At 36.2% G+C, this 576,716-nt stretch overlaps 2 protein-coding genes and 2 long non-coding RNA genes across 19 annotated transcripts; 2 read left to right on the plus strand and 2 right to left on the minus strand.

Annotated features, from left to right (window-relative positions):
* Window positions 1-12,945: 12,945 nt before the first annotated feature.
* On the minus strand, window positions 12,946-28,015 carry LOC137474961 (uncharacterized). Its single transcript, XR_010999585.1, has 4 exons — window positions 27,523-28,015; window positions 25,258-25,397; window positions 15,239-15,339; window positions 12,946-13,026 (listed from the first exon to the last, which is right to left on the minus strand). It is a non-coding gene; the product is annotated as an uncharacterized lncRNA (long non-coding RNA).
* Window positions 28,016-39,195: 11,180 nt separating this feature from the next.
* Window positions 39,196-94,438, plus strand: ZNF800 (zinc finger protein 800). Of its 11 annotated transcripts, none has more exons than XM_068189827.1 (8): window positions 39,196-39,339; window positions 39,940-40,047; window positions 42,354-42,449; window positions 45,748-45,891; window positions 48,277-50,044; window positions 71,796-71,846; window positions 72,729-72,882; window positions 75,552-75,949. In XM_068189827.1, the coding sequence occupies exons 2-8, from the start codon at window positions 39,987-39,989 to the stop codon at window positions 75,810-75,812; spliced, it is 2,535 nt and encodes an 844-aa protein (XP_068045928.1). In that variant the 5' UTR covers window positions 39,196-39,339; window positions 39,940-39,986; the 3' UTR covers window positions 75,813-75,949. The 11 variants fall into 11 exon arrangements, 9 of the variants coding, with proteins under 9 accessions (XP_068045928.1, XP_068045931.1, XP_068045925.1 ...); XM_068189830.1 differs by lacking the exon at window positions 75,552-75,949 and adding an exon at window positions 94,097-94,438 and having other exon boundaries at window positions 39,203-39,339; window positions 39,937-40,047; XM_068189824.1 differs by having other exon boundaries at window positions 39,203-39,339; window positions 39,937-40,047; window positions 75,552-75,948.
* LOC137473820 (uncharacterized) lies at window positions 55,068-58,309 on the minus strand. The gene is made up of 2 exons (XR_010999005.1): window positions 58,180-58,309; window positions 55,068-55,448 (listed from the first exon to the last, which is right to left on the minus strand). It is a non-coding gene; the product is annotated as an uncharacterized lncRNA (long non-coding RNA).
* On the plus strand, window positions 94,438-396,336 carry GRM8 (glutamate metabotropic receptor 8). 6 transcript variants are annotated; one of them, XR_010999002.1, is made up of 10 exons: window positions 94,438-94,947; window positions 150,812-151,028; window positions 226,676-226,811; window positions 227,277-227,431; window positions 228,378-228,515; window positions 278,097-278,297; window positions 331,230-331,366; window positions 354,363-355,298; window positions 367,755-367,860; window positions 390,554-390,685. XR_010999002.1 is itself a non-coding variant. In XM_068189820.1 (10 exons), the coding sequence occupies exons 1-9, from the start codon at window positions 94,438-94,440 to the stop codon at window positions 390,842-390,844; spliced, it is 2,721 nt and encodes a 906-aa protein (XP_068045921.1). In that variant the 3' UTR covers window positions 390,845-390,849; window positions 395,773-396,336. The 6 variants fall into 6 exon arrangements, 5 of the variants coding, with proteins under 5 accessions (XP_068045921.1, XP_068045920.1, XP_068045923.1 ...); XM_068189820.1 differs by lacking the exon at window positions 367,755-367,860 and adding an exon at window positions 395,773-396,336 and having other exon boundaries at window positions 390,554-390,849; XM_068189819.1 differs by lacking the exon at window positions 367,755-367,860 and adding an exon at window positions 395,773-396,336 and having other exon boundaries at window positions 390,554-390,800.
* The last annotated feature ends 180,380 nt before the right edge of the window (window positions 396,337-576,716 follow it).

The raw sequence follows: 576,716 nt of genomic DNA on the forward strand, positions 1-576,716 counted from the left end.
AGTGACAACAAGAATCTAGTCATAGAGACTTTTAAGTGAAATTAATGGTACATGTGACAGGACTAAGATTTACTAGATCATTTTCAAACGTCAAAGCCAAAATATTTTAACAGGGCTGTCTAAACTAAAGATCTGCATTCACAGTTAAGCTTATAAATAGCAAATGTATAAAGAGTCTTCATCTCTTCCTCACAAATATTTGCCTTACTGAGTCTTCATACAACTCATAGAGCCTATGATTTGTAACAGAAATCTGTTGTGGTACCTATATTTCTAATAGAAAAAAAACAGGTAAATTCCCATATTAGCTAAGCAGAACAGCTCAGCATCTATTTCTGTCCAGAGGCCTTCAGAATTCACACACTGGGTGTCTGTATGCCACCCTGCCTGGCAGGGATGTTCTGAACATATCTAGCCCACAGCGGCATCACTGAAAGAAAAAGATAAGGACATCTTTTCACATATTTTGTATATGCAAGAGCAATGAAATTCCTGTTTTATCTTTTTTCATTTTGAGGGACAAAAGAATTTTCTGCTTACTTCAACATCATATTGAGACACCTTTCCTCATCCTTAATCCCATCTGCTGTGACCTGTCAAGCATTTAACAATCTTCTCTCTGGATGAGTCAGGGTACTATTAATTTTTAAAGTTTTATTACTTGCTGAGGATACTGTTCTGAAAAAAAACATGGGGACAAGTTTCTTCAAGATATTAAAGACTGACTTTGGAAAATCCTAGGTGGTGGTAAAAAATGGGAAGTTTCACTAGGTTTTGTGCTTAAAGGCAATATTTTTTTTTTTGGTGCTATAATTTTGTGAACCTGGGAAATGTGAATGCTATATCTAAGAACGTGTCTGACTCAGAAAAAAAAAAGTTTATGTATGATAGATTATAACCTGAGAAATTATTCATTTGTCACTAAGTCTTCCTTATTTATGCAGTTGTGTGATGCAGGACTGTCAGTCTCAGTTGTTCAAACACTAGAAGCTGAGCTCCCAAAGCCTTGTCTTAAAATTGTGATTTAAAAGATAATGGGTTTGTTGTGGTTTTGAGCCCAGCTGGACATGAAACACCATGCAGCTGCTCACTCACTCCCCCTTTTCCTCCCACCCTGATGGAATGAGGAGGAGAATTAAAGTAAAATTTGTATGCTGTGATAAGAACAATTTAATAATTGAAAATAAAGTAAAATACAGCAATAAATGTAAATAACAATGATACTGAAAAAAATCCAAGTGATGCACAGTGCAATTGCTCACAACCCACTGACTGATCCTAGACTCTCTTCCTGAACCCAGACTGGCTGCCCTTGGGAGCAACAGGATAACTCACCCAGTTTATATTCTGGGCATGATGGTCTAGGGTGCTGAATATCGCTTTGGTCAGTTAGGGTCACATGTCCTGCAGTCCTATCTATGCCTCCTCCCAGGCTGGTTTTCCTATTTGCATATCTCCTCACTGGCAGAGCATGAGATTAGGGGGGGAAAAAAGTGCTTGACTTGGAATAAGCATGAATTACCAAAACCCCAAAACATCAGGGTGTTATCAGCGCCATTCCCACTATAAATCCAAAACATAACACTGTAACAGCTTGTGAAAATAAATTAACTCTACCCTAGTTGAAGCCAGGACAGCTGAAGTCAGCAATATTTGCTAACTTATTAAAGCTTTTCTTTGTTCCTTTGAAAAAACATGATTAAAACAGCACAGTGCAAAGCAGAAAAGATACCTTATTTCCCTCCAGAAGTGGATAAACACACAAGAGTAAGGTGATGGACATCTAGTTACAATTTCCTTTTTCAGGAAAACTGTTGAATTTGGGAACAAAGTAATCACTACTGCCCAAGAGTTACCTGCTGCAATGTGCTGACTAGGTGCTGTATACAATAATTACAAGGAAGTAAAAAGCATCTGATACTTTAACATAGCAAAACATGTAAATGCTACATGTGCACAGTGCTCTATTGCATTGGCTTCTGGGAAAGGAAAGGTAGACAGCCTGTTTCATGTTTGTGTAAAGAAAATGAATAAATATCTCTGATTCAGTGCTACAGAATATGTGAAAAAAACTGAATTTGAGAACAGAAGTTGATAGCAAAGGATTTTTATTGCATTGTGTAGTCTAGAGGTTTGTGAAGAAAAAGTGAAATAAGCAGGTTTATATTGCTACTGCTGATGCAGAGCATATTTGCATTGTATGCATTAAAGAATCCATTCAACAGAAGTTAATTCATGAGGGTCTAACACTGTTGCTAAGTTTAGCAAGAAAACAGTCACAGAAATGTTGGCTTTGTGACACACCTGCAAGTGTCTTACTGAGCGTATATAATGGCAGCTGTTGCTGTTTCCTGTTGTTGATAGAAACAAAGCCAGAGTTGAACTGGAGCCCAGTATCAGAGTTGCTCTGTCTTAGATGAAAATCATAAAGCTTATGCTAGGGTTGACCCTAGCCAGCAGCTGAGAACTCACTCACCTGCTTGTTCACTCCCCTTTCCCCCTAGTATGAGGAGAAATTAGACAGTGAAAATATTCATATATTGAGATCAAAACAATATAATTGTCAAAGCAAAAGCTGAATATGCAAGGAAAGAAAAAAAAAAGCATTTATACATTACTTTTCATTGCTTGGAAAGCAGCACCTCAGCATTTGTAATGCCATAAATGCAAACATCACCCCTTAGTCTTTCTTTCCTGGAGATTTTCTTGCTGAAAACAATTTCATGTGGTATGGAATATCCCTTTGGCCAGCTCTGGTTGGCTGTCCTGGCTTAGTCCCTTCTCAGTTTCTCACCTACCAGTAGCCTACTCAATGTGCAGGAGATGTACAGCCAAAAGTGGGACACTGTTGTGTCATCCACAGTGGTTTAGTCAGAGATCCAAAATGCACCAGCTTAAAGGGTGCTAAGAAGACATAACTCTATCACAGCCAGACCAAATATAGATCATCAAGACAGAAAATATGGGACATGAAGGATTAATTAGAAATTTGTGCCTTCATTTCTCCCTCTGCCTGCCCTCCCTCTCCTTGCTGTCTGCTGCTTAAAAAAGTAGTGGCCTGGAGAAAAAAGGCATGGTCATCATCAATACCTGTCACACTTCTCTGACAGAAAATGACAGAGGGTTTTACACTGGTTTGTTGTGGCAAGACATCCTGTTTGAAGTCATCTAAATTCTTTCTGCAATATCATATGTCATATCTCTTCTGAAGAAGAACAGTAATTCCATAGGACATGCTGAAACAAATTAAGTGGGAGTGTAGGTTCAACTTTAATAAAAAAGATAGCAAAAGTGCTTGCATGTGTCACACTTTATATGGTGTATGAAAGAAAATCAAATACCATCTATAACCTGTCTTATTCATGTCACTAGAGGTTACAGACACAAGACTGCAAATGCTCAGCAAAAGTAAAATGCATCAGTTACTTTATTATATTAGTATAAAAGACAATTGGCATGGTATTATTATTACAGATGATTCACATTAATATAAAAGATGATAAAGCATAAGTTTTATGATTTAGCAGTGGTTTTTATTTATTTTAAGGACCCAAATATTATCTAAATATTTACACAGTGTATTGGGGCATAATGCACCTCATGTCTGTAGTGACAGAGTTGAGTTTAAATACAGGAAAATTGTTGATATCACAAACATTTAACATAGGACTATTTTTTAGATGGCTGCTGGGTAATGGAATATGATGTTATTGCCAGTGTAACCCGAGGGACTGAATTTTCTTTCTTAGAGTTTGCTGTGCTGCCTAGGGCTTGCCTGATGGCACAGGACTCAACACAGCCTTGTGCTGTTCCTAGAATCTCCCACTGGGCCTTCCAGGTATACATTCCTCTGAGTTTTCAAAATGCATCCTCCAAATAGAAACAGAGCTGATTCCCTGAAATTCACATTCTAGAAAACATTATCCTTTTTTTCTCAAATTAGGAATTAACTAGGTAAAATTCATGTGAAGACACAAGATCACAAGGCAAATTGCTAGTTAATGGTCCCTTGTCTGTTCCTGGCCCCTGACATCACTGATGTTTCAAACTTACAGTGAGGTCTGTGAAGTGTTGCTTCTTAAAGCAGGGATCACCTCACTCACAATAACCCTCAAGTGTGTAAACAGTGTCTCCTGAAACCAGAACTCTCTGGACATGAGTAGCCAGGAGCTTTGTGCTTTCACAGACACTTCCTTCAAGGTGCAAACCCAGGAGAATTAGACTGGTTCTGTGGGTATTTGCCTTTGGGAGCAGTGCATTCCTAACTCCTGTTCTACTGTGTCCACATGCTGGCCTTGAATCATGTCAAGTAGAGACCCTGATCTGTCTCATTCATCTAATTCTGTTTGAAAAGCTGCCAGATGACAGCACTGTTTCTGGTCAGCAATCTGTTAGCGTGGACTAGTTTGATTATTCCTTCTTGTTTTAGCTATGTTAAAAAGGTTGTAATCAGCTACTTTGACCAGGTAAAAATTAAATGAAACACTGAGGTGAAGACGATAGATCAGAGGCAAAATGAGCTGGCTGCAGAGAAATACAAGGGAAAAGGCTAGAAATTAACTTCAAATTTCAAGAGCAATCCCCTGAAAGAAGGATTTAAAAGTCTTTTAGGATAACAGTTTAAATAACCAAGAATCATTGTTGGTGAGGGGCAGAAAGCAGTTGCATAGATAATCCCTCTAACTCCAGCACTGGGCACAGAAACCATGGCTTAACCCCAGATCATTTGCAGAGTCTACCTCCCTTCCCATCCCAAAGCCTCCAGCAACAACAACTTTTTTCTTCTCTTACCTGCTGGCATTGAATCTAAATGTTTTTAATGGGTAGGCTGCTAAACCTGCAGTGTCAGTAGTGGTCCTCCAAGGGCAGTACTACACATGCAGCTCCCAGAACAAGCATAGCTCACCTGCTAACTGGGAGAATGCAAAGGGTCATTGGATGTGTGTTATTTGAACAAGAGTGATGTGAAACATGAAGTCAAGGTGCTAGGAATTGAGCTATATTCTGAACAGTCTATACTGAAATTTGTACTGGCACAAATTCAAGCAAGTAGAGTTAATGCAACTGAAGAAATAACTGTTCATTCTCTAGAAAGTTACTTCTCTTTACAATTCACTGACCATGAGCTCTTAGTCTACTACAGTGGCAAGAAAAATGGTTTATTTAAACTTAAATGCAACCTTTATAGATTAAACTGTCACCTGAATAGGTCACAGCCTTAAGAGACTTTCATCAGATGAGATATATTTTAAAGATTAATTTTCTTGCAGAAAGAAGGTAACAGTAGTAATGTTTTTAAAACCTACTGATAACTGAGATGCTTTCTTTCCTATGTCTCTTGGTTAATATAATTTTCTTAATAAGTCTTTTCATCTTGCTATTTTTAGAGTGTATAATCCTCTGTAAGTCATGCAATAACTTCTTTTCATGGCTAAAGAATGTGACATGACAAACTTGATACTGTGCTCTATTGATGTCCATAATCTGATGAAACATATTCTTTGAAGCAGAGAGCTGCTAATTAAAAATGCAGAATATAAAAACCAAATTAACCTGAGAACAAAAAAAAACCCCATCTTCACTGATAAAGAAATAAAAAAGGTTTTTTCTACAATAATAAAATATTTTTAAAAAGGAGAAAAGCCAGGAGGCAGACATAACAATTTCCCAAATAAAAAGTGCTCAAGTTCACCAGATGTCCCCATAGCTTTTCTTGAGACTTTCATTTCTTTTTCTGATGGAATTGGAGCACAGGATTCTCCCTTTAATTTTGTTGGGCATGTATTTTAGCTTAAAGAACAGAATCTGAAGGGAAATCAATCTTGTAGTACATAAAAGATAAATTGCAAAATGGGTGAAGAGGAAAGGAAGAAAGCATTCTCCATATTCACTGGAGACAAGAAATAGCCATAAATGCTAGCAAGGGAAATTTGGATTTAACATGGAGAAATTTTTAACACTCAGAACAAATAAACACTCAGAAAGGTGGCCAAAGGCACTTGTGGTGTTCAGAATTTTTAAGTGTAGGCTAGATAAGAAGTTTAAAGAAGTTAGACAAGATTTTAAAGATGAGGTTAAACAATTGTAAGAAATTATTTGGATACAGTTGATTCTGCTGAAAGAGCTAGATTGGGTAGGTGGTCAATTTGAGTATTAATTATTTGTTGAAAACACTTCCAGACAGGCCTGTTGCTGTGCCCTTCCAGGACAAGACTTCATCAGAAGCTCCTTCTCTCCAGGCTTAGGACTGGCTCTGGAAATCCCTCTCTCCCTAAATGAAAGCAAATGCAAATATTTTTGCACTATGTCTTTGCCCCAAGAGAGCTCAGCAAAATATAAACCAGAATACTGGATAGAGTTAAAAAGAAATATGTTTAACCTATAATGTATTACAGGTTAAACCTACCAGAGTTAATATGTTTAACCTATACATTGTTTCTTTGACTCTGAGAATTTGCAATGTAGGAAAGAAAATAGTCTTTGTCTCTCACCTTTCATTCTGCACAACAAACATACATGTTTAGTTATTAAGAAACAGAGTCACCCATAATGTGGAAATTTTCAGCATCAAAATTTTGCTTTACTTTTTTGTTGCTGTGATTTTTAGAGAAATTGGAGATCTTGGGGCCCAGTAGCTCAAGAGATGAATATCTGGGTTTTTTCCCAAACTTTTGTGTACTCATGGTGAGGAACAGAAAGTTCAGTGAACTAAAAATCCTGTCTCCTTCCTCTGAATATATTTTTTGAACAAATGAAGATGAAAGTTACAGCAGTTTGAACATTGCTTGACTGAAATGACTTCCCTTTCTCCAGACTGAGATTTGCTGCTTGTGCATTTACTCTTCCTTGGCAGGTGGAATGATTGCACGGAGTAGAAGAAAGTATACCACAGGGGTGTTAACCCCAATTTCATCTTTTCTGTGATGCTGCCAACAGTTTCATTTTAGCAATGATCTTGACTCTGGTAGATGACTAAGTTGAAACACATTTCCAGATTTTTTCTGGAAAATTCAGAAGTGACATAGATTCTACATTTTTGTACTATTTTTTCTTGGTCTTCTAAGGCTAACGGTTCATTTGTTGGTAGCCTGGTGCTGAATTTATTTTTCTCTTTCTAATGGCATTATTCTAGGTATTACCCCTACTCTTACCACACATGGATAATTCTGGAAAAGGAAATGAGAAAAAGAAAAGGACAAATGAGAAAAAAAAATTGTCCTCATAGATAAAGGATTTTTCCTTATCATATAATAATATTAATATTAAGTCTGGTTCCTTTCTTGGGCTTCATCTACATTTCTGATTTTCTTTGATTAAGACCAAAGATCTGTCTTGCTTCAAACAGGAAGGGTTTGCATTTTAAATTCAAATATCAAACTTTGAAAGTAATGCAACCTTAAAAAATACACATTTTCCTGCTTTCAGAAATTTTACAAATTTTCCATTCCTAAATGTAGGATACACCATGTACTCTTGAAGAAAATGGCACCTGAAAGCTTAAAAAAAGCTTTGTGTAGGAGGGAAAACTATATAATTTTAATTGTCAAAGCAATGCATTTAAGTGCTTCAGGATTTGACTATCTCTACAGTGTACAGAAAATGAGTGCAGGCAAAATAGATAATTTCTCAGATATTTTTACATTATTTTTATGCCTTTTTCACTTAAAATTTAGCATTTGATGTCAACAAATATCTCACATGTAAACCATAAATATATGGTGAAATTAAAAGGTGGAAATAATTAAGACATTTTTGTTGCTGATGCCTTGGGATATTCTCTGTAGTCTTTTTTAAAGGCAGGAATGTTTACAGAAATGTTTTTGGAGAACATCTGATCAATCTATGTTTTGAATTTTAAGTAAATCTTTGCATCACATTCTGGATTCCAAGAGCAATACTCATACTGGCATGAGTCAGATCCAATCACACATGACCTACATGAGCAATGAAATCTAATTGAAACTTTTAAAATTGTAGATGTTGGTATGAGCTGCTTGTGTGAACCTTCAGAGCAAATCTTGTTCATTTAATTATCCACTGTGTGCCTCTGAGCAACAAATATAATTATATAATTAAAGAAACTGTAAGCTACTCTTCAACAGCTCTTGAACAGAAGCAAGATTGATCCATCCAGTTATTCACAATGTATTTGTTCAGCTGTAATAGAAGTGTTATCTGCAGAGGTTCCCTGCAGCAAATTATATCACCACTACTATGATGGCCCCTTGCCTGCTAACTATATTCCTATAAAACTTCTACTAATACTTAACATGTCCAGAGAAGGGCAACAAAGCCAGTGTAGGGTCTAGAAAGTGCCATATGAGAAGTGGCTGAGGGACATGTGGGTGTTTAGCCTAGAGAAAAGGAGGCTGAAGGGAGACATTGCTCTCTACAACTGCCCTAAAAGAGATTGTAGCAAGGGGGGTGTTGGTCTGCTCTCCCAGGCAACAAGTGACAGGACAAGAGGAAATGGCCTCAAGCTGTGCCAGAGGATGTTCATATCAGATATCAGGAGGACTTTCTACACTGAAAGGTTGGTCTGGCATTGGAATAGGCTGGCCAGGGAGGTGGTGGAGTCCCCATCCCTGGTAGCAATGAGTGGACATGTCATTTAATGTTATAGTTTAGTTGACATGGTGGTGTTTGGTCAAAGGCTGAACTAAATGATCTTGAATTTTTTTTCCAACCTAAATGATTCAATGATCTCCTAATGTCTACAGAATGTTGAAGCCAAGGCTGGGGCTTCAGGTGTTGTGGCTGTGATGGAGATGTACAAACAAGTTTGTAATGTCTATTGCTGCACAGTTTTTGTGCCCACGAACACGAATGCAATTTGTGTTCAGTAACAGATTATCAGGCCTTTCTACAGTGTGCATTTCACTGTTACAAAGATTACGAAAGTTGTCTTTGCATTGTGTCCATATTTCCTTTTTTGATTCTTTAATTATGTTATATATTTAGCACAGGCATATTGGAAGTTCTTGTGTTTTTCACAGGTGATGTGAATAAGTGATGAGTCCAGTCTTTGAGATCCTCAGGCCCAGATGTCATGCTCAGCACACTTGGGCCATGTGGACCCACTTGTGTACCTGATCTCTAAGGATCCGTGTGTAGGATGTTTCATTCTTGGTTCCTGGCTGTTGTTGTAGGTCTGTCAGCAGGAGTAAATCTGCTCCAGCTCCAAATGATGGAGTTTGGTGTGGACCCTATAAACTTTCTTCTGTTTTCCATTACATCAGAGATGCACTTCATATTTCACTCTAATGGTATTCATTCTGGTTGATAAATGTTTAGATCATGTAATGTGTTTCTTAACATTTCAAGATAATATACATCAACTTGTTTTCTCATTAGTCTTCTTGGTTATCTTGTCTGGCATCATTATCTGAAGCCTGGTATTTATGTTCATTATTCCTGCCCTTTAATTCCCAATTGTTTTCATTGTGCCACCATTTGAATGAAAGTTGTATTACCCTGAGAAGACAAGAAGCTACTTGTGTTGGCAGCAGAAGACATTGCTAATTCTGGAAACTCTGAGTTGTCCTAGGTGCAGGTGTCCAGGCCCTGGCCATAGGGCTGTGGAGCAGTGGCTGTGGCTGTGGAGAGGCTGTGGCTGTGCTGCTGTGCTGTGATGGACATGAACAATTCCAGGTGCCTCCAACTGATTCACGCATGGCACAGCTGAGCCTCTAAGCCATGCTGGCAGTGCCTCTGGGAAAATGTATCTTAAAAAGGGGAGAACGCTTTGTGGCAATGAGGAATGAGGGAAAAAGTGTGATGAACAGCCCTGTGACATCATAGTCAAAGAAGGAGGAGGGAAAAAAGTGCTTTGGGTGCTGGAGCAGAGACTTTGCAGCCTGTGGAGGACCACTGTGGAGCAGATGGATATTTCCTGAAGGACTGTATTTTCTGGAGAGCCCACATGGGAGCAGATATTTTTGAAGGAGTGCAGCCCCTTGGGAGGACCCACATTGAAGAGGGGAGAAGTGTGAGGAGTGAGGATTGACAAAAATGAGCTGTTCTGGATTGACCATGACCACAGCCCCCAATTCTCCATCTCTCTCTGCAGCTTGAAGTTTAGGATGGGTAGAAGAATTGGGAATAAAGGAATGAAGCTGGACCTAGGAAAAGCCCCCTAGGAAAAGGGGGGGAAGGTGCTGTTTTAATTTCTTTTTTTTTCTATTCAAATCTAATTTAATTGGGAATAATCTAAATTTTCCCCAAGTCAAATGTGTTGGTCCTGTGAGGATACTTGGTAAGTGATCTCCCTGTCCTTATATAGACTCATCAAGTTTCTTTTTTCTACTTATTTTCTTCCCTTGTCCTGCTGAGAAGGAGGAGGGTGAGACCACCCCAATGGGTGTGTGTTAGGCAGCCAAAGTCAACTCACTATACATGTAACCTCATGAAGCCAAAGTAATTTCAATTATTTATACATAATATAAGCATTTTTCTGTAAGTAACACTGAAAGTAAAATTATGACTGCTATTTTAAAATATAAAAGAATCTGCATACCGCTAGGATCTCCTCTGGATTGGATGGATCTTCCATGTTTTCCCTTTCCACTATATTCTCCCTCTTGAGTTATCAGATTTCTTCAAGCTTATAATGCTACTTATGAAAGAATTGCAAATTGTTAGTGCATGAATCCTTCCTTCCTTGGTCCTGTCAATGATTATTTGAAGACCTGCTTTCAAATAAAAAAACAGCTGGCAAAAGAGCATGCCTTTCCACAATAAAATCTACATGACATTTCTTCATTGAATACTGCAACTTGGGGTTTGCTGCATTCTACTGACAAGAAAATTTCCATGTTAAAAATCTCTCTATGATGTCAACGAAAGCAAGAACTGTGAAGAAAGATTTGCTTTCCTGGTGCAGGAAAGAAGAAGAAAGCAGAAACAAGAGACCAGGTCCGTTAATTCTGAATACTGAGTCAAGGTATTTTAAGAACAACTGCTGTAGGCCTAATTCATGAGGTAGGTGGTCCATTCTTTAATCTGTATGGGATTTTATTTTTTATTGTTTGTAATTCTTGATTTCTATTTCTGTTTCTCTCTTTAGACACTTTTTGTAATAAAGAAGAAAGGAATGCAAAAGCAAGGAGATGCACAACTGCCCTGTGAAAAACACATTTGGGAAGGGAGGAAGAGAAATCCTGAGCCTGCTGGAGACTTGAACATATATAATATGAATATGTAATTTCATATGATTTATGCCAACTAAGCAACAATTAGTAAGATATTCTCTTTATATAGTGAAAGGCTTGATGAACTGGCCAAACCCACCTCTCTGAAACATCATAGAGTTTTAAAATATGCTATATGGCTACCACAGAAATATGTAACTTATGTAATATGCAACATATTTAATATGCAGTCCTCACAAAGACTGATTTTAACAACAGTTTTACAAATCTATTATTCCACTGGTATAAGCAGAATAATTGCAGGTATAAATAATGCAAGTATTGGCCTTGAAACTTTTATTTGAAAGCTTTATTGTTCTTTTGGACATGGAATCTTTCATTAAAAAATTAAATCCTACCTGACTGACTTCCTTTTCTTTTGCGTGATTTTTGGATAGAATTACAAATGGTGCTGGATTTTCTGTGTGGTTTATGAATTAAATAGGAGGATATTTGACAAAAGACTTGTTTTATAAAAAAACATTGTATTCAGAAATATAAGCTATGATATAGTATAAGCTTATTGCTAGAAATGCAAAGTACCACCAAATCTTTCCCTCTGTAATTTGAAAAATGCTATGGTTTGATAAAAAGCTCATCAGCTGAGAAGGTAGGATACAGGATTTTACAAATAATGTAATTCTGCTTCTTCACTCAGCCTGTGAACTCCTTAGTGTGTCACCAATACTGGCTTTGTTCATATTAAACTAAAGCCATTTATACATTAAGAAAGAGTTTTTACCTCTGGTGAACTGCTGCAGACACCTCATCTTACTGGAGCTAGTGAAACTGATCAGAATTGCACACATGGTGTACCTAGCTCCTAGTCTGAATTTCCATGACAAAACATTTCATTTGGTTTTACTCCTGTTAGTGGTGTTTAAGCTTCTGAAGAGTAAAGCTGAGGGATAATATTAAAAAAAAAAAAGCTTATACTTTGGGAGAAAGGTTTTACTCAAAATATACACATTGTTTGAAGGGTATCATCAGTGAACTCCCACCCCACCCTTCTTTGGTAACATCAAATCATCCTTGTCACTTAGGTTTGGGAAACAGGATGGATGGGCTCTTGAGAGGCATCAGAGTCCTTAGATTTGTAATTGTTATCATCAATAACACTGAGGTAAAAATGTTGACAATTTGTGTCAAAACAGTTGAGTGATGCTGTAGCTATACCTTTGTGCTGCTGTATAAACAGCAAGGATATTAAGCGATGTGCTTTTTGCTTTATGTACTATAGATGCTGTCTATGCACATTTGAAAATATTGGCATTTAATAGTCCCTGATACTTCCCTGTGTGGCCCTTTTTCTGTTTAAATTCAGGAATGTAGTGTACAGCTCTGTATTGGTAAAGTAAACAGGATTCAGAGTATGTTAACTGTGGTATGTTTATTTACAGATGTGGTCTCTAAAGCTATGAGCTCCCCCTGTATTTTTTCTTTAAAGAAATTCCATAGTGCAAGAGCAAATGGAACTTAATGGTGGAAATGTCTCATATGTTTAAAAAAATTAATAGAATTTTTCTTCATATTCATATTCAGGCTAAGGGATAGCAATGTGGACACTGTGCAGGATTAATTTCTGTAAATCTATTGCAATAGTGGCTTTTCAAAGTATATTGACATTTTTCAAAACTTAAAGGTAATACAATCCAAGGAGACCTAAGGCTTTATGAAACCTTTCTTACCTGGGTGTTGAGCAGGGGCTGAACTAGACTAGGAATTCAACTGCGAAATCTATATTGTCCACAATGCACAACAAACATCTTCAGGAGCTGCATGTTTTTCAGAAACAAAGGACCAAATCAGAAAATAATCTTAAAAAAATTGTGTGATCCTATAAAAAAATATCATTTTATACATATGATTGGCTCAAATTCAGCTGGGAAGTTAAATATGGGAAGAATACATAAACTCTGCCAGGATTCAGTATAAGAATGCATTACATAATTTGAAGAGCTATAACATCCTGTGTCTTTCAAAATGTTACTGTTCCAATTGCACAGAATAAAAGCACAGAGCTTTATAAGCTTTATGTATGCTTATTTTATGCAAACAGCTTTTTGAAAATAACTTTTCTGTGTTAGACTGGTCTTAAAAATTAGACAAGACTATCTACAGATAGACCTGAGGTGTAGGTTCTAGTAACTCAAAAGACTGTACTGTTGAGAAGAGTAATTTTGGGTTTCTCTCAGGTAAAATCAGTAAAGAGCTTTTCAGTAAAGAGCTACTAAGAAAAGCCTTTAAAGCTACTAAAGGTATTTTCCTTAATCAGAGCAGCAGGCATGTGTGCTGTTTTTTTCTGGGATAGAGTTAATTTTCTTGTAGTAGGTAGCATGAGGCTGTGCTTTGGATTTATGCTGGAAACAGTATTGACAACACAGGGATGTTTTTATATTTTTGGTATTGCTGAGCAGAGCTTACACAGAGTCAAGGCCTCTTCTGCTGCTCACCCAACCCTGCCAGCAAGGATGCTGGGGATGCAGAAGGAGCTGGGAGGGGGCACAGCCAGGCCAGGTGACCCCAATTGACGCAAGATATTTTCCAGAACATATGGTGTCATGCTCAGCACATAGAGCTGGGGGGAGAAGAAAGGAGAGGATGTTTGATGTTGTTTTCCCAAGTAACCACTAGGTGTTATGGAGCTGTGCTTTCCTAGGAATGGCCCGACACCTGCCTGCCCATGGGAAGCAGGGAATGAATTCCTTGTTCTGCTTTGTGTGCAGCTTTTGCTTCACCTATTAAACTGTCTTTATCTCAACACACAAGATTCCTCACTTTCACTCTTCTGATTCAGTCCCCCATCCCACTGAGGGGGTGAGCACGGGGCTGTGTGGGACTCGGGTGCTAGCTGGGGTTAAACCACACTGCCATGGAACATATCAAGGCCTGGTTCCTGGCAATGCCAAGTGTAAGAATTTATGCTCCATAAATTTAAAATTATGCTTAACTTCTCAGTCCTGATTCATGGACTGATATGGAAGGTGTCCTTTAGGTTTCCACCACAGAATGAGTTTGGCTCCTGCAGTAGATATACACAAAAACGTGGCCAGCTGGCCTGGAGCTGTGCTGTGTCTCATACTGTCTGAGTCCTGCACACTGCACCTTGTGGTAGGGAAAAAGAGGCTGCTTGTAGACTGAAACAATCAGTGGATTGTCCTTGAGCTTCAGGCCCTTTCTTGCAGAATGGAAAATATTTTTTGATTCTCACTACAATTAGAGAGCACTGAAGGAGCTAAGCACCTCACACAGTGTATTATGAGAAATTGCAAGAGAATTTTTATAAATGAAAATAGTAAACCAGAAGTTAACATGGAAACATATTGCCAATGAACTTGCAGAATATTTCTCGGGTACCTTCTACAGCTACTCTGGTCTCTTTCTGCCTGTCTCTAGGTTTTCCTGGATTCCAGGTTCTTCCCTCTATTGAAGCCATTGGCAGGAGCCATCCAGGCCAATGTATCTTCTCCCCTGCACATCTTGCTGACACTTTATTTTCTCCACTGTCCTTGTACAAATCAGGATATCAGATGTGTCTGTGGTAATATCCCTCCTCTGACAAAGGAAATTCTAGAGTCTAAACAAATCCTTCTAACTGTAGCTGTGTATTAATATACCAGGTTGCAGCAAAAGATAACAATTTTTATTAGATCAATAAATAAAAATTAGTACAAACTGTTTGGAAATGCCCAGGCATTTTTTCAAAATCAAAGAAGGATGACACTTTATCCTACACTTTAGAGACTCATTTTTATCTTTTGGGTGTGACAACTACTGTTTCTACTTCTTGCTGTGTATGCTTACTACTATAATGTCTTTTACATTTGAAATAGTCCTAACATGACCTATTTATGATCTAGACTGAACTTAAAAAAAAATTACATATGATTCAGATGGTAAATATATGTTGTGCTAATTCTTGACATTAGATAAATTTAATGAAATATTCATTCCATTTGTTTGAAAACCTCAAGAGACTCTAAAAACAGCCACAAAGGGGGAGCAGACATTTGCATTCAAATGTTATGATGCTTGTATGCTTTCCTCACCTGTCCTGTTTCCTGTTTAACAAAAAGACTCCAACAATCTGGGAAAATTGTGAGGCTAGGCTTTTCTTTTGGGGAAACACAATCTCTTCCTCACTTTCTTCCTGAAAATATCATAAAAAGATGCACACTTGCAGGCAAAAAACTTTTATAATTATTTTTAGTGCTTTTTATCAGCCATTTTTTCCAAGGAGGTATGGTGCCCAATATTCCAGTCTAGGTTTATTATATTACTCCCTTATCTTTTGATATTCAGAGATAAGGTTAAAAGAACGCACATGAAATTACTGATCCTCACTGGAAGAGAAATTGCTAGCTTTTGTTGTTTCTGCACCAAAGGTATCAAACAAGAGCTCTGAAAACTCCTGGAACAAGCAATTTCCTCTATAGCAGATAATTTTTACTATTGATAAGATTGAATGTCACTACTAATACAAGCCTTCTACAGTGTAAGGGAAACAAAAAAAATCACATTTCTGAACAACACTGCCTATTTGCTGATTTTCAGGACAGAAAGTTGCAGATATTTTGGTAAACATCTTGCACACATATACACATAAAATTTAATTTTTATTATGTGTTTTCTGTCATTTTCATTATGATTACTTTGTTTTACTGTAGAACCTACTATTTTCATTAATGGACATGCAACTAAGGTTATTAAAAAGAATTTCAGAGAATTGCAATTCCCTTTAAAAACACTAGCCTATGTACACTTGCATATGGAAGTATGCAAGTAGCCTAACTTGAAAGGATCTTATAATAAACTTCAAGTAGTATAGCAGCTTGCATATCCTTTTCTGAAACTGAATCACTTGAAACAGCAGACATGCAACATTTTTTTTGCATGTGATTTATTGCAAAGTTTGTGTTGCAGTAACAGACTTCTGAATAAAAGCACCCTGAAATGTTAGTCTTTCATTTTTAACAATTTAATTTTTTCATAATGTAACTATATAAGCAAAAATTCTCACATTTAATCCCTCAGATTAAATGTGAGAATTTCTCCATATGAAGATATGTGCATATCTCCATATGAAATTTCATATGTCCAAATGTCCATATTCAATATGGACATTCCATATTCAAATATTTCATATTTCAAATGTCCATATTCTCCATATGAAATATGTGCATATTTCTCCAAAGTTAAAAGGAAATACATTCAGTTTATTTTTAATAATCTGAATATCGTGAATACCCTGTGGTTTCCATATTTACGGAAAATTGTGCAGTTTTTTTTTCCTCCTGGATAACTCAGAAATGTGTTATATGTAATTCTTCAAACTTTTAATGAAGAAAATTACTGAGCTGAAATATGAAGTAAATATTCCTATGAATATGAATATTTACTAAATTTAAACTGATGAGGCAAACCCCTTCAAACTCTGTGTTTCCAATATCTGTATCTAACACATTCCACACACTCAGTATGTAGTTTTCTACTAATATCCTCAGATTTTGATTCTGCAGGCACTGATACCCACATATTGATGCATGACAGAGTCATAACTGTGCACAGAGAGGCAAATAGTAAGCTCATTACTGTGCCTGAGCAGCTTGGCTGGTAGAATTCTTGCAGGAGGTAATGCTCTTCTCTTAGCAACAAAATTATGCCATAGGTGTTTCCCCAGTTCAACAGCTTGAACTGTACTCATTTTTGTGCTCCCCATATAGAGTCTGTCCAAGCTGGAAGAAAGGAAAGACTTGTTAAGAAGGACTTTCACTCTGTTTAAATTCTGAGGATGCTGACAAAGATACTGATAAATGGAAGCAAAGATTCATTTCCAATATAAAAAAGAGTCAGCTATGCTGAAGGTACAACTTGTTTCTGGCTTTTTCCCCTCTATTTTTTAATACAAAAATCATACTACCTCTAAATGTGATATTTTACCACAAATTAAAAGCCAGGTGAAAAATCAAGTGATACATTTCCCCTGACCTGCTTCAAAAGGTTTGTTTTAAAGTTTATCATTGCTGAAGGAGTCAGTTCAGGTAAATTTAACTTTCTTCCTCCAAGCAGCTTACCTACTCTGAGTAAGGAGCAGTGACCTACACCAGCTTTGCTAAAGTAAGAGTCACCACATTTTGTGATGATGCATCTAAAAAGAGTCATTTGATTAGCAGCTCAAAATCTTAGCAGATGGATTCAACTAGCCCCTATTGGTACAACCCCAGTACGTGCATTCATATGCACTTACTGTGCACCTATTTCTCTGCAGTTTATCCATGAAATGATTTCTCATCCTCTGTTGGTTTCTCACTTGTGCTATGACTTGGATTTTTTGGTTCTCATGGTAAACCAGACTAGTGCTTTGAATAGCTGTTTTTCCTGCCAAATTGTATTTCAGTTACATCAGTGAACCAGTCCAATTTTCCACACAACCTTACAAAACAGTGGGTCAGCATAACAAAGATGGTAAATAAATGTTTGAGGCTGGTGAATATGATTCTGCAAGGTTGCATTGCTGCAAGAAAATGGTGCATGGGGTCACACTCTAAATGAGCATTAAGAACATCAAAAAGCTGCCAGTCAAATCTCATCAAGGTTAGGGCGCTAAGGACACATACAGGATGGCTTGATGTATAAAAATGGAGCAAATCACATTTGTGGCAGCTGCTTACAATAAAGCTGTGCATCTGAAAGCATGAGGAATAAACTGGCTGTGTATTTAGTGGCATACAATTAAAATGGGACAAAATTATCTCTAGTTTATCCAAAAGCAAATTTGTCACCCCTAGAAGCCATATTGCTTCTAGGGATTGAATCTTGTTTGTGGCTTTTAAAAATTTGGACAGCTAAAAATACTAGTTAACCCATTCAGATGTTCATGGCTTCTGCTGGATCTGTGGATGCTACATGCACTGTAGGAAGACTAAATTACTGTTAAGGTGGCCTAGCCCAGGTATTTTCAGTTATCAGGGCATTCAACCAGTGATTCTATGAAAGGTATCCAATTAAATGCATATCCAGCAACTGCAGCTATTGTTGTTAACTTATGAATAAGCATCAAACAAAAGGAAAAATTGCTTGCAGCTAAAGGTAAATGGGGGAGAAGAGGCCCTTAGAAATGGAATATAAAGGAAATATTACAGAAAACTATGCAGGATGTACAAGTGACTCCATATATTATGACTTTTGAGGGAACATTAATACTCAAAAGATTTCCAATGAAAAAATTCACTCCAAAGCCCTCAGTTTTTATGCATCAATATTCAGAATGACTAGAACCAGAGAAGAGGTTTGTAGAGACAGAAAAAAGTGGTAATATGGAATCTCACATGCCTATAAAGATTTTTGGTAAGAACAGGAGCATGTTTTCCACAAATACATATTGGTCATGACTAGGGCATGCAAGTGGATTCACTAGTTTGAGGATCTCTGCTGAAGGAGAAATTGTAAAAACAGTGCTACTGTAGATGATGTGCATTTGTTCCTGAATCATTTGCCAACTTTTCAATTAATATAGAGATGTTGTTTACCAAATGGCTTGGATGAAAATATTTTATTCTATCTTGTTAATAACCTATTCAAAAATTTGTTGTTAATTGCTTCATGTTTGTGGAAAACAAGTTTCTTCATTACTGTGCCACAAGATTATTGTAACTGTTTATTTTTATGCTAGAGTACCAATTGCTGGAGAAACTTTTTGCCTATAACAAGTTCTTACCAGGAACAGCAATTTCTCAAACACTGCCATGAACAAAACTCCCTTTCCATACATGCTAAGAAACAGTTAAAAACAAGGGGCACTAAAAGCATCACAAAATCCAAATGCTTGGAATTTAGATGAAGACTCATGAATACCGCCTTACTAAATGCCATGCCACATTTATGACTTCAGGGCAAAATATATGAGCAACCAAACAATGTGAACATATTAATTAAAGCTAATTACATCTCTGCAGTACAGATGGGTTCTATTCTCTTGACATGAGTATATAATATGTTTGGCATAAATGTCAGTTAACATATTTATGCAGAAAAAAATCTGTAGTTTGCAAATACACAATCAGCCGTCTTTTAATTGTGAAGACATTATGTACAACAGCCCATACAGGTTGACCTGCAATGTGAATGGTGCAGATCTTCACCATCATATGAGCTCTGTTACAATGAATTCTATGAATTCTTAGGGTTTTTGCTGTTTCTGCTATGTGGCTACTGGTACAGCGTGGAGGCTCATGCAACATAGGCAAGGGTTGCATAGCCTCCTCTGTGTCACATAACAGAGGATGGAAAGATTTTCTCCTTCAAAATCCACTCTGAAATCCACCCCTGGTGCACACACTAAGAGTAACTCAGCAATACTTCTATTGATCCAGGTGTATACTCCTATACTATAGTCACAGCTCTTTGCACCAGCTGGTTATACTGACTGGTGTGGGTAGGAGGAGAATCCAAAAGTTTGGTTATTCTTGCAGTAAATGGTAGAGAATAAGCAATCATCAGTGGGAAACAGTGCAGGAAAGAGAAAAAAGAAAAAACTGGATTGGTTTGATGGGACAATCTTGGGAAGTTACTTTTATTTTCTGTCTCTGTCACATAATTAAATATTATCCAAGGCTTCTCTTATCTTACATGGTCATCAATTTTGCATTTGTTTTCTGGATATTGGACTTGAAGCACTGCAATTTCATTTGAGAGAGTGCCCATAGCAACATCTGAAGTTAACAAATGCACTTAAAAAATAATGAAGTCAGTATTCTGCTGCTTACACTAAAAAATCACATCGGGAGAGTCTCAAAATGACTAGTGAAAATTAGTAAGTACCTTCGACCTTAATGCCTCTGTGTGTTTAATAGTTGGTAAAAGAAAGAGAATAGTAATCTCTAATCTCATTTGTGAAAATAAATGTTTGGGAAGTATTCAACTCCTATACTCATGTTATTATGGAAGAAAGAAAATTATTAATTCAGAGCAGGAGTTGAATTGTGTATAATAAATAGGGCATAAACTACATGGCACAAGGAGGAGAAAACAGTTTAGTGGAGAATTGGTTGTTAAAATAGCTCAGTGCATTACAGGCACTGGGTGCACATGAGCTTTGCAACTTCACTGTTCTGCTAATGCAGTTTTTATGTTTAATATCTTCAGCAGCAGTCTGTAGTACTTCTAGCAGAATTAAGCACAGGGCTTTAGAAGACGATATTTAGAATCTAATTTTTTAAGAGTAGAATAATTTTAGGTTATTGAAATGATGGAGGATAATTTTATGACCTGTTTTACTGTATGGAAAATGCTATTTTATATTGTAAAACCAATTTCTGAATCCCTTCTTGTTGTCTAATCATATTTTAGAATTTTGTGATCTGTGCAGAAAACCAAAGGTATTACTTTCTCTTAAAAATAATTTTCTGAAAATTTTCTTAGTTTCAACTAAAGAGACTTGTAGGTGGAATTATAATAATAAGTGAGAAAAAGTTAAGCAGTCACAAAGCAAAGGAGCATTTTTGTTTCTATTTGATTCTCTTACTCTTTTAATCTTGTTATTTACTACTCTCCTTTTACATAGCTCCAATAACAAATACAGATTTCAGGGGAATGTCTGATGCCTTTTTACATCCTCTCTATTCTACAGCAGAATCAGGCAACACCAGGACTGATATTTATATTACCAGTCTGTCAAAATTACATAATATTAAACAATAACAAAGGTAGTTACAACCATTTCAGGACTAACAGGGTGAAAACATAATAAAAATATTTATTACCTTTGAGAGTCAACATGAAGCAGTGGCTTGGAGTAGATGTATACAGTTACACCTTTCCTGGGCATATATGAAAAGAATCAGAGGCCTGCTTGGGACAGATTTTTAAGAATATTGAATTTCAGTGATTATAGGGTTGGCTAGGTGCAGCCAAGGAAGGAAGGGGGTACCATAAAACCATATGGGACATCTACAAGAATTCTAAATGAAAGCCATTTTTAAAGAAAGGGATGAAAATATTAGGGTTAAAGAAACCCAACTTCAGAGAATACAAGACAAAACAGTCAAAGACTTTGATCGTAGCTGCCTGCAACAAGGGAGCAAATTACAAAAACTTTAAACCTCTTCTGGCACAACAATATCACTGCCAATCACCAAGTAAAGGCAGAAACAGCATATATAATCAAGGAACATTATGCATGTCAAAGGATTATGTATGTTGAGAGGGGCAACTATAGAAGAAGTCCTTATGATTCTCTAGTACGGTGATAAAGTGGAATGATACAAGGTGGAATGATACAAGGTTTCAAGTTTGATGGCTCATTTCTGATACTGATGCAGTTAGCCCGGATTACTTTCTATATACTCGATCCCTCACAGCTATTTTGCCCTCATTTGCTGCATTTGGGCTTATTCTAAGGGGAAGGATGAAGTGACACAGATCTCTGAACAATCCTGTTGCAGTTTAACGGGTTAGTAGAGTGTGTGTGTCCCTACTTTTGTTTCTAGGAGTTGAGTTTGTCCCAAGCTATTTGAAGGCTTTGTCCAATTATGAAGGAAAAGATATGTGTCTTTAGAAATATTTTGGAACATAACAGGTACAGAGCTGTTACCCATCCAATAGTTCTGCAAAACAAATATAACCATGTTGGTTTAAATGATAGTTTGTAAAAATGACACGGCTCACTCAGGCCTTTACTCTGCAGACAGATCTGAGTGAATGGATACTTGTTCTTTTGAATAATAGTCAATATTGTAATATATACAGATTTTTTTTTTTGTCTCTCAGAGCTAGATTTTTAGAAAGCAGGGATAAATACCTTTGAAAAACTCATCTCCTTTAAAGGCCTTGCATTCAAAGCAAATAGCTGATATTGAAGATTCTAAAAAGATTAACTCAGGTTTTCTTCTGTGAAAGAAGGCAGGAGGTGCATTTCCTCCTCAGACAAAATACAGGGCTTGCTTCTGCTGCTGGACTTTTGTACTGTTACATCTGCTGATACAAGTAATAGGAAGTAGACTGTCCCGGTGCATCCTGTGTGCTCTGCTCTAGTGATCCATAATCCACAAAAAAATTCTGCCTGTTCCAGCGTGCAGATGTGGGCATACAGAACATCATGAATACTAGCTTGCTGTGTTCCCAAGACCCATTAGATGTTTTTTTTGGTTTTTTTTTTTTTTTGGAAGCAGGCATTTAGTTAAGTGTGGACACAGGTTTTAGAGCTTTCTGGAAGAAGAAATCTGGTGCCTGTTCAGGACCTCCTTGCCTGCTCAGGCTCTGCCTGCATGGGCTGGCTTAACCCCAGGCAGAGAAGAATGTGCCCCTGTAGAAGTACCATGACAAGAGAGTGCAGGGCTAGCTATGGTATAAACACAGGTGGCAGCTGCCAGTGTCAGGGATGAAGAAACACATATAAATCTTTGTCATCTTAGCTCCTTGTTCCTTGCCTCATCCTCAACTTTAACCTTAGAGTACAAATGCTACCAACATATAGTACTAAATTTAAAGCAAAAAGTATTTGTCCCCCAAGCATGATTAAGCAAAATACTCAGGCAACTTCACCTGAGCTTTTTACCAAAGGAAAAAATATTTGCTGAGAGAATACATTGAATCAGGGAATGGTATTGATCTTAGTACAACATGCTCAATTGTTACATATCATGCTTTTAAAAATAAATAAGTAAAAAGAAATTTAAAATTGTCCTTATAAAAATGAGAACAAATTACCACTGGCTGTTTGAAAAATCAGCTAGGAGAATGACAAAACACAAGGAATAACACTAAGCAGTGAGTATCAAGCCAACAGAGAGGAATTTGACTGTGAGAAACAGTCACCAAGCATGTAAATGAAATTATAGATGATTAGAGATGGAGTGAGAAAGAAAATAAATACACACAAAGACAGCATGAATAGCTGCATGCCATCATGCAGTCAAAATAATATGAATTGATCACACACATTTCAGACAAGCCATTCCTCAAATGTCAGAAAAAAACAGAACTATAATGAATGTAGAACACATATAGCCCACTTACTGCACTCAAACGGTAAAGATATGGGTCTAACCAATGTCTTAAAACCCAAGGATGATAGAAATTCTACACTTCCTTAGGCAATCTACATCAGTATTTGGGATCTTCCTGTTAAAAAATCCTCTCTGTGGTCTAGCTCAAATCTTCTTTGCAATAGCTTTCTGCATTTTATTCTTTATTCTTATGACTTACTAAACAGTTTTTTCTTCCTTTGATTCTAGCTAATACATATTGAAAGTTTTCAGTATACATTAAAGATCTACAATGATTTTCATGTTTCTTAGAGGTCATATTCCTTGGACTATTTTTATGCTTATAGATTTTTTTTCTGGAAAATTTTGCTTGAAACACAATGCCAAAATCTGGCCAGTTTTCCAGCTAGTGATTTAGCAGAGTTGAACTGAAGAGAAATATTCCTTCAAATTCATATCTTTACTTCACCACTTGACATTTTCCATTTTCTCTCTGACATTTCTGACACGTTCTCTGCTTGGCATATACTATATCCCCAAGAACCTTTTCTGCAGAATTTCTGTGCAGAATCTCACAAGCACTTCATAAGAATCTGTGGTCTTTTGTGCTTGTCTTAAAGGCAGTGAAACCCAGAACCACATTCAAAGCTGAATCCAGAATGCAAAACTGCCAAGAAAAGCATAACAATGTGTCATGGTTTGACACTGGTGCTATGCCAGCGCCCCCATGAAAATACACTTTTCTAAATAATTGCTGTGAGGTGTGATCAGGAACAGAGCAGAGCAGGCCCAAGCTTGATAACAAAGAGGAAAACTTTATTAAACTACTACTACTATAAAAACTAAAACACTAAATCCTGGATGAAGACCTTACAAAACACCCCTCCTCCTCCCACCTAATTTCCAAACAAACCCAACAGTGAGACACCACCCAGGATCCTGATCAAGTTGCCACCCTTCAGATAATCAAATACTCAGTCCTTCAAGGGAGACAGGAGTCTCTCCTGTGCCACAGACCCCCCAGGAAACACAATTGCCACCCTTGTGTTTCCATGTCACACATGGCAACCGCCCGGAGAAAATCTGCCATGGTGACACTCTCCTTTCCATGTCACAGTGCTCTCACCACCATCCATGGGCAGACTACTCATAGGGTTTCTTTTCAAGGATGCTTTGCCATGGACCAAAAGAGACAACAGTTCAGCATCTCATCTTGGGACTACAGTCCCCACCATTTTCCCCTGGGGCCGAGGGTCCAAGAACAGAGATCTTCTTCTCCTCTTCTTCTTCCTCGAAGACAGAGGGCCTCTCCACACCTTCTTCAACTCTCCTCTATTCTCTCCACTCCTCTGTTGGTAATCACTGAAACAAGTCTCTTGGCTCACCACCGCATCCCCCTAAGTGCAGTCTCTGTTGCAGGAGAATTTGGTTCAGTCTATGGCTAACAAGAAAAGTCCAGCCACAAGCCACTCCATCACCTCCTTCCAACTCAAAAATTTCCTCTTCCATCATCTCGGATCCCAGACTGTCTCTCTTCTACTTCAAATCAAGGAGGAGTAATATTTTACAAAGCCTTTATTTCCCAGGAAAGGGTTAAAAGCTCAGACTCCCTGGACGGCTGATATCTCTGCCCAGCAGCCGATTCCCAAGGCCAAGGCTGGGCACCTTCCCCGCCCTCTCCTTCTCCTCCGCTGGCAAAGTTAAAGGTGCCGTCCGGACTCTCTATCTCTTCCCTCTGGGGGGATGACAAAGACATCTCTGCTTCTCTCCACCCTTCCGTACACAGGAGCTGGCTTGGTTCCAGTCCTTCAGCCCCCTCAGCTCACCTCGACCAGGCCACATGGCTTCCCCTCTCCCACCCAGCCCCATGGCTGGGCAGGGGAGATCTGCACAGCACCCTGACCGGAACCAAGGAGAGCGAGCTCTTGAGAGTTCCTGCTTTTAACCCCCTGTGTTCTCAGAGGCGTATCCATACCTTCAGTGGTCACTCCAGGTGCCAATATCCAAACCTGACCACTGATTGGTTTGACCCAACTTCCTGAAAAAATTCACTTCCATGTCAAACCACGACACAATGGTGCTACCTGTTATGTCTTTTCAGTCAAAGAGCTTCCTGGACTGAAGGCAATAATATTTTAGAGCTAAAAATGGACTTTGCTGCATCCATTTATCCATCAATCCATCACTTTTGGAACTCATTTGTCCTTTTAGTTTCCAAAGTATTCTGTGACAATGAGACCCACAACTTACTTATGTAATATATTAAGATTTTGTAATGTTGATAATTTCCTTAAGGGCTTGATAGTTTTTGTGAGCTTAGAAATAATTAATAAACACTTCTTATTCATCTTATTCAAACCATTTACAATTTTATAGCTCTATATCATATCCCTCTCTATCTTCTCCAAGCATAGAAATTCCTGGCACTTTTTCTTGTCCCTTGTACAGAAACTGCTGCTCTTCTCAGTGACTGTCCCTCTTTTGTAGTATTTTTAAAAAATTCTCTAACACCTCTTTTCAAAACACCTTATAAGGTATGAAATGTTCAAAAGGAGGACCAGGATGAGTTGACAGTGATAAATGGGATTGTCTGTTTTGGTCTCCCTATACCTAGTAATTTCCAACATTCTCTTTATTGTTTTATTCCCACCTTCAGTGGTTTCAGATCTCTGTCTGAACGATAATATATGCCACACTTTGAAACAGCTGTTATATACTTATTTTTACCTCATGTGCATGTCATTATAGTTGTCACAATTTTATTTGGTTGTTTTTACTGAACAGACCTTCAGTATTTTGAGATCCCTGTGAATTTCTTTGCAGTCATTTTTATGTTTGTCTAGCATGCATAATACATCATCTGAAATTTTTATTCTTTCACAATTGTCTCTTTTCCATATGGTTATGACTATTTTACACACCAAATATTCTAAATCAGATTCTTAGGGGGATCTCCTCTTAGAGTTTCTTCTCATTGTAAAATCTGATTATTTAACCCTATTATTATTTATATGTCTTATGTATAACATTGTAAGTTATTTAGGCACCTTGGACTAGGATATCTATGGAAAAAATATTAAACAGATGACAGGTATTTCCTTCAGAGATCTCTAACAGATGGTGGAGCATGACTCCCAAACAGAGGTTCTGCTGGTTGTCTGTCAGTACCTTGCATTTATCTGTGTATCTACTTGTATAATATTTAATTAAATAGAAAACTGATTGAAAAAATAAATCAGATTTATGAGCCAGCAGTATCCAGAATTTCTCTTGGTGTCGGTTTTAAGCTTGGTGTAGCATTTTTTAATTGTCCAGACCACTGGCACTGAGAGGCTGATTTAAACCACAGGTTATATATATCCATACCACTCCTCTCATGTTTGAATTTCTTTACAACTCTGGGTTGATAACCATCTTGTTCTTGTTACTTAGGGTGGTTAATTAAAGTAGTTTGTTCTAAACACATTTTCATTAATATTTAAATTGAGACAGTTTCTCCAATTAATCACTCATTAAGAGGGGTGCTAAGAATTGATGTGACCTTCTCTTCAGTGAAAACTGATGCAAAGAATTAGTTTAGCTTTTTCTGGTATAGTTTAAGTCTGTTGAGTGCTGCTTGTGATCACAGATCTGTTGCACTAATGGTCTGGTCAGCTGCTTCTTTTCAATATGGTTAAGATGGCTGTGAACATTTATCTAGGTCTTCAAAATAGCAGTTTTGGACTTCTGTGATTATACCTCATAGAGATTCTTCATCCTATTTTTTTCCCCTCTTTTGGACATGACTCCATTTTTTTAAAAGTTATTTCTATATTTTAGTATTTTTGTAGTTGAATCACAGCAATGTTATTTTGGTTTTAAATGCTTTTAATACTTTTGGTGTTTTCCTAGTAGAAGATATTTATTGACATTTGACATATAGCATGATGTTTTCATAGTCTCCAATCCAAAGTAAATTTTTTTAGACTTCTTCTTTCAAATTTTTCTTTTCTTCTAAAAATTAGAATGTTACTGTTGGAGAAGTCTTGTCTCATTTACTCCATAGTCTTTACAATCTCAAGATGGGCTATTCACTCCTGATTGCTGGAAAGCTTAACAGCATGACAGCAGATAATTGAAGACTGTCATTGTTGTAATTTTTGACCTTACTAATTTCTTCATCAGGTTGTGGTAATTGTTACCATTCTGGTAATATAATAGACTGCAGCACTAATATCGTATTTCCTTTTGGGAATATAATTCACAGAGTTTCATGTACATTCATACTCTGTAGCATCCTTACTTAATTCCTCAGCATTATTTTTTAATTACTAATGCCTGCATGCCACCCACACCGTGTCTATTCTTACCTGAGAGCAGAATTTTGTATTTCCAAACTTCAAATATGCCTAGTGAAAAGAGGACGGAGCCAGGTTCTTCTCAATGGTGCTAAGCAATAAAACAGGCAATGGGCAGAAACAGATGCACAGGAAGTTCCACCTGAACATGAGGAACAACTTATCTACTGCGTGGTGATGGACCACTGTCACCACTGGAACAGGGTGTCCAGAGAGGTTGTGAGTCTCCCTCACTGAATATATTCAAGAACTATCTGGACACAATCCTGTGCTGATCTGGGATGAGCTGCTTGACCAGGGAGGTTGGACCAGATGAACCACTGTGGTCCCTTCCAACATGACCCATTCTGTGATTCTGTGGTTCTTTTTGTGGACTGCTCTTTGAATTAATAAAAATAATTTTCAATTATCATGCTGGCCTTCAGTATGCTTGCAGATCTTTTAACTTGAAATCATCTATAAATTGAACAAACACACCTAGTTATGAATAAACATATTTAATGGTATTCAACCAGGACAGAGACTTAAAATGCTTTTTTGGATAGCAAAGCATGGATAAATTCTCTTTGCATGTGGTTTTCTAATCACATTAACTTGCCTATGAATGAGAATCCCACATAAGGAAACGCCAAAAACCTTCCTGACATCCTGCTAGATTCCACTTCTCGGTTTCTTGAGGCCTATTACTCATTAAGGAGGAAATTAGGTGGCCTGTTAATATTAGTAATTAGCAGGTATAAGTTGGCTTTTACAGCTTTTGTACATCTTTATCTTCTAAATGCTTAATAATAGTGTCTTTCACTACTTCCTTCATTATCTAGGGGGACCAAAGGTAAACTGTTAGGCTTGTTAAATTCTTCTCTTGTCCTTTTCCTCTTTTTAAAAATATAAATAGTGAGTTTACCCTATTCTAATGCTTATATCTTATAGTACAGAATGAGTTAACATCAAAAATGAATTAACAAAATCCAACTATTCTTTTGCTGTGCAATAGCCCAGGGCTACCACAATCCTCTGTGGGCTGTAGCTTATTCCTTTGCACATAACACACTGAACTCACTAGCTGCCTGTGAGGAAATCTGTGCTACATAGTCTATGGAACAGTAAAAACTGTAAGACAAAAATGTTTAGCAGACTAGTTATAAGACCAAATTAATATGGTTTCAGAACCATTCTCTAACATCTACACTGCTTAATACTATATGATTACTAACTCTGCAGTGGTTCAAGGAGATATGTTATAAGCAAAGTAAATGACAGAATTAATTCACCTGAGAGGCAGCTGGCATGGTGCTTGGACAAAATCTTTTGAGTGGCCAATTAAATACCAGATACTAAGTTAGCTTGAAGGAAATAACAGAAAAGCTTGCCAAGCTGATGAATGAAAATGATGATCTGCTCACCAACTTTTTCTTTAATACATTAAAATACAATTAGTAGAAGCTGTGGGATAAGAAGTTTTAACAAGAGTCGTGATTGACAAAATATCCTGTGCCAAAATATCCCCTGCCAACCTCAGTTCAGTTCAATTTCATTAGCAAAAATTTCATTCACTCAAGTACTGTCAAAATGGGGAAGAGAAACCCAGTAGGTCAGTGTCAGAGATCAGTCCTCCTCATTACAAGGGTTGATTCTCTGTTTGAGGTTTGATTCTTTGGGACTATTTGTCATTGCCATCCATATTCAACTTGTATGGAGATTGCTGAAATATATTTACACAGATATAACTGCTCTCTTTTATTGCTGAATAGTATTCATGTGAATATACTGAATAATATACTGAATACTATTTATGTAATAATTTATTAATCTTCTGATTCCTCATCTTTTAGTGCATATCTTTCTTACACATTTGTGGATTTTGAGCACTGAAACAGGAGCAGCCTTGTGTCACAATCTTGCCTGTCACATTTACTGCACATTTTCTTTTACCCAGAATTGTGTTGTGCTTTGTACCTTCCAATTTATACCTTTAGTTAATTGTGTTGTGCATTGGACTTCCCATTTGTACCTTTAGGTTACTGTCATTAACTTTATTTTGATGAATGTGTCCTTTATTTTGGACTTATAGTCCAAATTAGGCATGTCATGTTCTGCCATCCAAGAAGCAAATCTAATTTGCAGCACGAAAGTAAACTGCATTTAGCTTTAATGTAGTGGTAATCAGCAGGCTATCTATCTCTTTTTGCTTTTCTACAGGTTTTGCCTCCCTTTCTAAGGAAGTAAAATTTACTCTGTTGAACATTCTTTCAGTCTAAATCTTGCAGTAAGCTTTGGAACCTTCTTGAAAATTTCAACTGATTTTGACAGTGCTGAAGGTCTCAGTGTTACAACATTCCCACAAACTGAGTAGAGCCAGGCAGAGTGTAGAAACCCAATCAGTCTCCCACTGAGGGCAGAGCAGCACCACAATTCATTTACCTGGATTTTCTCTGCCTTAGACAACATAGGCAAGCTCATTAGCTGCCTAACACCAGATTTCTTTAGGCCATGAAACTTTCATTTTTCTTTCAGTTCATTCCATGATTTATCATCTGTAGTCCTGCTTTATATGAAACAGTAATCTTATGTTGATTGGGTTAATTGTACATTGCATTTCTACAAATACTTGTTCTTGGAACTTTTGATAGTATTATTTCTGGAATTCAGCTTGCTCTTTTTTTTTTTTTTTTGCTTGTTTTTTTTTTGGTTGTTATTTTGTTTTGTTTTCATGGCTTGTCCTCACACATCTTGAAATATTTGCATATGTTCCTTGATGTTGAGTAATGTCTTGCAAGTTTGCTGCTGGAATCATAATATCACAAAATTTGGAAGGTTCCTATTACCCTGCAATATAGGACTTGATTTAGGTATAGACACATATATAAAAGAACTTCCAAAAATAGTTGCTTCCTTTTGAATAGAAATGTTCTTATTTCTGGATTTTCTAAGCACTTTTGCTCTGATTAGACCCAGGACCTAGATGTTTATGTTTATACTTCCTTGCTTTTAATACAAAACCTAAGAAAATGGTCAGCAAACAGGAGATAATCTCATTGCAAGTCATAGAACCCCAGGAAACCTGGCTTAATGAATACTACTGCTTGTTCTTTCTTTCTTGACTTCCTACTTCCTCCTCCCCTTTGCTGCTACGCTTCTTGCTCTCAGTTTTCCTGCATTACTTTTAAGCTACTGCGCCTTACTGCATCCTTTGATTCTGAATCTTTCCTGTGCCTTCTTTCTCCCCTCTTCTCATGAATCTCATTCTCCGTTTCCTTGTCTAAGCCTCCTTCCAGATATATTTCTCTCACTTTCCTATTTCTCTCACCTCTCTCACTCTACTGCTTCCCATGCCTCCCCATGCTATATCCACACAACTGTGTATGGACATAAACCATATGTACATACAGAGAAACAGAAGTCCTTGTACGCTTTTCTGCAGGACTTTCCCCTCACCAGCACATTTTGAGATAAGTTTAGGAACACGGTCCTTTATATTTTCCTCTGAAAGACTTAGAAATTCTTACACCTTCTCTTTACGCCCCTCTCTTCTGTCTTCAACAGTCTAGATCCTTTGCCACCTCCTACATAAGAAAGAGACAGCTGGAAACACTTTATTTTAAACTTCACTAAATGCATAATTAGGGATAGGTTTTAAATACATTGTTTAGTAGAGAACATGATCACCTTGTGAATCAGCATGCTAGATCAGGTCTGCATTTGGCCTAAATTTGCTTATCCAAATGCATTATACTCCATTTCCTAGTGCATATCACAAAGCCTTAGAATATATATGCCTCGATTCAATTATTTCTGAAAGCATGGAGCTCATTTTGTTGCATATCTGTATGTGTTTTGTATTAATCAGATTAATCAGGAATGAGAACATGAATTAAATTAACTTTATGTTCACTCTGCAGGAAGAGTGTACAGGAAAAAATCACTGGACTGGAAGAAAACTGAATGCGGTAAGAAGATGCAAATTCATTATATACTACTGTAAACAAGTCATTAATTTTCTGTAATATATTTTACTAGATTAATTTTTTTGTTAAGTCAACTACCTGTCCTGTGAGAAGCATACTTTTTTGAATATTTACACAGAATAATGCCTTTCTTAAGGAAAGGTAAGCAAGCCAAATGATTTTAAAGTGGCAAGTCATGCAGTACTTGTTAGTGATCTGTGAGGAGGAAAGAATAATACTTGAACTTCTTGGCTAGTTGAAGTTGAGTTCCCATCAGCACAAGTGCCCAAATCCCACATAAAACACCCAAACTATATAATCAATTCAGTTAGACCTTTTTTTCCCCTGTGTCTCGTAGGACTGGGTTACTGACTGCATTGATCTGATGATGCAGAATGTCTTCTTGGGGCATTACAATGGTCACTCCTTGTCACCTCAGTTGTTTCCAGCTGCACAGACTTTTTCTCAAACAGAGGATTAGCTCTGCATGCTCTCTAACTCTCCTGCCAGAACCCACTGTCAGAAGGTGCAGCACTGAAATGGGTAGGCTGGATTCCAGCCCCCAAGCAGCCTGCTGATGGCTGAGCCACCAGCTCATTCTTTCTACAGAACTGCTGTAATCACAAGCTAAATACTTTTAGGCCAGAAATTTTTTCCTGCCTCTGTGTGAAGCTGTGTCACTGTGCAACCAGGAATCAAAGCTGAAGGGTGTAAAGGGAAAACAACAGAATTGGTTGAATCCATGATCAAAATGATGACAAGGACCTCCAGGGGAGAGATGCAATGCAAATTGTTCCCCTTGCTAAACTTTATAGTCATGCACCAGAAAGCACAGAAGGGAATTAGACCTCATGAGAAGTCTAATTAATTATGAGTTTTAATAACTTTGTAAATAAATGAATTATGGCTAAAACAATACACATAGCAGTTTTTTTTTTTTAATCCCAAAAGGGTAATGAAGTTTTATGTTAATTGGGGAACAGAGCATGAAGATGCAGCTCCTTGTTAGATTGGAATACACATTGACTAAGATTCAGAATTATTCTAGCCCAGGGATTTTCTGTAAGATACTGTCAAGGCTAAGTATAAGAATAGTGTAAACATTGCAATTATGCAAATGTGGACTTGATGCAAATATAACTGAATTTAGTTTTAAGATTTCACCAAAAAAATGAGGCATGTAAATATGCACAGTTTAAATACTGTAAGCAAGTTGCATTGGATTATAGAATCATATCATGATAATCAGCTCATATAATTTCATTTGTAGTACACAGAAAACTTATAATGTACTTTTTTTGAGGTGACTGATACAGGAAAAAGCAACACAGAATTGTCTGAGTGATCTCACCTTTATCTGAAAGTTAACATATCTGTGCTCTAAAGATTAGTTTATTCATTTCCCATTAATACATCTTTGGACAGAAATAAATAAATAACATTGGGAATTGCAACCAGAATGCAATATTGTTTTTCCCCTTCCTCAAGTTAAGTTCACTCTCAGTAGAATCAGACTGTCCTTGTTAATTGTCTCTACAGTCCCCCAGCTCTTGAATTCCTGATTTAACTGTACCTTGTGCTTAAAAGGGGTCTCTAACTTGCAGTTTAGGATTTTGAAATCAAGGTATTCTACTTCCTTGGCAAATGTTCTACCCATTTGTCCATCATGGTCAGAGACTCTAACAAAGGAGTCTTACTGTGCTCAAACCATAGAATATACTGAGTTGGAACGGACCCCTCAGGTCAATTGAGTCTAAATCCTGTCTCTGCATAGGACACCCCAAGAATCACACCATCTGCGTAAGAGTGTTGGCCAAACACTTCCTGAACTCTGACAGTTTTGGTGTTGTGACCACTTCCTGAGGGAGCCTGTTCCAGTGCCTGACCACCCTCTTGGTGAAAAATTTTCCTGATATCCAACCAAAATCTCCTCCAACTCAGCTTCATGCCATTCTCTCAAGTCCTGTTCACTACTTACAAGAGTGAAGAGATCAGTGTCTGTCCCTCCACCTCCCCTTCTGAAGTTGCTTAAAACCACCATGTGGACTACCCTCAATCTCCTCCAGGGTGAACAGAACAAGACATCTCAGCAGCTCCTCATGTGGCTTCCCTCTCAGAACCTTCACCAACATTGTGGTCCCCCTTTGGATGCTCTCTGATTACTCAGCATTTTTAAATGTGGTGCCCAAATCTGCCCCCAGCACTGGAGGTGAGGCCATCCCAGCTCAGAGCAGAGCAGAAAATCCCCTCCCTTGCCCGGCTATGATGCTGTGCCCAATGTACCCCAGGACAGGGTTGGCCCTCCTGGCTGGCAGGGCACTGCTGGCTCACCCAACCTGCATTGACCAAGACCCCAGGTCTCTTTCTGTGGCGCTGCTCTCCAGCCTCCTGCTCCCCAGCCCACACACACAAGCAGAATAGCCCCGTCTCAGGTGCAGATTCTGCCACTTGCGCTTGTTAAACTTCATACAGTTGGTGATTATCCATCTTTCTGATTCATTGAGGTCTCTCTGCAGGGTGTCTCTGTCCTTGAGGGAGTCTGAATTTCTCTCAGGCTTCTATGTTTAATTTGTTATAATTATTAATTATTAATTTGTTTAACATGGACTTTCTGAATATACAGTTTTCATGAGATGCTTTCAGCAAGGACATTACATGAAGCCACATCAAATGAGTAAATAGATGAAGAGTGATATATTAAGGAATGCTGGAATATCTGTATTTGCAGTGAAACACTTTATGACTATGATTTATGATACTTCTTGATTAGCACATATTACATGTGAGATCCTTCAGGGTTAATGCAACTTTACCTTCACCTCTGCAAAAATGAACTCTGTTCAGTGCAGTGTCACAGCATTAATTCATTCCAATTTACAATTATTTTTTTCTAGAAAAAATGACTGAGAAGCCAGGTGCTTCATCCAAAATGCATCCCAAATACAGAAAAAATGTTAGTGGTCATAGCATATGAGGAAAAGTTTAGTAATCAAATCTTACAGTTCTTAGCTGTATAAACAGATGGCAAGGCATCTCAGCAGGTGTTACTGCCAGCCCTTTGGCAAGGCAAAACCTCTCAGTGGATACTAAACCTACTATCACAACTGGCTGAGATAACACTTCAATATCCTCTACCAAAAGTATACCTTCCTTGCTAGAATACTTCATATATTTTGAAAGCACAATCCTGTAACTAAGAGAAATTGCTCTGAATGTTGAGTTTTTCAAAGCCATATTCACAATCCAGAAACAATTAAAAAATATCACAAGACTTATTTCAAAACTTCTCACCAGCTTCACATCATCTAGAAGATAATGAATAAAGATTCTGCTTCAAAACCTGATGGTTATGTTGAGTACATTGGCCAGAGAATGAAAGCTAAACTCAAATCCCCCTCCCCTAATAATATATATTTATGCCTAGAATTTACATGAAATGCATTAAAAGTATTTTCATCCTTACCTTTGTTATATGCAAATGCATCCTGTATATTTTACATTGTATCTTGTTTCACTGTGAATTTCCATGTTCCCTGGATACAAGCTAATTAGGGATTGTATGAAGAATAATGTATTGTTCTAAAAATCTTTTTCATTTTCATTGAATCTTATCTATATAAGACAAAAAGAAAGTTATTATAAATTTTAATTACTGTTCATATTTTACAGTGGAATATTCTATTTTTCAGAGTCAGGCAACATCATATGCTTGTTCTTTTTACACACAATGAAACTCAAACTGGATTTAGGTTCCAGTTTAACTTCTTGGATGAACAACTGCAGCACTGTATTGTGAAGTGAGCTGTACTGGAATCTTTGCTACCCTGATCCAAATTTCTCTTATTCAATGGCTGGCTACTGGCTGAAAGGACTCCACTTTGCAAGCATCTTCCTGAAGGCACCTCCGATCAGGTCGGGTGGAACTACCTGATCTGTGCTGGCAGCTTTTATCAGTCCCTGAGACACTTTGCACATGACTGGATGACTGGTCAAAATTTGGGTGTGGTTGTTTGTCCATATTACTAATTAGTTCCATTGTAAACTCCACGAGGCGTTAAACAGCAATATACAGATTAGAGTCTTCCACCCACAAAGAAGTTACAAGGTCAGCTAAATTACTAAGATTTACACATTCATGCACCAGTGCCCATTTAAGGTCTTCCTTAAGTTATAAACACAAAGTTCACACAAAGTTATGGAACACAAAAGTTATGAAAATGTGTTTAAGATAGAATAAGATTTCAGATGCTGTTTGGCCATCTTCCAAACAGATACACTTCCACCTCCCAAAAAATACAGCAATAAAGAACTTGATGTTAATTTGAATTTCTAAAATTGGAGAGGGGGAAGGCAGAAAGGCACATTTTGTATAATCCATGTCATGGTCTTTTATGGTGAAGTGAGTGGCTGAAACCAGGGAGTGTCTGACATACTGGAGGACAGGGTTGCTCTGTGAGGACACCTTCAACAAGCTGGAGAACATCCTGACAGGGCAAAGCCTTGCACCTAGGGCAAAACTCCCCTAGCATTGGTATAGGCTGAGGACTGACTAATGAGACAGCAGCTCCACAAAAAGAACCTGTTGGGTCCCAGTTAAAAAGTGAAATGAGGATTAACACTGCAACTTTGGGTAATTAAGCCCAACCACTATACTGTGCCACATCAACATCACAGCGGGTGAAGGGAGAGAATTATTCTCTACTTGCCATTTGTGAAACCACATCTGCAACACTGTGTCCAGTTTGGGCTCACAAGTATGCAAGGAATACTTAGAAGATTAAAAGTATCCAGAAGAAGGTAACCAAGGTGGTTCCAGGGTGGAGCATGTGACAGAGAGGCTAAAGGCATTTACCTTCATCTTGAAGAGAATATTGAGAGGGCATAATCCCAATGCTTCACTGAATGGAGGTTATTAAGAAGGAGGAACTTTTCACTTTTCTGGAGGTGAATAAGAAAAGGACAAGAAAGAATGGCCATTGGCATTGTCTGGATGCCAGCTGCCCTCCAAAGCTATTCTATCCCTTCCCTCAGCTGGACAGGAGAGGGGAAAAAATAATGAAATCTCATGAGTTGAGAGAAGGATGGGGAGAGATCTGTCACTGTCATGGGCAAAACAGACTCAGCTTGGAGAAATCAATTGAACACAATCAAAATCAGAGTAGAATAATGAGAAATAAAATTAATTTTAAAACCATATTTTCCCCACTTCGTCCTCCTTCCAGGAATTAACTTCATTCCCAAATCTTTACCTCCTCCCCAGCAGTGGTGCACAGGGGAAGGTGGTTATTATTATGGTCAGTTCATCACATTATTTCTGCTGCTGCTTTCTTCTCAGGGAGAGGAGTCCTTCCCACAAGCTGCAGCTCTTCGGGGATTGCTTCAGTGTGGGTCCTTTTTTTCAACAGAGGGGAAATCCTTCAGGAACAAACTGTTCCAGCATGGGTCCCCCCTGTGATCACAAGTCCTGCCAGCAAACCTGCTCTAGGGTGGGCTCCTTTCTTCACAGGCCACAGGTTCTGCCAGGAACCTCCTCCAGGATGAGCTTCTCACAGGGTCACAGACTCCTCTGGACATCCACCTGCTCTGGTGTGGGGTCCTCCAGGGAACTCTTCTGCCCTATGGTCCTCCATGGGCTGCAGGGGCACAGCTGCCTCACCATGGCCTGCACCATAGGCTGCAGGGAAATCTCAGCCCCAGTGCCTGGAGCACCTCCTCTTGCCCCATCTTCCATCACTGATTTTAATGTCTGCAGGGCTGTTTCTCTCACATATTCTCACTCTTCTCTGGCCACAATTACCTCTGTGCAGTAATTCTAAAACAGTTCTTCTTAACCATGTTATCACAGAGGCTTTACTACCATCAATGACTAACTCAGCCTTGACCAGTGGTGGGTCCATCTTGGAGCTGGCTGGCATTAATATGAGGGAAGCTTCCAGAAGCTTCTCAGACAAGCCACTCATATAGGCCAGTCAAAACCAAAATCTTGCCATGCAAGTACAATATAGGCCATAGGCTGCAAAAAGAGAAACTTTCATTGGATTAGAAGGAGAAAAAATAGTTCTGTTGAGAGTGGCTAAACACAGAACCCCAAATACAGCCAAAAGATTCTAAATTTTCATTGATGGTTTAGAATTTGTCAGTTGATTTTTCCTTTCTTACTTTTTGATCACTGAGTAAAATTATATTGGTGACAAGGCTACCAATGTTCCTAGTAAATGTCCCATATGCAAAGTTTCCTGCTGTAACCCTACTATTTCAATATTCATAGCGCAGTGTTATCAGTGAGAATGTAAAACCATTGACTGTGATTCCCATGTCTCCTGGGAGGTGGGAAATGTTAATTCTCTGAGTTCAATACTTCTCGGACAAGTACAACAGTCAATAGGCTGTTGTGCAGAACTAGAGCAGACAGCGGTGTTCATTGAGCTCTACAGTTCTATCCAAGTGCTGTCTACCTGGGCTGAACACAGCTGCATGGCTTGCAAAGATTATGCCTCTTCCACTGTGTGTCTAAAACACACAGAGCTGAGCTCAGGATGTAGCTAAACTCAAGGTGAGAGCACCTCTGGACATACACAACAACCTGTGTTTGGCTGTCTGACACAAAGGACAATGGTCTTCTGCTGTACTTCAGGGTTAATATGGTATTTGGCACTCAGCTGTTGGAACTGTTCTCTGACACTAAAGGGGTTTCCAGTTTATCAACCAAAATCCAAATGCAACTGATGGAGTTTGAATTTGGTCTCATGTTTGGGAAAAATAAGTCTTATTGATTAAATCAACGTCTATACTTTAAAAGAAGACATTATTGTGGACTAGTTGATGGCCACAGATGGTAAGGTCTCTCCACGACTCATTTGAGAAAGTGTGAGACATCTTACTGTCGCACCGACTGTAAAGTGACTTGGAACTTTGTCTCAAACCATCAGTCCTATCTCCAGTAAGAGACGCTATTACAAGCCAAAGCTTCACAGATTGTTTTTGTGTTAGCACCATCACTAAGCATTTTTTCCCGTGATGATGTGCTTACTCCTGAGATTACCTTACAGATTTTTCTTGAACAGCACAAATTGTTCCTTAAGTGTATGAAGACTTAATCTTACCCTTTCCTGTGGCAAAAGCCAAGTATCACCTATTCAACAACCCGAGGTGCCTACAGAAGGGCACTAAGACAGCACAGGACTAAACAGGACCCTATGGAAACGTGTCTGGAGACACCGGCTGCCCTGCCACTCACTGCACCGACGTCCTGTGGCCGGCATTTGGCATAGACATAACACAATTCTCTTTCAGAACACGAGTTTTTCCTCCGAGTGTTCAGAACATAAATCTAGCCTTTTCCTTGGTAGGTCTACTAGAACAACTGGTGGTTTGGTTCATATATTTTTTACACTGTAATGGCGCAGACCAGGCTGAAAGGGGGCAGAAATGCCAGCTCCAGGGATGTTGGCTGCTCCCACGTGCGTCCGGGCACCGGTGCCCTAGGGCGGCGCTGCGCATCACGGGCGTGCGCGGCGGTCAGCGCGGGCCTTTCTCCCCGCCGGGACAAAGACGGCGCCGGTTCCCGCCGCGCGCTCCGCCCGGTCCCGTAGCACGCGCTGCGCCTCAGCGCGCCCGGGGCTCCTCCAGCGTCCCGCCACAACGCCGCGGGCCGGGCCACCCTGGCCGCCCCCGCCCCGTCCTCGGCCACCGCCCGGCACCTGTGTGGCCCGGCCGGGGAGCGGCGAGCGCGGCGCCTGCGTATTGGGCGGGCGCTCGCCGCCAGGACCGCAGTCACTTCCTGCCCTGGTGCCCATCCGGCTCCGGGGTCAGCGGCCGCCGCTCTGGCGGGACAGGGGCGAATAAAGTTTAATTCGGGGAGGGAGAAGCAGCCCGTCATCTCCAGGTAGGGCCGGCCCGCGGTACCCGCCCGTCGCGCCCGCCCCGTCTCGGCGTCGGCGCCCGCTGTCACCTGCGGCCGCGCGCCCCTCCCGCCCGGCTGCGCGCGGCGGGCGGCGGGCGCGCCCCGCTCCGGCTCCGGCTCCGGCTCCGGCAGCGCCGCGGAGCGCCCGGCCCGGCGGCGGGCGCGCTGCAGCCCCGGGCTGTCGGGAACGCGGCTTTCCCCACGGGACTCCAGGGACGCCGTCCCATCGGCAGGGCTGCGAGACGAGGCTGCAAGGTGGGGATGGAACGCGGCGGCGCCGCCACGGAGGGGGCGCGGGGCCGTGCGGCCGAGCCGCGCTCGGTGGGGAGGGCGGCGGCCTAGGGCTCTCCCCCGGCCGAGGCGCAGGTGGCGGCGGGGCGGGAGCCGGGCCGTGCTCTCCGCGGCCGTTGCAGAGGGCGTCGTGCGACCTGCCGAAAACAATGGGAACTTTCTCCTGCGCCAGGGGTACCGCTGCCTCCGGCCTGCCCGGCCGTGCTGCCCTAGGAAGTGGGTGTGCGGGCTTGGCGCGCTCCTGAGCCGCTTGTGCTTCAGCGGTGACTGCTAATTTGCTTATTTTAGCAGAACCCAGCTGCTGGATGTAGAAGGAAAGTAGGTCGTGCGCACGGAAAATGCCTCTGAGGGACAAGTGTTGTCAGACTGACCACCATCACCATGGATGCTGTGACCCAGGTACAGTGGTGTGTGATGCTTCGGCTGTTTTGCGTGTCTCCTTCATTAAAAGCTTGCAGAAACTGTTGAGCGGACTGCAGATGTGTATCATTAGTGTCAGCTCTAGGTATAAAAAGTTTCTGAATTTTGTTTGGAAATTTTTTTTTTTGGTATCCTTGAACTGTCGCCTTAAAATCATTTCAGGAAGAGACTATTTTAGTTCCAGCATATGGGATAATCCTCAGGCCACCACATGGGCGTTGTGTGCAGTGAGCAGAGGAAGGGAATAACTTGTATAAAGCAACTGATCATTTTGTTTTCAAAAAGTGCAGTGTTCTCAAGTTTGTTTTGGTTTTTTTTTGGTTTTTTTGGGGGGGTTTTTTGTAAAATGGTATTTCTTGCAATCATTTGCATTTGTTGTTTATATTTTTACTGTGTCTTCTCTGGTGAACTCTGGTGAAATAGAAACTATTAGTCTCAGAGGAGAAAAACTCCACCAAGTCCTAGAACAATTCTTTACATTCCATGCCTGAATGATGTGAAAGATGCCATCAGTGGAAACTGTAATGAATATTCCGAAGATTTGGCCAACCTGATAGATGCTTTTGAAATGATTCTGCTTATTGTTATAATTAATGTTTTTGAAGGCTATATTGTTTCTTTTGGCCTTATTTTGGAGTTTATTTGGATGCTTTCACTTATGTTTTTGAAAGAAAGGTGCTATTTGGATGCTTTCACTTCTGTTTTGAGAAGAAAGGCATCGGTTTGGGGAATTAACAGACGAAAATGTGAGCAGAGTGACTTTGATTATGCCTCTTTAGTGAAATGTAATTTGAGAGTGAATATTGTTCAGTTAGTAGAAACATTACTTTATGTTGACGATGAAATGGTTTTGAGTTATTCCAATGCTTTAAAAAAACAAAAATATTTTTCTTGCCTGACAAATTAACAGTGATGTGTTAGGTCTGCTTCACCTGTGTTACTCCTGTTGGTGTCAGTTGGTATTGTGCATGCGTATTAGAGACTGTATAGAAACTAAAATGTTTTATTTGGAGGTGTAGGGATTAGGCTAGTAGAATACAATATGCCATTGTGTTAGAGATCCCCAAATGATTAGCTGATTTGTCATGGTTGTTATGTGTTTGTATTTATAATAGTATATTATGGGACCAGGATAGTTGGGTGGAATGTGCATTCTATTGTCCTCTTTTACAATGGTTTGTCTTCTGATGTTCTTTTCAGCTAGAATTTATTTATAACCTTTTAGCTCAACATTCCTGTGTAGTCTTTTTGCACTTATTATCTCTAAATAGTTTTATACTATGCCTCAACTGGCCTTTATTAAAAATAAATTTATTAGAGATCTCAGTGCTACATTTAGAAATGAAAACTGTATAATGGGATTAAAATCAAACCAAATGGTTAAGGTGAGAGCCAGTTTATGAAGTGCAAGGCTGGCTGTTCAATCAATAAAAAGTATAAAAGACCTAACTAAAGATTTTGCAAACGCATGTTTCAAGAAGTATTCTTATTCCTATAAATTTGGGTTCCCTCTGGGCAAAGCTTAATTGCCATATCTATATACAGCAATGGAGTGCTATTAATTTTCATGTGCATAAATACTGTATGTTGGAATTGCTAAAAATTCTGATTAATATATGTTTTAGTTTCAATAGCTTTTGCAAAGAATATGATATGGAAAGAAACATCAGAAATAAAGTATTCTCTCACAAGTTTATTTGAGCCTGAAGAGTTTACTGAATGTAGCTTTCATGGTTACATGAAAGGTTTTTTTTTTGGTATATCCTATGTAGCTTTGCTTGTGCTTTTTTTCTGATCATTGCTACTTTAAATTTGGCTTCAATGTTTAGGTGCATACTGGCAACATTGAAGTCACATAGTGTGCTGTGACGTATTTGGTAATGCTGGTAATCAGTATTTGGAAATGCTCTTTTTTACAAGTCATTTAGTTTTAACAATGGGAGTCAAGTAGATTGTTCTGGGGAATTACTTTACTTGATGGACATTTCTAGTGAGTTAATTTGGTTTTATATATTTATATGTTTCTGTGTTTTTTACATGAAGCTTTGAATACAGACAAAAAAAGTGATCAAAATGACAGCAAACTGTCAGAAGGTATCCTAGCTGGAAAATTCTGTGCTGACTGTTTTTTAATTCAATATAAGTAAAAATTATAGAGTGAGACTACTTTTACTGTAGTCCTGGCTGTTCTTTTTAGCTAGTTTAATGTATGTATGGGAGATTCCTAAATTACAAAAATTACCTGAGTGTTTTCTAATGACTTATTATACTTTCATATATTTCAGTGCATCTGTTGGAACCCGGTGATCCTCCGTTATTGCAGCAGCCTCTGCAAACATCAAAATCTGGTATTCAACAAATCATTGAGTGTTTTCGATCAGGTAGGAAACCATGCCTCACCCTTAAGAAGTTCATTACCTTGTTAAAAGAATTATGTTTATTCAGTGTATTAAAATAACCAACACCTGACTTTAGGCATATCTGCAAAATATTTGTAGATTTTTGGGATTAGGTATTCCTTTTAGTAAGGGTTTTCATAGAAGGTAATGAAGATACAGATCTTGCTGTATAGTTATCCTTCAAAAACCTTAATTTTTAAGTTTGTTGTTCTGCTTTGTGTAATTTCTGCTGCTATTATCAATGAGTATATCATAAAACTCCTGAGGTGAAGAAAAAACTTAATCTTGAAGATCTTAAATTCCTTCATCATATTACTTTTAAGCTGTTCCTTGATTAATTTTGTGAGTTACAATACGTAGCAAAGAACAGCTAAGCATTTGAGGAGGCATGCCAGGGAAGATTGAAACCTTCAATGTTTTCAAGCTGTTTCTGCACTTCTGATGTGGCAAATGAAACATCTTACTTTCACAACTCATGGTCTTTAGTGCTACTATCTATGTGTTTCTAGATATTTTGTCCCGTAGATCTTTTAAGTGTATGAAATGCGTCGTGTATTAAAATACTGCTGCTGTGCAATGAGATGCATGTCTGGTCTGAGTCTTGTAAATGGGCATACTATTTAAGTTGTCCACTAGCGTTTCAATAACTTAATACAAAAACAGGATGTGTGATTATTCATTAGTAACCTTTTTTAGCTTGCTTGAGGCCTCAGAGGTGCGTGACAGACTTCTTTTGCTTGAAGTAGATTAATGGAATAATCTGCTACTGGTAATAGCACAAACTAGTTGCAGGTACTTTGTCTCTGAGCTACTTGCAGATCGTCCTCACTGGCAGGTGTTAAATGCATAGCTTACTTTGATATCATCAGTCACCTGCATCAGGGAGGTTGGACAGAAGGCAAGAGCACTTAGAGATTTTACTGGCTGGTTTTGAACAAGCAACATTTCATTATGGAAAGAGAGTATTTGATTCTTGTGGTAAAGGAATAGAAATTTAAGAGAGAGTATTATACATAACTGTTTAAGTAATTTTATCAAAAGTTTCTGTCATTCAAAGCATTAAGAATAAAAAGTTAATTTGAATTTTTTTTTTCCTAAAAAAGAAATGCTTGCAAAACTCATAAATTTTGGAATTTCTGATAGAGATATTTATGACTGGTGTCCTCTACCGATTTATTGTGACTGTGATGGTATTCTAGCATCAACGTTTACAAATACTATCAGAATTCGACAAGGTATCACCTGCATTGCCATCTCAATATACAATTAGATATAACTACAAAATAGAGAAGACTTCAGTAACTTAAATTTTTTTTGCCATTTTGAGAAGTTTCTGAATGTCTGTAGTTTATTTCAAAAGGACAAATTATTTTTCTTTACTCCCACCTATGAAAGGTTTCACAGATGCATAAGGATGATTTGAAGTCAGAATAACTGCCATGTCATATAGTATGTTTTCCAGTATGTCATAAATCCTTTAATCTCATCCAGTAATTTGTATTGAAAAAAAAACATTTCAGTTCTGAACAGGAGACTGAATACCAATATAACAGAGGAGAGAATGAGGAACCTGTATGTCCCTTGACTGGGCAGTAATGGAGGATTTTTTTTTTTTTTTTTTTTTTTTTTTTTTTTTTTTTTTTTTTTTTTTTTGGAAAATGAGGCTTGTGGCTAGGGCATGCATGAACAGCATGGAATTTCATGGAATTTTATCTACATGGAGCATCTTCAGTTTTGTTCAGCTGGATTTTGTTTATATGCAGAAATTCAAATGTTGGTGATATCAGAGTAAACAACTTGCTTTTGGGGGGAACTCTGTACAATTTTTATTTGTTGCTATATCTAAATATAGTAGTATATATAGTAATAAATACAGCTCGGTAGTCTGTTTGTAAAAATGCAGGTCAAATGAGGGTGAAGTTAGTAACACTCAAAGAAAGAGCAGTGGATATGTCTTGGGAAGGCATAGGAGGGGACAGGAACTGTGGTAGCCTCGGATGGTCACATTTGAATACCATTTTTAAGGAGCTGTTGAAGACACTGTGCTTTGCTGAAACTCAGATTTAGAAAGCTTTGTAGTACTCTTATTGCACCAAGAAATAAGTTTTCTTGGTAAGGCCCATTTGTATTGAAGAACTATTGCCTATTATGAAATTTTTAATACTTGAAAGATTGTAATTTAGAAAATAGTTCTGCAGTTTGACTCTGAGAAAGGAATTTGAAAGGAATTCTTAGGAGGAGTGTGATGAGGTGACAGAACAATTGACCTTGTAGTTCAGCTTGAAGAATGTCTTGCTGTTCTGTTCCATAGGTGTTTGATATTATTTATTGGTGGTCCAGCTTCATTATATTTTTCCTTGTTTGATTTTGATTAGTTTTAAATAATTAAATTCTAAAAAAAATCAAGATAGGTAAAATAGCTGAATTTGGTTCATTAGTGCTCCTTTATAATTTGGTGTGGGTAAGCATCATTTAGTAATCTTTTGCTAATTTTAGGCCTTACATTGGTAACTTTCATGAGATGAGCAATGAAGGACTAGGTTTGAAGAGTAGAAAAAATGACAGGAGCTGGAATACTTCAACAATGCTATCTTTGTATACAATGCATAATAGTCTGGGAAGCTGACATATTTTATCACACTCTCAATGTTTTAATATAAATCTTTCAGATTTAAGTTGTATGTATTTTCCTTTCTTCAGGCTGAAAATATGTCTACATTTCTACTCTCTCGCCTAAGTGTCATCGTCTTGGACTTGGCTTAGATATCTAAGTGTAGTAACCTTTCTTGACCTGTTAGTTATTCTCTTTGGTCTATTTAATGCTTTAGTTTTTTGCCTTACCAGGTGCCATTTCTATGTGAAATGTATGTGTCTTGTTTTCTTAGCACTGTAGGATAACCCTAAAGAAAAAAAATACTACAGGCTTCTTTAAATGCTCTACGTGCTTATTCTTTCCTATTGGGCAATTGTATTGCAGCAACCAAATACTGTAGTAAGAACCCTTCCCTAATGTTAGATGTTGGTTTTTATTGTAAATCATTGCACCTTCTCTGTAAACTGTAATGTGTGTAATCCTTGAGGGTTTTTTTTTCATCTCAGTCTTCATAGTGAAATTTGGAGCATGTATCATAAACTTCCATTACAAATGAAGTAGCACTAACAAAAGATAAAATGCTGTTGTAATTATTCATGGTCTAAAATGTTTCCACTTTCATGTGATGATGTGAATTAAGAGATGAACAGAAAGCCTTCCATAAGTGTAATATTTATTTTATTACAGGAACGAAACAACTTAAACATATCTTGTTAAGAGATGTGGACACCATTTTTGAGTGTAAATTGTGCCGGAGTCTCTTCAGAGGATTACCAAATTTAATAACTCATAAAAAGTTTTATTGTCCTCCAAGTCTTCAGATGGATGATAGTAAGTAGTATTAATTTAAGTGTTTAATAAAACTATGTGAAGTTGAAAAATGTATCTTTCATTACCATTTACACAAACATAACTGAAACAAAATGCAAAAAAATGAGGTGGATCTAAATTTCTGTAGTAACGTATGTAGATCACTTTTATGTTATTGAAGGAGCCACAGCAATGACTTTATATGAATTAACAACCAAGAGCCATGCCAATATCATAATTAGATAGCTGGTTTATACATCTAGCCTTTTAATTAAGCACCACTCTGAACACTTCTTATTCCTTCTTACCCTTTTTCTTTCCCATCTGTCCTTTACTGTGAAAGATACCAAAAGCATGTCAAAGGACTGGGAAGCTAATCTCACAGAAGACAGTGGCTCTGACAGGGTGATTAATTTTTAGGCCATCATAGCTCTGATGGACTTCTGCTGCTCCTGTGAGGTGACCTGGGTCAATATCCTTAATATTCTCTTTTACTGAGAGAATACAGTGCTTGTGTCATGGATGCAGTCTTTTGGTTTTAGTCTGTATGAAACACAGACTAAAAGTTTACCCTTTTATTTAAGGATTTGTGCTTAAATAATGCTGTCTCTTTTCCCTTGCTTCACTTCACTGTATGCTGCTTTAACATATCCTATGTGATCATGCCTAGCCGAACATCTTTGTTGTGGAAAATAAGCTTTATTATTAAAAGAAGTTGCTTAAATGATGAGGAAAAAGCTAAGAACTGTATTTTTTATGGAAAGTGAAATTTATTACAGTCTCGTTCCAGTGATGACTTTTTGTTAATCTGAGTAAAATTGATTAATTTGGAAATGTGTCAGCATTCAAAAATTGTAAAGCTAATGATCTTGTTCTCTTCACTAGATCAATATAGGTGCAGTGAGGATTTTTTTTTTCCTGAGTAATGCCTTCCTGCCTCATTATTTCAAAAATTAGGAACAAACAGAGATATACTTTGATGTTTCTTTTCACACATGGTGCCAGCTGAAAGGAGAAGGTGAAAAGTCTGGTACTGTCACCTTCCTTAAATGAGCTTGCTTGGCCAGTCAGAGAGTCACAGAGCTTCTCTGTGAGAAGGGGTGACTCGTAGTTTCAAAGCAAAGTTAGAAATGCATGTGACTTTAGATGTAATAGTTTCAAAGCAAAGTAAGATTACCCTGAGGAAAGACTTAATGTCCAGCTCCTGGCATTCTAGCCTTCATTTAACTTTCTGATGAACTTTCATATGTTAATATGAAATAACATGCAAGTAACATACAAATAAGATAACTTCCACTGTTCACTATGAGAGGTGCAAATAAAAGGAATAATACTACACACTCTGAATAAAACTGTATAAATACTTGTGCTTTATATAAAATTGAGTATAGTTATTGAACTAAGTGGGAGTTTTTTCAATAAATAAAAGATAGTGAACAAGAGGCAGGAATAAAAGTTCAGCACACCATTGTGAAAAATCCATGCACTCAAAATAATCATGAAGTAGTCTTAAAAGGTCTATAAAATAGGAAGGACTTTTTACTCTTGGTAAAAGCTATATAGATAGGTGCATTTGAAACTGCTATAAAAGCTGTTAAAAATTCAGTGTTAAAAATGGTTTTGGAGCAACAAAACAGCCTATTTTTTGTACTAACACTTTCCATATATTGCTGGGTGTGGAAGGAATAACTCTGACTGTGGGTTTTTAATTAGCTGTTACCAAGACTCACATCTTTAAAATTATCCACAATAATTTGAACTGTGTCATCTCAGTGCCTCACCTTTTTGCTGTAGGACACCAGCTTTCTAGTTTTGCCATTGCAGATGCTCTGAGTGTCACACTGGGAACTAGAGCACTGAACTAATTTGGCATTTAAAAAGAGAGTATTACTGAGACCTCTAAAATATTACCTACTTGTATCTACCTCATGCAATGCTCAGGTTACACAGCTGTTTCATTCTTTGGTAAGGATTGTTCAGAATTCACAGAGAAGAGCTTATTTCCAGAATTAGGTTCCTTTATTGAGAGTGCCTGTATCCCACAGTAGGAAAATCGGTTTTTAATGATACTTCAGGCTTGGTTGCACACCTGCAGAACAAGCTCAGTCGAATGATGTTATTCTTGCAATTGATACAGTTTTTTAAAGACCAGCTTAATTCCAGTCATACAAATTTTTACTTCAGGTGGCTTTCACATTAGCATGCCAGGAGAGTTATTTCCGATGCTGGCTTTTAATAAAAAGGCAACTTGCAATGATTACTCAAAGCCTTTGAGTGTTCAGAGAGTACAAAAGAGGATTTTTGGAAATTTGTAGACTGAATTCACTTAGTGGGTAAAAGCTACTTTGAAATTTAAATAATTGGAAATTACCAAATCATTAAAAATATCTTTTCCTCTTTTCACAGACCTCCCAGATACAAAAGATAAGCAGAGTCAAGCCATAAATGACCTTCTTGAAGCAATCTATCCAAGGGTAGATAAGCAAGAATATATCATTACATTGGAACCTATAGAAACTAATCAAAATGCTGTATTTCAATATGTGTCAAGGACAGATAGCCCAGATGAGAACACAGAAAGTAGCCATACCCCTGATCAAGCTCCAGTACAGATCCAGGAACCCAGCACTGAGCAACCCAAGACTGTTTCAGCTCCATCCTCAATCCCAGCTGGGGATACTGTAGAATTACCTCCTGCTGATCCTGTTACAAACAAGGTGATATCTATTCCTGAAGAGCAGCCACCTGCGGTAAATCCTGAATTGGACTCTCTGGATAATTCTGATTATGGCCACCAGCTGATTTGTTGCCTCTGTAGGAAGGAATTTCATTCAAGACGCAGTGTACGCCGGCACATTCGAAAAGTACACAAAAAAAAGATGGAAGAACTAAAGAAGTATATAGAAACAAAAAAGAAACCAAACCAGTGCTCTGCAAAAGGAAGAAATAAGAATGTTCTCGTCACATTAGGTAGAAGTTGTCCTGTGTGTTATAAATCATTTGCCACAAAAGCCAATGTAAGGAGGCATTTTGATGAAGTTCATAGAGGATTAAGAAGGGATTCCATTACTCCTGATATAGCTACAAAGCCTGGGCAACCTTTGTTCTTGGATACAGTTTCTGCTAAAAAATCTTTTAAGACCAGAAAACAAAAGTCGTCTTCAAAGGCTGAATACAATTTAAGTGCATGCAAATGCCTTCTGTGCAAGAGAAAATATAGTTCACAGATAATGCTGAAAAGGCATATGCAAATTGTTCACAAGATAACTCTTTCTGGAAAGAGCTCTAAAAGAGAGAAAGGACCCAACAATACTACCAATGGCACAGAAATGAAAGTTGAACCAGCAGCTTCTGTAGAACCTTCACCCCCTTCCATTGTGCTTTCTCCACAGAATGAATTAAAGGGAACAAATCATTCAAGTGAGAAAAAGAACACACCGTCAGCACAGAAAAATAAGGTTAAACAGGACCCTGAAATCCCTAAATCAACCACTAAATCAACCACTAAATCAACCACTAAATCAACCTGCAAATCAACCACTAAATCAACCCCTAAATCAACCAATGCATCTGGTGCAGGTGGCCAGCAAAAAACCAGGAAGCCAAAACTTTCAGCTGGCTTTGACTTCAAGCAGCTTTACTGTAAACTCTGTAAGCGCCAATTTACGTCTAAACAGAATTTAACAAAACACATTGAATTACACACAGATGGAAATAATATTTATGTTAAATACTACAGGTGTCCACTGTGCTCTTACGAAACACGTCGCAAACGTGATGTGATCAGACACATAACTGTGGTTCATAAAAAGTCACCACGCTACCTTGGGAAAATAACGGCAAGTTTAGAAATAAGAGCAATAAAGAAGCCAATTGATCTTGTTCTAAATAAGGTGACAAAAAGAGGCTCTCAGAAGGATGAAACAAAACAGATTGGTTCAAAACAGGATGTCACCTCTAATTCTCCCAATAAAAAGTATGAAGGAGCTGATGTTGGCATTGAAGTAAAAGTAACAAAAAACTTTTCTCTGCACCGATGCAGTAAATGTGGGAAAGCATTTGCCAGAAAAGCTTTTCTAGAACATCATAAGAAAACCCACAAAGCAAACATATCTCATTCACCTGAAGAAAGTAAAACCAAAGGCAGAAGTACAAGATCTAAAGCTGTTGTCTGGTGAGGAAAAAGAAAAAGTCTTTTGTTCTTTTTTTTTTAAATTAAAAAAAAAAAAACAACAACAATACTACTGCATTTCTTTTGCTGTTGTTGAGTTATTGCTGAAAACCTATTTTCCCATAGATTTTATGGTTTAGTGGCTTAAATGCAAAATTAGATGTCAAATTTGTTCCTTTTTTTTTTAGCATTTTGGAAAAGAGTTAAAATCTAAATTTGTCATTGTAGAAAGTTGGAATGTAGATTAAACTGTACTAAGTCAACTCTTTAAACTGTCTTAAGGCAGCTGTTGTAATAAGGCTAATATTACATTTTTAAAATAGTAATTTTTAAAAAGTAACATTTTTGTTTGGTTTGAATAACTTAATTAATTAACTTTGCTGTGATCACTTGAAGAAGTACTAAAAGTACTAAAGTAAAAGCTGATAACAGAAAAAATCTCTATGAACTTACTGGAATTAGCATTTGTGAATTTAAATTTTTATTTTAATGTGTATTGCCAACACACTGTCAACAAAAGTGCATAGAACAGGTTTTTTAAATGTAATTTGGTTGCTTAATTGCTTTGATTTAAAATCATTATGGGTTAGGTGTCTGCAAATACCTTTGTAGTCATCAAATTTATAAGTCTATTCTTTTAATGCTTATTTATATAAGCCCAGGTTTGGAGACTTGTGGTCATTTAGTTTTCTAAATTGTTCAAATCTTATCAAAGTTTTGCTTTAAGCCTTGATATGTATTGAAGCCTGCCCTAGAATTTTCTAAACTTTTGCTTATGTGGTGCTCTTGGAATTTTTTACACTTGGAGGGGTTGTATTTGTAGATACTCAGTTTTCCATAGGCCTTGCCATGGCCTAATTTTAGAGGACCTTTTAAGAAGAAAATATTTGTGTGCAGTCACTTTGTATTTCAAACTGACCAACTGATGGCTAAAGGTTGGGGATTGTACAAAAAATATGATGAAGAGAGACTGTAGTGACAATTTTAGGAGTTTTTAACATCCTTATTCAGAATCATCTTTCTAGCATATTTGGTAAAAAGAAAGCAAAGTGTATGTGCCTTGTTCTATGTTTCAACTCTGAAACAATATTTTCTGGGAGGTGATTTGATTTAAGTTCAGCTTTCACAGTGAATAACCACCTAGTTATATTAAATTGTGATATGGTCCTTTGTGACTTTCTAATAAATTCTGACCAAATTAGGCAGAACTTTAGAAATTAACTGAGTTGAACCCTGAATTATGCTAAATTCTAGAGGGGGAGTGACTTCTGCATTTTGAATAAGAATTAAAAATTTAACCTTATAAGTTATTTATGTTGTGTAGTTTAAAACAGAATTATATGGGTAAACTCAAAGTACTAATTTATTCCCATTTCTCTTCAGATAGGTTCAAGTGATGTTCGGAAAGTTTGAAGTTCATTTGAATGAAAAAGACTTTAGTTTGTTGGTGGAACTGCTAATTCTTGATAATGGTACTATAAGGAGGAAATACTTTCATAAGCTTTTTTTTTTTTCCTTACTATATTAATAATCATTTTGACTGCTTGTAGGACAGTACCACTTCCCAAAACACTGAAGTAGTTGAAGTGAAATGCACATGCTTCTAAATGAGTAGTTATCTCTATGTAGTTGTAGTTCGACCCAGTATAGAACAAAGTTCCTGAAGTTGAAAAAGAGTATACCAGAGACAAGTTAATGAGCAGCAGCTTTGGAAGAAGGTGGATTTTCCTCATTTAGGAAATCTTCAGAAAACTCATCGTGCATACTGGTCCTCCCTGGCAGTGCTAATTGATGGACAGCTCAAACTTTGATGTGATATCCTACTTTGGTAACTGTTGTATTATATATTGTTTTAAATTTATTACAAATGAATGTATAAGAGCAAACAATGTAGTGTTTATTGGCTGAATTCTACTAATTTTTAGTATTTGCCATAAATTCAGTTTGTTCATGTTGACTAATTTCCCAGTTCAAGGACATTCTGAATTTCACTGTGCTGAAGTTGCTTCAAAGACCTCCATATTGTTTCCATATGTGGTTGATAGGAAAACTTTGTAAACATCTAGAAAGTTTACAAGAATATCCACATTCCTCTATTCTTTAATTTTAAAAAAAAATTATACACAAGCACTTTAATGATAGTTGCAGTTTATTTTTTCAGTTTATTTTTGAAAGATCAACACACTAATGTTAATATGAAGGTAGTGAATATTTGCTGATGTATTATAGACAATCTGTGCACAACCACTTATAATGATAGCTTATCTCATTAAATATTAATAAAAAGGGAGGATAGTTTGGGAGAAACTCAAAATATATTTTCTCTCAAAATCGTAAATGACCACTATGGGTAACACTTGACTTTGTGTAATTGGAAAATGTTTAGATACCTTTTCTTTAACCTTTTAATCAAGATTGTAGTAAAACAGTTGCATGCCTACCATTATGAAGTTCTTGGCAGGCATGGGTTTTGTTTCGGTTTTTTTTTTTTTTTGTTGTTTGGAGTTTTTTGTTTGTTTTTTTTATTTTTTATTTTTTACCTTTTAGAAAATGTTTTGTTTAGTGATTTGTGTCAAATTGCTACAATTTGAAAGGTATTGTACATCAGAAGAAATACCATGTTTTTTATATCGGTTCACTCCCTTTCTTAGGGAGGTGCCTCGTGTTCATATATACTTTTTTGTATAAAATATATCTAAATGTTGATCACAAGATCAGAAGTAAAAATACTTTTATGGATAGAGAACTATTTGGCCCTGTTAGTGCATTGCACTAAAAATACTGTGAATGGGAACTAAGATTGTAGCTTTGCTCAAGATGTTCTATGTTGAATGTACATGCTTTTGTTTGGATAAATGTACTGTATTTGATGGAGAATAAAGCAGACTGGAAATGATTTTTAAGTGGGCATAAACAGAAAGATGTTGTGTTTGTAAACTTGGGATATCTGTCACTCCACAGTCGGAAATTACATTGTTTGCATTTTGTAAAGTTTTATTTGTTGATCATTGAAGCTAGTTCTTTGTAATATTCTGTTGTAATAAATGTTTTTTTTTTTTTAATTAAAAATTTGGCACTTGTGGAGTGAGCACTTCACACTGGTGGTCAACTCTTGCTGTATTTTTGGCAAACACTGTTCATATTGGCCTTTTGTTCCTTGTAAAGGAATCTCTTCCTTAACTGAGGAACTCCTGTTGCTGTTACCCTTTTAGAACAAAATACTGAAGAAGATAGGCTATGATGAGGTTTTTTTTTTTTTAAGAAAATAGGATTACCTAGTTTTCCATTGGAAATAACATTGATGGCTGCATGGTTGGATATAAAAAGGAACGGCCATAACCATTGTTTATTGTTTTATAAAAGAAGACATTAGGCTATTAATGTAAGTGCATTTTAAGTTATGTTCCTGAATGCCTGCAGATTAAGATTGGGTAATTAAAATGCAAGCATAGGGAGAGAATAACTGTTCATTTCTCAATTTATCCTTGCGGTTTCTGCTGTCTGTTCTGGTAAGTGTGTTATCTGCATCTTGAAATATGTGAAGATGAAGTTACTCCTGTATCAAAGGTATGCTTTCTGCTCACCAGCACACTGAATATGAGTTTTTTAATTAAGATGCAGTCTTGCATCATTTATGGAGCACATTGGTTTGGGCATCTTTGGTGGACCTTCAGAATTAATGTTGAGTCTTGTTAAAAGAGATTTTTATTTAGAGTGAATGTGAGATAATTTACAGAAGACCTTTGGGATTATCTAAACATTTTGTATGCAAGTCTGTCTTTTTTTTTGTTTTTTTTAATGTTAAGTGATACATGTCTCCTAATGCTAAGGCTTGAGGGACTAGCTTTCAGAGACATGAACTCTCATTTACCAACAAGGGAATCTCACTGATATGGTGGCATCAGGTTTGCTAAAGTCTAATATGCTGGCATATGTCAGAATCATCTTTTCTTTAAATGTCTCTCAGCTGAGGTTGATGGTCTTCCTGTTTTTTTTTATTTTTATTTTTGTCTTTATTTTTAGTGATTTCTGGTTTTATGTTTTACATCCCTTTTCTATCTGAAATGTTAGAATTCTGACTAAAATGTATGAAATGTTAGGCTTGAAGTCCTTGTAGTGCTTGGTTTCCTCAGTTTTGTGGGAGAATAAAGAAATCTAGCTTAGATAGTTGATGGTCATTATCACCATTTGTTTTTGATCGGATTCTTGGTATGAACTTAAATCTACTGTGTGAAGGATTTGTGTAATTGTTCAGGTGCTTGAAGTACTTAGAAAATGAGGTCAGTTTTGAGGGGTGGGTGAAAGAACTGTGGGTGGTAGGTATTTTGCATAATTCCCTTTTGCTGAATAGTGAAATACAGCAGTTTGTTAACCAAAGGTAGAGCAGTGTGTTGTTTGGAGAAGAACGGGGCCTCAATGATTTTATTAATGGAGAAGCTGTGGTGTTTGTACTAATGAGGAGACTTGCAAGAGGGACTGCTCGCTGGGTATAAAGGTTCTCTGCTCATCTTGAAAAGGGCAACAGAGGCAAAGCTTTAGTTCTCTTTTTTAAGTAGCTTGCTTTACAGTATCCATCAGTTACAGTCTTAAAGTAGTAATTTCATAGACACAAGGTGCAATGTAATTTGAAAAGCTGGTTTGGGTTTATTCATCCCTTTGGGTATTATCAAGATACCGGTAATCTTAATAGAAATGTTGTATACTTGAAATAATGTCTCAAATTAGGAAACAATATCATTGACTTTGGAAGATTTATTGGGAAATGAAGATCACCTGAGCCTTTTATAGCACGTGGACCAAATACATTTTTCTGCAAAACAGATGAAACTATGTATTGTTTCACTGCATTGCGAGGAACAGTACTGCCATGGTTGTTTCAAAGTTGGATGGGTGAGGAGAATGTGCTTTTTCATCTTGCTCTACTATTACTCTTCAGAAGAAGATTTTATGGTGGTCTTGCCTCAGTTATAGATAGGATTGAGGTTCTCTGTGTCAATAATCCGCGCCATCTGATAACACTGATATGTTTTTTGTTTTGATGCTGTTTTAATCTAAGGCAACTTGAATGTACCTGGTCTGTGTTCTCAGCACAAGCCTTTCCAGTGCTAGCTGGTTCAGCTCTCTTGGCTGAGCTGGATTTATTTGCTCTTTCACATTACTTACATGCTTTGAGCCTGAGAGTCAGTTCCTTTATTAGGGGAAAAACAGTCTGCTTTGATGATCTTCCACAGCTGTTGATGTTATCTGAAAGGGCTGAGTGGGCCCGGTGGCAGAGCAGAGACTAAAAAGTGCAGTCTGGTGTTTGAAGCAGATCTTATGTGTACATGCTTACATTTTTTTCACTCTGTTGCTCAGATGTTTTCTTCTCCAGGATGTTGTGGTTTTACAGTTCTCAGCTTGTGACTTTCTGCAGCAAACAAAAGGATTTTTTGAAGTTACTGTCTTGTGGCAAGGCAGGTGGGGTGAATCTTAGACTGAGATGGATGTGTAAATTGTAATCAGCTTCCTTCACAACATACATGTAAATTTCAACTGCTACTGTCTCTTTGAAGAAACAACTACCTAAGAATGAACAAGCCTAAGATAGTTGCATCATCCTTTAAGTGTGTAAAGCTGCATTTTCTATCAAAAATACATTCATGATATTGGCAGATAAGGAGATCAATAATTTGTCTCAGGTATAAAAGTGGTAAGGGCTTTCCTAATTCAGTGAGACATTTCTCTGCATGGTGTCAGACTGGTAGTACATTAGGTGCTGGCTGGTTTACAAAGCTTAGGATCGGGTGTCTGTGCTGTTTCAGAGTACTTGTCCCCATTAGTATAAGCGAGGAAAACAAGGTGTGTGACTTTGTTGACCTCCTCAGAAGTGAACAGATTGTGACTCTGGTCTCTTATATTAAATCTCTCTACATAAATATTGTCATTTGCTTCCTCAAGGATCACTTGTATATGTGAACAAATTAGGCATTGTAAAAATGGTGTTTGACACTGAAGAGATTGAAGGGACTGTTTTCTTAAGTGTCATTAATGTCCTGAAGCTTGGGTTGGAATCAGTTCAGTTTGTACAGGTCATTGTTTTTGCAGTTTAACAACATGCAAACACCTCATAAATTGTACTTAATTTGGCATTTGCTACTCGGAGTTACTGTTTAGTTATCATTATTTCATGATTTTAACTCCAGAATTTGCTTTTCTGCTTTTCAAGGTGATACTGGAGGTATTCCACTTTGAAGAGTTATTTTCAGCCAGCTGTCTTTCAGTTTACAGTTACCTTATCTGGGTGCAGTGGTAGGATGTTTTACTTTCCTCGTTTTCTCTCTGTAAATGTTAAGGCAAGTAACTGATCACAGCAATGCAGTCAGGTACTCAGTTGTGCTTTGACTGTGACTTTCAGAAAGAAATTTCAACTTGGAGAAACGTACTGAGAAGTGTGGAGGAGGCCTTTGAAACTGAGTGCCTGTACAGCTGTGGACTGACCCACAAGGACTGGAAATGGCCAGCAGACTATTACCATTCTTGGCTTCTAAACAAGACTGGTAACAGACTAAGATAATTCTGTGTCTTGAAAAGCAGAAAAAAATGTTTTTGTATCTAAGAGCTAATTTTCTCACCTTAGTAAGATTGTTTGCCTACACCAGTATAACACAGGGCAATATAATCCAAAAGTAGTAGAATTCCTAATACATTTTTAAACATTTTTGAGGGGGTAAGGCTTAATATGTGAATCAGGTTCTGTTCAAGAAGGAAAGGATAAAACTATGTCACTTTGATAGCTACATTAGCACAGCTACAAGACAATTATCTTATTCTTTCATAAAAAGTCTCTTCCCTTGTGGAAGGTGCTTGCTGTCATTATTACCCACTGTGTAGTTCCCAGTTCAATTTTTAGTATTTTACTGTTTGGCTGTGGTTGAATTATCCTGAATTATCTATGTGCTTATCATGTTAGCTTCTTTAAACCCCTAATTTTTGAAGTAGAATTTTTTATTTGTTTCTGTCTTAAAAGCTGCTTTAAAAACACTTGGCACTTGATAGTGTTGGGCCAGGTGTGGTTTTTTTTTTTTGGTTTTGTGTGGGTTTTTTTTTTTTTTTTTTTTTTTTTTTTTTTTTTTTTTTTTTGTTTGTTTGTTTGTTTTCCTGGAGGATGAGGTGATCCAAACACCACTGATTTGGGCATTCAGATTTTTGGTTATGGAGTCTTCTAGAGGGTGATTTTTGAAAAGACAAGAAGAGATCCAGGCAGGAACAATATATTTATGCCTTTGAAAATAGATTAGAGAAAAAAGTGGCAGAAGTAATATTTCTCTCCCCACACTAGGCACCTGATAAATGGCTCGAGAACTTCAAGGCCCTGTCCAGCTCTATTTTCTCACTATTTCTGTGTACCTGAATTAGAAGTGAAGTGTTTATTTTCCTCTTGTGTTGTTTTTTTTCCTTCTTCTTCTTTTTCATTTGCAGTTTGGTGCTCTTGGATTGTTTTCTCCTTAGTTATTAAACTGTTTGGAGAGGTTGAAAGTAACATGTAACTAAATTCAAATCATTACCAAATCTTGGCTTCTCTGCTCGGAAGGGGCTTATTGCCTTTGGAGCTACACTTTCTAACTTTGCAGCAAAAAACAATGAATCAATAAATAAAATTAATAAGAGTAAGAAGGTAACTATAGCAAGACTCATGAAAGCACTTGAGGCTGGTGCTTTTGTTTTGAACTGCTTTATACTAGGTGCATGTGAGGGGAACAGGGTAATTCCGACGGCATTCACTGCCTTAAAAAACAATCCTTGTCTTTGCCTTGGTATAAAGAGTGCAAGGCTTTGGGCAAGTGTTTTGTGTGTGGACAGGAGAGGCGGTAGGGCTATAGTTATTAGGCTGTGACTGTACACTGCCATAATACCGTATTCTCTTCCCTGGACCAGGGAGACTTTGGAAGAGGAGTCAGAAGGCCCTGGGCCTGGAAGAAATCTCATTTTTGGAGTGGTGAATGCAAGCAGAGGAGCAGAAAGAAAATCCTTCTGTGGGAGCAGCTCAGGGTTGGTGAGGAATAAGGTTTTACAGGTCTGCACTGGCTTTTGAGGAAAGGAGCCCCAGAGTATCAGCGGGGAGTCAGTGCCAAGGAAGCCCAGCAGTGCCTGGAGCACACCTTGGTCCTTTTCTGGGATGGAAGGGGTGAGGTGGGCAGTCACCCTGCGCCGCCTGAGCTGCTGCTGCTCCGACTTTCGGAGAATGGAATGCAGATCGGTGATTCCAGCTTGTATCGTAGCTGTTTTCGGAAAAGGCCTTTCCGCTGCTGCCTGGGCTGCGCCCGCCGGCCGAGCGAGGCTGGCTGTGCCGGGCCGGCGGGGCGGCGCTGCCGGCAGGCGGCAGCAGGCAGCGGCGGGAGCGGCCCGGGCCCGGCCGCAAACCCGCGGGCAGCGCTGCTCGGCCTCGCTGCTAGCGCGACCTCAGACTGAGAGGGGCGTATTCAAAACGCCAAGGCAGGTTACTGTGGAAAGGCCGGCCTTGGGCCTTTCACACAGGAATGAGTCATTAATATCTGTCAGCAGTTCATAGGTTGTGACATTTGAAATTATTGAATGATGTTTGTAAGGATGAAGACTTAAGGTTTGCTTGATTGTACTTGCTCTTTGTCCCCAAGGCTGTGGAATAGCTGGGGACAACGCTAGAGGGGTTAGGTGTCATCTGCCAAGGTGCTCTCTCAAAATTAGAAGCACAACCTGTGCAGCTCAATAGCTCTTAAACTCCTTTTTTGTTATTTAGTTCTTTGCTGAGTATCAAGAGAGGATTTGTATTTTTCTAATGTCTTTCACCTCCTCTAAGCTTCATTTAACTTATCTTTATATTTTAAAAATGAAATGCTGAACACAAGATTACCTCCACCTTTTAAAATGCAGAAACTTTGTCTTGGGAATGCTGGAAGACATATCGTAAATAGAAATTTCTGCACTGTTACATTATTTAGCATCTATTAACGTGTTGTTTTCAGACCTCAAATCCACTTCTATTCCCAGACTTATTGTTTGGAAAGGAGAAACATGGGTCATGTCTACAGATAGATACAATCTCTTTTATGCTTTTGGTATAGACAACCACCTAATTTTGAGTTAACACAGTTTCTGCCAAAAGAAAGAGAATAATATTAATTGAAAAGCAAATAGTATTTTTTCCAAATGAGCATTTGTGTGGTTTTGGTTGTTATTTTGTCTTGAGGTGGTTGTTGTTGTTACTGTTGCGTGTTTTTTTTTCTTCTTCAAAATGGAAAATGTCTCACTATCTCATGTTCTGAGCAGTGACTGCAGGGAATACAGTACTATGTTGGTATCTATAATGGGGCATATACAGGTCAGTGTACATTATAGTGACTGTTCTGTGTTTTGAATGATGGCTAAAACCAGTCATGCCACATCAGAGCCCCTCTTTTTCACAGCTTTTAATTCTGCTTGTAAAGAAATGTGTATGTATACTAATTAAAACATCTGCAGTGAACTTGATTATTCTGGTCATAGACAGTCAAATCAGACCTCTTCAGGACATACATGATTTAATGTGTAGGTGCCAATCTGTTGTCTGTGGATCCATTTACATGTGCAAGCATTCTGTAGCCCTTTGTGTCAGATTTATTGGATCCACACAGTGCACAGTTTAATGTTTAAGTGAAATGATGGATTTGCTGCAAATGAGCTCTCTGCAGTGGTTATATCTGCAATTCTGAACATCCAGAAGTCTTGAATGCCTAAATTGCACACCAAAACTTAGCATAGCATGGTTACTGTGAGAGTGCATTGAGTCAGTGACGAGGCTGCCTAGCTCACTGGTGTCATGATCACTCCGGGTCCAGCTTCTCCTGTGCTGCTTCCTGGGATGTTCCTGCTGTACCCCAGCTCTTCTCTACCTGCAGCTAATGCAATATCTTAGCCAGCTTCCTTGACACAGTGACCTTTCCTGAGAAAAAGAAAAGATGTGTTATTTGCTATTCCCAGGAGTGCCTTTCCTCCTTTGGCCATTTGCTTACCTCTGCTTGTATACAGCCCCTTTCAACCAGGTTATATCTATTGCTCATTATAAGCTTGGAGGTGTGCAAGTAGCTCAAGCCTCAACTCCTTAAAGAGTATGCTCCAGGCTCTGAAGAATTCTAGATGCAGGATCATTGAATCCTCATAGCCATCCCTGCTTTGTCCCTGTACAGCTGTTGCAAGTACAGCATACACCTGACAACCAGATGTCTCTAACAGACATCTGACAGCACAGGAGGGTGTTTGAGTTGCATCAATGATAGATTAACTTATTGTTTTCTTAATGCAGTTAATGTATTCTTAAGGTGAGTGAAATGTTACCAGTACCACCATGAAATTTCAGTCCTTTCTGTTCACTTGGGATTTGCAGATCTTTCTGTTTTAGCTGAAAACAGAAGTAGACTATCTATCTTATAGATAAGTGATTCCTTGCAATTTTTTACAAAGATGGCACTATCCCTTTAAATCCTGTTTTGTCTGAAGAGAAAAGAGAGTTTATATGAGACTAGGCTCTTCTTTTAGGGCTATTGTTGTGATTCTGGTGATATAGTTGTAATATCAGTGATGGCCAGATAGAATTAGGGAGAAACTGTTCATCCAACATGCAGACTATTTTTGTCTGCAGCAGAGATGAACTAACAGGATGCTGCACCTGCCAAATTGACTGTCATGTTTTCATTGCCAGCTGATCCACTAGATGAGTCACTATCCTTAAGGAACTCTTAGGTTTTGATCACCACTGAGAAGCTCTGTGTTGTCAGCTTTCCCTCCGGTCGCTGAGAGCATGTGAGCCATGGTGAGGTGCACAGCAGTGTTGCATGCTGGGTTGGTTCAGTTAGGGGTTTTAATAAATGTTAGTTAGGTCGGTTCTATGCACCCCTATTTTCCTCTCATAATGGTTTGCTCCAAGCTGTATCATTGGAGCTCTGACCTGTCAATCTTGTAACCACACCCTTCTTCCCCACATAAAGTTCCGTGTCAGTCACCCCACCTCTGTAATCCCATTTGTCCCAAAATGCTGTACCCGCCTCTGTAATGTTCCCATAGGTTGCTGTGGTCCATGTCACTCCCCTGTTGTCTGTCCCCATTGGGCGACGGGGGCTTCCATCCCTGTCTGCCCGCCCCCTATTTAACCCCAGGTGCCCTTTGTCCAAATCGCCATTTTGCCCACGCGCGCACCTGGGAATGCTGCTGCGTCCACCGCGGCAGCCACGCGGGAAATAAACAGTTCTCAGCCACGTGGGGTGGATTGTGCCTTCTCTCTCCCTTTGTCTCGTCTCAGCGTGCGGCTACGAAAGCGGCAAACCCACGCAGACGCTCAGCCCTAGAGCTCCGCACCACGCGGCAGCCCTGGCACCGCCGAAAAGCAGCGTGCCTAGCCGGGCACCCCCAGCTGCCCGGGACCAGGGCAGAGAAAAACCCAACGCCGCACAGCAGCACCTGGTTTTGGTTGGTCTGTCATGGAGCTACAAGCACATGAATCCATCCAAGGTGTTGTAGGATGGTGTGATTCACATTTGCATCTTTCCGTCAAAATGCACTTTTAAGTAGATCTAATATGTAATGTAATATCAGTGCTCATGACAGGACCTTTGACAAGTCCAGCAGTACATGTCGAGGGACCTCGGGATCCCCTGAGACTTACTGACCTTCTAATGGGTTCATACTTCCCTTTTTGACCCTTCCTGATCCTGTAGTAACCGCTGCAAGGCAAGACTTCAGATACATGCCAACTTTGGTGTGGACTGAACTAAGTCAGTTAAGATGTATTGCAATTTGCCATAGGGTAAAAGGCCTGGTTGTATGAATAAATTGAGGCTTCCACCTCCATCAGTTTGTGCTGTGCGGCATTGCGTTCTTTCCCCCGGTCCCGCGCAGCTCCGGAGAGCCCAGCTAAAGGCGCTGTTTCTCAGTGGGACCCGGGGTGCCGCGAGGTCCGGGCTCTGTGGCGTTCTGCGCACCGGGGTGGGCTGGCCGCGTTCAGCTGCCGAGCGCGAGGGGCGAGGCAAAGAGAGAAGGAATTGTCCATTCTGTCCGCGTGATCGGCTGAAGAACTTTATTGTTGCGTGGAGCTGCGATGGAGAAGCGCGACTCGCTCCCCAGTGCCGCATGGGCAAAATGGCACTAAACAAAGGAAGGAATGGGATTTTATAGGGGGCGGGCCGACGGAGGTGGAAGCACCCCTCGCCTAATGGGGGCAGGCTACGAGGGAGTGACGTGGACCGGGGTAACCGATGGGGACACGACAGGGATGGACACGGGACTCCAGGCCGAATGGGAATGCAGGGGCGGAGTAACAGACACAGAACTCTCAGGAGTGGACGGGGGGTGGTTACTGGAGTGACGAGGGGAAGCTCCAATGGTAATTGACCCGGAACGGACCACCGCGGGGGGAACATGGGGTACACAGAACCGACTAACTAACATATATCACAACCCCTAATCTGAACCCAACCCTGGGATGCAACAGTGCTGGAATATAGCTTGTTAGATACACTCATTCAGAACTGTGTGACTTTTATGGCTTTTAAATAATGTTCCAGTGCTAGAAATCTGTTTGAGGAGATCATATGTTACTAACCCAGAGTTACCCTAAGATAGGAGAGTCAAAGAGGATGATAATTTTGGCAGAGTTGTCCTGTAGTCCTTTTTCAGAAAGATGCCAAGCAGCTACTTCCTATGAGACAGCACTTCCTGTGAAGACTGATAGAGGGATAAATACTTGGCCAGAGATGTCAAGAATAAGGTTAATGCCTTTTACATATGCCTTTTGCTATCATGATAATAATGTAAGGGTTTTAGTTCAACTTAAGATTTAAACCTTTTCTTGATTTTTTGCTTAGTATTCACTTTTGTCCTCAAACATGTGTAATTCAGATTTATGAGGGTGGAAAGGACCATTATGATCAGGTAATCTGACCTGAACAGAATCCACAGACTTTTGCCTAAGCTTGTGCCTACATTACAGTTATCCCCTCTGGCTGACTTCCAACAGTTTACTGAAAAAGATCTCCAGTTGCAATTTTAATATTAATCTTCTGTTGCTCATTCTCTCCTTCTCCCCCCCACCCCACTTTTGTTATATCCTCTGTTACCTGTCTCCTGCTCCTATTGCAATTTCTATCATGCTTCATGCAGATGGAGCCCCTTTAATCTTTAGTTAATTGCTTTCCTGTTTTTCTAATAAAGCCTGAAGACTCCTTTTTCTGTAAGGGAAAAGGATTTTGTGTTAATTAGCCTCTGTGCGTATGGTTAGAGAGAAAAGACTAATTTTTTTTGTGGTGGGACAGTAGGAGTCTAGAATTTAATCTGTGCTGTAAGTCAAGGATTCATGAAGCTGTTATATACCATAATTAATTTCAACTTTTATTTTTCATAGCAGGGGCTATGCTTTCATTATAACCTGAGAAATGAGAACTAGTTTTTTAAAATAGTGACCCAGCTTTAGAAGAAACTGTTTTTTGATTTCTGATCCAATTATCTGTTTGATACCTAGTGGCCCTGCCTGCTGAAATAATAAAAAAAATGTTAAAAAAAGTAATAAAAAATTAAATACTTTAAATTATTACTTTTCTCCATGATAGCTACTACATATGGAGTCTGAAATGCTGCCTCTTGAACATATTTAAAGTTGACTGAGCTATGATGCTTAGGAAGTATCTTGCCCAGCTGTCCCCCCATTTTATGTTTCAATGACAAGCACATAGAGTATCAGGACTCCTAAAGATGGTCCTAAATTCCCTGTCTAGTCAGCAAAAGTGGGTGGCTTTGACAGCATTTAGAGAAATTGTCTTTGTCCTAAGTTTGGGCATTTAAATCATCCACAAAGTACAGTCAGGCACCTTTCCAGACAGGCAACACAGCGATGCGGACTCGGGATATAATTTTACCAAATGAAAATAGATGTTTAATTGGACAACAAGACTACTTTGTGTAATGCACAGGAGTGGTGAATAGACTTTATATTCTTTATATGTTAGGCAAATAAGAGGCTTATGTTTTCCTTGAAATAATTGTTCAGAGTCTCAGAAAAAAATCCAAGTTTTTGATGTCATCTTTTCCCATAAGTGACAGCCCGTAGGTATTTCACAGGCAGGCTGGGTTTTTGAAGTGTGCAATAGTTGCTTATAAATGCTAGATCCTTATTTTGTCACTTAATTTACATAACCACCATATGGCAACAGTCCATCTACCACATACTGGCTGTAACTAATTTTAACATTATTATTCATCTTTTTTCCAGCAACAGAAGGAAAGCACTTCTGCCACTTGGAATTGTATACATTACCTAAAATGGTGTGTTCTTCCTTAGATAAAATGCAGTCTCATCATTGCAGAGCTGAAAACTGGAGAACAGAACACACAGAACTGTAAAATAGGACTAATTCCTGAATTGTTTCTGAGTATTTAGTGACAGTTTGTTTTGATTAAGGTTTAAGGTTTCTCTGCTTACCCATTGGTAATGTAATGGAGATGATGTGTTGAGTAAAGTGGTACAACTTGGGAATAGTTGCCTGAATAGGTGGTTGATAATGGAGAAAAATGACTGAAAGCAGGAGAGATATTGAGCTGAATATTCAGTCTACCTCTTGGAAAGAGCAGAAGAGAGCTGGCCAAGGTCTAGATTAGCTGACTGATCTATAAGATGTAGTTTCTTAGCCAAATCATTAAGCCTTGAAAGGTAGCTATTAATCATCCATAAAGGCTTTTGTGTCCTCTCTAGAGCGTTGCTCAGGGAAAGCAGAGATGGCCCGGGCACGTGCACAGGGTGCTGGAGAGAGGAGGACAGCCTGTGTGCTGGTCTGGGGAAGGCGAGAAACAGGAACACAGCAAGACATAGTTATTTCATCTGTGAAAAGAGGCCAGGTGGTCATGAAGAAGAGATTGCTTTTAAGGATGCAGGATGTTAACTCTTTTTCTGATAGTATTTAGGAAGGCTGAAAGTAATGGGAGAGCAAGGAAGATGTGGAGTCTATTATGAGGCAAAGTCAGTTGATTTTTTCAAGGAAGGTTTGTCTGACCTCTTCTTCAGGCAGTTCATTTTTACATTTCATTATTCTTGCCAACAGAATATTCTCTCGGCTTGAGGTGGAAACCTTGCTGTTAAAATCTAAACCTGTTACTTTTTTCCTTCTCCTGGATGAATGTAGGAAACTAATTGTTCAATCTCAACCTTGAGCAGTGTTGTATGTGCTTGAGGACTATTAGCATGTCACGTTTAGGTCTTAAGTTTGTTTGGACTCAAAAACTCACTGCTCAGGGTTTCCTCCAGGCTCATGTTTCCTGGAACTGTTCTTGCAACTCTCCTATGCATTCCTTTCTGTTGGCCCACTTGAATTTTTACTTATTTATTTTTGTATTGTGAGAACAAGGCAGTATCACAGCCATGCCTTGCAGAGTAGAGGGCTTTTACAGATTTTGCATTCTGTATTCTGGCTCATTCATAATTCTTGGTACCTTAAGAAACCTGTTATAGCCTGATGTTGACTTCTGTTCAGCTTCTCTTTTATATCATTCGAGGTCCTTTTCTACATGACTGATTTCTGATTGGTTGTCTTCTGTATTTATGTGGTTCATTTGCTCTTAACAACAATATATTCAACTTGTCCCTGTTGGGGTGCATTCTGTTTCCTTTTTCCCAGACATTATTTCTTTCTTTTGTCCACAGTATTTCTTCCTTTGCAATAGGTTCATTTCTTTCTAGGTTCCTGCCATCTGTAAATTTAATATGTGCTCTCTGAATCATGGAGTAAATACTGGAGTGTATTGCAGCCAGGACAGACCCCTGGTGAACCCCATGTGACACATACTTCTCTTCTGATGCTTACTCGTGTATGGCAATGCTCTGGGAGAAAATGCAAACATAGTTCCCAGTTTGAGAATTTTTTGGCCACATGATTGTAATTTTTACTTTCTCCTGGATTTATGTATTACATTAATGACATTCTCTCTACCTAATTTTGAGAAATACATGTACAGTAAGAACATCTAAAAGAATGCAGAAGTTAAAAGCTGTGCCTTGCTATTGCATACTGTTCAGATCTCTTTGCAGAAAAAATATTGGCTGATACACTGGAAGAAGAGGAAAGAAAGACTGTGATGCTGTACTCCCTCCCAACTATAGTGCCTTTTTTGAGGTACAGTTTGTCTCAGCCAGAGCAGGCCCTGCAAACTTAAATAAAGACAAGCTTTGTAATTAAAAAAAAAGGCAGTTGTGACACTTTTTTTTGATATAAAAGAATTCTTTTAAAGTTAAAATCGGAGTTGTACCAACAACTGTGTTTGCCTTACAGCATTGGCCCATTCTAACTTTTGTTTTTCATGAGGAGATCAGATGCATTAGAAACTACTTTTTAAGAAGCACTTCTCATTTCCAGTGCTGAGGGTTAAGGAGGAGTTTAGCATTTATGCCATCTTCTTTTTTTTGTTCTTTTTTTACAACATTTTTTTCAAGGAAGACTACTTTTGATGCATGATGTGTATTTTTTTCTCATTTATAATTGCAGTGGAACGTTTTTCTCCAACTTTTGTCACTTGTCTTGGGTGTTCTAACATCGCCTCATGAGAGCAATAGCTGCCTCATTGCTCTGGGACTCAGTATCACAAGAACTTGATTGACTCAGTTTAGGATGACAGAGTTGCCTGGATGTTGGGAAGGAAAGACCTTCTTGTGTAGTTCTGTTACTGTTTTTTTCTTTTGCTACCAGCAATGTCATGATTCCCAGCTTTCCTTTATCCTTCATTTCACTTTTGACTGCTCTTTGCTTTTCCTCTTCATTCTTTTTGTTTGTTCTCTTTTGCACCTGTCTTCCCAGCAGGAAGACATTTGGTGTGTGGGGAGGTGAGGAGGCCTGTTACCAGTCAAAATATCTTGTATTTTTCCACTCCTTTCCTTCTTTGACACTTCCTGCTCCACTTCTGACAGCAGTGAAGCTTCCCAGTGTGAAAGCCTCCCTCCTTGCTCTCATGGTGGGGACAGCACTAAGGGCAGTCATCTTTCCATCCCTGATGGGACTCTGCATCAGGCAGTCTTTTTTTTAATATTATATTGTATTCTAACTCAAGTTAGACTAAAGTTGATTTTTTTTAAAATTAAATTTCAAACAAGACAAACTATTTGAATAAAAACAAGAAAACTAAATTTTTAAATTGAGAAAGTTTAGAACTCTTGAAAAAGGCAAACAGGAAGTTTAAAAATCCCAACAATTCCTACTCTTTCAAGTGAGTCCTTGCTTTAGCTGATTCAGTAACTTCCTGAGTTATAGCAAACTCTATCCAGGCTCCTCATGTCTGGGAAGTTTGTTTTGTTCTTTCCTGAGCTGGCAGGCTCCTTGGTGCTCTTTGGCATGTTCTCTTTCCATGCAATGATTTAATTTCTTCATCTGTTGCATTAAGCATCCCGTAATTACAATAAGCAAATCTCCAAAAATATTCTTCCCTCTTAAGTTCTGGCTGATACTGTGTTTGCAAAAGAAAGTAACAAGAATTTAGAAGCAGTAAATAGAAAAGAATCTGTCCCATAGCATTTGAGCAAGAGGGATTGTCTTAAGCATTGGTGAGTGCATGGGGAAAGAGTAGATGAGCAGGACATGTACAGTTCCAGTTGTTTGGTTAGAAGGAAACTCCTGATAAAATAAGATAAATGTGAAGCAGGATTCTGAATATCATTACTCATCTGGGATTCTGGAAGAGGAGCTTCACTGTTAAATCACAGTATAATTTTATTTAAAATTATACGATGTCGTATTTATTTATGCCAGTGCCCACACTTAGCTGACCATTCTCCATACATTCAGGAAAAGACAGTCCCTGGTCTGAGAAATTGCAGTCTAAGGCTGGAGAGAGATGAATATATACAGATGAGCTATATTTGTTGAATTCCTAAAAAATCAGGAAGATTTGATTGCTTCATTTGATTTGATAATGATTGCTTGTCTGATACTAATGTAAAAAATTTACTTATGATTGATCTATATGATCTAAGAAGAGGGGTTTTTATCTAGATGAAGAAAGATTTCCTACACTGTAATACAGTTTCACAATTTGATCTGTATTTTCTAATAGGTCTGCTTTCCTGAAACATGAGTTATGCAAAGGTTAGCAATGTGCAAAAATGTATCTCTTAATCTGAAGCTCTAAGGTAAAACCATTATTGCTATGGATTTAAGAGGAACAATTTATCAGGCAGGTGTGATATTAAAAAAAGCTAATGTTGCAGTTACAATTGCAGAAAGACTGGCAGGGAAGAAAAGTAAGGTGCTGGTGATCTGTGTGGGAAGGGGTCTTTCTTGTGATGTCAAGTGTTCAGTGTGTTGGAGCAGGATGTGTGCTGATTCTCTTTCCTTTTTAGTTCTCTGTACTTCAGGTTTTAGCTTGTCCTCTGCTCCCCCAGAGACATTACGTGTTGGAATCCTGGATGCTGAGAATTTTAAACTTTCTGTGCTTAAAGGCACAGACCCAAAAGAGAACACTGCATTTGACCTGAGGTTGTAGAACAAGCTTTTAAAATTTATTAATAACACTAAGATTACGAGTCTGTAATATCACAAAGTTAAAAACTTGGAGTTTGAAATTTTAGAATATAGAAATAAATAAGAAGCAAGATAGAAGTTTTAGGGCAGAAGCAAGTTGTTCTTCTTTACCTTCTTCTTCCTTCTTCTTCATGGGTTTGGTTGATGTTTTGTGATTAAACAAAAAAGTTCACATTGCGGACTTTGGAAGATCAACTATTGAGTTAAAAAATAAAATAATCTAAGTATCCTTTCTTAATTAGATTTTAGCTTTAAAATACCTTGTAACAAAAGTTAGTTAGCCATTTTGTGCCTTGCTAATGAAAAAGCTACCAAACTCACAGTACTGAGACTGTAACATAGAAAAAAAAATAATAAACACCTAAGTCCGAACATAAAATACCATCTCAAGTGCCTTCAATCCCAACCTCGAGAAATTAATTATTACTGAATAGTGAACTGAATTAATTTCTCCAATTGGGTCCTGCTCAGACAAGTTTCCCTATAATCTGATTTATTACCATTAAAAAAAATCTACTAATCTTTTTTTTTTTTTTTTCTCTTTAGCACTTGCATGGAAAGGTTAGGTGCTTTGCCTGTAGTGTGGCAGGTGGTATGGCTGGGCTTGTTTCACAGTATCTCCTTCTATGGACATCATCTCTTGTCTTCAGTGAGTGCCTCACACTGCCAACCATGGCCCTTTTCCTCCCTGTCAGACCCTTTAGTAAGTGATGCTTATTCTTGCAAACATATATTGGTTACAGAAGGCAGCTGCCTGACCACAGCAGTGACTTGAGTGCTGCTTTTTTTCTTTTCCCATGCTCATAGGTTGAAACCCAGGAGCTGTGAGAACCCCCCGCACAGTGTGAGCTGCAGGACATGCCTGCAGAAATTCAGTATTGAGTCCTATGTTTGTCACTGAGCTGCAAGCATGCCTTCTAGGAAAGTATGTCATCTGGGAGGCTGCAAAAAATTACTTATTTACAGTAATCTCAGTTTAGTTGTTCCAATGGGTAATAAATGTTCCCTTTTTGTTGTGTTTCTGTTGGTCTAATAAGCTAAGAAAGCATTTAAACCCTTGTTTTCAAACTGTATATTTTTAAGAAATGCAACTCCGGGACACTCTTGTGGTTTGTTTATAACATTTCTTGGCTTTCTATATTCTTAAATACTGACAGTGGAATCAGGTTCCAATATCTGAATTGCAATCTCAGCTGACAGAAGGTATGGACTTTCAGAAAGTCTTTCTCCCAAAACAGAATAGAAAGACAAGATGTTGACAATTTCTATAACTATAAGCTCAAAAGTAATCACAGCAAACTTGAGAAGTTTCATTACAGTTCGACTTTTAATAGGTTTTATTTTTAAAATTTTTAATATTATGTGATGTCACCAAATATGCAAAAATCATATTAAATTTAAAACCAAATCATGTATATTTAAAAGCACAAAAGGAGTATCATGAAAATCAAAACATCTTCATCTTCTTTTCTAAAATTCTTTTCTTATTTAAACTTCACCTCCCTCTGAGAATGTTGAATTTTCTGATGAAGAGTATCAGGAAAAAAAACCCAAACAATTAGCTCATATCAGCTGGGCAGTATACAGTTGTCCTACTTGTTACAGATTTGTTCTTATTTACACATCTGAAGATCACACTATCCCTCATAATCACACAGTCATGTTATGAGCTTTTTTTTTCATTGACTATTTCCCTTTAACCAGAATTCTTCTCTAAGTCATTGAATTACAGGATACTGCTTTTCCAGATCAGAGTGTTTGACCTATATTCTTTGTTTGAATGAAACTAGCACTTCAAGCACCGCAGCCTCTGTGTGGAACTGACCCATTCTTATCACTTCTGGCATGCTGCCGGAATTTGTACACTAGCTGCAGGGATTCTTTTGTATTCCGTTCAATAATAAAGGTATTTCTTATAGTTGAGCCAAGAATAGAAACTCTGTGCAATATCATTTGAAATATTTCTGTTTAGAAATGCATAAACCCAATTTTCAGTTGAAATCCATTTTATATTCAAGAATCTGAGATGAACTAGATACTTGTATGAAGTTTTTTTCATTTTTTTTTCCTTGTAACTCTATACTTGTTTTTAAACACAAGGTCCTTCACCATGATGTAAAATAGTTTGTCAAAGCCTGTTATGTCAGTATAATTTAAATTATCACCTACATTTCTAATCTCTTGTAGTAATGGTATTTGTGTGACAAAGACTGTTTTATATAATTCTTACTGAATGACCTTAATTATGCTACCATACTAATGGCAAATGGCAACCCTATCAGCCTTCCATCATTTTGTGAGAAATCAATACCAATCTATCCCTTTAGGTCATCCCTTTTAACCTTCTTAATATCTAATTAGCTTTTTACCATTTTTTCCTTCTTTCCACATTATACCAATATTTCTTAAAAATCCATGTTAATCTTCTCCCAGACTTTCTTGTTTTTTGAAGAAACTCAAGGACAAGGCTCTTCTAGCTCCTGTGAGATGCTGAGGCTGTCTCAACTATTCACACATCCTACTCTCAGATGCTGGGAGGCTGTTTGAGCTAAAGCTGTATTACACCTGTATAATATACAATGGGGAAAGGTGTTTCAGGTGAAACTTTATACTTGTTTGACTGTAATTCAGAGAAATGGGTTAGACTGTAACCTCTGTAAAACCTTAAAGTGATCTTGGTGAGATCTTATATGTTTGCCTTTCATGTTTGATGGCACGTGGTCAGCTGGACAGAAGGGTAAAGCAGCACGAAAGGCAGCGTGTGCTATGTCCCTGAGCATGGCCCCAAGCTGGGAAACAAGAACATGCCTGTGTCCCAGCTCACTCTGCCATGCCTGTACTGTGGGACTTTGTGCACCTTGCAGGTAACAAATCTGCTGCTTCCTTTTCTGAAAAACAAAGGATGGTATCTGTGCTTGTTTGTTATATATCAAATAGTTGAAGTTTTTATAAATAATTTTACAATTTTGCAAAAAGTTTTACAGTTTAAAAATGGTAAAATTGTATGTCCACCTCTTTAGTCTGGTCAGGCTTCTGAGCTACAGCCCACTACCTCAGCTGTGGTAGGAAAATAGGGAAAGCATGCAGTCACTAAATGTGTGTGCGTGCTTGGAGAACCTGGCTGAGGATTGTCTTTCACAACAAAGGTGTGAAGACAGTAGAGGATAGGAATTTGCTTTACTTTGAGTTTTAATAAACTTTTTGATACTTTTCAGCCTTGAATTTGGTTTGACCCACTGCAAGGACCTTTGGTGTGGTAAGTTAAGGTACACTCACTGTCACTTGCAATTTGATACTGGTAAGAAGATGACACTAAAAAGACACCAGATAGCTGATAGCCCTATTAGACTCAAGTATCAGAAAGGATATGTTAATATGTAAAGTCCAAACATGTACAGCACGAAGTCAGCACATGGCAGAAATGTACAATGGTTTTCCAGTTTTTACTGTTTTGATGAGCCATGCACATACACGTTTCTTAATCTCCTGTGGCCCGAGGAACTGGATTTGTGACTTGTTAAAACTACAAAAAAGAAAGTTTGTTAAGTAAAGCAAATCCACTTTAGTCATAAGTACCTGAATTGATCAGTGACAATTGCACATGACAGAACGTGTGACTGACCAGATAAAGGTTGCATGCTATACTTGGGAATTCAGAATCTGCACAAAATGTTGGCTTTACAATGCCCAGGATTTAAATGTTCAGATCTTCAAATGTCCAGTATTCCTGAAGCACATAGGATTAAATTATTATTTTAGTAAACTGATCCCCTTGAAGACAACAGGAAAAAAAAGCCTTAGGCTAGTTGGCCAAGTTCCTATTGATTTCCAGCTGGCAGGTTGATAACATCTCCTTCTTCCTGCTTACATAATGCAGTCGTTAAAAAATAATGACTTGCTTTCTGTTTTTTGATTGCATTTGATTTCTCTGAGTCTGTTGTAGCAAATGCACACAATATCAGCCTTTATGACATTTAAAAAAAATCAATTTTCTGTGTATAAAATTGGATATAATTTCATCTTTGACTTCACTACATCACTAATACATATCTTTGAAAGAATGTGAGATCCTTTTGATACTTTGAGGGCAATAGTATGCAAAGCTATCATTGTCACACACTATTTCAACTTGTTTTATTATACTCTAGTCTTCCACAGCCCATTTTCAGCTCTGGAACTGTGTGTGTCATCTGGCTAGGGAATATATTTGCTGTGACTACACTTGCCATGGGGTTTGCCAAGCTAAACAGAAACTGGCAAAAGCCTTCTCCATCCTGTGTCCAAAACAAACAGCCTGCTGTGGTAAGCACTTAGTCATGTCATTGTTTAGATGCTTATTTTGCTTACAAATCTCATTGAGTGGGTTTCACTCTAAAACTAGTGGGTTTTCTCAGAAAGACTTATGAACAGATTTCTCTGTCCATACGGCTGTAAACTAGTGTAAGGTCTGCTTAACCTTAAAAAGAGAGTGAAATTTGAGGCAGCCACATCTAACTTTATTCTATTCCCACTTCCCAAAGGCTTCACAATGTGCAGCTGCAAACTAGATCTGTGCTTTGGCATGGAACATTGTTTTCAACTGATTGTCACCTCTAACTAATTGGTATTTACTGCTGCTGACAGTATGTTATCAGTGTACCAAAATCCAAAAGCAAGGTTAAAGTTTGCTCTTCCTAATGTGGGATTTGGTTATTATATAGACTTATTTCAATTGCTAAAACTTTGTCACCTCTTTCCATGTAAGATGCTACAGTGTACCTGCTGGCCTCTTGCTGCCGCTCCAGAGAACTGAATGTCTCCCATGTGGCCAGTGGTGATCTCCCACTTGCACCTCCCTTGCACAGGACAAGCATTCCTAGACACCCTTTACAGTTGGATAACTGTACCAAGTTCTTGGTGCCTTTTATCCAAACATCCTACCTGCTGCTTAACCTTGAAGGTTTCTAAATGTCTTCAGAGATCTTCTTCAACTCAGTCTGCAATGGTGCCTTCCTACCAAAACTTTAGTAGATCCCAAAAGTAAGCAGAAGAACATGCAAAAGCCATTGGAATGAGCCTGCCTGGCTCACTGCCAAAACTGTGTCCCTCCATAGCAGTAATTGTATGTAAAGTATTTCTAATGGGCCTCTTATACCTGTAGCACTCACCCAGGAGGCAGAGACATATATGGGATGCTCTCTTCCAACTGAGGGACTTCAGGTTCACAGCCCCTCTGCTGTAGCAAAGCATGGTAACCATGGGGCAGTGTGAAATCTCCTGGTGAAACCAGGAGGGTGTGTCTCAGCAGCCTCAGAAGGATTTAGCTGTGAAGAGGTAGGATGCAGTGGAATGGGGAGTGCAGGGTTTTCACTGCTGTTCAGGAATCTTCTTCCCACTGAGTGACTTATCTCAAGTTATAGAAGGAACTCAGGTATCTGCCTCTGAATTTCATTCTGAAAGTCAGCCTAAAAGTTAGGTGTTGGCATCTTTAAATCTTTCACTGGATCTAACCCAAAAAGGTAGAAAAAAATATCAGAACCGTTCTTCTATGCTCTAATGATTTCATACGTATCTTTGCAGTTGGGCACCCTGTAATGTTGATGGGTAAATGTCAGTGCTGACAGCTCTTGTGATTTGGGCCATAACTCTTGTGAAATATGTGACCATTTGTAAAGACCTGGAAGGTGGATGAAAACCCGGATGCACTAAGTTTCCATTAAAAAATAAAATAAAAATAATTTTTTCCTTAGTTGGTATAAAAACCTTGAGAATTTGTCTTCAGTGAAAAGCTGAGGCCCAGAAGATAAATATGACTCCAAGTGTAATAAATGACCAACATTCCTAATTTCAGCTAATACAACTCTGAGCCCTGACATGACTTTTTGATTGAATTGTAGCTGCAAAACTGAACCTGGCAGAGTTATAGAACAGTCTGCTGAACATTAGAAGTGGTAAATGGATGGTGTGGGTACCAGACTGATCAGGCTCGAAAACAAGAAATCTCTCAGGTCTTTTCAGAATAGATCAATTATTCATTCACCTGGCATTACAGGTCATTTAATCATATATAAACTACTGTCTAGAAAACTTTTAAATGAAGCTTTATTGTAGGCCTAAAAGGCTTGTTAACTTTTTTAACTCTAAGAGAGTATTTCAGGGTGTATTTTGCAAGGAGTCAATGTCCACAGAAAAGTTTTCTGCTTTCCCCCACACTATTTTACCTAATTTTCATTTCATTCTTTTTTCTACTGAAGAATTATTGTGTTACATGGCACATGCAGGCACAGGTGATATCAAAGAAAATGCATCAGGATGTAGTAGTCTTGTTACTACCAAGTATGTCCTCAATAGCTGCTGACGACTGCGTAACTTTTAAAAAAAAATTGTTCAACTCCTCTAGTCTTCATGCAAGCAAGTAGTACCAGCTGACTAAAACATGTTCTTTTAGCAAAACTATTTCTCAAAGTACAGTTAATGGATGCAAATGTAATAATCTGGGGCTTATTTTAAGTTTTTAATAAACTGCATATGTTCTAAATACTCACTGAAGGCAGTGCTATTTTGAAGGGGTGATTGTTAAGAAAAAAATCTTTAAGCAAACATCAAATGTATGAGAGGAAAAAATCTGAATGTCTCTATTAGCTGTTCATTTAATCCCAAAATTAAAATTGGCTCCACTGAGAAAAAGCTTTTAAAATTACCTACATTAACTGAATTAACTTCTCTACAGATTTTAAATTTAATTGTAAAAGCATATTTTTAACTGGAAAATACCAGATTTTTTTTTTTTTTTAGCAAATGCGTACAATGTTTCAGTCTTAACTTCCTTTCAGTCAATTAAACTCTTTTCATGGCTGATGTGACAACTTTATATATTACAGTTCAGAAGCCAGAAGCATTTCAGAATCCCAATGAGGTGTGCTTGAATGAAACGTTCCTCCACAAGGCTGCAGTTATGAGTGTTGAGCAGTAAAATCTTTTTTATCCAATAGCTAGCTCATGGGATACAGCTGTATTGCATTGAGAAACCTGGGCTCAAATGGACACCCTTCTGGAAATCTTCTGAAGAATATGGATGTGTTGTACACCAGCAAAAGCTTGCTTCAATTTCAGATTCCTCTCTGAAAGGTGTTGTGCAAGATTTTCATGGCCCCTGTGGGCTTGCAGGAAGAAAAACTCATATGCTGAATCAGGGTAAAACCCTGTTTCCAATTAAGTTTTGTGTTGGTATTTCCTTTCCCCAGAGTATGTGAGGCTGCAGAGCTCCTCTGTTTCAGCTGTGTGAGTACCAATATATCTGTGCTGACAGAGATCTAGATTAGGCAGAGGTGGAAGTGGTCAGATAAGATGCCCACACTGGCCCAGACTCTTCTGGCTGTGTAATCAGAGCACACACAGCCCACTTGTGCACTGGCAGCCCCAATACCTGCTGAGACCCTCTTGCTAGACTGTGCTCCCTGCACTGAGAGGACAGGTGTGCTCCATGCAGGGTCCTGGGTGCTGGTGTGAGACCATGCTTTCCTCCTCCTTCCCAAGCTCCTGGAGGAGAGGCAGCCCTTTCACATGAAGAGGCAGAGAAACCAAGGCTCAGAGCAGGAGCATCTGAGCTGTCTGTTCTGAGGTTATGGAGGGGGACATTGAGAGCAGTGAGGTCTAGTCTAAAGCTGATGCCACCCTTGTTAGTCTCCTGAGATTCCCTCTGTAATCAATGGAGAGAGACTGTGACATCTCTAAGTTCATTTACCATGTTTTTTAAATCACCCATTTCAGGATGAAGTGGTTGCTCTGGAGAGGACTGTTTCTCCTCCTGGTTTTAAAAAAGAGCTTAAGGTTACTGTTTATATGCCTAATCCAATGGGGCATGTGAATCTTGGCTCCTGGACATCCTGGAGGATCACTTGAGCTCCAAAGCTTGTCATAGATCATGATGCACTATTCAGCTTAGTGAAAAATACATTTAGCATCTCATCACCTGTGTGACCTGCAAACCCCAACCTGAAAACTACTGGTGTAACCAATACATGCTAGTTAAATACTGTAAAACCAGTTATTTTGTAATATGGACAAGCTCATTCAATGTGTGCTATAGCTACTGAAGTTTATTTTCACTCAATGCTTCATGTGTTTGAAATTTCAAACAAGAGTCTGTGCTAAAGTTTTAAAAGTCATAAAGATACATTAGCATGCTTAACATATTTTTAACATATTTTAATCCAATCTCAGTGCATTTTAAAATGAGCGTGAAGCATTGCATGTTGCAGTACTAATTTTGTAGCAGTGCAACTTCAGGTTTTAGTGAGTACAGTTTACACATACTGGAATACAGTACAACTGTAGGAAAGAAAAGTAATTTTTAAGTCTTTGGCTCATAAATGCATTGAAATATCAAGAGTAATAGTATTTCTGTTGATCAACAAACTAGTGTTTTTATACCACTATGTACTGTTTATATGATTTTTCCCCTCATAATAGCAATAGAAGTGGAAGAAGTGATTTGCTGCCATTTCTTCTATGAGCTCTCATCCAACACTTAGCAATAGTGCTTATTTGGATTTATCTCACAAACAAATTAGTGATATTTTAAAACATCCTTTTTTTTATTTTTTATTTTTCTGATTTAGAATGAATGTAAGATTTTAAATTTTTCTGTGAAGCAAAAATAGTGAAAAGAGATGTTAGGGACACCTCAGTGCATAATCATTACAGAATAAAATATCTCTCCTGGCCTAAAACTGATTTAAATCTTTGTTGTTTTCTCAATGTTTATGCAGCATTCCTGCAACTGAAGGGAACTGGGGCATTATCACTAGAGCCTCCTGAGCTGCTTGAGCAAAAGACAGAATCTCACCCCCAGTCAGCACATCTGTCGGGCTCTTTCTTGAGCACACTCTCTGCCCCAGAGGGTGTTTTCTGACCTGAAGCAGGAAACTGCACAAGAGAGGGAGAGAAGATGAGTAGAGCAAGTCCTTTAGCACAAGAGGAGCAGATCCATGGTGTGGGCACTGCGGCCCTGTGTCCACACTGTCCTTGCTCCAGGGGTGTCCCCTGGGACTAGGACTGCTCTGGTGGTGAGGTCTGGCTGCTCACTGGAGCTGGGGCACAGCTTCTGTTCTGGCTTCATCCAGGGGGCTGATCTGGTTTGGTCCAAGACGGCTCTGCGGTCCAATCCGAGTGGTGAACAGTGGTGAGAAGAGGCATCAAAATAACAGTCCTAAGCTGAGATGCAAGCATAGACATGTGCAGTGAAAGCCATCCTGGAGCATGTTTGAAATTAGGGCAGTTTCTTGATGTCAGGGAGTGCTGGGTTCAATCACTGGGTGTAAGGAGTCAGAGGATGCCTTCATGTACTTCTGTCACAGCAAATGAACAGCACAGCTACAGGCTTGGAGCTCCCATCAGTTTCTCCTCCTACATAACTCCAGCCATTTATTTTCAAATTTCCTTTTTGAAAGTGTTGAATACAAACTAAAAAAACAAAACAAACAACCCAAACCAACAAAACCAATAACAAAGTGATGTTGAAGCACTTAAGGTAAAAAAAATAACAAAGAAGAAATATTTTTTATCTGATTCTCAGTTATTTATTTTATGTTTATGTCATTCATTGCTTACTTCATCTTCCTTCAAATGTTTGAGAATTTCTAATTTAGTCTGCCAAGTAAGATTTAGACTATGGACTTTCCAACTAGATCAACCTAGTTGCTGTCCGGTTGCGGCCACAGTATGGAAGTCTCCCGGCTAGGACGCTCGCTGTGGAGCAAGGGGCCACTTGTATGAATTCCAAAGTACTCTACTCCCCAGAAGGGCTCAGGGACAAGTAATCTCAGGAGTGAGGGGGGGGCAGCACATTTCAACGAGGGCAGGGCATGGGGGTGGAAACATCTCACATCCAATGGAGAAGCACTGGGGGAGGAGAACACAACCGGGGTAATCCAATGAAGGCAGCAGAGGGGAGGGAGCAGGCTAAACAGTCCAATGGTGTGCTGGAAAAGGGCAACAGACAGGGAACTTTCCAGAACAAACAGGGTGTGTCTAACTTGACAGGCAGGGGGCAGTGGACTGAGGATTGACAGGGACTTATTAGGAAGCAAGGGAGGTACAAAGGAGGGACTGGGGAGACTGACATAGGGACTGACAGGCACTTGGTGGGAAAATGTTGGAGTAAAACCAACTTAGGGCTAAACCATTAGTGGGACAGAACAGGGTATGTTGGACAAACCATTATAAACTCATTAACAGAAAACAATTGTAAAACAACAAACCACCACAATCCTCAGTCTAAATACAGAGAAACTATGTTGCCAGAAGAATGTTTTATTTCTTGAAAGCTTTTGACTGGGTACTTGAATTAATTCTTCTATTGAGGGAAAGGGCTTCAGTTTGAGTTCAAAAGCTTTTTCCTCAATTTTACCTGTTTTACTGGGCAATGAGCACACATATTTTTGTAGTAACACTTTGTGGGCATTGAGAGTTAATATTGATGGGAAACACAAGGCAATATGGGAGAAGCAGCTAGAGACATTAATAAATACATTAATGTATTAAATGTTAATAAATAATTTTTTTGTCAAGTTTTATAAGTATAGTTGATGTAGTAGTTGTATTTCACACTCAAACAGCTCAATGCCATTTCCAAGTTGCCCAACAAGACCAATGAAGTAGCATTTAAGAACTGGAAATGTTTCTGCTGCAGAAGCATCATCAGTGTCTGGTAAAATACTTACCTAATTATACCATTAGTGGTTACTTGTCTTCAGGTCAGAGTTAAGCAATGAAGCACAGGAAAAGAAATCATTAATCTATTTACCAATGACATGTCTAAATGGCTTTTAGATGTCCTAGGGTATTTTTTTAATACAAGAAAATGCCACTATCATAAGAGAGTACATTACTTGATTGAACTACTAGTACGCATTGTTTTGCACTTTACTTACAGTTTAAACAATGAAGGGTTTTATTAAGATGACTTGATCATTGACAAATGAATGTTATACCCAAACTAGAGATGCAGAACAGAATATGGATGAAAGTTGTGTCACTGTACACTTATCTTCCTCCCAACAACATTGATAGGGAGTTTGTTTCAGTTGCACAGAAATTACAGCAAATACGATTACACGTGTTTTCTGATCCTCCAGTCTATTTAAAAAGTTCTACCTTCACTTTATAAACACAAGATCGAACTGTGTACAATATTTACAGCTGGTAACTATTAAATGAAGTGTGAAACTTCCCCGTGAAACATGCCATGCATCATGTTAGCCTTTAATTTGTTACAAGGTCTAGCTCTCAGAGTTTCAGTGCAGTCTTTCAGCTCTGGCCCTCAGGGCAATACTGGGACAGTTTTCAAGACTGTAACCTCAATCTGGTATGAGCTATATTTATCTTAACCAGTCACATGGGCCAGCACAGGTCTACAGAGCAAAATATTTGTGCTGATGAGTTGATGTCTACATCGCATGTGGATCACCTCAGATTAGGTCCAGCTTGGTCTGCCAGCAATTGTAACACTTTGGGTGCAGTCATGGAGAGCAGCTTCAGCTTCTGTTTTTCCTTGAGAGGAATCCAGTCCATGAGCCCTTAGACTGCTCTGTTACATTAACCAAAGCACATCATAAGAAGGGACAACTGCAAGGTTTACTTCAAAAGTGTGCTCATGATGAAGAGTTCATGTTAACATGAACTCCCCTCACAAAGTACCATATGGATGCAAAATGTCATCATATGTGAATCTTGAGCAGCAGCTTAACTATATCTTGTTCATGCAAAGGTCAACAAAAAACTGAACCCTGACTTTTTTTCACAGGCAATTAATTAAAATGATTGCTTAATTTTGTACCAATTAAGTTTTAGGAAAAACATTGTAGAATTGTTTCATTATAAAAATGTAACTTCTTAATAAATACAATCTTTTGCTAAGTATTTTCCACTTTTAAATACTTAGCACAGAGTTTATTTACTTCTTAAGATAATTTTGACTATTTATCAGCAACTCACTGTGGGAAGGGTAGAGGAAGGACTCATTAATGCTGGATCATTAGCTACCACCAGAACAGGCACAATAAGAAACTAGCCATAAGCTGGTGGTGTGTGCTTTCAGACCCTGAGCCTGTCTGCACCTTCCCATGCTCCAGGGGTGGATATACCTCACCTCACTTTGATCATCTACACTGCAGACATTTACATCTGAGCCAGTTGTTTAGACTCTTTTTATAGTTCATGGAGAGAAAAAGACACTTCTGAGGCATGAGTTACATGTTCTATTTAGACATCTATGCTAATATCAGGTGACTCACTGCCTGGAAAGGGGCATTTCCATATTTCACACAGGGGGCCTAGAGGAATGCTTTAAATACAGGAGTTTACATCTTAGATGGCTGAGAATCTCTCCTGAAGACCTGTGTATTTTGCCCAAGAAAAGTCACCTCTGAGAACCCAAAAACATATTTACATGATTCATACAGAACAGTTTCAAGGAGAATTGGCTAATAGGGCATGCTCATGTGCTTATTCTGATGGATCTGGGCACATGAAGTGACACCATAATGTATCCAACGTCAACCTTGTGAATTTACATATCCACTCAGAGAATAACTTCAGGCCAAGTGCTGGGCTGGGTATCTGTATGCTGCCTGTGTGGACACTGTATGGAAGCCATGCTTTCAGGGGACTTCTCAGAGCCTCATCAAAAATGCTCTCCCTGCTCCCTGCTGCATGAAGGTGGGTCTTGCAACATTTAAACTTACAATCACATTTCAAAAAAGTATTTTTTTGCTTCAAGTGAGTCTTCATTCATGGTTTTGATGATTCCTAGAACTACAATTCTGCTGCTTCTGCAATAAGTCATGAAAAGAAATGGCTGTGCAAAATAATGCCTTGAATTCTAGACAATGGATTAATGGTTTGTTTTCTGGTTGTCTAATAGGCAGTATTAAAAGCAGAATCAAAGTTTACTTTATAACAAGCTTTGAGTATTTTTTTTAATCTAGAGAGCACACAGGGACTTTGTACACTTAGTTTAAAAAACAGTCTTCTGCCTGATTCTGCTGTCCACAAAAATGATAGGAATACCAGAGTTGAAGATTAGCCATTTCCATACATTGCTAACTGAGAGGATTTTGCCAAAAGTAGACAAGGTGGCAGGAACAAGGCAGAGCCTGATCAGCTCCACTTGCCTTTTGGCAGATGACATTGTATGCAGATAACTTATTTGGAAGGGTATATAAATACAAAAATTTTTTTTACTGCTATGTAAAATACCTGTATCCATCTGGTGTCATTTAAGAGAAAAGGTTATGACTCAAATGTTGAAAAGGTAATGTGGCTTGGCTTTCTGATTTATAAACCTTTTTTGTACCTCATCTCAAAGATGTCAGCATTTCAAAGACTAGTGAAGTAATCGCTATATATAGCTTTTTATCAGTTTTTGTAAAGTGGCTTAGAGTGAATGGCACTCTTAAACATGATTTAATTTTTTCTTTACAGAAGGAAAAAATGAAAGACTAGGGGTTTAGAAGCAGCTGAACTTAGAACCTCTATAGACACTTTATCAATATAAAACCATACAATCATTATACTAAAGGACATGCTAGTGGAGACTGTCCCCATTATAATGGTGTAAGAATAGGTAACTCCCTTTGGGGGTGTTGTAATTTTTAGTTAATTAGCATCAAGTCTCTTCTATTTAGCAAATGTTTTGTTTCACAAACCTCTCTGCTGACTTCAGTGTTATAGCTGGTGTGGGAGAGTGTTTTGCAGGCTCATCATCCACTTCTATTTTGGAAACACTGTATTTGATTAATAAATATACTGTATCCTTCATTTAGATGTAGTATGTGTCCACCATTTTTGACCAGATCTGTCTCCTTCACATTTCAATCACATTGAGAGGCAAATTCTTATACTGTGCATTAAGAAAATCTGTCAAATTTTAGGACGTGTTTGGGAGAGATGTGTCACTGTCATCCTCTAGCTCTGTGCAAAAAAAAGGAGATATAAGAGAATATGGCACAAGACTTGGACCAGTATATAAATGAGGGCCAAGAGCCCTACTCTGCCCCCATGGCTTTGGCAGCCAATGGTCAAGGCAACTCAGACACAAGGCAGTAGTGACCCTGGGTGAGGCTGCTGAGGAGAGCTTTGTGAGAAAGCTTTAAGAAATGTCCTTTGGGTTCCCCAGAGCTTTTTAAAGCTCTGATATTCCTTCTTTGCCCTTCCTGGAGCTGTTTCAGCAATGCTTGTGCCTTGCCATGTACCCCTCTAATCTCCCAGATTCTCCCAGATCTCCCAGATTGACTTCCTGGCTTGACCTCAGACTTGCCGTTGTAACTTGTTCAGCAGTCTCTGGGATATGCTGACTTTGGTTGCTGCCACCAGACCTACTGTGCTCTGCTTCATAGTTTGGCTTTGGTGGGACTTAGTGTCCCTGCTGTTTCAAAGATTTCAAAACCCATTTACAAAATAATGTTCATGTGCTGCTCCTTCCAGCAAAATAATGGTTTCCAGCTGCTAAAATCTTCTAGCATATTGGAGTTTGTTAGATTTGGAAATTAGAAACTGCAAATATTCTGATTCTGAAAATATCTTGCCTGGAAACCAGGCTGCCTTTCCTACATGATGGCTATCTTTCTATTAAAAGTTTAAGCTTTTACATCTCCTGCTCATTGCTGAAACGTTTATTTGAAACAAGCCACAGTTGGGGCCTTCTAAAGCAGTTGGGGCCTTCTAAAGGTATATTCTATTAACAGATGGTTGCACAGTTTCTTTGGCCTCCAGATAATACTTTCTGTCATAGTTACTGATGTGAAATGCCTTTTCTCCACCTTTTCTTTTTTCTCCACGTAATACAATTTATAAAAAAAAACATTATTCTTAAAGAAGTGCACACAAAGCACCCAAGTTTCAAGTTCTTTTCTTTAATTATTATGTTTCTTGAAAAATTCAAACACACTTTTTCTATAGCACCTTGTAACTCAGAACCCAGTAGTATGCACTATCACTTTAATGGAAGTCAGTGACTTTGTGGTTCTGTATTCGTTAATGGCTATTAATCAGCAGGCTCTTGCTGAACAGCGATTATTCAAGAGGCTTTATTGCTTTTGTGGGTTTAATTCCCATGTTTGAATAACTCAGAAAGTCACATTTCTCACCTAAGTAGCAACAAAAACCTCATCCAAAACTCAGAGTGTCTTGCTTCACACCATTTCAAATTAAAAAAAAAAAATAAAATCAGGTCCATACGAATGTCATTGAAAACTGTACTGGTGATTGCAGTTATGGAAGAGGACCACTGGAACATGAGTTACTTTGCCAAAATCACTGCTTGGATACACAGAGGTTCAACACAACATCTTCTGTGTAAAAGAGGCACAGAGATTGACTGATGCATTTGGTTTTGCTTGTTTTTAAAGAGATGTTTACAGTAAGCATTTATTGCAGGCAGTGGTTAAACCTGCAGCCTCTCAGGCCGTGCCTCTGATCCATTTTAGCAGGGCCCTGCCAGTCTCATTACATGTCAGATGCTGCCTGTGACGGTCAGGAGTACACAAATAAAAAAACCCCATAATTTAAGATCTCCTTTATGACAGCTTGGTCTCCAGAACTGGATTTCTTGCCTTCCAAGTTACTTGTGCAGGTAGTAGCTGTCACCAGCCCTGACATTAGCCTTGTGTACAAACTGACATTAGCTACTGTTGGGTTTGAATCAGAATGAATCCTGCTCAGAGAATCATGGATGTGTTTCGGCTCTCACCTGTGTCACCTATCCTCACGGAATGGCCATGTGAAGCTTCTTATTATCTTCCCTGCTCCCTCCAATTAATTTTCTCTGCATTTAGTTAACTTCAGTTATTCATTTATTTATCATATTCCCATCAAAAATTCATTGTGGTACTCACTGTAAATATATGTAAAAGATACACCCTCCATGCCCTCAAAGTGGTGCTGGAAAAAAGATGTGGCTAGAAGAAATAGGGGGAGGCACCAGGTTACATTCAGGTTGGTGGCCAAGCTGGAAGCACATTGGAGGTTTCTGTATCCTAATCTTTTGACCTCAGCCTGTTTCTCCAGCTGCAAGATTAACACAAGAGTTCAGGCATCACCTGTGCCCTCAGGATATCAATTGGTTTTGCTTTGCTGAACTTTCTGTTAAGCTGCTGGAGAGGCAAAGTATAAATGCAGTTAAAAATTGGTCTATCCAACACTGATGGTAACTCATGCATGGCTAATTTTCCTGATGGGAGTAAAGGAGGATATCTGGAATGGAATTTTGCTCACGGTTGAACATCAAGACATTGAGTCACCCATATGATTATATTCCTGATTTCTGAGATAGATCATTGAAACCACATCTCCTCCATCTTCTGTCATGGAAGATTAAAAAAAAAAACCAAAACAAACAAATGCAAACATGAAATAATATATCCTGCCTAAGACCTGGCTGTTTTCCCAGTGCCGTTTTGTAATTGTGAAAGACCCTTTCCATAAGAGAGGTTACAGGCTTGAACAACTCATCGAGCATTGTCCGAGTCCCGTGGTTTGCCTGGGGCAGACCTTTAACATAAACACAAATAGTAACACACAACGAAGATAATCATGGAAGCACCGGCTGGACATATTTAAGCATTCTTGGAATTCCTCCTTCCAGCAATGATGTTCTAAGTAAGTGAGACAGCCCTGAGCGAAGCAAAGAAAAATGTTGTTCCTTTTAAGGAAAGTAGTTCAGACTAGCGTGAAATGGGAAGATGGAAAAGATCTGGTTGATGTCAGGGGCCTGACGAGCCGGCCATCCTGCCCCTGGGGTTTGGAGCCCCGTCCTGCTGCCGAGCCGTGCGGCGCCGGCGCCGCGGGTGCAGTTGCGGGCAGCGCCCTGGAGGTGGAACCTTCTCACCGAGGCTGAGCGGGCGCTCCCGGGCGGGCGCTGCGGCCCCGCCGGGGCTGCGCTCCCGCGGCTCCGCGGGGCCGGCCCGGGCGCTCCCGGCGAGCGGCATCCCTGTGCGATGGTCGTGTGGTGGGCAGAGCCTTTAGGAGCGCAGCAAACTTCCAGAGCCTTCTGGCGAGGCGCTCCCGGCCGCGTCCCTCAGCCTCCGGGACGGCCCTGGCTCCGCGGCTGCCGAAACCTCCCCGGTGTCGGGGGCTAAAGGGGAACTCCGCCGCCCGGGATCCGAGCTGCGAGCCAAAACCGGGGACGGGACAAAGAGCGTCGGGAATCTTATCCTGTGTCATCGATCCTGTGGCGGGGGACACGACTCCGCCGCCCGCGGAAGGCGGGATGGGGATGGAAGCTCCGCAGCCTGGGGGAGACCTCATGAAACAGACCCGGCCCGCGCCGGTGACCCCCTCTTTGTCCCCGTCCTGGCTCCCGCTCCCCCGCAGCCCCAGCCTTTCCTGGCTTCCTCGGCTCAGAAATCCCGCGGCGCGCCTTTGCCGGCACCGCGCCCCGGGCGGAGCGGGTGTGCCGGGGAGGGCGGTGCCGACGGCGGGCGGGCGGGCCCGGAGCCGCAGCCCGCGACCAGCCGGGGATTCACGTGGAGCCGCGCCGTGCCGTGCCGTGCCGTGCCGTGCCGTGCCCTGTCCTGCCGCGGAGCGTCGCCTCCTTCAGCACCAAGAACAGCTACAAGTGTGGCTACGCGCCCGCCCCGCTGAGCCGAGCCGAGCCGTGCCCTACCGCGCCGAGCCGTTCCGTGCCGTGCCCCGCGGTTCCATGCCGTGCCCGTCCCGCCAGAGCCGCGGTAAGCGCAGGCAGCGTCGTGCCGCTCCCGCCGACGACCGGGGGCTCCGAGCCGTGGGCTCCTGGCGCGGACCGCTCCGCCGGCGCGGGGGGCTGGGCCGGGGGCGGGGGCTGGGGTGTTTTCTTGCTTGGCTGTGAACGGCTCGGCCGGGCCGGTGCGTGTGTCCGCCGCTGCGACTGAGCAGCAAGGCAGCGGAGGGTTGGTATACTCACGGGCGCTGAGCCACTGACCCCAAAAAGTTACCTTGTGGATTTTTTTCTGTTGTTGTTTTTTTAGGGGAGGGGAGGAGAAGTGAGGAAGGAGTCAGTGGAGCAGGTTCGGCTTGGGCGTTCGCGAGTGTTAAACAGCACGACTGAAACCGCTTTCCTGGATACCTGTCCCAGGCTGAGCTCTCGCATATTAAGCTGACGCTGCTGAGGGAAGCTGTCTGAGACGAGGCTTGTACAGAAATTACCTCATGCCATTCCCGATCGACACCGAGTATAATTCCAGGGACCTCCACAGTAACATGGATATGCAACTCTTTTCGATCAAGGTATTTGTGTATCTGTGTGTCGTCTTTAGTTCTTATTTTAAGCAGAGGAGAAAGCAAATGCGCGTTTTGCCTCAGTTAAGATTTTTGGGCTGGGGAATCCCGGGCAATCCTCTCCGCCTGTTTCGTGGCGCCGGGAGCTTTTATTTTTTTTTCGTTAATTATTTATCATTTTTATTGCCGATATCCTCCCCCAATCACATCTAACGAAAGAGATCCCGTCACAGCAGCAAGCAAAAAGGGAGAATCTCGGAACTCCCGACCAGTGAGGTGTCCCCCCGGCCGTCTTAGCCGGGTCTTCTCCCACCCTCAGGGGAGGGGGGTACAGGGGTTCCCCCGCTCTCCCCGCCACCTTGTTCACGTTTCGCTGGACAAGAGGGAAGAGGGGGCTTCTGCCACTCCGGGGGCACGGGCCAGCCCTGCCACCGCCGCCAAATTCTCCGGGGCCAGGGTCGGGCGAGGTGCCGGCCGCCCGCCCATACCTTGCTGGGTGGGCTCAGCTTCCTTGGCTCCGCCGGGGACACCCCCGCGTCCTTGGGGAGGGAAGGGGCAGGAGGATCCCCGCTGAGCTCCGGGGGCTTCTTCCCCCGAGGAAGAAGGCGAAAGGCTGTACCCGTACGAGGCAAGGGCTTAACTGTCCTCGGCGTGGAGCAGCATCCCCAGCGCTGGCATGTACTGATTTCAGGAATGCAAAGTGTTGGCAGGTGAACGTATGACACGGTTAAAAAACCCAAATCAAACAAGCCAAGCAACAGCAACAAAAACCAGAGAAATAAGAAAACCAAACACAAAAACCGTACAACACAACTCAAGTAGTAAAAATCAATCAGTGACCCAAAGTGCATGGAAATCCGGCGTTGGCATTTTGGAGTTTGCAAGCTTCGGACCTCTGGGACCAGGGATTCATTAAAAGAGACTTAGGTTTGCATCGAGGTGGGAGCAGAAGCTCATTAAAGCTGACTAGTTGATGCAAGGAGAGGAAGGAATCACCGGCGGCTGGAAATAAAAGGCGACGCTTGTTTCTGCATCGTCGCTGACGGAGGTGCAGCACTCCCGGCCGAGGACCGGGGCTCGGAGGGGACCGTAGGAGCCCTGGCTCCAGCCGGGAAATCCGTATGTGCCCTCCATCCCCCGCCCACGGGCCGCCTCGGCTGCAAGGCCGCGGCGGGGGGCAGCTCAAACCCGTCCTACGGCCGCTCGCTGGAAGGAGCGAGGCTGCGAGGAGAGCCGCGACCAGGCTGTGCCGGAATCCCTCCACAGCACACGCTAGCTGGGGTACGGATGAGCCTGGGAAGAGACAAAAAAAAAATAAATCGCTCGGCTAAGTAAAGTGGAGAACAATAGGGGGCTCCCTTCAAGGGAGAAGCGCAGCGGTGATGGGCGATGGTCGCGGAGTTGCTCGGGGAGAGCCGGCTCGCCCAGCCCGGGGGCGCTCCCCGGGCCCCTCCGCTGGGCGGGGCCGGCCTGGCTGCGGTAGCCCTTCCTCGGGCCGGGAAAGGTGCCGAGCCCGCGAAGAGCCGGGAAAGCACGGAGGAGCCGCGCGGAAAGCCGGTGCGTGGCCGGCTGTTGGCTCCCGGCGGTGTGCGCCGGCGGCAGGCGGAGAGGGGCGGAGGGGCAGAGAGCGGAGTGCTGCGCGGGGTGCGCGGGGTGCCGGGCGGTGCTGGGCGCGGGGGTGCCGAGTGCGCGGGGTGCGGTGCAGGGTCGGCGGAGTTAGCTGCGGTGTGCTGTGCGGAGGGCGCGGGTGCGGTTCGCGGAGCGCTGTTCGGAGTGCTGTGCGGAACGCACGGGCGCGCCATGCGCCGGATACGGAGAGCGGGATACGGAGAGCGGGATGCGGAGCGATGCTCGCCTGGGGAACTCGCCCGGGGGACTCGCCAGCTCGCCGGGGTCGGACGTGGACACAGTGGGGGACTTTCCTGCCGGGTGACCCGGGACGATTTCGGCGTGCGGCTGTGTTTCTGGGGGCGAAGCCGTTCTTGCAGAGCACCGGACTGCACCAGCCGCGCCTGCTCTGAATACAGCTGTGCTGACTGGGGAGCGGGAGTCTAGTGAGAAGAGGGTCAAATGAAAGCAGAAACAACAGAGAAAGCTTTCCTAGGGTGCCTGGGAAAATCTTGGTCATCATTTGCTAGACCAGAGGTGAAACCATTTTCCTGAAGGTGTTAATACTGATGGGGTTCATTAAGTTTTAAGTCCAACCAAGGGCAGAGGAAAATACTTAATGTAGTTCCCTTTTTAAAATCTGTAGGCTCCTCTTAGTCTCACCCCAGCAGAAGGACCTGTGTTGGATTTTCACAGATATCTTGTTTGGTAAATGGATATTTGCAGGGTAGGAAGTGAAGGCAGGTGTTCTGGGGTATTTGAAAAGGGGCTGATTAGGCTGAGGGTAGACATCAGACTGCACAGGGAAGAAATAGTTCCTGTAAACGAGATGCTGAGGGTGATTCGCCTTGAAGTCCTGATTATTGTGTAAAGGTTACCTCTGTGGCAGGGGCACAGCAAACCATTACAGAGGAGCCGAGGTAGATAAGACTACTTACATCAGTGAAGAATTCTCTTGCAAGTTAGGAGTTGCGATGTCAAGGCCAAAGGTTTTCCAAATTCCCTTTTGTTGTCAGCAAAACCCATTAATCTTCTATATGTGTCGGGCTACTGTGTGCAGGTGGCAACTCTTTACCTGTTCTGTGTGGAAATTCAGCTATTTGCTCATTATGGAATGCTGTACAGGAGAAAGAAGCAACTTTTGTGAGCACTGAAATGAATGTCAACAAGAGAATTCTTTCATAGTTCAGAGGTGTCAGTAGTAAAACATCAAAATAATCAAATTTGTTTTTTTTTTCCTCCTCAGAACTTAATTATGGAATTTGCCAGTGTTTTGTTTTCATTCAGTAAAACCAGATCGGTTTTGTATTGACTAGACAATCTGATATTTTGTGAATGGGTTTTCACCCTAGAACTTCTCATATCCTAAATCACAGAATATTTGCTTTATTTTATCTTGTTGCAGTTCCAACCATGCTTTAAATACAATAACATATTAGGTTTTTTTGGCTCAAACAAAATTTTAAACATTTTTTCTGAGGTATTTTTTCCCCTCACTTGGTAGCTTATTTTGTCCCTCAGTAAAGGGTTCGTGTAGGTCTGTCTAACAATGTCAGCTGTAAAATGCCCATCCTGCCTATGCTACAGAGAGTACTCCTTGCTCTTGCTGCTATCTGTAATTGTGAGATTTTTTAAAACTGTATTCCTGATGAACATATTGAATCTTTCTACATGTTTTCAGCAAAAACTTCAGTGCCAGCTGAAGATGCTCTTTCAGGAGCCTCGTTAACAAAATAGAAACATTTCCTTATTTATTTATTTGTCACTCAACCCATTATTTGGACCTTTTCCTTAACATAAAGACGTTCCATAATGATTCTGTCTTTTAGTGCAATGAGTCTGTAGTTGGAGTAATGACTGGTCTGGGTTCATTCTGATGCACTGGTTCTGGCAGTGTTGTACAAAAATACACAACCTTGAGTACCAAACATCTGATAAAGCTGAATGATTTTATGAAGGAAGTAATTTCAGAACCAGACACTACATGCAGAAGTTTCCATCTCCTCTGTCTTGCAGTACTCCGCCTCCTTAGGTTTAAAAATAAATATATATTCTAGCAGAACAAGTGGAGGTTTGTACTGAAATACTGACTTTAAAAATAGCAATATGTTCTGATAATGCCAGATATTTTAAATGAAATAAACCCAAGAGAAGCATGTATTACAAGGTGACTGGAAGAGACGCTTTGTGGTGCACTTACTCTTGGGGTGTGCAGGGGAAATATATTAATTTCTTCTCTGAACTCAAGTTTCTAGTGAACACCAGCTACTACAGTGGGGAACCTGGTAAATCAAGAATATATTTACATTAATTCAAACTTTTATGGTCATTTGGAAAAGGACAGCATTTTACTTCAAATGAAACCTCTGCACATGAGAAAAGTTCATTCAGGCTTTATAGCCCAGAGGCCTGTGCTTTTTCACTAAAATTCATTGATAAAAATGGAATTAATTTAGATCATATGCTTTCTGCTTAGCTACACAGACTAGAAATGTTCTGTAAAAGGTAATGTTAATCAATATATAAAAAGCAGTGTGCCATGAATAAATTAGGCAGTAAACAGAAGCTTTTATTTCTTAGGTAATATTAAAAAAAGACTAAAAGGTCTTAAATTTTTAAAAAGAGCACTTAAAATTTTTATTTCTGTTTTATAGACAAGCAGTGGACACTTGCAGCTAAGAAACATACATCTTCAGGAAACCACGCAAGATGAGGCAAAGCAATTAATGTTTCTGAAGGCTATAATGTTGAAAAATGCTAATTGCCAATTCATTTGATTTTCAGTCAGTTCCAGATAAAGTATTAGACTGACAATCTTGGGCTCACTGTAGCTTCTCTATTGTTGCTAGAATTAGGTTGCAATAGATGAATTCATCACTATTTGTTGCATGAAGACTGACGCTTTAATTTCTGGGCATTCTTTGGCTGTAAGGAATTAACCTGAGGCTGAGAAAAGGGAAAAAGCAGTGTTTCTTTCCTTCAGGAATATTTTCCCTTTGTCAGTGGTGCTTTCTTGTTCTCCATATAGTGTTAAATAAGAGTAGTCTTTTATTGCCTTAGTGAATTTCTCCCTGCCTAGTTTGTATATACATGCATGGACTACTGAGTTCATCGTGGAACCATAAAGCAAATTGCCTCCATACCTATTTTAGGTCTACTCTTTACTATTTTGAACCTGTAACTGTTTTTTTTTTTTTCTACTACAGCAATTGAAACAACAGATAATTGTGGCTAGTTAGTAGTTTAGGCTTTTCTCTGTAGTGTGGACCATATGAGAAATATCCCATGGGCCTGGATCAAATTGCACTGTAGTGTGAGTCAAGTTGTTCAGTTTGTGAATGACTCTGAGTTTGGCTCACAGGGCTGAAGCCCAGGCAGCTTTGTAACCTGTGTGCCTAAAAAGAACCAAGGGAGGATGATGGGATTATCACATAAAACAGCACAGATTTTGTATGGCTTGGATTGAACCCTGAGCCAAATTCAAGCAAAACGAAATGTCAAGAGGCATGCAAAGTCCTGTGTGCTGTTCTCAATTGCAGTGATTACATCCGTTCGTGATCGATTGTAAATTTACACTATGGGGGGAGAGACGCCATGTCCCAGTGGGGAGCCAAATTGGAATTTCTGGCCCCCCAACATTTTTAGGTGCGGCCACTGAGGAGCGCCCCACACAGAAATTAACATGGCTCACTGATAAGCCTGTCTGGGTGGAGCAGTGGCCGCTGAGTAACCAAAAACTACAGGCGCTCACAAAACTAGTGGAGGAGGAATTGGCAAAGGGACATATAGTCGAAACTAACAGCCCCTGGAACTCTCCAGTGTTTGTAATTAAAAAAACAGGGAAGGACAGGTGGCGACTCCTCCATGACCTAAGGAAAATTAATGAAGCCATAGAAAATCTGGGCTCTCTCCAACCGGGTATGCCATCTCCATCTATGCTACCCCAAAATTATAATTTAGCCGTAATTGACATTAAAGATTGCTTCTTTCAAATCCCGCTCCACCCGGATGATGCTCCCCGGTTTGCCTTCTCTGTACCCTCCATCAACAGAGAAGCCCCTATGAAGCGCTACCACTGGACAGTACTACCTCAGGGGCTAAAATGTTCCCCCACTATATGCCAGTGGTATGTCGCCAGGGTTCTAATACCAGATCACAGTGAGATAGTTTCACATTCAGTAAAAGACTTTCCATTGTGAATCTTTTTCTCAGGTCTTCAAATAGCCATTATTTGAAGATTACTTCAACTTCTGTGAGCTTAGTGTTATCATGGAAAGAAATCATGTAACAAAATTAGTGTAAGATGAGGATTATCAATTTAAAGCATTATCAAAGTAATTTTGAGTTTTGTTACCACATGATATATAAAATTTTTGTGGTTTTGTCTGTAGTTGTTTTCCATGTGTGACCATATTTTTGGTAGTAACCAGTCAGATCACTAAGGAAAAAGTAGATATTTACAGATGATCCTGATGCCTGGATTTTCTGTACAGGTAGTGACATAGGCACTTGTTCAGTGTGATCAATTTCATAGTAAGTAAAGCTTTTGTAAAAAAAAAAAAGGATAAGGTAAAGGATGTCCACTGCTCTCCATAGCCTGTAACAGATGTATTGAGAGACTGGTTCAGATGCAATTGCCCACAGTGTACCTATCCAGTATCAGGTAAAATTTCTTCTCCATTTCTTCTCCTCAGAGATTTAAAAATTTGTTCAGGCATGTATAATTTTGTTAGAGTTGAAATAAATAAATGCCTTCACTTGAGAATTAAAGTGTGGGCAATTTGGAGGTATTTATAACAGTCAGTCAGGTGTTTAGATATGTGGGCTGAAATCCTCATCTTGTTAAAATCAGTGGGATCCCTCCAAATGTCAGTGCAGGCACAATATTGTTCCTATTTAATGTGGTCCAAATGCAAGCAGAGAATAGAGAAAATAGACCTTGTTAATATTAAACCTCAGCTCAAGTCAAATGTTGGAAAAGGAACGTTGGATGTTTAGCTGGTTTCCTAACATAATATGTTGTGCTCTTTTTACTTGAGAAATCAGCTACCTTTTCATAAAAATAATTTAGTTATACATTATCTTGAAGGAGATTTAGATATATAGTTAGACCCCCCTCAAAGTGAATTCCATTGGAGAAATAATCAGTCTAACATCCAAATTAATTGAATGTGCTTGTACTGCATTGGATGAAGGGTGTACTTAAATTCAGGCGCCCTGATTACTCCAATGTCATAAATGAGACCTCTCCAGGAGTGAGAGTGTAAGTGGTTATTGCACTTCTGTAGGCTGGAGCAGAATAATAAAGTTGAACAGAATAATGCAGCAAAACAGAAAATAGAATGTGTTATGGATCAGGTCTGTTTCTGGGTGCCATGCAATACGAAAGTAAATATGAATTACTGTTCAGAATCTGAACACCAAGCTAAGTTTAGTTCCCCTGATTCGGCTCTTGCTCTGCTGGCATCATCAATTTCCTGGTTTATAGTACAGTGCAGCCAGGTGTTCAAATTCACTGAAGGCCAAGATTTGCTAAGTTAAAGAATATTGAAAGTAAAACCTAGGTGATGTAACTGCTATTCAAAAGTAAATACATTGTGTGACAGGTATAAAACTGCTGAAGTAAATGGTATTTCTCACTGTTTTTTAAAATTATTTTTTATTTTTTTTTCAGAAGTACCTCAGCTGTAGGGCAAAATACAAGGACATAAGCTACTGACCTCCTTTTAGCATCAGGACGAGACCTACTACCCTACTCCTCACCATCAATTACCATCAATTAAAAAAACCGCCTCAGAAAAGCTGGTCAACCTGTTCCATCAGTGGGCATCTTTTGTAAAACACATTTTATGTACTTCTGCTGAGATCCTTTTTTCTACCTACCTACCGCATGGTTCTATATTACTTATTGGGCACTGATGGTAGCCTCCAGAAAGTGCAGCTTCAAATGGTCAGCCTCATCCTTTAGCAAGAAGAAAACCTGGATATTGGATAGCAACAACGTCTTCAGAGAAAATGTTATACGAAGGCAAACGATTGGTTTCCTGCCATTGTTTCTTCCTGTTAACAGCCAAATTCTACTGGATACTCACTCTGATGCAAAGGACTCAAGGCCAGGAATATGCCCACTCCATTCGACTGGATGGGGACATCATCTTGGGAGGACTGTTCCCCGTTCATGCAAAAGGGGATAGAGGGGTGCCTTGTGGAGAGCTCAAGAAGGAGAAGGGGATCCACAGACTAGAGGCAATGCTGTATGCAGTTGATCAAATTAATAAAGACCCTGATCTTCTTGCCAATATCACCTTAGGTGTCCGTATCCTTGATACGTGTTCCAGGGACACTTATGCATTGGAGCAGTCCCTAACATTTGTGCAAGCATTGATAGAAAAAGATGGTTCAGACGTGAAGTGTGCAAACGGTGACCCACCTATTTTCACTAAACCAGACAAGATATCAGGTGTGATAGGTGCTGCAGCAAGTTCTGTGTCCATTATGGTTGCAAATATTTTAAGACTCTTTAAGGTAAGTAACTTTTTTTTTTTTAATTTCAAGAACAATGAAATAAGTGAAGTGATTGTGTTGTCATACCTTCAAAAAAGAAAGGACATTTTTCACATTGAAAAATCTGAAGTGGCTGGTTTGCCCTTTCAAAGCAGAGGGAGGAAAAATACCTAAAAACAGTGTTTGCAGACCCTATTTTAAGGAACCAAGTGCTTCTCTTAAAGTTCTGAGCAATCTGTGCACATTTTAACTCTTTAGAGATTTGTATCCTTACTTTTATACTACTCAAATTTGCTCCATGTTAAGCATTTATGCTCATCAAGACGATGTTAGGATTAATTTCTCAAATTTCTCAAATTTCCAGGAGAATTAAAAATAAAATTTTTAACACAAATAAATTTTTGGAGGACCAGATAATTTCCTTACATAGAAAGATATGCCAGTAATAATCTAGTGCTACTGATGTGCATGTCTAGCCAAATGAAATGTACTGTAAAATCTTTGATTTTTTAAAAATTTTACCTCCTCCATATTTTCTGCAAGGTGATATTTTTTCTAGACTCTGTTATCACTTTGTGAGAGGTTATTTTTAGGCAACAGTTCTAGTGGCATTTGTTTCCAAATACTTTATGAAGCTCAGACATTCTAGACAATGGAAAAGTAAAACTGCCACTTGTAAATTTGCTAAGTTAGATGGGAAGATGAACACATTCTAATCAATAAACTTGGATGGAAATGATCAGGCAGCAGATATTTAATTTTTAATCCTTTGTAATGGCAAACAGATGATGATAAGTTGAGCACTTTTTTCTATGTGCAGAACAATTGTAACTTGTGTCTGAATCTATTACTGTCCTACAACCCACTGTTCCTTTCATCCATTCAGAAATCTTGCCTTATTTCATACAACTTTACAATCACCAAAACCCACTTAAAGACCATTTCTTTGACTTTGGTGCAGAAGATTCTGGTAATGTTTAATATTGCTGTTATGTACTTTGAAAAGTGTTGCAGTTGTTTTCTAATTGTTGTAACTGAGATTGATTAGTAGTAATGAAAGATTGGCCTTTTTTTTTAAGCAAATTGCATTTCAGTCATTTGAATGGAGATTTTAGTCCTTCCTTTTGCTTCTCCCTCAAAGGAAATAATGATGGATTTACAGTTCAGTGGAGGAGCAAAGTGACTTCTGGGCTGTGGTCAGGTGTTCCTTCCAGTCTCAAAACTGATGCTCAGCTGCAGTTACTGCACAGGTTTGAGAGTAGTGGACTAGTTCTAGCCATATGTTTTACTTGTGAAAATCAAGTACACAAAACTGAGCTAAAACTTAAAAAAATGTTCTATATGGAGAGCACCTCTGGAGTTGTGCCTGATGGGGAGGTTTTTGTGTCCTGGGAATCATCAGGCATGTTGCAGGAGGTGTCTATTTTTCAGTTCACATCCTTTTTTGAAGTTGTGTTATCCAATTAAATAATGCATATTTATGAAATAATGATAGGTGGAATGGTCAGTTTAATATCCATTGTAATGCAGGGTCATGTAGACTACGACTTACACCCAGTTTTGAGTTGAATAGGGTTCTGTAGACTGATTTAAGAAACTAAGCCTGGTAAGACATGCATTAACTGGGAATTGAGAGCAGTAAGAAGGAAAGAGGCCTATGAATTGTCTAAGATAGCAGCAATTTGTCTTCTGAAACCTTGACAGCTACCTCCTGATTTACATTATGCAATAAGATTGCAAATAACATTCTACTGCAGTCTTAATCAATAGAGGGTCATGTGATATCCCCTCTGGGGAAAGATCTTATTTACCATTTAATTGATGTAACACAGCTGCTGGCAAAAGGAGGAGACATCTCTTTTAGTTTTAAATATAGATCCTGTACAAATATTCTTAATAATGTAAAAAATGATAAATTATACCCTTTAATGTCTGATGATGGACCAGCATGTCTGTAAAAGTGTAAAGTGTAAACAAGTCTGTTTTTACACTTTCCTCTCCAAAGTGAATGTCTTAATGAGAAAAGGCTTCTGGATAAGGCTCTCTGTTAGAAGCACAGTAGAAACCACTCACAATGGTTATAGTCAAGAGGATTAGGAAATTAAGGGTCATTTTCCAGAAACTTAGATGTATAATCCAGTTTGGGTTGTATTCAGACCAAAGACATAGGCTAAAATTCTCAGCTGATGCATCCCCACAACTTTGTAGCTGAGGACCTGGACCTTGGCCTGTGCTCATAGAGGCTCCAGGCATGAAATTGTGTTTACTGTATCTTGGTATATGTCAAGGTGGGACCCTCAGCTGGGCTAAATGTCTGTTCTTGCATTGAAGTCAGCAGTCACCATCATGCAAATGCCTGTTTCCATTTTATCCAGTATGAGTGTGATTCATCCATATTTCTGTTTAACAGTACTATTTAGAAAGCTGAACCTGTAATTTGAAGTTCAGTATTGCTTTAATACCTGCTCTGAAATTCCTAAATGTCAGGACAACATGTTTTTGAGAACATTATTGTCTGGTGAAATTTTAATTTGTAATGAAATTATGAGAAGTATATTATATCTCTCAATGTGAATACACAAAGATAGTCTAAGAAGTGCTACTCTCAGCAGCTTGAACTTTTATGCTGCTATTTTTTTTTTTTTTCAATTTTTTTTCTTTCTTTTATTGATTTTATGACAGAAAACATACAGGTCAATAGTTCTATCTGATGATCTGGTGGATAGCACAAACTGATAGTAAATGTATTCTTTTATCTAAGTGTTTCCATGAGAAGAGGGGAGGGAGGCCACTACAGAAAATGACCCCTATCTATAGCCTTTCTCCTGATCAAATGGCTCGCCTTGAATTCTTCTCTCTCCTTTTTCATTCTGTGAATTTTGAGGTGCCTTGCTGCTTAACAGCTGATTTTCCATTGGTCTTACCCTTAGTAGGTCCAAAACATTAAGGCACAAATTTGGACAGACTAAATTTCACCTGCTAATGGTTTTAGACTTTCCAGAAGCATAGAGGAATCACTGGAGCAGAAAATTGTGTGAAAGTAGACTGTAATTCCTTGAATATCATCAGGTTGTTAGTTTTTGCCATAATTTTAAGTTGTTTTTATCAGGAAACATCAGGAGTGGGCTGCTTCACAAAGACAACACAGACAAGGGACCGTAGACTGGTAGGATCTATTGAGGAGCTGGCTGTCTCAGTTAAGCAGTTCTCACTATCACAAAGGAAACCTTCTTATTGACTCAATCTGTCAAAATATTACTCTTACATCCTTCCTTGTATTTGTTTTACAGAAATTCTGTTTTCCTTTAGGGTGCTTAGGCATGACTAGATGGGAACTTTTATCTGTTTTGTGTGACATTTATGAGTATCTGGGTTGTTTCCCAGACCCCCCAAACTTGGCCCAGAGGAAACAAGAGACTATGTAACTTAGCTCGCTTCATGTGTTATGTTCCCTGTATTCAAATCTTCTACTTGTTTAATGTCTGAATAACTTATGTCAATGGTTAAAATGTTTGTTTATGCTTGTGTCCTCACATCTAAACCCCACATACTATTTCTGCACTCCTTGGTACACTCCATCTGTCACCTTCACACATCTTCTAGCTGGTGTCACACTAGGAGCAGCCTAGGGAAGATGGTTTGCATGCAAATTGAGATGGGTGGACAGTATGCTTGTGAATTGTGATCTCAAGCTTCTATGTATGTATTTATGTACATGTGTATAAGGCAAAATATTAATTGACAGCTTTATTCCTTTTTGCCTTGCCTGGCCTTTCCTTGTCTTGCCTTCTGTTTCCCCAGTTTCCCAAGGTTAAATTACTTATTTCCTCTTTTTGGTCAGATTTCCTTTTTGCTGCAGAGCCATAATCCACTTTAATAGGTGCTGTCGAAAGGGACTAATATTCACTTCATGCACATTTGCCTTATACATTTCATACATGTTTACCCCTATAGAAGTACAAGTACAAATGACATTACAGAGTAACTTTCAACTTTATGGCAACCATCCAAAATTCAAGGGATAGTGTCTTTCAGTAAATCTAGATGTGAATATATTAGTTCCTGTAGCATTTTGCTTATCCACTTTGATTGTTTCATTGCCTCATTTTGGGTTTTAGTGTATATCTTTGCCTGAAGTCTTTGCACAGCTACTAGGGCTATTCTTGGATTATGCTATTTTTATGCTTAGTTGCAGGTCTTTTTGTGTTTGGCTGCCATTTGGCACTTTTGCTGCTTCGTGTTCTAGACCTGCACAGAGCAGCAGACAACAGGCCTCCCAGAAATGAGGGCATTACCATCGTATGGGGACTTATCTCACTGAACTTCATAAATGCTGGGCTTTGAATTTAAATTGTGGCAATGGAGTGCATCTCATGAAAGGAATATGATGTAAATAAAATGTGATAACATTTCTCACCTAATTTCAAAGACCACAAACATATTTTTGTGAGGTAACCTGGGGCATACACAGATCCTGATCTAGACTCTATATCTACAGAAATATTTGCACCTGATGAGCATTACAGATTTCAATGGCTCTAGGAAGATGTAGGAGTCAGTCTGTTTCATGTGTGACTGCAGGCCCTTTCCATAATGGAAAAGCTGTATTATATTCTTTAAAGAAGTAAAAAAGAGGCTCAAGAATTTTGTCCAAAATATTGGTATTCCTTAATAAAAAATGTGCTGCACTTAATAGAAAATGTGCTCCATTTTCTGTTCACTGTGTCCCACTACATGTGTCAATATTTTCCACCGCATACCATTTGAAATGTGTAATAGAACGGCTTTTTTTTCCTGGTGGTTAAAACATATGTGGAAAATTTTGTGTGAAGTGTGAAGAAAAATTGTTGTATGTAGGGAGAAGATGACTAAAACATTTTGAAATAGGTCTTAAGATGAACATATTTATTTTACTTTTGTTCTAGATAATATTCTCATTTCTGAATAATTTTTAACTATAAAATAAACCAATACATCCCATTTGATTTTGCAGTGCTTTTTTATAGCTTAGTACATGCATGTATCTGTTTAGTGCACGAGCATCTTGTCTTGTTATTAGCTGGAAAATGCCTTTATTGTAATTATATTTTTTTTCATAATTGAACTTGTTTTACATAGAAGAAACGATCATCTCTCTTTATATTTCCATGGCAGTAGTCGCTTGATTATGCAGAAAACCCCTTTTAACTTAACCATGATTTTTCTGTCATTACCAGGTTAAATGTGTGTGGTCAAGAGAGGCAAATACCAGGTCAACACCAAGATAAAATTATGGGTACAAGAGGCACTTTGCTAGCATCAATAATGAAACAGTTGCCAAATTTTTGAGTTGCAGCCAGAGGAAATAATAGGTTTTCAGATTCTGTGAAAACTGCTAGCACTGATTAGCATCAAATTTTATTTGTGCTAAGCTGCTTGAGGCAAGAGAGTACAGAACCAACTTCATGCATTGATTCATTATTTTACAGTATATTAGTTTATTAAATACTCCTCTAAAAGTTTAAGAATTTTGGTTTCTCACATTCCTAGATGGAACTATAACCCATGGTTAGAGTAAAAGGTTTTCTGCTTTTCTGTGTTATTTTCATTTGTTTGTCATTGGTTTGCTAAAAGGCTTGAGAAGCATCTTCTGACCTTTTTATTCTTCTCTTTTGTCATTTTGATTTGCTTGTGTTTAAGCATTTCACAGGAACAATCAGAAGCTTGATCAACATTAGTTAAATGTTTGAGATGTCTCCCCTGCTTTTGTTGGCATGTTGAAACGGTCTAAAATGTTGAGGGTTTTGCATCCCTAAGTACAATACATGAGCACCTTACAAAGAGAGTGTAGCTGTTAAAGACCAACAATCTGCTTTTCTTTCTACTTCCCTGAGGGCAGGGAATATATATCTATATATATATCTACACATTTTTCTCTCACATGAAGGAAACTGCATATGCAGAGAAAATGATTTCACCCTTTCATGACTGATACAGACAATCCACGGCCATATCACATACTCCTTTATTCCCCCAAATCATGGGTCTGCATGCAAATTACCTGGAGGGAATAATTCCTGACCCATGGTGACTTCTGAAGCCTGTCAGAAAATTGGGAGACTTGGCTGGCATAGGTCATGGCCGAGTTATGGACTGTCCTGACAGTCTGACAGTGAAGGCAGCTGAGCTGTTGCTGAGAGATGTGCTCTGAAATAATGTGATTTACCAGCACAGACATTGCTGCTGATCTCTCAGGACAGAGCTCTACTGATATGTCACACTGAAGAGAAGCCAAGACACTGCAAGGATCATTGATGCTTTTTCAGTGCTTGACTACAGCAATGTTAGTTTTATTAACTACAATGAGAACCAAATTAAGATGACTTTTCCCCCCTGGTGTTTAATTGTTTCAGTACAGTAGCAGTTGGGCAACATGAATAGTTCTGCATTCTGACTGTCATCAGAAACCAGGCACTATTGTGTTACAGCCAAGTAGTAGATTTTGTGTGTTTGCTTATTTCCATTCTCATTACTTCCCCTAAAGCATATTGTGCTTTTAGGATTAAACTGGTTTAGAGTGCTTCAATGTATATCCTTGTGCTTCCTAGCATTTAGCAGAGAAAAGTAGTCATCAGAACAAAAGTCTTACTGGAGGACACAAATTCCACAGGAATGAATTAAATAGCCAAGAGCAAAACACTCCTCTGGGCTGGAATCTATATATACTCCCAGCAAGATATGTCCCCTATCTCTCTGACAGGACAATTAAGCATTTAAGTGAGGCCTTAGATTAGGAGGCTGTTGGCCCTTGGCTGTCTGTGTCCTCAATAGAACGAATAAAATTCTTTCGGAAGAGGACTAGATCAGGTCTATGAATGCGGATGCATCTTTCTTGTTTACAGAAAGATTATGGGTTGATACATGCTTGTACTTGCGTCAGATAGACCCTCTTCTCACTGGAAGGCTTTGGAAACCTTTGATGGAAGTGATAGGAGGTTTTATAAGATTTCAAACATTCATAAGAGTGGTGCCAGTTTCTTAAATAATTCCTCACTTTCCTTTGAAAAGTGCTTTACTCATCTGCTTTTCTCATTCTTTTCCAACACATTTATTTCTTTCTCTAGGTTAATTAAGAAGAGCTACATTTTGACTGCTGTTGCTAGTATTTTTCAAGTGGCTATTTAATTCTGTAGTCTTCAAAGAAAATTTTTTTCAGACATGCTGAATAAGCAAGACTCTGAGTGAGTCTCGGTTTCTGCAGGTTGTGAGGATGAGTGTGTCAGCAGGAGGAAGAGCTGTAAATTAGGAAACTTATGAGAGGGATCTATCTATGGGGATAACAGGAAAAAAGGGAAATGCTTGTTGAAAGATTGCACTCTAAAGGGACAAGGGTCTCTATCTTTTTCTGCCTCCCTGTAGGATTTCTGGTCTGGCACTTCAGCTGGATACTGGGCTCTAATTCTTTTCTGAAGTAAACTATTTCTGATTGGAATGCTGAGATATTCCATGGTATTGTGAGAACTCTCTTCCTATTGTATTTCTTTCGCAGATTGAGACTGCAGGATTTTGAATTTTGGCTTAAGTTTTTTTTTTTACTAAAAGTGCCTCCAGCATTTAGTTATGTAGCAATGGTATTTGTAGAGGCAGAATCTCCATTCCTTCTTCACTAGTGCATTTTGTACATAGCTCTTCTAGAAATTGGAAAGTAGCAAAAGTATGATAGCCCATTTTGGGTATCATTCTATGAAAAGTGCCTAACAATTTCCATAAGATTTTTACTTTAAGAGTTGCTCTGTTACATTTAAAACACCACTGCAATTGTCTTCCAGGCCGGGCACGATTTTGTGAAGGAACTCCATAGCATTACAGGAACACTGATACCCTAAAGTAATAGTTATTCAGATAAAATTTCTTTGTTTTTTACTTGCAAAGTGCTGTGAAATATTAAGGTCTTAGTGAAAAATTACGACCACAGTTTTACTTATGCAATTCATTGGAGCAGCTATTGATCCTATAGTAGCTCTCTAGGCATGACGCTTCGGAAACAAAGCCCAGGAAATGAACTGAATAAAAGGCTGGTTTTCTTGCCATTCTGGATTCTTCTCTGGGTACCCTGTGTATGCTTTGGTTTTATGAGTAGTGCTGAAACACAGAAAGTGTCCTAGAAGAGCTGACTTCCTTGAAGGCTGCCATCTAGACAAGAACTTACCAGTCTAGAGGGTGTGTGCTATGAATGTAGGTGAGGTTGCAGGAGGTCTCCAGATTGACCTGCCTTTGGATCATATGTAAATGGACTATTAAATAACATGGAGCATGTTGAAATTCAGCACTATATTAGCACTATTGACTAAAAATAGAAGGGAGAGAATATATAGCATATACATGTGTACTTTTGTAAAGGATGTTTGCTATGTTATTATATTACTGTAAATTCATTGGCTGTGAACCACACAGTCCAAACAACCTTTCAAGACAGGGCTGTGGGAGAAGAGATTATATCTTGGCAATCAGACAGGAACAAGTTTATCATTAGGAGCAGCATAAAAAAACCTAGGGAATTCAGACTGTGCTCACTGCTATGATGTCTGGGACCAAACCAAAACCACAGAAAGAGACAAATAGGCTGTCAGGGCTGATATCATACACTGAATAGAAAGTGCAAAGGCCTTGGAATCCCAAGACTGTGGATGTCTTGCTGCAGAGGCGTGACTTGTTTTAGGATTCAAATTTCTGACTTCTTCTGTGTTCATGAGATGCAGACAAGTAGTGTACATAGCTATGTTTTTCTATAGCTGACTGGTTAGGACCTACTTGTTGAATGCTGTTCTTCCTTATATGAGGAAGAATCCCTGAGAGAACAATGAATTCCAGGGGAGCCAGTGAATTATACCACTCTTAAACTGGATTTATCCAGAGGTAAATAATGTCCTATGTCCATTAAAATATTGTGTCATCACTGTTAGTAGGCTTTGTATTTGAGTAGGGTTTGTCCAGCAGGCACATAGAAAAAGTGAACATAGGTCCTCTATTGCTTTATGTGATTTTTAGCTGTGATCATGTTGATGCACTATTGGTAGCAGTCTGAAAATAGATAGGAATAGGTTCAATTAAAAGAGATTTTTCTTTTTTTAATATGGGACAATAATGATCTTGGGGAAGCTGGCAATTTAATCTCCAGAGACATGCTTCTCCAAATAATAATTTTATAATATGGATAAACTACAAACCTAAAACTCCAAATTCCACACATAAAGAGGAGTTAGTAGAGCACAGATATTTATAGCTAGAGCTAGGATATTGTTTCAGGAATTAAATTATGGGCTGATTATTAGAAAAAAATATTGCCAAGAAGTACTCTCTTATATGTTGTCTAAAGTTTAATCCAGTTGTGTATGATGAGAAAAGTGCCAAATTTCCTACTTCCTAGCTTTCTGAAAATTAGTTTGGATAGAAGTACAAAAATACACATTTATTTACCAGTAGGAAAATGATCTAGGTAAAGTAGCTGGTGTTTTCCACTCCTAAATTTGATGGTTCTGCTTGCCATCTTTTGCACAACAAAGCACAGGATTTAAAAGTTACCAGCTGCTATATTTGCTTTCCAAAGTGTGAAGAAAACATGTATTGTCCTGAGGATTAAAGGCCTGATTCTCTTTGTGCTCAGTTCAGGCTGAACTGAAGTGTTTGTAATGAAAGTAAAAGCTATTAAAAAGCATGAAACATGAGAGAAAAATAACGTGTTTGTGTCTTCTTTGTTGGATAGGATTTGATGATGCCCTTAGTTTTAAGTGTAAGCATTTGTCTTATTAACTAGCATTTCTTTTGTGCATGTTGCAAACACTTCCACTTGCAAATCCTAAGTGCACTCAGAGCTGTTGTTTCAACCCACTGGGAACTGTTTTGCCAAATATCATCTGAACAACAAAAACTCATCATTTGTGAGCTAGTTCACATCTCCAGTACTAACTAAATAGCCTTTTGGAAACTGGATGTGTAGGATATTAGAGACTGCAAAGAAAAAGATAATATTTCTAGTGCTAGTTTTGGTGACTAGAATAAGACAGGAAGATAGCTGTGCTGTATATGGGAGCATGAAAAGCTTGCAGTTGGAACAGATGCTGAGAGTGCCCTGTGACTCAAGGTATGATTTCCTGACATTCCTGCCAAGTTTCAAAGCTTATGGGTTTTTTCCCCTCTCCTTTTTTCTATTTTTGGGCTGAATAGCAAAGAACTTGTGCTTTGGGAATGAAGATTCACCATTCTAGTTATACCTATTTTGTTGTGTGTTTGCATGCACACCAGACAATTATTCTGGCCTGCGGGAAAGAATGAGAGTAAAGATGTAAAAAGCTGATGATAATGCAGGGTATTTTTGGTATGGATCACATAATCACTTGGCTCAATGGCAAGCTGCAGAGCTTTGTGTGAGTGTGACAGACTTCCCTTGCTGTGTGGTAGTGCTCGTTGAAGCCTTACGTCCTTTGTCTTGCTTCAGTACAGTTTTTCTCTGTGACCTTGGGCAAGTCACACAGCAGCGAATCCTCAGCCTGAGGGATGAAGCCTGTGGAGCTGAGTGCCCCGGGGCTCTGGAGGACTGATGTCCGGGCTCACTGCCCTGCTTCCCGGGATAGAGCACTTCTGTGGCTGAAGGGCTTTGCGAATGTAAAGGTTCCTTGATAATCAGATATAAGAGTAAGGGGTGGGGGCATTTAAGTACTTCAGATAGCTGGTCCTTAACGAGGGATTCCTTGTATCCTCTTACATAGTTCTCTCCCCTGGGTTTTGCTATGAAAGGAGATTTTCCAACTCGCAGTATGATTTAAATATGCAAGTCATCAGTCACAGGAGCAAGTGGTGAAGCCTGCCTGACCTGTAATCAGAGGTTGTACATCCCCCTTAGGAAACCATGACAGTCAAAGAAACAGAGCTCCAGAGTCAGGAAAAGTATTTGGATTATTGCCCAATAATACTAAATTTGTTAAAATTCATATCTGCAATCTATATTAGGGTGGTTGGGAAAAAATGAATGTTTGTAATTTTTATGACAAAACATGAAGTTAAGTAGTGTGGGATTAAAGAAAATTAAGATAAGTGTGTGTGCAAATGTACATTCTACTAAGCTGAGATGACTTCTTGTGTTCTTAAATGTCTGAGAAGACAAACAATCAAAACAGTTTTGTAAAAGACTTTCTAGCTGAACATTATGCCAGTATGTTTCTTGGTGTCCCAGGAACCTTTTTTTTCCGCTCCATTTTTCATGATGATTTCATTACAAGTTTGTTTGCTTATCTCTAAATTGAGTAAAAATCCCTAAGAATAGGCAACTTCTGGCAGCTCTGTGGTGAATAACTGCCTCATCTATTTACCAGGAGCTAAGAGGAGATTCCACACCTTCTAGAAAAGGTGATTCCTAATTTTAAATTGCCTCCTGTTCAGTTGTTTTTACCCAAAGCATGAATACAGTATTGTAAGCAAGGCTCTGCAAATAAAGCTGAAGTGAAAATAAACATTCATTTTATTCTGCACCAAAATGATAATGTTTTCCTGAAACTTTAGGGCTTCTTTTCTTAAGTTGGGTTTTAATTTTTTTTTTATTTGCTTGTTTTCTTTCTATTTTGGAGATTTTAGAATGTAAAATAAAAGTGATAGGTTTGAAATGTCAGTCTTGGGTACAATTCATTAAGTGCTGGTGCTGGTGCCCCTCTTACCCCACTGTTTACTCATGACTTAAACGAGGTTCTTGGGCAAATTCTTTTGGATTCAGAGAAGGAAATGAATTAAAACTTAGGAGATGGCATAGCTCAATGTCAGTCCCCACAGACACAGACAAGACTGCTTTATGATAAAATTATGAGTTCTGGACACAGAGGGTGAGAAATCTGCAGAAAGAGGGCTGCCTGGGCATGCTGTATGCAATGAACTTTCACCCAGTGACTTTTCTTTTTGCCAGAACAGGTCTTTTCTCACCAGTCTGCTGTGTGCAGGACTTTCCCTGGAAAGCTCTAATCTCAGAGCTGTTTGTTAAAACAGGTCTCTATTGGTGCATCTTCTTGAAAACTCTTGCTTGCTCTTCTACCTCTAGACAGCTGGATGCATGTGAAGGTTGCTGTTGCCAGATGCTGTCTATTCACTGATGATAAGCTTTCACAATGGGAAAATTTTACTTCATCCATGCTAAAATTCATTAAATGTTCATTAGAGTAATGATTTGAACTTAGCTATTCCCATTCCTCACTGAATACTGGACTATTCAGTGAATTACTCTCAGGTGGATCCAATGGAAGTTTAATTGTTTGTGAAAACATGAACAGCTACAGCAGGAGAGACTTTCATGTCCAAACCCCCTATAACTCAATGGTTAGTTGTTCCCAGCTGAGTACTTTAACCACCAGGCTGTTAAGTATAATTCAGGCAACTACTGCAGCCTCATTTTTCCTTTTGGAACATACTTGGGCATTGAGAGGATAAAGTACAAAAAAAATTATGACAGACACATGACAGAGACCAGAACCAAAGGAAAACCTTTTAAGAAATCCTGATAAATGCCATGGGGAAACCTAAGAGTAAAGCACATTTGAATATGAAACATTCCTTTACATGCTTTAGCCATGGTTTACCAAGATTTTTCTTAAAGACTAAGCTTGAAAGTCTTGGCCAGAGCAGTAACACAAAATTCATCTCACCCCCATCTTCAGCTGCTTAGCTGAACATAGATGTCAAGGACAGACCCTTGGATTTGTATGAATGACTGAATTGTCCCACGTGAGTCTGAAGTGAAGTGGACTTCAGGAAGTGCCTATGTATATTTGCTAGTCATAGATGGAGATGCAGTGATTTTGAAAGACTGGGAGTTTCAAACCACCATACAGCACTGACCATCTCAGTTCTGAATTGTCCAAATGTCAGGCAGCTAGTTCAGTATTTAGGGCTGATATCTCATCAGTGCAAAAGCCTTGCCATAGCCTGTCTTATTTACTTACTCCCATAAAATGTAGATGGTTTTTGTTCTTGGCATACAGGCTTATAATTACTTTTGATTTGTTTTACATGTAGGACTTTATAGAAGGAGTGTAGAAATTTTTGTTTTGAATAGAGAACATTGGAGGACACTCCCACAGCAACTATTGACAGTGATATTTGTCATTCTTTCATTCTTCTGACTGTTGTGAATATTTTAGTTACTACAGTTATTTAGGCAGACTGATTCATAATAATAAATAATGTATTTAATTTCCCAGTTACTATTTGCAGCAACACTCCAGCTTCCTCCCTGTAAGACACTACAGACCATTCAAATATTAAAACACATAGAAAATTAATCATAAAAATAATTCAAAATAGTCCAGTTATTGGTTTTATTTTTCTCTGAGGGAAGCTTTTTTTTTTCCTGAATCTAACATACTAGTCTTTCTAAACAGTGATGTGGCATTCCTTAACTGAAGGCTCAGGATGTGGAGAGGTCAGAAGGAGGCAAGGGCAGCAGCATACAGCCAATATTTCTGCAAATCCTAATTAAATAATACAGCAGTAGAATTTATTTGGGACATATTTCAGATCCACTGACTGAAAAATAATGAAGTTATGGAGTTGGATGTCTATATGAATCTTCCTGATTTTATTAAAAGATTCTGTTCTAAACACTAATGGGGAAAAAAGTGAAAAAACATTATACACATACTTATTCTCACTTTTTAAGAGCTGAATTCTGCTCTATCTCCACCATGTCACATGCCAAGGAGAATAAAAAATGATGGCAGGAGCCTGAGAACTGAGTGCAGGCAGAGCTCTGCAGTGCCAGCTGCCACCCCTGGGCACTGCACCAGGGCACCTGAGGAGATGAGAAATGCAATATCCCTAGATTGAAGTTGCTATACATTTGGACAAGTAGAGCTGCCCTATGCCTTAAACCACCTTATGCACATGCTAATATTAACATCAAGTTTTACTGGCAATGTATCAAATGGGGTCCTTGCTTTGATTTTTAAAAGCAGCCATGTGTGATCTTTGATGTGCAGGAGCAGCCTACCCTTAGCCAACGAGTCAAAAATCACCCTCCCTGCCTATAGTGGCAGGTTGTCCTTTGTGCCAGGAAAGCCTGTGGCAGCTGGGCTCTGGCTTTGCAGGACACACATCTCAGTACCCTGGCCCAAGGGCTCTCTTGTGGGTGTAAGCTCAGTTTCCATCCCCTGCAGTGGCAATGTCTGAAGCTGGTGTAAGGGCATGAAGTAACTCACTGAAATTTAGTTCAAAATGATAGGTGACATTTCCTCTTCCTTTGGTTACTGCTGGAAAGCATTACACAATGGTGTCAATTAAGAAGCATTTATTGTTACCTTAGGAAAAAGTGAAAGGAATACTTAGGTCTTTTCATCACACAGGCCAGCGTAGCACTTTGGCATGAATCACAGGTGATCATCGGAATGACTTAAGATTTTCTCTAACAAACCTTGATAATAATACTGCAAATTGCAAAATGCAGCTACAGACCTGTCCTAGAAAATCTCAAGAGCATTTAATATATTCTTAACAAAGGATTATCAAGTAAGCTCCAGTAGAAAAGCAAAGTTAGGAAAATTCTGCTGCTGATATAACGGAAAGTGGCATTACTTCTATGTATCCTTGATCATTTTACAGTGCTACATGTGGGAGGTTTTTTTAAAATGATTTAACTGGCTGCAAATGATGTCTGAACTGGCCATCTATCACTGCACAGTTTGTCTGCAGTGCTTAGGAATTTAACACACAGAATGACAAGTGTAATTACATGCTTGTGAAACATATGCCATAATTTATGGATATTAAGCAAGTATAAACAAGAGATCAAATCCTAGTGTAAGCAGTCATCCAAGAAATCATCTTGACATTTATTTCATTAAAATCTTTCTTTCAGTATGACAGTCAGAATACCTGAGTTGCACTCACAGCACATCTGCAGATACTTTCCAATTATTGCATGTTTGCAAAGCAAAGGATCAGATGCATGCAGGCAACTAACATTTAATTTTCGGTTACATTTCACACACATAGGTGTTTATCATGCTGTTATTATCCCTTATTATTATCATCGTCATCAATATTATTTCTATTATTATTAATCTCCCTCAGGTGATTAATATACAGGACATAAATAGCAACAGCCTTTTTCACTTGTTTACGCTGTGTGTTAACATTCACTGTAACCTAAATTAGAAAACTGAGTAAAAAAGGCTCAAACACTATAGAGCTGATGGTTTATTCACTTGAGATCCTGCTAGGAAGAGAAGCAGAAAAAGAGGAGTGAGATTTGCTGGGTGAGCTGTCCCCAAAAGATTGGTGCTGTGTATGTTAGGCATACTCACAGGTGTGAGCATGGGAGCAGGCTGGGCACTCAGCCTCCCAGCTTGGGTCTTCCACACCCTCTAGCTTACTGCAGTGCTTAGAAGGCAGTGGGGTTGCTAATATTGTGTGGTTTGTAAAATTGATTTTTATTTCCTGTTGTCAGGAAATGTCTTTATCTGCCTTATCCCTCCTGCTAAGTGGTGCTTTATTTCATGAGCACTGCCAGGGAACTTGAATAAGCCAATATTTTGAAAAGGAGGGAAAAAGAAGGCGAATCTGGCAACCAGTCCCTGCCGGGGCAAAATAACATAACTGATATAAACCAGTGTTAATGTACAATGAAGTATCTTGAATGCCAGCCTACATGGAGGGATGGAAAATAGGTCTTGCCTAATAAACTTGAATGTCTTTTTAGCAAGACTTTGAGATGTAAAGATAACAGCATTGACTTCTGTAAATCTCAGAATCACATATCATTCTGTGAGGTACCTTAAGCATACTTTATTTAATAAGACCATCATAATTATATATTCAATATTTTCAATTTTATTTCTTTACATTGATAGTAAATTAGGTAGCTTGGGGTTTATCTGGATAAGCTTATGCTCAGGGATGGGAAGGAAAGTCCATAGGGAAAAGTCCTTCTCTGCTAGCTACTGCTGATGTTGCTGTTATGCCAATGCCTGTTTCTGTTAAGGAAATATTTTCTTGCCAGCTTGCCAGTGCTCCTCTGCAGCCACTCTGGGCATTCTTTTCCTGATTATGAGCCATAAACTGAAGGGCTGTTGCAGCCAGTTTCCTTTGAACCTTTTTACTTATCCAGTTTGTTTCTAAGGTTTTCAAGGAATATCTGTGAGACATAAACAGAGCATACTGGTGGGAGCTGAAATCTCTGTATTAGCCAGAAGGTCTCTGATGGCCTTCAAGTGAGATGAGCGATTGGAAGGAAGAAGGAGAGAACATGTGAAAGGCAAGAAAATGAGACTGTGTCAGGGAGGAAACCTACAGAGAAAGTTACAGCAAATATACCTGGTCTCTGTTGGTTATGCTATCTTACATTCCTGCCATCAGCTTAGCAAGATTATACCAGTTGTATCATTTGAATGTATTGTTTTCCTGATAGTTCAGTCACCCGAGCTATTTTAAGGTATGCACACTGAGACAAAATAAATATATTTTGTGGGTCAAGATTACTCATGTTATGTATCCTGCAATATAAATTCTGTCTCTATAACTAAAACCAGAAGTAATTTAGCAAATACTGACTTGATCCATAATTTGTTGCTAAAATTGTCCTGTAGCAAGTCTTATCAAAAACACAATGATTTATCATAAGAGTAGGAGAACAGCTACTGCTTAGTTTGTGATTTAATCCTAATGATTGGTAGTACATGCAAAGTTGTAAAAGGGTAGTCTGGAAGAATATGTGAAAATTAGTCATGGAATCACAGAGTATATTCTTGAAATTCAATGGATAGGAGGCAAAATTGTCATGGCCTGGTACTGTCAGGGCACTGCTATTGCAGCAGGAGGCTGAGAATGGAAGACACATCTGTTTCAGGCTGCAACCACCATGTGAGCAATACTAACTTACTACTGCAATATTGTGGCCTGCAGGGTCCTGTGCCAGAGGACTATTTAAAAGATTAATTGGCTGGAAAGCATTCGGCACCTGAAATCTATCTCTGCTGCTTGACTTTCAGATAGATAAAGTCTCAAGCTTCTTCTCACTTGAAATGTCTTTTGAGGCTGGAAACAATACATTTCCCCAAACAGACAGAAAGTATGCTTGTTTATAATTTATAATTGTTTGTTAGGCTTGGACAGATGTACTAGGTGTCAGAAAGTTACTTGCCCTGAAATTTTCTACATTTATTCAATGTTTTCAAGAATACAGTTATTCCTGAAAAAGGTATTAACCTCTCATTTGATTATTCATTTCAGGTGGGAGTTTCTGGTACATGCAGGGTGATGGAAGATAGGAGATTGTTTGCAAAAATCATAGTCCCTCTGCAACTTTCTTTTGCAAGGGAACGACTACTATTAATGTGGCTGTCTTAGCCCATTCCCCATAAGATAATAATATCAGCCCTTTTCCAGTACCATGAACCTTGTTGGAACAAACAAAATTTGTTTTGGGAATCCCTAGCTTTAACAGGGCCTACTCATTATTCTTTAGCTGTTCCCCTAAAAGCTGTTGGGTTTAAAAGTACTTTGCATCACTCTGGAATTGGCTGCAGAGCAATTGAGCATGGTGTAATTTGCCACCAGGCTCATTACTTTTTCGGCTCTTCGAGATCTTTCTCAGCTACACCTGTGGTATGCCTCAGTAATGCTTTTAAGAAGTCCATGACGTGAGTCCTGGATTCATCTGTTCCACAGTTTGGGTTTCACTGCGACCAAGAGCACGACAGTGATCGTGCTCAGACTATCATCCTGTGGTTCAGAAGACTCAGAGGCACTGGTGTATGATAGGCTTTTAAATCTCTTTTGTTCAGCTAAAACAATGTTTAGACTTCATGGCAATAAACATCGAGGCTGTTAGGTGAAGAGGAGATTGGTCACAGACAAGCATTCCTGTGTGCTGGGGGACCTGCTTTTGCTCTTGCACAAATCTTGGCAGTCAAAAATTTCCAGACTTGCTGTTTCAGACATGCAGTTAATTTTTTTTCCTTTTTCAGTTCAAAAAAGTAAAGAAGCTAGGAATTAAGCTTGAAGAAAAACATCAAATACATACTGTAGTATCAATTCAAATTCACTCTTGCACTGTTAACTAAGAAAGCACAAAACACTGTTCTGTTTAACTTTTCCCATAAGCCAAGGAAACACATAAATCTTCATTATCTCTGTATGAACCTTTCCTATCTCTGATCTTCTCTATGGCTTTTAATGTTTGCTTGCTTCATAGGACCCATCTGAATAGCTTGAGTAGCAGAACCTCACATGTGATTTATTTCTTTAAGTTTTAAAAATGAACCAAACAAGTATTGTCTGTTTGGTTTGCTCATGGAAATTTATACATGAATGGAAAAGAGAAATTTCAATGCATGTGACTAATAAATTAGAAGTCTGTGGTCCAGAGAGAAATGGAAAATTGCAGCATTAAATCAATTTTATGTGATAACATAACAAAACAACAGATTGTTTGGGGTACTTGAGGTAACCACCTTTCCGTGATAATATATGATTTTCAGTAGCACTGAGCAACACATTCTTCATCAAGTTTATAGTGAAAATTTCTGACAGTGGCAGGTGAGGAATTAGTTTTGAGGATGATGTCCTTCTGGTGGCTCATGCTGAGAATGATATTATTTATATTAACTGGCAAAATAGCCTGGCAGCACACAGGCAATTACCTCAATTTTATGTTTAGTGCTTTTCTCATAAATCTGTATAATGATGGCATCTCTACATTAACTTACTGGTTACAGTAATTCTATTGAAACAAGTAAATGTCCACTCTGTGACGAAGGTAGTACAATTATGGTATTCCAAATAAATAATGTCTTGAGCTATATATATATAAGAAGAACAGATCAGGGCTTTATGAAAGGAAACATTAATTGCACAATTAGGTAGAGCTCTGGTAGTGATTTTCCTTGTGTGAATTTTGTTTTTGGTAAGGATTTTTTTCTCAAGAAGGCAAAGTGTTAATTGTTAATTTCTTTTTTTGGCTGCATCCTGTCCTCCAAAATGGTGTTTAAAGTCATTAATGGAGGTGAAGCCAAATGCAGTATATGTCCCCTTGGTATTACCAAAACCCCTTTATTCCCCAATAATAGCTTAGTCTGAGATGATCTGTTGAGGTGCAAAGGCAGAAGATGTGCTGATTATCTAGCATTTTCGTGAGGTATTCGTTACTGACCTCTGCCAAAAAAAAGACCTCTGGTTTGTCCCAATATGCTACTGTAAGAGGAACTGCAGATCTTTTGTGGGTGATTTGTGTTTGGTATGAAGCTGGAATTTATGAGAGTTGGTATCCAAAGTGTTTTTTAACTAGAGTCACACTCCAAGTAAAGTTAACTTTGTACTTTGTCAGCTAATACATGTGTTCTTTTCTTACAATATATTGAAATAGCTCTTTGGACATCATGGCAAGATTGGAAATGGGTATCCTTGTATCCTTTCAAATATTCCCATATTACTTAATAGAGAGGAACTTTAGCTTCAGTTGTCTTAGGGGAAAAGTTAAGTTCCAAAAATATTTTCTTCTTCCATGAACATGAGAAATTTATCTTAATGTGCTGACCTTGGCTGTGCACACTTAAAGCAGATCCATTAAAGTAAAATTGGCTTATGAATTACCCAGTCTGATAGACTACCTGACCTGCTAAGTACCTGCAAAAAATTAATTCAGGTATTTTTTGTCCAGAGTGCTTTATTATCTGGTGGTGAGTGCTTCATTATCTGATGATAACTGCTTGGGCTGAGCTGTAAAAAGATTTTAACAGAAAACATTAGAAAAATTCAGAAATCATCAATTGCAGGCATTTGACCTACAATTTGGCCAAAACCATTGCAAAATGAAGCAATGAAGTCAGATTTGCCACAGGCAGTGAGTGAGAGAGACCCTCTGCCTAGACTTAAAAACAGTGGTGGTCATTTACTTGTAAGTACTTCTGAACAGATGGTTTCTGTGCTCTTGAGACAAAATTTTAAGTTTGACATTTGAGCAACACTGCAATTCATGGGTTACTATCAATGGGAAAGGTTTGGAGATGCACACTTTTAATAAGCAAACTCATTCTTTCTTTGCCAATATCCTCAGGTACCTTTCTGGATTCACTGCTCAGTAACAGCCCTATTAGGATGAGCTTCTGGCTTGATGCAGTAAGGGCATTTGGTGTGGCTGGGAATGCTCTGTCATTACCAAGGGTTATCCTAAAGGGGTTGGCAGCTCTGGAAGTAGTGTGAGAGCCTCAGGTAGTCAAACACATGAAGGATTTTGAAAGTTTTTGCTTTTATCTTCTCCCAGCCTTATAGTTCACATGATGACTTTGGAAAAGGTACCAACCAAAGATGTGGCCCTCTTTTAGAGGAATGGATACTAATAGAGATTTTGTCTATAACATAGTTCCAGGACTGAAATTCTAGATGTTATCATTCTCTTTCTGGGTGGCAGCTGGAAAATGTGTGGATATCAGAGGACCATGTTGAAGGCTATGGTCTGTATTTTCTGGGCGAAGTTGCTTTAAACATGGAGAGGGGTGAGAGAAGATGAAAATGGTGACATTGGTGTAGCAATAGAGAAGAAGGACCAAATTTAAATCCACAGATCTTAGAGGATAATTTTTGGTTTCCTCCTGTATAATAATAAATAATAACAATAACAATAACAATAACAATAACAATAACAATAACAATAACAATAATAATAATATGGCTGTAATTTCAATGGGAGAAGTGTCACTGTGTCAAGTTATATAGCTTAGAAATTAAAGTTACTGCTGTCTTTGACATGAGTCAAGTTTTTTCCTTAAAGGGTACCCCTTTGAAAATAGATTTTATCTCTGCAAAAGCAGAAAAGCAGATTTAATATCCTACAGCATTCAGAGACACTGTGAGGTTATTACAGTAACTTGTTTATCATTTCATCAAGAAATGTTATTCACTGAACTATCTGGGCCTCTTCTTCTCAAAGAAATTTGTCTCAAATAGAAGCACAATCAAACTCCACAAGCTCTGCTTTATGCAATGTCTGGTTCTTCTCTGGTATTATTCCTGTTATGCTTTTCTCCCTAATCAAATGAAAAAGCCTTCCTACCCTAGAAGATCCTTTTCCGTAAGCCTTCCATATTAGTCAAATGACTGGTTTGCACCTGCATTACTGCATGCAGTTTGAAAAGTTACTGCATTTTCTACTGCTGATGTGCCTAGAGTCTGCCAGTCTCACAAATGAAGTTGTTTTAAAATTTTTTTTGCTTTTTTTGACAATCATGTTTTTAGAGAAACACCAATACAAAGACAAAATAAAGGGAAAGGTAGATTGCGGCAAGTGTTCTTTGACTTAAGATATTGTACAAATAAGACAGGGATAATAGTATGTGCTACTAAATTCCTGTAAATCCCTGACATCTATTTTGGACCTATATTAAATTGCATTAGCATCATTATTGCCTTTACCCTTGCCAACATGTCTGTGATTGCTGCAGCACAAAAGCCCAGACTGGAGACAGACAGTGCTAAGAAACAATAAGTAAAAGGTGAAATAAAAAGAGAGTATAATCTGGAGTAGTGCTGGCAAAGCTGGAGAAGGGAATGCTTTTGAGCTGAGGATGGCATTGAAAGATAAACAGGTGAACCTTCACACATGAAAAGCAGAGCAAGAAATATATTCCTTCCAAATCGCATAATTGCTTCCAATTTTCAAATTTGTGCGATCCTAAAAAATGATCTGAAGTGGAAAAAATAGAGAATTGGAAGGGGTAACTATGCAGTTTGACTCTCAGAAATGACTTGGAGTTATACAAGGTTTTCCAGAAGAAACTAAGATAACTTGAAAAATAGATTAGAGACAAAGGGAGCTAAAAAATAAATAAGACACATATAAAATTAAATGTGACCTAAAAAGACTCAGGGGATTGAAGTCCTTTCCCTATATTGCCTTTAGCGAGAAATGGAAAGAAAAGGAAGGCTTGGCAATTAGAAGAATTTTGAGGTCATGTAACAACAGCTACTGATAAAAAACCAGATTTGGGAATACTTGGAAAATACAGAGACAAATCAATCGTTACAGATGATGCTTAATCACTGAGACTCTCTAAATGTCTGACCACTTACAAAGACCAGTAGCAACAGGGATGGCACCAGAGACTCAGGAAAAGAAAAGACATTGCCCAGTACCAGGACAGGAAAAAAAAAAAAAGGGATGAGTGACAATGGCAACTACTACCTAGTAAGGACAGCAAATAGATAAAATGTGCTGTGTGATAAAGCTATAGAAAAGAGCAGGGTGATTTCATTGTGCTCTCATAAAAGGATCGCAACACAGAGGATAGAGACTGCAGTTTATGTCAAAATTTGTATGATCTTTCACCTATATTTTTCTTACAATGTGAAAAAATTAGAGCAACATTTCTAAGGTGAACAACAGAAATTATTGTGGTCTGGAGAAATCATTGTTAGGAAAGATTTAAAGAGCTAAAGTAGTACGGCAGTTATACAGTGAGAGAAGAAAATGAAGCAAAAATGACTACTTGGAAAATCTGAACACTGAGATAAAAGAAGAACAGAGGTATGTCACCTTATAGGAGCTTATAAAGTCATAGAATATTACCATGAGTCTTTGTCCTGGCTGAGAAACAGATAAGGAAATTCCATAAATCTCAGCCATCCCTACTTTAAGTAGGTCAGATCTGTCAACATTTAGTTCATCTTAACCAGTAAATAATATCATAGACCTCTGGAAATCAGGATTAAGCGTAAATCCTGATGGTGAATGAAACTGGATGATCTTGTTCCTTGTAAAATATGCACAAAATTGGTTTGGACTATTTTGTCTCTGATTTTCAGTCTTTATATTTTTTTAATCTTTGTCCTCTGTGCCAGTAGCTCACACCTATACTGCAAAGTATGGTGCCCTGCATGGCCAATACCTCACCCAGGTTGTTCCCAGGTTGAGACTGAACACAGCTGGTCGCTGTTGAATGAAGCCAAAATTGTGACATGGGACTTGCTGTGGTTTCTACCATGTAGATGATCGTATAGCAGGACAAATCTATCTTTAGCCTTGTTATGTTTATTCCAAAAGCTGCAAGAAGACTCTTAATTAAGAGGAACTGGCATAATAGCATCCAGACTTTGGATGGTGCTTGAGCACCCTTTGTACCATGCAACTACTTGACTCTTGGGGAACAAAAGGAAGGAATTTGTGGGTGTCTCTGCATGAAAGAAAAGAAATGATATGTATGATGAGGTCAGATAGAACCACATACTGATAGGGTTCATGTTCCCAGCTTTTAGAAAGCTGCTGGGAAATCCATATGCACTCCCAAAAGGGAGACACTTTCTATCTCATTCCTACTGAGTCTCTCAGTGAAGACTGTTGTATCTCTATCGTGCAGCAGATCTGCAATTACCAGCTTAAATGCCTAAAAAACTTTAATGGTCTGTAAAGTTTAAGAGATCTTGTAATGACAGCTTTACAAAGGCAATTGTTGATCTTGGCAGAACTACAGCCTGATACAATGAAGTTAGGTATTAGTAAGCTTTTTTACAATGTCTCATGAAATCCTGATTTTCATGCTTATTCAAATAGTCTTTTATAGTCATCCTATACTATGAGTAATAAATATAGGCAAATAATAATAAACCCAACAATATAATAAGTGATAATAAAGATATAAAAGAGTATAAATAAATTGCAAATGTATTTGAAAACTAATAAAATATAGAAATAAGTATAATACATATATTTTTTATAATTATACATAATAAATTAGGGGTAATTGTCTAGCAAAAGGCTAGAGCTATTATGAAAACAAGCATGAAAATGAGGAAAATTAGGCTTCTTTCCCTAGTTTTAAAAATTTAATGGATTCCAGTCCAGGGAAATATACTGGTATTCTTTGTGATAGAAAACAAAAGAATTAAAAGATTAAATACCTTGGCAGACACAAGGATGGAACAGAAAGCAAATCTGATGAGTGATTGCAGTGCCGGAAAAGAGCAAAAGCAGCCTGTACAGCATGAGACTGAACAGCATCAAATAACTCAGGGAAGTACGATGTCTCCTTTTCTGGTCCTGTTTCAGCAGTGAGGCTGGCAGCCTTTCCAGGCATGTTGTCTTCACAAGAGACTTGCCCACATGGAAGCCCCAGTTAGGAAATAGAAGAAATCATAGAAACAGAAGGCTGATCAACTTGAAATTAAACGTTACAAGTTTATAGGCCTGAATATTGTGTGTCAAAAAAATCAGTCATTGCAGGCTATATTGAAATTGGTTGGATGCAGCAGTAATTCCAAGAAGGCCTGTAACTGAATCCATGTGATGGGATGAGATTTTGGCCCTTTTTCTTTATCAGCAGGGATAAGATTCCATGAACTATATATTTGCAGGAAAGTGATTCTGGATGACTTAGGATGATCTCAGAGTTTATAACAAGTAGTTAAATGAAATAAAGTAAATAATCATTGACCTTGACTATCTTTTTCCATGTCTGCATAATTTTCTGAGACCAACTGGCCTTCTGAGGAAGGAATATGTCATATCTCACATGACATCTAACCTGGACTGAACAAAGTGGCAGAAAATGCCCTTTTAAAAGATAATCCTGTCCAGACAGATGGATGGACTAGATAGAAATAGTAATACTTTTATTGATATGTGATCTGCTTATAACAGATAATAGCTCTTCTTTTTTTTTTTTTTGATTTATCCAAGTCTTACAGTTCAATATAATGCAGCTCTTGAAGTAGCAGAGGATTGCCCAGGCAATCCTGAGGATAGAATGAGGCCCTCTTATTCTCTTTGCTTCTTTTGTTCAGTTTAGGCACCTGTCTTGGTGTTTACAGTGCTTAAATTCTATCACATTCAGGCATACACTTCTCATCCTGGACATAAGAATTGCCTGAAAGCACTAGATCCAGAAGTGATCAATTTTGAATCAATTTTAAGAAATAAAAATGCATTCAAAAATTTGGCCGTGGGCTAAAATATCAGTGTTTCAATGAAACCCAAATTTCTTTTAAAATGTTTCAGTATCTGAAAACAGCATGACATGGGCTAATCTATTTACAATTTTTAATCTTTTAAACTGCACCTGATATTTGCTCATTGTCAGTCTCCTGGAAGAGTTATGTCTATTTCTCACAGAAGGTATATACCTGTCAGTAGTAGATCAGAGAAAACAATTGTGAGTCATGATGTGGGGGAAAGGAACTGTTGGCTCTGCACTTCTTTTGGTTTAACAATCCAGCAAGCAGAGCTGTGGCTGAAACATGAAGTCTGGAAGACTCTTAGAGTTGATCAGCTTTGCTCTGAGGTTGTTCACCTTGCTAGTAAAGCTTTTATTGGAAATAAATGTGTATTATATACTTGAGATTAAAGATAGAAATTAGGCAGTACAGTTCTGAGTATTTGCAGATGCATAATTACATGAATTGCATTAATTTCTTCTTTTTTTTTTCCTTTGTTAAAAAGGAAATGCATTTACTTGAATTGTTGGACGAATGTCACAGCAGAGAGGATCTAAATTTATGTGGTCTTAAGAAGTTAAATCTTAAGAAGTTAATTCTTAAGCAGCTAATGTCTAAGCTTTTTAAGTTTCCTAATCAGAGTGGCTGTAGGCTCTGTATATAATGAAAAAAGAGCTGAAGGAAAATGTGAATAGAAACCTTTCTATTGATCACAAGAAATTCCAGTACAAGAAGGAAGAAATCCTAACTCTCAATTGTTTGAGAAGTCTTACCCAGCAGTTTACATGGCTTTTGGCTCATAATCAGTAATACTTTTAAAAGAAATACTCAGATTCTGACATTTGAGCCTTGGATTCTAAAATCTCACTCTATTATCTCCTGAGAGTCTTTTCTTCATAAAATTTTCAAATCAAGAGTTGTGTCTTGTGTTTCTATGGCATTGCCATCGTAGACAAACCATCTGCAAGCAGCTGGATTGACTTCAACTAAGACTTCTTCTGTCCAGCTAGACAAAGTGGCTCATTTTGAGGTGCCTGTGAGGGAACTTGGAAATGTAAAGAGAAGTGATGCCATCTCTAAGTAGATAACCTAAACCAGGGACCTCAGCTAACCTCTTCTACGCTAAGTAATGTAACAGCTACTTGTGAGAGGGTGTGGGTGATGTAACCAGAGTATCCACATCTACATGATGTGGAATGGACTCAGCACCACTGCAAGAGGAGCATTGCCAGTTAAAAGGTGCCAGGCTGCTCTGAAAATTGGCTCATCTTTTGAAGTTTCAAGACAATTTTATGAGAACTCCTTTGGAGTCCTTATGAGTTATATTTAGAACAAAATAAAATATATTTGGGTGTAACAGCATCTGCTTGTGATGTACGGTGTTTAAGAAAATCCATTTAAACTGAGGGGCAAACTGTCTGGCCTGATGAACCTGCTAAACCCTGCCTTTGCTGCAATATGTTCAGAAAGAGAAGGTTACCTGAGATAAACTCAGGCAGCCGGTGCTGGAGCAGCTGCGAGGGATTTGGCTGTGCCACCTGCACCCCCTTCAGCCATGGCCTGTCTCAGCCACACCAGCACATGTCCCCTTATTAAAGCCCCATCTTGCCTTTGCTGTTCCAGATGAAATTCTTGTTTCCCTGGGTGATTTTCCTGATGAAATCCTCAGGGTCCTGCTGATGTGTGCAGTTCTGTTCTGCTGAGTCTTCCCTAGCACAAGCATCTCACATGGTTTTAAAGCAGAAGGCACTCTTTTTTACCATAAGGCAAAGATTTAACACTACTTTGCAAAGGAAGTTCTAGAGCAAAACTTACATGATATGAATGGGATCACAGTCATAGTTTTATGGGTATTTTAAGCTCCTGTTAATATTTACTATAAGAAACATGCCCATACAGGATCAGATCACAAAAAAGGCAGATTTTTGCAATTATAAGTGTTGCAGAAAATATTTCAAAAATAGAGGTTTTTATATTTAAAATAACTGTATTTGGGATCAAAGATAAAAGATAGCTTTTCCAAAAATGATCTCTGGGTATATCTGCTGTGGGTAACACTTAAAAAAGAGACACTGTTCCCATTTTGGAAGAGACATGCCTATGTTTTGGTATGACCCCCTTAAATTTAAAACAGTTGTTCATTCACTTTTTAATTTCATGACAATTAGGGGAAATAATTTCAATTTATGCATTGATGTTTATAAAAATGCTAGTGGTTTCACAACCGTTCCATAACATCTACTCCAATGTCAATATTCCAGAAACCCCAGATACTGGATCACATCCTAAAATGCTTGATTACTATTTTTATACACTGCAATCAATAGGAATGTTGCTTGCACTTAGGACTTTGTTGGCATAGCCAGACTAAAGCATATTTGATTGCTGAGAATGACAGAAGAAAACCATCTAAGTTGTTTAGCTGTAAAATTAAATAGTGCTTTCCAAAGTGCAATAAGCTTATCATTCTCCAATGAAATGAATAGCACTATGAGATGACAATTGTTATATTTCAGGATATACTTGGAAAAAAGATTATTCATTTGTTGTAGGCAATATAATATTCATAAAATTCATCTGATTCTGTCATTCTGTGCTTGTTGTTAGCCTTTGTAATTGTTCTTTCAAAAGGTAATTACATTCACAGAAATTGCAATTCAGTTTAAGTATGTCATATTTTAGAACATATTTTAGACAAAAAACAAACCACAGACCAATACCTCACTTCTCTAATTGGTGCGGTATATGAAGTTTAATACTTTGGTATTTGGGCTTAGAGAAAATGGACAGATTTTGGTACAAGAATGGTTTAGTTAATAGAACCATATTTAAATAGATAGTAAGAACAGCTTAAGCTTACAAGTGGTGCGAACACAGCAGTCAGTTGTGCAACACAAAAAGTGTCTTTGGCATAAATAACTGCTTATGTGAATAAGCATTAAGATTGGAGAATAAAGATCTTACCCTTCCTTTTAGCAAGTTCTCCATCCTGTTTCTATCTCCTTTTAGAATTCAATAAAGCCATCCAATGGATTGGAAAACCTATAACCTTTACTCTGTCTTACTTAATTTGACTTCTTTCTAACATAGGCAGCTTCCTAGATGATCCATTTCCTGTATTTGCTCTGTTTGGCTAGGATTCTAAATTTTTTTCTTTTATCCCCCCTTCTTGTAAAATGTTTTTGCTCAGCTGCCATTTCTATTCTTTTCTTAAAATAGTGATAAAAATTTGTAATTACAGTGATGGAATGATGTTAAAAGAAAAAGTAATGAAATGAAAGTATTAATTCCTAAGAAAATTGGTGGGCTAAACCAGCCTCTATGCAGGAGTCTTTAAAATTTCCCATGGATAAAATGAATGCATATTGCTAAACTCACTCTCAGATACAGATTCCCTGGGAGTTTACTAGGTGCAGGAATGGTGCTTAGAACAATTGGAGACATAAAAGGGTGGTTGGGAGACCCACTTTCTGCACTGACACCTAGAGATGCATTTAGCTGCAGTGGGACCTGTTCAGGTGGGCTGTTCAGGTGGGCTGTGAGAGAAGTGAGAGGTTCAGTTCATTCCTCTTCTTTGCTGTGTCTACAGAACAGTTGTGACTTTTAATGAGGAGCCAACCTAAAGGGTCTTTCTTGCTAAAGTGTCTCTCAAATGATGAGCAACCACAACGTCAACAGATGCTTGGTGAAGATCACAGAGCTCATATTAAAGATTGGTTGAAGCCTTCTGGTACATGAGATGGCGGTCAGTAGTGTGCAGTGCTATGTGTTTGTACCAGCCTTTGCTAACACAAAGGCAGATCATGCATGTGGGCACTCTGTGCGACAGAAGGCAGTGTCCTTTCTGAACCCACTCATGTGGCACATGGGCAGAGTGTGCATATGCCCTCAGCAGAGTTTCTCTCTTCCTGTAGCAAAACAATTCCCTCTTCTCACCCCAGCATCCCAGGCACCAGCAAGGTATTTTTGGCCCTTTCCTGTGTGTGGACTGCAGGAAGCCTGCGTGGTTGCTCCCAGTACCGTTAAAGCCACTGTTAGATTGGCTGTGTTGCTTGAGTTTGTACTTCACAACCGTCTGTAGGTCTAGAAAAAAAAGCATTCTCAGATACAGATGTAATAATGCATTGCTATGTTTAAATGCTATGTTTAAACTGCTGTTGATAGAGGTGGTTAGGTGTTGAAAATGAGCTTCGTTCCTGACACTGAATTAAGGAAGGTAGTACATTTCATGGGGGTATGTTCATACAAGTTGAATTTGAGCTAGAGAAAACTCTGGTAAGGGGAGAAAAGCTACATCTAGATTAAGGGTTTGATAAGAGCCTGTATCCTGAAACTATGAATGACGGGACCATATTATTCTCCATTTATATCAATATCAATAAAATTAGCATCCTTTAAGATTTTTTATTGTACATATGGGATAGTGGATTATTGTCCCTATATACCCTGCTTAAATTTTGATGCTTTAAAAATGCCATTTTGGCCACCAGAGGGCGATGATTTCTTCTATTCCTCAACGTCAGAGGTAATCTATTTCGATGGAGAGTCAGATGTTAATATAACTCCCTGACATTTTTCAGCTTTGTAGTGTGTGCACTTTCACCTCCAAGCTCAAAAATGGCTGCTGTTTGTAGTGACTTAGAATTCTTCACTTGTGATAGCTAATTAATGTATGTGAAGTAACTATGGTCTTTTCAGTTCATTTTTTTAGATGTCTATAACACAGAGTTGATAGTTGGCCCATGTTCTGGCAGGTCATTTAAGATCAAATGAAAACATTTATGGGAAAAGTAGGCAAAATATAACATTGAAAAGAGCGTCTCAACACTCAAGGATTAAATGTTTGTGTGTGTATGTTCCTAGGACTTACTTTATCTATCATCTATCTATATCTATCTATCATCTATCTATCTATCTATCTATCTATCTATCTATCTATCTATCTATCTTTATAGCTATCTACACACAAACATCTAAGCTTTTTGTCTTTAGACTGAATAGATACAATTTTTACTAAAAACAGTAGTAAAATTATTTTCATTTTTAATGTCTTAATGTGAATTAGTTTGAATAAGATTTATCCCTATTATGCTGCCCATTGAGTTATTTTTTCTAACTGGATTTTTGAGATCACAGTTTAAGATTAAAATTTCATCAGAGTAAGTTAGAAGTTATTCAGCAAAAAAACTACTGAAGGGTATTATCTCTGTCTTGTAAACAAATTTCATGCCAAAATGAAGATTTAGTAGACAAGCTGCCAGAAGACTTCTGATTTTTTTTGCCTCCAGAGCTACCACTGAATAGCTGGGGTCAACAGAATTGCAGCCTTTTCAGTTTTTTAAATTATTTTGGGTGAAGACAGTCTTAGAGCATGAATGACTGATGGATTCATCTTGACCAATGTTTATTCTTCTTGGCCTGTTTTGCAGAGTTTCTGAGTGGTCAGCTGTCCCACTGTGGTGACTAGGCTTCTACAAAGCAGACCCCTTGTCCGAAGTGGAACACATATATGGCTGTCCTTTGATACAGATCCTTAGTATTTTGATAGAATTATGATCTTGAGATATGTGGAATAGATATAAATAGGACCAGTATGTCTCTGCTGTTTGTATTTGCACCATCTACTAGGACCTCTAGACAGAGGAGTGTGTCTAGCTTTAGAAAGCTTTAGCATCTGTTTCAGAGCAGATGCTCAGCATCACGTGCTACCCAAATCAGCTGGCCACCAGCCTCAACCTTGCTGGAATCAGGTCCTGTCCTAATATATGAAAGAACAATCCTTTGCAGTAAGAACTCTTGCTGAGTGACCTGTGGATTTATTAATTACAAATCAAGCTGAGCTGTCACATGAACCTTCTGTTCCTGAGTTTAAAGCCATAAAAGTTTTCACTTAGGAAGCATGGATTGCAGCTAACATATTTTGTGAGAGCCTTCATAGGTATTATTCCTACAAACATCAGTGATACCAAAAGAGTTTTGGAAGAGTATTTGTTGTATAGAAGCATATCAGAAGATTGCTAAAGAAAAAGAAGCGAGCAAGCATTTAGACTATTACTGATTTTGAGACTTACCAAACTGAGTAGTTTATAGCTGGCATGTCAAGTTTGGAGTCTTTAGCCCTCTTTGTTAGCTCTTTTGTTACCTTGAGACTCAATCTGTATAAGACTGATTGGGTCATCCCCAGCCAGACTGTGTGCCCAGTCTTAGGACTCATAAATTTTCCCACTAGCACTAGCCCTGCTCCTGCAGCAGAAAGCTAACAAAGGAGTAATGAACACTTTGCAAGTACTTTGAAGGGAAATTCCCAAATGCTGGGAAATCACTTCCAGGAATGTAGCTGTTTTCCTGCTTTCATGTCCATCCCATGATGCTGGGAATACTAAACACCAGTGCCCTGGTAAGAGTCTGGTGCAAAGCAGGCAGGCGGAGAACAGAGAGAACTGTAGGCAGCAGAAATTATGAAAAATTAACTTCTGAAATATCCCAGTTTGTTTCACTCTTTCCTGGAGATGGGACCTGGTGGGATTACCAGCATGAAAGATGGGGCACCAAAAGTCTGTTCTTAACCTGGTCAGAGCTGTCCATACATTTTCTTCATCTTTAGTGATTGCCAAACCTCTGGCATGGTTGTCAAGTATTGGAACAGGCTGCCCAGGGAAGTGGCTGAGTGTGGCAAGCACAATTCTCTGTCTCTCACAATTTTTATAAAGGTGCACAGAGAGAAGTGAAAGAGAAAACAATTTCTATTTCTGCTCCTTGTTTTTCTCTTGTGGAATGTGTTTGGAGAATTGTTTACCTAGAGCGAATGCCTGGTTGGAACACGGTGGGTTGTTTGGGCCTGATGGCCAATGAGATCCACCTGTGTCTGGACTCTGGAGAACAGGGTCACGAGTTGTGAGTGAGTTAGATCTGATAGAGAAAGTAGCATGTAGTTTTTAGTATCCTCTTTTATATACTATATTAATGTATCATAGCATAATTATAATAAAGAAATCATTCAGCCTCCTGAACTAAGTCAGACATCATCATTCTTCCCGTTGGGTTCACTGTCATCTACCACAGCTGAGTCACTATCCCCGGAGTTGTTTACAAGATGTGTAGATGTTGTATTTAGGGATTTGGTTTTAGTGCTGCATGTGGCACTGCTGGATTAGCAATTTGAACTGGTGATCTTATAGGTCTTTTCCAACATAAATAATTCTCTGATTCTATGGGGCAAAGCTATTTCAGCACATTAGAGAGTGGTCCTTTAGGCAATGGGGAGTGCCAGTTTCATGAAGCAAACGGAGCCACTGCTCCTTTTAATTGAGCGGATTTGGATGCTGCCTTTGATTCTAATTGGGAGGAGTTGGATGATGCTGCATTTGTTTTTGTGTATTTTTTCACCAATGGTAATGTCAAGCAAAATGAATATAGGTTTCCAGGAGCAAGAGCTTCCTGAGCTGCACCCTACTGACTCCCCTTCTTCTCTTTGTCAGTACCCTGGTGCAGGGTGGCAAGGGCACTCACCTTCATGTACAAGGTGTGTTCAAACCTAGTCACACCGATTGCACCTGAGTTCAGCAGGTACTAGGAATGTATGTACACCAGGGCTTAAATTAGTCATTCCTGGGGCGGGCTTACATTCTGTAACAAAAAAGGAGCAGATTAAAATAAATCCATGTAAAGAAGTAGATTCAGGATATTAACTATGCATTAGTATTCTAGATGCTTAATTTTAAAAGCTTAAAGCTTTTCTCTAAAAAGAAAAACACAGAAACCCTCATGCATTCCTGGAATTTTTCCTATAATTTTAATGATAGAAAAAATGAACTAAAATCTGTTTTCAGGAATTGGTGATGCCAAGAAACCAGGGCATATTGTTGTTATCCCCACTATATTTTTGGTATATAGGCATGAGAGTTGTAACTTTTTCAGTCTTGTGAGAAAGAGCTTTGCTATTTCTACAAGTTAGCCTTTGGTAAGGATAAAATGCCAATTTTTATTTGTTTTGAATGTAAGAAATGAATGAAAGAGTAATTCTCCAAGTGATTTTTTGAATGGCTTTCCAGTATATATAAAACATCATAATTTCCTAATAGGATATTAAACATATGGAATAGACTCTTTTAATAAATTACTTTTGATCACACGATTACTATGGTCTAATGTTCAAAGTGGGAAAAAGGTTTCTCAAGTGAGGTAAGCCCTATTCCTTTTTGAAAGAATCAAAGAATCTCATTAGTTTATGAGTCATAACGTTGACTACATCTAATTAGATATCTGGTTTGAGTGAGCACCACAGCTGAAACTGACTGTAATTTTGTTTTTTTGATTGACAAATGATTCACTTGTTGCAAAATAATAATAAAAAACCCCACAAATATAAAATGGGATAAAATGAGTACTACATCAACATTTGGATACTAGCAACTACTCCTTGCCTGGAATTTTATGATGAGCATTTCCTTTATTCTTTGAAAATTATAACTAGTTGAATCAAATTTTTTAATGCAAGTGTATAGTTTCACTAAAACTCTAATCTGGAAAGTTTTCCAGATCTGTTAAGCAGTTTCGGTGCTTATAAACACATATAACTCCCAGATAGCCCCCAGTCTCAACTGAATACTTTTTGCTTCCTAGATAGACATTTAAATTTTGATTTTACACCTTTTAGAAACATCTCCTATGTTAAAATATTGATTTGGGTTTTTTTTTTTTTGGTGAAAAAGCAGGGGATGTGATGTTTCCATCCTCATGCAGAACAGAAAATATTTTTAAATCTTGAAATTATTGTTGGGGTAGAAAGACCTTTTCCCACCCAGCTCTGATAGCACCTAGTGATAAACTGTTTGAATAAGCATGTGTCTGAAAATGCTGTATTCATTGTCTTTACTATTGCAAAGTGCCTTCCTTGGGTTTTTTTTGCAATTACCTTCAAGTGTCATCACTGATACTCCTATTTGCAAAGATCTCTATGTATATAATTTCTTCCTTGTATTTATGCACTGAAAACAGAAAAGATTGGCGTAATATATACAGAAAAGCAAATAGACAATGACCGTGTAAGAATAGCACACTTTGGAGTGCCATTAGGAAATATGAGTGTTGTAAAAGCCGATGTTACAAATCAACGTTCCTTCCATTATGAGAATAAATGCTGTTTTCCTAAACAAGGTCATTAGAGATAATAGCAAACTATTTCATGATAGTTATGTTCTTATGGAAGACATACTTCAAATGCCAAAGAAAATTTTAGACAAGCAGAAAAATACTTAAAGGATTATGCATGCAGTTTGGAGGGCTGGATTGCTGTTGGAAATATAAGGTGTTTTTGTACATTTGCATTCTGGCAGGATTTGGGAAACAGGACCTGGCCTCAGGTCTAAACTATGATGTGACCAGAGATTCCAGGCTGCCAGCATGTATTAACATTTTCAATATTACATGCAGAAAATTCCATGTATCAAATATATTCAGATTGATCATTAAACAGATATACAAGCACTTTAGGTAGAAAAGTTGTGAAAAAGTCTAATCTTTTGTAAAGCTGTACTCCTTTCCACATCCTGCCTTTTACTGCAATGCTAAAAAGCTAGTGTTGCAAGGCTTTTTATATCATAGTGACCATTGTGAAGAGATAAGGAATCTGAAATAGCGGAAATTGATCCTATAGCTAGAAAGTTGTCAGTTTCTAGCCCTAAAGAGTTTAATACAAAAAGCAGGGCTACTAATTTTACTTATGACAGTATGCTTGGGATATGACCATTCTATTAAAAAAAAAGAGACATTTCCTGAATATCTGTACAGCATGCTTATCTGTCTGTGTTCTCTGAACTCTTTATTCTACACTCTAGTAAATACAGTCACTTCCTACTTTTTGCTTTTTCACTCTTAGGTAGCACTCATAGGGACTAAAACTGCTATCCTCAAGAGATGTATCTGCAGCAAGAGGATAGTGAGAGATTAAATAGATTAGTGAGGAAGAGGGGAACTACAGTAGTCTTGTTTGTTGTGAGTATATGATTTAAGATTTCTGGGGCACAAGAATTTCTTAGCAGATATATTTTTATCAGATAACACAATGAATGTGAAAAACAAGACCAAATTTCAGTACTAGTGTAATGTAAGGATTTTTCAGATAACTATATACTCCTCAGAAGGAGCTGTGTCTCAGGCAGGCAGAGCGCAGAGTTACATGTATATTACTCTACATTTGTAATCACATATGCAAATCCTTACAGTGAGATTGGTTGATGAGGGGTAATTTGCATAACTCCAGTATGATTATTTCTCAGTAACTCTATCACACATAAATCCCTTAGTTCTGACAGTTATTTGCCACTATTACCTAATCAGAGTATAAATATTTGTAATAACTGTGATTATGGAAATCTCTGGCTTTATAATCATTGGGATGCAGGCAATAATTGGTTCCAGTTTTTATTTTCATTGGTTAGAGACAGTGAGCTCATCCCACTGCTAGGCTGTGCCTTGCTGTGATGAAAGCCTGGCTTTGGGCACTCTGAGAGAGAGAGCACAGGTTTTGTCAAGACAGTCATCGCCTTTCAGAAGCATTTTACCAAAAGCATTTTGCCAGAGGCATTCTGCTTTGCAGGAGATTTGTCTAGGGAGGCATTCCCTGGAAGCATTTCCCTTGCGGGGACTTGTCTGTAGAACTGTTCCCCTGAGGCTTTTTCCCAAGTAGAAAGAATTATTTATGTCATAATTCAAATGTTTTAACAACTTATTATTTTTGAATTTTTAATATATATTTTTCTATATGTCAATATAAAACAGACTAGCTATAGTCTTAAACTGATGGATGTAATATATGTCACAAACAGGTTTCTCCAACTACCTTTTCAACAGCGATATGCTAGCTACAAAAATGGCCACTTCAGCTTCCCACTTCTTTCATGTAGAGCAAATTTACTGCTACCTTCTCACACTCCAGAAGGCATATACAGAGCCAGACTTGTTCTGCCCTCAATTCACATACACAGCACTCATTTATGCTGATGGGAGTCACACATACAGTCCAAGCAGGAAGATACCATACTACATTTAGTTCTTTCAGGCAAAAGAAAAAAAAATTAAATTCATGGTATCATTTTGGGCTTCTGATTTTTCTTGAAAATCATCTGGATGAAATGTTCAGTTGCATTTTGCACTTTCTAGAAAGTTTTCTGTAACCTTCTAGTGAATATAAAACATCTTTGCTGTGTTTTTACCATTTGATGCTTTGCAAAAATGTGTATACATGTGATGACAATTGTTAAGCAAAGCTTGCAAGTGAAATGTGCACCTGCTATATTTCCTTGCTGACTGCCTTTACAGAGCCTTAATCCACAGATTCCTACAGACTCACTCTTTACTTACACCATTACAAATGAAGAATTACAGAATGCTTTCAGAGTAGGAAATAGGCCATTTCTTTTGTGCCTTCTGGATCACCTGAAATAACTCTGAGGGGCAAATCTTTCCTGTTTTGAAATATGTGTCTGGGAGAGGACCCATGTGCTTAGCATCAGGTAACTCATGCAAGCACTTACTCTTTCCTGGACTGGAATCCTAAGAGTTTTTGACTCCAGTTCTTAAACAGTTAACTGTAGATAATGCTTTAATTTGGGAGACAAAGTACAGCCAAAAGTAAGGTAATTCTCTTTTCAGTGTGCTGTACGGGAGTTCTGTTTTAGACAGCTGCATCTTTTCACTGCTGCACAGTATTTACCACTTTCCCAAGATGCTCTTGCCCTATTTTCCGAAGTTTCCCTTGAAGTACTACTGATTTTCTTTGGCCTTTAATATTATGCATTATAAATATGATTTGCTTAGAAGTTTGTAATGCCTTTTTATCAGTGGTTGGTATGGCTTGTGCAGCTGTTCTGCAATTACATACTATGGAGCTGAGCAGAAACTTTAAGACATGAAGCATTTCTACGGAAGTTTGGTAATTGAAAAAACCTGGCTTAAAAGTGAAACTTCAAATACTGGAAAATGGAAATAGACTTGTCTCTGAAAATGTTATGATGATTTTGAATGTCACTGCATTTGAAGGAATATCCACAAGGAGAGTGCTAGGCTCAGCACCGATTTAAATCATGTTCTCTCCAGTAAAGAAAATTAGTTTTAAATGTCATCTGTTTAATTGTTTGTTATGCCTAATTAAAAATGGTTATTTATTTGATTTATTTGTAGCATAGTTAGTATGTTGCTTTATGAAAGAAATTATAGAAGTTTGATTTCTAATTACAAAGACTGAGGATTTATTAAAGTATATATTTTGAAATATTTTCCTTTGGAGAAAATTGACATAATTTTGTTGATACAGAATTCTATTATTCTTGAAAAATGGACAGTGGGCAAAGGGAACATTATATCGTAATGAGAATATTCTTGCTTTATAGATGATAAGCATGATAACAAGTAAGTGCTCTTTCTTACCTGCAGAAATATTTAGCAATCAGACCAATTATTTTTACAATGGCTTAGCCAAAGAGCATTTGTTGTGGTCTAGGACACACAGCACAAGGGAAGTCTCATCATGCTGAGGAGGCTAGAGCTGAAATGGCACTTGTGCTGGAATGGTAGCCGTATATGATGACATTGGAAAGCAAAGTAAATCTGACACTATGTATTCTGGAGGGAGAGGTAAATGTGTATGAAAATTAAAAGATTTTTTCCAAGAGCTTTTTAATGTAACATTATTTAAGAAAATGATTATATGAGACGGACATTTCTTTTTAAAAGAACATCTTCCAAATGATGAGGAAAGGGCAGAAATACAGATATGGTTTTTCATCCCTTTGCTGCAGTGAAATTGACCTTTTTAGCTAGTTGGTGGAAATTTTTAAATTTTTTTTTTTAATAAATAAATAACATGTTGCTAAATTATCTTGATTTTTCTGTATGGTGGAGACTGTCATTCTCAGCAGGACACTGCTTCTGTATATGAAAAAGAGAAGGAAGACATGGAAGTCATCTTTCACATTCTGAGTGGTCTTTAGGGCTAGTAGTGCCCCTCACTCATGGGAGAACACCATGTACCTCTATGAACTGGACCTTACCAGAGAGAGGTGCATGTGCCTAATGTTAGTTTACTGCCCATGTTATAGTATCAAAATCAGGATGCATAAGAAACCAAGAAGTTCCTTGGCATTTCGCTAGTGAGGAGTGCCACTGGGGCTTACTGCAGAGAAAGATACCATTCTTACAAACAGGAAGAGGACCTCACTTTTTGCTCTGGTCTATTCCTACACTATGTGCATATAGGCATATTTTAAGTAATCATGGATGTTTATTTCTTGGTTCAGTGCAAATTTCCCTTTTTATGCTGTCACAGCATGTTATTCTTGCCCATACAATTGGAAGCCTCTTTATTTACTAGGAATTCTTTCATGTGTGTTTGTTTTTTAAGGTTCAGCAATATTTTTTAAATCTCTTTTACAATTTCCATGATTTACTACATGAAATTTTATATAATTTCTTTCCTGCACAGGAAGTCTTAGAGAAAGTAACCCCAAAATCTAACTGTGCAGCTGCAATTCTTAAGGTAGCAACAAAATCTGCATAGGTTTAGGTTCTTGCATGTTTTCAGTGACTGTGTTATATTTACTTTCCTCTGTCAGGACATATCAAAGGACTAAAATTAGGTCAGATGATGCCTGCTTCCATTTAACTTCTATATTTAAATGAGAATCAAGGCAAATATTTGCTGCTTCTTTGGTACACAGAAATATATTTGAATATTATTGGGGCTGTGACTTTAATCTAATCTCTGCAGTTACTGGAGACAAATAGGTCTCCAGTAGAGGTTGATTAATCCATTTAGATGTGAATTGCACAACGGAGGTCCCTGTTCCTCTTCATGAACTACAGAGAGCACTTAAGTCAGAGCTCAGTCCAGTCACCAGTAAGGTAGGATAACCCAGGCTCCTGCTCAAGGTCAGCTATGAGATCAGACCACTTGCTCAGGTCTTTATCTGGCTGTGTCTTGAAAACCCTCAAGAATGGAGAGATACTCCCTGGGCAGTGTGTTGCACTGTCTGACTGTCTCATGGTGTAAAAGTTTCTCCTAATGCTGGTCTGAACCTTTATTGTTTCAGCTTTTTGTCTGGTATCTTTCCCACTGCCACCTCATTGCTGGGAAGTCTGGCTGTATCTTTTGATGCTGAAGGACTGGTGTTTACTTCCTCTTGAGCCAGCTCTGCTTCAAGCTGAATGACCCCAGCTCCCTCAGCCTCTCCTCACAGGACTTCAGCTCCCAAACATTTTGGTGGCCTTTTGCTGAACTTGGTCTGGTTTATCCACTTCTGTCTTGTACCCGGGGAACCAACACTTGGCGCAGTACTCCAGTGTGCATCACCATCCACTGTGATGAATGGAGAGTGATAATCCCTTCTGTGTCCTGCTCCTGCTACGACACCCAGGATATTTCTCGTCCTCTTTCCTGCTGGGGTGCTGCTGTCTCATGCTGCTGTCTTCAGGGGTCTTTTCTGCAGAGCCTCTCCCCATGCATCAATTTCCAGCCTGTATTTTTGCAAAGACCATTTCCTTTCTAAAGTGCAGGAATTTACTTTTCCCCTTATTAAACTTAATGAGGCTCCTTTTAGCCTGTTCCTCAAACCTGTATAGGCCCTTTTATGTGACAGCCCTGTCCTGCAGTGTATCCCCAGTTTGGTGTGAAAATGCACTCCATTGTATCAGAGACCTGCAGATCACTGGTAACTTGTTAAGCAGGATGAGTTCCAGTGGTAGTCGACTTTTTAACCAGCCTCCCGATGGGAGTATGGCCCCTTAGTCATGACCCTTCCCAGATAGTCTGACTGGATTTTTACCTGTCCATTTGTTCACCAGCAGATTGTAAAGTGTAACTTGGACACAAGAATACTGTGTGAGACAGAGTCAAAAGCTAAAGCCAATTTAAATGACATCTCCTGCTCTAGTCTTGACTACAGACCCCATCACTATACTCTAGAGTGATAGTAGGGTGGTCTGGCAAGATTTGTTTTTAAACTCCTGTTCCTGGCCCCTACATCCTCCTCCTGTGTATTGCCTTTTAACCTTTCTATGCTGTAAGTTCCCTGTTCAGCGATGCAGATTTTCTGATAAATTTAATGACTTCCTGACTATTCTTGAGGACTGCTCTTGCACTTGTAGGAGGCTGTCTGACAGACCTGCCAACTTCCCTGAGCTCCTTTACTTTTCAGACCTGCCATAAGATCACACCTGACAGTTTCCCAAATAAGTTAAAGTCTGCTGACCTGAAGCCTGGACTCTGTACTCTACTGTTTTGCACTGCATATCAAGTACAGTCCAGCTAAGTTTTCAGTTATTTGTTACATTCAACATTAAATATCTTATTTCTAGTCCTAATGTTTTTTCTTTCCTCATTTTAGCTATTGGATCATGTAATGATTTTTTTCTTTTTAATAAGGAAATAAGTTTTCTGTTCAGTGGAAGAAACTGATGTATTAGACTCTCAAATCACCTCTTGATCTTTAGTTGTTGAATTTACTCTTATCTCAGCTGCAAGGCACTATCATTAAGAAGCAGCTGTACTAACAGGTGACTCATACAAGCAGGTGCAAATTATCTCAGATACAGGAATCTTTCCCTCAAGCAGATATAATGAAGTATTAGAGCATGGATAGTTTTAGAGAGCTGCTGTTGCTGTAGTCAGCTGGAGGGGTGGGAGGAAGCTTAGGTTTCTATTTTGTTATTGATTGGGTTAACAGTAAAAATCAGAACTCAGGGACTCAGTAAGTTTGGACTCCGTAGAACATCTGTTGACTAATCAAAGCAGGTATTGCAGGCTCTACCTTCCAACTGTTCTTTAGATTTAATATTTGCAGTCAATAAAAAGGAGAGTATATTTTTTTCACCTTCTGAGGGAGAGAGTTCAGTATTTAACATGCTGCATTTTGCATTCTAAACAGATAAAATAATCTGTTCTAACTATACATCAGGAATCTAATATTAACTGATAAGTTAAACATGTTAATTTTTTTTCTTAGATTTCATTTCTACAGCAGGTATGAGCTGAAGTAAGATAAGATGTGGAAATTGATGTAGTGTGAGAAAAATCTCAAGTGCTTCCTTTTTCTCTACAATATGTAGGTGTGGATAAAGAATTTTTTTTTTTTTTAAAAAGGTGTGTAAGAGTATCCCATTTCTGATCATTTGTTTTATTTTGATTTTTTTAAATTGCTGCTTTCAAGTGAAGTTCCACACCTGTGAAAAATTTCCTTGGCCTTAATAAACACTTAAATAGTGAAATTAAGTCGTTGGAGACTTGAGCATCTTATTGTATGTAGAATATAGGAAAATTGCATTATTTTGTTTTATATCTTCAAAAACTATAGCAAGGAGAGGTTAATGCTTACATCACATGAGAGCCTGATTCTTAATTATCTTTCTGGAATTTTATATTGTAGAGTTGAGACTTTCACAGTCTATGGTGAAATGGTAGCATGAGGACAACCCAGTAATTCCCATGCAGAAAGGCTGCTTCTGCTTTTCTTATTGTGTGACCCAGATGCATCCAACTGAAACAGAGGTCTGAAGAGGATTTTTCTGTTTGTTTCTTTTCTTTCAGGAAAAGGTGTGGAAATAACACTAATAATAGCAATGATTTGTGGTTTGAAGTGAGGAATCCTCTTGTGGGAGGGGGGAAATAAAAATCACCATGTGGAAAAGTGGTGGTATAATATGGTTGGTCTAGCTCCTGAGCAAAGATTCAAATAATCTCCTGTTTAGCCAGCTTGCAGTAGTTGCAGAGCTTTTTTGTGCCTCTCTTTGTCCATAAGCCTTAAAGTGATGATACTACCTGTGCACTTAGAGACTCATTCTCACTGATCTATCCCTGACTGGAAGGATGTGTCCCAGAAGTGCTGTCTTCTTTCTGTTGCTGCAGCTATGAGGTGTTCCCTGTGTCCCACAGAGCGTATCCCTCCCGCGTGCAGCTCCTGCCTGCAATCCCACAGGGCTGGACACAGTGGGAGCAGCACTAGCACCCTCCCCGAAGCGCAGCAGCTCATGGAGAGGTTTCATTCTCAGGGTGCTAAGAAAAAGGCAAAGCCTTTGCTTGCACTCTAGTGGGGGGAGCCGTGCTGCTCCAGCCTGCTGTGGCACTGCGGGTGTGCTCAGCCTCCAGCCGGGATGGGGACCGTGTGCTGCTCCCACCTGTGGTTCTCCAGTTGCTGGCAGAGCACAGGGCACCAGGGCCTGGGTTTCTGCAGCTGGCTGCCTGTCTGAGAACCAGGTTTTGCTCTGCAGTTGGCTGCAGAACAGAGCAGGCTCTGGAGACTCCAGCACTGAGGCTTATGTCCACCAGGCTTGCAGAGGCTTGGACCTGAAAGTGCCCTTTTCTTTGACACCAGGCTGGTAGAAGGGATCTGGAGCTATTGGCTTCCAGCTCAGGCATTAGAAATATCTCTGCTTTTGCTCCTCTGTCCATGAAGAAGTTAATTTGAAACAATTCACTCTTTGTTGGAGTCTGATTGTTATGACACCTGTGTATATAAAGCTCAAACTTTTCTCTCTCAAGTGAAATTTTGTTAATTATTGTTTCAGCTGTCTCAAGTGAGTGGAAAGGATACCTACTATAAAATGTAAAAAAATGGGGAAGGAAAAATGTTCAGGGATAAGAAACTGGTTGATGTTCAAATATATAGAAAATAACTTATTCCTCTGGTATGGGGAATTCTGTCAGACAGAAATTCTCTTATTCTAATAGGGAGTGAAATTGCCATTCTTAAGAAATCTGACACAGAAGATTTGCAGGTTCATTTTGAAACTGCATAATAGAACTGTATCCCTTTAGATCTGAAGAGTTATATTTGGACTACCAAGCCCAGATAGAAAAATAAGATCTCACAGAACCCTCTTACATGCCTAAAGGGGCACTTGGGCATCCCAGTCTGTGATCTGTAAAGATGTCCTTGGATCTGTGAAACTTCTGCTGTCTGATTTTGGCCAGTGAATTTCTCTTATTCTGTGGCTGTATTTCCTCATGGTGGCTGTCACCTTGTCAGTTACCTTATTTCCTACATACCTGGCAAATATTTTATTCAATATCAAACATACCTCAAGAAGTCAAGGCCAGATCCTGGCACCAGGTCAGATAGACCTGGAGCTCTGCAACTCTGCACTTGTCTTCCAGCTTTGTGTAACCAATCCATGCAGGGCTTTGCTATTATGGGAGGATGAGAGAGTCTTTCCTATCTCAGTCTGGCCAGTGCCTCAGAGTAACCCTTTGGGAGATCTGGTTGTGGCTGTATGCTTGCTAAAGGTGATTAAGAGCCATGTTTCACACTTTGTCTTTTGCTAAAACTCTGTCTGTACCAGTTTCTAACCGAGAGGAAAGGGATTTGATGATCTTCCATTAGCCCTACACAGAAGAAATGCATCTTAAGTGAAGAATCAAGTGTATAAATGTGGGCTCAGTGGCAACTAACATTTCTTAAGAAAAACTAAACAGAATTGTCAACATTGTCCTTGTCTCCAGACTTCTTTTAGAAAAAATATCTGAACCACTCTGGTGTGTTGAAGATTACTTTGGGCTACAAAAGAAATATGATCTTGGACACATCTCTTGCTTGGAATTTCAATTGGCTGGCTCAGTACATATCATATGAATCCCATTCCAAGGTAATGAACTTCTGCTGTGTAGGCAACTCACATGTTGACAGAACCCACAAATTCTGTTTCAATAAATCTCAGTGCTTTGTAGCCGTTGTGATTAAAAAGTAAGACTACAAACCGTGAAAGAGAAGACAGACTAAAAACATCAAAAACAAATGCTTCAAAGTTGTGTGGGTTGTTTGGTTATTTTTTCTTTTATTTTTTTCCTCTTTGAAAGAGATGTAGATGACATTGATACTCCATGGGAAAAAAATAAAAGTGTTGATGTCTTTCAGTTGACAATTTTAAACCAATTCTTCCAGTGCCTGGAACTGGATAGGTGACACTGATATGCAGAAATATATTTGTGAAGCAGTTTCAGTAAGTAGATAGAAATGGAATTTTATCAGGCTCAGCACAGGATGGCATTCCCACACCACTTGTTGTCAGGAGCATCCACTCAGGCTTTTGATGTCTCCAATGTTTATTCAATGCACTTGACACTTTTAAATCTAGTTTAGTGTAATTTTGCTTTTGATGGGGTCTTTTAACATATGCAGCAACAGACTGAGGGAGGACAATTTCAAAACAAAAGATGTTCACTCATCAAAAGCTGCTGTAGTATTCAGAAGTGGTACAGTGGCACTCTAGTTCCTAATACAAATCATTTGGGCACAGTATATGAGAGATTTCCAAAAACTACACTGATGGGCTGTCTACAGTAGCTGCAGAATGAAGCACTGTCAGGAAAGCATGGGGTTATCTTCAGAAGATCTGTACTAAAACTGGGTTTAAATAGCAGTGTTTTGCATCAGCCATAGCAAAAAAATCTTCAATAGCTGATGAGTATTAACGTTCCCAATATTTGGGCAGAACAGAACCAATTGGTTTCTTATTCTGCTAAAGAAAGACACAATTCTGTGAAATACATTGTTGGCTGACATGGGTATTTCAACCACTTTAGGTGGGGAAAAAGGTTTATGTGCAGCCCCAGGACCAAGGTTTACTTTGCTGCCAACTGAAGCACCTGGCTGTGCTGAATAGCAAAGGCCAGCTGATCCCTGCAGGTGGGAAGGCAGGCAGGAGAGCTGATTCTCAGGGCACTGGAAAGTGGTTATCAGCAAGCTCTGATCTGACTACTGACATGCTGTCAGAAATGTGAGTTGTTACTGGGATTGCTGAGATGGGAAAAAAATTGAGTGGGGGAGCTTTTGAACTTATTGAAAGCTCCTCAAGCCCTCTTCTTTCATCATCCTGCTGAGCTGCTGAAGTAGGATGTTGATGGTGTGGCCAGACTTACAGGATCAAGCTAACTGAGGGGGACTTTTAAGAACCTTCAAAAGGACTTATTCTGTATTTGGACTTAGAGATATTGGAGAGTCATAGCTAGGGAGGAAATCTCCATTTCACTAGTCATGAAGGCTAAGGCTAAACACACTCAAACAAGGCTGTATTGTGGTGATAACAGTAAACTGATTTGTAGTTAAATTGCAATGAATAAAAATAGGGAAAAGGAAAATTTGCAGAAATTGTGTAATGCTCATCCAATATAGGCTTTTTTCCTACATCAAATGCTGCTTTTGCTGACTTTGCTCTCTGACTGCATTGAGACTATGTCTAGAAGAACATCTATTGTGGGAAAGGAAGCCTTACTCAGTAGATGAGAGTGAGGAGTGACCCCGTCCAGCCATAATTTACAGAAGACTTTGCCCTTTCTACTGAGCATCTCTGAACATGAGCTGCCAAAGGAGAGAAGCAGAGCTCAAACCGAGTATCCTAAATCACTCTTTAGGAACCAACCACTGTCTACTTTTCCTTCTGAGTTCAATCAAGTTGTGGTTGATGAAGAGAGAGTGAGAAGAGGTAGGGAGAACAGGTGTAAAGGAAAAGGGGTATCTGGGAAGAAGTTGTTCGTGTAGAGAGAAGAGAGAGAGAGCTTCCTGAAGGGAGCAGGAGGGAGCTAGAGGTTCTTGAAATGTCTGATGAAAAAAAAATAAGAATGAGATATAAGAAAAAAAGGAGAAAATGTCAGGTATATGTAACTATATACAGAGATTGGTTCAATAAAAAATAGCACTAATAAAAAATATTTCCTCCATATTCTAATTATCTCCTTTAAATAGAGAATATATTGCTGCAGTACAGGTAAGAAACCTCTGCAAGGTTTCCTGTTTCTTCAAGTGATCTTATTCCCCTTACGCTGTGCTTTTCTTAAAGCTCATCTTGTTCAATTTGAGTCAGTACCAATATCAGCTTAGAAAAAGTTTGGGTAGTGTCCTCAGTGAGGAAGTATAAACCACTAATAACTAAAAGAAAGGAAAGAAAAATGGTCCAACATATGGAATGTGTGTGCGTTTGTATATTATATATTCAAAAAGTATTTTATGTAAAAATATAATAATTTCTTCTGAGTTCCTGACTTTTATGACAGTCATTACTTTTTGGAAACTTTACTCCTGGCTGCTGACAGGGACAAAACATGTGGTGGATAAGTTCAAATTTCAAAGGTGTCTCTTATACCTTTGACAGCATCCTTGTGTCGTGATCTCTTTGTGTGTGTTGAGTATGGTTTGTAAGGCTGTACCTAGTCTATCAAAATGGCAAAATTTATGAAATACAGGTATTTGTGAAAGTTGATTGTTTTGCTAATCTTAGCAAAACAAAAAGTTTGCGCTGCTATGCCTCTTTGGCTGTGGAACAGTCTTCAGATGACCATGTCCATCATCAAGACCCCAAAGTCTCTCTGCAGGACACCTCAGTGGAAATGGTGGGCACAGAGTCACTGTATGTACTTGGACATGCAGGTTTCAATACAGCTTTTTGATGGTGGTAGAGGACAAGGCATGTTTTTGTGCTTTGTACAATGTACTTCTGAGCCTGAATTATAAGGCTTCTTTTTTCTAGTCTAAGACTGGATAGTTATTATTTTGAACAATCCCCAGATAGTGGATAACACAGTTACATTTGCTTTTCTGTGTTGCAAGCCTGGGATTTCCAAAAGGAACAAGTAAGATTAGCCCCTTGGCAGCCACGTTGTACTTTGGAAGAGTTAAGACACTGACACTGTTAGGTACAAGGAAAGAGAACACTAGGTTGTTCCTTCTATCTGAATCATTTTTGTCACATAATTAAAGTAATCTGAATTTTTGCTTTGAGGCCCTCCCCTTCCACCTCATTCTCCTTCATAAATGTTTTGCTCTTTTCTCCAACTTTTCTACTGGTAGCAACTGGACTCAGTATTTCACTGTGTTAATACAGGAAATATTGAACTTTTTGGAAATCATTTGGCACTGGCTAATGTTTTATAACTTTTAAGGTTAAAAACTCAAGGTAAAATTGTTTATTAGCCAAGTCTGATTGTTCTAAGAATAAAGGAAAATTCGTCTGAACTCAAACAAAACAGGGATACTTTTAACTTCCCTTCTTCTAAGTCTGTGGTATATGGGTTTAAGATGATGCTTTATAATCCCATATGAACTGTGTGTGCTGCGAAAGGAATCCATAGCTATGGTGACTCACAGGGATTTTCTTAATGCATTCTGATATGTGGTATACAAGTCCTTAGCATGGGGCAGAGAGGTTACAGGAAAGCTGGGCTTTCTGAGCCATAGCTGAAGTGTAGGCAGTGTACTGTAGAACATGTGAAAGCACCCACTAAAGCACTGCACATATCTGTCTGGCCAGCTGAGCCCTGATTACGTATCTTCATGTTGTCCACAATGGTGGAGAGAGCTGTCAAGAATACAAAATTTACTTTTCCTCCTTGTTATTTTTTGATCGCTTGTATCTCATGATGTTAAGGTGGCAGCACGGGTAGCAAAAGGGTAGCACTGCTGCTCAGGCGGTGGTGTAAGCTGGAGTGGCCTTGCAGCAGTAAAAAGAGAATACAAAGATCAGAGTTGTTCCTTTAGCAAAGCATCCCATCTTGCGTCCTGCTGAGAGCACTCCCCCCTCACAGAATCATTAAGGTTGGAAAAGACCTCCGAGGTCATTCAGTCCAACCTTTGATCACCACCTTGTCAACCAGAGCACAGCACTCAGTGCCACATTGTTGTGTCTTGAACACGCCAGGGATGGTGACTCCACCACCTCCCTGGGCAGTCTGTTCCAATGCTTTTCCCTTTCCTGTTCTCATACTTCCTTCCTAGTGATGGTCTCTGTAATCAGAAAAATTTCCATGGACGAGTGCATGTCCCCATGGGCAAGTCTCTGAAAGTGCTTGCTGTGTTCTCTATGGTACAAATTATCAAATGAATGTAAAGGAAACCTGATTTTGGCTGAGGGATACTCTGATCTACTAGGTAATTTGTTACTGCTGAATAATAATAAAAAGTTGGCTTTCCTAGTTCAGAATAAAAGGAATGCACATTTCTGTATATTTTTCTCAAATCCATCAAAAGAGATTAGAGTTCCAGACATTGACATGACAAGCTCTAATGAGGAAAGTAGAGCTAGAAAAACTGAAATATCAGCATTCACACTGTGCTCAGCAGAGTCTGACACAAGTCTAATGTATTGATACACATAATTAAGTGTGGGTTTCCCCAGCAAGTAGAAAGGGAATTTTAATAGTTTAAGAAGTCCCTAAAGCTATCTGACCATCCTTGGCTTTCTGTTTGATCTGATGATTGGAGAACAGAGGGTTCTGTAAAGGAAGAGCTACCAGCAATTCCCAAGTTCAAGATCCCCTCCATCCCCCCTCCTTGTGATTTGATCTGAGTATGAATATTTCTCATTTGATCTGCTGCTTCTTCAGTTTATCATTCAGTGCCTGGACCTCAGCTGGGCTTAAAATATTTAGAAAGAGCCTGCCTAAAGATGGTGGATAATTGAATGTGCAACTGATTAGCTTGGTTGGTTTTCAGAGAGGAAAACCCCAGGATTCAAAATGATGTGCAGATACTGATATAGAACTCCCATACTGAGAAAATGCCATTGTTTAACACTTATCAATAGACTCCCTTGCACAGAATATTGATGGCAATTCAAACTGTCCCCTTAGATGGATTCTCATCCTTCTGGAGTTACATAGTGTTGCCTAGTGTGACAAGATGTACTTCAGTTGTAAAAATATTCCTAATGCATAAATATTCTTTTAATGCTTTGCCCTAAAGTGCGGCCCATACTTCCTGCAGTGGTGAATATGTTTTGTAGATGCTGCATCTGTTGTGGGATTTGAGACTGGGGTATCATATCATCATTATTTTCTATAGTATCCCTTGTGTATAATTAAAAGTAATGACTTCTAATGAGTCCCTGACCTACTTCAACCCACTGGAACAAACCTAATCAAATTCAAACAATTTTTATTAGGTACTTTTTAGTATATACATTCTTCCTTTGTCACGTTCTGTTCTACCAGGGCAGAACGGGCAGGTCATAAACTGAAATAATCTTGCTGTAGCACGTCTTGTTAGACTTTGTGAAAGATACTTTCTGGCAGGTGGTGATGCAATGGAGGTTTAATAGTTTTTCAGCCCATTATCTGACACTATACAATTACATATATTAACCATAAAAAAATAATTTTTCTAGGGTAATTCAGTTTATTCAGACTACTGTAGTTGCTAGCCATTTGACCACCAGCAATATCTTCAGAAATAAGTATGATAGATAATTGAACTGTTTGTAGTGGAGAGGAAAAAAAAGAGAAAATCAGTAATGAAAGAAGATTTGCAAGTTGGATTTTACCCCCATATTTCCACTGGGCTAGCAATTGCATCTGTGTCTGCAATTTTTCACATACCAGACCAGTTTATGAGGTTTGTGGAAATAATATTGTTGGCAACAAATGGAGCTGCATTGATCCTCATTTATGTGCTTTCATGAAAATATCAGTGCTGATCACTGAAGTTATATTCTGTTCAGGGATATGTCTTCAGGAGGTAACTGGCAGCAGAAGTAAACCCGGTGAAAGACAGATAGAAAGAAAAAAGTACAATAATCTACCTGTTCCAGCTCAGAAGCATTTAGGTAGGTATGATAGATCCCTTTTCTTTCCGTATTTGGGGCAAAAAATGGCTATGTTGCATTTTATCACAAAACCCCATATCTTTGCACAAAACTTGTACAAATATATGTGGAACTTCCAAAACATTTCAAGTGACCAATCCATTACCTCCTCATCATTAGGTGTATGAATTGCAAGCACCCTTGACAGGAATTGCTATGATATTTACAGCAAATAGAATGACTTGGAATAATTCAAATGGGTTTAAAAAAATTCTGCCTACCAAGTGAAATCAGCTAATGACAGCTCTCTGATTATACTTTCCTTCTTTCTGTTTCCAAAGCTTTTCAAATTCTGCTAAACCTTTTAGAACTAAATTCATGTAAAGTCCTATTCATTTGGGTGAAAAACATACTTGTGTTCTCTTGCTTTTGCTCAAGTTAATATCAACATATTTTTTTGGGGGGGAAGGTAGAAATCAATGGTAATTCTTGAACAACTTGCATTGCTTGACACATGATAAATATTGTCATTGAGGGTCCTTAACATCCAGGGAGAATGTATTCATCTAAATAAATATAGATTAGAATTGCCTGAGTTTATAAATATAAATGAATACATGAATTTATCTACTGGGAAAATATAGATCCCAGTAGATCTATATTTGATTTGTAGATCACTCCTTCTCACAGAAAAATCCATGGAACAAGGCTGATTCAAAAAGCTTCACATGTTGAAACTTCCATAACATCAGCTCTAACGCAGTTGATTTGTAGCTGGTGGAGTTGTCAAGGTGTCACCCTGTTCAGCTGCTCTGAGCATTGAATGGGCCACCTCACATCTCCAAAGGCATTACTGAGTCTTAATGTGTTAGTTCTTCACAGGGTGATTAATATCGGTTTATTCTGAAATGAATGAAAAGAGGTATCTAGGGATGGCATGGGTGACCTCTCTGGTGTTTGTCATAGAGGGAAGGATGAAGATGTCATAGGAGAAGGTTGAACTTGAGGTGTCTTAATAATCATGTCTAGTCAAAGAGAGCAGGATTGTGAGATTCAATGGAAGACAGGTAGCTGTCTTCACACTCTACATAGTGTGTAGAACAGTTGAATTAATCTCCCAGGCTCCCTTTATATTAGAGAAATGTTCCAGGGTGCATTTCACCTTCTCCTATAGTTAGTAATAATAAAATAAATTTTTAGTTTTGTTTGGTGTACAGTAGAATGTTATTAAGCTTTATAAAACTCTTTTGAATCTTGAATGTCCTTCCTGAATGACTTTGGCATTACTGTGTTGCAGGCTGATGTTTTTCAGAAGCAAAAGCAAACTAAGATGGTGCTCTGGCTGATGGCAATTCAAAAATGTCCCTAATAGCCTAAGCATGGTGACCTTGGCTCTCCTCCAGCAACTGTCCATTATCTAGGCCCTGAGGATTCATTTCGCTGCTGTGAATTTTTTGGACTCAGAAAGAACTCTTTCTTGCTGTACAGAAGAGGGAATAAAAATCTTAAAGAGACAGGGGCATTAATGATTAATGATAGACATTTAAAATTCAAAAAATCATCAAGCTGAAAACATGTTTCCACAGTCAAATTTTATTCTGAGTACTTTAACTCCTTTGCTAGCTGTATTAGTTGGTGGTAAAATGCCAGCTGACACTGAGTAGTCATTAACTTAGAGTTTATTGACTTCATTTTTTTTGTTGCAATTATTACTATTTTTAATGTGCTATTGCTAATATTCCTAAAAAAAAAAAAAAAAAGGCTTAGTGTTGAGAGAATGGAAAAGAGATATAAAATGCTAGTTGATATGTTAAAGTTAGTATGATAGGACTGAGTGGGTAGTGAAAAATGTGATTTAAGCTCATTACTCTTGGTGACTGTACAACATAGTTACTACTGTGAGTGTAACTGATAATGTCTAATTTTTAAAATTGATAGTGATTCCCTTCTCAAGTCTTTTGCCTTGTGAGCTTTGCTCATTTCACTGTCTGCTATTTTGTTCCCAAATCATGCTTTCAGCTGGAAGACTGTGTAAAGGAAGATGGCATATGAAATGGCCAGCTGATGCTTTACATTGTCAAATGTAGCATGCAAATGGTTTTGAAAGCTCAGTAAAAGGGTTGTAGTGAACTTTTGCCGTAAACTTGTAGAGCATGTAATTCAAGAGAAAGCATGCTAAATCTGCCTGCTTTGGTGAAGACACTCTTCGGGAAGGGCACAACTAGGTCATGTTGTTTCTTCTGTCATCCCCAGTGCAGCTCTTCTGTGTTTTAGGGTTTGGACCCCAGCACAGACAGATCCATAGGAATGTTCCTCTATGAATAGCCCTGGATTCAGGAGTATAGCAGGTGGTTTTTGTTTTCAGTGTGTAAGGAGCTAAAAGTGGTTTACCACTTGGCTGTAATAAATGGAAAGTTACATTAGCTGCCTTTGACGCTCTGAAGTTGTCTACACTTTCTCGATGAGGAAGTACAAGTCTGTTTTGTAGTAATGTTTGGTGCTGGTCTTGTACTGATGTCATTCTTCCTTTAAAAGCTGTCACAGTCATGCTTGTGGATGGTCAGTTCTGAAAGTACCTGCTCCATCTTCTCTAATCCTCTGGGAAGGGGAGGTCTTTAGAGAAATCAGCTAGGAGATATATACAGATAGATTGATGAAAAACAGACTCTTCTGGACTGCTGATTTTGGCTTGAATGGATCTTTAAGGATTAGGTGTTCTGCTTAGTTATCAGGAATTTTTTTTTTGTGTATGTGTGTTTGGGTTTAGTTTTTGTTTTTCTCCAAATTGTTTTATTTTTTAAACATGCTGAATAGTTCTGTGATGTCAGTGACTGAACAATAGAATGCAATGAAGCCACCACAGACTTAGATTAAAGAACTGAGGGATCATGAGTAGTTTCAGCAGTAGTTCAGTAAGTATCAGGGTTAAGACCAGTATGGAACTAAAACTGGATATTGTTTTAAAACACCACTCTAGGATTTTTTTTTTTTTGTTTTCAGCAATTAATAGATAGCTTAAGGTTTAAAAATAATAAAAATAGGGCTTCTATGAATTAATCTATATAATAATTTCAAAGATTTCCATTCTGTCACCCACTAGAAACTGACCTTATCAGCACATTATAGGTTCATGGGAGACTGTGGCCAAAACATAAGGCAGGAAAGAATAGAAAAATCATATCAATGAACAGTCAAACATGAATGCTTTCAGCAACTGTCAGTGAATGTGACAGATGTTGTGCAAAAACAAATTCAAATGTGGTTATATAATCAATTTTTTCCCCAAAAGTGAAGGAAATATACCATTAACACTAATATATGCCACTTAAATACAATGTAAATGTTACAGGTATTGTATTTAATTTTGAAAAATTAGATTGAGAAATCTAGAATGAGAAATAAAACTCCTTCTTTACAGGTTTCTTTCAAAATGCAAATTTATGTCTCAAGAGACCAGTGGTACTTAAAGTAGGAATACAGTCTGTATTTAGGGAGTTTTAAAAACACACATTACTGATTTGATAGAGCATAACAGTTCCCTTGCTTAGGTAGCACTATGCTCCATCTTGTAAAATGTACTTGAGGAAATGTAAAATGCTTTATTAAACCTACAGTCCATAACTACAGTTGTTACATTTTAATGTATATATTTTTCATTCATGGATTATTGAACCACTAAATCCAAAGAATTTGACCTCATGCCAAAAAATTTCTTTGAGTCTTATGTTGAGTCTTTTTACTTCCTATGTAATTGGAACATAAACCAAATTCTCAAATTTTAAAGCTATTTTCCAGAGCTCCCCTGTATAAAATTGTACATTTAAAAGCAGGCAAGGAAGGAAGTTACTATTTACTTTTTGCATAAACTGCTTTCAAAAGAAGTCCATGAAGCATTTCTGGGGGGGAGCTCTGCAATTCTGAGGAGAAAATTCTTGATGGTGGTGTTTATAACCATAAGGGACATATGCAAAAAGAAATTAGGAAAAGAATTATATTTCATTGCAAGAACTGATTTTTTTCTCCAAACGTAAGGTTGTTTTCCTATTTAGAGACTTTCTCCCTACTTTCACATGGCATATCGTTCTTTCCTGCTAGTGAAAATGTGACAGATGTTATAAAACAGTGGTGATTTAAGCTTACTAGTGTGCTCAGTGATTTCAGAGTATTGTGATTGTGCTGTATTTGCCTTCTGTTTTCTTCTATTGTTATTAGAAATAACTCTAGGGAAGAAGTTGAACTGCAAAGAAATGAAAAGTAGGAAAGGAACATCTCTTTGCATTTTCCAGGCTCCAAAAAAGTGATATTTGTAGTACATAAACTATCTCTATTGATCTGAAACATCTCATTGCTGCGGTTGAACCAACAATTCTTCTACAAACACACATCTAAGGTTTGTTGTTCATCTCATGCCTGACGAAGAACAAACTGAGAGAGTTAATGGATATAAGTCTGTGGTCTAGGCTTCAAGATTTTCACTGCCAAAGTATCAGTATAAAATATTTTTTACTGGTGTTGATTGTGTAGACATTATTGATGAAATAACTTTCAGTAAAGGAGCAATGACATAGTATTTAAGAAATGGAATACCAAGGAGCAAAATTAGTAAAATCACAAATGTTGTCATTATTGTTTTTACATCTATTAAAAAAAAGACTGTTTTAGAGAGTAATAGAACAAGTTTAGAAAGGCAATGATATTTGTTCGAAATATGCATAATTGTCTTATTACAGGCCAAAAATATTTTGACTGTAAAGAGGTAAAGATATTTCAAACACTTTCTGAAAGAAAAGGAATTTATATAAGACAAGTTTTGTAAGAACAATTTATCCTTTATTTTTACTTGGTATATTTTTTCTTTGTTAGTGATATTGATTTCCATTAAATATAAGCTCTAACTTTTCTGTGATCCTCCCTCTCTTTTTCTTTTCTGTTCTCTTCAGTTGTTATTATAACAACATTTCAGATTTTTATTCTGAGGCATTTCCATGTGTAGAAAATCTGTTAAAGAAGAATTCAGCCAAGATACGTAAGAGTTTATTTTGTTAGTTTCTGTTTGAGAAATGATTGTGCCAAACCTTAGAAAATTAACTATTTATTCAGGCTGTACAAATATATCTGCACTGTCTATGCAAGTTTGGTTAAGGACCAGACTCTGAATTCCTTTCATTTGCCCCAAATCCATTTTTCAGTTTGTACTGATGAGAAAGCACTGAACAGGACATAATAGTTGCACTGAAACCTTCTACTCTGACATCTAATGTGACAGAGGGTATTTGCCACAACACCTGTTGCCTGGCACTGCTCAATTTGTCTCTCAACAGAATCAATTTAGAAACTCCATTCAGATTGCTTTCTTGAAGTCTGTTATATGTTTTATGACATGAATTAGATACCTCTTATTAATATAGATCAAAATGCAATGCAATATTCGGAGTATCTTTTATTTCAAGCTAATGACTGTTTAATCAGTTTTATCATTTGAAATCAGAAAATTATTCTCCTTTTAAGTTAGCATAAATGTTAAATTTTATTGCACCAAAAATATTCTTTGAAATAAGTGAGTATTGCTTACAATATCTCTTCTGGACATTGCTGAACCATCTCTATTAGACAAGAGTTAACAGAAAACCACCCTTGGTTTTATTCCTAAGAGAAAATCAATGTATTTTAAAATGTGTTCCAGTTATTTAGGTTTGTTTCTACTAAGAATGTTGAGATGTTTTCTACAAAATTTGCCATACTTATCAGTTTTCTCCTTCTGTATATGGATATCATATACAGGTAATTTTTAAAGTGTGTGGTTTTTTTTTAATATTAAATAGCTTTTGCTATTTCATACATAGCCTTCATATTCTTAAATCATGCACAATGAACTATTAAAACTGGAAAATGAAAAACCTGTGGCAGAGAAAGCTTGAAAAATAGCTATAAAATGGGAACACACATTTTCATGTACGAAAATAAAACAAAGAAATGGAAATAATCCACATTTTACTTGTCAAATTTCAAGAATCACAGTCATCATAACTGACCTTTTCATTTTCTGTAGTAATAGTACAATTTCTTCCTTTTTCTTTCCCCCCTATTTTTTTTTTTTACTTCACTTTTTTCTATTAGGGCCAGAATAAAAAAAGAAGTTGCGTTTACATGTCAAGAGCCATGACATCTGGAGCACAGCTGAATGCATTATTTCTTGGTGAGAGTGTTACACTATAAAGCTTGACTGACATTACATAAAATCCGAGACGCTTTCTGATCAGCTGATTTAATTAAAGCAAGATATTTGGTTCTGCACAATGCTTGTGTATAATCTATTACAAGCCTTTCAAAGGTACAAGTATGTACTGTAAAATGTTATTAGATTGGCTTGCATGACTTGTCATTCTGTTTGCAGATACCTCAAATCAGCTATGCATCTACAGCTCCTGAGCTGAGCGATAACACCAGGTATGACTTCTTCTCTCGAGTGGTCCCACCAGACTCCTACCAAGCACAGGCCATGGTTGACATTGTGACAGCCCTTGGGTGGAACTATGTCTCAACACTGGCTTCTGAAGGCAACTATGGAGAGAGTGGTGTGGAGGCATTCACGCAGATCTCCAGAGAAATTGGTGAGTGTGTGCTTATCAGGTTTGGTATTTATAGCTGCCGAGTTGCAGAGCATGGCTGAGTTCTGATTAGGTGTATGCAGTGTGATCAGAGCACCTGTGGGTGTGTTACCTGGACTCAAGTGGGTGATTTTGCTTCTTGCATTTCTGCCAAGGTGGCAATTCTGGCAGCAATTTAAGAAGAGAGGCAAAAAATAAATATCTCTTCACTCTTTTTGGAAAAGGGAAGCTCCTTGATGACTTGAGGGCAAAAAGTAACCAGATGCTAAACTACAGCCAGATTTGAGGAAATGCAATTTTTGATTCAGCTTAGGAAAATTATGGTCCAGTGAGAGCTTCTTCCATGTTCCAGCACAGATAAACCTAGAGGTTTTTATTTTGATGAATTTTAAAAACAACAAAACCCCTCCATTCTGATGTAAAAGACATAACCTTGCCATTTTTCCTTCATAATAAAATGTCCTGTACAAATACAGGCACTATGAGAAGCATATTTAAATCCTTTTAATTTTTTTTCCACACTTTCATAGTTTTTTTCTGACCTGAAAAAAAAATGGTTGTTTCTCAGGAGCAGTAGGTTTTGGACACCAAGGAATAAGATGATGAGTAGCAAGTGGTTTGAAAGAGGGTCGAATTGGTCTTTCACCAAGTACAGGGTTAAATAACAAACAATTTTCCTGTCCTTCCTCAGAAAGCCTGAGTTAATCTACTAGATTTGGCTTACAGGGCATGTAGGTATAAACTTCAGTTCTTTTGAATCAGCTTGGGTGAGAAAATATGATAATATCTCCCATTTTCGCTAACTGCATGTGAGTATAGAGAGCATCTCTGTCATATAGGAAGGCACATATGTGTTTCAGGCACTTATGCTTGAACCATAAAGGTAAGTGATTACTTGCAAGAATCTGGTTGTAGGATGAAACTAAAGCCATTCTTGACACTAGGGAACCAGTGTATGCAATATGCGTGTTCATTTAACTGATAAATGTTCTTTTTCTACCTTCTGATCATTGCTGTCAGCCAGGTGTCTTCATGGGAGAGCCAAAGCTGTCTACTGTACATTGCTTTGTTCTGGGGTTAGCAAAGGCATGGATAATTCTTTCGCAGTTCATATCTAAAAGAAATGGTTCATCTATGGCAAATAGATTGGCTTCCCAAGACACTCACTGAATTAATTGGCTGAAAAATATATTTTTCTTGAAACCATCTGCATGACAGCTAATTCTGAGTTCTGAAAGTAAACAAATAAAATACAGGACTTTTTACTGTTTCCCATTTCCAGGAGTATGAGAGAACTTCAGATGGGTGCCAACAAAAACTTTAATTACCTTATAATCACAATTGCTTGAGTTTGTGTCAGTTGGATCTCCACTGATCCTGGAATAAAAAAAGACCATTGTAATTTGATAAATAATTAACATTAATAAGATAAATTAAATAAATATTATTAACAGGATTGTGAACCCAAAGCTGTTAAAATCATCAATAGATATCCTAAATATTATAAGATCTGTGTAACACCAAAAAGCATAATAAGTCATGATTAGAGGTTTGATTTTTTTTTCCCTTGTGATTTATTTTTTTCTATTAGAACACTTGATTTTTGGCAACCTCTGTGCCTCCAGCAACTTAACAACTATTGTGGGTATCAGGGACTCTAATGGTTGTGAAGAAGGAAAACAGAGGGAGGCAGAACACACAAGTAATTTTTATTTCCTAGAAAAATACTCAGGTAAACAATCAGGTAAATCATATGTAACCACAGGGACATGACTGATAACCGGTGCAGAATTGTCAAGAACAAATAGTATCAAATCCATCTAATAATTTTCTTTGACAGGATAACAGCTTACAGCTGGAAAAAAAAAGCACTTGATGTGTCACATCTCTCAAATTTTGTAATGTTATCACAATTGTCACATATAGTATTCTCCTGAGCCAATTTGGCAATTGTGATCTAGGTGTAAATAGGCTGGGTGCAGACCTATTTAGAAAAGTTTTCTCAGAGAGTGATTAGCCATGATTTCTGTTTAAAGGAAAGAATGTGTTATGTGCTATTTTGCATTTGTTTAAGCTGGATCAGGTACAAGCCAATATTTTCATGTTTAACCCAGATGGACTTGGAATGAAGATTACTGTAAAATCTGGAAGTTACTTTAAGGTCAGAAGGACTAAGACTAGGACTAGGAGAGTATCTAGAAGAAATCCTTAGAGTCAAAATCTGAAAACACTATCTGGAAAAGAACAAATTTAAGACACCAATAAGGCATTTAGCTTCTGCAAGAAGGATCTGTACAATGAGGAATTCAGACAGAATGGTCAGAAAATACTATTTTAAAAAATGATGCAGGGATGATAGTAAATTGTAACCTATATTCGTCATTTTTTAATGGAACATGCAGGTGGACACACCATCTGTAAAATAATTCGAATAATCCTCCAATTTGCCTGTCAGTTGTGGAAAGTCATTTTGACTGAGTACAGGTTTTGTCCCTCACTTCAGAAAAGGTGCAACTCCTCAAGCAAGCAAGAAGAAGGACAAATCTCAAAAATGTGGTCTGTGAGGAGCAGGTGAGTAGGGAGGCTAAGTTCAGCTGAAGAAGAGTTGACTAAGAAGAGGTGATAGAAAATGTTTTCAAATAGGCTTTTGCAGAAAGGTAGAGGACCACTTATTCATCCAAATACAGTATAGTAAACAGAAATAATGGCATGAACTTCTAGCATGATTCTGTTTTTGGAGAAAGCCCCTTGTCATACTTAAGACACTAAGTGTTATATCAGCTTACTTGGGGACATTTTGGAACCTCCATTGATAAGGATCCATGAGAATGCATTAGGCAAACACCTGCTCAGTGATTATGTAAGTGTACTTAGCTCTTGCTTGGGGCTGGGGTGGAATGGATGATTTCTTAATGTCCCTTCCAGCCTGATCCTGTTATCCACTATCTTCAGGCTTTTCATCTGAGCCATAGGGCTGGAAATGCTTTTCAAATGGAAACTGAATAGCATCTAACTATGAGATCTGAGACTATAAAGTCTATGTAGGTTTACAAAAATCATCACATAGTATAAGACCACACACAAGAGCAAAAGTTGCCAGGTCTGTGTTAATAAATGGTGTGTTAAGAGAACCTAATTGGGATACTGTGTTTCCTGTGCAGCTGGCATACAAATGTACAGGACAGCTCAACTCCTTGCTGAGTACTTTATGTCCTGCTTAAGATTAGTAGCCAACAACTGGAAGCAAAATGAATGCGAAGATCAGCTAAGGAAAAGCAAACAATCGAGAAAAGGGTGTAAAAAATATTGATATATTAGTTTCTAAAAAAAAAATCGTGTATAAGAAGACGTGTGAGGTAGCAGATTTGAAAATATAAATGGGAAAGTTTGTTTCTTTGGTTTATTATTTGCATTGTTTTTTAAAGGAGAGTTGAAAAAGGGCTAGGGTTTTACCTAATTTTAATAAACAGATTAATTTAATATACTTATTTAATATAATGTTGACCCTTTGTCTCTAATTTCCAGTTTGATTGTCCCTCTCTTCAACTTCTGTTTCTTGATCAGTAGTAGAAGAAAAAGGAAGAAACAGGCTCCTAAATGAAATGTGGAATACTGAAAAGGTCAAAGTGGTGCCACCCTGATATGTCACCAAATATATTGCATATCAAAATCTGCTCTCATTTTAATGACAAAGATCCTGTCTGGGACAAAGCAGAACTGGAAATTAAATATTTTACATGACAACGATTGGAAGGAGATTATTGCAGCTCATTCTTCCATGCATTGTTTGAAGACAACGATTAAATTTATAGAATTTTCTACTCCCATTAAAAAGTTAATGATACCACTGTAATAATTTTGACATTGTGATCAAATCATTTTGGTACATTGACCAAAGGAATGAATTCCTACTAATTACTTAAGAGTTTAAACATTAAACTGAAGCTTGAATCACTGATACAAACTAAAATGGAGAAAAAAAAGGAAGTGCATTTTACCAAGTCTTCATTAAACTGTCGTGCTAAATATTAGTCTTCTATTTACTTTCTGTTAATTATCATTGACCAAATAAATGTTGGAGAGTTTCGGATCCAACTTTCCTTTAATGGTTCATTTCATCTGTTATTAGAAATCAAATGAATATACCATTAGAAAGAAAATCATGGGATGCTTTCTCCTTTGTTTTTTTTAATTTTTCCCCCAAAATACAAAAGCACTTGATTCAGATAAATCTCTTTGAGTTCAGAATACTTGCTCTGTGTGATGTTTGTACTGGAAAATGTAACAAATCTACAAATAATATATGAAATGCTACCTGACAGATTTTATTCACCACTATTGATCAACTGCTGATAGGTACTGGCAGTGAAACACTTATGAAACTTTTAGAAGAAGAGGTTAAAATGATAAAGGTAGGTAGTGGAGTTAAACATTAAGAACATGTGAGAAACTTCAGCACTGCTTGCCCCTTTTTGCTTGTAAGTTTATTTTGCACATCTTGACAGAGGTGTAAAGAAGAGAGCAAAGAGCATTTAATCAAAGAACGTTTTTAATCTTTGACTGGTCAAAATAACAGCTTCATAGCAGCTTTGTTCCAGAAGAGAATGGTGCACTTAATGTCAGGGTGTGACCTTGAATACTTGTTTTTAGGAATAAGGTTCCATAGTTTTGCCTACTCTTATACTGGTACATTGCAGGTAGCAGCATTTTTCCGAGGAGGGACTACAATTACTTTATGATCTTTCATACTATTGTATCATTACAGTAACAATGAAAGCTATATATTAATGATAATGAATGCTTATGCTGAAAGAATGCTACAGTAGCTTTGTTTGTTTCAGACTTCAACACTGGTAGCTATATTTTGTTTACATAGGAAATGGTCTGTGACATTTCTTTGACACGGTTCTTAAATCATGTTTGTCTCTTGTCAGTTCTTTCAGGGTGTTTACAGATGTGCTTTGTACCTCTGCTTTTATCCAAATTATTGGATTGCTTCTTCACAGGAGAATCACAGAATAGTTAGGCTTAGAAGTGATTCTGAGGATTATCTAGTCCAACCCCCTTCCAAGGCAGGGTTGCCTAGAGCAGGTTACAGACAAATATGTCCAGGTGGGTTTTGAATGTCTCCAGAGAGTCAGAATTACCTTTCACAATTTTTTTACTTCAAATTTTAAGTGGAGAAAGTGGAAATGTATTGGGAAGTGGGGAGGGAGTTTTGAGCAGGAAAATAAAACTTAAGGGGTGTGGCATTTCCTTTCCACTTAAACTTTGATAATTTAGAAATAAGGTGGGTTGCTGTTAAGATTAGTTCATGTTTCCTGCGATAATCTCTGCATAGGTTTGATATAAATCTAAAGATTTTTGAATTTTTTTAAGTAAGATGAATGGACTTCTTCCACACCCCCAAGATAGTGTTTAATGGAAGATTAAAAAATCTTGCAACATGAAGATGAAAGAAATACAATACATGAAATGTAACCTTTTCCCCAGAGATATTTCTGCTTTAAAGTCTGTTTTCAGGCATAACAAATTAATTTTCACAACTAATAATATTCTAACATACCTTCGCTAAGGGTAAACAGTTTAATTCAATTTAAGTTTTGTTTTCATATTTATGCAGATAAAACTCTATTGATAGCAATGTATTTCAAGCTGCAAGCTGTAATTAATAATAACACTATATAATTGGCTACAGGGCTTCAAAGTAATGTTGAAAAATTTCAAAATCAGATGGTAGGTGTATTAATATTGCAAAAGCTTGAAAATTACTCCAGCAGTTTTTAAGATTTGTACCAATTAGTACCTGATAAAGAACAGTATAATTTCTAGAGATTTAAAATGAAGAACTATTTTAATTTCTCTCAGTGGTCCTAATCAATGTGATATTCTTTAGCTATAATTGTTTATTTTCTCTATAGTTTTAAGGAGATAGAGCAGTAAGCTTTCTGTGTATGCTCTCTGACCCTCCAGTAATTGTAGGCAGAGAGACTTTAATACTCTTGAGGTGTTTCTTCAGTCAATTAGTTAAGGCACTTTTAAAATGTCCTATAGGAAGCTCAATATCTGTAGTACTGTAAGTCCTACAGAAGTCTCTGTAGTAGGACTTTTTTTCTTCCTTTTGCTTCATGTGAACACCAGATGTTTGCGTTGGTTATGAACACAAATTCAGAGAGTAATAAAGATGTCCAGAAAAGTTTATTCCCTCAGTGCTTTTAGTGCTATGACTTTTTTGTAGCCATTTCATACTTCTTAACTTAGTAATGATATCTAATTAAATTTTTTAAAATGTATTAATAAAAAATATAAACATGATGATGCTAGTTTTAAGCAAACAGATTAATTAGATTAAAATTAAATTAAAAAGTAGATTAAAAATAAGGTTCAACAAAAATATTTTTGAAATATTGTTGAAATATAGTGTGTGACGACCTGTGCAGGGATTGAACCTTCACAACCTTGGTGTTATTAGCGTCATGCTCTCACCAGCTGAGCCAATCTCAGGGTCTTCTGTGGTCTAGAATCAGTCTCATTCATGTTAAAAAGGAACCCCTGATAAAAATTGTTGAGGCTCTTGAGTTTTCTGAGAAATTTTCTTTTGTCTCTCTGTATGTCTTTTTGTCTTGAAATGGTTTCTATTAGTTTTAAATATTTAGCATTTTTAGAAGGCTTTGCTTTCTACCTGGAGAACTGTAAGTTTTAAAAATTGTCTGAGCAACGCCTCATGATTGATATTAGCAATATACTCTTAGTATCAGCTCTTTTGTGATCTGTGGCTGCAGTTAAAACAATGAAGCACTGGAACTGTCAGACTGAGCCAGACACTGCAAGTCAATATCTTGTCTCCAGTGGTGGTCTCAATATATGAAACAGAAAGACACAAAAATCTTATTTAGTCACTGGTAGAAATACTTATGCAAGGAGTGTTTTGTAACCCCAGGTATTTAGTGGTTGATACTTAGATTTCCTGAAGCATGACAATTTATATCCATTATAATTTCTTTCTGCTACCATTTTACCATTTTATCCTCACTTGTTAATTTTTCTTTTCTTTGGATGCTAGAAATGGTACACAGGAGAATCCAGTTAACCTCCTTCATAGTGTGCCTTCTTACTTAACTCTGGGTTATAAGATATGAAGTAATTTCAGTTTAATGGTTTCTGTTGTCACTTCCTGGATCCTTTATTTCATTTATGTCTCTGGTAATCTGTGTAGCCATGACTGAACACTCCAAGTAAAGCTTTACTGTTGATTTATGTAGCGTCATTGTAATCTCATTTTTATTCTCAGCCCCAATCTTTATGCATCCTGACAAATTGTAAGCTTTTTCTGTTGGCTGCTGGGTATGAATCAAATTATTTCCAAAAGCAATCTGTTCTGACGCTCAAAGTTTATTAACAAATGGCAACAGCTGATTTAGAACCCAATGATGTGTGTGAACATTTCCAGGTATTTCTGCCAGCCTGCTCTCTACTGTATTTGTCAATAGTCAATATTTTTTCTATGACATACTTGTTTATCTATCTTTGTGAATACTTTGTCTCTTCTCTCTGGTCTTGTTTATTTCAAATAATTTTATACCGTTTTCAAAATTTCCAGTCTTTCAATTCAATACACTCCCTCTCCTTTTGAAGATATTTGTGTTAAACAAATCAAACCCTAGTAGGCACTTCTTGAGCACATGTTTATTAACCTTTTCCAGTGCTGAGTTTTGACTGTTTCTTTCTATTCCTTCTACTCATTACTTTTGATCCTCAGGAGTCCCTTCCCTCTCCCCACTACCCAATTTTTAACTGTTCATCCAAAAGTCTTCTAAAAAATGTATTATGAATGTTAATATTCTTTATGCAAAACTGATATATCAGTTTTGGTAGTAAGTACTGTTGCATGCCATCTAAGTACTAAGGGCAGAATGCAGAGAGATTTGAATTTATGTTATAAATGTATCTTGTACAAATTGCATTATGATTTTTGTACAAACTTCTGTATTACATCTGAAGCATTTTTTCTTCAGATTACAGTATAATTTTATTTTTGGTAGCTATAAAATGAAACAAAAAATGAATATTTCATCTGATGAGTTTGCAATTATGCCTCCTGATATTAAAAAGAAAAAATGAACAAATGCAACTGAGACTTCATTTTCAAGATTTTTCAACAATTTTGTCTGAATGGTAATATCTTTCAGAAAAAAAGTAATCATAAACATTAATGTTACCCAATAATTATCTTTACTTCCTTCCATAGGCTAAATGTTGTTAATAAATGGTGTATGTGCATGATCTATGGTCTAGTTTCCTGGGCAGTCCTGTGGATGTCTAGGAACTGTTAAAGCAGAGAGTGCTGTTTTTTTTTTTTTTCCTCTGAAGAGAAAGCAATTGAGAAAACAGCTATTCATCATTCTGTGTTTATGTAATAGATAAGTGACTTCATGCCCATTGTTTTTTACTGTACTGTGATAGATCTACCTCAATAGTAGGTACATGATAGTAGGAGATGCCCACTGTCTTGCTTCTTTTATATTATGGTAAATTTCAAGGTATTCTGGGTTTTACCAGTGGGATTTTCACTTCTCATTTTACTTCTATATGACTTTCCCTATTTGTTCTACTGTTTGTATTGTCACTGGCTGCTATTTTTAATATGCCATACTAATACAAGATTCTTGAGCTTTGCTCTGCAGAATGATGTAGAAGGGTTGACTGAGTTGAATGTTACAATGCTGACAGTATTCTTGCAAGATTAAATGCAAAGAATGTCTGATTGTAAATGTCAAAGAGATATTCTTGTCTGCATTTTACTTATTTTCTTTCTATTGTTGAAGGCCAGGGGCCCATATTGTGCCCTGAGTCACAGTAAGCACACGTTTGCTATTAAACATGCAGTGGGGTAGCTTAGCAGTAACAACTCTCTCTTGGGTGTTCAGGCTGGGGTAACCCTTCAGATAGAAGTCATTGCCTCAATTCTATTACCTAATGAACTTTCCACCGAGTTCCAGAGAATTCTGTTCAAAAAATAGTATTTCAAGAATTGCTCTTATTTGTTTCGGAAAAAACCAGGCATATGTGTATGCCTTACTAATACTTAGAAAAACTCCTGCATTGATTTTTTTCTGTTATAAATGCATGATTTTTATGCAAATTGCAAGCTGTGATACCACAACTTTATACTGGAATGACAGATATATGCATATTGTGAAAACTCACAACTTATGAAAAAAGATAATTTTTTTTCTCTTGCCAGAAAACAAAGAGTTTCTTAGGTCCTCTCAAGGACAGAGTTTTGTATGATGAAAGCAGAGTTGTTTATCTCTCTACTTTCTTAAATACATAATGATTAGAGACTTTTCATCACTTTCTAGAAGAAACTGAAAGAGAACTAATTGTTTATAATGCTGACATTCTAACAAAAATTCCAGTCTGTCTTTAATATTCTTCATAAAAGTAGGATATTTTGACTAGACAATTAATCAAGAGAATAAGTTACAAAACAATACCCTTGAGTAGCACAGGTGTCATGCAAATAAATCCCTGTGTTGCTGTGTCTGTACACATCCCAAAACTTTCCTGCCACGTCCTTCTGGAGCATACTCTACAGCAGCATACAGGAATGCATATTGCCTTCACATGCCCTCATAAGTCATCTTCTCCTTGGGATGCTTCCTGAACTGCCATGATTGGGTTATCATAGAGAGAGGAACAAAATTTCAACCCCCTTGAAAACACAAGAACAAGGGGGTTGTAGATTTCAAAACTGAGGACAGACTCCATTGAAATCCATGCATCTGTGTAATTTGTAGATGTTAGGGGAGGGATGGAGGGCTAAGAAAATCAGATATATCTCAACACCTTGATGATTCCTACAAACATTTATGCTGGAAATGCCACTAAGGGTTCCATGAGAATTGTATGATGTAATCAATCCCGAGGATGTTAGCGCTCTCTCAGGTAATATCAACCACACCTGTTTGCAGGAGTACCAAGTCAAGATCTGTTTTTCTTTAAAAATGGGAACAAAAAAAATCTACATTAAACTTGTAGGGAAGTTCTTTATTTTTTGTAGGGATTCCTATATTCCTTTTAACTTTTTTTCCTTTATTTTGAGGGTGGATGGGTGGGTGTCTATTTATCTTCTGCATGGACTCCTTCCTTTAATACAGCGTGCAAATCCTAGAACATCTTAGGCCCCAGAAGGATGAGAGAGAATGGTATTTTGTAGTCCCAGGAAATAAGCAACCTTCATTTTATAAAAGTTGAAGCTGAAGTTTGGTATGAGTACCATGAAACCCTGCTTTCACGGTAGCATGGGAGCCTATATAACTCATCAGAGCCTGCCCAGGTCTTTGGTGACTTTGCAGAGTTCTCATGGATAAAGGGAATAAAGGACAAACTGAGCTGCTTTTTGCTGCTCTGCTCAGATGGGAGCCAGATGAAGGCGGCAGGTCTGCATGTACTCTGCCATGTGCATTGTCATACATTCTGCTGGCATGTTGGATTTGCTGTGTGAAGCGTTACAACATTTGCTAGGGCCAGTAAATTGAGTTATGTGATTGTAAGTATTTTACCTAATATAGTAATGCACTTCACAAAGCGCAGATAATCATGCTGCTCAATTGATAAGAATTGTCAAACCTCCTAATTAATTCTATTATATGATGGTATTTTATGGGTTAAATAATTTCAAAGCTTATTCAGGAGCTAGAAATATTAATAATCTTTGATTAAAATATTTTGAATAGTTGATATTGATGGGTTTTTTTTTACAGAATCATCAGCTTTGTAAACTATTATGCCCCTTTCACAGAAGTGAAAATGTTAGAGCCAACCTGAAGATATTCTTTCTGTTGCTAAAATGTTTGCAAAATATGTTTTTTTTTTCTTTGTTTTTTTTTTTCCGTCTGGTGAAGTGCAAAGAATTTAGTTTAATAATTAAAAAGTGACCTACAGAATGGTATTCGTGGCATGGTTTTTACAGGCTTATTTATAAACTTTTTAATGTAGTTAATGTGTATTTCATTTTAAATCCCTTAATTGCTTTGGTATTTTAATTAATCAGATGTACATGAGTTGGCAGTGATGACCGTACAGAGGCTTTTACAGCCATGAAACTTTGAGGATGCTTTTCTTCCTATGTGGACCTTGGTAGAATCTAAATTCTAGGTCAGCTGGGGACAGAAGGATTTCATGTGATGGCAAATGTTCAGTTGAGATGCAGAAGGACTTCTCAAAGAGAGAGCAATGGTAATGACCAGTTTTTCACAATAATGTCCATGAAATTGCAAGTTGCATTAACTAAGGTCAGTTTAACTGGGGTTGTCTTATCTTTCTTTGTCTTTCTGTGATAAACAATTTCATAGGAGACAGATTTTTGGAAGAGGATAGTTGGATGTATTCAGGAAATGTGTTAGTGATGGAAGAGCATCAGTTCCCATATGTATACTTGCCACAGGCACTGAAAGCTTGTGACAAGCCCCTCTGGGCTACCTACACATCAGGTGCCTCTCAGGAGGAATGGTGAAAGGCATTCAAGGACTTCTGTGCTGGCTAGTGAATCACTTTCTGCTTTCTAAATAACTCTTTCTGCTCAATTGTTATTTCTGTTATACAGGCATAGAATACCTTGTGTGAGAAAAAGATTATGTACAGGCTTAAGTAGTAGAATATGTAGTGTTCAAATGCTTTTTTCCCCTGGTCCAATTGCACAGTTTACACGGAAGAAAACAGGGCAAATGAAAAGAGAAAGAAGGGAAAGAAAGAACATAAACAAAGTGAAGAAATGCTTGGAGGGTATCTTCTGTTATCTGTTATCAGCTTTGAGTTTACATTATGTTAAGTCTAATAAAGTGCTTAAACTAAGGTGCAAAACCTAAAAATTATTTGAGGAAATTAGGTCAAGTGGTGCCTTTTAATTTGGAATCTCTAAGATTGAGAATAGCAGGTGTGCAGGTTTAGACTCACAACCTCAGATACATCAACAGAAAAACAATATCTGTAAATTCAGAACCTTATTTGGTAGAAAATAAAATACAAGAATATGAATCTACAAACTTATTTATTTTCTCATGGCATGCCTTAAAAATAGTTGCTGTTTAAAAAGGATTTCCACTATGAACCAAGTATCACATCTGTATTCAGTCCTTTGGTAATTTAGCAGCTCAGTTTCATCGAACTGGAGTTTTCCAGGATTACCTGTGGCAAAGGAGTTACCCAAAATGTGGAAGACCATCCAATTGCAGTTTAAAGAAACTTACAACAAAGAAAATTAACTAAAGATAGAAGTCTCTGAGAGCATCAGGAAAAGAGAATGAAAAAGTGTGATGGGGGTTGTATGAGACCAAGAGCTTCACTTCTGTCTGTGATTAAAACAAGGGGAATTGCATCTCTTGTTTATTTCTGCAGTTAAAGTAATCGAGGTCCCTGGTGTTGGGACACCTGCTTGTCTTCCTTTCTTTCACCTCTTTTTTTCCCATTTCTCTCAATTTTGCTATGAACAGACCCCATACTTATATGAAAAACTGACATTTGATTCAAACTGAGTGGTTTTAGATTTATACAAGTTAACAAAAAGGGATCAGTGGTCTGCTGCAGAAGGAGGGAGGTGCAGTAGGATAATGACATCTTCCTCTGCATTTTTCTATTGTCTTCCGAAATTCTTTAGAGAGTCAATTTAAGTGGACTGAGAAGTCCCCATTTGGGTCCAGAAACTTAAAATTTCAGTCAGACAGTGCCTAATTTATCATCTCATTAACAGGATTGTATTTCATCTCATGTGTATTCTGTGACAATAGAACTATTACAGGAAAGAAATCAGGGAGTTTTGAGCAATCCCTTATTTAATATTATGAAATGTGGATGCCCATTCATTTAAGGGATGTGGTAGCAAATACCTGATTTTTTCTTGTGAAAGCGGTCAGTGAAATTTAATTATGATTAAAGTAATTATCTAGAATTCACAAAACATGAGAACCTTAAAGCACCTGAATGGGGTCTAATAAAATGTTCAGAAATCTCAGGTCTCTGTCTGTTGCTAAGGCCTTTTCCAGAAATAAACCTCTAAGGTTTTATATATGTAGATATATGTAGAAATTGATTCACCAGCATTTCCTAGACCATGAAGTGTAGTTGGGCCATTTTATTTAATGGCCATTTGATCAATCCATGCTCCCTGAATTTATTCCTTTTTTTTGTAGGAGCCTGAGCATATAAAAGGCTTTGGGATTTTCTAAGCTGCAAACATCTCTGGCTCTAAATTTAAAGAACAAAGAGTTTCGATGAGCAGGGGCATAATGTAGTCTTGTTAACAATGGCTTAATATGTTATGGTTGAATTGGGTGAGAACTTTAATCAAAGCTTTATCTTTTGTTTGAGCATTTGATGTGACTCTCTCCTGTGTGGGTGCTATGGTGTCTACCAAAAACTGAGATTAGCCTTTCCCCAAAGGACACCACCTAACTGAATCTCGTCTCTAATCAGCCTTGTGCTTTCACAAAAGATGAATGTACTTAATAAGCTTTTGGACCTCTACCGCTCTGTCAAATTTGGCAAAACTGTGAAAAAAGTTGGTAGACCTCTTGCAATATGCCAACCTAACTATATAGATTTTGTTTCTTTGGGAAACAAATGAAGAAAATATATGGAATGTGCAAAGCATGCCAATAATGTGGTCAGAATTCAGTCTGGGGTTTTAAATGAATGGCCTCCTATTTACCTCTGAAATTAGAATTATTGAAAATAAAAAGAGCAAAAAAGTTTCTTTCCAAAATTATCTTCCTCCTTGCTCTCCCCCTCCTGCCCAAATGAAAAATAAAGGCATCAAGTAAAGGCTTTTATTTTTGATGATTTATGCCACGTTTATAAGACACCATTAGTGCCTACAACTTTAATGCATGGCAATATTTACCTTCATATAGTATTTGTAACATTCAGAACTCAATGTGGCATACTGCAAAGATCATAGTAACTGTAAGTCCTGTGTGTGGTAAATGTCAAGATTTTAATTGCACCTAAGCTATAGGCTTCTTATTGCTTTTTTGGAGGAAGCATGTAATGAGCATCTCCCCAGGACGTTACGTGATGAAGGGATTCATCAACATACTTTACCTGCTGTTGCTCTAAGAGTAGAGTGGTTAGTGTGTAGCTTTAGGCTGTAAAAAACAGACCCTGAGAAGATGAAAAAGGAGAAATGTGTTTCTGTGATAGTGTCTCTCCTACATACACAACAATTTAATATCACCACAGTTAAATAAATTGTCAGTGCCATAATGTGGTTTTTCACCTAGGTGCTGCCTAACCTTTGCAGGATATAAATAAAGAGGCCATTGTCAAAGACAGCAGATGGAAACAAATAGTGAAGGAATTAAACTCTCTGCATTATTTTCAGCTGGTTTAAGTGTTTTCTTCAACAGTGAAAAGAAATTAGTTCTTAATATGCAAATCTGACTCAGTCCCTCACAGTTATGACATTTGTGGGCATTTTTCACAAAGATGTAGGCAGCCCAAGACCTGCCTGAGTAACTGGCTGATTTGGACTAGGGCAGGTAAAAGGTGTCAGTGATGTGCTAAGCACAAGCTTCCACATCAGTTCATCCACTGCAGTTATCAATGCCCAAGATGCATTCATTGTGGGTGTGCTTGAGATGGAGATGCAGGAGGTTCAATGTAATCTCCGTCCTCTGGCACCACAGATTAGAAGAGAAAATACTCTTTTATCTGGGTCATTTTTACAGCACCCTTCTCTGACTTTTCCTTAATTATCCAGCACCAGGGAGTGTAATAGTTTTCGCCTGGATGGATCTTGTCTTATACAAATATTTATTGAGGGCCTAAAGTGCTTAACCCTTGTCTTCATATTTGCCCAAGGTGCTGTCCAGTGTTCCTGTGGTAGCAGTTCATACATGTAGCCTCAGCTCCTCCAAAGCAAGATTGAGTGTTGAGCTGTGGACCACCAGTGCATTATGTTGTGTTTGCTCCTTGCTGTGACACAGCATAGGGAGAAAGAACTTCTTCCTCAAGGGTGTTTCTCCCCCTGCATATATCTCCCAGTTATGTGAATAGAGAGCTAGAATAGTTAGCTCTGCATGTAAAAAAATTCCAGACCTGAAACTCAGCACAAAGGTGCCCTGGGAAGCAAATTTCCTACTGTCCTGTTGAAAAAAATTTCCCTGTAAGCTCTCAAGCCCTAACAGTGGGTTTTAGGTATTAATTCCAGAAGCAAGATTTCTCTGTAAGCATTTTATATTCTGTTGCATTGTGTGAATCGCTGTAATGCTTGGCTGTTATTTCTTCAGCTTCCTGGTTTTTTGAAAGTGTTTGGAGACAGTACTTAAACTTTTGGTTGTTATTGAATGAGGGCCCAAAGTGATGTTCAGTGAATCTGTTGCCAGACAGTTTGCTGTCACTGGGAATGGGCTTGAGGACCCATCCAGTTCCATCTAATATCATGTTCCTGTGCACTCGAGTGTAGTGTCCTCTGAATGACAGAGATATATAGCAAAGCTGTTCTTTTCTAGGCAAGCAGAGATTTTCCAGCTTTGTTAGGATTTCTCAAGAGAATTAGTCTGTTATAGGTGACTAAAGAAATACTTATGTTGATCATATTTTCAAGTTAGCATTTTATGAGATTTTTCATAACATTTAAGTGATAGTATTACTCCTTTTCCAGAGCTCTTAATTGCATTATACATCATGTGGCTGCATAGGAAAAAAAAAAAAAAAGCTGAAATCTGGAAATGGATGAAATAAATACTTGAATTAGTCCCATAGCAAAATCTTTTGTTCTAGAAAGAAAAGAACATCTTTAATTCTTTACACCATAGGAGAAGAGGAAGAGCTGGTTTGGATTTGCATCCATTATAATTCTGCCCCAGTGACTTCAGCACATTGTGGTGTGTTAGGCACTCATGTTCAATTATGGAAATGATGCTTTAGAAGAAGCTCTTTTAAATAAAATGCATAGATGTTTTCAAGGAAACAGGCTGATGATCACTGTAAGGTGACAGATGGAGGGAGAATAAACAATTCAGAAGTAATATTATGGTATTCTGTGGGTTACGATTGGAATCTGGGTCACAGACAGAGCAGAGCATCTAGTATACATATTTGAATAGGCTTTGCAAGTACTTCTTGCTGTTGACTGCATTAGGATCCCAAGACATGACAGCACTGAAGAAATTGGCCAGACAACTTGGATATGTTTGTCTCAGTTTTTGTAGACCAGCAAGTATATCCTGCTTTCCAGAAGCTAGTAGAAAATGGAGCTGCAGTATAAAACGTAGGTTCTGCTTAGTTTAATTAAAAATAGTTTCTGATGCTCAGCTATCTGGGTGATTTTTTCGGACTAATTATTCTGGTGGTGTAAAGAACAAGAGACACAATGCACTCTTGTGCTGCTCCAAACTAGATACAAGCACCTCTAATAGTTGTTCTCTAGAAAGCAATGTGTAATCAAAAGGGCCTTCTGAGCCTTACGGAAATGAGAGGAGAAATTTGATATCTAAAAGCCTTTCTCAACCTGTCATGATGGGATCCAAGCATGGCATTGAGTTAAAAGGCACATCCTGTAACTGCCCCTTACAGGCAGCATGGCAAATGTTAATAATGATATCCCCTGACTTGATAACTGCAGAAGAGCAGGCATGTGACTTTCATTTTCCTTCCTGCAGAGACACATAATATTATGTGCAGAATCACCTATTGCTTTCTTTGGGATTGTGACCTCTTGATGACAGCAAGAATGACTTAACTCAACACTGGAGGTTAGGATCCCTGGCATAATGAAATGGGCCATAGTGGAAACATTTTCCCTCAAAACTTGTTGAAAATAATCTGTTCCATGTGCCTGTTGAAACTCTGGTGCTCTGATATTTTAAGTAAGAATAACTCATTTTCAAGAGTTATTGCCTATCAAGAAATAGTCATGAAAAATAATTGGATACCCCAGTTTTGAAACATGAGTCTAAGAGCTGCACACTAATTGTGTCAGTATTCAAGCATAAGAAGAGATAAAATTCAATGAATAAATGATTCATCATTAATTACTGCCATTTCATGGGCACTCAGAGTATGATAGGGATGTACAAATCTTTGCCCAAAAATAATCTAATAAAAAAGAATGCGTTCCTGATGATTGCATGAATATTAGGTGTAGGCCTCATCAGCAATGCAGAAGTAACATTTATTTTTGTGAGAAGTTTGTAATTAACCTTTTTTCAATCTAAACTTCACAGTTATTCTCTGAAGTCAATGATCTTTTTTGCCTCACCCTACCTAATTTGGTTTCCTCTAATGTGCCCACCTGTTCTTTCAAATTCCCTCCTGAGACATTTTTGAAATTCTGTGAGAAGTTCATGCCTTCAGAACCAAGGCAATGTAGCTGAATGTAATATCTTTTTTGTGGATGTGGGAGAAGAAATGGGTTTTGCAGAATTATGGGATACTAGCATTGTGTGTCCAACTTTACAAAACAATTAATACAGCTGTATTTTTAAATTAACATTATTGGAACATTATCTGTGTATTTGTGGAGATTAATTTATTTGCCACTATATAGTTAATTGAAAGATTCATGCCATTAATTAAGCTTCGGCTCTTGAAGTCTCTGCATCTTTACATACCACCATGTAAAGTGGTCTCAAGACCCTTCCCTGATAGCAGGTACAAGGTTACAGAATAGAAATGTTGCAAATTCCAATATTTCACTTTCTTTAATGGTACTGTCATTTGAAAAAAAAAAAAGGAACAACTACATGCACTTCAAATGTGTACCATTCTGTAGCATTAAATTTTGTTGTTAGTTATTACAACAGACAGTGCATGCAGTGATGCTGTGTGTAGCAGCTGTCACACAATATCATTGGGAACAAATTTTCCTCTGACTGTAGAACATGAACTACAGCTAAAGAAAATGTGGAGCTGAGTATCTGGAAAAATACAAAGTGGAATGTATTTGGACAGTCCTTTCTGGCAGTCAAAGGAATTGTGCACCTGTTGGTATCTTTTAATTCAAACTGAAATTGCTTTCTGAATATACTACCTACGGATGATTTACAGCTTTATAATCTGTTATGGCAGTCCCTGAAACAATTCAGTAAAGAAGTAGAACTGGTTGGGTTATGGACTATGATGAAAAAAGTTACATTTTCAACATTTTAAATCCTAGTCTTTCAGTTTAATTATGCAATTAAGATATAAAGAAAAAATGGAGACAATATAGTAAATCTGTATTGAGACAGCTAAACTGAAACATAAAAAAGACTATGGAAGAAGATGTTATGGTTAAAGGACTACCAGTCTTCATGGGAGTGAAATTTAAGAGACATTAAAGACTGTTGGACTGTATAAAACTGAGGTCATATCTGCTACTGTAGAAATCAGCCAAGGTGCCCATCTGTCAGGCCCACTGGGATGGTCATAGAGCACAGTAATAACCCAAAGGCTTATTTGAGCTGCAGCTCAGTTTGTTGGTCACTGAGCCAAACTCCCCACTACTAAATTTGAAGAATATTTTTAACAGAGGAATCAGTATGTAGAGCATATTCATATTTTCTCTTCTTTTGAATAACTGGGAGGTCCCATTCATCCATTGCTTGCATAAATCAGAAACGTTATGAGGGTAATAAGTACCTTTGTACATTTTTTTTCTGAATTCAGAAAATCTTAGATCTTTTGATGATAATTGGCCTGTATCAGGGTCCTTACCACAAAGCACCCTTCTTTTTTTTTTTTCCCTTAACTTCTGGATTACAGAAGCCCTGGTTGGTGTGCTGATATTTAGACTCTGGAGGCAATCCATCTGGACCTTTTGAGTAGGACTGTGAGAAGACACTTGACCATCTTGCCTTTGCATCTCTATCTCTTCAATTGGCTTATAACAAAATGAAGCTTACAGCCCTTTGTTCTACTGAGAATATTTACGTTCTCACTGTTTACTCAGAAGAAAAGCAGCAACCCCAATATGTGTAGGAAATAGTGGTGGTTTTGATATTTGTGATTGTATAAGGCTTTTAGAAACTGCAACTAATCACAGATAAGTTGTGTCTGGTGTAGTTACTTCATGTTTTCCCAGGTTGCAAAGCAAATACCAGGGTTTCAAACTGTACTTTAAATAGGGTGAAGTTTTGATAATACTGAACAGATAATCTTTGATAAAAGTCTGTAAATGAAAACAAAGCACTTTTACAGTTACTAAAAATGGGAACTTGAAAGTGATAACATTTAAATACTGGTGAAAGCCCTAATATTTGCAAGAAAATGCCTTAAATTCTCTGAAGAGCAGACCATATGTTCTTACAGTATGTCACCTGTTGATAGGGTAACTGTTCTTTGAAGATAGTCTCTCCAATACAAAATTGCTAGAAGATGCAGATTAAAATGTCTGCAGGTGAAGAGCTTAAGTATGTCCTGAAAACTTCACTAAATACTAAATCTTCATACAGTGTCCTTTGTGAAAGCCTAAAATTACTTCTGTTATTTGTTAAAGTCATTAGTCCTTTTTCTTATTTGCTTGATTTCGTAAAATATATTTGAGAAAGCAAGCCCTGTGATATATGTTAATTTTATAATTTTGTTTTATTTTTTATTGTTGCTAAGAGTATTTTAAACAAGAGAACTATTAAAGAGGGCAGATGAGCAATGAACAAATGCTACAAAGATTCTGTCTGACAGAAAAATATAGCCTGAAACCTAAGGGATTTGTTATTTCAGTTTTACTTTTAATGTGTTACAGGATGCTAAAAATATGAATTACTAAGAAACATGAGAAGTTAGTTATAAACGATTTCAACAAGCAAAAAAGTTGAGGTTGTCTAAGCATAAGGTTGCCTGTCTAGTTCAAGTGGAAGTTTTAGCATTTGGAGTGCCTTCTGTTACTCCTGGCTGTAGATCTTTAACGTGACACATGAAATTTAAACACAGACAATGCCTTTAAGTTCCCTGAAGCAAAACCAACTGATAATCTGTTTTAAGAATATCTTCTCTTCAAAAAGGGTCCTTTAAATATTTTCTGAAATATTGTGATTTATTATATGTTTCATAATCCTATGTAGGGGTGCCTCTCTTCTAAAAAGTTCTAAAACTAAAAGGTTTTAGTCTTTTTAAGTGGTAGAAATTTGCCTTGAGAGAGCTAATTTTTATATTTCTAGAATGCAGATACTTCAGGAGTGGAATGTGCCATGTTTCAATAATCACAACACCTAAAGCAACGATTAAAGAGGAATGTACTCTTAGGATGGGAAACAATTCCTGAAACAATGGGAGATGTGCTATAGTAAAATTTGGCAAAACTACTTGCTAAATAGGTAGCCTAATGGCATATATTCCAGTATATATTGGAAGTATAAAATAAAAGCTACCTGTTGAAAGAGGATAGAAAGTGTTATTTCTGAAGTTGAGAGAGATTTTTAACAAAAACAAAAGAATAAAAGAAAGCTTTTGTTTTTAAAGGTCTAAGGTAAAAGAGAACTCTGACCTTTTAGGTACACGACTACTGCAATTAATACAATTTATGTGGCAGTGAACTGACAGTAGAGTGATAGATCTATTAGAAGCTGAGAAAAGAAAGAAGAACAAAATGCTTCTGTCTTCCTTAATATTTGGGTATTTTGTTACTTTTGTTACTTTGGCTTCACTGTGTTAATAGTACTAAAACATTGCCAAAGATAGAAATGAACTTGCAGCAGTGAAATGAGAAATGAGTTGCTGTGGGTATCGAGAATGTCTGTATCACATAAAGGCATTTTTTACATTGCAATGGGAGGAGAAGATGCCTTGGATAATACAAGTAGCAAACAGGTCTGTTTCCCAAGGGACATATTTTGTCTCTTCCATTGGTGTATACCATGCCTGTGATCATCCTGATGTTTAGAGAGTACTTGAGAGTAGCAGGAACAGCAGTAGACCAAGCTGACAGTAAATGAAGACCTGTCTGTGTTTATATGCATTTTCTCTATACTCACATCACAGGTACATTAACAGAAAGGTCTTCTGCACATCTTTAGAGCAGATCCAATATCAGGAAGTGCTGGAACTTGTTTTGCCTGTAGATAAAAGTCCTTGTTGTGTGATAGAGAAACTCACTATTTCAGCCCACTGACCGTTCATTTCAGTGCTGGTAAGAGGCTGCTCTGGTTGCACTGAACAGTTATAACTACTGTTCTCATTTGACAGACTGTGTATTTATTCCCATGGGCTGTCTTGTCCTGTTAGTCTCACTGCCTGTCCTTCCTCTTGCTCTTTCACATCCCTCACTGTCCTTCTTCCCTACTCTATCTTTCTTCTTCTAACCTTTCTTTTTTCTCCTAACTGGCATACTAAAGGCTCTTGATATGCCACTAGCTCTTTTGTATGATGTATAAATTCTCCATATTTTTGTTTTGATATTTTTTTTTTTTTTCTCAGGAGTTGACAAGGCAGATAGTTTGTCCAAAATACACAGTCAGATGGTACAATTCCTCTATTTCTTGTCTAAAGATCAGAAAGCTGTGATCATTGTGAATGCACAAGACATCTGTCTTGGTACTGACAGTACAGTGTTGGTATACAATGTAATCTAAATGCCAAAATTAATATGAAAACAGGGTGACAGTGACAAAATTATAGTGGTAGCCTCGTTTTTTGTCGCATTGGTGTTCCTATCAGAATGTAGAGTGTTTTAGTTTAACCCCACCTGCAGTTAAGCCCTACACAGCTTCTTGCTCACTTCCCCACCCTGCAGCAGGATGGGGGAGAGAATTGGAAGAATAAAAGTGAAAAGACTTGTGAGTTGAGATAAAGACAGTTTAAGATGCAAAGCAAAAGCTGTGCACACAAGCAGAGCAAAACAACGAACAAATTCACCACTTCTTATGAGTGGGCAGGTGTTCAGCCATACCCAGGAAAGCAGGGCACCACCATGTGTAACAGTGACTTGGGAAGGTAAATGTCATCAGTCCAAACATCCTTCATTTTCTTCTTCTTCACTCAGCTCTAAATGCTAGGAATTACTCCATATGGTAGGGAATATCTTCTGGGTAAATTGGGGTCAGCTTCCTGCCTGTGTTTCCTCCCATGCCCTTATGCATCCCTAGGCTACTCGCTGGTGGGCTGGGGTGAGAAGCAGAAAATGTCTTGCCTCTGTGTAAGCACTGCTCTGGAGTAACAAAAGCATCCCTGTGTTATCAATGCTGTTCTCAGCACAAATAAAAAACATGGTCTCATACTATGGAAAAAACCTTATATCTTAATCAGAATCACCATAAAGGGTAAGAAATGAAACTCCTTATATATATAGTGAGGGAAACTTTATCTCAAGCATTTTCAAGTGTAAGTCTATGTGGCATGTGCAGCAGAACAGGTAGGCAGGCAGGGTGGTGTTTACCTGTCCTAATTCAAGGTGTATTTTTGATAGGGTTTGTTATCACCACCTGCCTCAAATTCAGTTTAGAAAGATGAAAGCAGCTTCAGAAATTAATTTCTTTGTCTTAGCTTAAGTATTTGAAAGGGGATGAGATTAACACCACTCTGGTAGGGGCATGTTTCTGCCCAATGATGATAAACAGAGCCTGAATGGCTACTTTGTATTCTATTATCTAACTTTTAGACACTGAAATTTCAGTGATGCTGCTGTCATTTATGATTACCTGATTTATATATACTTTTTGGAGAAGAGACAAAATATTCAGGCCTAAGGCTAGTGGAACATTTTGACAGTTTGTTTTTGCTCCCTACATGGTCTCATTCCACTCATACTGCTTCACAGCACAATGAAAATAAGGGCAATGAGGTCTACATGGAACAATCACATGAGTGCCTCTTGGCACTAACAGATGTTCAGTAGTGATTCTGATTTTGATTTGCTTAGGATGCACTCTCCTGCTTTCTACAGCTGTCTGCCCAGCCCTACTGCTGTGCAGCAGAGTACCCATAATAAAGGTAATAGAAAGGGTTGTGTTTCTGGGTCTCAGTAATCTCTAGGGTGCAATGATGCCATATCAATAAATTTCTGATAAATATGCATTGCATTGCTATTTTATCTCTGTAGTGGTGTAACTATAGCACAAACACATGTTATCTGGCAGAGAAGAAGTGTGGTCAAATGCAGTGATCTCCAGGGTGAGGTTTGCACACCACAGAGGGTGAGCAAACCAGCCTTTGGGGGGAGAACAAAGATATTTTTTTTTTTAGTACTAATAAAATGTAAAAAAAAATAAACCCCAAACACCAAATGTAACAGTAGTGTTATATTTTATTTTTAACTTACCATTTTAAAATTGTTTCTGGGTATTTTTATAATAATACAGTATTATTAATACTAACAGATAATATATATACATACAGCACAAATGTACATTTACAGTAGTACATGTATATGGTCTATAAATAAATCTATATTGGGGTGTGCGCTTGAAAATTTTTTACTGATAAAGGTGCATGATCAAAAAATCTTGGAGACTACTGGTGTAATGGATTTGAAAATATTTAAAATTTGACAGCAAGATTTGCTAGAGGATGTCTGTCGGAACCCTTCATGGTGTTCTTGATGGTTTCACTAAACTAAAGACTTCTATTCTGCTGATCTCATCAGATGCAGAAATTGTCTCCTGTTTATTCGAGGTAAACGAAGCAATCTATCACCTTGAGCAATGTATTCTCAAGGTGATAGACCTGTCACCACTTAGTGGAAAACACAGTATGGCCTCTAATGGACTCTACAAGGAGCAGAAGGTAGGCACATCAAAGCAGGAGTTTTAAAATATATTTAAAGTGTGAATCATAAAGAAACAGTCCTTGCTAAGGAGTCACTGTTATGAGGTTTTAAAAGTAACAACACAGTCATCTTATTGGCAGGGTTGCCTATGGGGCAGACAGAATCGATTGGGAGGATATCTATGCCTCTGTCATTTCAGACAGGCAGGCTTGCCTCCAAATGATGCCAATGGTTTTTATCATCTTCTTTGTAGATTTAAGCAGAGGATAAAACCTGATATTTCACCTTTTTTATCACATTATGGGTTATCATAAATTGCTTGTGTTTCAAATTTGTGAACTAGTATCATGCTGGGATAGGAAGTGGTGTGTGTAATTCTTATCAAGTGTCAGAAGTTGTCAAGAAAGATCAGTGAAGCATCTTGGAGAAAGAATGAGAAGAATATGCACAGTGGTGCTGTAAAGTGTGGTAAATTGTCACTGAGCTATTTGTGAGTTTGCCTGTGTAGGAGGAGTTGTCCTGTTTAGCGAGCAGCAGAGCCTATCAGTCCCAGTTTCCTACCAGGATGACTGTCTGCCATGTTGCATAACTTTCCAGTCTTGTAGCGTAGGAAGAGACTGAGCTTCTTGTAACAAGGGATAATGTACCTTCATATTGGTTTTTTCAGTGTAATCATAACATTTTTAGAGCAGTTTGGGATGTTTGAATGTGGTTTGCAGGACTGATTTTCAGTTCTGAGAACTTGAATTTTCAAGTGAAGCCATCAATAGTGATATCTGAAAATCCTCAGAGATCTGAAATTCTCACAGTTCCTTTATGTGTCAGTCATTAGTTTTGTTTAGTCCTTTAGAGTTTATTTTTTGGAAGAATAGTTATAGAAGGACTGCTTTCCTCATGTGGGACAGTGTCTGCATTTTATCAATAATCTACTATTTAAAGCTACAGGATGTTGATGTGACTCAGGAGCCATTTTCTTAGAATGATGGACATTACTCTTGGGTTGTACTTGGAAACTGAAAGCATCTGACAACCTTTCCTTAGGTTACTTCTACAAATTTCCCAGCTCTCTTCAGATCTGTCCAAATTTCTTAATTGTGCTTTTCAAGATTTGAAAGATGAAACTCCTCCGGGAGAGTTGCGAGCTTTCCAGCAAGAGTCTCCATTTTTGTAATTTCATCATTTGTAAGATGTCGCTTTAGGTAAATGAACATTAACAAATTATGAAGGGGCATAAATTTAATGCATCACTTATAATACTACAGCATCAGCCTGGATATGTGCTTCTTTCCTAATGTGATGTAACTTGTCTCCAGAGCATGTATGTGAGTATCTGTTGCAGAACAGTGGAAAATAGTTTTTTAAATTAATGTACCAACATATCTGATTGTAATTTTTCAATGTTGCAGTTGCATAGATAACCAAATGACCTGTACTGTCCAAGCTTGAACTTTTTGTATGAAACTGGTTTTCACACTACTCTGACTCCTTTGGTTTTAGTGTCATGATGGCTTGGTTTGCAGTCTAATTTTTGCCTGGCACAGTTATCTTCTTGAAGTGAGAAACACTCATTCTCCTTCTGCTTCTGTACTGGGGAGCATTGATAGCATCTGTGTGAAAACCTGTAGATAGATAACACCAAAAAAAAATGGGGATCAAAGACTCTGAAGTTAAAAAGAATCTAAAAAAAGCATAAAATGCTCTTTGAAACAAGAGCTAACAAACTTTATTGCTGTTCTGAGTTCTGTTGGAGGGTATTTAGGACATACACTTAGTTGAAGTGTTTATGGCTTATATTAGCAGGTGTGCTCAGGGATCTCACATTTCGTATTAACATATTTAACCCAGGTATGAAAGGTACTGTGTATAAAGACATGATGGAAGATATGATTAATGTCATCTGGGAAGCAAAGTGCATCATAACTTGCCAGCTGTCTTCCCTCAGTCTGTTCTAAGCCTCTTCTAAGTCATGCAAATTCACGAAAGATCTTCATGATATGTTTTTATGACCTTTATGCATAATCAAACTGCTGGTTTTCTTAGGTTGCTTCATATGAATGTAGTCTTGGTTTTTTTTTCTATCTTAATTCTATTGGCTACTTTTAGTTCTTTTTTACTCCTAATAACTCCCAATGATTTCAATAGAAGTTAGGTTCCTCACATACTGCTCACTGTATTGATGGACAGAGAATGTCCCTGTCTTCCTAGTATATGGAAACAGGATGTGAATTATTATAAACTGTGGCTGGAAAAATTATGATAATGAATATAGAGAAATATAATCACTGTCACTGCATTTCAGTTCTTTCATTTTAGTTAAATATAGCTAGATAATCCTTTCTACTGAGATTGTCATTGATAATCAAGGGAAGATTTCACAGGGGTTGTAGCAAAAGTATATGTTGAGAAGGTTGTCCATAGGGAAGAGGGAGAAGTAAACAATATAATAAAACTTGACTGAAGCATTTCTTTTTAGAGGGAGCTTTTTAAAATGAACAGCAAAATTTGGGTATCTTGCTGGAGTTGAAAAAATGAAAAATATTCAATGCCTTTTTTCAGAAGGTACAGACTGTCGATGTCTTATTTTGAACCTGCCCAGCAAAAACGCTGCCATTTTCTGTGCTCATTACTGAAGCCTCAGGATGACCTGATTCACAATAAGGGTCTTGCAGTGGAAATCTGTAGGGAAAGTCTAGTTCAGATTGATTTTTACGCTGCATTATAAGATAAAAATTGATATATGGTTTTCTAGAGAAAATTTTAAATCTTGAATACTGAAAAATAATTTCTTTTCACCAAGTTCAGAAAGGAAATCACAAGTAAATAAAGGAGAAAGAATTATCTTGTTTGTTCAAGTTGCAGAGAAGTTTGAAAAGTAAAGCTTGAAATCAAAATTGCTTTGTCATAGAGATTTGTCAAGGTAATACATTTGATAATAATATCACCACAAGAAGAAACAACTTTAAAAACCCTAACCTGGTTTCTTAGAATAGGTTGATTTTGGGTCTTTTTTTTTTAATTGTATAAGAATGCATGTCTCCAAAAGTACAAGGTTTTCACAATCCAAAAGTAAATAAATACTCAGAATTTGTTTTACAACAGTGAAAATTTGACCGATTTTACATTGCAACTACAGCTGGTCTGTATGAAAATGAGCATGCAAAAACTAATGTGTTCTGTGCCTCATGGTGTTAAATAGGATTCTATATAACTTCTGAATTTCTAAGTAGGAGGGTTCCAGAGATGAAGGGAATGTCTGACCTCAGCAGTTGGTCCCCTAATTCCCTGCTGTTACTTTAGAAACTTGTGGGTTTCTGGTGTGGTTTCTCAGCTTCTTGCTTAGTGCTGTGCCTGACATGACCTGGTGACAGGGACAATGTCACAGTGCAAACTTAGTGTGGGCTGAACTCGTCTGGGTGTATAAACTACTGGAGCAATCCCACTGGTTTTTTGCAATTCAAAAAGGTGACATTGGCAGCAAGTGACTTTCTAATCCTTCTCTATGCCTTTGAATCATGATTTTCTGTTCCTTACTAAAGCAAACATCTTTATTTTACCAGAAAAAAATGAGAAAATGGTAATTATACATACACAAACTCTGTGGACTTTTTCATGTAAAACCACTGAATAAGTGTTTCACAGAACTGTACTGACAGGATCCTAGAGAAGATTTAAAGAATGGGCAGGAAATAGAATTGATTATATCTGGGGAAAAAGTAATCCTAAACAGCAGGAAGAAGATTGATGGAAATCAATAATGTTGAAAAGCAGACCTATGGGCCATAACAGACAATTAGATCTAAGTTTGTTGCGAAATATGGCAGCAAAAAGGCAAAGACGTTTAGATTTAGGAGTATCTCAGCTGGAACAGGGGGTGACAGTGCCCCTTTCTGAGAGCTGCTAACACTGCAGTTAGAAAAAAAATGTTACAGTCCTAGTCACTTTGGAACTAGAAAGACACCAAAAAAATCAGGAAAGTGACGTGGATAGCCACCGAGGTCTTTAGGAGCCCAACACTGTTACCTTGGGAAGGAAAACTGAAGACTGAAATTTGGTTTTGACTAATGCAAGTGAAAAATTTAGACTTTATTTGTGGTGGTTATGGTGGCTGTTGGTGTTTCCCCACCCCCAAAAAATAGCTTTATAGATACTGAAAAAAGAAGTTGATATAACAAAATATTTATTTTTATCAAAATGGAATTTATTTACCTCCATTTTTTGCTTCTTTATACTTTAATTTTGTTAAAGTCATATATATTATTGCTACATTAACAGAATTGAATTGATATGTGGTATTTTTATTTGTTACATTACCATTTTTTATTCTGTGCAGTGATTTCCTATTATCAGAAATAAGGCAGAATTCAGTGCCTGAAAGAAAGGTACTTAGTAATATTTAGGTATTTTTGGGTAGGTCATTTTGCCTCCAGCTGTGGCTCCCAAAAGACATTAGTTGCCTGTTGCTCCTGTGCCACCCCTGCAAGGGCAGAGTCAGTACCTCAGGTGCTGCTGTGCCCACAGGAGAGGAGGCATTTGCAGCCCCTAAAACAGCTCTGGATGTCCATTTTTGTTGACTGAATTCTATATAAAGAATTTAATAAAATAATTTCAAGTTCTTCATATTTTTTCTTAATTTCTGTTCTTCGAGAAGATGGTAAAAAGAACCCTCTCCAAAGAACAGAATTTTTCTCTTTTTCTGATAGAAATACAACATAGTATAAAGATACTGAAAGTAAGAAAGGTTAGGAATGCAACACAGAATCAAAGAAGATTGTTTAGGATGTCTAAGAGCTGAGAAGGATTTTGATGATAGCTTAGGATAGCTTTAGAGATTGCCTACCTTCCTAGAGTATCAACCTGCATGTTAGCTGCTCAGCCACCATATGGGAGAAATACTGGAATTACATGATTATTTTTTGTTTCACTTGATACTTCTATGATAAGCTTAGAGCTTGCCAGCCAAAGCAGACGTCAAAGGTGGATTTCCTACTGCTTCAAGGTGACCATGGGAGCTGCAAGTAGGTCTGAAGTAGGGACGTCCCACTGCTGAGCATACACATGCCCAAGAGGGATGTAATTTTAGAAGTGGAAGGAGTTTTGACCTCTCTGTACACTTACAGGACCTGTTGTAAGAATTCAAGCAAACTGGTTTTCTTAGTTGTTCTTGTGGTATTTGTACTTGATATATTAAGTGCCTAAAATCTATGCATTTCAAATTAGGATGATGTAGGATAGTCTGGATCTTGCTCAAGGTGAGGGATAAGATGAGGCTAGACACCTCACCTACAATGGCCCTTGTTTTTCACCTGTGAAAAATCTGGAATATTGTTCACTGATTCTTTGACAAGCATTTCTGGGTGACTGGAAGTGGCCATCCTACTGATATATCTGGAATACTCCAATGTGCTACAAGGGAAAAAATGGTAACAGTGTTACCAGGAACTTAGTCATAAAGAAAGGAATTAAAGGATTATATGTGCACAGAGACAATATGACACCTTTTTCCTTTTCCTCCCAACCCATCTACCATGTAAGATTGTCAGTTTAAGAACATAGGTTTTATGGAAAACCCTTCAAAAAAAGCAGGATAGCATCAGAAAGAAAACATATTTGAGAAATGAATGAATTACTGAGAAAAATAATTGTTCTCTTTCTCTCTCTGTATGTAACTTATGTCCACTTGAATTCTCTGTGTCAGTGTACCCTCAAATATTTGGTCCTCTTTTCTTTAAAGGGAATTAAGTTTGGTCCTGATTTTTTTTGGTGCCTGAAGGAAAGGTAACTGAATATTAGCAGCATATAAACTTGTTTTCTTTAAAATTTTGAGACAAATTATTATAATATAAGTTATTTAGACTAAATAGCACTGAAATGTGTGCTTTGGATAAAGGAGTCTTATCTGCTAAATATTTTTAACAGAAAAATATTTCTTCAGCCAATTAATCTTTCCATGGATGAGGACTGGGGAAGAGGAAAAAACTATGATGCAAATAGGAATGTTTTTGCCAATTTTGCTACACGAAATGCTATTAATGCAAGGAAGAAATATTCACATTGATTTAAAAAACATAAAAAAGGCATCAAGATATATCAAGAGTTGTGACAAGGTGTCCAAATAAGCAGTAAAAATGCAAAGGGTATTGTAACAGAATGGAATGTTACTCTATTTTAAAACTTTTCATGTGCATGACAGCAACTGGAAAAGCAGTTATTTTGTTATGTTTATTTGTTTTGTAATGTGCAACATGAGCTGTTTATGTAATCAGACTGTACAATTGTTGTGGTTTAATCCCAGCCAAGAACTATGCACCAATGAGCTGCTCACTCCTTTCCCCTCAGTGGGATGTGGAACAGAATCAAGAGGGTAAGAATGAGAAAACACATGGGTTGAGATAAAGACAGTTTAATAAGTAAAGCACACACAAGCTATGCAAAAGAAAGACTTTATTCACCACTTCCCATGGCCAGGCAACTGTTCAGCCTTCTCTAGGAGAGCAGGGCCCCATCACATGCAATAGTTACTTGGGGAAGACATAATTCCAAATGCCCACTCACTTCCTTCTTCCCCCAACTTTATCTGAGCTGAGCATGATGCCATGTGGTCTGAAATATCCCTTAAATCAGACGGGGTGCTGGCTCTCTCCTCTCCCAACATCTTGTGCACCCCCAGCCTCCCCAGTGGTGGGGTGAGGCCAGAAGAGGCCTTGACTCTGTGTAAGCTCTGTGCAGCCATAACAAAATTATCTCTGCACTATCAATGTTTTAATCACAAATGCAAAACAGAGCTCCATACTAGCTACTATGAAACTCATTAACTCTATCCTAGCCAAGCCAGCACAGCAACACCAAAAAGTCCATATGATTTTACTTACAATTTTTCACAATCTGTTGTATTACTTACAATTTATTCACAATCTGTTAATATAATTTTATGTAACTACACCAGACTTAAGATCTGCAATGCAGCACACAATTATTTAAGGTGCTGGTAAGATCACTCAGCATCAACTCCCACTGACATCTTCTCAGCTTCAGGAAGCTTCTCAGCTTCAGGAAAAACTGTAAAATGCTATGTGTCGCCAGTCAGAATCACTGTGATGAGCAAGGCTAGGAAGACGTTGGGAAATGTAGTTTTATTGGAAGTTTTAACCTTACTTTTTATCTTCTTTGAATAAAACCAAACAAAAGTGTATTTGCGTAATAAATTCTCCATTTCTGTGTCTTTCCAAATTTTTTGTGGTTGAAAAATGCTCTTGGATGGAAGGCATGTTTGTAGAACCTGTTAAAATCCATTTCTTTCTTTATGTGCACATGTAGTAGCTCTTAGTTCAAGCTCTTAGCCTGAGCACCATTTAAGCAACACTTCAGGTTTCTCAAAATGAGTAGGCTTGTATTTAAGAGTTAAAATAAGAATCCAGAATTGGTAGAACTTGTCAGACAACCTCTCTTCCTAATTCTAATTCAACTGTTTTCACTTGATGAAATGATCAAAGATGTTTCCTGATGTTTCCCAAAGATGTTTCCCAATGCTGACATTGTTTTGATCAGGTGAATAACCTGATTATAAAAGGTGGTTAATAATCTGGTATATAAAAGGTTTATAGTAGATAACCTTAGACCCCTCAGTGTGATTGCTTAAGATTAATTGTCAAAGTCCACAGAAATGTTACCATTCTGTCTCTGTGTTTGTGCACATAAGCACATACACATAGCACAGGCATTTGCAGATATTTTGAGTGTGTGGATATTGCAAGAACATTCTTCAAAAATACTAATCAGGGCTTGAACTTGGAATTTTCATTCCAATATGATGTATCTAAAGACTTTTTCAAGTCAGTAAAAGTACCAAGAACATCTGTCTTATTAATAAATTGTGCAAAATTGAGTAAGGGTCTGGCAAGAGAGTTTAGTGTTCTAGTAGTTTTTGTGCTTGATGTTGCCTTTTGCACCTCACAGTGAATCTCTTGCAGACAAACCCTAACTCCTTTCTTACCTAGCTCTGCAGAAATAGGAGTGCAGACAGTGCCACAGAACTGTGACACTACTCTATGGGTGTCTTGTCACACGAAACAGACTGCCTGTGGAGGTAGGATGAAGAAAGGAGAATTCTATGGTCTAACTTTCATCATCTTAGTCCAGGTGCAAGGCTAACCTGTTCCTGTGGCCTCTGAAGTCTGGAAAGGACTCGATGGGAGGGGAGCTGTTCATGTTTATAGGTAATGCAAAGGATAATGAAATGGTAAAATAAAGTAAATTATGGAATGTTCAGAACAAGTTATATCAATTAACAATATTGATCAAATAGAAAAGACCTATGGACCTATATGTAGGTCCAAAATGTTTGAGACATTTAAATGCAGGGTAGTGCAAGAAGAAAAATATGCAGCAAGGAGCTTTGGCTAGCTGGCTTAAAGGCATCATTAGGTATGCAAATGAAGTATTAGAATAGCAAAGAGATGTTTCCTCTATATGTGCTAGTGACACTAATATTGAAATAGTGTATTCAGTTTTGAGTCCTGCAGTTAAAATAGATGATTTAGAGAAAGAAAATGTTTATGAGCTGGAAAATATATCTTATGATGGGAAACATGATTTGAAGTAGTCTCTGTGTCTCTTTTCATGAAGTGAAGAAATCCTTTGCAGAACAAAAAACATTGCAGTATTTAGTAGCTAAAACAGTGCTGTAGAAATTCAGGAAGGCTTTTTTTAATCATGCTTATTATCTAAGATATGAAAAGTAGAGCAGATATAAGATAATTCCACTGCTGAATACTATCAGCCATATTTGGAAATTTTTCTTACTGGTGCTGTAGACAGCTAGTAGTGTGGTAATTGCTGTGCAAAAAGGTGATTTCTGCATCTGAGAATTCAGAAGCTAAGCAGATAACAAAAGAAAATAGAATTCACCATTTCAACCTCAAGTTATGGTTTGAAATTGGAAACTTTTAGATGATGTAGCGTATACTGTGCAGGAGATAATACCAGGTGTCAACAATAAGTTCTTTATTTTCTTTAAAATAAGAGAACTGCATCTCAGAAAAGGAACTGAATGACAAAGGTCATATAAACATTTTCCTTTTACAAAACATTCAACACCGCTGAAAGGGGAGAGAGATCAGACATGAAAGAATTTCTGATCAAGTAGGTTCTTTAAATAAATTGCCAACCACTCTCCAGTTACCAGTAAGCGACCAGAATGTTGTTTCCATCCAGAACTCCCTCAAGTACCGTGCTAGATAGGGGCATAACATGGGGAACCTCCATACAAAATATCAATGTGACTTAACAGTAAATTTGTAATATAATTTCTTTTTATTGACATAATTTCTATTTAGGGATATTTGAATCAAGAAGTGGTGCTTTAATATGCTGCCAGGTATTAACTGTCCAGGCATGAAGTACTCTATTTGGTCACATATTGTGGCATCAGAATCTATCCTGGGCATACTTAAATGCAAGGAAAAAACCCCTCAGGAGCTGGAAAAGGAAACAATTGGGCACTAGATAAATGGGCAGAATTAATATGCTTTGAAGATGCTGTAAGCTAGGTTCTTACTGCTTTAATACCTGTGCTCATGGGAACATTTTCTTGTGTCATTACTTCCCGTATGCATGTTAGGGAAGGGAGAATTGGATTCACTGTGTATAGCCTGTCCTAGCTCCAGGAATGGAGATCTGCAGTGACATGCAGACCATGTTTACATGTACAGGTTTGGACAGTTGTGCTCCCATTCCATCTGTGCTCTCAGACAGCTGAATGCAAGCCAGCAGCATGTGTTATCATAGTGCTAATCCTAAAATAATAACCAGGTAACATGGTTCTGTAAGTTTTGGACTGGAGCTGGCCTGTATGCAGCCAGCTCAGACCTCAAGTGAACAAGTAACTGCTTCTGTGGATGTGCTTGTACAATCACACAGGATTTTGTGCATTCCCCGGATGTTCACATCTTTTGCGTTCTTTCCATCTATTGTCGAATTTAGGGGGCAAAGGTAAGGCAGGGAAAAAAAAAAAAGGAAAAGTCATTCACCATTCACTGATGTTGTGCTGACAGTAAATCAGCTGTTCATGAACACTTTTTTTTTGTGAGTTATACTTGATGTTAAGTAATGGTGCATTTTATCTCAACAACAGCTCTTTATCATTTTTTCTTTCTCTTAGTGGAGAAAAAGGAGAGATCAATGAGCTCCTGGTTAGCTTAGATTGTCAATGAGCAGCAAATTTCTAGCTCAAAATATTTCAATAGATGTTCTTGGGGATGGAACTTGAATATGTGCACATAAGGGCTGCAGATTTTGTTTATTTTTCTTTTTAAAATTGCCTGTTGGTAGGGTTTCTTCAACTGAGGCTGATAGAATTGGTGATGAATAAAGAGGCAGTTTAATCAAGGCACATAACTCAGCTGCTTGCTTTTTTCTTCTCTAATGTGTGGATAAAGAGTAGTATTTCTCTGGCCAGCTCTAAACTCTGACCTCCTGTGAGAAATTATGGCTTTTGGCCTTCAGTTTGTTCTGATAATCAGCTGTCACAACTGGGCCCTGTTGATGACCCTGAAGTAGTTCTCAAGATAAGAAAAGAGGGTTTTTAAGAGGTGTAGAAGAGAAAAGCAGGCAGCCAAGTAACTGTGCATTATGTGAGCTGGCTTACGATCCTACCTACATACCCAACCATGAAGGTCAAAAGGCTCATCCCAGGAAGCAGCAATGTAGGAGGAAGACCATCTGTGTATTAACTCCTTGACCTCCTGTTCCAAAAAGAAAGTGAGACTGGGATAGAGCATGGGAAACTAAAAAGTCTTTGACTTAGGGTCAGCACTGCTTACCAGCACCAAAAACATCAGTGTGTCCTCAACATTTATTTTTATATTAAAACCAAAATGCAGCACTGTACCAGCTACTAGGAAGAAGTTGACTCTCATGGCTGAAACCAGGGCAATACATATTTGATGTGTTTTCTGTCACAGCATGAGAAAATCTGAAAGCTGTTGTCAGAGATGACAGAAGTACAAGACTTAAGTTAGCACACTAACTCACGCTAAGATATCCCAATGAAGGGAAGTTACTATCCCCCTTATGAAAGTCATTGCCAATGAATGTCGCTGGACCTAAATGTCTTCACTGGGAGACATCCTGATTAAGCATATATCCTGAGTGTATATCCTAATTAAATTGTGCATCTAATAATAGATACTGCAACAGGTCACTGGCTGGGTGACAGGATATTCCTCCTGAGCAGGAATCTTGAAATCAGGTTTATTAATTTATGAGAACAGGAAAAAAAAAATCATACTATATAATGAATTCTGAATGTCTCAGAAAACATTCCAATTCCTTTATTGGTTTCAATGTATTCATGGAACTTCATAAAGAAAATAGAGAGAAATGACTAAATTAGTGATTAATTATGTAATAGATTAGTAATAGTAATTTCAGCCAAAAAGATTGACACAAATTGGTGAATCAGCAATAACAGACATGGTTGTCAATAGATGGGTGGAAAATACTAATTTTACTGGCACTACATGTTAGGAAATGTTGAATGGGTGACACATCTCAAATAGTAAAATATTGTATTAATATAATTCTAGAATTTCTAGGTAAAATTGCATAGAAGAATGTTCAGAGCAAGATATAAGGAAATCTCTTTGTTTTCTAACTCTCACTGGATGTCACATCTGTCTGCTAGTGCCAGCTCCTGAGTACTGAGGGAGACGATAATCCAGATACTACCAGAAGGCTGAGTGCCACCAGGAGCAGCACCAGCCTCAGTGGGCTGGGAAGAGGTTTCTGAGAGGCTGTCAGGGATTTTGCAGAATTCCCTGTCCTTTCCTATGCTCCTGAGCAAACTGAAGTCAAACCTAACACCACAGACCTGCTGGTGGGAGAGTTGTTTAAAAACTGTCTTTTTTCTATACTGTGATACCTAATTGCTTTGAGTTTTCTCTCTATAAAGAGTTAATTATAATAAATAAATTTGTAATGATCCTGGCCTTTTTGAGTCTGACAGATGTAAATTCTTTTTTATAACCTTATAATATGGAGAAAGTCTTCATAGATCCACCCAAGGCTCTGCCGCATGAGGAAGGAACAGCGGATTTCCAGAGCTCATGCTTAGAACAGTTGTCTAGAAAACAAGCAAGTGGAAACAGGAGGAAAGAGGGAAGACAGAAATTGCAAAAGCATTTCAAAGTCAGAATGTTAATGGAAAAAAATTTGAAAAAAGAAATCAAATATTGAAATATAGAAGTATTTTGAAGTAAAACACCTCCAAAATTGTAACAAAGTGAATGATGAAAAAATTTTCAAAAAAACCCAACCAACCAAACAAAAAAAAACCACCAAAAACACCGAACCAAACAAAAACCCTCCCAACATTAATCATGCTACTGTGAGCATTAGAAATTACTAAAAAATGAAGGATTCCTATGCAACGTGCATGTTTGCAAATGAAAGCAGCTACCTTCTGCTAGAGCTGCTTGCCATAGTTTGCAGAACTTGAAAAAGCAGCAGTTTCCTTTCCCCATCTGACTACCCGATTCCAGATGTTTCTATTCTTCTTCAAGCTTCTTCTGCCTTTGATATTTTCTGCTTGCCCAGAAAACTCTGAAATTTTTTGATTCTATCTTTTCCACAGTACTATTTTTAGGTTTTAAGGATCATACCTACCCATCTTAAATCTTCTTTTTGCTGTAAAATGTCTTTTTAATGCATTCAGGAACAAAGTTTCAGAGTGTTACTTGTTTAATTCCTATCCATTAGCTGATCTATATACCTTCAGTTTTTTTATGAGCTAATTTTTTCATGCCATTGACATTTCCTCTTTCCTAGGTGTCTGGAATATAACCTGTTGTATTGTTGTTTTACTAAAACTGTTGTGTTTTAATTATTTCTTACAGTTTACCCTTTTACAGGGTAAGATGAAGTAAGCTGTGTATGATGTCCAAGGAGTTCCCCTTTTAGCTGACATAAAAAGGGAATGTCCTCATTGTCCTGATAGGCCTATGCATCACATACTACACATGGTAGGAAACAAGGTGAAATTTGCATTGTTGATTCAGGTGATCCTCTGCTGAGATATGTTCAACATGACAATGAATAAAAAATGAAGTTGAAGAGGTATGGGTTAAAGTCTATTAAAATACCATTTTCTAGGAAAGTGAATTTGTGGGTGTAGTGTGCAATTAAGCTGAGAAAATTCAAAGGATAGAGTAGAATATAAGTTTTCTTACACTTTTAACATGCAGAGATCAGCAGAAAATCTTTGTGTGCTTTTCTTTTTTCTCCCTAAAAGAACAGAATTTTATGCTAAGTACAGAATAAGATACTGTAGTTCACAATGTGATGAGGTATTCCCTGAAATACTCTTAATGCTGCTAGTTTGAGAATCAACAGAATATCTTTATTAGAGTATTTAAAGTAGCCAAATTAATTTGAATCTTTGATCACCTCATCTTTAATCTGATCATTTCTCTAATAGAAATCTAGCATTTAATTATAGAGGCTTACATTAAAGTATTAAATACCAGAGCGTTTTACTGATCTTTTCCATGCAGCTTTGAAAATTGGAAACCTTGTTTCTTTTGTAGCTGTCATAAGAGAACTTTTCTTAGCTTCCTTGTCCCCATAAAGCAGGCAATTTTTCCACTAATCTTTTTTAAGCACAGAGGTTAGATGTCTTTTCTTAACTTTTTAATCTTATGGATTACTTTGTAACCTGAAAGTAGAGCTAGAATTTGATTACAGCAGCTTTTAAGTGACAGGGGCTAGGAGAGACTAAAAGAAATTATTCTTGGCCAAATAATTCTTACTAAAATATTCTAAAGTGATAAAAGAATAAAGAAAAAGGGGTGTGTGTCATGTGAAAAGGGGAAGTTTCCTTCACGCTTTATATGGGGAGATTTACCTGATACTTAGTGTTTGACTTGTCTGTCATGGGGTTTTCAGCACTCCAGGAAAGCTGTAAAAGACCCTTGTGTCTGACCAGTGTGTGATGGGGACCCTTCACTGTGCAGTCCTGCTAGGTTGGAGGGTGGTTTGATTGAAGGAAAAAACACCAACAGCACAAGGGAGACACCTTAGCAGTTCTGCCTTTTATTTGGGTATATTCCCTGCTGTAGGCAACTGCCAGCACCTCTGAGAAACTCACACCAATTGTTTATGGAATAGCACTCTTTATTAATATAAAATTGTGACAGGTTAAGGTTCAAGGATTGTTGGTGATAGAACTGAGTGCAAAAACGTATTCAAAACAATACACAGCAAGCTCTAATCCACAAAATGTATTCAGCACACGTACAGTGGCTCTTACCCAGTAGACATCCCTATGGGGCACAAGTCAGGTTCAGCCCATCAGCTGATCCCAGCAGTTACAATGGAGTCTTCCCTGACCTTTCCCCCATTCTTGACTTACTTTCATACTATTTCTTTATGTTTAGGTGGAGCTTGAGTGACTCTAGCTGTGCATACTTTTGTTACTGATTGGTGTAAAATTCTCTCCCTTCGCTTTTAAAGGTGCAATCAAAAAAAATAAAGAGCACATGACCAGTGAGGGGTGGTCATACCTTGGATTTGGGTAACGTTGGGATGGAGGTGTGTGTGAATATTACCATTAGGCTTTAGTGAGCCATGTTCATTTGAAGAGAGTGATTTCACCACATTGTTGGCTCAGCAGCAAGACATCTTCCTCTCTCTCCCCTGGCTGACAGGTGTTACATGGTTTATCAGCTGCAAATACCATTGAGTTCCTCTCCTTACAAGGATTTCCACAGAGCCTGGCCATGATTTCTCCACTCTGGTCCACCTTCCATTCAATCCCCCTTAGCATGTGTTCCCATTTGCAGATTGTGTGTATGGGGAATCATTGTGGAATAGGTTTCGAGCATGTGAACCACATTCCATCCAGGAAACAGCAACTGCATTTTATCCTATAATTTCCATATCGTTATAACTTTTGTTAGGATGCAAATGTAACTCCTCAGTTTCATCTAATTTTACCCTCATTCATCTTTTCACAGTGTGGGAGAGGGTTACAATTTCTTTGTGGATGGACTTTTTTTATCTGCCCAGAGAAAAATGTTGCAAGACAAGGAGTGCTGTTAAACACAGAAATGTCATGCCAAGTTGCATTCTGCTAGCAGCACAAAAGAGCATAATCACTTTTCCCTGCTCCTTGGAGGCCTGAATGCACATCCTCATTCAGCTGCTGCTGGGCCAGCTGGGAGGGTTATAAGCCCTGCAACCAGAGTCATTCTCCACCTTCATGCTTTTGTGTAACAAACTCAATTGCTCATGGTACTACGTCCTGACCATAGTGAACTCAGGTTCACTATGCTTAGCTAGTGCGGGTAGTAGTAAATAGCATTACTGGAGTTATGACTATAGAAGCTTTTATAGCTTGGATCATGCCTTTGGATTGTGTTATTATGGTGCCACTGCAGAAACAGCTGCACTGGCAGGTCAGAAAGGCAGTGTAGATTTAAGGGTGCATGTGGGGATGACGGCACATGGTGATCCTCTTTGCTGGAGCAAGCTGTGTGATTGCTGCCATGGTGCTGTGATGCTTTGGCTCACTGGAACATAGATCCAGATTTCTTTGGGTTACTTCTTGATATGTGTGTGTTTTTAAGATTCTTCTTGTGTTACTACATTTCAAATATTTCTGATGTCAAAATAGGTAGTTAATGCTATGAAGATAATCCCTGGAGAAATTGAAACCATGGGTACAGGAGATATGTCTAAGTCACTTCACTATATGTCAGTGGCATTTTCATTAATATTTTAATGAGATCTTGCTATTATGGATGAAAATAATATGAAAAAATGTTACACTATGTAACTTTTCTTTATCATTCTGTTCACCTAAGACATGTGACTCATAATTTTTATGAGTTTTTAAATCCCAACTGGGGAAGATAAATAAAAGTGAATGTCTCATCAGTTGTACTACTGGTTATACTGGATGCTTTTGCTTTCCCCAACTTAAGAAGTATCAGTTCCCAAGGGGTGTACTTTTTGTTAACAGGTGTTTAAAGAATGAAGTAGGTTCTAGAGATAAGTTCAAATAGTAATTTAGATGGTAGTATAAGCTTTTTTTAGCCCAATTTTTGAACTTTGTATTTTCCATGCTTCTTGCACATTTTAGAATGTCTGGGGTAGAAAGGACTACAAGAAGTTACTTTGTGTGTCTCACCCACAGCAAGATTGACATGACCGGTAACATTTCAAGGGAGATTTTTTTTATGCTTTTGGATATTTCCAATGACAGTTGTGTCACAACACCCCTAATCACCCTGATTGAGTGTTTTAGGTGCACTGGTTCTTTGGATGATTTTCCTGTTTCTAACCTGAATCTTTCTTGCTGCAATTTAATCTCATTACTTTATGTCCTTTCTACCATGGATGTAGAAAACATACTGTCTTTTGTGTAAGATATTTCATATAACATTGCATTTCATCTGTCATTTAGCATTGTGAATTAGCAGATAGGTGTAAGCTTTTTAAGTATGACTAATTTGATTGGAGGATTATTGATTTAAATGTCAGAAGGAAAAAAACAGTAGGTGAGATATCTGCTAAAACCAGGGGACTTACATGGATGTTGAATGATAAGAAATGCCAGTGGAAATGTAAGATACTGCTGTTTGACAGAAGTCTGCATGATAACAAATGCTATTAAGAGTATCTTGGACTTGACCCAAGTAATTTAATGGGAACAGGAGAGAGTCAATATAGATATCCAGACATGAAGGGAAAGAAAATTTGAAATTTTTTTGCTTTGTTTTTTATTGTTACAACCAATGTTAAGAAAACAAATTAATATGCCTGTATTTTATTATTGTTGAGATGTTCAGACATAAACTATTCCACTGTAACCCGTACCAAATTGTCTTTCATGATGTAGTTCCAATAGTCAAAGTACTTTTAGCAAATTTGTTATGAAAATTTGTTATTTCTGATGTGAGCATAATTGAGCTTTTTGACACTGCTGATATACAAACTCCTTTGTAGTGATTTCAAAAATACCAGTAAGATGATTTGCCTACACTGCTTCTTAGTTGTTCAAGGGTGTAGAACACATTGTAGGCACAGTGAACCCTGCCAGTCTCTGGAGCAGATTTTAAAGAAGCATCAACTGATAGCACAGAGCAGATTAAATGTTTGTTCCAAGAGTTGCCTTCCCTTGCAGTCATGGTGTTAAAACATGCCTCATCACAACTTGGCTTGCACAGTCGAGCTTCTGTTACCTGTAAGGAATAAAAATATCTGGTTTAAAGTCTGGTGAAGGGATGGTTTCTGGCACTTTTGCTCTTAATGCAAGACTTTCAGGAGGCATTATGGATCTCACACTTATGTTCAAAGATAAAAGATCAATAATTATGGGGTTGTATTATTAGCAAAATTTTTTAATCTTCTTTCTTTTTTTATTTTTTTGATAGAGACTTTTACAGCATTTCTGCTCTGCAGTGCTGTTATGAAGCTGAAAGGTTGTTCATTAAGAAACATTGGTCCATTTCTGCAAACTGTTGTAATTTTTTAGCTCTGCCATGCAGCTTCACAGTTTTCCTGAGAAAGCTTAAAATAGTTTGTGGAGATATTTCTTGTGCTATTTCTGGTTTTTCTGCTGATGTGACATACTGCTTTGATGTCCCCTGCTACATAACAACTTAATGTCATCTGCAATGTCTTCACAGTGCAGAGAAAATATGGAAGTTTGCAATTGTTTACCTGCTGTGCATATTCGATGGAAAGTTTGCACTGGGTTAACTCATTCCGTTTGTCATGGCTTCCATTTATGTGAGATGCACTCTGCAGCTGTGCTGGCAGCACTTCAAACAAGGGAGATTCAGACCTCTGTAACATGAAATTAAATACTGAATTTCTGCTAATAACATCAAATTAAAAAGTAGTGTAACCTTCATTAGCACATTTTCAGCATGTGTTTTATGGAGGAAAAAATACATTAAATATCCTCAAGCACTTTGCAAAAATGTCACTGATTATGATACCTGTGTGGGTGCTCTCACCTTGGAAAGGTGATAAAGCCAGTATATATTAACAATGAGGGAATCTTTCTGCTATGCAGCTCTGTTTTAATACAGTGCTGACAAATGTATTCAACATATTTTCATGCTGTCCTATATTTAGTGATCCTCTGTAGTATTTGCAGCCAGGAGCTGTATGCCTTTAGATATGCCATGCAGAAAAGAAAGGAAAATATGAAAGTAGGGAAGAAGACATTTTCTTAAAATAGAATTTCTTAATGGAACCAAACCATTATTTGCTGGTAAGTGGAGCAAATAAAAGTGATGTGATAGAGATAGATTGTTCTCATCTCTCTTGTGCATTTGCCTTTTTAATTAAAATAAGTTAACAATTATGTACTATTTAAAGCTTTTCTGCACATGCCACAGGGCTTTCAGTGTCCTGTCATGATGAATCATCATGTATTAAAACATTGCTATGTCAGACAGACTTCACTGTTTTGTGATAGTGTTGATTCAGCAAATGTAAGATTTGGGGTCAAGCAAGGGTACCATTAAAATATAAACCAACTCATTTCAGAGGTGCAATGTCTCCTTAATGACATGAACAGCTGGCAGAATGGCCTTGCATTCAAAATATGAGGGGTAGGTAGTCACTCAGTCCTCCTGGAAACCCTGACTCACACCTTCATAGGCCTCACAACATTCAACTGTTGGTGAAGAATGCATTCTCAAAATGAGGAGCTAAACAAATTATTTCAAGAATCAATATGTTTTGTTCATGTATTAGGAATAGAAATGTGTTGACCCTTCAAGACATGATGTTGACATTACGTATCTCTTTTTTTCTGTGTAACTCTGCGGTGTTAAAAGAACAAACGAGTAAAATCTTGAGATATGCCTAAACACTTCTCTAGCAGTCGTACTTAATGCTACCCTACTGCAATGCATTTGCTTGTAGATCAATAGATAAACTGTGGCCTAATAATTGATAAATGTCAGAGTATGTGTGCCTGTTGAAATATTATAAACTCTGTGCTCAATTTTGGGCACGGTAATTGATATCCCCATTATATGACACGTGTACAGCAGAACCTGGGTTTATGTGTCTTTGGCAGCACTCCCATAGAATGATTTAGTGTAATTACCCTCATCTGTGTAATCAGTGGGAGTTTTATGTAAATAAGCGAGAGATTGAGATGGACACATAGCAGAGCATGAAGAAACCCAATTTTTTAAATGAATTATGTGATTAAGGTTGAATTGCTCTGTTTGCATGTCTTCTGCATTTGCTTTCAAAAGTGCTACATTGGACACCATGAGTGCCTATACAGAGACTTCAAGCCAACCACCAAAATCAATGCTGTGATCAAAGTAGAGGTGTGTCTTGTCAGGCAAACTGATTACATGGCAGAGTACACTGAAAAAAAAAAAAGAAAAAAAAAACAGGCCAGAAAACAACTAGAGATTACTTTATATCTTTCTTGCATGAATAGTATCAGGCCCTCCTATTTTCCCTGACTTTTACTTAGCTGGTTAAGCAAAGCAGAAACATTGCTGTTTTTCTTTATGCAGCACAGCTGCAGAAAGGACCACATGATCTTCTGGTAAAGATCACACATGCTTCTAGAACTCTTAAAAAATTAAATAAACTGATAAATAAACATGGCCACTCCCAGCCACTCACTTTTAGAGTCAACACTTATAGAAAGAAGCAGATGTATACAGCTGCTGTGTTTACCAAATGTGATTAAAATGCAGAAAAAAACAGTCCTTCCTGGAAATTTCCTCAGAACAGTTATATAATAAAATGTCTGTTTGTTTAGCTCATGTGTTTCACTCAGAAAAATTTTAGCGTAAAAATTTTTGAATGAATGTTATAGATTTGTGCCTAGCTTCTTGTTGGACTTCACCGTTGTAAACTTTTGGGGTTTATTAGCTCTGATTTTGGGACCAATTCAGTAACTAGACTTCCTCCCCCTTAGAAATGACTGGTTCCTGAAAAAATGGGCCCCATGAAAATGCTGTTTCACTATGGCTATTAGCAGTAAAAATGATGGGAACAGAAGTTTCACTGAGCAGATGCGCTATCTGCTCACAGTAAGCAAATATCAAGCTTCAACCCCAAATTTAGATAAGAAATTTAAATTTCTTGATAACCAGACATATTGTGTTTATCTGTCTAGTCTCAGCTCCTGTCATTAGTGTAAGTATTTCAGATAAAAAGAAGCATGTGCTTTCCATGTAAATAAGAGATTAATGGCAGGTTTTCAGTTTTGAAGATCTTCTTCAGTTTGTAATAGCAGTCAAAGGGCTCCTGCAATTTGACTTCTTAATATAGCTTTTCCTCTCCCTCTTGTTCTTACATTTCCTCTCCTTACAAATTGAGTACAAGTGTCTATGGTTTGTACCCAGCTAAGAGCTCTTCCCCAGATACACTTGTATTGAATGCAGTTTTTCTAGAAGAGATTAGTCTCAGCATATGGCTGGAATGTAAAAGTTCCTTCCCATCATATTTAGCAATCCTGTTTTTTTTTTTTTTTTTGGCATTAATTTAAGTGTTGTTTTCCTGTAAGGAATGTTTCTTTCTTTCCTTCTTCCATCTCCATCACAAATGTTTTTATATTCCTATGCATTTCACTTAATTCTTGATCTACAAGATAATCTGGTTTGTGCAGAGGTTGAATACTAATTATAAAAGTTTTTCATTAATAAATGCTCAAATTTCAGGAAGTTTAGATGAATAAAAATCTCAATATTCAAGAGCTATTCCACTGATAGCACTTGCTATTAGTCCTGTTAGTGATGATTTTGTATTTGGAATAATAAAGTCATTAGTTTTGGTCCCAAATTAAAGCATGTTGGCAGATTTTCTGGGTGCAAGCTGCAGTTTTACTGAACTGCTTATGATATTTTGAATTCTCCTTTTGCATGAGGTCGAGTGTGCAACACAATCTGTTCTCAGAGAGAGATACATTAAAAGCTGCCTCTCTTTTCTCAAAATGGGAAGACATTAACAGGTATAGAAGGCTGCATACTTTATTGCCAGTTCACATGGCAACCAGTTAAAACAAAACAAAAGAAAAATCCCAAACCTAAACGTAACATAAACTGAAGGAAAGAAAAAGGAATTTAATGTTTGTTTTGAGGGATAGTCCATCATCCTCCTCTGCCACTTTATTCTGCTACTGTATAGCATGGAAATATTTCTGAATTTGAAAATATTTTTTTAATTGACAGGAATGATATTCAATATAACCTATCCTTGTAGTAACAATGGAAGTACTCAGTTCTGGAAAATTAGGAAAATAATGGAGCTTAAACAAACCTTGCAAGGGTGCTTCATTTATCTCAATGGCATTATTAGTAGTGAAAGGAAAGAGTCTATACTGCAGTTACAGCAGAGACCTTCTCATCATTTACAGTGCAGGGGCAGAACAATCAGAAGAAATGTAGAAAATTAACTAAGCTGTAATTGAACATATTTGAGATTTGAAATATATGCTGAAAATATTAACAAGAAAATCCCTTGCATTTTATTAATGTGTGAGTATGGTTGGTGGTACAGTAAGTAAGAATAAATTGTTTAGAAATAACTCAAATTTTGTATTTTAGCTGCAAACACTTTCCCCTGCTGGCAGGAGCTAAAATTAGAGCAGATACATTTATATTGTTATATAAATGCACATTTTGCAACAACTGCGGATGCTGCCTGTCCTTGCAGTAACTCAAAGAGACATCAGCAGGCACATAGGATGGTTAGGGGAGCTTGCATATGTTACATGAATTCCAATTAATATTACAGAATTATTCTGTATTGCTGTATTGTCAATATTTCTTGGCAAATATTTATCTACATTTACTGACAAGTTTTCCAATGTATACCCTTCAGCCTCAGGACAATATTTAAATTTTAGTGACTGTGCCTTGACCAGAAAGGGATCCACTTTATCAGTCTGTAGGAAGAGGGCGGAATATGACTAAACACAGAATAAAGAGGCTAAGCTTTTTATATATAGAGAAACTCCCAGGATCACTTGGAAATCCTATCAAAAAACACTGCAGGGAAGAAGAGAGGAACTGTATGTGCATGGCTTAACTGTTGGTCTTGCTAAAATGAGCTGGACAGAAAAGGCTCCAGGGTTCAGAAGTGACTCAAGATGTACTGAAATGTCATGAAGTTACTTAAGGTCCAGCTTAAAAGGGTGAGAAGCTCTGTATGTTTGCAAGACTTACCTGTCTCTAGAATAATGTGTTTTTCCTAATTACATAGTGAACAGTTTTGCTTTTAACTTAAGGTGTTGAATTACTCTAGTGTGACATGGTTAGGTTGAGGAATAACTCTCCTGTCTTTTTGGCGTGCAAACTGGGGAGACAACTGACTAGTGGAGTTGAGGGATAATCTGTAAGGTTAGCACAGGGACACAAGCAGAGAGATTAGTCATGTAAGTCCTGATGGATGAGCCCTGGAAATACTCAAGGAGGGAGCAGTCTGGTGCAAGCAAAACTTGATCAGATCTGGTGGAAATCGTATGAAGCGGAGCTTGAGCAGACCAATGATGGAGCTGGCTAGTGAAATTACAAATGCTGCAAGCTTGAATGGCTCTAAAAAAGTAAAGATTTATGGACTCTTCAAGATTTATGCTAGTGTTTATTTAGCAGCCAAGAGGGTCAGAAATATTCAGTAACTTGTATTTCTCTGCTAATATTTGTATTATCTCCACACCTCAACATCCTATTTTGTGTAGAGAGCAGAGGGACATTTACAAGTACTTGCTTACAGTATTTTCCAGCAGCATTCTCCAAAGTATTCACTCATAGTTTTACCCTGCTTGGGTAGTATTTTCTTATAGGACAAACTTGCTGTGTCTCATTAATAACTAAGCTCAGTGGGGTGAGAGAGTGAGTCTGTAGCTCTGCAATTCACCTGGGAGAGAAGAGGCTTTGATCTTGGCTTTTTCGCTGCTTATCTAGATACATGGAACCCTGCATGCATCTGGGCCAAACTGCATAAGCCTTGTTTGAATGTGCACTGGGGAATGCAGGGGGCTAAAGCAGGTTGGGCTTATTATACTGTGTTGTTATGGTGTTTGCACACAAGCATCGGCCAAGAGAAGGCATTGTTAGAACAATAAGCAAACCTCTGTAAACACTGGTTGTCTTTGCAAACTGTGGCAAGTGGGAATGTCAAATTGCTCTCGTTCCGCTTTGAGTTCAGCTCATCTCCGAAAGAGTGAATTCTCATCTGAATTACCCTGATCTACATGAGACAGACTGATGTCTTGTGTCTCACAGTCTCATTGGACTCTCTGTGCTTGAAATCCCATTTGTCCTCTTTTCTGAGACTCGTAGCTCATATTCCAGGAATAGGAAAATACGTTCTGAGCAAAAAGTGGTTGGGGTTTTTTGTTTGCTTGTTTTCACTATTTTTTTTTTTTAAATTTTTTTTTTTGAGTGGGAGGAGGGCAGAGAGGAGGTGTAGTATGGTTTGTTTTGTTTTGGTTTGATTGTTCTGGTTTTTGTTTGGGCTTGATAGGAGAAATACCCTAAGCCTTAACTTTGAGTTTCAAAGTAGTTTTTAATTTAAAGCTGATGGATTATCAGCAGACATAGGTCTCAGCTTCTATTTTGTGTGCTTTCCTGACTAATATTCAGATGACTTTCACTCACAATTACCGACTGCATCATGATTGTTGTGTGCTACAAACCTAACACCATTCAGGATGCTCTGTGCTTGCCTGCAGCTCTGTTTAAATAGAAATAATGGCCTTTTACAAGGCCACAAACAGTTTTTCACCTTTCTTATGTAAACTTTAATATGCAGAGAAGGTCATTCTTCTCAATACCACCCTTACTCAACAGAACTAAGTCTTAAGTGAATGCTTATTTAGCCTAGTACCTGAAGCTGAGCCAATACTGGAGTACATGAAAAATACCCTGTGATTTGTGTCTCTGAAGATGAAGAAAATAGACTGCAAAGCTTTTCTTTTAAAATTACACTGTATATCTGATGTTACATGGACTTATTTAAATAGTATTTTTATTTTAATAAAACTGTCTAATGATGATACAAAGCATAAGAGCTGAAAGTGCTTACAGATTTAGCTATTTCTGTTGAATCATATTTTTGCATTTCCTACAAAGATGTATAGAATAATTTTTCTAATGTAGTTGGGCATTATTTTTTTGTATGCTAAGTGAGTTTGGGATCTATAAGGTTATTTGATTGCTGACTTTATCACACATTGTAATCCTTAAATAATGGTGTGTTTGTATGGCTGACTTTAGATTGCTTATTAATGACTAAAATTGCTTTTACTCTGTTGTTGTTTACCCCAGCCAGCAACTAAGCTCCACAGAGCTGTTGCTCACCCTGCCCCAGCAGGACAGGTGGAAGTGAATTGGAAAGGTAAAAGTGATAATAGTTTTGGGTTGCGATAACAACAGTTGAATTATTTTTCTTTTAATAAAAATGCTAATAGTAATGAAAAGAGAAAATATAAAGCGACAGTAATAAAACTCCAAAAAGACCAGTGATAAAAATTGAAGCAATTGCTCAGCACCGACTGACACCCAGCCAGTCTCTGAGCAGTGGCCCCTCAGCCAACTTCCCCCTAGTTTTAGTGCTGAGCAGGATGCCACATGGTCTGGAATATCCCTTGGGTCAGCTGGGGTCAACTGTCCCAATTGTGTTGCTTTCCACTTTACGAACCCCTGGCCTCCTCACTGGGAGGACAGTATGGAAAGGCCTAAACTCTGTGTAAGTACTGCTCTGCAATAACTGAAATATCTCTATATTATCAATCCTCTTTTCATCAGAAACTAAAACCACAGCCCCTAATAGCTACTATGAAAGAAATTAACTCCATCCAAGCCAAAACCAATACACCCAGACATGTTTTAATTATGTTTCCCTGTAGGCCACACTACAGTATCAAACAATATAAGTCTTTAATGATTTTTTTGTTTAATTAGCAGGGGCAAGGTCTTTAGCACAAATGGATTACAATTCCCAGTACTAGATGAGACTGCTTTAGAACCACAGCATGCTTTTCTTTTGTTTGACATCCCCTTCTCCTCAATGTTTTTCTAATCCTATTATTTCCTTTCTTCAGAACTACAGAATACAGTAGTTGCATCCCTGAGAGGAAAGGACAGACTGACAAGATGACTTGCTGCTTATGCTGAGTTGATAGGTTGTTTAAATCCTACATTTGTAATGCAGATGGAAATAAACAGTTGCTGAACAAAAGCTGATTAAATAATTTTGTCAGAATTCCGTATTTGAAAGAAATTGCTTACTTGAGCAAAATGAAAACATTGATGGGGCCCAAGTGATTAACCAAAACTCCTCACCAACACCCTCAAAAACCTAAAGCAAACCACAAAAAAGTCATAAAAGCCTTGCCAGATACAAGATCCCCAAATGACCATTTTCATGATGAAGTCACTAAACTTTATTAATTTAACATGAGGGTAAAGGATTTTAAAATACTGACCCCATGGGATCACATAGCATTTAAGAGACCCAAACTTCAGTTCTGTGAAGGTGAGGAGTCCCTGTGGTGAGAATTACTTAAACAAGCCCTGAAACAGGATGTGTTTCAAGGTAAACGATTCAGTGAGTCAGTGTGCAAAAAAATTTTCTTCATTCCTTTTCTGTTGTTATGCACATGCAGAAACTGTGAATGTAAATGAGATCCTCAACTGCTAGTTAGAGCTGTGCCCTTCTATACTCTTGACCTTTTGGCAACTTTGGGCTTAGAGTCCAAATCCTACACTGATATTTTGATTATTTGAGTTATATCTGATTTCTGTATGGGGATAAGAGAATTACAGCCAGACATGGGTGTGAGCTCTTATTAGCTCAGACAGTGATTTCTTTTCTAAGCGGTTGTTTCTGCAGTGCTCTCTACTCTCCACTAACTCATCAATAAAGCATATTTATTGAATTTAGTTTATTTTCTTGAATTTTCTGTGGCCTTCCTTTCCTTTACTATGAATTTATAGGCTTTTGTAATAAAGATCTGTTCTTTAATATATTGCCTTTGGCTTATTTAGAGTCATCCTCTGAAATGCCCCACAGGGAGCTGTAATTTAACTTCACTTTCTAGAAACAGAAATCTGAGTATCCTGTTAAAAGTGAAAGTTTAACACTGGAGGCAATCTTGGAATTTTAGGCTAACTAGCTGGATGTACAACTTCAACTGCACAATATATATGAGAAGGTCTTAACTGAATAACTATACTATAAAATCAGTGTTCATGGGAAAAACACAGAAGAGTATAGACTCCTTTGGGTAGCAACAGAGATACAATTTTTTACATAGCTTTCTGATATTTTGACTGACTGTTAAATACAGATAAGCTGCATACTAATCCCAACTCTTTCTTCTGGGGATGCAGTCATCAGACAGCATCCACCAGGCAGTAACAAAGCAGCAGACATGCAGCGTGCCAGCACCTGAACTAAAAAGCAGCTGTGACGGTGTCAGTGGCAGAGCCATTGTTTGATGTAGCAGCCAACAGCAGCTCAGTGCCTCCCAGGAGAGCAGGTGAAACTGATTTTGTTCCATCAGAGATGGCAGAACAGCCCTGGCCAAAGCTGTGCTTCTCTTGGCATGGGCAGGAGTGGAGGAGGATGGAAGTGAGTCAGGGGGCAGAGGAGAAAGACCCAGAGAAGTAGCTGTGTTTCTCATGCTGGGGGCTGTGGGAGGCAGAGGACAGCAATCCTGTATGCTCAGAGGGATGCAGTTCTGCCCTCCGGCCTGACCCCCCCCCAGCACCCCCATCCAGACACACACACAGACACACACTCCCGGTCCCCGCCGTGCAGCAGCCGCAGTGCGGTCCAGGCTCCAGGCTGGTCTCAGTAGGCTGCAGGACCACAGGCAGTGCGTCATCCCTGGCTGCCTCCTGTTCTCTGCTGTGAGCTGCCTCGCTTGCTGCTCTCTGCCCTCTTAGCAGCGCTTCTGTCACCTGGCCTGAAATGAAAATGCCTGATAGGTGTGCTAACAGACTGAGGAGACTGTGCCCATAAAAATTGAGATTTTGGAATTAAAAGCGCCCTGTAAATGTAGTTGAATGTTTGCTGTTACTCTGGTATCTTAAATTCATACAATATTGATCCTTGTACCTATGTCTGATGGTGATAAGTATTTATTCCTGTCACAAATGAAAAGCTTTGGGGGCAGTGATGTGCCTGAGGAAACATGAGAGATGAATAGCAGAGCAGTGAACTGAGTCCAGGTCACAGCTCAGCCCCCCAGCCAGGAGCATGGCCTTTGTTTGCTTGCAGCATCACAAGTCCTCCCGGATCTGCAGTAAAGGACTATGGTTCTCTCTTACTGACTTGAGCTCTGGGAACATCTCAACTCTGTGAATGTGCCTGATTGAAGAAATAGTGGGCACTGACCAGAGTGATCGGGATGTATAACCCCATGCAAAAAGTGGCTTAGATCTCTCTTAAAATCTCTCTGGTCTTTATTGCTCTCCCTAAATCTACTGAAATAATTCTCTTTCACAGATAATTAAGAAGCTTCTAATTTCTAGCCTAACCATGTCCATATCTCCTTTTCTTCATGTCTTCACATTATAATTTATGTAAATAGTTCTTTTGTCTTGCAATATTTTTTCTGTCACTTTAGAGAGAACCAGATTACCATAGTAGGACTGAATGTGAGAAGTTTAATTCAGTGCAAAACTTTATCCTGAGTATTTTTTGCAACTGTCATACAGAATTTGTGTAGACAGAGATCTAAGGTACTTCAAAAATATTAATTAGGCTATCCTGTCAGCTTCACCCTTTGGTAGGTAAGTATTTTACCATTTCATAGAGTGTGGTCAAATGCACCATTCTTGTGTCTCACCCTTGAGAGGTCTTCCATATTTAACTTTAATGTGCTGGGTTTTAAAATATGTAACCTAGAAGCATAACAGAGTACAAGATTTGAATATAGTTTTGTACCTGATTTTATGTTTATTTCTGTAGTATATGACCTTCTAAGGTCACTGATTGGGAGTTTGGGTAGGTTTTTTTGGCTGCCTCCACTTTCAGCATCCAGAAAGATGTCTTAAAATAAGAAGAACCTGACATTAGAAAACTCTTGAAAAGCTTTGTTCACTTTTGCAGGTGAACTACCATCTGTCTTGTCTTTCCATCTCCTAATTTAGAAACAACTTGATGAACATAAAAAAAAAATCTTTCAGGTTAATATTTGATTCTAAGATGGCATACAGTGAGATTGTGTTATTATTTCCATCTTCAACCAGTCTAAAAAAGTTATATTCACAATTGTGGTATCAAATATATCTGCACTGACAATCAAGGGACTATGTTGATTGACACCACCCAGAGTTTATTCCCATTTTGCCTAAACAATACCAGTGTAGGACTTTGCTAGAAACTTAAAGAACTTCTCCCCTACTTAGACTGTGATTGGTACAGTACAGCTCTCCATGAATGTGGCTTTCATGCAGTAATCATGCATTTGAAGAATTATTAGACCACTGTAAACATCTTCAACCTGTGTTATTTGGCTATTTTGACAATGTCAGAACCCTGGAATTGTTTAGACTTCTTTTTAATGACTGTAGACCAGACTAGAATGACTGTAGACCATAGACTATATTCTGCACCTTAGATAGCTGCTTATCATAAAATGCAACTGTGGTAGAGAGAAGGGAGTATAATACATTGAATACATAAATCTCTAAAAGATTTTTGGCTATTGTTGTTGGTGTTGAGATCTTACAAGTTTAACCTTCTGATACCAACAGGACTTGCTTAAAATTTAAGAGTATTTCATTTCAGGGGAAACATTGTTAAAACGTTCCTTATGGCAGCAGACACACGATTATTGTAATAACGATTTTCAATATAAACTATATTATGCATTACAAAACTATATATTCAGTATAGTTTGTAAGGTATTTTGAAAAAAAAAATTGGTTGATTCTGAATTATTAGTTTGACCCTCTGGCTGTTGGTATTCAAGAAATAGTACTGTATTGTCGGCACACTTGGATTCTGGTTTGGCTTCTACATATGCCTGTAGGTGCAAAAGAATTTCAAACAATTGAAATGAAGAAGCAGTGTAATGATGAGACTCTCCTAAATTATGCAGTGCTAATATCCTCGCTCCCAAGATTTTGTGTTGTAAGAAGTTTGCCAACTGTGCTAAAACAATATGGGATGATTGAGGGAGATGTTAGTGGGGGTGAAACTCACCCAGAAGAAACACAAAAAAAGAGGGTAGGGTGAAGAAAATAAAGTGAAACACAAAAGTTTTGGATGTACAATTAAACTGTCCCAGGAGCTGTTTCTTATGGTGTATGATGATCACTTGTCTAAGTCCTGATGCAAACTCATCTGAAATGTGTGAGTTTAGCATGCATAAGAGAGATAAGATTTAGCCCCATATGGCTTTTCACTTTGATCTTCAAAGGTCAATTTTGCACTGCTGAGCCAGTATTGAATAAGTCCCCAATTAATTAGGAAGAGAAAACACTTCTGATCAGAAAAAAGGTGCATCTGCTCAGTGTTACTTTTTTTGCAGCAGAGAAATTAATGACCGCAAACAAAACAATGTTTCCTGTTCCACTCCCTCTGTCCTTACAGAACAGCACTAATGCAGGATACACCCTCACCAGCTATTCTGACAGTTTCATCATCTACCCTCTCTGAGTAACAACAATAATAGATATAAGCCTTGCATTAAGTGGACTTTGTTTTCTTTGGTAAAAAGAAATTAGATTATCCTTTGCTTTTTGTACAATATCTTTCATGTAAAATACATTCCAAAAGACATTCTAGAGGAAGAGCAGTAACAAAAAAGAAAGCAAAAAGCAAAATACTGAATACTCGCTATAGACAAGAGAGAAAATGCAATCTAAAAAGAAATTGTATGCTAATGAGATTGGATTTCAATTTCACATGACAGAAAAGACATTCACACCTAGAAAAAATAACACTAAGTGAAGAAGCAGAGAGACCTGTGTTAAATGAACTGAGGAAAAAGAGAACTAATAATACCTTTTCCTGAATTTGCTGTATGAATAATTAAGCAAAACCCCTTTGAAATCTCAAAACCCAACTCACCAGTATCTTTCTGCTATTTTGCAATGCTCAGGTGGTTTCTATGGTAGGATGGAATAAGCCTGGGAAAACTGAGGGTTTGTTTTTGTGGTTGTTTTTTTTTTTTTTTTAATTCAGATGAAGAAGTCATTTTACTAATATTTTTCCTGTGGATAATCTATTTAACTTCTATAGCATCAGAAATCAACAAAACTTTACCCTGCTTGGTCTACAAGTGAAATAGGAAATATCTTTTTTTCTACAGAGAGAGGAAGAAGGGGATATGATTCTTGAGAGCTGCTTTTGAGTTAGCTAGAAACACATCCTCAGTGTTTTGACTGGAATGATGTGACAAAACAATTTCTTCCACTACAGATCACTCTCCCAATTGGTTTTGCATGTCACATGAATGAAAAAGAGGGTTGTTAGCAGATATATTTTGCATTTAAAAAGCTGAGAATTAGCATTTTGTTTATGTCAGACTGCAGAATTTGGACTTTAATAAAGCCTCTGCAGGAATCCTCTTGCACTGCAAGTCAACTTGAAGCAATGGCCTGAACAATAAAAGCTGTAGATTTAAGACCCATTCAGCAGGAGACTGATGTGCACTTTACTTCAGATGCATTCAGAATCCCACAGATGCTTCCAGTGCCTGCATGTTCACATGCTGGGAAAAGATCAAATAAGGAAGTCAGTTTGAGATTTATGATAATGCTAGTACTTCAGACATCAGAAGGAGTGGTGCAACTTGTCCTTAAAATTATGCTTAAATTCTCTGGAAGAAAATACTGTGGGGCATTCTACTTAATCAAGGCCTTTGGTTTTCCTTGCCCACAAAATGTATAGGGAGGAGTAGAGGAGATCCAGGTGGATTAAAAGAGAACATTCACAGTTGAACTGAGCTCAGCTGGCTGCCATAGCTAATGTGATTTACTCTAACCATAGGTATTTCAAAGAAAGGAATTCTAAATCCTTTAGGAGGCATTTACCAAAAAGATTTAACTGCAGTAGTATTTTACTAATTATTATTATGCAAATTGTTGCTAAAAGAATAATAATAATAAAAAAAAACAATGTGGAGAAATGCAGAGAAAAAGTGAATTTTGAATCAGTAGAGTCCTTGGGTTTTTTGTGTTTTCTTTTGTATACTTGCCAGGAACACATGGATAAAAAATGAGTTCCTAAGCACAAACCATTTTGTATGATGTGAATGATATAATGATGAATCAAAGATAATTTGATTCAGATGGCATTTTTCCACACACCTACTCATCTTGAGGAAGAAGGAGAAACGAATCTGCCTTTCCACCTACATAACAACACAAGGCGCCTGAACTTAGGTAAAATAGACTCCTAGTGTTGATATAGTTGCTTGGATAGATATATTTATCATGTTATAAGTAAATGTGAAAGAAATGCCAAAGAAAGAATTTACTGTCCCAGGGATGGGGTCAGAAATACAAAATGTCAATACCTCTTGTGCTTTCGTTTCATTTACCATCGGCAGGCTGATATTGGATTTTCAGTAAAAAAAGTAACCAAATAACTTTTGTTTGGAATTTCTCATCATACTGGGAACTCTTTTTTGTTATTATCATTAATTGTTCTAAACCATAGTGAACCTAAAGAAGGGTCTTTGAACCTCCTTTCCTCAAAATACAGCTCTGTGACAAATGCTTTCTCTTATTATTTAACAGATTTTTTTGATTGAAGTTCAGATGGTAGGATTTGCCATAATTTCAGAGAGCTATAGTTGCACACTGTATAACAATGAGTTAGATTAGCTGCTTATAAAGTAAGTGGGTATCTCAAACACAAGGGTATTTCAGAAATCAAATCATGCTACTTCATTCTGAAAGCACAGTTTTCTTATATACCATGCAAGAATAACAATTAGTCAAACATAAATTCTGTGTCTGTGCAGCATTTATTTAATTTTTTTTCTCTTATTGGGCAGTGCTTAAAGTACTCTCCCAGAAGATCTTCCTGATTTAAGTTATCAAGCAGTTTATGCTGATGGACTTGTTAAAGCAAACTTTTCTTATTCCTTCTCTCAGAAGAATCTCAGCTTTGGGGAAGGGAAAAGTAGAGGTAAGTAGAAGGCTGCAGACACAGTTTCCAACCTTGACCCACCTGGACAAAGTGGATTTTCTGGCTCTGGACAGGATTGGTATGTTTGCAAGGCAGGTCCCCTGCCACTGTGGTATGTGCCTTCTGAGGAGGCAGGGAAGGGGGCCAGTGTGTGCCTGTCACTCCTGAAAGCTCAGGCTGCCCCTTTGCTCTATCTTGCTGAAAGTTCATGCTTGTTTCTTCATGAGGAGCTGACACCAGCTCATTTTGATACTGATGAAATGGTCCACAGGACCTGCTTCCAGCCCTTTCACCTGTAATAGCCAGCTGCAGTGGTTACTGTGTGGATATTGGATGAAGGAAGTGATGAAAACAAATTGCCTGCCTTATTTATTGCATTTAAAATTGGACAAACTCAATTTTTCTCCAAGAAATGTGAAACAAGAAGAGTGGCTATTTCTACTTCTAATGGCCAAGCCTTCACAGTTCATTGTGCTGCACTCTGGGTCTGGATTGTGATTTTGCACTATATTGAGTGAAAGGCCCTTATATTACTATGTGCATTCACTTTGGAGTCTCCTGGAAACTTTAAATCACTTTCTCCTTTCCTTTATTTTTATTCCTTTCCCACTGTATGACGTTGAACATATTTAACAGAAGTGTGATACAACCCAAAGGGGAAGGAAGTTATAGATGAGGAATCTTGTGAGATACATTCTTGAGCAAATGCAATGCACCTTTGAATAAAAAGGACAATCAGAATAACGATCACTTTAGAGACAGTTGGATCTGATAAAATTTCTTTTATCAGTGGTTGTGGTGAGCAAAGGGTTTTGCTTATTTCAACATTTTTTCAGAAGTCTATTAATAACAAGGTAGATAATCACATGTATTTTATATGTTTAACCTTTTTACATTTAAAAAGGATTTTTCTTTATTTTCATTTACAGCAAGCCTAGGATAAATTTGATCAATACAGTTTTAGATATTGCACATAAGAGTCCATGTGAAAATGAGGGAAGAAGATAATTTATTCTTTCAAACATAGGTGTATTTCAGGGTGGTGTATAAAATATGAAAGCAATACACACAGGCTTTGCCTTGCTTGCTTGAAACAAAATGGTAATTTCATACCTTAAAGAAAAATGGTGTAGGAAATAGAATAAAGTAAAACATAGAAGTAAATAGGCTAGGAAACACATTTTAAATCCTAAAAAATATAATCAAGTTCAATTGATGTCTGACTATGTGAACTGTACTGAGAGCAGTGTGAACGGAGAAAGATTGCTGTGGATGTCACTCGAGCAAGGGTGGTAGGCAGAGAGCTGGTTTCACAAAGATACGGGCAAAGAAATTGTGATACCATATTTTGTCCAGTTTACAGCAGAATGGATGGTTTGATGGAAGGTACTTAACATTTAATTGTATTCTCTTCAAAATAATCTTTAGAGCAAAGCTTCTCCCTAACCCTATAAATTACTAGTTGGGTTATGCCCTGGAGTACGAGAGTTTACTGCCCTATGAAATTGTTTTTGCTCTATCTACTGTAGCATAGTTTGTTCTCATTTTTCACATAAATATCTAATGAACATTACAAACTATGAAAAATTAAACCCTTTCAGTGACTTCAGAGGGAGTTGTGCAGTATGAAATAGGACTTCTAGAAGCAAACGATGAAATTGGTGAACTCAAATCAGTAACCAATTTTGTATTGTTAAATTTATTGTTATGAATACAAATATTTTAGATGCATGGGAAAATATTTTTTTCAGCATCTGAGAACTTTAAAACACTGCAGTTACTGCATAGGTACAAACAGAAATAGATGTAGAAAATCACCATATTTGAGTATATAGTAAGAATGGGTTCCATATATACCAGATAACTGCTAGGCTACTGTAAAAAGTCACTAAGAAAATATATCTGGGATTATTCTGTAATTAGTGTTTTGAGTCATTCATAAAAAAATAAAGTTCTCTTGATGCTAGAGCACTGAATTGCTTGTCAGATATATCTGGTTCTTGATTTCAGTTGTCCTAGAAACTAAAGAACTTGTTACTTCAAAAAACTTTCATGCAGCCTTTAGAGATGTGCTTATATGCCTTTATATTCAGATTCTTGCAAATACTGCTTTTCTTGGCCAGTTTTCTGGGGTCCATGAAAAAAAAAATTGCAGACGCACATATGGGGATATAAAAATATATTTACAGTTTTAGATACTGGAATATTCTGGGAAGCTGCATAGAAATGTGTCTAAATATACTTGGCAGATCTGTACCAAAAAGAGGGGGGAAAGTGATGGATATATATGAAGAATAAGACCACCAGCTTAACAAGCAGGCAAAGCTGCAAAGTACATGCAACGTTGGGAAGACTTTGCCATGGAATTAGGATAAAACTATATTTTTTGGAGTTTAAGACTGTAATAATGAAAAAAGTAAAAGGAAAATTGATCTTTAGGCACTGTAAACTTTAGGCTTGTTGATGTTGAGGGAACCCCTGAACCATCCACTATAGCTTTTAGCTGTGTTCAGGGGGACTAAGTGTACTAATGAAGAAAAATTCTAGCAAGGACTTTTGATGGGCATAAGGGCACCTTCTCTGAAAAAACTCTTGAGCTGGAGATTATTGAAGTCTAGAACAATGTGTCAGCACATACGTTTTTTCTTCCACTCTTACACTATGAGTCATAGCCAGAAAAGGACTCTCAGGGAAGATGAACCTTTGGTCAGACCCATAATGGCTGTTCTCCAGTAGAGATTCCCTTGCAACTGTAAATCCAGTGAGCTCAGTTAGCAAAATTTAATTAAATGACAGCTGGCAGGGAACTTTCAGCCAAAAATGTGGGAAAAAAAAAAAGAAAGACTATTGCAAATAAAAATATGGAACTAAATCCTTCTGCAGAGATGAAAAACAGTATCCTTTCCTGTCATATATACAACTTTATTAGAAGAATTTTGTCCATTCTAGACTTCAATCATAATAATAATATTATAATAATAGGCCTTTTTCCTAGTCTCTTCAGTGACAAAATGCAACATATAATTTATTTTTTAAATTTCTCATTTTTCATTATTAATTATCCTAGTCTCTTCAGTGACAAAATGCAACAAATAATTTATTTTTTAAATTTCTCATTTTTCATTATTAATTATCAACAAAGTGTGTGGAGGTGATTGCTGCCCATATGTGGCCTGAGAAGTGATGGTGTGAGTTTTCATCTCTCTCTGAAGATTCTGTGAAACCAGCCGAGGAATGAATTTATGTTCAAACTCCACTGTAACTGCCCAGGGACATGCTGTTTTCCTGTAATGAACAGGGCTTATTTCTGACAGAGCATTGCTATCCATCTCTTAGTCGAGTGGAACTCTGCATACCCAAAGTTACATTACAGTAATTTTTTTCCAGTTGCATCCTGTCTGTGAAAACTGATTTTGCATGAGTCATTTAAGTCTCACCATACTGGTTCATGCTTGGAAAGGATGACCCTGACTTTGCAGACAGAAGTATCTGAGAAGAATTTAAGAGAGACTTTGACAAATATTCTGAAAATAGTTTGAAGGTGCTCAATAGGAAAATACCAGGAGTCTGGGGTATAATTAAAATATTTTCTTGTACCCTCCATTGCTAGTCACTAGATTTAGCACTTGAGAGAAACTGGGCTTCTTCCTTGCTATCTCTAAGAATAAAATCAAAGTTAATTATTAGCACATGATCTTGATAATTTCTCAGAATTTACAACTTCAGAAGGCATTTCTATGTGCATGTCCTTGTGTTAGTATTTGATAGGTCCTTGTCTGTTTAATTTCACTGCTTCTGTCTCAGGGACCTAGACTGACTGTATATTCTCCAGTGCCATAGGCATAATTTCACTGTGTCTTGATTAAAAAAAAAAATCCTCTGTTGGCTTTGATTTTAAATCAGGTTCTCACTATGCCTTAGTCAAGCTTGGCATGCAGCGCCAATCTGGGACATGCAACTTGGAGGAAAGCGTAGCAACACTGTGAGAGCAGGAATTCAATTTAGGAAGTCCCATGTGGGATTGCCTTTGGAGTTTTGTCATCTGCAGCATTGCCCTTCAGCTTCTAAAGGACTAATCTGAATCTAACAGCCACACAGATGGTTAAAGGTGATTTCTAGGATATTAGTATATTATTTTCCATTTAGAAAATCAGCATCAAACAAAGCCGATCAATAGCTAATTCTATTGCACATAGTTTTGTGCTCTTAGTGTCCTTTTTCCACATGGGATTTTACAGCAAAGACTTGCTGCTGGAATCTCTTTAGGTACATGACAGATGCTTTTCCTTCCTTAAGTACTTTTGGTCTTGACCACAGTTATGGTGGTGAGGAGACTAAGCATTCCTGTTCTGTTTCACGTGTGACAGCATAGGACAGTGTCTTTCTCATGGGACAGGGGGGAGGTATGGTATGAAACAGACATAGGCTCTGTGAAGCACTGTAATTCTTCTGTAGGTATTCTCATCCAGAGGGAGTTTCCAGAGAACAGCGCTGTATTGTGAATGTATTTTTTGGAGATAGGAGACTAAAAGAGAGGCTGAAGATCCTTAGGGTCCCTTTTCTAGTCCTCTCCTCCCAACCAAGTGTAATCTCATGCTTCATGTTTTTCTACCTATGCAAGAGGTGAATCGTAACACAAGCAAGTAGAAGTTTCATAGGAGAGGAAAAGTTGTAGAAGTCCGAGTGGAAAATGGGTAGATTTTGGTTACTAGGAGAGCTATGCACATAGTTGACTTCATATGGAAAACCTGCCAATGATTAGTTTATTTACCAAGAAGTAAAATTGTCGTTGTGAAAGGTCCTTGCTCAGACTAAACATTTTACAGTTTTACAAAAACTCAGATGAGTTTATATCTGGACACTGAGATCCTTATGCATTCGCCCAAGGAGCCTAAATCTGAAACCTGAAGTTGAGCATGTCTTTGCAGCTTGCAAATGTCTGGAATGGATTCCAGTAGACCTTGCGTGCACTTGCCACTGTGTGGAAATGCATGAGCACAGCAAGGTCACTGTCCCTGACTTGTCTTGTAAACAGATGTTCTACATGGTGACTTGTGTGCCTGAAACTGGTATATGTATATAATTCTGCTTTCTTCATTGGAATTAAATTTATTTTCTGACAAGCTATCAGGAGTGGTATTCTGCAGTTAATATCTTGTTTTCCTCCCATATTCCTTTAATTTTCATTTTTTGGTTACTCTATTCTAAAATAAGTTAGACCCTCTGCAAGAAACAAGAAAAAAGAGGGAAGATTTGTGCTCTTCAGAGCATTTTGCTTTTTACTATTTGTTATGGTTTAACCTCAGCTGGCAGCTAAGCCCTGCACAGCCCCTTGCTCATTCAGTCTTGCAGCAGGATAGAAGGAGGAATCAGAAGGGTAAAAATGAGAAAACTCACGGCTTGAGATAGTTTAAAAGGTAAAGCAAAAGCTGTGCACACAAGCAAAGCAAAGCAAGGAATTAATTCACCACCTCCCATGGGCAGGCAGGTGTTCAGGCATCCCCAGGAGGGCAGGACCCCATCACATAGAACAGTGGCTGGGTAAGACAAACACATTCCATCACTCCAAATGTCCCCCAGCTCTATATGCTGAGCATTTTTTCTCCCCCCCAGCTCTATATACTGAGCATGACACAATATGGTCTGAAATACCCCTTTGGTCACTTGGGGTCAGCTGTCCCTGCTGTGTCCCTTCCAAAATCCTTGTGCACCCCAGCCTCCTTGCTGGTGGGATTGGGGTGTGAGGCAGAAAAGTCCTTGGCCCTGAGTAAGCACTGCTCAGCAATAATGAAAGCATCCCTGTGTTACCAACATTATTCTTGTCCTAAATCCAAAACATGCACTGCACAGTCTACTACAAAGAAATTTAACTTTATTCCAGCCAAAACCTGCACACAATTGACATTTATTTCCTTTTTTCTATCCTTCCATCACTGAAAACTTTCTAAATGGTGGGAAAGGGATACTGTCTCTTCAAACACTGAATCCAGTGGAACTTAGTACATCTTTGGCTGATTGCGATCTTTCTAATATAGAGAAAAATATTCTCAAACTGTACTATTTTGGCTGCTAACAGAATTCAGAATATGAAAAAGTAAAAATTTTAATACTTAAATTTTTAGCAACTTTTATTGAATTCTTCTGGGATTTGAAAATACGCATTTGACTTGAAAATTTCAATGCAAGCTGTCTTAGTAGGTTTATTATGAAAGGTTTGGAAGACCCTTGTTTCTTTACTTTTTCTTATAGCAGAAGTATGTATTTCACTGGGGAAACCTTTAAATAATCAGAGCAAGAAAGTTCTTTGAAAGTCTGGAGAATAAAGGATTCATTCTTTTTTTTTTCCACTTCAAAACTTGACAGTGATTAATCATAAAGCACTGCAAACAAAGGTGTACTATTATTTTAGCAGTAGGCATTTGCCAAAGATTTTGTTTTAGGATCAGCACTATTATTTCTGCATTACACTGAACAATGAGTGATTGTAGCACATCTCTCCAGTCCTTACTTGCTTTGTTATCTTCTCTTTGTCTTCTATGTTATTATCATTTTTTTACCCTCACTTGCTACTTTTGTCAAAAAATAGAATGGATTTTTTTGTCACTGCAAGGTGGAGTTTCTTTCTCATGAGTACATGGGGCTAATAATATATCTTTTTTCAAGGTAAAACCCAGAGTAAATTTAAGTAACTTCATTTTCCCCATTACTTCTTTTCACAGATTTGATGGGCATTACATTTCAGAATTAATTAGTTTTGAAAACATGTATTTCTGTATTTTTCTTTTATAATATGTGACATATAAGTGCTCCATGAATAATAGATTTTCGTCTGGTGTAATTTTGATAGCTTTTGGGAGAAAGAAAAACGTAATGGAGGATGCTTAAAAATGTTACATATGATGAATTTTCTTAAATTACAGAAACCATGTGATCAGATGAGTAGTGTGGACAGAAAAAAATCCTTCAGGCCCTTGATGAGATAGTTTGTTGATCAAAGGTCTCTGTGGAGGAGACTAGATACACACTGAAATAGGCTTTTATTTCATCTTGTATTAATGGCATAATAGTGTCCACTATTGTGCAGTGCTCATAAAAGCAATTTTGTACTTGGTGACTATACTTTTTGTATCATTGTTGGCTTGTTTTTTCATCTCATTCTCTGAAAAATGTGGTGGATCTATCAAACCTTATATTAGAAGGGGGTGAAATGCAGACATCTTTTGTCAGTTACTGTGTTCCATGAATATGTAATCTGTGACAAAGCAACCACTTCGTTCCATTTCTTTTACAGCTAATGACAATTCACTGTAGTACAGGTGTTATTTGCATGAAATGAGTTAGATCTGGAGTATTCAAATATTAAATCAGATGGAAATAAACCTTCAGAGCACTAGCAAGTTTTCATCTCTGGTAAAACAAAGAAGAGTGCTGCTCTGTGGTCTGTATTAAACTGTTGTCCAACCATCCTCCTGTGTTTGTTTTGTTTTCCATGTCTTAAGCCTTTCTTCCATTTGATAGCTACATTAGTAGAGGTATCTAGATTTCCCTTTTACTGTAGTATTAATTCTGAACAGAGTTGCAACCATTCATCTGATGTCACTGAGCAGCTTGGATGGGGTTGAGTGAGATCCATATATTCTAGCTGAGACTTTCCAAGTTTGGACTAGGAGAGCAAAACCTCTTCCCACTGACTGCCATTCTTTCCAGGAGATTTTACATTAGCTGTGCACTTGCATGGAAAGAGCAGTTTTTCTCTTTCTCCCTGCATGGATGGCAGCTTTCTTGCCACGTTATTCAAACTTTGACATTATGTAGAGCCTTTGTTCCTTTCACGATGTTAGTAAAAATGAAGCCATGTTTCGAGCATCTGGAAAAAGGATAGGCAGGGTTAAATACTGTCCTAATACAACTATTGACAGACTACATAACACTTAATTCTGTTTCCAGGTCCTTTCCCAATAAAGCATCTCCACTGTTAAAGAAATAATAATCTGTATCAGATAACTCATCAGACCTCCAATCCAGAATCCTTAGTATATGTCTGCTGTATCATTTACAAGGTAGGATTAATTCGGAAGATTAATTTGATATTTGTGTGTGTTCTCAAACAAAAAACAACAACAACAACAAAAAAAAAAAAAAACCCAGATGTAATTAGATATTCAATAAAAGTAAACACTGCTGTATTTCTGCAATTTATTTTACATGTTAAGGTAGCTTTCCTGTCTGGCCATCCCAGAGCCTCTCTGGTAGTCACTGTCAGACCACCTTGATGCCCTGCTTCATGCCCTATGCTCACTCCACAGTCAGACAAGGATTCCTTATCTTTTATATTTTGAATGCCCAGTCACCAGGCAGTGACACAGGTCCCCGTGCCCTTTGTTGTGCAAAAGGTTGGCACCAGCTCACTGCCTCTTGCCTCAGGCTCCTGCCCTCCAGAGCTCAACCTGAAGCTCTCTCTGCAGCTGCTCACCGAGCCACCTGCACTGCTGCACGTGCATAGATTCTTTTGTCCAAGAACAGGCAAGTACCTTTTCAGCATTTATTTATTACTCCAGAATTAAAACTGTTTCATTGTTTTTACTCTTGTCCCAGTGTTTCTACATTGTTGTAACTTGCCTTACATGCTTCTGTTCAGTTTGCAATCTCTCTTTGATTGCATGCGTAGGTCTTAACATTTTCCAGTGGCTTCCTTCAGCTATAAATTCTCATACCTGTTGCAGCTGTCTGAGGATGTCTCCTGGTTAGTACTTTTTGTCCAAATGCTTTTTTTTTTCTCTAGACCTTTATGAATTCAGTTAATCCTTTATCCCAACATGCTTCAGGAAATTTATCCCAACATGCTTCAGCCAATTAGCTGATCTGCTCATCCCTGGACTTCTCAAGAGACATTTTACCACTTGTTATTAAATGCATAGATACAGAAGACCCTTGGTATTAAATGCATAGTGACAGTGTAGCAAACTTTCTTAAATCTACAGGATCTGTGTGGACAACTTGAATTCAGTTACATTTTTAAAATTAAGGTAGACTTCTGTAAGTTTATATATGTGGATGGCTGCACAGTCACTAACTCCTTCATTTTACTGCTGTGTTACAGAAGAAGTATTACTGATTCTTAATATCACTATATTTTCAAATGATGTAAAGAAATATAAAGACCTGAAGCCATAGAAAATATTTAGCTTTATTCTCTCAATTTTTTATTACCCACAGTGGTGAGAAGTCAGCAGATAAACTTCCTTAATATTTTTAGATCCTAATTGTGTTCTTACCCAAGTGTCCAGCTCTTAAAGAACTTTGAAGTCAGATAAATAGTTAGGTGCTAACATCAAAATAGATATATATAAATATATGAATTTTGAAAACATAACTTGCAGCCTAGATACTTAACAAAATAAAGCCATCCTCCCTAATTTTTATATACCTTGATAACAAAGCTTAAAAATATACAAGTTAACGTGTTTGGAAGAATGAAGGAGGTGCATGTCTGCTCATCTGTTTTGATGAAAAAGATGTAACCAGACTGAGTTGTTTACAAACTGAAGTTAGAAACATTAAAAATTAAACAGATTAAGAGGGACTTTTTTTCAGTAAAGGTGATTATAAATAATTTCAGAAACTTCTATAGCAGTGTGGGCCACCCTTCATGCCTTAAAATGCTTCTTTTTTAAACGATGTGCACTTCATGGAGACCATTTGTTCCAGACATTACAGGGTAGTATTCTTTGACTCAATACATATGCAACCACTCAGAAATTGTATTTCCATTATATTGAAAACTCTGATACTAAAAAGAAATTAAATATTGAAATTTGTTTTGTGAAATTTCAAAAATATGCAGAGAAAAAAAACATTTATTTCTCAAGTATTTAACTGCTTTGTCTCTATAGTGCCTATTATTTTGTAGTGTTAAAAAAAAAGTAACAAACCCTCAAAACTATCCTTAAAAAAATCCCATTTTATCTTAATGTTTTAATATTGCTAAAATAAGAAATACAACCACTAAGCCATTTCATACTTTAAAATATTTTGAAACAAGTGCAAAATATTTAATTTTTAATGAAACTGCCTTTCCAAAAGCTAAGCTAGGCCTTTGAAAAATATTCTAATCACTCTTAAGTGGAAGAGACCAAGGTAGATGGTGAAAATTGTCCCTTAGGGCTGAAAAATCTTTTCTCTTTTGGCCTAATTGATGAACAGAGCTCCTCATATGTGATGTTATCTCTGCGAGCTAACCATGACTTAAAAGGAAACTTGAGCTTGTTCCTGCATGGCTGAAGTCATCATGGCTTCTGATGAAAATTTCCATGGAAGTAGACAAAGCCTCTTGAGTACCAGGTTGCAAGTGAGCACTTGAATAATGTCAGCAAGGGCTTAACTTCAGTGTAGGCTATGTAGAGAATTTATGCAGTAAACCCCATTTTCTACCTCCATTGTGCGTCTCCATTTTGTTGTAGGAGACTGTGAATCTATATCATATTTACTTTCTTGGCATTATATTTGCCTACAAGATTCCCTGTCAGATGTGATCCTTTCTTGATTTTCCTCACAATTTTGTGTGTATAATTTCATGTTGAGAAACAAGTTTTCTTTTTGCAGTTTCAGAAAAAGAATTAGATTACAGTTATTTTTTGAGGCTATTTTTTTGAATTTCCAAGTTGAGGCTTTTTTTGAATGTGACACTGAAGCTCAAACATCCTTAGTCAAATTCAAACTTATCTTCATTAAAGTTAAGTAATTCTTTATATGCAAGCCATTTTGATAGTTCAAATTACAAGAAAATAAATATTGGATGAATAGAGATAACCTAATCTAAATAACACATACCTAATTTTAGGGAACAAATTCCTCATATTGAACTTTAGGGCTACAGAAATCCGTGAAGAAAGATAAAAATTGATTTTGCTTGAAGATAGCTTCTTGAAGATAGCAAAAATCAGAAGGGCTTTTTAAAATTTTTTTTTCCAATACAGGAAAACTGGGATTACTTTATGACCACAAAAAAGAGGAATGTCTTTACAAAGCAGATCAAGAAGTTTCAGGAGGAGAACATTAATCACAGCTGCTATTTTTCTTCACAGGTATGATTAAAAGTTGGGTTCCCCTGCCTGTGTACAGAATTTCAGTTCAAAGGAGGTGACTGAATACAATCCCTGGACACCATTATAGCATTAAGAAGCATGCAAGGGAGAAATAGGATAGCAGCCTACCATTAAAATCAGGCAACCCAGGACAGCTTAACTGAAAACACTCTTTTATAACACTAGTAAAATATTTAAAATAAACAAGGTGGAGAATGGAATGGAACTAAAGAGGCCTGCAGGGAGCAAAATATCCTAAAAGAAGAAAGATTATATTTTTTTAGAAATCAATGTTTTAACAAAACTCAGTCCTTCTTGTGGTGGATTTTATTTTCCTGCTTAAACATATTTATAAAGAATGCTATAAGCTCCTGTTTCATCTTCACAAACGTCTATGAACTATTGTGGATTGTGACTTGGGACCTATACTTGGAGGTGAACTGATGATTTTTGTCTGAACCTTCTCTAGAATGTCTTTGAATTGGCTATTAGCATCTCAACTATTAGCATATCAAATCCAAATCTTTGCAAGTAGTCAGGCCCATTAATATGGGGAAGTGTAGAGAAATGGAGGAAAGAATTCGAGCCATATTTAATCAAATTTACTTTTAGAGGAAAATACTTTAGGTTACCATGTGCCAGGCTTTGAGTTAATGGTATTTACTTTTATATAAATCAGAACTGATGTTACTTTAAAAGCATGATTTGAAAATATTTTAGAATTGATGAAATTTCTTTTTGTAACCTAGGTTCCCCAGATCTTTAGAAAAGAAAAAAAAACCCAAAATATAGAGGGTCTCCTTTCCTCATTAAGGCTGTACCTTGCATGTAGCCAGAAAACAGAAAATTACAGTGTATTTATTTTTTCATATTATATCTCTATGAGTTTTAAACCTTCAAGTAGCGAGAACAATGCTTCCCCAGAGGGAAATATTTATATCCACTGCGGTGATAAAAAGACATAGCTCTGAAAGCATTGCAACAGCTGACCAGCAAATGTTAAGTGGAGGCCTATTTCAATTACACTCTTTTGGAGTTTGACTGGGGATCCGATATCCTTTATGAAGTAATTATCTATGGAGTCACTGTGGAGAGGAAACATCCTCTCTCACAACCTTCCAGGATTCATTCTTTCCAGAATATTTTTTGAGTGGCTACGTGATTTTTACCCATTCATAAACATCTCCACTACAGATTTTTCTTTAAGCCTTTCACTTTCAAGGCTGTGAAAGTTGGCTTTCATTTACACAAATAGCACTAAAACTCAAAGGATAAAAAACCGTGTTGTTTGTAGGTTGTTTTTTTTTCTTCAAATCTGAAAAAAATCAGTAGGTCTGGAAATGGTGAGAATATTCTTTGCAGTTATTTTCCATCAGATGCTGGTGTTAACAGAATCTGTAGTGGTACATTTGGAACTGTCTCTTCTGGGAGAAGAAAAAAAGAAAAAATGGAAAGAGAATGTTTTACTTTTCAGAATGGAAGTGCAAAATAGCAGATCTCTCCTGTTTCATGTCACCTCAGAAATTGACTCTGATGACTGAAGCCAGTAGCCAGTGGTCTCATGTAGCAGCAGAGCTGGATTATTCTTTCATTTGCTATTTTAGAATTAGCATCTGCTTCGAACACAGTGTAAGGATCTGTGTGAGCACATGTGTTTGTGAAATATGCATGGCTGTATGCCTGTGAGTACTTGTAGGAATGTGAAAAACAGGTTCAAAAGGAATGGGTGAGTTGTATGTATCAGAATGTAGTGTGTTCATTCATGGTCTTGCTTAATGCTTTCTAATGTTTTTTTTGGGGAAAAAAAATAATAAATGTAAGACCCAACAATAAGCCATTTGCTAAAAAGTCTTTTCTAAAACACTGTAATAAAAAAGGAGATACTTTGATTTCTTAACAGCTGTTAGCTTTGCGTAGAAAAGCTCTTAATTGTACCTGACATATTAGTGAAAAAGCATCACCAACCTGCTTGTGCAATAAAAAAAAAATCTTTGTCATAAATATTAAGAGATTTTGAGGAGAGGCAGTTTTCCTTAAGTGAAGGAAATAAGATACCAATATATGGGTTTGAAATGCAGAATGTTTTTATCTGTTCAAAGGTTATAAAAAAAATCTCTCATCCTCCGTTATATTTAAGTGTACTGCATATTAAGTGCCACGTTTGTCAATTCAGAGTAAATTCCTGTTTATGTTACTTTAAAAAAAAAAAAATTTCTTTCTATTATCTTACATCAAAAAGTATTGCCACTGTTGGCTGAAGAATTGACTGCCTTTGCAGAATTAAGTCAGTGAATTTTTTGCTGAGGTATTTTGTGATCTTCTGGAGAAATGAAAAGCCACAAGAGTTTGGTTTATTTCTGTAGCACAGGTAGTTTGTGACTGCAACAAAGAGGTGCATTGGAATGGGATTTAATTTAACCAGATTTGGATGTGAATAGCAGGCAAGATGCCATGGCATTGGCTTTGGTGGAAGCACAGAGCATGCTGAATGCTCAGGTTCTTACTCTTAAAGCTGAACTACCCTGAAGTCTGCACAGTGGCATCAGTGAGAGTATAATTTCTTGGGGTAGTTAAGTAAAGGTAGCTCTGGATATAATAATGATATAATGCATATCATATAATGATATGATATTATAAAAATGATATAATGCATGGCTGCAATCAGACCGCCTAACAACAGCACTTTGGCATTAAGGAAACATTTAATTTTGAATTCTTGCTTGAGAAATTTTATCTTCAAGTTTTAACTATTTTCCTAGGTGTCACTCCCTGTTGACTCATACTCTAGAAAATTATTCTTAAGGAAATCTAGGGACACACAAGAGGATGGCAGGTTGGTTTTAGTTTAAATAATAATTGCTAGAAGTGACTGATTATCAACACCAGTAAAAGTCCCATGCAGAACAATCACATACCTTTTCTTTGGTGTTCTGATTTCTTACCATCCAAGTTCAAGAAATAGTGAACTCTTTGCTTAAAAGGAATATCTTGATAGATTCCCTAAATGACATACATATTCTGATTTTTGTCAACAGAACTAGAGTTTGGACCATCTTGTAGTTTTTAGTATCTTCAATGATCTTCATATTGATCTAGGTTCCTGGCAATTGGAACAGTCTTTCAATATAATTGGGTCTAGATTTTCTGGACTTTCAATATTACCAGTGAAAGGACTGGAAGAGGAGAAGAAATGCACCTGTGTGTTTTTCCTTATGACCTTCTGTGTCATATCTTATTGTGTGCAGTATTCCGTCACACAGGGGCTCTGTCTGCCTGCAGCAGCACCCTGTGGGTCTCAAAGGAGTTTCTTGCTGGAGCTTCTTCTGAGTCTCTGACATCTGTTCCCCTACTTGTAATAGGAACTTTTCTGCCTTCACACATGTAGTGTCTTTTGGAAATTTTACACAGACCTACATTATAATTTTGTTGGCCTAATGACCTGTGACCTATAACTTTTAGTAAAAAAGGGCATGTGTACTTGAAGGCAGCTGAGAAATTCCTGCCAGGTAGGACTGGATCCCACATATGGCCTGGCTATTTGTCTTGAGCTTTTTGAGGAACAGTGTGACTTGTGATGAAGCTCTCATGAAATAATTGACTTGCAGTGCTATGTGCAGAGTGAGGTGAGGTATACCTCCTTATGCTAACAAATAGATTGTCAAAGTGCATCACTTGATCCCTTCCCTGTTGCAATGGTAAGGCTATTTATATTTATGTGGTGAAATAATTTAGAGGGTAAAATGGTTCTGAGTAGTACGATTAAGATCCCAGCAGTGATCACTTGAACTGAAAACTGTTTTCAACTTTCTTGATACAAAACTAGGGGCCATTCTTATATATGCTACTTAGCTGATCCATAATGTAGTGCTGAATCCTAGCTGGGGTGGGAGATAATTCAGCCTTGTTATTTGCATTCAGCTTCACCATTCAGTCTTTTTTCAGGAAATTAAACTTTTTGTGCAAGTTTTCTACCAAGTCTGCTTGCTGTCTTCCAAATACACTTTCAATATCTTCTGACACACAAGTTCATATAGTCAGCATGGCATCTTGTGACTTCAAAACCCACACAGGAAAAAATCAGTATTTATTGTTATAAAAATGATTATGTTTATCCATTAAAATTATGCTGGTACTACCTATCCATCTTTTTTCCATTTGTCTCATTGTTGTGAGACCACCAAAAAAGGGTTATTTATCCACTGTACTGACAATATACTCAAATATGTTACATTTGTTTTTTTTTGGTTGGTTATGTTTGTTTAGTGATAACCTGTATTCCCACAAGCTGTGTGATACAGACTGCCTGTAAACAAAGCATGCCTAGCCTGGAACAATTTTTTAATATGTGATTTTTATCTCAATATAGATAAAAATGTGTTGTTGTAGACCAGGTCTGGTTATGTCTCTGTTTTTAAAAGCACATGAAAGCTGTAACCATGGTGCAGAGGGACTGGACTGAGCCTCTTATCAGGAATAAGGCAGCTCCCACCTCTGCTCTCCTTCTCTTTATCATCCCCTTGCCCCAGGTGCTGGGTATGGCACTTAATAGCTGCTGGACAGAAGACAAATGGATACTTGTCAGCACTGACACAAGGTAGTTCATACTGACTGTTTTAGTCCTCCAATCAAGCTCTGAGCTGACTGAGGACAACCTTGGCTTTACAAATCTGGAAACAGGTGAAAGGATTAGCAGAATTTGGTGGTCAGACTTTATTTTCCCCCACAGTAGCCAAAGAGTTAATTTCTTTCAGTGCCCTCTTAATGTCTTTGAAATATGTGATAGATGCAAAGTGGTAATTTCATCTCCTGTGCCATATATGAATTAGGGAATGGATACTGTAGCAGTGGGTATAATTACTGATGCCTGTTTGTAGTAGCTACCTGAAATTAGTCTGTCTGGTTCTCTCCCTTCTTTACCTCAGTTACTTTAGTGCAGCACTCTCTGAAGCCTCATCATAGGTCCTTTTAATTGATGGAGCTTAAACATATAATTTTCTTTTCAGTAAGGGGAAAGTTACCTCTCATTTCCTTATAAAAATGCTATATTTATCATCATTTTAGCAAAGGGAAATTTAGACCAATGCATTTTTTTAAAAGTACATCCCCAGACAATGAAGGATCTTAGAAACCAGCAACAGAGACAAGCAGTCATCATGCCAAGTCAGTCAGAAATGCTGATGGAGTGAAATACAATTTGTTCTTATAATTGAGAGCCACAAAGTCTCTTGAGACCTTAGATGTCTGAACCATCTGCCCTTTGGCATCTCTGCAGCAAGTGGTAAATCCATTGGTATCACGTATAAGACATCTGTTCTCAATCCCTATTTATTCTTGATTTGGGGAAATCTCTCTTTTGTTCACACTTCATGAAATTAATCCTAACTACTGGCCTTAAACTTGTCCTTTTAGTACCTCTGGAACCTATTTTGGAGGAATAATTATTCCTTATTTAGTTTGCTGGCTCATAGGAATCCGTTTCCTAGGCTTATCTCTCTCTGTGTCTGGGCACTTAGCCCAGGCTGTAGATTTCAAAGGCAGCAGGGTGCCAAGAGGTTCAGCACTGTAATGTTGTGAATACCTTTGTGGATCCAGCAATTCATCATTAGCTGAAAATTGATATCCTGTTATTTTTTTGAGCAACAGTTGTATATGCAATATATAGGTAAGGATGTATACAAAGTGTTTTGTGAGTTGGAGATAGCCTACACAATTAATTATAAATGTAGCAACAAGGCTGAAGTGCATTTTATTTTGTTCCTGGTAGTACTTAACACATTCTTCAATGCAGAGATGCCAAGATACACAGTACAGTCATGACTGAACTTGCTGCTGCAATGATGGAATAATGTTTCTTCTACACTATTTTCACTGAAAATAGCATTTTTAGATACTGCAGTTCTTCATTGCTTGATATCTATTTCACAAAAATTATAGATGGATGTACATAGTTTATTATATATCTGCATTTTGGAATACTTGCATTTGATTTTTATGTGCGTAGAATGACTTTTTTTTTTTCCTTAAGGGCCATTGCATGAGTAGAAGTAGTTGAAAAATGCACTTACAAAATGTATGAGGTAGCAAAATATTCCTTTATATCATTTTTAGGATCTGTTTTACTTTTTGTGCTGAATGACTTTGGGGACAACTGAGAGCTTGGCTTTTTTTTTTTTTTTTTAGCATTTCTTTTTTTAACAGTGAATTTCTGATTGTTCAATTTACAAGATATCTGCTAAATATTTCTCTTACATTTCAATTTCAGCCCTGGTACTTAAGAAAGAAAGTAAAGGACTTTGAAGTGTCTCTCACTATAGCCTAATATCTGTTTAGATAATTGTTTAAAGCTTTTCACAGTAAAGTGTCCATCTTTTCATTACTGGATTTTCAAAAATACCTGGTAAATATAAGGATTGTCTGCTATAAAGGCTTATTTGTTATTGGCAAATGAATTTTCCATCATGGGGAGACAGGATATTTATAAAAATGTGAAGAAATCTGTTGCCATAAAAAAGTTCTATATTTCATTTTATAGCACATAAGAGTAAATTATTTATGTTATATTGTTACGCTATTTATGAATGGTAAGGACCTATATACAAACAATTTTTGTTAGAAATAGCAGGTATTCTGACTTGCAAATATTATTTCTTTCATGTAAAGCAGAGAATAATTCAGGAAAAGCCTGTACTATAGAATTTCTCAATCGAATAAAATAGTAATGTAACATCTCAAGTAATTGATGCATAACTGAAAACGGTGATATGCTTGCCTGTGACTAAAAACTGCGTAATGTAATTTGAAAGTTGTTGTTTTTACACTGGCAGTTGATAACTCCATGCTTCATTTATGCCATGTCTAAACTTGATTCAACCTTAGGATTTGCCTCTTCAGAGAGCTATTGAAGTCAATGAGATTCTGCAAAGGCAGCACAAAATCTGATAATGAATTCCCAGCATTTTTAAAATATTACACAGAATAGAATAGAATAGAATAGAATAGAATAGGAGTATTTCAGTTGCAAGGGACCTATGATGATCATGTAGTCCAACTGCCTGACAAAATCAAGGCTGACCAAAAATTTAAAGCAGTTCATAAAGTGCATTGTCTTAGTGCCTCTTAATCACTGACAGATTTGGGACAGTTTTGAACCATTCCTGCTCATTTTTTGAATGAAATAAGAAAAATGCCTTCAGACATACTTTTATTTTGATTATTTTGCTTAAAGATTAAATACATTAAGCTTAAGAAAGCTTACACAAGGGACCTTGGCAACACCTTCATATTAATCTACATGCCAAGTTTCACCTGGCTGGACCCTTGTTTTCGTTCAAATCCTACCGCTGTAAGTGTTCGTCAACCTAATTTGTGAAGTACTTTGGAAAAACAGAATTCTGACATTTTGATAGGAGGAATAAGATGGATGAGAAAGTTGCAAAGCCTCCCCATACACAACACAGCCATCTAACTGTGACTTTAGTTGACCAACTGTGTTTAATGCAAAGAAACTTACATGTCTCAAATGATCTTATACACCAGAAGATAAATACCAGCATTCATTAAAAATAGAGTACCTCTTTTAAAACTCATTAAAAATAGAACATCTCTTTTAAAACACATTCTTATTCACACTAAAAACAATTTCAGTGTAGAAGTATTTACATGTAGGGATACAAAATGTACAATTTACTTGTGTTTGTCTAGTAACTTGTCACTTTTGGTCCAAGCTAAATATTTTCTCATTTTTAAAATTTTCTGGGTTTATTAGTGATTAGATTCCCCCCAATAGGCTCTTATGGTTGGAATATAAAAATTCAAGAACAATCATTGGTGGGTGTTAGATGTAGTAATGAGAATCAGGCAATAGTTCTTAGAGAAAAAATAATTAAAATAAGCAAATCAGTAAACAATCAGAAAGATCACCTATGTTATTGGAAACTGGTAGCAATATGGACTCAGTGATTCCTGAAACAAGGTCAAGAAATTTTTCTCTTGCATGCTGAAACACAGTGTTGTTATTGGAGAGTAGAGTTTCCCCTGAACTGTCTATGAAAGCTATAAGAAATCACTAAGTTTCTGTAGAAATCAACCCTTTTTACTTGACAGGTAAAATGTAAAGATTTCAATCAGCACCCTCTGTCAGGAAGAAATATAAATATAATCTCTGAGTGTGTGTTCATTTGGTGATTAGTGATTTAGAATATTCAATGACAGCTTCTTAAATAACTAAGACAACTCATTTAAGAATGTCATAATAACAATTAAAAGTGATCTGTATATATTCTCCGCTACATACTCTCTGCTGTCAAAGCAGAGGTGTGTGACAGTACCTGATTCCAAAGAGCCACATCATGAACATAAGGTAAGTGTAAAACTGTGGATCCACGGCTCAATGCAGTGCTGTGGCTAGGCTGGGTTCTCAGTTGCCATAGATGAAGTAGGTCTGGGGAGCTTGGTCCAGCTGAGCCAGAGTGTGGTGCTTGACAACAGGCCTCAGAATGTTGTTTAAAAATGTACTTAAAATATAAAGTAACAGGTAATTGTGTTATACTCTTTCATGCATTATTGAGCATGTAAGCCTGTACAAAGCATGTTTCAAAACACATAAGTAATGTTACTTTTGGCTGTGCTGTTGTATCTCAGATTAGCACCTTGCCTTGTCTGCTTGCTTGGTAAACTAAGAATTATTTGAAGTGTGGATATTTACTGTGTTAAAATTCTTTTTTTATCTTTTCAATTTTTCCTAGGAGGTGTTTGCATTGCTCAGTCACTCAAAATTCCTCGGGAACCAAGACCAGGAGAATTTGAGAAGATCATTAAGCGCTTGTTGGAAACTCCAAATGCTCGAGCAGTGATCATGTTTGCGAACGAAGATGATATTAGGTGCCAGTTTCCTAATTTTTTGTTTTGAAGATGTTCCTCTTGACAAAGATGCTCGGTTGGCTGGTGAAAAATAGACTAACAAAGAAGTTTCAGATTAAATTCTATGTAAAAATTCTTGGAAATCTGATGATAAGAAATTGAATTATAGAGTGGGCTGGCCCTTTATTCTGTATAGTTCCAGACTTCTCCTAGATCCTAGGAGTGCAGTGCCAATAGACAGTTATTTGGCAACTAAAAAGGAAGAAGCCAATAAGAATGCTAGAAAAATATGGCTAAAGATAAAACAAATTAACTTGTGTATTATTCTATCTTGAGTTCATTACAGCTATTGTTGAATTTGCCTTAGACTGTGAAAACTATAGATTAATTAATTATTGTAAGCTTATGCATAGCCAAAATAAACACTGGGCTTCTTAAGTTCTTTGTAAATAGAATTTGTTTAATTGGTCATTTATTTGTTTGCAGGAGAGTACTGGAAGCAGCCAAAAAAGCTAATCAGTCTGGACATTTCCTCTGGATTGGGTCAGACAGCTGGGGGTCAAAAATTTCACCAGTCCAGCAGCAGGAGGAGATTGCAGAAGGAGCAGTAACCATTCTACCCAAAAGAACATCCATAGATGGTAAGGATGCATGTGGCACAAACATTTCATTTTCTGTCGAAGTTCAAGTACTTCAGGTCTCTTTAAAAATAATTTAAAAATCATGTAGTCTTTGATTACAGGGAATTTAGGAAAAGATTTCCAACCAGCTGAGTTGGCCTGATCAAAAAATAATTTAATATATCTGTTGAGATTAGGAGATGCTGCATCTGCAATTAGGCAATCTTGTAATTTTCTAATAATGAGCTCTAATAATAACACTTGGAGTTGAGAGCTTCTTAACCATAGCTTGGTCATTCTTTGGGACAAATAATTATTGGATGAATGATAATGAATCAGATTATTCTCTGGGGAGGAAATTGATCTGTGCCCCACTTTCCACTCCTAACCTTACTTTAAGAAGATACTGTATTAAGAAAGATTCTTACTTGGTGGATGAAGTGGGAGTTGGTTTGCAGTACCTTATTCCTGTGAGGGTACTGGATATAATATCATCTCTTATGTCTGGGTCAATGTGCTATACTGGTAATTGATTAGGAAAAATGAACACTATTGATGTTACAAAGAGAATTTAGCCACAGGGAAATACTTGTAAGGAGCTAATCCAGATGGGATGTGTTAATCATGATTTCATTATGACAGCTGGATTGCAGGGGTAAGGCTGGTGATCATCAGGTTTAAGTAGGAATCTTTAGCTTCTCAACTGGTGTCATTAGCTATGTAAATAGAAGCAGAATTATAGGTGTCCTGGACATCCTCTTCAATAAAAAGCTACCCCATGATTTCATGTGACCTTGAAAAGAAATCTAATCCTTAGATGCTATTGTGCTCATGAAATAGTTTGTGTCTAAAGTTTTTCTTGTTCTTATATTTATAAAAAAATCTGATATCTTCTTTAAATTTATATTTTTATGCTATTTTTATACCTATGATATTTTAATGCTTCTTTCACTTCTCTTCAATATAGGATTTGATAGATATTTTCGGAGCAGAACACTTGCTAACAATCGAAGAAATGTCTGGTTTGCAGAATTTTGGGAGGAGAATTTTGGATGCAAGTTAGGATCACATGGAAAAAGAAATAGCAATATCAAGAAATGCACAGGTAACTGTGAAAATAAAACATTATCTGTAAATTGTTTATAGGAGTGATGGAAAGGAGCTGCTTTCTTTTCATCACTTTTCTGTCTCACTTCAGTTCTCCAATGCATATTTCTGAGTTGTAAGGAAAGTGTGACTTTTTTTCTTAAACCTGAAGAAAAAATTCATGGACAATGTATGAGAAATTTAGTAGTTAATTTGCACAAATACAATGGTGGTACAGATTTTATTAAAAGGCAGTGGCACTGGTTCAATTCTATTTATGTTTTCAATGATTTCTTGTCTCACCCCATCTGTAGTTGTCAGTATGATTTTTTTAAGCAAGTGTGTGCATTGTGGTAATTTTCATATTGTTAACCCTGAAGAATATACAGTGAAAATTAAATTTATGTTTAAACTATTGAGGTCTTGATGATAGGTCAAGTCTTGAACTCCTTATTTAGTTTACAAACTGTGTTTGAGGATGAAGGAAAAAGCAAATTAATATGTTCTTACTACTTGTCCCCATGGGTAAAAGAAGGATCCTGTATCATATTATAAAACTGAAAGCCTCTATAAACTTTGAGCAAAAACTTGAAGTAATTGTCATTAGATTTTGCCAACGTGCTTGCTCAGGCATCATACCCAGATGCAATTGTCGACACCTAATACAGCAGACACATCAGCAGCTGACTTTGATCTTCTCTATGAGATGTTGTTTTCTTGCTGTTACTTGAAAAGTTTATTAGAGTGTTACTTTCTGTGGCTACAGCAGATTGCTTATGTTACCTCTTGTGTAGACACTTTTACCTAATGTCAGGGCTCCTTGTGTCATTTCCTTAATTACTGACACCACTCCCGGCATTGCTGGCTGTGACCATCATCTCTGTGAGTAGTGCCAGCAGCACTACACAATTTTTCTGCACTACATACATAAGTTGTCTGTGATGTGCCTTGATTTTCCTGGCAGTCTCATTCATCAAATAATATTTTCCCCATGGAACGTTAGCTTTGTTTTTTTCACTAGCTGTCCCAAGATTTCTGGCTGCTTTTTCACGTAGCCTTTGTTAGAAGGGTGCCCTTCCAAACTTTCTGCATGCCAGCACCCCACTTGTCCTGGGCTTGTCAGACAGAAGCACTGTGAAGTCTCCAAGAACAAGGATTCCTGCACTTTCTGGACCATCAGATTTATTGTATGTGTATTGCGCCATCAATTCAAACATTTACTGCACTGGGCTTCAGAAGTCAGATACAACTCACACAGAAATATCAGAGCCATGCATTCACTCTGTTATTTCAGCAATACCTTGTCTTCTGCCTTTTACCACATATTTCACCAAAAAAGGGGTACTATTCAGTTCCTCAGTGAGCTAAATGATAGCTCATTACTCTAATCCTTTACTCCTTGGCCTTGGTTCATATAGCAGTAAATCACAACTGGATAGTTACCCACATGTGGAAAGGGATTATTTCGTTATTGGTGTTTTAAGTGGATAATAGATGAGTTTTTTTAAATTCTTCAGGTGGAATGACTGGTGTATGTGTTGCAGTTTAAAAAGCTCTAAATGTTACCACAGACGGTTGTATGACTTATCTCAGCCTCATCACATCTGCCAAATTGAATTACCAAAAGTAGTGTATGAAATGCATAGGCTGTATCTTGATCCAAAATAATCTCTAATTTGAAACAGATATCCGTATATTTTATGAAATAAAAAAAAAAATCTGGTATGTTCTCTGAACCTGAAAATAGAAGGAAAACATATTTCTTGTGCCCAGAAAATTAACATGTCCCAGTGATGAGACAAAGACATGAGAGGTTTCATATCACAGTTGCATGTGCATTTTAACTGGCAGGGAAAAAAACAATGAATTCTTTTGCAAAGTACCTATGAGTGATAGAACTCTTCATTAAAACCACTTAAAAGTGGCTTGACAATTGAATAGAAGCAGATCTGAAACAAACTGGCAATTCATCATGATCCCTTCTCATGGATTGTGTTTATCTAACTCAAATTTGAAGGGTTGAGCTGTAGCAGCGCGCGCTGGGCGTGGGGTGTGCTGGGCGGTGGCACCAGGGGTGCAACCGTCCCCCTGCGAGCTCTGCTGCTCCCAGTTATCGGCAGGTCCGGCGCAGGGACAGATAATGAGGACACGGGTCTTGGGGTGGAACGAGGTGGATTTATTCTTGGACTCCAAGACACCCGAGATTCCCAAGACCAGACTCAGGGCGTGAACAGAAATTTTATACAATAACTTAGGAGGAGTGGTCTAGGAAAGTAAACCAATGAGAATATGGTAAGGTAGGAGTCTAAGGTGGGGCAAATAGTTTACAAACCTATCAGGGAAAACAGGGGAGGGGAATAACACAAAGTAATGAATGGGGTGTTGAGTGCAACAAGAGAGACATAGAACTCTCTGGAAAAAGGGTTAGGGATAGGGAGGATTAACAAGGAACATTTTGGAGAAAGGGGTGGGGAAAGGGAGGACTGACAACTTGGAATGGAGGGGGTTAGGGAAGGCCTTGGGAAGATTGGCAGCTCAGGAGAGGAGGGGATTAAGGAGGAGAACAGGGGGCAAAAATGAATTTAAACAAAACACACTACAACATTGTGTAACAAAAATACCCAAAATATGATAATTTTAAGTAAACTCAATCAAGAGATGGTGGTGGTAGTAGTAAGTTCAAAATAAACCTCCTGTGATTTATGGAAAATGATAGGTAGAGAATGGGGGAATGACTCCCAGCCCAATTTAGACTCAGAAATGATATCTTGACACACCCAAGTTAATTTGTTGGGGCCTCATGCACAAAAGAGAGGCAGCAATGAAATCCTGGCTGGTTCTTCATACCATAGCCCTCAAAACAGTTGAGTGTGTGCTATGATCTTCTATGTCTGCTAAAAATTGAAGAATAACCTACCCATGAATTTATCTTTTCCTTGAGAAGCCAAAGGCATTACCTCATGGCCAAGTCTGCTCTGAAACAATAGTGGTAAGTGAAAAAAAAAGAATGAATCCCCAAATTTTAATAAGAATATAAGAGCTATTACATTTAGTTGTTTATAACTTAATATTGAAAACTTTGAACTTTGGCCTATCCCCATTGCCATTTTTCCTTGCAATGGGCTTTCTCTGATATTTTGTGTGTAGTGTCTTAGTCCTGATTTTCAGCTCAATTCTTAAAAGGCATGTGCAAGTGGCCAAGCATAGGAATGGGTTGCCCACAGAGGCTGTGGAGTCTCCCTCACTGAAGATATTCAGGAATTGTCTGGATGCAGTCCTGTGCCATGTGCTCTGGGATGACCCTGCCTGAGCAGGGAGGTTGGACCAGATGGTCCGCTGTGGTCTCTTCTAACCTGATCCATTCTGTAATTCTGTGCTTCTGTATTCCCATCTTTAGTTCAGAACTTGAAGACTGAATGTAAAACACCATTTATTCTAATTTTCCTGTATTTTTATCTGGGCTCTGCAGAAAATAAGATGCTGTTTTTGTTTTGCCTTTGAATCCAATTTGTAAATCACTGTCTGTATAAGTCTTGAAGATGTGTCTGGATGTGGCACTTCGGGATATGGTTTAGAGGTGAATATGTTGGTACCACATTGACAGTTGGTCTAGATAATCCTGAAGGTCTCTTCCAACTTTGATGATTCTGTGATTCTGTGATGTTGTGATGTCAGTAGGCAGTAGTACACTAAAAGAAATCCAAAAGCTCAAGATACAGGCACAATCTGAAAATCTCTCTCTCCAATGATATTAAAAGGCAAACTGATAAGTATAAAGTTTTCTCAGGCTTGAGATGTAGTTTATTATGCCTTACTGTTTATCTTACTTAGGAGGTACTTGAATCTTTTTCTCATATAACATTTGTAATTCCCAACAACAAAACTGATATCCCTGTTCTCTATTTAGTCAAGTTACTCATAGCTATAAATTTTGCTGCCTGCAGTGAGGATGCTACTGGCCTAATCCAATTTCAAGCATTTTTTTTCCCTATGAAGACACTAGAAAATGCTTAATAGTGAAAAACCTTTCTCTCTTTTATTTTTCATGTAAAATCAGTCTTTTAAGCACTGGAATTATGAAAGGAATTTATCTTCCTTTAAGATTAGGAATTACACAAGGGCACAAGCCTTCTTACCTTTTCTTTTCTTATACATTACTGTCTATTGCAGTCTAGCATTGTAATAATTTGAACAGTTTATTTGAATCCTGTAATTCTGTTTATTTGTAGTTGCTGTTGCTTCTTATTCCTATAAGAATTTGTGCTTTGGAGATACATAAAGTAATAAGTTTCCTTTGAATTTGCCTGTTTGTTTCTTTTCTGATTTTTGCCATTTTACAGAAGGCAATGATTCACCTAAAGTTTGAAAAAGTAATTTTTTTACCTCTATTGATTTGAAGCTAGCTCTGCATGTTTCTGAATGTGAGTGTACATTGATCAAATCCTCAGTATTAAAATAGTTCATTGAAAAATATTAGAGATTTCTTGTTCTGATTTTCCTGGAATTAAAAAAAAATATCAAATTTGGCTTAGTAAGCCAAATTTTTTGAACTTATGAAACAATAATTCAGTGTCTAATCTTAAAATATTTTACTTGAGGAAAAGAAAGGCCTTTGCAGAGAAAACTCATTCATCTTACTACAGCAAAATGGAAAAGAAAGGAGCACCACCAAGAATAAACCATACCTACATATCTAAATAAACCATATTTACAGGTTAAAAGAAGCCTTACTTTACATATTTATTCAAGGTGTAGGTTTTCTATGTTCAATAAAAGTGTCTTTAGTGAGACATGATCCTTTCAGGGGTCTTCAGTAATTTTTTTCTAGCACTGGGTTCTCTGTGGGGAGGAGAAGTGACGAGATGGAAAGATTTTCACTCATCCCTTTGCCCCAACAGAAAAATGTAAAGGCAGAGACAGTATTCTTTCATCTTTTGATTCCTATTGATTCTTCAAGAGGAAGGGCTTGCCTGGTGGTTTCAGGAGATGGCAGATGCTATGCCTATTGCTCTACTTTAAATTTAACATCCTATATGGAATTTTTCCATATCCTCAGCTTCCCAGTTGGCTCTACCAGGGGACCAGTTTTTGGTAGCTGAAGATTAGCATTACTTAGAAATAATGTGAACTGACCAGACTTATTCTTATCTCTGACTCTTGGTTGTTGAGCTATTACTTGTCAGTCCCACCTTAATGTAGATTTCTAGATCTTGTCTTCCTTAATAAGGCTACAAAAGGATGAATACAAATATTTGAAAATCAAGCAAAGATAAAAAGATATTGCAGAATACTCTTTCAATTATTGTGTTGAATAGAGATAATATACAACATCACTTTTTCAGAAAAGCAGAAGAGTAATAGTAAAAGAAAGCAGCATTAATGATGAAGTGTAAAGAGAGAAGGGTAAGAATTAAATGAAATCTACTTAGATTTGCTTCCATGAAACTCACAGACTGCTAATATTTGATTTCAAGCTAACAAAAATTTTGGAAGTCCTCTTTTTGTGTTTGTATGTATTTGTGTGTGCTTATACAAGTAGATAGGTGTTTGTGTTTGTATGCTTAAGCATATAGAAGTGTAACATGAAATGAAGTTGCTTACTATATCATGTTTTAATGGGAAAAAACATAGCTTCATCTTCAAATCTGACAAAAGAAGTCACAATTCCATTGAGATTTGTTCTGGATTTTGCCCACAGAATCCCTTGAAGGCATCCATTATGGTCTTTGAACAGCAAAATGGGGTCCTTTAATAAAACATCAATGTAATGTGGCACTTTCATAAAACCTCAAAAAAAAAAGTTAATTATAAATTTTTTCCATGTACATCTCCACAGAAGTCTTTCTCCTGTTTTGTATGGTTAGAATTCTAACTACTCTGCAAACCTAATCAGCCTTTAACTGCCTATAATGTCTGACTGTGCTGCTAAAAATAAAGATGGAAGAGTTTCCAAAAGTATAGAGACCTGCATTAATTAGCCTAATTTCAATTTGCTCCATCAAAATGAGCTGTTTATTTCACTGAAAAAAAGATCATGGTGCAGTATAATAAAAACCATGCATACCTAGGAACTTTTCAGTGGTATTATTTATTTTCTTAACTAACCTCTTTGAAATTACAGTTGCCCCTAAAAATATTAATAAAAAGAAGTAAATTTACCCATGTGTGTATGCAGTCACATTCTGAAAAGTTTATAGGACAAATTGAAAATCAGAATGTGAATCTTTTAGAGGCACAATGACTTGCTATATTGTTTGAGTAATGGTTCCATTACCATCAAATCACTCCTGAAGTAGTTTCTTTTCTTGATGAGACCTACAGAAAATTAAGAAAACCAGCACAGATGCAGTTGAGATACATGAATTTAGCATAATTCTCAAGAAGCACCAAGGCTCAATAGGGATTCTTTTAGAGTACACAGAAATAGCTGTTGCTCTCCCTCTTTGTGATTTGTGAGTTGTAACTGGGGTGTTTAGGCATGTGAGTAAGAAAGGGAAATTCTTTTTCTTTTGTTGTTGCTTGCCATTTTCTTGATTCCCATTTGAAATGTATCTTCTGCACAAACCCAAAATAAGTTTTGACATGTTATTTATATTTCTGAAATGTCTATTGCTGTTTTGTGTGAGTCCAGTAATCTGACATATAAATCATGGTAGTTGGATTTGCAGCATTAGCAGGAGCCAAGCTGACTGTGGAATCTTTGCTACCAATCACATTCATTGGACACAAAAGACTCTGAGGGAATATGGAGTGACTTGCTAATAAATTGTTGATGCAAAAGTTCCGACAGAATAGTATTTCCTCTATTAGTTAGTACTTGATTTACAGGACATAAGCACTTAAAAAATATGAGAAAAAGGGAAAAGCAAATGGTAAAACAAAATAAATTCTTTATCTTTCTATTGAACTCCATACTGAACTCCATATTGATTAACTGTTTGATAGTAAAATAGATTTCAACTTATTTTGATCTTAGTTACCACCAACACCAGAAGTAAACCTATATATTTTAATAATTATATTAATTTTATTATATATTTAGTAAGCGTAAATGAAGTTATTTCATCATTACATCAAGTAGCAATGGAAATACCTAGGATTGCTTCTATATCATGAACATTTTCAATACATTGAGTAATTATTCACCCATAAAATATCCCTGATTTATAAGTGATTGCTCATCTTTTGTGGAAGGGAGTTCAGACTGGTCACCTGTAAACAGATGTAGATGCTTTTAAATCTACCAAGTAGAATTTTATTGCAAAAGTAGCCCATGAAAAATCAATGGGACATACACAATGATCTTTAGTATAATTTAGTGTAGGAAAGGAGGTCAGAATTTGGCTTTCAATGGTTAAGTGTGGCCATTAAATGTGCCAATTATAGTTCAGTATTTCCAGAATATTATTTGTATCCAATATTTAAGTTAGGTGTTTTTGTATGACGGGCTCTTATGAAAGGTCAGGTAGAAGCACAGGTGTCCTTAATTTGTGTTAAAATCAGTGTACAGGGGACAAAAGATGTATTTGTTATACTGAGTTCACATTGGTTTAACTGCATGACTGGGTATAATGATTTGGACTCTGGACTAATGCATATTTAGGGCTTGCAGGCTTGAACTTGGAAGGAGCTCATGAGAAAGGATTTACTTAATTCTCCAACTTCTGGCAGGCCACCTCCATATATCTCAGTAAACTGCTTAGAGTGGTATGACTTACCCTGTGGGGTTGCCCATTTCTCTTTACAGATTGCAAAGAGTCCTAGGTGACTAAATTGGATCAGGTGTCCCAGTTTTAGATTGCTCAAACCAACTGAAATGGCTCCCATTCCATGGTTGCTCTGATCATCTCTTTCTCAACAAAACAATCTTCCTTCCCAATTCCTGTAAGATCCTGGTGATAATGCTATTTTTTTAATATTAATTATGACTTTTAATTAAAGACATAATTTAGCATTCTTACAGGTACTTTCACACATAGAAACAGAAGGGCAGACAATACATGAGAGTCCTCTCTACACAGATTATCAGAAAATATTCCTCAGATCTGTACATGTGACCATTTGCTTATTGATAATACACCAGATTTCTAGGATGCAATATCCTGTGGACCTTTGCAAAACTATTTTAAAATGACTTGTTGAAAAAGATCTACATTTATATTTTATATTTAGGTTTTGCTTTAAAAATTAAATATTTAATTATTCTGGATGAAATAGTTTTATGCTGTGAAGAGGTGATACTAGGAGACAGAGAAATTTAGGATTTAAAAACTTTGATGAATCTACATAATGTGTGTGATCTGTTACTGGGACAAATACAGCTGGTGTTGTGATCTCGTATACCCTGTGGAAAAGAAATGACTTTCAGTTTATTAAAGCAATACCGTAGCATGCGGTGTGCTTCCTTTAGTGGTATCTCTGGTCATAACAGTAGACAATGGGTGTTTAATGCTCTGGGGTTTTTCTACTCTGACTTCAACATTTACTGAAGTTTTGGCAGCCAAGAATGGTCTTGGTTGATTTTTCACTTTGTTAAAATGTAAAACAGTGAAAGGGGAAGTCTATGCACTACATACATTCCACCTGACCCCACAAAATTAAAGGATCCAAATGCCATCAAAGCTCTGCAGTGATGGGGCAGGTGGTGTGCTGAGGTCACGCTCTTCAGGGTTCCCTTGTTTCCAATCTGTTCTTTACTTTTCCATGTGCTTAAATATAATATATTTGGGCCAGAGATTGAATTTTTTCAGTTCTTGTTGTTGAACAGACTTTCCTGTTCCATTCTTTCAAATAAAAAAGAAAAGAGAAGGGGCATTTGCATGTCATAAACCTGTTTGTGCGAGTCCACTGAAATTTAAGTGCCACATAAACATTGTTTGGCTCAGAAAATATGGGTGCTTTTTCACTCTTAGCAGTAGATTCTGACTATTGGTAGACTTTTTCCTGAGCCGTACTTTAGAAAGAACTTTTCTTTAATAACACTCAGGTAGATCAACAATTATTCTCTCATCTTGAAATGAACAAATAATTTCCAGCACTAGAAGCACTTCAAGGTAACTTTTTAAATTGACTATGGCTTTGAAACTATAGCAAACAAGAAACAAATTCATTTTAGCACTTTTAAATTTTGAAAAATTGACCAGGTCTCTAAAAGTGGCAGTTTTAGGAGCATTCTAAGTGCTAGCTTGAAGAGTGATATCTGCAATTGATATCTGCAGTTGCTTGAATCTCTGCAATTCACAGAACCACTGTGAAGAATATATTAGAATCACAAAATCATTAAGGTTGGAAAAAACCACCAGCATCATTGAGCCCAACCTTTCACCAAACACCACCATGTCCAGTTGTTTTAATTTCAGAAATGATCTTTTATATTTCATATAAAAATCTGATATTTTTAAAAGTCACTTTCCATTTTATCTGAATTTTTTTTACCCATTCCTCTGTGAAATAATCTTATATGTAATTTATGATGATAATAAAGGAAACAGGGTTTGAAACACCAGACCAAAGATTTTGCAACTTAGTTTCACAGAGATAAAATACAAAGGATGTATAGCCAGATTTTCAATGCTGTACATGAGTGTTGCTTTGTTGACATGAAGAGTTATGAGATTTGAGAGGATATGCCCCCGCAATGAGAGTAATAACTTGATTCTTTGTGGAAATCACAGAGTGGTCAGTAATCAAAGGCTGAGAAGATAAGAAAAGCTTTAAAGGAATGATCAGATGAAAGCTACATTGCTTTTCACTTCAGAAGACAGGAGTTAGATCTTATAAGTAGGGTGAAAATAAGCAGAGCTTTGTAGTCAAGTTGAACAGAACCTTGAAATAGAGACAAGAAGTCTGAACATCCTATGAAAAGGGTAACCAACCAAGAATTTGATCTCAGCAATATTATATTCTGAAATGTTCTAGATTCAATGAAAGCAAAATTGTTTTTGAGAGTGCACTACAATGTATATTACTCTTTTTGTCTGCTGTTACGTGGTTCTGTTTTCCCCAGTGTATGTATATATAAATATATATATTTATTTTTTCTCATTTAACATGAATCTTTCTTCTGAAAAAAAGAACTAAAACTTCTTGTAACCTTCTTCACTGTAGTATGGAATCATGTTGCCTTTTGCTTTTGGAGCCTTTAACATAAATGCTTTATGTTGTAGTAATATATGTGACATTATAAAAAAGAAAGTATGTTTTTAGAATATGAATGGTGGTTTTACCACCTTCCTCACCTTTTTACAGTGCTCCTTAAATAATAATTTAAAAAAATCCTATATTAATTTTTTCCTTGGTTTATATATTTATTTTTATTAAATTTTAGAAAGATGCATCTGAGCATATATTGGTCGTTATTACAAAGGTGCTTATTTGTAGTGGTATTTCAAATTGTGTCTAGAGAATTCATTCACATAAAGACCAGCATCCTTTCTCTTCTTGGGGTTCTCTGTTCTTGTTGGTCATTTACAGTATCTCTGGCTGATGCTTCATTATTATATTTGCTTGCCTGAAATGTGGCTATGTGAAATTTCAAACGATCATATTTTCATTATGTTCAAGTTTTTAGTAACTCTTTTATAAGACTATGTACATTTTACTATAGCTCAATTTATTGATTCGTTTGCCAACAAGTTTATGATTTTTTTTTTTTTTTCTCAAAGTCCTCATTTCTTAAAAAAAAATATTTAATGGTAGTTTAAATTAATTCTTATTTCAGTGGGAGGAGTTAACTGCATTATGATGAAGCATTTCAGGTGTAATTATGTATTCAAAGAAATTGCTGTTCAATATTTAGAAATACAGCCCCACTCATGCAAGGTAGGCTGTATGGGGGCCACTTATGCATCAGTGCAGGACTGCACTGAGCTCAGGAGCATTTCACAGCTGAAGGATCTTATGAATGATTATGACTACCTAAAGAATATCTTAAATATATTTTCTACCCATGTAGAAGTGTTCCATAGCCAGTCTCACAAGGAAGTAGTCATTTTAAGTGCTTGCACTTTGTGTTCTTGTGATACCTCCCTAGAGAGCAGGGAGTTATTGGAAAAGATGTGTCATTAAAACTTTTCGTTGATCATATGTTCTTCAACTTTGTATGTGATTGACTTTCTAGTCAAATGATGATGATATAACCCTATTCTTTTGGTCTTGACATTCATACAGACCTACTCTCTTAAGCATTCAATTTTTAAATATTATGGTTTGCAGCATGCATGTATACATGTCTCAGTGTGCATAAATCTCCTGTATAAAATCTCCTTTCCCTTAATCCCTATCTGTATGCAGGTCTACAAAGGATGATTTTGGAAAAAAATCTTTTGCCTTTTCCAGTGCCCTCTCCTGTCTCTAATCTTTGTGTTACTGATCTTCAATTCACAATAGAAAGTCTATGTGAGAGGTGAAGGACTGAAGAAGTTACTGAGAGATGTAGCCTGGAGAAAGGGAACCTGATACTGTGGGAGCTGGGCCTTAGGGCTGGACCTCTCTGTGTTGGCATGCACTGGTAGGCCTCAGGAGAACTGTTCCCAGTCCCCTTTCCCTCGCTCCTAATCTTAGGTGAAGGAAAGCATTTAAAATGACTGCTGTTACACATTAAGAGCCTATTTTGGAAGGCAGGGAAAAAATGTAATTAGGATCAAAACCTTATTCTTAATTTATTATTCAGGAAATCCTTGAGAAGCAGGACTGCAAAGAAGAGCAATCTTCTATTTTAAAAAGGATTTTGGCATTTGGAATTGAAATTAAATCTGTCAATTTTACAATTCAAAGAAAAGAGAATTAAGCCTTATTCCATCCAATGAAAATACTACAGTGTGTTATCTAACATAAAAATCAAGTGCATGTAACCAAAAGTTTAAAACTGGTTCCGTTCTAAAATGCAACAGTCCCGTTTTTAACTTAGTCCTGATTTTCTCTACCATTTTCCCTACAACTCAAATGTTGCTAAGTATTTTAGAAAGTATATTTACTGTAATGGAACTACATTCTATAGTGAAGTGTAACTGTAACAAACCCTCCTCATAAGTCTATAGCTTAATGTGAAAACAAAATGTATCATTTGGGATCCAGAAAAAAAGATATATTTTATCAGAGCAGTGATATATTTTATTGTGTACAGTACATGCAGAGCAGATATATTTTAATGCATACAGTTCAAGCATGAACAGTAAATATTTATCTAGCATACAGTTGATGAAGACAATGATAGTGTGTGTGAATGACATGATGATTACGATGAATCACACAGATAGAAACATTACAATTCATGTCTTGTAGTTTTCCGTGTCTCTGGACAATGGATTCATCCTCCTATAGGGTTATTTTTCAGCAGAAACTATCTAAATTGGGCATTTGACCTCTTCCTCAAAATCAAAGATATGGTTGTAGAAGTAGAATGTCAGGCAGGAGCTGGGTAAACTCACCACTTAACAGTTATGTATTTCCTGAAAGCCAGCTATATCAATTCCCACAAGAGAATGAAACACTGTGAAGAATGCAAATTTAATGCTCCTGTAGAACTTTTTTATTTTAAACATTTCCAAAAATTGGAACATATATGGCTTTTCTTTTATACTGGCCTATTATCTCTTGAAAAAAATAGGATGAAAACTTTAATGAGTTACTGCACATGTATCACAGGGATGGGTTATTCAGCTTTTTTGAAAGACTCATTTTTGGAAGTAGGATGATATCAGAAATGGAGCATATTTGGTTCCTGATGAGTTACTGTTCAAGAAAGAAGTGATTTCCTTAGTTTGTTTTTAATTCAAAGTACATTGGTAATTGTGGAAATCTCATCTTTAACATAAGCTTTCCTAGTTAAGAAGATTTTTAATGTCCTCCCTATTTGAGGGGATTATTGTGTTCAAAGATTTGCAGAAGTTTTAAGGTTTGAAAGGACCTCTAAGGTCATCTAGTCCTACACTGCCATGTTTACCGCTAAACCAGGTACATGTTCTTCTGACATTTATTAAAACCAAGCCTCTCTTTCTGATCGATAGACTTTCCTTGTCCAGGTGTTAAAGCAGCTCTTTTTAAACTTTGCAGTATTCATGCCATATAACAGACAAATTCTTGGTTATTGAGGCAAAAATGCACACAGCTATGTGGACACAGATACCATTCCAGCTGTGAAATTATGTGAGCTGGCTTCTCCTCCTTTGGTGATTGTGGAGGCTGAATGGTTTTCAGGGCTCAGAACAAAGCAAAGTCTTCAGTCAATCAGAGGATATTTTACTTTTTGTTAGGCCATATGCAAACTTTCAGATTTTTTGTTTGTGCATTGTATTAATGCTGTGTGGTTTCACTGCCACTTGGAATTGATAATTTAGGTACAGAAATGTTCCCACAATTAAGAACTGGTAATTCAAATACAGACAGATTAGTAACATAGGCTGTGAGAAATATGCTATGCAAACTTAGGTCCATTGCGCATTCATATCTTCCAAAAAGGAGAGAGAAAAAAAAGGAGATAAAATGTTACTTCTATCTTGTCTCAAATCATGTGTTGTCTACCTGTTTGATTGTTTATCTGTTACATGCAGTGGTTTCTTAATTGTACTACCCCATAAAAAGCTTTTAGACCTGCCTGGCCTATCTTCTTCCACTTCTCTTGGTCTATGTCACTTACATAAATTGACCTTAATGAGATGATTCTGAAATTAATTTCCTCTTTTAAAGGTTAAATATTTTCAATAGAACTCAATTGTGAACAAGTTTAAAGTGATGCCTTAAATTTAACTTTCATATTTTTCAGATTCGGTGCTGCCGAGGTGCGTAGTTCTGGGCTTCTTATTAAGTGTTGGTAGTCTCTCTTCACAGAGTAGGCAGACAAAATAATTCCTTTTTCTAGATTGGGACCAAGGACAACCATTACAGGTTTCAGGCCCAAGAAGATAAACTGTGGACTGAAGACAGAAAAGAGGGAGGATGTGACTTCATAATCTGGGGTTGTAATTGGGCAATTACCAATAATGCAAATGGACCAAAAACTTATAAAAGTGTGAGACTCATGACCAATCATGCATTTTATGACCATTTTGGGTTTCATCTTGGGTGTAGCCCTGGCCAGGCTCTTGTGCTGCACAAGGTGTATCCATTAAGGCCTTTTAATAAATCCCTACTTTATTCTTTAATTCCGTCTAGCCTCTGTTCTAGGTCAGCCTTCTCAAGGCAGCAAGAGGACTTGCATGGAGATAGCAGCCTGAGCCTTGTGTGGTTGTGTATCATACCTCATACTTCCTGGCATTGTGCTGGTAGGCTTTTAGCTTTGGGAAGTGGATCTATCCCTGGTTTCACCTTATTTGCAGCATGTTGCTTCATACTACTGCAAATAATTCTAATTGCAAGGGGAAGGCATTAATTTTCAAACTTGCCTTTTGGAGTTTGTTATAAAAGTCCATTCGGAGAACAGACAATGTGCAATTCATAACTCAGGTGCTGAACTTTTCCTTTGAGGTGTGAGTGTTTGGGTACAATTCTAAAAGAAGCTGAAATTCTAGCACCATAGCACTCAAAGATGTGTACAAGACAAAATACAGACAATTCTGACAATGAAGGAGGAACCCCAAAGAAGAATAGTTTGATGCCTGAGGAAGAAATTGCTAATTTACTTCAGCTGTGAAATATAGAGTTGTTGGGCCTTAGAACAGATGGAGAGAATTATATACATGTCACTGTGAGAAAGGGAGAAAGACTTTTTTTATATTGTCTGCTTATTTAATTTCTTTGTTATTTTTATATCTTTTCTTCACCTTCTGCTTGCACCATAATCCCTTCTTCCTCCTTTTCATTCAATTTCCTCTGTCGAGTTTATTGAGCTATGTCAAATCACTCTGTAGAAGCAACTTTTGGATTAGTAGATTTGTTAGGTCCTAGAGTATAATAATTAGGTACATTCAGGTAGGCTTGAAAAGGAACAAATAGCATGAGTTTTCACAGCAGCTATTGTGTGACACTCCTGTGTGCAAGAATTGTTTTGACTTTTTTCACTTACAGATGCCAGTAGTCTTTTGTAGCAGCTGATCCCCAGTCAAGACTTACTGTCCTTTACAGCTTGAATGCATGATTTGTTTCCATTAGCACTGTCAGGGTGTTTAAAATCGACTTGCAATTTTGTTTCACCTACATGGTGACTCAGTGGTAGAATGTATTAATAAAAGTTTAGAAATAATTATGGTGTTTACCCTTGAATTTAGAAGACTTTGAGGATGTACCTTAATAGTGTCATAGAACTGGTACAGGTTCACACAGGAATAGATTTATTTCTTATGCTCTGCTAAATTTCCTGTGGAATCCTGAGTGCATTAGGATCCATGGTAACCAAGTCTGCTGCAGCGCTGTATTTCTGTGCTGTTGATAATGCAAGTCCATCTAATTAGCACCAAATGTCAGGGTACTAAGAGGAGCAGGTGGCACCATTTGTATCTGAAGTAAATACAAACACAGTATTTATGTGCAAAATAAAGCCTTTTATAAAGTCTGTTATAGATGGTTTGTGTAATTAATCAGGTCTGAGAGAGAAAAGATAATTATAAACTGTGACCCATGAACTGATAATTTCAAGTCCAGGTTGAACCAAAAAGCTACTAATAGGAAATATTTTAATCTTGAGCCCTTGAAGAAATAAGATCTATTACTTTAGGAATACAGACTGTAATATTTGGCATTTTTAAAGTCTATGGTTCATTCCCATTTCACATTATGTTTTAAAAGTTGTTAGGAATAATGACAATTGTGAGTAAAAAGAAGGCGGAGAATTTTAATAGCCTTAATTTTCATGAAAGCTTAGAGACTGCAAGCAAGACCACCTATGCAGTGTCTTTAGGTGACTTGAAGGACCTATACAAACCTCTGTGAGACTCGTAACATCCATAGTGTGTATACTTCTGAAATGAAAGGAAACTGCTATTGATCTGTCTAGATGCCTTTATAGACATAAATAAAGACAAATGTCTCCAGAAATCTAACAAAAATCATTGTCTGGAGGTGCTTTACACTGTTGCCAAACAAAGAATGTTCAGGAGAGATGCAACTTATGGGCCTCAGTAAAAACTTAACTGTAATCCATAAAAAATTAAATGTAACCCATGTTATGCCACAAAGTATTGCAAGGCCAGGAGTAAGAATGGGGCTGAAGATACATTTCTATCTCAGAAATACTGTTTCTCTTTTGTCAGGTGTCAGTTTTTGCCAGGAACAAAAATAGTCCAGGATGCTGCAATCTCTTGTGTCTCATATCTGATTCTATCATAGACAACTGATTTCCAGGGTGGGACCTTCCCCTGGTGTAGCCAGAATGCCAGATTCCAGCACAGAGTTAACTGGTGCTTGGGCACCACTTTTATAGCTCCATGAAAATTTAGAAGGTAAATAACTTAAAGATATGGGGGCCTTTACATGGATGATTCAGACTTTGCAAATTTTGCCTATCATGACTACATTGTTAGCCTGACTGCAAACACTAAACTTCATTTTAGACTGCAAACACTAAAATTCATTTTTATGCTGTATCAGTCTAATTAATAATTTCATAAACAAATATTCACTAAAATAAAAGATACTATCTATATTAAAATTTTAAACTTTCTGAAATAGCTCAGTTAATCTGGCAACTGATACACAAATAAGATTTCCAATTTCATCCATACTATGAAAATACTTGCTTTTTTCCATATTACAATTTAATTAAAAATATTTGCTATCTTTTAACACACTATTAAATGTATTTTATTCCCTTCCAGTTACAAATTAGACATTAAGTTTTCCTTTTCTTTTTCTTTTTCTTTTTTCCATTAAAGGGAATTTGATGTTTAGACAGAAAAGAAAGAGAAAACGTGACGAATGCTTTAATATATTTTGTGACAATCCCAGAACCTGAAACATAATAATTGTAAGAAGGTGAACATTTAAGGAGAGATAATTAAGTAAAATAGTGTCTAGCAGATTTGGAAGTACAGAACATGTTGTACAGTGAAAAAAATAAATAAACTTCCAGATGAAAAGAACACCCAAACATATCCAGAAAAGATTAAGAGACTAGGATAAGTAATAAAGACAGAATATAAAAGGCAACATTTGCAAAAATAATAACATACTCCTCCTTGTAGCTGTAAAAGAGAGCAAAAGAGCCAAACAGGGGTCAAGGGGAAAAATGTAACTGGGTTTAAAAAAGCAAGTAAAGCTATTTTTTTAATGTTAAAAGTTCTCATCATTAAACAAATATTTCAATTCAAAGCAATGGCAGAAAGCCATCAGATCTTTAAAAATAAAATTCAGAAAGATAATCTTTAGTACAAAATATGAATTGGTTAAAAAGGAAAATAAATACAGCTAATTTTTTACATCAGCATAGCACATTCCAGTCATGTTGTCTTACACATCTCCTTTGCAGGGTAGCTGGCTGTAATCTATGACTTGTTCTGCTCTGGAGCAGTTAGGGAGCGAGCAGTGTTGTAGGTCACAGTCTTTGTTCTCTTTTTGTTACTTTGGAGAAATAATGACTACTTCTGGTTGAAATTTCTCATGGCATCTCCGGTTTGTTGATAAAATCCAGTACTTCAAGTGATAGCCCCCATCTCCCCAAGTACTTTCATATGTTTCTGAGCCCAGAGAAACCCTACTTCTTTAGGAGTAAAGATACCGGTGACTGACAGCACCTTATCTTTCCTGCTGCTCGTAATATCAGGCACTTCTATTTGCATAAAGTAAATGAGGGTCTTATGTACTTCCAAAAAAAAGTTTCTCTTCCTACAGGACTCCAACTCTGAGGCTATACAAAGTAATTCTCTTGCTACAGAGAAGTGTTAAAAGACAATGAACTGTGGCCTTCTTGCCTCAGAGAAACAGTGATTTCCACCTTGGTATGCCCTACAGCATCCTTGGGTACTTACAGAGAACAGATGATTGCTCTTTGGACAAGTTTGCTGATGTGACTGGGTTCCTGTAGTCAGTCTTAAATGTAAATGCCCATCTCTCCAGCATGAAGAAGTCAATGATATGTTGATTTTCAAAATAATAAGTATGATAAGTTGTCAGGCAACTGTGTGCTAATTTCACACAGGCCAGATCAATCACTGGAAATAACTATGATAAATACCCTCTCCCACTCACTTTATTGTATGTGTACATGAAGGAATGTGGCTGAACAGCAGGCAGGAAGGCTGCCTGATATCAGTGCTCACACTCTCACACTGCTACAGCACCAGTACCATGGTACCAGCAAGAAAGTGGCAAAACTGCTTTTTTTTTTTTTTCCCTGAGGACAAGTGAACATGTTTATGGGGGAGAGTGAGATAGGACAGGTGGGGAGTGATAAATGTCATGAGTGGGGATGCCTCTGGACAAATACAGGCTCAGAAACTCCTGAGGAGGGCATGGAGCTGGCAGAAATCTGCGGGAGGGGTTGCAGAAGCTTCCCCAAAGGAAGGCGGAACTTGATGGGGATCCTAAGAAGACCACAGAAAATTTGCTGCAGTCCAGGAGGCTGATAAAAACTGTTGACCTAGAAAACATGGATGGAAGTACCTACTCTGTGAGGTACAGTGAATAAGGGAAAGATTTGTTTGCAAACCCTTTTCTTTTACTCTGTCTCGCCATATTATACTTAACTGGACATTCAAAAGTCACTTGCTTTAGTGTGTGTTTTAATAAATCATTGATGCTGCAAGCTATTTTAGCGTGTTTAGTCTGGTCACTTTTAAGGGAAGAGTACAGTGGTTCCAACTTCAGAGTTATGGCCAGATGAGAGCATGTCACAATAATTTTTCAGTCATTCTCACTCCCGTCCTGCTCACTTGCACAAGGGCAAAAAACAATGGCTTTGCAGAACCTATTAGTCTCTTCTGCACTGCTTCAATACACTGCCCAAAGAAACAAAAGGAACTTTTTATGACTCTCAGTATTTATTTGGGTTTTACTGTGCAGAAATATAACCATCAGGCTTTTATATGGATAGGGATAAACTTAACTGCATGCAAAGTCACATAAAGAGATCTTAGCAGGAATGTAGAAATGTTTAGAGATTCTCACTGATACGTGTCTGTTCTTTGAATTAAATGAATGCAGGCTCTGAATACTGAAAATGACTAAACTGTAAAAGATAATGCCCACTTTTTAGTGTCAGAGGAAATCACTGGTCTGTCATCCCTGTGAAAAATCTACAAGTGTGGTTTAGATCACAGATCCATCAAATTATTCAAAAGCAAATTACTTTATATAAGAAAAAATATTAGCAACTCCTGAAATCTAAGTTGAGAACCTACAGTGTTCACAAAATTTGAGGAAAAGAAGAAAATGTTGGGTCCTAAATCTGTCATTTGTGCTGCTAGCATTTCATGTGCAGACTCTTTGAAGATTTCACAGTGAATTCAAATGTTTGAATCTAATAACAGGCATGTCACTTGGTCCTACTATGCTGAAAGTGATCCTTTCTGCAAAGAAGTCTGAAACAAGCAGTATGTTCACACTTATGTAGAAGATAGAAAACCTCAAAGTTGTTTAGAAAGAGGGAGCAGAAGCCTCATTTATAGTGCAAGTGAGAGAATTTGTGTCAGGGGGAGTTTAGGTTGGATATTAGAAAAAGATTCCTCCCCCAGAGGCGGTTGGGCACTGGAACAGCTGCCTGAGGAAGTGGTCACAGCACCAGCCTGACAGTGTTCAATGCTCTCAGGCACATGAGTGTGATTCCCGGGGATAGTCCTGTGCAGGACCAGGATCTGGGCTCCATGATCCCTGTGGGTTCCTTTCAACTCAGCATATTCTGTGATTCTGTGAAATCAGCATTTTTATAATCCATCTCCAAAGGGAAGCAGGAGAGAAATTGAGGCTGGAACTCTTACTGTAACTCTGGAGGCTAGAACTCACTTACTGTACTCTGTTCGGTACAGTTAACTGTTCTGGAATACCAAGTGGCTAGCAAATTAGCCTCTAAAAAAGTGCCACTGTTCTTTAATGGCTATGGTGTTTGCATTTGAAGATCCTGTGCCTATAATTTAGATGCCTATAATTGACAAGCAGTTCTTCACCTGAGATCCTGGAATCACACAGCCCTTTTCCCTTGCAAAGTACGTAAGTAGCTAAGATGGTACTTGTAGAAGGGTTGATTCATATAAGCTGAGGGTAGCAGTTGGGTACTCTGTGTAGACTTAGATTTCACCAAGCCTTGTTTGTCGCAACTGTTTTTTATACAAATTCTGACTACTTGTCCTGCTGATAAAAACCCCAAATGGGTTGAAAGACAAAGGAGGAAAAGTATCTCTGATGAAAGAAGATTTTTTTAGCGAAGGGTCTGTTCCGAACAGACCTGGGTTGAAGGCAGCAAGTTGGCAGGTTTAACTTTCTCAATAAGATACTAAAGTTGTACGGTGGTCAAAGAAGGAAATTAGCCAAGGGAAGCAGAATTTCAGGAGTAGGTGGTAAAATTGTCCCGAAGTCTCATCACTGATATAGATGCACCAGTTAATAGCTAGGAGCAAAACAGTTAGCTGACACTTAAGTCCTGAGAAAGTTTTACGTATTTTGTATTTACCATTTTTAAAATTGTGTTTTCTATTCTTAATGAAGTATCTAACATTTTCCTTTGCTAAGTGAAAGTTTAGCCATAACTAGCTGTAGAAGTTATCTAACACAGAGACCTTTCCTGCTCAAGGAGCAACACAAGTCTAAGAGTGGCACAGTGTGTATACTTGCTCTGCTTATGATTTCTGAAGGGTCTCAGGAGCTGGCAATTATATCCTTAGAGAGCTGTGGGAGTCAGTTTGAAGTCTGTAATACCAGTGGAGAGGAATTGCCCTGAGTGGATCAGTATAAACAGTGCACAGAGGAACACAATTTCAGACCCAGGGATTAAATCACAGGCATGGAACATTTCTTTCAATACATGGATATCTGTCATCCTTGTCATGTCATGTACACAAGGTGACAATACAAAAGAAGTGAGGTAAGTAGGATGACTGGAAGCAATAGATGAATTTAGCACTTAAGCAGGCATTGGCAAACATTATGTACCCGTCTTCTGGAAGAAAACTGGAAAAGTTTTAAAGAGTGTTTTAAATTTTAAAACATATTAGAGTAGATTTTGTGTTTTATAAATAGACCAAGAAAGTATGGATTTTAAAATCCACAGCAGAGAGAAATCTCAAAAGAAGCAAATAAAACTAGGAAATTAAAGCAATTTAAAAAATATTTATTAGTTCAACTAAAAGGACAGGAAGAAAATAGAGCACTTTCTTCAGTTTTTACAGAGGGTACCTCAGGGAGGAATCCAGTTGATAAACTCTTGAAGAAGATGTTTCAAATATTTGATGACTTAAAGACTAAAGTGGATATTGAAAACAGTAATTAAAGAAGTTTTGTAACACGACATATAGAATGTATTATAGAATAGTGATTATATCCTTTGCATAAGAATTTTTTCCTAAATGGGTTCAGTTAAAAAGCACTCATTTACTTTCACCTATTTACTCTCACCTATAAATAACAACTGTCACATGGGTACAGACTACAGTATTTACATAGGATGACTTTTAAAGTACCACAGCATAAGACTAGACATTTGTGCCCAGATTTTTTTTTTATTCTATCTCCAGAATATTATGTTCTTATTTTAAGTTCTGTTATTATGTTCTTATTCTGTTTTATTAATGTTAGTTCTGTAACTGTGTGTCTAAAGGGCACATGAAGAATTAATTTTCAAACACTTTTGATCTGCCTATAGGTTACTGTAATCTTCCATGTCCCATTAGCAGTAACCTTCATAGTCCCTTTTCTTGAAGACAGTATGGCTACTTCTGCAGGCTTTGAAGCACAGCCCTGTGTATCTTTGATTTTCTGCAATACTGCTTGAAAAATGGAAATGTCAAGCTGGATGACAACTAATGAACTGAGTGTTCAGTAGTTCATCACACTGGTTTTACCAGAAGTCATTTAGTAACAAATTTGAAATAATTATCTTTGGAAGCATGAGATCACTTGCCTTCTCTGACAGAAGAATTGACACTAGTCAGAATGGTAACTGGCACTGGAAGGGGCAAATCTAACCATGGGGTTGCAAAGTGTTCTGTGAAAAGAAACTTAGCGCCATTGTGCATGAATTTGTGATGAATCTGATCTCTGCAGCTTTGGCCCCAGTGAAGACTCAAAGTCATCTGCTCTTCAGCTGTTGTGAGTTGCTCCAGTTGGCTGATTTTTTTTTTTTGTTTGGTAAGGATTTAAACATGTACGTGCCATTTTAAGACATGGGGAACTCCTCACAGCTTATCAGTGCTGTGGGAGACCTGTTCCTCCTTGGGCCAGCAGGAAAATAGGATTTGGTTCAATGCTGAGCACCTGTGTCTGAAGAGGTAAACACAACACCTCGAGTACTGTGAGGTGCTTGGTAGTTTCCTCAGGAGAGAGGAGACTTTAATTTTTCTAGATAAGAGGTTTACCAAACCACTGTCTGCGTGTTCCTCAGATCACATGAATCACCTCTGTGTGTCCATGGGCAAAGAGAGATTGCAGCTGGGAGTATTTTCCTGACTCTGGGCACCAGAGCAGCTGCTGCCAGCTCCCCCTCATGCTTGTGAGCAGTGTCTGAGCTCTTGCTAGATGCTGCCTAGAAAAAGAGGAAGAGGTCAGGTAGAGGTGATTTTGTGCTGTGCATTTATGTTCCAGTCATGAAAATATCCAGAGTGGCTGCAAGCAGGAGCATGTGAGGAAAGGATGACATTTTACTGATCTCCAGAAATATTTTGCTTTGAGGTTTCTGTTACACTTCTCTAGGGGAATGCATTTGCAGTTGCCTGTTGCTCACATGTTTTTCTACTGACAGAACAATGTATCTTACTCAATACCAAGACTGATATGATTCCTAATGGGACAATATGATTATCTTCCTTAATGAATAAGCAGATTCTGCCTATCATGTCAGTTTTATGGCCACAGCACATCATGGGGGAGACTACAGAATCCATCTTATACATGATTACAAGAAAAATGAGGTTATTGAACTGAAATTTTGTTTGAGGCACCTTAATCAAAACACAAAAAATATGATTGTCTTACTACGTTTACCTGACATTTTTCATAATTTTATTTGGAAAGCAGACACTGATTTCACACAGTGAAAAAATGTTTTTATTAGAAAGGCTTGGCAAGCCTAGTTAAAAGAAAGCACACTAGGAGAAAATTATACTTTAAAAGAGGCTGTTCCATGAACTTTTCTTGCGCATTGAGGCCTGATGTTGAACATTTTTTTATTTTATAGGTTGGAAGATTTATGGATAATTATCAAAAGGTATTTTTCATTTAAATATTATTCTTCACAAGACCTACGATGTTTTTACTATGTAGAAATATAAAAATATACATCAAAGGCAATGACCTTACATTATACTTGTTCCTGTTCTGTGGTATGGCAGCAATCCCCAATTACTCATAACAATCAGAAAAAAAAAAACTATGTAAGATAAAAGCTTAGAAGAGATCTCATGGGTCACTGATTTAAATTCCTGGTAAATGCAGACTCTTAGATCACAGAATCTAATTTATGAATTTGATGGTTTGTTTTCAACTATAAAGTTTCTTCCATCTCTCTGTTTTGCCTGATCTGGGGAAATGGGATGGATCACCCCAATTCACTTTAGGAAAGAATTGCCCTGACATAGATGTATAGTCACAGGGATGCCAGAAGAAATGTTTTTTTTTCCATGTTTGATGTTAAGAGCAAGGAGGGATGCTACTACACAGGCATGGGTTTGAGTGTGACTAATAGAGAATGATGCGGCTCCTTTCTTCAAATTAACACTGGCATGTTCAGAGCTTGAATTTGTTCTCAGATGATGTAGATACAATTGTGCAGGTACATGATGCTACTGTCACATTTGCTGCTTTGTATTTTCTCTCAGCATGAAATATTTTGAAAAATATGGTCACTGTAGTAATTTCCTCTTACAAGTCATTATTCTTCTGGTTTTATTTACTTTAGCTACATGGGCTTTTTTTATGCCTACCCCTCCAATTCTTATATTTCCTTCATCCTACCTGAGTTTTCTGTTTTCCTAATTTTATTAGAGCTTTAGGACTGTCTGTAGATAGTAAACATGCATCGGCTAAGAAATAGAGTGGGGTGTGTTTGTGTGCTTGTGTGTGTGAAGAAAAATGTGTTTCAAAATCAAGATCACTCAGGATAGTATTTCTAACTGCATTTGTTACTGAGAAATAGAAAGAAGGAAGATATGATGTAAGTCAGCAAGAACTGAAGAACAGAATTCAGGATGTGAGATAATACAGGACACCAAACCTCATCTTTACTTGCTTCCTTTTCCTTGAGTGTGACTCTGCTATTTCCATGATGACTGATTTCAGTGCTATAGCCTAAATTCGTTGGAATTATTGCCATATATGCACATTAATTAATGCTTATTTCTGTTTTTAAACTCTTACCAATGAAAGTCTCTTTTTAAATGAAAGTTGAGATTCTCAGCTCATAATGTTCCCAAAGTTGGTGCCCTAATCTATAGTCCATAAAAGCTAATCTGGTCCTGCTTGACATTGTCATGTTTTTTTCTTTTGTGTTTGCTTTTTTCTTCAATAAGATAATTCTATTTTGACATGTAGATGATTTGCAAAGCATGAAAAAGCCATTGCTAAAATTTAATTCTTGTTTGTTCATACATTTTAATTATGCACCCCATAGCTCATAAATACGAGAACTTTTACATGAGAGTTATCTTAGCAGAACTTTGTTGCATTTTTTTGTTTTTGTTTTGCTTTTTAAAAAATAAGGTTAAATAATTAGCAGGATTTTGCAAATTTACATAACTGCTGCTTTTTTTGTTTTATATTTCTTTGTTGCTATGGCTTACTTTTTTCAGCCTGCAATGTCTATTTTTACATTTGAAGCAAGCTTTTAATCTATTGTGATGCATGCCTGGTACTTATAATAAACAATATGTCAAAGGAATATATTTTTTCCCCTAGAATTCAGTTGACTTATAAAATGCTGGAAATTCTAATTTGTAAATTTATGCAGGAGTTATACTGTGTTTATCATTGGCAAGAGTCTTTCAGACATAGCAGCTGCTTGTCTTCTTAATGATAATTCCTGCTTATAAGCACAATCACAGCAGGTTGGGGGATATTTACAGCTCTGCATTTTTATGATCTCTATAGTCACCTAAATGAGCAAGTTTAATTATCTGAACTAAATAGGACTAGTTACATGAATGAAATTCCTCTCTGGAAAACTGCCTGAGTGATTAGATATGATACTGCCCCAAAACCAGTATGTTTGTCTTCTTTTTCAAACTCAAACACTTTTGAACAATTCATGTGCTTTCCACTCTCATCCTACTGTCCAATTGTCCTTCTATAAGCTGGCTTTTTTTCTGGTTTTTTAGTTTTTTTTTTTTTTTTTTTTTGTTTTTTTTTTTTTTTTTTTTTTTTTTTTTTTTTATTCAATTTCAAAAGAATCCAGTTTTCCAGGAGTTTTTTCAAATGTTTAACATATACCTATGGAAGTGCAGGCACACCTGAGTTAGCAGCCCATCAAGAAATTGGGACAATATACCAATATTACTCCAGCACTGTGTGCTAGATAACAAACTCTAATAAATTCGAGGTCATATGCCAGGTGAAAACCTAGAGAGTAAGGCACTGTATAGCAAGGAGCAACAGCACCACCACCAGGTGTGGAAAGAAAAGAGCAGTTTTAGAATCTTCAGCCTTGAAGATGAAGCAAAATGGAAGAAGATGCCAATGGACAGCTCTGGGTCATTCCTGCACTCAGAGTTGTAATTGGCTACTGCTGCTTTTGGTAGCTGGTTGTGTTCATAGCCATTGCAGATTTCTAAGTGAGCTGTTTTTAAACATTAAGATCATGTATGTTCCTCTTGAGCATGAATGTGGTTTTATTAGGAGGCTGAGCATTTTACTGGGCATATGAGGATTTCCAAAGGGATATACCACTTTCTTTTTTAATTTTTTTTTTTTTTTTTTTTTTTTTTTTTTTTTTTTTTTTTGTGACTCTGAGTATTTTTTTCCTGGTTTTAAGTTCTAATTGTTCTGGAACTTCACAGCAATAATATAATCTGAAAAAAAACCCAAACAGCTTAACAGTACAAAACAAGGTCTAAGATATAAGCCATACCTCTTAGTAAAGGACATGGTATTTTTTCCACAGTTGTAATAAGCTGTGAATCAGAATGGTAGCATTCATATAACTTAAACTCTGATGCAGATTTACAACCAGTAATTTCAAATGTTTAAGTAGCACAGAAATCCATAACATCTAGGACTACAGTACACAAGAGTTTCTCCCACTGTCAGCCTTATTCTTGCTGCTATTCTGTTTGCTCTTCAGCCTCACAGCACAGTTGTATTTCTTCTTCCATTACATCTGGTACAATCCATCTCTCATTAACTTCTTTTCTTTTCTCCTCTTTAGCATCCTGCTAATGCCTCTCTTCATTCCAGCAGTCTCTCTACTGATGAACTGACTGGCAGATTTTTTCCCTGAATGCTCCAGACTAATCTGATCTGCACAGCCAGCTATCATCAGTATGCTCCAAACTACTGCATGCTGCGTGCCAATGTGTAATCTGTGCAAAAAATACCAGTTTGTTTAATGTTTTATATAGACTACAGAGTAGAAAAGGCAAAGGATTCTCAGAGATCTGCCAATTTCACTGAAACAGTCCTAATAACTGAACGCCTTCTGAACTTGATTTCATTGCACTTACCCTTTTTCTCAGATGATTTTGTAACTGTCGCACTTTGAGGGGCACAGAGCTTCCCATAACACTGAAAGTTGCTGAAAGAGCCCATTTATCCACTCCCTCCACCCTCTTATAGTTTGGGTCTTTGCATTTTGCTTTCCTAAATATAAAATTGGTAATATTGCTGCTGTCATCCATTACCCACAGTATTTGTGAAACACTACTTGTTTGACCTTCAGATACTGCAACTTTCAGTATTTAACTGAAACCATCTTTTTAATTTTATTTTTTTCTGCAAACTACCATAATTTCCTGGCCCTTGGGTGTTTTTTTTTCATATTTATCTTTGTTTCTTTTTACTTTGATGATTGAACTTATTACATACTAATATAAAAGTGACACAATGAATGTCTTACAGGGCCTCTATCACTGAAATGACAGATAAAGATTAATGCTTAGAGGAGCAGGATGGATTAATGAAGTTATCAAGATTACTTTTCTTTTGTCCTACTTATTAAAAAAATAACCCGGTAATTCAGCTTCTCCATTGTGACTCAGTCTTTTCAACATTTTTATCCATTTGTTGCAGAAACTACAATTTCCATTCTTCACGAAGGTAGGCCAGACACATTTAAAATCATGCTTGATAGCTGTGTATTTTGTGGCTGAATTTCTTGGAGCTGCCTTTGAGACCTGAATATCCAATTCCCAGCAGAATGTCTGCTCATGAGGCTGCTTTAAAACTACCTGTAGTTTTATAGATGCCAGTCTATATGAGTGAGAAGACTAAACAATCACTGAATTTTCAGAGCATGTTTATCGTTCTTGAATTGAAAAACACCCCTGTGGGGTTGATTTCACATTTTTCCTTTAATCCATACCTTTGGACAGATTAATGAGGTGATTGATGGAGAAGGCCTATATATCAATTTGGTTTAAGAAGTATCTTCATTGCTGTGTAATTTCTCTGATTAAGAAAAAGATAAAAAATATTACAGAGGATGGGGTTTGTTAACTTAGGGCTGCTCAAAAGGTGCCTAGAATTACATTAATGTGTTGCCAAAGTATTTTCATTTTACAGCATTTTGTGCCCAAAATAACTTCAGCTTTTGAATCAGCACAATGTCGTGTTACAGCTTTGTATCACAGCTATACTGACAACATAATTGAAATAGAATTCTCCCTTAAGGAGAGGTGCTCACTTAAAAATCCAGTCTTGCATTAGATCAAGAGAAGATAAATAGTAAAAGTGCAAAGAACCTGCACTTCAGATACTAGTCTCAGGTGCAGTTGGGATCTGTCAGAGATGTGAAAAAGCTGCCAAGTTCCATCTTTTCCCATTCAATGGCATGTTAGCTGAACCCCTTAGAGCCTCACCAAGTCATGCATATGCTGAAGATCATTTTAAAATAAAAGACTTGGCATCCACATGGGTCTGTAATTTACAAAACTTGATTGCTGCGTGTTTATTAAGAATTTGAAACTCCATACAGAACTTTAATAAATTAATAATTGATGATAATCTATGCCATTTGGCAAAAACAGGGTCCTCTAACTGACCTTAGAGTGAGTCAGGACAAGAGGTACAACATTATTTTTTGCTGTCTACTAATCAAAGACAGGATATTAGTGAGAAAAGTACTTTGTTTAACATTTAAGTGGGGTGAAAATTGAATTATTGTATGTTGAAAAACACTAATTCTCAACCTACTCTGCCGCTCACCCCCATGAACAGTGTAAGACTGACACAGTTGGTACCAACATGTCTACTCTCAAGAATTTCTTTACTATTAGCTCTCCTACACACTCATCAGAGATGGTTCTAGAATCATCCCAATTTTCAATTGCCACACTTAATGTGTTTCCTTCTTTCATAATCATAGAAAAATTAGAAATTCTTTTGAGATGAGTAATAAACAATGCTAGTCGGTATGTTTGGTATGGTTAATAGCTTAGTTAATTGTTTTGATTAGCTCTGGGTCTTTGCAAAGAAAGAGAATATTATCTCTGCATAGCACTTCATTCAACTTTGACAGCATATTCACATATCAGTGTTCAGTGTAATTTAGTTAAGCGTGGCTGAGCTTCTTTCTCCCTCTACCAAAGCTAAATAGATGGCACTAGAATTTTTGCAAGAGCTTTTGTCTGCCTCAGGTACCATCACTGCTCTGCAGTAAAAAGCAGCCATAAACTCATCTCAGCTGGCTGCTTATGGGTTCATCCTACAGAATCCTTAGGATGCTACTGAGACAACAGTATTTTACTTGGAATGAACACCTGGGGAAGGTGAAGTGTTCATGGGTTATTTCATTATCTGGGTACCTAAACATAGGGAAAACAACAGCAACTTCTTGGTTGTGCCAGACCAGTGCATTTGGGAGACCAGAGAATTTGTAGAGGTTTGTGGGAGTACCTCAGCTACTTGGGATCTGAACCTTGTTCTTTAATTGTCTTCTTTTTGCCATAGTTTGTGTCAGTCTGAATAAGCCATGCAGGATGGGAATGGGGAGGAAAGAAATGAAAAACATCAGCACCTCAATACACTAAAAAGCTGTGTGCTTAGCACTCACCTTGTTTCTATATGTAGTACAACCGCAATGAATTTTACAGGGCTGGAATCTTTACACAGAATCCTGTTATAAAAAGGCAGGTTAATGAGACTGTTCTTCTGCTAAAAGTTCTTATTCCTCTGGGGGAGTACACAGGCAAACAGAATGCAAATATGTGTGTATATATATATGTATGTATACATATACCTAGTACAGAGTACTAAATGACTGAATTATCTAGACTACTGAATCTGAAAGAAACTTGTTAGTGAGAAAGGTGGGCTATTTTGAGGCTATGTCAGATACCATAGAGGGTTTATGATGACTGCTACAACTATAATTCAGAATAGTCTCTTTTTCTCTGCGCTTTACTGATTTTTCATATTACCTGTAAGTCTGTCTAAGTCTGTGGAAGTAATGAAATGGGGATGGTGTAATTGCTTTCCTTAAGCATCTCTTCTTGGCTGTGAACTTGAGATGAATCCAAACCAGTAATAAATGTAATAGCCTTGTGGAGTAAAGACAGGGGAATTGAAATCCCTTCCACCTGAAGAACACCCTGTGTATGTCTCTGATTGGATAGAGGGGATGCACTCAGCCCTGTATCATTGACATCTATAATGCATTCCTGGCTCTTTGTGGTTTTGCAAAGGCAAACATTAGTTTATTTATGTTGTGACTTTGATTCATTATTAAGTCAGAAGGAAATACACGGAAATTTATATGTCTGCGTACAATTTGTGGTTTTTTTTCCAGATTTTAACTCTTAATTTTAAGTCTTAATTTTTTTTGCTTCCCTGTAACCATCAGAATCCCTGAAATATGTGCCTCATTAAAAACCAAAAAAGATAATATTGTTGTATAGATGAGAAAGAACCATGATACTTCCTTTTTGACAATCATATTTTCCAAATATCAAGTGAAAGTGAAGCATAACATGCTTCATATGACACTCCATTGTTAAATAAGGAAGTTCAAATGAAAATAATTGAGCAATGGCTGCCCTTTCTGTGTCACTTTTGTATGGCCCATTAATTCTGCCAAGTCTGTGTAAGAGTCACTATTATCAACTTCACAAAGATAATCAAGCATTAATCTTAAATCAGTAGTTCATTATTTTAAAACTCATTTTATGACTATTGGGTTGGCATATGTGATCTAATAGAGTGCTTCTTGATTTTAATGAGTGAGAAATTTTACTTTAGAACTGAGTGAAATGAGAGACCTGTCAATATATTTTAATAATGCTACTCCTGGCACTTAATAATTAGAAATTACTCTAAGAGGAGAAAATTCATCTTTCCCTGTTTCATTTTGGAATGGAGAAATAGTATCCCTCCAAAAGATCATAAAAATATTTGTGGGAATTAAAGCTGAAGACATTTCAGTAATAATTTAAGTAAAAGCTGAACTACCTGCTGATTGAACTTGTTATTCATAACATGTCATGTAAATGGCTGGACTTGATGCTTATTTTACTGAATTTGTCAGAAGTCTGTCATACAAAGGCTAGCTAAAGTACAGCTGGTAAATCACCTAAACTCAGGAATTCTACTACTGATGCAGTGTACTGAAGTGTACTTGACAGAGTTTATTTTAAGTCACCGTAGGTGGCATGCAATACTTAGATATGACTGAGTCTTGCATTATTTTGCTTTCACTAATTTTTTCCTAGTAAAAAACAAATTTTGCTCATTCTGAAGCTAGACAACATTGGGATCAAATTTTCAGGCAGCCTTATGAGATTTTTGGGCTATTCATAACCAAATGTTTCACTGGGCGACTTAAAAAACTTAAAGGAGACATGGTACTAGTTTTACTGTATTTCCCTGAAACTGTATGACAGATATGTGCTGAGAGAGCTTGGAAACAAAATTTCTTAAATTTTCAAAGCCATGTTTATTAGAGCTTAATGTAAACCACTGTCCATATTTGAAGTAGTTATTCAATTTTTTCTTTTGAGGTATAAGGTCAGATGTCTTGCTGAAATTTTTCTGTCAGGTTGATAAAGATGTAGGCTTCTGATGAAGGACACTATTCAGCAGATTGCATAGGGATCTAAAAGCTTTTGGCTCACATGCTCACCAGCTATCAGTGATTTCCCCACTTGTACCAAGAAACAGTCTCAGATTAAAAAAGATGAAGACTCTGAAATGAAGCTAACTGCAAGCTCTCTCTGTCCTGCTCAGAAAATATGCTCATATTAGTAATACATTATATCTGTCTTGCAAAACTTACAGTTTAATTAACTAGAGTGTTATTATAACTTCACTAACAAGAATATAATCAGAAAATATCTATTAAAAGGCAAACTCAAGCAATCCTTTGGAATTGAAAGAATGAAAAGATTTCCTGTTTTCTGTGAAGCTACCAAGCAATACTTCCATAGTTAAATGAATCAATATCTCTCTCAATACTGTAGTATTTACACCTAGAACCAAAATGTAAATTAAATGAATCCATTTCCATTGTCCAAAATAGCTGAAAATTGAAAAGTAAAAGCTTAAATGAAAACATATAGTCAGAACAGGGAAATTATATATTTATTTTAAAAATCTTTGTACTGTGCTTAAAATATTATGATAAATATTTACTGCATTTGCATTTGATGCAGCTTGGAAAATCACTATTCTACAAGAAGGATAGTTATATAATGCACTACAAAAAATTATAAATACAGGTGACCAACAGTGGATGAAGATTCACCCCTTGTATTGTATATAAATTTATTATATCTGTACAGAAACAAAACTTTATAACATTTAATGGTGTTGGAAAACCATAAAGCACATTTTTCAAAAGTTCCAGTCCTCTTCATCAGAGTAGGTATTTTTGATACACATCTAGGATATATATATAAATATATATTTTAGTGAAGAAAAGACCTTGTTTGCTGATAGTGTTCCATTTTTATCAGAACAAACAGTAGATTAGATTAATGTAGTTTTTCCTCTTTCTAGACTATGTTCCATCACTTAATTCAAGTGTTTGTATGCTTAAGCTTATTCTGTCCCTAAGAGGGAAATTAATCTTCCAGGCAAGGAGGAGTGACCTGGCTAACCCCAGAGAGCAGGGAAGTTGACACTAACCAGTTGAGACTAGTAGTAATCTCATGCTGTGCAGAAGGTCTAAGTGAATATTCTGCAAGGTTAATGTGTTAGTACTTCAAGACGGTGTCCTAGGGAAAAAAAAGTAGATAATTAACTCACCCAGAGCCAAAGGCTATTTTGTGTTCCTACTGTCATTATGATGATAGAGATAGACTAAATAGACTTTCTGTTTTGAGAGTCTGTGCTCTGATGAATTATAAAGGCTCAAATCAGAGCAGCGCTTGCCTGTGAACTTAATGCAGTTAAACAGCAGTGGAGCAGAGGAGTGTCCTGAAGCTCTTACCTGGTGAGCTGTTTTTGTCTCCTGGTAGCAAGTGTGGTAACTTTCCCTAATGTGCTACTTTCCTAGCATCAGATAATACACAACAAATTTACAATTTATATTATTATCGGTATTAATAATTATATCTAGAGTCATGTTGTGGTTGCATGCTGGGATGAATATGTTAAATTAGATTTAAGATAAAACGTTAGATTTTTGGTAAAAGAATAAATAATTAAGCTCTTTAAAGAAAGACTACAGTTGTTCTTTAAGAAGAGTCTAGAACAAAGAGAAATGAAATAGTAAGATGTTTTGATTGTACTAATAAGGGTGCTAAAATAAAAAAAAAATTCCACAGTCCTCATTGCATTCCCTCTCTTAAATACTAAGTGTTTTCAGGAACAGCTATCAGCAGTAGAGGCTTAAAAAAAAAAGCTGAATCTTGTGAATTATTTTATTCAGTGTGTGTGTGATGTTGCCAAAGGAGATTCTGAGTGGTGTAGAAATTAAAAGCTATCAATATTCTTGTGACATCAGGATAATCAAGTCAATTTACTGATAGACATAATTATTTTTGATTTAGCAATTGACAACAGTGGCTTGAAAAAAAATTACCCTAATCTTAGTCCCATGAAGCCAGAAGTGATGCCATTGAGTCCACTAAAACAGTTAGATCCTAATAGCATGAGGGAACTGATGGGACTACTCAGAAGAGTCATCAATCTTTTTGCCACCGTTCTCATCTATACATCAAGTCTGTGTTTCAAAGAAGGCCTCCTCAGCCACAGCTCTCCTTTGCTGGCATATTCACACTTTGTTTTTGGTTAAAGGATTAATATGGTGTGCTTTCTGCAGACTGGTTGTTCAGAAAACAATTTTGAAGATCAAATCCTGAAAAAGGATTAGTTAGGAATGTTTATTGATAACATTCAGAGAGAGTTTTACCTAAACACAACTCCTTGCATAATACTAATTTTGTGCATTGCTTTATAAGATATTTGTTACTGTTTCACTGAAACCAGACCAATTTTACAAGTCCACTTGAACTTATTTCAGATATACTGGAAATTTATTTTAAGTAAATGTATTTAGACTACAGTGCTCCCATTGCTCCTATTTAGCTTCTGTCTTTATGTAGCCTTCCTAAATGATTTTATGCATTTCTGCCTGCAAACTTTCTAAAGGAAGCAAGGGCAAGATCACACCAAATATGAGCTAGGCAAAGTCAAGTGTTCTTTGGAGACTTGCTCATGCCTCCCCAACCCAGCAGCCTGGAGAGCCAAGCTGAGAGTTATTAGAAACAGTGGTTTCAGCTGTCAAATGTGTGAAGTAATTTGTGGTTATGGCAAATGCTAATTCCATCCTTTTCATCTGTTGGGGACAGTGTTAGGAACAAGGTTAGTGTTTCAGAGCTCTACAAGATTTCTATCCTTCTCTTTCTGACTTTCTGTGGTAAAAGTGGCTCATCCTGGGGCAGCAAAAATTGTTTTTTTCCTACACAGTAGGCAAAAGTAAAGAGTGTTTTGGTTTTGCTTGGTTGTCTTGAAATAGCTTTTCACACTGGCCTGTCACATGTCACAGATATTCAAATATTTTTCTTCAAAAGCAGCAAGCATTCAGTCACTGATGTCTGGTCTTCTGCACTGATTAAATGCAAGCACCTTGTTCAGTACAATGTCAGGCCTTGTTAGTTATTTTGTAATGGCAATTGCATAGTTTATGCACAGCCTGACACTCACATACAGTTTCCATGTCATGCTGGCACACATGTATTTTGAGTATGAGCTGACTCTTCCTTACTCATGGTTCTTTTCATCATTCTCATCACAACCAGCTATATTTTCATTTTTTATGAGCAAATAACATCTCAACGATTATTTCCAGAAACCTCGAATAGTGTAAAATAAATACAGGTCAGATTCTGCCACTACATATGCAAAGCTGATTTTTTTATTTGTTAGACATTTATTGTTGGATAATCTGTTTTTTAAAATAATTTACACCAAAAAATGCATAGTAAAGATACTGTTCAAAAACTCTGAAGGTTAAAAAAGGCTTAATAAAATCTACTCTGCTCAGGCAAGAAAAAGAGAAAAAGTAAAAAATAATCAGTATATACTATTCACTCAATTTATGTGCCTATATGTAATGTACATTTAATTTCCATCTTTTTGAAAAGGAATCAGTCTATCATAGATGATAGTGCCATTTTATCTTTATATCTTTGCATTTCTAAGAATGATTTTTTTTTACAGTGGCAGAAAAATGTGTAAGAAAGCCATTTACATCCTGTTTTATCAACCACCAAAATAACTAGTTTTAATGCTATGTAGAGTACATTTTGTTTGGTTTTATTTTTACAATAAATACTGATGATAACTAATAAATATATCAATAATAAATAAATAAATCAATAGATTTATTGACTTGAATGAAGTAAATAATCATTCAACTATCACTGTTTTCTGCAAATATTTTTGGCCAGGTTTTCCACTGATGGGTGTGGAATGACATCACTGGGATTACAGTACGATTTCATTTGTTTTCCTTCAGTGTCCTAGCAAAGAATACGTATAAAGCAATGAAGAAAATAGAATTCTGAAAATGTTCTTTTATTTGGAAAGACCTACTTATAAAGTTCCTGTCCTCCTTTGTTTGACAAGGTTCTCTCAAAGTCAAGGCATTAAGAGGTTGAAATCATAATAGAAGATAACTGGATGCCTTTATCCTCTTAAGAAGTTGTGACGCATGTTTATAACTGAATTTTGTAAAAAAAAAAATTTTGCTTTGAATTGAATCATTTCTCACACACAGTATGGAATCACTTAGTTCTAATTTCTTGTCTTATTTAAAATAAATAAATAAATAAATAAATTGCCATTCTCCAAGTTGCTTTTTCTAGTAAACTGGCTTCACCACAGCATTACCTCTGTCACTGATGAAGAGAGCAGCAGCCTAAGAAATACAGAATTCCAATTCCATAAGGGCAAGATAAGCCTGAAGATAAAAAGCCTGAAGAAAGCACAAATATATAGCATAGTACAAGTGCAATAGCCCTTTCTTTCTGTTTGTTTAGGTGTTGCCTTTTTTGTGGGGCCATAATTACATACTGATTACTGCCAGAAAAAAAGATTCTCTCTATCCTCAATGGTAATTACTGTATTACTGTGTTTCACTCCCATCCCTTTCTTTTGCTCTTTTTGACCATTATCATCTCTAATTTAGGGTTTAACATGGCTCTTCAGAAACATAAATGTCAAAATATTGTTTACATTCCTTAAAATTATGGTCATCTTGTGAATTATGCATCAGCTAGTATTATATTACTAACTAATTAACTTAGTGTAACTGTGCATGTACCCATGAGACTGGAGAATGTTAAAATGAAAGGCTGACTACATCTTCCTATAGTTACATGATCTAGGTTGTGTTTGAATTTCTATCACTTCAGGTGACTTCTCTTTGATTATGTTAAGAGAACATCAGAATTGTTCTCCTGTAAGGAAGCAATAAATGTACTCGAACAGAAAATAGTGCAATTTGTCTTAAAAAAAAAAATTTTCTTTACCTCTCTGACATTTTCACATTACGCCAGATTTTGAGACAAAATTGGAGGGACCGTAAATCAGCCTTACTCAATTGACTTCCATTGGAACTGAGGTGATTTAGGCCAGCAGAAGAGGTCAGTGCCAAGAGCTGTGAATGCTTTCAGTCATGAAACAAGTCACTTGCAGATCATTAGGATGGCTTAACAAAGATCTTACCAAAGTACATTCTGGCTTTTTTCTCCATGTTCTTTGAAACTTTGGTACCCACTGAGGTGACAGTGAGTGAGCTGTCTACTGATGAAAATGTTTGAAATGTATTTAAAAAGAGATCAGTGTTCTCACCAGCACTTCCAATCAATAAACTTTTTTTTCTCTGTCATAGAATTCCAGGCTCATGGGAGTGAGTGAATGTAAAAGTCAGTCATACAATTATTGCAATAAGTGATATGGTAGTCACAATAAAAGGCATCCAAACTAGCAAAATTAAATATAGTGTACCCCTATCTACGTAGCACATCCTTAAATATGCAGATAACTTACCTGGTGAGGTCAAATATAACAATATTTTTAAAATGTTAATTCACCTAGTTTTATCTTTGCTTTGAACTGTTCTTAATCACCTAAGGACTGAGAGACTAATCATCAAAAGCCCCTAGAACTCTGTCTGTTGTGGATTTCCACATTCTTATCTGCAACAGCATGTGCACTTGTAGATATGCATATGCACATAAGCACTTGAGATTGTTCAGTAGCATTGTCTAAGACATTTCTGGTGCAGTGGCATCTTAATCATAGGATATTTCAGCTTGAAAAGAACTTCTGGAGGTCTCTAGTCCAATCTCATGCTCAAAACAAGATGCTAATTTCCATTCAGGCTTAAGCCACAACATAGAGTCAGCATGAGGCTGGATCTGGGTGTGGAGTTAGGACTTTATCCAGTCAGATTTTGAAAACCTCTGAGGATCAGGAGAAACTGAATATCTTCTATGGGAAGCCCATTCTCTAGTCTGAGCTACCTTATCAGAAAAAAACTTTTACCAGTCTAAAGCTCCTGTTTCACATTATGCCCATAATGTCCTGCATCGTACACCATTGTGGAGAGTATTGGTTCATCTCCCTGTTTGGATCTGCTCTTTGCGGGACTTGACCCACCATCTCTTCTCTAGGCTGGCCAAAGCCTGATCCTTCATCCTTTCCTCACAGGGCTTGTGATTCATCCCCGTGAACATCTTGATGGCTGTCTGCTGAACTTCCTGCAGTTTATTGATGTATTTCTTATATAGAAGGGCTCAAAACACATTTACACATCTAATGTACCAGTGAAACACTTAAACGATTTGGGGAATTTTCCCATCAGTCTTCACACTAAAGGTTATGATACAAGTTATAAGAATAAGGAGAAATTAAATAGCCTTCATAAAATGAGTTCAAACTGTACTTAGTAAATTGGAACATGAACTGCACAAGATTTTGGCATTCTGCAGAGGAGTTTGGATTTCTTCAAAAGTAAATCCATAACTGAAAAATATATCGTAAGAAAGTAGATGGAAACATTTGTTGGACTGTTGACCAGCCTTGGGTTCCTAAAATAACGTATGACAATGTAATGGTTATTACGGGTGGTATTTTTTAAATTATAGTAGCAGAATACCTAAACATTCCTGTACTTCTCATCTGATTTTCAAGTGGATGAAAACAACTGACCAGGTTTTCACTGTCTCAGGATTACAGTGACATGCGCACCTGATTGAAGGTCTGCTTTTTTTGAGGTACATATTGCCAGCAGGCTTAGAATACTGTTAAAAGATTGTAGACTGAATTGCAAGACTGAAGCCTTACTGTGCTGACAGCTGCTCGTACTAGGGGACTTGTTGATTGAGATATGCAAAATACAGCAATGTGTGTACCTCCTATCAAGAGAGAGACTGTGCTTTAACAGTACTTTGCATATTATTATTGTTATTAATATTGTTATTGTTGTTACTATTATTACTATTATTATTATGAGTGTACTAGCACTTAAAAAGGAGAGATTTGATTGATGAGAATGTGCTTAATCACCAGCATTTTTAAGCAGAAGATGAGTATCAATCAGGTGCTAAACCAAGTGTGAATTTGGTGGACTTGGATTTATTTGTTGGATTCATCCCCTGTGAGGAATTAAACTTGTTTGTACCATGAATTCTTGATGGCCCTTGGCAGAGGGTAAAGTCCCCCAGATTCTCAAGATGGCTTTGGTTTTAGTTTTATGAAATATATACATCAGATATTTTGGTAGAGTATTGAAGGTGTTTATGTGGCTAAACACGTTTTTGACTACTTTTTAAATTAGACGCCTAAAGTGTACTGTGCGACCCTTTTCTGGGGGTTGTTTGCTTGCTTAGCCACAGGCATCTTGTTCAGCGCCATCAAATTTAGCATGTCTCAGCCAAGGTAATGCTTAGATTTGCTGCAAAAACCCTGACAGCATATCTATTTCCCTCCAACTGCAAAACACCATTTCCAGACAAGCCTCTTTCCTCTCTCTTCAGATCTTTGTAGAGAACTGTCCTGATTCACACAGGGGGAGCAAATAGAGCAAATTAATTCTTTCTATCCAAATGAGACAGGACTGCCCATAAGGGAACTTCTCTTTGTGTTGCTCACTGTCACTGTTTTGCCCTGGTGAGAATGGGATAGGTGCAGCTGTAAGAGTGCTGCCAGTGGAGTGTGTACAGCCAACATGCTCAAGGAGCAGGCGTCTATAATGTCCCTAATTTAGCAATTTTAGCAATGAAGCCAATCAGTTCTAATTAGTTTGTGATTAAAGAAGTAGCTATCTTCTAGGCCGTGCAAAGAGTACTGGGTAAACTGTCTTCCAGTTTTAGACTGAAATCCCCTTCCAGAAAGCAATCGTCCATGTCCTGTTCATGCCATCAAGCAGTTCATTAACTAGCTGCTTAGTTCTTATTGATGGTGCTTTTATTTTTATCAGGTCCTGAAAAAAACCTTTAATTAGACTAGTGAGGAAATTACAGATTTTCACCTGTGGAAAATCATGAATTTCAGCAGTTGTCTACACATCTTGTAGAATTATGTTTCACCATCTCCAGTAAATCCCATAGGCTTACTTTGACTGTAATACGTGATAAAATTATAGCCTATAGCAATCCAAAGTTCTTGAACCCGTGTTTTCCATTTGGACTGTCAAAAATTACTTCTTGTCATACAGAAAAGTATGAAACAAAAAAGTATTTAATTTTCTATAGCCATGCAGCACATCTTTCCTACTGGCTACACAAAGTTAAATCTACTATTTCTTTTCCTCATCATACCCTACTTGCTGTGCGATGGGTTCATTGAAATGGGACAGAGAAGGAAGAGACAGTGAATAGGGAAAATGCAAAAGGTAATGCAACATTTTCTTCTGCACTTAAAATTGAAAGATGTTACTATTGGATCTTTTACATGCTTAAATTCATAGTTCTTCCTTTGCTGTGAAAAGTATGATTTCATTGCTTTCCTTTTTCGGTTGCAGTTGAAAAAAATTCTCCCACTACTCCTTCCTGAAAAAAACCCACTCTTTTCTCAAATAAGTATTCTGTCATGAATACTTCTATCTTGTCTAGCTCTAAAAATTTCCTCTTGGAAGTTTGATACTGTGAAACCCAGCAGCAACTTCGAGTTAAATTATTTTAAGATTCATTATTACATTTATTTTAATTTTAAATTGGTTTTCATTACATCTGTTTTGAAATTTTTTTACATACTTGTCTCCTTAGCAGTAACATGGAGCCCTGTGAACTAATTCAAATGAGACATATAGCAGTTGTCAGTCCTTGCAACCATTGTAAGAAAATAGAACAACTTAATTTTTTCTTATTCTCACAGCAGCTGACTAAACAGTAGGTAGTATGTGAGATACTGTTTTAAACTATCATACATATTTATCTTGCACAGCACTAGTTCTTTACTAGTTAACTATGTAGTTTAAGCTAGTTACACAAGAAAGTCTGTTTAGGGAACTGTCGCCCTGATTTCTTAGGATTTTCTAAAGCCTTCTGAATTTACATTCTTGTAGAGAACTTTCTCACACAACTTTCTGTAAACAACCTATTGTTTTGCATTCTTTCATAGAGGCGGAGAAATTTGATAGACTGGTAGTTTGTCCAGTGTCGTTGGAGAGGTGGCACATTCACCTTCCAATCCACTGGCACCTTTTGAGAACTATAAATGATTGGAGTGAGAAAAAATAAATTAGTCTCTTCATGGTGACCAAAGCTGTGGTGCGTCGTTTTTCCTTGTGTCCTCTGGTGACAGGGAAGCACTTCAACTTGTTTTCCTAAATGCTTATTTTTGGAGAAGGTAAGTGTTTTCTTTGAAACAAATAAAAACTTTTCTTTAGGTTTGACAATTAACTGTTGTATTGCTAAAGCTGCATGAGATGCATCCTACCTCGGCAACAAACTGCAAATACACAGAGCTGATGAAAGCTCCCTTCCAGGAGTGACCAAAGTTATTCAGTACTTCACGTGAATCATGACATCAAAACACTTAATCTGAGTGGGAATTCACAGTGCATTCCAAATTCTATATTTAAATTGTCTGCATCAAAAAGCTATCAAATATTCATTGCAGAAATGGCCCTGTTAGAATATTGCTGTCCCTTAGCTTGCAGACTTCAAGCCAAGCCAGGGCAGACATCCAGCCCACATTACCTTCATGATAATTCAGCTCAGCACTCTGATATCAGTAAAGGGACTCTCACATAAAGCTCCTTCCACTGAAGGAGCTCCAGCTGAAGAGGCCTTGCATTTCTACAGTATCTATAGCTGATGAAAAGGGCACAAAACGATCTCAATATGCTATTTTGATAAATAACTGACTACAAAGAGTTTGCAACCTGCATTGTTCTGCTCTTTTGGGGCTTCTCATCTCAACTAAAGAAAGTTACTTGAAGCTGTGTTTAGTAGTAGTTAATATGATTAGTTTTGATGTTGCAATCTTTTTGGTGAAGACTTGGTGCAGCTTTACTCTTTAGTCTTCAAATAGACTCATAAAAATAGTGGCCACAAATGCTTCAGGAAGTGATGTGCTTGGATACTTCTTTTTCTGTATATACTTCCAAAAAGTGCTTTCTAATTGCAAGGAAGTCCTTTCTTAAAGCATGATGTCAATCAATTTTAATAACTAAAAATAATACTCCTGAGCACAAAAGTCCCTTCAGTTGCTTGTCTGAAACTTAAATTTGAAAGCTCTCATGGTCAATAAGAAGAAAAAAGGATTTTTATACACACTGCTGTATGTGCTGAAGGTCCTCTGAGTTTAAATGCTAGCAGAAAATGAATAAATTCAGTTACTTGTACTGAATCTTTACTCTTGCTGATAACCTTTGCTGTAGGCTTTGGAGTTACACATTGAGGTCTGCATAGAATTGCTTGCAGCCTGTGGGATTTTAAAATGGTAGCAGTTATTTCAACCTTAGTACCTGGACAAGTTACACTAGCAATTTTTTCCATTGTTCGAAATTTCCATAGGTAATTTGTGTTAGAAAATGTAGATCCTATCTACATACTTTCCTCGAGATATAATTTGTTCAAACATGAGAAATACAGCAAAATACTTGGTTGCCTACTCATGCTAACACTAACACTGACAGTATTCTGTGGGAGAAATAAAGGACCTAAAGTTTGAACATTTAAAATGTTTTCGCTAAGGTAGTCCTTAGATCTTTGTGTTAGTGAACACTAAGAAAGATTTTTCCTTTATCTTTGTGTTATTTTGTTCATAAATAACAGAACTAAATCTTTTGACATTGTTTCATTATGAAAAATACATATCTTTTTATATTTAAAACATTTTCTTGTACTGTTCTGATTTGGTGAAAAATCAGCAAAGCAACATTTCATATTCACAAACCAATTTGAGAAATGTCGAGGTTGAAATTCCTTATTTTTGCTTAGGACTTAAGGAGTGTTAATGGTAAAACTCATCATTTTAGATTTGAAACATAATTTCATGTGTTACTATATACTGATATATGTACAATAAAATCTTAAATGTGACAAATTGACCTTGTGCATTCAGTTTTTACTTTTACAAGTAAAGAAAAATAGATATGATTAGAGGGTTTTGAAAAGTGTCATACTATAATATAGAAACAACTGCCTAACATTAATATGTACTAAAACTGGAAGTATAGAGAAATGAAAGATACAATGGATCACGAATACTTCTCAATGATATATGGTATGAAATTTGCAGAAGTATAAGAGTCAAGCAAAACTGATAAATCTTTGATTTCAGTGTCCTTCCTAAAATAAAAACAGAAGAAGCAAGAGGGGAATGAGTGATACTTAAATGACCATGTAAATATTTAGGGAACTCTCAGAATACATGTAAATATTATATAGAAATCTTTGCAGAAGTTGGCTGTGGTTTGCTCTCTGGCTTAAAAGCTGGACAAATTCTTATGAAACCGATTGTGATGTTTATTTATTACTCTACATACTTGCTTAGTAATGAAATAGTCTCTCTCCCTTTTATTTAAACCTCCAAAGTGTTTTTCTCTTTTTCTGCTGGTATTTTATGCTGTCAGGTTGTCAGACGCATGGTAGTCAGAAAGTGAACCGGTGAACCAGATCTCTACTTTTGTAGTTTCTAAGCCACAATCTGTTTATAACAAGGAAATACAACTTTTGAAAATGTTATACCCAGTATCAAGTCCTGTTCATACTAAATATTATGTTCCAACATGGGCAATTACATAGACACTGACTAGTCATGTGCCTGAAAGGAATATTGCTTATTCCACTGTATTCTTTTACACACATTTTCTTTTAAATGCATGGTGTGGTTCTTGGTGTGCTTGGCTAAGGAGACAACATATCCTATGGCGTATCCTTCTTATTTTAATGCAGACATTAGTGTTTAGCTAAATATAGTTATCATAGCAAATTTTGGCTCAGCAAGATAATTTAGACAACACTGTCACTACTAGATGTAGCAGACTTGTTTTTTAAATGTATGAGAATTCTCAGTGCCTGTGTTCCCCAACTCTGTACACTGTTTCAAGGAGCTATAATTAAGCAATATTAAGGCACTAATTAGGATAAGGAAATTTTTTCACTCTGATAATAACATTCAAACTGTTGTTAGAGATTCTCTTAAAGAACATCATTGAGAAAATAGAGAATCTTATTTTAGCAATGCAACCTTAGTTTGCTAAGAGAAAACACTAGTAAATGTCACATATAGTAATAGCAGCAAAACACTCCAATATAACTATGATAATGCTTGAATTCCACTTTGGTATATATTACTGTGCATTTGCTAGAAGTGTTTTTCTGAAACATGTGTCTGATTTACTGTAAAAGTCAGGAAAAAGACTATGATATTTCCAATGAAAAATGTTTGTGGGCAGGCCAACAATTTTTTAGATACTTCAGTTACAGGATGAAGTAAAAAGAAGTTAGTTTTTCATTTATGGCGATGTTAGAGAGAAAATTTTTGGAGCATATTCACTTAATGCGAAATACTATTTTGCTATTTTGTATTTTAAAAGTGTTTTAAATATGTAAAGTTTCAGTCCAGTTCTAAATAGGAAATTTTTTAAAATATCTGTATAATTGTAGGGATTGAAAAGTTTTTTTCTCAGACTTTTTCTAATTGATCTTGCTCTTGTAGGGGTTTTTTTATTTTGTATTGTTGGGGTTTTTGTGAGTCAGTGTAAAGAGGCATAACCCCTAAAAAATTACATCAAGGTACAATTCACTAAATCACAAATCCACATCCATCAGTTGCTGGAGAACAGCAGACAGTTAAACTGCTTCATTTCATTGTCTCTTCTTCTACATTCTCAATTTTCTTTTTGGAGTGGCTGAGAAAATTGATATAATCCTTGGCTTTGTCTCTGAATTGCTTCCTAAACTGACACCACACTATTACAGAGAAGCCTCAGGTTTTGTGATGCTCTGTGCAAACTAACTCATGCATCACTCTTACCATACAGCTATTAGAAAACTCAACTTCCCCCACCATAAACATATATCACGCCCTTAAGTTTCAGTAACAGAAGATGATGATCTGCATTATTTGCTCAGAGAGATCAAACTCCATAATGGGTGAGGAAAACAGCTGAATAATCGGGAAGACTTCAATAGCAGCAACATATGCTCCTGGTGCTTCCTGCTGAGCCTGCTGAAATGGCTTAGTTACAGAAGCCGGCTTTCTGTGGAAACAACTCTTGCTGCAAAGGTGGGGAGTTCTAACCAATTCTGACAAACAGAGGATCATCACGCTTGAGCTGAAGAGTGGGAGACCACTTACAAATTACTATGTTTTAGCTGTGATCGGGATTGGCCCACAGAAACAATCAATTGAACACAATATTTGTCTTTGATTTTCTTTGCTTCCAAGTGCAACTTAAGTACATCTCTTTTGAGAAACAAGAAATGGAGATAAATAATTTAGCAGTAAGTAAAAAAAATGTGAATTGCAACTATGAAATAAAAATATATTACTAGATATCCAAAATCCATACTTGTAAAAACAGAAGTTTGAAAAAAATACCCCAACTGTTGCAGAGATGGTCCAACTGTCTTTGAGCAGTAATTCTGCACAAGCATATATAAAAAAGGCAGATAAAGAGAGGCAAATGGAATAAAAGCTGTTAATGAGAAAACATTCTAAGACCATTGCAATTTTTCTCCCCTCTTCCACATTACTTGTCCTCCCACCATTATCCCAGGAAGATTTCTCCCCTTATTCAAAGCACAGTCCATAAAAGATTTGTTTCCCAGCACTTATGAGAGGGACAAGGTCACAAAAGAGTTGGTGGGCTTGTGGACAGGAGAGGGGGAATACAGGCTCTAGATAAAGATCTTTCCTTGCCGCTGACAAATCCACAGTTAGGAGATTCTTGGCCCTCCTTGTCATTGCTAAGCAAACTGTTCTTACTGGATGGAGGACAAGACATGCCAGTCTAGTATATTGTTTAGTAGGATACTATTCCTACTCACACTGCATCCTCATACCAGCTGTGTCTACTCTTCTAAACTATGGAGCCCTTCTTCTGTGTCCCAAAGCTCTCTAGTGCCCAAAACCTTTCTCAAACCATGCACCATCACAATATTGTTCCAATTTGAAGCTCTAACCAGCTGTTGTACAGAAGATCCTTGACTTCAGCCCTTTGTTTTCAAGTAATAAAAATTAAGATTTTTACTAGATATATGGGATGGAATCTCAAAACTATCAAAATAATCAGGAGAGATAATGTAGGGTGCATTTAGATAAATTGTTTTCAATAATACTAAATGGAAACAGATTTGTGAGACAGAAGGAATGGGATTGCTCTGAAATATTAGGAGAACTAGTGGTTTTCAGAAATTGGGCAGTTAAATAAAAGGTATTGTTTTCCCTCTCTGTCACAAGATACAAGACAGGTATATCCATTTGCTTTATTTAGAATTTTTTATGTTCTTTAGAGAAAAATTACTAGGAACTTTACTCTGAAATTTTCCTATTGTCAAGGACTTATATGTGTGCAGAAATTATTTTAACATGTGCTTTAAGATTGTCATTAAGAATAAGTTTTCTAAAACTTGGATGAATTATGCAACATTTATCACCCACCAGAATATTGCCTTTCTGGTGAGATCAGCAACTTAAGTTTTGATTGTTTAAGATACTTGTTCTTCTCTCATAGGTGATATCATCACCCATGTATGAATTCATTACCTCAGCCATCTTACATTAATCTTTATGTACATACTGCTTGATCTTAAATTTTTAATGAAGATACATTTTAATTTATGATTGTAAGGGTCTAATTTATCTTGATTACATTCCCTGAAATCTCTTGATTCCCAATTCATGCCCATGGAATTGACAATACCACCTGCTTCACCTTCTTGCCCCTCAGACTTGTGTAGTCCCAGTCACATCTCTATCCACTTAATCCATGTTTCACCTTCCTACTGTTATGCTCCTTATCTTTCCCTGCAATAGCTGAGTTACACCATTCTGAGCAGGATACATATTTATTCCTGCATATGAAATACATAAGAAATGCAGGATGAAAAGGAGAAATGACATAAAGGCATGGAGGCAATACCTCCAGCTTGCCACTCTTACTCAGAAGCTACAAGAGTATCTGTAGCGACTTTTTCACATTTACAGGTTTTATGGGATCATTTCTTTGGCTTGCTTTAGTGTTCCTAAAAGAGGTTTCCAATGGAGTGATCCAGGAACAGCTGACATTTCCTGGGCTACTGTCATTGCTCTCCAAGATCTTCTCAAGCCCAAGATTATAGCACTAGTACTTATGTCTACACACTTTCTTCATTGGTTGCAGAAAGTCTTGACATCCTGCTGATGTCAGGTTTGCACTTTTCAACAGATGGATTGGGAAACCAGCTGGAAAACATCAAGGCACATTTCCCTGGATTTCTGTTGCTTTGGAGATCAGGAAGAGATGGTCAGGATCTGGTGAGCCCAGTTCTCATCTCAGTTCTTGACACTGTCAGACCATGGGTCTGCCAACTGCAGGTTTGAGAACTGGGAGTACCTTCTCACTCTTTTTGATAATGACACAGCCTAAGCAGTTTTCCAGAGGAAAAACTGTAAGATAAGAAATTGAAGTGATCATTAAGGAAGCATTAAAACATTTATTTTATGAGGTACAAAATTTTATGTTCCTTCAAGTCACCGATGTGTGTAGAAACATGCCTTGTAGAGCTGAGAGTCAAGCTATAAATAAACAGTTATTACTTGGCATACAATTCTGAAGAAAAATTACAATCATGTCTTCCAATCAAGTAATATTATATCTGTAGGAGCTGACCATATTTATGGTTTAGACAATATGCATCATTTTGTTGCTATACATAAACATCTATTTAGAGCAGTGCAGTGTAATTTAAGTTGATGAGTTCTTATCATCCTTATAACTTGTTAGTTTAGATGTTTAAGAATTACAGAAAGAGAAAATGAAAAATAAAGACGAAAGAGCATTTTTTGCTGTGATTTTTAGTTATGCAAAGCGCAGAGACTCCTCTTGTCTATTGCATTCTGGGTTTGACTGATTTAAATACTGTAATTCTGTGATGGTCCTTACCCCTTTGTATGTACAGAAACACATTCAGTCCCAATAAATGAATATTTTCCTCTGTAATTTATATGATAAATTAATTTATAGTAGCATATCTGTGAAAAGTGAAGGTAAAATCTTATGCCATGGAAGAAATTTATGCAAAAATATTTTATTGTATTTAAACTACAGTATAACATAGGGAAGAATAATTTTTTTCCCTTTTAAAATCTGTATCACTTAGTACAGTATACTTTCTTAAGTGTTTGCAATGTTTAGTGTTTTATGACTTAGAATTTATTACAGAAGATATTTCCACTCTGTTTTCACCAGCTCCCCACCTCTCAGCATATGCATATATCCATTTCTGTGATGGGAATTATATTCATCTTGGCAATAAAGGTGGATCTCCTTTTAACTCCTTCTGTCCTGACCATCCTGTTTAGATAATGTGGAAGCTCTGGGAGTGCATCCAGGTTACTGACTGCTCTATGCCTGCAGCAATTCTGTAAACTCTGTCCTTCTCTTGTCCCAGAGTCCTTAACAAGGCAGGAGCAATTAAAGTGGAGAGCATGAGCTCTACCCATCATTTGATGTTGGAAGGTAGTTCCCAAATGAGATAAATCAGTAAATTTGTAAACTAATTAAGCTTCATGTTTTCCATCCTTCATGTCCTCTTTTATGTCTGGGCAAAGCACTGCAACTAATTGTGTAATTTTCAGCATGTTCAAGGAAAGATTTTTCCTGTTTATTTTTTTGCAGTACAGTTGCATTATTCATTAATTATTTGTCATTCATTAGAGAGTATATCTTAAAAAATGTCTGTGAAGCTACTTGTACAAATCACAAAAATGATCTCTGCCTTCTTCAATTGTTTTTTAGCTTTTCAAGAAGTAGTAATTTTATGTTTTTGTAACTAATCCCTGAGGAGAAATAAGAGCACACCATGATTTTCAAGGCTATATCTATCACTTCCAGTGCTCAGAGGTGTTTAAAGCACAAACCACTACTGCTTGTCAGATTACAGATTTGTTCATATGTTATTACTGTAGTGCAAGATGGAGGCACTGAAGTGCAGCAGACAAATAGAAGAAATGTTTCTGAGTATGCTTCCTGGCTTTTTGACCTTGTCATATGGGCTTGCATAATTTGTTTAAAAAAATTTCTTGTGGCCAGTATATTTTCAGGCACAAACAGTATACTTTTATAAATTTGGACTCAGAAAAATTGATACCTTGAACTGATAAAATCCTGTGTTTAGATATAAAAAAGAAACAATAAAAAAGAAGATAAAGAGTTATATTTTTAAAAATATGCATAAACTTTTGTCTCATTTCTATACCATCTTAAATAATGTGATTGCATTATTTGCAAATTGAATGAGTTTATAACCTGGTAGAAAACCTCGTAGTCTGTTCTGTTCAATGAGACAAGAGAAATTTCACAGTAGATTTCAGCAGGGCAAATTTCACATCAAGATTTGCCAACCACTTTTTCCCTGGAAAATGAAGATTTGAGCCTTTGAAATCAGCATCTGAATTTCTATATAGGACATGGGATTTAATGTTGATTCTTTACTTAAAATATAATTTCTCTGATCTTTCTATTTAACAATTCCACTAAGTAATATTACTTATTAACATAAAACTTCCCTTGTGCTTGGACATAGATGATGAATTTGGGCAATCCTGCAGAATAAAAATTATATGATGTACTGATTTGCCCTGTGACCCCTCTAAAGGATAAATGTCCCTGTAGGAAACAGCAAAGAGTACGTGGTTCTCAACATGAAGCATAATTCACTAGTAAATACAGGAAAATGTCATAGAATAAGCAGTTTTCACTATGGAGACAGATGGTCACATCACTTGGCAAGCATTCAGCTTTTTTCCCTGAGATGTTTAAATAATGTTTATCAAACAGTAGACAGGGACAAAAATCAAGGTAGCCTTAAATTTATCTAAAACAGAATGGCAGGCTGCTCTAGAACTGTCCCATGAATAACAATAAACAACCTTTGACTGAAAATCATTAAGGAGGAGAATTTTTCTACTGGGCTGTAGAAATACATATCTACATATGTTTTTCTTGTAATGAAATGTTCTGTCCTCTTTCCTAGCCCGGAAATCAACATACTGTTTACATACCTGGCAGAGTGTACAATGATTAGAGGCAAAACCAGATGGCCATATTTTTCCATGCCTTGTTGATTTAGATGATGGATAGACAAATCCCGACTATACCTGTCAATCCAGCTGTAATTATTTATATTCCAGTGTGAATTTTTGCATCCAAGTGCCCATGCAGGTACACACTTGTGCACACACCAATAGAAGTAAACTCTTTCTCTTTCTTCTGCAGGCTTAGAAAGAATTGCGAGAGATTCAGCCTATGAACAAGAAGGAAAAGTTCAGTTTGTCATTGATGCAGTATATTCCATGGCCTATGCCCTGCACAACATGCATAAGGATCTCTGTCCTGGATATATTGGTCTGTGCCCAAGGATGAGCACAACTGACGGTAAAGAATTACTTAGCTACATCCGGGCAGTAAATTTTAATGGTAAGTTACATGTACTCTTTTTGTGCCACTCTCTCCTTTAAAAGTTCCATAAGCTACAAGTTGGGTTTTATTCTTTATATAGGATACTTTAAGGCACAGTGGAAAACAGGATTAGAAGCAGTTCTCATTTAATCAGAACTGAGATTTTTTCCACCTGCTCTGAAACCTCCAGTGTATTTTTCATCTTAACATTTTTCATCCTAACATTAGCTGCTCCCAAAAGAGGCAGATGTTAAAAATATGAATCTGTCGATCAAAATATTCCAGTGAAAAGCTGCTATTATGGAAACAAATTGAGGACTCGTATAATCTTACTGACAGTGAAAAAATAATTTGATAGTGGTTGCTTATGTGTTTGCAAGAGAAAGAATTTTAAAAAATAACCTTTTGAAAATCTCTTTCTAAAATTAATTATTTCCTACCTAAACAAATGGTGAAATTACTTTTGATTTGCATATTAAAATTTCAATTAAAACACACACTAGCAGTTCCAACTTCTTTTCTGTTTCATTGTTTTTGACTCAGTAATTTAATGAGCTTTAACACAACTACCATATATATTTTTAAACAACACTAATATTCTGTGCAGCTGGGATCTGCCTGCTGGGGAAATGCTGTTACAGGTGCTTATGCTGTTAGCAGTAGAGGCCAATAACAAACAGGATTAATTGATGAATGTAGACTTGAAATGTGTAGCACGTACTTGATGGTGAAATAAAGTTGCCAAAACACTAAATTGTTTCATTAGAAGTCATAATTATTATAAATAATATTTTCCATTATTTTAACAAAGAAATGGAATTATGTACTTTGTTCTGTTTTGGTTGGGATGTTTTTTCCTTACTTGGTGGTAAGTCATGTACTACACATGCTTTCTAACTATGTAGAAAGAAGAACCCTCTATCACAATTTATTCCAATGACTTCAGCTGCAAGCACTTTTGAAAAAAGCACAAGGTCATTTTGAATTTAACTACTGAGTAGAAGTTTTATTGCTTTAGGTAATACACCAGACCACTTGGTTGATATAAATGCTGGTTATAGTTCACTGTTTTTTCTTCCTATGCAATTTTCATGAAAAGGGAATCCCTGCCTCCAGGAGTATAAAGTTAAAAGTTTAAATGATTCTTTAGTGATTTTAAAGAACACCTGGAATATAGTACATTGCTGAAAAATGGGAAATAGTCTGATGTTGACAAAGGTAGGCAGCATATTTTAAGGTTTGTAGTGATAATTACCTGCATTTCCAGTAGATGTTTTTCTGGGTCTGTATTGTTAAAGCACAAAGTGATCTATTTTCATTTGGTGAGCATGAAAGTTTAGCATAATAAGATAAGGTGTACATTTTTATATGAAAGCTTCCACTCCCTAGGTAATTATATTTCATCAATACCTGTCATGGTTTCTGTTGCTGACTCCAAGTACGGCAATAAATGGAGATGAAAGCATTCTGGACACTAAGGAAAATGTATTTGATTTTGAAACAGTGATTTACTGAAAGAGAGGGGAAAAATCAAGGAAGAAAAAGAAACATTTATTTGAGATTAACTTCCTGCTCCATGGGGTATATTTAATATTCCCTTTACTAGGCTAGTCCCCATTATGTACCAGTATACTGATTTTTGGGTGTGTTAAATGCCCAAACATTTTATTTTCTTAGTCATGCATTCAGAGGCATAAGAAGAAGATGGTCTTAAACACTTTGCCTTTTCCTATTAATTCACAATTCCTGTTCCTCAGGGCAGCACTACTGCTGTGTCTGACAGAGGAGAATATTTTACATCGGTTACAGGACTTCCTGTGCTGGGAGTAAGCAGTAATGCTGTGTGTCAGTTTTGATGTACATCCTAGCCTCGATCAGCAATAATGTCTTATATTAAAAATTCACTGATAAATGAAAGGAAAACCCTGGCTTTCTTAGTTATTCAAGATACCATTTTTCTACCCTACCAATCAGAGGATCACAGTCCATCTGAAGCTGTCAAGGACCTCCACCTACTCTAACCCTCTGCCTAGTTCAGGATCAGCATAATCAGGTTATTTAGGACCATGCTGAACCAATGGTTTTAAATAGCTACAGGGGTGGAAAATGCTCCAAAATTCTCTGAGTAGTCAATTACAATATATAATCATATTCACAGTAAAAAAAAAAAAAAAAAAAAAAAAAAAAATATATATATATATATATATATATATACACACACACACCAAGAAGTAATTGGCATTTTTGAGACTGGAAGTTTTTTCCTTTTCTTCAGAATTAAATTCTCCAGATGATCCTACCCTTACTCCTATTAAACCAACTACTTGCCTCAATTCAGTATATTCCTCTTCACTCCTATAGTAGTGAGTATGTTCAAGTCCAGCTGACACATTCAACTTAGTGGTTCTCACCTCAAAGTGTCATCTGTATTCTGAAGGACATCTGCTTATCTTATGGAGGGTATTTGCAAGGGTCAGAAAACACACATTTTTCTGTTTATGGGAGTAACTGATTTGCTTTAGATTACAAGAAATCTCTTTGAAGACAATTTATTTTTGTTTACTTAGTTTATTTTCCTTTACAAATTATGAAGATTTGCTTCCCTGAAGGATTCATCTGTTTAATATTCTATGACACCCTCATGACTGAAGGGTGACCATAACCACCAGTGAACATTGAACTGATGTGATTGATAAGACATTTGTTTCTGCTTAGATATTCTTTCAGTTGTATGCTAAATGCAGAAAATCTCCTGGATCATAATGATTTTAAGTGGGCTAGAACTTGATTGGTAATGGAAATAAAGAAATTTATTTGTACATAAGATGTGAGTTGCTGCTAACTGTAGATTCCTGTTTTACTGTTGCCTGTGTTTTTCACAGGACAGCTAGGAAAGAATGGTATCTAGACTCAATTCATTTTCATTTATAGAGGGCATTTTAAAATTTTAATTTAATTTAATGGAAAAGAAACTTCTAACATGTAACTAGTACAGCTTATTACAGTATACACTTAAAGTGTTTAAATGAAAATAGAAAAGCAGTGTTCTAAGATATGGCATACTTAGTACCTTGGATTCTTGATGGTTAATTTTAGTAGACCATAACCAGCCCATCTGTTTCTTTGGTCAATGAATATATTCTTTGATCAACTTTTGAAAGTTTCATGGTTCTATTTTTCTTTCTTTTTCCCAGGCAAAAAGTGAATATTATCATTTAAGATGTTCTTATTTTAATAAGTTGCCACATTTGAAAGATTTTTCCTATCACTCTTTGTATTCCAAATGAGTTATTTATGCAAAACTGGTGTTTTGTATTTAAAGTTTTGTAAAGAGAAGAGTTTTTCTGTTAATTAGATTTATAAATGGTGATATACACAATAGTGTAATTGTGGCATGATTCAATATGTTCCCCCATCACATTACTCTAGTGTTCTCATTCTATTTAACTTCATTATTCTGTCTACAAAACAAGCAGGTGTTTTATAAGAGTTTTTACCCTGGCATGTGCTGAGTGCTTAATGAGAAGTGTTCTGTTGAATTCAACATAAGTGCTCATCAGTTAGCAGGAACAGGACTTGAACATGCATTTGCAGTAGATGGAAGTTTTTCAAAGGTGGTTTTGTTTTGATTTTAAGAAAAAAGATTTATCTTTGTACTTCCTTCCAGGCAAAGAATTACAGCATGGATACAGTGCTATTTCTTGGGTGGGAATAAAACTCTCTTCCCTTCACCTCTCTTGTTTGCGTTTCTCTCTCCTCCCAAGCTCTGTCTTTATAGGCAGTGTAGGGTAGCTGTTTTTTGCCCACCTTTATACATATATTTGTATTTATATTTACATAATTTAGAACTTTTAGGGATATATGTAACTCTGTAACAAAATGAATTTACAGATATAACAGTATGAGTTTTAAACTTTTAAAGGTAAGGACAGCGCTTGACCTCTACTCACATACTTTAAAAGAGACATCTTATTTGCTTTGGTGGGCTGTTTTTCCTGGGGAGTAATAGGGATATTTGGTAATTTGACTTATTTTATGCAAGCAGGAATAACAGAGAATGGAGCTGAGAATAGGTGGAAGCACTGACTCCCCTCTGCCATCAGTGCTTAGGTAAATGTTATCTGCTTCTTCAGGAGGTCACTGCAACATCACTTCCCTTTCATGGTGAAGAAAAGACTTGAAATATATTCTAAGTGTGCAACCTTTTCTTTGGTCTTCTCTGGACAAAATACAGCAACTGTGTTGCTTTCTCAGATTTTGTGACAAATCTACAATAGCTACAATAACAAGGCTGCTTAAAAAAAGTAATGAAATCTCCATCCTTGGAGATACTCAAAACCTGGCTGGACACAGGCAGCCTCCTCTAGCTGAGCCTGCTCTAAGAAGAGGAGTTGAACTAGGTGATTTCCATAGTTCCCTGCCCACCTCAGTCTTGTTGGGATTCTATAACATTATCTGGACTTGAAAGAAAGAAAAATATTATCACCTAACCCCACTCTACAATGTTTTACTTTATTCTTCCAGAACTAATTTCATAGTCTGAGTGGACGAGAAAGCCTTGCTGTTATTTATTTTTTAGATATGTTAATTTAATGCCTTTGAGGAAAGATTAATTTTGACTGAACACACAGAGACACACTGCAGCATTAACCCCGTTTAAAAAGGGAATATCAAAAAAATTCACCCTGAAAGGGAAGAATAATACCAGGGAAAGAGAATAAAAGAACAGAAGCTAGCAGGCTAATTCAAAATAAGGTGTCAACTAAAATAAAAATTAATGATCATTCTACACTGTAATTTTTTTTTTCCTGGGAAAATAGCATCTAAACAGAGCATTTAAGGAAACCCCAGAAGAATGAGATTTTTCATAAAGAATTTTGAACCCTCTAAAGAATAATTATTGTGGAATCAGCTGTTTACAAAATTAATCTTCTTCTGCTATCTTTTGAAGTTGCTAAGACATCAATCTATGCAAAACTCTCTTGACCTAATATTCAGCTCAGACTGTTTTAAATATTTTCTTCAAGAAAGCTGACACCTCTCTATTCTTTCACTGGATACAAAATTTGCATTCTCAAATCATTATTTATCATTAAAACAGAAGATTTAAAATGGTGAACCTTCAGGCTGATAAGTTTTGACATTTTTTTAGGCATTAAGCACAATAGAACTAAATGTCCCCCTTAAAATGTACTGGTGCTATGCTCCTCACTCAGGTTTTTAAAATTCCTCCTCTCAAGTCTACAACTACCCATAGAGAAAAAAAACCTTTTAAAAATAGTTTAGATTGGGCATGTCTTGCATTTTTTGCAAGTTATGAGTTCTTATAGACAACTCATAATTTAGAACTTTTTACTGTCAGAAACCCTTAGGATCATAGGATGCCACTGGTACCATATTCTGATAGGGTCGAAAAACTATCTAAGCATAATGTGAGATAATAGCAAATGAATAGATCAGATATGGAAAAATAAGATTAACAATGACTTGGGAAGGGCAGAACTCTTCTGACCTTGCTAGGACTCACTATGGTAGTGAGTTTTACTCACTAGTTTTAATAATCTGTACTGTGCTAAAAAAATAGATACAACTTTCAGTTGCAGAAGTGGAAGTGGCAGGGGGAATGTCTGCTGGAGTTTTATTAAGATTTGTGATTTTTTTTTTTCTGTCATACCTACATCACATGTCATAATTCTATGTAGGTTTTTTAGAAATCTTGGTGGTACAGAGAAATGTTTGAATACATGGCTAAAGCTTAAACAAACATAGAACTGAATTAATAAAATTAAATTCAAAATTTTTTTCATGCACTTTTGTTATAGTTTCACAGGTGTCTGACTTGGTTTGCAAATGCATTGGGAACTAGGGCACACCACTTGTAACAAAGAATCCTGATGTTCAATTTCCCAAGCCTTTATGTTAAATAAATTAAAGAGTTGTTACCAGTGTTAACTTATTATTGGGAATTAACAGGGAATGATTTCAAATAAATTCTGCTTTGGCATGCTAATTATTTTAATGGAATTAATCCAGGTGGCTGTACAAGAAACTAAAATTGCAGAGTGATCTAAATCACTCTTAATGGATTTAAGTAATGTACAGCCATAATGTAAGCAGGCTCAGCAAGCAGAGCTTGGAGCCGATGTGATTCTGAGACACACCACAAAACCATGTGATTAAAATCAGTGATTAAGAAAATTATTGGTGTGAAATAAGAAAGTGGAACCTAAAAGCAAGTGCAATTTATAGCTGTGCTTTTGCTTATGTACAGAACTTAAGTACTGATTAATTGAGCAATATATATGCTCCACATACAAAATTCATGATGCAGAACTTGACTGAGGTCAATTCTGTTTTGAGAAACAAGGTCTAATTAATAAGGTATTTTAATAATTAATATATTAGGGATGGTGATAAAGGATTTACTCTCATTGCTCAATGAAAATTGATTTGCATCTCCTGATAGGTACGGATATCCAGATATATCCTTTCTACTATGATCAAGTGAAAAATTCAAGCTGTAGCAAAGAGGCAGAACAAATTAACCCTTGTCATTCCAAGCAAAAAAGTATCTGACTGGAAAGAAATTGTGGGGTTTTTTTTACCTTTTAGTCTGTGTAAAAAATAACACAATATCAGTTCTGTAGCGTTTTTAAGCCGTTCAGATATCCTTACCTTTATTAACAGGAAGAAGGCCTGACACATGTTTTGAGGAAAATAGTATCTTGGAAATCATCCTAACTTGAATGTTTAAATTTAAAATCTCCACTTAAATTCATCAAATCAAATGAGAATATTTGTGCAAATTTCTAATTTTCCCCACTTATTGATTTATGACCTGTTTGGTAAAACAACTATTCTGCAAGCCATCAGGACAGATGTGAGGGGAAATGGATTGGTTTTAATACTTCTGTAACTGAATAATATAAGCCTTTTTATTTCCTTACAACATTTATTTAAACATGAAATAAGACACATTAGAGAGAATATAGAAGAAGAAAGGGAAAAAAGATTTTGTTAATGGCATTTGATAGTATAAATAAGTTGCATTTATAAATAATTCATGTAAAAAGTGATCTATCTATATTGAGTAATGGAATAAGTGACAAAGTCAAAAAATAGAATAATTCTTTTGGACGGTCACTGTCAGTGGAATTATCTTGATAAATCTTACATTCTAATATAAAGAGAAAAATAAAAAAAATTCTTTATATTAAAAGGAATGGCAGTGAAATCATGTAGGCTAAATTCTATAGCATAGGAATTACAGTGTAGAGATAATATTTTTATAGTTTATAGACATTACTGGCATCATCAGATGGCACTGTTTAGTTTTCTGGCTCTAGGGAGATGTACTCAGCAGTAATCAACCAAGTTCAGGTGTGTAATCAAAGGAATACTGGATTCAAGGGCAAGTTAGATGTGTTAGACCCTGTTACCAGATGTGACCTTATGCAAAACCGGGGAGAATCTGAGGAAACTAAGCAAGGTTTTCAAGAGGAAAGAGATGGGATTCAGTTCATCCTTTACAGGCCAATTAGTTTCCCTGTTTCAGTAGGTGAATTCCAATGTGAGTGTCTTGTTCTTCATATAACTGGGGAAGGCCGGTACCACTCAAGGCTACCAGAGAGAACCTGTTCATTTGCATTTAGGCACCATAGACACTCACCTGCTTCTGTGTTTTCTGCAGTCAGCTGCGAGTCAGAGGTTTTCTCAATGGCTGGTTAAAGCATACCTAATAGTATGAAATATTAAGTATGTGGAAGACAGTGTATCTTAGAAGCTTCTCTAATCCAGCAAAGAAAATATTTCTTATTATTTCTGAGGATTAAGGTATCCAATAATTTTGGCCACATAGCATGTTATGTTTTATGTTGAAGAGATTGGACACAAAATGTTATGTCTGTTCCTGCAGTACTCTTCTGTATTTGCAATTCTGGGTATATGCTAACTACATATCTCCTTGTAACATTTTCCCACAGGTTTTAACTTAAAGTGAATAAGGATTCAGAGTTGCTCAAGACATTTGTAAGGAGAATTTACTAATATAACAAATAATAAAGAAGTAGAAAATTGATCTATTCAGCTTAAATTAGTCAAGGAAGAATGTTCTTAGAGGATGACTACAATAATTTTATCTTTAATCTGTGATCTTGTCCTACAAGCACAATCTCATTCAAATATCACAGCAGACAGAAATTGATGCTAGTTACTAGTTCAGAAGTTTCCAATACTTGGAAGAATTAAAACCATTAAAAGCCATCACTTAAAAAGCTCTAAAGAATTCTTAAAAAGATAAGAAAACCCAAATTCCAGGTCAACTGACAAGCAAACAGATAGAAAAAAAAAATTGTATTTAAAATTACTTATTTTTATTATGGGTATCATCTAGTCACTAGATATGGTTTTGAGTTTGGGTGTTGCACTTGTTGTATACTAGAAGATAGTTCCTAAGAGCTTGGAAAGCATGCTAATAACAGAGTGGTTACCTGAGCTGTCTGAGGAATACAAAATATCTTGAGATTATAGATGTGCTCTCTGTCACATATGTTTATTTGCAGGAGTAGAAGAGCAGAACAGTGTATTTGTTCTAGTTTAAGGCAAATTTAGGAGGGAACTTTCAAAGGGGTTCCTCTAGAAAGCAGATTCAAGCGGCTCCTCCCCCAACCAGTTTGGGAAGTAAATCTCCTTTGAGAGAAGTGGAAAAAACTATTTAACAAGTAAAGTATTCACAAACATGAGAAAATCAATAATGTTAAATAATGGAATTTCTCATTGTTCTGAAGAGATGGCAAATTCAGAGAGAATGTCCTTGTTGTGGGCTGTAGCTCGGCTTGCTCAGTCTCTTATCAGTCCTTCCTGCGCTGTAAATGCCATGTCCTGGCTCTGGTGTGCCACAGGCATAAGCTCCCGGTGTTTTTCTGGGTTTTCAGTCCAGAGCAGGGCTGATCAGTTCCAAGAAGAAGAAAAGCCGCAGTCCAGGAAACTCCTCTGCCTCAGCTAGCTAAAAAAACTAAGTAAAAGCAGAGGAGAGCTCTTTCCTGCTGCCTGTGCTGCAGACAGTATGCACCGAGAGAGAGAGAGAGAGAAAGAGAGAGAGAGAGCTGAAGCTCTTATCTCTATGTTTTTGAATACAGCTGTGAAAATATTCCACTGCTTTTCCTTCTCCACCCTTTCCCTCTCCAATCTAATCTTAAAAGCATGAAACTCAATATCTAGCATAAGCAAAACAGACAACTGGGGATAGAAACATCATAAAATCACCCTAAGACACAATAAGAGATAGTCCTTGACATTCACTAAATGAATATTTCCCTGGGAGCTGTATGTTTTTCAGTGGAAAGACAAGGGAGTTTGTGCTTACTTGTGGCAGGCAGAGGATAGAGTTTGCACAGACTTGGTGGAAAGGAGGTAGCTATATATCACCTATGCACTGTACTCTGCTACCTGCTCAGAATTTCTTTTTTCTCAAGGTTTGCCATACATATACTCATCAAACTCTTTAAGATGAGAAAAAAATGCAAAATTCTGTATCTTATGGAGACCTAAGTAATAGGTTTCTTTCTTTTGACTGTAAGGCCAAGGAAGCAGATGCAATCACAGAAGATGCATTATTGTTCACCCTGAACTCTAGCTGGATCAATGTTTGGTTTTCCTGTATAATTCTTCAGCTACCCGAGCATTACCCTGGACTTGCTCCAATATAGCTTGATCCTGATTTGAGAGACAAAAATGTATTGGCAGTGCTCCTGTGTCACACATAATAACATTTTATAAATATATCCCTAGTCACATCAAGTCACAACTCATCATATGGCCAGTTATGGTAGCTGTGTCCCACTTTTTTGGGATGATTATTATGCATTTTAAGGGAAGGCAAGAATGATATATGGAACCTCAAGTCATCATCTGCATGCAGGATATGCAGCTACAGGGCAGTTAGACTCCTCAAAACATGCCAGACTGTGCAAACTTGAAAGGCTTATCTAATGCAGTCTCTGGTGTGGTTCTTCCAAGTCCTACCCAGAGATCTGAAGAGAAAGCCTCAGGATATTAGAGTCCACTGCTTATCATGTTAGAGAAAAACAACTAAGGGTGCTTGAAAATAATCCTTATATTGACATACAGCCACTGTGGGAAGGTTTCTGCCAAGCCAGCTGGCTTTTAAAGGCTCCAGCTTTTGATAGTTACAAATTGTTGTATTGATCCTCCTTTATGCAGGGACTAATTGCAGCTCAAACACTGTTAATTTTTTCTATTTGTCACTTCCACCATTTTTTACCAGCAAGGAAGATTGTTTATGCACAATGTGCTTAGGCAAGGTTTCATTCTTACCCAGGCATAAAATGCACATGGTTTTAATAAGTTTCTTGTTTTAATGAGTGAGTTCTTCTAAACCTTGTATAATGAAACAGAAAATTCAGAGCAATGTGTAAAATTAATAAAGTAATGTTCAAGCAGCTGTTCCTAAACCCAAGTTGTTAATTCAAGTTCCGAATACATACCTCAATTTGCACAGCAAATATGAAGGGATAAAGTGTGGTTTAGATATAGTGCTTTAGTGAATTATTGCATGGTACATAGACACAACTGGCTGTTGTGTTCGGGCAGGGCTCCCTTGTACCAAGGTACTGCCATGACAGCAGAGCTGAGCTGCCTTCCTCAGCATCCAGGATCCCTGTGAGTTTGTAGCTGCATTTCTCTTGATTTCTGTCCAGAGGGGACAACTCAGATCAGAGAAACAGGCAAAAAATAAGTGTGCCTCTCCCTCTTGGATCCAAGCAGCAATATGGGTGAAGAAGAAGCTGTGTGCCTCACTGGTTGAGCCAAGGAGCCTCTGAAAAGGGAAATGTAAATGCTGGTACTTCAGTAACTTAGAGGTGTAAATTGGTGACACGTGGACAGTTCTTAGATAATTAAATTCAACTCAGATCTTGGTCACTAAAAACGACATCTGGAGCCCGGCCCTTCCTATTGTTCCTTGTCTTGTAAAAATGTCATCCTGTTTTATATAAATGATTTTCAGATTGTGAAGTCCTTGGAGTCTGTTATAACACAGACCTTGTAAATGTTGATGTATAGTGGCTAAATGGGAGGTGATCAAAAAAGGGAATAATTCTCATGGGGTTCAGTGTCTTCCAAGATTATACACAGATCTTTTATTAAGGATCATATATGAAAAATTAATACAGATCTGTCTACCTTTATTTTCTGGATTTTCTATGTCCTTCTGCTATTTCAAAAGTTGTAAAGATGGCTATAAATTCTTTTAGATTTTCTTCCTTGCTACTGATACAATTGGTTCTTTGTCTTACTTCAGAGATCCCTCTGTCAGAATCAATAACAACCAGATCAATGAAAAAAAATTCTGAAAATGTAAATCTTTTATCTTCATGGTCCTGACTTGATAATGGTTTCTAATGGAGTATTAAATAGGTATAAGCACACATCTTGGTATGAATTGTTGGATAGATATGTAACAAAAGGATTTCTGAGTAGGGAAATGTTGAAGGATGATGAAACCTGACAATAATAGAAGACTGGGGAAAAAGCACTGAGGGTGAGAACAAATAAACATGATTCCTATAGAACAGGGTCAAAAGCTTGTGCCTGAACCATATGATTTGTTGCTAGGAAATGGAAAGTTATAAGGTTAGGCACAGAAAAAGAGAAGGGCTTATAACTTCAGCAGATTGAAACACTACAAATATTGAACAGTACATAGATTAGAGACAAGGACTGCTTACATGGCACTGCTTTTTTTTTTTTTCTCCATGAGAAATAACAGACACATGATGATGTAGGTGATAAAAGGTGCAGTTTTTCTTAGCGTTGTGAAAGGTCATAGCAAAACACTATGATGTATTGTGTTTGCTTTATTTTGTGTGTGTCATGCGACTAGATGACGTGGAAGAGGGGACAAGTATAGAGATGGAATAACACAGGAGCATAGAGACTTTAGCTATTCAAATAGCCAGACAGTAGGAATAGAATTCAATTTGTTTCACATTAGATGTGATGAGTGCAGCAGGCTACACATGAGCTAGCTGATTACAGAGCTTTTAGAGTGACTGGTGAGAAAATAATTTTGTGGGGCATGTTTTGCCTCATCATTTAATTCTCTAGAATACGCCAGATGAATTGCTCTGTATAGATGCCTCCAAGGACAACAGAGAAAATCTATAAAACTCTGTGAGTTTTAGTTATCTATTTCCAAAAACAAGTTAGAGGGCTGCAATATTATTCTAGTTTTTTGGAGAAAAAATGAGCTGAAGGATAGAAGCTAGGAATGAAGTGATGAGTTTTATTGTAAATCACCTGAAAGATGTCTACCACATAAAAAAAGGAATGGCAGAAACTTAGAATATGTGCAAAAATTCATATCACAACACTATTTTGCAGAGAGATATTAATCTAATTATCAGAAACAAATACAGTAATAATAACCATAATTATATATTAATAAAATCAGACTATTATTTGTGTCTGCTTTAAAAGCAATCAAAGGAAAAGAAATCCACATGGAATTCTTGCATGCAGAGAGATTGTATAGACTAATTAAGACATAACCAAATGCTAAAATCTCCTTGCAGGCAAAACTATTAATCTTAAAGAAGATTGTTTAAATGCATCTTATGAAACAAGATTTTAAATCATACCAGTATGAAAACACCTTTAAAACTGAAAATTATCTGTCATTTGAAAAGCTTACAAAGGGAAAGGAAGATGAAAAAACAATTTAGGAAAAATAAAAATAAAATTTGTTTTAAAAAGCCTACCAAAACTGGTAGGAAGAATTGTTGGATAAAAAGATGTAAATGCAGATGTTTGTGTGTCTGCAATACACTTAGAAAAATAATTCTGACAGTAAGTGACAGGGGTTGACAAAGCTGGGGAACTGAACATTAAACAAACAAAAAAGAAATGCTTGGGTGCAAGCAACAGTACTTACAAAGCTATTTATTATTTGGAACTTCAGCAAACTGGATAAATTACCTGGGGAAAAGGACGGAGTGTGGTAGAGGAGTCTTCCGTTTAATTCTGGAGGCTCTGGGGAGCCCAAAGAGATGTTATTTTTCAGTTGTCATTTGTCAACAGTCTGCTAAGAAAGGGAGAAACTTTGATAATCATGGCTAGAGAAATAAGATGGGGAAATTAATTATATAATTAATTATTCTGTAGCATTCACCCTTTCCATCTTTACAGCATCTGTCCACACAGAGCAAAATGACCAAGCATTTCCAAGAAAAAATGCAGCATATTCTAAGAAATATATGTAAAATAATTTGATGTACGAGTGAAAAAGAAATAAGAATGAAGATGTGTACAGAAAGCTGGATGCTAGATTTAGAAGAGATTAATTAAAATGTTTAATGACAGGTTGTTTTCATGGCTTTATATGATGGCCTATTCAGGGATCTGAGGAGATCTATATAAAATCATTGCAAGATTTAGTGCTCTGGCATTCTAAGAAGGAAGGTCTACACAATAAGACTGGATAAAAGTTTGCATAATATACCCCAATGTAATTATATTAGAGATAAAAATAATTTTATGACATTACACAGGTAGATTATAAATCCCTAATTTGCCTGAAGAAAGAGACTGAAGAGAAAGGCAGGACTCTAGTGTGAGACTTACCTGAACTGTTATACATTTTCTCTTCTCTTGTTTCTAGAAACACCAGCACTCTTAGCAAAGTTCCTGTTAGCCTGTAAATGCCTCAGGATACACATATAATCTTATTTTTACTACCTCAGTCCCTAAGATTATCCAAATTCTGCCATATGGTGTTTAATCTCATTCCATGTTACCAGTGTATCCCATCCATATTCATGCTATAGTTGTATTTCTTTAGTGCATATATATCCCAAAATAACTTTTTTTTTTTTTTTTTTTTTCCCCTTGAGGGCATAGTCACTGGTGAAAATAATAAAATTTTCCGAAATAGACTCTGAAGAACTGCACAGGAAACCTACCAATTCCAGGACACTTTCAGCACAACCTGTTTGATCTCCTTTTGATCCACTTTACAGTCCAGCTTCTGATCCCTACCTTTTCAATTTTAATCAGTCATCTCCTATGGAATACATTTCTGAAATCCAGAGAGATGGTATCAGTCAGGCTATCCTTGTAAATAAGTAAATAATGTCTGTCAAAGGAAGACACCAGGATTTGTGGCATGATCCATTTCTGAAAAATTTATGTAGCTTTTATCCTCATTTTCATTTCTGTCTGTTTTGTCTGCAGAGATTTCTATATGGGTAGAATAACTATTGATCATGAAAATATAGCCTGAAAAAACACATCAATAAAGCATAAAGGAGGAATTAAGAATCTGTTTGAAGAAATAAGAGATTTACTTGTAGATAAGTGATTTTGGCACAAACCTCATTCTAGGTTTTGTGTGTTCAGAGTTGCCTCTTGAGAATATAATGGAATTATTTTGGGAATCCAGTCAAACAATATGTCAGGAAACCTGACCTCAGTGATTTTTTTTTCAGAGGACATCAGGCAATAAACAAGGTTTTCTGAAGCACTAATTTCAGAGCTGACTCTGCCTGTTGGCAAACTGGATTTAACTAGTGGTGTCTGGAGACATGTTAATGAATTTCAGATTAACACAAGTGCTAAACCTACTGCCATAATTAAGAAAGGCCTGCCAATCACTGCCTCATTTGCACTGGCACAATTTATTCCGTAGATTTCTGTTGCAGTATTAGCATCTAGTGAGGACAGCAATTAATTACTAAATGAATCCTAAAAGAGTAGTTCACAGGAATGAGAAAAATGACTATCAAAAGATTTTTGCAGCCCATTCCACTGTGTATATCCTAAAGTTATATAATTTTTGTACAATTTTCCACATTTACCTGTCCAATCTCATTCTGGGAAGCATGTCTTTTCAAAAGTAGCACTTCTGAAAAAATTTGTCTCTTTTAATCAAAATTACTTATGTTAATTTCTGGCAATATTTTGTGCATTATCATATAATCATAGAATCCTTAAGGCTAGAAAATACCTCCATCTGTAACATACAAGATCTGTGAAATTGTAATAAAGGTTTCCACTCTCTCTGTGTTACATGCATTTTTTCCTTAATTTCATTGGACCTGCTACATGTATTGTATTTTCTGCTTCTTCCTCTGTTGGCTCAACTTAACTGCAAGAGTCATTGTAAACTTAATTTGATTTTATCTGTTTTATGCGCTTATAAAATTAGAAGAAAATTACTTATTAGTTTCTAATTATAATCTAGAGTTGCATTTTTACAAAGAGAAGATTTGTTTCCATTTACACATATCTGCAGCTATTTAGTTAATTAGTAAATCTTACTTCTAAAGAGAAAGTATAAATTTCCATGCCAGAATAAACATAAGAATCATGCATATCATGAGTGTCTTGACTACTGGTGCAATTTTTAAAATGCCTGACTCTTTATTAGTTCCTACAACATAAAGCTATTGAGGGCTGAGCTCTTGAAGCCTTTTCACCAGACTGACAACAATTAATAATGCAGGTGTTTCATGGGTCATCTTCCATTCTTATGTCATCAAAAAGTATTGCCTGTGGATCTTTTACACCTCTTTTGGCTTGTGGTGCAGCCAAATGGTTGCAAATATCACATTGTGATTGATAATTTGCAATTTTCTGAAAATCTGGGATCACTAGATCTCAGAAACAGTTACTGCTCACAAAACCAGGCTGGTCCTCTGAGGTATCTAGTACAACCCTCTCTGCTCAGAGCAGACAGCTACAGGAGCAGCTTACTCAGGTCTGCATCCAGTTGAATGTGGAATATCTCCAAGGATGGAGGTTGCTCTGAGAGCAATTAAGAAAGATTATTCCACTGTTTGGATTCTTGCACACTGAAGTTGTTTTTTTCTTATACTTGAACATAACTTGCTCTGGTTTGGAATGTGCTCATTGCCTCTTGTCCTGTCTCTGGACATGACTGTGAAGAGTCTGTGTCCACCCAATAAGGTGTTTATGCACACTGATAGAAGATTCCCTTCTCAAGTGTTCCCTTCTCTAAGCTGAAAAGTCTCAGTTTTCTCATCTTTTTCTTGCATGAAAAATGCTCCTTTATCCTATTTGTGACCTTTTGTAGTTCTCACTACAGTACGTGTATGTCTCTTACTGTCCAGTCCAGAACTGGACGCAGTGCTCCAGCTGTGGTCTCACCAGTGCTCAGGAGACAGGAAGGATCACCTCCTCAGTGTGCTGTTCAGACTCAGCACCTCATCTGCTACCACCACACTGACCCTTTTGCATCAGAGAAGGAACTTTTTTCCTGCATTTGTTAAGTCTCTGGCTTGGACATGCTGCAAGTCTCCATTTCTGCACCAAATAAGCACAGACCTTTCTTGCCCCTGCTTTGTCACAGCTCCCCTCTACTTGGTGGATGGCCCCTCAGTAAGGGGCCTGCAGAGATGCATCATCATCCCTTGGGAGTTTGGTATCTGTTTTGCTGGGCTAGCTGCTCTGGTGTGTGCTGGGGACATGCTGTGTCACTCCATCAGCTGCAGGGTTTCCAGAAGGCTTTTGCACATCATCTGCAGAAAACGCTTCTCTGGGAACTTCAGGCTGGGCTGGCCCTTAAACTCACCTCTCCCAGCACCTACTGAAAGGATACTTGTCTCTCCTTGCTCAAAGCTCAAAGCACGCTTTGATCATGAATAGCTTCATTCAAGCTGCTGGAAGTCACAGGCCCCATGGCTGCTTTTTCCTGATCACTCAGGTAGCCTGATATTCTTCCAGGAGTTCCCAGAAGGGGTTCACAGGCTATACAAAAGCAGGACCCTAAAACCACTAAGCAACATGCTGTATCTGATGTCTGCCTCTGTTAGCTCTGTTTTCCTTGTCATTCCTCTTCCCTTGGCTGTTTTTCTTTTTCCTTCTAAAATAGATGGAAAAAGAAAGTGGAATCACTTTTTGTATCTGGTTTAAGACTCTTCTGTGTTACTGAAGCATTTGAGTTTTCCATGTATATGAAGAGGATATGGTAATTATTGCCTCTAGAAATTACAGGACATTGCTAAATTGACTTTTCCATATATTGAAAAAAAACAAACTCATTCTTCCTTACTATCAATAGTACCCTTATTGACAAGGATAGAGGTCTTATTCTACAGGAACAACCAGGTAATATACATAAAGATATTCAGATTTTTACTTATTATATATTTCTGATGAAATGTTGAGACACAGCAGTGCTGGTATACAGAATTATTGTTGTGCAGTCCTTGAGTGTTACAGTGGTATCATGATAACTTATTTCACCTGGTAAATCTCTTAATGGTCTTGAACAAAAATGAATTTCAAGCTTTTCTTGAGGAACACCAAATAACATATAGTCAGATCTAAAAATCCAGGTTATAACCTTTCATTTAAGCAAGCAGTTAAGAAACTTTTTAAGGCACAAAATTGCAGCTCACAAGCAAACCATCTACTGATTCACTGAATATAGTGGTGTTATCTCTGTAAAGTTATGCATGTATCTTAACTGTATTGTTAGTGGCCACCTTAATGGAATTTTAAGTAACACTCAGCTGGCAGAAATGTGATTAAGATGCATTATAAGCATGATAATAACTTCTTTTGACACCAAATAGAAATAAATTTGATGATATAAGAGGTTTTCTGGAGGCAATGATCTGAATATCTTTTTCTTTCAGGAACTTTTAAGGAACAAAAGAGATATGTATAAACAGTAAAGATGACACATAAGTTGTAGAGATCATTATATGGTTTCAGTTGACAAACACATAACCTTTATTAAAAAAATGTGCCATCTGCTTGATCTTTACAACTAAAGAACTTTAGTCAGAGTTAAAATTATTCCCTTTTATTAACTTGCTTGAAGTTCTGAAATGAGAGGTGCTGATCACTGAACAGAATTGTACTCATTTGCTGTTAAAGGACAGTGAGGTTTCCACAGTCAGAACCATCAAAAGCAGGAAGAAAGATTAGAGAGCCCAATGAAAGAGGGGAGGAGGGAAAGCAGCAGCTGTAAATTACTGTTGCTGCTTTGAACAGCCTGTCTTATGCCTTCTTACCCACTGCAAAGCTGGCACTGGCAGTGCAGTCAAGACTTGACAGTTTCAGATGTTCTTGGATATTTTGTCTGTCACTGTTATCTGCAGGCCTGAGGAGTTAATCTTCTGAAAGAGGACATGGTCTCTATTGTTGAAAGAGGGAACATCAAACTAGTATCTTCATAATGCTCAATATTTGCTCTGGTTATAGAAATACTTGATGAAATGTTTATGAAAGAGTCACTTAAACACATTAAAAAATAGAAAGATGACCAAAAAGGTGACATAATTAAATTTAAAATTCCCATTGATTTCAGATGTATGATCTTCACCCTTGAGTTCTAATGCAAAACTGAATCACTTCTTATGCAGACTTGCATATTTCCCCTGGGCTCACCTCAGACGTAGAAGGGTTTGAGTTAGCAGTCTGGTTATAACTGAAATCTCATTCAGAATCACTTTTAAAACTTGTCAGACAGGTTTCTGGAGGTTATAATGTGAGAACTGAAGTATTTCTGTTTCTTTTCCAGCCACATAATATTGTGAGTTTCTGAATATTTAAAACAGAAAGAAAAAAAGAGGTTTTGGGTTGTGGTTAGTGTTTTGGCTTTTTTAAATTGGTTGGTTGGTTTGAGGATTTGTTTTTGCTTGTTTGATTTTTCTTGTTTGTTTCTCTCATTTTAATGGAATCAGTATTACAGTACATTAAGCAGTAATGTGTGGATGTAAGTCTAAGGAAGAATGACATTTTTAATTGCCTTACTAGAAGCCTGCTTTATGTGATTTTGAATTCACATCATTACTCCTCACATCTATATTTACAATTCAGACATTCATTTCATGATTTTTATAGTTTCAGACCTTGAATAAATGCTCTGGTCAAGTTTCACCACAAGCCAATCCTAATTTATCTGTTTATCTGAAACTCAAATCCCCAGGGGACAAAAATAAGAACTTTTGTTTTTTTATTATTCCTACCTTTTAATATTTTTGATATATCATATTGCCCCTCAGTCACTTCTCTTTACCTAAGCAGCCTGCTTTCTTTTAACCACTTACTGAAGGTTTTCTTTTCTTAACATCTCCTCTGGAGCTTCTCTTGTTCCTTATATTTCCTAAAATACTATTCTCAAAATTGGATACAATATTCCACTGGAGGTCTTGCTTGTATTGGATAGGATGGAAGAGTTTTAGAAGTAATCTTTATAAATTTCAAGATTTCATTTTTACATAGAAAGTTGTCATGTTCAACCTGTGACAGAGCCACTGGTACCAATGGGATACTATTGCTTTCTGCCAGTTGTTTCCCTTCTGCAATGAATTTTTCTACTGTGAAATGCATCTATTGCCCTTATTTGTACCTAATTTTCTTCAGACTTCAACCTGTTGAGATTATTTTGTAACAATGCATTTGCAGCTCTCTCAGCATGGTGTCTGTCAACTTCTAGATACAATAACCCAACTTTTGATTTCTTTATCTAAACTATTGAATAATGTAATGAATGCACTCTGACCACTGTGGAACAGTACTGCAAACCCTTGTCCAGCCTGACAGTGAACTGCTAATAACACTCCCTTATTCCATCCAGGGAGCGTTTCCCTAGTTTGCTTATCAAAAGGTCATGAGAGAGAGAATTGGGCAGCTTTCTAAAGGGAAGCACAATAACAATGTGACTGCTTTTCCTGTATCCAAAAGGCCTATTATGCCATCATGAGGAAAAAAAAAATTATTTTGACATGACTTGTTCTTGATGAATCCGCTGTCACTGTTAGTCATCTTCAAAACTTTCTTACCTTGTGAGTGCTCAGTGTTTGATTATTTCTTCTACTGCTTGTAAGGAAATGAACTAACTGGCCTTGAATATTGTGGCTTTTCTCTCCTTCTTTCACTTTAAAATAAGAACCAGGTTTATCTAATTCAATTCTCCTTTAATTTTATCTTCTCTCTGTCCCTATTAAGAATTGTCTCTAAATGAGGAAAAGTGTCATTTATTGAAATTTGCTAAGATCATTAAAATCTGTGAGAGCTGTCATTATTACATTAAAACATATCATTCCTTTGTAGTTGTATAAAATACGCCCTTAAGAAAAACTTGGAGGCATGAGCTAATGTCTCTATTCTATATAACACATTGCTATATACAATAAATTATTTGAAAAATCTAGAATTTTTTTAGCACAATATAATATTGAGGAGAAATTTAAGAATTGTGGAAGATGTAGTAAAAGGGCCAGAACCAAAATGCTCCAACCTTGCAATATTAAGAATGATATTTAAGGTGTGATCTTTAAAAAGGCAGAAACATCCACTGTTCTCATAAAATTATCATCAATTTGGTTTTTGTGACCAACAGTTTTGAAATTGTTCCATGAGAAAACTTTTTTTTCTCAGTCCTTTCTGGCAATGGCCAGCTGGTACCCATGGACTCATATTTTTTTATGACATCTAATAAAAATAAAAAATATTTCTTGAAAAAACTGTATTTTTAATGGAGGAAGTATTTTAATATTTGATCATTTGTTAACATTAAGAGAAGAAAAAAAAATAGTAAATTTACTCATCAGTAATTAAAACAGAAAATAAGACAAGGTTGATAACAGACATTCTGAGAGTACACTGAGTTAGCAAATGAGTGAGATGATTGACACCTGGCCAGTGCTGTCCTACTGCATCTCTACAGTATTTTCAGGTACTGTTTGAAACCATATTCACTGAAGTATTTCAAGTGGAATTTAATAGGAATGAAAAAGAAGATTTCAAGCACCATTTTTCTTTCCTTGCTGTGGATATCGTGATGCTCAACGATATTTTGAGGCAAATTGATAATGTTAAATTATTATATTAATTTTTTCAATTACAAATCTGTATTGTTGAAAAAAATCAACCAACCAAATAACCAACCAACCATAACATAATGAACATCTGTTTATTCTAAATCTCATTTTATCCTAGATTTCCTTATTAGTTGTTCTTCACTATTGCAAGTCCTAAGCTGGTAATTTTTTTTATGTTTCTTGTGGTTAAAAAGAGAAAAATAAATAGAAAGAGAAAAAAATTATTATTATTATTAACTGTTATAATCAATTTGTGATATTAAAATCATTAAAATTAATAATACTTTTGTAAGAAACACTTTAAATTACATACTCAGGATCTTTCTGGCTTGGGAATTTTAATATAGAAGATGAGACCCTAATTGTGAATGTACCTATGTGAGAAGGGGTGGAGGGGTGAGGGTGGGTGGGGTGGGGGAAGTGAAGTAGCATTAATTACTCATAATATTATTCAAGATAACTGAAAATTTCTATTTATCTAGTGCATGCTTGATTAGAATTTAATGTAAGTGTATAACATCTGAGCTTTCAGAGAGTGTTCAATGTGAATTAGTATGACTGGGTATTTATGAAAGCTTCCATGTGAAATGTTTGCTAGGCTGTCACCCTGATGCATTAGGAACTGAAACTGAGGACCATCACAATGTACAATAGATTTTCTTTAAATACCTTTTTATTTCTGTATCTCATTTTCATCCTGTTAGTTTTCTCTAAAAGTCATAAACCTTTTATCTCTGCAAAGGGAGAATTAAAAAGGAAACAGAAAGGAAAGAAACCTGGTTTAATTACAGGGCTGAAAATTACTTCAGATAGATTTTGGAGCTGCAAATTATTTTTAGGTGGATGTTTTAGGAGAGTTTGTTTGCATATTGTCTGTTTTTTGGCAGAATTATTAAAATAACGTAACATTGGATTTCTGTAGGAAGTACTTTATAATAGGTTCACTTTTACTGTTGAGCTGATATCACCATTAATAATTTTCTTAACTACCTTTTATGCTGTGCATTTTCACAGGATTTACTGCATTTGTGCCCCTAAAAATGCTACTTTGCTGGAAAAGTACATAGATGAGATTTTTAATGCATTTGTCTCAGGCAAAAATTATGTAGGTTTTTGCATATACTTGTACTCATCACCAAAATCACAGATGTGAGATACATGCCTGCTAGATTTTTTACATGTGTCAAAGTAATAAAACTTAATCCTTTAATGGTTTAACTTTTACTTGTTCCATTCCTATTTAGCACATATGAAAGTGGTACAAAACCAAAAATGTTTTGGAGGGATTTAGAGCATGTGGTCAGTAAGCATGCCAGGGTTTAATCTCCCTAACAGTTTAAAGAACAGTGATAAAAGCCAAATCCACTTTCTGCTAAAGCTAACAAATAAACAAGAACAAATATATCCAGAGGAGGAATAACCCTATTTTTTATCAATAATAAATGGCTTTGCATACCAAAAAGAAGAACTGCTAGCCTGCTGGAGGTGAGGAGGGATTAGCATCAATTTGTGTTTTAGCACTGCAGGAGGCTCCTAATTCTAGGGCAGCTCCTGTCAAACTCGACCTAGCAAGTCAAGGACTGAAGCATTTTTTCCTACCTAATTCATACCAAATGGCAGATTCTTGTAAACATAAGCAGAGGAAAAGAATATCCTCAACATTGAGTCAGCATTACACTTGTTTTTAAAAGTCAATTTCATCCTGCTTACATTGGTGCATGGTTTGTTCTTTCATTGCCATGAAAATAATTTCTCAATAAATTTTATATTCTATGTATGCATCTTCACCAAAACAGTATTTTCTATTGTTCCTCTGTTTCTGGCTAGTCAAAACAGGCTTCTCCTTTGGATCATTTGTGACCTATCTGATACAGCTGTATCTTTTGAGAGGTAAAAAAGAAATTATAAACCCAAATACACCAATTACATGCCACGAAAATAGTGCTGTATTTATACTCCAACACTTCTGCTGATCTCTTTTCTTTGGCTTCTGGGTAGTGTTTTATCTGAAGAATAAACAACCTACGAACTTTCAGTCTAAGCTAGCTTTTCTATTATCCTGAGAATAATGAAACAAGGTGGGCTTATAGAAGCCAAAGCTGTTAGGATATTAAGATAGCATTGTAGTTTGCATATTTTAAAAATAACTAATTCATTTAATGTGTCAGGTTCAATACAGAGTCTCAAATAGACCGAGATGAATAAGAACCCCTTAGGCTCCTATTTTAGAACAGGGTGTTGCCTTCTTTCAGTTTTTAGCAATATAAAATTGCTAAATATAACTATATATAACTAAAATATAATAAATATAATAAATATACATATAATGTAATATATTCAGCAATATAACCTTGCCTAACCTTACTATGAAAAATGTAAGCTCTGTTTCCCCAGGATATTTTGTTATAGTCACTTCACAGTAAATGGAGATGGATAAAAATAATAGAAGGGGGTGGGATGAGAAAAAATGATATACAGATAAAAAAATAACCTCTTTGACTGGAATGTGTGAGACCTTGAAACAGAGAAAGACTTGAATTGGTGATGTATTGTGATCCCATAGCACTTAGCCTCTCTACCTTGCTTTTTCTAAAGAATCCACAACCCCTTAAAATGATTCCATTTTGTGATAGATGTGAATGCAGGAATCTAAAATATTTTCATAAAATTCATAAAGTTTTAGCCAAGCTTACTGTCAGAGGTTTAACTCCTCAGTGCTATAGCAGAGCCTATGCTCCAGTCAGTACAGCTACAGGAGAACCTTGATTTAATTAGCATTTACTTGGTATTTGACAAAAGGATGTTCTCTGTAAGAATAACCCTTTTTACTCTTCAAAATACTGTGGTACTGCATTAATGCTATATTAGAAGTCTTAGTACAATTTTGAAGGTGATCAAAGCTCTATGTGCTCAGTTTTAATAGTGCTAGTAGTCATATTGGTGGAGTAAATCTTTATTCCTCACTCCCTCACCCCTCACCCAATCAAAATTAATAAATACAGAATGAACTATTTATCTTCCGAGTTTTACAGAAAATCAATTTCTAATGAAATATTAATTGCTAAAGATGTGCAACAATTGTGTTTATGTAACAATAATGTAGTTCATCTTCATTATAGAAAAACTTTGAAAGAAGGCACAAAATATATTTTGATTTGAGGAGTAAAACTGAGTTCATGTGAAGCCCCTGGTAAAGTTTTTTGGTGTTCAGCTGTATGTTGTTGAGATGCCTCATATCATTTATGTCACACTGCATAAAAGAACAACAATAATATAACTTGATATCATCATTGTCTTAAATTCAGAAATTCAAGATGACAGGAAATGTCTGAAACAATCTTGGGATGGGGGGAATCAATTATCTTGCTCCAATTTAGAAAGCAGCTTTTCTGATCTTATATGAGGAATGTGAATTGCCCAAGCACTCCTTCAACATTTTAATGGTTATGTATGGCTGATTTTATGCTATCACAATTCTGTACTTCTCATAACATTTATTTTTTTCTGTTGTCTGTTTGATCATTTAAATCCAAATTCTCATCCATCTGCACAGTCGTGAATTGTGCATGATTTGTGCACTAGAAATCTTCATTTATGCCGTGATATTAATACTTGGAAGACACAATTTACTACTCAGGCTGCAAATGGTATTTGCAGATCAAACAGAACACAGTTTTCATAGTAATTTATAAAATGGTTAGTTGTGTGTTTTTTTGGTTTGATTTTCATGGTCTTTCCCCTCACTATTTTTCGGAGGCTGCCTCTTGTTCCTTAGAAATGCCTGTTTGTTGGGTTCTTTGAATTTGCAGAATTCACACTTGAAATCAACTTGTGCTGCTCAGAGGGCACACACGCAAGTTTGGATGTGCTTGTAAATACCTTTTGTTTGCATATGTGCGTCCCACAAAATCTGTCTTTTTAAACATAGAAGCTGATTTTTGAGCATCCATTTTCTTTAGAGGCCTTTAGCAACAGGTATGTAACTGCATTTCCAATGTAGGAAATCCAGAGATAAATCCAGAGATTTCCCCCAGAATCATTATAGATTATCAGGGCTAATAGATTTGGTAGTGGAAAAAAAAAACAAGTATTATTCATTCAACTGTTCTGTTTCCAAACTAAATATGTTCATTTCTTTTTCTGAGCCATTTTTTCCTCTGAGCCTATAAACATATAACCGGCCTAATTTTGATCATGAAAATCTAAACTTGAAGTGATATTATTTATTAAGTCAAGAGTGTTATCTAGATTTTGAAGATGTCATATGTATTACATCTGACCATTTTTCTTCAAGATACATTAAATTAATTGCATTTGCTTTAATCAATCATCTTCTCCTTTATGTTTGAAGAAACCCTTGGGCATAATTTTGTGTTGTCAAGGCACAGAGCTAATTGCTGTCATTAATTCACCACACAGAAAGTAAAAGCCTGGTGTCACAGATAGGAAAAGGGGTGTCAGCAGTGTCATTAATAAGCATTTTAAAAAACAAGCTGAAATATGTAATAGCCATTGATTGAAGAGATAGCATAAATAATGAAGAAACAGATATTAGAAACTGGTGTTAAGGATGCCAATGAAGATAATATTATGAATGATTCATCATCTGGGACTAAGGTTTAAATTCTCCAAACTAGAAATCTCTGAAGAAAACTCAGATATCTCACAATTTCCTTTAATTTTTTTTCAGGCATGAGACTGTCTTTTACCTCATCATCTTCTTGCTGAAAAGTTACAGCCACTTTTACTGACATATGTATGTCAGTATGATAGTATGTTAGTAGAAAGTTTTGCTGGTGGCTTAGGGAGGTCACTCTTGCAGTTAGCAATCCACGGTGAAGATGTGAAATAGCTGCTGTTGCCAAAAACTCTGTCAATGGGCTTTGTTTAAGCTGAGGCAGACATGAAAATGTGTGTACACTTGCTTGTGCGCTGACACCAGCATAAAAGAAAAATAGAGTTATTGAAATCAATATAGTTATATCAACATTTTGTCCGTGCTGCTTGTTAAAGGATTGTAAGGCCTGACCTTGTCCTATTTCTGCCTCTGATTTCAGTAAGAACAATGTCTGCACAAATCTAATTTACTTGATTGTTGTATGATCTATTTATATACTGTGTATATGGCTACAATTCATTACATATTGCCGAGGTGTCCAAGATACAGAGTTCTGTGGAGAAAGGTATGATTAGCTATCATAATTAATTTACTTTCCTCATTTATGTGATGAAGGCAAAGCTCAGAAAAGAGATGGGTAAATATTTTTTTCATAGCGATGGACAGCTTGGATACAGAAATACCCCAATTGTTGTGCAGTGTAAATTGGCTATGGTCTCTGATATGCAAATTAAAGACTATTTTGATAGATGCATTTTTTTACTCATAGAGACAACAATTTCAATGACCTAAGATCCTACTTTGATGACAAATCAAGGAATTTATAGTCGTATATATTCTGGAAGTCCTTTGCACAAAGTAAATGCCAGGTGATTAATTTCTTTCATTGTTTTAGACTCCGTGACAATGATTACTTACCAATCATAGTTAGTTCTTCTCAAGTTATGACAGTTTACCTGAAAATGTAAGGTTTGATACACTCCTTTGGGCATCACAGTGAGTTTAAACAATGGCAGTAGGAACCTTCTTATTTCAGTTTTCCTGTTTCTTCCTGACTCCTAGTAAGAATCCTCTTGTTTTCCAAAGGCTGCTTCCTTGCCCAAATAATATCTTAAACAACATTAAAATCAGGATCAACAGTTGCAGTTGTGTTTTCTTTCTGTCTTCTAAAGTAATGATCTCATTATCTGAATTTTATCTCCCAGTAATAAAATAATGTATATGCTGGGCTACTCTGTGTAGATGCTTAAAATTATATAAAATATCCTGTGAAATTTTAAAGAATGCAAGATTAATAAAGATACTATTTACACTGGCAATTGTGATATAGTTACTTAATGGGTAGATATTCTTCTATGGCTCTTTCATCTATTGATATCCAAGGCAGTATTGAACACAGAGGAATGAAATTTTGAGTGTTATAAAAAGAAATAGATATGTGGATAGTGTATCCAAGCAGTGGATATTTGCCTCTATGATCTTAATGTGAAATAAAATAGTAATTGTAAACTTATGGATAATGTTTATGCAGCTATCATTGTGTTTTTCCTTTATCGCATTCTAAATAGTGTGAGGTGATTCCTCAAGAAGTTGTTTACTCTATTCTTATAGTACAATCAGGAAAAATGTGTTTAAAAGTCAGGCAATCCCACAATCTTTTCCAATGAGGTTTTTGTTTTTGTTGGTTTTTTTTTATTAATTAACAAATACCACGACATGTAAATCATTCTTCTCTTTTTTCTCAGCCTGCTTTGACAACCTTTTACTACTCGAGTCTGAAGAACTAATACCTGAAACACAGGCATTACTCTGGACAGGCAGTACATGTTTTATTTTTTTTTAAATAAGCATATTTAAGTTGCTTCCTCTGAAAAATATGGTAATATTCTATTATTGAATAATTAACTCCTTAAACTTGTTTTGCAAGCCCACTGTGCTATTACTGTCATTTGCATGTCAAACCTTTCATTATTACCAGCCAGGAGGAGCATGTTAAAGGCCTGTTTAAGACAGGGCCTTGAAAATTTGCTTTGGCACGGCAAATTTTGTTTGAGTCAGAATTATTTTTACTTACATGCTAAGCAGAGAAACTATAAGAGATGTTTATATATAAAAATATCAATCAGAATGAGCAAAAAGGGGAAGAAAGAACTTTAAAAAATAATCAAAAGCTGACAACTGAAATAAAGTTTTAACTTTGGACAATCTAGATCTATTTTCATGCATAACTCAGTTCAACAAGTAATTGAAATTAACTGAAATTTTTATTTTGGACTGAAATTTAATCTTTTCTCTAGTTAAGTGAAGTCAGGAGGTAGAACTAAAGCACTCCTTTGTGGGATTGAGGTTACATTGTGCTGTACTTATTAACAATTCAGTTGAATATTCAGGATAAATATGAGAACAATTTTCTTACATGCCTCTAGTTTTACTTAAATGACAAAAAAGAAATACTGGATAAAAAAAAAAGATCAAGCAGAAGGAAATATATGTTCTGATAGACAGAGGAGGTATCAAAAGCACAGCATTGTTCTTCCTTAAGACTGCCCTGGCTCTCTTCTGGGAAGCTCATGTCAAAGCTAATGGAATTCTGTCCTAGGAGCCTCCTGTGCTGAGGCTCTTGGTCTCTCTGCTGCTTTAGTCAGAGCCCTCACAAGCTTTTAAAGAATTGGATGATACAGAAAAACAGTGAGAGAAGCTTCCAGGGAAACAGAGGGAGCAACAGCATAGAGTTCAGTTGACATTATTTCATTGCTTGCTTAAACACTTGGGGATTTTATAGATATAAATTTGATAGCAGATCTTGTTTAAAAAAATATATTAATATGTTATGCTTGTATTTTTCCAGATCTGCTAAATGACTGATATAAAATATGTGTTCATATGTATTGGAATGATTTAAGACCTAATTATGTAGTTATCCTCCTACAATCAGAGTTCAATGAAGTGCTCAATTTCATAGCCCCTTTTTGTAAAAATGACTTGCAATGTGGAAAAATCTCATCAAATTATTTGGCAATCACACTTGCCAGTTAAATAGACATCAATAAAGTATGGTTGGTGTAATATTTCTTACAGCAATTAATGGAGAATACTGCTCTTACTCATTTGTGCTTAGCTAATGATCAGACTGATTTCTTCGTGTCTGTACACACCCACTTACTATACTTTATAAGCAAGTATAACAATTCCTTGTGCATAAATATACTTATACACACACACACATATATAAATTTATTATAGATATATAATATGGTAGTTCACCAGTCTCTAATTTCAGAGCTTTATCAAGCAATGTTTTTCAGTTTTCTGCACAGATTGGGAATTTGGATCCCATTAATTAGCCTTCCAACTCTTACCTTTAAATTATTTTTGAAAGTTTGGAAATTCTGTGAGAATGTTACCCAAAACTTTTTTCTTAAACACGCAACAAGGAAAAGTATTCTGTCATTTTGCTGACCAGCATCTTTGAGGTTGGGATATTGGCTGTTAAAATAGATCAGAAAACATGCACTCCTGAAATACAGTAATCTAAGTTTTCTTTTTAAAAGCAGCCTGGGAGCTAACCTTTGCTTGTATCCTAAAGGAATTAGGATGCTGTGCCTTCTTAATAAGTTTTTTACAAATATTTAAGGTATTGCCTTCTTAGGGAAGACATTTTCAGTGCATCTGGAGAAAACAGATAAAGTGAGATCTATTAGAGCAGCACACCAGTCTTGAATTTCATATTCAGTAGATCTGACTTTTATATTTATTACTATGTTTTATCCAGGAAAACCGTAATCCTTAAAACAGTAAGAATCACCATAAGGGGAAAAAAAGGAGCAAAGTGCAACTTGGCATTTTAATAAATGATGGACTAAACGAGATCTTTCTTACTTTTATATAATCTCAAAGTGAAATCTAATTTTAATTTACAGATGTGTTCAGTAGAAATACGTGGGTGCTGAAAAATAGACCTGTGACTATTAGTCAAGTTGAATGCAACAAAAGTCGGAGTTTAGTGTGTCAACGCTGGCTGGATGACAGGCTCTGATAAAAGCTCTCTTGCTCCTCTCTGCAGCTGGACAGGGGAGTGAAAAAAGGGGGCTTATGGGTTGAGATAAGGACTGGAAGAAATCACTCACCATATATCATCATGGGCAAAACAAGCTTGAATTAGAGATATTAGTTGAATTTTTTACTAACAAAATCAGAGCAGGATAATAAGAAGTAAAATCAGTAAACACCTTCGTCCCATGTCTGCCTCCTTCCCAGCTCTATCTCCTCACTGCCAGCAACACAGGGAGATGGGAATGGAGCTTATGGTCAGTTAATCACACCTTGCTTCTCCTGCTGCTCAGGGAGAGGAGTTAACATTCACCTGCTGCACCATGGGGTCCCCCCCATGGCAGAAAGTTCTCCATGAGCTTGTCTAATGTGAGTCCATCTCACGAGCAGCAGCTCCCTGTGAACTGCTGCAAGGTGAGTTCATCACACAGGTAACAGCACTCCTCAGACTGCTGCAGTGTGGGTCACTCTTCCACGGGGTGCAGTCTGTCAAGGACAGGCTGCTCTAGCATTGGCTTCTCTTTCCATGCACCTGCCACAAGTCCACAGCCTTCTCTCAGGCATCCACCTGCTCCAGCATGAGTCTCCCCCATGGACTGCAGGTGGATCTCTGCATCCCTATGGATCTCCATGGTATGCAGGGACCTAGCTGCTTCTTCATCTGCACCATGGGTGATAAAAGAACCTTGGCTCTGGAGCCTGGATTATCTCCTCCTCTGCCTTCTGCACTGACCTTGATGTGTGCAGAGTTGTTCCTGTCACGTATTCTCACTCCGCTCTTCTCTGGCCACAATTACAACTGTGCAATAACATTTTTTTCTTCTTCTTCTTAAATCTTTTATCACAGAGGTCTTACCACCATTTTTAATTGGCCCAAACTTCATGTCCATCTTTGGAGCCACCTGGGAATGGCTCTGCTGGACATGAAGGAAGCTTCTGGCAGCTTCTCACAGACACCACCCCTGTATCTCTCCCACTACCAAAGCTTGGCCTTGCAAATCCGATAAATAGAGTTGAGTGAAGCAGCTGCTGTTGGACATAACTTCTACTGTCAATTATCTTGGCAACAACAGCTCGCTGGCGATTTGCTGGCAGGGTTGCATTGCCCAGACAATAAATTTCCTGTACAAAATGAAATTACGTAAGAAAGTCTGGAGATGCAGCATTACATTTGATTGCCTGCTCCTCATAGCATCTGCAGCTTTTTGCAATGTATAGTGAGAATATGTATATGTATACTGCAGCACCAATTTGCTTCAATTGCTATTAGCCTTTTTATTAGGAAAGTTTGCCTTTTGACTCAAAAAGATACTTGTGGGCCCCAAGTGTCTCTTCTTACACTGAAAGATAACTTCGGTTTTCAAAAGCAAAGTAAATATCTGGGGGGAATCTGCTAAATTGGAAAAGAAAAATGGACAGCAACCATGAAATTAGGATTTGTCATTAATGATTACCAAGACTTGAATTTTTCAAATTGTGATAACTATTGCTATATATAATGAAGGAAAGTCTTTAACTGATAAGGAGGTTGCTCAGTTCAAAATACCATCTTGAAATTAAATCCTATAAAAAGGAATCAGAAAATATAGTATGCTTGAACTTTATCTTCCTGAATAGAAGACCTCTTTTTCATCTGTAGGAAAGAAAATTAATTTGAATAATTCAAATTAGATTTTCATTTCAAAAGTAGATTAATTTTTATCATTTTCAGGTTGTGCTTTTTTTTTTTTCCTAGAGAAAATCAGCAATGATGTAGGTCTAATGAGCTTTTTTAAACTTATTTTACATATCCTAAATATTTAAGGCACTAATTTTGTTTCACCTAACTTTAACAGCAAAATCAGGCATCCAATTTAATTTAACCATTTAGAACCTTTCAACAACTTATCAAAAATTTAGGAAATTTCAGAGTGGTATTCGCCCACTTGTATTAAAACCAATTTTAGAATAACATGAATCACACTGGTTATCTCTTTCCACTTTAAATATAACAATTAAAAATAGCTAAGTGAAGTGATGCTACCTATACGGATTGAGTGCATGCTCCCTTAACTAATTCGTCATATGCCATACAGTTGAAAATGCCTCTTCTGCCCAGCAGACACGTATGTGAGGCAGATTTCTTCAAAGGCTTTCCTTTGATAATTTCCTACCTAGGCTGTAATGTATATGACATTTTTAATCATTCAATAATTGATCCTGTTTGCTTTTCTGAAGAACTTTCAAATGAATCAGTAGATTGTATTTCATGTTTCCTACTAATTTAATTTTCTTTATGCTTTATATTAGCTGGTTAAAGAAAAAGTTATTAGATTGACACTCTGTTACTGCAAGTACAGATAAAACATGTAAAGCAAAGCTAGTTTATATTTCACAGGAAGATGCAAAAGTGAGGGCAAATCTAATCGTGCTTGAAGGAATTTTTGGTTATGCTCTAACAGAATCAAAAGTATCTAAGCAGTCACCTTGGGCATTGAACAGGTGTATCTGTATTTGCCCCCTTTCAGTATTTGCTCTTCTGTTATGCATCAGTGGAATCATTACACTGCATTTTGATATGGTTAACAGCACTTTTCAAGCAAGGAAACTAATGAGTTCATCAACATTTTTGCAATATGCTTATGCATCTTTTGATATAAAAAGACCCATTTATCTCACTTTACCAGGGCATTAATCAATTAGTCATTTTGCTTCTTTGCTAACATTGTTTAATGATTTATCAACTTCTGTATGCTTAAGAAAAAAATTACAAAAAAAAATCAAATTACCTCAATTTCTTTGATGGTTTTGTTTGTGAATTTTTTTCATTCTGGAACTTTTTTTTTAAATAAAGATCCCACAAATATATAATAAATGGACATAAAATTTTGTCCTAAGGAGTGAGGAACCAGAAAACAATTTAGGACCCAGGAAAGGTAATAATCTGAATCCCAGCTCATTGGAGAGAATTTTGGTGAGGAAACAAATGTGATTCTGAGTGTATAATAACAGAATGAAAAGTATAATTAAACTTGCTGTCTTTGGCATTTTAGTATTATCACTGAAAGACATTATCCATTTCTAGTTTTCATTGTTTAAAAATGGTTCTTGCATACTGCAGACATTAAAAGAAGTGCTACAAGATTTTAGCAAGAACTTTGTACAATGAGAAAATTGAGAACTTTTATCTAATGAAAATTTAAGAGGTCTTTTGTATTCTTTCTTGTCTCATGAAGAAATAAGCCCTGATAAAGAAGAACTTAATTTTATTGTAATCTTGCAAGCATAGCAGGGATTGAATGCTGAAGCTAGACAAGCTGAAATTAGACATGCTATTGTATTTTTAGAGTGTGAAATTGATTATAAGTCCCTAATTGCAAAAAGTTAACCTGGGAAGCAATCAGGTAAAAGCTGAAAATGGGGCAGAAAAAGAAAGGAGAATGTCTCTACAGGTGAAGAGTGGGGCAACTGATCTTGAGGAGACATCAGCAGAGTTTGCCAGATCCTCATAGATAGGACTTGTGGAGACAGGATGGGTAGACTGCAGAGGACTTGCCTGCTCGGTAGGAGAGAAGGTGCATCTTGCTCTGCTTGGTTGGACAAGGCTGGGAGAACAGCGGCATTTTCCCACCACTTGAATTCCTTAACCAAAATCAGACTTCTGCCCAAGGAGCATGCTCCAATCCATCATTATTGATTTGAGGCTGGATTCACATGTTCAAGTATTCTGGTACTTGTCAGGCAGATGTCACCTCTCTTTTAGTACTTGTTATTCAGGGGCACTTTCAAAATATCTTTCTTTTAGTGTACTCTGTTCATCTGCTGAGTGGATGTTTATAGCTCTTCCAGCTCTCTGTGGTGTGCATTTCTAAAGGAATTTTTGTTATATACACTTACAGAATGTTCCCCAATGGCATACACTTTCAGTGGAAAGTTGCTCTAGTAGAAGACAATGATAATAAAAATAGGTACAATTTCACTGCTTTTGTATTTAGACAACATGTTTTCAGCAGGATGTCTTTAGCTAAAAGAGAAGAATGGAGTGCATCCTATGACATTACATCTCAAGCTTGGTAAATCACTTCAATAGCTGTATTCCAGCTAGGAGATAGGTTTCCATGGCTATAAATTAAAGGTGAATTAACTTAACTAGATTAACTCAATTATGAGCAGATTAAGAATGGCTTAGGCATTCATTTGTTCATTTCCATTCATCAGCAGTTGACTTAAGTTCATAGAAAGTTTGCTGTGTATAAGATAAATGCATTTCCATTTTACTAACTTATTCTTCAATTCATTTTGGGTTTTTTTTTTAAGGCAAAGAAAGGTAAATCAAAGTTTGAGCTTGGAAGTTACTTCCACGTAGTAAAAATGTGAGCACAACAATGTGTCTTCCTGCAGCTTGTCTTGAGACACCAGAGTGTAACTTAAGGGGTCTTTAGTGTTTTAAATAAATTAGACAAACCAAATCCTTCCTTTCAGTGGGCTTACATTTTGCCACTTGAATCCTTTCTGAAAATGGTATTTGAGTATCATAAATATTTAGCCTGAGCTTACAGGTATTTTAGTGTTAAAATGCCCATTACATCATAGGTTCTGCTCCTTGTAGAATGGCCAGAGAGATGACAGAAATGTGGGAAGTTGGTAATTGCCTAACTCCCTTGGATAAAAGTCTAGGTGTGTTAATAATGTGCCAGTTTCATGGTAATAGTTGAGGGTCTACCTGTTTTAATATGAGACATAAAATGAAAGTAAAGTACCTTACCATTATACAGCTGAGATATACAGATATGTTCAGCAAGAAAAAGGGAAAGTATAAGCTGGTATCCCCCCTGCTGCTTTCACTCTGCCTGTTTTTATAGGTATTTTCCGCAGAAAAAGATATTTTCAATAATGTATTAAAACCTCACAGTTAAATTTCTTGTACTTCTGAAATTTTAATATTTGCCAGGTGAACAGAAAATTTATTAAGGAGCAAGTAAGAGTAAGAAAACCCTAAAGCAATGGTTATTCCTTTTTGAGTACTAACAGGAGGACAACAAAAATAAATTTATTAGCTAATTTTTTGTATGCTAACAATCTGTCAGGTTAGCGTCTGATGTGTACTTTGAATTATGTCAACAGTAGTTTTGTACAACAGATTATACTTTGTTCTAAATGCAAAATTTATATATATGTCCAAGATCTTTGACTGTGTTTAAAGTCATGATAAATAAAAAAGAAAATTCAACTTCAAGATTATTGAAAGCCTTTAGGTTAATAAATTGATTCATATGATGAATATGCATTGTGGATGCAGATTAAAAACTTGTTACTTAAAAAACTCCTTACTTTAAAATGTTGAGGTTTTGGTTTTATGCCTAAAATAAAATCATGACACTTCTCCTGAACAGCCTGATGCTGAGTAAGAGTCCTTCATGAGCTGCATATTCAATCTCTTTAATATGTATGAGAAATATTTTGATATATTAGCTAAACTTTCAACAGTTTCAGGTAATATTTCATAAAAAAAGAATGCTTAAATAACTATTTTCAATTTTTAATTTTAAATTTTAGCTTATTTCTTAAAATGTCTTGGTAAAAATTTTATATTATGCATATTTTTTGTGGTGGTGAAACAGCAACTTCCCTATTTCTGTAAGAAAAAACTGCAATTGAAAACAAAATGAAAACAAAAAGACTTTAAAAGACTCAGAGAATAATTTTATTTACAATATTTTTACTGCAGCCTCCTCTCTTCCCTTTCACTCCAAAACTTTTGGCTTTAGTTACATGATTTGTCTTTAGAACATAAATATTTGTAAAAAGGCATTAAGGATGGAAGCAGATATTGTATTATTCTGTTCTCATTTCTACAACTTTCCATTTAAGAATGAAGACAGTTTTGGTTTGTCTAGGATAAAATCAATGTGAATAGAAAATGACTACAAAAATGTGGAGATACCCAGTATAATCTGAAATATTTGTCTTTGAGCAATTAATATTATCCTAAGTGTATGGTGAAATTTTCTACCCTTCTTCTCCTTCCTTTTATAGTTACATTAAACTTTATTGTAAAATAGGCAGTGTTTCTTTACTTGTTTTTCAATCTGTAGCAAATATTTTTTTATTTGCCTTCCCCTGGAAGCATGCAAAAAATGCTCACCAAAATCATGGTTTTCATTTTTAAATAGCAGACATTTAACTGTTCTTAGAAAAGAAACAGAAGTTAAAAAAAAAAAAGGGAGAATAATTTTGCCTAGATAAACAGCTTCTGATAACAAATTTGAGACAGAGAGCTAGATGCAAAAAATAACTGTATTTGACTTTTCTGTTTCAGTGAACTTGGCATTGTCCACAGAGTTTGCTTTGAAATCACATTTTGCTACTGTGTGATGATAGAGTCTATGCTGCTAAAAGAGAAATAGCTACCTATTAGAAACTGGTTTATCACAAATTCTGTATTCAGACAAACTTCTGATGGAAGATAATAGCTTTATCAATTTCATTTATCCATTATAACAATTTTGGGGAAAATACAGGAAAATACACCTATTCCAAACTCTAATGCACGTATTGTATCACAGTACATTTTTTTTGACAGTTTGTCTAGTCTTTCTGTTTCTGTTCACAATGTGTTTGGTTCAGCTATGGTTTGAAGCCATCTTTCATCTATATACAGATCAATGAACAGGGATTTCAGTTGGCATAGCAGCAGCTGAACATAAATATCAGTCATTTCCATGTATACATGGATTCACTTTCCTCTTCTCTGCACTGAATATGAAGTGCATTCTAGTCTCAGTATAAAGCTCTTTATCCTTTAAAGATCCAGGAAAGCATGTTTATTTTTTTTCCTGCTATTGACAGTACCAGAAAGAAAAATCAGTTTATTTGGCAATCCCTGGAAAACACAGTCTAAGGAGTGCTGCCTTGTCCCTTATTATACCCACAGATAAATTCCACAGGATGTCTTTGAAACAGCTCGGTAACCAATAGAATGCCTTTGTAGCACTATGCTGGCAGTGTCCTTTTGCAAAGAGGAGATATGCAGTAAATTTTAAAAAACATCATGTTGAATTTTTAAGCCTGTCTGACTAGGAAATATTTCACTGGCATTTCTGTGAGATTTTTATGTGCCTATTTCTGCAATTTGGTATTAAATATGCTGACATTAAAAGATAATATCAGGGAAAGACTTTCTTTATTTGCACTTGAAAAATTTTATCTACAAATGAAAATGTTTTAGTATTTTTTTATTTTGATGAATATTATGTATTTTTTGCATTTGATAATTTATTGCACATAAACCAAATACTAAAACACCAGGAAAACCACACCCTTGGATTTCTCAGTTAAGAATAAAATTATGAATTTATCATGGAATGACAGAATGGCCTGTCCTGGAAAGGACCATAAATATCATCCAGTTCCATCTCCCCTGCCATGGACAGCGACACTTGTCACTAGAACAGGTTGCTCAGAGCCCCATTCAACATGACCATGAACACTTCCAGGGATGAGGCATCCACAGCTTCTGCAAAGAACCTCTTTCAGTGCCTCATCAGCATCACAGGGAATGGATTCTTTCTAATCTCTAATCTAAACCTATCCACTTTTAGTATAAAGGCATTCCTCGTGCTGTCACATGCCCTTGTTCAATGTTTTTCTCCAGCTCTCTTGTTGGCCCCTTTAGGTACTGGGAGGCTCCAATTAGGTCTCCCTGGAGCCTTTTCTTCTCCAGGCTGAACAACTCCCTCAGTCAGTCTTCACTGGGAGAGGTTTTCTGTCCCTCTGAACACCTTCATGGCCTCCTCTGGACTTGTTTCACTCCAACAGGTCCATGTCATTCTTCTGTTTTCTTATGGTGAAAAGGGATTTCTTTGAGTAACTTCTATTATATTGCACAACGCCAGGAGAGTGAAAATTCATTCCCTCCTTTTTGCAGAATATGGTACATGTGACAATTAATATGAAGTGGGTTACCGTCATAGGAACTAACAGCTTTCACAGTTCAATAATGCATTTCTTGGGCACTATAAGAAGGCCAGAAAAATGGCCAGTTTCCTGTCTCTGAACACCAATTTCTGTGTACTAATTTCTGATAAAATTTCACACAAGTTGCCTAATGATTCTAAAATTGGTAATAAGTACATAGCTGGAGGGTTAGATGATGTGTGTAGTTCAAGAAAGCTTCCAAAGTTTATTCTGCTTACTCCAAGATAGCTCAGCCTTTTGCATTTCAGTTTGGTCTAGAAAACTTGAGCATGTAAGGATGAGGCTTGTTTACTTGTTTTCTGAGGTGCATCCAGTCAACTCAAATAGATTTCTTTTTCTTTAAATATGCACCATTTTATACTAATTGCTGTTATATTGATAAAACACTTTTAAAAAAAATCTTAAACTTTTTAGATTTTCACTGAAAAAAAAAATTGAAACATTTCAATGAAAATCCACAAAAAGATTTTCATTGAAAAAGGGTTGTGGTTGATAGTTTTCTTAATAAAAGTACTTGTCTTTAAATCTATTTTTAAATTCTGGTATGAAGAGTCATTTGCTTGGTATTTCTTTAAAAATATTTACTACAGGATTAAAAAATAATCAAGAAATATTAGAAAATATGAATTGAACAATAACACCTTAAGTTCAAATCTGGTTATTGTTTGAATTGTGCTATTAAACTTAGAGAACTTTAAATATATTGCCGAAGAGTATTTTTTCTCATCATATAAAGCAATTCTGAAGAAGAATATTTCATTTTTGGACTTTAACATGCACATTATATGACAATTTACAGAAAAAAAGCTGAAATTTGTTCAGCAGAAGTAAATGGGAAAAAATCTATATTTGCCAGTAAAATTTTTGATGTGGAAGAAATAAGCAGTTTATATGAACACTGGGGGAATATTTAGATAAGCAGAATGTTATTAATTAAATAGGACTTCGAGTCTAGTACCTGCAGTATATTGTACCTGCAGCATATCACAGGTGAGATGTGTTGCTGCAGGTGTTAAAGACTGTGTTTTCATATATTACCATGCATCACTGATTAGATTTAGGTCACTGTATTAGGAAATGATCGTTATAGACTTAGATGGATACTGTGATGCTCTCTTCATGGTGTTTTGAACCATTATCCTGCTCTTCTAAGTGCTCTTCATTACTTCACATTCTCAATCCTGGAACAGATGGTGTACAGGTGGATTTTAGCTCTCATGCATGGCTTGACTGAAGCAAATTAGGATCTTCTTTTATAGAACTTGCAGGAACTGTGGGGAGTCGGTATAAAAAAGTTTGAAGGCTTTTTAATATGGTGGAATACATCTGTAAAGAAAATCTCAATGATCAGATTTTTGTAAGTGCCTTTTTGCACTTTGGGTTTTGTTTGTTTTGGTTGGGTTTTTTTTAAGTTTTATTTTTAATTTGAATGATTTAACCTCTAGACACAATTTATAAATATGATACTGTGAATAAATTGTTTTCTGGACAGATTTTTCAAAGGGTTATGAATCATCTATCAGAAAGTATTGATTTTGCTTTTCTCAATAAACACAAATCTTTTAATTCACATGAGTCCATCAGATTAGCAGGTAGTGGAAATCAGCTTGGATGGATGTATTTCTGGAGAATATTTCCCAAGAAACCAACTCACCATGATTTTGGTGATTACCTGTATTTATATTTATTCAAGAACTCTTTATGAAGCTGAGCTCTACCCCATGATGGGATTTTGTTCATCCTAAAGAAACAAGCAGGAAGAAATTAAACTAGAGCAGGAAAGCAGTGCAATGACCAGAACAAGATTTTATAGTATTAAACCAAAAAACGTCATAGTGAGAAAGAGAGTGGAAAAAGAGCGATAGAAGGCAAAATGTGAAATATCATCAGATAGGTAGGAGGTAGGATCTTGCATAAACATCAGGTGAGACCACTCCCTCTGAAGCTTGGCATGCGAATGCATATACTCTCACTGCAAGAAGGAAGGTGAAGAAAGGTGAAAATTCTCAGTCTGACACCTTTATACCTGGAGGATTCACACTGGTTGCAAAAGAATAAACATGTAAACACTGCAGATCTGCATATAAAGCTTTCAGAGATCACAGCCTAGATGAGAATGCAGTACTGTGACATGTGGGTGCCTTGCCCTGACCCTGCATGGTGCTGAGAAAGCGCTGCTGGTTGTGGAGGTTGTGCTGCCAAGGTACAATGCACTGTACTGAGTGGGTGTGTTGGCACCTCTGAAGGAACTTGGGGATACCTTCCTCCAGGCTTTCCTGCCTGGATGAGCTTGGATAATTAGCTACAAAATGACCTAATACTTCCTTGGACTGTAGAAATAGCAAAAAACCAGATGAGTTTCAAGGAAAGAGGATTTTATGTGCACTAATTTTTAAAATTTAAATAATGTTTGCAACTACATGTTTCATATGTCAACTTATCCTCAAAAGAAATAAATCTGAAAGGGCTTCAGATAACTGCAGAAATAGAATTTAGAACCTGAAAAGGTTTTGTAATATTTTCCTAAATAAAAAATCAAACTTTTATTTTTCTAATTTGAGTTTTGATGGGTAAGAAAGCCATTGCTCCAATGGAGGTATGATATGGGCATAGAAAGCAGCAATATTTGAGTGGGACAAAGTGTTGGAGTTTTTACTTTAAGAGAAAGTAGCAGAAATCTGACAGACCACAGTAATGGCAAAGTATTCTTTCTCTTGGATAGGATACTTCCTTGACACAATTTTTGTGACTCTTAGGCAGTTTCTGTAAGATCACCGTCTAGAGTCTTGTCTTTGTATTTGAGAAGGAATTAGTCTTTAAATCATCTTTTTATGAAATCATTCAATAGGATTAAAAAACTCAAACACAGCTTATGTAGAGTGGTAGCTGTATTTTATACAATGGGATCATCAAATCCTAAACCTTCTTCTCATAGGACTTAACACTACCTTATAAATACACAGATGTAACTGTGAAGGAAGCTTTTTCAAGTTGTAATACTTAACACAGGCTGTGTCTCATTGCTGTTGCTCAGGCTATTGTAAGCAGAGATTCCCACTACCATACCTTACTTTTACTGTGTTTTTAATCATATCAAGATGTGGATTTTTTTTTTTTTTTTTTTTTTTTTGTAAGGGGATTCACTCTGCTCTGACTACTTCAGAGACAATAATGATTTTTACTCTTTTGGGCTACAGAAGTCCAACTTTCTTACAGGGAAACAGCAAAAGGCAATGAGAATATATACAAGGCCCTTTCCAGTCTGCCAGGTACCTAAGGCAATAACAAATTAGTACAGCATCTCCTATAACCACCTGTCTAACCACCTGCAAGAATGATGGCATTATTTTAAGCAGGTAGAGCAACAATTAGCAAATTAGGGGGTTTATGTGGTCTTTGAAATCATGGTAGCAGTTAGATCTTCATATTGCATCATAGTCATCAGTGAGAACACTAGGTTTACTGACATTTAAAAAATCTGACTTGTCCATGATGGTAAGTAAGCATACAATGCTGTTATCTGTGGCTATTATTAGAGACTTCACAAGCTGGCAAAACTCTGCTTATATTAAATACCTGAGAAACTATGGCTACATGAGTTCCAACAACTGCATTAAATTTATGACTGAATCTAGGTACTAAATTTTAGATTGTGAATTATTTTTAAATAAAATGATCTTAGATTTTGGATACCCAGGCATAATTAAACAAATTTGACAATGCAATTAAAACTACCTTTAAGTGAGTTCTAGAAGCTTATTTTTTGATATTCTGAATAGCACCAGAAGCAAGATGCTCTTTTTCTTTCCTTCATTTTTAACTTCTGTTTGAGTCTTTTTCTCAACCTAGTATTGCTGGGTTCAGCCTGCTTACCAGGTGTGTCTTTTGCCAGCTCAAGGTGTGTGATTTCATCTCTTGGCAATTCAACAGGTCCCTGCACTGCATGAGCTTCCTATAGGCTGACATTTAAATCAGATAAAAACAACCCCTTTGTGGCAAGCAGGTAATCAGGACAGTGTCATTACTATGATTGAGTATGCATTCAAAGAAGTATGGTGTCTGGTTTGCCCAGCTGTGAAAGTATATCTTTTTAGAGACTTCAAACCAGCATATTAAATATTAAAAAACTTGATAATTGTTGCAAAAGAAAAAAAAATGTGGATGTATGTTTTTATGTTACTCTCATTGAACAGCGATAAACTGGAAAGATTTATTTTTGGAAATTTTGAGCCAAACACAAGATAAAATATATCTTTTGGGTTTGAGATTTTTCTTTTAAATTTGTGTTTTTTCCATAATGAAAATCAGTTACAAACCTGATTTAATTATCTAGTTAAACAGAATTTAACTGTCTTCCTTATGATACTGAAGGAAGAAATCAGTATCATTTGATGTATATGACTTTAATCATTATATATTTAAGTTATATAGGGAAGATGTCAAGATTTGAAGGATGTCTAATTTTTCATCATATCACTTACTATAACTAAGTGTTCCAATACCATGAGCTCAGATATCTTGAGCAAGGTCCTCAAAGAAACCTTTAAAATTTAAGATTAAAAATACTCTTGGAGAATTTCTTTTGCACCATCTGGGGTTTTTTTGACTAGGAGTTTGGCTGCAAAAGAAAGCTTTTCTCCATGGTCCTGAGGATTCAGAATTTTTTAAAGCAAGCTAAAAAGATTCTCTCTCATTACATGAATTTAGTATCTGGGATCCAAAATTAAGTTTTTTGAGATTAGCTGTAAAATTTCAGTAATACTAAAAATGTTATTATTTCTACTGACAGTTATTATTCTACTAATAGTTATTTCTACTGACAGTTTTTGGAATGTGAATTTCTCATACCAGTAGAAGAGATTGAGATGCACAGCCTCAAGCCTTACTGCATTAACAATATGGTCTGTGTTCCCTAATATTAATACAGAACAATACCTGTAAAAAAATGTCTCACTGAAGGATACTCTTCACCAATTCCTTGAATGGAGACATCAACTGTTCAGAGAATATATTGTTCTTCTAATAAAGACTTGTTTTTCTGTTAAAAAATTGTCCCCATTTGTCTTCAATTAAAGTAAATTACTGCCCCAGATATCAACAACAGCTTCAAATACAATCCATTTAAACAGGTGAATAACCCTGTATCCTAGGCAAGAGTCAGTGAAAAAAGTCCAGTTATACTCCTTCACAACAACCATAAAGGTGTAAAAATTAGTATAGACATTAGTATATAAGTTTCTGAAAATTTAATACTGAAAGATTCCATTGACTGACCTCCCAGATAGTCTGTATGTTCTCTAAAGTAGGGTCTTTAGAAAGTGGGAAGCATGGGAGTGAGTATATATGTTTTAGGTGTTTTAAATTACTTCTAAATTTAAGTCAGTTTTTCAGTAAAACTGTGACCCATAAACGGATTGTAAAACATTGTAAACTATAACGACTTCTTAAATGTTTTATAGCATTAATATAGTTTTATGTCTTTGGAGATTAGTAGCTTTACAATTGCCTTAAAATAACCATGGCAACAGAGTAAATTTTCAGTGGACATCAGTTGCTCACTAATGGTTGTTGTAATTACAAAGAAACAAGACAGCAAAATTCTATAAATTACTTATCCTTTGATTGCAGTATATTAATTATTGCTGTGCAGACTTGAAGGACTCAGGAATTTCAAGCATTTTTTTAATTGCACATCAGGCTTCTCAGGAACTGCTTTGTAGTCTTTCCCTCCTTCTGGCACAAGGTAATACTTTAATGAATAACGTAACATTTGTTGTGAATTGTATTAGAGGATTTTGCATTCTGGAAACATCAAAGAATAAGACATGACAAGGTCAAAAAGCTGAAATAACATTACCTTGGATACTTTGGAAAATTCAAAGCTGTGATTCTGAGAGTGATATTTTTGCTTGATGCCTCTCTCCAAATTTTTTGTGGTAATTGAAGCATGGCCTGCAGCTTTGTGTGTGTGTATGTGTGTACAGTTGTGTGACTTCGTTCATTTTTGATGTAGACTGCACAAAAGAAATTGAGCTACAAAATGGTTTATGGATATTTAACAGTTCCTCTTTGGAGTGTTGTCCTCATTAAATGTCAGAGTTTAAGCCCCAGCTAAAGCACTGGAAGGAAGGTTGGGTTTCATCCCTGACAAGTGATAGAAATCAAAATTAGGAAATACCCTAATACACTCTTAACCTGTTTAATTATTTTAATTAACACACAGCTGATTGCACTCCAGAAAAAAAAAAAAAACAGGAAATAGCTCGATGTCAAATAGGATTTTGTTCAGCAAGATGCACTATCCTCATGGGTGAGTGAGAATACATTGGTCATAATAAGCTGCTTGGTTAGACAAAGAGAAAATGGCATTTATGTTTCAGGTGTCTGCTAACTAGATGTTAATGGACTAATGTCTGTTACATAATGACAATCCCAATGAGACAATGTTAAGGACGCAGATGTGTCTTGTTTGAGAAATCTTAAATTATTTATGTGCTTTCAGACCATTCTTATGGCTAATTGCTTTTGGCTGCGAGTTTGTTCATTGGGTGTTGGATTTTTTGGTAAACTAACTACACTGCATATAAGCCTTAAATAGGAAAGTGTTTAGTTCTTTCATTCTCTCTGCAATCCATTATTTCAGCTATGGTTAGGTGGCACTGATTTTGTTTGCCTATTTTCTGTTCATTTTTATTCTAGCAATATATCATATCTTGAAAAATAATAGTGGCTTAGAAAATAAATAACAGAAATACTAAGATGTCAGTAATGATATCTGAGAACTATGGCCATGGTCTGGGACTTCAAGAGCCCGGACACAGAGGAGCAAAATCACAAATAAATGCGCTCTTGGAGTTGGCAGAGCAATCCTTGTATTGGGGATGAAGCCCCTTAGCTGGACCATTTCCCATTTTGGTGACATTTTTACAATTACTCTAAGGATGGTTATCTTAATTCACCAGGATGCTGCCTCCCTTCCCAGGCAGCTATTACCTGAGGCAAAGAAATTTTCTTTGCTTTTCACTGGCCTCAGGAACCTATTAATACAGAGGCTGCTTGAGAGGCTGGTCAAACTCTAAAAACATTTGTCCAAAAGCACCTAGAAATACAGATGGCTCTTCAGATGTCCACTTTTTCTGCAGACAGCCTTTGCAGCTTAACTAGTTCCTGCACATCACAGTCTTGATTGATTCCTGTAGTAGTGAGTGGCTTTCTTTGATCTTCTTCCTTGTATGAGCCCCACTACCTTTTGGGCACAACTTTCACTGAGCTCAACATTTCCCTTCTCTCCTGTGGTTCCATAGCAGGGGGATTCTTCTGGAGTGGAAAGGGAAGAAATCTTTCTTTCTGAGACTGTACAGGTACTTGTGAGTTACTAGTATTACCTAAGTTGTTTCCTTATCTGAAACACTTTATCTTAGTGTCCTTTGACTCCTGAATCACAGAGGTATGTATGTATCTGCTTGGCATGTTTCCATCCTGGCATGAAGTAAATGCTCAGACTGGAGTCTGAAGCAGACAGCTGTAACTCATCTCTGCCTTCTCACATTTAGTACATGCAAGCTGATGAGAAAAGTCTGGTATCAGCTGAAAGACACTCTGTCAATTGTCAGCTTGATAGACTTTTACCTGAAACCTGACAAAAAAAAAAAAATGTGACTGAAGTCAGCAGTGCTGAAATAAGTACATCTTTCTGGGACTAGTAAAACAAAACCAAAAAAGCCATCCTAAACAACAAAACCAAAACAACAACCTTCCCCAGCCTCCCAAAAAAATAAAAGGAAGAGGGATTGAAGCACAACAAAACCCCAACCAAGCAGTGCCACACAGCAGGAAAAATGGAACAAGTACGATAAATAGGATCCCCGGTATCTCACGATAGTTAATGGTGAAGACAGATATAGGCAGGGTGCACCCATGCCATGTAGTTCTCAAATATGTCTTCGTGAGTCCTTGTATACACTGAGATAAACTGATGGAATGTTGCCATAACATGGTTGTGTTGCTGGGATCTGCAGGTGATCCTGATTTAATAGAGAAATTCATGTCTACTTGAAGTGTATTCATTTTGGTAATACTAAAAAATTACTTGTGGCTGTATTTGTGGAAAAGATTTCTCACACTTTCATTCCCACTTATGTCCCAGCATATATGTCAGCTACTTTTTTTTTTCTTTTTTTTTTTGTGTGGAAAATCATAACCATGAACTCTTCTCAGAGGAATTACAAGAAATGTGCTTGCTACTACTTGTGTTGCAAAATATATTTAAAAAGAAAGAATGCCCAACCACAATATTTAAAACCAAAATATGCACATATACTTGATAACATTAAAATCACCATTTTCCACCAAATATTATTTGATACTATCCAGTATATAATACTGTGCAAACAAAACTTTATTCATCTATTCACACATTTTTATATGAGAAACCTAACTACCCTCTTATAACTTCCTCTTTCAGTACAAGCTGTTAGCTTGTACTAGATAATGTCATATCACCCTGATACTATTTTAGTATGTTACTAGAGTAGTATTTATCTCTCAGTTTAATTTTATTCCATGCGTTGATCTTTAGGGGATTGAGTGATCTGTTCCCATTGCATACAATATCTGTTCCTGAGCCTGTTGGCTTTTTTGACTTGTTGGATTCTTCAGCTGTAGAACTGAATCAATCTTCTCTGGCTCACAATATATGCTGTAGATTTTAAGATGAAACCTGCCTCTATGGATTTTTTGAGTACAGAATGAAAAGAAGCTGTATTCTTTCAAATATGCTGGTAGCACTGAGCTTTTTTGGCTACATGTGGAGAACAGCAATCTTTTTGTCTCACTCTCTCCCTCCTCTCTTCACAAAACCCCCTCCCATGTGTGGACAGAGCTGTCTCTTTTCCAGAGGTGAAAGGAACACAGCTAAGATGGCAGGGGAGGTTCAAAGGGGCTAATTTTTGTTATTCAGTAGCTCCTTCCCCATTGGAATCTCATTCATCACATTCTTTTCCTAGGATAGATGGATGCTTCTGACAAGGCCACAGTGGTAATTCCTGCCTTGCTGTACCTGTGAAGTAGTTGAGCTACATCTCCTAGCCCTCCCTGCTAGCAGTGGAGTAGGGAAGGTCATTCACACAGCATTGTCCCACCACTGGGAGGAGAGGTCAAGGTATAGCATTGTTGAGCAGAGAATGGGCTGAGTCCAGACTGGGAGACACAAAACTGCCTTCTCAATTCTGTGTCACCACAGCAGGTGACAGACTGGCGCCTACTAATTTTAATTCTTTATCTGGCAAAATTCAAAGGTTAATCTGTGATACAGTCGTATCACAGCTATACATATTTTGTTATAGTAGACTCAAGGTGCTGTAAGGAGAGGAGCTAGAGTTCAGTGTTTTTATATTCTGGGTTATTTGTTAGAGGGTAAGAACAAAAATGTCACCACTGTAGTGTATTTGCTGAGAGTGGCCAATAGCAGATTCTGGAGGAGAGAAATAGGGAACAAAGAAAATGTAGATTAATTTTTCTCCTGTTTATACTTGAAGTTGTAGCTGAAGGACTGCATGAACCAGAGTTTGCATTTAGATCACTACTTTTAAAACCCACTGTTACACCAACCAGTTAATGATGGAGCAAATTGCTTTTTACTACTCCTATATTGTTGATAGCTAGAGTTCAGTCTCATTGCTGAATTTTATTCATTTCAGGGTAGGTTTTATGATGCACGTCTCTGTGCTCGATGTGGGAAGAAGCTCTAATAGATCCTGTAAGGAAAAAAAAGCTCTACTAGTTATTTTTTATTTTAAATACCATGGGCTTAAGGTACTTGTCCTGGCTGATGTTATACAAGAGTGGAATGAACTGTTCCTTTCACAGAAATGCACAATTTTAATTTTTTCACTATGCTGAAGACCAAGACATCAAATAAATTATACGCTTCTGTGCAAAATCACAGGTTAAGTTCTCATCCATCAGCTTCAAAAATATAAAGTTGTGCTGCCTGTCCTGGAATTCATTTATATCAGTTTATTTCAATACCAAATTGTTTACTTTCTCTATAAGCCTTGTAAAGGGTACCACCATAATTTGTATTACATATACCCTAAATCTGTATATAATTCATTTCTTGTAGCACTCCTAGTTTCTCTTTCATTCTACTTTGTGCATTCATACATGAACAGCCAGAATTTGCCCTGTGGTAAGTAAGATAAATTGCCTAAACATGGGCATCAAATGCCATTTAAGATACCCCAGGGTATCCATCTGGCCTCCAGCTGCTGCCTCAGAAAGGCACAGATTCTCTGTCATCTGCATATTCTGCATATCTGTGTGGATGTATTCAGTATCTTAGGATATTTAAAATGTCAGTAAAGGTCTGTATGTAATGAAAATGGATGAAAACTTGTTTTATTGTCCTAATCTTGAACTGAAACATGTAGGGAAAGCACGAGAAGTCTTTTCAGATTTTGAATGGGTGGAAGACAATCATTAATTTATATTTTAGTAACCACGTTGCTCATTGTTTTGAAATGTCTGCTGTGTGGAGATTAAGCAGATAACAGCTTTTTGTTACAAACCTCACATAGCTTGGTACACTGTATATTCTTTCTCTGACAGCCTGACATTCACAAATTAAATTTTGCTAGTTCTGATTAGTTGTTTATCATTTTCTGTGTTTTTTTTTTCTATTAAATGCTATAACAGCCTGTATTTACTCTTTCTATTTATTCCATTTCAACCTTCTATTTCATTTGTCTCATTGACTAACATCTTGCTTAATTTTTTTTTAATGCATTTTTCTTTTCTGGGAACTTTTGGTACAGCAAGTTCAAATGATTATTCTCCCTCTTTTTACTTCCCTGAGAACAATTTCATTAATGTACATCTCTGTAGTACTTTTTCCTTTTAAAACCTACTTAGAATGAAATGATTATAAAAAAAAATCTGAACCCTTAACTCTAGTACTTGAAACTATTTGCATGAATTAATGAAATAAGACTTGATCCTACAAATCTGAGGAAACTTTCCATAAAGCTGAATGCTAAGAGATGGTGCATTCTGAAGTTTTGATACACAATAGTTAATTGTATTACTGTGCACTACATAATTGCTTGACTTCCATTCTCCTAAGCCTGCCATTGAATCCAGGCTTAGTTCTTTAGATTCATAGCAGATAAAGTAGTTTATGTGGAACAGCTCAAAGGATGAAGACTTAGCTTAGGTAATTTTAATTTCAAATAAAAGAAAAATAAATTAATATAAATCCATACACATATGATTTCAGAAATAAAAGATTTGTATCTGGTATCATGCTTTATAATGTAATCTGCTTCACTAGAGTTGGAATATTTTGTAAATGGCAGTTGTGAGACTTATCAGCACAACCACTTTTCTACACTTTTGTCAATGTACTGAAGTAACAGGGCCTCATAGTAAAAAAAAAAATTAAAAGATTTTCCTGTAAGAAGAATCCAAATGTGTTGATTTAATTTTTTTAAATAAAGCTCAGGGATGTTCTTAATTTAAGAACTTTTATATATTAATCATTTTTATATGTACTTGGCCAGTACTACACATGAACTTGTGGTTTACAAGTAAAACCACTTCTTTTCCACTTCATGAAATGTAAAGAGAATTTCACTGGAAGGCATTGGCCAAATGCAAGCTCTAACCTCACAGGGATCTAATATTACAGTCTGCAGCACAAGAGGAGATATTTTAGAATCATGTGAAATGTAATTTGACAATATAGGCACATGAAGGATTAGGTAGTTGCTGAGCAGCATCTCAAGAACCGTTTGTTGTGGTTTCCCAAAGTACTTTTTTATCTAAGTTGGAATTTATGTAGTCCTGGGTCGCTACCTCAGGTCTTTGTTGTATTCTGTGTTACATTCTCTCTACAGTGTGTTAAATTTAAGTTTTGCAGGTAGAAATCAATGTTCAATAAGAGGAGCATTTAAATTGTCTTGAACTATGATGTAATTCCCTGCAACGGTAATGATAGAGTACATGTGGCAGTACCAGATACCAAGAGTGCTCGGTTCTGCATAACTGGTTGTCAGAAAAAGAGACACTTTTATACTTCCATGGCACTTGTTCGAGTGTGTATACTGAATCAAAGTTTGCCTCCTCACATGAGATTAGTTGTTATGATCAGCTACAGTGTTTCTGCACATGGTTTATTATCTGCTCTCTCTACAGTGTTAATCAGTTTTTTCCACAGAAGTATGCACTTTAATTTGATGGATTATCCAACAAAGTATATTTTCTTAGAAAACCTTTTCATTTTGAGGACTATCCATTCTCAGATGCACTCTTCATTCAGATCATTCACCAGGGTATATTTTTCTTCAATGAGATTAACATTTTTAAAGACTATTAATTAACCCTTGGTAGTTTGTTTATAGCCTTGAGGCATCTAGTTTGTCTTACACTTTCATTCTGTCCTTACACTTTCAAGATTTCTGCTACCATCTTGCATTCATTATTTTGGGAACCACTGGTCAAACCCACAGGTTTTCTTCAAATGCCTTTAACTTTGCTTTCCTGGTTATGCAGCTAATGGTTTATTAGCACAATCCAGTCATGCATACGTCCTAGTTATAGTTCATTCAATGTTTCATTCCACAATGGAATATGAATATAATAAGGCATGGATTAAAGCTATAGTCTCCTTGTTAACAGAATATACAAGTTATGGCAGCATTGCTAAAACGCAATGAAATATACTCTAGAGCAGGCACTGTGACTGTTACTGCACTTTCTAAAATCCGCTGTTTAACAAAGGGATAGTGGTTTCTGCTCAGTGTTAGGGAGTGTAAATCTTCTGTGACTTATTCCAGATTTTAGCAAGCCTGATTTTATTAACTTGACAAAGGTTGTTTGACTTTTGCCGCATGGGAAAAATCATGCTGGACTCGGTGAGGCTGCTGAATTTAGCAAGCTGCTATGTCCCTGTTGATTGTGGTGCTCAGTGTGAGATGCTGTTGTGCTCTAGCTGAGAGCAACACTACATCTAAGAAAGAAAGATAGTTCTGGTTTGGACTAGTCAGTCACTTTGTACATGTGTTGTGGATTAACCCCTGCAGCTGAGCATCTTGTAGACTTGCTCCCTCCCCCACCAGCTGGACTGGAGAGAGAACTGGAAGGGTAAAATTGAGAAAACAGATGGGTTGAGATAAAGACAGTTTAATAAGTGAAGCAAAAGCTGCACACATAAGCAAAGCAAAAGGACTTCATTCACCACATGCTATGGGCAGGCAGGTGTTCAGTCCTCTCCAGGAAAGTATCACACATAGAGTGAGTGATTTAATGCCATCTCCCCAGCTGTCCCCTTCTTCCTTCTTCTCCTCCAGGTTTATATACTGAACATGATGTTTTATGGTAGAGAATAACCCTTGAGTCAGTCGGGGTCAGCTGTCCTGATTGGTCCACTCCCAACTCCTTGTGCACCCCCAGCCTCCCAAATGGTGGAGTGGGACGAAAAGCAGAAAACACCTTGACTCTATGTAAATGCTGCTCAGAAATAGCTAAAACATCCCTGTGTGGTCAATAGTTTTTAGCACAAATCCAAATCAGAGCAACAATAAACCCACTATGAAACAAAATTAACTTTATGGCAACCAAAACCACCAGAAGATATTTCTAAAGCCAGCCATATATTATAAGCTCACACTCTTATTGCTGAGCATAATAATAAGTTCCCATTGCTCTTAATGTATACCAAGAACATTTCCTATCTGTTCATAAAAATGGCTGTTTTTCCATGAGGTCTTCAAATGCTGCTGAGTGAATTCTATTGTTACTATACAGTAGTGTTTTGAAGGTTGCCTCCATAACTATGTACCAAGAACAGCTGAGGATGTGATTGTTGCATGGAAGAAATTTATTGCATCAACCTGCTGTGTGACCAGTGAAGAATAATATTATTGCTTGAAAGACTGTAGACTGGGATTTTTCTTGCCCTTCATTCTGTCAAAAGAATTGGGAGAAAAGCATGAAGACCTTTCCAAAATTTTCTGTAGAGTCTCTTCTATCTTTATGGGGTCTTAAGTCTTTACCACACATAATTTTTGATACTCTTCTTCCATGATTGCTCACACCCAATTTTTGCAGCCAGAATTTTTCTGGCAGAACTGTGAAATTGACACAGTATTTAATATGCCACTTGTCACTCTCAAAACACTGTTTATTTCACTGGATATCAATTTTATATGAAAGCTATTATGCAAAACAAAATGCTTTAGAGAACAAAATACTTTATGGGAGAGAGACAGACAGACATACGAGAAGAATTTATGTTGAAATCTTGGAGTGTGTATACTGTTCCTACTTCTACTAGCTTACTTCCTCTTGATAGGTACCCAGAATATCAAGCTTTGTTTTTCATTCTCTGGAAACCTCTCACAATGGACTTAGTGCCTCTAGATATATTAACATGTGTTATTGTGTAGGAACTTACTGTGAACTGGCTATTGTTTTCTTGGGTGTTTACATGCAGAAACATGAAAATATTGTGAGGGCATTTTGTGGGTTTTTCCCCCAGTGAAGATAAATTTCAACAGTCACTGAAATAGAACATTAACATACTTGAATTTTTCTTCAATGGATCTCAACTATAAATATGATTCACCTATATATAAAAATTTGGGGAAATGGTGTAGCTTTTGAAAAGTCTCTGCGGTAGTTCAGGTCCTTGATGTCACCTTGAAGGAATCCATCAAAATATGTTCTAATTTGGCTGGTCTGGTTGCCAAGGTAGATGTGTAGTTTTCAATCTTTGAACATTTTGTTGATCAAATAAGAACAGTGTCGATTTATAACTTTTGACAGCTTCAGCAATGGCCTTTTCTGTCAGGCAGTGTCGTATATAGAGGAGAGAGCAACAAGCACAGCTGATGTACTTAATTTATTTTGATAAAATACTTTTTTATAGGTGGTCAGTGTCAGAAATAGCATACTTACTGTGACACACATTAAACATTTGCATCTCAAGGTCTTTTATGAGTATTGGCTCCTAAGCTGAGGATATTAACAATATTTTCATACTTAACTGGGAAATTTTTAATGTAGTTCATCACAAGATTGCTGTTTTTTGCCTACTGCCAAGCATACACATCCTAAAGTGAAATTATGTCTTTCTTCATGTCAAAAGAAATGTCTTTCTGTTTTATTCTAGAATTGCCTAATGTTCTATAATACACACACAAAACACCCTCAACCAAACAATCAGAGAAAAAAGACAGCAAAGGATTATATTTTAAAATTATTTTCATAGAATCATAGTGTAGATTTTGTCATGATGATGATAACATACATTTTGTTTTGGGGAAGTTTTTGAATTTATTATCATACTATATTTGCATTATGAAGAACCTGTTCAATTTCTAATTAGTATTTTTTCTTTAATGTATATTTTTAAAATTCCTTTAAGGGTATTTATTGCTTTTAATATTTTTTCAGGGAGTGCTGGAACACCTGTTGTTTTCAATGAAAATGGAGATGCTCCTGGACGCTATGATATTTTTCAGTATCAAATCACCAACAAGAGTACAGAATACAAAGTAATTGGTCAGTGGAGTAATCAACTTCATCTAAACGTAAGTCCCCTGTTTCCCTTAGTATTGTCCTGCTGAAACTGGCTGCTCATGGCTTGGATGGGCACACTGTTCACTGGGCAAAAAACTGGCTGGAGGGCCAAGGCGTCCAGAGATGACAGTGAATGGAGTTACGTCCAGTTAGCACCTGGTCACAAGCGGTGTTCTCCTGGGGTCAGTACTGGGGCCAGTCCTGTTTAATGTCTTTACCAATGATGTGGATGAGATGATCATGTGCACCCTCAGTAAGTTTGCAGACGAGGCCCAAGTTGAGCAGGAGTGTTGATCCAATGGAAAGTAGGAAGGCTCTGCAGAGCACTCAGGACAGGCTGGATCGATTGCCATGGTTCAACGAGGTGAAGTGATGAGTCCTACACTTGGGTCACAACAACCCCAACAGTCTGAGGGCAAGTTTCTGGCTGGAAAATTGCCCAGTGGAAAAGGTCCTGGGAGTGTTGGTTGACACAGCTGATGAAGATCTGGAGTGTGCCCAGGTGGCCAAGGCCAGTGGCATCTTGGCTGTATCAGAAATAGTGAGGCCAGCAGGACCAGGGCAGTGACTGTCCCTCTGTACTTGGCACTGGAGAGGCTGCAGCTGATAGAATCATAGAATCATTAAGGTTGGCTTAAACCTCTGAGGTCATTGAGTCCAACCATCAATCAAGCACTGCTAGGACCACCACTAAACCATGTCCCTGTGGCCACATCTACAAGTCTTTAAAATATCTTCAGGGATGGTGATTTCATCACTTTCCTGGGCAGCCTATTCCATTGCTTGACCACCCTTACAGTGGAAGACTTTTTTCCTATTATGAAATCTAAACCTGTCCTGGCACAACTTGAAAGCATTTCCTCCTGTTCTATCACTCAATACCTGTGAGAAAAGACTGACCTCCCCCCATCTACAACCTTCTTTCAAGTATTTGTAGAGGCCAGTAAGGTTCCCCCTTGAACACTACAAGACATTGAGGGGCTGGGGCATGTCCAGAAAAGGGCAATGAAGCTAGTGAAGAGTCTGGAGCACAGATCTTGTGAGGAGTGGCTGAGGGAGCTGGGCTTGGTTATTCTGTTAGGTAGAAAAGGAGCCTCAGGGGAGAATTTACTGCTCTCTACAACTACCTGAAAGAAATAAGTGATGAGACAGGGGAAACTACTGAAAGTTGCACCAGGGAAGGTTTAGATCAGATATTAGAAAAAATTTCTTCACTGAAAGGGTGATCAAGCACTGGAACAGGTTGCCCAGGGAAGTGGTCACCATCACTGGGGGTATTTAAAAGATATGTAGATGTGGCCTTTAGGGACATGGTTTGGTGGTGGATTTGGCCTTGTTATGCCAATGGTTAGACCTGATGATCTTATATGTCTTTTCAACCTAAATGATTCTATGGTTCTACCAACTGGATTATGATACTGACATTGGAAAATACTCATTTGAGTATTAAATTATTTTAAACACTTAAAAAATATTATTTATTCTCTGTCAGCTGGCAGAACAAAGCACTTCCCCTCTGTTCTTGAGAAGACAGTAAAAGGTTGCACAATGTAGCCTGAATCAAATTCTTTATATTTTCAAGTCAGATGGGTTGTGTAGTTATCAGCTCCTTCAGATGGTATTTTTGAATAATTTTATATTTGTTATTCCTCAGAGAGATTAATAAGTTAGGCAAGGAAATAATAACTCTTCTTTTAAAAAAAGGTATCAGACAAAATGATGGGGACAGGTAAATTGCCCAGGTATTTCAAATAATATAAGAAGATGGAAATGTATTTCATAAAAGACAAGTTTGAATTCTAACCACTTCTGATTTAGTTAAAACATTGGGATGATGAACTACTGCAATAAAAATATTCCTTGAATATAAAGGGAGACTTTAGTGTTTTTCTACATTAATAACTAGAATTTGTATTGTCCCTTATTACTTCATAGCAGAAGGAATAAAAAAAACACAATTTACCCATCTTTAGATGGTGTTTTTAATTGTTGTCTTAATGTGCTTTGCAAGTTTTGGGTTAGTTAAGTTCCACCTGTGCATGGAATTATATTTGGGATGAAAATTGCCATCCTAACAAAATTCAGAGGATATATTACATAGATTTGTATGACAGATAGGCATCAAGGTTTAATTTGAGAAATTTTTGGGTCCAAGGTACTTCTTTCTGTAAGAAGATGTCTTCGTGCAAAGAGAGAAGAAGAAAAATTAAGTTAATCTCTTTCCTTATTACATATGTAATATACTTGAGTTGTGTTAGCTGTTTGGGTACCTCTGCAAATGTGAAATACCAATGTTGTTTTGCTAAAGGCTGATGAGAAGGGCAGCAGTGTGAATTGATGACAAGATCCACCAAAGCAAGTTTATGCAGTGAATTCAATAAAACAACGAAAGGAAGGTTTCAAATATCGCTGGTTTTTCATGTGAGAGGTTCCTGATGAAGAGTTACAAAGACAGTGTAGTAAATATTTACAAATTATTCTCCTGTTCAGACTATTTTGCAATAATTATCTGAGTGCTATCCACAATAACACATATGATGACTCCCCATTTTCATTCACAGCTGCTAAACCACTTTAGCATATCTACCATTTAATATCTGTAACTACTTGTCAGGGACTCATTTATTTAGTTATTCTGCCCAAATAGAAAAAAATCCTACCAACAGAAGCTGTGTGTTGCAGATTATGTGGCAGTGTTATTTCCCTTCACTAACCTGATATCTGTCTGTTGAAAGGCATGAAAGGAAAAAAAATGGTTAAACAAGTTTAATATTAAACATTAATTTCTGGAAAACACTACAGTTAGATCCTTATTATAACTATTATGGAATAAATTCCAGATTTTGATAATTGCTACATTTTTCTGAAAAGTTAGTGTTTATTAAATTAACTAAAAAACTGATAAACCCATTTTGCACAAATGCTAGTACTAACATAAGTTACATAGTAATATCAAATAAGATACAGCAGAAAAATTTGCTTCAATTTTAGTTTCATTATGATCTGCCTTTTTCTATCTCCCCCTAGACTTCTAAATTTTTCATTAAGCCTGTAGTTTTTCAGTCCCATTATTTCTGCCTCATGTATATGTACCAGGGGGAACTCTGAAATATGATTGGATTGATGGGTACTCATACTACTGAAACCACATCGCGCTAACCACATAGACCTCAAATCTAACAGGAAAGGATTTATCTAAGGATGCCCTAATTGACTCTCATTAGTTAAGGCTGTGTTAGAATGTTGTTTGGCTCTCTTTTTTCACCACCATAATCTCACGTGCTGGATGCAACTGGTTTTTCCAACTCCCAGGCAAGATCTGTCTAGTATGTGGGGTTGTGAACATACGAGTGAGCTGGCACAGTGCCCTGCAGTGCAATCTTCTGCTCCCAGCCTTGTGTTAGGGTCCTGCTTTTGCTCCAACACCTCCTGCTCTGCTGCAGAACCCCTGCTCACACAGGCCAGGATGAAAGCAGGCACACAGGGCTCACTCCTCCTGCACATTCACTAAATCTTAGCAGGTGTTGATGGCAGTTATGACAGATGATGATCTGCTGTGGCAAAGCTGTTGCCTCCTCCCACTAGACAAAATAAATTAAAACCAAGTAATCTTTTTGAATGATTGTCAATACTCCAGATCATCATATTGCAAATTAGGAAGTTATTTTGAGTGCCAATGAATCATAGGGAACACAGTGGATGTTTTCATTAGTTTCTGTGAAAACATCTATATTTATTGAAAGTGAAGCAGTATTAAGATGGCAGAACAATTTTTACCCTGCTGCTCTTTAAAGGAGATGCTTTTAAAATATAATACTTTTTCCCCCGTATCCTTTCTCCTCTAGTTTACTTTTAATGAAGACACATGTAACTATGATTTTGGTGAATATTTGTAAGCTAGATATCCTCTGTAGATACCTCTACTCTGGTTTTTACTGATATTTTTTCCTCAAATTGTGTGGTAACATGTTGTAGCTATGATGTGTTTATGATTATGTTCATCTATGCAGATGGTATTGTGCTTCAGAAAATTTATAATTTTTATTCATCTGTTCATTTTCCCTGTCAGAAAAATAAATCTTGAATGTTTCAGGTTTTTAATACAGTTCAACCTTGGAAAAATTAATGTAAGACAAAGTAGAACATATCTTCTATCTAAATAACTTAATCCAAAGGTTTCCCTTTTCTATTTCTGATTTCCTCATTCTCCCTACTTTTAAATTTTCCTTTTCCTTAAGATTCTCTTTGCTAATTTATATCATATTTTGGCTGCAGGTTTGTTGTCTGGGCTGTGGCTTCTCACCTGGTAGCCAGCCCCAGTCTGCCTTTGGCCACCACCCTCCGAATTCAGGGTTGCTCTGGTGATGTCTCTGGCACCTCAAAGCCAGAGACTGACTCTGTAGGGTCCTTGTCAAGCTTCAGACTTGTTCCTTTTATATTGCAGTGCTGGTTTTCCCTTTGGGCAGGAAATGCTGACTCTGGATAAAGATTCTGTATCCTGTTCCCTAAGGGGCTCTTTCTCAGCAGGCTTCACCAGCTGCTGAGACCCACTAGCTCTGATGCTGGTTTCTTCATGGAGACTTCAGTAACATTAATGCTCTCCTTTAGGCTAGCTGACCTTTTAAATTTCCTCTAAAGTAACTATAGCTTCCAGATACAGGCACTTCATGACTACTGATCAGTCTGACTTCTGTAATTCTTACAAAACAAATGCATGACAATGCTGATACAATAGATAAATTAAGAAACAATAACAATCTTCCAAATTTAAATTTTTGCATTATTCTTGAGTTTGAAATAGGTATCTCAGTCTTTGACAGACACAAGAAAACTCTGAAAGCAAATATTTAGAAATGTCCAACAATAATCTCAAAGAACCTGATTGTCTGATGATTCTGACCATGTAAATTTACACCTCTTTTAGTAAAGTCCCTTTACTCTCCAAGGTTTCCTGACTTTAAGTGATCTTAATATACTGGAAACAACCAGACCTTTTAAACTTTTAGTATCATTTTAAAGGAAGAAATAATTGCCTTAGAACTTCTGCTCATTGATGATACTTTAACTGTCAGTATTTTCTGTTGTTTACTTTCATAATTTTCTTGTCTTTGTCAGTAGAAAAAGATAATTTTCAGGGAAGTCTGATCGTTAAAATGCTTAAAAAATTCTGGTTTTTATGATGAATAAAAATCCAGGCAAAGGTAGCTGTTTCTGCAAAAGTTATGTTTTATTCATATTGCAACACTATTTTGCATACCAGGTCACACGTAAAAGTTCCCTACAAATGTGCGGGTTTAGCAAATTTGAGCTCTCAACCATGTAATATCTGTACAAGTAAAGTTGTTAGAAACAAGATTGCTTTTCCTTGCACTTATAATTTGAATCAAGTTCTTTTTATGATTAATAATGAATTCACCCTTAGAAACTGTGTTCTGTATTGCATGTGTTGTTACAAGGGCTAGACAGAGATGTTGATTTTTGTCAGTGGCAGTAGATGGAAATAGTCCCAATCCTAAAGTTTTAATAATGAGTTCCTGAGTACCTTTCCTTAGAAAGCCATTCAGTTTGTTTGGGTTAATTTCTGAGTATCTTTTTTTCTCTGAACATTTATTTTAAAATGCCCTAAATACATTATAAAATGCTCTATTTTTAAAGCTAAATATGAGTTGGAAAAAAAAAAAAGGGTGAAATGTTAAAGAGTTTTAAAATCTAATATTTGACTTTTTTAAAAAACCACATATTTTAATACAGTTTGGTACAATCTCATTGCATTTCAAGCTTCTACACCATTTTGATCTATCAAAATCTGTGTTTAAAGACCCCACTATGAAAAAAAATATGTAGATCTAAATCCATATTCTTCCAAGCTAGTGATTTTTATCTTCTGATGAGTCTTCAGGGAGACACAATTATTGGTGATTTCAAAATCACACATTTAGCTGATGCAATTAAAATGCTCGAGAGGGTATCAACTTATGTGATACTACTCCTTAAGAAAAATCCAAAGCAGATAAAAACCTTGCATGTGTCCTCGGAGCTGCTCAAGGCTGGGTTGGAAGAGGTTCTAAGCAACCTGGTCTAGTGAAAGGTGACCCTGCTCACAGCAGAGGGGTTGGAACTAGATGATCTTTCAGGTTGCTTTGAACCCAGGCCTTTCTATGATTCTGTGTTTCAAGTGAAAACACTGAATTTTGAAGACACAATTCACTTGTATTCCTTTTATTGTTTGGTTTGGGATTTTTGTGTGTTTTGTTTTTCACTAGAGCACAAGAGTTAAAATAAGAAAGAGATTTTACAATAACAGATTTCTAACATTCTCTTAGAAATAATAAGATGCATAAGCTTTCACATTTATGGAGTGTATGCACTGAGGATATAAATCACTCAGGGGCATGCATTTTTCCCTAATAATCTTGATTTGTGACTAAAACTATAAATTAAAATTACACTGATGTGAAGAACTATCAGAGAGACAGCAATAACCACCATCAGCCTTAAGCACAGTGATTGGTGAACTAGTAAAAATTGGGAACCTCACACTGACAGTGAGCTTCCCTTCAGGCATAAAGAGATCATATGATATTTTAATCAGTATTTGATTTATCCTTTTTTCTAGGCCTCATGTCTTATATCTAATACTGAAGGAATCCATCAACACTGAAACTGGTCAATTATTTTTGGAAGTTGCAGATTCAAAATCTATTAGTTCCCTTTCTTGTGACATGGTAAAAGAAAATGACTCAAAAATCTTCTGATGTTTTCCATAACTGCATTAAATAAGTTTCAAGCTTTGCTGTAGGCCATAGTATTTCATTCAAGAAGTCAGAAAGCCTCTTCTTTTCCTGTGGTAGCTATTATATAATTGATAGGTGTTTTTAAAATGCTGAACCTAAGCCCTGTGTTTAACAAAAGAACACAGTACAGTGAAATACACAACAAAAGCACTTAGTGCTGTATATGATTATATCTATAAACAAAATATGACAATCATATGGCCTGCAGGATGTTCTTCTGCCTGCATGCAATAAGGCAGTAGAGTTCAAACTTTCACTCTAACAAACCCATGTTATCTGACTAAAAATTGTTGATGCTGGATTAAAAATAAAACTCAATGAGACAAGTAAAAATGTTTTAGGTTCTTCTATTCTTCTCAAAATTGTACTGCTAGCTTTCTTTGTTCTACATAAGACTGAAAATAGAAGAGACTCTTATGGTTTTTAGACTAGTTAGGTTTCACAAAACTAGTCTTGATCTTAGTATGATCTTAGTATGTCAAGTAGTATGACTCGGGATTTGTTCTTCCCTACTGTTAGTGTCTTAGGTCAAAATGAAAATTGTATCTGCTAGGGACCAATTCTAGATTAAAAAGATAAGTCAACAGTGGTCTACAGTAAATGAAAAGTGGATACAAGACAAAAAATACAAGAAACATGGAATAAAATTGGGATTTTATGATACTGAAAGGTTATGGGTTGTATTGATATAATATGCTTTGTGATGGAGAGGAAATAGGCTGAATACAGATGTTAAAAGAGCATTAAGTTATTTTAAGAACTGCCCATATTAGACAGAAACTATTTCAGACAAGACCGAAAATCAAAACAGAACATAGATTCAAGAACCAATGACGTTAGAAGAACCGAAGAAGAATGACAACTTGTCTTCCTTCTGAAGTTTTTTCACTTTGGTCCTAATAAGTCTTTTTTGCCTCTCAATAGAATAGATTTCTTGACTGATTCTCTAGAGAAAAACAAATAAACAAAAAAGAAAATGGATAAAAGATAGCTGCTGGGAAAATATAGTGAAATTTGATAACCATTTTTTCTTCATTAGAATGATAGTAAATTGCCAGTGAAACAGTCTCTGCTTGAGGGTTAGGATGAATAGTGACTTTTTTCTCACCTTGTCAGGGTGAGTGAAAGTCAGGTTTCTCAAATGAAGCATTAAGTTGCAGTTCTATGTTTGGCTGTGAATTTGTCACAGGATTCTTGAGTGGGTGGTAGGTATTTTATAGCTTTTTGTGTTCATCCTTTGTAAAAGTGTCATGATTAGAATGAATTGTTCTTTGAATAGCCATAACCAACAGGACCAAGCATACTCCTGTTTTTTCAACAAACTGGAAAGGAATGACAAGCATAGCACGTAAGTTTTAAAATATTCTTTTCTCTTTCACAGTAAAAAAATGTGAGCAGTAATAGAACAATAAAAATTCAGGAGCTTTTAAATGAATTCCTGGAGAGTTTTACATTCATACAGAGGACTTCAGAACAGGGTTAGCTACTCCCCTGATACAAGCTAATGTGAATTTTAGCATTGGCACCACCCCAACATTTATATATGTCTTGTAATTTGAAAATTGAGCCGCCCTTTAAAGATTGAAGTAAATTGTTTAAAAGTCCTTAAAAGCAGAAATTGCATATTAAATTATTAAATTAATTATTGTTCATTTGTGTTACATAATGGAAGTCTACCACTAAATTAAAAATCACTAAATGGAAAATGAAAAAGGCCTTCAATGTTTATTATATGATGAAAGAGAGTAACCAGCAGTTAGCAGAACATTACTCTATGATTTTTTTTTCTGTTTGCTTTGCTGCAATTCTCTTCATCTTGCACTAATATTAATTACTTTAGGATAGTCATCTAATATTTATCCAGGTCTTTTCATCCTGATAAATCCCCAAACACTATTTAAAAAATATTTAAAGATAGAGAACTATTTTCTGAATATCCACAATGGTATCACTAGATTTAATGGTGATATTAATACATCTTAAGGCAGGGAAAGAAGAATGCATAGGTAATTTAATTGTAACTTCAACTTGCAGTAAACAGATTTAGTGTTGAATATAATATGCTTGAAATTACTGGGTCAAAGAAGGAGGATTGCAGTGCTCTTTCTGGTAACTGCAGGATTTGAAGTGAACTGCCCTTTCATGGAAAACTTAGGCATAAGGCTAAGCAATAGCTTTGGAATAGTTAACTGATTTGCATCATCAGAGGCCATTACAGCAAGGAACTCCTAGACTTGTGATGTAATTCATCTGTTCTCTTCTTCAGTGCTGTGAGCTCTTTAGCAGAACTGTGACTTCAGTTGGAAAAGTAAAGTAGCTGGAGAGAGTCCAGCTGCAAGCAGTTAAGATGATCAGCCATCTAAAAGTATGCCTTTAGGGAAAGATAGAGCAAACTAGGGTTGTTTAGTCTGGAAAAAACTGCACTGAGGGGGGTTGTGTTAATCTCTTCCAATACAGAAAGGATTATTCAGGAAAAGAACTGTGTTAGGCATAGTTAATTTGGCTATTAGGAGAAGAAGTGGATTTGAATTAGTGTGAGAGATGTCTAATGCAGACATGCTGGAAGATTCTAAGGATGAGGATAATTAAGTACTAGGCTGCCCTGGGAGGCTGGACAATCTCCAGCACTGTGGGCTGGTTGGAGCAGGTGAGCTGTAAATATTGATTTTGCATAGTGATTCAGAGATGGGGTCATAACTTCTAAACTTTTCTGACTTTCATTTGTTTGGCGGGTTTTATCTTCTAATAATCCTCTCAGAGGCAATGTCCTGAATCCCTTGAGCAAATGCTGGGAGGCATAGAAGCAAGAGGACTCCTATACTTGGTTTTGTGCTGAATACAAGATTGTCTTTAGCAACCTTTAGCAAGAGCTCTAGAAGAAAGCCATGAAAGATTTATCGAGTCATAAACCTGGTTATTTATTTAGGATCATCTTTTGCTTCAGGTTGTGCATCACTTTACTGGTTAAGGACAACTTCTCTACCTTTTTTCCATTCATATATAGGACTCCAATTTGGACTTCTTTTTTACATGCTAGATGCTTAATATATCCCAAACTGATTTAAGTTCCCTTATGTGGGTAACAGTTTATTATTGCAGCAGTGGTGATTTCTTTTACTTAGACCTTTTTTCCCTAACACTTAGAGAAGCATTTTACCTGTAAACAAAAGCAATTTACCATACAATATTTAAAATGTGTCATTAATTATGCAAGACGTAGGAAAAGTAGGATCATTACCATTTCTTGTTTACTTTTTTCTTGTAAATATTTTTTCCTAAATAGGTATTCTGTGAAATCGCAAAACACAGCCTAAAGAATTTAGCTGACAAAAGAGTACATTAACACTTTTCTATTTTCCTATTTATTTAGCCTAGTTATGATATTTTTATTTGTTCTCAAAACATTTAGTACCTGAAATCTGCCTTTGCATTACAGAAGACAGCAAAAGGGATCTCAAGAGACTCTCTAGCCCTTGGATAAAGTTAACATCTTTTACACTTATGTTGTTTTAAGGGTGAAGACTTTGTAGCTTCTGAAGGCATTGTCTTTCATTTTTTAGCTACTCTTATCTCTCCAAAGTATCTTAAAAATACCTAACTTTGCTCCTTATTGCCGTAATTTAAGCCTATAGTTTATTTTATTCAGTGTACATCATGCACATCCTCATCATTTTCATGTATTTGAAGACTGTTGTTTTATCTCCTAGGCTATGTTATTTCTTCAGGCTATACAAGAGGAATTTGTTCAATTTAGTCACATAGATCGTGTTTTCTAGACATGCTTCTAATCTTGGCAGATTTCCTCTGGACTCCCCATTTGATTCTCCTTCAAAGGGAAATACAATGACCTAACCTTCAGAAAGTGTTCTGACTGCAGTCTCACTAGTGCAGAGTATAGGAGAAACATAATTTCATGTAGTCATGATGGAGAATAAAGGGGAAAACTGTTGTATCTATCTGCATTTATCTGGCATTTGCCCCTTTTGCAACAGTATGACATCGTTCCAATATATCACAATCTACTAGAGCCCGGAGATCTCTTTTTCTTCTGAAGAGCTGCCACCTCTGTCCTTCCTGACCCATAATGTACTGCTTCTTGTCCCTGTTAAACTGTATGCTTCATTTTTTTAGACTCTGCAGTATCATTTGAAATAAGTATTCTGACCTTCAGCATGGCTTCAGCCTTTCCCAGTGTTATTGCCCAAATCTGATCACCCTATACTCTATTTTATGATCCAGACAAAATGAGTTGTTATCACAAATATTGAATAACAGCAGACTAACAATAGACCTTTCTAGACCACACCCAGTGCCATCCCTTCCATTCTGACAGTAAATCAACTACAAATTTTATATTTCCTCAGCTTTCTGATATAATCTGCACCTAGCCCTTAGGGGCTAAATCTGTTTCACTAGGTTGCTTGTGACTGAGATTGTAATTTGAGATGTTGTCAAAAATCTTTCTAATGTTAAGATAAATGACACCTGGCTGCTTGTCTCTCATCCACATTGCCTGTTCCCTCTCACTGAAGGAAATGTGACAGCCCATTGATGACAGATCCCTTTTGGCTGTTACTTGTCTTGTTTGTTTTCTCTGTGTTTTTGAAATGTGTTTGTTTCTTTCAGGATTTTTCTTGGAATCCAAGTCAAAATGAATGATTGATAATTCCCTGGCTTCTTCATTCCCTCCCTTTTCATCATATAAGCATTATGTTTCCCATTTTCAAATTCTACATACTTCCCCATAAAGTCTCAAGAGCTTGCTATCTACTCAGTTCTGTAAATATTGTAAAATAAACTCCAATATTTTCAGTCCATATGAAACTCTCTCACTTTCTCTCATTTTGAAAATCTTCACCTTTATTTCTTTAGTAAGAGGTATTTTTGGGTTTGGTTTCTTTCTTTCCCCCCCCACCACCACCCCCAACTAAACATGTTGTGTGGCACTTTCTCTAGTTTTAACTTCTTCCTTGTGCTTTTTTTTTGTTCCTGACAGATCACTACATTGCTCTGCAGAATTTTAAATTTTATTATTGACTCTTCATTCTAAGCAACAGCGTAAACTTGGCAGTGAAAGCTCTTCTCCTGCAGCTGGAAATCTCAGTATAAAATACAATCTATTTTCTGCCTGTTCTGAGTTAGTTCAGACTTACACACATTTTGTGTTTGTGGTCTTGCTTCCCCTCTGGAACTGTGTTTAAAGGGCTATTGTTATTTCTTTTGTTTATGTAGTGCTGAAAATTCAAAGTCTTTAGCATGAAAAGATCTGACTCTTCATGAAGAAGAGCTGGAAAATAGGATATGTACCATTGAAGTGGGAAACCATCTTAAAGTATTGTTCTGGGGTTTAGAGTTTGATATGTTTCAGGGTATAATGTACTACAGCTTTTGTTTCCTAAAACCAGGTTGGACAAATGTGTCAGGAACAGTTTAGGTATAGTGCCTCTTTTTTTCCAGACAAATAAATAAATTTGATCCCTGTATTTCAGCTGAGTTTGTCTGTTCCTCTGTCAGAGTCAAAGAAGGTTGCTGAAGTGAGGGCAACTTTTCCCAAAATTTCAAGTGCTTCACTTTGCTAAAACATTTTTAGAAGCTAAGATGCATAGGATATTTCAGCTGTTTTATGCTGTTCTTTGAGAGGTCACTGATGAGGCCAATGCCTTCATGCTGTCTGTCTTCTGCTTGGATGGAAAGCTCAGTAAATAGATACAAAATTGCCCTGGTTTCCTCTTTCTGTTACCTCGTTAAAAATCTTTTTTGCAAAATTTCCTCAAAAAGCCCCTGTTTGAGATGGCTGCTGACTATCATGCTGATCTGTGTTGCCTTAACAGTTTTACGATGGTCTGTTCTGTATTCTGCCAATACTCTGCTCTCCTTTATCTTCTAGTTTGACTGTGAATTCCTTGGGATTGAGATCATAATGTTTTCTTGTAGATTTGTATAGCCCTTAGTGCAATTGACATCTTGGTCTGTGAGCACAGCGGGAATAAAAAGAATATATTATCTGTGTTGGTATTAATTTGTAGGAAGAATTGTGCAGGATGGAATTTAGGACCATTCATTTTTCAGTTTCATGCACACAGTGCCTTTTGCTCTGATCAAAAATATGAGGTAGATTAAACCATGTAAAAATAGGGGGAATGATAAAAACCTAAACAAACTTATCAGCATTTTTTCTTCATATTAAACTAAGTCTTTTTGTGATTGGCTAATTCCTATTTTAAAAATAATTAAATATTAAAGATAACAAAACTGTGACAGATTAAGAAATAATAACTTGTTAGCATAATGGTACTAAACTTACTGGGCTAAACTAAATTAGCTGAAGATTTAGCCCAGTACATTTGTTTCACAGCCCATCATGAAGGAGTTTGGGGACAGCAGCTCTCATTTTGATAAACTCACCTTTAACCAATACAATAATTAAAAGCATGCCATGATGAATATTTTTCATGAAACAAATGGGACATGAAATTATATAGTCTTAAAATTTAAAAAAAAAGAATCTATATTAAACAACTGGCAACTAACTGTGCTGAACCCCTTGTGTTCCTTTTGTCTATGCTGAGCTGTGAAGTGAGGAAGAATCTGGGGACCATTGGGTTTGAAAGGCACCTGACACAGATTGGAAGGAAATACAGTAGCTATGGAGCACTGGGCCTGGGACAAGCCAGTTCCAACTTAGGTAACTGTAGCTGAAAGAACTGGATTTGGGAGGGAGCATGTTTGTTACGGATATTAAAACTTGCATCAAGAAATGCAGCTAAGCTGTTAAACTAGTGATGGGCCTTGGGAAGAATAGAGGAGATTCTCCAGGCACAAAGTGATGTTAAAAAACTCTTTGCCAGAATTATGCTCCTTTTCTTTTCTCAAAGCACTAAATTTTTTAAGATATGCTTGCAGGCTATTTCTGCATGATCAACTGTAGGAAGTAAAAAAGTACTTCAAGCATCATGGTTCACATAGCCTTCCTACTAGAGCTGATCAAAACCAATCAGTTGACAAAAATGTGATGGTGGAAGATTTCCTCTCAAAAGCCCATTTATTTCAAAATTTAAATCTGACAAGTTTTTGGGGAATTTAGTTAGTTAGTTTGTTTTTAATTCGAGTGTTTGTGAATCACAGAATCATGTGAGTTGGAAAAGACCTTTGAGATCATGAAGTGCAACCTATGATATAACATCATCTTGTCAATTAGACCATGGCACTTAGTGCCACATTCGGTCTTTTCTTAAACACCTGTTTAATTGCATATGCAAAATTATGGCACAGTCGGCTTTTGATAGCATATAATGACTTCAATCCTTATGCATGAGTTTTATTTCTAAATGCTCATAAAATTCTCTTCAAGTGCATGTCAGGGACATGTAAGGGCGGCAAGGACCTCTAGGTAAGGACATATGAGAGAGATTTTCTATGTGAAAGTGGTCTGCATAAAGAATAACTTTGGAAAGCTGATTTTCAGTCTGATACATTGGTACTAATTATATATTTTTAAAATATAGAAACTGAAATAGCTTTCAAAAAATCTGAAGTCTGCTAATGTAATCTAGAATGGGATATTTCTGTGGTGGTGTGTTTTGGTTTGTTTGGATTCTTTGATTTTGTTTGGGGTAATTTTTGTCTTTGTAAATAAAGAGGCTATCTTCAGAAGCAAGTGCTTGAAAATTAATTGTGGTTCATGCTTTCAGTAAAGAAAAAAAATAGCATATATTAATTAGAAGTGCCTACTAGATTTCTGTAAAATTCCATTTGGTGGTTACACAGTGCAGAAACAGTAACTGTTTATTTGAAGACCTGCTAATCATTGCACTTAATGTTATATCCTCCCCAAGGCATTTAAGAATAAAATTTTATTTCCCAAGTACTCCATCCACATTGATGTTTCTTGTTTGGAAAATTGAAGAAGGTATTACTGCAGCTCCTCTTACCTTTGTACCAGGTATCTACTAGGGCCAGCAATTTTGAAAGAATTAGAAGAAACCAAATCATGGTACAAGAAAAGTAAAAGTAAAAAACAAAACAAACCCCCCCCCCAAAAAACCCAAACCAAAATAAGCCAAGACCAACTAAAAAAAGTAAGCTAGATCCCAAGCCATATAAAGTCTAGCAGTTTAAGGCTGTATAGCACAATTCCTCTGTATATTGTGATACTATAGCATGACTATTCCCTGTTTTAGGTTAACACAGTATGTTCCTCTATGCAAGTATTCACCAGTCATTAATTATATGACTTAAATAGTAGGGTTGGTTTCTCTGAGGTAAAATTACAGTATCAGCCCACTAAATACCATATTTGCATTAATAAAGCAAGGCAAGTATTTAAACCTTTCTATTTATGAACATAAGAATCTTTATTATTTTTATGGCATTCTTTTCCATTTTTATGTATTGCCTTAGAGCATCCGTCCCTATAAGTATTTTTCTCTATCTGAGAATGACTTGTTAATATGTTCAGAACAATAAAAATGCATTCTCTTTATTTTAGTAATTCCAGAGGTTGGTGATCTTGCAGTTCTGAAAACTGGAGATGACAAGAAAAGATTATGACATGCTGAGAAAGCACAGAACTACAATGATGCTTTTGGTATTGATTCTTTGAAAATATACTGCTCAGTTTTAAAAGTTGTTTTAGTCAAATTTTCTAAACTATAAGTAATTGTTGGGCAAAAAGCCTTCTAAACCTGAGAGATGGACATCACTTATATCCCCACTTGAAATTTAGGCTGTGTCTTCACGAATAATATCTCCTTCCTTCCTTCCTGAACATTTTATATCATACTTGCTTAAAAATAATTATACATACATACATACATGTAAATAGTATGTAAATATTAAAATGCAAACATAAAAAAAAAAAAGACGTTAAATTTAACTGTTTTTCCTTTAAGAAAGCTGTGAGAGAGGTAAGTGGTTTGCCTAAGAGGAAATTTGGGCAGGTGAGCTTACAGACAGGAGAAATCGGCTTCCATCTGGATTCTTTCAACAAACAACCTGTACTTCTGATCCTAAGGAAAAACAGAAAAAATTATATGTCTTGTAGTATTTCAGCCTGATCCTTTCATACTCATCAACCTTCTCAGACTCCTCAAACTGATACTAGACTGCATTATATATTTACCATACATGGAAAAACCAAATATATAATTCCATGTTCTTTGCAGAACTCTTGGAATATCTATGCCTAAAATTACAGAAAATGACATCTCAGTTGTTAGGAAAAACATCTGTATAAGTGTGTCTGGCTCTAGCAGCCTCGGGATGGAGGTTCACCGGCTGGCTATAAATGTCCCGCTTGCGGTTGCAGGGCAGACACGCGCGTGGCTGCCCCCGAGGCTCTGCCCAGACTGCTGTGGGTGGCGGTGATCGCTGCGGCGTGGGTAACGCAGCAGAGGCACAGGGCACGAGGAAACCGAGGCAGAGGAATAAGGGAGGGACACTTGTCTGAGTCTCCAAAAGTTTAATGTCAAAGTCAAGGCAGAGCAAGTGAACCAGATCTGAGCCTGAAGGGGCTGCTTTTATAGGGATGGGGGGAACACGGGGAGGACACAACCTTTGACTAATAGGAGGGCATTAGGGGAGGGGTGCAGGGTAAGGGCCCCCCAACAGAAGCCAGCGTGGGGAGGGAGCAAACCTTGCAATCCAATTGTGCCCTGAGGAAGGGGTGAAAGACAGGGAACACTCCAGAACCAAAGGGGTGTGCTATCTTTGACAGACAGGGGTGAGACAAGGGAACAAGTGAGGTATACAGCTGGATTGACATGTGGATTGACATACATTTTGGCAGGGAAAGCTGTGGTAAAAAACTCAGGACTGAACCATTAGGGAAGCCAAATGGGGTACATAGAATGAACCACTACAAACATGTAACAAGGAATATTAAAGGCTACTACAGAAGAACCAACTGTAAAATAACAGACTACCACATATAGGGTGAATTATATAAATAATTTACAGCAAATATGACAAATTTGGTAATGATAGTGATCTTATACTGGCATGTCAATCTGGAGTAATTCTCAGTTTTGTTTTATTTTGTTTTATTTTAATATAAATTGTATTTTTTCATTGAATTTTTTTCATTGACTTATTTCCCTTCTGTACATGCCTGTTAAATAGTTGTAGGTATACCCAGCTTTCTCTAATGGGATAAGTCTATCTGGCAGACAGAATGCAATGGTCATTATATTTAGACTCATAATGAATTCGTTTAGTTGAACCAGTTTCAGATTACTTTTGGGTTTTAATGGTTCAGATTACTTGATTGGACAAGGTACATTAAAGACTTTAACTTTTATTGTAAGAATAGATATAGAAGACAATTTTAAAATCCAAATACTAGATAAAATTCCCTTAATTCACTCACTTGCTGTGCTCCTAGGATGGACCTTTTTTGTCAGAAGGTAAATACTTCCAGGAACTTGGGATAAATATAAGAAAAATTCCTAGTGATAGTTGGAGGTGATATTTTAGTTCTTTGTCATTGTTATAGCTAAGAATCTCAATATCTATTAGAAGTCCTATGACTTCATATGTAAAACTGATCCTTCTGAAAGTCTTGGCTAACTGACTACAAAACAAGATATCTATCTGCTCCCACAGCTCTTCTAATTGCCATTTGCATTACTCTATCCAGAACTCACATAATTCTATTTGTTACAGTAAGACAATTAAACATTCATTTTTCATTTTTTAAATTAATATCTGGCTCTAAAAATTGAAAGAAAAATGAAAATTCTTGCAAGCATATATAGCATAATCAGAAACATTAAAATATTAGCCAAGTGATGTACTCTGAAAAACCCTTTGAAGGTTTTTCCAGGTGTCTTTATATTGTTCCTGGGTTGCTGAATTAAGCAACTGATAAGTTTCTCCACAATAATTAAGAACAGGAAACAGAGTGTTTTTGTGCGTATATATTGGACACATAATTCAGAAATTATAATTGACCTATTAGTAGCATTTTTGATCAGTCTCCTCCAGTTGCTGAGGGCATTGCTAAATGAATGAGTTGCCTGATTATTGGAAGAATGTGGGTTCCAGGAATGTGAATGTGCTATTTGTACTGTATCATGTCAATCTTGTATTCTTTTAGCCAAGTTCTCACATCACTAATTTTGTAGCTCTATTATTATATATTAGAGGGAATTGTATTTGCACTGTTCATGAAGGACAGAGGTGTTTATTTGGTTTTGATATGAAATGGCATTTTGTCTGTATTTTAATGGTTTAGTGAACTGTGAATCTTAATGCTGCACATTAAAGAAAATTTCAGCCCCATCAGGCAGATATCTCATGTAGAGATGATATTTATGTCCATTAAAATATCAATGAAGCCATTCTCTTTTTGTATCATGATGCATTTCATAGCAAATGAATACACATCTTGCAGACACACTGTCAAAGTATTTCTGATGTTTTCACTCTGGTACGTATTGGAATAGTAGGAAATGGAACCACATTTTGGGGAAATGTGAGGTATTTTGTGATAGCACATCAACCTATCAGGCATTTTCCAAATTCAGAGAAGCTACTCAAATAAAATTGAGATAATGTTTAAACCATTACTAATAATAGGTACAGAGTTAGGCTATCCCAGTCCAGCTGATCTAGATGATGTTAGATACATTTAGCAATGAACTTTGCCTTGTAATAAACTGTAGTGAACTTGATCTAGAAGACGTCACATGAAAATGACATGACAAAGTAAGTCTTCCAGAAACCATGTTTATCCAAGGCTACTTAACAATCTGAGACCTGCTCAGCCTTGGTAGGGTCTGAGCAGTATAAAGAATCCTGCAGACCCAGGCATTTTAATCAGTAAGAGCTGAAGAGCTGCAGAACTTAATCCTTTTTCAATGTTAAAAACCACCTTATTTTCTGTGTTTCTTCTGTCTGACTTTGGCCTCTTTGACAGTTTCTTTCCCCCATGAGAATCTTTAGAAATATGTACCTAAAGTTAGGATCCTCTGAAGTTAGTTTTGTAACATTTGAGCTTTTGGATCATTTTAGGGCAAGTTTTCCAAAGTATTTGTGTTGTGAAAACTGCAGATGGAAACATAGTGGGATTTTTAAAAGCAGTTAAACAGACAAGGCACTTAACTCTCATTTAAATTAATTAGCTATATTGAGCAAGTTCCCCTTGGCACTTTTGAAAGTTCTACTGCAAAGTGTTTATGTCTACATAAAAAATTATGATTTTCAGAAGAGGATGAGCATCCAGCAATTCCCTTTAAAGCTTGACTATTAAAGGTTTTCAGTATATCTGGAAATTATAATTGTCCCTTATTCTATGTTCCCAAATGATCCTCCCTTGTTTTGTAGTTTCTTAACAGTTCCTGCTGTCATTTATTGTATAAAAATAATCTCAGAGAAGAAGTAGGATCAATAGTACTAGCTCATAAAGAGAGAAAGGTAATGATATGGGTGAATCTTCTGCACAAGTTCAAGGAACTGGAATCTTTGATACATACAATCACTGAAAAAAACTGATAGATATTTAACACAATTGTAATTATGTTTTGTACTGCATTTACTTATTACTTTTATATTATGCAAAATAATAGCTCAAAAATACATTACAGGCAAAGACTGCTGCAGGTTGTGGATAGCTGGGAGAAAACCAGATGACCAGAATTAGCATGGCTTTTCAGTTAGTAAAGTCTACATATACAGAAACCCTTAACAGACCTGTTCAAGTGTAATAAAAGCACAGTGCTCACTCTGAGGTACAGTTTTCCCTGCTCTATCTTCTGCTCCTACTACAGTATTGTCCAAGTAGCAGTCTGAGGATATACACACATCAGCATTTTGGTTTCAACCAAGAGTCGGCTTGTGAAAGGAATCTACTAATTATTCCCACTTAGCACACTTGCTCATCGTGGAGTGGGTCTTGGGCTAGGTGAACTGGGTTGCTTTTGGCTGAAATGAAAGCAGAATATGCTTTCCAGAAGGAGTTAATCTTCATTAATGAAGCCCATTGAATTATGTCAAAATGAGGTCAATACAACCTTCTTCTGCAGACTGTAACTTAAAATACAGACCAATGTTATCATCATATCCTCAGAATTAACAGCTTTGCTCAGCTGATTGGTTTTTACTGTGGCACATTACCTATTAATGGAGCTATAAACTGAGTTGTCAGATGTTTGTGTTCATGGAAGAATCCCATCTTTCCACAAATTTCCATTTATCATCCTACAATGCCAGAATTTTCTTAGGTACACAAGTATTTTGAAACAATTTTAAATTTCAAACACTGGCTAGTGTTTCTTGGGACTATATCTCCTCTTTCTTCTTAAACAGTAGTACAAAAGTACTACAATTTGTACTAGCACAAAACTAATGAAGAAAAACTCATAATATTTTTTAAGCTTTTTGATAAATCTAGGTCACTTTGCATGTGGGTTTTTGCCTAGAAAATTAATGCAGACAATCAAGATTTTAAAACATAGGATTTATACCTTGTAAAATCCACCTGCCCCAGCCATTCATTCTGGTTATTTTCTACATTGATTTAGAGCTTTTTATACTTGAAGATTCATTTGTGTTTGATTCTTTCTATGGCTAATCAGTCAATAGTGTTTATATTAATAATTAATTTATAAGGAAAAACAATTCTTCATTGAGTGAGTTTTTTAGCATTCATAAATTTATATAACTTTATATGCTGTAAATTATATATTTTTTAGTTTGTATCAGATGTGAAAAACATATATGAATCTTTGCCAGCTAGCTTCAGAAGTAGGAATTTATTATCAGTCGTTGCCAATGTGAGGTGTAATCTGAGGCACTTTAATGTTTTGCAAACCATGAAGAGATTTTAGGCATGTTTTTAGTCAATTAAAATACTGTCAGGACAAAAGTATGTGAAATTGTAAATAGCTGTTAAATTAAAGGATTTAAAAAAAAATTTAAACTTTCTTTTTATTAAGGTAGAAACTCTAAAAGACAAAAGGGAATTCTCTGTACTTATCTAAACCACTACTGTATTCACAATACAGTAAATGTGACCTTAGGATGCTTAATGGCAGAAAAGAACCACTGTAGCCTCATGGTATTAAATACTGATTTGGTATAAACTCACCTTGCAAATTCAAATATGCTTAAAAATTGGACAGCTAAGCTTTATCCTATCAGGCTTTCTGCCGGATGAGATATTGCCCGTCCATGCCATTCTAAGTTTATGCTGGATAAGGTGGTGTCTGCTCTCCTGGTGATTCTTTATTGTGTGCTATAATCTAGCCAATATGTAGTACTATCGTTTTCTGAGTCATTCCAAACTTATCCACAAACCTGGATTAATGACCATGGGTATTGTTGCCCCCCATTATTGTAGCATGTGACTAGATCACAAGATTTGTATTTATTCTCCTAGCAAAAATGTGAAGGCAAATTGTCTTTACTATCATATTAATTTCATCATAGCATGTTTTTTCTCATGTCTAGTAGATGAAACAATAAGGGGTTATGTGGGCTTTTAGGATTTCAGTGATTAAAACCAGGAGATTGTAATAGAGGTGAATATTTTCTTAGCGTATCAAGTACTCTGCTGGAGCACTGTCAGAGCTGTTTCATACAAAACTGGGTTATTCTTGGTCTTTTTAGGAAGCTAATTGCTTATATAATTTTCTTTTCCATAGTCACTAGATTATGTGTTTTGCATAGTCATCACAATCCTTGATATAAAATCTGGCTGACTTCTGGAGATTCAGGATCCTTTCCCGCTCCGCTGAAATCCTCGAGTGACTCTGAGGGTTCACAGAGCTGGTTTTATGAGCGATTCTTGTCTCCTTGTTACTCTGTGCTCCCTTGGAGTGGAGAATAACACCAAAGTCCTGCACCGAAGGGGCACAGAGGAGAGCAGGTGTATGGCTGCTTGTGGCTGCTTTGTTCACCCTGCGCAGTGCTGTAACTGGTGCTCTGGTTCTCTGGGGAAGGCAAATAAGGCCAGCAATGCTACACTGATGTCCTCTCAAGTCTGTTGAAAAATTGCTGAAAAAATAAACTTTAAAGGCCAAAATTACCCCTTTTTATAAGCTGTCCTCATTCTGTCCTCCTCCAGAAGGAACTGAAAACATTCCTGACGCCTGAAGTTTTGTTACTTTTGTTTCGTTTATGAATAAAGACTCCAAATGAAACAAAAGTGCTAAGTACTTAACAGGCAAGAACAAGGAAAATGCTTTGTCCTCGAGTGCTCACCACCTCACAAAGGAATGAAAGGTGGGGCCTGGAGCAACAAGGAGTGGTTCTGGTGCCCACCAGGGGCTTTGCTCTACCACAGCTCTGGTTCACTCTCAGTGACCTCTGCAGAACAGGGCTTTAATAAGGGTGGGCTAAGGACAGCTGGCACCAAACTGAGTGATAATTTTAAATAGGAAATTCTTTAAATCCAAGAATTCCCCATTCAGATGTCATTTGCAGGGCATGCAGGAAGAATTACATAGGTGAATGAAAAAAAGTATATTTTGCTAATGTGCTACTGTGGAGAAAGCCGGGATTTCTAAAACAATATTGCATTGTTCTGAGCTACAAAAGGATCCCTGGACTTATTATATCAGGAGAACTAAGGCAGTAGTCATGACATCTTTTTCCACTGTTATTCAGAAAGCAGTATATACTTATTTTAATCTTCTAGAAATGCAAACAAAACAGTTTTGAGCATTTCAAGGCATCGAAGGTGGAAAAGTATAAAATATCCACATTTGTGGAAGGGATGGCATCACAGACCTTTCTTTTCTGGAACTCTTTGTTTTGTCAGAGCTGATGCATGGAGATTTTAATCAATTTCTTTACTGTACCAGAAAAGCTCTGAAGCTTACTCTGAAAATAGACTTATTTTGTAATTAAATGTTTGAGAACTACTGATATTTATATTTGCATGTGATTAACTCTTTACAGCACTATGTATGAGACTTTTTGCTTTTAAACTAGCCTGGAGTCAATAAATATCTTTACAGATGTCAATTTGGTCAGCAGCAAAGAGGTAAATAGAAACTAATGACACTCATCAAGCCTGTGGCATGAATGATTTATTGGACACAATCATTTAACACTTTTTTAAAGCCAGTGCAAGGGAAAGAAACAGGTTTCTTATTATGGTAAACTGTATTTGTGCTGTCAGCAAGTAGTGATTTATGACAAACCTGTGGCCAGGATTAGGATATTATAAATGAAGGAAAATAGAAATCTCATTAATTTTTTATACCCACAGGTAGAAGATATGCAGTGGGCTAACAGAGAACACACTCATCCAGCATCTGTCTGCAGCCTGCCCTGTAAAGCTGGGGAAAGAAAGAAAACCGTGAAGGGAGTGCCCTGCTGCTGGCACTGTGAGCGCTGTGAGGGCTACCATTACCAGGTGGATGAATTCAACTGTGAACTCTGTCCCATTAATAAGAGACCAAATGCCAACCGTACGGATTGCCAGCTTATCCCTATAATCAAACTGGAGTGGCATTCTCCTTGGGCCATCGTGCCTGTCTTCATAGCTATTCTAGGAATAATTGCCACCACCTTTGTGATTGTGACATTTGTGCGGTACAACGACACGCCAATAGTCAGGGCCTCTGGGCGGGAGCTCAGTTATGTGCTCCTGACTGGGATTTTTCTCTGTTACTCCATTACTTTTTTAATGATTGCAGCTCCTGATACAGTGGTCTGCTCATTTCGAAGGATCTTTTTAGGACTTGGTATGTGTTTCAGCTATGCTGCATTGCTTACCAAAACAAACAGGATTCACAGAATATTTGAACAAGGTAAAAAATCTGTCACAGCTCCCAAATTTATTAGTCCAGCTTCTCAGCTGGTGATCACTTTCAGCCTCATATCCTTGCAGCTTATTGGAGTCTTCATCTGGTTTGCCATTGATCCACCACATACCATTGTAGACTATGGAGAGCAGAGGACACTTGAACCAGAAAATGCCAGAGGAGTTCTCAAATGTGACATTTCAGATCTTTCTCTCATTTGTTCCCTTGGATATAGTATTCTCTTGATGGTCACATGCACTGTTTACGCTATTAAAACAAGAGGGGTTCCAGAGACCTTCAATGAAGCAAAACCCATTGGATTTACTATGTACACAACCTGCATAATTTGGTTAGCTTTTATTCCAATCTTTTTCGGTACGGCCCAATCAGCAGAGAAGGTAAGTGGTGATGTATTTACCTGTCAAAACACTACTCTTTTTCTATTTTCATCTCTCAATAATTACAGCACTAAAACATTTTCACTCTTACAAATGAGTAATTCTAAATGGCAAATAAATCATCAGAATTCACAAACAATAAAGTATATGTTTCAAAAGGTAGATTTCCTATATATTAACACAAGAAACTGATTATGATTGCTGTATGACTGGCATAAAAATGTTGACAAATTCTCAATATAACCTTTAAGGACTGTTTCTCCTAACATTTGTTATTGCCCTTCAGTGATGCTGTGGCCTGTTACATTAAGCACTATCAATCTTTGTTATCATCTACAGATCTGATAGAACTGGTTGCATTCCACAAGTCTAAGAAGATCAACTTACATTTGTCAAAAATAATGAAGAAAAATGCCAGGGCAGAATGAAAAGAATTACTTTTGTCTCTGGTTGACACACACAACTTTTAAAATTTTAAAGAGCCAAAAATAGAACAGGAGGAAATGAATGGTGAATGACTTGTGTGTAAATTCTTATAAGGCATAATTCACTAATTATTATATCAATGCAAAAAGAAAACACTTTCCTGATAATTTAATAAGAAATTAAATGATTGAGACATAGATGGAAACCACATCTGACATGTGACGCTCCTCTGTTTTAATAGGAAGGCAGAGGTAAATTTACATGTGTATTTATTGAGGTGACAGGGGTGAAATGACAAGTTAGGCAGGGAAAAGTAATAATGCTAGCATCAATCTTCAAAACTGCAAATATTTGATATATGGAAATACTTAAAAATAAGAAATTAAAGTTAATAGTCTTTCACATAAATTCTTGTCTTTCCTTCTAGCAGGTTTTGTATAATGTTTTCAAATATTCATTTTAATGTAATTGGAAAAGTCAGCATGTGTTCACTTAAAATTTTGGAAAGGTTTGATATGTCTCTAGTTTAGAGGGCACCCTTTCTGTGGAATTAAAGAACAGTTCTGTATACCTTGATGAAACACTTTCTAATTCAAGCAGAAGAATTGTATGGGGAAGAAAGTGTCACAGAAAAAAATAATTTCCTCCCTAAAAATTGAAGCAGGCTTACTGAATTGGATCAGGCTTTTTTTTCATGGCTTTTTGGATTAAGTTGGGGAAGTTGATGCCTTAGGTTTTAGCTTTTATATTTTTCAGATTCTTTACTGCTTTAGTGTGTAGTTCTGTGCTTCATATTAAGGGATGGTAAAATCTCTTAACAGAGTAGCTAGACAGAAAATTCCTTTTCTAGATAGGGACCAAGGACAACTGATCCAAATTTCAGGCCCAAGAGCATAAACACAGTGGACTGAAGAGAGAAAAACAAGAAGGATGGGACTTCATAACCTAAAGTTATAACTGGACAATTAATTCCAATATGCTAATGGAGCAGAACTTAAAAAAGGAGAGACCTCATGACTAGTGGTCCACTTTGTGACCATTTTGGATGAATCTTGGATGTAGCCCTGGCTGGGCTCTTGTGCTGCCCAAGGTGTATCCATTGAGGCCTTTTAATAAATACCTACGTTATTTAACTCCGTCTAGCCTTTGTTCTAGGTCAGCCTTGGCAAGGCATCAAACTGAGTACCAAGGTAAGGGTTTATGACAGATAGGGTAAGTTAAAAAATCCCATTTGACATAGGAAAACATGTTTAGGTAAATTGTTTTTTGTATTTGTAGGCTTAAGTCACAAAAATGCTTTGTTTTATAAATGTGTGGTACTTTTAACAGCTTGGTCTGATCAGGTTTATGGCAAGTACTTGAACTGAAAGAACTGAGTCTTGAAATAGGAAATATTTCTCTGCTGGCAACCATGCAGGGACTTTGATTTACACCATCAGTTCACTTTAGCTTGTAGTAAAGGATGATTTGGTTTCAACCTTTAAAGACGAGATTAATGAACATCTCTTTTGCATTTCTTTTTTGAAACCCAAGATTGAACAAACAAATGGCGCTAAATCACACAGCTTCTAACACTAAATTTCACTTGTAAATTGCCATTTTTTCTTTCTAAATTATTTCTTTTGCTTTCTTTTTCTTTATGGAAAGAAAAAGTGCTAATACAGTAGCTTTGTAATTCAAATAATTATTTTCAAAGTGCTTCTTCTTTTTGCTGCAAATAAAACAGGCTTCCACACAGAGTCTTACAGACATCTTCATAACAGTTTACATGTTCCATACAATTTAAATACTTCTCTGAGTGGGATAAAAATATGTAAATTTAACTGCACACATATGCATGGTCTGAACAAACTTACGGTTTCTCAGTTGATGCATAACGCCATAAGAAACAATTTAAAAACAGGCCAGTGTATTCTAGAATATTTTATTTGAAATGTGATATTGTGATCTTTTTGGAGGATGAAACAAATGGAAAACTTACATGGAATATTTTTGGTGCTTACTCATATTGCAGTTATTTTAGAATTCTGATTTTTTTTTTAATGGCTTGAGCTTAATGAGAGAGAACAGAGCAATAAAAGCTGGGGATTTTAAGGTGCTATTTTAAAGCAAAGTTTCCTTTATGAAATGTTGACAGTAATAAATTTATCATGACATTCATTACTTGCCAGGGGTACTTCCAGTTACTAACTTTAGACACACTTCTGTTTGAATAATGAGTACTTAAAACTTTTCCAAAATGTTTTAAGGAATTTCAGTTTTCCTAGGCATTAGCAGTGCTTGCAATAATAGCATAAGCTACTAACCATTTTTTGAAAAAAATGTTGTACATACTTAGGTATTCAATTAACACAAATTAAATAACAAACTTACTGAGCAGCTTTTATTTCATTGTCAATACCACTGATAAACAAAACCAAGTACCATCAGTGCTGAAAATAAATGTCTAGATCCAAAACTCAAAACTCACCCTAGAAAACTTACCCTTACATTTAGTGGCCTTGAAGATCAATTCAAAAGTATAGGTTTCCTAAGAGATTCTGTAAATAGTCCAGAAGAGTGTAAACATGTAGAATCAGCACAAGTCCATAAATTCAGTTTTGGCATCAATCAAACGTCAAATATGCATGATGAAGGTAATTTAAATAAGCATAAGTACTTATCTGTAGACAGACTAGGAATCTTGATGATGTGTTCTTGCTGTGAAGCACAGAATGGGAACTGCTCTCTTATCATGAAGAAATTTGCTGGTGAATGCAGCTGAGTTAAATGTCTGAATTTGCATGCAGTGACATATCTGTAAGAAAAAACGTAGTAAAAGTTAAGGTAACTTGTCAAGACGCCATGGGAATATGTTGATTTCTAATCTTGACATTTGTAATATTTTTAACCATCCTTTATAAAAAATGCTGTTTTTTTAAATTTGCATTATCTCAACTTACATGTAAGTTTGAAACAAATATAAAATTGAGAAAACTACTGTATATTATAGAAGAAATGAAATATATATATATATATACAGAGATAACTAAAAAAATGTTAAAACACCAATCCAAATTAACCTGGCATAATTCAAGCTTGGTGGCTTGTATTGATCTCCACATTTACAAATTTGTCCTTATTTTCAAGCAACAGAATATAAATGCCCTATGGTACTAAGCAGGCTATTTTGAGGTTGTAATTCTTACAGATGTCCTGCAGAGAAAATATGAATATTGACTTTAGGTTCTGTGTGATTTTATCCATTCATGTTCATGCCTGCTTTGACAGGTCCTTTTTCATGAAAGGAACCTACTACAAAAAATTTAATTTTTCCAGTGTGTCATTAAACTGAATGACAAATGGCCCCCTAAGACATAAACCACGAATTTTCTGACACCTACATTAATGTCAGTAAGGTGCTTTAGAGGCAAAGGAGAGAAATTCCGTGCGAAAGCATTCTGTGAATATAGCTTTCCTCTATGTCATGTACATGTATATAGCCAAACACTGGAAGTACTGGAATCATCTAGGATAGAGATGTCTGAAATGTCATAATAACCAGAATGCCACCAAAAAATATATTGAATAGCTAAGTGATTAAAACAGGTATTTGAATTCCTGTGTAAAATTAAGTTAAAATGGCAGATTGCACTAAAATCTTCTGAGGATAGATGGCTGTCTGAAGTACAGCCCTATTTAATAAACTGAACTTTGCAAATTCCCTTCCTTTTAGCATTTTTGACAGGTTGATAAATAATGTTTATTCACAGATTATTATTACACATCATTATTATCAGACATAATTTATTATATTAATCTGGAAATACTTTGCTTGAATGAGAAGATGAATACTTGTTCCCCATACTGTGAATGAAGAGATGTTTCACTTTCTGCTAAGGAAAGACCATAAAAAACACTGAATAATTTATTCCATCTCCTCCAAGTGGAAGCAACTACGAGGTGTGATCTAACAAGGCAGATAAATTTTAATGTATTTCCAATTATTCTGACAAGTCTGACCTCTCTTTTCATAACTGCAATATAGAAAAATTGTAATTTTATAATAGAAATTTTCTCATAAATTATTATGCTTATGATCTTAATATTCCAGCTCTTTTCATGCTGGATTTACTGTTCAGTTGATCTTATGCTTATACCCATCTGTTTGTTAGAAACCCTAAAAGAAGTTAGAAATGATATAAAAATATTCCATTATTAATTTGACTTGTAAATTACTGCTGTAATTGTCAAGATAAAGAAATCAATTTCTCAGTGGGAGGAAGAGCTAGTTCCATCAGAGTAGTAATATATTTTCATTAGTTTAAAGAAAACAACTACTAATGACAGTTCAGGTAGAGACTTCTTACTTCTCCCATATTTCTAAAAAAAGTATACAAATCATCTTTTTTGTGTGTCTTTACATTATGAATTCTTGACTAAATATGTTCCTGTGACTGCAAGAAAACAGCATCTTAATGATTCCATAGACTGTACTAATGAAGGGCACAACACTGAGCTTGTTCTTCACCTCTAAGCATTCTCTTCTAATCCTGATTGCATGTGGAGTTCTAGCTCTGCAGGTAGCCTGTGCAATACACATCATAGGAAAAAGTCCAGAAAAGCAACTTATAAATTTAGCATTTCTCTCATTTTATGAATAATTTTTGGCTTGATTAAAATAGAATCTCTGCTGTCAACTCTGTGCATAGCATGAGGATTAATCTGAGGGGTATTTGAAGCAGTTTCTCATTTTCCTTATTACCGGAGCAGAAGTTAGAAGAGTGCTGAAGTGATACATTCCACATTCAGCAGTTTATCATTGCTCAAAACTCCATTTCTGTGCTCCTAATTGCTTTTTATTCAGAATCTTTAGAATATGAGAGTACTTGCAAGATTATCAAAAAAAAAAAATCAGTATTTGAATTTTTGCATGTCTAAAGTACAAGATTCATAAGGAGCAACTCAGAAAAGTGGACTTGTTTAGCTTGTTTCTACAACTATCTGTAGCAAGGAAGGTGTTGTTTTTTCTCCTAGGTAGCAAATGATAGGACAAGAGAAAATTGCATCAGGTTGTGGCTGGGCATCTTTAGGTTGGATGTTAGGAAAAATTTCTTCACTGAAAGGGTGATCGAGCATTGAACATGAAAGTGGTGGTGTCACTCTCCCTGGAGGTGTTTAAAAGACATAGATGTGGCACTTAGGGACATTGTTTAGTGGTGGACTTGGCAGTGTTAGGTCACTGATTGGATTTGATTATGTTAGAGGTCTTTTCCAACCTAAATGACTGTATTATTCTATGTGTTGGAACAGAAAATTAGTTACAATTCACCAGATTATCTGATAGAAATATCCCTCCCTCTCACTGGAAATCATGTTAAGAATGGAGAAACTTTGCGTCCTTCTCATTTCGTGTTTTTTCAAGTGTAAAATTTCATGAGCTCAACTATTTCTATGCTTCATAATTTCCTCCAACTTTTGACCTAATCCTTGGCAGAAATTAGAACTTTGTTGTTCTACTCTGGAAGCAGAGTGTTAAAAAGATGTGAACAAAAGTGCGACCAAATCGCAGTTTATTGCCCAATCTTCCTCTGCTCCCTTTCTGTCTGAGAGGAAGTTCCTTGCTCCTTGTTTGTTGCTGAGGCAACATTTTCCCCTCCAGCTGGAAGATATTCAGTGCACTGCAGGCCATGGTCATTGCTGGGTCATTGCTTGTTCACCCACTGGCTGAGCAAATGGTTTCAGCAGCCCCCAACTCTGTCTTCCCTCCCAGCCTTCCATGAGCTGGTGCTAGAGGACAAAGGAGTAGTCATACTTCTCATGGGTGGCAGCATGAACTGCAAAAGGTACCTATAATGAGAAACCAGGTAATATAGAGATCCTCTTTTCTTTCAAAAGTTGCTTTGTGGGAACTCATTCCAAAAGTTATTTCTTAGGAGAATAATGTGATTATAGTTTTCTTTTTTTAAAGTTTATTAACTGATAAGTGAGAAAAAACTGATGGATTGGGTAATTTAAAATGTAGGCATTTTCAAAGCTTTTTTTTTAGTTTCAACCTCTCTTATCCTTGTAAGTTTAAACTGAAATTTGGAAGCAGAGCAATTCTGATATTTAAAGAGCATAATTTCACAAGTTTTAAACTGTTTCCACTTTCTTAAGTTGAAAAATGTCTGGACTGTTGACTGTAACACCAGCCTTGCATTTAAAAAACACTTATGAAAAGATTTTTGAACTTTTAAAGTACTTTTAAAGTACTTTTTAAAGTACTTTTACTTTTTAAAAAAAGTACTTTTACTTTTTAAAGTACTTTTAAAGAAAATACTACTTTTTAAAATATCCAGCCCCTGTGTTGATTTTTTTGTAATTCAGCACAGTGTGCACCTGAGTTTCAGGAAGTGTTCTTGCTGAATGACTGTCCTGAATGACTGTGCAAAGTTGAAGCATATGTAATTTGAAAGACTGGACTTTATTGTTTTAAGATATGCCCCTTGCCTTACAAGTGAGATTTCATTTCATTTCATTAATTTAATTAATGAAGATATAAGGATTTTGAGTATGTATGCTGAGCACTGATTTTAATTACAGAATCACAGAATGAACTGGGTTGGAAAAGACCTTTAAGATATAGTCCAACCTATGATAAGTTTTCTCGGACGTATCACAAAGAGAGACACTCTCCAAGCTCCTCCTCACCAGCTCCTTCGAGAAAGAAGTGGAGTATTTAGTAAAATATATCTTTTATTTGTTTAGCCCAGTGAGGTGATCATGTGTGTACCTGAGGGCTGCAAACCCTTTTCATTTCTGCATAGCTGCATGTCTGTTCCAGCATGAGCACTGAGCTGGCGTACCTAGGTGTATGCATTGAAAAGATGTGCACCTGCCACATAATGGAAAATACTGGCATTTTGCTTGTCTGACATGTTTGCTTCTGGCCCCATCATGATTGATGGTTTTTCTCCCAAAGTCAGGAATGAGCTGCCAGAAAAATTAAATTTGCCTGTGATCAGCATCCTACCCCATCCTGAGGAATGTCAGAGAGTTGGTAACTTGTAGATAAAGATGGAATTGCATGCTAAAGAACTTTAAATAGATCTTTCTGGCTACTTGCTGGCTTCTGTGATAAGTAATTAATCTTTACTGAGAAGAAGAAATAATTTTGTGAAACACAGATAGCTAAATAACTCATCATCTTTTTTGTAAAAAAAAGGATCAATAATCAGAGAGCTGTTTGTGACAGACCAGAAATGTTTCATAAAGATAATATTGAAAAAAATATACCTTAGCAACTTTCTTTTTAGGAATCAGATTCACCTCACAAAAATATTGATCTTTTGGCTCTGATTTCTTCACTGCCAAAATCTGGTTGTCTTCAACAAGTGCAGTTTAAGATAAATCCTTCCAGCATTTAAAAAAATCTTAGGTTTTTGGGGCACTGTGAGGGCTGGTTTAATTTGCATTAAGTAAAACCAGTGATAACACAAACCATATGGAAAATATCTTTAAGCAAATTTATCACTTAGTGAAAAATGTTTGTAAGTAGACAGGAAGAGAGATTTTTTTCAGCTAAGAATGATTTGATAAACCCACATCCTGGGGGAAAAAAAGCGATGGGTGAGAGAAAGTTAATTGGAACTATCTTTAGCACTTATACTCTTCTTAAAACAAATAGAAAGTCTTTAAATAGAACACTGTCTAGAAATTGTGTTGGAACTATTTCTGGGATGCTCTTGGGAAACTTCATGTTCTGCTAGCTCTTGCCAAGTTGGAAGGAGTGCATCAATAGCCTTTTTTGTAGCTTTAACAAGGCTGGTACCTTACTGAAAGCAAGTAAACACATTTATGAAAGACAGAAGAAACAAACTAACATGGCTTTTTACTTGGCTCTGAGTAGATATTCAGCTTCTTGTCTTTCTTATATCCTCCTACAAGAATTCCAATTTTGCATAGGATTCATACCAGTACCAATATTTTGACTTTACAGGTAAGACAAAATACTGTGGACTGGTAAGTTGTCATGCATAGGCTTAGCCAAAGTAGCAATGCTTGTATAAGCTCATCACCTTCCACACCTTGAACTTGACACCAGTTCTCCACCACACTGATGAACTTGATCCCCATTAGGTGATCAGCACATCAAAATATGAAAGCCATATTACCTTTTATTTTTTTTAGATAAATAACATTTTGAAGCACAATTATGGTGACTCAGCTAAAGTGTTTGATATGCATAGTAGGTTGAAGGGAAGAAAGGCAAAGTACTTCTTTTTTTTTTTTTTTTTTAACTCCACTGAACTGAGATTAAGAGCACAGGTATTTACAGGTATTGTGAATGCCATTCATTCAGGTACTGTAAAACACTTCCCAGCTTCAAAACAAGGTAAGAAGGAGATGAGAAGAGGGGAACTGCTTACCAGAAGGTGTTCCATGGAAAATAAAGGAAAATGTTTTTAAATCTGATGCTGAGGAGCACACTACATTTTGCAAATGTCTTTTCCAGAGAGTTAGAAGTCATAATTGAATGAGGTATAGCAGAAGAGCTCACAGCAGGCAAGACATCTATCTCGTAATCTAGTCATCAAAAAGTCACAGGCAAACCAATGTGGCATGATGCTGAAATTGGTCCCAAAGCCCAAAACCGGTTTACAAATAGTCACTATAAGGGAATTGTTTGCACCATATGTTTTCCTTAAGAACTGATCTACTGAAAGGGTGCTTTATGGTACAAACTGAAGCAGCTTCCTCCAGAACACATCAACCTCCTATCCTTTTGAGCCATCACACTGCATAAAATTTTATTGATCTACAAAGATCACATACCTCCATCAAGGCTTCCAGACTCCAAGTTGGAAATTTCTCTGCTATTTCTCCAGACTATTTGCCTTCTCAATGAGGTTTGTAATTTCTTTGTTTCCAACCACCACCAAAGATATAACCGTTGTCCTTTTCAACTTCCAATTTTTTGCTGTTTAAATCCTCTCGTTTCCCTGAGTCTTGGTAATTTGTCCAAGAGACAACAGTCATTGCAGCCAGTGCTGCTTTTCTTTCTATATCCCAATATCTTATATCCTTGTCATCTTATATCCAAATTCCTAGTTCTTTTCTGGGAGAATTAGGACTTAAACTCTCAGCTTATCTGTGTCTCTTCCTCCTCTCCCTCACTGACATCGATAATGGCATTTAGTTATTGGTGTTTGCTACTTTCACTCTTAAATTTAGATGGTTTTACAAACATTTCCTCCTTCCCTTCCCCTCCTGTCCCCTCCTCTCTCCTCCCCCCCAGCATTCTCAAATTTGTTCTAGTTCCTATGTTTAGTGCTCTACTTCTGAAAGGTTCTGGTAAAGCCACAATCAAGTGAGAGAGTTTTGCCAGTGATGTCAAGAAACATTGATGCCTGTGCTGTTCCTTTAATACTTCATCTGTATGCACCCCATCTAAGTTTCAAGCTACTAAAAGCTTTTCTGAAGGGACCTGCGTAAGCTGGAACTTTGTGCATCTGAGTTATATAAGAATATAACTGTGGAATTTGGCATTGTGGTTTTCATTTTTATCTAAAATGTAGGTCATATTTGACTTGGCTTAAAATTGAGCTAGCTATCCTGTACTTTTGTGTAGTTTTAATAAACATCCCATGTGTGTTTGAATTCTCCTGCACACAAGGAGAAGGCATAAAAAATACATTACAGGCAGTTCTGGTTTTCTAAGCACCCAAAACAGGGGAAGTGTTAAGTACATTATGTCCTTAAACATTGCTTCAGCAGAGCAGCTTTTAAACACAGGGGAGGCGTAAAAGGAAGAGAGAGAAATATGTGGTGTGCTTCATCCTATCTCCTAGGCAGGGATGTAACAAGCAGATCTGTCTGACTGACTGTTTGGGGCTTTTTTTGGGTTTCTCTATCTCTTTGTACCCATGTAGCTCTGTGTGGTAGTTTGGCAGGTAGTTTGCCAGATGGGGGCTAGAGGGAAGCGCTGTCAGCTGACATAGCTCCAGCTGCACTTGCTTTGAGAAGGTGGTTCAGAGCCAGACATTTTAGGTTTTGACTGTATTCATTTCCTCTCAAGGTCACCAGAATATACAAGGAAATGTCAAAACTGCAGTTGAGCAAGCCTCTTCTGTATGACATAAGTTAATGCTGTTTCTACACCTCACTGCTGGAAAAAGTTATTTATGTTTCAAAACAGTGACAGTAGGCTGAAGATCTACTCAGAAGATTTTTTTTTTTAATTGAAATGAAGAGATTTTTAAGTGCTTATAGAGTACACTAATACCTTTCAGAGCATTGTTTGACTATTAGCCTAATTAGTAATTTCTGTCTCCTTACGTGAATGAAATAAAGGCTTTTGTAAAATTATACTAGACTTTTTACCTATTGAATGAAAGGATTAACCGTAATTTTAATTGTCATCTGAATATCAACATAAGTTCTTTGGGCCCCTTTGCCTGTGTATGAACACAGGCATTCCTCTTAAAGTTGTTGTGCACGCATGTTGACAGAAGACTGGATCCCTACAGTTGTAAAATGAAACCATCAGCACCTCTCCAACACATGTAATGCCTGAGAGCCAGTGCTGAGGCCTATTTTTTCCTGCAGTTAACACTATCATGCTGCTTAAAATGACAGAGTATAAGCAAGTAACTTAGATCTAACCTGTCAGCTTAGCCAGCAGTGATATGATTCTGAGCAACAGAGTGCTTATTTTCTCAGTGATTTTTCCTTTTTTTTTTTTTTCTAGCTTTTTCACTGCTGGTAAACAATACTCTCTTCTTCCTACAAAGCCACCCACTTGGGTGAAGTATATTTCACAGAGGCTCCAATCTCTATGCTTTATTGACTTCTTGTTGAAAACACTTTTTCAATATATTCACAGCTCATCTCTCTTTTTTCTTCCCTTAACCAAGGCCTATTTCACTTATTTTGAAGAATCACACTGTCTTTCTGTAAGAAGTTTAAGTGTGCACGTTTTCTTATTCAGGTGATGACTGTATTTTGCTCACAATCTAATCAAGTGTGTGAGTAATATGTATGTTAAGAAAAGAAGGAGAAAAAGAAAAAAAAAAAGTCTGTTACATCCTAGAAGCTTCAAGTACTTAGATTTGTCAAAGAACAGTATGGAAACTAGAGTACATGCAATTTCCAAAGATGGGCCCTTGTTGTCCCGTTTCTTCTTACACAAGTCTCCCCCGATGCAGTCTATTAGAAATATACTTGTCTGCAGTTTCTGATATCATGTCTGCTTATTTCAGATGAATAAACAGCTGTCTAACAGGAAATGTAGCTATTTCACAGATACAGAACTCTTGTTGAGGAAATATTTTAACAAACAGGTTGTGTTTAGGAAGCCATTGTGGCTGGAGAGAGCCTTAACAAAAGGAGCTAGTTTTCTTGGAAAGCCTAAGAGTCTAATATTTTAATATACCCAAGATATTCTGCTATAAATTCAGCCATCCAGCACTTGATTTCCTAATTCTGAAAATTTTGTATCGACTGTATATACAGTTCATGCAAAGTCCAGTTCCTTTATATTATTTGTTTATCTGTGCTCCATATGCAAAAATGACATATTTCTTTGTCTTTCTTTTGATATATTCAGTTGTCTTCTAAGATTACTGAACAATTTTGAGAGGAAACAAAGTATCCAGTAGCTGTTTTGGAAAGTTTAAGGAGGCAGCAGGTTTCTGTTTTTACTGAACAACCTTCCTGGACTTTTTTCAAATGAGTGACTAGATAAAGATTGTTGTGAGAGGTCTCCTAGGACTGCACAGGGAGAATGTTTTAATAATGTCTTTATTTTTTATTCCTGTGTTCTGATTTGGTTATGAAAATGAGGAGAAAGTAGCTGTCAGTAGATGGAAAATTATGTGTGTATATTGTGTGAATATTGAATTAATTCTCAGCAAGTGGTGTTTGGATCACTTATATCATTAATTAAGGTGGGTAGGACATTTGGTGGAGTCATTGTCCTGAAAGTTTGCCATTTGGACAGACTTTCACATCATCACTGTACAGAAAATGTTGCTGCTTTGTACATAGATCCCAATTTTTTTTTCACAGCATGAGAATGCCAGGTCATCTCTGTTGCCAGTATTCCTACAAGTCCAGGCATGAAGATCTACTTTCAAATTTCAGTTTAATTAAAAGTTTTCCATGTTGGTTTAAGGTATGGTAAGCCACTTTTTTGAGTCTCTAAGGAAAAATATAATTCCATGATGCCCTGTAGCATGTTCATGAAGCTAATGTTCTGGGAAATATGAGACCAAGTCCCTCCATTCTCAAGAATGGTTATCAGGCTAACCAACAAAATCTTAATAACATTTATGATGCAAAAGGATGCCACCGCCTCTTCTGTCTCTCATAGCTCTATTTGATTTAATTTGTTTTTCTTTCAAGGGCCTGAAAAGAAAATATACTATGCAGAGATAAATAAAATACTTATTACTTAAAAATGGTTAACATGATTGAGTTTTTCTGTGAGCAAAACCAGAATAAATGCATCTGATTCAACCCCAACCAATTTTTAAATTATAGCTTATTTGCCAAATTAGAGGTAAAAAAAATTGTCATTGACTTAAGTTCACTATCTTGCATCCTTCCTTCATGAAGAGCTGTATACAATATTCTACACCAGCCCTAGGGGAAACACAGCCTTCAGCTACAGCTGCTTGTAAATGGGGACTGATGACTAACACAGAAAAATTACACAGCTCCTTTTCCAGGAGATAAAGGATATCTCAGGATATCTCCACTGAAATGATGGTTGCCCTTGAATCTGTTAGTGACATTAAGTGTGACGATAGTCTTTGTTACCATGATTCCACACAGAATTCAGTGCAGTCCTCACTAAATCCGCTGGCACCCAGGGCAGTTCTTGTTCGCCTGCAGCTCTGCCCGGCATTCCCAAGCAGTTCAGTTCCTCAACAATGTGATATAGCTTCATGATCAAAAACCCAGATGTACCGGAATATGAAAATACAGAATGGGTGCTCAGCTGTAACTTTTGAAGGGCTTCTGCTGTGGTAGGAGTTCTGTTTATCCAGTGGATAAGTGTTTTATAATGAGTGCAGGACCTGAATGCGGAGGAGTAAGAGGCCAAACTCTTGAGTGCCAATGCACATCACTGTGGTGTTATACACTCATAAAAGTGTGGAGGTAGATCACAAAACAACTAATAATTCTGCAGACACAGAGATAAGCCTTCACTGATCTGTCAGAAACCATGAATCTAACAATGTTAAAAAAATATATATAATTATAAAAATAGTGCATAGTATCATTTTTTAATGGTAGAAAAAAAAGTTAAGGGATAAAATATCATACTTGAAGGCTTAGAGTAGTCTCTAGTGATTAAGAATGAAGAGAAGGACTTCACAGAGTAGCTTTTTCTATGACTTAGGCCTCTTTTATACATTCCTCTAAAGCACCTTGTTTTGACCACCCTTTAAATTATGTAATTTGACCGCACTTCTAATCCACTCTGGTAACTTCTACATACTTAATCATTTAAAAAAATAAGGTATGTTTCATTTTATAGTATATAGTTCTAAAAATAAAATAGCTATTTGTAGTAGAATAGAACTGTGGGGTTTTTTTATGTCACCATTTTTTCCTTCTTATTGGTTTCCCATTATATGCCATTGTTGTTAGTGCTTATGAGCTCTTGAAAAAACTTTTATGAGCTTTTGAATTTTTGTTCTTTGCAGCCCTACTTTATGTGAGAGATCTGATATATAAAAAATAATATAGTAAAACTAAACATCATCACATCTCCCACAATCATTAGGTAGCTTTGATTAAAAAATTATTCCTTCATATAGAATCATGTCTTCATTTCTTCAAGTCTTTTTCCTGAAGTTTGAAATTTGTATTCTCTGCAGCTAAAAAAGTATGCATCTGTAAACATGCTGTGATTTTCCACTTGCATAGCAACAGTATACTTTTTAAGTGGAGACAACAAATGCTCAATAATTTGTGATTACTCCAAGATTCTTTCATTTGATAATGCAAACCACTATGTTTAATACCTTTCAAATGCATAATGTATGACTTTTCGTCCTAGTGGAAGCTTTTAGGTTTTATGTAGTTCATGAGATTTCCTAATCTGACATAATTGTTGTGGCACCAACAGTTTAAAAAGTACCTCTTCTTTTAAAGGAGTCTCCTAATCTACAGGGGGCCTGTTCTGACAGAAAAGTGCTGTGTGGCTTGTGACAGACTGCTTAGTTACTGCCTTGGAAGTAAAATGGGGACAGTTAGACTCCCTCATTTGGCCTTTCTTGTGGCTCTGTCTGTCTCACAGAGGCTTTTTTTTCTTGAAGGGCTTGTGTCTTGGTTTCAGTTAGGGCAGAGTTAATTTCTTCTCAGTAGCTGTTACAGTGCTGTGGTTTTTAAAAATATTAAAAATGTATAATTACTGTAGGAAAACCAGTTTGCAGAGTATTTCAACAAGAAAGGTACATGAGATAACCCCCACCGTGCTTAATGATCACATGGTGTTTGTACAGAGTTGGTGGATAGAGCTCAATGAATAAAGGAACGGAAGGTCACTGTGACCCCCTTGTAAGGGAGCCGGATAATGCAGTTTCCTTATGGCAATATTTATTCTCCAGACAGATAAACTGGGATTTATTTGACAGTATGCAGATATGGAGGGTATGTGAACACAGTCACCCTAGGTTTCTAGTCAATATGCTGAGTTCCAAGTCCAGGTTCTTACTCGAAATTACGTTTAGAATGACCACAGAAATGTCAGTGTCCACCTGCCGATGGCTTGTCTGTCATCTTTTACAAGTGCAGTATTTATCAAACATTGTGTCTCTGAACATGCAGTGTATGGAAGCTTTCAAATATAAAAATGAATGTTCCAATAGCACAGAAGCTACCCTTTTATATCTGCTAAAATATTTAATATACAGTAACTACCTGGGATTAAAAAAAAAATATATATATATGTAACAATTGGAGTCCTTACACTCATAGGACTTCAGTGGCCTGAAATAGTGACCTTTAGGCAGGCAAATATTTACTAAATTGTACAATAATTTTGCTAAATATCTTAGCTATGTCAATTTTTTAACATTTGCATAAGCCATAAGCATCAACTCTGTAACTTCTATTTTTATAGAGAATATTACTGTGGTTGTTGAATTCTTTCACAGGAAAAAAAATAGCTTTAAGGAATATTTCAAATTTTTTTCCTTTTTTGATTATTAGAAGCCATATGATGTAATGTGATGTCCAGAAGACATTACTATGTCTTTGCATGTCTCTGATATTCTTTATTACTTTGCTATATGATAAGTGTTTTGGTAGTTTATTCCACACACAGTTTCAGTCAATCATATTTGCACATATATAATCTGTCCCTTTAAAATTCTGGTTTTATTGCTAGATCCTTTAACAACCTGTAACTTCTGATAGTTTGTAGCTCTGAGTTATCTCACTTTTTAGTATTGACAAGAAAGAAAAATAAAAATTAAAAAGAAAATTAAATAATGGAAGAACTCTGGTGGCAGAAATAGGAGTAAACTATGGCAGAATGCTGGGAAGATATTTTGTTGTCAGAGGGTAATGGTGGAAGTAACTCCCAGTTTTGTTACCTGTGCATTCAGAAAGGTCTGACTGCTACAGAGTCACAGGGTCCTGAAAGAATGAAAATTAGGGTACTTTTCACCCCCCAAAGGCATTGTCAAAAAACCCTCATAGTGTGGTACTCATAGGAAAACAAGAACTTCAAATGATGGCTAACTTGCAAGGTTTTCACTGAGAAGAAAGGAGACAGTTGTGATTTTAAAGTATACTGAGAGCCACAACTGAGAGTTTAAAGAGTTTATGATAACATAGCACCACTATTCTGTTGAAACTTTGAGATTCAGAATGTTCTGAGATAAACTTTTTTCTTTATTGCTTTATTTAAATTTATTTCAATGTTCAGTTAATTGGTTCAAATAAAAACTTTTATATTCACACTCCCTCCAGTCATGTAATCATGGCTATCAAAATCTTTAGTGTTTTCCAGAATCACAAATAACAAATTTCAGAATCTTCATATATAACTTTAGAATCCCTAATTAAAGGGGTATATGTAGTTAGCTTAGCAGTTATGTAGGCACATGTAGCTAGTTAAGCCTTACTTTGTACTTCTGTTTGTCTGAATTCTAGTTTCTCTTTCTGAATAGAAGTGAAAATATGTGTGGACATAGATTATTTATTTGGGGGAGGAGATATTGTTAGTAGGATCATTTATAAAGTATTGTTAGCTTAAAGCACAAATCCACAAATATAATATGTGAATTCCTTTACTCTGAACAGAACTGTACTTATGTTTCTGTTTCATGGACCTGTTTATAAGTGATAAAGACTATCTGATATAGATTTGAATTTTGGAAGAAAGCCCTAAGTCTGTTATGAAGAAATGAAATGTCTGAATCAACTCTGCCCATAGATTAGGAGCAAAGACTTTTTTAAACATTTGATTACTTTATAAATTGTGTTGATAAAATATGAAAGAAAGCTCTTTTGTTCAACTTAAAAAATACATGTTGCTTTTTAAGAATGAAGAGGTACACTAATATAAAAATACCTGTAGAAAACATTTTAAGCTATGGATTACCTTAGATCTCTTATTTTCTCAGAAACTTTCTTTACACAATCCAAAAAATGCTAGCAAGGAGTTTGCTGTTTCCTCAGAAATCAGAGGTAAGGATACAAAGGTAAAATGCATCACATTATCTGACTAGTGCTCCATTTTTTTTTCCAGAAGGCAAGTGCACATCATGTAGTTTTAAGGGCATTGGTTGAGTTGCATTGACTTCACAACTGGCAGCAAAACTACTGAGCCATTTCCTCATCTCATCCCTTTTGGTCTCAATACTGTGTATACCCTTGTAATGGGGATGATCAAGAGTCAATATGATGAAGTCAAGAAAGAAGGATGACCATGACTTGATTTGTGTTTCATTCAAAGCTGTCCTTCATGCAATGTGGTGTAAACAATTTAGACATGAGCATCCAGCATTTAAAGAAACAACTTTAAATGCTGCATCTGAAATGCTGAATTTAGGATGTTGGTTAAATGAGATTACAGTATGATAATCTATCACATAAAAAAAAATCAGGAGTGTCTGGTTCATGTGTTGCAAACTCACAGACAGAATGATTGCTAAAGATTCTACTAATTGGCTGAACTATGTTGCAGAGGGTGATGCTCATGTGGTGATGCAGTCTTTCAAACAGAATGGTCTGCCACTGACTAGGTCCTTGCAATGGCATCGTGAGCTGGTTTGGATAAGGCTCCCTGAACTATTTTTTTCTGGATTCACCTCTTCAGCAAGTTAATGAAATTATCCCATTTTGCAAGGCTGATTTTGGAGTATTTGAGAGTTGATGACTAAGTATGCTGCATGTCTACCAAAACAAAGCCCTGCTTACTGAGCTACACCATGATTATATGTAAAATACTAACCTGAATTTCACCCTCATGTAACAAAATAATTTGAATTCCATAGATCTTGCCACACCGTTAAGTCTTTTCCAATTTCTGAGCTTGCCACTCTCTGTGAAATGCATGTTAATAAGGCACTGAAAGCAAAAATGTAGCAAAGTACTGCAGATAAAACTTACATAATGTGTTGTGTTAAAAATCCTCAAACTCATTTTCCTGCCCTGTTGGGCCAAGATCAAGAAGCACATATGGTAAGTAAAGCCACTTGCTGTTGGGAGATTTCTGCATTCCCTCTGCACAGGGAAGAACAATTTAGCCTCATCTCTCACTCTCTTCTGTTAATCTGGCACAAATCAAATGCAAAAGACAGAGCATGAATGTGGATAAGTGAGAAGATTCAATTTCCTGTCTCATGTGGCTAAACATTTCTTGTTAAGTGTCAGGTTTAGGGCTGAGTAAACAGTGGAATAATATATTTATGGTTCTGTTTATACAATTTGACTTGTGATTCAGTAAGCATTCTCCCTATTTTCTTAGATTTCAGTTACAACTACAAAAACTGCAGTTTTGCTTGTATATACATGGAGACTAAACGGGCTTTCAACCCTTCTTTAGCATTCCTGCTTTTCTGTAGCTTTTGTATTTTCATATGAATGGAGGAAAATTATGAGTAATATGGATAAAAAAGTGGATTGATATAAGATATCTGCAACACATCATCAAATAAGGTTTCTGTATGTACAAACAGAAAAATTACTTGTGAAGAGAAAAATTGCATACCACCTCTTTCTTCAATATTATGGTGCAAGAGCTCAACACTTGAGGGCAAATGCCCTATGGACACTTTTGATTATGCTTTAAACATGCCTTGGAAATATCCAAGGAATAAAAGCCAGGGGCTGCCAGTGATTAGGGTGAACAACACTGGCAAAGGAAGGCTGAGAATGGTGGCAGAAATAGCAACTGATTGGTATGAAAATTACAAGAGAAAGGGTCTGCAAAATTTGCTAAACATTTTATCTGATTTAGATTTCACTCTCTTTTTTGCCTTTTGAAGGTAGGAACACAGCTAATGTAAACTCTAGAGCTCCTATTTGCAGCCCAAAAGAAGCAAATAGAGTGTTGTTGCAGGGGAGGGGGAAAAGCTGTGGGGAAGGACAGGAAATTATTTTTAGTCTTCTAAGTGTTCCCATACTTCCTGTCTCTTATTATATCTTCCATTCTAAAGTACTCTTAGCCTTCACCTGAACAGTCTCAGGGCATTAATGATGATTTCATTCAGCATTCCTGTTGGCAAAAATTAGGCCATCCAATCAGGGAAGGCAGTGAAGGCAGGATACTCTGTCAGTGATGCAGGCAACCCGTTAGATGATAACAATCTAAAAATGCCTTCCGAGATAAAAGCAGAGGAGGTTACAAGGTAGGACACAGGGAAACAAAGTAAGTGTCCTGAGCTGAGGGTTCATTCTGAAAGGCTCACAAGGAAGACAGTGGTTAGGATCACTTGTGGCTATTAGATGATTTGAGTAGCTGGTAAATAACAGGGCTTTCCTTTTCATAGATATGCTATCATGCACTATATATTATTTTACCTCCTAGTGAAGCTCAATAGATAGAATATGATGGGCTTATTAGCTATGTAATACCAGCAAAAATATATTTTAGTTAAAGTTGTCATGGGTCATCTGTTACTTCCATACAAAATATTGCCTAGTACTATAATAGTCTGTCAAAACCACAATTTACACAAACTACTACTGCCTAAAAACAATAGTGTGCTAAATTTGACTGGACTGATCCTACTCTAGGCCAGATTATTTATACAGTTATAAAACTAAATAATGAATAAAATAACTACATACATTTTACTGCACCATGTTTATTCTTTGTTTACTATACATAGTGATTTCCAAAGCATGAAAAAACAACTCCATTCCTTTTGGAAATTAATATTGGAGATGCCTGAAATACAGACTGGATTTACTAACCATTGATAAAATAACAGCAACAACTAGTTGGTTCTCCAGATTTATATCAATGATTGAAGGAAATACAATAAAATCAGTGAGCCTAACATACAGATTGGTGAGGTTCTGCCAGACAGAATAAAGTATGGAAAGTATATGCAGTTTTATATCAAAAATATTTAGAGTTTACATATGACCAGCCCTAGTTATCTTATTTCTACCACAAATTAAAAAAAAAAAAAAAAAAAGTTCAGCCAACTTTTATATAGAAGTGGAGGTCCTAAACTGACAGCTAAAGAAGAGACAAACAAGCTGTGGTGTGAGCTACACCTGACAAGATATTATAGGATATTATTCCTCCACCGCAGAAAAAAAAGAAGTTATGAATAGTCCAGTATAGAAAAGTCTTTAGATAAAGACCATGGCTTTTCTCATTAAACATTTCCAGTGAGCTGTTTGTTTTTGACCACATCAAACAGAAGTCTGTGGTCCTTAAGCATACTTTTTCAATCTTCCAGAACATATTAGTGAGTTAAATACCTTATAGATGGAAGCTGTTGTTAGCTGCCATTTTGATCATTAATAATAGTATTCTTAGGCCATATCTAGAAAGAATTGCAGACATATCTGGAGAACAGAAAATAAAGTTAACCAACCCACACTCACATACTGAACCTGACTAATATAGTTACACTGGCAAAATCCCAATGTGTGCTTAGGCCAAAAGAGGAAAGCTAATGTTAGTTTTGCATCTGTCATTCTGTGAGGTGAGGTAACGGTGCTGGCGGGAGAGTATCTCTTTTTGGCATACATTGAGGAGATTTGACAGTGCAGCCCCAGCAGACTGGCTAGTGGCGGAGGCTTTTTAGTTTAGACAAGCATTAAATTTTGCATTGAAAATGGGTGATCTGGCAAGATAAAGTATTTAAGTCAGAATAATCCCGGAAAGCAGTTAAGGGAATCAACAAGGTTGGCTCTTTTGTCTGGCCACCATTTTTCAGGCTGCAGGCTGTATTTCAGCCCATTGAATCAGGCTCACTGAAAGCAGAGAAAATTGATTATCTCATTAGTTGAAAAGAGTGTTGATCTCTGCATTTAGATGCATTGGAACCATAACTAACAAATCTAATGATGGTTCTTTTTTTTTTCTTTAATGACAGAAAATCACTATCTAGTGACTGGCAATTGCATGGTCATGTTCCATTTGGCATGCAATTGCTCTTTATAATTTTGTTATACAATGGCAGATAATAATTATTGTTTAAGAGTAGAGAAACCAAAAAGATTCCTTTTAAATTTTATTTTAAGGAAGAGGAAGGAAAACTACCTTTTAGTTCTTTCACTTAATTGAGTTGGTTTTCCTCCAGAGATTGAATGTCCTATTTAATCATTACAGCAGCTGGGCAACAACAATCTGAATATATAGGAATATAAACCAAAGGGATTTTCTGTTTAAAACGTTGGCAACATCTTAAAACATAAAATCTGTTGAATTCTGAGTTGGCTTTGAGAGATGGATATGTGGTACTGAATAAAAGACTTCATCATAATAAGTAACATTTTTAAAATTCTTTGATGACTTGAAACCCTTAATTTATGTAAAGTATTAAATTAAGATATACCATAAAAATAAAGATAATTAATTGAACTGATCAGAATCCCAAGTACTTTACACAGGTTTCACCATATTTCACTGTCTTACTTTGAATACTAATTTATAATAGCAATTATTTAGATAATTATTATTTAGATTACTTAAATATCCATAATTAGCAAATTGAATACAATTAAAGCAAATTAAAATATGCTCCTTATCTCAGTCTTCTTTATTTGTTCAAGAAGACAGAAGAAAGGTCAAAATGTCAAGCATATATGACAGAGACAAAGAAAGAAAAGTATTAATAAAGTCAGTAACACCACTCCACTCAGCAACGTCTTAATTACTACTACTACTACTGAAGGATTTGTGAAGCAACAGCTAATTATAACTACTACTATTATCTAATTTGTGGTGATATTTTTTCTTTTCCCATTTTCAGATAAGTAACTAGGTAGTACTCAATTTTAAGAACACTTTTGAAAGCTAAAAACATTTAGCTGTATAAGCAAATCAATTTGTCGCACTTTGGTCCCTGGAAAAATCATTGAACAAACCATCTCAGAACCAATTTCTGGTCTCATGAAGGAGAAGAAATTTACTGGAAACAGTCAACATACCTAACCAACCTGACTGCCTTCTTCAATGGGACATGAGTGTTTGTGGATGAGGGGAAAGCTGGGGCTGTTGTTTACCTTGATTTTAGCAAGAGTTTTGACACTGTGTCCTGCAATATTTTAGTACCTAAGTTCAGGATGTTATAGTCTTTGTGGGTGTGCATCTGACAGGTAAGAGTCAATTTGGATGACAGGAATCAGAGGATCATGGACCTATTTCATGCTCTATTTGAAGGCCACAGGAGGTCTGTTCTGGGACCTGTTTAACATCTTTACCAATGGCCAAATAGTAGATGGTAACAAATTGGGGTATAATTGCTGATTTGCTAAAGGAAAGGGTTGTCATATAAAGACACCTAGACTGGATGGAGGAATGAACCAACGGGAAGCCATATAAAATTAGTAAGGCATGATGCAAATTTGGCACATGGAAAGCTAGAGACCTTGCAATGGTACAGGTAAAAACTGACTGACTGGGTAGAAATTCTGTAGAAAAGGCCGAGAAGGACTCACAGACATCAAACTAAACATGAGTTAGAACACCCATGGTCACAAACAAGGCCATCAGCCTCCTGGGCTCTGTTAACAGAAGCAGATAGGTAAATTGAGGGCAAGGATTACCTCTCTCTATCTGGTCCTCATTAGGAGACATCTGAAATACTAACCTCCCAGCACCTCCTAAGAGACATGGCAATAGACTGGAGCAAGTTCAGTACAAGGACCATCATGATTGTTGATGGCTGAAGCCCTTACTCTGTGAGTAGAAACTGGTGAAGCTGGGCTTGCTCAGCCTGGAGCAGAGACAGCTTTGGACAGATTGATCAGCAGCCCCTTGTGTTTATATTTTGGTCACTGAGAGAATGGAGCCAGTCCTTTCACAATGGGGCTAACTGGAGAGCAGGAATCCATGGACGTAAATTGAAACAAAATTAATTTAAATCTGGTTAAAAGGAAAAATGTTTTTTCCCTCTAAAGGCAGTGAAGTACAAGAGGTCCCCTAGAGAGGCTATGCATTCTCTCTTCATCTTTGGGGGTTTGAGAGACCTGACTGGATAAAGACCTGAGACACCAGGTCTGACTGCACAACTGACCCTGCTTTGAGGAGAATGTTGGACTAGAGACCCAAGTACCCTTCCACCCTGAACTAACTATACTTATAAATGAAACAAAGTCTTTTTGGGAATAATGCAATCAAATTACTTTGTTAAACTGATTTGGATTCTTGTAAGGTTTTATGAATTTCAGCTCGAGGTCTTGATTTGGTACAAAGCCTCTTTTTAGCAGAAGTCTCACACAAGGGATTTTCCTCCCAGCAGTTATGCTGACACCATCACATAACACAGTAGATCAGAGAATTGCAGATGTTAAAAAGCTAAGAGATTATTTTACCCCAACTTCTCATGGCTCAGTCCCACACATTTCCATGTTTTAGTTCAAATTTGAACAGCTGGAAACTGATTTCAGGAAACTGAAATCTCTTGGTAGCTATACTTCACATTCTGCTTGAATCTAGATCTGTTCTGCCCTTGTAGACAACATCTTTTTAGGCTGACAGCAAACCTCTCTTAGTCTTGTGGCAGATGATAACTGTGACTATACAGGAAGTACTTCAGATTTCTGAAGGGAAACTCACTGGCTTATCTTCTTTGTAGGGTGTTATCATAGCAAGAATAGATGGGTGTCTGAACATCCCGGTGTGCCAGATTCACCTTAAATGATTAACTGCATTTGTGAGAGTAACATAAGTGTTTGTGTCACTCATATTTCCCCTGAGTATATTACAGTCAAGTCATACTAGAGTCAGCTCTGAATCAGTCACAAGCCCACCTTGTTGTTGGTTCTGGAGTGCAATTTCTACACATTTATTGCTGCATACTTTATAGACATAAGTTTCTATCTTCTGGCATTGCTCCCAGAAAGATTGAAAAGTTAGGGTTTTTATTTCAGGGTTAATATTCTTGACAGGTAGGAATGACAGAGGAAAAGCATATCTTGGATGCTGACATCAGAGATATTCTAATGCTGAATCTAGTATGCAGCATTACATATTTTAATTACCTGTTGTACTTATTATGCAATATTACACATTGTAATAGGTAACTGAGATTGTAGCTACTGAGGGTTCAAATATATAAATAATAAAAACATATAAGGATTGTGGAAGGACTACACTGTATTCAGTCTTTTATTATCTGGGATTAAATAACTGAAACCTCACCAGAGAAGGTTGCAGTTGAATAAAACAAAACAAAATAAAACAAAAACCAAACAAAAACAAACAACCCCCCCCCAAAAAAAAAATAAAAACAACAAAAAAAAAAAACAAACAAACCCACCCAAAAAACTTACCCAAAAAAACCCATATTCAATTTATCCTGAACATAGAAATAGCAAAAAAGAAGGTGAAAATTAGAAGGATAGTTTGCCTGATCAGGGCAGAGGAGTAGGGAGGGGGAAGGTATATATGTCATCACTGCTCTACCTTGTTGCTCTTCTGAGATTGTCTTCTGAGATAGCACAGAGATGGTCCTATAAGATAATATTAAACATTTCTGTGGGAGTCAGCAGAATCCTGCTCTGCCTTAAGAACCCTCCAGGTAAAAAAAAAGAAATTTAAGCACATCAGAATAGCACAGAACAAAACATGTTTAGCATGCAACATAGCTTCATTCAAAGTTTTATTTGAAAACACTTATTTTGAAAGTCTTTTACAGTGGACTTTGAATGGGCTATGGGTTAGTTGTAGCACAGAATGTGTTGTGTTTAGCATGCAACATACCTACCCTTTGCACCGAACCTAAGAACCTGCTTCTAAAATCCAGTTCAGGTTAGAGGGTGTTTTTTCCTGATCCAGAGTGTGTTAGGGAATTCACAAGGGTCTTCTGCAGTGAATAAATCTAACAGAAAATCTGTACTGGAGTAATGTCACAATCAATTGCAGAACAAAATAAATCAGAATGACACCAAGCCAAATAAACACTCAAGTAAGACCTTTAGAGATTAGTAGCAACAGGGAGGAAATAGTTTTATAATATGCAATTTTTTAAGTCTAATTTATGCTGCAGTTTAGTTAATTTAATTTTGCTAAAATATCAGAGAGAAAATTAACAAAGAATATTTTTATTAATTTTTAAGTTTTGATCAATTCATCGCTTGGAGCAATACGGTGCAAATTCATTGAAGCCAAGGAAACAGCCATCAGTGGATTCATGTGGCTTCCATTAAATTTATTCTGACATAAGGAATGAACACCACAAACATTCTAGATAAGACTAGTAGTACTTGAGTACAACTGTTGTAAGATTTCTGTTCACAAATTGCAATTGAAATGCTGCTAAGGGCTGCAGGGACATGTTTGATTGTTTGTTTTTCTTTTTGTCATTCCGTTTTAGCTGCTTCCTTGCTCATTACATTGTTCCCATTAGCATAATGTATTGATTGTGTTTGCACAGCTTTTCCTGCCAAAGGCTGCCCTTCAGTTGTACAGCCATTGGGGTAACCAGCTGTTACTTATTTAAGCCTCCATCATTTTGTAGGACAGAGTAACTTAATTATGCCCTGCTTGAAGATGTGAAATAAAATTATCTTCTGAGCAAGTGTACTTCACTTAATATTTGTCTCTATCAGGTACTTAAACTCTGACACTTAAGCTATGTGCCCTAAATAAGCAAGCATATTTTAAAACAAAACCTGGTAGCAAGTTAATTATTACAGAGTTAGAGGCTGTTTTACAGTATTTCTAGACACAGTTATCTCTTTATTTATTTATTTATCATATTTAAGAGGCTTCAGAAAAAAAAGAAACTAAATGTAGTTAATAGCATAATAAACCAGCTTTTAGAGTTAACCTTTTTCTATGCTTTATGAGCATAGGTAATAGATCTTCAGTAAGCACTGGGAATTTTAAAAAGACAGAATTGTAATACTCTATGCATTTCAAACCTGGACAGAAAAAAAATTCTACTTAGTGATATATCCTAGTTATAAGGTGTCAGTCAACATCAATGTCCTTTGTGTTATACAGAGCATTTAGTTGTTATTTTAATCCTGGTATTTAAATTAAAATCAGACAATATGTTTTTATTTCATTGGAAACATCATTCCTTAGTTCACTATAAGGCAGTTTTCTTGCTTTCCCTTTTTCATCATGATACAATTATGCATATGAAAGTGACAATTTTGGGGTTGCCAACTGGGTCCTTGAGTATTATGTGTTCTGAAATGTAGCTCCAATGTTTTCAAAGGAATTATAATTGAAAATGTTTGAATCAACATAAATTTATTTTAAATAGTCTAGCCGCCACATTTGCTAGTTTTTTAGCTTTAGGGTAAATTCAATCTGCATTCAAAGTAGATACCTGAAGACCTAATTAATAATAAACCTCTTCTATGAAATATATTTTTGTAGAAGTGATAAAATTTCAAAAGTAAAATTATTATCCAAATTGTGCTGCATCTTATTTAGATAGGTTATTCAAGTTAGAATGTATTTGACAAAAAGGAATTTTAATTTTGATTTATTTGAAAGTAATATGAAAGTAATTTGAAGGCTTTTTGTAAAGCTTATAATAAGGGAGTATTTTTTTATCAAATAAAGTTGGAAATAAGGTTTTGCAGAGCACCCAGCTATTGCTCAATAAATATGTATGGGGGCTGTGCTGTTACTAGAAAAAGATTGCAGACTTTAATTGCTGTGTCAATGTGGGCTTTTGGAATATAATTTTTAATATCCAGAGCTTATGGTGGCTGTGGTAAAACTTGTCCAGCAGCAGGGAGAGTACTGCCGGACTTGTTCCAGCTTGGGTTTCTGAACACTGGACATGGTAACAATCCAACAAACCTGCAAAACCACTCAGTAACAAAGTAACTGGGACTTAATTTCAATCAACAAGCAAGTAATGGGTGCATATAGACTGAGTTTAGAGGAGAACTCATTTTAAAAAAGAGGAAGAAAGGACACAGTATTAGAAAATGTGTGAATACAACCTCAGCTGGACTAAGGCTAAGGGAGAAGGAATATCAGACATCAGCATCAAGGGCTTGGGAAGTGTAATTTCCCTTTCTTTCTATTTGTCTTGTGGAGGGCTAAATCTGTTGGCCTTAGGAACCAGAGGAGCAGGGACCAGGTGTGTATCACTGGAGAAAAAGGGATTGATACTCAAAAGTCTATGTGTATATATTATTAATGAGATCTTCCTGTAATAACTAAATAATATGAAAAGAAAAGCTAGCATAATTGTAACTGGATTAATAATAAGATTTGTTATGGCTATCAGTGGGCTGTTAAGATTTTAATTAGATAAACAATAAATTCTTTGTTTAGCATTTTGTCAATAAGAAGGTCTTAAGTGTAACACAATATACCATAAAATCCTACTTGTACATTATGTTGAAGATTCAATTACTGTATAAATAAGAACTCATTAATTAATTTAATTTCTCAGTTTTTCCATGAAGCACACTCTTTTTCCATTATGTTTTTACATTTTTGGGGTTTTTTTTTACTTGTATTTGGAAGTTCTTTTAGCTTAGCTTTACAAAACATCAGTACTAAATTTCTGTTTGATCTTTTGGAGCTCAGTATCAGGACTGACATACACATTACAACAAATATAATAGAGATTAGTCTTTGGTCAGTTCCTGAAAACTGTGACTCTATTTGCAGTAAGGTTGATGAAAGGTATGGCTCACATGGACTTTAAAAAACATAATATCGCAATAAATTGGGTGCTGTGGTATAAGCAAGTTGTATGATAGTGTAATATATGAGAAGAAAAATTAGTTATATTATGAGAACTTAGGAGAAGAAATAAAAATCAATTTACATACTGATATTTTAAATTACTTTGAAAGTCTGTAAGGCAGTACTTAGGATTTCCTATGACATATATATCCTGAGGATGGACCACAGTGAAGAATCAGATTTTAGTTTATTGCAAGTTTAATATGACATTTTAATAAATGTTGCTGATGAAGTAAAGCTGAACATTTCTTTCCCTTCAAAAATGTTGCTTATTTCCAATGAACAGAATGTTTGATAATGCAATACTCGTTTGTCTAATCTTCTCCAACTTCTGCCAAAAACCAGCATAATTTCTGATGCCAGTGTTCTGTGATGTTATCTGTAAAAATGTCTACAGGGGTTACACATCAACAGAAAGCTTTTTGAAATTAGCGGTTTTGGAGGAGCTAATGCATCTGAAACTGGCATATTGGAACAAGCAAATGGAAAAGAAGAAAAAACAAGGAATTAAATAAATCAAAATATCTGGTTGTTTAGAATGTTATGCTAACAGATTACATTTGACAGTAGAAATGATAATGGACATTATTGTCTTCCTTATTTAGAAAGTAGAATCATGGAATTGCAGAAAAGTTTAGATTGGAAGACACCTTTAAAAGATCATTTAGTTCCAACCCCTCTGCCATGGACAGAGACACATTTCACTGGGCCAGGTTGATCAGGGCCCCATCCAGCCTGGTCTTGAACACTTCCTGGGATGGGACAGTTAAAACTTCTCTGGGCACCCTTTTGCCAGTGTTTCACTCTCATGGCAAAAAATTTCTTCCTTATGTTCAGTCTAAATCTACCTACTTTCAGGATAAGACACTTTCCCTTACACTGTCACTATGGACCTCAGTAAAATGTTTCTGTCTCTCTTACACCCACTCCCCCCCACCTCACTCCCCCTTTAGAGATTGAAATCCACAAAAAAATCTCCTTGGACCATCCCCTCCCCTCCCTCTCCCCTCTCCTCCCCTTACAAATATTGCAGGTAAGGTTGAAATTGGACTTGAGTGGAAAATCTGAAGTGAAATAGCTACCATAATTTAGTTTCTGAAATGCAAGTATATGCATGTTCCACCAAGACTCCTCCAAGCTTTTATAGCTCCTCTCGGATCCAAGCTTTAATGGAAGTTCATACTTTTTAAATGTGGCACACATTTATTTTGAAGTCAGTTGTTAGTGCTTTCCTTTCTCATAACTTTCTGAAAGCAGCAGAAATTTAAAAATAAAAATAAAGATTATATGTTTTCTCAGGATTTGTTTTCTTCTGCTGTGTGAAGAATCATAGCCTACATCTACTTGAGATAATCATCTTATGAATGTTGTACTTTCATTTTGTGAGAAAGCTTTCACTTTTCTTATTTAAGCCTCATTTTAATTGCTAATTTGGTAAGGAATGTTTTCAAAAGGCTAAAAGATATATAAGTACCATTGCTTCCTATGTTTTCTAACTGAACAAATGTTAGAAGAGAGCTCATTCAGTGAAGTTTATCTTAAATCTGGAAAATAATCTTGTTATATAAGCCAAAAAATGACTGACTTGTACCTGTTATGTTTTCCTTCGAAAAATTTTCTTCCCACGGGTCAAGATAGAAATGCATGTTTTGCAGTGAAAGTAATAAAAACCTGTAGGTGTAAGCTTATGGGGTTCTGCAGAGAAGCATTAATCCTTTGGTTAGTTTTTGGCACCTTGTCAGCATTGTTACCTCCTGTATACATTCTCCTGGTTTCAAATGTGTTTCATATATATTTGTCTGTATCCAGGCTTTTCCTTGTTGCTTTTTGGTGTGGAATCCATTGAATGGCATTTCTGTCTAATTTGTGAACAGGACTGTGAAACATAATTTTTGTCAGCCAGTCAACTCTTCAGCAAGCAGCAACACACAGGAAACTAATTGTAGTGTAGGACATGTGCATTACTTTAAAAGAAGAAAAGGACTGTCTTTTTTCTAAGGTTTCTATATTCTACAGCACAGGGAAGATGGCTATGAATGATTTCAGTGTTTTGCTGGAAATAAAAAGACTCATGCTGTCTCCACCACAAAGAAAGAAGTCCCATTTTGCTGTCTTTCCCAATATGAGGGATGCCTGTAGATAGATGATCTGTATCTTCATTTTATGATGTACCATTTATCTCCTGGATAGAAATGATCTGGTAAAGGTTTCTAGCAGCTGAGAATGAAGGGAAGAGTGGAAGGAGGGAATGAGATTAAAAAAAACCTATTGGGAAACAAAGCTTACTGCAGTTCTGTCCTTATAATATGAAACTGGATGAAGCAGCTGAGGAGATTCACATAAGAGACATATAGAATTTGATAACAAGGATAAAGGAAAAATTAAATCATAATTCAATCTTCTGCTCTATTACTAGCAATGTGGGACATGTTCAAGTGCGCCTATGTTTATTTGTCTCAGCAGGATGGTTCAAGCTCCAGTGTTTGATACCAAGGCTATTGCTCTATCCTGTGGAGAAAGAGGTTTCTAAAGGGCAAATTGTATAGAATTAGTCAATGAGAGTCATTAGACCAGCTGTGTCCTTTCAAATATCCACTTCTCTTTGGACTGCAAAGAGCTGAGTCTATGCTAGGCACACTCATAGTTTGAGATGTACCAAGACTTCCCTCAGTGATTTAGCACTTCACTACTGGACTTTTTTAATCTGTGTTACAACTTCCAGGAGTTAGAGAGCTTGTGCCAAAGTGGAAAACAGATTAAATTTACTCAAGATATCACACTAGCCATATGCCTTTCCAGGATATACTATTAAAACCAGATTAGAGAATAGTCTGTTCTCTATTTCACTTATTAAACCTGAGTAGAAGAGAAAAATAAATAGCATGAGAAAATCAAAAATTCTGGAGAGACTCTGAATATTATCTACGTGTAAAAATAGGGGAGGACCCAAAACAAAGAAGCAGTCTGGACAAGGTTGTGACCTTACTACTTTTTTTCCTTTGGTGAAAGTAGTTGCTTTGTGTTGAACTTTGCCTAAGCAAGCACCAAACTGATGGGATTTTACTGGGGACTTGAGGGATATTTTATTTCCAAGCCGTGAAGCCTAGCTGAGAGGCAGTAATTCAGCTACCTGCACTGGGACAATTCAGTGTGCGCACCTGCTTTGATGCATAGAAATTTTCCCAGCTTTCCAAGGAGGCAATTCAGTTCCAAGTATTTCAAGCTGGAGAGCTCATTAGAGTATCTGTGTTTTACTAAAATAGCATGCTTCACTGGCCCTGTGTTGGCCCAATGTTTCCTGTGGAACACTTTAGGTTTCAAAGTAGAAAGACACACATAGTTCTAGAATCAACGGCCATTATCTATTTTAGCTGCTGAGTTAGGATAATCTGAAGGCTATACTACCAAGCTTGTAGGAACCTTCTGATGAGGAAAGGGTCCAGGTCACTTGTGGGATGGAGAAATCATGTGTCTGAGCGGGGATCTGAATCTTTTTCACAAGAGACTGTCTATTGTGATGAATCCTTTGTCAATTGTGGAGGTTAAAATTGTACATAAAAATTATTGTATCACTTCTGGGGTGGGGTTGAGGTGGAGGATAGAGACAGGAAGGTATTTAGGCCTCAAATATTTCCCATAGTTTAAAGGGTGTTTTTCCTTGCACTACTGTGATTTTAGTTTTCTGATATATCCTCTGACTGTCAAGAACAAGGAAGAAAGATATAGCAGTCTTTGTTACATTTGTGAAAGGCATTATCAGACAAAAAGTTTGTAGTTCAGAAGGGATTTTGTCATGAGGAGTGCTGAAATTCATTTCTGTGCAACTATGAATCATTGTAAAAGGGACCTTTATTGTCCTGTAACTTCGAGTGAGCTACCACTGTGAGACACATGAAAAATTATTCAGACCTCATATCTTATTAAACTGAACTACTTTGTTGCTCCTTATATTTAGAGCATCTAATTCTGTAAAAGTTACAGTTAGTTATGTTCCCAGAATAATAAACGTACCCAGAATGCACAGCTATAAAACATCATTGTCCTCTTGTCAGGAATAAAACAAGGTAAGAGTCAGGCAAAAGTCAAGCCAAGTGTGTATGGTATCCTGTTTGCTAGACTTGGGCTTCATTGGGCTGCAAGAATGGGGATTCCCAAGAAAGGAAGAATTAAATGCAAGAAATATTCCCATCCTATAAAGAGACTCTCAGCCTTCAAATGATCACAAAAGTACTAGGGTTTGTTGAGATAGGACAGGGGGTAGTGGTTTTAAAATAGAAGAGGGTTGATTCAGAGTAGTACTAAGAATTTTTTTTATGATGAAGGAGGTGAAGCACTGGACCAATTTACCCAGAAAGGTGGTAAATGCCCCATGCCTGGAAACACTCAAGGTCAGGTGCTCTGAGCAACCTGATCTAGTTGAAGATACCCTGCTCATTGCAGGGGGGCTGAACTAGAGGTCCTTTAAAAGACACTTCCAACCCAAACTATTCTATGATTACAGTAGAAAAAGGAATCAGACTCAGAATGTCATGGACAACCAGCCTCCAGCTGAGAATGCAATTGCATTAGCCTATGAAATCAGATAGAAGTGCACACACACACACAATGTGTACGTGTAAGGATATGTTCAAAACCTTTCCCTCAAGGCTGAGCAAGAGTCTCGAAACTCTTCTTTCTCACTGGCTTTATTAAAGAGCAAGTAATAAGGGGGATCCATGAAAAACACAATCCCTGAGTATGAAACTCTTTAAAGACTATAATCACTCTTTGAAAATTGTCCTGTCAGAAAACTCCCAGTTCACCCTAGTGTTGATATTTCAATAACTAGAGCGGCTGGTTCAAAAACACAGAAAACATCAGAAATAAACCCCATTGCAAATGAACTGTAATTGGTAATATGAAATTACTGCGATTTGGATTTTCTAAAATAGGCTGTTGTGCTGGTCAGCAGTTAAGTCCAGAGAAAATAGATTAGATGTAATGATATATGTAATGAAAAATACCTGCCCTGAAACCCATAGTATCTTAATTTTTCAGTGTATGATGAGATTCAGAGTTGTTTCACTTATGTAGCTTAGTTGAATGTAGACCTTCAAGCTGACATTGACACACTAAGAGAAACCTCTTTAGTAAGATCTTGGCACTGCGGCACCTCTTATTGCTAGAAAGATCATTGAGATCTACTATAATGTATAGATTTGTTAATATTACTAATAAAGTAATGCATGTATTTTATCCTATAACATTTGGAACTTTATCCTTTTTGTCATGTCACTCTTACATTGAACCATGAGAGAAAGACAAGTCTTAGAACTTGAGTACTTGATAAGAAATAAAAAACCCAAAGTATATTTAAATGCCAGGTATTGTTACAGAATTGCATGGGTGAGGCTTAGGTAGCGCTTAACTGTCATGGCTTGGATTTTAAAAAATGGTAAGGCTTCAAAAGGATTTTTTATGTTTAATGGAACTTTCATACACAATACAGTTTTTAAAATGTATTGCTTACAATTATTTCAGTTTTGAAAATCCCAACAAGAAATATATTGATGTTTAGGAACCAAAATACTTTTGCTTTTGGATGCCACTTAATTAAATGCTTAACCCTAAAAGCCAATGCTGTACCGGTTTGTTTGGATATCAGTCAATTTGGTTCAGGGAGAAACAGACATATATTGGTGCTGTCTGCATGTGAACATGCATCTGCACAGAGGTCCTTTACAGAAGTCTGGAAAATCTTCTTTATTAGTGTGATCACATAATGTTTTCATTAGAAATGCTCCTGCACAATATAGCTGTGCTTTCAGGCACACCACTGTCATTTTGGAGATTGAAAGGAATAGAATTATTTCACTGCTATGAGAAAAGAATATATTATTTCCTCAAGTACTGAATTGATGTATGATTCAAATGAAGGAAGGTGTTACTCCTATAACTTTCCTCAGCACAACAGACAGTCCTGATTGTCTTTTCAGGCTGGTGTTTTCCCTGAAAGCAGGTTGAGCTTTTTACAGATCTTGAGGAATTGTTAGTGTTTTCTTGAAGACTAGATCGGGCTATGCTTCTTTTTTTGGTAGTATAGTATTTGTATTTCTGTACAATTATATAGTTACTTAATTAGGTCATTCAGAATCCATTTTTTTCTTATATAAGATTGCTTTAAGTGAGAGAGCACAGTTTATTTGTGATCTCTAAGGAGAAAGTATCTAATGGAAAAGCTTTGTAGGCTGAATGACATTAAAAATGTTCAGCTGCAATAGTGCACAACAGTTTATTATATCTCTACTTTTCTGCCAAGGGCCAAGTCACCCAAGGGCACTTAATAAAAAATGATGATCTGAAGCTGACATTGCAGACAGACTTACCACCTTATCTTCAGGTTAATGTGATGGTGTTGGCCAGTGCTTAAAATCATGCCTGACAACAATGTCACTGAATCATCTGTGAAGGCACTAATCATTTTTTACTTCAGTATCTTTTTCAATATAATAAGGATTACTGAGAGATTTCCTACTTAACACAGAACTGTAAAGTATTTTTTGCTCATAATATGGCTTATAAAAATAATTTCCTAAGCAAAAATAACTGTTGAGTAGAACTACAATTAGTATTGGTAATATACTAGCTGAATACTTCATCAAACAAACTTCTGTCTGCTGTTCTTATGGAGTGATCATTGGCATTTTCTTTTATGGTATTATGGAATACAAGAATTACCTTCTTTTTATAGGTGATAACAAAAAATAGACAGACTTGCTCTGAAATGCCAGATTTTTGCTTTCTATCTATAGGCAACTGAGGTCTTCTGTGAGATAATTTCATGGTTCCTCAGTTTTCTGATTTCTTTGTTAGGACCATGACATATTAATAACTTTATTGTGTACCAACAGAGCATTGTGATTAGAATTCAAAAGTAGGATGGAAAACAAACAAACAAACAAATCAACTCCCCAACACCCTCAGGAATCTTCAAACATCACTATGGAAAACAATTTTTTTTTCCAGCTTGAAACTCACAGACTATATAAAAGATTCTGTTAGATTCTGCATAATGCTGCTGTCAGTTGAGCCATGCTGCACACAGTTGAATCACCATGTGGCATATTGGTGTAGAGGCTTCTGTCTGTTAAAATAGATGACACAAGGCTAACTCTATTGTCTCTATTCCTGTCTCTATTTCCTGTCTAACTCCATTCCTGTTTTCTTGTCCAGACATACTGTTTTTTTTCTAAAAATGGGTTTGCTGGAGCGTCTTTGTTACTTTTATCAGGATGAAGTTTCATGAATATTATGTTGTTTCTACCACCCAGTTTTAAGGTTATAAAATCAACAGGAAACAGTCATACTCTGATATAATTAAAAACAACTGAAGCCAAGGGTCCTTTTGATGTTCCTTTCCACCTAGTACTTTTAAGATAGCTACTTTGTTTTCCTTCTTATATTAGATCAATATAGCAATGATTTTTATGTTGTTTTTTTTCTTCTCCAGATGTACATCCAGACAACAACACTTACTATCTCCATGAGTTTAAGTGCTTCTGTGTCTCTGGGCATGCTCTACATGCCCAAGGTTTATATTATCATTTTTCATCCAGAGCAGAATGTTCAAAAACGGAAGAGGAGCTTCAAGGCTGTGGTGACAGCTGCTACAATGCAAAGCAAACTGACACAAAAAGGAAACGACAGACCAAATGGCGAAGTCAAGACTGAACTGTGTGAAAGTCTTGAAACCAACAGTAAGTCATCTGTAGACTTGGTCAAGAGTGGCAGCACATCTTAATAGATGTACGTTCACAAGAATGCACTTTCTTTTAATAATAAACTTGATTATTTCTGTTGCTTGTTCTTGCATGAATCCAGAGATGTGTCAGAATTCATGTACTGCTGAATGCAGGAATGTCTAGAGCTGTTTCAAAGAAATTGATTTCCACAGGAGGCTAGTAGAAAAAGAAAAAAAGCACAAGCAGATTTTGAAACGCCACATCTTTTAAAAATTGTTTGTTTTAGCTCGTGCTATTTTGATGTGTTGTACATTGCTGTGCCAGTGGTATGTCCTGACAGTTCATGAGGTGTATTTATGGCCATCATTGTATATTCAAAAGTCAAAGGCTGTTGAAAAAAAAATGATAATGAAAACAGCTAGAATTGTTTTTATTTTGCAGTCAGGTATGGAAGTGAAAATAATGCTTTTTACCTTTCTACCTTAATATTTGTTGGATTGTTCATTTATCACAACTCATGAGTAACACTTCCCAGCATAATGCTTCCCATCCAGGCTTTTGTTTTGGTCTCACTCATCTTGGTACAAAATCATGATAATTTGTGTGAAGCTTAATCATTACATGTTCTGATATATGGTAGGTTTTTAATGGGAAAAAAATTCTTTCCCATGTCAGGAAAGTTCTTGGATCTTGCTACATCTTTAAGTTCCTCTGATATAGGAGAAAACAGAGGTTACAGCTCCCATTCCATCACATTACATATCATTTTATAAACTGGACTTCATCGTAATAATAATGATCAGCTATGAACAAAGACAATAACCCTATACCCAGTGCTTAGAAATGGATAACTTTTTTCTTCTGAGAAGTTAGATGTCACATTAGATGGGCAGCAGCTGTGACAGCTAAGCTTTTCAGTCATTTTACTGCAAACAACATGGTTTAATTTTAGTTTTTATTGCTTTTGGATGATATTGGTGTTTAAATAGTACTGTTTTGGTTAAGCACACTGAGACAAGGCAGCACCAAGTTTGTATTAAAATACTGTACTTATTTCTGAAAAATTAACCCCCTACTGAAATCTATCAGAGTTTGCCAGATTGAAGACTATATAAAAATAGGCCATAACTCCACGATACTGTACTATACCATGTTTGCTGATGCATGGATGATACTGAGTACAAACTGTTTCGGTGGAAAAACTCATGACCCTTCAAAATGTGTAAAAATGCTAGAGTGAGCTATGGGCTTATACAGCTTCAGATTGAGACATGTAACAAAAGACAAAAAGAAAGGCATAAAAATTCTTTGTGGATCAAATAATAGAATAGGAATGTGAAGGACTCAGTAATTTTACAATTCTTCAGAAAACTCAGAAGGAGAAGAGACATGGACTTTGATGAGTGTGCAAAATTATAAACTTCCAAGGAGAAGATAAAGCAGGGTTTTCACAGTAGGGTGAGGAAGAGTGTTAAGAAGAAAGTCTTGGGTATCTGATGTTTATCTACTGTACCCATTTAAGAAATGCTGTGACTGGTATTCCTTGAACTATGATTATCCATAATTAATAGAAACAGATGCTACTGGAAGCATGTCTGCTTCTCAAATAGTCCAATAGTGCAGGGTAATGCTTATTTACTGTCTTCTAAACATGACTTCAACAGTAACACATCTATATAATTCTGAGCTCACTAGGAGTATATCCTGACTAGGTTCTCATCTATCATAATGCTTCATAGGCAAAAATCCAGTCAAGTAATTTGCATTCCAGAAAGCTCTCCCTATGTAATTGAGTTCTAGGCCTCCCTGAAACAAAGGCTTTATTGTCAAAGCCTTTGAAAGTTCCTGTGAATTTTAAGTGCACAATGCAGCATAGGTCCTTTTCACTGTGTTACTTGAAAAAACTTCTTGACACCGCAACATTTCTTCTGGCACTGACTCCATGTGAGTTGGATCTTTCTTTTCAGTGATAGCATATGAAACTGATTGCAAAATATCAGTCTACTTCTAGCATATCAGAAGTGGGCAGTGATTGTTTCCCCCCATTTACCAAGCACAAACAGTAGAAATGATGATGCAGTGCTCATAACTAGGTGAGAAACGCGATGAGAGAATCACATGAGCCCTTTTACTTCCCATCCAGAGACAACTCTGCTCTATCTAGTTTGTACTGTTCCATGTAACACACGCTATTCTATGTTGTCTTCTACTTGAATATGTTCTTGGGTGTGTTTGTGGGAATAGGTCCATATTCAGTGAAAAAAAAAATGTTTCTGGGTAACAGCATTAAAAAAAACCCCATCCAGGTATGACAAGTACATTAAATGAATATAGGTCAGATCATAATAATCATTCTACCTTGCTCTTTTATTTTTTTCTTCTTTTTGTTTCATTCCAACAGCAAAGTAGAAACTGGAGCTGTAATGGAGTGTTTATTCTCAGAAATATTTTGAGCCAGGTCTGTTACTTTTTCTGGCCATCTAGGCTTGCCAAATGTGGTTCATGTTATTATTGTGAAATGCTAACAGTCTTAAAGAACAGGACACCAGCTGCTGAAGCTTTCAGGTCCCCAAGCATTAACTCTAGAATTATTCCACAGAACTAAAATGACACATGCAATATTTATAAAGTAAAAAACCACAAACACTGTTTGGAGATGAGATTACTTTCAATATATTTCAAACTACTGTCTACATTAAATTCCTGTGTTAAAATTTTTTTATGTAACAACACTCAGAACTCAACTGGATAAGTTTTGTTTCTTGAACAACTCTAGATTAATTCTATCAAAACTGTTTAATTCTCAGATACACAAAAAAGTTACAGCAATTTAACAAATTATATCAGCTGAGATGTGTTAACTACTATTTTTGCATTTTGTATTGTATTCTTGCAAATGTCCTCACATAATTCAGCTTACTGAGTTATGATAAATCTGATTATGTTACATTGCTGTGGGCTAAAAACATGCACATGTAAAGTTATCACAGAACTCAGTTCAGCTCATACAGGATAATGTGGTAATCTAACTTAACCTGATCATGTATCTGACCCTACTTTCAGGGAAAGGGGAAAAAATAAGCTCTTATCTTTCTACCCTTTTGTTCCCAAGTGTGCAGTGTTTGCAGATGAGCATTTATCTGTTATTTATTAGCTGGGAAAAAAATCCTTCTGTGCTTGAAGATCCTGATGCCATTTTATCAGTCCTGCATTATTTTGAGTAGGAACTCAGCAGGCCAAAAGAAAAAATAGAATCCTCTCAGAAATCCAGCTGTGGGAGCATGAGAGAGTTCAGACGGGAGCAGTACATCCCATCTGAAAGATCTGAAAGATGTAAATTAGGCTATACTTGCTTCAAGTGTCCCAACACATGCAAATAAAGCTATTTCATGTTGGTGCTAGAATATTGAGATCAGCTATGAGACTTGCTTTGTGTGCCAAAAGCAGTCCTTTCAAAAACTAGCTTTTTCTAGACACAAAGTACTGGAACTACCTGTCCAAGTGAAAGGAACAAAGATTACATTTTGCTGCTTTCATTTGATTATTCATGGTTATATATATTCTTAGGTAAAAGGATTATAGTAATATGTGAATTAAATAATCTGGTTCTGTTGTTACTTAAAAAATGGCAAACACACTGATTCAAATTGCTCAGAAAATCTAAGAAAACGTGATAAAAATCAAGAAGTAAACTTAGTCATACTAACCACTATTAATTTGCAACCACTTAGTGATCCTTTTTTTAGTTAAATCTGTGATGCAGAAGAGAGATACTATCATGTCTCAGTTTCTGTAGTATGTTCTTCACAAACCATCAGATTGTTGGGCTGAATTTAGGAGTTAGCATGAAGAATGCTTTTCCTATCTATCTCATGTGCTCTCACCAGACCCTATATAGAAAAAAGAAAGAAATTCAAGAAAGGTATAGAAATAGAAAATTTGAATCTATAGACCAGGAAACCTTTTGCCATCCTGTTATTTTCATCTTGCCAGCTGCAATCTTCACTATCATAAACAGAACATGTCTGTAGCAGATGGAATATAAAACATATTTAGAAAGTCAATTTCCTCCTTATGCAGTGTAACATAGACCTTATTATAGAGAAATAAGAGACTCAGTGCCCTATCAGTCTGATTTTCCATATACCCAACTGATTTAAAATTAGGCAACTAACTATGAGACCTGATGTAACCACTTTTCTCCTCCAACCATTACATTAACCTTGACTGATATGACTTGAGTCATATTTTTATAGCATATTTTTTATATTTCTTAATAGCAAGGATGTAAGGGCTAGAACCTGAAACAAATTTTCTTAAAAGATTCCTAGTTGTTCAGTTTTGCAATAGTAGAGCTGTTTAATTCTCTCAACATATTGCCTCATTCTGAACAAGGAGTATCAGCTTTGATCAAAAGAAGACATGATCAGCTGATCATCAACATAAGACCATAATTTTCTCCAGATAATATGTTCTGTAGGGATTATCTACTCAGTTTCTCTAATTTGGAGAGGGTTAGGCTTTGTTCCTTTCAAGGAGCATAAGTCTCATTTTGGATGGATAAACCACCACTAACTGCAATGTTATCTTCAAACAGTAGAAGAGAAAGAAAAATCCAGTCTCTAAAGTAAAAAAAAAAAATAAAAAATATAGAATTCAGACAAAATAATACCCAGTGTCGAGATTCTGTTGTGTGTATGCTGAAACCACTCATCTTTTTACCTCTGCTTTCCCAAGTCATAAGCAAAATAAGTGGTCATAAACACAGAAATTGGAACCTAGTTTATACACTGCTTATATACATCCTTAAATATTCTCTATTCCATGAACATGGACCATATTGCTTGGAAATATAGTAGGACATTGTCCGAGTTCAAATGCTAAATATGGGTTTTTTTCCTCCTCTCTTGATTCTAAAAATCCTGAACTTTTGTTTTTTGTTGTTGTTGTTTGTTTTTGGTTTGTTTCTTTTTCTTTTGATTTACAGCCTCCTCTACCAAGACAACTTATGTCAGTTACAGCAATCAGGCAAACTGAGCAGGGATGAAATTCACTGGAAGATCTGCAGGACTGGATCTTGCAAACATAGACTTTACCACCACCAGAATTCAGTCTTGAAAATATCCGTAGTCTACATTCAAATCAATAGTCAGTCTCCTAAAGAACAAGGATTAAACAAAAGCAAAAGGCAAAAAGAGACAGGGGAAGGAAAAGTCCAGTTTTATAACAGAGAGACAGAGTGTCAAGCTTCTGAACTGTTCATTCACAAAAGGAAGCAAATCACAAAAGGAAAACAAATGTTAGCTTGTGAAAAAAAATGCTGTTGAAATAAATAATGTCTGATGTTATATTTGTAAGTACTTTTTTGTGATTGTGACAATTTCCTTTCCTGTCCTACATTGTTCAACTCGTAAAAGAAGATGAGTTTGTTTCTTGTGATGGCTGACTGAATTAAGTCCTGGGTTATGCTAAAAAATGCAATGGTCAATGCATGCTAATTTTTATACAAAATAATTTATTTCTAATAATAAAGGAATGTTTTGCAAATGTTGAGACTTGTTTTGTTGCAGTTTTAAGGAAAAAAAGTCCTTACACTGTTGTCTATTGTTTGTTTAGAATGTGCAGTAAAGGTGGGTGTACAAATAAAATAAAAATCATGGCATAAGAAGAATGCAGTGTAAACTCTAAGCATGTGTGTATGTATGCATGTATGTGTGCACCTGTGTGTGTACATACGTGCATGCCTGCCTGCATGCGTGTGTGTGTGTGTACTCTGCAGTGTGTGAATTTATTTGTTCAAAGCTTTGTGACTATATTTTCTAATGGAAGGATTTTTCCCGCTTCTTACCCTCAAAGTAAGTTCATTTTATATGTTTGTAAAGTAAAAGAGTCCTGATAGTAATTATTTTGTATGATTGTATTATATTTTTGAGTCTCCATTAATAATTTTGATCCTTTTCATTTCTGGAACTTACAGTTTGTAAGACTTTATGACAGCTAGACTGGATTAAGCTGAAAGCCTATTCAGCCTAGTATCCTGTCTCTGACAGGAGAATGTAGCAGATGCATATCTCAATAAAGGTGACTTTGAAACAACAGAAGAGAAATCAATGGAGAATTTGGAAAGCAGTAGCCTAGCGAATATATGTACTATTGCCTTATAAACTCTTACAAATCAAAGAAATAAATGCCAGTCTACAATCTAATCTTCTTCATAGCTTCTGATTCCCATCATTGTGTGAGGTTAGAAACAACTATGCAAAGAGAAAGAGAAAATCACATTTGTATTTATCGTGTTAGTGAACCCTTCCAAATAATTAAAAAAATACAGATAGGGACTGTCCCCTTTGTCACTATACCTGTGATGGATGTTCTTTAAGACCTTTTTGCTCTATACAGTACTTGCCATTCATCAAGTCAATGGGTCCTCACATGCAGCTGATTATTAAATGTTATGTCTCCTGACTTAGCCTGGATGGCTCCTTGTGATTTTATACTAACAGCAGATGTATTTTTGTAATATATCTTAAGGGAGGTGTAGTGGGTTCTAAATTACGTGAATGAAAGTTGAAGTATCTGAAACTGAATCTCTTTCTATTACAGTGCCAATATTTAAACTTCAGTGTAGTTGGCAACTGTATGACAGTGAGTGTTCATTTTCAAAGTACTTGATAAAACATACTTAGTGTTTCCCAGAAATTGCATGTCTGAAGTATTATCTGGCAATTGCTTTGGTATATATGGTATTGTGGGCTTGGTATGAGTGATATTTTGTGTGAAATTTCCTCTAGTGACTATGCTACAAGCACATCAAAGCCAAAACCATAAACTAACATATGCTTACTTTAAAGCATATAGATGATGCAGGTAATGCAATGAAACCTGCAAAAAATAATAAAACTGTTTTAGTTCTACTTTGTTAGCCAATATCTCATAAAATTGAAGTTTTCTTGTGGAAATACATTGATTAGATCAATTTTTAACAAGACAGATTTTCATGCCTAGGATGGATTTCCTAAAAGAGAAAGAAAATCTCTTTTATCTGAAAAGCAATATTTTGACAGAGTTTCTTTTCAAGAAGCCTTTGAAAAGTTTAATTTTCAATACACAACAAAAAAAGTTTCAGATACTTTGGAATATCTATACCTATTAACTTAAGCATAACCCTATGCATTTGAAAAAGCAGTACATGGGAATTGTATTTAAAGTACATTTCATATACACATAAACATATGTTACATATACATAAAGATTAATATTTGATATATAAATATCTTCCAGTTTCTCAGTAGTCTGAAGAAAATATTATTGTGAACAGATTTACCAGGATCAATACACATTTTCTTTTGGTTGAATAGCAGGTTAAAAATGGAATGTAAATTAGTATGTGCATTTCTGTGTAATTCTCTGTGAAACATGGAGTATATTAAGGCTGTAAGTCCCACAGGCATAAATGTAACTAATCAGATAAATGAGAACACAGTAGGAATTATAGAACAGCACTGGTTTACAGGTTTCCCTTCATTAGGGTGGTTATGTGCAGTTTGTGAAAATGCACAGAATAGTCCACTCAGATTTCACAGTCATTCAGTAGGTGAGATCTTGAAGTTTAATAACTAAACTTTTGCATAGGTACAGTAATTTTTTCCATCTAAAATTATAAAATGTCTTTATTTTTCAAACTTAAGGTTTAGTTCTTCTCACAGAGAAGCGGGCTATTCAATTGCTATTACTGATAATTTTGTGTGATTATGCTGAAGCAACTCCATCAGGGCACACAACTTATTTTTACTGACAGCAGAAACAAGTCCTTAATGTTGTTTTGTGACTGCAAGATAGATACAATGAGATCTGAATGACTCTATGTATCAGGTCAATGAACCAGGAATCAAACAGAACTAACAGACAATGCTTACCCTGTTCTATAGAAAGAGTAATGAGCCATGGCATCTAAAATCTCCTTTTCCAGAAATGCCCAAATAACAATTTCCACAAAAGGGTTTTTAACTAATAGCATTACCTCTCTAAAAATTAATAGATAATTTTTATTACTAAATAAGGAAACAAATAAAGTAAAGCATTACTAAGAGATACAGTTTTTAAATATATTTTATTGGAAGACAACTTATTCATTTATGCATCTACTTCAAGGCAGAATATGAAGGCAGAAGACATGGTGTAGGGAGCAGTAGGCTTTGTTTTGAAAATGTGCATAAATGATCCAGTATATCACCTTCACATCTGCTATTAAATAAAATGATAGCTTATTACACTTTCAATTATTTTATGTGCCAAGTGGCATGATTAGGAAATTACATATTCTGGTTGAAATTTGAAGAGCAAAATTCAATGTCAGAAGAGGGAAACATTACTTTTCCCAGTTTTCATAGTATCTAATCTAATGGCACTTTTAGTACTTGTGATACTGCAATTGCATTCAGAAAACACCATTTTACATGCGTGTTTCATTTGCTGTGGATTATTACCTCTTGCAGTCTAAATGTGAAAAGGTCTTTTTCTCAGCAAGAAGTAATTTCTTTCAGGCTTTCTTCTGAAATTTCAGTAGCTAATAGGAGAGCAAGGTGTGTGTATCACTAATCCTTATTCTGCTTCCTGGGAAAGTAAATTATTGTTATTAATGGGTTACAGCAAATACAAGAAGGAACAGATCTTATCTGTGGACTGCATCCTATACTTCTGAATATATATATAAATCATATTGTGTCCTGCTTAACTTAAAATTTAGCTTCTTTCTTGGCTTAAATTTACTAGTAAGATCATGAGAACTGAAAAATATTTTGGTGGAAATAATCTGTTGCATCTGTGCAATGAAAATAAGATGGCTGATGCAAAAGACAAATTAATCTGTAAACACTTTGGTTTTAATGACTTAAAGGAAATTGGAAAACTTACTAATGAGTATATTCAAAGTTTTATCAGGAAACTTTTTGCAGCAGAATCTTATGAACATTTTCAGGTTGTCTTAAAAGGTTGCTGTAGAAGTCTTTGCACATTTAATATATTTTTATAACTGTAAATTCCTCTGTCACATTGAAACACTAAAATAATGGAGAGCAATACTTTTTCTCATTTGACATTAAAGTGTGACAGCAGGTCATTAACTGCCAAGGACTTAATATTTTAAGTGGTACAGCAGCAGGAAAGAGAAAACAGCATTGTCCTAAAAGCTGAAACAATGCTGGAAGTACAGTAAGATTCACAGTATCCTTAATGACAAACCAAACTCCTGTTTGCATTAAACAAATACCTTGTCTCCTGTAGAAGTGGAGTAATATGACATGCAGAGGAGTATGGACATGAATGAAAAATAAGAACAGTGACAGAGTCACAGTGTCTAAAAACCCTTCCATAAGCAGCACAAAATACTGGGAAGTGTTGAAGGATTGTACCAGCTCTAGACACAGACCTCTGTAAAGGGCACACTCCATCCCCAGACTGGCTGTTCATCTTACACCCTCTGCAGAGCTGCAGTGAGAAAACATGACAAAATAATCAATGGAAACCATCAGAATTAATGTTGGATGAGGTATTAAATAACATATTAGACCCATTTTTCTTTAAAATTCAAGCAAATATTATGATGGTGCCCAAGGAATAAGCACAGCTTCTGCAAAGACCTGCAAATACAAGTATGTTAACATTTTTTTCACAAGGTGTAAGCTGTGATCAAAGGTTGCAACATCACAAATAAGACAGCACCTGTCTTTCCACCAATGAATTAACTCATTCTCTTTTGTCAATGACTAATTCAGTGCCAGGATTTCAGAAAAACTCTGGAGATTCCCTGGTCCATCATAACCTAGTCTGAGAAGGAACTGGATGACATTTTCCAAAATAAAGGGAAAATTTCTCTGTAAAACTGATTTTTTTTTTACTTAATTTTAAATTTCCAGATCACCAATATATTGAACAACAGTGCAAGTGTACTAATTTCATCCTCATCTCAGAGGAAAGAAAATATAAATTGCATGGCTGGTTTCACATCCTGCTTCATGCTCAGGTGTCTCTGATGTTTGAATAAGTGACAAGCCAAAGTTAAACATTATTCTGAAAATTTTTTTTCTGCAATATTAATGTCAATAAAAAGTGCTATATACAGTGCTAGTTTGAAAGCCTTTTTTTGCTTCCTGTTTACCTGATACAGCATTTGCTCTGTTTCTGGAAGCTTACTGTACTCCCCAAGTTGGCAGCAGTGTCTTTACTGTGTTTGTGATTGCTATCACATCAATATCAAATAAGTATGACCTTCATTAAAATAAACTATATTTATTTAATTTACAAGTTTTATTTTTCCTAATCTTGCTTGAAAGTTTGATGAACTTTTCAACACATATGGTTTGGTTTATGACTGGTCACAATCTTTCTTCAATACAGCTACTAGTAGTTTTGTCTTACTCCATTTAGAACTTTTATTTTTTTCAAGTATTGGCTTTGGTATCATGGAAAAAAACATATCAATAGAGTAAATAAATGTCAAGAAAAGGATCAATATGAGGAATAAGAGGGTGAAAACTACTTTAAAAAGTAACACAACTCCAGAAAACTGATTTCTTTCTTTTAAGGAACAGAATAACCATCCATATCTAAAGACAGTTGCATATGCTGCAGATGGAAGTCTTCCTCAGTGGCTGTTTTCTTAGAAAATCTTATCAACTGGATTTGAATGGTATTTTTTTGCATGGAATTTTAATAAAATATATAAAAAAAGAAAGAAAGTGAACAGGTGAAAATGAATGTTGGAGATGCATAAGATATATAGAACTGCCAAATTTTTGAGAACTTACCTGTTACAGGAAGAGTAAAAATTAAATAATTAAAATTGTAAATCAGAAATGAACCTCTCAATACTTCTATTTATCTATCAATTTCTTTACATCTCTCACATATTAAAGGCTGTAAAGAGTACCTCAATATTATTTGTCTACTCTTCTTAACTCAGAAGTTCAGTTCTTACTGTGTACATAATTCTGGGACAATACAGAGTAGTAAATATAACTGTATCCATATATTCTGTCCTAGCTCCACATAGTTTTTCATCACAAGTGCTAAACACTTCTGAAAAAAAATATGTTATTTATTTCTTTGGTTCTATGGCTCATACACTTACCTGAAAATACAGAAGGAGTTGCAATCATTTTGATAGAAAGGTTATCATTTCTAGTGAGAGCTTCCATCCTTTGTCATTGTTTGCAGTATGACACTGCAACAAGAAATGACAGAAATATTAGTTTTATACAAAATTCAGGATATTCTTCACTGAATGACAGCTATGGAGCACACAATTTGCAAGATATAATAACAATAATGTGATTATTTCAAATGCCATACTGAGGGCACTTTATAAATAACTGTCTAAAACACTGAAAGTTTAGGATAGATGCCTGAAAGTGTGTTCCAGAGATAGTTTCAAATGTCTGTGTTTCAGAACCTGTTGTTTCACTTAAGAAAAATGAGCTGTTACTTCAAGAGACAGACCACACATAAAACCAGAAAAGGGAGAAACAACAGCACTGGCAACACCATAAATGTTACAGGTAAAAGAAATGAACCACCTGCTTTTTTAGAAGGTCTGATTAATTCAGTGAATTTTATAGTTATGCATATTGTTTTGCACAAAACCAGAAATGAGACTGTATAGATATATGCTCATGAAAAATTATCACACCATGCTTTCTGCTTGTTCTACACATAGAACAGAGTTACACATACTTAAAGTCCTATGACTTCCTCCATGTTTTTTTTCTTGAAACAATCATGCTCACAATGCCCTTGTAATAAGTTGTGTTAAAATACATCATGCTGTCCTTTAAAGAACAAGGAGAGACAGCTGTTTGCATGCAGACAACCCTGTGTGCCCATTTGAGGGAAGTAGTATCGTTGAGGCAGGTGCCTGCACTTTTTCCATCACTGCATTCTCCTGTATCCTATCTCTTAGCCCCATGACACCTGACACAGCTCACGACCTGCGTTTGATGAGGTTTTGCTTGAAAGCCAGGTTTTCCCTAAGCAGCACTAATGACAGTAGAATGTTTTTTTGGTAGGAAAACATCACTGAAACTATTTCCCATATGGGTGATTTTCCCATAGATATGGAGTCAGGGATCAAAGCAAGATCTTTTCTGGAGAGCAAAAGTGAAATGTCAGCTTTCCTGCCTGGTACAGTGGAGTTGAACTACCAGCTGCCAGGGCCAAAGGGCTGGTTTGCTACTGATGCAAATGAAATTCACAGCTCTCTGGTGTGGAGAAACCACACGAGTCATCTGAAAAACATTTGCATAACACGGGACTTGCAGCACATCCTGACCCAGGATGTAGATGTTACTCTTTATCAGCTAAAGTGACAATAACAGGTAGATCAGATCATGAGTTTTCTTTCAGTGGGATAATGAAATTTCCAATAGATAAGCCTCTCCAACCTCACACGTGGGGTTATGAAGTTAATTTTGCAATAAATGAACTCTCAATTACTTTTAGACACTACACTGAAGAGACTGGTATGAAGTCATTATCAGAGTTCAGTAATGTCTTCACTCACATCTGTTTTCCACTGAAAGCTGAATTTGGACATAATCAGATTTGTAACACACAGCCAGGGCTGCAAATTTTACATTGGGTAGACTGAGTCAGACTTTCATAAAGGAAACAAAAAAATATAAAAATGTAGGTTGACTGACATACCAGGTATCCCTGGTTGCTATTCCAATATAAAATGCAACTAGAAATGTGCTGACATGCAAAGAGATCAAAGTATTCAGTAAGCCAGGTCTTCGCTTAAAAATTAAATTAATCTACAGAGGTACTGTCCTGGAAAAAAAAAAGGCATAAAGTCTCCTGCAGTAAGATAAAACAAATTATACAACATTCTGTGAAATAATTAGAATATCCTACAAAGAGTTGCTGGCTGTTGGAATTTTGTACATGGTAATTTCCATATTTTATTTAAAATGCTGCTGAACCTGATGAATATTTTAATCACAATAAAATAGCAACTTTTTTTTTCTACTATAGTTCTACTCCTTACTTACAAACTTTTAGCTTATATCAGCAAGTAACAGTACTGACACTAAAACAGGCCCAGAACATAAGTAGAAGTCGATCCATATGGAGCTTAAAAATTTCAGGCAGGTACTTCCCTGTATGTAAGGATCAAGATAAATCAGCATGTGCAAGTCAGCCCTCAGAGACCTCCAAGAGAAGATGAGATTAGATATATCAGAAGATGGTTCTTGCTTTCTGAGTAAGGGTCTCCATCACCATTTCAAAATGTTTTGGTCTTGCAACAAGTCCACATGCTCAGAAGCTGACCAAAGTACATAAATCCATAGAATCTGTTCTAGAAAACACAGCCCATAAGAATTTGAAGAGGAGCTTCAAATGAAGCATGTACTGTTCTTACCATTGAAGTATACCTTTTAACTTTTTGATGTTGGTGCTTGTGGTTGGAATACTTTGGCAGGAGGATATATTCTAATTATCAGAATTTATTATTATTAACATTGATTTGTATTTCAACAACACCTTTTATACATTAATCTGTATTTTATCAGCAGTATCTGAAGAAGGTATCTGAAGTATCTTGAGGGCTTGCACAACTGGTGAGTTATTCCTAAAGATAATTGTAGCAGTACTGAGACTCTCAGATAATTTCCATTATTTACCACTGCTGTAGTGTGTTGATTTCCCTTCACTTTCTGAGGCTAATCTGTGATTTTACTTGATTTTGGAAGCATTCTAGCCTGCAACTGAGACACAGTGGACTTGCAAAACTCCCTGTGTGTGATTCGTAGAAAACAGGAAAGAAGTGATTGGCAAACTTCAGGTCGATTCTGTAACAGTACTATCTGCTTAGCTGGTCTGGGATCAGAAACTCCAAGACAACCCACGACTAAAGAATTTCTCCAAAGAAATACTGTATGGTTGGGCTAGAGGTGTCTGTCTGCCTTTCTTTAGAATAACCTAGGCTTGTCAGGCCATGGTGATCTATCTGCAGCTGACTTTTATTAACTGACCTTGTCATAGTAGCCTGTATTTTGATAATGCAAACCACTAACTTTTTACTACAATATGCAGCATGAAGCTGAGGGACCAAAGCCTTTTCATCCTTCAGGAACTTATTCCTATTCAGAGCTCCAGTCTCCCCCAGGGAGCCATTCAATGTAATTGTTTTTTGGATGGCTTCAGTGATTCTGCTTTAATAGAAATGCCCGCTAGGATGCTCCATGTACTTATAAATTTTTTCCATGAAAAATTCTTGTATTTTCTGCTTGGAGTTTGCTTTTTTTTTTTTAGAAGCTTATTTCTAAAAGCTAAGAAAAATTGAAACTTTTGATTCTATGTATATGTCATTTTTTTGATTATGATTCACTGAGAATTCTTATATAGACAGGAATATGTTTTCTAGAATGCAAGTAACTTTATCATTTATGAAAAACTGAATTCTTCTCTCTGTGGAGCTAATCCAAGGCTTTCTGTAAGATACTGGTGTGTCCTGAGAGATGAAGGCATCTAGCTCTCCCTGAACTGTCCAGGACACAAATTTGATAGGAAGGGTATAATTTCCAGGTCACTAAATCATCAGCGTCTAAAAAAAAAAAAAATCTGGCTGTTACAATAGCTTGCCTTCCACATCCAGATCCTGAAGCAATATTTTCTGAAGAGTTAGGAAATAGAAAGAGAATGAATACCTGGGAGCTGTGATGGAGGTTATGACTTGGGCAGAGTTCCTGGTACCTGTAGCAGTGCTACAGAGTTGCTGTTGCTTTGAGATAAATGCACAAAGCAATTTAGGTGTTACAGTGCTGCAATCAAAGGATCATATTAAAAACTGCTAAAGCCCAGTTCAAACCAGCCTGAAACACCTTTTTAAATGGCTCTGAACTGGAGTGATGGTCTTAATTGAACAAAAACTGAAGCTAAATCTGCAGTAATTCTCCAGTATTATAGTTCAGCTAAAAACATGATGATTCCAAGGGCAGATGGCTTGGATGCTTTCTTTGTGTGTATATGCACCTCTGTTCCATAAGGGAAATCTTTCTCATGAGCAAAAAAAAAATTTGTAGATGTTCCTTTATCAACCCTGTGGCTAGTTCATTAATTCAAATATTACAAAAAACTGTAAAATAGTGTTCAACTCTCAAATAGTTGCATTTTTTCAGTTACACTGACAAAACTGAAATATCTTTTGTTCAGTAGAAACAAGTAGATACTTGTAGACTGCAAGGAAACCAGAGAGCAAATCTGGTGCAAACAGATATTTCCATTGTGAATACAGTTATTTTTAATTTATATAGAACTTGTCTGAGAAAAAAAAAAAGCTCTTTGGAACAGAATAAGATATTCTTTCAGTAAATGGAGCAGCATAAGGATAAGAAAATTATATTATAATTATGCTGCATGATAAAACAATGTCTAAGTATATAAACCTTGTGAAACATAGATAAGAAAGTCTTAAATTTGACAAGAACTTTGATTATAGAACAAAAAATCCAGAAATTGATTCAATTTGCACAACTACAGTGTATGTTAATGTATCACAACTTTGTTTACGATGATAAACTAAAAGTACCATTGGACATAAAAGTAACACAAAATGTATAAATTATAAAAATGCATGATGAACTAAAAAAAACCCCAAAATTACCCACTGTGTATAGAGGTTTTCTTTATGAAGGTGATTATCTGCAATTAGATATGAAATCTCACAGCTGTTATACAATTAATTACCCACCTTCTCAACAACCTCTTTGCTATAATTTTGTTTAAAATGTTGATAAAAATTCTGTCTAAATGTTTCTTTAACAATAAAGATGAAAGCAATAATTTTAAATAGTGATAAATACAATAGCACAACCACAAACTTGTTAGTAATCTACATTTACTTGGAGATATTTGCTTATTTGTTGCTAAATATTTTCTTAAAAGCTTAGTATAGAATTTTTTCTGTTCAGTTATATTAAAATTAATGGCAAAATGGAATGATCTATTTGCTTCCCAACATCACGTAATCCACTTTTCTGAATTATCTCAGAAAATTGAGGACCTAGAAGTTCTAGAAAGCAACAATTTGAACTCAAGGCAAAGGGGACAGAAGCAGGATCTTTTCAGTGGTGACCAGTGAAAGAAACAGAAGCGATGAGCACAAACTGAAATGCATCAGGCTCCCTCTGATCACCAGGAAACACTTTTATACTGGGAGGGTGACCAAGCACAGGCACAAGTTGTCCAGGGAGGTTGTGAAGCCTCCTGCCTTAGAGATCTTCCCAGCGAACTAGCCAAAGGTGGCCTTCCTTAAGCAAAGGGGTAAATCAGATCATCTCCAGAAGTGCCTGCTAACCTCAGCTATTCAGAGATTCAGTGATTCTGTGAAACATTACCCATTCAATTTTTACAAACCTGTTTCAACACAAAAACAACTTTTTAAAAACCAAACAACTGACTACATAGACAGCTACTTGGAAAAATCAATGTAGTTTCACATGTATAAATGTGATGGGCTTATTCCTGGGAAGAATATGTTGTAAATATCTTTAAAGCTTAGTAAATATTGTTGAGAAAATAGCAAATCCATGTGTAGAATAGTAATTCATATATAATGTCCTTTATATAGAGACTTATGAGATATGGCAGATGAAAACAAAGAGATGTGTAAAGAGATTACAGAAATTGATTTGTTGTAGTCACAACATGTTCTGAAATGAAAGAAAGTTGGAGGATAACAATGTCTCTGTCTGAGTTCTACACATGCCTTTCTAAATCATGAAAACTAAACTTTTTATGCTTTATTTTTTCCTGCTGCAAACTCAGAAATGTTTCTTCTTTAACTTCTCCCTGAGAGATGAGAGAAGTTATAAATAATGACATATAAACATATATACAAATAAAAATCTTGTTTTCACATGCCAGATTAGGTAGTAATCTGATATTGACATCAGTTCTCCTGTTTCTATGCAATAGGACGATTTTCAATCATGCAGGAACAATCTGAAATTAGCAAGCTGGGAGGAAAATGTGAAAGGAAGAGAAAAATATGTATTCTAGGTGTGATAGACTAAATCTACACAGAAGTGATTAAAAGGGAACTTTTGAATAGAAAACATAACTAGTACAACAGAGTAGGCCAGAAACTTGAATTGAAACAGAGTAGTATGTTGAAGGTGATAAGTAGAGTCAATTGAGCTAAAAATAACAAAGTAGAAAAGTATTAAAACAGATTTTAAATTGTAATTGTATCACAAGTCTCAGTAACAGTATGGAAATAAATATAGATTATGTGTAGGAATGACAGAACTAGGATGCTGCTATTTTGTGGGTTATACAATAAAAAGAGATGGTTATTCAGCCCAATAAGAAGCATCTTAATGATTAAAATTAAATGTTGTTCTATCATCATAAGTCTAAATGTTATAGGGAATGGATCCTATCAACAGGACAAATGGCTAGTTGAGTTCTATCAGCAGCACTATTTGCTGTTATATTAATAGATTAATAGATTACCCATCAAGAAAGGGTCATGTAGTCTGACCTTCTGTGAAGGAAAGAATTTTCCTAAATTAATTCCAGTTTGAACTAGGACAAGTCTTCTGGAAAAATGAAATAAAATCTTATCTTAATTTAAAAAAAATTGAGTGAGGATAAATCTAGCACTCCTCTCAGTAATATGTTCCAAAGGTTAATATCTTCACTATTAAATTTAAAAAAAAATGTGTTTTTTTCTCCTAAACTGAATATATCTATATTCTACTTTCTGCTTAGATATGCTGGCACACTGACATCTCTGGTCTCTTTGTGACTACTTATATGCTGTAATGAGGTTGCCTTTTAACCTCCTTCTTGTTAAGCTAAAGAGATGGAATTTCTGGAGTCTTTCACAATGTGACTTTTAGTTACTCTTTTAATCATTCCTGCAATTCTGCCATGAACAAAGTATCATCTTGACTATTCTTGAATGGAGGCAGCAGATACAGACAGAAGCTCTGGAAGTCATTTTCTCAGTAAAAAACACAGAGTATACTTAAACTGCTTAAGATGTGCTGTCCAGGAGTGATTCCTGGCCTCCAAGCCAGGAGTTGCAGATTCTCCTGTGTCTGTATGAGTGATGAACCCTTCATCATGGAGTGCTGCTACACTGCACTATATTGGACAAAAGTATCTTCTGGATTTCCTGTGATACACCCTTGGCCTCAGGATGAAGCTGCAGTGCTTGAAAATTAGTATTGTTTCGTTGGCTTTCAGAAGTGACATTTCTGTGTTGCAGGTACAACATTAGGCATATGTAGAATATAAGTACCTATTTTCCTTTCATGCAGGAAATCTGAAGAATCAGAGTAGGCCCTATAGGCTAAAGCAGGGTGAAGTAGGCAGAGTTTTGTGCAGTTCCATTGCTTTTTTTCCTACACAGAATAGTGCCTGAAGCAAAGTAAAGAGAGTTCTACATCTAGATTATATCCAAAAGCAACCAGTTGGTTTGCTTCCAAAGAGAATTCAGGAATGAACAAAGTTACATATAGAGTGGACCAAGGAATCAGACTCCTGGGAACAAAGCCATTTGACTAGGAAAACACATTCCCAATGTCCTATCAATCATGCCAGTTCTTGTGTGTGCAAGAATGGTGTTGGTCTGTTTGCCCTGACAGAAGCTCCAGTAAAATTTAAAATACTACTGCTTCTCTAACTGGCATCTCACAGACTGCCTAGAGAACAGTTTATCGTCTTCTATTGAGAAAACTGATATTCTGCGTTAAAGCCTATAGCTATTTGTCTAATGGAAAAATTGGCCTAGAACATATTCTAGCTGCTGTTAAATGGATGGGTCCAGAGTGTTAGCCTCTCTTGCTTTGAAATAAGGTAAGATAGAAGAACAGCTGCATTATACTTTTTCTCATTTTCTTCCCAATAATGATCACAAGTGTTATTTCTGAGATGAAAACTATCTACCTCATTCAGAATTAATATTCTTAAGCCTTCCTTTTTAAGGACAGAACATGCTAAAAGCAGAATCAAACCCTTGAGTTCTGTATATTTTAAGAATATAAAATAATAACATTTCTTTAGCTTTTATCACAGAATGTTTATACTTATTGTCATTTAGCATAACATTTCAATCTTCTAAGCATTTTAGTCATATTATTAGGTCTTCTGGTAAATAGTCAGATACACAAGGATATAAGAGTTTACTATAGTTCATTGAAATATCAAATAAAGAAACCAGACACAGAAAATACTGGTTTATGGCAGTAAAATACTCTAGCCACTTGAAAATTGAAGTGCATAGGGTTCTATATCAACTTATGTGACAAGAGCTGATGTATATGCCGAGATTGCCACAATCCAGCTGTGTTGACAAGGGGTCAGAACATTGCTTTTTCTTCAGATTCATCAAAGGCTAAAATAATTTTATGATGAACCTTCTACCTGCTCCCTATCTGATAAGCTCAGAAGAAAAATATTCAGAAGAGGTCTTGTCACTCAGAGAAAGGGAAAAATTGACAGCAACATGTCCCCACCATAGCTTCAGGATTTTGAGCTGCAAGAAATCCCTTAACTATGCACATCAAATAAAGAACATCATCATTTTGCACATCTAGAATGAAATTACCTCCAGCATGACTGTCTGTCTCCAGAGTAAGAATTTTTTCCTTCTGTGGAAGCTTTTGTGTATTCCCTCACCTGTACAGCAATGAAAGTACATATCTGAGGTTTGAATTTGGATATAGACCACTTACAGATGTCTGCTTGTTTGCCATTCAATCTGATGTTCGTCACTTCAGTGTAAATTGCCTCATCTTCTTGTTTACTACTGCTTTTTAATTTTGCTTACTAAAAAACCTGGGCTCTCTGTTTTAAGGACTTCTGCATTATCAGCAGGTTTGATTTGTTTCCTGTAGTATTGCTCTGTAGGTCATTTGTGTTAATTGAAAGAAACACAGGCCCAAAGAGTTACACCTGGTAAGGTCAATTACCACTAAACCAAGCTGGAAACAATTTCTATTTTTTGCCTGTTTGCATTTTCTAACTCGTACCTTCAAGCCCTTTCATTTGTAGTCTGTCCATGCTTTGCCAGGAAAGAACAGTAGAGTTGTGATACTGTTAAATTCTCAGAAAATGATGCATCAGAAGTATTTGCCTACTGAAGGGATGAACCCTTTCACCCATATATTTCAGATTATTGGGTAATTAATGATGATAAAAGACAGAAATATACTTTTATGTGATCAATTTAATAAGTTGTCTTCCCTTAGTTACTAGTGACCATCTCTTCAAATTTAATAGTGGGTTTTTGGCCTCAAGGCTTGAAAAACCAATGTTTTGCAGTATTTTCCCCTTTCTGGTATTAAACTCTGAATTTTTAGTAATTTAATGTGTTTTTAGCATTTGATTTGAATATATTAAAGGCATTTTCTTGTTTTGAACCCTTGGCTAGAAAGTATTGATATTGCAAAGCATTAGCTATTCACTGTCATACTCTTTGATGAAAATATGTCAAAAGGCAGATCCTATACTCACATAGAAAGAATGGGTTATTTCCATGCATTTTTTAATACTTTTTATTATTTTTTTTCTCTTCTTGCACTACTTATGTTGCATAAATTGTCCTTCCATACGACTGAGTGAAAGCTCTTTCCTTTAAATGCACGGTAAGATACGTAAAGTATACATGCACCCATTGATAAGGGTCACATACAATTTCATGATGGATGCTGTATTCCTGACCTCCTGAGGGTCTGATCTGGAGCTTTACAGTAGAAAAATGCAGATTTTTGTATCCAAATATCTCACATGGTCATTAGATACACATAAAATTATCAAAGGCTCTGTTTCTTCCTCTACCTCTGTTAAAATACAAGTCTTCACTAAAAGCATCTATTCCTCCATTATTTTTTTTCTTACTTTATGGGAAAAAACACTCAGTCCTGCTTAGTAAGTCTATTTGAATAAAAGGTTTTATGACAAAGCCACTCACTGTGATTTCGCAGAGGTCTTTCCTGCAATCTTCCTAACTTAGAAATTAATTTACCCAGTCATATATAGGTTTCTAGAATAAATTTATTTATTTTAGTTTAAAGACTGTCCAAAGCCTTGGTGCCTACCAAATGGTTTGGGTTCTGTCAGGGGTTTTTTGGTGATTTTTTTTTTATTTTCTATATTTTTTTATTTGTGTTATCCCTATATATCTATATATTTATAATTCTATATATCTATATATATCTAGATATCTATATCTATCTCTCTATATATATCCTAGTGAAGGTTTTTCTTGCTTTTATTTTTCTTGCTCTGCCTAGTGACTTTTTCACACTATTTTCCTTTTGCCTTGAAGAATGATACAGTGGTGTCTGCCCTCCACAGATTTCTACTTGTCAGTTGGTGCAAATGCTCCCCATTAGCTACAGATTTCTTTCTCAGGATGCACAAAATACAACAAAATCCATTCTGTTAAGGAATCCAGACTGGTGTATGAAGCACCATGCCCTGTTCAGACCACCCTCTTGTACCTCCTAATCCTTGAGCCCAGCCAGTTCCAGATGCTTGCTGTCACAGCACCATCTGTGGTGGTGCTGCAGGAAGGAGGTGGCTCCCTTATCCTACTTCATGGTGCCAAATGCCTGCACAGGACAATTTATGGCTTTTGCAGGCATATCAGTGAGTTGCTGAGACCCAATCAGAGGGAAACAACTGGCACGGGATGAGATCTGGGCTAATGCCTCTCCTCTGCTTCAGCAGCTTAGACAGGACCCATTCCATCCCCATCAGAGTGCAAAATCTTTTCTTGGAGCAAGCATAGCTCTTAGTGAATTAGAGGTGGGGTTTATACAGTAGCTTAAATGTTAGTCCACATTCCAGTTTTAGAGTGGTTTAAATACAAAGCAATAAGGTAACACAAGAGGGAGCAAGTCTCCACTCCACCTGTTGAAATGAGGATACTGATGCTTCAGAGCCGAGGAAGACAGTCTGCAGGAGGAACCCACCTTAAAGTGACCAGCTATAGCCTATATATTGTTGCCCACTCTTTGCCCGAACTCTATAATCCACATGAAGTACACCAATGATATTTACATGTGAACTGAAAATTTTATGTCTGCTTTTCCACATGCTCTGTATGAGAGTGCTCTGTTCTCTATATAATGCTTTTTAAGAAGTAACCAAACATATGCATCTGACATAATAAATGCCTTCCTCATTATCTACCAATGTTCTTGCTACAATATTTTAGAGTGTTGTTTGTAATTTTGCTTAATTTTTAAGAGGCATTTTATTTTTTATCATCTGTAGTTTACAAGATTTCTTTGATAAATTAGTCACTTAAATTGACCTGTCTTACATACAATACAGCTAAGGCAGGTACTTATCTCTATGAAGATACTAAAGGTGCAAAGACTGAAGAAAATCTCATAAATCATATTATGATGTATCCAGCAATGTGGGAGTAGGCTTCCTGCTACATTTTCTTATTGTAACATTTAATGTCATCTTCTGTCAAAAAGACATTGTGGCAAAAATATCTTGTCCTAAAACCTATCCTAATCAAACAGCAAGGCAAGAGATCTCATGTCAGTGAGCCAGTACTAGGTCTACAGAAGCTGGAAGCCTTGTCAGAAGTCTCCCCCTTCCTGAGCACCACTGAGAGCGCTCATGGCTCAGAGCAGCTAGCTAAGGAAGGGAAGGGATGCTGCCAGCTCGCCAGTCAGTTCCTACAGGCAAGTAGCAAGGGAGCACTATGGTTGCCACCATAGTGCTCCCTTGACATTAAATGATTAGAGAGAATAGAACAACAGATAGTACTGTCAGTCACTTATGGTGTGACTGATGTGTGACTGTGACACATCAGCAACTACAGGACATATCATATTAACTCTACATCTGCCCAGGTGCATTTACAATTAGGTGTGACCTGATTTTACAGACAAATATATGGGAATACATTTATGTGATTATTTGTATATGGCCTGTATACCAACTGCATCCTGGCCTGTATCAGAAATAGTGTGGCCAGGACCAGGGAAGGGATTCTCTCACTCTACATGGCACTGCTGAGGCCACACCTTAAGTATGTGGCCAGTTCCAGCCCCCTCACTGCAAGAAGGACATTGAGGTGCTGGAGCATGTCCAGAGAAGGGCAGTGAAGCTGGTGAAAAGTTTGAACACAAGTCCTGTGAGGAGTAGCTGAGGGAGCTGGAATTGTTTAGCCTGGAGAAGGCTCTTATTGCTCTCTACAACTCCCTGAAATGAGGTTTTAGTCAGGTGGGGGTTGGCCTCTTCTTCAAGGCAACCAGCAATAATACAAAAGGTTGTAGTCTTAAAGCTCCACCAGAGAAGGTTTAGGGTGGACATTATAAAAAGAATTTCCTCACAGAAAGGGTAATTACACATTGGAATGGACTGCCCAGGGTGGTGGTGGAGTCACCGTCCCTACATATGTTTAAGGAAAGATTAGATGGGGCACTTAGTGCCATTGTTTAATTGACATGGATTAAATTGATTGGAGCTTTTTCCAACTTAATGGATTCTGTGATTTGGTGGCTTGTGGTTCACGTGTCAGAGTCATCTTCTGTCGTCCTCTCTGCTCCTGGACTCCCCTCCATCACTCAAGATGACATGCAAAACTTATTCTTCTATGGTTTGGAGGCTTTATTGCATCCACCCGGGACGGCCAACTTTCACCTCCATTTTTCCTTCTTCTTGCAGCCTTCCCACCCTCCTGTATATAATAATGTGGGTTAAAAGAAATTGAGGTGTTTTTACAAGGTAAGTTTTTCTCTCTTCTGTACTTTGCTGCTCTGTGGCCTGTTGTTTCAGATCCTACAACACAGTCTGAATAATACTATTTCCGACTGATTAGGTGGGATTGTGATGTGTTGCAAAGACTCTTAGGGAGGGCAAGTCTACAAGCAGAATCTTAGTAAAACTGATAAGCAGCATGGTCTCATTGAACTGAGCAGAAGTTAATGTGTTTAGAGGAACCTATAGTTGCAGAATCAGTGTCTCATACAAAACATTCAGCAGGAGTGGCCAACAGGACCTATAAATCCCTTTAGAACTCATAGTCAGCACACTGTGTAAGGCAAGTATAGCCTAATTCCCTCCCCTGATCGCTGCAAGTGGAAAAATTGAATTTGCTGATTGAATATCCTGTTTCCCTGCAGATTGCTATAATAGCCATCATGCCATACGAAAAGAAGAATGCAGAGAGATAGCTATAGGGTTTTGTTTCTGCAGGTGGGAATAGCTTGCCCTGAGGTGGATGACAGAGCTTCTATCCTTACCTGTTTGCCCTCCTGAAGTAGCTTTAGAGCTGCCACAATTAAGTGAACTGGAATTTAGTTAATTGATTTAGCAATTAGGAGAAGTGGAGTTTCTGAGGCCAGATTGGTGCCGCACACCTATTTTGGTTGATTTTAAAATGCTTGGCTATAAACTTCTTGGCACCGGTTTCATAGGCAGCTCTGTTAACAAACAGGACCAAAGAAATCCAATACCAATTTGATGCAAATAAGCAGATACTTTATTGTGGGCACAGGGGACATGGGCATAGGGCCTCTAAAATGTGTCCCACTCAACACACAAAACTACTCCTCTTATATACTTTTTCTAAATCATTGTTACATGAGTTCTTCTATATACTATGCATACTATGCCCATTCTTCAACCTGTACATTGATTGGTTCCAATAGTTAATAACTTCATCAATATTCTTATCCTTAAACAATCATTGGCTATTTCTTCTGAGGTCTATGGATTGGAATCCTTGACATAAAAATCAAGATGGGAAGGGTAATGGGTTTCCAAGAAGCATAACTGATGAACGTGATGATCTCCATAGTTTCTTAACTGAAACATAAGGGTCCAGTAACTTGGCAAGGTTTTACCGTTACACATTCCAAACACAGCACTCCTGATATTTCTATGCCTGATACTTCAGTTTTCTACATATAATTATATTTCAAAATCATAAATAATTTGCATTATTTGATTGGTTATTTGATCAAAATATTCATAAAAGATCTGTCAGCAGACAGAAGAATGAAGAGTTGCAGTCCAGCCAGTCTTTAGAAAGCAAACTTTCAGTCTTATTAGGTGAAGCTCTAGCTTCCTTTATGGGCTCTTCCAGAAGGCAGGAGATCCCACTGTACTCCAGGGCCAGTTTGGCTTTGAAGTATATAATATTTAACTGGTTTTTTGGTAGCTCTGATCTTGATAATGCTGCAATTTCTAATTACAGTTGATTTCTTTTCAGATATATCCTTATTCTTTTTTAGATGGTGAAAGTTGCTTTGACATGAGTGACTGCATGAAACTGTGCTACAGTTTTGATCAGGGTGTCAACCCGCATTAATACACATAAAATAATAACAATAATGACCTTTATTAGTTTGGATCACGTCTAATTACATTTTAACTCGATTTCATGAAAGAAAGTGTAAACTGTTTTTATTTTCTTAAAAAATTTTATGAATTGTAGACATTTTTTGAGAAGAATATATAATGCTTCAGCTTCTTATACTACTTAATTGTTCTGAATGCTAGCTTTTACACAACTTCATAAAGTACCAAAATATTTGTAGCATGTATGACTAGGTCTTATCAGAAGGTTCAGAACACAATCAATCCCATGTTTCTTTATTTTTTTTTCCCAGTTCACATTTTGAAGGGTAGTGCTAATGATATTTTTACTTAGAAAATAAATAGTTCCAAAACAAACACAATGGCTAAAGCCTACACAAAAGCAATAAATAGGAGAGGATATGCAGAGTCAGTTTAAAAACAAACACAGTTGTTTCAATAAGAGTTTTGAATATTTTAAATTATGCATGGATCTGAGATTGTAACATTTTTTGTGATTGCTGAAAGTATTTGGAATTTTTGTTCCTAACTATACTTTTTATTTCTTCACAGTAGCTACCTATTGCACTCTATCAGAGATTTAGTTTATGTGAGATGATATGTCACTGTTAATTTCATAGTAGTAACTGATCAAAAATTTTTATAAATATATATTTTTTTAAGTGTATTTATGCCCATTGAATAAGAAATTGTGGTAGCAAATAAAAATCTGCATTTAGTTGAACTTCCATAAGTTTTAATTTTGATTAAACAGAAATTTTTAAACTGAAAAGAAGTATCCGAGTTCACAGGAGAGAGTTAAAAAGAAATTGGTCACTGAATTGGTCACTCAATTTTTGTACCAAAAAAAAAAAAATTACTTGTGTGTTTTTCATTGCACATTTTTCATGAAGAAATGGACTATGCAGTCAGCTAAAAAACATGATTGTTTGTGAGCTGTATCTGGAAATGCCAGGGTAATGTTCATTGTCCCAAGTGACCAGGTACAGTCCCTGACCAGGGAAACTATGGGATGGGAGAAAAAGCTGAAGGCTCTACCCCAAGGACTCCGCTCTTCCCTGTGTGTCAGCAGCAAATACGGTATCCAGCCTCAAAGGTCATTGTTTTCAAAGGAAGAGCCAGACAACTCTGAAAAGGTGAACAGATTATGGAAGTAAACTATTTATGAAACTAGAGTTATCCTAATGGCACAAAGGGGCTGAAGCTTGCTTTGCCCCCTGTACTTCTCAGAGTAATTACTTGTGCCTGGAACTCAGTGAGCCCATATCTGTTGAACTGCTAACTGTGGAGCCAAGTGTGAAATGTCAAAGGGTGGAAGGTTGGAGGAGTTCATTAAATTACCTCCCAGTTTATCATCTGCTCTACAGCTCTGTGAGGCAGTTCAGTTTCTTTGACAGTCTGACCTTTCTGTTAAAATAGGTTGGCCTGCCATGGAGATGGTCTTCTGGGGCTTTTGAGGCCAGAAATATTTTGTGCTTAGTAAGACACTTTAAGATCCTTGAAGTCAAAACTTCCATTTGTAGTCATTCAGATTACTTTTAGCTGTCATTCACCTCTTGCACTTGTCCTTGCTTGTCCATCCTTGCTGATTTCTTTCTTGATTTTTAAATGCATTTTTTGTCCAGATAAGTTCCTGAAGAACAATCAGGATCAGTCATGGAAAAGTGCAATGCCTTTAGGTAGTTTCTCTTTTTTACTTCTTTTCCCAGTTATCTGAGAATCAATCAAGATGTGAGCTCCCTCCCTACTCTTTCAATAGAGTGCTCAGTAACACCTCCAGTACCTTCCCCAAGAGGTTTGTTCACCATTTTCAAACTCAAGAGTAAGACCTTACATGTGTAATTTGTATTTGGTTTCTGAGATAAATAGACCTATACAGATATATATAAGCAATTTTTTAAGGCTCAATCTTTTTCTTTTCTTGCTTTTTAAAAAAAGCCTTGGCAAATGCCCTTGTTCTATGCTGCATCTTCACAACAAGCTATTTCACTAAGAAAGGCAGAAAAAAAGAGAAAAACCCACAAAAACTTGCAAAATAATCAGCACAGAGTACAGCAAATAAAAAATAAAAGCAACATTAATTAAAATGTGGTCCACGTCATTCCTAACTGCATCAAGTGTCAGAAATAGCACACAGTCCAATCACATTTAGAAATAATTAATGGGAACCCTGTAGTAAATTAACATAATAAGTAACATTATAATTACAGGAATTATACATACAATTACTAAGAAACAATCAACATTAGCAAGAGACATTTGTTACTGCATTTGTGTTTACATAATTCACAGTTGCATCACTCACTGAAAGTTATCCCAAGACAAATGGCAGCTAACCAGTATTAGAAAATATCAAATCAATATTCCTGGGATACTAGGCAGCCACAGCAGTGTTGAATGATTGGTTTTTCCTTAGTGAATGGTTAATTCACCAAAACACACCCTATCAAACAAAGAATTTGACTTGTCTCAAAGTTGCTGGGATTGAAGCTGCAGTACTTCATGCCTCTTATACAGCATTTCAGAAGGCAGCACATTTGCTCAATTTAGGATTAAAAAAAAATTACATTTTTAATCAATACTTCAACCCACCCGGCCTGCCTTACCCAAAAATGTCCCACCTTGTCTTGCTCTTCTTTTTCTGTGCAGGGATTGAGTTAGTGGCTCCAACATCTCTGTTGGTTCTATGAAGGCATTGATTTTCTGCTTTCTGTAAATAATTTGAATGTATAAAAATTGGAACTCAGCTTTTCTACTTGTGTGTTCTAATCTCCAGGATAGTTCACTGCTCCATATGAGATATTTCATACATACCTAATTTGAAATTTTCTGAAAGACTGTTAAGATGTTCACATGAAGCAAAGGACCTAAGTTCAAATTTGTTCTCCCTTTAATGCAGGAGAAGGAGCAGAATATATTTTTTCTTACATTGTCTATGGTCTAGTAAAATGAGTTGAGTATCATGAGAGAGAATACACTTAATAATCTCTCCATGGAGAGAAATACTTAAATAGTCATTCTGATACCTGTAAGAATCTGGCTGGACCCTTGTATATATTGCTGGCAATAAAATAAAATAAAATAAAATAAAATTCTTCTTTCCCATCTCTCAGCAACATGTTTTATCTACTCAGGGCTTATGTATCTTCAATTTTCATTCAGTTCTCTAGTTATGATGAAGTTATTATGCTTTCAAGACACTAAATCTAAAAGAATTTACTGGAATTCAGCAGAGGCAAACACAGGGTCACCTGTAAGCTGTTTACTTCTATCTGTAATGAAGTTCCACAGATGTATGGGACTCTGTGCCAAAAGCTGTAGAAGTAAGATTAGGTTTTCAGTTCATTATGCATTTAAACTCATAATTAAAATGTTGTCCATATTTAAATTTGTAATGAAAGAATTAGGATCAAAAAGAAATAGAATGGTTATACCCATGGAAAGACAACAGGCTTCTTTGTATTTTATATAAAACACAGTAACCGTATTGTAAACTCTGAATTTTCTCACAGGGGAATTTATATTATATCTAAAACATATTAAATGTGAATGGAGAATACTAAGTTAATGTTGATGGAATTGAAAATGAATTTTCCCACTTTGAGAGGAAGTCAAAATATGCTTTCAATTATATTAATGGGTAATATAATGCTGGTGCTCCTTAATAATTAAATCATGTGTTAAAAATTACCATGCTATGTTGAATTGCTTTGCCCACAATTGGAAATTCTCAAATGATTTCTATTATTGCAATAGCAGTCTTGTATTGTAGCCTAATAGTTAATATATATATATATATATATATATTATGGGGTCGATTGACTTAGTGGAACTTTCACTACCTGCTTTATCTAGCTAAGGAAGCCAGCCAGGATCCCAGCACTGAAAACAACCCACTCCAGCATCCCTTGAACCACCCTCTGCAGGAACTTACTCCAACTTGCTGATGGTAAAGGCTACAGAGAATGCCTTAGGAAATGGACACTTTGGAGGGCCAAAACTGAGTGGTGTCAATGCTTATCCCCATTTCAACAACCAACATGAGCACACTGGCTCTATATACAACAAAAGTAACATTTGGAAAAAGCCTTGAGTTCCTTCCTTGTTTCCCACTTCCTTTTCCTTGCAGTTTGCTAGAGGTGTAGACCAAGCATTTAAAATAAATTAAGTGCCTAAAGTGTCAAACTAGTATCTAAAGGGATCTTCAGAAGTTTAATTGCAGTTGGAGTTAAAAGATGCATCTTCAAAGGAACCTCTGAAGAAAGTTTTCCTTTAAATCAGTGAAAATCAGAAAATTCTTGGAAATCCCATATATCATCCATGCTTTTTAGGTACCTAAACACTTTCTATGTACCTGAACACCGCTACAAGTCTGTCCAACAGTCCTTTGTAAAGGTTCTCCTTTTACACTGCCATTTTGATGTTTTCCACAGATTTTGCCAGAAAAAACTCCAAAGGTGTATAAACGCCTCAAGATTATTTTTAATTTCAAAGATGTGTTTTCTGTGACAGCATGAAGTATTTAATTATATTCTTGAGCAGAGGGATTAAAGAAAGATCAAAAAGGGGACATCAAAAGGTTGAAAGGGGTTATTCCTGCTCAGCATGATAATGGGCGTGCACACATAACACATGTAGATCAAAAGCTCATTGAAACAAAACAGAAAGGTTTTTACTTTTCTGGGACTTTGCATCATAGTTTGTATTAAAAACTAGTCTGTGTTTATTCAGAATCAAATCAGTACAGCAAATCAAATACCTTCTTTCATGTGCTACAATCCTTTATTTGATATTTCTGCTAGTATTTCTTATGATAAAAAACTCCATGAGGGATTCCTCCTAAGCAATGTGGTAAATTATAAGATGCTAGACAGCAGAAGAACAGCTATCCAGCAAAGCCTATCAGTTCTCATGGTTTTAACCGTAAACTAATTAGGTTTGGCTATGAAGAACATTGAACAACACTGTTTCTGAAGAGAAGCCTTTCCTCTCTCTGTAAAGAGCTTGATAAATATAGGTGACTTCATCCATTCACCCTACTTTGTTTCTGACATTGCTAATCCTGTTGCTGTAGCTGTGTAGTATTTTTTCAATTAGCTTTGTAAACAGTAATCTGTCATCTCTTCTGCGGACTTGAGAGTTTGGACTTAGTTTCTTCCTAGAAAAATTAATTACTGTGATAAACCCCCAGATAGCAATTGTCTTTCCTGGGAGATCTTAAGCCTTCATTATCTCTAAGAGTGGGTTACACCAACTGCTGTTTTCTTGCTAACTGCTTACTGTTGCTTGTCTGTGCTCCAAAACATTAGTGGCAGAACAGCACATTTTATTTATCTTCTTAGGGGAAGAGCCAGTTTTGATACTCTAGCAGAGATATGCATCTTCTGGTTGTGTACCACTAGGCAGATTTGTCCACAAAATAAATTAAAATGTGTTTTAGTAGTACTGACTTGCACAGTTCCCTGAGTACAGCATCTTGTGGTTAACTTTCAGAGTTTAGCTGGTGCTCAGACATGAAGAATGGCAGTCACTCAGATCAGAGAACAATCTTAAGTGTGGCAGAGCAGGTACTGAAAATAGCAATAAAAATATTCAAAAAATGGCATATATTGGATTTACTTAGTCCAAATTTAATTAAAAAAAATGCTGCTGTGTAGAAATAATAGGAGAAGGACCAGGATTTAGAAGGATTTGAGGTATGATTTAGAATTAGTAAAAAATATTTTTATTTTCAGTAAATTAAAGGTGATGTTTATGCTGCTGTTTAAGGATGGCTATTTACACTGTTAATCTAACACCACTAAAACTCCCAACTTTCTGTTTTCCTGTATTATGTAGAACATAAGGGTGTGAAATTGACTCTCCATCTATTTACCGTCTCGCTCCAAATTTTTTTCTAAGGAGGCTTAAAATGCATCAAATTCTTATGTGTCTTGAACCCAGAAGAGTAACCAACTGCTGTAGACAGTATGAAGAAGCAGCACTAACTAGTTGAGTTACAAGAACTAGTTTCTGGGTAGGTGATTCAGATGAAGAGCGATAGGTATATTTTTCTGCCTAGCTCACCTGTAAGTTCCAGAAGCAGCAAACTGTTCCTCATTAAGTAATTGAAAAATAGAGGGAGAGGGGAGAAGGAAGCACTGATTAAATAAATACTGCAAGAGTTAATAAAGGAAAAAAGTTCACAAAAATGTTATCTCATTGCTGGAATTCAAAAAGCATGTGGAATTGAGATTCCCAATAAATCATAATCCTGTAGCTGTTGGAGAATCTACTAGACTGAGAAAATAGGTTTCATGAGGCAACCTCACTGTTTTCTGTAACTTGCTCAGACAGAGCACAGAGAAGCCAACTGTGGGAAGAATTGTTCCAAAGGACATGTGCTGCTGCCATCACCTTATAACTCTTTAAAGTGCTAGTGGCTCCAATTTAGAGAACAGAAAAAGCATTTTCTTTTTTTAAGGGTGGACTAGTGAATATGTATCCTTGCAACTGAGAAGCTTGACATGTAATGAGGCCTAGAAGTCCTCTGCTTTTTGTGCACATTTCAGTTCTATATAACTGACACATTGTTTAGGGAAAATGTAAAAGAAAACTGAGTGTCTGAATTCTGTTGTTTACAACTAACATCATAGATTTCTCAGTTTTTTCCTTTCTTTTTCTTCCTTTCTCCCTTTAGTTATGACTTGTGTTATAGCTTATTAGCTAAAGTCCACATTTTGCTGTAATTACTTCAGTAAGAAAACCCACATATTTTCTATTTTTTAAAATTCATTCTGCCTTTTTATATGTACAGAAGTGATTAGTGTATCACTGAAAATATTTTTATTTCTCCATATAATCATAATAGATAAACAATTATGTTTTACCTTTTCTGACATACAAAACTTTTGCTCGGGCTGGAAAGTAATTATCAGTGATGGATTTTTTGAAAGGTAGTTTATTCTGCTAGCACGATTAAAAAACTTGTTAATTAAATTCTTTGCATTCCTGTGTTCCTCCTAACTCAAAACAACCTGAAGTTATTACTGTTTAGAGCAGGTTTGCAGATTTCTGTAGACCTCTATTATCCTATTAAGCCTTCTACCAATAAATCATTTGGAGAAAATGGGGATGGAGGCAGGGAGTAAAGATTAAAAATAATAATGAGGGAGCAAGAATTTAAGATTTATATGTCTCAGGATTTCTGCATCACACAAGGTGTGGAAATGTCTACTCATTATTTCAGTAAAAGCTAGTGTGGAAGTCCTTGTTTTGGAGTAGGCATTTTGATAGATTTCCAGCAAACAATTGACTTAAATGTGAGAGTGCTCAGTTGTATTTTAGGAGCATTGAACATAGTCTCCTCATTTTCACCATAATGAGGGGAATATGTGCAATAGATACTTAAAATGGCCTGCTGTATCTGCACAGTTCGAAAATGAGATCAAGCTTATGTGGCACAGAAATACCGCAGAGGAGACACATAAATGGCTCAAGATTCAAAATAAAATATTATTCCACTGAATGTACATTCCTACTATGAAAATCTTGCATACTCCTCTGTAATCATAATATGAACCACCACTTTGTTAAAGTAATATTTTTTCATGCCTTTGGGTCAGCTAGAGCTCACCCAATATGCCTAGTAAAGAAATAAAATGGGATACAAATTTGTGTTTCAATGTGTAGATATTATGCTTCTTTGTATAAAAAGTCAATGCACTTTTTATTAAATAAAAATAGAGACAGGGGTTACAAAAAGCTTGAATCATTCTTTAAAATGCGGAATAGAACACAGTTCATTCTCTAAAAAATGCTTTTATCACCGGGTCAGGGAATCCATTGTACTCATGAGTGTTCATTCTTCCTCTGATTTCAGTTAATCCTCTAATAAGCCAAGCAAAGATTAACAAATGCTTTTATCGCTTTTTAAAAATATATTATAGCTTAATGGTTTTAAACTGACGTTACGGAGTCAAAAATGTGCACCAAATTCCAGTCAAGAACAGAAAAAATTTGGATGCAGTATACAATTGCCAATTTAAATCTCATAACTGTTGAACTGTTGACTAAAATCACTTGGCCTTGATTTGAAGGGAACACTTGACTTCTTCTTTTGTCAGAGGAGACTTGGGCTGCACCCTTCATGGGAAGCCTTTAATTTAAGGGCTGAGTGAAGTGCAGAGTCTTTACAGCTCAAAGACATTCAGAGAGGAGGAGGATTTGTGCATTTCCATTAGCCAAGAAGGTTAATTTGGACCTCCCTTGTGCCTCCTCAGCTTCTCCTGTCAAATAGATGCAACAGGGGTTGGTAGGATTCTGACCACACAGCAAAGCAGGTGGGGAAGATAGGGCATTTTCTGCCTTTGCCCCTCTGAAGGAAGGCAGAGTGGAGTCGTGGCACAAACATTATCAGGCTCCAGCTCAAGTCCTGAGCTGGACCGTATTAGAGCATGTCCTTCAGCTTTTGCTCACCATGTTGACTCTGCAGGATTTTTTTTTTTCTGAAATACATGATTGTTCCTTTCTATTGTATGAACTGTGTAGCTCAGGGCTCTGGATTTTGTTTTTGTTCCTGCATCTCATTTCCTTTCTAAATATAAATTTTAGTTTTCTTCAGAAGCTATGGGAGCTGGGCTTTTAAGTCCAATTGTTGCATCAACTGTGCAACAGTGTGTTACCCATGAAAGAGTAAAGCTGCCATGAACACCTCTAAAGAGCAAGTATCGCCCATGGAATCATAGAATGCTTTGGGTTGGAAAAGACCTTAAACATCATCTAGTTCCAACTTTCTGCCATGGGAAGGGACACCTTCTACGACACCAGGTTGCTCAAAGCCCCATCCAGCCGGGCCTTGGGCACTTCCAAGGGTGGGGCATCCACTTCCAGAGCCTGCCCAGCTTCTCTGGTCAATGTAATTTCAATGTTATTCTTTCTGTGGTATATAAGGAACAAACAAACAGATGGCAATTCTGCATAATTCACGAGTCTAATGGCAACTGTTGTGATATTACAGCATGACATGATATTACAACTCCATAATCTACTGGTATGATTTATCATTTAATCTTTACTAACACTTTCTATATTTTGATATTCCAGACAGTGGTCTAAAGGTCAAGACAAGTGAAAGAAAAGCCCCATATAATTTCTTCCCTTCCCTCAGATTTTTGCATTTTGATTTTTTCAGATGTGTCTTTTTTTTTTTTTTTTAATTTCTTACTGTTAATGAAGTCAGTTTTTGTCTCATTTTCTTGGAAATTTCTCTTATAACTTCAAACATAACATTTTCTTTACCCTAGTTTTAGCTCTGAGTGGGCTTTGATGTTCAAGAAATTTTATTTTCCCACTTCATGACTTGCATAAGTGAGCACATAATTGTCTGCACAATTATCTTGTATCATAACACATATGCTTAAAAATAGATATTAGTAGCTGACACTAATAGAAATACTCTACATTATCTTCTACAACACAGAGAAGTGTTTGCACTAAAATTTACTTGTTTGCTACCCTTTGGTATTTTTTTCCCCCCTATAGAATGTTATTCCACCAAAAAAAAAAAAAAAAAAAAAAAAGAGTAAAGAGACCGTTCTTAAGCCTCTACATTCATGCCATATGTCTCCAGCCATTTCTAATCAGTGGGAGTCTTGAATATGGAAAGTCTACAGCTCCTACTGAATTTTAAAATGTTAAATCAGTGCTTTTTCGACATTGGTCTTGCCTGAAATATTTACGGTAACATGTTATTTTCTCTGCCAGAAATCAAATGTATTCCATACAGCATAATGAAGGACTATGTGTGTTGATTTCCAAGTAAAAATAAATTGTTCCATTTGACACTTTGAAATATTGTTTTGTAAGTATGAACCAGCAGAATATGGTATGCATAAACACAACACTATCTTTGCCAAAAGATAATCGCAAGCTTTGAAACGCCACAGCAATAACTCTTTCCAGGATGCTGTGATTAGAGGCCTCCTAAGTATTTATGGAAAAGAAAAAACATATTACAGTTTAGATGATAAATAATAATAGATTCAATCTAGAATTGCAAAAAAGAATTAACCTTTTTATTTCTTGCTAAATATTATGAAGTTGATGTTTATTCAGCTGTACCTGAAAAAACAAGTACTGCTATTGCACTTCTTCTGCAACTAACAATATGCTTTCATTAAAAACCAAGCTATTTTGTCTTTGGTTTAGAATTTTGTAGGGACATACAGATCCAAACTCTGTTGCAAAGCTACAGTCCCACAGGCAGTCACCAGGTGACTATTATGTGTGGGAGGATAATTTCTTTCTGTGTATTAGCAAAGCTGTATGGACTGGGGACCTTGACAAGTTACTCTTGTTTCTGTCCTTTCCTTTTTTAAATTAATTCTTTGAAATACACATTTTACATATAGGAAGGACATGGAGACAATACGGGGCAGAGGTCTAAAATGTCCCTTCACAAAATTAACATCAAGATTTTCACTTATGGATATTTTATTGATTTTTAGAGCCTATATGTTGATGGAAGAGATGCAGACAGAAAAAAAGTGCCTTTAAAATACTGCTGATACTGAGAGAAAAGAACAGTAACATAGATAAATACTGATTAATTTCTGTTTTCTATCCAATTATAGTTAAGAACCTTCCCTGGCTCCAAAATTACATAATAGTATAAATTAATAGTCATAACTTCTACAGAAATGACTACACTGTATACATTTTGTGTAAATACTGTGGTTGCTATAACATGTGCAATATTCACATAAATGTCTTTATGCTGGATAATGGATGATTCTTTATGTTAAAAATTCCAAATTATACGTTAAAAGTACTTATTGTAAAACAGTTTCCTATGAGGAATAAGTTTCTTTCTAGTGTTATCCGTCCTTTCCATGCTTCAAGCTTGTTCTGTCATACTTGAAGTCTTGAAAATTGACAAACATGAAATCCATGATATATATTAAATTACTGAATAATCAGAAACAATTTATTATTGCTATAAGTGTATAAAATGACCCCATCCTTTATTTATGAAAAACGTGCCACCATAATATGAAGGTGGGCTACAATATATCAAAGCAATTAGGTTTTGTGTAATTCAAACTGTAAATAAAAAAGGATGATTACTATGATTACACTTCCACTTCACAACAACAGATGACCACGCAACAATTGTAGGAATAGTCCCCACCTGAGAAAATGGAGAAAATGTTTATGTAAGGATGTGTGGTCTGTGAGACTATCTGCTTCAATAAGATTGGCAGATCAAGGAACTTTTACTTTCAATGGGTTAATAAGTGAAAGGGAAAGTAATAAACAAAACCATAGAGTCACAAACCATAATGGAAACTGTTCAGCTGCCATTTTATGGAGCATAGGCTTGGAGAAGGCAGCCTGAACTTTAAAACTGATAAGAACCAGGGCTTTGTGACTGATAAGAAGGCAGAAATAATATGAACATGAGGATTTGGATATTTGAGGGAGCCTGTGGCACTAGAAAAAAACTTATTGAGAAATGTTTACGGTGCAGTAATTAGTGAGGAACAGTTAGTGAGGAACAACTTTGTCACCTTTTCTGTAAAAAATTTCTTCCTAATATCCATCCTCTATTGTTGTAATGCACTAAGTAGTTATTTAGTTGTTGGTTTGCACTGGGTGATTGGGAATTTGCACTGAGTAGTTTTTATATTGCACTATGTCACATTGGTCTATTCCACACACCTTTCCCCTTCCCCCCGCCCCAAGCCTCAGGTGTGATGGGCTCTCCCTGACCTGCTCCCCTCTCCTCTTCTCCTCACCTGTGTCCCATTGGATGTGGCCCCTCGGTTCTCTCCACCCATTTTTCCCTGGGCTCAAAGCCCCCAGGAAGACACACTCGCGCTCTTCTTCTTCTGAATGTCACCAGACGCCTCGGCCTCTGTCACTCCCTGAGGCGTCACCTGGATCTGAGGTGGCTTCTGATAATAAACAGGATTTGGTCCTGAGGAGAAGAGCACCTTTCGTCTTTTATCTGTGTCCATGTAGAATTCCCACCCCATGCTCAGAGGGGACTAAAGGGAATTCCTATACTATATTTCCCCTGGCACTGCTTAAGACTGTGTCCTCTGGTTCTGTCAGTTTCTGCCTGGAGAAAGAGACCAAACCCCATCTGACTACAACCACCTTCCAGGAAGTTGTAGAGAGTGAAAAGGTCACCCCTGAGTCTCCTTTTCTCCAGGCTAAACAACCCCAGCTCCCTCAGTCGTTCCTCATAGGGCTTGTGTTCCAAGCCCCTCACAAATTATTTGTGTTTAAAATATAAATTATGGTTGCTTAGTATATATATTCAGATTGCAAGAGTGGATGTGAAAATTAATGTACACCATGAAGAGGAAGCTATTTCATTTTTAAAGTAAACATACATATGGGGTAGTGATGGATATATTCAGTCTCATGACCCAAAGCACCTTACTGCTTTATGAAAAGCAAAATGCTGTACTGTTTTAAAGTACTGTTTTTAAGTACCATTTAAAATGGTTGAATATTGTACTGTTGGAAATTTGATTAAACAAAGAAGACAGATGCCAATTCATAGGTCTCTAGTCTACTGTACTAAGATCAATAAAATAATACAATAAAATATATGCCAATAAATGATTTAAACACCCTGAAAGCAGGTTTTTTTTTTTTTTTTTTTTTTTTTTGTGGCTCGAGCCAAGCAATGAGATTCACACTATCACAGAAATAAGAGTAATGATCTTGATTGAGATACTAAAAGCATAGCTCTCTGTATTTCTGTATCCTGACACCCAGGTGTGGACTTCATTAAAATGCTAACAATTGCCTGCAGTACCTCCACAATAAAATGTACTGTTAGATTTCTTCTGTGTGTGGAATCAGAAGACAGATAGAGAGACTTTTAAAATGCAGTTGTATAAAAGTGCTGGTTTTTTATACCTCAGAATTAAAGTGCAACACTGTAGACCCCATTTTTCAGAAAAAAAACCGAGTTAGATTGAGCAAAATCTGCCATGCCTTTGTAAAAATTAAAATATATTTAATCTATAAATAATAAGTGCTGTAAACAGTTTTAATGTTCTTTGGTGGTGGGCATACTTATAGGAAACAGCCTAGGTAACAAGATGCATGTATATGGTTGATAGCAATGACTGTATGCACTGTAACAAGCTGCAATATCTAAAATTTCTCATAAATGCTTTGCATCTGTAACTGTGCATCAGAAAATAAAGAATGAAACAAAGTATTACTTCTACTTAGAAACTAGACATTTAAAATAGAATAGGAAGCCTTGTGGCTCTTTGATATTGCGAATGTTTGAGGGTTTTTCACTGTTTATGAAATTGATTTTCTTCAAGTAAATACATTTTTCTCCAATTGCTGAGTCTTCACTTAATTTGTTCATACTGTAATAAAGATACCTGATGTGCAATTATATTTTTATGTGCCTTCACAGTGTTAGTCAAAATAACAGTTACTGTGTCATAGATCTCTCTGATATAGGTGAAAGAGGAGAAAAGAAAAACCTTAGATACAACAAAATCAATAAATGATTTGCAGTACTGGCAGCTAGGTGACTCATGAGGGTCAAGAACAAAAAAAAAAAAAAAAAAAAAGAAGGTTTTACTGCAGGCATTCTAGTTTGTAATCACTTAGTGACACTTTTTTTTTAAACTATCCTTTTGCCTAAGGTATATCTAGAGCATGGACACTTATCACCCAGTCTATTTTTTCTGACAATTAGAACAGTATGTATGAAGTAGAAAAGGCAAATACACTGTATTACACTTTGAGGTCACTTGTGAGAGATTAACAGGTCTTCACTATTTGATGATCACTTTGGAGAGAAACCAATCAGATAAAACAAAGGAAACCCCAACCAAACAAAGAGAAAATCCTATTTGCCTTAAATTATGACATGCAGTAGATAATTATATGTTACAAACTTTAATTAAGTCTTCTTGCTGTTACCAAAAAAAAAAAAGAAAATTATGTTTTAGTAATTTTTAGTGCTATCTAGAAGTGAGTATAACTTGAAGTTTAAGGCATCTTCAGAAGAACTCTCAGTTGTAGTAGCACTGTGTTAATAATACTGTACTGCCTGATTTTCCACCCAATCCATTCTGTGGGAGTTCTGTTACTATTTCAAACACAAAACAGACAAGTCAGGAGTTCATGTTTCTGACTACATTTCAGTCTGATATGTAAGACTGACTTTTGTGATTTTTAGGGTGGAACTAGACAGAGGAAAAGAAAAAATACAGCCAGATTAGGCCATGTTTAATATGGTGAACTGACCTCTGTCTTAGGAAAACTGTTACAAAACCAATATTATATAAATATTTAAAATCACAGTATAAAGGATCATAATATTTAAAAGCAATAGGCATGCCTGGTTTCTAAAGCAGAGTCTTCCAGCTCAGAACTGTAGCTGTGACTATGTTATACAGCATATCCCTAGTGCGCAGTGAGAAGAGACTGCCCTGAGCATCACATCGTGATGTCCCTGAATTTTCTTCTAAAGGAAACAGAGAATGGCAGTAGACAGGGAGTGATGATTTGCTGTGACATATCTCCCAGGATGGACAAAGGTTGGGGACTAAAGTTCAGAGGTGTTGACCAGGACACACAGCACTCATCCAAGGATGCAGCAGGGATTCATCCTGGGAGATGTGATTTCTGGTTTGGTTGATTGGCTTGTTCGTTTGGTGGCTTATCTGGGGTTCTTGTGGTTTTGGGTTTGGTTTTTTTTGTGTATGGTGTTAATTAATTTTAATGTACTGATTGTTTATGAACATTCAATATGTTGGAAAAATATATTTAAAAAAAATCTATTTTTTACTTCCTCAGAATATTACAGTAAACCAATCCCTCTCATCTAGCACTGTCAACAAGGAAAGAAAAAAAAAACATGAGTATTCTGTCACCAGAAACTGGTTTGATAATAATGCAGAAAAAAAAGTACAATAGCAAAACAGAAAAAAAATTCTCTGCATTGCTGAAAGCAACAAATGCATGTGCTTTACATTCTTTTAAAAGTATGCTATGTTTATGCTTTCTTTGCATTTTCAGACTTCTGTATCAATGTTAAGTAATGAAAGGACTGAAGGGCTTGATGATATGTTGCTACTTACCCTATCACTATAAGATCAGAAGAGAGGGAGTTTCTGCTTTTTACAAGAACTCAGATAGATAGGAAACCTCACATAAAGCTTTGATTTCACCTTGAACTCAAAGCTCTTATTCAGATAGATAGATAGATAGATAGATAGATAGATATTGTGTCCTTATGATTCAGCTCCTTCTGATGCTCCCAAAATTTAAATATATCCCTACATTGTCTAATGTGGCTTTAGGATTCTCTATACATTAACATTGACATGCATTTTATGCATCATGCTGAATTAAATTTTAAGAGTTACTTCCATGTATGTTCAAAAATATTTAACTTGTAATTTCTATTTTGTTCTAACCTGTTGATTTCTTACTGGTCTGTAGATGGTGAGGACAGGTATCCTTTGTATTCATAAAGCTTCTGAAAATAAATACCACTGCCTTCATACTCATTTACAGAGGTAGAGGTAAAGTTGACAGCAATTTCATGATTTTCTAAAGAGGCCAAGGTGACTGAGCGGGTGGGGAGTAGAAATCAGATTTCATATGCTATTCAGAGAGTTGCTTCTAGTTAGATATGCCAGGCAAAGAGAGTAATTCCCTCCCCAATGATTGTACTGTAAAGTTTAATATTCTGCAGAACCAAAGCTAGCCATACATTTTTTAGGAAAAATTTAGCATGAACTGTTCTCAAACACATTTTAAAATATCATTCTTTGGAACAACAAAACTTCCTCAATTAGAGGTAAGACTGGTAATTTACAGGATCTAGGCACTAAGAAGGATTTTAAATATTTTATAGAGTTTTATAGAGACTGTGAAATCATGGTTTAGAATAAGATACAGCCAAAATTTCAAGAAAATTATCCAAATTTTGTCACTGAAATGGCGATTTTTCTGCCAATCTAAAGAAAAATTGTTTTTATTCCCAGACTGGGATTTCATTTTGATCATAACTTGCTGAGTCAGTCATAGGAATGAAATTCTTGAGACACTGCTGTCTACTCCCTCTGTAAACTTTCGGGTAGTCTAGTTAGTCTAAAATCTGAAATGTCTCATCCAGATAAGAAAAAAAAAAAGAAACAAAAGCTGGTTACTTCAAGTCATTTCTGCAGGAAAAGAAGGAAAATGTAATCCTGACTCCTACAAGAACCAAGCTGAAGCCATGAAACACAAGATTTGATTACACCCATGTGTATGTTATGTTTACTGACAGCACAGGTGTCATACATTCCCCAGGGTCCATGTAGAGAAACACTAAGGGGTACACGAATCCATTCACAGTGGTGAATGATAGAAAGGTATATCAGGAATAAAAACAACTATTCCAACCCCAATATTGTACAAATATTTTAACTCAAAACTTGAGTCCTCTCTTTCTTGGGTGGGAAAAAAAAAAGTATGAATACAATTTTAAATAATTCACAGTGTTTTTCCATGCACTTCAGAGAGAGGCAGTACAATTATACATTGAGAACAGAGTTATGACTTTAGGAAGGATAAGACTATGCCAGTGAATCCAATGACGACACAGTATGCATTACTAACTCTTCCTTGTCAATATTTTATATCCTTTAGTGTGTAATTTTGAAAATTTTTCAATAAACATTTTCTATATTTATTTAGATCAAAACAGGAAGTATTAAAGTGTTAACGAAAAATCTGTCACTTAAGGATCCCCCAGCAGAAATGTCCCTGCTCATTATTACCTCATCTGTAACAATTATATTTGGAAATATATCAGTGAGACAATTTTCACTCCCTCTGATGTGTTACTGATTAATCCCTAATGAAATCTTATTAATAAAAATGTTATGTAGAATTAAAATGCCTTGGAGAAGAAGGTGTGTCAAAGCAACAGAATTTTATGAATGTGCAAATTTGCAAAAAAAAAAAAAAAATCTTACCAAAAGAACTGAGACCTTCCTTTCATAAAACCATGCTGGCTTTAAATCTTTATTAGTACAGTGCAAAAATGACCATTTGGCTGTTTTATACAGAAGTAACACCAAACTGCTGTCCTCTGGTTTATCTTCTTTTGTCTTTTTATAGGATTAAGCAAGCGTATGTTACTAGGCTTTTATTCCTTAGCATTGCTCTGGTTTGCTAAGACGTGTTAAAACTGAGTTGTGCAAAGAGATCCCAAGGTAATTGCTTTATGATTCTTGACTAAAGTGTCAGGGATTTTTGACTCAATGGGATGATATCTTAATACTGTATCACTTCTTCCTTATTTACATAAGTATATTGTATAAATACAATTTTTTATTTTGTCTGAAAACAGAAATCAACATTCAACTTGTGGACTTTTCCCATACTGTTTTTCCAGTGACTAAAAACTTTTATTCTGCCAGTGAAAAACTTTCAATGCAGTATTTGCCATTTTATTACTAACAGAAGCAGAAGGGAGAAAAGGGGTTAAAAGGCAAATAAGGGGAACTACTGTTTTGAATTTTACCGTAAGTAATAATTTTAATCTAACTAATAACACTTCTAAGTCTTGAGGAATTGTAACAATAACTTGGAGGCTGAAAAAGTAGTTCAATAATCATAGCCACCAAGACTTTATGATAGGTTTGGTCTTTTCTGGTTTCCTAGAAGAGATATCAGCATGGAGGAAGCTTTATAGTAATAATTAGAACTAGGTAAATCTCTTTCACCTAAGATATCCCATATATACTGCTATAGGCGACTGTCTTATTAAGAATCTAATTTGCTAGTTATACTCATTAGGGTAACTAGAATCTTAAAAATATTCTAGTTACCTTGACGAGTATAACTAGCAAATGGAAAGAGAAAGGCATCCATAGAGAATGAATGGGACCTGAACCCGTTTTTGGTGGTGTCAACCTTATTCTCTGTAGTACTGCATGATTCCAACACAGGTGACACAAGTGCCAAAAATTTTGTGTGGGAAAACATCTAAGAAACACATTAAAAGACATCTATACCAAATAGGTATTGCGTAACATATGTTAGTGCAGACCTTTTAAATATCACAAATAAACATAATTGAAGAAAAATTTTTTTGGTATATTTTTAATTTAACCACTTAAATATGTATTGGTATATCAAAAAATATTGCTACATAATACTGAGACCTTGATATGATGCCCTAAATCAATGAGGTTTTTGTTTTGCAGCATGAAGACTCTCAGTCATTCAGGCACCTTTCCAAGCTTATTTGGCAGTATAATTTTCTGTTCCTGAAGGACTTTAGGGCCTTCAAGAGGTTTTATGCCATCTGTTGAATATGATACGTCTTTTTGCCCAGATCCTTCTTGACATTTATTTATTGTTTGAAATCACTACTTATGTATGTAATGATTTTATTCTTTAAAACCAGAATTATTGTATAAAATGTGTGAAAAACTTAATAAAAATGAAATTATGAGATGTGCAACTTTGTACCAGGAGCAAAAATAAATGTGGACAGTATATATAAATGTTTTTATATATATATATATATATATATATATATATATATATATATAGTTTTCTACAACAAAAAAACCCATCAGATTGAAACTAATTTTGTAACTGCAACAGTATCTATTATTTTGTGCTCCCAAGGGCTATCAAATGTTTTTGTCATGGGTATCACATTCTCTTTTACTTTTGTATGTCTCTAAATATACAGGTACCAATGCTTATTCATTTGCAACCTAAACTACTTCCAAACATTGGCAAAATAAGTGTATTTAGGTAAACAGGTTCAGATCTTGTTTTATTAACAGAAGAAACAGCAGATGTAGTAACTGTGAAATGATCTTTTTTTTTGCCTTCTTTTTGCTTCCTATTGAAGGAAGAGGTTTCAAGCGTAGAATAAAAATTAGGGGCTTGGACTTCAGAAGCTAAAGGGCATTTAGATTGTGATAGATAAATCAGAGCCTTTAATTCAAATTCTAGAACCTATGGCTTAACTCAGTTTTGTATTATAAATTTTTAAAAAAGTGTAAAGTTCAGATTTAATTGCTCTCAATAAATGAAATAGTGTATTTGTTACCTGTTCTTCATTTAATCACCTATTTTGTTCAAATAATGTTATGATATCTTTGTGCACTGAGTTACATAAGTCACAGAAATCATGATTTCACCTATATCAAAGTATAACACACTTCTTTCTGCAGAGCATGGTCACTCTTCTATCAATACCAATCATACTCTTCTTTCTGTGTTCCAGTTCTAAATCCTGAGTACTTTATAAACTTCACTAAATATGACTTGTGCAAAGCTCTATAACAGAGATGTAAACTTGATAAAAATTTCAAGACCACTAGCCATAATAACATTATCTTGCTGTACCAGCAAAAAGTTTAAATGAAGAATAAATACAAAAGTCTCTTATGAATTTTCTTACCTAATGGTGATTGGATAGATCACCAGGTCAATCTGGTAGACAGGTACCAGATAACAATTCAAATTGTCTATCTGGTTTATGGAGATACATACTATAATTATTAACTACAATATGTATTTATAAAAATCAGTAACTGACATCACCTGCACAATTTGGAAAACAAGATAAAGACAGACTGCTTAGTGCATTTTAGGATGTTGAAATTAGAAGATCAAATCTGTGAAATTATCTTTCCATCTGTGACCTCTGTGCAGTGGTGAGAAGACTGTAGTGTGCAGTAGTGTTGCACTGAACTCTAGACTCATCTGAAAGCTTGATGGCCACTTTCTGCATTAGAAAACGTAGCACTGGGATACAAATATTTGGTGGTAGAGTCAAATTTGTTGTGCATCCCAAGAACATGGAATAGAAAGACATGAAAAGCACACTAGCAGATCCTTATAAGTGAATATTCAAGTGTGGAAAAACCTGAATGAAATCACATAAGGATTTTGAGAACAGTGATTGTACATAAAGAGGTACTTCATCAACAAATGGGAAGAAAAAAATTTAAAAATTAAATATGCTTCATTACTTAAATATAATTATTTTTGCAGTGCAATAGGGCTTATATCAGTTTATATAAAAAGCTGGTGTCATTCATTCTTCATGTGATCAAAACCATAATTTCTACCATGAGGAAAAATGGATTTTTAGGAGCTAATTCACAGTAGCTGTGTATAACTTGTAAAGAAATTTTACACAGTACCCTTATAGCTAGTTACTCTTTTAACCTTAGAATAGATTAATATTCCATTTTCTGAATCACATTTAAGAATTAGAAGCTTCATACCATTCTGTGAGGCTGCTAGGTTCAAATAATCACCCTACTTTATTTTAAATTAAATACATCACATTCAAAATATATTGTTTTAGTGTCATCAGATGGAAGAATAAAAGTGACTACAGAACTTAGGAGATCAGTTCTGCTTTTCTTACTCAGACAAAATTTGCATTGCTTTTCAAAAGACTGTGAAAGACAGAAGGTAGGTTTAGGCTAACCAGGAATGTGTTACATAGTCTGGCATATCAGGACAGTTAGATACATTTTTTCAGTCATTCCCAGGAGGAGGTCACATGCTTATGTATCTGGAATGACAATAAACCCTTATGCAGTTAGCTTTCTGTGATGGTACAGATGAACATTTGGTCTGCATCTTTCCTTCTTTGGAGCACCTAGATGCTGCTCCAATTTTTATATAAATCCCAGCTGAAATACCTATTATTATTCTTATAAAGACATACAGCCATTTAAAAAACCCTTTATAAATAAATATATATTTGAAGAGCTTTTCCTATTGGTTCTTTCATATAATGTCATTAATCTTTTAATACATACTGAATTTCATGCAAATAGTTCCAGCAGGTAGAGGGACATCCATGAAAGCTAATCCTAATATATCTTCTCAAGATGGATTACCCGTACCTTACTTGATTAGAAATGTTATACTAAGTGAATCTAATTCTATTAATGCCTATAAAATTTCCCGCCTAGAGAACATTAGGTAAATCTGATGTTTAAGCAATCAGTGAGAATGGTGGAGAAAAGTGAATTTGTGTTGGTTCCTTTATCACAATGCTTCAGAACATGTATCTGCAAGTTTCTGCAGGACTTCAATTGCTGTTTTCTAAGGATATCTGTGTTGCTGGTGAGAGCTAATAAAAGGGTCTAATATTTTGTGTGTAGAATCCAGGCCAGTACCCGCTAATATTTGTATTAGAAAAACTGAAGACATGCACATTATAAGGAGTTTTTGCAGAATGATTGCTGAAATCAAAATAATATTTTTCATTTCAATTATATACAAAGCAGTGAATTCTATATAATTTTCAATTATATAGAAAGCAGAGAAAACCCATCACCAATTTCCAAGGTGGAACTTATTGATACTTAAATACATTAATAGATTACACCTATTGAACTAAAAAATCTCTTACGCTACAGAATTTCAAGTTTTCAAGAATTTCAAGTTTTTAATTTCAAATCAGAAGATGCAAGCAGCCCACTTGTTGTTATTTTTTCCAATAAGATTTCAAATATATTTTTGGCATGAGACCTGTGGAACTTCCACCAGATCTTTTCCTGCAGTATCAGCAACATATCTGAACTTCAGAAAGGGAATTTTATTTATCTGTGGCAACAGTAGATCTTTACTGATATTTAGAAACCGGATTATATAATTCCTATTCATATTGCAAAACCCCCACAGTTCAGTATATTTTTCAGAACTATATGTATGTGTATCAAAATGGCATCGTATAGTCAAAAATGTATGACTTTTTTTAAAGTTATACAGATCTAAAGTACTCTAGTTTTTGTATGCTTAGCGTCATAAAAACGTCATTAAATGTTTTATAATATATATTCTTCATCCCTCACCTGGTCTATCTCATAAAATAATATGCAAAAATTTTCAAACTTGTACATGAAAAACTTACTTGGAACAATAGTAATTAGTACCCTGTATTAATTAATGAACAAAACTTCAGACTGGTATCCAGAGTGGTCTGAGGACACGTAGCTAAGATATACATATTAGAACAGACAGAGCATGGGAATACATTAACTCTAGAGCAGCAATTAATGCTTTGTTGTTGAAGGTAAAATAAAAAATTAACCTGCTAATATCATACATATGAAATCAAAACTTATAATTTTCTTCATATTTAAATTTAAGAGATTCATCCCCCTTAAGATTAGAAGATACAAAGCAAAAAAAAAAAAATTAAACACTTGAGGCAAAAGAGTTATTCCACTCTTTCAATTATTCTCAGACTTCAAAAAGAGAAACAGGAGAGTGAAGAAGCCATTATACATGACAAGGAGGAATTAAATTCAGTTTTAAAAGTATTTTGCCCCTGCCAATTAAAACAATAGGTGGATACCCTGAAAATTGAGTAGGAAAACCAAAACTATTTTCAGATGGCAAAAAAGGGCAAAGATGATGAACAGAAAAGAGAAATATCTACATATATAGAAAATCAAAACTCCTTGGGAATAATGTCTATTTCTTTTTACATTGCCTTTTTTATAGCTTCAACATTCCAAAGTTATACATTCTCTTTTCCTAATCATGGGATCTCTGGTCTGTTTAAAAGAATTCACTTGCTGTGATGAAATTCATTGTTGCACAGGTAGTATTTTAGGTCTTTATAATTGTGGAATGAAATTCTAGTTCCTCTAAAGAGAGTGGAAGAACTCTCTTCTGATGAGTTTAATTGCTGCAGAATTCAACTTTCTGAGTGTAGATCCTCCATTTAATTCCCTCTCTTTCTGCTGATATTTTTTGAGAAGGGATCAATATAGTATTGTCCTTACCATAGGAACAGGGAGTGGCTGGTTCTAGAAACAGATGCCGAATACAGGATGTCACAGCAATTCTCAAGCAGAATAATTATCTTCCTTCTTTGCCTTCAAAAAAGGTGAAAAAGTTCCCTTTATGGAAGAGACTTGTTGTTCTTGCTTTGCAGACACGTTCTATCCTCCTCAAGGTGAATACCTTCCAAGCCTTTTGTAGAAGATATACCTGAAGGATTTAGAACATTCTCATTAGAACCTAAAAATTTATCAGTGAGTAATAGGGCTTATTGTCAGAGGTACAAATGCAGAAATGTTTCTTATTGTTTGCATGATTTTGCAAGACTGAAATTAAAAATGGAGTACTTGTATATAGCCAAGCTTGCACAGAATACTATGATAGGGTTATTCTGCATAGAAACAATTATTAGAATTAAGCTCTGATATAGAACATATTTACTGAATCAGACCCCACTATTGCTGATCATTTGGACTCATTTGTTGTGTTAGGAAATGTAACACATAACAGCATTCTACAGGTCTGACAGCTCATCATTAGGGTTAATTGAATACAAAATGCTTTTTGCCAGGTCTGAAGTCAAGTACTTGCAATGTGGCAAAACTAAAACCACTACACTTTTATTATACTGGCGTGGCCTTAGGAGATGGGTGTTTGTATTGCTGTTGTAAATATATAATGTTATAATAAACATAATTACCAGGAGAATCAATGCAAATGGAAGCTGCTTATAGAGCCATCAAAAGAACATACCACAACTGTTAAATTAATTAGTATAATTATTTCTAGAGTAGGAGGAGTAATAAACTTGTGCACCTTTTTCCATGCTCCAGTCTCAAATAACAAGCTGAAAACAGCTACTTGAGATTTCTACACATTACTATTTTTAAAAGGTTCTTTTTATTTCTTAGTCAGTTTTACATAGAAAATGGAAAAAAAATGGTACTTTTCAAAACATATTAGTACTATATACTAATAATATATTCTATATTTTATTTGTATTCTTTATATGTGTTTAAATAATATCTGGAAAACACTTTCATGGCAATACCTACTCATAAGGGCAATAGGCAGCTACATTAAAAAAAGTCATAGAATGGTTTAGTTTGGGAGGGACCTTAAAGGTCATTTAGTTCCAAGTCCTGCTGCCTTGGACATTAACACCTTTCACTGGACCAGGCTGCTACACAACATTTAAAAAAAATCCCTCTCCAGCTCTCTTGAAGCCCCCTTTAGGTACTGGCAGGCTCCTTTAAGCTCTCACTGGAGCTTTTTCTATGTTATAAACAGCTTTCACACCAAAGTGAAAAATGTTATTTAACTCTGGTGCTCCTAGGAAATCCATGGTATGAAGTTTTGTGGATCATATTTTTCCAGTTAGAAACTGACGGTGCCCACATTTAATTTTTTGCACCCTAGCAGATATTTTAAACATGCCTCTCATTATTTTTGTGACATATATTACCAAATCCTGTTTTCTTGGACAAGTAGATGAGGAATAAGCTACCCCAAAGGCTGCACATGAGACAGCCATTCACTTCCTCTATAGTCTGATTCAATAGATTTCAATTAACCTAATCCTTACCCTAAGGTCCTCAGGTATCCGCCCTCAATGCACTCAATCCCTTATGTCTGATCAAACTCTTTTTTCCTCATTTAACCACTGAAGACCTTTCTTGTCATTGTTGCTGTTATTAATTAAACACCCATCTGTGATTTCTTAAATCTTTTACTAAACTTATTTTATTTGAACCAATGAAGCACAATTCTGCTTCTATTCAATTAGTTGTTTTTAATTGATCTAACTGAAGCAAGTTCCTAACCAGTTAGCTAATTTCTTCAATTAATGAAACCAGCTGTCTCACAGTCATGTTATTGATCATTTTCAGGCCTAAGCATCTGTTATTCCAGGCATTTTAATGGTCATTTACAATTGCCTCAGATATCATTATACACAATCATTGCACTGCCTTTTACCTAATTTAATTAATCCCAGGCATTTTAACTTCTCTTATTACTCTAACACTCCAGCCTGTTATTCTTTAAAAAGAAGTACCCTTCCATGGCTAGGAAATATAAAATATTGATTCTCATTTCTCATATATTTTTTTCAGAACACATTGCTGACCTAATGCCCACAAAATTCTTTCCTTAGTAGGGAGTTTCTGCACTTAAGTGCTAAACCAATGCTTCCCACTTTCTGTCTTCCAACCTTTACAGCTCTACTTATAAAACTACAATATTTTTAGTATACACACTCTCCCAGTAATAAATTTTGAAAATAACCATTGTTCTTTGATTACTACTAGTGTCCAAAGTATTCTGATGAATAATGTTCTACTAGCTGGAACATCCATGAATTTAGGAGACAAGCATACAGACACCTTCTGCTCATGAAGCTCAATTATTCTGATCACTGGTCCATAAAAGAGGATAGAAAAAGTGGGTTTATATTCATAACTTCCAGCAGTTTGAGATGAAGACTACCTAACTGTAAATCTCCTTTAGTCAGTGTTTGCTTATTCAAAGAATGAAAAAAAGAAAAAGGAACTGCAAGAGCAGATTAAGTTATTTTGAATGCTTAGCCTCACCTGCAAAGTCAAAAGGATAAAACAGAGGAATGGATTGCTGTGTGAATCTGGTATCTTGCACAGAGGTATTTTTCAAGAGAGTTATATCAAGAGCATTATGGGCTTGTATCTTGCCTTTTTTTTTTTTTAATTAGGATTCAGTATTAATCGAGGATTAAAGTTGCACTACTTTTTAGAATAATGTAAACCCAAAATCTTCTTTCAGCAGCCACTTGAGTATTGAAAGCAAAGATTAAACTCAGACTCTACATGTTACTTAAGAACACACCGCATTTTAATTACCTGAATAATCCTTGTAAATGGCATAGGACTGCAAAGGTAGTAGAGATAAACACATTTACCTCTATACCTACTGTCTACCATTTGAATAAGAACTTGAGAGCAGTGTCCCAAGAATATAGTGGAGTACTCAATAACCTCATTTAACCAGCCACTGGTTATCCAGAATTTGTAAAATAGATTGCTAGATTCTTTTGATCTGGTAGCCACATATATAGATATCTGGCTTTTTCAACGCTTATCAAATATTTTAGATGACAGAGGATAGAACTAAAGCAAAAACAGATTCAATTTTTTTCTTATTTAAAAATATGGAACAAAGAATTAATTTTGCTGCATTTTTCTAGTGCTAGAAGAATTACACTGCTAATGCCTTATTTCTATCAAAGAAACACAGCAGACAGTTCAAAGAATAAAAAAAAAATCTATATTTTCTTCCAAAACAAAGAGCAAAATTCTCTATGTTATAGCAACTGGGTAGTACTTAGTGCTGCAAACAGTGTATATGCTAGATGATGCCTTTTTTCATCCTATATAATCTTCCGGCCACTGGGATAATCCAGCAAGGTGCTGAGTACTCTTTGGCATGTGCTCAGTGCTCCAAGCGTTATTACAGTACAAATAGGTCTTTTCTTCCACAGCACTTTGCAGATTTGAGCTTTTGCACCTATGGACATCCCAAGGCACATCACTGACATTGTACTCTTCATTGCAGCCTTTAAAAGAGTCATTGCAGACACTGCTCTCCTGCAAGACAGTAGAATGAACAATGAACTTGATGCCTTAAAGGAGCTGGAACAGAGGCTAGATGGAGTTAAGAGGAATAAAGTGGATATTTATTGAAGTGACTTCAAAAGCCACACCCTGGCAGTACCAGAGCCAGTCATGGCTCTGCCCGAATGGCTCCAAGATGCAAGCAAAAAAGGGCTTGGTCATGAGATCTCACATTTTTATAAGTTTTAGTCCATTTGCACATAGAAGATAACTGTCCAATTAATAGCTTCAAATTATGAAGTTTCATCCTCCTTGTTTGCTTGCCCACCCTCCTCTTTTCAAGTTATTTATGCTTTTGGCCTGAAGTTTGAAGACATTATCCTTGAGTCTCCAGCTAGAATAGGATTGTTTTGTCTTCACCACCCTGTGAAAAGATCTTAGTAAGACTTAATATAAAGCTAAAGCTGCACACCAAAGCAGAACAGGAAAATTTAAAACTTAAGGTATCAAACTCAACTTTAGGAACAACATCGAAGTACAATCTATTTATAGTAACTTTTCCACAAAACCAAGGACACACTAGAGACATTTGCTAATGCATTCTTTCTCATAAGATGAAAGAGAAAAGAGGAAAAATGAGCAAAAATAATAATTGAGCTTAGTTTTTAAATTTTCACTTTTCCATCCTTCCTTTTCCTTCCTTTCATTCTTCCTTTTATGGCTCTCCATTTTCATTAATTTGAATATAAATTTTAACTCTGAACAAATGGTAAGTCTTAAATACTAGAAAAAAAATCCTTCAGTTCTCTGAGCATATGCTAAAAAGTATGCACTGGTGTATGAAAGCCAGCACCATGATATTGCATCTCAAATGTTAAACTAATACACCTTCAACAGAAATAAAAAATGGAAAGTGATAAAAAATGTTTAGTATTCTTCTTACAAACTGCAATTTCAAGTGAGAAGTGTCAAGGGTCAAACTGATCTAAGGATTTGTCAAAAAGCCTCCGCATAGAAGAAATTGTGGACACTTCAGCAAAATTCTGTTGTTCAATCACTTTTGTGAATGCCCCTTGCTGATGCTCTAATACGTGGCTGATTGCAATGTGATATCCCCTAAGTATAAGCTAATATTCTTCTTCCCATTCCATAGTTGCAGTTGACTCTATTAAAAAGCTGTTAATGATTAACTCTGTTAGCATTTCTTGCTGTTAAAGAGGACTAGCATGGTCCTTTGAACTGAATATGTCAGTAGCATGCAGGCTTCTGTCTTACACTTCATGACATAAGACATTAAAATGCAGATCAAGATTAAGCCAGACTGATTTAATGCATTAATATTGAATTATGCAATAATTTTTGATGTAAATATGTGATAATATTGAGTATTTATACATTATATTTCACTGTCATATTCAATAAAGGGAAATGACAGCTGAATATTTTTCAGCTGTGTCATATCAGTGTAGTTAAAAAATACCTAAATGTTTTACTGTTTAGTCTCACTATTTGCAACAAATATCTATTTCTGTTTCCCATGATAGCCTCTACTTTATGTCCTTCAGTGAATCCAGAGCCTAGTGAAGCAAAAGACTTATCTTAGACATTTTAAATTTCTCTTGTATAGGTCAATCATGTTGCGTGATGTTATTTTTTACTCTTTAGGTCGCTTGTCTGCCATCCCAAATCAGCCAACAGCATTGCCTTAGGTAGAAAGCTCTTCAGTATTCGATGATGTACAACAGCAAACACAATGGGAGATAGCAAATTTGTTAAAACCTTGTGGTTAACCTTTCCTGTTAACTGCGATATTGTAAAGCCTTTATTGCCACAGGAATTGCACAGCCTTTGCTGACACTGAAACAGGCAATGGTTATTGCTGAAGGCATCTGACCTAACAAAGCTTCTTTGGGAATAACAGAACAACTGGGATCCTGAATAAAAAAATGTGTTTTCATATTGCTTTATGGAGGATATTTTATCCAATAATCTTAGCAGCTTGTGAGAATATTCTGTTTTTAGAATCAAAATTCTGAATATCAAAATAGTAGAATAAGTTGTATGTGATGTAATAATGGAAGAGGAGCAAGGTATATTGTTTATGTAATCTGTGATACTATATGAGAGTTATGCTTATTGTTTCATGAAACAAAATGCTAAGAAAGAAGAGAACAGAGTCAAGTAATTGGTCCTGATTTCAGAGATCTTTCCCATATGGATATGACACTGATAAACTTTTAAATAATTAATAAAAAATGGGTAAGCTTGTATTTAATTTAAAAAACCCCAAACAACTATTAATAGTTAGTCTATTGACTATTTCTGATTATTCACCCAAACACACAGGAAAGCTCTTTATAGCAAGACAGTCCCAAGTTTCTTATATCGACCAGGACCAAGAACATTTTTACAAGCTTCTGAGTTTTTGTTCTTTTTTGCTTCTCCCTTTTCTTATTTTTATCATTTATTCTAGAAGTCAATAAATCGTGTTGTCCTAGAAAACATATTGTTTTTCCTTACACCTCACCTCTTGTGTGCCTGACTGTAACATAAGCACATTTATACTCTGTTTTGGCAAAGGCTGTAGAAATGCTGCAAGCAGCTCTCATTCATTTTGGGAAAAAAAAAAAAAAACAAAAACATGGATGCCGGTATAAACACACCATTGTAAGACTTCCAAACCTGTTTCTTTCTGCTTTTTTTTATCTTTGACAACTTTGCATCCATCACTAAGATTATAGAAGATTATGGCACAGGATTTCAGAACATTTTGAAGAAAAAAGGAAGTTTTGAAGAAAAAAGGAAGTTTTAAAGACTGCTTGTTTCCTTAATTGGAAAATTGACACACAAAAGTTTGGTTTTTTTCTTACTTTACATTAATTCCAATAAATCTGTTTCTGAACAGCCCAATGGAAAGTGCATTAATGGATAAATGTGTAGAGCAGTTGTTCATCTAAGTATCTTACCTGTTCATCTCATGATGTGAGCAATTCATGTGGTTTTAAGCTTTGAGTTACTAATATGAAGACTAATGTTAAATATGTGGTTTTTCCAAAGGATTTATTCTTCATATAACACATATGAGGTATTCTGATGAATACTAGGAAGGGAATTTCCACAAGTGTTTTGTAAAGTTGTCATTGGATCTAGTAATGGCATATTTTGAATTCCTGGCAATAAATGTATTGCAGGCTGTAATTTTGGTCTTTTCTCTTCACCTTTTAATGACCGATTGAAGCTTTGTTGAATAAATCTAAGTACAACATAAAGGAAATTATATACTGATGATTTTTTAATTAAGTAGAAAACCTGTAAACTAAACTACATGCTTGTGTTGAAAGTTAAAATTCAAGTTAAATATCTTAACCTGTTTCCTTAGGAAATTTAGTAATTAATTCTTCAAGTATTAGAACTGACAAAAGAAGTAGAGAGACATCAGGGACCTAGTGCTAATCCTGTAATCCTGACTATGTCTACTGCCTTAAAAAAAAGCCTAACTGTGGAAATGTGTACACTGCACAACACACTGGGTGTGCGTACAACTGCACAACATTGGCAATACTTTAAATACTCAAGGTACTCAAGGTGCTAAAAGGTACTCCTGTATTTGCACAGCACTGTTTTCACACTGGCAATAACAGGAAACTCCTGTTTGTCTAAAACCAAATTGCGTTCTCTGTGTAGAAAGACTTCCCATTAGGACAAAGCTCAAGTAGCCATTTTCTGAAATTGCTTGATACATGCTTTTTAGATAGACACATAAGGTAAAAACGATCACTACTTTTCTTGAAGTGAGTAGTTAATAGCATCAAAAATGTACAAGATATTCAAATATTAGTCTCTCGCATTCCTGTTACTGTCCAAAGCAGAGAAAAATAAAAACAAAAATAACTAAAGCTCAAATCTATTCCTTTTGTTTCAAAATTCAGTACTTGTTATCCACTTGTTTACTTCTATTAAAAATGAAAATTTTTTGTGCCTGGAATTTTTTTCATGAAAATGTCCTACACTGACATGCATTATCAGGTATTGTTCTGACTGTTGAAGCATATGTGAAACAAACACAGCAGAACTTGTCTTTGGGACTCTGATTTTCTTTAGTGATATATTTTTTGTTTCTTTGAGGTTTGTCCCCAAAACCTTCTACTATGAAGTTTCTCTCTCTCTTTTCTATTGAAACAAAAAATACAGAAATACAATTATCTTTCCAATCTCCACTTTTCGGTTTTTTTTGAGGTGAATAATATACTGAAGCTTATTAAAATTAAAGCTTGAAGCTTCTTTCCACCATTTAATATTCATTAGTGTTTTGATTTTATTTACCATTAGAGTAATTCAGGTAGTGATGTCTGTCCATATTCGCAGGCTAGGATTAAATTCTGCCAGTGAATATATAAAATTTTGAATGCATTAAGAACTTAATTTGTTTTGGAATTTCCATTTTATGGAAATTTCAGTGTGTTCTTCATTTTAAATAATAGACAAAATTTGTATTTCTTGACAGCATTGACTTCTGAAAATACTATTGAGATTCTATAATACAGCAGATTATTTTCCTACAGATTCTACACCAGTAAGCAGCTTGACTTTCTTGTTATCTCTTTATACCCATTTGCCCTTGCTATGTTGCTTGTTTTAGGTAAATATAAAAGGCAAGAGCTAAAATAGTGAGCTGGGATACATCTCTCTATATTTTGTGACAGCTCAGGATTCAGCATTTCTTGTAGCTTGTCTGATCATTTGTGTCTCATTGAGATCCAGACTGCTCATGATGTTTTGCTAATAATATTTGAGTTAGCAATATAAACTCGTATGTCTGCACTACAGAATTGTTTGTGGTACAGTACAAACATATCCTCAGTGCTGGCTCGTGTAGGGAATAAAAACACTAAATCCAAAGTAGTAGTCATTGAATTTTAACAATTAATATAGGATTTTAATAATTCTGCTAAAAAAAAGAGTTACTGTATCTTTTTTTGTTGTTGTTAAAAAGGGTTTCCAAACCATTCTGAAATCAATTAAAATAATATTTTTTACTACAAATATCTACATGTAATTTGAGAATGCTAATGTACTACATAGAAGAGAAAGGTAAATAAAGGAAGATAGGTTGTCTTCCAGTTAATTAGAAACTCTGTAGAGGAAAATCAATATTCACTAAATGGAGCATAGGAAAGGCAAAGAAAAATTCTGACTCAAAGCATCTCATTTAAAAATACTGAGCATGTTTCATTAGCAGCTGAAAACACAGTGTTGTACAAGTCAGCCAGTATAGTAAAGCCTTATGAAATTTAGTAAAAGCTGATGTTCTTCTGAAGAGTTTAAAAGCCACTATTAATTTTCATTATATAATAAAATTTCAGTGATTATGAGGGTATTACAGAAGAATTATCAGTGTGTCTGATATATAAATTGGAAGGAAGTAGAAAGCAGGTCTTTGAACCAATTTGGTTCCACCATAAACATTTCATTGTTTGGTTCTCAGACTTGGGACATGGTTTTATGCATGTCAAAATCTTCTCTGTAGGTATACTGATCTGAAAGGCATCAGTGGCAAAGTCCAGTTCATTCCACTGAACTAATGATTTTATCCTTGAAGTTCAGTCTAAAGTTAAATATCTTTGGGGATTTGCTTTGTTTTGTTTTGCTGTAAGTCAGACCACATTAAATCCAAGCTGGATGTCATAAAGCTAAGCCCTAAAGCTAAGTTGAAGATAGTGGTTGAATGAGGGAATTTCTGAGTGAGATTTTATTGTCTTGATACAGTAGATCATAATAGAACTAGAAAACTATTTTATTGACTTAGGAAAAGTGCAAACTATTTGTGCTGGGGTTTATGAAGTTTTTATGGTACAATATTTTCATGGATTTCTTGAAACGTTTTGATTTACCGTCATAAGCGAATACCCAGAGCTATCTTTCAGAAATAAAGTAAGAAATAAGTTTTCATTCAATTACTGCTAGCAAACTATCACTTGCCATATTACTAGCATTATCTTGTTCAAATAATGCCAGGTAATATGATTTAAATGATTACTGTTTAAAAAAGAGCAGCAGTTGCTATACAAGGTAATGCAAGTCATAAGCAAATGAATGAAACACAAAACCTTGAAGCATAAATCTAGGACAAAATTGCATCATTTACAACTGCATATGAATAATAAGAATATACATTTTTTAACCTGAGAAAGAAGAAATCTATGTATGGAAAAGTCAGTCGCATTAACATTAAATGTCAAATTAAATTAAAATTAACTAATGATCCATCCAGAGTGGATTTTAAATCAAGACCAATCAATTTCCAAGGGTTGACCCATGCATGTGTATATCGTCTAAAATATATTGCAAATTCTGATTCTCATGGGAGTGTAGAACAGCCACTTGAAATAGCACTCATGTCACATCTTTAGCCATTGCATTGTTGTGTCAGCTGCTAATCTGTCTTCCTTCCAACGTAGACAAAGCAACACAGGTACTTCCAGATCTTGATTCATATTTCCTAACCTATGTCTCTTTGGTGGGATGAATGATCTTTTGAAGGTAGCTTCTTGAGGGACTGGAATAACCAACACTGTGGCATTAAGAACTAAAAATGAGTGAATTTAACAGCAAAGTCTAGGTGAGATGAATCATACCTCAAGAGTAGTCATATTTTAACAGATGCTTATTATTACTTTTTTAAAGTGATTCTAAACAAGATTTGATAATAACTTATAACAATTCCTGTATGTCAAAAATAACTTTTTTTTTGTGGTTTCAGATTTCCACTGGGAATAGACATCTATCCTGTATTTAAGCAGAAGCATTTTGTGGTGATTATTATGATCCCAAAAACAGTTATTAGACAAACCTGATTAATTATTGAGTTGTCAAGGACGTCATGGTTTAACCCCAGCTGACAACTAAGAACTACCTAGATATTCACTCATTCCCCCTGGTAGACCACAGTAGCTATTCTGAGAAGAATTAACTCTATCCCAGTCAAAAACCAGCACAAGGGACAAGATCCTTAAGGTTTTTATAGAAAAAGTAATGATTAAACCACATTTTGGACCTATTTCTCACCTAGCATAAACCACTGAGATCTGTCTAGCAGGTCTTTAGATATGGATCATAAATCCTAGGTAGTGACGTTTTCCCGTCATTGCAAGAATGATTACATTTTTAGAGTAATTAAAGGAAGATGCCCTATTTCTACAGGATTATTAGTTCACAGTGCACTTTTTCTTCTCATATATATTTGAGGAACAGGTGACATATTTCAAATGTTGTTTATATCTTAATTTTTGTGATAACATTGTCATTTAAAATCAGGAAAGAATAGTAAGAGCATAACAATAAAAAAAAGGTACTACAGTAATTCTATAGCAGCTGGTCGATTATAAAAGTATGTGATTAAATTGTTTGCCTTTTCTATTTATCTTGTGCAGTCATAAAATAATAAACCAACAAAAAGCAAAATTGCAAATTTTTCTGTGGATTTTAGCACACAAAGTAACTGAAGAATTGCTAAATTAGATGTTTGGAAGAATATGCTCAGTTTAGGAGACAAAGAAAACATATTTTTTTCTTTATATAATCATAAAAATATTTAGAAAGATATGAGATGTGAGAAATTTTAAAAATTGAATAGATAAAAGGAAATTTACAAAACTATCTGTGAGCTGAAGTACCTTTTTTTTCTGCAAAATACGAAACAAATCCAGAAAATCTTCATGTTTGCTTAGTTATTTAGTTTGGGGTTTGGGTTTTTTTTGGAGTTTTTTTGATGATGTGTCTGTAACACATATGGAAAAATAACTTTTAACATGGAAAAAGAAGAAAGATAGGAGAAGATTCCACAGCAAGAGGCGATGTTGCATACAGAGCAAGAACCCTTTTAGAAAGGGTGCACATTTTCTCTTTCTTTACAGTGTCAGCATTGGGGGTTTATCCTTTAAGATAGGTAGCCAAATGAAGATAAACAGTGTTACTTCATTATTTATCCTTAGTATGAGCAATCTTCTTTTGTCAATTCTTTCTTCTCCTTTTTTCCATCCATTTTCATTAGCTACTGGTCAATTGTTATTGGTTTCCTTTGTTCCTGACAGCATTTCTTATTGCAAGTTTTCTGTTTCCTGCTGATTTTGATTCAGTTCTCACACTGAGAGGCAACACATATACTGGACACATGAGACATGCCAAAAGCCTTCATTTGATACAGAAAACACACTTACGAAAATGTATTTTTATAGCTAACTCTCCTTCTTCACAGTGGTTATTAAATGATTGAAACAAGAAAATACATCACAGAAATGTATCTTATATAGTGCTATATAATATCATTAAAGCAAAATGTTACTGATACATGAGATTAATTAATAAATAAAACACAAATGCATAGTTTCAATCTCATTTCATCCTAAAGTGCTAAACAATTTTCCTTTCAATATTCAGTTAATAAATATAAATATCCAAATGGCCAAACTAGTACTACATTTTGGCTACTATATCAAAGAAGAACTTTAAAACTCTATCGTAGAGATCATGAAAAAACTTTATCAGCTGAATACTAAATATCCCATTTAACCTAGTTGTGGAAAGTTCCTTTATGGTTGCTGGAGAGCAAAGAACCTTTACAAGGTAGTTTACATCCTAAATTAAATGCAGGAAGTAGATGGGATTACCTAGTCCCTTTGTCTGCACTGATTTTATAAGGAGTTTTAAATTGGTGTTTAATAGTACACGTATTCAGCAATATAAAATGATACACAGTCTATTCCTAACCTTGCTAGAGGTTTAGCACTTCACACCGTATCCATTTGCAAGGCAGATGTAATATAATTGTGTCTCATTTGCAAAGCTGTCTCAGGAGATCTTTTGGGTGAATTCTGCCAGTCTTATTTACGGGTAATTACCCTCGCACCTAAAAAAATGCCCAACTTCTACTTTATCGAAAAATATGATGCTCTTGTGAAACAATTACTGTTAAGCACTTACATAACTGTGGTTGGCATTCACTTATCAATCTGCAATATTAACATAGGTTCAGCATTTGGTCTTTTGAAGCATAATGAAGGAAACCAGCTAAGATTGCCCAGAGAACATAAAGGGTCACAGCAGCTGTGATGATCATACTTCTCTCCAGACTCAAGGAAGGATAATTTGTAGGCTGATGTCTAAATAGAGAGATTGCACAATAAAACAGTTAAACATTCATATGATGAGATAAATTTCAGAATCTTTCTGAAATTACTATCGGAAATATCTTTCAACATGTTTTCATGTAAGCTTTCTTGGAACAAAGATGTCTCCTTAACTTTCATAACACAATCAATAAATAATTCATTGAAGTTAAAAGCTGCTAACTAGTTTTTCTCCTGTCCATTTCAACTTCCTATATAATTTCATAATAAAAAGAATCATAGAGCTTAAGATGATTAATTGCAATATTTTTGTGACTTTCACTCTGTGTGTATATATCATAATGTGAATTTTTTAGGACAATAATTAAGAAAATATTTAAAACAAGAAATAATTTTACTAAATTCTATACAATTTCTCTTCTTTTTTTTTTTTTAATCTTACCTTTTAAACCAGAGCTTGCTTTGTTTAATTCCCATTTTCCTCTCTCATTTTCTTTTTAAATTGATGACTTCACCAATTTACTGATGGAAAAAAGTTCCCTCAAGTAAAAAAATCAAAGTCTCAAACTCAAGTTCAAACCACTCTTTGAACTGTGCATTGGACATCAATTCTTATTGAATAATAGCTTCCCATATACTTTACTTTGAGTTGTTAAGTACAGTTTCTATTGGACAGTTTAAAGAATTAACACGATTGGGATTGTTAATTATTAGTAGCCTGTCTCTGCCAAACCACAGAGTTAAGCAAGTTTTTCTTGATGTAGATTTGCCCTTTCCTTAACCTGGGAAAGTAAAAGACTGGTTTTCTTCCATGCTTTACATCATTAGCCACAAACAGAGAAGGATGTTGTTATTCCAAGTGACGCTCATTTTCCAGACTGTGCTTCATATAAATGTAATATCATATAAGCTACCTGTCCAATTCCAAAATATTCAACCCAGAATATTCTGTGATAAGAAAAATCAATATTTTTGGTTTTTTTATATTTTTGATTGAAGAGTTCTGTTTATGTTTCCAGGTTTATCATTAGGTCTTGTTTACTTGTCTATGCTGCCTGATAGGATTGCAGAGACAATGCTCAGCACAACTAACCCAACTGAGCATAAGGATTGTATTTCCTGCTTTTGCCAAGAAAGACACTTGGCTATGCTTATCTTTCAACAGCTGTTAAATAGTACTCCCCAACCAAAGTAAGCCATAGTCATAGCTTTACTGAGGAATTATGGAGGAAATCTGTCAAGGCACAGTGAGCTCTCATATCTCAGAGAGTTTCAAGACTTTCGTGGACACAGGTGACCAAGTAGGTAGAAACATATTAAAAATAATTTTGTCATCGAAGAATGATGTGGGATTGGATCAAGGCAGGAAGAAGGAACAAAGGAAGATAATGTTTGTAGCAATTTTTATATTGAAACTACGATATTTGGTATTTGAAATTTTTGATCTAGTATAATCTCTTTTTAAAGGCAGAAATCGCTTATTGAACACCTTCTCCATACCGTAATAATTGACATCAGTCTTGAGCTGTACAAAGGACACCACAAAGGCCTTGCTCTAGTAGGTCTATTTGTGAAATTCTGAAGAGTGGTAAAAAGTGATTTATTTGACTAATACTGAGTACATTCTGGTTTTAGAGAGTTAACAATTACTTGATAAAAATCTCCCTTCAAGGTTTGTATAAGATTAAGGGTTTTTGTAAGGGTAGTATGATCTACTGACTATATTCTAACTCTATTCAAGCTTTATTCAAAAGTTTAAAAGAAATATTGACACATTTTCAGGAGATTTTTTTCACATGTCTAAGAATACAGAAAGCAATAGATTTGGCTGCCTGAACCTGCTAATAAAATGCCATAATATGCCAATATTTACCCTCATCTTCATCAATTAGTTCTAGGCAGTTTCACACTGAATGTGTTCAATCCAGACAGCCCTTTGCAGGCTGTTCTGAATGCGCATTGGTGAGATGGATAAACGGGTGTTTTAGGTATTTTAATTACTGTTTGCCTGGCAACTGACAATAAAATGAATGGCTCCTGCCTGGGGAGGAGGTCACAGAGTAAAAGCTTTAAATATGTTCTGACACAGCCTTCTTTGAACATTGATGTGATAATAGTGAGCATTGGAATCACATCCATCTTTAATTATTTGTGTACTCCTGTTGAATTTTTTACCTTTATGCTTATCAAAGCCTGAGATATACATGCAGTTTGAAAATGGTGTGACAGACCAATTGGAAAGAAAACTAACTGTACACTTTCTATGACATAACACAATAGGCATGTAAAATGAAAAAATATGTTAAATTAAACACTTTTTTCCCTATAAGCAACTGTTATGTATTTTTTTTCAGTTGTTGTAAGGGGAGAATACATTTAATGGGTGGAAACATTATTACCATTATTACTATTATTACTACTACAATTATTTCTTTTCACAGTGTAGATTATACATTTTGCTTCATGGTGATAAATTTCAAATTTTATTGTTGTTGAGTAAATAATTTCATTGCTCAGGGGAGCTATTAAAATTGGCAGTTTCTTCTAAGCAGTTTCTCTTTCATTTAGGAGTTTCAGATACACTTACTAGAAATGAAAAAAAATTATACACATTTTATATTTATTATTCCTTTTATTATTTAAAATGATATCGATAGTGATAATTTTGAATAATAGTTTGCTGTGCAATTCCATTTTTTTCTGTAACAGTAATGTAAAGCAAAATCCAAGGTCTTCTCTATGAATTTGTCATCATATTTTCACACTGATAGTGCTTAAAGTTTCCATTTTTCCTGTTTTGCTCTGAGTGCTTATTGAATAGCTTCATTGAGATAATAAAAAAATTTATAGACCTTATTTATATTAAAGTAATATAAGTATTCAAAGGGAATAAGCATATTTATGGATTATACAATTACCTGACACTTTTTGACTCATGAATACTATTACTATGACACTTGGAAGTTAATATTCCCTAGAGAAAAGAAATGTATTTCACAATTAGTCAAGAAAAAAGTTTGTTTTTCTTTTTAGTGTTCTAGTGATTAAAAAGTTATTGGTGCTTTAATTTACCTTATATGCTAATGAAAACATGTAGATGCATATATAAATATACAAATAATATATAAATAAATCCACATTATAAAGGCTATAAAGATTAAGTGAGTCATAACAGGTCAGAACAAGCATAGTTTTCTATAAGTTATTTCTATTTTTATACAATTTAAAAAGAAATTTTAGTTGTTAAAAATTTCCATATTTTTAAGCAAAGAATAGATTTAAATAAAATGTTATTTTGGGGGCTGACTGGAATTTGTCTGTGCTGCTATACATTTTGAAGTAGCTTGTTTCTTCTGCGATATAGATGTACAAGCATTTTGGATTGAAATGAATATTTTCTCTGTACATAGAAATGAAGTTGATTGGTTTTGGATTTTAGCATTTCTAACCTTTAGGCATACTGCAATCTACTGTAACCTTGGGTCCCAAATTTAGAGGCCAGACTTCTTACGCATAGTATAGAAAACAAGGTGTCTACAAGTAAGATTCACACAAAGCTAACAGCTGTTCACAAAATGATAATGCCAAGATATGGGAGCACTTTAAGACAGGTATCAAGAACACTTGGCATTATATATTCACAATAAAGTATCCTCTTCAGGAAAAAAATATCCAGTTCCAGTTCAGATGTCTCAAAAATCCTCTGCTCCAATAAAACTCTTCATTTTACTCTGCAGTTCAGAGTTCAAAGCATTAGGAGAGAAGAATCTGTTTCCAAACATTTGTGCCTGCTGATTTGGAGCTCTGATTTGATGAGAGGGTTGAAATTAGTTCTGTTTTAATATCAAATATGTATTCTAATCTTTGGGATACTGGATCATTTTTTGTGAGTTTGTCTTGAAGCAATTTTATTGTGTATAAATTATTAAGTATTCACTGGGATGGAAAGAGAGGATTCCAGCATCCCATGGGAGTACCCTTATCATCAAGATATTGGATATCATAGTGTGAACTTCTCTCGATATACAATTGAACCTATTTCTCTTTGTATAAATAATTAAACCAGATTTTGAAGCAGAAACTTGTAACCTGTCTTTTCTGCATCCCAAAGGAGAACACCAAACAACAAGCTGTACAATCAGGTTTGCAGTTTCTCCTTCTCTTTCTCAGTCCCATTGCATGTTCAATTATTTAATAGGGAGGGAAAGTCTGAGCTGGAAAAATTGCTAATCATACTAATTAATAGTCTAGATATAAAGAGCATTTTGGAACTTTATTTTTTTTTAATTCAGCTGTCTCTATAAATTGGACAAAATAGGAATTTTATGATCCTAAATGACAGAATCTGTTTATTTCAGTTTCCCCTAAATAAAATACCATATAGCTCAGGACTGAGCTAGTAGGAGGGAAGAGACAGTGGAAAAGACCTTGAACTCTTCCATAGAAATATGTAAACTCACAGTGATTCTGAAACTGTAGAATAGCACCTTCAGGGCCCACAAATCAAATTTAAGTAGCAGAAAGGAAGTAAGGAAATGTAAGCAGAAACTTATTTTAAAATACTATTTTTTAAGATCAAGTGTTGCATTCAATGCCTCTAAATATATGTATTGAAAGTATGCTTCAATAATTTCAGATTCTTCCTTGATTTGTGTCTATAAATTGTAGATGAGTACATATGTATCTCAGTAAGAATGCCTGGAATACGAACTGGATGTTTGTACAATAAAACATAAATTCTGTACATGAGTGTGGATGAAAAAAGAAGGCATTAGCAGGCCTGAACATAGTGAAGGAAGTACTCAAAACTCTAGTTTTAAGCAATTGAGACTGATATGTGATTTTCCACAGCAGGCCAATTTGGCTGGCAGTTTTATATGTATCAAACTCATGTTTAATTGTCTAAGGAGCAAAAATTTACCAGTCCACTCATAAAATATGAAAGATGAAATTTTATACATAGGTAAAAATAGAAATTATAGCTACAGCAGAATGAATTGCTGTTACTAACTGTGCTTTGGTCTGAAAAATGCCAGTACTATAAATTGCCTAAATAAAAGGGAATTTGATATCAATGTGATTTAGGGTCTACTGAAGTCAAGATCCCTGTGATAAAGTGACTTTCTTGTCTTCTGTCAAAAGAAGAGAAAACATAAACCACATTTCTTTAGTGAAAGTACAGAAGAATCAAGTTTCATATCTGGAGATCCAATGGAGCCCAGCCAGCAAAAGATTTTGACTTGAGCTAAAAGAAGCAGAGTTTACAGAGGAGATTGTACAAATGGACTTACTTCAGACAATTCCAACAACTCTGGAAAACAAAGAGAACTTTGTAAATTAACTAATGATTACAATTCATAGTAATTAAAATATTTAATAATATTTAATGTGATAATATTTAATATTTATGTAATAATATTTATGTAATAATTATGTAATAATAGTTAATATTTAATAATTAAAATATTTAATGTGCTTTGTAACAGCAGTTAGTGCTGGGGGGGCTCACTAGCCCAGGGGGCTCACTAATGTTTGAAATTCTGAAGGTAGCCAAGAAATTAATTAGGAAATTAAGGACATAAGGATATATGTCAACACAGACCAGTACAGAGTAAAAAAGAATAGTCTGGCCTAGCTCTAAACTACTTAGTTTGAGTGTTGACTAATATTGTGGTAGTATTCCCACAGGGATCAATGAGAAGTGGGGTAAAATAACTTTAGAAAATCTCCATGAAGAACAGATACTCTTCAACACTCAAACTACTTATTTAGAATACCTAGGGTACTTCTGACAAATCTTCTAATTTGCTTATTCTGTTTATTAATGGTGTGGGGTTTTTTTTACTGGAATATTTTTGGCTGAGATCACACTAAGTTGTCACTTTTCTTCTCATTTTTCCATATTTACTTTGAGACTGGGCATTATGTATATGTCTTCCTCACAACTGGTGCCACAAACTGCTAGACAAATTTTGTGGCAGGATATTACACAATGAAAATATCACATCTTATCTTTGAAGAGGCAAACTGAATATTTAAAAGCCAAAGTCTAAGTGTAGATAGCATGTAGAAAAGAGTCACTATTAGAAGAGGTACTCTGGCAATGGTACCCCCTAGATTTTGTCTGTACACATGCTTGTGTGTGCACATTGTATAATGTAAGCCTAAAAACTTTTAGAAGTGCAAGAATCAGCAGTTGCCAGAATAAAGATTTTCATCTCTATTTGGGCTCATCTTTGGATATGGACATTGCCTTCAGTTATCCATGCTTGTCACACTTGATCTATAAGTTTCTGATGTTCTCTACAAATACATCCCAGTGTACTTATTCAAAATATGCAAAAGGCCCACCATGAGTGCTGTCCACCTAAGTCACATTTCTAGCTGAGGACAGGCTGCGGCAGGACATTTCAATAACTTTCCCATTTTTTGGAAAGCTTAGTTGGCAGGGATGTTACTGTAAAAGTTCTAAAGGTTTGGAAGTCTTGTCTACAGATGAGATTGGTAAGTTTTTAGTCTGTTGTAACTGTTGTCATCTTCCAAGGAACTTAGGCTAAGTCTGTGTTTTGAATGTGAATATGTCAACAATACTAACAGGTAGGTGGGCTTATAGAAAACCTAACATTCCATTGTTAAAAGGCAGATATGCCTATCATGTCACCTAGCTTTAGACACATTTCAGCTGTCCAAATTGAGCTTCTATTTATAGTCAGTGGCAAAAATCCTGACAAACTCTTGCCATCAAAAAAGATCTACCTCAAGAATATGCAAACTATGTCTATATGTGGCCAGCTCTAGAAAGTCTTTAAAGTAGAAGTTACATCACAGGCCTATGTATATATCTGCAGTGGTCCTGTGGACTGGTAGGCAACTCAAGTCCTTGTCTATGGGAGGAAACTAACACAAAAGTTGATATTATATGCAGAAATTAAAATAAGAAATTGTTAAGTCCTAGAGTCAGTTTAGTCATGTATGAACTAATCCTAGATCTCTCCTGCATCTTGATTCATGGAATAGATGGTGAATATCTCATGGGCTGAGGAATTAAGCTTTTACAGAAAACTGAGCCCCTTACATTCTGAAATGTATCTTTCTTTTTGTTAATGTTGAAACAAATATTTTTTTCCCTATTACATGATAAATTTAGGAGTGAAGAGGCTTCCAGCATTTTATTGATGGTCTGCTAAATGGTGTATTTAGGTACGCAAGATCATTATATCTCTATATCCATGTGGTCCCTTCTCTCTCTTTCATAGCATCATAGAATCATAGAACTCTTTGGTTTGAAAGGGACCCTAAAGTTCATTTAGTTCCAACCCGCCCGCCATGAACAGGGACACCTTCCACTAGACCAGGTTGCTCAGAGTACTTTCAAACCTCATATTAAACAATTTCAAAGATGGACCAACTTGTCTGGGTAAGCTGTTCCAGGGTATCACCATTGTTATTTTAAAAAACATCTTCCTTATATTTAATCTATTCTCCTTCAGAACAAATCCATTGTACCTTGTTCCATCAATATAGGTCCTTGTAAAAAGTCTTTCTCTGCTTTTTTTATAATTCCCTTTATATAATGAAAGCCCACAAAATTCTCTCTCTGGAGCCTTCTCTTCTCCAAGATGAACAATGCCAACTCTCTCAAGCTTTCTTCACAGGAGAAGGGCTCTAGCCCTCTGATCATATTCTGGCTCTCCTCTTAACCCATTCCAACAGGTCAACTTTTTTTTTTTTTTTTTTTTTTTGGACTGGGGACCTCAGCTGGAAGCAGTGTTCTGGCTGGGGTTTTCTAAGAGTAAGGTAGAGGGGTAGAAGAGCACACATAGGGAAGGACTAAAGTATTGTTGGCTGATTATACAGGTTTTTATAGGGAAACAGGATATTTTTGGCTGAGTCTCAGCTTTTTGTGTCTTGTAGGTGCTACTGAAATACAAATAAATAACAACTGAGTTAACAACATTTTTATATTTTGTTCAAGATATTTCATCGACCCAGCTAGTGACACATGAAGCAGTGCAGCAGTTTTAATGCTTATGCAAGAAATTAGTGATCTCATTAACATAATCACTGCAGCCACCTTTTTCTGCAGCAGCTGTGTCATCAGAGTCTCTTTAGTTATATAGGTTGTAGCAGCAATAACAGGTAACTGCTGACAAAGGGAAAAGGACTCATAAAGGATGATGAACCTGTGAGGTCACGTGAAAGTGGTTAGATGCTTGACAGGAAATATGGATGCCAAATGGGAAGTGAAGTTACATTTCTACCTCTTATATGGTAAAACATCACAGGTAAATGTTTGATTTATAGCTTGATTGTCTCTGATTTTTTTTTTTAATTTTTCTCTTGACTTTGATATTTTTCCCATTCCTAGCATTAATGTGGATGTTATAATCTACATAAACAAATACATATGTCCAAAGTCTGTAATAATAAAGAATTAAAAAAAAATACTTCAAAATGCATCAACAAAAATAAATAAATTTTATATGGAAACTTTGACCTTAAACTAGTATCATTTCCTGCCAGTCAAGTTTATTTTTTTAAACTGAAAATGTTCCAGCCTTCTCCTCTTGAGCTTTTAGTTCTGGCTGTTGTCAGAAGGCATACTCAGGACAGGTACAGGGACATGACTTCTGCATTAAGGAAGGCTGCTTTTGAAGTATAGCCACCTTTTTACAAGGTCCAGATGCTCCTCATTATGTGAGGGCATTGTTTAAGTTAGCTTACTGAGTCCTTCCCTATGAGCATTAGGCAGAAGAAAACTCTCTATTGGCTGCTTCCCAAGATAATATTTTACTGTGCCAAAGAGTTGACAGAGACCTTATGTGGTGGGATGAAGTGGAATCACGACTACCATCAGAGTTAATAGGAGTTTTACAATTTTCCTGACTAGATAGAACATTTCATCAAGAGATTTTTGGGCATTTTTTTTCCCTGATAATTTGTTATTTTAAGCAACAATCTCTCTTTTTTTCTGCACTTCCTCCTGTAAGGCACACATTTTATTACACTTAGTAGAACAATAATCACAAAAAATGGTGATGACTATTTTAAAAATACAATCCTAGGGTTTTGAGGGTGAAATTAAGAAATATTTAGTGTGTTAGTGTATGTGTGCATGCTTTGTTTGATTTGACTTTGGCAAAACAAGGAATAAAGATGAAAAAGTTAGGTAACAATACTAATAGTAATAAATTTCTAGATTCTGAAATTACAATGGTGCTAATACACCACAGGGCTCAATTCCCATCAGTGACTGGAGAAAGTACCCCAGGAAAACTGGCAACTTCAGCCTTCTCTGCAGCCTTCTCTGCAGATGTGGTGCTCTGAGCAGTGGCCCAGGCTGGGGCAGGCTGGCAGAGCCACTGTTGAAAAGGATCTGGGAGTGCTTGTGGCCAGCAGGATGAGCAGGAGCCAGTAGTGCCTTGGCAACAAAGTTCCTGAGCTAGCAGGACTTTCAATAGGTCAAACTGAGAAATGTTATTTTGCCTTACTGGGAATTAATCAGGGTTTTGTTTTGTTTGTTTGTTTGTTTTTTGTCTGAAGAAGTAAAAAAATGTACAGAGTCAGTAAATAGCAGCCTTCTGATACCTACTAGTAGGTAGCCAAAGAGATAGAGCCAAGCTTTCTACTCAGGGACCCGGCAGAAAGAACCAGGGACAGAGGACATGAATTGAAAGAGAAGAGGTTCTGGAAGCCTAGCTAGGATAAAACCAAACAAAACAACAAAATGGAAAGAAAATAAAAATACTATCAGATTTAATAAGCTTTTGTATAGGTTGCCCAGAAAATCTGAGTTCTTTGAGTAACTCAAGGCTCTTCTGAAAAAAAGTTCTAAATCTCTTGTCTGAATTTACAGTTGTCTCTGTTTGAGAAGGAAGGTGGATTGGGTGACTTGTCAAGGTTCCTTCCTGTATGAATGATTCAGTGATTCCACAGTTTTTATGACTGTTCACTAAGACCAATTTGACTCAGTAGCATAAAATGTCACATTGTACTGGTACTTTGAATGATTATCAAAATATAAGCTGAAGGAAATCAATGAAAGTTGTATGTGTTTATCTTCAGGAATAGCTGAGTCTAATAAAGCAGCATTTATCAACAAGCTCCAGGCAACATGGCATTTTTTAATATAAATGTTTTATCTATTGTGTCACCTTTGCCTGGGATGTTTCAATTGAACTAGAACTGAGAATTTGATTTTCATTTCCTTTTCTCAAAAAGATTACATATGACTTCCTTCAAGTTTAAGATGATTTCTTATGGTTTATTTAGATGTAAGGCAACTCATTCTTGACATTATAGAAACTAAATTAAATTTTAACTGTCAGTAGTCTTTGAAGTGTCAGTTTTACTAATACCTCCATGTGTTTGCAGAATAAGTTTTTTGATTAATTTTTGAATTCAGAGTAAACCTATATCAATGCCAAATGCTACTGTAATTTCGTACTGCTATATGCTTGTGGTGTTCAGATAAATACTTGGCATATGTACATTGCAAGACAGAAATCCAGCCTTTAGTTCTTTTATGGACACTGTTTAAAGCAGAGTGAGACACACAAGTTTGCAAGGACAAAGGCCTGAGCTAATATCTAGATCCAGCACATGAGGCCGTGCTACGAGTTGTCACCTATCATATCTGAACTGGGAGATAAGTTGACATTGCCTGAAGTTCTTTTCCTAAGGCACATTGAGTCACATTACCTCACTTTTATGTCCCAGACCTCGTCTACTTTGCTGTGAACTTTGGTCTTTGGACGTCCTCTGGACCTGGATCATCACTTGCATATATTTGTATCTGTTGATGGACTTGTTACCAACATCTGGCACTGCCTATTTTGCCCATACCCCATGGGACTGTGCTCCTTGGTGGGGGCACAGGATAAGCTGGGTTTGACCTGTCCTCCTGGAGCTGCTGGTTCTTGCTGCTCCCTGGCAACAAATCCTTACTTAAGTGACAGGTAAGTTTATATCCTAAGTAGTATCTAAAAGAGCCCATGAGGCCCATTCTCAACAGTTATCACAGTCCAGATGACTCATGGCTAAACAAATAAAAATAGAACATATTTCTGGTATCAAGAGGTTTCTTCATTTTTTCTGTCAGAGACTGTGTCCAATATTTCTAACACTGAGTCATAACTGAATGTCTAGGAAAAAGAGCAGGACAAGGAAAGCAGACAGTTACAATTTTTGTGACACAACCTTTTAAAATTTGTGTCTGAAGTGCTTGAGACAAAGGTTTCTCTGAATCTCCTCAATTAATTTGTACAATCAGTTTTTGAACCCATGCAAACTTTTTATGCTTACCATATCCTGTTAAAATGAACTCCAGATCTCACCTTTTGTTTTCAACCTGCCATGGAAAACATGGTCTTTGTCTCTCAGTTTGTAAATTTCTATTTCCAAATGTTTTCTCAGACTTCTTACGTGCATTTAGCTGACAAACATGAAAAACTGTTTGAATTTATCTTTTCAAATGACAATTACAAAAGAAAAGCAGGATTTTTCTTTTTCTCTTTTTTTTCCAATAGATGATGCCAAACCCTTGTAAAATAGATTGTGCAGCAGTTTCATTGTTCTTCTTACTTCTTTTAAGCTTATTTTGATTACTAAACACATTGTGACATGCTGGTAGATTTGCTGATAGTATCAGTCCTTATTCTCAGGAGGCATCCAAAGAGCAACTTTTGGATTTTCAGGTTTCAAGATAATGGAAATTTACTTTTAGCTTCCAAAGGCAGAAATGTTTGCGCAAAAGCTCTTTTAACTCCTTTAATGACAGATGTCAAAAAGGAAAGGATATACATTGTGTTCACTTCTGATAAAGGTTCAAACTCCTGACACAGGAGTTTTAAAACAACTTCAGAAAGCAGATGGTAAGAAACCTGTCAAAGGCAGTATATCATAGACCAATTAGAAAATTAGCTAGAAAAAGAAATCACCTAAGTTTGCTTGTAAAGAAAAACATATTAGAGACATTTTTGCGCTTTTCTTATCTATGTAATTTGTTTTTATTAAAGTTCACACTTAATTAAAATTACAAAGTTAGGTTTGCACATATAAGCTATAACATCTGGCAGTATGAAAAAACATTTGGGCTGATATAAGAATATCAACATTTGCAGGCTCATGAACAGTAGCTTCTGGGAATAAAAACCAAGAACACAAACATCTGAGAGAGAATAATAATATAAATAAGATTAAATATTAAAATGTTAAACCAAATCAAAAATTCAGTTTTAATAGCTGAATCTGTTTTTCATTTGGAAACCGATTATTTATTAGAGTAACTTATATACAGTTGATCCCAGAGACAGTCCAACAATAAATATCATAAGTACAACACGGACACTTAAGAAGGCTTTTAAAAAGCAAACTTTTGCTGTAGAGTTATAAAACTGAGAAAGGGAAAATTGACAATAACTACAGTTTAAGGATTTTTTAAACTTTTAAGACCTTCAGTTTCTATTATGCATGAATACATTGTTTCTCCTAGAGAGTTAGATCCAAGACTTTATGGAAAGCAAGAATCATTTTCACCAGCTTTTGTAGACTTTGATTACTGGATTACATTGTGATGCTAAACCCCATGGATTAATGTTGCATGTAAAAGGTACATTGCATATATGTGAATTTTGAAAGTAAAAAAAGCAAAATAGATTTTTTATAACTTGTAAATGTATGAGTCCGTGAATATCTAATATTACAGATATGTAATCCCATATGTTCCATGTGAGTATACTCACTATTCACATATATTGATTTTGTGACTGTTTTCAATCTGCTATGTGTTTGCAAATTGCAAAATTTTACTGTTCATTAGTGCTTATATTATTTTTTGCTTTTTTTTAGCGACTGAATGAACATTTTAAGAATTCATTTCAGAGGGTAAGAAAAATTGGAAAATTTCTTTACTCATATGAAGCTGAGAGTTCTCATGATCATCAACTCTTTTTAATCATCATGTTTGAACATTCAGTAACAATGTAATCCCTTTTAAAATCTAATTTATACCTGGTATATAAATGTTGTTCCCTCCTCCACAAACCTATTTTAATAAATTTATGCTTCATTTCCTAAACTTTATTTTTATCATTAATTCTTTGCAAACTTCTTTTGTAGGTCTTGCAAAGAACTTCAATAGCATAGTCTTCAGAAGTGTTTTAACAGCAAGGCAGACACATGCCAACTATTATAATCTGCTGAAAAAGGTCTTCTCTACCAGTTTTGTTCTTTAGAATGCAAAGAATGCATATGTTTTGTTGGTGTTATCTTTATACCCACATTAAGTTGGTCAATGTTTGGTTCAAAAAATGGAGAAGAATCACAAATGCTTTAACTCAGGCATATTTAAAATGAGTCTTTTCAATTATTATTTTGAAAGAAATATGTTTTACCATTTTTGTTGGAAGGCAATATATTTTTTAATAAACATATGGAACATAAAATCTATTCTTTAATCCAAAGTATTTCCAAGAGTACAAACTACTGCAAGAACAGTCATATATGTATACTGGGTATAATTTGTCCTCATATAAACCCATACATTTTTGATCTGCCCTCTTTTTCAAAGTATAAATCACTGAAGACAAATCTCTACATTTTCTGCTTAGAGCTAGTTCTATTGCATTAAATTTCCTACTCAGTCAATGTGCCTTTCATCTTCCTTTCACATAGGTCTCTCAAGTGAATAGAAAATGTTGTTGATATTATAACACCTGTGTTATACACTGAGCAAAGAATAAAACATTTCTGTGGTTCCCAACTGCCACTATAAAAGTGAAACTACTGAGGAAAATATACTTTGGCAACCTGCCTTCCTCAAAAAATTAAAATATATGAAACATACCAGAGAATCAGAAAGGACCAACTGAATAAATAGTATCCTTCATAACTGAGGTCTTAACGTGTAGGTGATCTTCCAAAAATAAAAAGATTTTGTACCAGAACACTTAAAGATAACACAAGACAACTAAATAACAGCTCTTTTATGGTACCAAAGGGAGATTTAAGCCTTGATTGCAAAGCTCATTTTTCCACCTATAGGTCTATATGTCACTGCCTTACATTCACAGTGTGCTCTATTCAGCTGTCTCTTCTGATGAACAGACATGCTCAGAAGCTCTCTATTTGGTGATGATTCATCTTTGCCATCTCACACAGAATCTCAGTACCACTTTATTTCCTGTGAATAATTTTATCATGTTTGCTCTTAGGTGAACTGTGATTCATGGATGTCAGCATTTCTTTTTCTTCTTTTTCAGTTTAGCATACCGTTATTTGCACCTTTCAAATGTAGCTATGGCACACTTTGTTCAGACAGAGCAGTTTACTGCTGCAGAGTGCAGGTATACTGGGAAATATGGATCAACAGTTTCACCTCTTTTAAGAAGAAATAAATAAAGTCCAAGAAAGTAGAGAAAACTGGACTGAGGTTAATAAATTTTCTTTCCTGAAAATCAAGGTTTGTGAGTATGTAATTAGTAGAAGGGCTATGCTAAAGCTATTTGCTGGTGGAATTACTTAGAATTGAAACTTCTATTGAATAAAAATGAGGCTTTTTATTCAATAACATAAAAGCATTTTTAAAATCAGGAGAATATTGTAATAAAAAATGTGTCATTAAATAACCACATCTGTTAGTCTAAATGTTTGTGATTGCTTTTGTTTGTATGCCCAGAACAGAAAGGTGATATTCTCAAAAAACAAAAAGCCTCCTAGGAATATACAAATGATTGGAATAAAAGCAAATTACTTGTGTTTATAAATTTCTTTGCATTCCCCAAGAGGCACTAATGATCATTATTTATTTATTATTATTATCATTATTATCATTATTATTATCATTATATTATTATTATCATAATTATTTATTTATCTCAGCATTCATTCTCAGATCTCTAGAAAACTGCGAGCCTTTTTTTCTCTGCAAAGGAGATATGAGAGCAGGATAAAAACAAGATCCTGACTCTAGAAGAATTAAAAATCTTGTTAAATTACCTCTTCTGAGTAAATTTTTCCAGATGAAAAGAGAGGTTGTGATGAAAATTGACTTTTCATTATATGGTCATTATCCAGTGTGATTGTGGTCATATGCTAAACAATGAAGGTCTGCCTCTCAGCTGACTAGTAACTTTTAGACACGCTATCAGGATAAAAACTAGTTGTTCTTCTGCAATTACTGTGTACAGATAAGTGCTCATAACATCCTCTCACTGCCCTTACTTAATCTATTGGTAGATACTGCAGAAGGTTTTCTTTGTGTAATATATATACCTTAATGGCAGAGAGGAATTATCCCAGAGGAGCACAGTGGGCAGTGCTGTTCAGCATTACCTTCAATGGCACCATTCCATTAGTAATTGCCTACTTCCTAAGCTCTACTTAGATCTTTCCTCAAAAGTGCCTCCTTGTCATTCACTAAAGATTTTCTTTTCTGACTGATTATTACATTTCCCATAATGATTGGCCCCTGCAGGAAGGCTTTCTAATATTTTCTGTGGGGAGATTTTTTTTTTCCTTAGTGTATGGCTTAGGACTTCCAGACATGAAGATAAAACAGCAAGCATTGCCCAATGTGTGTTGATCTGTACAGAGAAGGATAAAAGACTTGAAGCCATAACAAGGAGTGAAACAGGCTGCCTGATCAGGCACTTAAGCCTTCTAACTCTGAAGAAAATGTTTAACCTAAAATATTGAAAGTTTCCTACTTTATTTTGCTGGCTAGACTCACAACTCTTACTGCCCACCCTTTTCTACTATATAGATGATAAAAATTGAATGCATGTGCTTAGCCTTTCATAATTCAAATGGGAATTTGCATGTGAGGGCTTGCTTCAATAACTAAAACAAAGTATTTCTCCCTTTGTTCCAGACATTACAACAGTTGAATTGACATTTTATATAAATGGCTTAAAGCATATTGTGGCTTAAATAATATGTAATACAAAGCTGAGTAGGGTTGTAAGAATACTCTGGGTATTCAATTAACATACGCATATATCTTTTTAAAAATCATAATTACAGTAATAGTTATGTCAGTTTTGCAAAGGAGAAGCAGAACAAAAATACACAGAAACAGAACAAAGAAAACAGCACCACTGATAACAGACTCTGCATATTTTTTCTTTGGCATATTATGTGAAATGAAACATAAAACGATGAAAAATGGCACTTAGAGTAGGACTTTATAATGTGTCTATCTTCTCTTTAGAAATTTATACAAAAATATCATCACATTTACACTAGATTGCCTAAATGGTAGCACTGAAGCTGAATCATAAATACTGAAATATTAAAATATCACTGTATATTTTTGAAACTATTCAAGTGATTTTTGACAGAGGATTCTGTATTTAGTGCTGCAACTTTCAGTTACAATTGTTAGAAATCTGGTACTTTTTATTTTCAGGTTGTAGGGAATCAAGTCATGTATAAAGAATGCTTGCACTTTCTTTTGCTTTTAATACTGTTGTCATGCATAGTAATAACTCATCACTCATTAACACCTTCAGAAAAAAATATTTGGAAGACTGCTTGGGACAATTTTACGCAAAATGTCAAATTACAGAAAAATATGAACTAAGTTCCGAAATTAATTTTAAAGTCGCATCTTAGGAAAAAGTGATATCTACAAAACTGAATCTAAGCAAGAGATCATGAATGCTTTCTTATTCTGAGCTTTTGGTATTTCTTTTTAACTTTGTTGCACCTCTGATATTAAGCTTGGTAGCATGAATGTGTCAGCATTTCTGCATTTCCAGAATATATAAAGACACCTTACCTATATAGAGAGATATATAGCAGAAATAAAATGTAGAAAAATGTTGAATATTTTGATTTGAGCTGTGTTTTACTCCAAGTTACTAAGTACATCACGATAAATGGGGAAGAGTGGAAGAACCAACTGAAAGGTAATCATTGAGGTCCAATGAGTTTTACATACACAATTAAAATTCCTAGGTAACAACGTCATGATGTTTTCATAGACTTTTGAAGACAGGTGATTTAACATTATCATTCAAGAAAAAGGATGGATCTGGTAAATGACTATAAAATATAATCACTTTAGTTGGGCTGATTTGCAACTTTATTATGTGGATTTTCTCAGTATTTGGGCAATTTCTTTTATTAAGAATTCATAAAATATAAGTTTTTGGAGTCTCAGTCATGTAAAGCTGTTGAAGAGCCATGAAGATTGATATAGTAAAGAACTTTGGAGTGCAGAAACTCTAATTGTCCATTGACATTTGAATTAACTGACAAAGGGACCAGGAAGATGAATTATTTCCGACTACTGCTTCAAAGAGTTCCAGGTTCATGATGATTATGAGTGCAGAAACATGACTAATTCATACTCCTGTGACATTTGGCTCCATCTGATATCCAGGATTCAACAGGCAGAAGTGCTTCAGTAGGCTGAATTTAGTACTATTCAGTTATATTCCAATGTAAATTATATTATCACAAGAAACAGAAGGTGAACAGGCTTGTGACCCAGGTCTGTAAAAGTGTAAATATCATCTCTTTTGCCCTGAACTCCTTCCTGTTTTCAAATAACACTAAATTAATAAAATGAAATATTTGTGCCAAATGTTTAGGCAGATGTCTCCATCAAAAACACTATCTTGAGCTGAATTAAGTGGCTGAACATCCTGACCTTGTCTCAAATTCAATTCTTAAAGACAGCATTGCTATGCAACCCCTCTGTTTTATGGTGATAGCCTCTAGTAAACCCATAAGAAATGATGGAATTTTCTGTAAAGAAGGATACTGATAAAGTAGTAAGGAATTTTTATTCCTCATGCCAATTCTATTGTTTCAGTAACTTCTGTCAAATCCAAGACTAATTTAATACTTCTTTTTGTCCTTTCCTTCAGCTGTTTTCTTTTAAACCATAATAATCCACTCTATAAAGATCAGTTAATTTATTCTGATCCAAACGCAGAATCAACTTTTGATCCACAACAATTAATTTAAGTCTGGGTCCAAGGTTTAGTTTGTTTCTCATGAATTTGTGAGTCTGGTGAATCACAGAAATTAAGGTTAGATGATTAGCAACATGCTTCTTATTTTTATCTTTCACACTGAATAAATGACTCATTAAACACTTTGGGCCCCATCTCTGCATAGCACTTAAACACCTTCTCACATTTAAGAAAGCCAGAATGTCTAAGACAGTGAACTTGAAATCAAATGAATATTTATATTTTTCAGAGTGGGATGATTATCCACCAGCTTCATTTATGTGCATGCTGACATGAATATGGAAAATTATGCAGGGCAATTGGTATCCTAGAATCATAGAATGATTTAGGTTGGAAGGGACCTTAAAGGTCATCTGGGTCCAACCCTCCTGACATAGCAAGAACACCTTCCAGTAAACCAGGTTGCTTAGAGCCTCATCCAACCTGACCTTGACCACTTTCAGAGACAAGGCATCCAAAACTTCTCTGGGCAACCTGTTTCAGTGCCTCACCACTCTCACATCAAAGAATTTCTTTCTAATATTGAATTTCACCCTACTCTCTTTCAGTTTGAAGCCATTCCCCCATGTCCTGTCACTACATGCTCATGTAGAAAGTCCCTCTCCAGCTTTCCTGTAGGCTCCCTTCAGGTACTGGAAGGACACAATGAGGTCACCCAGTAGCCTTCTCTTCTACAGGTTGAACAATACAATTATCTTAGTCTTTTTCTGTCAGAAAGGTACTTCATCCATCTAATCAACTTGGTGGCCATCCTCTGGTTTTGCTACAACAGTTCAATGTCCTTCCCCTGCTGGGGACCCCAGAGATGGATACAGCTCTGGACTACGTACATGAGTATATTAATATCAATATTAAACAAACCAATTATTTTTTACTAAGATACCATATTTCTAAACAGATTTTAACCAAAGAAAATCTGCTCAATTATTGAGGAAATACATGGCAAGACAAAGGTTGAATTGATTTTGATCAAAAGTACATGTGATGTTTAGCTGGTTGAATATTAGAAAAGAATATTTATCAGATAAAATATATGGGACTTCAGTAACCACACATAAATTTCCTAGATGAACTACAGGAATGGTTAATTTTAAAAATGATCTAGTAAATCCTTAATCTTCTTAGTTTTAAAATATATGCTTAAATTGCAATAGTTAGTATTTTTTAAAAAAATGTAACTTAAAAAGCATGGTCCAACCTTTTCTGTATTTTGATATCTATTCCATTCTTAGAGGGAATAGATATCAAAATGTGGGTTGCTACCACTTTAAAGTGATATGGAGCTGCTGAGCAAACCCATTGAACAACAACAAACCTATTGAAATAAAATCATATAGTTGAGGTTTACTATCAGCTGTCAAAGAGGGGATGTGGCAAGTTATTAGCATTCTGATACAGCACTTCTCTGGTAAACTGTCATGAGAACAATGAGGCAGAACGTCTATTGTAAGGATAATTACATAATGAAAACATGAAATAATACAGATGTAATTGTCATTCATTATAATTCTTAAAATTAATTTATAATTTGTCTCATCCTTATTGAGCAGTGTAAAATATTTAAGGAGATCAAAAAAAAAAAAAGAATTCACAGCTATATTTTGCAGTATTTAGTTGGATTGGCATGAAATTTCTAAACCTGTCACTAGCCCAAGCTGGTACAATGAAAGTACATTTATCAACTCTGTTGTTAATGCTTAATACTGGCATTTACATATATGATGTGCAAAATGCCAGTGTGCAAGCAATGAAATAATTATATAGAGTAATAATATAATAATGATGGGAAAGTTAGAACATTTGAAGATAAAATACTATTTCAATCTGAAAATACTTTCTGCAAATTTTAAATGAAAGTGTCAATTTCCAGAACATAGCCCTGTGTTTCAGTTTTTCCAAAAATTTTGCTTTTAATTCAACTTTCTGAATTAACTATTTCATGATTTTATTTTCTGCATAATATTATATATAATGAAGATGGATCATAAAATCACCAAAATAGTAGAAATTGAGGCTATTAAAATTAGTAGAGAGATTTTACTCCCAATTCCTTTGCAAATGTTGGGTCAGCTATATCTGTGCCATTTCTGAACAAACACCTTTACAACCTGTTCTGAGGAAGAGGATTGGAGGGCGTTGCCACAGCCTCCCAACAAACGGCTGTAGTACTGCACAGTCCTCACTGCTGCACATCCCAACACAGACCTTCCCTTCTGCTGTTTAATATCTGATCTGAAATGAGTTTTGAGAAGGAATAAACTCCTTTAAAGCTATGTCTTAACATATGAACACTGCTACTGTCTTTTACTTTCCTTAGTCTAAATATATGTAACCCTTTCATCTTCCTTTTGGTGTTTGATTTTTCCAGACCTTTGAAAAGCCTCCTGCTCTCCCTGAGAATCTCTTTAGTTGAACCACTCCCTTGAACTTGCATTGGCCCACATTTGAAATGCCAAGGATTTATCAGCTCTGAAGGCAGTAAAATAATTGTTTTATACTCAACATTTCTACTTGTCGACCCAAGAATAGTGATTGCCAATTAATGCTGCAACCTGTTACTCTGGAAAATCCTGTTCTGCTGATTTTAAATATCCTGTCTTATGTGGCTACTACTAATGTTATCAAGGGTAACAAGAGGAACATGTTCTGACTTAGATTTTCATTTTGCTTGAAGTAAATTTTTTTAGTGGCAAAATGCATCCAAAACAGTATTAATTTTTTCCAGGTATTTATTAGATGGCTTTACAATTTCTTTAACCTTTTAAAGCAGTAAATCTATCTAGGTAAGGTATTTTAAAAAAAGAGGGTTTTTTTTCTTTTATTTTAAAGCATACATATAATATTGCGTATAAATATAATGCAAAGAAGATAAATTTTATCAGTTTCTGTGGAATAATATTGCTTTATTAATATATTGTCTTTTCAAAGTTGTAGTGAGAAAGGAAAAGAAATTTTATTTCATGTATGTGTAAACTTTTTCTCATTCAAACTGTGGATATGTTTGCTGAAGCCTTTAGTGTTTTCTAGTAATATTTTAGCTATTTTAATCCACAAGAGAAACAATTCTCTTCTCTGCTAGCCTCTTCCTCTGAATCAAAACTCCAAAGATTTAATACCAACATTTGATTGTGTACCCCTTTTAAATGGTATAAGAGGCATAGTGCAATGAAGAAATGCTATCTTCATAAGATAAAGAGGTACAAAATTCAAACACTGTTTATTTAAATAAATAGCTAAAATCAAAAGAAAGCTCCTGAAGAAAATATTTTTAGTTTCTTTTTACAGTGATCAAGAAGTAAAATCATGGATAGAAAAGTTTAAAAGTGGAGGCACTGAATGGGACAGTAATTTTAAGGAGCCATTTCACTGCAAAAGCCTCATAGCTCATTAAGCTAAAATAGCAATTATAGTGTCAAAAAAGAAAACCTCTGCCATTTACATTTAAGGGACAGGGTTTATAGAATGACTCAGCTACCTCTCCATGCCAGACTCATGTATTTTATTTCTTTGTTTACAACTGACTCATTCATATTCAAACATGGAATAGAAGATCTCAGTTTTTAAACTAAACCATGCAGAGTGGACAAGTGCCTCCAAGTAGCTACTTTTACACCTGATGTTGTAAGTGGTGTCACTACTGAGCTTTTTGCAGCAGTGACTGAGCACTGTGCAGAAGAGGTGGTAGCTGTCTCCTTGGGGACTGCAGCTGATTGTCACCTGACTAATTGAAATTCCTCTGCAATGCCAGCTGCTGCTGGGCTGCTGTGGAGCTGATGGTCCTCTTCACTCATCTAGCAGCTACTGTATGTCTCAGCCTGAGTCCAAGTGGAGCAAGCTCCGACAGCCAAGTCCCCTGGGCGGGCTCTGCGCACAGAAGGCGCGGTGGGCATCAGTCCCCCAGCCTGGCGCGGAGCACCGGCTGTGTGCCCTGTGACTCAGCGCTTCACTGCCATCGGGCACCCTTTGCCTTAGCTAGAAACAGTTTATCTTGCACATCCAAAGATGGAATTAAATACATGTTAGATGCACACGAAACATTAGGAGTGCTTACCTAATTAAGTCCCACATTTTCATTTATAAATGTCACTCAAGCAGCCACAGGTGAGGAGTCCAACCTAGAAAATAAAGTGACAGTTTGAAAAGGAGGTTGAAAATGAGTCATCAGCACCACAGTCTGAGAGTTTGTCTTTTGGTTTTTTTGATTTCATTTCATTACATTTCCTTTTTTTATGACTGCATTCCCTTGCTTGTTGAGTTATAAAAAAGAAGACACATTTTGCCTGTTTAAACTCTGCTCACTCCAAGATGTTAACCGAGTCATCAATAAGCATTTATCTTGGTACTTCCCAAGCATTAACTCTTCACATTTGTCACAGAAAGCAGGAAAGATTTTCTCTTTTCAAAGCTGTGCTCAAGGTTATTCTTGAAAATGGCATTCTGTTTAAACACCAGCATTTCATGGAAATTAGTATTGAAATTTTTACTTTTTAAAATAACATTTTAATTTTCAAGCATCTGTATAGAATAGTTATTGACAATGACGTCAAACCATTTTGGATTAAAAATCTTTAACTTCGGCAACTGTTAATAAGAGTTGTAAACTGACTATGTCAATGTAAAATCAGCAAATGTCAATGAAAATAATAGTACTTTCAATAGGATTTTAGTGTTAATTTTTCTCTGTGTGTGTGTTTTTGAAACAGCAGTAATACTGAATAAATAATTGGGAAAGTAAAGAGAGAAGAATTGGAACTTACATAACTCAATATCTCAAACTGATCTAGAGCATACATCCAAACTTCAGATAGCGGGAGACCATATTCAATATCTTCCTCTGCCAGAAGGAGGAAGATGAAAGCTCTGTCCTCCATATGAATACCATAATAACCAGATTTGGGGCTGCAAAGAGGAAATACACATAGCACACTAGTTAAGCAAATAATTTTAAGGATTCATCTGACCACAGAGATGAAATAGACATAAAACTATTTTCTATGATCATGCCTAGGACATTATTTTAGAAATCATGAAACTTTTTGTTTGCTGCTAAATACAGAGAGTGTTATGTTCTTTAGGAAATAGTCATTGGATATAGTGTTACTGAATACAGTATTGAAATATACATATTTGAAGCTGGAACAAAATTCAGGTTTTTATTTACAAAAATTAATGTGGTCTAAAAACATCTTTCAGTCTCTAATTTGCATTTATTTTTTCTATATTTTTCAGGCTTTTTTTTTTCCCCTCAGATTTTGTTCCATCAGATTTTCAGTGACAAAGACTATAACTTTGCCAGGCAGTGTGTTTAATGCTTACCACCCTTATCATTAGCAAGATTTGCATTGTTTCACTGCAATTTAAGCTTTTTTTTTTTACTTCCCATCTGCCATAAGAGATTATTCTATTACTTTTTGAAAGTCTTTCCTGTTCTGGAAGTTAGAGCATCTTCAGGGTTGGAAGTCATCTCTCAATGTATTGCATAAAGTTCGTTCTTTCTTTCTTTTTCTTTCTTTCTTTCTTTCTTTCTTTCTTTCTTTCTTTCTTTCTTTCTTTCTTTCTTTCTTTCTTTCCTTCCTTCCTTCCTTCCTTCCTTCCTTCCTTCCTTCCTTCCTTCCTTCCTTCCTTCCTTCCTTCTTTCCTTCTTTCCTTCTTTCCTTCTTTCCTTCTTCCTTTTCTTCCTTTTCTTCCTTTTCTTTTTTTCTTCTTCTTTCTTTCTCTCTCTCTTTCTCTTTCCTCTCTTTCTCTTTCACTCTTACCTCTATTTATCTTTTTCCTCCATTCATTTCTTCTTTTTTGATTTTATTTGTTTTCCCTGTTCATATACATCTGTGTGCTGCTTTTTTATTTCTCAACAGCATGATACTGTTGACTCATGAGCAAAAATATTTTCTGAAGAAGTGTTAACTAACCCAGTCATTTCCTGTCCAGTGTGTATGCAGTCAACGCTTCCTGAGGACATCTGTGAGCTGTGAACCCTGCTCTACGGACCACCTGCCAGTAAATTATGTTGTAATATTCTTTACCAATGCCAAAGTTCTTTTTGGAACTCTACATGAATTGTGGCATTTTTTAACCTCTCCATATCAACACTGAATTCATTTTTAGGCAGTATTATTCTGGGCCTAATATTTTGCTGTTTAACAAAATTTGCAAAAATATAAGAAAGTGAGGCAAAGTGAGATGAATGTCTTTCCTACAGATATAAAACACATCCAGAAAAGTAATCTTTATTCAAGTTCTTACTTTTCTAACAGTCTAGTTTCTATCCTATGAAAAACATGGTGATTTTACAGATGCATGTCAACAGAACTAATACAACACCAGTGTCCATTCACTAGAAGGTTCTGATGCACTCTCCTGAAGTGTGTAACACAACTCAGTGGCAAAATAGCTCCAGAACCTCCATTAGACCAGGGCTTTGTCAAATTCAAATCCTGGTTTGTTGTTTTTTGGGTTTTTTTTTGTTTGTTTTTTGTTTTTTTGGTTTTTTTTTTTTTTAACTTGCATTTTATTTACCATGTAATAATCTTTATTCTCTGAGAGAGTTCTAGTCAGTCCAGAATTTGGGAGTGTATAACTGCTCAGTCACTCTTGGTATATGCAGTGAGGCAGAGCAGTATTTTCTGGCTTGTGATCATGGATGTGGAACTGGATGCACTACCATGTGCCAGCTCCATGACAGTAAAGAGTTCTTTGCTGAAAGAAAATCATAAGAAGGAAGGGTCTTCAGGATATCGCAGGGGGAGTGCTGACCTGCATACCTGCTCGGTAGTCTGAGCATACCCACAACAAACACTCCAGTCTTTCAATTCTGTCATTGTTTCAACATATGCTGTAGATCAGCTCTTTTTATGCTCCCACTCATTCAAAACTCAGAGAGCATTTCTCTTTTAATGGTTTCTTTTGCTCAAGCCTCAATTTTAGACCCAGAAGTTCTTGTGACAGCAGGGAGTGGTAGAATAGAAGATGAATGCTGGCAAAACCCCACAATAATTGCAATTTCACATACAGAGAAATACAGCCTATCTTTTCATTAAGATAGATACAATACAGGTTGCAACAGGGTACCTGAACTGCGTGAGCACAGGATAACAGCAAATGCTTTGACAGTACAGAAGCAGATGAGGCCAGGGCTCTGGACATGTAGCTGCAAATCAGAAACAGTCAATATCTGATCACTAGAGGAAGGCAGTCTTGGAAACTGGACAGAGCTGGTTCATAGAGTAATGAAGAGAACAAAAACAAACACGCAGCAAATGTAAATCACCCCATAAGCTGTAAAAACAAAGGTAACAACATGGAAGTTAAATGATGAAGGAACAGGTGATGAAAGAAAAAGGAGAGGAAATATAAATATTTTTAGCATTGCTCCTGGTTTAAGGATTATAAGCCACTATTTATCTGCAGAAATTCTTCCATTCTGTTTGCCAGATAAAGAACATTGTTTTTTTCACCTGCATGCACTCTATCTCTCTACCTTATTGTGTGATCTTTTACACTTCAGCTTGGTAAAGAAATTAAGAATTTTTAAAAGTTAGTTGTGTGTTTTTGCTCCAGTTTTTATAAATGACAAGGTGATTGATACCATAGAACTGAACCAGATGGCTGATGCCCTATAGATAGCTAGATTAATAGATATGTTGATAGATTGATATTTCCCCTGTATTTGATATTTGTTTACTGGAATGGAATCCTACTCTCTATAACTGATTAACTTCATTGACTTAATAAAACTAGAGGGATTTATTAAATAATATAGACAAGGAGAAAAGTAAAGCTCAGATATTACAAAAATATAATCAAAATATATCAATAAGAAAATATTACTTATTCAATATTAAAAGAACCCTCCTCTATGCATTTATTTTTCAAGGCTGTAAAGTAACAAAATTTGTTGGAAAATACAAATCACTAAAAAACAAAGTTCATAATATGAAAGACAATTTCAAGGATTAATAAGTTCCTAAGAATAAGAAATACCTTTTGCTGCATGGATATTAATTTGATATATATCATTATCATGTCCACAAAATTCAATTGAGAATAATAATAAAAAAACATGAAACCTGAAATCACTAACTTGATGAAACTCACTCTTTGTAAAATACAGCTCCTGCTGCTTATGAAATACTTGAGCAAGATTTTGCTACTGTAAATTTCAGTCATTTATGCTCATAGTGAGAAATCTGGAATGTAATACTTCTCTCAACTTCCTTCTTAGGAACACACTGAAATAGAATCAGAGAATCATGTAAATTGAAAAAATACCCTTAAAATCGAGTTCAACCATTAACATAACTCAAGTCCACCACTAAACTGTGTCTTAAATACATAAGGCAATATTTTGATACGTTTGGTATTAATACGTTTTTAAAATGGGGATGTTCTGTTTGATAATAGAATAGAATTTGTAATATAAATAAAAATTTTCTTCTATCATAAATAATCTGTATACACATATATGCACACATATGCCTCTGTAAAAGAGCAGACATATGCAAGATACTGACCAATGATAATGAGACACTTTGATTCCCCACCTCCTTTCTTTTCCACAGTACTACGTTTCTTAGAAAACCAGATTAAGTAGAAGCTAGTGCTTCATGCTAGCAATGGTCATACAGTCTTACACGGGAAAAGCATCAGTAAAAGAAAAGTATTGTTGAAATGCATTTCTTTATATTGCAGAAGACAACAATACAAACGTTGATGTTTCAAGCAGCTGAGTGGTCATAGCAATCTGAGATTCTTTGATCGTTTTAATCATTGGTACAAGGACAAGGTACTGCCTCCAGTATTCACTGGGATCAACCATGAAGCAACAGCAGAACTAAATTGTTCCTACAACAGTTATGAGACAGGGAAATCTATATGAGGAACTGGTAACACAATTATTTTTTGGACTGTGAAACACCCGAAAGAAGACGCCAGCCTTTGAACCAGACCTGATCAGGATGAGGAATGAGCACAACCCATGCTTTACTAAATGGGTAATCTGATATTTCTAATTCCTTTTCCTTCTTTGATTATTTTGAGACAATTGGAAATCCAGCAAACACAGCCTGAGTGGTACCAGAGTTTCTGAAGAACTTGATAATCAAAACATGTAAACTACTTCAAAGAGTATTTTGGTTGCCAAATTAGCTTTAAAGGTCAGGCCAAAGTAGGAAGCTATTTTCTCAGTTGAAGATTATTGCTCATTAGAAATATGCTGCTTACATGCCAGACCTGCTTCTGGACTATGACCTCTGAGGTGTGATCACTTCCAACAGAGGCATGTCCATCACCCTTCTAAGTTTTATAGTCTCTGCATGATTTATCCTGCAGTTAATGCTTCCCACGCATCATATTCTCATATCCATGTGTCCGAGCTAACATACAGTTAAAATTATTTATATTTAGATTGCATTATTTCACTCACTTGTGATTTCTATGTGAAATAAACAAAGTATTGAGATAGTAATGTATCAGTTTGAGCTGGTGTGTTTCTCAAAGCCATTCTCTATTTATTTTTATTATTGAGTCTGTTAATGAGAGATCATATAAAAAATACCTAAATAAGACTTAATTGAAATTATTGTTATTTTGCATGTTTTCATTTTTTATAAGATTATTCATGAAAATTGACATGTTCAAATTTACTCAAAGCCTTTTTAGACCTTAGAAATATAAGCATGTATAGTACTGTAATATGATCTGTGAAAAATATGCTGTGTCATTTTGAGGATCCTCAGCATTTTCTATTCAGAGAAACATACCTTGACCTTTAACAAGGGCCAGACTAAAACTGATAAAACCCCAGGAGTACATATTGCTTTGCAACACAAATATTGTATTATTTGAGCCTATCTATCCCAGTAATTCAATTACACTGTCAGAAAGAAAAGCTTTGCAACCTCCCTATGTTTCAGTCTTTCACTTCAAGTTGTCCTGACTTTAGTATCATAATAATGATAAGACAAATGCTAATGAAATATATGTGACTACGGCAAGTCTCATTAAATTCTCACAATAAAATAAAATTTAATACAGCTTGACTACTAATTGGAAAGAATATCACAAAACAGAATAATTGTACACTCTAGATAATAGGACAAGGAGTAATGGGTACAAATTGAAAGAGGAGAAATTCAGGCTGGATATTAGGAAGAAATTTTTTCACTGTGAGAGTGATAACACACTGGAACAGATTGCCCAGGGAGGTTGTGAATGCCCCAACCCTGGAAGTGTTCGAGACCAGTTTGCACAAGGGCTTCAGGAACCTGGTCAAGTGAGAGATGTCCATTTTGAATGTGGGAACTGGGAATAGATGACTTTTAAAGTTCTTTCCAAACTGTAACATTTTACCAGTATATGATTTTATAATATAACAACTTTTGGCTTAGACACCCACAGGTGCAGACAAGGCTAAACAATATCTGTAGGGAACTGCCATTTACATGGCTGAAACTAGTTAAAACTGCATGAGCTGCCATCCATTGATTCCCAGGTTTTCTACCTTCACTGTTAAAATCTGTCCAGGTTTGCTGTTATTTTAGTATGTCTGGGAAAAAAAAAGACTATTATTATACCATTTCTATGTGTCCCTGTATCACTGGAGAGTTGGAAATTTGAAGATGACAATTTTCTTTCTCTTCTTACATTTTTCTTCTTGCTTCCATTCGTCTCTATGAGGATACGTATGTTCAATCAAATTTTGTTACCATGTTCTTTTGCTTTTGAATCAATGGTTTATTTTTCCCTTCAAGATGATAAATTTTTTCAAGCACTCTTGTCCCTGAAAAATAATTTGTTCCATGTCAGTTCTACCTGTTTCCTCAGCTCTTTTCCTACCCTTTTGTGCTTCCTTTTTTCTGTTCTTCCTCAATATTTTTTTTCCTTCTACATCACTCATCATCTCAATAGCCCTGGTTAATTACTGCTATCAATACACTACTATTATTCACTATTGCTCTCCTATAGGGCACCAGCAACACAGTAAAAGTGTTATCCCACCTTTTCTTTTTCTGCTTCTTGTAACATCAAAAGGAATGTCTCCGTAATATCTCTGTCTGGGTACTGTTAATAATGTTTTGCAGGTTTTGTCTGTTTGAGGAGAAATTCTGTCAGTTTTTCATGAGACAAAAAGTGTCTGAGTCCTAGGACTCCAAGGACCTAGTTCTGACAGGAATTTTCTTGCTTTCAGATGACAAATTCCCATTGATTCTAATGGGACTTGAGATCAGAGTCCTTGTTGCTCATGCATGCATCTCTCTATACCAACAATTCATATTCACACTGCACAGTCAAACCAGTCACCCAGTGACTGAAATCCATCAAGCCCACTCATACAAAGAACAGGAAAGTGCATCAGCAGGCTTGTCTAACATTGATATCCGTGAACATATATGAGTACAATAGGAGACAGAAGTAGCACTTTAGAGGTAACTAACCAGTGGTGCTACAATACTGGCAAGATCAAAATCCATTTACTCTAATCGGGTTTCTGATTCCTTGTCTACAAACTTTCAAAGGCCTGATTGTACATAAGGCCACTAATGAAGTGGATAGTGTATATGATTCTATGCTGTAAAGGGACAGTGTAATGTGATTTCACAAATTAAATGTTTCTACTAAAATGTAAAAAGAATGAATGTCATGTTTCAGAGGATTGCAGCTGCAAGTGACTACTATCCCAATTTTGATAGAGATACACATTTACAGTCAGCAGGAGTCAGAGATCTCATAATGCTGTCATGTTATAATTTTATTCCTTCCATTTTCATTATTTTGCAGCACAGAAGGCTTGAGACTGATACAATATAAGGAAAGGGGCTACTTAAAGACTAACAACTAGAATTTACATACTGTTTAGCAACTCTGATGGAATGATAGAGGAAAAAAATAAAAGTTCCAGAGGTAAGAAAGTTGTAAGGAAGCACCAAATGTCTGATCTTTATGCCCAGATCTAGAAAGGTGTTGACTGTTACCACAGGTAAACAGTTTTCTTATTATGGAAAAAGCATGGATTCCTTTTTCAGAATCATAGAATATTTTATGCTACAGAGATGTCTGGAGATCTTCTAGTCTGACCCTCCCTCACAGAACGTTAAATCAGGTTGCTCAGGCACATGTACAAATCAGTTTTTAATTCAGTGATTGAGATACCACAACAATTTTGAGCAACCTGTCCCAGTGTTTGACCATCCTTATGAGAAAAAAATTTCCTTTTGTATTCAGTCAGAATTTCTTTGTTCCAACTTTTATCAACTGTCTCTCTTCCTGTGCACCTTGGAGCAGAGAGTCTGGCTCTCTCTTCACCGCTTATTGATTGCCTTGTTTTCCTGAGGTTGTATAACCTCAGTTCTCTCATCCTTTCCTGCCAAGTAATGAAACTTCAGTCATCTTGTTGCCTTTCCACGGGACTTGTTCCAATACGACAATGTGTTTCTTGTGTGGGAGAGACCACAACTGGACACAATACTCCAGATGGGGTCTCACAAGTGTTGAACATATGGAAAATTTCACCTCCCTAGAGCTACTGGCAACAGCTTGGCTTCTTTGCTAGAAGGGTTCAACTCATTCAACATGTACATCAACTCATTTTCCTTGGCACTGCTTTCTATCAAATTTCTACCGTTCATGTGGTAATTTCATCACAGATGCAAGGCTTTGCACTTGCCTCTGTAGAGCTTCATGACTTTTCTGTCAACCAATTTCTCCAGCCTGGTGAAGCCATTCGGAATGTACAGATGAGTGAGCACTCCACACAGTCAAGTTTGCAGTCTCATTGAGAGGGCACTCCATCACATTACCAAGGTCATTATTGAAGACACTTCATCACAAAGGTTAAAATATTTTAAAAAATGTTTTTTTCACAGATAAAGAAAAATGGAAAAAGAGAAGTGCCTTCATAAGAAACGGCATTTTCTCTGTGTAGCAAATAATTCTGAAGTAGCATCTTTACTTGTCCATTTGGTAATATTGTTTATATTGTTTATTATATTATACTTATATTTATATTATTTATAAGTTGGTAAAAGTGCTCAGTCAGCACTGTTCTGATGTGATATGAAAGATAAGAAAGAATCAGTATTATTATTGTGCATGACTGCTTTAATTTAGGTTATTTTTTTGCGTTGGGCCATAACAGAATGTATCAAGACTGCATAGAAAAAAACTGAAGAAGTTCCAGGTGACTTTCATCCTTACATATATGACCAGTGAAATACCAGTACTGTTTAGATTGCAACAGTAACATCATCCATCATCTTAATCTCCTTATATCACCTTTTAAAGAACATCTTACTGAGGAAAGGAAATGATTTTGTGACAGATCATCAACTACTGTTTTTATCCAGTATTCCCAGAATTTTGTCTGCCTGCTTTCCAGCTGGTTGTATATGAAGATCTGAAATATACAGAAATGTCATTTATGTTAGACACCAGTTAATTCCACATTTTTTGTTTCAGCATAAAAGATATTACTTCTTCCTAGTTAAATCAAACAGTTTGGTCTCAGTGTGAACCAATGGTTCCAACACAAAAAAAAAAAAAAAAAAAGAAAGAAAAATGTCCTAGTGCAACTCATTCTTGCTAAAAATGAGTCTACATGTTATAAATTTAAGGTTAAATGAAATACTTAAGAAAAATAATGAAGAGTTACCATATCAGCATTTCTTCCCTTTGCACCATTTTCCTGCTAATAAGCGGGTGCTCTGACCAAGAACTGGATTTAGAGATTCAGAGGACTAGGGCACTGAATTTTTCCAATGCATTTTAGGAAAGCACTAGGTTTCAGTGCTCACTGGAACATATGATTAGAGAGTCATATTTCCTAACATGTCTGTATTCTGCTGAGCCATGAAGAGTGATACTTTTTTGGTTTTCTTCTAGTGATATAACTAAAAAAATGTATAAATTCTTATTGTCTGTCCTTTTTTTTTACAGTGTACAGCATTTAACCAAGTAATTTATTGTAATACATACTTCAGTTCAAAGTATTCTAAAACATAAATATAGTAAATTTAAAAAAATTAACTTCCACTTCATATATATGTGTGTGTGTCTATAAATATATGTATTGGGAGTGAAAGAATAAAAATACAAGAAAGTAAAAATAATAATAATTATTATTTTTATTGAAGCATATTTGACCTGAGAAAATTTTGCTGCATGGGCATAATCCTAAATACACAACTTAAGCAAATACCCCAGTTCAGCAAAAGAACAGAAGTTCTTATTAGAGTATATTTTTTAGTCCTTGTGTTACAGAGGCTGTAATTCAGTCCACTAGTCTTCTATAAATCATGCTTCTTGAAGGACTACAACTTCAAGATGTAATATAGCTGATTTAGCAGCAAAAATATATGAATAGGATAGTAAAAGCAATATCACGCAGATCTACTGCTGTTATGAGAAATATAACCAACATGGAGAATTCTACTTTGCACCTGACTTTTCTGAGCTCTGTTGATTTGTTAGAGGTAAACTATAATTCCAACTTTATTTGTTCTTCTTTTTGTCTTTTGTCTTTGAGAGAAATAGAAAAAACATTTTTTTCTCAGAAAATACTTTTTTGCCCCCTAAGAAAATCCACTGAATAATTACTGGATTTTAATACTACAGATAGAAACCTTGTTTGTTAGACCTACACTGTGAAGAATATCCAGAGGGTGGTGACATGACCTCTAAGATTAACCATGTCTGGTTCTGAATATAAGCACAAATGCCACTTGTCTATATCCTCTGTATCTTAATACCAAGATCTCCCAGTGCATACTTTTACACAGGGATTTCAAGGCTGGAAAGAGTAAATACATGCACTAACTCATGCAACACATCATGTTGTCTTTTCTGTAGCAATCAATGACTTTTGCAAATGTTCTTCGGGTGCAAGTGTCCAGGGAAATTTAATTTCCATCACATTCTCTAACAGCTTGTCAGCATTTAAAATCACAATTCATAAGGTATCACTGGCTGTCTTTTTCCACATCTTGTAAGCTGCTTTTGTGTCTAACCTGCTGTGACACTGAGTAACTCAGATTTCAACCAAAGAAAAAGAAGCTGAGCCATTAACTAAGAACAAATAAATAAATAAGTAAATAAATAAATAAAATGGAAGTTATGAAAAATAAAGAGAAGGAAAGAAAGAATTTAGACAAAAATGAAACAAAACCCCCAAACCAAAACCAAGAGCAAAATTATTCACTGTAAATACATATACATCACTTTCATATTCAGTTATTGGAGGTATAAGTGACTTTTTAATGAGTAATAAATCAAAGACAGAACACTTACAAGTCAGAAGCAATTTTTTGAGTAAAAACTCCTAATATTAGTGACATTTAGGAGATAATTAACAAAATGTCTATTGGAAAAATGAGTGGTCTTTGACAAACTTATTATTAAAACATTTCCTTTGGTATAATATTTCTATAAAAAATTCCAGGAAAGAGATTATTTGAAAAAGAAAAAAATGCTATACAATAATAATATTTTAGCAGCATATTAATAGGTTGTTTAAAGTTTTTGTACTAAAAAATTACCTTTCTACTGCAGTTCCAAGAAAAGCAGCTTCAAGCCAATGATAAATGAATACCTGCAGGCGATAACTCACATGGCACTAAGAAAGAGAGTTCTTTGCCTCTCAGGAAGTGTGATCAAGTGTTTATATAGTGCAATACTCATCTTTTTGCTTGTTCATGTACAAATCTTTGATAATCTCGCAATGAACATGAATAAATGATTGCTTCCATGCTTTCTAGACTTTATCTACACAAACCTCTTGGCTGTCCGTGTGGCTGCTGGCCAGGGAGAGCACAGAGATGGCACCTCAGCTTCTGTGCTGATCTGGAGACCAGCCCTCCTGGCTGAGCTCCCCGGAGCTGGAGGTCATCTCTGCTGCCCTCAAACACCTCTTCGAGGAGCTGGTGTACCTGGCAGCATGCAGAGGCTTGCTGGCCAGAGCAGAGCAGAGGCTGCCACATGGCCGCTACAGAAGATGTCAGCAATTGGGAACAGGTGGGCAGTGGGCCCCCGCTGGCTAAATTTCATGCCTAAGGCAACAAACTTTTTGGTCTGAGACTAGCACTTGTAATATTTCACCTGCATGTAACTAAACTGGTAGTGAGATGTGGGGAAAATTTTTAGTGAAATAGTTTTGAAAATGGAGACAACAGATTTTGGAAAATCCCCAGTCTCCTAGTTCATGGTGCCTGGGATGAGGCAGCTGAAAAATAAGGGTCCTTGGGAACTCAAGGATGGAGGATTTTGTGATCCTACTCCTTAGAAAAGGGTGTGAACAAGCCTAAAACTGACAAGCAAAAAAAAAAAAAAAAAAAAAAAAAAAAAAAAGGACAAGAGAGCTAGTAAAAAGCAGTTAGGAAAATGAATTTCAAAACTGATTTGTCTTGTTAGCAGGTCTCATGGAAATATCACATTTCTCTGCAAGTTTGATCTCAAAAAATTCTGGCAGAATAAGGTTGCAGTAAAAGAGGTTCTAGTGGTTTTCCTAGTAAGCAAGACAAGGAGTTTGGGGAGTTGAACAATGATCTAAACTTACTGTGCCATGAAGCTCCATGGTATGCTAGGCAAAATAGTTATCTGAATTTAAGTGAGTCCCTACAGTCTATAATGAGTGCCTTAAAAACCTGGATATCTCTGGCAGAAATTCTGACAAAAATTCTGTCAATGCATTTAAGTTATGTATTATATTTAAAGAAAAGTAAGATGCAAAAACTCATGCATAACTTGTTTAAATAAGGACAGAGCATTACATTGCTCATTCTAGCATATATCTCAGTATACCTACTAGAGAGATAATGGAAAAGTAGTGTTATAAAAGTAGATGTATTGATGCCTTTAAAAAACTTCAGCATGCTAGCAAGTGATGATCACCATTAAAAGTATGTATGGAAATTCTTCTTTCTTCAAATCATAGTTTGGATTCTGGGCGATAGAAAAATTCCTAGTCTTAAAAACTTAGTATTAATAATATGTAGCTTTCAATGATGTTAACTGAATGAGAGGCTAGATGGGAAAATATGTCAGAAAAAATGTGACCGTATTAGGAGAAGACTATATCAAAGTTCAAGTACATAAAAATTATGCTGTTTTTACGGCCATATAAATTGCATTTCATAACTTTGAAAACATTTGGGAGTTGAACTAGATCTATAAAGGTCCCTTCCAACCTATAAGGTCTATGACTCTGTGACTGTGACAGCATTGCAATGTTCACTATATTGTTTCAGGTTCATGCTTTCATGTCTTGACAGATATTTGCTTTTTTTTTTGGGAGAACCTAGTAACAGGCACGCTCATCATAACTGAAAGGAGAGTTTAGCAATTGGTAATACCTACCCATAGAAATCCACAGGACCCCTCTAATAATTTCTCATTTGATATTTTCAGTATTGTTTGCATTTTCACAGATTCATACTATGATTCATGTTTTGTTTAGAGTTCTTTATGAAGTACAGCAAAACATTTTTTAAAAATCTGGTTTAGGGCTAACTTGGATGTAAGTGAAAAAACAGGCTTCACATACAAGAATGTAAAAGCAGCAGGGATTTGAAAGTGCTTGAAAGGAAATATGGAAAACCAGCCTAGCAGTAACAAATAGGGGATACGAGGCACAGCAATGGGTCAAATTCTACCCTCGTTTGAGCTTAGTTTACTGAATTTTGGGGCACCTAATATGCAGAGCACTGAAGCACCTTTGGAGAATAAATATCTTTTTGAACAGAGCATAATAATTATAATACTTACATTTTTTACATATCATCAAAGAAATGGGACATTTGGGTTTTTCAAATCAGTCATTAACTGCATTCCAGAACAGTAATTACAATATGTTATTTCTAGATATAAATAAATCAGGCTATCAGTACAGGTCCTGTATATGACACTGTATAAAAAAGGACTATAAGAGAACAAAAGGAAGTTCTGGATTCTAGGAACTTACTGTTCAAACATACACTGGCAACCTGACTTTGATTCCCAGGTCTTGCAATATTTAATATATTTAACATTTTTGAAAATAGATATATTCAAAGATCACAGAATAATATCTTTGTCCCAAAACTATAGCCTCAATACTAAGGGATCAACCTTCCTCAGTGAAAGTATTAGACAAGATCATTGTCTTAGGAAATCTAGTTTTGAATCCTTTCTGTGCCTTGTTATTTTTATCACTTGCTTCCTCAGAGGGAGGAACAAAACCAAAAGCTGTTGTCCAACATGTCTAGATCTTTCTTCCAGCTTGACAAAATCATTCACATCCCCTTGTGCTTTGTGCTGAACTTTTGGCTGTGGATGTTGCTAGGAAAGGACAGAAAAGGCCTGATAAATTACCCATACAAGGAATTATGGTGCATTTAGATTAGAGAAGGCTTTGCCAAGGTGGTTGCTGTTCACATTAGGATTTTCAAAAGTCACAAACAGATAAGTTCTAGACAGCTCTCAGTTTGAAGAGGCAGCATCTTAGTCAGTTTTAAGTGCCTCGACAATTAGGCAGCAATTCAAATGTGTAAATAAGCATGACATTTTTGTCTAAATACTGTTACAGTTGTAGTCAAAGAAATTTTAGTCAAAAATTTCTGTTCCCAGAACCGAATACAATGGTTCGGTGGTTATACTGATATATATATATATATATATATATATATATATATATATACCTATATCTATGTCTAAATCTATATCTTTTCTATCTCTAGCCACTGTAGAATCTGTTGCTCTATATTTCTATTGCTGTCTCTATCTGTTGATATTTACATATAAGTGGGGAATTCATTAATTTATAATGGTTTTGAATATTCTCCCAAAGTTGAATGAGTAGATATTCAAGGCTAAACAAGTCACCCCACAAATGCTTTATGTTTATGTTGCATCCCGGGGTTGAGTTCAGATTAGGGGTTCTGATATATGTTAGTTAGCCGGTTCTGTGTACCCCTGTGTACCCCCATGTTCCCCCCGCGGTGGTCTGCTCTGGGTCAATTACCATTGGAACATCACCCTGTCAGTCCTGTAAACCACCCCCCCGTCCACTCCTGAGAGTTCTGTGTCTGTTACCCCACCCCTGCATTCCCATTCGTCCCGGAACCCAGCACACACCCCTATCATGTTCCCATCAGTTACCACGTTCCACGTCACTCCCCCGTTGTCTGTCCCCATTGGGCAAGGGGGGCTTCCGTCCCCATCAGCCCACCCCCTATAAGACCCCACGTGCCCCTTTGTTTGGGGTCACTCCTGCCCATGCTGGTTTGGGAACAGCTGCATTATCCACCGCTGCAGCCATGCAGGAATAAAGAGTTCTCAACCCCGTGAGCAGGGTGCGCCATTCTCTCACCCTTTGTCTCTCCTCACCATCTGGCTAAGGCGTGGCAGACCCACGTGGAGGCTCAGCCCTAGAGCTCTGCACCCACGCGGCAGCCCTGGTCTTGCCGAGAAACAGTGCGCTAGCCGGACACCCCCGCTGCACAGGACCGGAGGGAGAAAAGTGAAACGCCGCATGTTTAGAAGAGTGGGAAAAGTACCTGCAGAGTTTGATTTGTTTGATCCTAAAAAAAAGCATCTAAATTGGACTAGATAGCTTTTGCTTGACTTAATATTATTATTCATTTAAAGCCTTTAAAGGTCTTCTAAATCAAGTGACACACACACACACACACAGAGGCACACACATATGTGCATATCACTATACAAACATGCTAGAGTTGATTATGTCCCCTGAATTATTTTTTCTTTTAGAGGGAAAAAATACTATTACATTTATATATATAATTATATATGGTCATAAATATATATAGATTGATATAAAGTCTATATATACAACTGAACTTTTTTTTGCCTGTTTTTTTTTTTTGTTTGTGTTATAGTGTGTATGTATATGCACACAATACATAAAATAGTTGTCAAAACAATGAAAATAGTCTGATGTACCTCAGCAGCAACTAATTCCAAATGCAACGATTAAGGGTAAAGTACATAGTAACAGCATTCCTTTGGTCTACAGATTGCAAAATTTTACAGCAACACTATCTCTTCAAACAATAACATGCTGTGCTCATGTATTAGAGAGCATATAAAGTAAGTTCCTATAGCTATATACATATTGTTTCTTCTCAGATGCATGCTGTGTAGCATCAGTGAATTCAGCTTATTATAACTATTTTAAATTAGGTTAGAATCCAGACAATAGTTGAAGTGCAGTTGTACCATTCTTGGGTAAGTAAATATCTGTTTATTTCTAAAAATCAATTTTTAGTGATAGAGGAAGTTTCATCTATTGGATAAAATGATTTCTAGATTCTTAACATAAAAAAGACTAGTGACCACAGCTTCCTCAAAGTAGGCTATATAATTGATTTTATTTGCTTAGTCTTAACTCTGTATTGTGTGTATCTGTCAGAATCACAAAGTTCTACATAACTTTGAAAGCACCTTGTCCTTGAAGTAAAAAAGAATAATTTTGGCTTCAATTTTTTTTTCTATTTTATTTCTGCTTTTCCCATCCAGCAAGTTAGTCAAATAGACTCTGCTGCATGAGTAAAAACAGATGACACAGGAACACATCACACTCAATGTCCTTGGGCAGATTTTGTTGACTTTAAATAGTAACCAGCACTTCATGACAGAAAATCATTTCTATTTCAGAGCTTTAAAAGCTGAAATAACAGAAGGATAGGTAGGCCTATAGTGGTTCACTAATTACACAGGAAGAAATGCTTCAAAATATGTCCTTGTCTGAAGTCTTTCATGAATCAATTAATAAGCTGAGAACCTGAGTTAGAGGTCCTATTTTAATAGTAAAATGGAACTTCTTTAATTTTAATGGCAAAAAACCTTCTTGTGTTCTCTCTCCTACTGAGCTATACAGTAATGTGCTAACTAGAACTGTTCACATTTTATTGGTCTGAGAGAACAAGTACAAGAATCTGCCACAGCACATTGTTCTAAAACTAACAATTCATTAGTGAATGTGCATTGGCACTCTTGTTATATTAAAGACTTGTGTATATTTGTCTGTTGAGGAAAAAGAAGGACGGAATTTCCATTCCTTTTTTTCTTTTCAATAAAGTTCTTACAATGTGAGTTATTTTGTTCTATCATAGTTTAGAAGTATAGCCTTTCCCATGTGACATATGAAATATGTTGTAAATTGTTACAGAACACTATGCTTGTAGCTGGTTTATGACAATTAAACAATTTTCAGACACTATAAAAATACTTTTTACTCTTGTTGTCCATTTTCAAATAGAGATCTTAACTTATGTAAATTTAGAAAGTGTCTGCATCCAAGAAAGTCACTTCTGGCACCCTTCAAAGTCACTGAAAAGAACAGGCTCTTTTAAGGTGTCATGTGATAGAGGAGTAGGTTCTGATGACGTTATTTTAATTTAATCAGAAAGTGTTTTCCTGTTCCTATTGACTATAAAGGAACTTCAGGTGTCAATTTTAGACACAGCAGCCTTTATTTTAGGCTTTGCATTGGTGAGATTAATCTTGTTAAAAATGTCCATTTTTCATCTACAGGGTCAGTCAAAAGAAGCCTGTACAAATGGAAGAAAGAAAAAAGTACGCTCACTGAAAACAGAGCCCATGGCACCTACCTGCCATTCTCTGCTCTGCCTGCTGATGGAAACGTGTGCAAAGCATATGCAGCTTTAGAGTGTCTGTCCTATCACCAGCCAAGACATTCACCAGTATTCATGTGAATTGATTTCAGTGTTCTGAATCCTCACAGACAGAGCAGTTTAAAGCTTTGCCCTTTTTGACTAATGAGCAATGAATTCTCAATATGTTTTTTCTTGATAAAGCTTAACTTATTATAGATAAGAAACAGTGACACGTGTTTGCATGAATAGAAAATCAAATATCAATCAAAAGTCATTAATTCTCTAAGATATTATTTCCAAAGAAATGTTAAGAAATATTGATCCTTTAGAGAAAAATAAATAACTTTTGAGAAAAGTAAGATAATATAATCAAATAAGCAATGAATTGTGAAGTACTTTCTGAGCTGCAAAATATCTTTAAAGTCAAGACATTTGAACATAGAAATTAAGTATGTTTATGAAGTAAAACATTTAACTTTACACATTTTATTTCAAAGTTACTGCTGCATATTCTTAAACACAAAATTAGCCATAAGCTGACATGCTGTTTTGACTTGGTGTAGTTCAGCTATTTGATATGTGTGTAATCTGGAAAAAATACACATAAAAACATCTAATACACGACCAAATTTTCTACAGGATCAAAATAAATCTCTATTACAGGTCTTTAATAACCCATAGCAATAAACATTAAGAGATATTTGGACATTTATAGATGACCATTGGAGAACAGCTTAAGAAGTTATTTCTCAGTGAAAATGCCATTTCTCTATCTACTATACTTAGTCTACTGCAGTGTAAAGAAAAGTGGAAAAAATATAAAATGAAATTATTCTGAATGCACAATAAACTATTTTTATTTCTGCTTTGGATATGTTAAGAATCAGCTGACATTCTGTTACTTTTCATGCAATGAATAGAGATTTAAAAGAAAAGGAATCTGTACAAACCAGGTACAAAGCAGATTGAATTTTTAATACATGGATAGCATTTGATAATTTTCAGTGCATCAGAAAACGTGAAAAAAATTCTACCTCGATTAAGTCACCTGTCCTGCTAAGAATAGCAAATAGGGAAGCATTTAGCCTGTTGTGGACAATACACAACAAAAGTTTATCTCAATTGACAGGACAGTGACAGTTTCTCTGTACAGAGCATGACATTACTTTTCCTGTGTTTTGAGCCTCTCATGTGATAATCTGCACATAGTTACAATGGTGGAACTCTTCAACCTTGGCACATCAGCCTCAATCTCTTGGTTGTAAATTGTTTCATTCTAGTGTTTGAGAGATTGGCTGTCAAAAAAACCACTCAAATCTTTATTTCAAATGAAATATAAATATTCAAGTGTATTAGAAGAAAATCTAGCAAGAATAAAAAAAAACCAAAAAATAGTGAAAGATCATATTGTGGTTTATTTTCTCAACCTCCATACTTTTAGCTTTCTGAATTCCTGTCACAGTACGTACATAGAAGCTTTGCAAAATGGCTCTTTCTGTCAGTAGTCATTCCAACGATACTTTGATTACTGCAGGTTCTGTTTCTTTATACTGAGCTTCTATGTGGATCCTCAAGAGACTACTGTAGCTTTTTCTGTCTTGCAGTGTTGTCTGTGAGCATTAGTGTGTCTCTTCTCATTATTTAGCCACTAATTTTTGCAAAAGTTGCTTTAATCTAGTCTATTTCCTTTGTTTCTGTGACATATTCCTCTGAAAAAAAAGACTAAAACTAGTCAAAGGTTCAAAAGGATCTGGGTTTTTTAATATGGTTTGTGGAGTTTCTGTCTTTGTTTTGGTTTTGGTTGTTTCTGAGATTTTTTTTTGCAGGGGGGGCAGATTGTTTTGTTTGAGTTTTTTTTCCCTACAAAAAAGTAAAACATGGTTTTATTAAAAATATTTTATTTACCAAGGGTGAGAGGGGGAAGGACAGACACCGAACCCCCTTGAAAACAGAGAAAAAACTACTCACTATTATTACTGATGTTTTAAAAGCACCACTGCTTTCCTTAAAACCTAGTGTGCTGAAAGCATAAATGTGCATTTAGAATTCTCATTTCTAGAATCTGCAGAGACTTCTCACTCACCAATAAAATGTTTTAAATTGCATAGATAAACATAAAATTTCTTTTCTAAAAGGTTTTGACAGTATCTTGATGTCCATTATAATAAATCTGATTTTTATTTCTGAATGACCCTCAATCAAAGGTGCAAAGATATTTACACTATTGCAGGCCTTGGGACCCCTTCCTGTTGATATATTCATCTTAAGATCATTCCTGAAGCAGTCATCAATTGATTTTATTTTACAAACAATACCAAAACATTTTATATTTGTAATCAGAGTTCTTTAGAAAATCACTCAGAGCTGGACTCTCCAGAGATATGACCTAGATATAGGTCATAACATATGGTAGAATGGGATGATTTGCTGAAGCTGTATTTACTGAAGCTGAAAAATAGGTAAAGAAGTAATGTCTATGTGTCTGAGCCTACTCTTTCCTTCCAAAATAACCATGAAGGAGACGAGGGAATAATTGTACAACAAATGGGATGTTGTATAATCACTTTCCACCTGGATCCCTAACACTGGGGACTTCCTTGAATGAGGGGGCAGCAGAGTCCCATAAGATTAATGTAACATGCATCAGTTGACAGATTCTTTGGTGCCGTACAGCTGTTCTGCATCAGATCTCCAGCAAAAGCTGAGTTAATTTAATTGAGTTCAGGCCCTATGTAATTCTAAACATGAGGTGATGTGATAAACATATACAGAGAAGTGGTTTGGGTGGTCTGTAGACTGCATCTAGACCCCATTCTAGCAGGAATAACTATGACTCTCTTAAGACAAGACTGTGGTTGTACTGGGCTCAACTGCAGAGGTCACATCCCCCTGTAGTCCTACCAAATATCCCAGAGGTAACTGAGTCGGTCTCTGTCCCAGTGTTGCATAGTTATAATTAATCTTACCCTTTTGCTTGAACTCACTGACCAGTGATGGCATCAATTAAGATGAAACAAATTTATGGTAACAATTTCAATGTGTTTTTTTTTCTCAGAGCCCTGCCCATGGGTTTTCAGTTGGGCACAGGTTGACAGTTACTGAAGTGATGCTGTTGGCTTATACTACCCTCACACTGATTGATTTGACCAAAGTTGACAAAATGGCCCAATTGACAAGCTAATATATGCATTGAGGGCCACACAGACCAGTCCTTCAGACTGGAATGACATTCTGGCTACACATTTGACCACAATCCACAGTGAACTGGTGGAAGACAAAATTGTTTTGATGAGATTGGAGTTCTATAACACTTTTGAAGTTGATATGGAGGGATATTCATGCTTCCATCTGGTGGGAGGGTCAGGTATTCCAAGGTACATGAGGTTCCCATCTCTAAACTCGCCATGGGAAGAACATCAGCCATGGTGAGGGAGAGGGTGAGAGTAGCAGGGAAGAACAGGACACTCTCTGTTGCCTACCTCCCCTACCCTGGTGAGCAGCATAGATCTGGCATCAGAGGACAGGAAGGTCCTGGACTAAAATCCATCATGTCCATGCTGTGGAAACCAGACCTACCAAGTTCTTGGGCTAACTGATCATTTATAAAGATGTTATGGGGTGACGCTTTGTTTCAATGTGCAAAATGTGGGAAAACAATTAGAAAACATCCCAGTGTCCCTGCCATTTCCCACAATGTAAAGGGGCTGCAGAAATGGCTCCCATTGAAGAATGAACTTGTGACATGTAAGGGAAAAGCTTTAAAACAAAAATTAGGGTGGGACAACATAAATAATTAGTGCAACCTGTTGTAATTAAGTAATTCCTTGTTTTGATAAAAGTTTTATCTCCTAAAATTCTTTTCCCACACAGAGTATAGAAAAATCATTGGTCATTCACAAAAAAGAGCCAAATATAAAGGTATCATAAATTGTTGCATTTCAGTAGAACTGATTACATCATTTGGGATAGGTGTGAGACAGTTCTGTATTATAATGAACACTAATAGCAAAAGGATGTTTTTCACATACAACTCTTAAAATAGCATGATGCTCTTCTCTAAAGAAAAGTTGTCATAATTTAGGATTTTCCTTATTTAAAAAACAATACAGTCTGGTCCAGAAAATAAATAATATTACTTTCACAACATCATTAATAAACTAGCAAACAAATCACTTCATAACTAGGAAAACTGAAAAAAAATTAAATCATTATTAAAATTTGCCTCAGGATACAGTCTGTTTTCCCCTTATTCCTACTATCTGCCAGTTCTTTTTTTGATAACTAGTTTGTTTAGAGGAATGGATTTAATAAAAAAACTAAAATTAAAATCAAGAAAAGTTTGTCTTCTTGTGTCGGTTTTGGGTTAATGAGTAAATTTTCTTCACAGTAGCTTGCATGGGGTTATGTTTTGGATTTAAACATCCTGAACACTGGGTTGATAATATAGGCACATTTTTGTTATTGCTGAGCAGGGCTTACACAGAGCCGAGGTCATTTCTGTTTTTCATGCAGCCACAGTGGCACAAAACTTTGGAGTGCATGGAAAGCTGGGAGGTGACACAACTGTGACAGGTTATCCCAGCTGACAAAAGGGATATTCTAGACCATAAGGCATAATGCTCAGTACATAAAGTGGGGGGAAACTGAGGAAGGGGAGGGTATTTGGAGTGATGGCATTTTCCTTTCTATGTCACCATCATGCATGATGGGACTCCGCTCTCCTGGTGATGGCTGAACACCTGCCTGCCCATGAGAAGTAGTGAAAGAATTCCTTGTTTTGCTTTTTTTGTATGTCTGTGTATTTTGCTTTCCCTGTTAAACTATCTATATCTCAACCCAAAATTTTCTAGATTTTACTCTTCTGATTCTCTCCCCACTCCCTCTGGTGTGGGAGTGAATGAATCTCTGCATGGGGCTTGGCTGTTGGATGGGATTAAAGCATAACACTTATTTACTTGATGCTTAGGTTATATCTTGCAGTAATAGAGAGTAGTCTCTGCTGTTATTAAGTGTGTGCAAGGGTTTCACATTCTTGGGAAATGAAAAATAAATATTGATATTTTACATCACATTATTCATAGAATTGATGCATGGAAACACTTTAAAAAATATTCATACCATCACATACTGTGTTTTTATTTTAATCTTACAGGCACCCCAGAGCTGGCTCAAATTTCAGTTCATAATTCTGTGTCATATTAAGCTTAAAGTATATTGTAATAGGACGCTGTTAATGAAGATGCTGAATATGCATTGTGCACTTACATGTGTTTGTTTTCTTTTATTATAGAGAGTGTGAACTAAAATATTTCCTTCCCTAAAAATCTTGCCTAACTATAGGTCCTTGGTCTAAAATACAAGGTTTCATATCCTGAAGGTCCTGTGGGCCAGATATATGAGAAAACACATGTGTCTGACTAAATGTAATTTAAGAGTCTTAAAAACAGTTAAAATTAAGTTTATTCACAACAGTGAAGTTGCTTGCTCTGAAAGGAACATTTTACTCATGGAAAAGTTTAAAAAATGGTGGTTTAGAGAGTGTGCTGGTAGATTCTTCTGCACCTGAATACAGGGCCAGATATATGCTCAAGTTAACAGATGTCAGATTCATTTGTACAGGGATTTTTTTACAGGCATTCAAATGACTCTGCCTAAATTTCCATTTACAATCTTTCTCTTGTGTTGAAGTGGAAATTGAGACATCCAGAGATAAATTTATTCATAGCTATTTTCTTCTAGCAATCTAAAATACAGACAATACATTCTCAGTAATAAGTGGCCCAGTTTCTACTGAAGAATCTGGGCTTGATTAGCTTTCAAAAATACATCTCAATTAGGAAAATTTTATTTTGCAGATGAGTCTCAAAGCTCAGTGGCATAAACCTGTCTTCCACTGGTTCATAAGACACATGACTGAGCAATAAAAAATGGACAGAATAATTGCTAAATTCCATAAATTACTTGAATTCAGCTAGAAAAATAAAACAAGCTAGCTGTGTGCAAAATGCATTTTTAAAAATGTGACCTCAAATTATTAGAAAGACCAGCAAATCAAAACAAGTTGTAGCTTGTGCAATTAAAACTGGAAGGATCATGAAGTTTCTTCAAATTTAGGACGTAGATGCATAATAAAAGAATGTATGGTCTTTGCACTCAAAAAAAAGAGGAAGATACTGAATATAAGAGAAAAAGTGAGTTGACTAATGGAAACTCAGGTGAAGCAAAAATAATATTACTTAGTTCAACTTAGTAAAGAAATTTGAATTTTGCCATCTGAGAATAATAGATTTAGTCAGAAGCTTTCTGACTACTTTAGTTTGAGTAGTCTCACAACAAATTATTCATATGTGAAAGCTTAACAAATACAAAATGAAATATGTAATCTTGGTTAGTCAATCATAATATATTCTAACATAAATTACTATGATTTTCTGGGTTTTTTTAGATAGATGAGACCTGCAGTATTTTTCATATTGGCACCAGAGGAGAGCATCCATTTCAATTCTTTATGCAAAAAAAAGTAGTGAAGATTGGATTATAATTTAATTAAAAAGCAAAGGAAAAACAACCTGAAAAGGGGATGACAAGGAATTTTGAAGGATCAGTTCAGTGGTATTTCACAACAATTTTTAGCACAGGTTTATTTAGTATTTTTACCTAAAAGAGAAAGGACAAGATTTGCCTCAGAGAATTTTAGATGAAATAGAGTTGGAAAATGTTGTTTACAAAAAAAAAAAAATTAACATATGCAGGGGGAACTAACCATTGAGATGACAGGAATTTTAAGATGCAGTATAATTGCTAAACATGCAGGATTATATACTTCAGGTTTATTAAGATAAACTTCTGTGACATCAATCTAGGAACTTATCTATAGAAAAACAGATGAAAGGACTTTATTGCTGCTTGTTGATTACGGAATCATTTCCAGCTGCTAACTTGAGGTAGCTGTGAAAAAGACAAAAAAATCTTAGTAAAGCAGAACAGAGATTTCCAGTGGAGGAAGGAAGATATTGATCTCACTGTAAACTTATGCCAGCTTAGTCTTCTTGCAGAATGCATATACAATTCTTGTTACTGATGGTCATGAAAAGAGAACTCAGAATGGAGCAAGCACAGGAAGGCCAAGGAAGACACTCAGAAGCTTGACAGAAGGCTAAAGAATGTGACTTTTAAAATTCCACTAAGGATACTGAGAAACTACCTGATCGTGTAATATCAAAGTTAAAATCAAAAAGTCAATATCAAAGTTGTTAATGTTGAGGAATTATTTTTAGGTATAAGTGTAGCTAATAAGAAAAACTAAATGTAGTGGCTAACTCTTATCTATTACATGTTAGACAGGGCTGAGAAATGCTAGGTAATGTATACCTTGACAGATTATTCAGGGGAAAAAATAACACAAAAGCCAACATGCAATTTAACTAAAGTAGATTAGGAGAAAAGTATTTACTTCTAGATCTATTTGCTGCTTAGATACTACCTATTTACATCTAGTTCAAAAGACCATATTGAAACAGTGGTAAGAAGTTAAGGCTGAAACTCTTGATCTGGATTCCTGCACTGTGTTAATACAGTTTGGAGCTCTAAATATACAGACATCTCTATATAAAATAGATTGTAACATGTTATAAAGAAAGAAAAATTTGGCTTGTCACATTCAGATTCTGATCATTGAATAGGTATGTGACATTTTTTATGATTTTTCGATCATTTTGCCATTTTGCCAAAAATTTGCTTTGTTATTCTAGCCATATTACCACAGTGAAAGAAACAAGAGTGACATTTCTGGTGTCCATTTTAGTTTGGGCTTCTGTAATTTAAGGTCCCTAAATATTAATTATTGAAAATGGCAGACCTTGCAGAAGAGTACAACAGCTCTTATGTGATGACTATCACATCACACAGAAGTACAAACTGGTGATGAAAAATTTAATCTGGAGTAAGATGAAAGTTCTTAATGATCAGTCAGATGTTCAGGAACAGCTTTGTTGGGACTGAAAGGAGGCACAAAACTTGCCACTTATGAGACAGAACTCAGTATGTTAATGAAAGAGATAGTGAGATGAAGTGACTAGAATAGCAGGGCAAAATGTCACCCACATTTTTCCCCAGTCTTTTTTTTTTTTTTTTTTTTTTTAAGGCATGAAAGGATTAATTGCTAACTAGTAAATGTAGTTTTTCATGCAGGCTTTTCTCCCATCTCCCTTTCACATGCTGTTACATTAATCCTTATCATCCCTCATTAGACTGAGGCTAATTGTAATGCTTTATTGCTTCATCAGTAGTCCCTTCAGTTACCTTTCTGTCCTTTCTGAAGTCCTCATCTGCACTTCCCATTTGGAAAAAAGTAACACTTCAAGCAGAAAAGCAAATCTTTATGAACCAGATTTGCACAAATCTGCTGATCTCCATTTCAACATTGGAAATAAGTTCAGAGAACACATCCAACTATTTTCTCCCAAATAGCAGTAATAGAAATACAGATCTAGTTGTTAGCATCTCTTTAAAATAAGTGACTCTGTTATGGAAAATCTTTATTTCTAGCTGTAACACACTTCCAGCTTAGGAAGAAAGTCCAAACTCTTGGACATCATTCATATTTCTGTAATATGATTTCATAGTCCTCATTTTTGTTAAAAAGATTTCATTGTGCTAAAGATAATAAAAAAATTCAGTTAAAGAATTAAATAACACCTTTCCTGCAGCTGGATGGACACCCTCAGCTAATCCCAAACTGAGCTCTGAATGTTTGTCTGGAGATTTTCGTGTGGTTGACAGGAGGAAGCATAAAAATCTCATTAAACTCTTTTCATCAGAGGACTTTGAAGAATTCTTAAAGGAAAGAAAATATGCTGTTTAGACAGACCTTTTACAATATTTTGATCTGGCTACACATTCTTGTTTTCTTCTAAGAAAGATAATAAAATCAGTTAATCTGTTCTCAGCACTGAATAAGGTAATTTGGTATTTTCCGACTTAGAGAGCAAAATTGAAATTTAAGACTCTGGGCATTCTGTGACATTACTGATAAACCTTAAAATATATGCCTGTCAGCATGTGTGACATGCATAATTTGTTCTTGAAAGGGGAAAACACCACATGTATCTTAGTCAAACAACAGTGAGGGATACTTATGCTTGAAATAATTTTTAAACTACTAGTGAAGCAAAAGAATTTCTCTTCCTATGAAAACTTGTTTGGGCTTTGTATTTATTTGTTTGCTTGTTTTCCAGAAAAAAAAAAAATAAGGAAGAGTAAATTTTTCAACCAACCTAATTTTCCACTAGGGAAGTCAATAAAGCTAAAGTTAATATTACAGATAGACAGAGGAAAGAGAAAGCCATATATATAGATGGAACATAGTTCATAGATAATACAAATAATCCAGGTTGTGGTAAAAGGTGATCTGACTTTTTTATTAGATTTTTAAACCTCCTTATCTAAGCCTTTATGTGGTCTACTTTTACATTTGTTTGCAGAGCTCTCTATCTTTTCTGGTTTTCTTCCTAGATTTTTCCCCTTGGCTTCACATGCGTTTAAGTCCCTTTAAATCCAACTTAAAACAAAGATAAAAACATGTTAAGACTGAAGCAAGTTCAGGATAGTTTGAGGTTGGAAATAACTCATTCCTGGTTTATGTTCTCTGTTGTATTTACTATTAGTTACTTGAAATGAGCAATGTTTTTTTCCAGCACTACAACTTATTAAAGCTTTTCTATAATCATATTTCTCACCGTGAGAAAGGGTTACTTCATTCAATTTTATCTGACCACCTACATTTAAATAGCATGAACATATTTTGATCCATTGTGCTGTCTTTTAGGAAGAAAATGAAAATTGGTTATTTCATTCTAATGTGTAATAAAAGCTATTTAGAACTAAATGCATGTATACGCAGGATTCTTTTTTTTTTGTAGCTTGATACTGTTCAATGTTGCATGTGAATACATGCTATATAAGGTGAGAATAGAACTCACCTTAGAAACGTAGCCTCTATTTACCTGTGTTATTATTTCATAGTTTACAGCACAAAATTCTTCATGAAAGCTGAAGTAGAATACATACTTCACAATTGAAATGATCATTCAGCCAGATAAATATGCAGTGGATACAAAAAAACATGATTTAAAAAAATTTATAGAACTGAAAAGTGAATCAGAATCTATTACATAAGTCAGGGGCGTGGGGGTAGTTGGGGTGGATTTAGAAGCTGAATTACATTTAACTAAAAAAAGCAAACAGTGAAGTGTGGTATTCACATTCTCTGAACAGAGAGAGACATGATTCTCTCCCAGAATTTTTCGTGGGAAGCTGTGAGACGAAGTGAGAAAGCTCAGAGAAAGAAGAAAACAATTCTTATCTCTATTCACTGTGCCTGTTGTTTGGCACATGTGGAATGTGTTATGGAGATTGTTTACCGAAGAACGATTTGTTAATGGGACACTGGTGATGGTTGTTTGCGTTGAATGGCCAGTTGGGCGAAAGCTGTGTTGTGACTGTCTGGAGACAGGCACGGGTTTTTCAGTAGTGTCTTTTTAGTATGCTATAGTTCTGGTATAATATAGTATTAATGTAATATAATTTAGCTTAATAAAAGCAATTTATTCAGCCTTCTGCAACATGAAGTCAGAGTACGCTATTCCTGCATCAAGGATCACTGCTTCGATAGTGACGTTAAAATAGCAAATCAAGGTCATATGCATACTTCTCATATAGGTACTACACCAAAAATTTTGTTACAGCCATTTATCAATCATTTTGTATGGAAATCATTATCTGCACAGGTTCACAATTATTAAGATGATGTTTCTTGATCAGTTTAGAAAAGTTGTAATAAAAAAAAAAGTCAACACACTCATGAAACGCAAAGGTGGACTAGAAATGCAGCTGCTTATTAACAGAATGGTACTCTGATACTAAAAAGTAGCTTTTCAGAAAAGATTAGTGATATATATGCAGTTTGCATCCATGAGCTACTGGTTACTAAGCGCTTTAGAGAAATCCAGTTGATTACTGAGTATTTAACCACGTGTCAGTATCTTCTGGAATGCTGACTTGTTTACATTGCAAAATTAGTCTTTAGCACCACAGATATCTTCTAGCCTTCAAAATGGCCAATAGCTGTTCATGTAGTCCAATCATTTTGTAAGCATGAAATGTGTGAACCTGAGAGATGTGGTTGCAAAGAATGGCACATTTAGGCAAATGGGCTTACAGACATTGAGATACATCTCAATTACAGATAAGGAATTCCTTAGCTGCACTTGCATAATTTTTAATGTTCTTTAGAAAGGTCTTCATGAAAGTCAGGCTGTGCATTCTTTCTTATTAGGAACCTTGTAACAGATCCTTCTTCAGCTAGGAAAGGAAGGATTCATTCACTTTGACTTAGGTTTGAGTGCCAAATTAGAAATAGAATGGACAGGGAAAAAAATAGTGTCTGTGGGAGGAGCTTGAAATAAAAACCTTTCATTTCATAGTCTGAAAGTGCAGTGGAAACTTAGGCAAAAAACAAATAATATGACAATGTTATCAAAAATATTTAAATGATTCAGGGTGATTTGGTATATTCATATAGGCTATTAAGTTTAGATCAGAAGACTTATCACACCTTGCCCTGTGTTCACATCATTTAAATCCTAAAACCAGACATGAATTTTCCTAGACTAAAACCAAAGCAAACCAAACCAAACCAAAGCAAACCAAACCAAAACAAACCAAACCAAAACAAACTAAACCAAACCAAGAAAATGTAAAAAGAGAGTGACGCTGTCTACTAACTACTGAACAACCAAATAGTTGCTTCGTTTATGAAGGAAATTATTCAGAAGGATGAAGAGAGGACGGGACAGAAAAAAAAAAGTTGGAACTAAAAAATTACACTCAAAAATGTTTGTTTTTTTTTTTTTTTTTTAATTTTAGAATGCGAGAGTACTTATTGACACATTCAGGTAAAAACTCTTAGGAAACTCTTACATAATATTATCTGTGTGACCTAGTGACAAAACTTGCCAGTGTGGTAGAAAATGCAAGAGTCAGAAAAGTATTGGTAAAGATATAAAACATTGAACTTGGTAACTAAGGAAATTTTTTTAATAACTCATTTGATGCTGTCAATGCAAAATGTATTTCTTTATAATTCTCATTGGAAACTTCATAAGATATAGGAAGGAGCTTTCCTCTAATGACCATGCAATACCTCAATTTTTTCCTTGAAAGTAGAAAAAGCCAAAAGCAACAGGTACAACCCTTTCTGTTGCTCTGGCTCTGAAACTGGGATTCCAAATATTACTACCTATAGCAATAGGTGTAATCAATCAGTTTTAACTCTATTTTGATGTTTCAAATTGTTCCACATTCAAAACCTATTAGTCATATTTCAGAAAATATTCTCTGAATCAAATTCAAATGGAAACTAGAAGAAATCAATATTTTTTTTACCTGCACAGAAAATTTCTCACTGTTCAAAGATCAAAAATGGAAGAGGAAATTGTCTGATCAGAATATATAATTTTTCACAGAAATCTCGTTGAAACTTTTGATTTCTTACATGATACAGGAGCTTAGCAGCCCAATTCTCTCTCTGTTCCCCATGGAACAAGGACAGTATATTTGTACAACATAGCTTTTCCTCCTTTCTCAGTTTTCTTCCTTCATTTTTCTTTTCCTTATTTCAGGAGACACAATAAACTAACATTCAAGTACACATATATCAAATTGATGCTGCAATTTCTGCAGCATGTTTGCACAACATTTATGATCTTTTCAGAGTTTAATCCAAAGTGTTACATTCTCAGGGAAGGGTGCTTTGAACCATGAAAGGAAGGTCTAGATACTTGGAATGGCCAGGTGATTTGACTGCCTTCTTGAAATGGACAGTCTACACCAATTGAAAAGTAAATATGATCCATAGCCACTCTCTGAAAAAAAAAAGTGCATAGTTTTGACTTCAGTAAGTTTAGGCAACTAGAAGTTATGTGAGTGTACTGTGATTTTCTGCACTGGAAAAATCAGTGCAGCCCTCACATTGCTAATAACATTTCTGGGGATTTCAGGGTATCTGATGGAACCGATGAAATCTCACTGAAATAACATAAATTAATTTGTGCATTTGTTGCTGGTTTTTTTTTTCAGAGTTCTGTTATAATCTCTGTTGTTGGGCAGCTGATATAATTAGGCACTAATGCACAGTAACTATAAAATTTAGGCTCACAACAGTGTTATGGTAAACAAACCATAGTGAAATCCAAATTAGATCAACTGACATAATTTTAAAAAATCAAACTATAACAAAATAAACCCCAAAGCTCCAACAAAACAAATTCCCACAGAAATGATAATTTCTGGGGAAAAAAATGGCACAGAGTAAGAGAGAATGTATAAGAAAAAACAAAACCAGCTATTCTTATTGGCTTTGAATTCAGCTCCTTTGTCTCTTTGAAATCCCAGCCATAAAAAATGAATAACGCACAGTTCTTTTTAAATCCAGAATATCCAGATATTTCTAGTGCAGTGACATTATATTTTTGTGAAGGATACTCCTTCACAAAAGAAGAGAAGAGCTGAACCTCTGCTGAACACCTCTGTGTTATTTGTATTCATTTATGCTCTTGTGAACTATCAGAAATCTGTTTTACAGATATAGAATATACCTTTTAAAGAGTGTTGACAGAGACCAGAGATAAAAACCCCACAAAATCTCAATGTCATTCTGTGTCTAAATGTAGAATAACACAGTCATGCAAAGTTATTTATCACATTATGTTTTTCTCAGCTTATATAGAAAGATTTATTGTATAAAGGGCAATAAAAAAATGACATTTTTGTGGAAAAAATTATCTTAAAAATATGACAATTCAAAAATCAGGACAGCTTCCTTTCTTTACATCTGGTCTTTCAAGTTATAGAAACACTGGATTAAATAAAAATCTATATAGATTAAATAAATCCCATATTTATGTAGATTATTAAAAAGATAAAAATTAATAATAATGTAGTTCAACTTTCTCCTTGCAGTATAGATGGAGCTTTAAATCTATAGATAGATCTACATTTTAATGATGGACTCATTAGCTGAGTTACTTCACTGATGTTCAGCAGTGGCAACACTTTCCAAAATAATGTTGAGAACAGACAAATATCTGAGAAATAAGTGCACAAGTAAGCAAAAATATTCTCCATTTCAAAAGTGTAGGTGATCAACCCAACACACTAAAAATGTTAAAAAGAAGCCAGGCAAAGCAGCTTTCATCCGTCATGCATGAAAGAATATCTCAATTAGTTTAGTGTGGATTTTTGTTTGCCAGTTGTACAAAACTGTATGTGTTTCCTGACAACAGTTGTTTTCCTGCTGAAGAGCCTTACTTCCCAAATTATAGACTCCAGAATCAGTGTTTTGGAAATTTTTAGATGAAGCAGAGACTGCAAGTTCATCAAAACTAAAGTGTTTGCAGGAGACAGTTCAGTTTTGACAAAGTTGTGACAAAAAGGGGCAGGTTTCCAACAGTAATCCACAACACTAGCTCACCCAACTGTCTTTTTTGAAAGTTGTTGGTGGATTTCCAGGCTACCAGCTCTTCAGGATCCACATGGCATGCTGTTGAGCTGTGAGTCCTGGCTGCCAGGTTACTCTGTCTAGCCAAGGCTTCGAGGCTCTTGGCTTCCTTTCAGCTTGCCTGGTGGAGAGTTGAGAACCTCCCCCAAACTTGCATTTCAAATTCCAAGTACCCAGCTGCTCAGCAGACAAAGCTATGATAGGCTGTGATCTGGGTCTACCTTTCCAGGTGTACACTCAGATACTTTATAACTTCCAAGATCCTTAGCATCCCAGACAGAGAAGATTTCTGTATTGGGTTTGCATGGCCAGGTTTTGATAGTGGGGCATTACAGGGGTGGCTTCTGTGTGGAGGTGCCAGAAGCTTCCTACATGTTCAGCAGAGCCAGTCCCCAGTAGCTCCAAAAATGGCCATGCCTCTGGTCAAGACTGGGTCAATTAGAAATGATGGTAAAGCGTCTGTGATAGCATGTTTAAAAAGAAAATAAAAGTTATAATGCAGATGTAATTTTGGCCAGAGAAGAGTGTAGTGAGAACATGTGAGAGGAAGAAGACTACAGATACCAAGAAGGGGGAGGATCTGAGATTCCTCTGCAGGCCATGGTGAGGACCATGGTGAAGCAGCTGTGCTCCTGCAGCCCATAGAGGACCATGGGGATACAGGGATCCACCTGCAGCCCATGTAGCAGACTCATGCCAGAGTAGATGGATGCCCAAAAGAGGACTGTGAAGCCATGGGAAACTCGTGTTGGGTCAAGGGCCTGGAAAGGACCTGCAGACGTGTAGAAAGAGGAGCCCATTCTGGAGAAGGTGGATGTTTTAGACATCACTAAACACTAAAGCAGTTTAGTAACTGCTTATTGTCACAGCTGCATAGCTCAGTACTCCCAGAAATATCTTTCTGGATATTTTCCATTGTCTGGACAATAACTTATGACTTTCACACAACTTTAAGTGACACTGAAATATCAAGATTGTATTTAAGGCTTTAAAGAAACCAGCTTCTCTAATCAACAGCATATTCTTACTCTGTAAATTGGTTTTGCAGTACCAGTCTTTGCCCTAATGATAAAAGACAAAGAAAAAAAAATGTGTCTTGTAGTTTCATTAGAATCTTGACTTTTATTTTTTTAAACTTAAATTAATACTCTCATTCTTCGGTGTCTTCAGAGGAGTATCAATTATGTGGTGATGACACAAAAGCTCCTCTAACTCAAATTTGTTTCATGGCTTTTTTCAATTAAAGAACCTACACTCTGTGAAAGCTACATCTGTCTGTTTAAGTAAAAAATAATTTGTTCCTCAAAGCTATACAACAGAAAAAGAATAAAAAGCCCCTCTGATCATTTCCAAATGAATCACTGGAAAAAAAGTCAAAGGGAAAGAACAAGCTGGTTTTATCAAGTTATGTATGTATGCAGATTTTTCATCTTGTACCTCATTCTACCACAATATAATCTAGTTTCTCAGAGAAAACTTCCAATCTGCTCTCATTCTGTTCTTCAGCCTACTATACTTTTAAGAAAAATCTTTATTAGGGCCTTCTTTTTCTCTGTTTGACTCCTTTACTTCCTTTTACAATGTGATCTCAAATTATGAATGAAAATGGAATCCAAAATATACCTTTCAAAATAATATATTGACACTACAGATTCAGATCTGTTAGAAAGCTTTCTTTTTTTCTTTTCTTTTCTCTTTTCTTTTCTTTTCTTTTCTTTTCTTTTCTTTTCTTTTCTTTTCTTTTCTTTTCTGATTTTGCATGTTTTTTGGTTTTTTTTAACTATAATTTATTTTAATTTTTGAAGGTATTATAATTTGAGGTTTTAGGAATGCCTCCTAGATGGATTACCATTATTCGTGTAACACTAGTGCCTTAAACATACCTAGTTCTCCCGAATAAGAAATGTTCAAAGAGAAAATGGAGTGACAATAAAATCCAGCTGTTGTTTGCTTATATTGCACGGCAGTAGCACCATTTGAAAAACAGTGAGACAGACCTATTGCCTGGACTACCTCTAATGCTGCTGCCTTCCCTGAGAATTAGAGCAATGCTCATGTTCTCATTCACTTTTTCCACTTCATCTGTTTCCACCTCTCACTTCTATCAGTGAGCTATGGTTAAAAAAAATGCTTTGATCTGAGGAATTGTCAGCAAAATGTTATTTTCTGTACAGTAGGAAAGAACATTCTGAGGGAGAGAGATCTTTGGCTGCTCTGTCAAACACTTAAAACCAAGGGATGCCAAAACTGGGGTCAGCTTAAAACCTCTAGTTGTTTGGCCAGAACATTATCTAATCTTAAGGAGCCGGTTACTCTTAGAAATTATTAATGGTTAATATTACAGAGTTAATTAATTCACTGTATTATCTGACATATTGAACTAATCCCTGGGTCTTCCATTGTTTTTTCTTGCTCTGTTGAGCAAACTGGCCCATGACAATGAAAGAATGAAATAGCTTATTAGGAAAAGCAAATCTTTTCACATTTTTGTCATGTAAAGTACAGAATTCTTCTGCCCCCCTCGTAATGATTCGGAAAAAAGTAATATCATTGGGACTCTGTGTTCTTTCGTTTCTACTCTAGATATAATGAGAGAAGAACTGAAGTCTACAAAACTATTGCAAAATTATGAGTACTGTAATTGTTAGCTTCTTTTTATCTTCAGCTATGAAAGAAGCATGCTGGAGAAAGGCAAGGATTTGGAAGACAAAACAAACTATAAGATACATAAAATTAATTCCAGATGATTCGCTGCGACAAAAATCAAAACAGACACATCTTGCTTGAAAGGACAGGTAGACTCAGCTAAGCCATGGAAAATAGGAAAGACCATAAACTCCTGCCAGGCCAGAGGGCTCTCTTGCTCAGTCTTGCATATGGGGAAATTTCAACTGATGTCAGTTATCAACAGCTAAGGGAAATAGGGATTTCAAGAGACTTTTCAAGGATTACTGCCTTTCAGGGTAAAGAGAGTAAACTGTGAATTAATCACAAGACAGAACTTCTGCTATACTAACTTCTATTAGGTAATAGAAAAATTTTATTCAACATTCATTAATACTCTATTCTCATCTATCAAGTCCAATTATTTAGCACCTCTAATTATGTTTCTTAGGTTAAATCTTTGCTAAATCAAGAGCCATATTTCTTTAAAAAATTTCATCTTCTTGATTATACAATTAAACACCTGGACAATTGTGAGTATCAAGACTTTTCAAAACACCTTAATATTATTCTTTTTCTTAGTAAGCAAAGATGTAATAAGAAAGAAAGAGAGTGAGAGTAAGAAAGAAAACTTCATAAGTATGATTTGAATCACTATCACTTCTAAATTCAAAAGTGTTAGGAAGGTAATTTATGAGCATTCTTTGCTGCCTGGCTTCTTCAAAACAGAAGGCTAAAAAAATATTTTTAGTTGCTCACTTTAACACACACATGCAATAGCTTAGCTCTTTCTCTCTGTTGCCTTTTGGCTTGAGATGGCTTTTGAGTCTTCATACTCTGGCTAAAATGTGTAACATTTGTCAGCTGGACTTTTCAGAACTTAAATTAAAATACGCTGCCATAGTTTTCAGAAACCATATGAACAAATAACCCTTGTGAGAATATTCAAATTTAAAAGCATTAACCCTTAAAGAAAAGGTTGTTCAGATCAGTTGACTGATATCAGTAGAATTCATTAGTGGCCATGTTTTGTGCCCAACATTGTACTGTAATAGATTGTCTCAATATGTTACCGGAAGATAAAGCTATGATATATTCTCCCACCGAGTCAAAAAAATCCCCAGTTCTTTATCATTTTTACTACCTCTCTGTGGGGTTCCTGTGGACTGCTGCTTCCCTTATTCTGTTGTTACAGAAATAGTAAGCAAACAAAGAAGGAGTAACAGCATGTCATAGAAGAACAGAGGAGAAGAATGCAGGCGATAGATTTTATCACTTTCTGCTTCTCATCAAATGATTAAAAAACGGCAAATTTTAATCAGATTTTCTTACTTTAACTAAAAGCAGCTTTTGATATATTACCATTACCATTATTAATAATACTTTATTAATTTGCTTGTCTGTAACATTCTGAAGTGTTTTGTGGAGTCATTGTTGGTACAATATAACATACCTGTGTAATATTTGTCCCACTTGTTATTTACATCTGTGATTATTTCTTGCATTGTATAAAAAAAAAAATGTATGCATATAAAGGTTTCAGTTGTCCAAGTTTTAATTTATAAGTTGCTATAGGTATAAAAGAACCTGAAATTTTTCAAAAATTCATGGAAGAACTGTGTACTGAAGAGATGTATCTAGCTTAACTTTAAACATCTGTGATGTATACATCCAGAGAATAGCTAATTAGAGAGGCTGTTTTTGTTGAAAAAAATTAATGCTTTTCTTGTGTGATTAATCTAATCTATTTTAGTTATTTACTTTATAATGAGATGAATTTGTTATTCTGATTCATCTCCATTTACAGTAAAGGGAACCGTAGATGACCAGCTAAGCTCTAGAAGTCATCTGTTTTATGTCAGATGAAATTCAGCCTCATACTCTAGTTTCTTTAGTTTCTGACTGGAATGCATAATTTTTTGATGTGAATGGCTTTGAAAAATATAATTCCACTGCTTTTCTACAATCCTCCTATACTCACCATTTTTGATCAGATATGTAACCTGTTTTATTACAGCTAATGATCCATTTGCAGCATCTAATCTCCTAGAATGTAAACCACAGTCTTCCTAGCTCAGAATTATCTTGGTTTAGTCTTGACCTTTTAACAGCAATCATATTTATGTGGCAGAAGCACATACAGGGTACTTATAGCCCACATATTCCATAAATTTTCTCCTGTTTTAGTGTTTAGATGTTTCAGGCTACTATGTGAAAAGACAGAGAGGAAGAGAGAGAGTAAAGTTATTTCATACTTTTTATTTGCATATTTATCAACCATAAATCTCCCAAACCTATGTTTAGCTACTGTTGCACCTTTTGTGGGATAAAATCATTATATTTCCCTTTTAATTTCATAAGGAACATCATATAAAACTCACTCTGAATACCCAGGTATTTTATGTGCAATACAAATAATTTTTCTTTGCAACAAAGCTGGTGGCTGCCTCTTCAGAGACTAGAAAATGAAAATTAGTTATCATAGTGTCTGTGCTGCCTTCATGACGCTGACTCATCAGCTGGCATTATCTAGTAGTGAGTGCTGTGGGAGTTAATATATAAATGAAGGATAAAATAATGGAGGAAACCAGAAAAAACGCAAATTGAAAATTATATTTCATGGGAAGTAATTTCACAGGACTGGAAATGGCTCTATGCTCTAAATCTGTAATAACAAGTTTAAAGCCATATGCTGTGTTGAATCTGTACCTCTCACATCTTGCATTAGGGCTGAAATGTGAGATACTGAAGGCTTGAAATTTGCGTTTTTAAAAAGTCAACACACTTCCTTAAATTATAATTATATTTTATCAAGCTTACCAAGGTCTGAGTTAGCTGAATCCTTCTGGAATAAAGGGAGTTGTATATTTTTTGATCCCTGACTATAATACCTAAATAGTCAGTAATAGTTTATAAAGCTATTATTTTATGACCAGAAAATACCCAGAGAGTAAGATCTCTGCCAGTGCCTTAATAAAGTCATAAAATGATGAACAAACAATACCATGTCACTGATCATCATCCATAAAAGAAAAAGAAAAATCAACCCAAAAAGAAAACAAAACAATCAACAAAAACAAAACATAGTAAAAAATGAGTTATGAAAAGAGGGAAAGAGATTATATAATGTGAAATACTTTGGCTCCTCTAAGAAGTCATGTGTAAAAGGAAAGAGAAAGAAGATAAGAAAAATAATGTAAAATAGTTATGGAAAACAACAAAGTAATCACAACAGGGTGCCTTGATAATGCCTTTCAATTTTTTCACTGTGATGTTGTATCAATACAAGAGTACATAAGGTCATGTCGGGATGACATATTGCAAATATGTTGTAATTCTCTGTGACTATTAATTGACTTAATCATCTCTTCAGCTCTTCACTGTGGTATACCACTCAATAAAGTATTCAAAGCAATGAATGTCTTCTAATATCCTTTAAAATTTCACACTCTGTGTGCTCAATTATTTTTCAAATCACTCGTTACATGACTAGTTCTGGAATGAATTGCCTTGATGCTTGGGAGAAAAAAATGCAGTTCATTTCTTATTTTATAAAGCTATGAACACATGAAAAATTGGGCAAGAATTGTCAGAGCAGGAAAAAAATACTCGAATAGAGTTTTAATATTTTTTTATCTTAAGAGGCAGCTCTAGGTTAATTAGAGACAAAAAAAATAGAATTAATGGCATTAAGCATAGCACATTCTTTAAAAATCTCTTATACTTGTTTTAATTTGTATTCATGGCCCTAAGAGAAAAAATGTATGTCTTAGGAAGCCCACAAAACAAAACTCTCATGATCAAATTTATCCATGAGAATTATTTGTATCCCATGAGCATTTAGAAATCAAGAAGTATTTCATTTATTTCAACAAAATAAAGTGATAGGGGTCTAAGTGGTGACAGATAATGGAGCCATATGCTCAACAGAGTAAGAATAACTCAGGCACAGTATTTCCTGCCAATGACTTACCCATTCTCTCATTTGCAATGATCTTGGTGGGAAACAGAAGCTGAGTAACATCCAAACTAACAGATGTCTCTCAAGAAGTGGCCTTTTCTATACTTAGCAGATCTACAGTTCAGAGCACAGTAATCCCTCTGCATCACAGACAAATGTGGCACCTTATCCCCTTTCTTTGCATGGATATAACAACCGGCACAACCAGGAAATATTCTTTTGTCACTAATCAATAATCTTCTTCAAAATTACATATCATTACTATTCCAGCTTCAGAATGAGAGGAACATTTAGCATTTCCTTGTCTGCAAATATCTGTTTAAAACAGTCCTTTGCTTACATTTTCCCTTTCTAGCAGAAGACATAACGTAGCCATTGCTGCCATAAAATGGGTCTCGCTGATGCAAATTACATCAAGACCAAGTTTTATATTTTTACAACAGCAGAGCTTTCTCAATTGATACTAATCTTCTGAAAAAAAATTCCCACTTTCAAAATTATTAAAAAGCAAAATCAAAGTCATTATTTAAGAATTTATTGTCATATGGACAATATGGCTTAGATAACAGATGCACAATTAAGTTTTAATAAAAAGTCATTCTTAGAGATATTTATAACAGGTTAATACTTTTTGTTGTAATAGAATAGGTTCCTCAGCTGAGAAGATAGTGTGGTTTCTAATGACCAGATGAATTCCAAAAGGAGACACAGTGTAAGCATCAGGACAGTTTAAGGGTATCTGCATAGCAGAAACAGCTTCTTTGAGTTAGACAATATATCACATGTCTGGAATACTGCTTTTTACATATGGAGTGAATAAAAGAAGAGAGAAATTAAGGCTTTGGAAGCCCTTCACATATGTTCTATCACAGAAACTTGGTATCGATTTTGTTTTTATAACCATTAAAAATTACAAATTAAAATAAACACAATTTCACATTAGAAAATCCTTATCAGGAAAAACTATAATGCAAATTACAGTGAAAAATCCAATCAGCTATGCTTATCCTTCAGTGTAGGTTCCTAAATCCTTTTAACAGTAGTAAAAGTGTTGTACACATGTAACTGGGACAATTCAAATCTTATAATTTGTTGATTACTTTTTTTATGGTCTTCAACATTTCTGTAAATTTTATTTGGGATATATAATTATAAAAGCAATTTTCTTTTCAGTAGTAAATACCTCAGTGAAGCAATACTCTTACATTATGTTGCATTATTATTAGAATAGAAACGCAGCAAATCCAGGCGTGTAATCTGCCAAAGTTGGCTTTAAATATGACTGAAACTGCCAAGATATATTTAATTAACTAACTTGATGTGGATGTTTTATTTTTTTCCCCTTTATTGTCCCCTTTATTTTTACTTATCTGAGAAATAGGATTTTGTTTTGGTTTATATATACCAAAAGATGGGGCAACTCATTATCAAATTTCCTTTACACTGATTTGGAATTCATTCAACTATGATACAGGATTAAGTGTGTACTTTTCAAAATAATCCTCCATTTTTTATGTCACAGCAACTATGACTTTGTTTCATGTGGTAATTCATTGCAATAGGAGTTCCTGTTAGACACAAACTATATTTTGAATGCAGAAATAGAAAATCTGTAAATTGCCTTGTCAAGACTCATAAATCATCTACCATCCAAAGGGTGTAACTCACGTGCACTGTTCTCCCTTTGTGCTTTGAAACACACTCTGTGATTCCTAAAAAAAAGGAAACAAAAAGCATTAGACATAGCATCCATTTATAGAGTAGATGAAAATTATTGAGAAAGTCATGGACAATGAAACATCAGACATAAATAAGGACAAGGGAAACCACAGCTGACTGAGCTGGTCGACTGTCAGGTTTAGCATCAACATACCGGGAGCTCAAGACAATTTTCACTGACTGTAAAATGAACTTTGTCATCGTTCAACCTCTGTGTGTAACACACACCTAATTATGTTTCTATGTCACTATTTTAATTATTCTCCGAGTCCAATTTCTGACAGGCAGAAATTATCAGAATGTGAGAATGTGGTAAGGGCACACTTATTTATTCTGGAAGAAACCCTTTACCACAAACTTTGAAAGACATAACATAACTCTCTGTGCCAATTATCAGCCCATGCTGGATCTCTTCTGTTAAAGGAGAACATTCAAGATAAAGTTATCCTCAAGTGGCCTTTGGCAATGGCAAGAGCACAATTAAGACTGAATGGCAATTATGAAAAGCATTGCCTGCCTGTGCGAAAATTCAGCTTACATTTTGATCATTCCATATTATTCTAATTTCAATATAAATTACATAATATAAAAACATTAGCAATAATCATTTATTCTGTGCAGGATGCCTGCCTGCAGACAGACAATGAAAAGCAAAGCCTTAGGAGAATATTGTGTCACAGGAACTCAGTTGGCATCTAATTTTTATCTCAGACCAATGAAAGTGTGAATTAACAACAAGTAAATTGTTGCATGATAATGTATAACAAAAAACAACTGCTAGTAAAAGAACAATAAGATGCCAGAGAGGCACCTCAGCCCAATTTCTTTAGGAAATTTATCTTATGTCTGCTGTTTGTGTACATGTCAGTTGTTAGGACATCGTCACCTCTCTTAGCATTCCCTTGCCAGCATTAGGGAGCACAACCCAGGTGCCTGAGCCAAAGAGTGAAATCAGATGCAAATGTCAGAGAAATTACAGAGTTTTTTGTTCTGCTGTAAACAGAACTACACTGAATTTGTGCAGGGCTGCTCAACAAGAACACCTTACAATCACAATAATATAATTTACTGTTTTCTCCTCCCAGGTTGACTCTGCTTACCACTTTCCTTCCCTCTGAAATAATGGCCAACCTCTGTTTCACTTTTTCCCATTTGCCACAGTTGTATTGACTTTATATCTTGATTTCATATTTTTCATATAGATGTTCACATAAAAGCTTTATGTTTAAAAAAAAAGGGATAACCTGCACAGATTATCTGAATTGATTCACTGAATTTTAGGACTGGAATAGTAAACAGGAATGTTAAGACAGGAACCAGTAAACACCTGGTCCTTAGGCACACAGCTGCTATTACAGGTTACATTTTAAAGAATTGAGTGCAGCTGGGCTAGCACATGACAAATTATGTGGTTTGTGGGACAGGGTAGCAATCAAGTTAAAAAGACAACTGGCTCACCAGCTTAGTTTTGGGTATTGAGCACATGGTGCTGAGCTGGCTGGAATAGATGGAGGTCTCCAGCTGGCAGGAAGGAAATTGCAGCGCCCACCTGGGACAGGGTAGCCATCAAGTTAAAAAGACAACTGGCTCACCAGCTTAGTTTTGGGTATTGAGCACATGGTGCTGAGCTGGCTGGAATAGATGGAGGTCTCCAGCTGGCAGGAAGGAAATTGCAGCGCCCACCTGCTTACTGAGAAATTTTTGCTTCTACAAGACAGGCCACTATTCCCACTGGGGGAGGTTGTCTTTAGAAAGAACTCACATTTCCCTTTGTCTGCTATCCAGAAGAGGCTTGAGAAAGACAAGATTGTACAGATAAGACTGCAATTATGCTTTTCTTGTTCTGAACAGGAATAAATCCTCAGAGTAATTTTGTTGATAGAGTAACTGTAGATCATCTGTTGTGAATCACACAATCTGACCTCTCCTATACTTAAATGTGTAGTACTGTGTAGTGGGATAAGACTTTTACTCTAAGAGAAAGATTTAGACAACTCTAGAAAGTGATTCATCCTGTTCTAAAATGAATTTCTGAAATCAGTAACATAAATAACTCTGTGGAAGCTCATTTCTCTCTTAATGGGGCCTTAGGTCAGATGCCTATTTATTTAGCTAAAGTTTGTTAAGAGGAAACTCACCCAAAGAGTGTTTTCTTTATATCATTGCAATTGTGTTTATACTAGAACTTCATATTCTAACAATTCTTAAGGCATAGGTAAGTATAGACTAAAACATGAATTTGAAAGATAGAGGCTGTCAAAAGGAGTGATTAAAAGAAGGCAATTACATAGGAATAGTTAAAATATGAAAAACTGTAAACAATAGAAAATAATGTCTTGTGTGAAAAAAGGTTGTGCTTAATAATTACAGCAAAAATTAAATTACCCTTTAATGACTTGCTATCATTTCAGCTTGATAAGAAAATAACATTTTTTAAAGTGATAAAACTAAGATGTTAAATAGCTTACTTTTTGGTTGCAAAATAGAAAAGAAGCTTATATCAATACTCTTTACAAAATAAAAATAATCATTATTTGTGTCAGGTTTAGCTGCTTTCTTCATACTAGGTAGTTATTCATAATTCATGAATGATTGCATTGTGGTCTTCACTTCATATTGGCCGGTTCTGTCACTGTGGTATTCATGTTAAAATACATTTTAGTGTTTATTGACAACAATGGATTTAGTCACCATCACTCCATGGTGGTATCATCGATCAGCAGAACTTGAGGATTTAGCTTATCAGTGGAGAAGATTTCATTGAAAAGAAACATCGGGAGCATCTGTATTACAATGAAATTTTAAATCTCATTTTGTGTGTCAATCTTGAATACTTGAAGCATTTAGGCTTTTTTTTTTCTGGTTTTGAATTATTTCTTAATCATTATTGAACATATTTTCATTACTGTACTCTCTCTGTAATGGAAAAAAACTGAAAAATTTTTAGTTTTCATCCTTATTTAGACAAATAGTACATTTAAAGCACATTTTCTATAAGATATGAATTTCCCATATTTCAGTGAGAGCCAATTAAGATATAAATGCTGCCTAATATTAATTTGTAAATGATGATTATTACCTTTTCAGAGAAGCAGAGGATGTAATTGTCATTGCAGGTTCTAATTTTCAAATTCTTTGGCTTAAAAGACATAGAGACTAATATATTTATTAAAATAGCAGCAAAGTGTTTATAATAATGTTGATAATATAATAATAAATTTTCTTCCATTATACTTGCTTGTTGTCATTGGAGATATTTTAAGTCACATTATTGTCAGTACTTATTTTAGTATAATAAGAATATAAAAGAATACTTGCAATCTGCAATGGGGTGATTTACCTTTCTAAGCCCTGCTTTATGTTAAGTGTAAATATGTAGACATTTACTGCATCAGATTTCTTTTTCCATGAAAAGTTTCTCCCAGAAGCTCATATTCATATTGCCTGCAAATAACACTGTCAAAGGTGTCTCTCATTTATTGAAATCTGCAGAGGCATTTCTCTTGAGACAAACATATGGTGAAGCAGCATATGTTTTTCAAAGTAAGACCTTACCACTTGATTTTAGTTATCCTAATTGGAGCTTTAGGAAGGAAGGGAACTAAAATATTGAATGACCATGGTATAAGAAAAAATATATAGAAGTTCTTTCTTTTATGCTGTGTTCTATCGTGATAGTTATTCTATCATGTAAGTTGTACACAGAGCATTGTGTGCAATTTATATTGTAAATATACTACTGTTATTATTTCTTACAGTCTAAATCTGGAGTTTACTACAACATGACAATAAGATGACAGTGAATGAAGTCTGATATTGTTTTTGCTGCTGTGACTAAAAACTCTAGTCATTAATAAGGATATATTAACAGAGACTGAATCTGTGTTGAATTAATATTGTCTAGGCTCAGGTGCTCAAATGAGGCTTGAGTAGCATAGCACTCAAGAGCCTACATAACTGTGGGTAATGGAAAATCTGTGCAACTCCATGCATCTAAGATCTATTTGAATTATGAGATCCATCTGAGTAGTCTATATAAACTATGCAGATAAGCATTTACAGGGTTATTGATCTTATGCTCAATAGGACATGAATATCCCACTTTACATAAGGCTTGTGCCCCTGAGAAAAATTCTCTTGATCATTTGGCTGGGTTGATGCAACCTTCTCTGTAGAGAAACTTTTATTCTCATTTTATTAAATTTATTGACATTGGAAATTACTTTTCCAATTAAAATCAATATTAGGAATTCTTTAGCAACATGAACAGCTATTCTGCCTATGGTGTTGCAATGAGTACAATTTTGAAGTACATAGGAGGTCAGGGTTTTTTTTAGATAAGCATGGGGTGTAAATTTACAGATTCAGAAAATATGGCACAAAAAGCCAAGTTTTTCTAAATTGAGTATGAATTGCCAGGTTTTGGTAGTGTGAAGGTTACAGGGGTGATTTGATTGGCAATAAATTAAACTGATTTCCCCAAGCTTAGTCCATTTTTCCCCATGTTGGCAATTAGTGCGTGATCTTTACCTGTCCTGTTCTCAACCCACAAGCCTTTTTTTTTTATTTTCTCTCCTGTGTACAGCTGACTAAGAGCAGCTTTGGTAAGTGCCTGACATCCAGGCAGGGTCAAGCAAACAGTTTCTCTGCAAAAATCTGCGGATTTGTTTCTTAACCCAGAATATTTGGTTAAAACAACGATAAAGTTGTAAATTTTCCCCTATAATGAAAAGTGCATAGGTGATACAATATTACTGCAAGGAAAGATCATTTTTGTTAATAAAGCACAGATAAACCAAAGCAACTAAACCAGAGTAACTCCACCACCATTACTTATCTAGTTCTCCTTTATATTTCTGATTAAGACTTTCTTTCTTAATCTTCACTAATCTTTTTCACAGCTTTTACATTAAAAGAGGGAAAGATTGGCCTATTACTGAAACCTCCAAATTATTTAATGTATTATTTCATTGCAAAGAAAGACAGGAGCAGCCACCTGATAATTCCTCTAAGTATTATTATGTATATTATAATATACACTATATATATAAATATTATATATCTATATATAAATATAATATATAATATTAATGTGTAATATTAATTAATGTATATTATATTAATATATATAATATATATATGTATATATATTCTGAGATATTTGCCCTTCCATGTGTATAGGCTATATTCAGACTTGAAATTATCAATAGAATAGTTGCTTTCATTTTAGTTTCTGATTTTCTTTAATTAATAGAAAGTATTAAAAAAAATTAGTAAAAATAAATTCTGGTACCTTTAATAGCAAGCCCTTTCTCTACAGAGTCTCATAGATTCACCTACGTCTGACAAAGCACAGTTTCTCTTATCTATTCAAGAAAAGGGGCTTTTTTTTGAAATAAAGTCTAACTTCTGCACAATTACTACATTTAAAAATTCCTAGCATTTTCTTACTTGTTTCTTCTTCAATTATGTTTTGATATTCATTGACTCTGTTTATCTAAAGATGGTTTTAATTCCTGAAGCCTCATTTTATCCATTAGCTTATTAATGGATTTTGAATAAGTCCTTATGCTTTTCCACTTAAAATTTGTTGTGATTATGAGAAACTTCACCTGTTTATGTTACATTTTGTTTAGTAGCAGACTTTCAGAAGAGATTGGAAAATTGATCCACTGAAGACCTCACATTTTCCCTCTAATTTTCTACTGATAAAGGTGTTAGTAAATTATTGTTCTGCACACATACTTGTCTGAAAGGCTTGTTTATTCTTCTGTGTTGGTTCAATTAAGGTATTAAGTCAAGCAGTGAATGTAGAACAAGAATTTAAGTCTTTCTTTTCTGAAAAGGACAGCTAGCTACTCCTTATATGAATAATCACCAGCATACGTTTTCTTTTCAGCCTCAGTATTTTCCACGTCTGAAGTCAATGCAGTGAAATTGCTCATGCTGAGATTAGTATTGTTGCTTTTGTGCTGCCATCTCTACTTAGCAGGAGGAGAAAGCAACACTTGGCAATGTTTTGAAGATGTGATATCACCTGTAGGATTTAAAAGTTTTTTTTATGCAGAGCAACGGGAATATTTTCTAATGAATAGTTAATGCATATGCATGTTTCTAGGGGGTGGGTGGGTTTGCTGTTTTGTTTGTTTGATTAATTTATTTCCTTTGGCTTTGAATTAATAAAGTCTCATGGTGATTGGTATCAGTTGTATCTTTATTGGTCAATATATTGTATATGGCTGGTAGGTGGCTTAAATACTTAAAATCAAGAGTTTTGGAGACTGCATGATTTTAAAAAAATGCCAACTAAATAAGACCAGAAGTTTTTAAACAACAGGGCACTTAGTTGTGACAAAGTGGTATCTAAAAACTTTTATTCTCTCATTATTTGTGGAGAATTTTTTTTTTTTGAGTGTTATTTCTCCAAAGAAAAAGGTTTTCTTCTTCATACTCTTTATGAATTTGCTTTTTGAATGTGAAGATGTTGAATCAATACAGTATCTCATCTTCTGGCTTCCAACAGCCTGTGGAAATCCAATCTGAAATTCATTTAACCAATTTTTGGTCCTCTGGCAATATTCTTACCTTTTTCAATTCCTGTATAAGTGGTGCTCATCACAAAGGACACAATTTATCTAGCTGTCCAGGCTGTCCAGAGAAGTGGTAGATGCCCCATTCCTGGAAGCATTCAAGGTCAGGTTGCCTCAGGCCTCAGAAAATTAATCTGGTTGAAGACCTTGCTTTTCATTTTGAGGGTGGGGGTGGGGGTTGGAGTAGATTACATTTAAACTTCCAACCCAAAATATTCCATGGTTCTATGTTTTTTTTTCATCTGTTCTTCATCAACATTGAACAGATACTAATGATATACCTTATCACATTCTGCTTAGCATCCTATTTTATTTATATATTGCTTCATGTCTTTTTCACAAATAATCAAAATTTTTGTGATGGGTTTAGTTTTATGTAGTTGAGAATTTTTGGATCACAGATTTAAATCTATTTTTGTTTGTCTTATCAACAATCCTTTAACTATATGTTTCTAAATCATGATTTGTTATTTCCTCAGGCCATTGCTTCTTATGGCTTGGTCATGTCCTTCTAATCTCACTTTGCAATTATTTCAGGCCTTGCCCATGTAGTCAAAATACAAATACTGAAGAATAAATGGGAAAGAGTTTACTAAAATATCTCCAGCTGTTATTAAGAATAGCTAAATATCAGTCTTTGGTGATGATTAATAGAAGACTAAAAATTGCTGTTTTATTCACAACAGTTTACAGTCTCAGAATTTTCAAGATTACCAGATGCTGGAGTGAAAAACATTATGGTAATCCATCCATGCTACCCCAGAGGTTTGTCTCTATGGATTTTACAGTTTTATAACTAACTTGTCAATCAGAATTTAAATTTTGTTATCTCTTGTTTTATGTTTGCCTCTCTCAAGAAGTACATTTGCCTAAATGGTTGCTGTAGTAATACTCTGAAATGAATAGTGTGAGTAGGTTCCTCATCTTGCTTAAATGTAAGACAGGTTAGTAGTTCAAAATGTGATATTTAGCACTGCTCTGGAATGGAGCATTCATTGATTGAGCTCTGATAAATCCACCAGGAGCTGTGCTGGACTGGGTAAGGATACCATCTGGTCCCAGCATTTGGTACTTTGTGTTCCTGTTTAAATGTTGATGTTGAAAACATAATGAAGTGTCATTAGCTAACTACCCTTCTGTGTTCTCTTTTTTTCATGGAGTTTAATCATTTTTACTGAGAGTGACTCTGCTTTTACCCCTCTGTCGATAACAGTATTACTTTTCCCCTCAATTTCAATGTAGCATGCTCTTTTATTTTTTCTGAAAATAGGAAATATTCCTTCTTATTTTTATGTGACTGTTATAAAATGACAGACTGGTTTGGGCTGGGACAGAGTTAAGTTTCTTCATAGTAGCTATGGGACGCTGGTTTGTGTTTGTGCTGAAAACTGTGTTGATAACACAGGGGTGTTTTTGTTGCTGTTGAGCAGTGCATACACATCACCAAGGCCTTTTCTGCTCCACACCATTCCACCAGCAAGGAGGCTGAGGGTACACAAGAATTTGAGAGGGGGTACAGCTGGGACAGCTGTCTCCAACTGACCCAAGGGACATAGTCTACCATATGGCATCATGTTCAGCAATAAAAGCTAGGGGGAAGAGGAGGGATGTTGGCAGTTACAGTGCCTGCCTTCTTAAGTCACCATGATGGTGCCCTGCCTTCCTGCGGATGTGGTGAATGAATTCCTTGTTTTGCTTTGCTTGTGTGTGAGACTTTTTGCATTACATACTACTTTGTCTTTATCTCAACCTATGAGTTTTCTTATTTTTGCCCTTCTGGTTCTCCTCTTCATCTCCATGGGGTGCGGCAGTGGTAAGCAGACAACTGCATGGTGCATAGCTGCCAGCTGATGTTAACCCACAAGTGGTGATTAACTCTGATACATTCAGTGCATTTCTTTCAAGTTTTTGCTCCTCTTTTTATAATTTTTCTTTTAATTTTCTTCTCTGAAACCTGTTTTATATGGATTTCATTTATTTTTTGTGTTATTTTGTTATGTTATACGTTGGGTTTTTTTCCCTTGAAATTTGATAGATGATAATGCTTCATTACTTTTATCAGATCTAGTAACTATCCAAGGGGTACTACTCTCTATAAAGTTATACCACATAGGGTTAGTAGTTAATAACTCCTGACTAGTTATTTGTGTCTTAACATTTCTTATTTTCTCTCTGAATTGTTCTAGAATCACTCTTATCTCTTCAAAGATTCTGGGAAAAACACTGCTTTTTAATTTCAAAGTATGTATCCATACACTATATGGGGTTGTTTTGAGAGAAAACTAGAGGTTCACAGTCTATGAACACAGTCATTGCCTGGGGCAGAATTTCCAGTGTAGATTTATTGCTTGAGTTTTAATTTTCTGCTTTTCTTTTTCCTGAGTACATTACCATATTTCTGGTTTCCTTTTTTTTTGCCTGTATTGGTATCCCTATGTTTGCATAAACCCATCTATTAAGTATAGGAATTGGCTTGTTGTCTTTCAATCAAAATAAGACAGCTAGAAAAAAACCCTTAGCTTTCATTTATCACCATCAAGATCTTCATGATGATGCTTGCTGTTTGAATACAGAGCATAAATGAAAAGACATTCTACCTTTCAATCCATCTCACTAATTGAATTAATGATTGTGTTGTGTTTCTAGGTGATCTCTGTAGGGTGTCTATTATGCATCATAAGATGATATCTGAAAAGATAGCAATCAAAGAAAAAGAACAAAACATCAAACATTTGAACAAAAATGAAGGAAAATAATGTAAAATAGGGAAAACAAAAGTGATAGATAATTACTGCAAGCTTAGGATAAATTTTATTGTCTTTTAAGTAAAAGCGACCAAGATTAATAAGATTGTTCTTGCATATTTTTTTCTTCATAAGTATGATGACCTTTCTTTAAGATTTGAAAAGCATGATATATTTGGAATATCATCCATTGTATGTTTTTACAGTGAAGAGCAAACTAAGAAACTGGCGATTCTCAAAAATCATGACAAATTTTTTTTTAAATCGACGTGATCCCTATAAGTTCAATAAAGTTGTTCTTAAAACTAAAAATTTGAAGAATACAGGGCTAAAACTCACAGCTAATTATAGTATACAATGAACTTTAGGTAATAGGAAAGGTATTTATAACCAGCATAGAGTACTGGAAGAAGAAAGATGAATAGAAATTTGATAAATGTGGAAATGATGTTGACAGAGACTGAACAGCAAAGGGTAGAGCTACAATGGATCCTAAAGACAAGAGAAGATGTGAACCTCTTTTTAATGAAAAGAATCTGTCAGGAAAAGGATGAAAGTAGAGCAGGATGTGGGAGTGGACATGCACAGGAAAGGAATAGAAGCATCCTAAGTAAGACTGGTTTGTGGGTCTGAGTCCATGTTTTTATCACCACTACAGATTAATATTTAAACAGAGAGAATGGAAATCTTGCATGAAAAAACAAACTCAGATTTAACCACATTGGGCTTAAACTGAGGAGAGAACAGTATCATGTTTTCTGATGAAAACAATGTAAGGACCCCAGAAGCTATAGAGTAGTCATATGGGAGCACTGAATGTAAAGGAAAGGGTATGGGTTGTCTGTTTCATGAGACAGAGATCACCTTTTCATTATGCTAATATATTGTGACTAATACATTTGCCAATGACAGGAGGCATAACACTGTCACAGAATCAAGATACCTATCTGAAATTAAATTAATTTGAATTTAAAGGTCTATGTTTATATTAGTTTAAATAAAAAGCCTTACATTTATTTCAAATGTATTGGAGATACTAAAAATGTTTCTTGTAGCCTGTGGTGAAGTCATTAAAGAACATTCTCACAGTTACTGCCTACTGATTTTATGGAAAATTCAAAATAGGCTAATTTCTTTTCTTCCTTTATATCTTTGCTCTAAAAGTACATCAATTTCACTTGTGGTACTGTTTTCACCTTTTGCTGCAACCATAAGACATTGAAATACTGTTAACGGAATACCAGTATATCAGTACTTATGCATGCACGCATGAGTGTAATGTTTTACAAACAATTCTTTGTTTTCTACATTGTCTGTAAAGCTTAGATGATGTACAAGGACTTGTTTTCCCACTAAAAACTCTGATCAGGAGTAGAGAAAGCCTTCAAGACAAACAGATGGCAGTTTCCTTGATTTAGTGAATTTTTATTTCCATTCATTCTGCCTAAAAAGAAGTTTGCACAGGTTACCATAGTGGTTCCTGGTACAGCTTCCCTGTCTCACAGGAGACAGCACAGCATTTCAGGAGAAAAGTCTGGCAGGTCACACAGTCCTTTCTAGCCTTGTTGTGCTCATTCCAGGGACAGGGTTTTGGGTTCACTTAGGGTGTGTTTGGTTCTTTCTTTCTCTATTCTTCAGTTCCCAGGGCTATTCTCTCCCTCAGGTCTGCTCTGATGCAGCCCCACCCTGAATCCTAGGTCTAAATCTGGGGCCTTGAGTTGAAGGACTTGGACCCTTTGAAACAAGTCAAGAGGAGAACCACCAAGATGATCCCAGGCCTGGAGCACCTGTCCTGTGAAGACAGGCTAAGAGAATTAGGTTGCTAATACTGAAGCAGAGAAGTCTCTGGGGAGTTCTTATAGCAGCCTTCCAGCACCTAATGAGGGCTACAAGAGAGAGCTGGAAAAGGACTTTTTACAAGAGCATGCAATGAATTCCTACAGGTAAGAATATATTCTACTAGAGCTTATCTTCAGCCTTTTGTCGTGGAAACCTGGGTTTATTACACACACAGAACTGCAGTTTTTAAAGTCATTCCTCAAATTAATATCATCACACCTATTTTGTTATCCAATATATTTTTCACAAAGTTTATTAAAACATACATTGTCTCACATTGTATGGCTGCATTACAGCTCTATGCTCTGGCATTAAATATACTTCAAAATTATCCATATAAATAATGGGAAGAGAAGCGTGGCTGCACATTACTTTTCTCAGCCCCGGTCAGCTCTTGAGCGCCAGGCTTGGGCATCTCAGCTTCTTGTCAGGGCCGGGGCTTGCTGCAATTCCCAGGCGCTTCTGCTGCCGTGCTCCGGGTTGGGCTGCTGGCCATGCTTCGCCATCGGCACGAGGGAAGAAACAAAGAGGTAGTGAATTTGTACAAATCCGTCTGCATGGCAGCTGGATGCTTTATTGGCCACGAGAGCTGCGGTGGAGAAGCTGCAGCCCGCTCCCAACCTCACATGGATGAAAATGGCCCCAAGCGTGGAGTGAAGTGGGATGAAATAGGGGTGATACAGGGCAGACGGGGAGTTCTCCTGCCCAATGTATACAGATGTCGTGGTGATGATGTGTACTACAGCGACCAATGGGAACATGGCAGGGGCGGACACGGGGCTTTGGGGCGAGTGGGACTGCGAGAATGGTGTGATGGGCACGGAAACATCAGGAGTAGGCAGGGAGTGGTTACAAGAGTGACAGGAGGAAAACTCCAATGGCAGGCAGCCTGGAGCTAATCATGGTGGGGTGGGGGGAAACCTGGGAGGTGCACGAGGACACACAGAACCGGAAACCTAACAAAGAAAAACCCATAATTTGAACCCAAACCCAGGATGCAACAGAGAAGGGTGGGGAACTCAGCAAAACATTTGAAAGCTCTGAAGTTTAGTTTTTTGCAGCAATTGTCCGTTACGACCTCAAGCAGCTAAAGCGACGGCCAGCACTTTGTGAGGCATAGCCACTATGTTTACAGGCACTCCAGGGCTGCGGAGTACCCCAATGTGGGTAAGCAGCTTTGGTAACTTCACACTGAGAGGAAGTGAAGGGACGAGAGAAGGACATTTTGCTTGTGAAACAGAGAACTTTTATTCCCCCATGCGTGGTCTGAGTGAATTGCTCTCAGAGCATTGCAAGGCAAAATGGCCCTGGACAAAAGATTACAACAGATTAAATAGGGGGTGGTCGGACAGGGGTGGAAATCTGTCTCGCCCTATAGGGTTAAACCGAGGTAGGGTTTCACAACCAATGGTGACATAACAGAGGTGGGTAGAGCATTCTGGGACAAATAGAAATGCAAAGGTGGGGTGATTGACACAGAACTTTCATGAAGAAGCAGGGAGTGGTTACAAGGTTGACACCCCAAATGGGAGTGACAACCCCTGATTGACAGAACCATGTAAGGAGAAACCCTGGGAGGAGTGAGAAGATTGACAGGTGACTGTGGATCTGTGTGGCAGGAAATCTTGGAGTAAACAACCTGTGAGGGAAAATAGGGGTACAAGGAACATACCTAACTAACATTAAAAAACCCCTGACTAAACTAACCCAACCTACAACAGTTTTTTTCTGTAGAGATTTCAGATTCTAATAGGCAGATTTTTTTTCTTATTTTCTATCTTTGGTAATTTCACATAAAAGGATCACCATAACATAAATAATACAAATGTTGGGGGTTCAAACCTGCCTGTCGAATGTGATCTCAAAATGTTGGTTTTTTATTCAGTGCAGTTTTGCATAAAAATAGTTGTATTATTTGAAGAAGAAATGAAAAAAACATACCATACAATAACAGTGAAGGGTGTACAAAGATAAATTCAAGACTGTAGTTATTTGTTTGCAGTAAGTATATTGGTTTTGTGCCTTTTTTTTTTTCCTTATTTTATTTTGTGTTCTATGTTTACTTTCAGTTATTGCTGCCTACAGAAGACTACCTTATCCCTGCCAGTAACTTTGCTGGAACAAATTGAATAATCAGTTTGAAGGGAAAGAAATTGTTAGACCAAACCTTTGTTCATCTTCAGAGGTTTCAGAGAAATGAGCTAGAGTTTAAAAATCAGCAAAATAAGATTAAAATCTGCTGTGATTAACATTTGGAATCTATCTAGAGGAAGAGATATGTCTTTCTTCTGTATTAATGAGCTATGTGAATGTCAAACAACAATTGATTTGTGTTAAAAGACCTGAAAAATCAAACATGCATACAAAATAAGTGATTTCCTCCTGAATCCAAATCTTCTGCCCAATGCAATGTCTTACTTGAACAAATTAGCTAAAATGACAGTTGTGCCTAGTATCTTCACTTTAGTACTCTTCTTCCTGTCTTCATGCATTAGCTGTCATGAATAATTCCTTTTTGTTGTAATATATTAAAATATTTTTATAGAAATATATATAGGCAAATATATAAACATGATATAGGTAAAAATTATCTGATCATAATTGAATTGACTGTCCTCTATTATTTTTCTACCCATGCATTTCTGGTGTCTACTAACTAAGTGCAAATAACTAAAGTTATATTAATGTTTTCAATACAGAAAGCGTGGTTATGTGTTTATTTTATTTTTTAATGTATCTATAAAAATTAATATTTCTTGCATTTGGGTGGATCTTTTTTCACTTTGATTACTTTAGGTCACAGTTTCTTTGAGGCAAGTTTAAAACGCAGATTATTACTTGTATCTATGATTAATGGAAGGAGTGGTTTTGTACAATGGTTATAAAATCAGATCTGATTTATTGAGGTCATTGCAATACATAGTGTCATAAAGGGATCATGAAACTAAGTTAAATGTAATTGGTTTGTTTCATTGTATTAAAGTACTGCAACACAGAAAAAAAATATTACTTTTGGCAACAGAAAGTGAGTTTCTTTGCCAGCATTAGTCAAATTTTAGTCACAACTTGTCTAAACTAGCATCCTTGTATACAGTACTAACAGTCTGTCTTTTTTATTGACAGTGTTTTCTCAATAAATTAAAGTTATATAACTTCCAAAATTATGTGGAATTATTTGCTGTAGCCTGTTGAATTACAGCTCTCCTATCTGGCATGGCTTATTAAAGATTAATAGTAGAGGCATTCTCTCTTTTTAGACTTCAGTTCAGTAGTTAAATCATGCCAACAAAAAAGTGGTTTTAAGTAGAGGTAGCATACCACTTCACATATATTTTTAGTTCAGAGTGTGTTCTTGAATGAAAGGTGAATTAATTATTCATATGAGCCTGATGTGAGATTACTTCTATTTTCTATCATGGAGATGAACTAGTTTATGGCTTGTTATGCCAGTTTCATTTAGTCTGAGATTTCCTTTCTTCTTTATTTTCTTTTCACTCACTATTTCAAGATTAATTCTCAAGCAAATTTGTGATTCATGAACCTCTATGAAGGCCAAGACTATGAGAGTACAAATTCCTCCAAGTAACATTTAACTCAGATTACATGCATATACATATATACAAATCCACACACATACACATATATCTATTTATATTTATATGGCTATATGCAGAAAGTTCCTGAATTGTTAGCTATTGATTAAGCACCTGGATTACTTTTAAAGTGCAGCAATGTACAGGCAGCTGACTCATCACAGTTGCTCAAAATTAATGGTTCTTTCTAATTAAGTATCTGCTAACTATCTAATCCAGATATTGTGTTTACTGGAATACAATGGCTCTTGGCTCAGCTTCAAAGTTCTAATGAAGAAGAATATAAAAACTCCCCTATTTCTCTGAATTGCAACTTCAGCAATTAATATGTTTCATTCCCATCCTCTGAGTCACTCTTTTCATTCCAGGCTCCCTGATAAAAGGCTTGAAATGTGTAGACTGAGATCACATTGGACTTCCAGTTACTTATCCCCACCATACCTTGTCCCCTGATATCATCTAATCTACATGATCAGTAGAGCAGTTCTGGAACTGTGGACTTGAGGGAGAAGACTTCTTGGGTTCACATCATCAAATGTTTCTAAATAATGTAATATATGCATAAATTCTTAATAATATGTGATAATTTTGCATGGAACTACATAAGATTTTTCATTCAGAACTCAAACATGATGGCTGGTCTGGACCACAGTGTTTTCTTTGAATGGCCAACATTCAAAATGGTGCAAAGAAAGGCGAGAGAAGACAGAGAAACATGTAAGTGTTGAAAAAAATCAGATGCAAAAATACTCAAACCCAGAGCCATTATTAGGTCTAAAACCTCTAAAGATTAGCTATTTCCATGATGACTTTAGGGAAATATGGCTATGGGCATCGTGTGGATAGAAAAAATGTGGACAGAAAAAATGTTCATTGCACCCTTTGAAGAGTGAGAAGGGGATTGATTTAGGATATAACTCTTGAAAGGTAGAAGACATCCTTAGGTTGAATCAACCAGTTTCTTTCAGTGTTTTCTGCTGTATCACATCCTAGTCTTTGTGAGACTTTGAATGGCTGAACTCTGTCTCTCCTCAGACTACAAACACTAGTCTAAATAATAACCTGTAGGATTCACACGTGGGGTGCAGGTTAGAAACAAAACAACATCATAGCTGGTAGTATAGAAATAGCTGAGTAAGCAGCAATAACAAAATAAAAAGTATGCAAAATGCAGCCATGTTGAAAAGTACAGAAAATACTACATTGCTGTGTGGGGTTTTTTTTGTGGTAATGGCTTCCAGATTCATGATTCCCTTTACTAATTCTGATACCTACCTGCAACCTCTGTTGTCAACCTACTTTTTGCAATTTACTTTGAGCCTTCAAAACTGAATTTTGGCAATTGTTACTCTTTACTACCAAAATCCCTTTTCCTATTGTAAGCTGCTGCTGAGCTAGAGGGACACAGGAAGTTACTGTTCAAAGCCCCACCCAATATGATCTGGAACACTTCAAATGAAGGGATACCCACAACATCTCTGGGCAACCTATTCCATCATCTCACTAATGCTCATTGTAATAATTTTTTGTATGTCCAAACAATAGCTACTCTCTTTCAGTTTAAAACCATTGTCCTTTGTTCTGTCACTGCAGACTTAGAAAACTGCTCTAAGTGCTGAAAGGTTGCAACAAGCTTACTCCAGAATTCTCTCCAGGCATCTCCCTCTCTTCTGCATTTCTAATTGGAAAAGTGTTCCAGCTCTCTGAACACTTTTGTGGCCCACCTCTTACCCATTCTAATAGGCCCATTAGAAGCTAGAGTGAAAAGAGTATTCTATGTGGGGACTCACCAAAATGAAACATAGGGGATAAAATCAGCTGCCTTGACCTGCTGGTCATTCTTCTCATGACACAGTCCATTAAACAATTGGCTTACTGGGTTGCAAATGCACATTTTTGACTCATCCATCAGTATCCCTGTTGTGGTGTGGTTTTTGCTTTGAGTTTGTGTTTGCCGACTATTCTCCTCCTTAATCTCCTCCCCTCCCGAGTTACCAATCTCCCCAAGGCCCTTCCCTAACTTCCTCTCTCCCAAGATGTCAATCGTCCCTATCCCAACCCCTTTTTCCAGAGTGTTCCTTATCTATCTTGTAGTATTCGATACTCCATTTGTTACTTTGTATTATCCCCCTCCCCTGCTGTATCTGATAGATTTATAGAATGTTAGTCCTGCCCTAGACTCTTCTTCTGCCATGCTCTCATTGGTTGGTTGCCCTATACCACTCCCCCTATAAAACCCACTGCAGACCCCCTAGGTCTTGTCTTGGAGTCAAGGAATAAATCCACACAGTTCTACCCCAAGTTGTGTGTCATTGTTATCTGTTCCTACGCCAGGCCAAGCGATAACTGGGAACAGCAGAGCTTACGGGGGGAAGGTCGCACCCTTGCTGTCACTGCCCAGCACAATACGACAGTGCACTGCGACATATCCCCAAGTTTTTCTCTGTAGGCTTACTACTAATCCAATCATTCTCCAGTCAATATTAGTATTGGACACTGGCCCAGACTAGGTGCAGGATCTTGCACTTGACCTTGCTGAACTCCATGAGATTTCACACAGACTCATTTCTCAAACATGTCAAGATCCCTCTGGTATCCTTTCCCTTAAGTGAATGAACTGCACCACTTAGCTTGGTGTCATCAGCAAATTTGCTGAGTTCACTCAATCCCTCTATCACTGCTGAAGGTATTAAGTAGTATCAGTTCAGCACCCTTGAAAGACACCACTCCTTATATATTTTGGCTTCAAAATTGAGTCATTGACTATAACTCTTTACATGTGGCCATCCAGCCAACTCCTTACTCACCTAACAATTCATCCATCAAACCAACAGCTCTCCAATTTAGTGGCAAGAATGCTGTGGGAGATTATATCAAAGGCCTTACAGAAGTCCAGGTGACTCTGATGTAGTCACTTTACTGTAGAAGGCCACCAGATTAATCAGTCACCATTTTCTCTGGTGTAGCCATGTTGGCTGTTACTAACCACTTCCCTTTCTTCCATGTGTTTTGACATATTTTCCAGGAGGATCTGCTCCATGTTCTTACTGGGCACTGAGATTAGGATGACTGGTCAGCAGTTTGCAGGATCCTGAAAGTAGTGTGATATTTCCTCTTCTCCAGTCACTTTAAAAAGCTATTTAAAAAAAGGTCTGTTTTGGTTCCTCATATGTGAACCCTAATTTTTTTAAAATTAAATGCAGGTTTTATGTACAGGGAAAATGCATGCTGATAGCAAAGGTGTAGCTCTGAATATTCACCTAGTGCAAAAATAAGTTCAGCTGAGGCTGACAGGATTTAAACCCTACTTAGCCTAAGAAAGCAGCTAGAAAACCAACAACAGAGACCACCTGATGGAGAGAGAACATAAAAAGTAGATAGGGTACTCTTACGCTTTTGTATCCCAAACAAGATATGCAGATACTTGAGTCTGCAGACTGTTATAATTGTCTGAAAATTTCAAACCTGTCACTGTCACGAGATGTACATGATGCTTGCAATACTCTTTACTGAGTATTAGGAGAAAGGTATTAATATGAGACTAGTTAACTGATAAAGATTCCTGGATAAGAGTAGGAAATTGACATTATTTTTATACACACATTTTTTGCAATTATCACTCAGTTAATAGCTAACTGGCATAAAATTAAATATGCTTCTGTGGTCCCAATACTAAAAGTAAGTGAGAAATTGCCTTTAAAGGGAAACTAGGAAGAAAAGTCCACAAATCAAACAACCTTTCTGATATAACCACCTAACAATTAGCATCATTAAATCAATTATATTCTTTTAGGAGGCCATAAAAGTGACTACTATTTCTTGTGTTAAAAGGGTAAAAATTATGAAAAAAAACCCAACTTGTTTTGATTGAAGCAATATGCTGTGCTATCAGATATAAGCACTTCTGGCATGGTGTGGAGAAGAAAAGACAAGAAATTAAAAACCAGAAAAGAGAGGAAGTACATTCAGAAACAAGGAAGTGAAGAAGAATATAATTTACTGCCTAATATTTTCTCCTTCTCCCTAATCTTAAAGAAATAGAATAGGAAGATGAAAACTGTTTGTAAGCATGATACATATTTCTGCAGAAAACATAGACTGAATTTCAGTGTGTTTCTCTAGGTGCAACAAATTCAAAACTTCTCTTACATTATTTTGCTCTTATCAATGGAGAGGCTGCTCCCAGGGGTTAAAAAATATGCCTAGTCTGAGGGAACATTTTCATTCATTAGCAAGATACAGATATTAAAAGTGCAAATGTTACTATTAGAAGCCTACATATAGGGGCTTTCCGTTGCAATAGATGCATTTTTATTATTGAAAGAAGTGTTTAGCGTGTTCAAGGAAATTGTCATAGTTTTATTTTCTCTGTTTTTTTCAGTATGAAATGAATGTAAAACAAGTGTGGCCTTTCATCATTCTCTTCCTCCTTAAGAAACTGATGAACTCAGGAAATATTCAGTTTCTGTCTTTTATTTTAGCCATTCCAAGTTGTAGACTTTAAAAAACTGTTTTTTTAAGAAATATAAATCTTTTCATTATCTAGACATTCAGTCGTATAATAATTTTTTTAAAAATAACCAACCAACCAAAACATTTATGTTATATAATCACTGGTTGGGTATCACATGTGTGAACAGATTTTGGAGTCCATGAGAGGCTTTTTGATGGGAAGTGAATAACTGCAGTGCTAAACCCTGTTTGTAAAGGGCACAATCTCATGACCAAGTAAAATTCTGTGATTCCCTCAACAAATCAATGAAGTTCTCCGGCTCAGTCACTTGTATTTCTGCAGCAGTTATAGCAATATCAGGAAATAGAAAAAGAATATGGTGTAATGTTTGCTTTAGAGTATTGAATTTTCTGTCTGATGGAGCTTGAAACTATATATAGGCAAGTTTCTGCTATGTTCCAGGGAGCAAAACTATGAAGGAGCAGGATATTGATATTACTGATAAATAAGTAAATACACAAACACACATATATAGCAGAACATTGAATGTGTCAGTCACTGTCTGTTTTGAGGTTACATATCATGTGTTCCTGTGTAAATAGGAACTTAATGTGTGAGTGAAAAGAATACTTGTGTCTGCCCTTAACTCAGGCTATGGAAAGACTCAAAGCTATCTGTCAGGAGAAATAGATCTAATGAGAAATTAGATCTAGATGCTAATGAAAAAGGATCATAGAAGACTACGTAATGCACAACAATAAAATTGGCTGTAGAAAAAAACCCCAAACTTGCTGTTCTCTTCCAGCCAGACTCTTCAAGCTTTATTCAAGATAAGCAATGCTTGCTTACCTAAGTGAGTATAATAAAGTCTATTCAGTACAGGGCCTTGAAAGCAACAATCTTGGAAAATGAAGTGTAGTAGAGTGTTAAAGTTTTGCCATTAAGGGATTTGGAAAGAGATGTGAATAGTAAAAGTCAGCAGGCAAGGAAAAAATCTGCAGTTGGCTGCAGTTTTATAGATAGATTACCAAGATGGTCTGAACAGCTGGCAGGAAGGATTGTTTCTGCTAGGAGAATGACTGTATTACACACCAAAGATGTATTCCCTGCATACGTATGTTTGTTTATATCCAACAGGAATAGGAACCCAATTACTCTTTTCCCAATTGTGACTGAAATAAAAGATAATTTCTTTGCTTCACAATCTGCAAGGCAGAGAACTGTTTACCCAACAAATTGCACCTCCAAACACTGCCATTTACAATTACTTCTGGTCTTTCCCAGCATCTGATACCTAAACCTCATCTTTTTGCAGTTCAAATGTCTAATGTCTGCAAACAGCTAAGTATGACACTTAATCAGGCTCATAAATATATAGAGAAGCAATATTTAGAGCATTAAATATTACACAGATTACACTAGGCCAGCTGCATAAAACTGAACAGGCAGTGCATTCAGAAGGATGAGATTTGTGCTGGCTATTTACTAAGAAATGGGCTTTTAAAAATAGGATGCTTAGTTCTCATTTACCCACCTAGTGTGACATAACTTTTTGTGTTTGTCATAAGCACACTATGTTAAAAAATTAGGCCAACTGGAGCTAAAATAAATTAATCTATTCATATGTCCAAAGCCTGTGTTCAAACTAACTCTGATTTGCTGTTTGCCTTGGATGATTATTTTATTACTTCCAGCTATCTTTGATACATAAGAAGATTTAAATGTTCCTTTCATTCAGCCTGAAACTGTTTGACAAACCCATTAGCTTGAACAAGCTTTGTGACTCACTTGCTGACAGCAATTAGGATTCCCAAAAGGTATCTGGATAAACCAAAACCCCAAGAGTTTCATAAGGTGAGAAGAAGGTCCTGAGATTTATTTTTGCTAAAATAGGGCTTAGAATCTCCTGGAAAGAAAATCAATCTAAAATAATTAAAACTTCTGTTCTTTCACTCCAATGAAGATACTATTCCGTTGCTAGGCACCTGATTTGAACAGAGGAATTTGGAGTGTATCTCCCTACTCTTTCATCTCCTTCAGGTGAAATTTTCCCATTATCATTGAATTTGCATTCATTTTTTTCAAGTTCTCTTTAGGAGAAATAGTTATTGGTTTATTAGTTTAGATAAAGAGATAGGAAACTGACAGTAAAGACCCTTGTCTGGGCACTATATTTGCATTTATGTATTTGCTCAGAAGGAAGACACAATCCATAACTTAACTCTGCTCTTTCTGTATCAATTTGAGCAGAAATCCAGAATTTTCCCCTTGAAATCTTTTAGATATAGTATATTCAACTGTGATTTTTTTCCTTTTAAAAAAATGTAACTAGTTTTATATAGATTGCAGAAGAATGATATGACAACTATACAGAAAAAGATAAACTGAGAAAAAATAGCAATAGAAATATCATCAAAATATAATCAACTTTAAGATTTAAAAAGCTCAGGTAGAACCTGTTAGTAAATGGAAAGAATATTTTTATCAGGTTTATGTAAAAAATAATTAACATCAGATATGCTGAATTAAACTTAATTTTACCTATCCAAAAATCAATTGTTTAAGTACACCTCCGAAGTCCTTCTTTGTTTTTTGACATATAAAGAAATTGAGTAAGTATTCATTGGTTTTCTAATGTGTAACCAGGTCCACTGCATAACAACCTGCATAACATTTCAAGTTTCATACAAGATACTCACCTCTTCTAATTCTTCATCAATTTCAGCATTATTCTTTTGAGATGAAATTTGATTATTTCAGGGTTATTTCAAACAAAACAATGACTTTAACTATTATGCTTGGATTCCTTTCAGCTGCTTCCAAAATGCAGCAATTAAAGCAATGTGTTAGTCAGTAATTGGCTTGAAATATAAACAGACACCAACTTAAAATTGTTCTAAAATAAAACCAAACAATAGTAGAAAGTTAATTGTAATTTATAATTCATTGATGTTGCTAATGCATCTTTTATAGACTAGATTCTCACTGGAGCCATTGGCAACAAAATACCTCATTAACCACTAAACATGACTGTTGCATGCCGGGTTGGTTCAGTTAGGGATTTTAATAAATGTTAGTTAGTCGGTTCTCTGTACCTCTATTTCCCCTTCACAATGGTCCGCTCCAAGCTGTATCATAGGAGCTCTGACATGCCAGTCTTGTAACCACTCCCCATTTCCCCACAGAAAGTTCTGTGTCAGTCACCCCACCTCTGCATTCCCATTTGTCCCAGAACACTGTACACACCTCTGTAATGTTCCCATAGGTTGCCGTGGTCCATGTCACTCCCCTGTCCCTGTCCCCATTGGGCGAGAGGGGCTTCCGCCCCTGTCTGCCCACCCCCTATTTCACCCAACGTTTCCTTTGTTCAAATCGCCATTTTGTCCGCACACGCAACCTGGGAACAGCTGCTTTTGACCACCTCAGCAGCCACGCGGGACAAGGTGTGCCTTCTCTCTCCCTTTATTTCCTCTCAGCGTACAGCTACGAAGGTGGCAAACCCATGCAGAGGCTCAGCCCTAGAGCCTCCGAGTCCCGGTCTCACCGAAAAGCAACGTGCCTAGCCGGGCACCCCAGCTGCCCATGGCCAGGGCAAAGAAAAACCAAAGACGCACATGACCCCTGGGAACACTGGTAGTGACAGACACACCAGCTCTTTTATGTTTTTGTTTCCACCTACAAAATCCTTTGGATATGCAAGTTACTACAGCTGCAAATGTGTGTCTACATTATTAGGAGCTCCAAAGGCTGATCTCTTGCAACCATGCCAAAAGGTGCAGGAAGTGAAGGAATTATTATTTTACAAACATAAGCTTCAGAAGTGACAGTTGGCATGTGAGACAGAAGTCACTAAACTTTTAATTCTCATCTAAAGGAGGTTAAACTGATTAATAAATATAGGATGACTTAATCTGCTCTAATTTTCAATGGCTGGGTAGTCTCAGATCATTTACAATGGTTTTGTTTTCTTATATGAAGTCCATACCAACACTTACAGGACTTAAATCGTACTGTAAGTAAAATCCATTTGCTTGAAAAGGAAACATTCTTAACTAGATACTGAGGCCCAGAGAACGACTGGTGCAAAGCAGGGCTGTAAAATAAAAGAAGCAGTCTGCCTCATCTTTCACTGACAGTCATTCCTTCCTACCCCTGCTTTTTCTGCTCTCTGTACTGCAACTGTCTATCCAGTGAATTAGTCAGGGAACAGATCCAGCTGAAAACTATCCCAGCAAAAACACAATGGCTATTATTCTTGGGGATCAGTCATACTGGTGTGGTTTGCCACAAAGAAAACCAAATCTCTCTGCTGGTGTTGATCTGAGGCTCAAAATAGTAAGGTCTAAAATGCTTAAAAAGTTATTAAATTGTAACAAAAAAGAACAATAGCAAAATTTGGTCATGATGTTACAGAAAATATTCTGTTTAGAAAGGTGTGATTGCAACTGTATAGAAAAATAAGTAACTTATGAAGAAAAAATTGTCAGTTTTAACAATTCCCAAAATCTTAATTCTATGAAAGACTATTGCTTTCATGGTTGCTTCAATAGGAGCATTTTAAAAAATTATTTTTATTGGTATGGGGTAAAAAATAAATTTCAAATAAAGCAGATAGCAAATCACAGCTACTTTATAATAATCAGATTTAAAACAATGTTTTTCCATGTTGCCTTGTATGCATTCATTTCAACATGACTGTCACCACTCATCTGAAACTGGAGTAGCATAAGCAGGCAAAGTGTAATTCTGCTTTTGATCCCTTAACATTAGATTTACAATTTATTAATAGCCAAAGTAAGGCTTTTGCAAAGCCTTTCCCAAAGACAGTAGCAGGTAACCCAAAGGTGTAATCAAAATTAACCAACACATGATGAATTTTAAATATGAAAGGTTTTTAAAAATTGCTCTAGGCTTATCTGTACTTCAATAATTATTCATGGATGATGTGTACTTTATATTGGCTGTGGATGGATAATCTTCAAACAAAAAAAAAAAGCAAAATGTGTCAAACAAATTAAAAGTTATGAATTATTTGTTCAGCTCTAATTTTACCTTACTAATTTAACTTTATTAAAAACATGCAAGCATTTTCAATTTATAAAAGTGAATTGAACTTGCAATAATAACTTATCTGATCTGAATAAATCAGACCAAGTGCTATAATGTAGGAAAATATCTTTTAACAAAAGCCATTAAAATATCAGAGGGATATCAGTGTTTTAAATTATGCTTTAATCCATTGTCTAAATTTACATTCAGTATACACATTGAGCATACTTTGTAAGGCCCTTAGCTAAGTATTTAGACTTTTTTTTAAGTTGTAAAAGCTTTCATAACATAGCAGTTGTCTGCTTTAATTTAAGTATTTTAAAATTAGATGTTTATTTCTAAGCTGATTTATATGCACTGAAAATTATTATGCATTTCTTATAGATAACCTATCACCTCCTAAAAGAAGTCCCTAAGACAGGTGAACAGACATTATTATTTCCATCTGTTCTCATTCAGTAAGGCAGCGTTTTTGTAGAAAAAAATGTAGCATAAATTCCCTGAAAGGAGAGCTGAAGGAATATTATAAATGCCATTTACCTTCAAAACATTTGAGTATATTTTATTTTAATTTTTAACAGCAAGAACTGTTTCGTATATTCATCTTGTAATACACCAGATGCAGAGAGTAGCTAAATTCAAAGAAAAAATAGGTTAACCTGCATTTTGTATAAATTTGATCAAAGTCTGAGCTTCTATTGAACAAAACAAGGCTGGGTGCAAATGTTACAGGAAAGGAAACCAAAAACAGTGTTTGCATGGATGCTGCAAGGCAAAGCCAATAAATGTTTAATGACTCTGCTAAAGAATTTGTTGTCTCATAATTTCTCCAGAAGGTGACTTACTTTGAAAGGTATTCATCCCCCTCCTAAATATTTTGTGTGGATTCAAGTCCACAAAGCACCTGCCATCCACCATGAAGAATATTATATATCTCCTCCTTTAGAAGGTTGTTTCATGCAGTGCCTCAGGAGTGTTTTTATATGAGATCAATAATATTTTTGAACTTCTGAGTGATTAAGAAATGTGTCTGAATTGCTCTCAGGGACAGATAAATATAACATTTATGGGAATAAAGAGATGAATATAATAGAGATGAAATGAAACATAACATCTAGAAGAAAACAGTGTCAAGGCTGGTATGGCTATATTTCATCTTCCAGACATTTTGGTTTATTGGAACAAAATAGTGTGCTGCATTCACCTCAACCCCCAGAACATACAGATTTGCACTTTTTAATCCTTTCTTAAATAAAGTGAAAATGTAGAGGAAAATAATTTCAGGCACATCACCAGTAAAGCAGGTGAACAGACCATGAGGAATGCAGGCTGCCATACCCACAGGCTCACTGCCACCTGTAAAAATCCAGCCTCCTCCATCCAGATCCATCTAAGCAACTTTCTTGAACACAAATGTATCAGCTCTGTGGTTTGAAAGGAGCAAAGTAACAATATTTTTGGGCGTGATTTAAGAGAATCCCTTGTCCACTGCCAATATGCCCTGTTCTTAGATAAATGGATAGATATGAAATAGAGTTGATTGAAAACAAGAACAAACAAAATGTTAACACTGAAAAACATCACTAATCAAAGGGCTTTACCCATTCCATCACTCACAATGGTGAGTGATGTTAATAGCAAATACATTGAAGAAGAATGTGATTCAAATTGTCCAGGAGAAAAAGGAGACAGGGAGCACCACATTGTACATGGAAGTTAGGGAAAGACAGCAAATAGATGAGGAATAGGAACTTCTGTGCCTGTCCACACTGCTCTTAAAGAGATGTGAACATGGAGTGGCTTCCAGACAATATATTTCCTTTCTGTAGTCTCCAGGACATTCAAATATCCTGGTAGAAGAAGTATTCTTAAAAACACACTGATAAGCCTGGTCTACCCCCAAAGGCTGACAGCTTTTGCACAATAACAATCTGAAACAAACAATTAATTTGATTTTGAAATTACTTAATTAATGCTACTCCAAACATAGTTCAAATAGTTTCTCTGGGTTAAGACATGGTGTCTAAACAGTTTCTCCTTGAAAATACTGTGGGGACAGTGGTGTCTTGATACCTTGGAACACTTAAATAAATACATGTTGCTTTGTGATCAAAGTATGCTGTGAGTGCTGAATGGCAATTATTTCAGGGAGTCAGTACAGTGTGATCCACCCTCATTATTGTGCCTCACTGCAGAAACCCACAGGGCAGGGTATTAGAATTCACTTGTCTGGATTATTCCCCTCTGCTTCATGATACTACCACAGCCAGGTCCCAGATTAGGAAAGTAGTAGAAAAATATTCAAAAAGGAAATTTTAAAGCCAATGATAAATTATGTTTTTAAATAAATGACATAGAAGAAAAATTACTTCAGATCTTGTTGCTGTAAAAGCAGAAAGACACTAAATAATTTTCTAAGGTTTTTTTTGAAATTTCAACAACATCCACTTTTTCAATTTGCCATAGATTATGTTACTATAGACACACAAAAAAGGTAGTCTTCAGTGAAGATTTCAGTTCTGCTAATGCTTTGCTGACTAAATCCTGTTTAATTCTAAATTAAATGAGAAGCCACAGTAAATCAAGTCCAGTATTCCTGTCTTCTTCCCTACAGATATAATTACATGCCCCTTTATGAGCTCACTCTATCCACTGCCAAAATGGTAAATATTTAGGAGAGTGGGAAAGTGGAAGACTTTTTATACAATCACAGCATGTGGTAGCAAAATCTTAGTGGCTTAGAAGAATAAATGGAAAATTTACTGGAGGTGGTTATGCAATTCCATCCGTATAAATTCTAAATTATTCATGTGCCTGCTGGGCCTTATAAAACAATCTCTTCAACTATATCCTTTACTCTGAATTCACTTAGGGTTTCTTGGATTGGGGCAACATCTTCAACTAGAGCAGCAGCAGATTTCTTGTGAAAGAAATAAAATAATCTCTGATACAGAGTCTCTTTCTTGAGAAATTAGAAGAAAATGTAATTCTGCAGTACCAAGTGTTGGAATAAGTGATTTAGACATCTATGTAAATGTAGACACAAAATTTCTGAGTGCAATTTCAATTAGGGGAAATTAGTATAGTGGCTAGATTTCTATACTGATTTCTCCCCTATTTTCCTCCTTAATTGATTTACTTCTGTTTGGTCTGCAACACAAATCTGAATGTTCTATGTCCTTGAATAGGGAACTGACATTCAGTAGACAGACCATCATACTCTGAGTAATAATTGAACAAAACTGAACAAAACCCTGGGCTATAAAACCAGATTTACCTAGAACGCTTTCTTAAAGTGATGAAAACTGGACTGAATAGAAAATTGAGGCCTTCTTACCTAATCTTGAATTTATGTTTTGTGCTGATGCACTCCACAGACATTCAATAGAACGACTTGCTGGCTAGGCATAGCGGCTGCAAGATCTTTTTGGAAACAGGAGGCCAGGAAAGATGAGCTGTAAAATTATAATGGAAATAAGTTTTTAAAGGAAGAAAAAATAAAACAATTGCTATTGATCATTACACTAAATGTTAATTTGTAGCATTAAATCATTTCTGCAGGGTAATGCTGCAGAAAAAAGGAAGAAAAAGTACCCCAGATGCATGTATTTAATGATTTTGTCTGGCTAACAGGTATTTTAATCCATTTGTAAACCTGTAGTGTGGTTTGTGTGTGCTCTTATATGTTCACACCAAGGAAAATATTTATAAGTAGTATATTTGAGAATAATGGAAAAGAATAAACTAAGGAAGAGAAAATGTGAAAGGGATAATAACAGCATCCTTTGGATCTCATTTTACCCCAACGTAAACAAGGATTTTATGGGACTACTCTCAGGGTAGACAGTATATGAAGCAGGGTTGTAGCACATAGTAAAAAAACTCCAACCAAGAACAAGTAACCCACAATGAACAAAACAGCAATATTTTCAAGTGTTACTAACAAAGTTAGGAGACTGGATCATATCTCCAAATATGACAAAAATGGTGGGGAGAGGCTTGCAATATGACTTAGTACTCAGGAATCCCAGTGTATTACTTTTCTTCTGTTGTAGTGAAAATCTCAGCCTGCTGAAGACCAAAAGTGAGTGCGTTAATAAAAGCCACAAAGGAAGACATTACCTAGGCTCTTATGATGTGATTTTTTGTCAATTTACCATGGCATAATTACATATCTGAGCCCACAGTTTTTCACGTATTTCTAAAAATGTAAATTAGATTTGTAACTTTCTTAGGGAATCTGAATATTTTACTCTTTTGGAGTTGTAAGAGATTCTTCCTCTTTTACCTTTCTTACCTAATATGAATATGGAATATCACATTAGCTACCAGTTATATCTCAAAATGTAAAGACCCTGCCTAAAAAAATCCTGAAATCACATTAAAGGCACATGCTCTTACATAAAGAACAGAATTGCTGACTAATTCCTTATTCAGATTAATAATCTTGGAGTTTACGTATCTCCTTAAATGTGAGACTGTGTAAATGGAAGAGTATCTTTCAATATTTATGGTTTTTCCAGAGTGTCGGAGGCTCACTGTAAGTTGTTGTAGTTCACTTCACATTAGAACATCTCTGAGAAAGTTTGTTGAAAAAGCTACATGATATTTCATGTAGTTCTAGAAAAAAAAAAAGAAAAATCTGCTCTCTAGTCTTTTCAAAGTCGTAAATTATAAAGCTAATTCAAGTCTTGACATAAAGAACAAAATGATGGACATTTTCTTGTTTTGTAGGGCGTAGCTTAGCCTAATGGGAAACTTGCCTGCAATTTACCTATATTGACTATTTCTTTCATATTTTATCTCTGATACACAGATGGATACATATTTGTTGAGAAAAAATCAGCCATCTAGAGTATCATAAAATAGAAGAATCAGATATTATTTTAAATGGATGATACCACCTCTTGAAGCTAGTGCTTATTTTGGTGTGCTACAACACAATTAAAATATACAGATGCAACTTGCAAAATAATTGAAATTTATTTCCCATTGTGTTATTTCTCTAATCATGAAGAAAGAAAGATACTTTTCTGTGGGAACTCTGAGTAAATGCTGCATGTGGATAAGTGATGCCATTTTAACAGTTGCTACTGCTCTAAAATGTTTTTCATGTCTCCATGGAGGGTGCTCCCTCCTGTCAGTGATTTCTTTTTTTCTACCTATGTCTACAAATACAGTACTGTTATGTTTTGAATAATATGCAACTGTTCAGATGTCTGCATTTGTATGCTAAACATAACAAATATTCAGTATAAAATAAGACCAAAAAAATCCAATTAGTGTATAATTAAATCTTCATTTAATTAAAAAAAAGCCTAAGAAATAGGAAGCATTTTCTAATTTTATTCTTGGTACCAAATTTTTACATTATTTTAAGTGTACCAGTCAGAAGGAGGACTTTCATAATATTAAAATTGTACTCAAATCAAACATAAATACAAAACATAAATTTTTTACCTAAGCAGGCTGCTATAATAAAGAGCTCTCTCAAATTCAGAAATCCATCCATAAATGCTATATCCATTAATATCCCATCACTCAGAAAAGCACCTTAAAATTTATAGTTCTTCCAAAATCCAAACTAGATAAGGCCTGAAAGAGGCAATCTATTTGACCCAAAGAGTTTGGGTGCAAAGCAAACTATCCCATAAGTCCGTGGAAGAAAAGAAATTATCATCTTCCATTGCCTCTCTCTCTAGTCTTGATATAAGTTACCACCTGTCTCAAAACTCTTATTCAGTCTTCTTATGGCATTGTTCAGAGCAACTGTGACTCTTCATATTTTTCACCCTTGCAGTTAAAAGTGATAATAAATAGTTTTGCTTTGGTCAAGCCAATGTCTTAAAACATACTTCAAAATCAGTTGAAAACCAGGAGAAATTACAGAAATATTGGTTTAGAGTATTTGCTCTCTGTAATTCCTTCAAATAATCTATCCTTTAGGAAATCAGATATCTAAGGAAAAAAATTCAGCAATTAGTCCAACATAAAAGCCAAACAATGATTTTCAATAGAACTCTCCTTCATGGTCAGAGAAAAGCCAGAAAAACGTCAAAGACAGATGGAATGGATCACCCTCTGGAGATACTTACCTCTCTTCATTAATCATGCAGGAGTGCAAAAGACTAAATTAAAGTGCCTAATGTTAGGAAATTGATGTTAGACAAGATGAATAAAAGTCTAAATGCAAATATTGTTAGGAAGAATCATGTGCATAAACTTTTTCTAACTGCTTTAATAGGGACCTTTGTTGTCTATCCTCTTGTGTCATCACACCTTCTACCTCTACAATAAACTAATTATTTTAAAATACTATTTTTAAAGTCTGATTTTTTTATAGCCTGTTCTATTTATTTTTTCCTGTCTCTAAGTGTATACTGGCGGAAATGGGAAACATGAAAATAAATAATGATGAGATTGTTTGTTTATTTGTTCTGCCCACTATTTTTCTTATTTGGCTCATTGATTAGTTTATTTACTTTGAATTTTCCTCCAGTCTTGCTTTAATTCTGCTCATACAAAAAATTGAAATGACTTAACTATCCTAACTCCATAATTATAAGGTCTAAAATAGTTTTATACTCTGCTCAAGTAATTTTTCATACTCCTAAGGAAAGACAAGGTTAGAATTCCATACATCAGAATAAAAGCAAGATTTTTGAGGTATCTACACGCTGTTTATTTCTATTGTTTGTGATTAACCCACTGCACAGGCACAACAAAAATCTGTATCACAGAATGACACACAAGGCTGTTTTGTTATATCATCCTAAAATGCTCGTATCACTTTCAACATAGAATAATAGCGTTTTTGTAAGAGTACCTTCCTATTAATACAAGATCCTTGACTTCAAGGAGATGGGGATAACTTATCTGCTCTGCAGCCAATCTGTATTTCTTAGCCCATCTCATCAACTCTGGAAACAAAACTCTCATCTTGCTTTAAATGAAGCAAGGAAAGCACATTTCCTTTTATTCTGTTAACTAATCACCAAATAATTGTTTTGTAGATCCAAGATGCATTTTTGTATCCAAGCAGTATATTGGTGTTAAGAATATGCTTTCAGTAATTTGGGAACTTATGTCATTCTTTAGTAGTTTGCCAAAGCATATTTGAAAAAAAAAAAGTTCAAGGATTATTTTAGAGGAGGCAACACTAGACAGTTGCATATGTGCAATATTTATTGCACATATTATTATTTCATATTCAGCATTGCCATATGTCTCTTATGATGAGTCTTCATATTGTGAAAATGTATTTTTCTTTTAATTTTAAACTTTTAAGGGGACTTTTTACTTTTATGGGCATAATACAAAATAATGCCTAAAGAAAAAAAATGTTCTGGAAAATACTCTCCAAAATCCTATTATTAGCAACTGGATTGAGCTATTTTACCATTATTTTCACTAAATATGAGGTAACTGATAAGTGCACAGAATTTTACTTTAAATGCATTCAAAATTCATGGTGCTTGGCCTTAAACATTGAAGAAAAAAAGAGGGGGCTTGATATTTCCAATATACATATTTAGTGCACATTTGTTCAAACTCCAATGTCAAAATAAAGCAAATCATAGAACATGTGAAAGCACACAGATTTTACCTGAAAGATTAATATGGGTTTTGAAATATAAAAGTTCTACAATAATTAAATTATGTAGAAGTGTTTATTACAAGAAAAAAAATGGTCTTCAGACACTGAGATGTGCAGCTTTGTTTTCTTCAGTGTTTTGATCTTTGCTACTTCTTTCTTGTGTGAGACATAGCACATTTTAACGAGGTAAATGTCAACACAGCACAGTAAGGGATCAGTCCCAAGAACCCATCTCTATTTAATAAAATATAGAAACCTCTTAAAGAATAGTGCTACTACAAATTCTATTAAGAAATATTACACTTCAATGATTTTTGTAGTAAAGGAATTTTTTCTTTTTTTGTAGAGATAGTTTATTTTGAAGTGCAGTGTTACTTTTAAAGTTATTTAAGTTTTAACTATTCAGAGATGAATGTATCCAAATATGTATAGTTAGATTTTAGGGATGGCTAGTGTTTCACATCTGTCATCTAAATGTTTTTTGATTCTAATTAGTCAAAAGGCAACAAAATAATTGCCAGAATTTTCTTTTATTTCCTTTGTTTCAGGAAAGTCTTGCTTTTATGAAAACAACCACAAAAAAACCCACAACAACAAAATAATGCCAAATTTAGTCTCAGACAAAATTATAATAAGAATAATAATGTCCAGAAAAAAAGGCTACATTTTAAAAGGGAGCCTGTTCAATATTTGATGAAAGAGGTTATACAATTTATTATGCCCAAAATAGCAGAGGTATTTCTGAGGATACCCCACTCCTCCCTTCCTTCCTGTTCTTGTATTCTCACAGGGCTGCTACTGTCATGGCCCTCAGTCGAACACTCTTTCCCACCATTTGACATGATGACAAGAATTTAAAATTGAGGAAAAAATAGGTAATAAGCCTAGATAAATAAATGAAATTACTGTGTTCATTTTGCAAGAGTTTCAGAAATTGACATTCCTAGGTAGCTGCAGAAGCCTTTCTGAAAGCAACTATGCCATTGTTCCCAATCGTCACTACCAAGGTTTGTTGTCTCTTCTGCTCCTGCAGAGCTATTTGGATCTTCAAACACTACTGCCAGCTTTAGTGTCTTTTCATATACTTTTGTGGTGTTTTTATTTTTGGGTTACCTCTTTACAGGCACCTCTTTTAAAATTATTTTTCTTTGCACTTGTCTGGGAGATGGAAATATGTAATATCAAGCACATATTACAATGCTGTATATTTCTTTAAAATTTCTTCAATTAGACTGTATATCAGTTTAATGCATGATCATGATTCTGTAAATGGATTGTGCCATTCTGCAGTGTTTCATAGAACAACTACTGATTAATTATTGTTTTCAAGAGAAGAAATAAACCTTTTCCTAATGAGTCATCTAATAAAATTATTTACTGAAGTGTTTCTGTTCATATCCTAGTTAATCAAGTCATTGGTAGTAGAATACTGAGAGCTGAGAGCATTAGGAACAACAGGATGTCATCATCAGGCTTCGAGTATATGCTATCCACAGAATGGTAAATTTACAGTTTCATACTTCTTTTTGAGAAAGAGAGTTTCCAATCAAAATTCTCTACTGTTTTTACTTTGTTAATGTTTCAGCCTTATTAGCATATTTTTATTTTTTATTATGCAGTTAGGGGCATTTTTCTCCCTGTAAAATAAATACAAGATATGGCATATGAAATTTCAGGGATTAAATTCATATCACTCTTTAAAGAACAGAGGTGTTCACATTCATAATGGTCTATTTACAAAATCTTATAGAGCACTTCACCTCAGAAACAAACAATGCATGTCACTGATATAGAAATGTTAAAATTATCTTTTCAAATTCATAGTTCATAAATGCTAAAAGATTTTAAAACCAGTTGTATCCTTGGGTAATTATAGCTGTTTGCATCAGTGTTAGATTAGAATGAAGCTGGGAAGTTAGATCAACTGTTTTTCTGAGAAATGCTTTTGTATGGCAAATTCCTATAGCAATGTAGAGCTGTTGGGATAGCATTCCAGTACATAATTTCCAGCACCATTAGCGAAGAAGTAGGTCCCAGGCAGAAAAGGTTATTGCCTTACTGCTACATCCTCAGAAGGTATCAAATAAGTACTTTTGGTTTCCTCATGATCTTTGCTATGTATCAAACACAGTCATAGAATACACAACATTTTTGCAAGGTTTGACAATTATGACTTAATGTCATCATTCCTGAGAATTAGAATTCCATCAAAGTAACAGATTTGTGCTTTGAATCTCAATGTCTGCAACTGAAACCTGCATGTAGACATGCAAGTAATTTTCTTGCTTCAAGGTAAGACCAGATCTAATTAACTCTACACTGAAGTACAAGAAATATTCTCTGAGGTGAGGCGAAGTATAAAACAGGAAAAAAAATTAGATGTGAAAATTTTTCAGAACATATTACTTTGGGGTATGAACACATATAGGTAAAATATTCAATTTTTGTAACTGTTAAATGAGCTTCTTACTATAACAACCAGAAAAAATTGTTTGAATATCATACAGCATAGGAACTGAAATCCAGTTGCACTTGAAATGAGGCACTGTCACAGGTGGAGTGGGAACTTCAGACAAAGCTTATTAGAGAAGCCCTTCTGTCAGCTCATGAGGTGCAGAAAAGACCCCATTGCTTTCTAAAATCCTTCTCAGAGAGCCTTGGCACAGCTGGATCCAGTGATTGCACCTTTGTACAACTTTGTCCTGCATGATTAAGGATGGAAAACCAGATATATTTATATAAAAATAAAAAAAATTGTTATGATAAATAATTGAGCAAAAAGGATCTTAGTCAAAATCTTTACTACACAGTATAGAAACTGAACCCACTAGTATAGTATAGTGTACTGTATTAAAGCGATTATAATAAATCCAGCACAAAACCTCACAATAATTAGGAAGAGATTGATCTTACTCACTCATACCAATGACCAAGAACAATTCTTTTTCATTCAGCCTTGAAGAGTAACTTGAGGGGTGTCCCCATGCAAGGGAGGAATTTCCACACACACGCACGCAAGGGATATGTTAGAAGAACGTGCTATTTGAAAGTGGAACTGGATTGTATACTATAAAGTGATTGACTGTCAGACATATGTCTCCAGATCAGCTGTGTCAGCTTAACATTTTTAGATAGGATATTTTACTATATCTGACACACCTTCACCTCACAATCAGAATTATTAACTTTGGGACTGATGAGTCAGCATGATTTTAGCATAATTCAAAACCAAAAGCAGCATGATACCACACCTTAGGTCACCCCTGAGAGTTTTGCAAATAGGGCATTGTTTGAGTTTTTTTTTACTGCATTACAGGCAGAGCGTTTTTCTACAGGCAGAAAATATGGACTTATAAGATAAAACGTTTAAATTAATTTCTTCACAATTTTAACATTTATAAGATATTTAGCATATAATGAACGTTCATTATAATAGAATTAAAGCAAAATATTTAAACATTAAATTGAGCTCTCTTTTTATCATTTTATCCTGATTCTTGCTGTATTCCACTGATAATACAACCACAGGAAAAACAAAATACATTAGATTCATATGGGGTATCTAAGATATAAATTAGTGATGTCTTCTGCCACGGGGCCAATTAATCACTTTCATTTCTTCTCTTAGATATTGTGTAGAGGAACAGCACTGTTTTGTTGTTGCAGTGTGAATATATCATAAAAGTGTCTATAAAATCCACAGTGAGTTAGAAATTGCTCGTAAATATAAATTGATATACAATAGAGAAGTTGATTTAAAGCTGTTCTCATGCACGGTAGCTGCCAGTAATTTGGCTGTATTTTTTTCAGGACATTTTAAACACAATATAGAAAAATATCTTTTTTGTAGTGCATATGTATTGTTTGTTTGTTTGAAGATAAATCTCATTTCATTGTATGTTTCATTCTCTTTTTTTTTTCTTGTCAAAATGAAGTTTAAGATCTCTCGTGGTGTCTCACTGTGTTTTCCTGGTCCCCGGGCAGCTCTGGCACCTAGAGCGGTACCGTCTCTCTCCGGGACCCAGGATCGCCACGTGTTTCCGGACTCGGCTCTGTGCTGATGTCTGGGTGGGGGTGGGAGTGCAGTCTCGCCACTACGAGCGAGAGACACCAGTAAAGAGTGAAGGAATGTCCGGATTCCCCACGCGTGGAAGGCTGAAAGTCTTTTATTGCTATGAGGAGCTGTGCAGAGGCACCACGACCCGCTCCCAGCTGGCACGTGAGGAAAACAGTGGCAGACATTCCGAGGCGTGGGATTATATCGGGGGCGGGGCGAGGAGAGCAGGGGCCCTCCTGCCCAATGGGGGCAGGCACCGTGGCGATGACGTGGACCACGGCACCCAACGGGGACACGACCAGGGCGGACCCCAGGCTCTGGGGCAGACAGGGCTGTGAGATCAGAGTGACGGGCACTGAACCCTCTGGGCAGGACGGGGAGTGGTCACAGGAGTGACAGTGGAAGCTCCAACAGTCAGGGACCCAGAGCGAACAGCCGCAGGGGGGGAACAGACACAGGGGGTGCACCGGGGTACACAGATTACAGCTAGCTAACAGGTCCGAACCCCTAACCTAAACCCCAAACCGCGATGCAACAATCTCTTTAGTATTCTTTCACATAAGGGTCATATACTGCAGCAAAATACTTCATCACCCAAGGCTACTACATATTTAACACAGCATATTCAAAGTCCACTGAGAAGAATGTGTTTACATCCAAAATTTAAATGAACTAAATATCACAGTTTTAGTTGCAAACAGATAATCTAGAATAATGACTTTTAAAAGCCTGTGTTTCCATGGCTAACATAATAGGTTAGTTTAAAACCGATTGACATAGGTAGGTAAAGTTGTACAGTTCATTGTTCTTGAATGTTAAACAAAAGCCATGGCCCAGCAAAGTGTGAATTTGCTGCTGATGATGGGAAAAAAGTAAAAAGTTTCAAATACTTTTAAAACTACCAAAAGTGCATTCAGACAACTACAGACATCTGTTTTCAATAATGCTGAATAAGAAACATAATAATTTCCTTTCATTCTTTTGGTAGGAATTTTGTCCCCTTGAGAAAGCTCAGCCAAAGAAGAAACAAGAAGCAGAGGACAGACAGTAAAATGATGCAATAAATCTACCTTGCTGTTTTTCCCTTGCTGCTTGATGCACAGTATTTTCTGAACTAGTCAGAATAAATAAGTTTGTGGGAAACATGAAGGATTGTGAGAATAAACAGGAAGAAACAGTAGTTTGTTCTCAATTTCTGCCCATCTAAGTTCTTGTAAAGAAATTTCAGCATCAGAAGAATTTTACATTAATTTTCATGTATTTCTAAACATTCCCATTATATTATCTCGAGTTCTTTAATTAAAAATCTAGATGTGCTATTAAAGTAATGACTAAGAGCTGAAAAATAGAACATACTTGAGAAGATGTTTTTGGAAGTTCTTCATGTTTTCATGAAGTGTGTAGCTGAAAAGGGACAGTTGGTATCTAAAATGGAAATATAATACTGAACTACAGAATTAAGGAAAAAAAAATGAAGAACTCTTATGCAGAATTAAATAATAATCCCCTTTAAATACAAGATATGTCACATGGCTTTTAGAACAAATGGGATTAGCAATCCATCTGTGACAAAAAAAGGCTGATAATTTTGGCCTTGGAGTTAGCAAATATATAATATTTCGTTAATAAATTACAATATTGCAGTAGTCATTGAGCTTTGCATATAAGCAGAAATAGTTTCGCTTTTGCTAAAGTGAATCAAAAATATTTGAGTGCCGATCTTGCAGATCATTTCCACTGAGTGGTTAGAGGTCACCTTCAGAGTTATTTTTCAATAGCCTTAAGTCATAATTAAATAAACCTGTCTTTGTTTGCCATGATTCTATTCAATTCCTCTTTTGTTTTTTTAAGAAGGGGAAGCATCTGAGATCACGCAGAAGCCTTTATAGGCTGTGATAAAGGCCATATGTTAAGCTACACAAATCCTTTCCAGCTTTTAGCATTTGGTTCCTTGGCATATCCCCAAGGAAACAGTGTAGCAGCTTTGGAGTTGCCTGCAAAATTGTGCTATGATTTCTCTGTGAGGTAGTTGAATACACTGTTTTCTTGCCTCTCTGAAAAGAAGTTTCTTTTCATTTACCTTATCCTCATGTAAATGTAAACATTTACAGTGGTGTTAATTTTATAGACTTTAGGGCGGTTTCTTTATTGTCCCAGATAAAAGGACAATAGTTTCTTTATCTGATATAATGAATGGAGGTCAGTGAGAGAGTGGCTACATTATTTCACATCAAAATTTTCATTGTATAGAGTTTTTCTTGCCCCATGCTTATAAGAAATTTAGTTTCTTCTAAGTCCCTGGTTTCAAAACTTTCAGACATAATTTTCCTTTTTAATGACTGTTGAAGTAATTACTTCAATTTACTACAAATTATTACAAGAAATGTAACAAATTACAAATTACTACAAATTATTAAAAGAAACTGATAGAAACTGAGAAAGTAGTTCAGCAAAAGAATTAAGAGAGAATGAACAAATATATGTTTAATATATGAACAAACTGTAGGAAAAAACCCATGATGAAAATTCCCTTTTACACATTTGCTTTTTTCAGTGTTTGGTTTCACATTTCATCTATTGGAATCAATATGCCACATTTTAACAAAATTTTTATAGGAAATATGGCAAAAATTCCATCAGAAAGATTATCTCATCTTCTTCAAGACATTATCAGTATGTAATACAGAATTTTTCTTTAAGCACAGACTTTTTTGTTGTATTAATTCTTACTATATCATTGCTTTAAAAAACATGCTTGATCTACAGTAATCAATCTTCATTTTACAGACAATCAAGGAGAAAGGAATGAGAGCAAGTTACTATCAAGTAAGTCCTTACAGAATAATTAAAATAAGAAAAAATAGTCATTACAATGAAGAATTGGTCTTGACCCTCTCCTAAAGTTCAGAAAATTGTGAAAGATATTTTACTCTTGTCATGCTTCTAAAAAATTATAAATAATTATGAATTCAGGAATGATATTTGTTCATTTGCTTATGCCTTAATTATTTCAGGCCTGAAGTAAAAGTGAAAATATTGTAATATAAAAAGATATATGATTCCTTTAGCATTTTGGAAGATCAGCAGTTGGAAAGTGGAAGGAATTTTTCCAGTAAATATTTCTTTTAGGTTGCACAAAGTTATCAGCTTTGTGTGCTCTCCTTGCAAAGAAAGCCAGCACTAGCTGCCAGCTGATACCAGTTTTCAAGGAGAGCACATGTAGCAAACACATTCTGTGTAGGCAAATGCAACGTGGTCTCTCTGTGCTCCACTGGTCAGTGGCACAAGGGTGCACAACACAACTGAGAAAAAACAAGATTCTGCTCAGACATCTGACTGGAAAAAATGTTCAACTGGAGCAAAATCTGCAGGCTGTACTTTTTGTATTCATCTGTCTGCGTCTTCCTCCTTTATAGACTCTTCTCTCTAAAGATTTGATTTCCTGAGAAACTAAATACACAATATCTTCAGTATTAAAAATTAAATTAAAAATTTATTGGGCTTTTAATAAAATATTTAAAGTAAATGTATCCATTCCTGAGCAAATGAAGACAGTTAGTGAACACAGAGTAACTGGATGGGAAATGTGGTGGTTGCTGTTACTGAGTTTTGAAATTTCCCTAGGTGAAATTATTTTGAACTGAATTTTAGATGCCCTTGCAGACAATCTAATGACTTTAATTTATATGTCATGTATTGGATATTTATATGTAAAATACTTTTAAATGTATCACCCAGGTTCAGAAATGAAATTTAGAATATTAAAACTCTCTTAGATAAGTAAAGAACGTGATCTTAACATCTCTTATTTCTATTTTAGGCATGAGGACTTCTGTTTTCTTTTTTAAAAAGTTTTTTACAAAGGAAGACTCTTAAATGTTCCAGCCTGGACTCGCCCCATATTTATGGAAGAACCATGTAATTAGCATGTGTATGAAATTTTTTATGTGGATACAGTATTCTTTTTCCATGTTACTTCAGCAGTATTTATCTGAGGCAAAGCCTTTGATAAGTGATAGTTTACTCCTTTGTTTACAAAGAACCATGAAATGTTCCTCATGATTGATGTAGTAGGGAAAGAATTTGCATACTGAATGGTAAATTCACTTTAAAATGCCAAGCTTTTGCATAAAATGTCACTTTGAATTAGCTGAGACTAACTAAGATAAAAATTTTAATTTTATTCCTAATTAAAGAATTAGGTTCATGCCAAAACATGGATGTGTATTGAGAAGCAAGAAATGGGAAAAATGTCCTAAGACTGCAATGTGAACTTTTCTTGTTAATCTGTGCACTCAGTGGATTCACTAAGATCCATTTCTGTTATAATCTTTTGTGATTGCTACTATAATATATGTTTAAAAGTGAAAAGTTATTTTGAACTGAAAAATGAAATTTAAAATAACAAAACTATTTTTAAGCTATGTGTACTGTAAAAAGAAGGTATTGGAATTGATATTTTTGCAAGAAAATTGCAGTAATAACAAAACTCTTCACAGATAAATGAAAAAACAAAAATGTTCACAGATAAATGAGTTGAGCCTTTACAGAGAGATCATGTGCTATGTCTTGTTTTCCTGATGTGTTTCTGGTTTGATCTTATCCTGTTTTCATGATATCCAGCTTCCATTTGATCACTGGCATAAGAATCATACACCTGCTGATCAAGCCAATGGGAAAAGCTCTTTACACATATTTTTTTACAAAAAAATTAGAAATTATGTCCATTAATAAAGAACATTGGGTAAATAACTTCTACAATATTTTTTCTCTACCTGTTATAAAAAGTATACTTTCAGCATAAATGGAAATGCTAATGACACAGATGATTTGGAGAATAAAGGCATACAATACAGTGCTTAAAATGTAGAGAATATTAATGAAAATCATTCTTATTAGAAAACACTGGTATTCAATTTGGTATTCAAGAGATGTGGATAGGCAGTCTAAGTGCAATCAAGGTTTCCACTAGAGTATACTTTTGCTAAGGCCCAGCATTAGTTAAACGTGTGTCAGTGGCATGGGAAGATGTACTGCTTTTTATTCATTACATTAAAAAGAAAAAGAAAAGGTAGAAAATGGAAATTAATGTCATTCTTCAGTAAATTTAAAACACTTCAAAAATACAGAATCTGGATCAGTTAACCAGCCTTTACAAAAGAAGAAAATTTAGTGATGTTATAAACAATACTATACTATGCCAGCATTTATTCTTTGGTGCTTTGAGTTTCAAGAAGTTAATTTTACTGTTTGAAAGGAACTGGTCAAGAATTCACATGAGTGGAGAACTCAAAATTCTTAATCTAGAATTCATAATGCATTTCAGGTTGATGCCATGAGTAGGGCAGTTCTTTCACCTTTGTCTGCTACACTGCATAATTCACAGAGTAATTCACCTTGTGTATAAAAAGAAACCAACAAAAAGCTAGTAGTAGAGCAGCAGGTAGTCTGTAGCTCTGATCTTTACAAAAGATTAGTGCTGGAAAAATTTAAGCAGTGCAGTAAATAAAAAATATGTAAACACACAAATATTGTAAAATATATACCAAAGTAACATTTAGCTTCTATGGGGAAAAAAAAACATGCCTCTCACGAGTGTATTGATGAACTCATACCTGGTTTGAAGGTAGATAATATTCTAACTGACACAAAATATAGAATGGATAGCATCATCAAACTGAAGAATTTATGTCCTAAAGAGTTTGCTGACATCCACAAAATAAAATACCATGTTCAGGCAGACACTGAACCTTATTTATATATGTTTTGTTCTTCTTTCCAGATCCTTCAAAATCTACACAAAAAAGATGTGGAGAAAACATCAAATCAACCAACCGATCAAAAAAAGTCGAAACAAAAATCCACCTGAAATTTCTCCAATGCCCCAAACAGCCCTTAAATAAAAATCTATTGTGAGAGTCCAGGTTTGAAGGCTGATAAGACCAATGAAGTCAAGCCTTTTATAAATTCCAGGAAAGGAAAGGTATTCTGCCAGTACTTTTGTTTTGTGTTTTTTAGACTATTTACTTGATTTAATTCCTTTCAAGTGTAATTCAGAACCTGCTTTGGTGTTTTTAGTACACATATTTAGTTTTGTTGCACGACCATTTCCCTAGATGTGATCACTTTGTTTAACACTAATTAAACTTCTATTAACCTTGATATGCCTGAATTCATGCAAAAAGTTTATCATTAGTATTTTGCAGTCTAGATTATTGAAATTCACATGTTCACACCTTCATTGCATGGTTGAAGTGATAAGAATGTGAAAAAACCTTTCATAATCAAAGCAGGTTATAGAATGGTAATGGAATGAAAAGGTGAGAACTCCTCTTCCCCCCCAAATCAAAACCAAACACAATCAAATCAGTTTGCTAGCCATCCTCAGCAAAGATTGCTTCCTTTGCATGATATTGATCAAGCAGCTAATGTGTGATTTTAAATTTGCTCCTCAATTTGTGCATTTAATTTGTATCTAAAATTTGTATCTAAAATAAATATACTAGCTGAAAATTTAAGACCACAGTGTACTATTGTTACAGTACCATTACTGGTAAATAAACTTGATTTAAAGCTGGGTTTATAAAGACATGGAAGTATAGATTGTTTAAGATGATAAGATGAAAGTTCCATTAAATATGGTCTTGCATTTTCTCTAGTTTAGTGTTGATTCTTTGCTCCTGTGAAAGACTAATCCAACATCATGTTTCAGATAGAAAAATGGTGTTGTTTTATCTAGTAACATGCCACACAAGAAAATCTGATTGTTTACAAATACATTTTCAATCCTTGTGATAGAGAGTACAATTTGCTGTCATTTACAAAAAGCCGTAGGCCAGCCTATTGTTTCTGACAAGAAATTTATGAGGAGAGATTTTTCCAAGAAACTACTTAGGAATGAACATAAGAGTGAATTAGTATGCAGTGTAATAACAAAGGAGAAATAATTTAAGGCTCTTTGTCACTCAGGAGCAGAATATACCACCCAATAGAAGAGATTCACTGGTGTACTGGACACAAAATACCAAGCATAAGATTTGTTCTTGTCAGCTCAGGTATCAGAACTGATAAAATATGTTACGTAAAATGCTCTGCAAATGAAAGATACAAAAGGTAATATAAAAGGTGAATTAAAAAAAAAAAAAGAAGAATGAAAAAAGGGTACCATTTCCATGTGGGTGAAATAGGTGAAAGGAGTCACGGTGTCTGAATAATTTCCAGAATACTTTATAATAAAATATATGAAATATGTTCTGAAAAACCACCGAAGAACTATTGGCTCCTGTCTTCACAGTGTATTCTCTATAGAGACTGACAGAATTATTTTTAGGTAAATATTCTGCTTTTCTGAGAGAGTTTGCAAAAATCAACTTATTGTTTTTTGCACCAGATGAATTTGGATACAGAGGATGAAGGATCTGTGTCAGCAGAGAAGAGGTCTGATCTTAACTGACACCTGTTTCAGACTAAATATTCCTGCTTTCTTTTATTATCTGATCTATATTGCCAATTGTCTATCTATAATTATTATCTGCTTGCTATCTTGTTTGATTTACTAGTTTGCTATTACAAAGTACACAAATAACACAACCCAGAATTCAGCTTTGGGTTTTTTCCAAAGAAAAGTTTAAGACATTCTGGAGAAATCTAGGAAACAACCATATAGAAACTGTTGGAGCTGCATTCATTTTCACATAGCAATAACATGATATGAGAAGTTCATGACTCTGTAGGTATATTTGAATTTAATCCTGACATTTAATTGGCCTATTCAGACAGAGGAATAGGTAGAAGTTCCATGTAGTATTTGTTAATTGCAATGAGTTGAATTATGTCTTCATTTCACAGACTGGAGACATCTTCTGCTTTGCCAAAACTGAGTTTCTGTGGGAAAGTCATGATCCCTGACAGTTTTGAAAATAGATATTGCAGGGACAACAGGGGCAGGATTGATGTCTCACCACAGCTGGCCAAGAAAATATGATACCCTACACTTAATGTACTGGTTTATACATCAAACTGGATTCCACAAGTGTGATCACTGTTTCTTGGGGGAAGAAGATAAGTATTAAAATGCTAATAAAAAGAACCTAAATACTTTGAATCTTTTGACTGTATTTTGTTTTGAACTATAATTTTGTATTTTGTTTTGAACTGTTATTTATTAAAAAAAAATTAATCAAATTCTTTGTAGGGCTAGTTCATTACCAGTATGCTGCATTATTTTGCCTCTTTTCTTTTTAGCATAGCATTCAGAATTGATATTACAAGGAGGATTGCATATACCACAATGCTGAAGGAAAGATTTAATTAGGAAGTCACAATGAATTAAAGAACAAAGCTCCAGTTTTCATTTGTCTGCTTTTTCAGAACTTAGATGTGTTACACAATTTTTTGTTTAGGTTTTTTCTTATAGTGTAAATTTATAATTAGGCAAAAGGTTATTTAAGAAGTATCTTCAGCTTCTGTAAAAATTACATCCTGGTTTGTAAAAAGCATGTTGAATTCCTGTCTTTAGCCTTTTTGAACAGCACAAATGACACTTCTAAACCAGTGTTTATCATGGAAAAGAGAAGAAAATATTCCATTTTTTCCTTACAAGGAAGTACACATGACACTTGTAATATACAACACACAGAACTACAGAAAAACTGCAATAACACCTTTCATTCACTGAGCTTTGGGCCTTTGCCTCCTTTCCCGAAGTATATTCATACACACCAGCAGGTGACTCTTCTTTTTTAAAGAAAAAAACCAAACAAACTAGACTCACTGATTGCACTTGAATATAAAGAACTTAAAATTATTTTATGACTATTAGAACCTTGGTATACCTAAACCTATTTACTTTGAAAATTTTCACATGAACAGTAGGATGGATGTTAGCAAGATTCCTGGGTTTCTGAGATACTGTCTATATTTTTTAAATTGTTAAGCTTCTGATGTAGTCTCACTGAAGAGTTCATCTGATGGTGAATCGTCAGATTCAATCTATAATAAACACAGTTACGTTTGCTGGAGTGTTTTCCCCTCATTGTTTTAGTCCCTTCTTTTTACTGCTTGATTTCTCCTGTCAGGTTACGCTGGCACGGTGTCTTCAATTTGCTTTTTCATCTGCAAAGGCTGCCATTAACCTAACCAACACTCCTTAATGACGTGTGATGTTCCTTATCTGTTTGCCCTTCACTGTACCCAAAGCCAATTCTTAGCCCTCATGTGGACCAACCATGGGAATTCCTTTAATACAGGATGACTTATGGATCTGAAAATGCAGTCCTGTATCTCCCTCCGGTCTTGGAGAGAAGCCTCCTTTTTTACTTGGTTTTTCTTACTTAGAGAGATGAGAAAGGAAAAATGGAAATCTCAGGCAGATCACAAGTCAGAGCAAGTTTTCATAACTCTGACACTCCTGCTTGTTTTGTCTTATTGTTTCTGGTCCAAAAAAATTCTCTTTCAAAGACCATCTTCATTATGTTACAGCCTCCTTTCAGGCAGTGGGAGTGATAATGTCTCCCCTGAACATCCTCTTCTCCAGGCTAAGCAACCTCAGCTGCCCTTGGCAGGATTTGTGCTACAGCCCCTCTATCAGCTCTGTTGCCTTTCTCTGGACTCACTCCAGCACCTCCATGTCCCTGTTGTAGTGAAAGGCCAGAACTGGACACAGTACTGGGGGTGCGACCTCACCAGTGCTGAGTGCAGGGGGAACAATCACTGCTCTGGTTCTGCTGGCCACACTAGTTCTGATACAAGCAAGGATGCAATTGTACTCCTGGGCTCTCTGCTGGCTCATAGAGATGTCAATATAAAATGATTAAAAAGCAGACCAAGAAATATTTTGAAAAACAGCTTGCTAAATACATTAAAAGTATTAGTTAAACAGGAAGACTGCCAAAAATTCTGTAAAGTCAGATGAGAAAACTGGAATAGGAATGTTCAAAAGAGATGAGAAAGATAAGAATAGGAAAAATAAAAGTATTATTTGCATTGGTGTCCACTGCATAGGAGCTATGGGAGGTTTGTCCTGGAAATTTTTTTTTTAATGAGGAAAATTAAAGAAATTGTTGCAGATTAACATATCATTATAAGATATTTTAGATCAAAATGGTATAATGAACCACAAGAAATGTCAAGTATTCATCCACTGCCCAGAAGACTAAAAAAGAAATAAAATTACTAATGTCATAACTTATCACTTAATCAAATTATTTTCAGTAGAACAAAATGTGTTAAATATAATATTTCTTTTTCCAGGACTGGAAAAATATAGACCAGTCTTCTATATCAGGGAAATTAGTACAGAGCATAATAAAGAATAAAAGAAGCTGAAAGATAAATAAATCTGATAAAAAATACAGGGGTCATTTATAAAGAACTTTTATTTTACCTTAAATTTCCCAAATTTTTTTGAAAGACACGATGATATTGCAAACATAAATGATCCCAATATTTTGGAACCATATATAAATGTTTAGTTTAGGGTAAAGTGAAGAGTATTTTCAGGCTGTAGGATTTGGTTTTCATTGACTGTAATGGTTAATCTCACATTCTCTTATATGCACCTGTGAATTTCTCTTTCTTAATCTATGAATTATACCTTTAAATTTAATTTAATGTTAATTTGGGAAGAATAACTTCTAGTATAATTGCTGTGAGTAGATTTAAAAAGATAACATAAAACTAGGACAATATTTGTCATTGTAAAATTAGAAGGAAAAAATCCCACCCTACTGTACTATGATATTTATAGTGTTCAAGATATTTATAAATAATGTGGGTAGAGTATCATTAGTGAAGCTGTGAATAACAACAGCGCAAAAACATCCAGATGTCTAAAGATAAAGACTGACCATAAAGAGTTGGTACAAAGATTTAATTGCAACTGAGCTCACAATATTGTAAGAGTGCGAAATAAAGTCATAGTTGAAATGTAAATAGTGCACGTGGGGGGTAAAATCGAGTAAGATACAAAGCAATCCTAAACATGTCACTTTGTGATGTAATCTAAATAGAACTACTACAGTTAAGAAGGGTTTTCTTTGACTAATTTTTGATTTTTTTAATGAAAAACTGAACAACGTTCTGTGGAAAATGTAGAGATAAAATCAGGAATTATTAACAATAATATGGGCTATAAAGCAGAAAACATGACACTGTATAAATCCCTAGACTATCTGCATCTTAAATGCTTTGTACAGTTCTGCTGCTTCCCACTGAAATATTTGTCAGAAATAGAAAAATACATGGGAAAAGTGATAAAAGCTTTATCACTGCTGTGGATTAATTTATGTATTAGAGAAATTAATTAACATTCTTTACTTTGAAAAAAAGGATGAATCATAGAATCAAATGGTAATGGCACAAAGATCACATTTAGTAGGGAGAAGTGAATATATAGTGATTATTCACAATTTCTTACAGTGATTAAGAATTTATCAAAGGAAATTATTTAGTGCAGACTAATATAAAAGTAGGTATGTATGGAACTCTTTGCCTTGGGATGTTGATGAATGCTGAAAGTACATATGGACTCACAAAGGAATTATTCATAATAGTAGAACAGAATTCTACTGAAGGCTAAACACAGAGATAAATGCAACACTTTGTCTCTGAATCATGAGTGGCTAGAAGCTAAGAAGTTGTTACTGCAAGCTTATCTGTTAAACTCTCTTGCCAAATGTTCAGTATCGGTCACTGTCAGGGCCAGAGTATTTGACTAAGTGAATCTACCATTGCCATGCTTCTTATTTCTTTATCTAATACTTGAAAGAGCATAGTAATCTTAGTAGTGCTCAATTTAATCACCATATTTTGAAAATCTTAAGGAAATATTCCATGATCTGAATTTAAAAACTCTTTAGTGCTAAGAAAGGATGATTCCTCCAGAATGAAGTTAATTACTTCTACTTTCAGTTGTCTGGAGTTTCTTTATTCAGAGATTCTCTATTGTTTTGAATTATACTCTGACAAGCTGTCTTGGCTGCTGTTGAGTTGAAAGAAAAGATTACTCTCCTCAATACACTGACAGCTGTTCAACCATGCCTTGCTGATAGAGGTTATTATTCTTGTAGGTATGCCAAAATGAAGAGATTTTTTTTTTCCATCAGAATTATCCATGTCAAGAAACCTTAACATCTCAATGTTTAAATCAGCTCAAAACACTTTGGCACAACCAAAAGAATCAGAATACACATATTTATGTTGGAGATCTGGAAAATCAAGAATACATGAGATACACAGCCAGCATAATTTTTGTCTCTTTTCAAGCTGCCAGAAAACATACTTATTCTGGACTATTTTGAGGAAAGGAGGGATGGAGGAAAGAAGGAAGGGAGAAAACATTGTGACACAAAATAGGTACAGCTAAATTATTGGGTGAATTTATCTCTGTAATTGCCTTATTGAGGGCTTGCTCTGTATTTAATGAAACCTCCATTAAATAGAGGTTATGGGAAAAAAAATGAAATGTAATCTGTAATATAGGTACACACAATTTTCAATAGCTCCTCCTAGACCAGTATAGCTAAGTGTCATGGTTTAGGAATGGTATTCCCCCACTCAGTGCCCCAACCAAGACTCGTCCAAAACCCACACAGCTCTGTCTTGCTTCCCCTTCCCCTCCCCTTTCCCACTGGCAGGATGGACCTGAGAATTGGAGGCACAGAAGGCGAATATCATGGGCTGAGATAAGAAAAATTTGCTGGAAAGAGCAGTGAGATAAGAAAAGGAACAGTATCAGCAACAATATAAATAGGAGAAGTATACAAAAAGGAAGTACTTCACATGCAGAAATGCTCACCCCAGAGCCTGTAACAATAAAGAAATACCAGATGGCTCTCCCCACCCTGTTTTCAAGACAAAAAGGAACCCCATCTTTATGGAAGAGAGTACCTTTGCCCTGCTCTAGCGATGATATGGGATGGTATAGACCGACATGAGGATTCCAGCCATTTGTCTCTTCTGGCTACTGCAAAAATGAAAAATGAACCCTGTCCTGGCCAGAACAAGGACATTATGTCAGTACTGTATCAATGTAGATCAGACCTTATTAAAAGGGCATTATGAAACCATCATTTGGAAAAAAAAAAAAAAAAAAATCAAAAAAACCCCCAAAACATTCAGGCATTCAGGGCATGACTAAGAAACAAAATGAAGAGATAATGAGAAGAGATAATCGCACACAGGGCTGTTTTTTTAAACTTGCGTAAGCAAAATAGGGAAGGTAAAGTGAAAGGAGAATATATGTAATGACTTAAGCAATGCTTTTCATCACAATAAAAAGGAATCTGAGTCACTCACTGCCATATAATAAAATTATTTTTGAAAGCTAAATAAAGTAATAGAATATAATTAATATAATAAAATATTAATATTTTTGCTAATGAAAATAACTTTAATTTTGTAAGAAGGTCAAATATTTTTTATTTTAATGTAAAGGACAGTCAATTAGATAGTCCTCTTTAGGGAAACTAATAATTCAACTTATGAGGATCTGTGAACATGTAATATAAGTTTTATTCATTATCCTTACATTTATGACTTCTTACTCTCTTTTTCTAAAATTCCTTTCCTTATGGAGAAAAGGAAGATTTCCAGAGAAAGAGAGACTAATCAAGGCTTCATGAAATTGCCTGGGGGAGACAGACAGAAAAAGAAGGAAGAGAGATCTAAGGATTGTGTCTTTGTAGATGGAAATACCACATGCAGGTAAAGATCATATGCATATAATTCTAAAGTACACATGACAATAATGGTCTTTACTAGTTCACCTGATGTGAATAGGTTGAATGAGTTAATTGTCAAGTATTTCTGGCTTGAACTACTTGAAATTGTCTTAGTGATCTGTTCAAAGTGTTGATCAGAGGAGCAGGGAGCTTCATTTTACTGTGAGCAAATCAAAACCATTTGAATTAGACATTTAGCAATATTTGATGAGAACATCTCAGAATGAAAGACATAGCCATACTAAAATAATTTTAACTACCTGGTTATTGTCTGTAGGAAATGTAGTCTGACAATGGTCAAAGGGGCCCAAAGGTCTCTTCATAGGTCTTCTGTAAGGAACTGGCAGAATGTAATACATTAAATAAAGACCATTATGATTTTTGTCTTTGAAAATAGTTATCTCAGTGCAATAAATACTAATAAAATCTTTCTATAAAGCAATTTTTAAACAAGAAATAGAAGTTTTAATTTTATGCTGTTTAGCAAGCAGTCTACAGCGGCAGACTTACAAACAATATAATCACATTTGCCACTGTATTCTGCATGAGATATAAACTAAAAGTAGACTGATTAATGATTCTTGTAGGGGGTTTTTCCATCTCTAATATAATAGGAAAGTGGAGGAAAATTAAGTATTTTACTATTATTTACTGTTCATTTCTTCAATATATTTCATATACATAAGACACTTAATCCAACAACATCCTCAACATATAGAATTCTGCAGCTAAAGACTAACATTTTAAAAGTATTTACAAACCAATATTCAGCCAATCTATATCATAAACCATATCAGGAAATCATACATTTGACAAAGAGTAATGTCTTTAAAGTTTATGGGCAAAAAGGACCATCGGGAAATTTCTCAAAGAAAATTTGTTATCCTTATACCAACTATTCACGTGTGAGATAATAAATGAAATGAGAATGCTAACTTTGAAATCATAGAGGAAATGAAGAAAATTTCAGTTTTATCGCTGTTTTATTGAGCCAACAGCAGTTTTATGAAGCCAAATTATTAGCCCAGCATTTCAGAGAATATCTGCTAGTATGTTCTTGATAGTTAGTGTAGTCTGTTGGCATATTTATCCATGGAATAGTTGCACATTCTTAACAAAATTTTGGCCAATAACTGCAAAATATTGCCTTGCCCTGGTAAAAGGAAAAAAGCTTAATGAATAAAGTATTGATACATGAACAGTAATTCAAACTGAAGCTTAGTAGGGAAAAAATAGCTGTGGTGATACAACGTAATGTTAAATCAGGGCAAAGTATTCAATGGCATCATTGGAACTGATTTCAAATACTTAACATTAATATAAAGATTACAACAATTTAACCTATTCATTTCCAGGAATAGATCTAAAAATGGATGAAATCATTGCTATGGGTTTGTAACACCTAGTTTTCAGGAAGGACTGGAAGTATAGATTCAGATCAATGGCGTAAATTCAAAAATAGGACGACAGCCATTGAAGCACTAGTGATTGCAGCTATTGTGGTAGATAAAGTACATCAGCAGCATGCAAAAGCAATTTTAGTTAGTTCTAAACACACTGTTAATTTTATCAGTTCCATTTCTTTGAAGTGATTGATCCAAAATCTCTTTTATTTGCACAAGCATAATTTTGACCATTTGTGCTCACCTAAAGCCAGTTACACTGACATAGCTGGGAACATAATTTAGTTTAATATTTTTAAAGGGTAATAATAGTGTTTGGATATTTAAACTAATTTATTTCTTATATATGCACATGGTGAATATAAGCATCTACTCAACAAATCTACATTACAGAGTTAAAGTGAAAAGAAAGAAACTGCATATTTTTAGTTCAGGAATGTTGAACATCTCAGGCAGCAGTATTCTACTTTACTGTAATAAACAGACTCTGCACTTATTTCTGTGCTAAAGTATGGAGTAGTGAAGTAGCTATCAGTAGCACGTTTCTAAAGGGTTTTCATTTTTTAAAACAAGCCAAAAGTATCAAAGGCTTTCCTAGATACATTTCCATCTTTTTCTTTCTAATTTTTTTCTTTTGCTGTCTATGTCTCTTAATTTTCCCTTTGATGCCTTTTCCATTGGATTATTGACTAGATTATCTAGGTTTTTCATCTTTGAGAATGCCATTATTTATACAGTACAAAAAGTAATTCTGAGGGGTTTAAATGCTTTCTGTAAAAAAAATTAATAGTATGAAAAGACAAAACCCCTTATTTCCAGATTCATGCAAGGTTTTCATTAAATATTCTTAAAATAAAAAACTTCTTAAAATAAACATAAAAATCTGCTTTTAATTTTTTTCCTTTAAAAACTACATTTGAAAATATCACACAGAGCCAATATACCCAATAGTGAATTATAAAAAAATAATTTATTGTCCCCCATGAAAAAAACACTACTATATTTTAACCATCTATGGGATTTCTCTTCACTGCAGACTGCCATGTTGCACTGAGGTAAGAATGTGACATAGATTAGAATATAAGTAGAAACTCTCTCTTGAAACATTTAAAAGAGGAAAGGATGTAGAGTACAGTTAAGGTCAGAAAGTTTAGTGGGAAAAGAATTCCTGCTTTGGAAGAAATATTTTCTGGATGACCTAACATGGCTCATCCCTTCTAAGATTCTGCAAAATGGCAACATAAACTTGTCTCGGGTGTGTAGAGTTTTTTAATGCTCACACTAATGGTCTACAGATCTAGAGTCAGAGTACAATTCTGAAACATTTCAGCCACCATGATAAGTACTTTAACAATAAATCCTGGAGGAATCTAGTGTTACCCATGTAAAAACACATGCACATGTCTTTGAACAGCCATATCTTTGAGATGGTGCCAGGACAACTTGAGAGATAGGTCACCTTCACAACGTGAAGTTGCATAAAATCTGTCTTTAGATTGTAAAGTTTTGAAAAACTACAGTTCTTATATACTTACTTCTCGGGGACTCGCTGCAGCCCACAGGAAGTGCTATAGCTTCCTTTCCTTGGAATGAGAACCATTCACTTAAAAAAAAAAAAGAGCAGGGAAGAAGAAAGCTGAAGCCATAGCTTTGGCACATGTCACTCTGCCTCAGGCACATTCTCAAATTCACAAATTTCCCATCTCCCAGACTTGCAAATGCATTAAGCATGTGAAATAGAGTCTTTGGGGAGATAATATGTCACTCCCCATGACCACCTTTAGCTGACTTAGAGTACATCTTTTGTCCCAATAGTGCTAAAACAAAAGCTAGACTCTCCCACTGCTTCCAGTAAATGAACACAAATATTTACAAAGATAGAGAGATGGCATCTTATGCCAGTAACATATGCAGATTAATATATTTCCACAGTACAAAAATTGCATACTCATACATAATTGTGTTCTCTCATTCCTCCTTCCCAAATGATACATTTACAGCAATTAGAACAAAGAGCAGTTTATAATTTCGAGTCTGTTTCTTCTAGTTTACTATATTCAAAAGTTATGCCCTGCAAAACACATTCAGAGAATAAAATATCAGATACAAAATAACTGTTTAAATATACTGAAGTCTATTTACTACATTTGCCAAAGAAAATAGAGTAGTAAAATATTACCTTGAGACTACTATTTGACACCTCAATCCCTTAGGCTTCTGGATGCACACAGGGCTTTCATGTGACATATTCTAATTTTTAAGTCACAAGTTTAAACAACTTTGCCTGTTATCAAATCTGACATATAATCCCCCCCAATAATCTCATTTTTATGCATTCCTAGGTGCATATAAAACAGTATGACATATATGACCTATTATGACCTATTAAGATTACAGTTCCTCTGGCACTAATTAGTAAGTGCACCTTGAATTTTAAATAAATAGACATTGGAGTAGTTGCCAAAGAAGAACAGGAAAATAAAATGTGCATATGCCATTCCCTAAAGCCAAAAGAAAAGTTCAATCTAATTTTAAGCTGCTTTAATGGACATGAATGTCAAAAGGAATAAAAAATACCTGTACTGGAGTGTAGGTTTTCTTATCTCTTTATATATAAAAATGCCAAAGACATGCACATAATTATATGAATAAGTCTATTGTTCTAAAAGGATTTTTTTAACTCTGCAGTTCATTATGTTCCATTGTGTACTTAAAATATATTGCAAATTATTTGCTGTCTGTACCAGTTTGAAAGTTTAGAAGAAAAGAAATCTCAAACTTAAAATAGTTATGCATGAATACAACATCATGAGTCCAGGGCCTATTGAAAGAATAGGTGAGGATTATCTTGGTTCAATTTTGTTGTAATTTTTTTTCTAGTATTGAACTAGAAAAAAACATCCAGGAAAAAAGAAACCCAAACACAAAGCCAAAGGGCAAGCCAGTTCCAAAAATCAGTTTAAGGACCAACGATTAAGTAAGGCTCTTACATGTTTAGAAGCAAAACTGAGACCCAGAAAATCTCTCTTAGTCATTGCTGTCTGTAAAGAAGCCTGAGGTACCCATGAACTCTCCTTTTTCAGCATACTCTTTGCACCCACAGTGCTGCTCAGTGCTCACACCTGATCAGACCCACTTAAATCCCAACCCTGTGGCTTTCCAAACTAAGCAGAAAAATATTTGCATCTTTACATTGTAAACAGCTGTGAAAAACAGAAGCCACCTGATCAAGATTGATGGAGGTCAGGCCCCAGTACTTCCTTTGCTTTACAGATGAAGACAACTGGTATTTCCATCGCTCAGTCCATGACATCTTCAAATGGCACTTTTAAAGCAGATGAGATACCCCAAAAAGGTCTTTTCCTCTCTATGGCCATCAAAGGCACTCTGGCATGATTAGTATAGAAGCAGCTGTCTAAATCTGTTGTAGGTGATTAAAACACTTTAAACTGTAAATGCTAGCAGGCAGCTGATAATTTGATGTATGTGTGTGTGTACAGGTGAATGTCGGGAATTGAGGTTTTGCATTTTCAAGCAGAAACTTCCCAGCTGCAACCAGTATGGACTGGTTATGAATTCTGATAACACTTGAACTGAGCAAAAGCAACACATCCTGAATCCTACAATTAATAGATACATGAGAGAGAAACACCAATTAGGAAGCGACGCATGTGCACATACACTAATTAAGTTGTAAATCTCAGGGTTTGGGCTTCTGAAAAGAAAAACGGTGTTAAAAATAGGACCTCTTGAGAACTGGTCTTAGAAAGAAAAAGAGGGTCTGAAAAGGTGGTGAGTGGTCTGATTCAGGGATACAGAGGCATGCTGCTGTTACATAAATACAATTACATTTCTATTCAAAGTATTTGTGGACATTAACAATCATACAGAATCACACGAAAGCCTTATTGCTTTTTATCCCAGGCAACAGTGACAGAACAAGATGAAATTATCTCAGGCTGCACCAGAGAAGGTTCAGGTGAGACATAAGGAAGAATTTCTTCCTGGACAAGGTTGTTAAGCATTGGAATAGACTTCAAAGGGGGTGGTGAGGTCACCACCCCTTGTGGTATTCAAGAAATGACTGGACATGGCACATAGTGCCATGGTCTATCTGATGAGGTGGTGACCAGCCAAAGGTTCGAGGATTCGATGATTCTTTATGACTGGAGCAAAGATACTGGAACTGGAGTATGATCCTGGAGTTCAGACATGAGTGGAGCTAAATGTTGGGATATGCCCAAGGACTTGGGCTGAAACTACAAGCCACTGTCCAGACCTGACTGTCTGCCCTCCCTGGGCAGCAGGGATCTCTCTGTGGGAAAGGGAAACTGACAGCTAGTGAACATAGCACTTTTTAGAGCAAGTTTTTGAGATAATCAAGTAGGGTAAAAGCCTGAAGGTTCTTTAATAAATCTCAGAATCCAGAACCAATGCAGGTTGTTGATTCCTCTGACCCAGCCATAATAAACCCTTACATGTCTGAATCCGGGCAAGGTAAATTCCATCTAAATTGAAGTTATGGGAAGACATTGCCTATAATAAAAGAGGTATTTACCTCTCAAGGATGCTGAGCAACCACAGGTCAGCACTCTTTCCAGTCTGGCAACACTCCTTCTTGTCAGCAAATACCAGCTACCGTGCAATTGAGTGGTGGGTCATAGAATTTTTTTATCAAGCCCATAAAAACTGTCATCACATAACATAGAACATGATTTTGCCGGTGACACAAAAGAATCAAAGAAGCAAAACTTCTTGTGTAGGTGTTCAGATTAAAGGCCCCTATTCCCAGCACCGATCCAAGGGTTTATTCAAAAACTACACAAAATGTGTAAATAGCATTGTAGGAAGAGACAGATCTCACAGATAAGACGCTACCTGGAAGGTTAACTGTAGTTCATCTTTTTCATCAGTTTCCAAAGAAATGTGGTCTGGGAGATGAACAAGATACATCAAATGACTGAAACAGAATTCAAGTACTTAATTTCTCAGTTATGACAATATTCCTTTTCTCTTTAGCCTACTTCTTCATTCCAAACCAGCTAAACTCTTTCATCCTTTACATTTTTAACATTAGCATTCCCTTCACACCTGAAGTCCTGTTTATAAGGCTGTCAATATATGCTTGCACAATTTTAAACAGGTCCATACCTAAACCCAGTCAATGCCCAATGACTATTTAGAAATTAGTTGGTCCTTGTCCATGATATTGAATGCACTTCACCTTGTGGATAATCTCATAGTATTTTGCATACATTACAGTCCATATTAAATGCAATGACAGTAATCTCTGGTATCTACTTAGGAAGTTTTGGAGTAGAAGATATTGAAAGGGCCATGAGAGCATCCCCAGGGGCTCCTGGAGATTCAGCTGATAAGTGTCTCTGTCTGTTAAGAGCCAGTGCAATTGAGGGTTACTTCTTCCCAGTGGTCACCCAGGAGAAGCTCCCAGGAGCCATGGGGTAGACATTGGCTGGGAAAGTGCCTTCTATTGAGTGTCCTCCCAAAGCTCCACGTCCAGCTCCTGCTGTGATGCACCCATGTTCCTCCTGCTCCTGCTGAGCCACAACCACCTGGAAGACAACGTCCCAGACTTGGGCCCATGGAAGTGCCCAATGCCCTGGGACAAGGCTGCATTTATTACAAAGACTTAATTGTGACTGAAATATAAAACACAAAAATGAAAACACAAAATCCAGATTTTGCCTTATTGGTGGCTGCAAGTAATCTTAAAATTTCAGACAGAATTTAAAGCTTCTTTTTTCTTAATCCTTTTACTTTTCATACTTATATCTTATTTATTTCCCTTTTAACTCCAGAGGAATTATTTTTTATATGCTCATTTACTTCCTTATTATTCTATACTCACTTTTTTTGCTTGCCACAGCGAGTATGGCTTCTTAACTTATTATCCCATAACTTTATCCAAAAGTTTATTGGATTCAATAAAGAGTATATTGTCCAAATCAGAAAAAGAAATAAACTTTCCTTAAAACTCTGGAACTCCTAGTTCCTATTAACTAGGGAGTTTACCTTAAATGATGGATGCTCTTGTTGTAATCCTTGTGTTACCTCCATCAATGCTTGGTTGAATGCACTGTTCACTGAGCTGAGCCAAGTGGGTGAACAAGAACACATAAAAGAAGTGTCCTTAATAGCCAGTGGAGAAATCTTTGGGGCACTTTTCCACAAATATCTTTTGTTGTACTATGACACAAAATAACTTACGTACACTTCTAAGATCAAAAGAGTAAAAGGAAATAGTTTTATGTCTGACTTGGTAATATATAGAATTCTAAAAATGACAGTGGATTGGAGGATGAAATTGTTACTTCTCCAACCACACTGGTCAAACTAACAGTCTATTAATTCTCTTTTCTCACAAAGAAGAATGTAAAACAATCATTATTTACATGAACAGTGTGTGAGAACTCTAGTAGAAATATGTAAAGAAGGTATACAAAACATCAGAAGGTATAGAAAGCTTTTAAAAGAACTTTAAAACTTTTAAAAGAACAGGGTAACAATCATTCTCCTAAATATAGAGGAATTCTATGAAAATTAGCATCCTTTCAGACTGTCTTGTTTTCTTTGGGACTGTTTCCTTTTGTACAAATAGTTAGCTATTCCCAAGGTAACACAGAGGAGTTGTCTAGAATATTTAAATCCCTCCCTTGGTGGATTGCTAATACAGAGTAACATAACTCCAGGGGAAGTCACAGGGGGATAACAACTACAATACAATCCACATTGGAATTAGGAGACTCACTGGGCATAGAAGAATCTCAGGATCTTGGCAGAGGTTAGGGATCAGACACACCTGGAACTTGAACAGGATTAATAAAAAACAATGACAAATCTTTGTGCAAACAGGTGACAATCATTACTGAGAAATGGGATTTCTGGGTCATAACACACAGCTCCATGAAAATATTAGGTCAGAACAAGACCAGTCAAGAAAATAAATGTAATTCTATGAATTATTATGAAAAAATGGCAAATAAAATAGAAAATTTCATTATGTCTTTTTTTTTGTCAAAATGTATTGTATATGCACATCTGATTATTTTGTATAATTCTTCCTAGCAAAAACATTGTAGCAGAACTAAAAAAGATCTGCATGTGTATGGGGACAAGATTAAAAAACAAAGGTCAGCAAGGAGTGTATGTCTTGGCTATAGTTCACCAGAGACAAACTGTCTGCACACCCAAAGAGCAGGAACACTGCAAATATGAAGCAAAGGATTGAGCAACAGAGAAGTGTTGTGATTATGCTCTATCTAAAAAAATGCAGCTAATGGCAACTAAGTCAAAGAATGATTTAGATGATAATCAAAAACTGAACTTTGCTTCATTAACTCAAGAATGCATATTACTTTACAGGCCCCTGCTAAATACAGTCAAACTCCACCTAAACATGAACTGACATCACCTTTAAGGTTACCTTTTCCTCTCCCTCAAAGATATGTGGGGAGGGATGTCAAAGAAGATTCCATCATAACTTCTGGGATTGGTCAACAACCTGAACTTGTGTTCTCCCTTCTTGGGACACTTATTGGGTAAGAACCTTATCCTATGCACACGGAATGATTATCTCAAGCTAGCTTTCATTGGTGATAGGAGCTTGTCTGCATATCACTTCAAGATCATTTTTTTCAATCTCTGAACAGCCCATCACAGTCTTCTACTATCAGTGTGTTTGTAAATAAAGAGTGTTATTCCATACACTGCCTAATGTGAGTCCTTTAAAGGCACTAGCAGCAGCTGGCAGCAGATAATAGAGTTGACAAAAGTGACAATATTTCAAATAGAAGTGCAGGTGCATGATCCCGAGTAAATGAGTTGAACCACACTTCAATAAAAAGGGCTGTTCTGTGGGGTCTGTGTAATAGGGTGCTGACAGGGTGGTTGAGCCCAAGGGTCTTGTCTTCCTTGGCCATGCTGATAGATTGATCCAACATAAAGAGTTCAAGGAAAGCTGCCTTTCACATGACAAGGTGTGTGATGAAAAATGTTTAAAAGTATCAAACAGTGGAAGGAATTATTGAATACATTATAGCTTTCCAGCCAGGATAAGAGGCAAATAGAGGGGTTATACAAAAATGTATAAAATTATGTATGTCATAAAGTAAATGCATGGGAAATGCATATTTTAAGAACTAAATAACATCCAACAAGAAAAGATGGTAGCACATAAACAATTTCTTCATTCAGTGTATCTTTGATACAGAATATTGTTGATACTAAAAACCTACATTAGTTCATACATGGAGTGTGTGAATCCATAGAATCAAAGAAAAACAGCTGTGGAGTATTAAATCCTGATTTCCATCTCCTTCCAAACAAACCTAGCCATTTCCTGTTATTCAGCATTGAGCACTGCAGGAGGCAGTGTTATAACCTACTTGTGTTCTCATGTTCTTTTCAATATCTCACATAAATATCTACCAATATCCATGTTGAAGATTTGGTATTTATTCAGTTTTTGATGTTAGAAAGTGAATTTTAGAGAGAGAAGTTGAATCCTCCAAGGTAACACACTCAATCAACCTCAGAGATTGGGAAAGAAATAATTGTCTTCTCCCTGTCATCCTAGTGCTTCATCTCTGAGACAGAAAGAAAGCCTTGACTCTTTAAAGGATCTCTGAAGCATAAGCAGATGCACTGAGTTTTTTAAAAAATAAATTTAAAAATCACCACAGAATCTGTATGACATAAAATGGGTTTTAAAAAATAATATGCTGCAGAGGGGAGAAAATCTGACATTAAGCATTAAGCCTCATATGGTGTCTTGGAGTGTGTGTGTATTCTGCACACAAACACTGCCATGTATTTCTCTCTTTTTGATTAGGCTCAGCTGGATGCAGTATTTTTGATCGAGGTACAATACAAAGAAATGCTCTTTTCTCTCCCTGTGAGAATAGAAGTGTCCTTCTTTTTTTCCCATTTTCTCTTTTCAGCAGGTTCCTAAGTGGTCTGAATAAATCCAAAGGCCTTGGATCCCTACTGTCTAGAGATATCAAGCATGTTAGAATTTATCTCAGCGTACTATGGTACGAAAGAGGTAGGCATAAGTATTGAATAAGATCCCCCACATTTCTTCCTTTGTAAACAGTGATTTCACATCACTCTACATAGGAGAAAAGGCCTTCTCATAACTAACAACCTGAAGATAATGACAAGCTATATGAATACAAAACCCTAGTTTCCATGATCTGAATTTAAATGTCTACACTTTTTAAAATAATTTCAGTCTGCTGAACACTGAAAGGTCTGCATTCATGATGATGTAAAAGAGAACAGAATTTCCTAGAAGTATGAAGGGAAGGAAAAGCACTTTACACTCATTATCCTATTTGAACAAAGAGACTTTTGCTTGAGATACCACCAAGAAGGAAGATATTCCAAGAAGGAAAACAGGATGAAAGACACAGCACTGTCTTCCAGAAGCATCTAATGAAATAAATAATGGAATCATAGAATGGTAAGAGTTAGAAGGGGCCTTAAAGATCATCTAGTTCCAACACCCCTGCCATGGACAGGGACACATCCCACTAGACCAGGTTGTTAGGGGCCTTTTCCTAACTGGCCTTGAACATTGCCTGGGATGGGGCGTCCACACCTCTGGGCAACCTGTTCTAGTGTCTCACCACCTGCACAGTAAAGAATTTCCTCCTAATATGCAGCTTAAATTTCCCCTCTTTCAGTTTTTACCCATTATTTCTTGTCCTATCACTACAGTTCCTGACAGAATCCCTCTCTGCCTCCCTGTAGCACCCCTTCAAATGCTGGAAGGTTGCTATGAGGTCTCTACACAAGTTTCTCTTCTTCAAGCAGAACAGCTGTGGTGCTTCAGTTCTTTTCTGGACTTTCCAGCAGTTCTATGTCTTTGTTATGTGGGGACACCAGAACTGAATGCAATACTCCAGGTGGGGTCTCACAAGAGCAGAGTAGAGGGGTAGAATCACTTCCTTCGACCCCCTGGCCATGCTCATGAACGAGGCAGTCTGCACTTTTCTACTGACTTGGAATCATACTGTTGTTATTTAATGATCATGTTTGTGTAAAAAAATGTGCTCACTTAAAATTTAGGTGAATCACTGCAATATCACTTGTATAACTGCCCATTTTACAGTGTATGTGGCAATCAGTTTACAACACAAAACGCTGACCCCTTGGCATTATCATGGCAATATCCTTAGTAAAAATCACAGAGCTTACCTTTTCCTCCCATAATAGCACAAGGCAATCTCTGAATGTCCTCATTATAGTTACCTTATTTGCTATATTTGCTAAGGGTATAAATCCAAGAACCTAACCTACTCTCTAAATGTTTTAATTCCGTTACCTTTATGGTTATTTTTCAATATGATCAGCTCTATTTACATGGAGATAATTCAGTTAACACATTCATATTTAGCTTTTACAATCCCTCTGCTGGAAAGAAAATATTTTTCAACTACAGCTATAGTCTGTTATTTACAAGTATGAAGAGAGTGAATCTAGGAAAATGTTACTGTGGTTTTGTCTATATTTTTTAAAATAAGTTTTATTGTGTTTGGGAATATTTACAACTTATTCACTAATATAAATGTTCATCCATTCCTCTTATTCTGCTTCCATATTTTACCAATCAGTTTAGAAAGATGGGCAGGAGTCAACATTTTCCTTTCATAAAAACCCCAAAGATTTGGAAAACCCCCAACCCTTCCCCAAATAAACTGAAACTAAACCATGAAGATAAAGTCAAAATTTCCTGAGAAAGTTAAATATACATGATATCATAAAATAGAAAATAATAATCCATACATGCCTAACGCTAATTTTGCTTTTAGTTTTTCATATTTATGTAATGGAAATATCTCAATAAAAATATTACTTAAATAAAAAACTCAGATTTCTCCCACTGAAAAATATTACCAAACTATGTTCCTATTACATATTTCTACAGGTAAAACTGCATTTATTCAGTGAAAAACAGTTACTTTTTGTTTTTTTCCTCACTGATCTGAGAGTGAAAATACTCATGTACTTTACTACATTCAAGAGTATCTCCTCTGAAGACGGAAAAATAATTTTACCAATTTCTCCTCTCCTTCTCTTATTTTTTAAATTTAATTTCTCAATATGTATCTCAATATCTCTTTCTGTACCTTGTAATTTAAACAAAAATATATAATGAATAAAGGCTGATTGCACAGACACTCATGTAATTCTCTCTTTTTTTGTGTTTTTTAAAAAACTGCTAAAAAAGTACTCTGTCTTCAGCTGGTCTTCAGCTATCCCTCTAGAGAGGGGCTACTCAGTGCCAAATGTACATGAATCTCACCCTCCTTCTATTCTGAGCTCCAATTCATCCTGCTGAAATGTACTCAAGCACTTTTTGAGTAACAGCATTACACAAGTCAGAGAAAAGGAGCTGGTGAATAATGCATTAAATCAAAATTAAAAGAGGAATCTAAGTTGCTGGAAGACTGAGCTAACCACTGCTTGACCAGCCATTAGGAGCAGACAGAGATCTTCC

This window comes from Anomalospiza imberbis, chromosome 5 (assembly GCF_031753505.1).
Source record: "Anomalospiza imberbis isolate Cuckoo-Finch-1a 21T00152 chromosome 5, ASM3175350v1, whole genome shotgun sequence".
Lineage (NCBI taxonomy): Eukaryota > Metazoa > Chordata > Aves > Passeriformes > Viduidae > Anomalospiza > Anomalospiza imberbis.

Bases quoted from the DNA above. Each gene is read 5' to 3' on its own strand.
- ZNF800 (XM_068189827.1), top strand. From the start codon at position 39,987: ATGCCTCTGAGGGACAAGTGTTGTCAGACTGACCACCATCACCATGGA. The intron at 40,048-42,353 runs GTACAGTGGTGT...CATATATTTCAG, and splicing joins CCATGGATGCTGTGACCCAG to TGCATCTGTTGGAACCCGGT. The intron at 72,883-75,551 runs GTAAGCACTTAG...TTTATCCAATAG, and splicing joins AAAACAAACAGCCTGCTGTG to CTAGCTCATGGGATACAGCT.
- GRM8 (XM_068189819.1), top strand. From the start codon at position 94,438: ATGTTATACGAAGGCAAACGATTGGTTTCCTGCCATTGTTTCTTCCTG. The intron at 228,516-278,096 runs GTAACTGTGAAA...TTTCTTCTGCAG, and splicing joins CAATATCAAGAAATGCACAG to GCTTAGAAAGAATTGCGAGA. The intron at 331,367-354,362 runs GTAAGTCCCCTG...TTATACCCACAG, and splicing joins GTAATCAACTTCATCTAAAC to GTAGAAGATATGCAGTGGGC.